Source organism: Mesocricetus auratus, unplaced genomic scaffold, assembly GCF_017639785.1.
Source record: "Mesocricetus auratus isolate SY011 unplaced genomic scaffold, BCM_Maur_2.0 Super-Scaffold_100015, whole genome shotgun sequence".
Taxonomy (NCBI): domain Eukaryota; kingdom Metazoa; phylum Chordata; class Mammalia; order Rodentia; family Cricetidae; genus Mesocricetus; species Mesocricetus auratus.
Window position 1 is genome coordinate 52,677,743 of NW_024429198.1, and position 576,716 is coordinate 53,254,458.

Here is a 576,716-nt window from a genome sequence, read left to right on the forward strand (position 1 = left end):
ATGGTAGAAGAAACTATAACTTTGCTATTGTTTTGTTTTAAGACTAATTTTGATTTACAGAGATGTGTGTTCTGGTTGGCTTCTCTTTTGCCATCTTAACACAATTTAGAGTTCGTTATCTGGGAGGGGGAACCTCAGTTGAGAAAGTGCATCCACTAGATTGCCTGTAGGTATAGAGCCAGCCCTGAGGAGCTGCTCCTTGGTGGCATAAGGAAACAAAATGAGTAGCCATGGGAAGCAATCCAGTAGGAAGCACTCCTCCAAGGCCTCTGCTTCAGTTCCTGTTTTCAGATTCCTGCCTTCAGTTCCTGCCCTAACTTTGCTCAGTGATGAATTGTGATATGGAAGTATAAGCCCCAAACTCCATTCCTCTCCAAATTGTTATCAGTCATGGTGTTTTATCACAGAAATAGAAGTCCTAGATAAGAGAACATGGCTGTCAAGTTCTCACCTGTAGTGAATGACTGCATATGTCAACTTGATTTGATAGCAGAAAAATATTTTTGGATACATCTATGATATGGTTTCCAGATAGGATTACCACTTAAGTCCATAGACATAGGGAAGCAGATGGTATTCCCTTCTGTGGTGGTGCCATACAATCTGTTGAGTGCCTGAATAGAACAGAAGTGGAGACTGAACTCAGTCAACACATTTCTATTTTCTTGCATGTGGACTGGACCCTGTATCTTTGACTCTTTTTTATTTTTCTTTTAAAAATTTTTTTATTATTTTAATTTTAAATAGCTTGTTTTACATGTCAAACCCAGTTCCCTCTCCCTCCCCTCCTCCCGTACCCCCCATCCCCCCATCCTTCCACCCTATTGCCAATTCCTTCCACATAGGGGATATCTAGAGTCTGTCATTTCACTCAGGGTAAGGTCCAGGCACTCCCCTAAGAGTCCAGGCTGAGAGAGCATCCCTCTTTGTGTTATGGACACACGATGTCTATTAGTATTCGAGGGATAGACACTGATCCAGAGCTCAGGGCCCCATAGGTTGCCCAGGCCTCCTCACTGACTCTTACATTCAGGGGGTCTGGATCAGTCCCATGCTGGCCTCCCCGCTGTCGGTCTGGGGTCCAAGAGCTCTCCCCTGTTCGGATTAGCTGTCTCTGCTGTTTTCACCAGCCCATTCTTTGCCAATTTGCTCATCGCTCCTCTCTCTCTCTGTCACTGGGTTCCTTGGGTTTAGTTCAGTGTTTAACTATGGGTGTTTGCCTCTGCTTCCATCAGTCACTGGATAAAGGCTCCAGGATGGTTATAGACATCAAGTTCACTATCAGGAATGGGCATTCAAGGTGGTCTCTACACTATTGCTTAGCTTGCCAATTGGTGTCATCCGTTTAGATCACTAGAGGTCACAATGGTGCCTGATCTGTCTTCTAACCTATGATTCCCTCTTCCCCCTACCCTACTCCCCCAGTCAACCTTCCTGTTCCCCCATGACCTACTCTCTGTTCCTCTTCTCCCCTCTCTATTTCCCAGCTCCCCCTCCCCCCACCCCTCGCCGTGTGTGTTCCCCATCTGTTCAGAGGATTTGACTCTTAGGATTTTTCAGGCCTCTGTACTTGGAAGCACAGACTCTCCTGGGAATATATGAGATAGATTCTGTTTCTCTGTAGTACCTTAACTGATACTCCAGCCTTACCTCCACCTTACCTAAGGCCAGGTGCCTTCAGCTCCTTCCAGTATGTCTATGCATGCTACATTGTCTGAGGACAGCTTCCCAGAATGTTCCAAGTTGAAAACAGAAAACACCTGGATATCTTACACCATGATGACTCTGATCTCTCATCAAGGTCATAGACAAGGGTCAAGGCCCAGAGAAGGACAGGTTTAAAAAAGAAGACAAATGAAGAATGCTGATGGGGACATTTCCATTCAGAATATTCTGCACAATTTACAATGCTTTGGGATTCTGGTAGATAGTAATTCTGTGTAGATGCCAAAAGACCTAAGCTTTAACTCTGGGTGGAATATGGTGTCACTCTGGCATAACGATGAACAAATAAAAGCAGTAAGTCTGGTGTTTTCTGCATCTTGGTCATCAGAATCTCTTACCAAGCAAGGATTGAATGTTTTAATCCATTATTTACCTTCTTTTCTTTTGCTTTCAACACATGATTATTTATTTGCTACAAAGACTAGATTCACAGAAGCTCTTGAGGACAGCCTTCACCTCTTGACAAATGGTTCCTGACATTTTTCTTTGTCTTCCTCCATTCTCTTGGCCAAAAATTTAGCTTTTTCTGCAGCTTTTACCTTGATTTCCTTTGTGCCTTGTTTCTTCAGAATAGTGTATCCATGCCTGTCCTGAAGGACACATGGAATAATAGGATGCTGAGTCCTAGATGCTGTGGTCCTGGGCTTCTTACCAGCTTTGCTTAAGGGCTTTCTGACAACTTATTAGCAGGTTTCATCTTCTTCAGAGGGATGGAAAAGTTAGCAGATACTGCTAGCTTTTTTGGGCCCCGACCACTGAGGAACAGCAGCATCTGTCAGTCCAGGAATATCCTTCTCTTTCTTTTTATAACAATAATCAAGTTGAGAACATTCAGACGGTCAGATTGGCATCCAGAACACATCTCTGAATAGACTTGTGTTTCCTCTCTCCAGTTTTCCTTGGTCTATAACAAGCATGCCTCTTATTTAAACAGTAGGCAGACTCTTCCGAGGGTGAAGACACATTGCTTCTTGCATGGATTCCCACCACGGTTCAGACCACCTGACCCTGCCTTGCCTCACACAGAGTGTCAGCGGAACTTTGGCCATGCACTTCTTAGAAAGCACAAAGCTTGTGTTCATTATCCACTTCAAAGTATTTCACAAAGAAGGTGGCTTGGAAAGAAATTATCAACTTCATGTTAAGGTAACCAACTGCCTAGGAGGTTCCATAATAAAGAGTTCACCCTATTTTCTGCTGGAGAGAAAGATAGATCAAGGTACTCGACTGGAATATGAACAAGTCAAATCTACCATTGAAAGACTTATGTAAATAACTGGTTATATTTCTGAAGTGATGAACAAATGACATGACTGAAATATCATGAGAGTGAGTTCTGATGAACAGTAAGTGGTCTACCCTTTTTAAATGTCAATCAACGCTAAGACTGTGTTCAATCTGGAAACAATGTCTCAAATATCTAAATTTCAACCTATTATATTTAATTTTTTTATCAGAATGCTATTTTTTTAAGCAGCGAACTTCCCAATCACTGCAGTAGCTAAGAACAAGGCTGATCCTTTTTTGTATGAAGGAATCAGTGGAATTGATGTGTACAAGATCAAGAAAATATGTGCTCACTTCTTTGTGTGTGTTGTGTTTCTTTGTTTTTGATAAGTCCCTACAGCAGTTTGCCTTCCCTCCACTCATCCCAGTGCTCTCCCTGATTTGCATTTTCATGATGACTATGGGTGCTGAACATCTCTTTAAGTATTTCTCAGTTATTTGAATTTCCTCTACTAAGAATTATCTGTTTAAACCTGTGCCTCATTTATTCATTGGATTATTTGGTCTGTCGACATGTAGTTTCTTGGGTTCTTTATGTATTTTGGATATTATCCCTCTGTGGGATGTGGAGAATTAGTGTAATATTTTCTCATTCTGTAGGCTATGATTTTGTCCTATTGACACTGTCCTTTGCCTTACAGAAGCTTTCCAGTTTCATGAAGTTCCATTTGTTAATTGTTGGTCTTAGTGTCTGTACTCAGTTTCTATTTAGAAAAAGTCATCTCCTTTTCCAACGTTTTCAAAGCGATTTCCCACTTTTGCTTCTATCAGGGTCAGTGTATCCAGCTTTATGTTGAGAATTTCCATCCACTTGGACTTGAGTTTTGTGCAGGGTGATAAAAGTGTATGTATTTGCCTTCTTCTACATGCAGATGTCCAAGTAAATCAACACCATTTGTTGAAGATGCTTTCTTTTTACCAGTGTGTGTTTCTGGCTTCTTTATTAAAAAAGAAAATCAGGTGTCCATTGATCAATGTGTCCATTTTTATGTAAATACCATACATTTTTTAATTACAGTAGCTCTGTAATAGAGCTTGAAATTAGGAATGGTGATACTTCTGGAAGTTCTTTTATTATTCAGGATTGTTTTAATTATTCTGTAGGGTTTTTGTTGTTGTTTCCATGTGATGTTGAATATTGTTCTTTCAAGGTCTGTAAAGAATTGTGTTGGAATTTTGTTGTGAATTGCATTGAATCTGTAGTTTGCCTTTGGTACTACTGATCCTTGAACATGGGAGATCTTGCCATCTTTTGATGTCTTCTTTATATCCTCTTTATTGTTTTTCTTCAAAGTTTTTGCTTGCTTAGTTAGAGTTACCCTGAGATATTTTATAATATTTGTAGCTATTAGGAAGGGTGTTGTTTCTCTGATCTTTTTTTCTCAGTCTATTTTTCAATTTTATATAGGAGTGGTACTGATTTTTTTAAAATAATCTTCTATCCAGCTACTTCACTGAAGATGTTTATCAGCTTTAGGAATTCCCTGGTGGTCACTTATGTACACTATCATATCATCTGCAACTAGCTAACAATATTTTGACTTCTTCCTTACCAATTTATTTCCCCTTGATCAACTCCAGTTGTCTTATTGTTCTAGCTAGAAATCCATGTATTATATTTAATAGGTATGGAGAGAGTGGACAGTCTTGTCCTGTTCCTAATTTTAGTGGGATTCCTTTGAGCTTCATGCCATTTAAATGATGTTGGCTATAGGCTTCTTGTAAACTGTCTTTATTATGTTTTGATGTGTTACCAGTATCTCTACTCTCTCGAAGACTTTTATCATGAAAGGGTGTTGGATTTTGTCAAAGCCTTTTCCTGTATCTAATGAGATGATAATTGGTTTATGTTCTTTCATTTTAATTAATGGTGGATTACATTGACTGATTTGCCTTTGTTGAATCATCTCTGCATCCCTGAAAGGAAGTCTACTTGGTCATTATGAGTGATCTTTTTCACATGTTCTTGCATTCATTTTGCTAGTACTTTATTGGGTGTTTTTTTCATCTATGATCATAAGGGAAACTGGTCTGTAATTATCTTTATTTGTTGAATTTTTGTGTGGTTTGGGTATCAGGGTGACTGTGGCCTCATAAAATGAATTTGGCAATGTTCCTTCTGTTTCTATTTAGTGGGAAATTTTGAGTAGGATTGGCATTAGCTCTTCTTTGAAAGTCTGGTATGATTCTGTTCTAAAACTATCTGAAACTATCTAGCCCTGGGTTTTCGTGGGTTTTTTTGTTGTTGTTGTTGGTGGTGGTGGTGGGGGTGGTGTTTTATTTTGAGGGGGGAATTTTTAATAACTGCTTATATTTCCTTTGGATTGCATGTCTATTTAAGTTGTTTATCTGATCTTGACTTAACTTTGGTGTGTGGTATTTACCCAGAAAACTATTCATTTGTTTTAGTTTTACAGTTCTGTGGTGTACAGGTTTTTAAAGTATGACCTCATGATTCTTTGTATTTCCTTGGTGTCTGTTATTATATCTGCCTTTTAGTTTCTGGTTTTGCTAATTCACATATTCCCTGTGCCTTTTAGTTAGTTTGAATAAGGGCTTGTCTATCTTGTTGATGTTTTTCAAAGAACCAAACACTTCTTTCATGATTCTTTGCATTGTTCTCTTTGTTTCTATTTTATTAATTTCATTCCTCTGTTTAATTGCTTCCATATAAGTTACCCATTAAGGAGGCCTTGTATGCCACCCAAATAATACAGGCTATTGCCATTGTTCTTATTTGCTCAGCATAGCTAGATAGTAAGCCTCTATTACTGAATATACCACATAATTTGGTTATATGACATAAAGAAATAAATCTCAATCAGAAACATCCTCTCTGCTGGGTTGATAGATTAGTTTTTATAATATAGAAGGTCACTGAGTAGGAGTGGGCAAGAGCTGGTCTCACCCAGTTCTTAACCATGCATGCTGCAATACCAACCTTCTACATAAAATGTGCCCACTATTGCAATGACACTATTACTGTTATGGGGACAATCAGTCACTTTCTGATTGGATATGAAATCGCTCCACAGAAGGGAATTCCTGTGTGGGACTATAAACAGGGTGGAAAGCTCATGGCTGGCGAAGTCATAGGTTCTAGAACAGAACTGCTATTGTTATTTTGCTAAATGATGTTACTGTCAAACTATTTCTAAAATAAAATAAAAATTATGTTTATGTCCATAGATCTGGGTGCTTTCAGTCTTCTGGCAGTGGACAGTGTTTGCCTCATAAGTGACTGTGGCTGTTCATTCTTAAATGGGACATCTATATCAAATCTCCTCCCCAGGCTCAGAGAAGACTACAGAAGAGGCATCAGAATTTAAGAGTGGGATTAATGCTATGAAGTGCCATCTTCTGGATATGCTATGATTCGTAATCACTGTGGTTACCTGTACAAGATCAAGCTAGTCAAAATCCTAGCATGAAGGAACAAAGGTTCCCAAAGCTCCATCTCCATCTGAGGAGCCATTGACAGTTGGTAGAAGCTGAGAGAAGGGGAGTCATCTTTCTTTGGGAATGCGGTTATTAGTAATTGCCCATACTCTGGTGGACAACTCACATCCATGACTACATGGGCAGCTCTGCTTAGAGACAGTATGAGAGATATATGAATCCAGAATGGAATAGGGACCAGGGAGTTGAATGGAGAAAATGGAAGTGTGTATTATCAAAATACGAATGTGTGTGTGTGTATGTGTATGTGTGTGTGTGTATGAAATTCACAAAGAATTTTATAACAATGAAACAATTTGTTAAAGGTGGTGTGCTTTATTGACTTAAGGATATTTTATGTGTCTTATGTAACATTTCAACCCACTTCTCTGAAGTGAGCATAGTAGGCATCTGACTTTACTTGCCAAGTAGTATTTGTCACGAAGTGTAAAGTAATCTGATAGCTAACAAGGAAGTGTCAGAATCATTATAGGCTGCCTCTTAAGCCAAGGGCTTGATGCTGACCTTACGTGAGTAGTGTTAGCTGAAAGTTAAGGAACCGTCTTTCTCTTTGCCACACCTCCATAAGAGATCTAATAGTCACTTCCCAGAAATGGAAAGGGCTCACAGATCACAGGTTTGAAAACGACTCAGTAGATTAAATTTTTTAATTAAAACTATTACACATAGCTTGAGTTTATTGGGAGAAGAATGGACAATGGGCTAGCAAAAGGCCTCTCAGAACCTGCATAGTTGATACAAATAATGCATCCGAGAATTGCAATAATTGGAATAAAAGGTTCTTTGGCACATATTCATATATTAGTATTATATGTTTCTGGGAAATTATGAGTATGAACCACTCTATAAAAGTAATCCTTGGGGATAGAGAGAGGGCTTACCTGTTAAAATTGTTTACTACTCGTCCAGAAGACACACGGTTTGCTGCCAGGACCCACTTTAGGCACAAGGGTCTGAGACTACAACTCCAGTGGACTTGATGCTATATTCTGGGCACCATGGGAACTTGCACATATGTGTCATACATGGAAACATGAAAACACACACCCAGAAATAAAAATAAGTCTTAAAAAACATAAAGTAATCTTTTTTGTAATGGTGGTACACACTTTAATCCCAATAATCAGGAGGCAGAGGCAAGTGGATCTCTGTGAGTTTGAGGCCAGTCTACTTACTCTACAGAGATAGACAGAACTGATTCGCAGAGAAACCCTGTCTTGAAAACCAAAATAACTAAATAAATAAATTAATTAATCCTTATTATTTTGTTGACAAAGCTTTCAAAGAGTGACAGGTGTTGTTGCAATGACTCTGCAGCATAAGAAAATTAAATCATGCCCTTCTTGCCAGGGCAAAAAGTACGCTGACAGTAGATCTCCACGTCTCCTTCTGTGCCTACAGATACAATCTCCCTGGCCTTATCCCCAGCTCTACAGCAGAAAATTCGCTGGAGTCTCCAGTTTTTACACTGACTCTCAGGAAGGTCTTCTCCTCCAACACAAGTGTACATATCCTGGGATCACACCATATGAGCAGGCCAATGAAATAGACCTACAGAAAATTTCCTACCAGGAACCATACAGCCATCATACTCTCCTAACATCCAGGGAGGAAGAGGAAAACAAAGGAAAAAAACTCAAACAGGCACTATAGAGGCAAGTTTTACCAGCAGAATATAAGAGATGGAAGAAAGGATATCAGTCAATGAAGGTATGGGAGAAAAAAATGAATAAAATGAATGCATTGGTTGAAGAAAGTGTTAAATCTAAAATATTCCTGGCACAAAGTGTCCAAGAAATCTGGGACACCATGAAAAGACCAAATCTAAGAATCATAGGAATAGAGAAAGGAAAAGAAAAGCAGATGAAAAGCCTAGAAACTATTTCAACAAAATCATAGAAGAAAATTTTCCTAAACTAAAGGAGGAGATGGCTATCAAGCTACGAGAAGCATGCAGAGCAGCAAACAGATTGGATCAGAAAAGAAAGTCCCCTCAGCACATAATAATCAACATAATCAAACAAAAGAACGAGTACAGACCAAAGAATGACTATTAAAAGCTGCAAAGGAAGAAGGCCAAATAGTGTATAGAGGCAGATTTATTAGAATTGCATCTGATTTGTCAATGGAGACACTAAAGCCAGAAGGGCCCAAGTAGATAGATGTGCTGCTGAACTTAAGAAGCCACATATACCAGTCAAGACTACTACTATATACAGCAAAGCTTTCAACCACCGTAGATGGAAATTAAAAATACTGCATAATAAAACTAAATTTATCCCATTATCCCAGGCTCCAACACAAGCATGCATACCCTGGGATCACACCATATGAGCAGGCCAAGGAAACGGACCCACAGAATATTTACTACCAGGAACCATACAGCCCTCATACTCTCCTAACATCCAGGGAGGAAGAGGAAGCGATATTTATCTACAAATTCCTTTCTATAGAGTGTTAGAAGAAAAACTCAACCTAAGGAAGTTAACTACAACCATAAAAACACAGGAAATAATCAGAGACCACCAAATTCAAAGGAAGAGAAACACACACACACACACACACACACACACACAAACACACCATCACCACCACAGCCATCACCATCACAGCCACCACCACTGTTGTAACCTGTCTTTGTGGGGCTTCATTGGAATCCAGTTTATGTGCCAGGTTTGCACCTGAGAAGGGGAATATGTATTGAGAAATGGCAGATAAAGATACTAAGGAAAAGACTGAGACTCAGAATAGAGACAGGAGGTCAATCCGGTGTTGGGGAAGTCTTATGCTAATAAAGCACTGTCTGGCCAATAGGAATCTAGATAGGTGGGTCTAGAAATCCAGGAGGATTCTGAGTAGGAGAAACACAGGAGAGTCAACATGTAACCACCATGGGGGTAGGAGCCCAGAACTATTCTCCGGTAAGAGACATACTTAGATTAACAATTATGGGGTAATTACTTAAAGCAGAGCTAACCAGTAAGAGACAAGCAAGGCCAACAGCTTCATAATGAATATAGCCTCTTGTGTGTTTATTTGGGACTGATGCGGATCTGGAACCAGGCGGGCGAGAAGGCTCCTCTCAAGAAAAGCTTCTCTTAACAATCCGGTGAATACTGAACATGCCAAATTTATTCTTCATCATTCTTAAATACCCCAAACAAAAGGGGAAAATGGTAAAAGACTTCTTTTTTATTTTTAAATTATTTTCTTCCCTTATTTTATTTAAATTAGAAACAATCTTATTTTATATATCAACCTGTCTCCCTCCCATTCTCCCATACCCCACACTGTCCCCCATCCCAGCCCTCTTCTACTCCACAGGAAGGGTGAAGCCTTCTATGGAGTATCATGAAAGTTTGTCACATCGTTTTGGGGGCAGGGCCTAGGCCCTCCTCCATGTGTATAGGCTGAGGGAGTATCCCTTATGTGGAATGAGCTCCCAATGTCTGTTTGTATATTAGGTATAAATGCTGTTCCATTACTTGGGACTCATAGACTGTCCAGGCCTCCTAACTGACACCCACATTCAGGGGGCCTTGTTCTATCCTATGCTGGTTTCCAAGCTGTCAGTCTGGGGTCCATGAGCTCCCCCTTGTTCAGGTCAGATGTTTCTGTGGGTTTCCCCCAACATGTTCTTGTTCCCTTTGCTCATCACTCCTCCCTCTCTAAACTGGATTCCAGGAGTTCAGCTCAGTGCTTAGCTGTGGAACTCTGCTTCTGTTTCCATCAGCTACTGGATGAAGGCTTTAGGATGGCATCTAAGGCAACCATCAATCTCATTATAGAGGAAGGGTTTTTAAGATAGCCTCTCCTTTATTGCTTAGATTCTTAGCTGGGGTCATCCTAGTATATCTCTGGACATTTCCCTAGTACCAGATTTCTCTTTAAACCTATAATGGCTCCCTCTATTAAGATATCTTTTCTTGTTCTCCTCTATTCTTCCCCTGACTCAGTCTTCCTTAAGGCAAGGTAGGAGGAAGGCATGAGGTAAAAGACTTCTTTATCAAGATACAAAGAAGAATCAGACTTTCTTCCTTATTTCTCCAGACATTTGATAACCACACCTTAGACTCAATCTCTCATTATCTGGCTTTGAGGACTAAGAGTAACCACACCTCAGATCAAGTCTCTTGTTATTTAGATAAGACATCCATGCCTAATACCAAACATTCTACAGTAGCCATGCCTTATACCTTTAGGTCATATGACTTTGACCTTGGAAGAGTAGGATAGTTTTGAATTCTCTGACCTTAAGCAAAGATGAAGCAAAGCCATTTTTATGAGTCCCAACACAATCACCTCTACCAACACCACCAACAAAGTAGCAGGAATCAGCAATCACTGGTCATTGATATCTATCAGAATCACTGGTCTCAGATCACTCCCTCCCAAAGGATACAGAATGGATGTGAAAATAGGACCTATCCATTTGCTGCATCCAACAAACACACTTCAACATCAAAGATAAACATTGTCTTCAGGTAAAGCGTTGGAAAAAGGTTTTTCCAAGCAAACACACCCAAGAAACAAGCTGGTGTAGCCATTTTAATATCTAGCAAAATAGATTTCAAACCAAAACTAATCATAAGAGATAGGACTACATACTCATCAAAGGAAAGAAAATCCAAGAAGACACTTCAATTCTTATCATTTTACCCCAAAACAAAAGGGACACAACATTTTTAAAGGAAATACAACTACAAATTAAATCACATATTGACTGTAACTCACTGATAGTTGGAAACCTCAATACCCCACTGTCACCAAAAGAGTGGTCATCCAGACAGAAACAAAAGAGAAAAATATGAGAGCTAACAAACATTATAAGACAGGTGGACCTCACAGATATTTACAGAACACGAAACACAAACCTACTTCTCAGCACTCCATGGAACTTTTCCCAAAATTGACCATATACTCAGAGACAAAGCAAGTCTCAACAGGTTCAAGAAAATTGAAATTATTCCCTGCAAACTATCAAACCACCACAGATTAAAACCAGATATTAGCAGAGACAAAAGAAAGCTTATAAACTCATGGAAATGGAACAACTCTCTACTGAATAAAAAAATGGGCCAAGATAGAAATTTGAATGAAATTAATGAACTGAAAGAAAATTAACATGCTATGTACCTAAACTCATGGGACGCAATGGAAATGATTTTAAAAGGCAACTTGGTAGCATTAAGTACCTACAAAAACAGTAATTAAGGGGATCTCAAACTAGTAACAATAACATGATATCTCTAGAACATAAAGAAGAAATCACACCCAGAAGGAGTAGACAACAAGAAATAATCAAAAACAGGGTTGAAATCAGTTAAATAGAAACAAAGAGAAGAGCATAAAGATTCAATGAAACAAAGATTTGGAATTTTGAGAAACTCAACAAGATAGAAAAACCCTAATCCAAACAGAATAAAGGGCAGAAACAGAATATCTAAATTAATAAAATCAGAAAGGAGAATGGGACATAATAACAGACACTGAGGAAATCCAGAGAGTCAAAAAGATATACCCTAAAAACAAAAAACAAAGCAAAACAAGCAAACAGACAAACAAACAAAACAGACAATCAACCAAAAAAAAACCCAATAAAATAAAAAGCCCAGGGTTTTTTCATATGAGATTTTTGAAGGAGAGTTAAGGTCAATACTTCTCAAATTAGTCCACAAAATTTAACCAGGAGGAATATTGCCCAATTAATTCTACACAGACACAGTACCATGATACCAATCCATACATTTATTCGACAAAGAAAATTAAAGACCAGTTTCACCATGAACATGAATTTGTACTAGCAATACAAATTCAAGAACACATCAAAAAGGTCATCCATCTTGATGAAATAGGCTTTATTATAGATATGTAGGGATGGTTCAATATATGAAAATCAACAAACATAATCTACTGTATAAACAAACTGAAAGAAAAAGCAAACACTTGATCATTTCATTGGATGCAAAAGAGGCTATTGTCAAAATCTAACACCCAGTCATAATAAAAGTCATGGAGATACTAAGGGTACAAGGGATATAACTAAACATAATTAAACAGGTTACAGCAAACCCATAAACAACATCAACTTATGGAAAGAAATTCAAGGTTGTCCACTCTCTCCATACAATATAGGACTTGAAGTCTCAGATACTGCAACAAAGCAACTGAAAGAGACCAAGGGGAAACAAATTTAAAAGGAAGAAGTCAAAGCAACATGATTTGCAGATGAAATGATAGTATACATAAGCAACACTAAAAATTCTAGCAGGGAGCTCCTATAGCTAATAAACAGTTTCAGCAAAGTAGCTGGATACAAAATTAACTCACAAAAATCAATATCCTTCCTATATACAAATCACTAACACACAATAGCCTCAAATAATATAAAATATATTGGGGTAACTCTAACAAAGCAAGTTAAAGACTTTATGATAAGTATTTCAAGTCATTGTAGAAAGAAATTGAAGAAGACAGAAAGATCTCTCATTCTCATGCATAGGTGGGAATAGCATAACAAAAATGGCCATCCCATCAAAAGCAATCTACAGATTCATTGTAAGCCCTATTAGCATTCCAACACAAATCTTCACAGATCTTGAAAGGGCAATTTTCAACTTCATATTAAAATAAAAACAAACAGAATAGCTAAGACAATTTTGAACAACAAAAGGTCAGCAGGATGTATCACCATTCCTGACTTCAAGCTATACTACAAAGTTATAGTAATAAAAACAGCATGGCATTAACATAATAACAGATATGTTGATACTTGGAATCAAATTGAAGTCTCAAACATAAATCTACACACCTATGGACAACTAATTTTTGATAAAGAAGCCAGAAATACACATTGCAGAAAAGACAAATGGTGCTGGTCAAACTGGATGGTTGCTTGTAGAAGACGGCAAATAGACCCATACCTATCACCCTGTACAAAACTCAACTACATATGGATCAAAGACCTCAACATAAAAGTAGATACACTGAACTTGATAGAAAAATGTGGGATAGCCTTGAGCTCATTGACACCAGAGGCAACTTTCTGAACAGAACACCAGTAATACAGGCACTAAGATCAACTGTTAACTAATAGAACCTCATGAAACTGAAAAGCTTCTGTAAGGCCAAAGGCAGCATTATTTGGGCAAAGCAGCAGCCTACAGAAAGGGTAAAGATTTCTATCAACTACACACCCAATAGAGGACTAATATCCAAAATCCATAAAGAACTCAAGAAACTAGATATTAAAAAGTGAATAATCCAATTAAAAAATCAGGTACAGGTCTAAAGAGAATTCTTGTTAGAGGAAGCTCAAATGGTTGAGAAATAGAGGAATCTTCAACATCCTCAGCCATCAAAGAAATGAAAATCAAAACTCCTTTGAGATTCCATTTTACACCTGTCAGAATGGCTAAGACCAATAATAACACAAGTGACAGTTTATGCTGGTAAGGATGAGGAGCAAGGGGAATACTCCTCCATTGCTGGTGGGAGTGTTAACTTGTACAGTCACTTTGGAAATCGACATGGAGATTCCTCAGAAAGAAGAGAACTGATCTACCTCAAGACCCAGCTACACCACTCTTGGACATATATACAAACGAAGCTCGTTCCTAACACAAGGACACTTACATAACTATGTCCATAGCAACTTTATTCATAATAGCCAGAAGCAGGAAACAATCTAGATGTCCTTCACTAGAATAATGGATAAAGAAAATGTGGTACATTTATGCAACAGAGTATTATTCAGCTCTTTGAAGGACATCTTGAAATTTCCAGGCAAATGAATGGAACTATTAAAAAAATCATCCTCTGTGAGGTAACCCAGACCCAGAAAGATAAAAATGGCATGTACTCACTTTTAAGTACATATTGGCTGTTAAATAAATGATAACCAAGGTACAACCCATAAACCCAGAGAGCATAGACAATGAGGAAAGGACTAGAGTGGACACGTGGAACATCCTCAGTGAGGGAATAGAACAGGTTTTATGGTTGGAATGGAGTGAGGTTAGGGGGTGAGAACAGGATGATCAGGAAGGAAAAGGGGCAGGGGATTGAGGAAGGGAGTGAAGGAAGAAACAGAATTGTAAGGCTTTGAGGGGTGGTATGGACACATAATGCAGTGGAAAGTAACTACAAAGGTATGGAATGACACCCCCCACGGAGAAAATTGTCAGTGAAAAGCACATGAACAGAGGACAAACAAGAGTTGAAATGAGACACATTCATGCTAGCTTAAGCATGGCCTCTGAGACTGAGCATGAAGAGTCTTCTGTAGAAAATGTAAGTAAGGGAACACTTGTGTGTTCACGAATTAACAGGACTCTTTATTTCATATTTTATATTATGTTCATACATGTTAGTTTAGTGTCAGCCTGGGCAACATTTGATGTTGCCTTAAAACAACAACAACAAAAAGTCCTTCCTGCCAGCACGACTGTGTAATGGGCACATTCAATAACATGTGGATCTTGTCATTTTCTTTTTCTGTTGAGGACCTTATTGCCATTGTTGATCAATGCTTCCCAAAGAACGTCCTAGCTCTGTCAAGTTCTGAGGACCTTTTGGGTTTACAACCTCCATTCTAATTTAATACTAAGGGCTGATGCTGGCTTTGTGTGTGATAAATGTGCTCCCTGGACTAAGCTACATCCCAGCTCCACCTTCCTTTTGAAATCTGAAGCACTTCCCTGAGACAAATTGGAGAACTGCAGAAGTGATCTCCATGCTGCAGCCCAAACATTCCCTCCCCAGCAATTAAGTGTTCAGAAAGCCACAGAGACATCCTCCAGGAATGAACACAACATTTGTTCCCTTTCTTTCGTAAGAGCTTAAGTCTCGAGGTCACTTGTCTGTTTTAAGATTTATTCCCATGTATTCCCACATGGGAAGCCAGGTGAACTTGCTCTGAACAACTTGCCCTGTGTAATTGTGAGATCACCATGTCAGAAACAAAAATGATGAGTGTATTTGGTTTGGGTCTGCACAGTGTGAGAACTCACTGGAAAACAAATCATGTTGGCTATGCAAAGGGGTTTCAGGTTCCCTTGACAAGCTGGCATTGGCAAATGCAAGTTCTTTCATTCATATTTTACTTATTAATATTACCTCTCTGACCACACACTTCACAGTAAATTCATCTATGCATATGTACATGTGTAAGTTACAGAATGGCTGCAAAAGAGTTAAAGTGGCCACACTGCAGAGTTCAAGGAATTCATGAGTTCTATATAATGAACCCTGTTGCAGAGGTGCTGGAGCCCTGCCACCACAGAACCAAGCCACGGGGTCACAGGTTTGAGATAGGACTCAATGTTGAGTTGAGCTACAGAGAAAAGGCATAGGAACATGGAAGCCACCATGGTGAGATACTGAAATAGGTTCCACCGGGAGGATGGTAGATGACAATTAGGTACATCAGCAGTGGGGATTTTGCGGAGTTGAAGTTCCTGGGAGAGTCAGGAGTTCTCTACCTGTCTATCTCTCAGTGCACATACAAGCTAGTCGATAACAAACTGACAGGAATGTCACCTAAATAGTTTTAGATGCTCTCCTGTTTGTGGGGTCCAGGTGAAGGTATTGCAACCTTGTTCAGGACTGCTTGAGATGTTCTCAGGCCTCGTTTTTCTGATGTGATTTTTATAGACTCATATGTTCATGTGATTCCAGCCTACGTATGACATTTATAGTGTGGTACCAATTTTACATTTACGAGTAATCCATTAACCTGAGTTTCATGGTGGTGCTTCCTGAGCTGTACTGTCTGTCCACTTACACAATAAGCTGAACACACCAATATGAACCTGTCCACTTACACAACAAGCTGAACACACTAATATGAAGCCTGTTCACTTACACAACAAGCTGAACACACTAATATGAAACCTATGAAGACACCCAGGGAAAGGCACAGCAAGAAAACAAACACCAAGTTCCACTGTTTTTCACAATATGGAGTGACAGCCCAAGTTTTCTGGTGTTTTGTTTTGTTTTTGAGACAGAGTTTCTCTGTGACTTTGGAGCCTGTCCTGGAACTAGCGCTTATAGACCAGGTTGGTCTTGAACTCACAGAGATCTGCCTGCCTCTACCTCTCAAAACAATGCAAGCTTTTGCTAGAATGGGACTGAGAAGTTATGTTTCAATATATTCCAAGCCAAAGGCCAATGGGTTACAGATGTCATCTCCCGCAAAATGGACATTGTCCTAATTCAGACTCTGAGTTACTGGGATTACAGAGAAAAATGGCTACTGCTATATTCTTAATTCATGTGCATGCCCATGGGCTAGGAATCGCATGAGCAACTTGTTTTAGGTCCTTTTAGATGCATTTATTAAGTAGTTAGAACCAATAAATTATAAAGTATTACACAGAGAAAGGTGGTTTTTTTACTGTTTGTTTTTGTTTGTTTTCTGTTCTTTTAATTAAAGTTGTTCTTGCACTGAAGGTCATATTCTAATGTGTGCTTTCTCAAAGCAAAGGAAGCAAATCGAAGAGCACATGACAGCAGACATAAAGTGACTTATTCTGGAGCTGTTTGCCAAATGGGCCGAGTCTAGGCTAGCCCACTCGATTTGTAACTTGAATCTTTCTCATTTCCTGGAAACTGAATTAATAAAACCCATGCCAAACACAGTTGTTATGATGACTAAGTTGAAGAAGGAGACAGCAGAAGCAAGTCTCTGGGATGTGTCTGTGAGGGTGAAGAGGCGAGCACTGAGCCCTGGGTCTCTGTATACAGGTGAGACACAGAAACAATCTGAGTGGCAGGTGTCTTGAAAGAAAAAGGAGGGATTGTCTAGAAGAACAGAGGGACAAACCGGAGTGGAGATAGGCCAGAAGAGGAACGGTAGTGGGCAAGTGACTGGGAGGATGTTCCATGTACGACACTGATCTCTACAGTTCTTTAAGTTAGAAGACATTAGAAGATTTAGACTTAGAGGAGTGTCTGCAAAAGACTAATTTTACTTTGAAAAGTGCCAAGTAAGAGAAATATTACTAAATTTGTATTATAACCTCCCAAGGTGGGGGAACTTGTAAAAGGGTCTATAGAGGAGCAGAAGTGGTAGAATGAATATCTCTCTATCATCTACATCTATCTATCTACATCTCTCTCTCTCTCTCTCTCTCTATATATATATATATATATATATATATATATATATATATATATATATGCATATATACATGATATGATCTGGCCCTCTGAATGCTGGAGAGGCCGTGAACTTGGTAGCTGTTCTCTGCACAAGGTTGGATGCCTGAGGAATCCTAACCTGGTGCTGAAGGCTAGAGGCCTCATGGAGAGCTGCTGGTATTTAGTCCACATTGGAAAGCCAAAGAAGCTGGGTTCTGATGTCAGCCAAGGATGGCAGTGTTGATAATAAGGTAGATGCACTTACGTATAAGGAGCAAAAGGCAGGCAGGAAAAAAACAGGCCTGCTTTATGTATGGACTCACTTTGGAAGGGGTTGCCTGTTCTAGTGGAGTTAATCTGTCCAGGACCCACCTAGAGGTATGTCTCCTAGTTGATTCCAGATCTAAAAAAGTTGGCAAGCAAAACGCTTTATATCTGTCTTTGTGTAAAATGTCATATTTTGTATGTCATTTGTTCATTACAGATATTTACATGAGCATTGAGCCTCTGAACTGCTGGACTCATTGTTTTTGCAATTGCTAAGTTTAAAATGTCTGGTCTGACTACTATCTGGCAATTTTGTTTTTAAAATGTACTTTATGGCCTTCTTTTGCTTCCATAACTGCCTTGTGAGGTATGTTGTATTGACATCAGTATTTATAAATAATGAAACAGAAGCAAATGCAGTGAAATAACGTGCTCATGGTATTATACATTGAGTCGGAAACTTAATCCAGGCAATGTGCCTCTGGACTACATGTTTCTAACCACATGATTTCTTCCATGGCTTCAGTAAGATCCTACTAGTATATAAAGCTTCTTCTTGACTGTAATCCAATAAAAATATTTGTAAGATGGAATAATGCAACTGAAAAATTGAAATAAACAATTTGTTCCTGTTTCCTTAAAGCAACCATACATTCTTCATAAGGTCACATACCTTATGAAGTGGAAACTGCATCAGCCTGGGATTTAGCAGCTTATGGGATTTGTAGGACTACGGAGTGAAGGCACCAAAGATGCCTTACCTGGCACCTCTCCTTAACTGTCCTGTCACGTTAGATGTTTCAAGCAAGACTATGGACGTCGGTGAGTAGCTGGCTCATTCAGTCAGTTCTTTAAAATGTCCGGGTGCCTTTTCTTACCAGGATCCCTTAAAGTTGTGTAGGATGAAAATGGGTTGATAGGCAGGTTTGGTTTGTTTATATTCTCATGGACATATGGTCTTCTCTAAAGTGAGTCACAGAATCAAAAGGAACAAGTGTGCCTAGATTAAAACGTCAGGCTCTGATTTGATTCATCAGTCCTTCAATCAGTAAAAGAGATCCAGTGGATTACAAGATAAAGCATCTTTAACCAGTGGCTGTATTCAATTACATTTGAAGGAACACCCCAAGGCCAACTTCTCAGCATGGAGACATATTTTCCCCGAGGGACAAAGAGCAGGAATAAGAGACAGGAGATGGAAGATGAGGGAGAAGGAGAAAGGACTGAGGGAAAGGGGAGAGATATTTGCCCTGGAGGAACAGAGGACTGCTTCTGGATAGAGAGGAGTCAGACACGGCCATAGGCAGATGGCAGATGGTAGAGGTGGAAACCCCATGTTACGGCAGTGTGTTTAATTTTGATTGGACAGGTTAATTAGCGAATCCCAAAGGGTGTTTGATTGCTGGACTTCAATACTTGGATAACTGGATCTTGGTAGTCAGCTTCAGGAGGAGGAAGTGGCCAAATAAGAATGGTGGCTAGCTTTAGGAGTGTAGCATTTTATTTTAGCAAGGCAGAGGCAATAAGACTTGCCAGAGCCACGCTTGCCATGCCCTGGGCTCCTAGAGTCCCTTCAGTGTTTATCACGTCATACCTGGGGTTTACTGTGTGAGTTAAGAGCTAAGAGCAACCAAGTCAAAACAAACTAATGAAAGTGAAATGGAGGTATTGCCTATTTACAACTTTCACCAGTTTAATTTTCAGAGGTACAGTTTAGCCTTTACACTAGCATTATTTGAGAGAATCCCAGGTCCTGGGAATATAGAGAATTAATTATTTTAAGTTCATACATTAAAAATAGGTTAATAGGGATGGCAAGATGGCTTAGGAGGAGAGGTGAGTGGCACCAAGTCTGATGACCGGAGTTTAATTCCAGGATTCAAGAGGTGAGAGGGGAGAGCAACCCCCTTTTGAAAGGCATACTCTGTCTGTCTGTCTGTCTGTCTGTCTCTCTCTTTCTTTCTCTCTGTCTCTGTCTCTGTCTCTGTCTCTGTCTCTCTCTCTCTCTCTCTCTCTCTCTGTGTTTGTATGTTTATGTGTCTCTTGTGTTAGTAAATAAATGTAATACAAATTTTAAAGATACCACAGAAGTAAGGGATTATTTTTGCTTCAAGTGACCTCTGCTAGGCTTGTGCTGTCACTTTCCCCAGTAATCATCTTATATTCCTTTTCCTTACTGTAATTTATCTTCTAAGTAGAAAGAAAAAGGGAGACGGAAAGCAGTTAGAGGATTAAATTTGATCTATGATAGGGAACACTGTTTCAGAATTAAAAAAAATAATTAAGGGGTGATTTTTGCTGATCACTGCATGTCATTAGTTGCTGTGACCAGTAGGGGGCAGGATGTAGCAACTCATGAACTCTTGGAAGGGCCTATTGAGAAACTTCATTCATTTGGTGTTGGTGGTAAGCAATTACAAACTTTTATGATTTTTGCCTCCCTCCCCGGCCCCTGAAACCCCCCATCATCGATGCCAGTTTATCCAACTAAGCAGCCCAAGCAGATCATGACCATTTTCAAAACACAACACTGTATTGCAATAAATGAACACCCCCCCATTGCAAAATTCAGGAAGGAAATTTTCCACAATTGGTAAATGAGCAAAGGCAATTTTTCTGCACATCCCCTTCCACCAGAATGCTGTATTTTATGACAAAAAGATACAAAATTGTCTTAGTTAAGGTTTTCTGTTGCTGGGGAGCACCAGGAGAGGAATTGGTATATTTGGCTTATACTGCCACACCAAAGTTCATCACCCAGGGAAGTCAGGGCAGGAACTTGAACCAGAAACCTAGAAGCAGGAGCTGATGCAGAGCCTGTGGCTGGCCACTGCTTACAAAGGCTTGCTCCCCATGGCTTGCTCATCCTGCTTTCTGGTGTCCCCAGGACACCAGCATAGAGGTGACACCAACCACAGGGAGCTAGACCCAACCTAGCCAGTCTCTAATGAAGAAAACAGTCAAATCTTAGGGAGCCATTCCCTCAACTGAGAGTCCCTGCTCCCTACAGACTTGAGTCAGTTTGTGTCAGTTAACACAAAAGTAGCCAGCAGAGGACTGCTTCCCCGGGTATGAGAAATGCAGCTCTTCCGGCCTCTGGTTACCAAAGAAAGCTGATCCAAGGCTCTGCCTGCAGGGAGATTGCCACATACTGGAAGAGATAAACTCATCCCTGGCATCATTTTAGACACTTGTAATTGCTGTGTGGGGGTTAGGGGCTAACCAGGGTGTGAACCAGGTTGGAGAGTGAAGGGTTACCCCACTGGCAAGGATGATCATTTTGAAGGCTAACACAGTTCCCAAATTACACACAAGTCGCTTTTACACAGCACTTAGACCCACAGTTTGGCCTTGAGAACTATTCCTTTTATGAATGTGACATGAAGACTTGTGTCCCTAGAGCAGCTCATAGAAAACACAGCCCGAGAAAGCAAAACAAAGCCGTATTTGGCTTCCGGTAGCTGAACTGCCTAGCGATCGATCTGTCAATTCCTTGACCTTGGCTTTTCTGTCAACCTCAATATTCTGACAGAAACAATTTCACAGCAATTGAGAACCTCAGAAGGGACAGGTGAAAATACAGACTGTCCTGGAACTGTATCAAATGCCACTGACCTTTTGATCATCAACTTTCCGGCTTGTGAAGCAAGCTCGGAAGCACAGCAATGTGATGGCGTGGCTGGTGTGTCTGGAAGAGACTTCCAGAGATAAGTGACAAGGAGAAGACCTACCTCAAATATGAATAGCACACCCTACAGTGTGGGGACAGGGTAGAATGAAAGAAACTCACATTGCACACGCTCTGCTCTCTTCACTTCTGCCCACTGTGAGTTCGTAGCCTCTGCCCCGTACTCCTGCTGCCATCCAGCCTGGGGCTCTGCCTCATCAGATGCCAAAGACTGTGGACCTCAGGCCAGGATACAAAATAAACAGTTCCCTCAAGTTGTTTGTGTTAGGTATTGTGTCACCGCAAGAATGTCTCACTGACAAAATGAGCTTCCATACTGGGAGTTTACAGACACCTTCTGCAAAGGGTCTGGAAGTAAAAGTACCTGGCTTCCTGGTAAATGAAAAAGAAGTATATAAAAGGAGGGCAGGACTGCTCCTGGGTGTGGTGGAGCAGAAGGTGCATCATAGATACGAGAAGGAGCACAGTCAGAGGTGTCAGGAGGGGTCTACAGGGAACATGACCCTGAGCTGGGATATGTGAAGGGGAGCAGGGAGAGGGGGCAGGGAGAAGGAGTAGTGGAGAGTCAGGAGCCAAGAGGCCAGGAGGGCAACAGGGTGAGAGAGAGAGAGAGAAAGAAAGAGAGAGGGACAGAGAGACAGAGACAGAGACAGAGAGAGACAGAGGAGAGACAGAGAGAGACAGACAGAGACAGAGAGAGAGGGACAGAGAGAGACAGACAGAGGAGAGAGAGACAGAGAGAGACAGACAGAGACAGACAGAGACAGAGAGAGAGGGACAGAGGAGAGAGAGAGGGAGGGAGAGAGAGACAGAGAGAGAGAGAGACAAAGAGAGACAGAGAGAGACAGAGACAGAGACAGAGAGACAGAGACAGAGAGAGAGGGAGGAAGAGAGAGAGAGAAAGGGAGGAAGGGAGGGAGGGAGGGACGGAGAAAGAGGGAGAGGAAGGGAGAAATAGGCAGAGAGGGAGAGAGAGAGAGAGAGAGAGAGAGAGAGAGAGAGACAGACAGACAGACAGACAGACAGACAGAAACAGAGATTGAGATTGTCATAGCCAATATGGCTGGGTTATACAGGGAAGGGAAGCTGGGGGAAGGGCAGCCCAGCCTCTGGGCTGGAGAAGTTTAGGGTAGAGGGCCAGATGTGCCAGACATTCCCTGTAACAAGCAGGGAAAGAGACCCTGAGAGAAGCTGGAGGCCAGGCCCACTTTGGTATGTTTAATCACAACCCCTGTTAGCCCACTCACTGTTCAGGGTTTTAGATCTAACACGCACACGCTGCAACCCTGTGTTTGATTGTCTCAGAGTGAAGACAGCCGCAAAACACATACAAATAAAGAGCACAGCTGTGTGCTCATAAAACTTTATTCACTAAGACAGTCGTGCCTGATGCTCGGTATTCCACAACATATACGAATAGCTCTGGCTGTGCTACTAGAAGCCTCGGTAACTGAACTATACTGCAGGTAAAACGTCATCAGCTGTTACCACCTACGTGCAGTGAAACACTGAGTGATTTTTCCTGGTCTGCCAGAAAATATGTCGCTGGCCTGTTGGAAGTCACTGCCAAGCCACTGGTTGTTTCTGATTGTAAAGCAGAGGCTTGCGACTGTCCTGCGACGGCCAAGCTCTGTGGGGAAGGATGGAAGCTCTGTGGAGTGAGACGGGTGAGGGGGTGAAGAGACATGGGGCTGAGAGCTTCTGTACAACTCAGAAACCTTTCTCCATCCCAGGTGTCAGGCTGCCACTCCCCTTTCAGTCACACATTCGTCACCCGTCTTTGCCTCTGCTGTGGTCTGGGTTAGAAGTGCTCACCATACTAGACTGATGGAAGCAGAGGCAAACACCCACAGTTAAACACTGAACTGAACCCAAGGCACCCAGTGACAGAGAGAGAGGAGCGGTGAGCAAATTGGCAAAGAATCGGCTGGCAAAACCAGCAGAGATAGCTGATCTGAACAGGGGAGAGTTCTTGGACCCAAGACCGACAGCTGGGAGGCCAGCATGGGACTGATCCAGACCCCCCCCGGAATGTGAGAGTCAGTGAAGAAGCCTGGGCAACCTATGGGGTCCTGAACAGTGTACCAGTGTTTATCCCTTGAATACTAACAGACATTGTGTGTCCATAACACAAAGAGGGATGCTCTCTCAGACTGGACTCTTAGGGAAGTACCTGGACCCTACCCTGAGTGAAATGACAGACTCTAGATATCCCCTATGTGGAAAGAATTGGCAATAGGGTCGGAGGATGGGGGGATGGTGGGGGAGGTACGGGATGAGGGGAGGGAGAGGGAACTGGGATTGACATGTAAAACAAGCTATTTAAAATTAAAATAATAAAAAATATATAAAAAAAGGAAGTGCTCACCATACTGACTTGTTCAACAAGCTCACCTGTGAGAGTTCACCAGCAGCACACCGTGTCTGGGTGGCCTGACTGCATTGTCGTGCCCCATTGCCCCTCCCTTCCAGGTTCTGAAGCAGGAAGGACGACATCCGGAAGTGTGGACCTGACCACTTCCATGCAGCTCCATCCAGCGGCACTCTTACTGCCCACAGTGAGAACTCTGTGAGAATCCAAGTGGAGAGAAGACCGGAGTCACCTGCACACCCACCTTCCATTGCCCTACCTGGTCGGCTGGCCACTTGGGGAAAGCACAGCAGGGCGTGTCACAGGAAAGGGAGGAGACAGAAAGCTCCTAGGGGGACAGGTTGCCTCACTCCCTGGGGGCCTTGGAGGTTAGCTCAGTGCCTGCTCTGACTGACAGCATAGCTTCTCCTGTGTCGGGAGAAGCAGGAGACTGTCAGTGACAGGACAAAGAGGAAACATCCTCACACTGAAAATGGCATTCTCGTTTTTCTTCTTCTGCCCTTCTGTCCAACGTCCAAGGTAGAAAGTGAAATTTCAAAGTAGTCAAAACTCCTTCAGCACACATTTCCTGAGAAGCACAGCAGGGTTGTTAGGAATCCAAGGAAGAGAAGCAAAACCATGTCATTGCAGAACCCATGGAATGGCTTTCAGAATTAGACAAAACGGACTGGGAACCTGGCAGGTACGTGTGCGTTCGTGTTGAGCTGGTTTTCTTTTCTGATCATAAAGCATGGCTTGCTGTAAATCTCACATTTGTTCACTGCCGCGAGAAGTTAGAGAGCTAAGTCAGCCAACTTTACAAAAAGCATTGCTGCCAAAGCTACTTTTTCTATTTTTCCTGTTTTTGCGCTCTCGTGTGTTAAATGAAGATGACATTACTTCCTTCATGTCACCAGGAAGATGTGAGAACCCAGAACCCAAAGCAGAGAGTGTGTGAGATGCTCAAGGAAAGCTGACACGTTATCACACTGCCTCAGTTCCTTCAGATGCATTGTTGGGGCAGTAGCAACACGGACCTGTGTTTCCAGACATTACTGAAAGCTAGCGTACACAGAGCCTTCCGGTCCCAGAACATCGTAAGAGTTAGTACCGGTATTATTTCTCTGTGATGGGACAGACTAGTGACTGATCAAGCAAAAGACTAGAAGGGACATGAAGGGAATCTCCTGGCAAAGCCAGGAGGGAGAAGGCCCTCACAGGTGAAGTGGTGCCTGCTGTATCCAGTAAGGGTGTGGCTCAGTACTCTTCTGGCCTGTTTTTAAAACTGAAAATAGAACTAAATACATAGCATACAAACATGAACGGAAATTTTAAAATATATTTTTCATATATCACTCTAATTCAATTGCTAAATGTTTAAAAATGAATTAAAAATTTTCAATCTGGAAAAATGTTTAAAAGTTTTGCAGGTGTGTGTGTTTGTGTGTGTGTGTGTGTGTGTGTGTTTGTATGTGTGTTTGTTTGTTTGTTTGTTCATGGAGTCCTGGTAGGAATTGCCATGTAAGGAAAATGGAAAATTGAGGCTATCTGGGATGGGATTTTAATATGGTCTCATGCAGCTGGGGCTGGCCTTGAGCTCTCTATGTAGCTGAAAATCACCTTGTCCTTATCTACCTGATCTGGCATTGTAGCTATAAACCCCTGTGCCAAGTTCATCTGGTTCTGGGGCTCCACAGGAGGGTCCTGCGCCCCTAGGCAAACCTTCTTCCCTCTGAGCCTCATCCCCCACTGTGAATGTTTTTCTACTGCTTAGAAGGGCAGGACTGGGCAGCATACTGCCGTTCCTCTCAAACACTGGTTCAAACTCTTGTGTTTATAACTGTCAGTTGGTTATTTATGTTTGTGAGGAACTGTTATTTTTGAAAATTAAAATCACCAAGGGAGTCAAGAAGAAATGTAAAAGAGTGGCTTTGTGGGCCCTGCGTTCTGTTCTGTGTGTTTCAGAGCCTCTGTTTTCACACTGGCTGCCACGTTTCTGTTTGAGAAAGATCTTATTCTCATTTTACACATGGCCAAACGGATCTAGCCCAGTGGCTGTGACCACAGGGCCGGATGCCAGCATACTCCCCAGTGAATGCCACATCTTCGCCAAGCACACGTTCTCACTTTATCTAAATCTCCTACCTCTGATCTCAGAGCACCAGGGGGTTCAGCAGGTTAGAGGCGTTTAATACATTCTGGTTGAACAACTTTTTTAATGAATTTTTATTATGAAAAGGGTAAAAAAAATTACAACCCTCAAACCTGCAGGCAAAGAGAGGGGGGAAACTGCTGGTTTAAATGCCTCCTATATTGCTCATATGCCAGAAGCTTGGTACTGCAATCAGTTAAAAAGAAAAACAAAACAGATAATATGTTGTAACATGAATGGGAAATGGGTGTGAGATAACAGGGCAACCCAGAAAGACACAACGTGCACACTCTCCCTCACGTGCAGATCCCCGTCTGTAATGTCTACAGAATTACAGAGAAGCATGTGCAAGTGCGGCAAAGGCCAAGAGAAGGCAGCAACGGATGACGAGAGAAGATGGGTGTGGCAAATGGATGCATTCAGTGGGACGGAGCAGCAGGGATGTGGGGAGGTCGGGGGGCGAGCATCACTAAAAGGTGCTTGGTTTGAAGATATTACACGATCTCTAACACCTTACGTACTTACCTAATGACACAAAATTTAAAAATCACGAGGATGTATTATGAGAGTAGATTGGTTTTCAGCTTTTTTTCTGTATAGAAAAAAATGAGGTGAAGTAATATATTTGGTAAGTTTCTTGTTTCACCCATTTCACAATATACGCATTTATCAAAGCATTGCCTCTACAGTGTAAATATATGACTTTTGCTGGTCATTTTAAGTTAGTATATAAATAAAAACCAAAATCTTCATGAGAAAAAAACGCATGGCTTAGGTTTCGAAGAGCCCGGTTCTTGTCTTGGCTGAAACAATTACAAGTGCTGGGATCCTGAGCCTGAGATTCATCAAACACCTGAAATAACTCCATCATTTGTGTGCATAGCTTAAATAGATGGATGAGGGTGACTGCTTCTAAGCACAGAGATCTCAAAATTGTGCATTAAAATTTGCACTTCTTTAAACATGAATGTGATGAGCTGTGCTTACATGATATGTATACCAACATGTCCTCAGCCCCTTGTAGCCTGCTTAATATTCAGGGAGGGACGCAGTGGTGCTTGGCTGGATGGCAAAGGGGGAGATGAAAGAGTCATATCGGCTTTCCAGGATGAGCTGGGCTCTGCATCCCCAGCATCCATTACCGTCTGCATGTTTAGGCTTCCTTGAAAATGTCAGCAGAGTTGGCCTTTTCTGTCACCACACCAGTCAGCGTTAAGATTAATGAGAAGAAAATGCTGCAGGCTGGCAGGACAGGCCATCGAGCCTGGTGCCCTTGTGCATAGCCTTCCTTTTAGTGGTGCCTAAGCCCCTATCTTACAAAGGTCTTGCCCACTTCCCGCTGTTTCTCCATTCCTTGTGGACTTGAGACTTACCAACCTGGGACGAAGGATCTGAGAAACACCCCTGTCCCCTCTTCCACAGCCGAGTTTCCCTGACACCCCCAATTCTGGGTTCTGAGATGAAGGAGGAGTTACTAAAAGTTCTTGGCCTGAGGGCTCAACAGCAGCAAACCAAACCTAGCCGCTGAGAGTATAGAGTCTCTTTATATAATTGGATTTGAAAAAAAAAGGACACACCAATTAAATTTGGTGGGGAAATATTCATTTGAGAAAGAAATCCTCTATATGCCTGGTTTTGAAAGCGCCATCCAGGAGGATGACTTGCTAGTCCAAAGATCTTTTGTAAAAATCATGATTTGACCTTTGCTGTTTGCAATATCTATAGGCCAGCTGCATACTAATTAGTAGAAGGAGAATAATTGTTCAAGGTTTGGTACCAAAGCACAGTCAAATTCCTGCTGGTCTAAGGTTCAGCACTTTTCTGCTTCCTGCATGGAACATTGTACTCATTTCCTTTTGTGTTTCTGTGATAAAATACTCTGGACAAAATCAATTTCTTCTGTCTCACAGTTTGAGGATACAGCTCCTCATGGCTGCAAGTCATGTTGGAAGGGACTCAGCGTGGCTAGTCACCTTATCTCCGAAGTTAGGAAGCAGGAGATGAATGCTAATCTCAGCTTCCTGGTTTCATTCTTTCCAAAAGTCCAACTCACCCACAGTCAAGGTGGTCTTGCTGTCTAAGGAATCCCAGTTAAGAACATCCCACAGCCATTCTTGGGGACTAATCTACTTGAGATAACACCAGAGGCTTGCTGACAGATCCTGGCAAATTGTTGCTTTAACCCTTTTAGATTCATAGACCAGAGGGGGCACACCGTACACTCCATTGTTACATCTTGTGACAGAATCACAGAGTACATGAGGAACTCCATTTGACCACTAAACGTTACAGAACAAGAACACACATTATGAGATTACAGGCTCGTTGCCAAACAAGTGGCTTGCCTTTGCATAGCCCAGAAGAGAAACTACTGAGTCTGAGTGTTTGCATTTCATTTCTTGGTGTTTGTCTGGAAAACAAAGTGTGGGACCTTGTTGGGGCTGCTCCCACTGATATCAAACCAGATGGCTCTGGTTGCTTTCTTGTAAGATGCTACAGTGAACAGAGCTGGAGACCTCATTTCGTAGAGCGTAGGATGCATTTTTTATTTAGGAGTGAACAATTGGTTTTCAGACTTATTGAGATCCAAGTCTCTGTTCAAATTTTAAAGAGAAAATAAGCAATCAGCAAGCAAAACATTGCAAAAATGTTTAGTGTCATTATCTATCAAAATAATGTAAAAAATGTAAATAACTTAGCATTCCAGTTAGAGTGACTGTTATTCATAAAGCAAAACAAATGTTGGTGAAGGTGTGCAGGAGAGGTACCTGTGTTGGAGGAGTGCAAATTTATGCAATCACTATGAAACAGTTAAGAGGTTCCTTAAAGATTAAAATAGAACCACCTTATGACCCAGCTATACTACTTTAGAGTATATATTGAAGTGCAGTTAAATTAGCACACCGAAGATAGCTGTATGTTCTTGTTTATTACAGTACTATTCACAATAGTTAAAATGTAAGTGGTCTGAGTCCCAGATAACAAGCTTGTGGTGTGTGCATACAATGAGGTATTATTCTGTGTTAATGAAATCCTATTAGTTGTAGGGAAATGGATGGAACTGGGGAATGTGAATTTAATTGAAGTAGACGAGTCACAGAAATAAAAGTGCCATACACTCGTTCTCTCCAGCATGCAAAAACTGAAAAAGGTTTATATGACTGTTGGCAAGAGTGCAGGTTGGATAAAGGGTGTGCTGTATGCAGCTACAGAAACATAATACTGAACCCTGCACTTATGTACATTTAATGAATATCAGTTGAAGGTTATGAAAGAGAAGCAGATCATGTGCATGTTGACCAATGGTTGGAGGCGAGTCCTTACAGAAGGAGAAAGAGGGTGCTCTCAATGCTCTTTGAAGTCTGTGTTCAGGACTGGAGGAATTTTGCCTTGGCCCGACTCTTCAGCTGTCCTGTCCCACTGGAGAATGCAGAAGATGGCAAATCCTGACAAGGCTTTTCCTCCTGGATTATCACAGGAAGCACAGGAAAGACTTTAGATTCTTGAAGGATTGTATGTAATTTTTCTCAGGCAGCTCATTTTTTATCCTTCCTTTCTGAAATCTAGGAAATTGAGAGTGGGCTTTTGTTGTTATGATTTGTTTTTGAGATTTCTTTTGACTTGTCTATGTTTTTTAGAATCTATTTCTTGAAGGAAAATTATGTTAGTTTTTAACATCCTCTTACTTTTCTTTGCTCTCACTAAAAATATTAGTTGTTATTATTGCTGTTATTATGTTACATGTGTTGTATGTCTGCATTAGTTTATGGGCTCCACATATGTCTGGTGCCTGCAGAGGCCAAAAGGCAGTATTAGATCCCAGAACCTGGAGATACGGTTGTAAGCCTCATGTGTGTGCTGGGAACTGGATTCAGGTCCTCTGAAAGACCAGTGCAGGCTGTTAACCAGAAGCCATCTCTCTAGACCCAGCTCTTACTTGTAACGGCGCATGTGCATCTGGATGTCAGAAAGAAGCAAGTCCTGTCGTTGTAGTGTGATGCTTATGCAAAGCCCACTGATCTTTCTGTCCATCTTGTCACTTACTTCTGGTGATGGAAAGGAGATGCCAGGATTCAACCGAGAGTCTGCTCTGATGCATCGTGCAAACAGACCATAGGGAGCTCTGCTGCTTTCACCACTTGACTGCCTGAAATACATCTGTGCTCTACGCACACAGCCCAGCTCTGGTGATCCGTTGAAGCCTTGCCTCTACCTGACATCCTGTCTTCAGTACTCTCTTGCCATTCTTTAGCCCCGTCCTCTAACAACAATCTGCTGGAGTTGTGATGCGCAATGTACCATCCCACACTTTTTCTGGAGTTTTCCTGCTACTCTGCTGGAGTTACAATGCACACGGTCTCATTTCACGCCTTATCTGAACGTATCAGGCTATTCTTTCCCATAGTACCCTCCATAGATACAACTTCCTGGCTTCTCTTGTTCTTTCAAATGACATTTGAAATGGTTGCCAGGTTTCCTGCACAGCGTCGTTAAAATGTCTAGGTTTACCCAGTAACAAGACAGAAACCGCGACTCAAGGATCCCACGTGGAGTTTTATTAGTGGACAGGGAAGGAAAGAGGGAGTGAGGGGTAACCAACCCATGCAGAGCTGAGAGAGAGAGATAAGATGAGAGAGAGAGATAAGATGAGAGAGAGAGAGAGAGAGAGAGAGAGAGAGAGAGAGAGGATAAGATGAAGAGAGAAAGTAAAAGAGTGTAAGCAGGCAGGGGTCCGTCCTTTAAAGGGGTCCTTTGCACCTGCGTGGTTCTCACAGAACTCTGGGCTGGCCAGAGTGTTGCCTGAGTGCATCCTGCCAGGTAACAGGGCAGGCTAGTGTAATGCCTGAACCTTTCATTCCCACCTTTATTTATGATTAAAAAGAGATGGGGGTGTTAGACGTGGCAGGTTAGGGATTAAGGCCGTTGAGTTCTTAGGACTGCTTCCTGCTGACCTGGGGGCATCAACCATCTTTGGGGGAACCTGAGAAAGCTGGGGTATTGCCACATCTGGAGTAGCTGGTTGCTCCATTGCAGTCCTGGCTGTCTGGAACTCTGGCATCTCTGTAGATATGGCCAATGTTAGCAGAGTAGAGGACAAAGTTAGGTTTAAATATTTTTTCTTAGGTCCTGGTATTTGATGGGAAGATTGTAAGATGAGGGAGGGGTTCTTGAGGGATTCCAAGATGAGGGAAGGGAGTCCCAGGACCAGGGAGAAGTTGAATAATATCTGGAGTGAATCTGACCTGTTTGGATGGGTCCAATTTGGCTTCCTGGAACTTACAAGAATCCTTTGAGTTAGTGAAAACTTAAGTATTAGACATATCAGCAGGATATTTGTGTTAGAAAAGACTTGTCTGAAAGCATTAACATTTTTAAAACTGACAGATATTTTTAGCACAATGAAAAGCACCTTAATTTTGAGCTTGTAGTTATGATCTTTTAGTGGTATAGTTGTTTAGCACTCTGTTGGAGTTAGATTAGTAGCTTATCAGAACTTTATCGATTAATGTTAATACTATGAAAGGTAGTATAATGGAAGAGAAACTTGGAACATATTAATTTTTTTAATGTCTCAACTTACTTTATTACATTACCATCTTATATAGAGAAACCTTAGAATACCCGTTCCTGAAATCTGTTTTATGACAGAGCTTTGCCTTGTCTGTTACTTTAAGTTGGCAAAGCTAACAGCCATCAAAAGCATCAGAGTTCTTGAGAAGGATAAGATTTTACCTGAGATTGAAGAATGAGAGACTTAGTAGCTGACTGCATGGACAGCCACCCCCAAGGTCCTCCACAGTTGTTGAAGTCAGAGGCTCCAAAGACACCTGCCTTTTGCTGATAGTGAGACCTATGGATTGGGGACTTTTTAGCAAGGCTTTCCTACCGTTGAGCCAAGCAACATGGAGAAAGTCAATTCCAGTGTCCTCTTGTTTACGGCCTGAAGAATCCTTTGAAGCAGTTGAAGTGAAGGGCAGGGTTGCTTAGTGGACAGTGTTGTCACTTTTGTGGCCAGAGTTTCTTCAGTGTCCACCAGTCTTCTTGGAGGAAATGGGGTGGTGCCAGCTGTCTCTCTGTTATAAAAAACTATTTAATAAAATATTTAAATGCCATGTTCTCTAGATCTCTGAGCATTTGAGGACTCTTTGTCTGTTTATTATGTGTTAGTAGACAAAATTTATCTTTAGTGACTTGTCTTAAGTACATTGGTGACTACAGGAAAATCCCTTTTGTAATAGCTTTACCTTTGTAAACAGCTTACAGGAACGACTGGGGGGTATAAATACTTTGTTAATTTGAAATAGACCTTTATAACTTTAAACATAATAATTAAATTTAAATTGATTAAATTGAGTGGGCGTGTCTACAGCTAGGTCACTCAGTAAACATGGCAGAAACACGTTTCCAAGCTAGGCCTTATGGTTAAGATCATCAAGATGGCGGCCTCCATAGGCACATTTCCTTTTTTCTCCACGAGTGAGGCAGAAAGGTGTGTGACCACTGTAGGTCTAAAACCCGAGAGACCCCTCGTGGGCCTGAACAGGAAACCTCAAACCTCATTCGTAGGGAAAAAATGAAACAGTCTTAGAGTGTCCCAAGCAGACTCTAACCCAAGCCAGGCCATTGTAAGCTGCTGGCATCTGTATGGAGAAGAAAAATGGTAGAAGCAAAGCTGGATAGAAAAGAGAAATGTGTCATTTCAAGCTGAATGAACAGGAGAGACAAAATAGGATACTCCCGGGTGGAAGATGGTTCCTGACCTGAGACAGGTTTACTCAGATGGGAAGTGGAAGGAAGCCTCTGTGACTGGCAACAGTTTTTATTTTGGGTTTAGCTTTTAAAGTTAGAAGAATGAGATTTAGTGGAAGAAAGAATGTTGAAGAAAATGCTTAATAGAGAGACAGAGAAAAGCTTGAACATAAGGTAACTACTTCAATCGACTGGATCGCTGGCAGTGATTAGAAAGATGACGTAAAATATCTGGATCTAGAGAATCATTAGGTGGCCAGCAAGATTTGTTATCTAATAGGTACCTTGGCCATTTCTTACTGAGAAAAGTGAGTCTGGATGCCTTAGTGAGAGTCATTAAAAGAAAGGGTTTTAGGTTCTCCAAGAGGCATCCCAGAGGAGAGGATGTGTCAGTTTGCTTTGTTGGTTTGTTACCCATGAGCCTGGTCTAAAGGAAGAAAATGGTGAGATCAACTCTTCAGAACTCATCAGCCCAAGAGTCTAGCCAGGGCAGAAAAGACTACCCAAAAAGAAGGACCCAGAGTCTGAGTGGCAAAAAGCTTCCAAAGGCTCAGAAAGGAGCGGAAAAGATTACCAATAGGCCCTGCCCATTGAAAACAAATCAAAAATGATCATCAGATAATTGGGGTCAACCGTGACCTTGAAGGTCGTAGTTGGGTGCGGCCCAGGTTCCCAAGAACACCATAAGGGTTTCAGATGCTCAATGGTCAGTCCTTAGGGTTCAGGGAAATGTTTACGCTGACCTAGAAGGGGTTCTTTACCAAATCGTAGCAGCTGTTGGATGGAAAATTGAGCGTTCCGGTCGATGGAAAGTGGGCCATTGGTCCAAAGTTGCAGATTGCCTGTGTGCTTATGTTGGCAGGCGGTGAGGAGCCTCAGGGAGAGCCGGTCTCGGTCAGGGAACCAATGTTGTTAAAATGTCTAGGTTTATCCAGTAACAAGACACAAACTGTGACTCAACGATCATACGTGGAGTTTTATTGGTGGACAGGGAGGGAAAGGGGGGTAAGGGTTAACCAACTCGTGCAGAGCTGAGAGAGAGAGAAAGATATGAGAGACATAGAAAAGTAAGAGAGAAGAGAGAGGATGAGATAATGAGAGTAAGAGAGAGCGTAAGCGAGCAGGGATCAGTCTTTTAAAGGGACTTTGAGAACCTGCGTGGTTCTCAAAGAACTCTGGGCTGGTCAGAGTGCATAATGCCAGGTAACAGGGCAGGCCAGTGTAATCGCTGAACCTTTCACACAGACCTAGTCTTTGTGACCCCATTCTCTTCTGCCCTCATGCCAGATCTTCAAGACCCAACTTTACCCTGGCTGGGCCTTCATCTGCCATTGCATGTATAATTGGTACTTTGAGTTTTGTATCAATAGTATCTATATTTCTGAACCTCTTTTCTAATAGATGTGGACTCTTTGGACAGGAACAGTAATTTTTCTATATCAGAGTCCAATATCCAGAATATAGTAAGTATATAGAATATGCAGTAGCTAAGCAGATTAGAATGCAAATGGGTTAAGTGACTCATGTAGCTCACATGACTAGTTTCACGGCAGATCTCTGAATTTTCCAGATCAGAGGAACTGAGATGAACACTGCAGAGTGCCCTCCCCTCTGGACTGGCTGTGGCTGCAAGAGTACTGTGAGGAAAGAGAAGGTATTTCTTTTGACAGCTTGTTCTAACCACTGCAGTACAAACAAAAAAAATAAGAATTCAATATTCTTCAGGAATAAAACTTGTGCTAATCCCATTCTTTAAGCAATAACGTTTATGCTTCATATTGTATACTTTATATTTTTATAAAATTAAGAAGATAGTTAATGTTGGCATTATCTTTTTGTTGATGGTCTTCATGAAGGGGAACCTAATAAATTAGGAGACATACAGTTTTTATAGAGGAGCCAGACAAAATGGATCCAGAGAGGAAGGGGAAGCAAAGAACTTAAAGTTTTGAGCACCAATGACTGTCCCAAATTCTGTAGCTCTAATCCCATCAAGCACTAAATGCATTTTAATTGTTCAAAGTCAACTGGACACCACTGGTACTTATTATAAGAAGTCCTATGGATGAAGTTGGATTGCTTACAGGATTTAAATGAGCTTTGGAATCTCATGTATCCCACTGGCCTAATGTGTTGAGATTTATGCATAGGTGCTGGGGAATTTGCCTGGGCAGAAAGAGCTTCTAAGAAATCCATGTGAAGGAATAAGTCAGACGTTCCTGCCTAATTTCTCTTGAAAGGTTTTAGTGGCACTGTTTTCCATATTTGTTTATTGTATCTAACTAGAATGACAAATTTCAGAAATATTCCCTTAAATGAACTCCATAAGACAATACTCTATACAAAAGGGAAAGAGCAGGGGCTGCAGCCGGTGACCGTTAATTAAGATACACTGTTGAATGATGTCTTCCCTACAATCAAGCAATGGTCGTGAGAGGTGTTTAACAGAGTAATACAGAGGGAGAATGATGGGCCCCTAGAGAAGGCCACATCCTAATGAGAACTCATAGACATTTTGTCACTTGTCAAATGAAAGAATTAAATTTGTGTGTTAATTAAGATAGCTAATTAGCTGACCTCAATGTAAACAGAGTATCCTGAATTGCCCAGGTGTACATAGTGTACCCAGAAGAATCCATAAATGTTTTGGAAAAGGGAGTGAAGGTCAAAATTTCAAGGAATTTGTCATCTGTCCTGGTTCTGGTTTCAAGAATGTACACAGAACCATCAGTCAAAAGATGCAGATGATCTGTAAAACTTGGACCAGAGAATTGAGGTTGTAATCCAGGTACATCTGTCCCTGTACGCAGAGGTCCCTTTAAGAGACAAGTTTTGCCTACTCCTGCTCTCTCATTTCCACCATTTCTCTGAAGAGGCAGACAGATCTCTATTTGATCTGTCTCTTCTCTGTCTCTGTCTCTATTTCTCTTTTCTCTCTCCCCTTTCTCTCTTCCTTCCCTGGCTCCCTTCCCTTCCCCAGTAAAACTTCCCATGTAAGTTCTGTGTGATGGTGTATTTGTCCCTCACCCACTATGGGAGCCTTCCAAGGTCCCGCTCATGGCATATTATTACACCTTGAGTAGTGGAAGGCTTGCCCAGCATGCAGGAAGCACCTTAGGTTTATTTCCTAGCACAGCGTGTACTGGGTATTTAGAAGCATAACCATAATCCTGACACTTGGGAGGTGGATGGAGGAGTACAAAATATTTAGGGTCATTATCAGTTATGTAGTGAGTTTGAGGGTAGCCAGAGCTGCATAAGACTCTGTCTTATGGGGAAAAGAAGGTCAAAACGTTGAAAGAAAAAAATCAGAAGCTGGGGTGGGAAGGAAGTGGAGTCTTGCATGTCCCCTGGACAGGACAGAGGCCCAAATTTTAAGGAGAGCTGGTGTCAATGTGGCAACATTCTACAGGCTAGTGTGTACTTAATTCTTTACCAAAATTTACCTCCCCCAAATGTTGGAAAAGATGGATACTGTCTGGTTCATTTTCAGGGGTCCTCAATGTAAACAACACTTGAAACATGTGCCTTATAAAGTTAGAAAACATTTTTTTGAGAAGTATTCATCTTTAAATGCTATCTGTATCAGGATTTGTAACAAGGCTTCCCTTTGTGGGTTCGCATGGACAGTCCCTTTAGTTTCTTATAAGATTCAGCATTTAAATGAGGGCCGGTGTGATAGTACACATCTGTCATTTCAGCACTCAGGATGAGGATTACAAGACGAAGGTGGGATTCTGTCAAAAACACATTAAAAACAAGAAAAAATAAAAGAAGAGAAAAAAACCTACACTCATTTTGGAATTTCATCCTGTCATGTTACATGTATTTGATTGCCACTAGTGGTCAATTATTCTTTCAAGTATTTTTTTTTTTAGTTTTATGTGCATAGTGGTTTGTTTATTTTTGTTTTTGTTTTGTTTTTGCCTCAATGTATGTTAGGTATCAGGTGCACACCTGATGCCCATAGAGGTTAAAAGAGGTCACCAGATCCCCTGGAACTGGGGTAACAGATGGTTGTTAGCTGCAAAGTGAGTTCTGGGAATAGAACCCATGTCCTCTGGAAGAACAAGAAGCTAGTGCTCTTAATGTTTGAATCATCTCTCCCACCATCAGTGATAGGCTTTACTGCAGCTTTTTTATGTTCACAGAGGTCATCACTTAAAGGAGACTCAACCGTCATAGAAGCGTTTCATCAAGTGGTTTAACAAGTAACTATAATTCATCTTTAAGAATAAAACTGCTAGCCTTTAATACGGCACCTGGTTCTAGGATGCAGCGCAAAATGGAATTACTTAGTACTTGACAGTAGCAGGGGACAGCACAGCCACCCAGAGAGAGCCACCATCAGGAGTGGCTGGGTCAAATGCTGGCTTCAGTTCTAATGAGCTCTTGGCAAGACTATGGACCGTGTGAAGCCCCCAAGTGTTGTGTGGTACTTTGATCGTGTTCTGACAAAGCTTGCTTGAAGTCAGGGGATCGAGCTAGCCACCAGCTAACCAAAATTAACCACAGAGGTTTTGGAGGACTGAGGACAGACAGGACAGGAAGTAGTAAGGTGGGGCCGAGGGTGACCTAGGCCTTCTGGAGGAGTGAATGAAGCAGATAGGAAAGGATAGGTAGCTTCTCTGCTTCTTTGATCCTTCAGGTTCTTACCCCAATATCTGACTCCTGAAATTTTATTGATAAAGAATAATTAGATTAATGCTTCACCCAAAGTCGCTGTGATAAGTACAGGGTGTGAGATGGTTTTCTTTGTGTATTAACCCAGTGCATGCTGGCCATTACTGGGTCTGATGCCTGCTCTACCCATGTTGTTACTTGAGCTACAGAATTCAAGAAGTTTCAGTGACTGCTCATGCTTGTATGCTCGTTGTAGTTATTTCAAGGTGTGCTTTCTCATCAAGTGTGTGTGTGTGTGTGTGTGTGTGTGTGTGTGTGTACAGCACATATGTGTAAATCAAAGGACCTCCACAGGCTCTTTCCTTTTACTCTGTGTGTTCTGGGGAAGAAACTCGGTGATCACGGGTACCCTTATCTGTTGAAACATTTTGCCTGCCCAAATAAGAAAGATCAGACTGCTTCACGGGTGCAAGTCACAGTCGAGAAGGAAATGAGGGGAACATGGTGTCCTATTCGTGCAGACACATGCAGAAGACACTGTGGATTCGAGTCCTATGTGACCAGCCATGGAAGTGATAATCGCAGTTAATTCAGACTTCCTGGAGTTCAGTGTTGCCTTTTCTGGCACATTCTATGGTCACTCTGAAGAATGCTTCATGTTTACACCAAATTCAATTCTGAGGACTGGTTTCTGACCATAACGTCACAGGTCAACAATGGGTGTCCTCCTCATTACTCTACATCTTATTCTTTGGAGATGGGATTTTCACTAAACCTGGAAATCACTGGTTGACAAGATTGGCTGGCCAGTGCATCCAGCATTGGTATTATTAGTATTTGTGGTCATCTCTGGGTGTTAGGGATCTAAACTTGTGTCTTCATACTTTCAGAAGTAACACTTAACACACTGAGTCACTCACTTCCCTAGTCCTAAATCACACAGCCATCAGGAAGGCTTAAGAGAGTCAAATCATATATGAGGAAATGAAGACTAAAGCTAACAAACTCATCTTTTGAGTAGATTTGAAGAATCATGTAGTAGCCTCACCCTGCTGGTCCCATTCACTTCTCTGGATTAACTCTTTATGAGTCTGAGTGTGTCAGATCTAGGATATTCAGGGAAAGAAAATTTTGAGTACTATTTTTTCAAATGTAGGCACAATGCTGCATTTCATATTTTTAGCAGAAACTGTCTAAAATTAAGCGCTAAAATTTATAAGCAGCTAGAACAGCCCAGGGTTACTTACCTGACATGTCCAAAGTTCTGGATTTTACCCTTAGCACCACAAAAAGCAAATGAAGATTACAAGTTTTCAGAATCATTGTTTTAACACAGAAATCTGTTTATTAAACCAAACAAAAACAGAGAAAATTATACCAGCCCTCATTTTTAAAATTTTCATTAAATAAGCAAACTCTAAATTCACACCTTTAAAAGATGTTTGTGCATCTATGTATTTCCAAAATACTCATATTTTAATAAGATTTTCACATTATATTCACCAACAGTATCACAAAATTTCTTTTTTTGTTTACGTAACTGTAAGGAACAATAATTCTAGAAACACTAGAAGAAAAAAAGCATAGCAATGTCCACAGTTACAAGAAAAAGTGCACATTACGTGGTCACAATCACAGTCAGTACTTGAAAAACTGTATGTAACAAGTAGGAAAGGAACACCACTGATGCCTTCAACTCATTGTCAAAAACCGAATGACATGGATTTTACACAAAATAAGGCAAATTCAAGAATGCACAAAGAATTCTTAATTCAACCAAAGCAAAACAACAGAAAGGAAAATGCTACAAGCATGAACTAAAAGAATTTCTTAAATATTTTAAAAATAGGCTTGCTTCAGTGCAGAGAACACCACTCAGTGTGTCTAACACTAGGGATGGAGAAAAGATGGACAGAGCTTGGGAGACAGGATGGGGAAGTTCATTGTGAGATACAGCTCTATCTGGGGAGAGTTCTCAAGTTTAGCAAAACAAAAATTTAATTACACAAATCATATCAGGAGATATAACAGCCTTTTCTGGAAACCATTTCCATAAGAAATGAAAAGTACACACGAGAGTGCAAAGTTTAAGATTGTCACTTGCAACCTCATAACATTCAGTCATCTGCATCCAGCAGCTGCTCCGCAGGGCCGCTTGTGGGACAGCATAGCGACCAGGGGCAAGCAGCTCCAAGGAAAGCACAATGTGCTGGGGTTTGTGTTTTCAACATGTCTTTTTAGAACGTTTAGAAAATTCTGTGATGAAAACTGCTGTGGTAAGCTGCCGTGTGGCGTGGGTGGTTTGAGACTGGCATAAGTACAGAAATGCAGGCATCTCTTGGAAGTAGTTCCTGATGGGACGGCTTAAAGAAAGTAGGCAAAGGTTTTTTTTTTTTTCCAGCATTGAGTGTTGGTGTTTTTGTAGAAAGAATTTGGAAAGAGGAGAAGGCAAAAGGGATGTGGGAAGGGTACTTACAGTAGATTCTCAAAAAACAGTTTTCTTTTAGGACCTATGAAAAAGTTACCAAAGTAAAAATGACCATTTTGAATGAAAAACAAGAATTCTTTTTATAAAAATTACATTTTTCTTTTAAAATACAAGATCCCTTTCATTGCTGTCATATCCTGTTGCAACAAGAAATTTGGCTTTTTGTTTTCAGATACTTCAGCTTTTGGTCCATCGAGTCAGGAGAAAATTCCACTAATATTTCAGTTGGATCTTGAGCTATTTTTTTATGTACCACAAGCTTCTTCATTTTTATCCTTGAATTCAGAGTATGCAGCCTTTCTTAAAATTTTGCTCATGATATTTATGTTGACACACTAAAACAGAAAGCAACAGGCTGGGCACAGTTGAGCATCAAGTACTTCAAGGCCAGACAGAGTCGCTTTGAAGCTTCTTAACAAACACACCAGTGTATGGATCAAGGACAACGTGGCATGATGGAAGTATTTCTCTTAAAAGATTGTGCAGCAAGACCAGGGGTGTCTCTGCTGGGAAATCAAGTGTCATTAGTGGAAACTGCAAATTTAGAACTCCCTGAATATGACATCCTGGGCCTCAGTTCTGTTGTAAAATGAGATTTTCCAGTTCATCTGCAGAACGCAATAAAAAGGCAGCCGATTCTCGATACCCAGCGACAAGCTGTCTCACAGCGTTGATTTCCGTTGGACTCAGCTGAGGTCTGGAGTTTGAACTGCTAGAGGATCCTGAGCCAGTCGCCAGCTGCCTCTTCATGCTGAGATCCGTGGGTCCTAGACAAAGAGAATAGCAAGATAAGACAGAAACAGTATTTATTGTAACATCACCCATATGAGCACCCATCCAATTACAATTGAATTTATTCATGAATGCTGTCATGAGACACTCATGGTCTCTATAATCAAATGCATCTGCTCTCTGGAAGACTAAAGAGTAGTGTGATGGGATGTGGGCGTCTGAGGAGTTTTTCAGGTATCTTGGGTAGCATCCAGCCATCACTTCTTGTTAAAGGGAAGACTCAAGCCCTTTGAACACAAGCTCTTGGCAGAGTTCGGTTTTCAATCTGTCTCCCACATATTGCAGGTGTGTCAGTGTACCAGAATTACAAGGTTAAACTGCAAATATTTTTATTTGCTGAATTTTTAAAGCAAATATGATAACATGCATGGATTCAGAATTTTAGTGACCTACTGGATAGTTTTTAAAATTGTATTTTAATATTTTTGTACATTAAAATTTATTCTTTGAGAATTTCACATGCCTATGAGATAGATTTTGATCATATTCACACACCCACTCTTGCCCTTGGAACTCCATCCACATCTCCTTCGCAGTCTCCCAACTTTGTTTCCCGTTTTAAAAAGTTCACTCAGTCCAGTTAGTGCTGCTGCTATGAATATGGGTTTAAGACCATCCACTGAAGCATGGGCCACCCACGGAATCCCAGTACCCAAGTTACCAGATCTTCTCAGCCAAGGGTGGTGGGCTGTATGAGTCCTTTCCCTGTGCATGCTGATGTTTTGACTGGCTTTGTACGTGGCAGGTCCTGTGTAAATAATCTTGTCTACTTGGCACAATCAAGAATTATCTGAGAACAGAGTCTTAATGAGGAATTGTGAAGATGAGGATGGCCTGTGGCTGGGTGTATATGTGGAGCTTGGGTACTTTAATTGAGTTTTCAATTAATTTAATTGGGACCCACCCAAAGTGGGTGGCAGCACTTCAAGGGCTGAGCCCTGGACTGTATAAGAGTGGACAAGGGAGATGAGTGCAGGCACCCATGCAGTGACTCCTTCATCTCCGCTTCTTGGCGGTGGCTGTGACTAAGTGCTTCAAATTCCTGCTGCCTTGACCTTCCATCCGTAATGAACAGTAACGTGAAACTGTGACTTCAAATAAACCCTTTCTCCTCTAAGTGACTCTGTCAGTTTTCTGCCACAGCAACATGTGGAGAAACTACAACCTCTAAAGAAATGTAGGCAATGAGGGCTGAGGGGCTTTTGCTCAGTGCGTAGAGTGCACAAAGTTTAAGCTGCATATTAAGGACTTGGATTAACCTTTTCTTTCTCATTTCTTTCTTTCTTTCTTCTCTCTCTCTCTCTCTCTCTCTCTCTCTCTCTCTCTCTCTCTCTCTCTCTCTCTGTCTAAAGGAGTTGGTTTAGGTCTTTCTTTCCCACATCTAGGTGAAGTTGCCTACTAGGTAGATCATCTTTATAGCAGGTTAGACTGAAGTTTTCTTTGGAATGGAACAAGGAAGCAGTTCTTGCAGCAAACCTTCAGGGCAACTAAATGTTCTATGTTATTAAGTTGCATCTTTATTTGCACAAAATATAGTCAGATGTTTAGTATTCTCTTATATATTTAAACCAAGTCAGGTGGTCCTGGTTTGGGAAAACATTAATTAATTTATACCTAAATGTAATACAAAGTTATTTAAAATCTTTAGTTCAGACATTAGCATTGTAAAAAAACTTCACATAAAAATCTCATAGTTTTATATTTGCTTTTATAATTTAGCAAGCATTTATTAAAATTAATAAAATTTAGAAATAATATCTAAATATAGAAGTAATTGAACAAAGTACTGCTAAGCATATCACAACAGTCAAGACCCCAAACTGCAATGATTCTGCAGCATGAGTGTGTTTTAACAGACTCTAAATATGTGTAAGTATTCTGAAAGGGCATTTCTTTTGTGAACTATGGCAAGGAATACCATTTTGCTCATAGTTCTTTAGGCAAGAGGGAGACAGGTCGAGACCCAGTCCCTCTGCCATCGATTCCTAAAGAAGGTAAAGATCTCCTGAGAGGGAAACATCTTCGCTTGAAATTTAATTAGAGCAGGCAGAAGATCTGGACAGAGACCTCTGACATCTACGAGAAACACACTTCTACTTCTGTCATGGCCTTTCCAAGCTTTGATTTTTCAGGCAGGGTTTATCTTCCCTTTGGTTTGCTATTTACAAAATCGTGTTATCGACATGACAAGCTGAGTGAGGCATGGCTTGTCAAATTTGTGCAAAGGAGTCACTGAACCTGTGCTCAGATAAACAGTTAACAGTGTCTGCTGCTCTGTCTGCAATGTTCTGTGTAGATATTTTGCTTTTATTGATATACTTATTTTTCATATAATATATCTTGATTATGGTTTTCCATCCTTCTGCTCCCCAACCTCCAAGTCCTCTCTGCCTCCTCTACCATCTCAATCAGCATAATGACATAACATGGGTTATGGGCTACAGGTGGACAGTCTTCTAATCTGCTTTTACTTTACAATCAAGAATTCCAATATGCATACCAACAAACTGAAAGAATGAAAGACTTTGGAGGTCTCTCAGTAATGTAGATGTTTCAAGTCTTTGCCCAATTACAATGATATTTTAATAGAAGGTGGAATACATTGGATTATTTTTCTTGAAGCTCGACTGCTGAATTCGGAAATGGTATGGAGACAAATTTGAACAAAGGCTCTAGTTGTCTTTGGGGTGAAAGAACCTCACTTAGTCATTACAGTTTACTACTCACTCAGATTGTACCTTTGGCCTCAGATTCTTTTTTTTTAATTTTGGATTGTTGCAGTTTGTTTTGTTTTTGAGATAGTCTCAAGTTGCCCACGTGACCTTGAACTAACAATATAGCAAAGGATGACCTTAAACTTCTGGTCCTCCTGCCTCCACCTCCCAAGTGCTGGGATTACAAGCATGAACCACCAGCTCCCATTGGCATTAAAGTACTAAACATCCTAACTTAGTGAAGGCTTACAGTATTCTTCAAGGCCTATTAACATATGCAAATTTGAGATAACTTCATAATCTTTACACCTTCATTAGTCACCCTACCCATCACCAAACTAAAAGAAACCCTTTTTGCTACATGTTTGTTATTAGAATCCTTAATGGTATAGGGGTGAGTAAGAAGAAAAAAAATATACGAAATAGATATGTATTCAGTGGGTACTCTTCACAGTCCTCCTCCAGTGTCACGGGCACTCTTCCGTTTTGTCTCAAAGATTCAATGCTATATTTGACTGATACATCTTTATCCAAACACAACAATCCCACAATTAGAATGAAGAAGGAGTTCAAATTTGACTAAGATATAGAACTTAATGAAGTCTAGGAAGTTACTTTCTAAGACAAAACCACTTAGGAACATGGTTATTAGGTAAGGCAGGCCAGCAAATTGGAAGGACAATGACCAAAAAGATGCTAAAAGAGAATATGGTCTCAGTAACACAGCTAAAGCAAGTACTCATAAAACTACATTAGGCCAAATTTGTCTATGTACCCTGTGTTGGTCAAAGTAATATAGACTTATTTTTTATGATTTTCTGAAAAGTTGAATCAAAAGTTTAAGCTATGTCATATTAACCAATATCAAAAATAGAGCCACGATTCATGTTTTAAGATGTAAGGTTATATTTAAGTTATAAATAAATGGCTATTTATGATTCTTAATATTTAAATGAAAGTATACATTCATAATTATTCTTTTTTTTTCGAGACGGGTTTCTCTGCATTGTTTTGGAGGCTGTCCTGGAACTTGCTCTGTAGACCCGGCTGGCCTCGAACTCACAGAGATCCCGAGTGCTGGGATTAAAGGCATGTGCCACCAACACCCGGCATAATTATTCATTTTTATTTTTAAAGTTAACCTATCAGTTCACTATTCACTCCCAGTTTATGGCACATTTTTGTTTCTTATTTTATGCTGCTTCATTTTGTAACAATATTTAGTGTTAATTTACATAAGATAATGTTGCTATGCTAGGACACTTTAAAAAATTTTTAGCCACAAGGACTATATTTTTGAACACCTTGATAAGTCTTTTTGTTAAAAATTATAATGAGATAGGTAGAGAGATTGCTCTTGCAGAGAACCTGGGTCCAATTCCCAACACCCACATAGTGGCTCCAACCATTTGTAATTCTAGTTACAGGAGTGCCAATGCCTTCTTCTGGTCTTCAGATGTATTAGGCCTGCATGTGGTGTACATACATGCATGCAGGCAAAACACCCATACATAAAATAAAATGAATCGTGTGTGTGTGTGTGTGTGTGTGTGTGTGTGTGTGTGTATGTCTGGAAGATGGCTCAGTCAGTAAAATGCCTCCCACATGAGCATTAGGATATGAGTTCAGATCCATAACACACCACAAAAAGCTGAGAGTGGACACCTGATATCCCAGTGTTGAGGAGATGGAGACAGGTAAGATCCCTGGGGCTTGCTGGTCAATCAGCCTCACCTACTTCATGAGACCAGGGCAGCAAGACTCTGTCTCAACAGAAAGGTCGACACATTTGAGGAACAGCACCTGGTTTTATGTCAACTTGATACAAGCTGGAGACGTCAGAGAGGAGGGTGCCTCAATTGAGAAAATGCCTCCATAAGATTCAGTTGTAAAGCATTTTCTTGACTGGTGATCAATGGGGGAGGTCCCAGTGCCTTTCAGGTAGTGCCATCCTTGGGCTGGTGGTCCTAGGTTTTATAAGAAAGCAGGCTGAGCAAGCCATGATGAGCAAACCAGTAAGCAGCATTCCTCCATGACCTCTGCAGCAGCTCTTGGCTCCAGGTTCCTGCCTCGCTTGAGTTCCTGTCCTGACTTTCTTTGATGATGAACTGTGACGTAGAAGCATAAGCTGAATAATCTCTTTCCTCCCCAAGTTTCTCTGGCCATGGTGTTTCATCACAGCAATAGTAACCCTAAGACAACACCTGAGGTTGTTTTTTGGCATCCACACACACACATCCCTCTTTCACACACCCCATACATGCGTACCTCCCCAACACTACACGTATTCTATCTCTGGTATAATTTCACAGAATTAAGATGGTTTAATTGGTGAGAATTAAGTTTAAGGATGACAGTGTTTCAGTGTCATTTGGAAGAGTAGGATGTTTCCCACCAGGCGCTCACTATTATCTTAATGAATGGGTATATGTCATCTGTTTCAATACACTTTAAAAATCTGTCCAAATACCTCTCTGTGATTCTCATATCTTAATTGATCCCACTTTAGACTACACTGAGTTAATTATTTCTTATCTTTGAAACTGATCTTGGCACTAATTAATCCATGTCTAATAGATGCCAGTTTTTCAGTTTCTTCAATCTCATCAGTTCCTTGAATACACATAAAATAAATAACACTAACATGATAGAAACATCTTAAGTCCTCAAGAGGCAATGAAAGCTACTTATAGTCAGTTACTTAGGTATTTTAAATGACCACTGATATTGTCGGTATCATATTTGCCACATCCCTTCAGAACCATTCATTCCTTATTTCAATAGTTTTCAATGGTTTCTTTGTTCTGAACATGATGTTTGCTATTGCAGGCAAATGAAATAATCCAGTGTAAGTGAAATGCCTTTTTTGATAGCTAGAAAGCTGTTTGGATGCTAACTTTGCCTACAAGCTAAATTTCATTTCTCTTGAGGGCAGCAGATGTTTGATAGAAGTATTGACTGACGATAATTTAGTACTTTTGTGTTGAAAGGTAAAATAACTTAAGCAATACAAGCAATCTTTTAGCTACATTGAGTAACATACATGAAGCTTCTGCTGCAATGCTGGCTTTCCCCGGACATATCATGTCTTCACCCTATAACTGAATATTTTCAATGGTAAACAATATCTGAAATACCAAACTAAGTACATCACCAGATTCAATGAGTTTCATTCATATTCATAAATCTAGGAGTACCAGAATTTGCCCTTGGGTTATCCTTTCTGATAGGATCACTATGACATCTAAAAAGATCTGGGTACCTTCCGTACACCCCATCCCCTGCTGTGAATTTGTTCACCTGAAACTGAGCTTATCCATTTCTATTGTCCCTGATAAAATTATTTGCAAAACCACTGGGGTCTGATCCCTTGAATATGAAAGCTTTTATAATACCAGTTGTGCTTGATGTCTTCAGATTCATAATGGAGGTTATTTCTTTTAGAGTTAATATTTGTAAAAATAGGCTTTCCATTGATTGACATGAATACACTCTCTTGTATCCTTTCATTGTTGCTTTATTATCTTTCTGTGCTCTTCTGTCTTGATTTATCTTTGAGGATATTCAAATATTTAGCATTTGGGTTTCTTGCTCTTTCTATTTCTTGTTTCCTATTAAAGTAATATTAAGACTAATTTTATTTTATTTTATCACTTTCTTTGTTTCTAACTTGGGGTAAATTATTGTATCAAAGAAATGATGAAAATGAGATGGAAATGCCAATTACTTTGATATGAATTTTATATGTAGCAAACAGTGTGCTTTACACATATGTACAATTACAGTATATTATTTAAAAAATCTTGGCCAGAAAGATGACTCAGTTAGTGACTTAGTTAGAATTACTATTGCTGTGATAAAACACCATGACCAAAGCTACTTGGGGAGGGGATTCTTTGGCTTAGGCTTCCATATTACACTTCATCATCAAAGGAAGTCAGGACAGGAACTCAAACAGGGCAGGAACCTGGAGGCAGAAGCCCATGCATAAGTCAGGAAGGGGACTGCTTATTGGCTTACTCCCCATGGCTCACTTAGCCTGCTTTCTTATAAAAACCACCAGCCCAGGGGTGGCCCAAACTATTATGGACTGTGCCCTTCCCCATCAGTCTCCAACTGGGTTGTTTGCATCCTGATTTTAAGGAGACATTTTCTCAATTGAGTGTCCATCCTCCTGATGACTCTAACTTGTGTCAAGTTGACATAAAACTAACTGGTCTAATTGCTTGTCAGCTTGACACATACAAACATATTGCTGTTAAGCTATAAATTTCCTTTCTTGTTCATCCCCATAACCATAGATTACTATTAAAATTACAACATGAAACAGTGTGTAAAAGATGCTTGCTACAAAAGGTGACAACTTGAGTCTGAACCCTAAGACCTACAAGGTGAAAGAAGAGAAACAAGTCCAATAAGTTGTCCCTTGACCTGCACATGCATACACACATGTGAAGCCCACATATGCACATACACAATGTAAAGTATTTAAGAAAGCAAAGGAAAACAACTCTAAAATAATCAATCAACTTTTTATTGTTGTAAGTGGAGGTAAAATACTTGCCCAGTTCCACTATTCAAATTTATTATCCACTAACTTTCAACACTACTGAATGCAATGCTACCAGCATACTAACGATTCTTTGGTGGTTGTTATTTACTTAGGTGGCCAATAGTTGAATGACTGACTATGCATTTTTAGAAAGCTATAGATATGTTTCCTCATATAACCACTGAAACTTTAATTTATTTTTCACATGCTTTTCTGTCCTATCTGTTGGTTTATGAGAGAAGTGTTTTTATACTCTTTAACTGGGATCATGGTTGTCATTTCCTCTTTGTGATTTTGTTAAGTTTTCATTTATTAATTTACAGGTGTATGGTTGGGGCCCATAAAATAAGATAATTATTACTTTATGATTAACAATTTGTTTTCATCATTATAAATTGAGTCATTAAGACCCCAATATTTTTGCCTAAAACATGTGAGAGATTAATATTTACAGTTTCCACTAAAACTCAGTACAGAAGATTCAAAATATCTCCTACTATGGAGATTCGTGACATAGTATATAAGAGGCCCGAATCTACAAGTAAACACTGTCTGGATTTGATGTTCAGGTTTGGTAGGAATGTGATTAGTCGGCTGACAAGACAGTACCATGTCTTTACTCCACCTTCCTTTTTAAATAATGACTTGAACGTCTCATGACTGTGGTGGCTGTCTTGTCTACTAAACCCGCCTAAGCAGCCAAACACAAACTTGTTTCATAATTTGTGGTGTCAAAAGCCTATTCCTTGGTAACCTGGTGGTGATCAGCCCATATTTAATAAGTAGAGAAGGGAAATCTGATAACGTAAGGAAGACTCATGGGCGCTCAGTCAGAAGAGGCTCTGGTTACACTTAATTGGATTGACAGAGGCTACTTTTAGTATACCTTTGCTTATTTTCAGTACATGCACACAGATACAACTTTTCTTTGAATTACTTACAAGACTATGATTACTAAAATATTTATTTATACATGTATACATGTGTGTGCCTATGTGCAATTATGCACATCACATATGTGCAGAATCCTGGGGAGATCAGAGCATTTAGGATCTCCTGGAACTGGAGCTTGTAGGTAGTTGTCATTCACCTGATCTGGGTGCTGTGAACAAAACCTAGGTCACTACAAGAGTGGTAAGATCTCTTCACCCCTGTGACATCTCTCCAGCCCCAAGACTATGATATTTATGGTTCTATGTAAGACTTGGTGTCATTCCAGTTAGTGAACAAGGCTTGATTAGGAAGTTGCTAGAGAGAACACCTCATTGGGACCTGTGCCTCTTCTTGCAGTATTATGCAAATTATAAAGCAAGTTTGTTATTTGCTATGTAAGAGGAGAGAGTAGGCAAGACACACACCAGGTCATGAGACATTCAAGATATTGAAAGAGGAAGGTGAAGTATAGATATGGAACTTTCTCATCATCTACTAATCACTTTCCTACCAAGCCTGAGCATTAAATTCAGACAGTGTTTATTGGTGGATTCAGGTTTCCTATATACTATGATCACATATCTCCTCTATAGTAGATGATATTTTGAATCTGCAAATATTAATCTCTCACATGCTAAAAGCTATTCATGATTATAACCTGCCTTGGCAAAGATTTTATGTTTTTGAATTAGACATGGTGTCACATATCTGTAATCAGAGCAATCTAGATCTTGAGATAGAAGGGTGACAAAATTAAAGGCCAACTTGAGCTATATAGTGAGATCTTGTTACTATTTATATAATATATTGTATATTAAATTATATATTTAAATATACTGCTTTTAAGAATAAATGTGGATAAAACCCAGGTCATTTGAAAGGATAGTAAGCACTCTTAATTGACATTTCAAAATTTTTTTCCATAGTCTTCGTCCATTTGTACTTCATTTTAGTTTGTGTCTAAGCTCACCCTCTTATTAAAAAATATTTAAATTACAATCTTATTTTTTACATACCAATCCCAGTTCCCTTTCCTTTCTGTCCTCCCATTCCCCCACCATCTTACCATCTCCCCCTCCATCCACTCCTCAAGGAAGCTGAGGCCTCCCATAGGGGATCATAAAACTTTGTCACATCATTTGGGGCAGATCCTAGACCCTAACCCATGTATCTAGGCTGAGAGAGTATCCCTCCATAGTGAGTGGGCTCCCAAAGCCCATTCATACACTAGAGATAAATACTGGTTTCATTGCCAGAGGCTCCATAGACTGCCCAAGCCACCACCTCAACTGATACCCATGCTCATCGGACCTGGTTCTGTATTACGCAGGTTCCCCAGCTGTCTCTCTGGAATCCATGATCTGTCACTTGCTCAGGGAGAACATGAGGGATCAGGAAGGTTGAGTTTGGGGAAGAACAGAGGAGAGAAAGGAAAGAGATACCTTAATCGAGGGAGCCGTTATGGGCTTAACAAGAAACCTGCCCTAGGGGAATTTCCAGGAATCCACAAGGATGACCCTAACTGAGAATCTAAGCAATAGTGGAAAGGCTACTTTAAGTTCCCTTCCCCCATAATGAGACTGATGACTTCCTTAAATGCCATCATAGAGTCTTCATCTAGTATCTGATGGAAGCAGAAGCAGAGATTCACAAATAAGCACTGAACCAAAGTCCTGGAATCCAGTTGTAGAGAGGGAGGAGTGATGAGCAAAGGGGTCAAGACCATGCTGAGGAAACCCACAGAAACAACTGACATGAGCAAGTGGGAGCTCAGGGACTCCATTCGGACAGCTGGGGAACCAGTATAAGATGAAATCAGACCCCATGAACATGGGGGACTTGGGTCTCTGGCAGTGGAACCAGGATTTATCCCTACTGCATGAATGGGATTTGGGAGCCCATTCCTTATGGAGGGATGCTCTCTCAGCCTGCATACATGGGGGAGGGTTTAGGTCCTGCCCCAAATGATGTGACAGACTTTGATTATACCCCATGGTAGACTCATCCTCCCTAAGGAATGGATGGGGGGTGGGGGTGAGATGGTAGGGAAAATGGAAGGACAAGACGGAGAGAGAATTGGAATTGGTATGTAAAATAAGATTGTTTTTAATTTAAAAAATGTTTATTAAAGAGTTCTCTAAAGGGCTAGCAGTCTCAGTTACCTTTAAAGATTTGAGATAATTATCTAATGTGTTATATATATAAGATCTGAAAGGAGTAGTCTTTCTGTATGCATAATGAAAATATGAATAAATTTAAATTCCTGTATACTAAACCCACACATCTCTCCCATAGTGACTAGATTTGATAGTTCTACAGTGACTTAAAACTTAGGCAAACTATAACCATTATGAATCACTGGATAATAATGAGATAAGAAACAAGCTGAAAAACAAAAATCACATGATCATCTCACTAGATGCTGAAAAAGCCTTTGACAAAATCCAATACCCCTTCATGATAAAGGTCTTGGAGAGAGCTGGGATAACAGGAACATACTTAAACATAATAAAAGCTACAGTAACCCAACAGCCAACATCAAACAAAATGGACAGAAACTCAACGCAATTCCTCTAAAATCAGGAACAAAACAAGGCTGTCCACTCTCTCCATACCTTTTCAACACGGTACTTGAAGTTCTAGCCATTGCCATACGACAACAAAGGGGGATCAAGGGGATACAAATTGGGAAGGAAGAGGTCAAACTTCCACTGTTTACAGATGATATGGTAGTTTACATCAATGACCCAAAGAACTCTACCAGGGAACTCTTACAGCTGATTAACACCTTCAGCAAAGTGGCAGGCTACAAGATCAACTCAAGAAAATCAGAAGCCCTACTATATACAGATGATAAAAGGGCTGAAAAAGAAATCAGAGAAACATCACCCTTTACAATTGCCACAAACAACATAAAATACCTTGGGGTAACACTAACAAAACAAGTGAAAGACCTGTATCACAAGAACTTTGAATCTTTAAAGAAGGAAATTAAAGAAGCCCTCAGAAAATGGAAAGATCTCCCATGCTCTTGGATAGGTAGGATCAATGCAGTAAAAATGGCAATCCTGCCAAAAGTAATCTACAGAATCAATGCAATCCCCATTAAAATCCCAGCACAATTCTTCACAGACCTTGAAAGAACAATAATCAATTTTGTATGGAGAAACAAAAGACCCAGGATAGCCAAAACAACCCTGTTCAACAAGGCAATGTCTGGAGGCATCACCATCCCTGACCTCAAGCTCTATTATAGAGCTATAGTCCTGAAAACAGCTTGGTATTGGCACAAAAATAGACAGGTAGACCAATGGAATTGAATTGAAAACCCGGATATTAACCCACACACATATGAACATCTGATCTTTGACAAAGAAGCTAAAAATATACAATGGAATAAAGAAAGCATCTTCAACAAATTGTGCTGGCATAACTGGAGGCTGGCATGTAGAAGAGTGCAGATTGATCCATGTTTATCGCCATGCACAAAACTTAAGTCCAAATGGATCAAAGACCTCAACATAAATCCAGCCACACTGAACCTCTTAGAAGAGAAAGTGGGTGGTACCCTTGAACGAATTGGTACAGGAGACAGCTTGCTGAACATAACACCACTAGCACAGACAGTGAGATCAACAATTAATAAATGGGACCTCCTGAAACTGAGAAGCTTCTGTAAGGCAAAGGACACAGTCAACAAGATAAAAAGGCAGCCCACAGAATGGGAAAAATATTCACTAATCCCACATCTGACAGAGGGTTGATCTCCAAAATTTACAAAGAACTCAAGAAGCAAGTCTCCAAAACACCAAAGGACCCTCCCTGGGGAAATGAGGGGATAATGGGGGGGTTGGGGGGGAGGGCACAGGAGTAGGGGAAGGAAAGGGAGAGGGACCTGGAACTGACTTGTGAAGCAACCTTGTTTCTTTTCTAAATTTAAACTGAAAAATAAATTAAAAAAAGAAACATTTCACTATAGAAAACCATCCTTAGTGACATAACCTAGACACAAAAAGGCAAACATTATGTACTCACTTATATATGGATTTTATATATGGATCAGGGGAATGTCAGCCTTCAATCCCAGTGCCAGTGAGTCTGGGAAACAGGGTGGTTCCCAAGAGAGATGCATGATACCCCAGAGAAGTGGAATGAGGCAAGATCTCCTGAGCATATTGGGAACATTGGTGGAGGTGAGAGGGAACCAAGAAAAAGAGGGGGGGGGGATAAAAGGAGGGGAGAAGAAGGCATGGGATAGAAGGAAGGTTGAGTCGAGGTAAGAATACAGAACAGGATGAGAGATACAATAATAGTCATTATAGGCTTGAGGAGAGAGATGACACTAATGAGATCTCGAGAGATCTACAAGGATAACACCAACTGGCAAACTAAGCAGTAGTGGAGAGACTGCACTAATAGCCCCTCCTTGATGATAGGGTTGATGACCACCCTATATGCCATCCTAGAACCTTCATCCAGGGACTGATAGAAGCAGAGACAGATACCCACAGCTAAACACTGAACTAAACTCCTGGAACCAGTGACAGAGATGGAGGAGTGATGAGCAAGGCGGTCAAGACCATGATGATGAAGCCCACAAAGACAGCTGACTGGACAAGGGAGAGCTCTTGAGTCCCAGACTGATGGATGAAAGGCCAATAGGGGACTGGTCCAGACTCTATGAATGTAGTGCCAGTGAGGATGCCACAGAAATCACTGGGGCCTGGGTGATCAGTGTTTACCATGGTGTATGAATGATCTTTGGGAGTCCATTCCAAATAGAGGGATGCTCTTTCAGCCTGGACACATGGGGAAGGGCCTAGGTCATTCCCTGGGTGAAATGACAGACTTTGGAGATGCCCCCAAGGAGGGCCTCACCCTCCCTGGGGAATGATGTGGGGATTGGGTGGGAGGCTGGGAGGGCTGGTGAAGGGACAAGGGAGGAGGGGTGGGAGAGGGAGCTGGGATTAACATGTGAAGCATTCATGTTTCTTATTTAAATACAAATATATATTGAGGGAAAAAAGAAACATGTTAATTATTGAGGATATACTTAATCTAGATTTGAAAGTATTAGCAATTGACAATCAAAAACTACATTATAATTTTAGAGTAATATTAAATGTTCAACATTGATTCTCAGTTTGATCATTACTTTGTTGGAAATAGTTTTAACAAAAATCCCTTAAGTCAGGGTATTGTTTTATATTTGAATAACTGGCTGATTTTGCTATTGTTCAGTTTTATTTGTCCATGTATTCATGTCTGTGTGTGGGTGTGCCCACATAAGTGGAGGTTCTTGTGGAGTTCAGAAAATGTGTTATTCCCTGACACTGGAGTTACAGGTAATTGTGAAACATCTGATATGAGTATTGAGAACTGAGTATCAGTCCTCCGTAACAGCAATATGCACTCCCAGGGCCCGAGACATCTACCCAGCCCTCACTGGCTCTCTTAATACACAAAATTACAAGCATTTTCTTTTCATGTTTCCAATATTAATACGACTGTCAATAATGTGTAATTATATATGACACACCATCTTATTTAACTAATCTAAATCATTGTCAAAATGCACCGTAAGGAGGTGATAGTCATGTAGGTCATTTTATATAGTGTAATATATTCATAGGTTTTATATTCATGCTGTAAATGTATAGAACAAAGCAACATGCAATTCTTTAGTGTGACTCATCTATTTCTACAACCTTCGTAAATCATTTTTTATTTTATTTTTTGTCAAGGAAGACTTAGAAAGTGTTTGGAAATCCTATTTTAAGATGATGCTGAGATGACACATAGGATGTGTGTCCACGGTCACTGTAACTCTGGTTGCCTTGGAAGTGGAGGTGAAATAGGGCGCTACTTCTGGACATTTTTTGTTGTTGTTTTCAAATTCAAATAATTTCAAGATTAGGAGAGGAAAGCAGACATTAACTTTGTGAAAGGAAAAAAAAACCACAGGTGTCTAGTGCATAGACTGTAATTTAGTGAGTCATCACACTGAAATGAAGGTCAGTCAGCCTGGCTTTCTTTCACACCCAATAAGAACATGTGTCTTCTATCTACAATTATAGAAACGTCCGAAAGAAGCAGGACTCATGCGGAATACAGTATTTATGTTGAAGAGGCTTCTCATTTTGTGTGTGTCTGTGGCGGAAGCCTGTGTGGAGGTCAAAGAAGAGCACTGGGTATAGGCACTTTCCATCTACCTTGAAACAGGGTCTCTTGTTCACATTATGTATGCCAGGGTAGCTGTCCCATCAGCTTCCTGGGATATCCCGTCTCCATATTGCTGAAGGAGTGCTGGGACCTCAGATGCACCACACACTTAGCCACATCCCAGCCCCAGCAGCTTTTTTAATCCCATTTCTCAATAGGGCACGGAAGTAAAGTATAAAGATTTAAGACACATAAAATCTTCAGTAGAGATTTTTGGAGCTAGAGTGTGCATGCTTGTCTTTATCCCTGATTGCTTATCAAATACTCTCTTTTGTTCACCAAACATCATGAGATTTGAAAGTGAAGCAGAATTGTTTTTATGGATCCATACAAAGCCTTTCCCTGCATGTGACTGAAGACTCTTTATAGATTTCCATTAAGGTTATTGCCCCTTTGCCCAGCTTTTCGCCTTTGTTATTAAATGGCTTAGAAGGCCAATTAATATTTTATAAGAAATAGAATAATCATGGTGGCAGATCATAGTGGGTCAAAGCACTGGAAGAGATGTAGGTCACAGAGGAAGATATTATAAAATAATAAAATATGTGTGACTTTAACATAAACTTAGGATAGGCTTCCTCATCCTTTTAATCAAACTGTGTTCATGAATATGAGTTTTGAAACAAGTTTTTTTAGTCTATAACCATCCTTGTAATCATTTTATATAGTATAATGTAGTCATAGGATTCTATACATTTTGTATTCTCTCTATATATAACATATTACAGTGTAATATACTGCTAGATATTTTTTAAAGATTTAATTTGTTTTATTTTGTGTGTATGTATGTTTTGCCTGTATGCATGCAATGCATTCATGTGCATGCCTGGTGCCTGTGGTGGTCAGAGGATGGCACTGCATCCCCTGTAACTGGGATTCCACTTGGCTGCGAGCCATCATGTATGTTCTAGTAATGGAACCTGGATCCTCCACAAAAGCAACAAGGATTATTTACCACTGTGTCATCTCTTCAGTTTATCACACTTTTTTTGTGATAGGTTCTGAGCTTGAGTGTGTGGCCCACACAAGTATGAAAGCAAACTTCCTGGAGTACAGGTGTATGTCTCTACAAGTTCTTGTCACTCTGTACAGAAGGAAGAAGAACTTTCAGGATAGACATCCATATGTCAGTCAAGAAGCAATGTCATTTAAGATTACCATGTGACTTGAAATAACCAAAAAGAGTACCAGCATAGTAACTGAAAGGTAAGGACCTAGTGTTCAGCTATCATGGGATGATACAAGTAGGCAAAAATCCCTGGTGGAGGAAGTTAGTGGCCTGCTGCCTGCTCTGGGAGGTCCACCAGTATTTTAGTTAGGAAGGAAGGATGTGATGGGTAATTCATTCACGCTCCCAGTAGAAGGTAATGGTACTGCTGATTTCCTCCCTTACCCGGGAGCTTCTTTGAGAAGCCCGAAGCTAGAGAGAGTGGGGAAATTGAACTGGTTTGTACAAACAGATCTCCAGAGGACATGTCAACATTCAAAGGGCACTGTGCAAGAAAAACAGCCCATACCAAGCTTAATGATCGCATGTCACCTCAAGAGCCCTTGTGCGGTTTATCAGCAGGCTCAAGAAAGCAGCCCCAGAGCACTAAGGGGTCTCCTTCCATTCCTCTCCTGCTGTGCCCAGCATGGGATTCTCAAGAGGACATTTGGAACATATAAAAATCCATTTTACTTTGCAGTAGGAATGACCGGGCTTTGAGGAAGGAGCCCTGGGAAGAGCCTGCTCAGGGTTGAACTGTAAACCCAATTACACATACTGGACAGTCAAGCAAAGCCCAGGGCACTCACCTCCCTTTTCAAAGCCTGTCTCTGAGGGTCTCTGACCCCAATGAAAGCCCAGTGCTAATTAGAAAGATGCTTCATGTATCCTGCAGATAATTCATATTATTTCTTTGATTTTTTAAAACAAATTACTAGCATCAAATTCAGTCATTAAAATTTATACATAAGCATCATCTCTCCAAATCTCCAGGTGTTGCAATACAAAAGCATCTAAATAATTCACAGTCTCAATTGAATTGTAGGTGATTGTTTTGCTCCACTCGGGAAAGCCGGAAAGAGAATGAAATGAAGTGTCAGGAGTGTGGTTAGGTTTCAAACACCTCTTTCAGCTAGACATCGCTTCATCTTTTGCCACAACTGAATTTTTGTACTATTTGTTTTGGTTCTACTTTTGAGGTAATACCAGTTTATGTAAAAGATTTTTAAACACCTATGTTACAGCAGTAATTAGCTCCACTGAATGTCACTAATTTAATAGGAATTAACATTACATAGAACCCTCAGATGCGTGAAAGTTATTTAGAAGTCCAGCAACTTCAGCTAGAAACACAGATATCTTTTTCTTATGAAAAAAACTCTGTGTATCTGGAGTGTGTGCATTTGCTAGTGTGGATGCCTGTGTGCATGTATGCAATTGCATATATGTACATTGTACATATTTGTACACGCTTGTGTGTGCAACATTGATTTCCGGTGGTTTTCCTTCAACTGAAGTTCATTATTTTTTTTTAGAAAATATCTTCAAATAATCAAAAAGTCCATGGATTTGGCTAGAACAGTTGGCCAGTGAGTTTCATGAATAGTTCTATGTCTACTCTTCCCTTAGTGCTGGGGTTCCAGGCACATGCCCTGGGTTCTGGGGATCTGATCTCACATTCTTGTGCTGTACCACCAGGCATCTTACCCAATGAGTTATCTCCTCAGTCTGCAAAAGTGTAGCTTCCAAAGACTAACCCTTGAAGTTCCCTTGTCAACCAAAGTAACTTATTTCATTGAGAAAGCATGTTACACAAGAAACTGAAGGCAGAAGATCTGCTGTAATCAACACAGGACATTATTTCCACAGCCGAAAACCACCCAGCGTCTCTCTAAGGATATGGATATCAGCACTGTTAATGGAAACGACTGTGGTGGTGACACTGCCCTTTGTGCCATTCACGAGACTCACAGGCTTTTCATCCACTTTGGCTGCTGAACAATTGAGATGGAGCCTGTTCTCATGCAAGATATGCATTCTGAACTTTATTTCATCTAGTGCATCTCAATTTAATAGTCACCTATGGCAAGTAACTGTTATATTGGATTTCACAGATACAGATACAATTGTATTTACCCCCATATATATGGATATGAATATATGTGGGGGTAAATACAAGTACAACAAGTTGAAATTATTAGTGGAAAAAAATCTGACTGTAATATATTTTGTTTGTATGTATTCAGGTATACGTCCTCATGTATTGTCACGCATCAGAGGCAAGAGCTTGACCTTAAATGCCTTTCTTTGTCATTCTTTACCTACTCTTTTGAGACAGGGTCTCTCACTGAATCTGGAACTCACTGTTTCTGACTAACTGAGCCACTAGCGCCAGGAATCCCCTTGCCTCAGCTTCCTCTTGCCTACAGGCTCCCTGACTTTTTATATGAAGGTTGGGTCTTCTAACTCAGACCTTAATGCTTATCCAACATATGCATTACTCACTGAACTATCTCTCTTGCTTTAAAAAATTAAATAAAATTTCACTCTGCTGTGACAACTCATTGCATTTCAGCAAGAAGTCTATAGCGTTATAATAATTGTAGACGCCCAATCACATGGACTCTAATTTGATCACATAAATGACCCATTCTACACAATAGGTTGTCATGAAAATCTTCCAGTTGTGTGTAGAGGGTTACATAGTATCTGTGAATCACTTTCAGACACTGCTCTGTAAAATCATCATCTCTACAGCTTTAGGCAACAGATTTCATGCAATTCTTACATAGCAGGAGCATTTAACGGATGTAAGCAAGATGTGATGGTCCCTCCCCATGCACCAGCATGACTGTCGAGACATCACGATTTGTTAAGAGTAGAAGACAAAGCCATGCCAGCCCTTCTCAGGTTCATGGGCGGATACCGTAACCATTTTTTCCCCTGAATCATAGGTTTAAAAGCCAAGCATATTTTCAGGCAGAATTGATGCATTTCAAACTTTTCTCTGAAATATTTGAAATGAAATGTTTCTCTTCTCTTCAATTTTGTACTCTTCAGAGTATTAATAAAAGGAAGCCAGACATTAAGAAGATATCTTCAGAGCAGGGAACATGGATCAATCAGCAAAATGCTTACATTATAGCATGAGGTTCTGAGTTAGAGGCCCAGAACTCGGCTGAAAAACATCAGGTGTGGTAGACTGCATGTACAAGCCAGCCCTTAAATGGCACATAAAGTTAAGTCCCTGGGATTCACTGGCCACCAAGTCTAGCGGACTACTTGCTATTTGTTGAGTGGCAGACCAGAGTAAGAACTCTGATTCAAATAAAAGGTGGATAGAACCTATGGCTGTTTGAATGCCCCATATTTTTGGGTATTTGAATCCTGGATCCTCAGATGGTTCCCCTTATGGAACATGTAGAGTGGAAGAAATCATTTTTTGCATTCTTAACTTAAGGTCTCTTGGGATGACTAGGCTAAACTGTCTGGCTAAAACTTAGATATAAAATCTGAAGCTCAGGGGGAAGGATGAGGACGCAGATGTTTGCAGAAGAAAATGTAAGAGCTCATGAGCTTTGCCTTCAGCAGTGTGCGTAGCAAGATGCTCACAGGGGCAAAGGGAGGCGGAGGGAAGGGAATTTGCTGCACACACTAAGTGAGTAGAAAGTAAATCAAATGCTTGATAGGCAGGAGGCAGAGAATGCTAAGGACACAAAGTTCTTTCCTAGGTGTCAGGACCATGGGCGTTTCAAAACTCTATTCACCAGGGTATTCAAATATGCCCATACAATCCAGAAAAATAAGGGGTGAAAATCATCTTACATCTGACAATTGGTGCAGTTAGTGACAACTTCTACAACGTGGTAGGGGGTGGCTTGCTTTAGTGGAGTGAAGGAAAAGAGTAAGCGAGATGTGAAAAGGGTAGGTGAATGGGAGGGCTCCTTTGAGTATTTCTCATAAGAACACCTGTGATGGCTGAGCGGTTAAGGTGCTAGACTTGAAAGGCACACATAAGAAGTGAGAGTTGGGTCTTGCATGACTACCGTGATAACCTCCAGGTAGGCCCATGGCCAAGTGTACCTGTCCGAGACTCAGTGACAGACTTTGACCAAAAGCACCTTTAAAGCAGAAATCCCACATATTCACGTAATGACAAACCAAGGAAGTTAATTGATGTAGATATTAGACAGACTAGAAACCATACAAATGTTAATTATTAAGGCTCATTATTACCACAACTTGATCCTGCTAGATTTTGGTCTGTATATCAGTCTACTTGATATCAAAGTCGAAGAACAGATTGAAAAGCCTACTCCCCATGGAGTGTGTGGAGAGGAAACAGCCAAAAATAAATGATGCCTTTTGCACATAACTTAGACTTCAGCGAGTCACAACAGCCCTCTGTAGGTGGTGTGATGTGAGCTTCCCGACAGAACGCCCCATGTCAATGGAAAGGATAATGGCAGGATGGCTGGCTGCTTCTTGCTCCTTTCATTTGGTTAATTTGAATACATTCTTTGTACAAATTGTAACTGCTGCCATTTTGATAATACTCCAATTTGAAAATTTGGATTGTTGGGTGCAGACTGTTGCCAGCTCTAAACAAATGGTGGGTTGGCTAGTAAAAGATTTGAAGGACACTCTGGCAATGGCCACAGACAGACTCTTTTCTTGTTATGACGTCTCCAGTGTAAGCCAGATTTCCCAATTACTATTATATTCAAAATGAAGCAGAAGCTTATAAAACTCTACTAAAACCACTGAGGAGCTGCACATCAAAGAATCAGCTGGAATCTTCCTCCCTTCTGTTTTGTTCTCTTACTCATTCTTTTGCTTTTTGCTGGTTTCTGTGCTGTGTAAAACCCAGGGAATCAGGTATGGTAGGCACATGATCTAATACAGAATTGTATCTTCAGGCTTCTTTGCGTATGTGTCATATAAACCACTCACTGCTAGCATCCAAAATACATAAATGATTGTCTCTCTATCTCCTAATTTAGAAGTCAGCATTCCATTTAGTAATTTTATTTCAAATTAAGCCAATGATTAGGTACTCAGAATGTAACTGACTTTGCTCAAAGGATTGTTATCATGGACAAGATGAAAGCCCTGCTTTCTCAGAATACACATCTATTTAGGGGAAAATGAAACAAAAGAGTTCAGTGAGCTAAGCAGTAGAATAAGGTAGGATTCAAAGTGTTTGACATTTAAACAAGACAAAGACTGTCTTAAAAACATATCTGTTTCATTATTTCTGTTTCAGTGAGTATTTCCGCAGACTCTGGAAGAGGGCACCGGGTCTCCTGGAGCTGAAATGATAGATGGTTGTAAGCTGCCTGAGAGTTAAAAATCAAACCAAAACCAAACAAGCAAACAAAAAAAATCAACTACAGTTAACCAACAGGTTAATCTCAAAGGTGTCCTTTCTCAACAGCACACAGACAGTCTTCAGGACTTGGAAATTTTTCTTCGTGGTGTTCTTAAGTGACCTTCATCTCATCATACGAAAGTTAAAGGATATATGAGGTAAACTGTTCCTCATCTACATGTCTATGTAATAAGCTAGTCACTTAATTTTTTATCCCTGTTTCTCAAAACCTTCAAGAAGCAAAGACGGCAATGGTATACAGGATGAAAATTAAGGACAAAAACACTGATGGCAGAGAAGTCAGAGACATGAGGGCTCTTCCCAGTGCATTCTTCTCTCAGACTTCACAAGCTCTGTCCTTTATACTGACGGTTTGGCTGACATAAGAGGTCAGCAGGAACATTTTTTATTAAAAAGTCAGAGAGATCTGGGTAGGGAGAGGTTGCTGTTAAAGGACCCTCTGGCCACTTCCAGTCTCTATTATATGAAATTGGAGGGTTTTAGGGGGATGGAGAGGGGAGGAGGGCCAAATGAAGTGGATCTCAGTATAATATTGCCGCGTCTACACTCGAACTATGAGTTTGTAAAATGAAGTGGATCTCAGTATAACATTGCCGTGTCTATACTCGAACTACGAGTTTGTAAAACGAAGTGGATCTCAGCATAATATTGCTGCGTCTACACTCGAACTACGAGTTTGCAAAAGCTGCGCTTTCACCACTTACACAGCTACGTGCTGGGCATTTATTCCAGAATTCTAAGATGGCTTTTGAATATCACCAGTGACTGAGGAATGGACCCCAAGATGATCGTGTGTGTGTGTGCATTCACTGTGCTATATACTTCACAGGATAAATCCAGGAGTTTTCTAAAGGTATGTGACCACACCTGGGAGTCGCAAGCAAAAGACTTAAAGGGTGAGCAAAAAATGATGTTACAGAGGGAAAATCGGGTGAGAGAAATTCAGGAGGCTGTGTTTACAACAGGAGAGTAAGATGATGCTATTTTTGACGCTACTTTTTTCTAACGGTAGTTAAAAGAACACAAAAGAAAATTCATTGGTTACACAATCTGGCCAAACCTGACTATTGTTTTATTTTATTTTTCTTTGATTTGATTTGAAAGACTTTGCTTTCTCTCTTGAGAATCAGTTGAAAGGTAAGAAAAGCTTTCCTGTTACAATTCTATGGTAAACACCTGCTTGATCTCTTCTCAAAACAGCAACAGTTACAACAGCATCCTTTTCTAATCCTATGCATTTTCTTCCTTCTCTGTCTTTGTGAACATTGCATTTCTCCTACTAGAGGCTCTGTGTTTTTAATGACATCCTCTTAAGTCAGAAAAATATCATCATAAAGGAGGGAACTTGTAAAGTCTGGGAGCACAGTGGGCTGCCTCTCTGTCATCCATGTTTCAAAGCTCTTAATTAAAAACAAGAGGCCCCATATTTTCTTGTTGCATTGTACAGCAGAATGATAGATAAATGATTCTGGTTTGTGTAGGAATAGAGTTGTGTAAGAATAAAATCACCTCAGTTCATTTTAGATTCACATGTCATTACACACTGAAGGGCTGTTTACTTGTTTGTTTTTGTTCCCACCACCAAGGGAATCCAAGTTAGCACTTTCTTTTGCAGATAGTATAGAAATAATTAATGTTTGGTGCTGTCAGATTTCAAACAAGGAACATTAATAGAGATCAAGAACAATGTTTTAAGTGATACAAGAAGTGTCAAGCCATTGAGATCACACCTCAATGCAAAGCATTTGTACCCACAGAAAAAGATTTCTCCCAGCCTTAATCAGAGAAATCTGTCTTTGCAGTGAACAGTGGGGAATGAAGAGACCCATGCCTGCAGTGACACAAAGACAAAGGTACAGCTGAGGACTCAGCTCTAAGCATGGCATTCCTACCACCCACTATGGCTTAGGGAGCATTGTGATGGAAGTGGAAAGACTGAGTAGCCCCTCCAAGACCCCAAGCCCAGGGAGCCCACCTTCAGGTGAGATTGGGTCTCCAGCGGGGACCGCCCACCCATCACCCATCCCCCTCCATCTTCGGGGCCACTCCTGGCATCCAGAAGACCCGCCCACACAGGAAAGAGATCAGCCCCTCCAAGACCCCATCCCCAGGGAGCCCACCTTCAGGTGAGATTGGGTCTCCAGCGGGGAACGCCCGCCCATCACCCATCCCCCTCCATCTTCGGGGCCGCTCCTGGCTTCCAGAAGAGCCGCCCACACAGGAAAGACATCAGCCCCTCCAAGACCCCAACCCCAGGGAGTCCAGCTTCAGGAAAGAGATCAGCCCCTCCAAGACCCCAACCCCAGTGAGTCCAGCTTCAGCATCCCCAGCTTCAGCTGCAGTAAGGAAGGAGACCAGTGGAGACGGAAAGACCCCACCAGCACCCACTGGAAAGAAGAGATGGGAAGAAGACAGAATAAGAGATCACCCAGCAATAGAAACACCAACATGACCCCACCAGAATCCAGGGATCCAACACCAGCAAGACCTGAAAAGCACTACATAGATGAAGAAGAGGAGACAGACCTTAAAAATTATTTCATGAAGATGATGGAGACACTCAAAGAAGAAACGAGGAAATCCCTTAAAGAAATAGAAGAAAAAACAAACAAAAAAATCCATGAAATGGGGGGAAAATTCAAGAAATAAACAAATCTCTCAAAGAATCTAAAGAGCACCAAGAAAAAACAACCAAGAAAATTAAGGAAACAGCTCAAACAGTTGAAGGATTGAAAGCTGAAATAGAAACGATAAAGAAAACACAGAATGAAGGGATGCTGGAAATAGAAAAGCTCGGTAAATGGTCTGGAACTAAAGATGCAAGTATCACCAATAGAATAAAAGAGATAGAAGAGAGAATCTCAGGTGTTGAAGACTCATTAGAGGATATAGAGTCATCAACCAAAGAAAATCTCAAAACCAACAAATCCTTAACAAAAAATATCCAGGAAATATGGGACACCGTGAAGAAGCCAAACCTGAGAATAATAGGTATAGAAGAAGGTGAAGAACTTCAACTTAAAGGTACAGAAAACATATTCAACAAAATCATAGAAGAAAACTTCCCTAACCTAAAGAAAGATATGCCTATGACAGTACAAGAATCTTACAGAACACCAAATAGGCTTGACCAGAAAAAGAAGTCACCTCGCCATATAATAATCAAAACATCAAACCTACAGAGTAAAGAGAAAATATTAAGAGCAGCTAAAGAAAAGGGCCAAGTAACATACAAAGGCAGACCTATCCGAATTACACCTGCCTTCTCAATGGAAACAATGAAAGCCAGAAGATCCTGGTCAGATGTCCTACAAACGCTAAGGGAACAAGGATGCCAGCCCAGACTACTATATCCAGCAAAGCTCTCAATTACCATAGATGGAGAAAACAAAATATTCCATGACAAAGCCAGATTTAAACAATACGTATCCATGAATCCAGCTCTACAGAAAATGCTAGAAGGAAAACCTAGAGCAAAGGAAGATAACTACATTCACAAACACACAGGCAATATATAATCATACTTTACAAAACACCAAAAGAAAAAGGGAGGAGAAACTACACAAAATAACTTCACTAACAATAAATTAAGCGCAAACAAGGATCACCAATCAATGGTCATTAATATCCCTCAATGTCAACGGCCTCAACTTGCCTATAAAAAGACACAGACTAGCAGAATGGATACGAAGACAGAACCCTTCCTTCTGCTGCATACAAGAAACACATCTCAACACCAAAGACAGACGTTATCTCAGAGTAAAGGGCTGGGAAAAGATCTTCCAATCAAACGGCCCCAAGAAACAAGCGGGTATAGCAATCCTAATATCTAACAAATTATACTTCAAATTAAAATCAATCAAAAGAGATGAAGAAGGGCACTTCATATTCATCAAAGGAAAAATACATCAAGACGAAGTCTCGATTTTAAACATCTACGCCCCAAATACAAAGGCACCTACATTCGTGAAAGAAACATTACTAAAGCTCAAAATGCACATAAAATCTCACACACTAATAGTAGGAGACTTCAACACTCCGCTCTCACCGCTAGACAGGACCTCCAGACAGAAACTTAACAAAGAAACAAAAGAATTAATAGAAGTTATGACCCAACTGGGTTTAACAGACATCTATAGAACTCTCCACCCAAATACAAAGGGATATACCTTCTTCTCGGCACCACATGGAACCTTCTCTAAAATTGACCACATAATAGGAAACATAGCAAATCTCCACAGATACAAAAAAATTGGAATAACCCCCTGCATCTTATCAGACCACCATGCATTAACATTAGAATTCAACAATAACACAAATCACAGAAACCCTACAAACTCATGCAGATTGAACAATGCACAATTGCACCATCCCTGGGTAAAGGAACAAATAAAAAAAGAAATTAAAGACTTCCTCGATTTCAATGAGAATGAAGACACCACATACACAAACTTATGGGACACTTTGAAAGCAGTGCTGAGAGGAAAGTTTATAGCACTAAGTGCCCACATGAAAAAACTGGAGAAGAGTCATACTAGAGAATTAATAGCACAGCTGAATGTTCTAGAACAAAAAGAAGCAAACTCCCCCAGGAGGAGCAGACGTCAGGAAATAATCAAATTGAGGGCTGAAATCAATCAAGTAGAAACCAGGAAAACACTGAGAAGAATCAATGAAACAAAGAGTTGGTTCTTTGAGAAAATCAACAAAATAGACAAACCTCTGTCCAAACTAACCAAAAGACAAAGAGAGAACATGCTAATTAACAAAATCAGGGATGAAAAAGGGGACATAACAACGGACTCTGAGGAAATCAAGAGAATCATCAGGGCATACTTTGAAAATCTGTACTCCACAAAATTTGAAAATTTAAAGGAAATGGACAATTTCCTGGATAGATATCACTTGCCAAAACTAAATCAAGAACAGATAAATAATCTAAACAGACCTATAACCCCTAATGAAATAGAAGCAGTCATCAAAAGTCTCCCAAACAAAAAAAGTCCAGGCCCAGATGGCTTCAGTGCAGAATTCTACCAGAAATTCAAAGAAGAGCTCATTCCAATACTTGTCAAAGTATTCCACACAATAGAAGCAGGAGGCTCACTGCCAAACTCTTTCTACGAGGCTACAATTACCTTGATACCCAAGCCACACAAAGACACAACTAAGAAAGAGAACTATAGACCAATTTCCCTCATGAACATTGATGCGAAAATACTCAATAAAATACTTGCAAACCGGATTCAAGAACACATCAGAAAAATCATCCACCATGATCAAGTAGGCTTCATTCCAGGAATGCAGGGATGGTTCAACATTAGAAAATCTATCAATGTAATCCACCATATTAACAATCTGCGAAAGAAAAACCACATGATCATCTCACTAGATGCTGAAAAAGCCTTTGACAAAATCCAGCACCCCTTCATGATAAAAGTCCTAGAGAGATCAGGGATAACAGGAACGTACCTGAATATAATAAAAGCAATATACAGTAAACCAACAGCTAACATCAAACTAAATGGAGAGAAACTCAAAGCAATTCCTCTAAAATCAGGAACAAGACAAGGCTGTCCACTCTCTCCATATCTCTTCAATATTGTACTTGAAGTTCTAGCTACAGCAATAAGACAACAAAAGGAGATAAAGGGGATACATATAGGAAAAGAAGAAGTCAAACTTTCACTATTTGCAGATGATATGATAGTTTACATAAGTGACCCAAAAAACTCTGCAAGGTTACTCCTAGAGCTGATAAACACCTTCAGCAATGTGGCAGGATACAAGGTAAACTCAAAAAAATCAGTGGCCCTATTATATACAGATGATGAAGTGCCTGAGAAAGAAATCAGAGAAACATCACCTTTTGCAATAGCCAAAAACAGCATCAAATATCTGGGGATAATGTTAACCAAGGAAGTGAAAGACCTGTATATCAAGAACTTTGTGTCTTTGAAGAAAGAAATCAAAGAAGATACCAGAAAATGGAAAGATCTCCCATGCTCTTGGATTGGTAGGATCAACATAATAAAAATGGCAATCTTGCCAAAAGCAGTCTATAGATTCAATGCAATCCCTATCAAAATTCCACCACAATTCTTCAAGGACCTGGAAAGAACATTAATCAACTTTATATGGAAAAACAAAAGGCCCAGGATCGCCAAAACATCCCTATACAATAAAGGAACTTCAGGAGGCATCACCATACCTGACTTCAAGCTCTATTATAGAGCTATAGTCCTGAAAACAGCTTGGTATTGGCACAAAAATAGGCAGGTAGACCAATGGAACCGAATCGAAAGCCCTAATTTTAACCCACACACCTATGAACACCTGATTTTTGACAAAGAAGCTAAAACTGTACAGTGGAAAAAAGAAAGCTTCTTCAACAAATGGTGCTGGCATAACTGGGTACTGGTATGCAGAAGACTGCAGATAGATCCATGTTTATCGCCTTGCACAAAGCTTAAGTCCAAATGGATCAAAGATCTCAACATACATCCAGCCACACTGAAACTTTTAGAAGAGAAAGTGGGAGATACTCTTCAACGAGTTGGTACAGGAGACCACTTCCTAAACATAACACCAGTGGCACAGGCACTGAGATCGACAATTAACAAATGGGACCTTCTGAAACTAAGAAGCTTCTGTAAGGCAAAGGACACAGTCAAAAAGACAAAAAGGCAGGCCACAGAATGGGAAAAGATATTCACTAACCCTACATCTGACAGAGGGCTAATCTCCAAAATTTACAAAGAACTCAAGAAACAAGTCTCCAAAACACCAAAGGATCCACTTGAAAGGTGGGGTACAGAACTAAATAGAGATTTCTCAGTAGAGGAGGCTAAAATGGCCAAGAGACACTTAAGAAAGTGTTCAACATCCTTAGCCATCAGGGAAATGCAAATCAAAACAACTCTGAGATACCATCTTACTCCTGTCAGAATGGCTAGAATCAAAAACACCGAAGACAATTTATGCTGGAGAGGATGTGGAGAGAGAGGAACACTCCTCCACTACTGGTGGGAATGCCGACTCATACAGCCTCTTTGGAAATCAGTATGGAGATTCCTCAGGAAAATGGGAATTAATCTACCACTAGACCCAGCAATTCCACTCTTAGGCATTTATCCAAATGAGGCAGGTTCATACAGCAAGGACATCTGCTCCACTATGTTCATTGCAGCATTGTTTGTAATAGCCAGAACCTGGAAGCAACCTAGATGCCCCTCAACTGAAGAGTAGATAGAGAAAATGTGGTACATTTACACAATGGAGTATTACTCAGCAGAAAAAAACAATGGAATCTTGAAATTCGCAGGGAAATGGATAGCACTGGAAGAAACCATCCTGAGTGAGGTAACCCAGTCGCAAAAAGACAAACATGGTATGTACTCACTCATATATGGATTTTAGATATGGATCAGGATAGTGCCAGTCTGCACTTCCACAGATAGAGAGTCTGGGAAACAGGAAAGAACCTAAAAGATATGCATATATGCATAGTACCCAAGAGAAGAGGATGGAGACAAGATCCTCTGAATGGATGGGGAACACGGCGAGGGGTCGGGGGGGAGTGGGACCTGGGAAGAATAGAGGGGCTAAAGAGGAAGGGAGTTGGTCATGGGGGAACAGGAAGTTGAGGGGGTGGGGGTAGAATAGGGGGAAGAGGGAATCATAGGATCGAAGACAGATCAGGCACCAGAGTGACCTCGAGTGATCCAAAGGTATAACATCAATTGGCAAGCTAAGCAATAGTGGAGGGACCACCTCAAATGCCCATTCCTGATAATGAACTTGATGTCTATAACCATCCGGGAGCCTTCATCCTGTGACTGATGGAAGCAGAGGCAAACACACAACTAATCACTGAACTGAACCCAAGGAACCCAGTGACAGAGAGAGAGGAGTGATGAGCAAATTGGCAAAGAATGGGCTGGCAAAACCAGCAGAGACAGCTGATCTGAACAGGGGAGTGCTCTTGGACGCCAGACTGACAGTGGGGAGGCCAGCATGGGACTGATCTGGACCCCCCCCAAATGTGAGTGTCAGTGAGAAGGCCTGGGCAACCTATGGGGCCCTGAGCTGTGGATCAGTGTCTATACCTGGTATACAAACTGTCTTCATGTGCCTATAGCACAAAGAGAGATGCTCTCTCAGCCTGGACTCTTAGGGAAGTGCCTTGACCCTACCAAGAGTAAAATGACAGACTCTAGATATCCCCTATGTGGAAGGACTTGGCAATAGCGTGGGAGGGAGTGGGGGAAGGGGAGTGCGGGAAGAGGGGAGGGAGAGGGAACTGGGATTGACATGTAAAACAAGCTATTTAAAATTAAAATAAAAATGATAAAAAAAAAGAAACTGGAGTTTTGTGAATGTTAACCATCAGCCCAAACTGTTTTACCCCGCCCCACCTCCTTTTTAAAAAATAGATTTGTAATATGAAGCCAATGCATTACCTTTTTAATTTTAAAAGATGTATTGTTGGCATATTTACCTTTGATAGTATCAATAACTAATAACTTTGCAGTTTGGAGCAACACCTCCACCCCACATGATGTGGCTGGGGTGGGCAGGACTTGACCAAACTCAGCACAGTATTTCTAGACCTGGCCTGCAAGAGGACTCCAACAACACCTCTGCACCAACTAGGAGGACATGAACAGAGAATAGTCAAGCAATCAAGAATTACTTGACTCTATATCAAGCATTTGAATCTCTGATTCTTTTGAGATGTTGTGACATTCAAATGCAAGAAATTCCAAAGGCATGAACAAATACGTGCTGACTCTAGGCATGGCCAACTGATGACAGAGCATTATTGATGTTAACCTACTAGTTGAGGAGGCATGGTGGCTTCCGTTTGTTATTCCATTCCATGTGTTTTTAGTAAAATCACATACGTTCGATCAAGTTCCCGATGCCTCAAAATCCTCCAGCTCACAAATCTCTGAACTACCGCATCATTGTTGACAAACTGTACCTTACAACCTCAGAGGCAGAATGAATCACTACTTGGGAAAAAATTGCCCTTATTCTACTTGAAAATTTTGTCTAAGATAAAACAGCAATCATTCAATTGCATAACACTACTGCTACTTATAGAAGCCGTGGCAATACAGAGAGACATCCGGTCAGAGAGACAAACATCGTGTTTTCAAACAGCCTTGGTTTTACCCGGCTGTCACTGGCTAGTGCTTGTAACATTACGACCATTTTCTTCTTTCGGGTTTAGAAAATATATCATCCCCAAATGAACACACAAAATGCAATCTGTTATAGAGACTCACCACTACTAGAAGTGTCATTCAGGTTTAGCAGTCCTCCTCCTAGCCCTCGGTAACTATGGTAACTGTAGGTACCATTGCCATTGATGTACAATACCTCCTGTGAGCCTGGAACAGTAGATGTTGAGTAGGTGGCCTGGGCTGCCTCGAGCTTGCACTGTTTGTCAGCAGAAGTAGCTTCATCCTGCAACGGAACAGCATCCCGTCAGCATATCAAATCCCTGCTGCTTCACCTTGCTCACTCTCAATGCCAGGCACAGGATGGCACTGGGCAGGAAAATTCCGTACAGTGAACGGACATTAAGCTCATGTGCACATTTTCTCCACCCTTGCTAAATAACCATCATAATATGCAATAATAATATTAATATCAAAGCAACAATGTGGAAGGCGAGGGAAGGAGAAACCTGGCAATTCCCGACTAAATTTAAAAACACCAGAGAGAGCTCCACCAAGAGATGGAAGTCGCCTAAAGGGACAATGACAAGTGAGTGGGCAGAGAAAACAGGGACACACCCCCAGTGGAGTTCTGTTCACCTCTGCGAAAGGTAACCCCTCACATGTACTATGAACTGATGAAGCCCAAGGACATCTGCTTATTGAACAAGTGTGCTGTGATAAAGAGATTCTGCACTGGAGGTGGCGGAGAAGTCAAAGCCGCAGAGTGGTGAGCTGCAATGGCGGTCCCCAGGCTTTGTGGCTGGGGGGCAGGGTTACCTCATACAGAGAAGTAGGAGCATGGACTGGGGTCGACGGCTGGTATTTCTGGCCTCAGACTGCGGAAGTGACTGGGAGAGAGGGCTGCTTTTAATTAATAGAAAATATTGTCAAACAAACTTAAGACTACAAATACACAGAAAGTGATTACAGTGGAAGGCAAAAAATTATTTTACAAAATTTGATTTTCATTTTGTTTGTTCACTTCCTCTCTTCTTCCCACCTTTTGTTTCTTTTTATTTCCACTCCTGTTTCTTCCTTTTCTCATGACCTTACTGTTTTTATCTTATAGTTTAAAACATCAATGATTGTTTTTATCTAGTACTGCCTCTCCTCTAGGCCGGTTTCCTTCATTGCAGCAGCCTGACAAAGGCCTTAGCAAACACCCAGCAAACCTTCAGCTCTTTGTCCTTATGGCTGTGTACACATTCACCGTCATCCACCAAACTGCTTTTACCCCAACGAAAAATGTTGAATCGTAAGGGAATAAAAAATAAACTGTAATAAATGGTATATTTCCAATAACAAAATAGATTGGATTTCTCTTTGGCTGTGAGTTTATAGAGTCTAAAATATATACGACATGAATAGTCTAACTTCACCTGCTTTCTACATGATTTATATTTCTTTTGACTTCATCCTTCCCTTTACTCTTCCATGTTGGGATTGACTATCTGAGAGCAAGACCAGATCTTTTCCACCTAGCCACATCCCTAGCCTTCTTTCATTTTCGACAAGAAACACTTCTCAACATATATTTCTAATAAATTTTAGGGGTGAATTTTTCATAATCAGGAGTGTTTTTTGCATGGCTTCAAGCTAGCATAAAGTAGACATTGAGTAGACCAGGAACTTGTCAGATCTTTTCCAGGAGATACAAATGGGAAATAGAGAATAAGGTTGTTCTGCAGCTGAGCTATGGTATATTGATATCTCATCTTTCCTATGATGAAAACTTGCCATGATTCTGTTCTTGGGTAGGGTGATGTATTCATCTCAAATGAGTTTACCACTCAGCCAAGGATAAGGGGCACACGATTTATAGCTTTCACCTTTATTTCCAGTAATATTCTGACGGAACTTGAAACTTGATAACTCCTCAGTCTTAATATACAAATGGTACAGTAATACCAACGACTTACTTTCAAAGTAAAGATAAGAAGATAGAGGGAATGGAAAAGAATATATTATATGACATGAAATTTGAATTTTTTGTAATTTATTTACTAAGTGTGACTATTTCTAAAAGTAACAAAAGTGATGCTTCTGAAACTTGTCTGATGCAGACATGAGCTGATCTAAATTGGTATGCAGTTAGAATGTTGGGTTGCACCTTCAAAGGTTGCCATTTGAACCACAGAACCCTTGAAGGGTGTATCACTTTCGAATGGCATTTTTCTGGGCCAAACTGTCATCAAGTCAAGAAAAGACCAAGACAGAACCAGGAACTGCTACTTCTTCTTCTTCTTCTTCTTTTTTTTTTTTTTTTTTTTTTTTTTGGTTTTTCGAGACAGGGTTTCTCTGTGGCTTTGGAGGCTGTCCTGGAACTCGCTCTGTAGACCAGGATGGCCTCGAACTCACAGAGATCCTCCTGCCTCTGCCTCCCGAGTGCTGGGATTAAAGGCGTGCGCCACCAACGCCCGGCTCAGGAACTGCTACTTCAACCAACTCTACTCTCCTGACCGTCCAGTTGGCAGCTCTGGTTCACTAATTTTAATTTTTTACCAATGAAAAAAACACCCAGAGAAGTTGGGTTTCAGACTCTGGTTCTCTGAAGAAAATAATGTGGGGTCATGAGACCCACCTCTCCTCTGATAATTGAGATTTTTTAAATACCTTTCTATTTGATAAATAGGCAAGTATTATATTTGTGTGGTACTTAAGATGAATTTGTATATTACCTATAATAAGTGAGATTAAATAATGTGGGACAATGAAGATAGTGTTTCTGGAAATCTGTTGCTTTTGGAAGTGTAGGTCATAACAAGCAGGACTCAGGTAATCCGCTGATGACTGAGGTGTAAACAAGACTCACCAATAAATCAATATTACTAGCATATAAACAGCTATCATGGGAAAAACTGGACTTGACAGGGGGGATTGCAGTAATTGAGCCATATCCTGCTGTACCTCATACTTGGTTCATAAGTTTCTGCAGTGAAACAGTTTCCTGTGAGGGTGTGCCAGCATATCTCTCTATGGGCATAGAACTATCTATATGCCATCTGTCATAAAAAAAACTTACCTTGTAATTCAAAACTGAGTGTCCAAGTGATGATAACATTTTTATTTTGTGAGTGGGGACTTTGGTCATTTTAGGTTTGCTGTTTTTAAAAATCAGTTCAGATTTTGAACATCCAACCAGCACCCTATGCAAATGTTAACAATATCAAACACTATAAAGTCTGATATGCTAGTTCCAAGCAGTTCACCCTACATATACTCAACCTGTTTACATCAGTTCCTTCATATTGATATGGGTATGGCACATATTCCTTAGCTTGAGCTAATTAGAGCTTAACAAAGGACGAATAGATGATGTTTACATGATTCAGAAGTTGGTTGTTGAATTCTACCAAAGGTCCATGAGTTATAAACCCGATTCTCACAGTGAAGTTACTGGGAGCAGGTTCAACCCTCAGGAGTGCCTAACTAATGGAATGTCCTAAGGTCACTGGGGACAGAATATCCACGGATTCTGGGATCCCAGCCACCCTTCCCTTGCTATTCTTTTGCTTTGTGGTTCAGGATGTAAATGGTTTTGTAAATGGTTTTGCTGTGCCTTGTTTTCTCAGCCCTTGCCTCTCAGCTAATCCAGTCACATGCCCAAAGCAACATAGACGCTTGATTACATGCTAGTGTATCCCAAAGTGTGAGGTAAATAAACTTATAATTATCTCTGGGATTTTGTTATAGAAATGCAAAGTAAGTAATAAATACACTCAGATTAATTTTTCATGTATACAACTATTTCCTCTAAGAGTATTATATTCTTAAACTGGTCCCTATGGAATTTGCATGGTTTTTAGAGTCTCCCTGAGGTTGTGAGTTATGGGAAACTGACGTGTGCCATACCACATCCTTTCTCTGTGTCCTGATTAACAGCTTTATTTCACTGTGAACTCACAAAATGACTGCATCAAAGCATTGTGGAAATGACTTGGCTCTAAAACATTCGCTCTGCATAGACATATCTATTGAAGTCTCAAAGGACATCACAGTAATCTCTGTTCTTGGGTTCCTTGTGAGGGCAAGCCGCAGGTCTACCACTCATAAGGCATACATAATCTGGGCATCTAGTTTTAGGAAAGTGACAGCTCTCCTCAGATAACATGGTCTCTCATGTCCCTGTTTAAAAGTGACAGGAAGATTCGCTTACAGGAAAGGGTAAAAGAGGAGACATTATTCCTGGAGTCTATTTTTATGTATTCTTTGTAAGGTAGAATTAATTTGTATTATTAAGTGTACTAATTTAAAAATTTGACTTTTTCTTTATTAACTGCTATTCTGAACTACTGTAGCTGTACTGGGAAGGCAGAAAATTAATTCCATTAATAATCAACGCCAACTTTCTAGGGATTATTTGTATTCAAACACATATTTGCATTATTAGTTTTTTGACAGTCCACTATACCTAGAGAAATAAAACATACAAATCTGCCAATAAAATATGTTCTGCAGTGTCTTTTGGGCAAAAGTTTAGTGAAAGTTAATTCATGTTTTTATCTTAGGAGAAAATCATGTTCAAAGAGAGATGATTTTAATGACATTAAAAGGTACATATACCCTGGAGTCATGTTTTACCTTTGGCATCATCTTCCAATAATTAATATTTTAATAATAAGTGCTCAACACTTTTATAACTACTGGTTTACCCTGAGTGCCTATGAAGGCTGTTTTCAAAAGAGGGGCATATTAAAAGTCTACAAGGCTTCGTATCTATACAGTGAAATACATTTAGTTGATCTACAAGAAAAATGAAGAACCCTCTTTTTATTAGAAATATTTCAAAATGTGTAATACGTAAAAATAAGGATCAACAAATGAATGACCATGAGCAATGGTTTAGACAATTCATGTATCCCCCCTCTTTCTCACACACACATTTCTTTGATAAAAATATTCAACAGAATAAAGAAGCATTTTGTTTCCTTTTACAATTAGAGTCTGGCCCCATCTATTCATATCTCCCTCTTACCCTACATTTGCATTTCATGTGCGAATGGACTTATAGAGGATGGGCATTTGCTTTTCCAAGGATGGTAAGACTAACATGGACTGAGGAAGGGACTTTACTTTCAGCTGTCAAATGTCCTTTAAACTCGTTTGTGTTCCAACCCCAGAAAGTGGCCAGAGTCACACTGAGGTCTGGAGTTGTATTCTGGTTCCTTGATTGCCCACATGGTTGGAGTCCTGATCCCATCAGACATGTAAGGATATTTTCACTCAATATCTTCCACAAACACATTCTCCCTTTACCTGAAAGCTAATTGCTTCCCTGTAATGGCCCAAAAATAGAACATTTTTTTATAAATATGGCTTTGAAAAGGTAGAATTCGATTAACTTCCTCTCTTAAGACATTATAGATTTTTGATTTAGATTTTATTGCATCTATATTTACCAAACATCCTTTATTTTGGTAACAACTTTGTCTATAAAGACAAGCAGATGACAGCCAGTTAGATTGTAGGTGGAGTCAGTATCAGTCATATCCAATCAGTATTTGTTTGTTTGTTTTTAACAGCACTATTAAATTTGTAAAACGCTTCTCCTAGAACATGGAATAGTATTTTTATAACATCATGAGGTGGGTAAATAGCAAGTCTTTGTTGATTCACCTTTTCATGGTGAAGAACCTTGAATTAAGCCACAAAAGGATCTTTTTGCTATAGAACAATAAACATGTAGACAAAATGAAGGTTTCAATTTGCCTCAATTTTCTGTAAACTGATTGTAGATTTTTAGCGTTCCTACATGTTCTTTGCAGTTTGTATGGTAGAGTAGTTTTACTTAAGATCTGTATTTTTAAATTCCTCCCTTGCTTTCTGAGTACAAATGGGGTTAGCAAGTACAGTTCAGTCCATGTCCAAACCACCAGAGATACCTCTCCTTTCTAAAATCTTCTCTTCTCCCATTTGAGAGCTTTCCAGAAATAAGTACATTGCTAAGCATTTCCAGGGAGGGTAACAGAGAGACAGAGTACTATTGAAAATGCAATTCAACCAACAAGAAGCCATCTGCCCTGTCAGTGCCTGAACACATTATATGGGATGATGGGGACAGGTCTTTGATGATGTCAACTAAGCACAAGCTTAGAGGCTCTCATACTGGCTGGCATCAACCAACACTCAGAAATTGATATCTTTCATGCACTTAGAAAGATTCCATATTCTTTCCTCCACTTGAGCACTTTAAATGGTTGAGATGCCAAGACTTTAAACATTTTCCCCAAGCAACACAGACAGACACTACTGAAAACCACATTTGTATGAATTCCCCTTCATGTGATGATAAGCTTTGATTGTATTTATTTCTGGTATAAAAATACCAAACTCTTAGAAGGATAGCTCCATCCAGAGATTCACCAAACCCTTTAAGTTTGTTCTCTGACTTGTTCTCTGTGGAGTTATGTCATGCACCAACATCTATGACTTCATGAGGAATATAGTTCTATACTGTGTATAAGTAGAGACTGATAGAGCTGCATTAAGAGAATGGTAGCATGAGGTATGTGAGATATGGGGAGAGAAGAAATAAGAAGCTGTCAAAGAGTGCAAAACTTCAAGTTGAAGGAGTCAGTTTTGAGATATATTTCGGATCAGGGTGATGACAGTCAATGTATTTTATACTTCAAAGTAATCAAATTTCAAGCATATCATCATAATCAATGATAGGGTTGTGAGGCAATGGCTCTGCCCATTCACTTGAATGAATCATTTTGCACTATGAAGGTTTATAAAACATCAAATTGTACATGTTGGATGTTTATAATTATTATTTCCCAAATGAAATAAAAATAAATATTCCTTGATGGTAGCCATTCTGACTGGCTGGGATGGAATATTAAAGAAATTTTAATTTCCATTTTCTTAATGCTTAAGGATGCTGAACACTTTCAAAGTTATTTATCAGCCATTGTATTTCTTTTTATTTAAATTATTTTAGTTTATTGGCCAATATGTTGAATGGTATTTTTGTATTTTAGTTTTTTTCATTTCTTTACATATTCTAGATATTAACCCCCATGAACATAGAAAAGGAAGTACTGAATACAGAATAGTATAACTAGGGAGGCGTTAAGGAGATGAGGAGAAGGGAGGAGGATATATACCCAAAGAAAGCATGCATGAAAATACCATATGGAAATCTGTTACTTTGTGTGCTTATTAAAATCACATACTGTTTAACTTGTAAATCAGGCAGTTAAGAACTCATTTTGCTTCTTAAATAAATGATATGCTTGTAGAAAATACACAAAACAAGAACTAAAATTCCAAGATAATAGCAATGATTTTTGAAGTGTGTTTGTGTGTAAAGGAAAGGTTTAAGACTCATTTGCTTCAAAAATGTAAAATAAATACATTAGCACAAACCTCAACCAACTTAGAGTGGATGCCTGGCTCTCAAGAAGAAACTAGCAGAGGGCACCGTCACCAACAGGTAAGAATCTCCTCCATGCGATGCACATTAGCTATTGTTTTTTTTTTGGTTGACATATGTTCTAGTTTTATTTCTATTGCTATGAGAAAAGATCCCGAGAAGGGGGAGAAATGGCTTATTTGATTTACAAGTCCAGATTACAGTCCATTTATTGCCAAGATATCAATAGAAGGACTTACAGTAAAGAACCAAGAGGATAAATACATGGATCCTTGCTGGCTGTATTTCAGCTAGGTCTCATATGACAGACTATCAAGATCCCCTATGAAGGGCCTCACCCTCCTTGGAGAGTGGAGTAAGGATTGGAGGAGGGGTTGGGGGAGAGTTGAAGGGCAGGAGAGAAAGGGAGGGAGAGTGAGCTGATATTGACATGTGAAGCAAACTTGTTTCTAATTTAAGTTAAATAAGGAAAAAGATGGCAAAGAAAAAAAGAAAAAAATCTGTGCTGACCTATTGTATAATGTGCACAGGTTTCACCAATATGTTACCTTTAGTAAACCACCTCCATATGTGTCAACCAGTCAGATGTGGTGTCACATGCCAGTGCTATAAGTTCTGGTTGGAGCTGAAGCAGGAGGACTGAATGCTGAAGTCTAGCCTATGCTACAAAGGAAATCTTGTCTGAAAACCCCCCAAACAAAAACAAAACAAAACAGTGCTGTAATGTCTACTTTTTTAAAAAAACATTTAAAAATTCAATTAATTTATTTTACATTCCAACCACAGTTTTCACTTCCTTCTCTTCCCTCATTCACTCTCCCGCCTTGCCTTTGCCCCAATCCACTCCTCCTCTTTGTCGGGTCAAAGAGGGCCAGGCCTCCCATGGGTGTCAACAAAGTATGGTATATCACGTTGTAGTAAGACTAAGCACTTCCCCTTGTATTAAGGCTGGGGAAGGCAATCCACATGAGGAAAAGGTTTTCAAGAACCAGCCAAAGCATTGGGACAGGCCTGCTCCCATCGTTAGGAGTTCCACAAGTAGACCAAGCTACTCAACAGTCACATATATGAAGAGGGCCTAGGTCAGTTCCATGAAGGCTTTGTGGTTGTGGGTTCAGATTCTGTGAGTTCCTATGAGTAATGGCTACTTTTAATTGTTAATTTGATGCCACATAAGATCTCCCAGTAAGAGAGTTTCAGGCGAGGAAGTATCTAGTTCAGGTTGGCCTCCCTAGACAGAGGCTCCTGAATTGCACATGAACTTTGATTTGTTTGAAGTTTCATGTTACAATTTGCTCATTAGCTGTTGATTAAATGTTCCTACACTGAAATTAACAAATCTTGTTCCATAGGTCAGTGCTTGTTATTTTGGTAAAAGCCAAGATTTTAAAGAAAATTCCTTTGAGATTCCAAAAAAGACTGGAAGTTATTTAGCCAATAGTTTTATGTGTCACATGCAGAATTTCTCATCACAGAGAAATCTTTCAGTAACAGTAATTTTAAAATTTACACTATAGGGATAAGAGGAGATCTATTAGTAGAGTATGTTTTTTTTCTTTATTGGAGTCTATAGTATGAAAGCCTCAAAATATCCATGAAGTCATCATTTTATCTAAAGCTGGACTCTACTGATTGGAAAACTCCTTTTTTCAGCCAGAGAGATGGTACAGGAGGTATGGTCTCTCTCATGCATGAATTATTTTTCATAGCAGTCACTTAGTGTAACACTGAGAATTCTTACTACTAACAAGAAAAACTCATTCGGGGATCAGATATTAGAAAAATGCAAAACCCAGAGATGACAGAAAATGTGAATCTTTTCATCTTTTGTGTTTCCTGAAGAGGTAAGAAATCCTGACTAATAAAGTTATTTGAGCTCTGATGCTGTGATTTTTTTAAAATTAGAGACAGGTGTGCCAGCACAGTTGAGTAAGCAGAATGGAGCACAATTCCTCCTAATGACACTTTACAGAATGGATTCTTTCAGAGCTAGTTTTGATGAACATGATGTTCACATGGTAAACATACTTCCATGGGGATTGCATATCTTGAAAGACCAATGTAACTGAGATCTTAATTTCTACAGTTAGAAAGAAAGCTCATAGATTATTGTAATTTAAACTGGATGTAAAAATCACCCATCCATTTTTGGCACTTTGAATATATTAATTACAAAGCAGTCAAACTAAGGTAATTAGAAAACCATCAATACAGCAAAGCCTGAATCACTGAGGGATAATGATTTTTATACTAATGTGAAATTAAATTTTAACAGGAACATGCATGAGAAGCCACAGAACAATCTAAAAATAAATAATCTAATGATGAATTTAAAGCCCACTATTTAAGCACGAGTATGTATTAGGAAAACATCAAGACCTTTGCTCTTTGCTAATGTAACTACTTTAATAGTATTTTTTCCTGTGTTTACTTCCAGGTTATGTGAAGTGTCTGACTCAGCACACTGGCTATAAATGTAGCACATCAAAGCTTTAATATTTTAATTAGAACATAAATGTTAAAATTACCATATTGCTTTACATGTAAGATGCACAATTAATAGTTTTATTTTCATTTGCTACAAACCCATTTGTCAAAAATGGTAATTTTAAGGAAGACTTTGTTATAATTTATACATACACACATATACATATACATATGAAACTAATAAGTCTTCATAAGTTAATTGAATTTGGAAAGAAGCAGTTCTCCCCCTCCTTAAGATTCTTGATTATACACTCTATTTTACTGGGAATAGTAAGCAACTATTTTCCTTTCATTTTGATTTTCTAGAAGTTTCTATTCTCTACAATACCCGTGCAAAGCCATATCTGTTCTTTTTCTAGCATCAGCTGATTTTCAGCAAGGATCTCTTAGTCTAAATCCATGAAAGCTGCTCAGCCCTCTATTTGGAACTACCTGTAGCACATAGCTAGATGAAGACCCTTTGAATACCCTACCAGACAGTATGTCTAAGTTACACTTGTCTTTACACTCTTTCATTTGTCCAGGCATAACTTGTTCAGCTTTCTGAATTCTTTCACTTGACTAATGATGCCTCCATCGCTTCTTTTCTAGAGACCCATATTCTATCCAATAACATCTTTTAAAATCTCCTATCTAAAGTCCAGGGTAGTTTCTGATGATCTATTTTATTTGTAAGTGAAAACTTTAAACAATGTTCTGTGAATCCCTTCCAGTTACTAGGCTAAGCATTCAACTACATGCTGTGTGCCTGTCAATCAACAGATAAAACAAACCGGCTCCCTGCTCTCATGAGATCTATGTGAATATGGGGGAAGAAAATGAAATATGTAAGATACAGAAGTTATTTCAGACAGACAGAACATCTAATAATAAAATAAAATTGGAGAAAGCAATAGAACAGTTGGAAATTAGTGTCCAAGAGGGAATTCATTTTTAAGAATTTCACATGAATAAAAAAAAACACAACTAAAAAAGTAACGATAAGAAAAGAGATTTGTTCAAAGTCATAAAAGATCATTTGCATGCACATCAGTGTGTCTTTACGTGCATATGTCTTCACACATGTGTAAATACTTGTCTTCATGTGTCCAAACTACAAGGAAATGTATTCTACAGCAGATAGAAAACCTTTATATACAAAGAACTCTGAAAATATGGATAGAATTTAGATTTCTTTGCAACATAATTTTTGGATACTTTTTTTCCTTGCTCTGCAGTAATTTGTCTTATCCAGATAAACTCCCTGTTTTTGATTTCCAGGCATCTACTCACTATGAACCTGATCAGCTCCATGTCTTCACTCTGTACCTGCTGATGTAACACCGTTGTAAGTGCGGACAAGAGTAGGGATGTCAGAGTGTGCATGCCTCAGATAGTCCTTACTGCCATCCTCCCTAGACATGCCCAGCATGGGCTGGCAGTGCCTGTGCTCCTCCAGTGATCAGTCTGGATTCTGTCTGACAGGCCCTCCCAAGGCCTCGGTTCCTTTCTGCCACACTGGTGCTTCTGTGGCAATGTCCTCTCACTTGCTAGATCTGCTAGCTTTACCACCTCTACCTGACTCGGTAACTCACCCACACCTATGTACGTGGCCCCCTTGGGAAGTGAGAGACTTCTGGACAGGGAGATTAAGTAGGATAAGGAATTCCAGCTCAAGGAAGAAAGAAAAGGAAACAACAGGGAGATGCCAGGGGCCAGCCAGGCTGACTTGGAGGAAGCTGGAAAGTAGGACATACAGAATGAAGAAAAGGCAAGAAGCCCAGAGGCAAAATGTAGATGAAGAGATGCAAGTTAAATTAAGTAAAAGAGCTAGTGGGACAAGTCACAGCTAATACCAAGTGTTGATAACTAGTAATAAGGCTGTGTCTTTATTTGTGACCTGGTTGGTGGTCCAGAGAAAATGCTATCTACAGATGGCACCCAACATGGGTTCCAAATTTCCACACAGGGTCTGAGAAAGCTGAAACAAACAAACAAAAGACAGACATGGCGCCTGTCGGTGGTGGCCCACGCCTTTAATCCCAGCACTCAGGAGGCAGAGGCAGGCGGTTCTCCGTGAGTTCAAGGCTGGGCTGATCTGACAGCCTCCAAAACAATACAGAGAAACCCTGTCTCGTAAAACAAAACAAACAAACAAACAAAGACAGACATGGCTCCTTTAAGAGGTGCAATCTAAGTCAAAATACCCGTCACAGGGTGGGCACCAACTTCCTGGAGATGGAGCAGTTAAATGCAGCTCTTGTAATTAAACACAGCTCACAGTTAAATGTAGCTGGAATCCAGGCCTGCAAGGTTAAGGCTCAGCTCTCGCAGACCCAAGGAGGTGGTGGAGCCAACAGCTAGAGTCACACCGTGTAGACAGCCTGGCTGCCACTTTGCAGTTTAAGGTTTGGCTCCCATGGTCATAGAACAATACAGTTGCACAGTAAAACAAGTCCAGGCAGAAAAAAAATAACAAAAAACCCCAAAAACCTTTAAACAGGTAACAGTGTGTGCAAGTGCTTAATGAAAGAAAGAAAAATGGGTATAGATAGTCATAGGAAAAATAGTTTAATAATAATTCAGTCTTTAAAGAAAGAATAAAGTAATATAAAAAATAACCCATGTGAAGATGGGAAGTACACAGCGAATCTCGATCCTGTATGGTGTTTTGTTGACTTTGAGTTTTTGAATGCTTATGAGAATGGCAGCTCCTGGGAGACGTGGGACTAGAAAAGGAATTGCTGAATTAAACTAGCCTAGATACTTTAGGGATGTCTTAAAATGGAATTCAGAAAAATGTATTGCATTTAAGTTTATGCTTTTTTTCCACAGGAAATAAAAGGCTGTGGAGGAAACAAGATAAATGTTATTGGTTACAGATTCCTCATGACTTATTATTCCATGCCATCCTTCCATATGATGCCGACAGAGTTTTGGTTATACAGTGCAAACAAGCTTACAAAGTTGTCAGATTTTTTTCCCTGCTAAACATAAAACAAAGAAAATCATCTTTTGATAACTTGTGTACAATGCACAATCCATATTTGTTTTAATGCAGATATGTATGTTACCATTGAAAATTCATGTTTTACAGAGCAAGGGGACCAGGCATCAGTGAAAATGTTGGCCCAGGTGATCCAGCCTTTCAGAGTGCCTCTGTTACAGTTTTCTCAGAGTTCTGCATTGGAGCAACTACAAGGCTGCTGGCTGAGAGGGTCTAGTCACATACTATAGCCAGGACTTCAGATAAACCTTTTAATTCCCCATTACACACGGACTGGACAACGAGTGTTATAGCTAGTTTTCTTAGGACTTGACCATTATTTCAACTTTCTCAGGGTTCCCAGGGTATGTACTGTCTCCCACAAATACAGGAGACAGTCTAGATAACATAATACCCACATTCCCAAGAAGCGAGGTGCATAATTTTTGATCACTAGGTAGGATGTTTGTGATCATTTAGTGGGGTGATATGAATATATGATAAAAAGACTACAATTCATCTTAAATATTTTACATTGCCATGTATTTTTGTATAGTGACAGAAATTTAGTTATTTTTGATATACTGAATATATTTCTATTCATTTATGAGTATTGTACCTATTCAACTCATTTAAAAATGTAATATAAATTTCTAGTCCTTGAAAAATAATACTACAAACTGTTTAGGATAATTAAAAATTAAGGTTAGAAGTTAGTCTTTTATAACTATCAAACATGTAGTCATATTAGGTTACGTTTTCAAAGTCTTACAGAAATATATTTTAGATAGATAGGTGTTCTTTAAATGCTTCAGAGACCCACACAATATGGTATTTAAGATGTTTTATAACCTAAGGCTTTTCATGACAGTGAAACAAGTCTGCTCCTGGCAGCACCAATCTACTTCATAAAAGGATGAGGGAGTTGAAGAACATCCATGGGGAGTTCATTTTCACTGCAGCAAAGCTAGTCATTTGGGGAAGCAACTGTCTTTGCCTAGACTTCTTAAGTACAGTGTACACACTGAACAAACAGGACACAGAATAAAAAGACTGTTGAACTTTGCCAAGACAAGATGGGAAAGTCCTTCAAAATTCCTGCTTCACAGAAATGTCTGTCAGATACTCTAGACCTATAGGCCAAAGATGGATGCTCCAACATTGCAGAGGACCCTTGAGTGACTGTTCAAGCAGCCTCATGTCTCTGTCATTTCTATAGTTTTGGAAGCTATACTTTGCTCTGTACTTCCTGTACACTAAGGTGATATTATATCCTTCTTTGGTCTCTGATGGAATTGAAGATGAGATAATTATAGTTATAGATTTCTTTGTCACTAAATTAAAGAAGATATTTACATAAGAGATGTAAAGTTTATAAGGTTGAGAAACATAGAAGCTTAAATTGTTTATCTGAGAAAATGTTTTGAGTCCAAAATGATAATTTTGTGTTGACAAAACAAGTTAGGGTTTGACAAAGTAACTAGGTATACAATTCTGAATTCACCAATGTAGGATAGATAACAGAGAGTTTTCTATGAATTTGTCAAATGCAAATGGAATGGATACTATAAAGATAATTATTACTTAGTAATTGTTCTTGTTGTATACAGCCTTACTATATTGAAGCTAAAACATTGATATTATTATATTAAAGCTAAACATTAGACAAAGGGGTAACGTGGTATATTTGTTTAACTATGCAAGGATGTCTTAGAATTCTTTAACTATGTGAAGATGTGTTGCATTTGTTTAATTATATAAAGATGTGATGCTCTTTTACCTTGCCTACCTAAGGTACCTGATTGGTCTAATAAAAAGCTTAATGGCCAACAAGAGGAGGTGTTGGTGAGACTTCAGGCAGAGATAGTAAGAAGAAGGAGGAATTTAGGCTCAAGGAAGAATGAAAAGGAAGCAATAGGGAGACACCAAGGGCCAGCCAGCCCTGGAGGAAGCAGGGAAGTAGGACATACAGAAAGAAAGAAAGGTAAAAAGACCAGAGGCAAAATGTAGATGAAGAAAAATGGGTTAAATTAAGTAAAAGAGCTAGTGACACAAGTCTAAGCTAAGGCTGGTCATTCATAATTAATAATAAGTCTCTGTATCTTTATTTGGGAGCTTGTTTGTAGCTCAAGAAAATTCCAACTAGAGTGTAGCTGCATAGGATAAGTTTAACAGGCCCGAAGCTATAGTTTTACACTAAGTCAAAGGTGCTCCATGTTGCACAAAATAAATAAATAACTTTATGGAATAAATCACATACTACTGTATATATTCAACACACACTTGTGCAAGACACTGTGGTCGCAGATACAGAGAATAACACAGATGGAATATCTGCTTCCAGTGAGCTTGCACTTAGCATGGGATGCAGGTAACACATACAAATTAATCACAAGCAATTGAAAGCTAAAATAAAGAGGCAGCCCAGACAATATTATGCATGCAGAGGACCTAAGGATAGATGAAAATATTCAATCCAGCATAGGCTATATGCGTAAAACTGCAGTTCTCAGAGGAAGAGAAGTGCTGTCAGATAGTGTTTATCAAGCCTTGGTCACATCAGGAATTGCTCTGACCTGCTCATTGGCTTAATCTGTACACCAACCCTATGAATTAGACATCACTAAGCTGTGGCTTTGAGGAAGGTGAAGAAGGGCATGAGTGACTTCTTGTTCTATGAGTTCAGTATCTAAGATCCAGATGTGCACTTCTTGCTCCCAGTGGAGAGGCTCAACAATGGTGTCTTCTTGTTCCCACACTACAAGAGGAAGAAGAGCCAGCCTTTCCATCTGAGAAACACCAAGGTCATGCGATTTCCAAACCATAAAGTGAAGCCAATGGGATAAGGAGTATTTAATTGAAAAGAGAAACTAAACTGATATATTTTTTAAATCTACTCTTATGTTTATTTTGCTCCACAATGTGCTTGGTAGAGCTCTAGAATCATGATTGTGAATGGTAGCAGTATAAATAGCCCTAACTTAAAGGTTCAGAGTGTTGAAGAGAAGGCTCTGGAATTTGAAGTATGGTGGACAGAGCAGTCTTTGAGGATGCATGCAGAAGCGTAGCTTAGAGTGAGCATTGGAGAAGCTAGCATTGTCAACTACACAGACCTGTTTTTTTCAATGAAAGAACTATGCCTCTTCACCTGGAATGTTTGAGTGACATGGTCAAACCACCTGGTGATACGTTGTTGTTCTATTAGATGCCGGTATTCATCTGAATCCCCCTGCCCCAATATCCTGAGCATTGTTTAGGCCCTAATCCTGAGCTTTGCCTCTCAATGATCACAACACATCCCTTTGAAATAGGTCCATGTACTTTCCATTCTACACCAATAGAAACTATCCTTGTGCTTATCGGAGATCCTTCCTCTAGGCCCTAGCACTGAACTCTGTTTACCAGCTAGAATGGTGGCTCCTGTGTCAGGAAGGAGCATAGGAATAAAGGGACAGTAACAGACCTCATTGGATTGATGTCTTGATACCTGCTTTGAATACACTGAATGCATTACACTTAATACTTATTCAGGAGAGCGTATGAACAAGAAGTTGGGCACACAGATTGGAAGTTCAGGGAGAAGCCTTGCTGGGAATGTATGTTTTTAGGGACCACCTTCTGGATAAAATTTAAATTCATGAGATTATAGAATAAAAGAAAAACCTCCACAAACAAGGCTGAGGGTCAGCAAACTCTAGGTTGAGAATAAGAGGGCATACTATATGCAGAAGGAGTTACAAGACTTTTTGAGAAGATGATTGTTCTGTTCTACAAATCAAGGGCAGTATAAAGTATAAAGACAAAAATAACAGACCTTGCCAAATGTTCCTTTCTGCGAGTGCAGATAAGATGATCATCAGACCATCAGCTTTACAAAAGTAAAATTAACTTGTAACCTTCAAGGCAAAGTAGCTTGTAGGTGCAGTGAGCACAGAAACCTGAATCATTTCAAGGCAGAATCTAATGACTGAATTAGCCAACAATCATTAAATACAATGCCGTGACAAAGAGGACACATGTAAACTGTGGGAACTGGGACGTGGGTAGAAACAATCATGTGTGGGGTTTTCTCTTTTCACTTTCTTCTGATGGACACAGAACTACAATAAGATTTATGTACACTGATAGGAAGAATCTAACATAAGGAGAATAAATGATGACTGAGGGAGAATATGTGTCACTCTGGCATTGGGATTTGAGGTCTTCTATGCTCAAGCTATGCCCAGTGTCACAGTTAACTTCTTGATGCCAGCAGATGAAGATGTAGAACACTCATCTCCTTCCCCAGCACCATGCCTGCCTGCATACCACCACGTCCTGCCATGATTATAATGGACTAAACTTATTAACTATAAGTCACTTCAATTAAATATTTTCCTTTATAAGTGCTGCTGTGGCCATTGTGTCTCTTCACAACAACAGAAACTCTAATTAAGGCATCTATACAAAAGAGGCGGGAGTCAGCAGGGCTCTAATGTGAAAGGAACAGGTGCTCCCTGGTGAGGAAACCACCTCTCCTAAGTGTGAGCCCTGAGGTAGGTACTGTGCTTATGAAACAGAAAAAAATACATTCCCAAGTTATAGAGGAAGACACAGACTTCTGTGAGTTGAGGGACATTCTTTCAATATTGTCCAACATAGAGTTGCAATAGATGGGTATAGTAGGGATCTAATTATTACCAAAGCTACACTTACATTCTCGCTATATATAGCATGAGCAACTGTACTGAGCAGTAAGGATTCAATGGGGTGTCTTTAGCTATCTCCAGATAGAATGTGGTTGCGACAGAAAAAAACTTTCTGAATTCTTGGAGTTCTACACCCCTCTCTTTTATTAAGAAAAATTTGTTTGGCTCTTCCTTCATATTCCAGGCTCTGGAACAATCCCTCACTGAAAAGACTTTTTTACAAGCCCACCCATGTTCCTTCTCACCATCATCTCCTCCCATTCCCTCCCTTCCTTCCTGATGAAGCACTCAGTGAACTCAGGACTCATCTCTAGTTCTAATTTCTTTTGTTAAGCTACATTGAAGATGCCAAGCAGGACACATATGCAAACCCTGAGGCTTTGGGACTGACCTTCCTCCATCAGGGACCAGTGGTTCACCACTGAAACATCTTTGATCAAGCCTTCCACTCTGGTGGAGACTGCCAGGAACCTTGTTACACAGAATTAGGGTAGGTTAAGGGAAATCCTTATCCAAGGCAGACCTTATATGCTAGTTTGCTCAAGCTTAAGCTAATTTTGTGACTGTGAAATTAGGACACAAAATGTAAAAAGCACAATAGGGGTGGGATGTGTGACATATTGGTAATATTCATTCATACCTGACATATAGAGGAGGTCCTGAATTCTAGCCCCAGCATGGCAGACACAAAAATCACAACAAAACAACAAGATAATTAAGATAAAAAATAAAGAAAGATGTGAGTCCCGAAATTTTAATAGGATTTATTTAAATGTAAAGCAATATGCCAGTGGAATTAAATTTAAATGGATGAACTTAAAAAACAGCCTCTTTTATGCTTCTTTAGTCAATGAAATAGTATAAATGGAGCTAAAATTTGAAGATTATTTAGGCATTGTTAGGATTATGTATATCTAGTTTTAGATATACCTTCCAACCAGCGTCTACAGAAATGTATTCAAATTGTTCCTTTTTAACTTTTAAAGTTTATGAACTACTTTAAAGGATAGCTTGAAGCTCAAATACTACCAGGTCTAAAAGTGGCACTTAAAATTAAAGTGAAGGATAATGGAGTTGCACAAATCATGTCTGTGACCTCAGCATTGTCTTGTCTTCAGAATTTGCCTTTGTTGGGATTGTTTTTTTCTTGCATCCCCGGCATTCTGCAGGAGGCTGATTTGCTGATAAGCAGTTTTCTTTTTCCTTTTTAATCACCTTTTTTCTCAAATCATTAAGGTGATTAATATTTTTAATTCCTCCAAAGCAAATTTATGCAAATAAGGGGCAAATCCTCTCCCCCCCTGCCCTTGCATTTTGTGAACCATTTGCTAAGGAATACTGCAGTGCAGTTGGGAGTGAGGCTTTTGCAGTGAGCTGCCTCTGAGGACACTAGTGTTTCTCAGGAGCCTGGCCTGAGGTAGGATGCTAGGCTGAGTCAGTCCCCACCCCACACGTTTTTTTATCCCAGGTGTTTAAGGTACTATGGTATCTGCTCTTCACAATGCTATTGAATAGGGCTTTACTGGTCTCTGTGAAAGTCTTACAGCAGTGGTGTAAGCTGCTGTGTAAACATTGTAAACAGGTAAAACAATCTGAACATCTTAAAGTCTAGAGGAAACTCATGGAAAACTATGAACATCACTACAGAGCCTGCACCTTCGGCACTTCGAATCACAGCCCGTTTCTCTTACTGCATTTTGATGTGTGTTTGTCTGTTCCTAAGCGTGGAGGCCAAGGCTGACTTCATGAGTTTGCCTCAGTTGTTTTCCACTTATTCATGGATATATGTCCTGTCACTGAACCCAGAACTCACTGCTTTGCCTAGTCTGAGTCTCTACATCTGCGTTCTGAGCACTGGAATTTCAGGGGCACCATGCCCACTCCACTTGGAGTTCACTGGGTTCTTGGTATCCCAGCCCTGGGCATAACATTTGCCTGACCAGAGCTTTACCACCTGAGCCCATTCCTTGCTACCTAGTTTTATTTTTTTAATTGAGAATTTCATACAGGGTTATAATGTTTTGATCAAACCCCACCCCAACCCCCAACATATCCATCCCTCAATTTTATCTCCCAATTTCATGGATTTTTGTTTGATCTTTTTTTTAAAGCATCAAGTGTTCCTAGTCCTGCCGGTGTGTGTGAAGATACAGAGCCTTCCAGTGGAACTTGGTTCCATCAGCAGCTCTCCAGAAGCCAAAAGCAAGAAGCAAGCGCCTAGGCCACGTACAGGTTATGTCCCTATGAGGTCTCACAGAATCCTACCCCCAAATGATACAACCTATTGCCATTTCTCTTGGCTGCCCTCAAAACTTAATGGTGAGATCCTATCTGTGCAGACACCGCACGCTTGTGTCACAGGACATGGAGAGATCAACCTGGCCCTCACCCTGGCCCTGACAGATGCATCTGAAGAACAGATACTGGAGATGCACTTTTTAATCTGATCAACAGTGACAGCTTAATGGAGTGCATGTATGTTTGTTATGTTCAAGAAGGAACAAGACCCCCCACCCACCCACCCAGTGTGCCATTAAGGGACGTAAATTGGCCACCACGCCCAGTGTTCCTTCTATCTATGCTTTTCAATTTTCACTTTAAATGATTTGACTGTTATGTTCTTGATTTCTAGAATTTCTTTTTATTTTGAAAGAAAAGTGCACTTTTTGTTAGTTTGTCTATACTATGAGTGGGAGGACAGAAAAGAGATGAGAGAGATATTAGTCTTCTGCTAGTAACACTTAAACAGTTTTGATAATACATAAATGATTGCATTGACTCTCCCTCATATATAAAAACCCAAAGATAATTTGTAAATATTTTCATTTTTGAAAGGAATTAGAAGTGAATATTTGTTTTGTATTCATAGTCCAACATTAGGTGCAACTCATGGACATAAACCACCTTCAATATGTTGATAATACCTTTACTTTATGTGTACTTAATGCATTTTTATATGTGTGAATATCTTATATATAACCTTAAGTAGCTGCCTTTGTATATGTTTTCTGATACAGAAAACACATATAGAATATAAATATGTACATGCATATATTTCTGAAAGAATAAAGTAGATAAAAATGGTGTATGGACATAGTATATATTATTCTTAAAGAAGGTCATATTTGTTTCAAGAATGAAAATATTTCTTTTTTAGCTGTTTTGTTTAAAAACACTTTCTCTGAAAGGAGCTGTGCGTTGGGGACACAATGTCTACTCATAGTACACACGCTGCTAGTCCTTCAAGGGCACAAAATTACCATTGCCTTTAAAAGCATATCTTTCAGGAAATGTTACTTGAAGAATTGGATCAGAGTTGAAGACAGACGATGACTGCCACGAGGCTTCGTCTCCATCCTTGCATATTGATGCTCTAATGTGGCATTTGGTGTGGAACATCCTCCACGGCCTGCGGTCTGCAGTAGCACTTAGATCAAACTGCTATATTCAGTCTGCTGCTATGACAACTATCCAGGGGCAAATGTCAGGTCAGCTCCCTGCATCTTCGCCTCCCTATAATTGCTTTGTCAGAACCTAATAGCTGCCTTCTTTGTCTTGCAGAGCAGTGAAATCAGCAGTGGCCAAGAACTGAATTCTAAGGCATTCTTTGTCTTTTCCATGCTCCTACCTTTGGTTCCTAATGTGCTGTGTTTGTGATATTTTTCTCTCTATTTTGTGCTAAAGTGATATTTACTAGGTTGACTCCTGGCGTTTCAAACTGCTTCAGTGTGGACGAATAACTGGCACATGTTTCCATCCTTGGTCTTGGGCAATCTTACTGTTTGTGGGCACTTTGTGGAAAGTCTCTTTTCCTCCCTAAGACAGACTATTTTCTGTAAAACATCTAGCTGACAAACAAATATTATTAAATGTCTACCTTCATTCCAATATAAAACTGGGTGTGTCTGGGACTCGGAGTGATAAAAAGCAAGGCACCTTTAATCACACAGAATGATAAAACTCATAGAGTCACTCACTATTCAGAGGGACACCTGGAAGCCATCACAGTGTTGTTGGACACATGTCAAGTGCTAGCATGCACTGTACTCAGAGTGTTCCAATACAGTGAGGAAGAGAGGGGACTGCATTGCACACACCAATGATTTGTGCAGGGAGTGCGTCTTGCAGGAGATGCACTTTGAGGGGACTATATAATAGAGAGGTCATGTGTGTGGTAGGGCCTGCAAACAGTAGGGAAGAAAGTGGGCCTGCTAATGCAAGAGGTAGTTAAGCTCCACATCCAAACACCTTCAGTCCATCAGATGTCACTCATGAAAGGAGAAACCAGGCACAGCCAGGAGGCATTTCTCTTCACAATTCATTAAAAATGATACTGAAATTGAGGACTGTAGAATTTAAGTCTGGACCTGGGCATATGAAATGCTTGACAGATGTGGCTACAAGACTATAAATATTCAGTAAGTGCTAGTTCAATGTAAATAAATACAGAAAGGTCTTGCATTTTAGAAATTGACTCAAGCTGGAACTTAAGAGAACTCGCAGACAACAGGGTGGGTCTCAAGAATAACTTGAGGGCTTCATTGGACTTCACAAATTGGCTTTATAGGCAGTAAGTAATGGTATGAAGAAGCAACTGAATTAAACTAATGTGGCCTCTGGAGTTCTGCACTCATGGTAATATTCAAATTCCTGCACGCTGAGCTGAAATTCATGAAGCATTCTGATCTCCATTATTCAGAACATTACCCCCAAATCAAAAGTGGAGTGAATGTCCTGCACTGAATCTGTCCTTTGTTATCCTTTTAAAAGAAAACTATGTTTCCAGTAGCATAAGCAATGAATCTCTGAAAAGGTAGGGAAAAGAGAAAAAAATGAGGAATGAAGGAAGGAAAAGAGAGAGGGCAAGGGAAGGACAATCTAAACGGAAAGTTAATCATTTAGGGATGTAATTTTCATAAAAAACAAGGTGGTTTTTATTTATGTATGTATACATTTATTTATTGTAATGTTGTTATTGTTATTATTATTAAATGACTGAAGCACGTGCCATGCATCCTATATGGTGTGTGTGTGTGTGTGTGTGTGTGTGTGTGTGTGTGAGTACATGCATGTGCCATGCTGCCTGTGTGGAAGCCAGAGGACTATTTCAGGTAGTGGTGTCTCTCTTCCGCTGTACTGAGGCAGATTCCTGGTTGCTCTGCTTCACACTGCATTGTGCTGGCCCAAACTACAGGTGGATTCTCCCATCTCTACCAGGCATCTCACTTTAGATGTTGAGGGATTACCGTTGTGTGCCAGAAGAGCCAGCTTTTTCACATAGGTTCTGAGGAATCAAACTCAGCTTATCAAGGTTCACATAGCAAATGCTTTTTTTTCAATCAATAGCGACCCCTAAACCCTGTAATACACAATGTCATACTTTAAATGACTTGTAAAAAGAGGCACTTCTTCTGAAAGCACATGTTCGCCATCTCTGAGTTGCAGTGCTCTTGCTGTCATGCCCACATGGACTCACAGGACACCTTGATGCCCCCTTCCTTCCACTATTTATTTTCTAAGGGATTCAATCAGGCTACCTTACTCTTCTGCCCTCTCAGATTTCCCAGCTGTCCTTTTTGTCTGCTGTACCCTATTCAAAATAAGTAACTACCCAAAAGAAAGATGTCATTAGAGAAAAAGTTTTACTTGAGTTTCTTGAGGATTTAAACATATAAAGATTTTGCACATGTTGAGATAATTTATTACTTAGGTTTAACATTTATCTGTAGCCCACTTTCATATTTTATGTTCTGGTCTTTATCCAGAAATCAGAACTATTTTATCTATTAAATGACACTTGATCTTCTTTTCTTCCCCTTCCTTTCCTCTCTCTCTCTTTCTCCCTCCCTCCCTCCCTGTCTCTCTCCCTCCCTCACTCCCTCTCTCTTTCTTTCTTTCCTGTTTTTTTGTTGTTGTTGAGACAGAATCTCCCTGTGTAGCTTTTGATGCTGTCCTGAATTTGTAGACAAGACTGGTCTCAAATTCACAGAGATCTGCCTGCCTCTGCCTCCCAAGTGCTGGGATTAAAGGCATGCGCCATCACCACATGGCTTAGATTTCCATAAAGGACTTAGAAAACACAAAAGTTAGAGAAAAAGAAATGTGCCAGGCCCTGCCATGTGCTTGTAGCTGCCAGAATGTTCTACTACATTTTCATAAATAAAAGAGCCCAGAAATTTTACAACAGGGACAGATGATTCAGGAGCTGATTGGTCTTAATGAGAAATCTGACTTGATGCTCCATCCCTGGCTTTATTTCCTGATGAAGTTGAAGGTGATGGTAGTAAAAAAAAATGTCTTTTCACAGAAGCCTAACACACTGAGTGTGAATCAGGGTTGATGCAGATACCATGTGGGAGTCTGAGTTACTGGACTATCCAAGTCAAGTCCTTTTTTTCCTCAAAACATTGCTGACAAGGTAAAGGACACTGAGAGGACCATAACGATGAGCTTCCTGATGTTGGAAACCTCAGAAACTTCGACTGGAGAGATGCCCCAGAGGTAAAGAGCACCGGCAGCTCTTCCAGAGGTCTTGAATTCAATTCCCAGCAGCCATGCGGTGGCTCACAACCATCTACAATGAGATCTGGTGCCCTCTTCAGGCATGCAGGCAGACACATGCAGACAGAACACTGTCTACACAATAAATGAATCTTAAAAGAAAAAGTTTTTTCTAGGAAACCTCAGGAACTTACGATGCACCAGCCTTCCCACACCTCATGAAAGAGAAGCAATCCGCCTAGGAAGAACCCTGACAGAAATAGACAGCTGTGTGAGAACATGCACCCGGGCTCTAATGATTGCTTAAGATGCTTCTTCCGCAGCACATGAGCTGTGCTCTAATGGCACACAGTAGGACTAGTAACCATGAGATAAATTACACAGAAAGGCTGACAAGGAAAACAGAAGGAAGATAATGTTTAACTAAGTCTACTCTTCAGCTTCTTCAAAACCCCAGCAATGTTCACTCAAGTCACCAATTAAGACTGACTGCCTATAAACTGCATTCCCTGAGGCTGTGAGTCTCACTGTACATATATCATTTGTGGTGTCAAGAATCATAAAATCCCTTTATCTGAAAAATACTATCCAATTTTCTAAGCTTTGGTATCCCCTAACTTCATAATAGATGTGTGACTCCAGTACAGTTTTTCCAATATATGTAATATTGGTCCTTCTCAGTTACTAATGGCTTGTAAAGTATATAAATTAAGGGGAAAGGATGGGACAATGAATGAACAAATTACAAAATAAAAATGAATTTATTTGTCACAAACCAATGTATCAGATTCATCATGTATCTGCTAAGCCTAAAAATAGCTGTTTAAAAATAACTCTAACAAAGTGCCTTGTTCATGGAGAAACAAGCCAACCATGTGTTTTTCTGGCTTTGACACAGAAGCCTATCAGTGTGGCATGCTGAATTCCTGTCTAAATTCAGTCCACCTATTTATCCTCTAGCGTGTCAGCTATCACCTTACAATTGATAACATCATAAACTAAAGACAAGCCTAAAATTAAAAATACAATTTTCTATTTAAATATGTGAGAACATTCCATGAGACCAGGAAATGAAGCAATTAAGTAGGCTAGTGCCAGAGAAACAAAATAATCGGAAAATGGGGCATGTGTCCTGCTTCCCAAGAGTTAAGAAAGGTCACACAAAACAAGCCAAGTTGCTGCATTTCTCATTGTTCTACCTTTCCAAGGCAGAAACAACTTTATTTACATGTGCCTCTATGCCCCACACTCTTGATGACAGACAGAACAATATAGCTACATTATCATTTAGACATATATAGATTGGTGTGTGTAAGAAAAAATGAGTGAAATAATGACACACTTCAAACAGAAATTCACTTTCATTTTTCAAAAATAATAAGACTATCTTATTAATTTAATAAAACTGTAACAACTGCTTTTTGATATAAACTATCTCTAAGGTAGAATAGTAATTTGGCATGTAGCTATGTGGACATGAATTATTAGAAGTATTCTGAATTAGCTGATCTAGACTGTGGTAATAAATAAATGTCATTTCAATATTACTTGTGTTTATTGTAGAAACACCAACAACAAACATGATTTATGAGATTATTTTCTTGCAGTTGAACTTCCATAATTGTTTTAGTCATATATTCCAAATCGTAATATATAGAGACAACCAGGAAAAACACATATACGAGGCAACTCCACAGTGTGGGAGGAACTCAGCTTCCCAGTACTTTTATGAACAGGCACCCTCTTATTCACCTGCTTCTGAAACTCTGTAGACAAGGGAAGGCAAGTTCTTTGACACTCCCCTCTGGCAGGTACTTGCTGCATGCACTGTTTCACAAAGCACATCAGATCCTGCCAATCTACTTGGCACCCAAAACCATGTCCTACCATTTCTTATCAGACATGCTAAGCTGAGATCAGAGAAATAGCTCAGTTGATAGAGTGCTTGCCATGCAAGTGTGTAGACCCAACTTTGATTCTTAGCATCAATGTAAAATGCCAACTGTGGTGGCAAACATCTGCGTACCCAGTTGGATCCCAAGGGCTTGCTAGCCAGCCAGTCTAGCCAAGTGGTGAGCTCCAGGTTCCGTGAGGGTCCTTGTCTCAAAAAAATATGATGGACAGCAATTGAGGAAAATATCCTATGTTATCTGCTTGCTTCCACACACATGTATGTGTATTGTACACACATGTAACACAAGTGAACAGACACACAAACATACACACATGCTGACGGTTCCTTACGGAGACTGCTGTTCTAGATATTCAAGGACACCTATAGTTCAGAAATGCTCCTCATGTCAAGAATACATCTACAAGATTTCCTGTAAGTCGACATCTCTCTTTTCACAAGGACTATCTCAAACAGTCTCTCCTCTTGAGGTCCTCCCAAGTATACATTAGGACTTCCCAGGACTCTCTCTTGGTGGCTCACAGCAATTTTTCCACACAGTGTATCATCTGTGCTTCAATGGCCTTTAATAAAATGAGGAATTATTGATGAAAAATGAAGCCTTATCTAGTTTCAAAGTGAGAGTTACAACAACTGCTTAATAACTTTCCAGAATTAAAAATCCACTATTTGAGCGGGGCGTGGTGGCACATGCCTTTAATCCCAGCACTCGGGAGGCAGAAGCAGGTAGATCTCTCTAAGTTTGAGACCAGCCTGGTCTACAAAAGCTAGTTCCAGGACAGCCTCCAAAGCCACAGAGAAACCCTATCTCGAAAAACAAAACTAAAAACAAACATAAAAAATCCACTATTATAAAATACTGAGTCAGTTCAAGAAAAGCAGGGAAACTCTTCCTCCTTTCTACATTGGCTAAACTTGTCTATCACACAGTGATGCATATTTGCTAAATAAATCATTTTAGGATGGATTTAGAAGTAATTTTCATTAGTCATTCCTTCCTGAGCCAGATAATTTAATATGCATAAAAAGAGTAGCTCAAATAAGTAGAAAAATAGAAAGTTTAAAAACAAAAACCTGCCAATAAAAATGTTGTCATTTGTAAACACAAATTAGAATTAATTCATATTTGAAGTCTAGCCAGTATCTATCTAGTGCTGACAGAACACAAACAATGTACTTAGTTCTGTCACAAAATTCCAACAGAATTGTGATCAAATATTTTTCTCTACAGAATTGGTTCGAAATACCACTGACACCTTGAGCCATTGGTATCAATGAGGGTAAGGGTGTGTTTGTTAAAGCCTGACACACTCCGTTCGGTATTGTGTGACTATCTTCATTGCCATGTGGTTTTCACATCCCAGCTAGAGATCTTTGTGTATAGTCACAGAGAATATTTGGAATGTTTGGAAGCAAAAACTTGAACTGATTGTTAGGAATAACCTAATTGTTAGGAGTGTGTCTTCATTCACACATATATTAGATCACCTCAGGGTTTTTACCCTGTGTAAATCAAAAGACTACTATATGGCTTTGCTTGGAATGTTACCATCTTTTGGAAAATGTGTGTCACTGACCCATCATGTTGGCACTTGCCCAGGACCAGAGGACTGCTTGATTTTTGCGTTCTCTTGGATGTGGCATACAGGTGCAAGCATCTGCTGGTTTCATCATTCTGGCTAGTGTCCCCGTGTCCAAACATGGACACATTGAGATACTGTTTTATTGCTATCACCACTCTACTTTATTACTTCCCTTTAAGGCAGTGATAATATGAACATTGGAGGATAATAAACTGTAATTGAGACCACAGTTAATTTATACTAAATTTCATTTTTATATCAGGTTTTAAAAGGAGACATTACAAGGGTGTGGATCTTCTGTTTATTGATACTTTTCAGAGCCCTAGGGATTCTTTCCCTTAATAATGCCACTACTCAGAAATTATGCTGGAAATAAAAGATAAGATGTCCTCTGTACATGGAAATTGTATTAGGAGAAGTAAAAGCTGGCCCTAGTAATCTACAATAGGAATTTGCTCTGCACATCAGGCTGTCCTGCAGCTCACAGAGATCTGCCTGCCTCTGTCTCCTCAGTGCTGGGATTAAAGGTGTCATCTTGACTCCAGTATGTCCTTTGAAATGCACTGTAACCTAGATAAGGTATTTCAAGGGTATTTCTGGCAGTACTTGACTACCACCCAACATAACACCAAGAAATTGAGGCCAGCCTGGGCTTCAGAGTGAGAATTTGTTTTAAAGGAAAAAAGAAAGCAAAATAGAAAAAAATAAAACAAATAGCCAAATAAATAAATAAACAAGCAAAACAAACAAACAACAAAACCCTAAACAGCAGCAAAATCACAGTATGATAAAGGAAGGAGAAAGAGCAAGAGAGACCGAGGAAAACCCTCACTGCAAATTTTCACCGTCACAGATGAAAAAGTGAAGTCTGGCATTGCCTAGCTTTGTTTTGCTTTGTTTTGTTGTTGTTTGAGTACCTAAACTGAGGGAGAATTTCTCTTCACTCATCAACAACTTCCAGATTTTCATGTGCAAGAACAGAGGTCCTGCATGTATCCCTGTGTGCACAGCAACCTGCTTCAGCTCTGTGAACTCTGATGTCTGACGAACCTCTCAGCTCTGACCTTGCCACTGGCTGGCTTCGGGCCTGTGCTGTAGAGATTTGTATGAAATTGATATTGGAAATGAAGAATTTAACATATCCATAACACCTTTCAAGTTCATAGCTCAAAGAGTTCCATAAAATTCAATTAACTCATCAAGCATCATAAACGATGGAGGACATACATAATTAGAGTGTACTATGTGGCCAGCCATTGGCAATGAAGGGACAAGGCAGGGCTTAACACAAAAACAGGCTTTGGCCCTGCAGCTTCTGGAATTTTCTGCCTTTACTTTAGCTGGTGACTGATGGGGAAGCCACTAAACCATGGGTAAATTCTGAGAATTCTGAATTTGGTTAATGGTACACAAAGAAAGCATGATTCCAACGCCAAGAGCCCAAATGATTGAGACTAGGTTTGGATCCAACATAAGAGTGATGCTATCACTGCCACGGCAGGAGGAGAATCATATTTGAGAAGTCTTTGTGTGGTATCTCAGATGAGATCTACAAAACTTGTGATAAAAATAGTTGGTTTGGAAAGTTTTGAAATGATAACTATACATACTGTACTAGCACTCAGGGTGCATAAACAGGCCCTGCCTTTTCCTTGAGGTTCATATCCAATGAGAAGACATTATAGGAAGACTGCAAATGTGCTTTCAGAGAGTTTAAACATGTAGGAAGCTGTTTTCAAGCAGTTTCAACTTCTGTGGGTCTCCACACCTCTCTGGACCTCCATTTTATATTTATGAGAAGAACATTTCTACCAGTTTTGTAGGGGTTGTCGCATTTGTAAAGTGTCTAATTGATTTACAAAAATTATAAAATACAATTTATTCATTTAATTTCATGTGGGTATATGTAAATAAAGGACAATATCAGAGGACACTTGGCTATCGTTTCCTAATGCTATCTGCTTTCATTTTCTCTTGAAGCAGGGTCTCACTGGTAGGGAACTCACCTGGCTGGCTAGACTGTCTGACCAGAGTGGCAGACACATGCCTATCTTGTCTCTCCAGCTTTGTAGCTACCAGTAAATGCCACTATGGCTGTTGCTTTATTTTGTTGAAAAGAGACACTAATGATTGTAAGGCAAGTGCCTACTGTCTGAGCCATCTTCTCATCCCATAGGATGTGATTTAAAACATTGGTTGCTTACTTACTACATCTATCTTGAGATTTCTGAACCTATTTACTGCTTGGCAAGAATGTTTCTACATGCCCCCACTTCAATGTAGTCAGCTTTTCATGATACAACCACTATGTCTTAGCAAACAAAGAAAATAAAAATAGAAAATTTAAGGGGAGAGTCAAGACAGTAATGATACCCGCCTGTCCCAGTACAAGGAAAAATAACAGGCAATCTTATTCCTAGATATTGCTGGTAGTTTTCTTTAACTGATGGTTGCTCTAAGAAACAAATACTAGCCTGATTTAAAGACCCTCAATAGTTATAGCACAAATGTATTAGTAAACTGAATGACTAGTGAAGTACCTGTGATGTTTCTACTGCCTAAGATAATCAAGCATGTGATGCAAACATACTTAACAATATATGAAACATAAAATACACTCTTCTTTCATATAAAGAGACTTACCAAAGTATCACAACAACTTTATGAGTTAAATATGTCTTTATCCATTTTTCAGCTTTAACACATTCCAGTATGTAACCCAACATGATGAATACTGTAGAGTGATATTATAGGTAATAAATACAACATGAACTTGTAACTTTTCATGAAATGCATGTATTATTGATACTGTGCAAATATATTCTAGAGTCAGTAGGTGGTGCACATAGCTATGCATTAAGTAGAACAGTTCTTTCAATTCTAGAATTTTAATATTCTAGTTTTTAGAGTTAAGACCTTTTCCCAAGTGGACTAAGGTTGAAGAGAGACTCCTACATTGAGATGAAACCTTATATGTTTGCTTCTAGTTTTACAGCTACTGAGGTAAGGGCAAATAACCTAGGCAGGAGAACCTTCTAAGTGGACCTTGTTGCTGCTTGCTTTCTTCCCAGAAAAAAATGCTTAGTATGTAGCATACACCCTCCTCTTTAAGGTGCTCATATTGACTCCAAGAATTAGTACTGTTACAATTATTATTTCTCATGAGGGAACTAAGGCACACAGATCTGAAGGCTGTCCAACCAGATATGGTAGAGATGAGAATCAAAGTGAGGTATAGTAATTCTACAAATGCACAAGCAAACCATAAAGCCAGACGGCAGTGCATGTAGTACTGTATCCCACCTTATGAAAAATCCACCATTATTATGATGATAAATCACCTAAACTGAAGACATGAACATGTAAATATATACTGTCACCACCAATAAATCCAAAATTGGCATTTTCATATAGTTTTGATCCAATTGACACTGTATTTTGTTTAACTGCCAGCTTCATCCTTTGCAATGCTCAGGACTACAAGTAGATAATATTTAATAATAATCAATGTATAAAATGATGCCATTCTGAAACGTTTAGAAGATATTCTAATCTTGAAAGAGAAACACCTCCCCCTCCCTTTGCTTGCTTGAGAAAGACAATATTGAACTAGCTCTGCAAACATCTCAGTTACAATAAGTATGAAATGCCTTTACTGATAGTATATATTGTAACATATTGCAGTTTAAATCTTTCACTGTGGATAATTAAGAAAAGACAGAAAAGGAAGAGACCTCTATTGTATTAGATAAAATGGAAAGAAAAGCACAGAACTGAAAGAACCACCAAGAGAAGCACCAGTGAATAGTGTACCAAATGTGCTCAAGGTACATTACCAGCTAGAGAATCAAGAACAGTTTTCAGACAGACATTTAATCATGACGGAGAGTATGACCAGGACGTGGATATGCATCAGATGAGTTCCCCACATGAGACTTTCTAATCTTCCAGAGATTATCTGTGCTTTGATTATCATCAGCATAATCTATTGTCATTGGTAATATAGTAACCCTGCTCCAAGTGGTCTAGAAATATATGCCAGAATAGACCAGACTTCATTAAAGAAAGGTTCATTTTCATTACAAATGTACACATTTTGAGTCATGATTATAAATGAGAAGACAAATTTGAATAACATGATAGGCAGTCAGTCAGAACCTCCTAGCCATTAAATGGATACAGGAAGTTTAATTCAGCTTTGCTCTTGCCCCCTTTTCACCATAGACTTTGTTGTCTGGTATTCATGGATCACCAGAGCATAGTGCATTTTGCAGATGCACGTCTAAAAGAACAGAAGTCTGTGTGCGTGTTAGACCCCGTCAAGAGTCTGCATTCCTCCACACTCCTCAGTACCTGTGCTTTCTCCAGGCGCATCCTCTTGGCAGCATTTCTACTCTCGCTTTCACAGGCTGAAGCCAAGATACTCTCTGCAACTGCTGAAGTAAGGTGGGAAGGAATAGGTCGAGACTAAAAAAGAAGAGAGAAAGAATATGAGAAATTATTAACAGTATCATTAACAGAGCGCATGTTAGAAGAGCTCAGAAGATCATCAACATGGGCAGGAGAATCTATTTCAATAGAGGAAATGGAAGTTGTAAAGATGAAAAATGAAAGCTAGTTAGAGGTTAGAGCTATAGCTGCTACACAGATCCATCATTCATTCCTGTGTCTTCGTTGTCACAAGTATTTATTCAAGGTTGTTGTCTAGGATTATGAACAGGTAATGGCAACACTGCTGACCATAGTTTGCAAATAAAATATGCCCTCTAGTTCTTTTATGAGCATGACAATGCACAACAAAACAGAAACAAACAACAAAGCTGTCGCAAATAAAACAATAACAAAAACTAACAGAGACCACACCATGCCAAATAATCTGGTTTTGCGAAGGTGTGTGTGTGTGTGTGTGTGTGTGTGTGTGTGTGTGTGTGTGTGTGTGTGTGTGCAGCATGTGCATTTAGGCCCCAGGACCACCTCAGATGTTGGCCCTCATCTTCCACTTTGATTGAGAAGGTCTGTTGTTATCACTATGCTTGCCATGCCAGCTGGTCCAAGAGTTTCCATAGAATCTCTTGTCTATGTTTCTCTTCTTGTCAGAACAATGTAATCGTGGATGTTTGTTACCATTCCCATGTGCCAAACAATCAAAATATGAATTGTACAAATGTTTATTGATGTTCTATTCCACGAAGAATGCCTATGACTAAAGTACCTGGAACATTTATCACCTTAGTTAAATACAAGATAACACAGACAGCCACCAATGATTTCTGTATACCCAGGGTTTCATTTTATGTGGGATTACTTGCCTGTGTGTTTAAGACCACATTTTCCTTTATTTGCTAAAATGGGTCTACATTAATAATTTATGGGCACATGTTGAAAATATATATCTTCTACATAGGCTACAGAGAAATTAATTAACTAAGCTAATTATAAAATGTGGGCAACTCTCTAGATCATTTGCTATAATCATTGAAAAGTTTTCCATTCCTTTTTCAAGTAATTACATGTAAAACCATCTAACTGAAAGATGAAGTACTTAATGATACAATGCTTTTTTAATTAAGCTAAGAAAATGATAGATTAAAAAAACACAGAGCTAATAATACAATACTGGGAAACTGAAAATGTATGTATCCTGGAAGCCTAACATGTATTTTAGCATGTTACTTCAGGGATTTCAAAGCCTCAGCACAAACATATATGGCTATTTACTTATTTTTAAATTAAAAACATTGTGTATATCTAAACACAAGTGTGTGGGTGCCTGGAAACACATGGAAATCAGAAGACAACTTCCAGAAGCAGGTTCTCTCATTCACTGTGGATTCAGGAGTTTGAAGTCATGTCCCTAGACTTTGTGAATAAGTAGTTCTTTACCTATAGGCTTGTGTAGGTATTATTTATTAGAAGTCTGATATGATTCAAACCTTTTCCACTTTTTAGCAAACTTGAATATGCCTTTAACGTATGTGTCTCATTGTACTAATTTTGTCATATAAAATATGCTTCAGGAAATTTAAACACTAAGCTTATATCTGAAAGAGTACTCTACAAGAGCTAAATTCAGTCCACAGTGTTTTAACACACAGAGGAAGGAAAATATGTGGTGCTGAAGTAGACCAGGCTCTGATGTTGTATGACCTAGAAGGGATTTTGGAGTGTCTATTTTGTCAACTGCTTCCTTTCTGTTTCCATTTCTAGATCATATTCCATGGGTCAGGGGAAGGGATGGTCCCAGCCTTTCTCTTCTGATCCTTTGAGCTGTCTAGAGCAATGGCTAGACATTTGACAATGAAGAACCACAGGGTTCAAAAAGTTACTTTTCCAAAATAGAGCCCCTGAAACGGTAGGGAGCACACGAGAGAAGTGTTTCTGAGGGAAATTCTGCCAGGCTTTTTCAGAGAGGGTCAAATGAGGCAAACCCAGAGGAAAAGTTCTTTTCAAAGCTCGTATTGCTTTGTTTCATTGTCTGCTTCAAGTCTGGGACACAAAACTCTAGTACAGTATCAAATATACATTGAACCATAAACCAGTGACCCATTAAACAATGACCACTGCCTAGCAAAGCATTAGAATCTAAACCATATGGGAATTCCATACAAATCCTTTTCTATGGAACTTCCTTTGAGTTAAAGTTAGAGTGGAAGGAGAAATCAGAACACCCCATTATGAAGAAAGAAAATAACTCATTTGATTTGTAGCAGGTATTATTCAAATGGGAGTTAGGAGTTCATAACTGTCTATTGGCACTATAAGATTTTCATCTGGTTCCAGGAATAATTGATAACTTCATACCAGCAAATCCTGTTTTTCATAATCTAACCAACAACAGTCACACAGGGCACAGGAATACATACTTCTGTTCCTTGTCATCTTTATATTTCCCTCAGTTGGATATCTCTTGTAGGAGGAAGTCTGATGCCGCCATTAAACATGTGACTTATTAGAGGCGCATACAGATGAGGTAATAAAAGGGCGGTTTACCACACCGCTAACCACACCCACTTTAGGCAGGACTAAAGACGTATACGGCTAGACGTAAAGACGTAAACGTACATAGGTGGAACTACGTCACTAGCCAGGCCCACTTTTGGGCGTGGCTAGGGGCGTTACGGGGGAAGGCATAAAAGACAGCACACAGGAAGTCTCGCTCTCTTTTCCTGGAGATCGGCTTCCGGTCCGGCAGCTAACTAAAAACTGCTCCTCTGGGTTTGGTATCTTGTGAGTAATTTTTTACATAAAATACTTAGCGTTACTGTCAGTAATTGTGTGTCGCGTATTGTTACAACGTCCGTTAAAGCCTACATCTCTATTCCAAATTAGATACAAAAAGTTATAAAATTTAGTAAGTTGATTGAATTTCACTAATGAACATTCAAGTTTATTAAATATGTGTTGATGTTGAGTTTGTTTTGTTTTTGTAAAAGTTTGTTGAACAAGAAGCTAAACAATAAAAGAAAAATAATGAAAATTATTTCAAAGAAATTCTTTCTTGTTCCTTAATTTTAAAAAAATTTAATAATTGTGCCAGCAGGCATAGTTTTTACTCTAATAGTTTCTTTGGAGAAAATTATGGGGATTGTAAGGTCTTTCCCACATGTGAAAATACCTGGTCTAGCCAGGTACAGGAAGAGAGGTCTGAGTGGAACAAATTATCCTTTTAAAGATGCCTGACAATGGAAAGTCTCAGAATTGGGAATAAAACTAACCTCAAAATAAAAGCACTCACCCACTCTTCTAATGAGTGGGGAGGTAAACGAATGTATAGATACAGGATTCAGTGTTGCTAACAAAAGAATTTTAGAATTTGAGGAAGTGTACATTTTTTGTGGAATCATTTTTGACAATTTTAGAGGACCTTTGAAACAAAGCACAGGCACAGTTTGTTTTTCAAATAAGTCCAAAGAAACTGGAAGTCAGATATATTAATTTTCCCTAGGACAAACAGGTCTACATTTAGAAGTTGTGTTTCTTGGATTCCAGATCACCATTCTTTCTTCTACCTTATATTGTAATTAACACTGCTAAATAATTAATGGCTAATGAAATGAAAATGAATAAAATCCTTTATCTGCAAACTGGAGGTGCTGACCCAAAACAAAACAGACAAAAGTCAGTCTATACAAATTTGTATTATAATCCTAATTTATTCAAGATCTTTGGAAAGAAGGGCAAAGTGAATTAATTAGTAATCTGCAGTGTGAGATGTATTTTAAAAACCTCAAATTTGAAATGTATACTCTTTGTGTGTTTCTAAGAAGAGTCCTATGTCATGTGGATTTAATTTTGAGATGACTCAATAATAATTCCTATTGGGAGCTTAGGAAATTCATAATTAAATACAAAAAGCTTAGATTCATCATCTAATTTTCCAATATTTAAGAAAAGCATTTACATTATTGACTCTTTAAAGAAAGTCAAACAAACGTTTTGGAGAAATTACAAGACTTGCCTATGTCCATTAACCATGTAGATTTACTGGGACTTAAACCACGTATAATGTTGAATTGTAAATAATTCATAGTAAAGAATTATTTTCACTTTGTAGTTACAGTGAACTAATACAGACTGGAAGAAAGATCATTATTGCTAACCTCATTTTGTTTCTAAATAAGGAATTCCTTAGAGCTTCTCCAACATTTTTATTTTGGAGTTATTTAAATCCTTTCTTTATACTTCCCTACTAATTCCTAAAGAGTACATTCTGCCACCCTCTAAAGTCACAAATTGTTAATGTTGGAGTATGCAATTTGGGCTCAGTTTTATGCCTTCGATGAAGCTATAAAAGATTCTTCATGAGCTAATAATACTATAAAGCCCTTTGCTTCTAACACTAGTGAGTCATTACTAAAGGTCTCAGTGTCCAGGGCATAGCTCAGTGAAATTTCATCTAATGACAAAATAACTAAGGTGAATACCATTGGCTTGATTTTCCTTCACGATTTTCCTTTTATCTACTGCCCAGATCAGTTCCTCATACAAAGAATGTGAGAAGAGATTGGATCTAGGCGGTGTCTTATCAAACAATATTCTGTGGTATGAAGCGTGGGCACAATGGCAAACTTTATCCTCCCTTCTGTCATCAGTTTAACAGATGAGGCCTGATTCCAGTTTTTCTGCTCTAGTTGGACTGTAACTTCAGGATATACTGAGGGCTTTAATCAGATTCAAACAGCTGCAAAGGCTAGATTCCCTCCCTTATTCCTAAGACTGCCATAAACACAAATGTAGTCAGTGAGCCACGAGTCAAGCACAAAGAATCCAAGGACGATGTATGAAAACAGAACCTCTCCAGGTGACTGGGATGTTAGTAGACATACTACGTGGCATATGTGTCTTAAAGGAAGATTTCTGGCAATGATTAAAATGCAGATAAATGCATAGTCTCCCCCCCCTCTCTCTGTGTGTGTGTGTATGTATGTATGTGTGTGTGTCTTTGTCTGTGTTTTATACCTTTACTAGATATTTTTGACCTCTCCCACTGCATGTTAAATAAGCTCTTGGTGATTATCTCCTCATAATTAACAGTCAGTCTCTACTGGACCCCGAACTGAACTTTCTTCTGCACTGTTCCTACAGTCATAATTATCTAGCAGAAATCAGTGGGGTTGTGTCATCCAACAGATGGCTAAATGGTCACATGGAGCTTTGGAGTTGAAAAAGTCACATTTTAATTGGAACTTAAGATGTGATTTCTCTTGGCACCATGGAAATGTATCTTCCTTTCAGAACCAGGCGAAATGTTTCAACAAATGGTGCCAATTTTTAGGTTTAAAACTGCACATGAAACAACTTTAAGATGCACTGATGTACATTTAAGATACTGTACAATTGTGCAATTTTAAGAAGTTTCAAAAACTCAAGAATATCAGTGTACTTATGGGTTAGTGTCAAAGTGCTCTCCAAACTCTACTTTTCAATGTAGCTCAACTAAGTATTGAGACAAACCCACATGGAGAAGCAGCTACGACATCCACCAAGATTGTAAATAGAATATACTCCCTAAGACAGTTAGAGAAAGCGATTTAGTGATGAAAATTTAGGTAGCATCTGTGAACTAAGATTTTCCCCTTCTATTCTTTTACTTAAAAAATTCATAATTAAAGATCATGCTATTTGTTTGATGTGAACACAGCTTCCCCAAATAGTATGTCAATACATAAAGAAATAATCATAAAAGCTATGTAAAAAAATTTAAGCTCTCAAAAGATCCCCTTTATTTTCTGGTGTCTATGGTTCATAGACATGAGTATTATAGATTTAGTTTATAGACTGTAATGGACTGTCCTGGGTATTTGTCAGTAATCAACTAACTGCTCACTATGTTGCTCCTCTGGGACTTGATCACTCTGAGCCCCTCTACTAGAAAGCATTCTTGTTTCATTTTATAAATCACAATACTGAGGTTCAGTCAACATCATCAGTAATTTTGATCGCCAGTTTGACTGGATGTAACCTAAGAGACATTTATGGGTGTGTCTGTGAAGGTGATTCCTCACTAAGATAAAAGAGAACTGAGTGTCAGCATTCATCCTTGCAGATGCAATGTGACTTGTCACTTTATAACCCCACAGCCATCTTCGCCTGCCACAAAGGACTGCATCTCCTCATTCTGAGTCAAATTAAACCTTTCATTCTTTATGCTAATTTTGTCAAGCATTGTGTAACTAATAAAAGTAACTAATGAACTAATTAAATAACAAACAGGAATATCATGTCACAGTACTTTACAGGAGGTTACATATGACAAGTCAACACCCTCTTCTTGTCAACAAATATGTTTAATGAGTGTAATGTATAAGTCAGAAGTGTATAAAATTCAGAGAGAAACATATATACAACTTCAATGCTTATAAATTCCATCTTAACTTGTGCTAATCCAGTGTCCAGAATAGAGATTTTTAAACATCAGCAATAGATTTATAATCTGTTTTCAGAAGTTTTGAACTAATATAGACAAATATTTTTTAAAACACTGTAGTAAATTTATTTGACAAAATAAATATTTAGCTTTTTTATTCCCAATTTCTGTGGATGTTTTAAAACCCTGAAATAGCTGTGTCTATGTTATTTTCCCAGCATGCACACACTCTGAGTGCCATGCAGTAAGCAGAGTTGTATTCTACCAGGGCCTGTGGTCTGCATTGTTTGAAACTTGAACTACAGGTAACTTAATTTTAAAGCAAGGTTTGTGAATGGGATCAAAAGAGTAGTTTGCCCATTCTTAATAGTATCCTTAATATAGTTTTGATAAAGTAGTAAGCAACAAAGTCCTACTTGTCTCATTCAGCCTTCTGAGTTTGGGTCAAGAAGTTATGGTATCTCTTTGATTAGTTCCCAGTGGCTGGCCCAAGAGGTCAGCATGTGACTTAAATAGATGAGGTGAGTCTACGTTCTTCTATGGGACATGAACTTGCAGTTAGAGGATTACTTTTAGGCTGCAAGTTTTCACAAATACCAAGGCTATTTCTAGCAGGCAGAAAGGAACAGTCTGACAGGTGAACTACTACAGAGAAATGTACCTAAGAATAGAAGGAAGTCAACATCAGCTGTGGCCTAGGGGTCACTAGTGAAGACCTGGCATCATTATCTTGAGAAAATTACCTTGATTAATTTTAAAGGAATGTAAAACTACATTTTTAACAAAAATAGAACATAAAATAATTGGCATTTTGACTTTTAATGTAAGCTTAATTTTTGTTGTTCATTTCTGATACAGTGAAACAGCACCTTACTATAGTGGATGTTGGCCTTGAGTTTGCAACAATTCTTCTCTGATAGCCTCCTCAGTACTGAAATGACAGGTATGAGCCACCACACATACTTCAAGTAAAAGCTTTCATTTATGAACTAATGTTTCTTGACCTTTACTATCAGTGTTAGTTGTCATTAGTAATGATCTTTTATAAATACATTGGAAATTATTGTCTTCCAGCTTCATTCATAGCAGAAGAGTTTAGCTAACACCAACTGTGAGTAGAGCCCGCAATGAAGCAAGATAACAAAAATATCATGCTATCCTTTCCAACCATTTGACCTCTCGCTTCAATCTCCACTAGGAAATATCACCTACTTCTGCAAACAACGGGTATATATTTTTACATATAACAATACATAGTTGTACATCATGGCATCTTTTCCCATCACCATTCACTGCACATTAATTCTATTCATAGACGGTCACTACTGTAATACTTATTCACAATAATTACCACTTACATAAAAATAAAAACCAATGTGTCAAAAGTCAAAGGAGAGTTAAAACTAAGTATCATATAAATGTCTTTAGAGGAAAAAATTAAATATTTAAATATATGAGTCTTGATTTTCAGTTAGCAGTAGGCTTTATTTATTTATTTACTCCCAAGACACAGAAGCATGCCGTACAATGAAAGCCACTTAACTTTCACTTGCTTTCCACTACAAAGTAACACACTGTTCCATATCTTTTCATTCGCTCACTCTTTCACCCAACATTTCTAATTCAGTTGGATGGGAATTTGTCATCTTTCACAAGCAAGCACTTGTACTCTGTTAGACAGTGGGGATGGTACAGAGATAAACAAGTCAAAAGCACAGTAGTCAAATACTTCAGGAGCTAAGACTGGATATAGGTAACAGCAATAAGACAGGATACAATAAAACTGTAAAAGATGCACAAAGAGTGAAATCTGTACATAGAAGAAAGAAAGACTCAAGATTACTCTTTTTTTTTGTGGGCAATTTTTTTTATTATTAATATTTTTTTTTCTTTTCCATTTTAAATTTAGATAAGAAACAAGGTTGCTTCACAAGTCAGTTCAAGGTCCCTCTCCCTTTCCCTCCCCTCCTCCCATGCCCTCCCCCCATCCCCCCCCCCCCGTTATCCCCTCATTCCCCCAGGGAGGGTGAGGCCCAGAGGGTTGATCTCCAAAATTTACAAAGAACTCAAGAAGCAAGTCTCCAAAACAGCAAAGGACCCAATTAAGAAGTGGGCTGCAGAACTAAATAGAGAATTTTCAATAGAGGAGTCTAAAATGGCTGAGAGGCACTTGAGAAAGTGCTCAACATCCTTAGCCATCCGGGAAATGCAAATCAAAGCAACTCTGAGATACCATCTCACTCCTGTCAGAATGGCTAAAATCAAAAACACCAATGACAATTTATGCTGGAGAGGATGTGGTGAAAGGGGGACACTCCTCCATTGCTGGTGGGAGTGCCAACTGGTTCAGCCACTTTGGAAAGCAGTATGGAGATTCCTCAGAAAAATGGGAATAAACCTACCACAAGACCCAGCAACTGCACTCTTAGGCATATATCCAAAAGATGCCCATTCATATAACAAAGATGTCTGTTCCACTATGTTCATAGCAGCTTTATTTGTAATAGCCAAGATTACTCTTAGAAAGCTGATTTAGCAGATAAGTACATACTAGTAGTTCACCAGGTGGAGACACCTAGCAGATTTACAAGAGCAGAATTTAACCTAGAGTTCTAAGGTATCTTATCACACCTCTCATGTGCACCAGGCACCTGTTATTCCAAGCAATGCTGGTCTTTATCTTTATGAAGATTTTATCCAATAGTTTATCATTTTATCCAATGAGGAATTTGAGGTTCAAGGATGCACGACCCACAATTTGCTAAAATGTAGAAGGAAGATGTATTGAATATAAAATCAGGGTCCTCCCTTAGTTACCAACAGTGCTACTAGTTTCTCACTGTTTCCCAGGTTTATTTTTCCACTTGTCCCAACCTTAGTTTTTGAAAAGAAACTTTAGTACGTTTATGAATTTGGTTGCTTTTTGTGTTTTTCCCCTCTTCACAATGAACATAGAGTTTACTCAACATTAATTTGTAAGTTAAAAGGAGTCTTGCTAAAAAACAAACAAAAACACAACAGTATGATGATCTTTCTCTTTCAAATAGCTGTTTCTTCCTGTTAAATGTAAAGATTTCTCTGCTCTGCTCTTGTGTTATTGCAACAGTAATAGGTACAAAGTTGGTTTACTTCTATTACTGACTACTCAACTCCCACCCTCTGCCAGAAGCTTCATGGTTTGATTCATTCAGAAAAGTTGTCATCATTTTCTTTTAGAATATTGCCCCTTTAGTTTTCTAATGTCTCCTTAGATTTGCTAAAGAAATCTATCTTTTCTATGGTGAGATTTTTTTCCTTCCATCTCTACCTTCATACAAGAAGGTAATTTTCGCTGGGCATTGGTGGCGCCCGCCTTTAATCCCAGCACTCGGGAGGCAGAGGCAGGCGGATCTCTGTGAGTTCGAGACCAGCCTGGTCTACAAGAGCTAGTTCCAGGACAACCTCCAAAGCCACAGAGAAACCCTGTCTCGAAAAAAAAAAAGAAGGTAAATTTCTTATTTATACTTCCTAGCTATCACTTTTCTCCTTGGCTAACTTTTATATCCTATCTGACCCACCTAGTAGGGCTTTAATTTCAATACACATAATACCTGATATTTTTACTTCTAGAAGTTGGAAATCATGGCTTATTTTCCTTTTTTGAAACATCAGCTACTTTGTACGGCATGGGTCTTTTGTTTACACACAATTCCTAGTTTATATTCCTGCCTGATAACAAGCTAAAGTCCATCTATCCATCTGTCCTGGAGTTGGATGGTCATTCTTCCTCCAGTCCTAATCTTTCCAGTCTGTGTTCTCTTACTCTGTCTTTCAGGCTGCTATCCTAGCCTTCTGTGGCTGTACATTTTCTAGCTCTTTTAGGTGTTTAGAAATTTACTTGTTTTCTTTTTTTGGTGAGACATTTTTAATTCGTATTTTATTCAGTATTTGTGTTTACAGTGGGAAGATGAGGGGTAAAGTAGGAGGTATTCTGTAGTACTTAACATAATGCTTAATCTAAGTGCTTCCTTGATGAGTAACTGTGACAAATATATCGTGTGTGTGTGTGTATGTAAAACCGTATAATTATTATTTTATTCAAATACAGTAGGAAATGATAGGCAAAGGGTAACCATAATTCATGAGAAAATCTACAGACCAAGAGACTAAATATTAAGGGAAGCAGCAATAATTCTCTACGATAGACTATGGTATGAAAGGGAATAATTGAAGTTGTTCGGAGAAAAAGTGGAAAATTATCTCTCAGCCAAACATTTACATACATTATCACCCATAATGTCCAACAGCCATTTCATTTAGAATATTGAGCCTGTGAAGTATTATTTGATTCTATTAGAGGAATTGAACTAACACAGGAACTAAACTTGGGTCTCCCAGTTTCAAAAAGTCATAGTCTAAAATATGGGGTATAGCCTATGTTTTGAGATTGTGAAGCTGCACACATTAGAAGCCAAAATTGAGCAAGGTGCTCTCAAAGCAAAGATAACAAGAGTCCTAGAATAGGTCTCTGGAGTTCTGAGTTACTAGAAGTACTCTGGATGAGCATAAAAAGCCAGTTTCACCAGCAGCATTGGTTTGCAAGTGCGTCTGAAAGGGTCTCTAAGAATGTCAAAAGAATGAGTTCAGGGGTTTCAAATGTAGTGTATTTTCTAATTATAATAGATACTCATTTCTATTTATCTTCATTGCTTTTATGTTATAGAGTGTTATTTTATGACCTATTACATTTGATGCTGTGGAACATTAATTTAATGATGCAAAGTTGTGTTGCATTCTTTAATGTTGCTTTTGTTTAACTCTGTGAAGCTATGTTATTTTGCCTATCTAAAACACCTGGCTGGTCTAACAAAGAGCTGAATTGTCAATAGCTAAGCAGAAGAAAGGATATGTGGGGTTGGCAGCAGAGAGAATAAAGAGGAAGAGAAATTTGAGAGGATCCAGATCAAGCAACAAGAAAAGAACGGAGGAGTGGGAAAAGAAGGGGCCAGCCATCCAGCAACACAACCAGACATGGAATAAAAAAGAAAGCAAAGATACATAGAAACAGAGAAAGGTCAAAGCCCAGAGGCAAAATATATATGGGATAATTTAAGAAAAACTGGCTAGAAACAATCATAGGTAAGGCTGGGAATTAATAAGAGATAATAAATCTCTGTGTGTTTTATTAGGGAGCTGGATGATGGGCCCCCAAAGGAATGAAATTCAATGGCAAAAAAATCCAACTACAGCTGTACTTTGGATTTTGTTTTGTTTTACTTTAGTTTTGAGACAGGGTCAGTCTTCTGATGTATGCCAGGCTGACCTTGAACTCTTGAAATATCAGGGAGGATGACCTTAAGCACCTAAGCCTCCAGCTGCCATCTCCTGAGTGCAGAGGTTACAGGTGTGCATCACCACACAGGTCTTCTTTACTTTAATAATCAATTATTTGAGTTTTATAAGTCTTACTTTTATTTTTGTAAGGAAAGTCACAATGTTGTAAAATCCCAAGGCTTCTGCAACACTAATTCTGCTTCTGTTTACCTAGAGTGGATACAGAGACTTGTGTAAGGTACAAGCAAGGAGCTAAGCTAGACGTCTATGGAGGAAGGTAGGCAAGAGATATGAAGGGCTGAAACTAAAACAATGGCAGAAAAATTAGGCAACTAGAGCATTTATTTACAAAATATACCACAGAAAGAATAAACAGCATTTAGTGAGTAACAGCGTCTCATTCTGAATTTTTAGGCAGAGGTGAAAATGAGAATAGCAATGTTACACAACATAAACAAACCAGGAAAGGGAAGGAGAGTTTGGTGGATAAAGTATCCTTGAAGAAAATGCATTATGAGAAGTATGAATGCCAGTATGCTGGAACAACACCTGATCAACATGTGGATGAAATACTAAACCTCTGCTGATGCTCTACTGTAGAATACAGTATTGTGTGCACTGAGGAAAAAACTTGCAATTTTGGTTATTAGGGTGACATATGGTCCATGACTATGCCCACAATAATAGGCATCCCCAAAGCAAACACAGGTCAATGGGGATGCAGAGGATGCGGGGGAACAAGAGATGAGGAACTTGGGGTTGATGTAGGGAAATCAAGAGTGGGCTTTGCTGCAAAGGAGTCATATGCTCCTCCTAACAATCGACAGTAGCATGATGGTAAGAGCCAGTCTGAATTGTGTGACTCTGAGAAAGATGAGAATTATATAATCTGCGAGTGGAAGTGTTCTGCTGAGGAAGCTGAAAGCCAAGGCAGATCAATGGGATGGGAAATGATTAAAACTTTATTGAGGTTTGTGGACAGAAGTCCTGAATGTCCAAGAGTCAAACAGAGCATGGAAAAGGAGGGTGTGATCAATAAAGCAGTGATCTAAGGGGGTGAGTGACAAGGGGAACAGGTGCAGAGTGATTACTAATTCTGAGATAATAAGACTGGACACTCGGAAACTCATGAGAAACTTTAGATCCCATGGTGTGTGTGTGTGTGTGTGTGTGTGTGTGTGTGTGTATGTGTGTACACATGGCAGAGGCACCACCCATCTTTTTCTGCAGACAGAGACTCTCACAGCTCCAAATTTGAAAAGAAACTGGGCTGGCTGACAAGTAGACCCCAGGATATGCCTGTCTGTCTTCCCAGAAGTGGAATTATAACCACACGCAACTGAGCCAGAATTTTATTTGTCATCTTTTCTGTGATTGGAACACAGGCACTTGTGCTTGTGAAGCAGCAACCCCCATCTCGTCGTCTCTCTGGCCGCTCTGAAGCTTTCAATATTGCCTGCATAGGCCGTTTGAGTGAAGCCTAAGATTTAACTCACAAAGGCTTCATTGACAGAAACTCAGACTGTTCAAGTTCAACACGTGACAGATCTGTGGCATCATCAGAAGGTAAGATAGCAGAGTTACTCAGGAGCATATTATAGTCTGCAATCAAACTAAGCAGTTATGAGGAAACTACTCAGATGAAGTGAAAATAGCCTGCAGTGTGTTGTATGACTGCAATAGCAGGAGCTGATAGCTACAAAGTAGGAGAGAGTACAAATAACAGGCTGGAAATTCAAACCCAATGTGTTTATTAGTTTCCATTAAGCTGATTGGTGACAAAGATGTGTGTGTGTGTGTGTGTGTGTGTATTCATGTAATATGAAAAACAATATAAGTAGTTAAAAACATAGAGATACCACAGAGATATTGCTAAGAACCAGTGTGATGGAAAAATTATATTGCTGGTAGAATTTTCAGTTTAAGAATCACTTTAAAACATTTTGATTAATTAGTTAATTAACTGTGTGTTGGGAGAGAAGAGGCAGAGAGAGAGAGGGAGAGAGACAGAGGATGAGCAAACCAGTGCACACTCAAGAAAGTACATGGTAAGGTCCCAGGACAGCTTCCAGGAGTCGGGTCTCTCCTTGTACCTTGAGGTACAGGCTCTCTGGCTCTTGTTGTCTCTGCTGTGCTGCACACTCTAGAACCAGATGGGCCAAGAGGTTCCAGCCGCTTCGCCCGACTTCATCTGGCTGTCGGCGTGTTGAAATTAGATGTGCATCCCAGCATCTAGCTTTTAATATGGGTTCTAGGGATCAAACTCATGTCCTCAGACTTTTCCCCACTCTGCATTTCCCTAGCAGTTTTTAAACCCTGCTTGAAACTGCAGACGAGGTGCCGCTGTAGTCTGTGATATGTCATCAGGGACTGAATACAAGACCTTTAGTTTGTGTGGCATGTGACGGGCACAAGAAAAGTGTAAAAGCCTCTGCTCAAACCCAAATTTTCTTTAACGTAAAAGGATAGCTTTCTGGTGGTTTTAGTTATACTCTTTTTTTTTTTTGGTTTTTTGAGACAGTGTTTCTCTGTATTGTTTTGGAGTTTTGGAGGTTGCCCTGGGACTCACTCTATAGACCAGGTGGGCATCAAACTCACAGAGATCCCCCTGCCTCTGCCTCCCAAGTCTGGGATTAAAGGTGTGAGCCACTAATGCCTGGCTAGTTAAAATCTTTTCTTAAATCACTCTTTTAAAAATAGTTACCTCACTGTCCCCTTTCAACTAGGTAAGATAACTACTATGGAAAAATGTACAGAGACATGGACACAAGGACCACTGTGTGACATCTGGCTCAGACTTCCTTACAGTGAGGCATTGAATAAAAACACTAAGCTAAGATTCCCGGTGGGGAGGACTAAGAACGTACTGTTTCTTCATAAGTGATTCCCCTTGCATTAAACTCTAAGAAAATCTTTTAAAATGAAGTCTTTTATAATACATACTTAGTAACTCAGTGGATAGTATCTTCAGCAAAATTTTATATATTAAAAAACTTGAATGAGACTTATTTCTTCAAGCAAAAATAGTCTCTTAAACAAACAGGTATATGATTTTTCAAGAAGGTCATCAAATTCAGAATCTAAGCTACTTGAACTATATCAATATAATGACACAATTAAGAACATAAGAGGGGTTGCATTAAAAGTCTTTTTTACTGTATTTCTTCTAAATATTTTAATTTGATTTTTATGAAGTGTATGTAACTATGTCCACGTGACAAAGTCTCTGTGAAAATCCAGGAAAGAGTACAGGAGGAACCTCAGTAGGTGTTGATCCCGTCTTTTTGACAAACTGTTGCCTTCATCAGTTTCTATTATAGCTATGGTTGAATTTAAGACCACAGCCCTTTGGAGAAACTGATTCATGTACTGGAACAACTGACTCCCGTTCTTGAGAGCAGTTGCTGAAGTAACTAACTTAAGAGTCGAAGCCAATTGTTAGAATCAATAACAAGTGAACACATGATAATTTCCTAGTTTTAATTTAATAACTGCTTAACTCACCTAGTTTTTACAGTCTAAGAATACTCAGTGTATGTTGAATCAAATTTATTGGATTCATTTTTCATTAAACATGCTCCTCTATTTCTAATGCTTAAGATGCCAGAGTTTGAGGTTGGTGATAAGGACTTGGTGAAAATGTGTAGCAAAAAATCTTGTGTCATGATTCTAGTTCATGTGCAGAAACACTATGCAGAACATGACACTACTTTCTTTCAGCTAAAGCAATCAAAAATCACTGGGTCTGGATAATTCTAAGAAAATAAAATTTCATATATATGTGTGTGTGTTTATATATGTATATAAATGTATATGTAGATATATATTCTTAGTATGTATATATCTATGTATGTACATTGTAATGTTTACTTAATGTGTTCAGTGAAGCCAACTAAAAATATTTCAGTCTTCTAAAATCCGTGTTTAAACCCAGAGGTTGCTACTGATGTCCTTGGAAGAGACAGTTCTTTCTGCACTGAACGACAGTTAATGCATAGTCTTATAATTGGGGAAAGTACTGAGAATCAACAACTGTTGAGTGTCAATCCTAAGTAGGACATCATTATCATCCTCTCCATGGCTCAAATAATATTGCGAAAAAGGTGGCTGAAAGCATCAAAGGGCCAGAGGATGGGAAAGATTTCTGTGAAAGACGTCTTTTGGATACGACAGTACTGTTGAACTCAGAACAGCTCTTGTTACCAGCACAAGACCTACACAAGACTGGGTCGATCAACATTCCACCATGGACAGGGAAGGGGCATATTGGGCTCTGCCCCTTGTTGATGTCCTACTGACACATAACATTTGCTGGAATAGGGACAGTCACATGTTTTCAGTGGCACACCCACTGGTAAGTTGACCCTGCTTACGTACATAATTGCTCAAACATCCATAGTCACACAGCTAACTCTAATTAAATTCAGTTGAAAATGACACGAACAGTAAACAGGAATAGATTTTGTTTGAACAGTGACAGAAAATCAAAGCAAATATTAAGATACTCAATTATGTATGCTGTGATGAAACATGAAATAGGAATATCATTTTGAATTTCATAATGTTAACAAGAAACTCATAACCCAGCATCATTGTTTTCCTCTCTCCTTACAGGGTCTTCTGGTCTACTGGACCCAAAGTATGTGGAGAACTAAGCTTATTGATTGGCAGTGAATCTCATACAAAATACATCTACATTTTACAGTTAGCTTTTACAAATGTATCTAAAATGAATTTATTTCCTTATTGACTTGATACAGCTTAGAGAACAAGAGGCACATAAAATAAACCCATTATGAAAATGACTGAGGTTCTATTTTTTTCTTGTTTTAATATGTTGACTTGTAAAATCCTGAAGGTTATTTTACATAACATTAAAGACGGCATAGTTAATTAATTTTAATTACTCTGCATTATCCATGCCTCATCTTCCTCTTCTCCTTCCTTCCTCTCTTTTCTCTCCTTCTTTCCTCTTTCTTTTCTTTCTTTCATTTAGTCTTTTTTCTTGCCATATAGGGATGGCTATTTTAAATGGAACAAAATTCTGTTAAAAATTCCATAGTGAGGGACTATGTATTGAAAGTGAAAGGAACATTCAAATGTGCCTATTTAAGAGTGTGTATGTCTCATTTCCAAGTAGGCATTCCATACAAGGGAGGACATAGTAACAGAAAGGATTGAAATGGCTTAAGTTATAGTATCCATTTTCCTCTACATCTTTCATGTAGTTATAGAGGACACTCCAATTTGCTTTAGAACACTTCATGTCGGACAAGTGGTCAGCTCAATGAGTCATAATGACCAGAAAATAGTACTCTTTCCTCAGTAACAACAAACCAGATGTGTCATATTTCTCTCTGTAACCTTTGAAGTTCTACTTATATGATACATGCAGAATAAATGAACAATCAAATAGATGTAAAATATTAAAGGTTAAATATTTATTTGTAGAATGTTTGTGTTTCAGTTTACTATGTAAAGCTTACTGACTTTGTATTAATCTACATATTTTCATTATGTATCAGAGATTTCTACTAAATAGACATCTGTGCTAAGGTAAATAATGTAATTATAAAAAATGGCAGTGATATTTTACATGATACAATATCTCTGATAGATCTTAGAAAAATTAAGAGTTCTGTACAGTGGTGATTTCTTTCAAATAATGATGAAAATGATACTGTAGACCAAGAAGAAATAAGATAAATTTTACCAAAATATGGAATCTCTAAATACCATTTAAAGATTAACAGTATCATATATTTATAAAATAATATTGACATATACTATCTTCAATTTTATTGAAAGAGGAAAATGTGTAGTATAACTTAGAAGATACTTAGTTACAAATGGAAATTTTATTGTTAGCCTAGGCTGTAGACACTGCACCATCTCTCTGGCCTAGCAACTAGAATTTTATACTAATTGATAAATGGGCTTGAACCTGATGTCAAATCCAGCTCTGTGATATAGATCAGTTTGGTCCCTTATCTGCATCCTGTTGTGTGTAATATAATCATTAGATAATCCCATACTAGGGAAACTAGTTCATGTTCTTCAAGCAAATCTCTTCTTTCTTGTTCTCCATTATCTGCATTACCTAAATCTAGTCACTCAGTTCTACCATTTTTCTTATTAAATGCCTTTTGTACTGCAAACTTCAAACTAAACATAGAAATCATAAGAACTACATATTTATTTGAAAGGCTCTGATGTTGCTGAATAAAAACGTCACAGGAAATTTTTCTTTGGGTGGCAAATTAATAGTACATGACAATGTTTTGTTGTTTCAAATTCTTTGAAGACTTATTTGTACCAGAAATGACTTGCAAGGGTTTCCAGAAAACACTGTCTTAGAATTCTCCCAGAACTATGAGGTGGGGTGACTGTGGCCTGAAGAGGGGAACCAATCACAGGCAGGAGAGACAACTTACCCAAATCAGACAGTCGAGGGTGGTGGATGCAGAATCTCTAAACAGACTTTCATTATGTACTCTATAAGAAAGCCATCTCCATTTTAGAGAACAATATGAAAATTGACAATAAATGGGATTTCTTTTACTGTCATTCATTTCATAAGATTTTACTCCCATGAAATTGCAAATATAGAGCCATGCATCGAAACCTCTCTCATCTTTACAACTTCTACTCATCACAATGTGACAGCTAGGAGGCCAGATCACAAACATTGCCCTTTTGGATGTGAGGAGAGAAAACATAATGATCAGAAATGTTTTAGAATACTTCTAAAGTTGCAGTGGGGCAATAGAGCATTTGCTTGCCTTGTAGTGTGCTGAGCCCTAGGTTGGAACTTCAATAGCTGTTGAAAGAAATAAAACATCTAATATTTGTTTAAGAACACACATACAAGCTGGGCGTTGGTGGCGCACGCCTTTAATCCCAGCACTTGGGAGGCAGAGGCAGGCAGATCTCTGTGAGTTCGAGACCAGCCTGAACTACCAAGCGAGTTCCAGGACAGCCTCCAAAGTCACAGAGAAACCCTGTCTCGAAAAACCAAAAAAAAAAAAAAAAAAAAAGAACACACATACATACTTTGAAATGTGAAAAATATCAAGCATACAATGTCACTGTTTGTTGCATTTGTGTAGATAAAAGAACAATGGAAATTCACAGTATTTTGATTACTAGTTTCTACACCAAAGTAAGCAAGATCAGGCAAACTAATCTCCAGCAAGCACAACAGAACAGGGAGTTGCACAACCTCACACACCACCTGGGGTCAACACATCTAGGGCAACAGGCACTGAGATTTAAACCTGAGGACCACCGTTATTCCCCATCTTAGTTTTCAAAGCTTGTTATTTGTTAGACAGCAGATGCACCCATTTCCTTACATTCCAAAAATATCCACTCTCACCTAAAGCAACAACTGGAACTTCGGCTGAAGACTCATAAACCTCACATGTATTCGAGTAGTAACGAAAGGAAACAAACACAGATGATGTGTGACGATTGGATTCTCCCTGATTTTCTCTTGCATTATCCTTCTTTTCTATGAGATGTTATCACATGGTTCTGTGAACACTGTCCTCCCAAGAGAGTCTTTATCATCATATAAACGAAGGGTATAAATGCTTGGGGAGGGTGAAAAGGAAAGGGGATAAACACAAGCAAATGAAAACCCCTTGGACCTGACGTCATGGAAAAATAAACATAAAGACACTAAGATGGAAACAAAATAGTGCCATGGTTTACATGTGGGGTTTGGATGGAATCTAGGGCTGTGTTCAATTTATAACTCACCATCTCAAAACCACTTCTTTTCATCCGCCTGCAGGACTTGAGGTAAGTACGGATACGTTTTCTGGCACGCTCTTGGTACTCAGGGAATTGTCGCCTGCATGAGTCAATGATAGCCTGGATCTTTTCTTTGGGCTGCTTAGAGATTGGGACCATTCGGTCCAAGTTTTCATCTACAAACAGCCTGACAAACATCTGTTGGCAAGAGGGAGACAGAGGAGAAGGGTTTGGAGGACTGCTCTCTTCTGTTCCTAGCTTCCTGTTTTGATTACCGAGAGGAAAATAATTCTTTTTCTGGTCTTATGCACTGGAGAATTTTGCAAATGGAAAGCCAGAAATTTTAAGCAAACACTCTTTAAAGATTTTCTAAATGGTTGAATTAAGTATATAAATATATATATATATAAAGAGAGAGAAAGAGAGGAGGATAGGGAGAGAGAGAAAGAGGAAAGCAGACATACAAACAGACAGAAAAGAATGAAAAATAAAACATCAGGAAATAACAGTAGAACCAGGACGGCTGAGTACCCATTACATTTGCTTTTAGTGATAAATGGGAATGAGACATTGCCACACTACACAGTGGACTCATTTCTGAGAACCAACAGTTGACTCTCTTGTCATGCACAATTAAGAAAGCAAAGGAAATAACTGATGACAGACAGGCATAACCATCTGAGGACTAAGCTGAGCCCCCTTCAAACTAGGTGAACATGCATACTCACACAACACAATTCCCGTTCTCAGCACCCATTTGGCTTTACAATTCTAAACAAAACAGCAATTCCGGTGTCTGCTTGTCAAAGAGTGTTTCATGTACTTTAAAAATCCTTCTGAAAATTAAACAAACATGGTTCTACAATATTCACATTGACCAACAAGCAACGGCATGAACGTGAAGTGGTCAAAACATAGCCACGCAGTGCGGGGGACTCACATTGAAGGCTTTCAGCCTCTCAGCTTCCACGCCATCTGTCTCGTTCACCTTCTCAGAATCCTCATGTTCATCATGGTCATCTTCATCCTCGTCTCCGCGGTTGAGTGACAGATCCTCTGCACCTCGGTCAACACTCTCGTTCTTGCCAGAGTCATAGCTGGAGTAGCTGTGTGCTGGAGACTGAAAACAAAAAGCGACATTGGCACTTTTCAATACTCTGACAGGAATGTTATTTTATGCTTTAGTTTTCATTCCAATAGTCATTCAAAATCATGTCATATGACTTGGTAACTCTAGGTCTATAGCATTTCAATTTTTTGATCAAAGCCAATTCAAATAGATTTAAGAATACCATTTCCTCCCCTGCACTGGTAACATTTCAGCAGTGTCTTTAGCTGTTCAGAACAGCTCCACCTCTCCAGAGAAGTCTTATTGAGCTTAGTGTTTCAAGAGTAACCACTTTTTCTGCTCAATATTGACATTAATAAAAGGAGCATTCTGTAATTAATATACCATGAAATAGTGAGTCGTATAGTTGGAAGTAGTTAGAGTCATATAGCTGTAGTGTATGACCTCAGTGCATAGCCAGTCTGGCTGTATTAATTTTCTTTGAACACACTAGATACTGAAGAATAAGGATATTTAATTAATTTGCCCAGCAAAGTCTATAAAAATATTACTGAGCATAGAGGTATTAATTGCATGCTACTTTAAAATAGATTTTTAAAGGGTGAAAGATTTATACAATCTGAAGAGAAACCAGAGTAAGTAAAATAAACAAAAAAAAACAGAAAAAAGATTTGTAAGCTATCTATGAGTTTTCTGAAAATACCATTTGATTTTCATATAGTGAAAATTCATGAATCTTTTTACTAACTGATACATTATTGCTTATATACTTTAGCATTGATTAAGACAGGATAAAGCTAAAGTTAGATGATTCAAAGGATGCACTGCATACTTAAACATAAATAATTAAAATCTGAAAATTAAATGATTTTTTAAAAATTTTATCTTCATTTTTTATTTAAGTAAGAAACAAGCTTGTTTCACATGCCAATCCCAGCTCCCTCTCCCTCTCCTCCTCCCCTGTCCTCCCCACCAGGCTCCCCAGTCCCTCACACAACTGAAAATGTTTTAAAATTCATTCTCACATATCAACAGTTGCTGACCTCTGTAGAGCCCTGTTTGTTGGTCCAAGCACCCATGCATGTGTATGTAAATGGGCTCATTCTGCAAGTAAACTGATTTAGAATACTTGTAATTTGGAGATGCTTAATTTTTATATATAATCACTTTTATTTCTTAGGATCTAGTGATTAACTTGAAAGTTAGTTTGGAAGACCTGACATGAAAGGAAATTGGTGTGTATATTATTGTGATAAAGATCTTAACTGGACACTAAGCTCCACAAAGGACTGCCACATGGCCCCACAGATCCCAGCAGTTACTACCAAAGGCTACTGAGTTACTGAGCAGAGATATAAGAGAATTTAGAGATGGCCATTCTGTAATTTTTGTTGACACAAATATTTTCAGACATATAAAATGCCATAAAACAAATTATGAACATTTTGAATACATGATAAAGAGAAGACATTCATGTTTATAATTGTCCTACTGGTGGCCTCTGTGTTTACATCTACCCCATGAGGAGCTTTTATCTTTCCAGTTCTTCAGATAAAGAAACAGTTTCCAAAAAGCTAAACAATCTTGTCTCACAGCTGTATGCTTATTTGACCTCAGATCTGCCTGAAGTCAAAAGCTCTACATTAAGTTTACAGTTCAATTTGCATTCTCCCCCTCCCTCTCTTTACCTCTCCTATTTCTGAAAGAATGAGAGAAAATACTTCTATTTTATGTATTGTAAATGTTAATATTAAAACAAACAAACAAAGGTTCATTCAGAAGCCCTCTTTCACCTAAAGAAACAACATATTATTTCTCTTTCCTTTTACAATAGTAGTCTGTGATTTAGAAATCCTTAGGAAGAAACATTATTACTTACTATACAATTTCCACACAAAGAGTGTAGTTAGTGTTATTAAATAATTTATTATTGTTGTGCCCTCTTCTTTGTTTAGTTAAATAGGAAAAAGAGATGGCAGTATTATTACTCCAAAACAGCTAGGTATTTATTCTTAAGACACAGGTATTGAAGGGAATACAAGGCTATTTTTCATCTTTATGGATAATCATATTTTAGAGTAAAATACATTTTAAGAATAATATACCTTTAAGAAAATAAACAATTAATGAACAAGTTTTTAAAATAACATGAGAGCAATAGGAAAAAATCCTCGTTTCTGTTGCCCAAATACCTACATGAAAATTTTTTCCCTTCAATAAGACTTTATGGAGCATACATTTGACAATAATTTAATGAGTTTTGATTTGGTGTCAGGCTTCATTCTAAGTCATAAACACATAACATAATTGAAGCCTGTGTAAACTGATAAAGTCACTTTCTCAATGTTACATAACTTTCAAATGAAGTCAGGATTTGAACCCAACAGTATCTCTGAGAATTGATTATCTTAACAATAGTGTTTTTCTGTGACTATGGAATGGTCATTTAACTGTTACAATGTATGTTGGAATCAACTCATGGGGCATTGTGTTTCTCAGTGCCAGCTTCAAAAAAGAACACCTCTTGGATGTTACAGAAAGCCCATTCAATCTTGCAATATTTAATACAAATTCAGCTTAAGATAATAAAGTGAACATACTCTCAGAAAATTTGAGAGACAATATATGTGATATGTGTTTTGTGTGGGTTGGGGGTGTTTAATGTTCTACATTCCAATGAGACACAGGATTTCACATGCTGCTCTAATAATCTGCATGGCTGAATTTCACAGGAGAAATACCATTAACATATTTACATATGGATATTATAAATGATTTTATTTGGACTGGTGAAATGGTTTGGCAAAATGGTTGTGCCTAACAACAGAATTCGATTCCCAATACCTACATGTCTGTAGACTAGAACAAACCTCTTCAAATTGTCTTCAGACCTCCATAAGCACACTGTGGTCCATACATGCATGTACACAATGCACATATACACACATGCATACACTCATGAACACATATACATGGACACACACACTCACACATAACACATACAATAAAGATAAATAAATTTCTTAAAACTAAAATCTATAAAAATGACTGAATACATAAGGATGGTCATAAGAATACCACAAAATTCAAATGAATGTCTGAAGGCTAATTTGTTATGTCAATTGGGTAATAAGATGGTTGAATTATTTGTTTAAATGTAATGCACAAGTCTGTCAATAGGGTTATATGTGAGAATAGTATTTGAGTTACTGGATGTAGTAAATTAGAATTTCCTCCTCAGAGTGAGTAGGCATCTTTCAATGATTTAGGAGATACAGCAGCCATACACAGAGAGAAATAAGGAAAATTCTACCCCTTGTGTGACTGCATGAGTGCAGGCAAAGTGAGACTCACTTCATAGACCTTTCAAGTTATCTGACCTTTAAACTCACATTTACCATTACAAATGACTTCCCTAACTGTTTGGCTCTCAGAGGAAAGAACATGGAAACTTATTTTTTAAACAAGAAAAAAATTTTATTACATTTTTTTTAGAAAAGAGCTTGTTTCACATGTCAATCCTAGTTCCCTCTCCCTATCCTCCTCCTCCCACACCTCCCCACCATCCCCCCCCCAGCCTCCCACCCTATCCCCACTTCCTTCCACATAGGTGATATCCTATGTCTGTCATTTCATTCAGGGCAGGGTCCAGGCACTCCCCCAAATTCCAAGCTGAGAGCGCATCCCTCTTTGTGTTATGGACACACGAAGTCCATTTGCATGCCAGGGACAAATACTAATCTACTGCCCAGGGCTCCATAGGCTGCCCAGGCCTCCTCATTGACTCTCACACTCAGGAGGTCTGGATCAGTCCCATGCTGGCCTCCCAGCTGTCGGTCTGGGGTCTAAGAGCTCCCCCTTGTTCAGATCAGCTGTTTCTGCTGGTTTTGCTAGCCCATTCTTTACCCATTTGCTCATCACTCCTCTGTCTCTGTCACTGGGTTCCAGGGGTTCAGTTCAGTGTTTAGCTGTGGGTATTGGCCTCTGCTTCCATCAGTCACTAGATGAAGGTTCTAGGATGGCATATAAGGCAATCGTCAAGTTCATTATCAGGAATAGGCATTTAAGGTGGTCTCTCCACTATTGCTTAGCTTGCCAGTTGGTGGCATCCTTGTAGATCGCTAGAGGTCTTACTGGTGCCAGATCTCTCTTTCAACCTATGACTCCCTCTATTAAGGTATTTCTTACATGGAAACTTTTGGTTCCCATAATTCACTGACTCATGTATTTATTGCCCCCATCTCTCTCTTTTCTCTCTCACTTATCTGTCTATCCTATCTATCTATCTATCTATCTATCTATCTATCATCTATCTATCTATCTCCTATTCTCTTTCAATTTCCCTAATTTTACTTCTTTTTGTTTCTTTTGGGAGCCCTAGTACAATGTGCTACCCATGCTGTTAATGATTTGTTTATGGCTCAGCAAACTGTAGAAAATCCAGGACATTCAGATAGCTCAGGTAGGGTAGAACTAACTACAGGAGAGAATGCTTGGTTCTATAATTATTTTAATGAGTTTCAAAAACAAAGAAAGAGGCATAGGTAAATGAATAATCAAGACAACTTTACAAACACATACCCTGGTATCTGAGACTGCCATAGGTCTTACGGTAGTTCCTATTTCTTTCTCATCCCAGCACCTTTGCCTTTTAGAAAGAGCCTCTATTCCAGTAGATGAAACTAACACCTCAGGTCCAAACCTCTCTTTTGAAGGCATGTATTTTCAACTCAGTCTTTACCCAAAGAGAGATAATCTGAGCCTGGAACTAAGCAGAATCCAGTGGAGCTGTGTGGCCCAGACAGAGTCATTGTAATAAATATTCCAGCATCAAGTTCCAACTGTGCTTCAAGTCCTAGACCTGTCCACTGTGTGTGTCACGCATACCCCACCCACTCAAACCACTTTTATATCTGGTTTAAACTTGAGTTTTATTAACATAAGTCTATAGTGGTACAGAGATCGGTCAGTGCAAGGCTCACTTAACAGTACAGATTTCACACATGATATTTAAATATATAGATGGACCCTGCCAAGCAGACAATAGCATCATAGGAAATGGACAACTGTTCTCAAATCTGTTGGGAAGGCAAAATCCATCTGGATGACCTCTAAAATCGGGGATCTTAAAGGGCCCAATGTTCCTTTAATTTCCTGTCAATAATGGCCTGTGCATGAGATAGTACAAAGATCACACCAAAATATAACTAAGCCAATAGCAGAAATGCATTGAAACCAAACCACTGACTTTGATGGAGGAGCTAAATTTTAAATATTGGCTTCTTCTACAGTCTGAACTACTAGCAAGGTGATGCTACCTGAAATAATAAAATATATATTCAATAAGTTTTCAAGATTTCCCTTTAAATATATAAAGCATAGTATATTTTAGGTGGCACTGTTCAATATTTGAAAGATGTTATTTATTTGAATCAAATAATTCAGTTAATTCAGCTTTTCTACACAGGGTGTAAGGCATGCAGTCTTAGATGTCTGCTGCACACACTTGGAATGGGGAAGGAATTACAGCACTAATCAATCACAATAAAGAAAGCCCAACCCCTGGGCTGAGCTCCTGGTGCTCAGTTGAAGACAGGGAGGAGGGATCATATGAATGGGGGATTCAAGACCTTGATGGGGAAAAACACAGAGACAGCTGACTTGAGCTAGTGGGAGCTCAAGGATTCTGGATTGACAGCTGGGGAGCCTGCATGAGACAGAACTAGGTGCTCTGAATGTGGATGAAAGTTATGTGCCTTGATCTTTTTGGGGGCTCTCATTGGAACCAGGACCTATCCTGGGTGCATGAACTGGCTTTTTGGAGCCCATTCCCTATGGTGGGAGACCTTGTTCAGCCTTGATAGAGGGGGGGGCTTGTTCTTGTCTCACCTTGGTATGCCAGATTTGTTGACTCTCCAAAGATCTTTCCACCTCTGAGAAGTGGATGGAGAGTGGGAAGAGGAGAAGGAGGGGGGCAGGAGAAGGGGAGGAAGCAGGAACTGGGGTTATAATGTAAAATGAAAAAAATATTAAATCAAAAAAGAGAAAAATAAAATGTCATTCATTGTTGAGGGATTTGATTTTTTTCAGTCTTTTTCAAATACTTACTGCTAGACTAATCTACTTAGCTGCCACCAGTTTGGAGGACCATTTCACGTCTGAGCCATTAAATATTTAGGCAGTCTTTTTTTCTGAGCCAGAAGCCAATGTTTTCATTAAAGTGACCTTTGTGATTTTTATCACATTTTAGATATCTATTGTCTGTCCAATCCAACATACACTTTAAATCTTCTCCAAGTTTGATGATACAATCCATTCTTCATTAACTGTCTTATTTCTTACCTATAAGAAAATACAGTCTTATTTGGTCCATGGCCTTTTATCAAGACACTTTTATATGAGAATGGTTTTCTTGATTTCAGTTTTCTTATCATTATTGATTTTAAACACACCATTAGTATTTTAATGTCCTCTCAACCCTTGCTTGAACAAAGAAACACAACACATGGAAAGTTTTCACGCATTTCTAAATCAGAAATCTGGATTCTATTATTTTAAAGAGGATCCATATTAGAGTTTTATACTAAAAAATGCAGATGCATAGTGCTTCTCTTGATCAAAACATTAATGTAAATAGAAATTTTCAAATTAACTGGTCAATGACTGACACCAATTTGACAATTTCTCCTTATTTTTCCTTTATTGAAAATAATTTTTGAATTAAAATTGTGATGAGCCTCTGCAAGAAATACAGCACCAAGATTTTGAAAACAAACAAACCCTCTAATATATATATGCTATTTGTGTATATATATTAGATACCAAAGTACTTATCAAAACAAAGGTGACATAACTCAAGACATTCACATGTGGTCACTGAGAAAATGTATAGTGTTTTCATTATTATTGATTTTGCCTTCTCATGTTAGCTCTCTGCTTTATTCGTAGAGTCATGAATCTTATAATTTTGTTTATGTTATCTCATGGCGTGGGGTAATCTTTTCACTTGTTTTCCTAACTTCACTGAAATGTGTGTTTGAAGATTGAAAATTTGAAGTATATTTCAGTTTATACTTTCCAGTTTTGGTTTCCTGAAATTTACTTCTTTCCCTAATGGTGTGAATAGAATTACCAGTAATTCTGCATAAATACACGCTCTTAACTAAAGGCAATATATTTTAAAATTACATCTGAGTTATTTTGAACTGCACATAGTACCTTATACCCTATACAGAATTCTTACTAAATCTACATAAATATTTTCTTACTGGAAAATTTATACCTATGAGTCACATCATTGAATTAGTGGCAATTCTGTTTGTAATTTGTTCTGGAATTACAAGGAATCACATGGGAAGACTCTCTGTTTGTTGTAGTGTTCTAAAATAAAGTGAGGTAGACAAAAATTAATAACTAGATATCTTAACAATAAAATCTACATTGAGGGGTTTCAAAATGAATAGGGGAAAGAAAAGGAGAGAGGGGAAGGGGAGAGGGAGGTAGGGAGAGAGGAGAGAGAGAGAAGATAGAAAAAGAATGGAAGGAAGGAAGGAAGGGAGACAGGAAAGAAGGAAGGAAGGAAAGGAAAATTGACAGGTGACATGGATGTAAATGTTTCCCTAAAGTCAAAGTGTTGACTGCTTGGTCCGCAGTGCTTGACACTTGCAAGGTGGTGGAATCTTTGAGGCACCCGGCCTCATTGGAGGAAGTTAGTCACGAAGGTCAGGCCCTTGAAGAGGATGTGGAGACCACATGCCCTTCTCTTCCCTCCCATTCCCTCCTTCTTGGCTGTGATGCAGAAGCATCTTTTCCTTATCACACCTATTTGTGGTTATGATGCATGTTATTAAAACTCTGCAATCAGGGTCCTAGATTTTCTTTCTTAGTTAATTATATTTTACAATAGTAGTAATCGCACAATAGTAAAAAAATCTGTTCATTTTACATGGGTGTTGATAGAACGAATGTTCTATATTAAACCATGCCTGAGAGCATTTTAATCTGTGTCTCCTATCTACATTTCCCACATATTGCACAGCCAGGAAGAGTAGCACATGTTCACATTAGGAGCTGTGAAGGTGAACACCATGCATTTTCAATATCGAGGAATTCCCCAGAAAGCCCTCTGGCACTGGCATGATTAACAGAAGCTAAAATGCACACCCAAAAGGGTGAGGCAGTTTTCTTCCTGAGCACATCAGTCTTATAGTTTATTTGTTATAGGATAGGAACTTGATTACAGAAGAATAAAAGCAGGTCATATAACAATGCAACAATGGTAATAACAATGCAACTTTACATTAATCTGTTTTTAGGATATATTTTCTGTTTCTGAATTAGAGTTCCCTTTTATAAAATAATGAAATCTCTATTTTTAGACATGTTAGTGACATTGAATTGCTTTGGATCCTCATCAATACGCAGTCTTTAGGGGTTTCTGGTAATGCAAATTGGAGTATTGTTCTTACTCTGATAATCTCAAGCTTGAATCTCTATCCTTATGTATTAATAAATGTGAATGTGTTCTTTCTACTAAATTGTGTTAGTAATCTTCATATAACTACAAACAAATTCATTCTGAGAAACTGAGTAGAGTAAAACCATCTAAGCATGTTCTGAGTTTTGAAAGCACACCACAAATATAGAAACAACTCCTCTAATTCTTTGATCAAAGTTAAATAACTTGATTAAAACCTTTCTTCAAATATAATATATGAATGGGCAATGAAGATACTAAAGGATAACACTGAAGTCACAAGGAGATTTCACTGCAAACATGTTGCAAAGACTACTACAAAGACAACAAAGGTGGAAAGGTAAACAAAGGTAAATGTTGACAGTTAATGAGGGAGTCAGAACCCTGAAGAGCCATTAGTCAGAAGATGAAACAGTACAGCAGCATTGGGAAACAGGGTTTTAGCTCCTCCCACAGTAAATAATAGAATTGTGGTGTGATTCACAAATGCCATTCCAAGGTGCATACTGCAAAAATAATTCAAATCAAAGACTGAAAAATATGCTCAAAGCCACACATACATCTATCACAATGACCAACAAATCAGATCAACCCAAATGTCCTTTCATTGTATGATGGTTTCACCTACATGAGGAATCAAAAGGAGACACATTCGTAGACACAGATTTATGGGTACTGAGGGCTGGGCAAGAGGACAAAGGAAATTTCTTACAGAAATGAACTTTCAGTTCTACAAGATGGCAGGTTTCCAGAGATCTGTGATGTAACCATGTGAGTGTGCTTACCGATGCACTTTATGTACTTAGAATTGTAAATTTTGTTTGTTTTTTCCCATTAAATCACAGAGCCACATCACAAAAAGATAATTCGAAAACCTCACATTTTCTAAGAAGAGATTTGATTGATCTATATTTTATATAGTACTAAAGCATCACACTGTACCCTAAAAAGAGAGGTACAGTAATTAAATAATAATGTGAAGCTTTAAAATTATTTGAGTCACTGTCCTGATTGGGTCATTGCATGCTTGTACAATGAAAGATACACCACTGAAAGAATTTGACATACAGCCAAATACATGTGAAAATGACATTTAAGTTTGATTAAAATTCCATATATCTGCAATTTCAATTCTCTAATTTTTAAAAATTATATATTATTATCTTTATATATGGGTATTATGACTGCATATATGTCTTTGTACCATGTGCATGTCTGGTGCCTGCAGATGTTAGAAGAGTGTGTAGGATCTCCTGGTACTGTAGTTACAGATGAGTGTAAGTCGTCATGCAAAAGATTAGCTAATGTTTTTCATCACTGAGCCATCGACCCAGATCCACAATGCTTTTCTTTTATTTTTATTTTTATTTATGCACACGAGTGAGGGTGCCTGCATAGATCAGGAGAAGACACCCTGGAACTAGAGGTAAAGGTGGGTGTGACCCTCATGATATGAAAATTGCTGAATCATTTCTCCAGCCTCAATTATAATTTCATAGGAGAACAAATGTGACAAAGCATGTGTTTTTGAAGCTCCTAGTAATAGTTGTTAACAATGATATTGATTTTGCCACTAATTAGGAGGACAGAACACAGTTTATTATAGAAGTTTGCATCTTGTAGGTAAAGACACAGTATTTACCTTAACTATCTTCTCATGTTTTAAAAGCTGTCACACTGAAGTTGATTTCTTAGAATGATTGGCAAATGTATTTGTAATATGCTCTATAATAGATGGGAAATATCCTTCAGAGGTTTATGTGTTGATGTTTGGTTACTAACCAGAGATACTTCAGTAGGTTCTAGAATCTCTAGGCAGTACCTAGCAAGAGGAAGTAGGTCATTGGGGGTGGGTCTTGTCCTTGGCTCTTTTCCTGTCTATTTCCTTTGTTCTGTGCATCATTAGGTAAAGAAGTTTCCCCACCATGAGATTCCCTTGGCATGATGCTCTGTTCAAGGACACGAGGCCAAATGTCCCAAACTCTATAGTCAGAATCCTCTGAAGCAGTGGGATGAGATGTAGCCTTTGCTTAGTTTGGTCAGGTACTTTGATCATAGGAATAAAAACAAATTGAATGTATCCTGTTTTCTTCTAAAATTGATTAAAATAATACATGGTAAATCTAGGCCTCTGGTTACAATGGGTGCTTAGGTATTGAGGCAAGATACATAACTCAAATCACATCCTTACATTTGCTCTACTGTCTTTCAATACTCATATGGCTATGACAGTATCTATTTCAAAGGACCGGGAGAGTGTGAATTAGTGTATTTAGAATATGAAGCACATTGTTAAAGGATAATTTTTATAACATAAGGTAAATTACTGTTATTGTACTTTGCATAATTACCATTGGTATGGCTGCAAGGTTTTTCACTGTCAGCATTTTTCAAAGACTGTCTTTAAAATAAGCCATTCAGTAATCCTTCTTTTAAGACCTGACCTGTGTGATCTTGGATGACTCATTTAACCTCTCAGGCTTCACCTTAAAAATTGAGCACAACCAAAACAATATGCTGGACAAGATAAATATATGCCAGTTTGCTTGTCAATTAAAATAATGCAGGCTAATAATAGCACCTACAAACAGAAATGAGTTCTTGTTTATGGGCAAAATCTACTAGAATATTGTTTCCTAGAGAGGGTAACACTACAAAACATTAAGCCAATGACTAACAAGAAGGTTGAACATAAATTATACTATAATACATTATAATATAACATTATTATATTAACTTGTAAATATAGTTAATAATATAAAGATTATTTTAAAACCTCTCAAACTATTTGAAGAGTCAACTTGAGCCAGTTAGCCTAGCTATAGTGTCTCCCATGAGGCCACTCTGATGGACATTTCAGAGTCCAGAGATCAGGTGCCTGAAGGAATCATGTGAAGCTGTACATACCCCACAATTATTAGGGAATCAATCTTTGCCTGGCAGGCAAAATAGCTGTGAGTGCACCAGTGCCTTATCTGCTAGCATTTTGACTTTAAAAAGTAACATCATATAGTTCACATTTTGTTTATGTTTATGTGAAAGTGTTCTAGGACTTGCTTTATGGCAGTAATCGTCAGGAGGAAGCTTCTTAGGTCTCCAGGACGGCTTATCAATAGTTTATAATACACATTAAGGCCTGACTGATCCCCACACATTAAGTCTCCTTTCAGTTAGTTGAATATTTTTCCCTTAGGCTATAATTTAAACACCAACATGCTTATTCTTTCTCAGTATCTTTATTTTAAGGACGTGCGTTGAATGGCATTATATTGATTGAAATGAAATACAAACATATTTTTTGTAGCAAAAGAATTATGCGCATTGATTAGAGGTGAACTTTTAATCATAATATGCCTATTGTGTATATTAGATGAGGTATGAAGTATATATAGAAATAGATTATTATGTTAGATTTACAGCCTCTTTTGTCTCTCCAAAGAAATGTCATCTGGAACACGGGCTGATCTTATGCTAACAGCCTGTGGGTGTCAGTCACTGCCATTCTACAGATGAAGGGTTCAGGACATTAATGTGTTGATGAACAAATATGCAATTAAATTGGTTGTAAACATTTGGTTAAATAAACAAATTGCCTTTATAGAAAAAGCCAATTATAAGACTAAAGTCTGCATTTATTCTTAAGCTGCAGTAAAAATAAGTAAGCCATATAGAAAAATTAGTATGGGTGTCAGTGAGGAGGCCTAGGGAATCTATTGAGCATTGGGCAGCAGATCAGTACCCATCCCAAGTATACACACGGACTTTGGACTCCCATGCAACAATGTGAGGTGCACGCTCACCCTGAACTCTTGGGGAAGGGTCTAGGCCCTGCCCTATATGAAATGACAGACTATGGACACCCCCATGGAGGGCCTCACCCTCCCTGGGGGAATGAGGGGATAACGGGGGGGGGTTGGGGGAGGGCACGGGAGGAGGGGAGGGAATGGGAGAGGGACCTGGAACTGACTTGTGAAGCAACCTCGTTTCTTATCTAAATTTAAACTGGAAAATAAAATATAAAAAAAATAAATAAAAAAATTTTAAGAAGTATTAGAAATTAAAATAAAGAAAAATTAGTATACCTGGGATGAAAATTTTCTTTCTAATAGGTAAAGAATTATATGTTATTTGTAAGTTCTGTTTTTAAATATGTATTGCATTGAATTAAAATGAAATATAGCTATTAATCATATTGATAAAAAATAATTTAATATTTTTGAAAAAAAATAAAACAGCATTATTATTTTTTGAGTAAGAGGAGACATAAACCAATGTACAATGTAAAGGTACATGAACCAAGATTTTCTAAACAGCACTTTACTCAACTAAATGTATAAGTAAACAGTATTTATTATCTACACAGCACAGACACCTTACATGTTTAAATAAAACTATTATCTTTCAGCAGTAGAAACAAAAACTGAATCCAATTTCTCCAGTTTGACTTTTATATAACAGGAAAAATTAAAAAGGAATCCATTTTTGTATAGCTGAGATCCTATACCAGTTCATAACTACAATAAATTTCATTTCTCTGAATTAAACTTTCCCCACAAAGTTCTTATGTTACAAATAATACATTTTGAATGCGTCTCATGAATTGCTAAGGATGCTGTTTTGCTTCTCTGTAAGTTCACATTAAAATCATATCTATTACCTAATATAATGGTATCAAGAAGTAGAATTTGGTAGCAATCGCTTCATGGTCATCAGGCATTGTGAATGGGATTCATGTCTTCATTTAATGAAATAAATTAAAATATTCCAGAAAGTTACTCTGCTGCATCTGTCACAAGAGGATGCAGCAAGAACACTGCATTTCTCACCAAGATTCCTCACAATCTATTCACAAAATTGGCCTTCCCTTCCTTCTGAACGGTCAGAAATTAACATTGGCTATTACTAAGCTGCTAAGTTCATTATGCTTTTATTAAAGCAGCCCAAAAGAACAAAAATAATCACTGACCCGAGTACTAAAGGCTAACTTAGTTTTCATTTTGTTGTTCAACTAAAGTGCATTGCTTCACAACTTGTTTAACAAGGATTAAAATATACACCAATTGTTGATTGTGACTGTCCACAGATAGTTTTATCCCTGGTTCAAACAAAAACTGTATAGCTCTTTAAATCCTCATATGACTTTAGTTTATATTTTGACTTAATACTAGTATTCTGATACATTTGAAGTATTTTAAACATATTATTAAAATCTAATTACTTAAATATCTTAAAGACTAGAGAATTAATCTCACAATTTTACTTTTTAATTTATTTCTATTAAAACAAAAATATTGAGAGGAATTAAAAACATTTTGAGCAATTAAATATGTGTTGGAAAAGCATGATGGAAATTTGGCTTTAAGAATATATACTTAAATGTGCATATATTAATAGGTTCAATTTTATACACACTCCACGGGGATTGAAAATCTCAGAGCTACTATAAATTTAATTAGTATATGATAAATTTTAGTAACACAAGCTGACTAGTAATATTCTGTTCATAAAGCGTATACAAAAATCATCTTTAAATATATCAGAATATAAAATAAAATTAGCATAATAAAACATGGATAAAATATTTCAAAAACTTTTATGATTTGGTTACGTGAAAACTACTTAGCTAAAACATCATAATTTTATTCTATAGCTTAATAGAAAAAATAGTGTGTAGGGGAAACTTAGGACTCCGCCATTAGCCACATGGCGCTCTAAAGACTCATAAGGATGTGGTAACGAAAGGGCAGAATTGTGCCACTAACCACACCCACTTTGGGCGTGACTAGAGACAGGGCCCAGGAGCTATGTCATGTAGCTAATGGCACAGTCCTAAGTTTCCCCCTATAATAGTGATTTATTAGGTTTCTCTAATATTTTAAAATTTTGTACTCTAAAATAATTCATAATAAAATTTTCACAGAAGCCATGGGAGGAAAGAATTATTAAAGACAATTCTGAGATACACACTTTTCTCCAATAGAGTGTGACTGGATATATCAAGTGTACTTCAAGACAGCTCCATGTCTAGAAAGTTGTACAAGACAAAATAAACTCCATTTATTTGTGGGATTTGTTGTTATGTTTGTTTCATTTTTCTTTGCTTGTTTGTTTTGTGTTGTTTTCTTTTTTGTTTGTTAAAAGTTTTACTTTTTGTTTTTGAGGCAGAGGGAGAACATGAACTACAGAAAAAAACTAAACTAAAAAATAATTGCCTGCTGATATTTTAAGGTTCATTGGTAAAAATAGCTACAGTAATGTCAAGAAATCTTAGCAATAACATCAAATTAAACTTGTAAGATACATCACACATTTGTAACTTGGGTCAAAGCCAACAAACAAAACTGGCATCGTCTGAAGCTAATGAGGATACAGAACAAAAGGGACTAGTTCACATTCCTAACAAGAAAACAAAATGATGTAGATTCTTTCACATTCAGCATGGCAGCTTGTTGTGAAAACAACACATAGTCTTATAGATTTTTTAAAAATCCCCCCACTGGAAAGAAAATGAAACTTATGTCTCCAGAAACATGAAGTTGACAGTGATTTCATTTAGAAATGCTCAGAACTGCAGAAAACATAAATGTCCTACAAGTGTTCAGTAAACCAGTTGCACTACAACCATACATGGAGCTGTTGCCAATACAAAAGACCAAGCTGTTTATACATGTAAATACATGGATGCATCTCTGTAGGGTGGCTATTGTCTCCAAATTGAGACATACTCTCCTAGAGGGGAAAAAAGGAGGCTTGCAAGATTCAGGCAACTTAAAAGGATCAAGAAGTAAACGCAGACAGCCGAGGAAACTCTAAGAGATGAGTTGTAGGACTCCTTCCCGAGGCAATATGGGAACTAGCAGTTGATTTAGAGAGGAGACTGTGGAAATAGTGGGGATGTCTGCAAGCTGTACAGTAAGGGAGCTCCAGGAATGCAGCTTTTGTGAGTAGTCAAGTATGCTGGGGTAAGGTTTTTGATGATACAGCTGCCTTCCTGTCTCCCAGGCTCTCTAAGTAATTCCTTGTTTATGCTCCTGTAGGTAAGTCCAATTCAACTACTGGGTTCACTAATACACACTTAGATGGAATTGTTTATTTAGTTTATCATTAGTGCCCTCTCTGGGATGAACAAACATTTGTTTATATCTCTCCATCAAGTCATACAGAAATCTCAACATAATTATATCCCAAGAAGGTGACCTAACAGTCACTTGCTCTGTGATTCAGTTGAGTAGGGACATGGAATAAGCAGAATTACGGAGCCAAACTAAGAGTCTAGTTGTTTGTAGCTGGGGTTGCAGATGGTATATGTTACAACAGGGCGTGTGCATGGGGATTGCATCTCTCCACATGTATTCTTTCTCCACTTAGGTTTATTGGTGGTTATAGAATTACACGCATATGTCAAACATAGAACTTCTAGGCACACAGGTAAGCTTTATTCTAAGTGTAGCATATTATGCAAACAGATGAAAATGAATGTGCGGGTTTTGTAAAAGTGAAATGGCAAATTATATTGGCTGTTGAGAGAACATAATGGATAATACAGAAGATCCACGACCAGTGTAACTGAAAGAATTCCTCAAAGGTATTCTGTGGATCACAGGCCACCAGAGGAGCAAGTATTTTAGTGGGTTGGAACTGAAGAACGGCTGAGGTGTGGCTAGATCAAGCCAGTCTGGTACATCATATATTAATAACAGAAGTCTAGTTGTCTTTGTGACGTTTACACAAGCAGGCATGCCTTACCCAAGCCACCCACTTTAGGTACAGTTTTTATACTGAAATTGGTCAAGAATTAATTAAATGCTATTCACATTTCTCACTCTTTTTTGAGGTGGTCAAGCACAAAGGAGGGCTGGACTATTCACTTAGCATACAGAGATTTGGGTTTTCAAGTCCAAACATGACATGAGGTCCAAATGAATTTTATGGAATATAAAGTTTCCCATTTGGTGGGGTCTTGAATCCAATTAGATAGCCATTGGTTACTCCCAAGATCTAACTGCCAGTACTACCAACCTGGGCAATTACCCATGGAAGGAGAGGCCAGGAACCCTAGAAAAGAACCTATTACTGCTATTTTCTGAAACCATTAAAATTTCTAACTGCATCCCAAACACTTGTTCTTATGCCCACAGATATGTGTAGTTCTTATCCTTCATCAAAAAAGCAAGTCTTTGCTACAGATAGAAAACAATACAGGAAGCCACAATTGGTTAGAATGCAGAGAACCATGGACCACAGAGTCATAGATCTCAGGCCAAGTTGACACATCTACAACACAGTACCTATTCACATCATTGAACTTATAACCAGGAAGTTCAGTTTATATCAATGGGACCTTATGTAGTTACGCTATCACTTCAAAAAGAAGGGGTGGGTTTTGTAACTAATGAATGACAACAACGGCTACTGGGATATCCACTTAAGCCCACTACAGTAGTTACATTTTGTAGAATTCAGATGGCTTGTGGTGTCCTTTTCCCAACAGACTTTAAACATTGAAGCAAGATAATTATGAAACTCAAGGTAATTTTTTAGCGGAATTTATAAGACAGTACAATAATTCAGCATTAATAATTAATAAAAACCATTATAATAGTTCATACTACACATGAGTACTGTACATGTTTAATAAATAATGTGAAAATAATTACTATTATTATTTTAATGAAATGCTACCAAAGAGGCTCAGTTTAGGTATATGTAGCATCATATGGAATGTTCAATATACTGTGCCACCATGTTAGTGTCCTTGCTTCCCACATAGGATAATAGATCAGAATTTAAATGAGTTAATATGGCTATAAAATGCTTATTCAGAACTCATGATATACCAGACACTATGTAGAGATGGGGACAAATTTGCAAACTAAAATGGGAGACTGCAGTTCTATGAAAGAATGTCTTCAATAGGGAAGAAAGACAAGTAACTACCCAGATTTTCATAGGAATCATGAAAGAAAACAAGAAGATGATCAAGATAGAGAAGGGAATGTGAAATATTCAACAGATTTATTAAAATCAAAACTACATGACAATAAATTCATTTTGGAGAATGAAGTTGGTTTGGATTCAGTCACTACCCAAACGTTAGACATCCTCATATGAATATCTTATCACACTGTGCATCTTTCCAAAATTCTTCTGGGTGTCTTCTGAAACCTGTCACCGCATAGCGAACACACCCACCTTAGCTTTAAGAAGACCACTAACACACATTTTCTCTGAATCTGCTTGTCATCAAAACCTACATACCAGGTTGCAACCAGTACTCCTAGGTCTGCACTGTCCCAGCCAACATCAACCTCTTCACTATGCTGTCAACACAACCCTTACTTTGAAGTCTGTGTTATCTACTGATAAAGCCCTTCAGCACATCATCTGGGCAGTTCATCTGTTGTGTGATATTTTCATTATGTTCTGATAAATAAAGCGTGCTTGGAGTCAGAGGGCAGAGCTAACCACCAGCTGACCAATGTTAACCATAGGGGTTTGGAGAACTGTAGACGGAGAAGAGACAGGAAGTTGTAAGCTGGGCTGAAAGGGGATCCTGGCTCCTTTTGGACAGAGGCACTGTAGAAAGGAAGAGGCAACTGGTGGCTGCTCCCTGCTTCTCTGATCTTCCATGTTCTTACCCTGATATCTGACTTCTGATTTTTTATTAATAAAGATAAATTAGATTAACACTGCATTATCTTTTACCTTTCCGCACATCATAGTATATAGGAAATATTCATTGCCTGAATAGTGGGAATATTTCTTCCCACTACAGAAGAGGCCAGCTCCTGAGTGACTTCAACATGCTTCAAGATAATATACCTAGTATCTATCTGACCCTGTGTTGTTCCAAATGTTTGTTTCCACAATCCCAACCACTTAAATTGATTTATCAATTTTACTAATAAAATATGTACTTCAGATTAAGTTCTTTTCTTACACTCGATTGTCCTGTACTTCCTTAGTGCTGAGATCAGAGCTACTGTGCACCTCCACACATAGCTTAAGACTCCATTTCTCACTTGCCTGACTTTAACGTATGACTACAAATTTTCTTGCACACTCTGTGCATACTACTGCCTTTATGAAAGCTAGTCTTTTGACTCAAATTTCTCATAGTATCTGACAAATCTCTAGTCCTTCCCATTAAAGCAAGAAAAGAACCACAACTTCAGCAGTTTCTGAAACGTATTAATTATCTTCCAGTATAATCTCCAGTCTAGATCACACTCCCTTCCTCAGTCTAATGCACACTGAGCCTGACACATAGTCTGCAGAAGTCGGTAAACTCCACCAGGTACAGCTTAATCTATAAATCAGTGCATATTTGTTTCAAAAGTAGTGCTTATCTCTAAAAGACGATAGTGGAAATAAAAATATTCATTAAATCATTTTAACGAATTTTGGCTAGATATAAAATTATCTCATGTTCTTAGTTTTTATTGGAGATAATGACTGGTTCAACCTCATTCCTAAAGAGAATCCATAATAGAACATTTGAAAAAAATATATATTGCTGGTGGTGAATGACAACTGGGTGTATAGGTTTGGGGTAGTTAAGGGAAAGATTTATCATCTATCACTTATTTGGCCTAGCTGACCTCAAAATCTCTATGTAACAGATAATGAACTTCTGATCCTCTTGTATCTACTTCCTCAGTGCTGAGATTAGACATATGCCAACATGCCTGGCTTTATATTTGCCAGTCACATTTAGTGTAATCCCACAGCTTCATATGAAAAGAGTTGTTCCACTAGACATTGTGGAACATGCCATTGGCTTGTAGTCATTCTTTTCAATTTACCTGTTTTATTTTTTGAATTTATTGTTTAAGTTTCATTATTTCTACAGAGTTTACAACATTTGGTCCTCCTCCTCCCACCTACCCCTTCTTTGGCATCCCCATCCCCTGATCCCTCTCAAATTTCATAACTATTATGCTCATATGCATGAATAAATATATACAACCAATGCTGCCATATCAATTAGATTTCTGTATCTGCACACACAGGTTTCTATAGAAACATCACATGAGGTAAAGTTAAGTCCTATTTTTGCATTTTTGATACATCTGCAAGTAAAACTAATAAAATATTCTGTTTTTTGCAAAATTAGCAGTGCCACCTCAAATCGCAAACAGCCAAATCCTTCAAGCATGTATCTGTAAGCTTTTTATGGAAAATATTTGACATTACAGATTCAGAGGTTAATTCCTCATCAGCATATGTACGAATCGTATTTCAATGTTAATGGGAGAATGCTAATGACAGACACTAAGATCAACCTGAGAGAGAAGTTTCTGAACTGTAAAAGCTATTTCCTCTACATGCTCAGGTAGTAACTCTGAATCTGTGCTTAATATTTGTGTAAAGTTGAAATTACAAAATTTAAAACAGTGCATTTAAATTATTTATACCTCAAATCTGTGTTTATTTTTCCTCCAGGTTCAGTAAGAAACCCTGTCTCTAAGTCTAAGGTGACTGAGGAAGATAGCTTATCACACCACACACACACACACACACACACACACACACACACACACACACACGCATGCACACAGGTATACACAGAAACAAATCATTTTGGAGAATGAAGATATACACAAAAGAGACAAACAAAGCATGGAGAGCATTCATATTAAACAAAGATTAAGGATAAATCCAAATGGTCAAATGTGGAAATTGTGGAGCACAAAAATACAACAACTGAAAGGAAGCATTTACTGCAAAAGCTCCACATTTAATGTAACCTTGCAAATGGGGGGCAGGAGACTTGATTGATAGAATGGAAGACAAAGGTATTTGAATGAAGAGAATTGAACAGAGTCTCAGAGATAAGTGGGCTGTATTTAGGAAGTTCAAGCAGCATCCACAGTGTAACACATGCTGAAGGAAAACAAGGAAAGATACTACAGAAAAAAACTCATCAGTGAGTTTGTCAATTGACTTCTCATGTAGACTTCCTGGGCAACGGTGCATAGTACTTAAATGTTTGACAAAGATAGCTGCTAACTAGTAAGCCTATTTGCAGTAGCTGTTTAAAAATAAAATGCTGCAGAACTTGAAGGTGAGACTCATTGCTGAAGATAGACCCACTTCAGACACAGGACTTAGTGGAATTGAGTTGGACTGACCTGAAAGCCCTGGGAACTGGCTTTTCACAGTGTCTGAAGGTGCTGGGTAAGCTACTAAGAGAGAAAAACAACCCATAGCTCCACCCAGCTGTGAAAACTGTTAACCAAAGCAGAATCAGGACTCAAAAATAGTCACAGTGCTGCAATAGCGTGACCTTTATCTAGGGGGAAACCAACAGATATCTAATTGGAGTTAAGGCTCACTCAATAAGAGGAAAGTCTTGTCTGGTACTGCAACTAGCCAACTACCACTCAGGGCTAATCAGGTCATGGATCTTACAGGAGAACCCTCTACTGCAATTATTCTAAACTAATATGATTTCTAAGTGTATTCTAAAATATTTGTGTCCACAGGTAGCTGTAACTTTCACACATAATCAAAACAGCTTTTCCCCAACACACAGAGACTGTAGGTAGATCCATAACTGGCTGCGGATGCAGGAAATAAGTGACTGTGGAGTTTCTAAGCCCAATTGCTACAAGTGAAATGCAAGCCCTATGCCAAATGCTTAGGTAGCAATGTGGCAGCAGAGGCAGAAAGAGTGTCAGAGCCCAGTTACCTGCTAGTGTTCTCTAGACAAGGCGTGGAAAATGCACTCATGCTGAGAGTTCTCTTACCAACATGGGTGCCTAAACAAGAGTTGCATATTGAAAATGCCGGTAGACATATCAGAACCAATGGGGACTTCTAAATGGCTCCTCCTATAGCTGAAGAGCTATAGGTAGTCAATGGCTGCTGAGATAAGATGTAGTCTTCTTCAGGGATCAACTTCCATAAAGGTTGTCAGTCCAAAGTATCCAACCCTAGCTACATGTACATATGAACAGATATAAATTGACTCAGAGGGTTATATATACACATGAGAATATATAAAAACGTATACATATATGTGCGCATGTGTATTATGTACAAATATATCAAGTCCATATGTATATATGTAAAAAACCCTTATGGCAATGACAATTAAAGAATATATCATGAATTTGAGAGAGAGTAGGGGGGTGGCCAGGTGGTGGTGGCGCACACCTTTAATCCTAGTACTAGGGAGGCAGAGGCAGACGGATCTCTGGAGTTAGAGATCAGCCTGGTCTACAGAGTGAGTTCCAGGACACACTCCAAAGCTACTCAGAGAAATTCTGTCTCGAAATACCAAAAAAAATTACTAAAGGAAAATTTTTATGTTGAAAACAATTTCAGATACTAAATCATATCCACACCCAGAGAGAGAAAATAAATTACTACTGATTACATAATCCAAATGATAAGGTGCATGAAAATTTATTTCCAGTCTTATGTTAAGGGATAAATACAATTGCATAATGTATGTTATTGAGTCTATAACATGTATAAAAGCCATATTCTTGTAACTAGAGCAAGAACGAGATTTATGGGAACCCAGATATATGGGAAATAAAAACTTAAAATAAAATAGTAAAATGCATTCAGAAGTATGAATAAGAATTAGAAACAAAGCTAAATAAGGAATATTACAAACACATACTAGTTTCTGCTTCCTTCCCTCATATTTGGGAAATATTAATAAAGTTGTAACATGAAATATAGAGGAGTGTATAGTGCATATATAATATAAATATAAAAGAATAACCTCTCTGTACAAGGAAAAATAGGAAAAGGAAGACATAGGACAATGTCACTTTTTTATAGTTAAACTAAGTCATTATGAATCTAAAGTTTATTCTGATATAGTATACTTAGTAAGAAATAATGAAGTCAAAGATGAAATACCCTAAAATGAAAAGAATACTTGAGTAAGTCAAAATGATGAATAAAACATTCAGCCAGTGGAAAAGAGAGGGGAAGAATAGGAAAGATAAGATCCTAAGACAGATCAAAGTCAAAAATGAAAAAAAATTCAGCTTGAGAATAAGTTTAACAAAAAGTACGAAGCTTAAATCACAAAACCTGCAAAGGTGATTTTTAACATATATTAGAAAATAGAATAGGATTTGAATTGGAAGATTTAGTATTGGTAAATGGCAATGATTTACCGATTGGATTAAATTCTTATGAAAGTCTCAGCTAGATATTATAAAAATTAACAAGATGCTGTCAATATTCATGAAAGTATAACTCAGAACAGCCAAGCCTAGTTTTAAAGAAGAAAATAGAAGGATTTTTTTCTTCCCAGTTACAAAACTGCAGCAAAGCTCTGGTTAGCAAGACAACATATGCATGAGTAGATGAGAATGAAGAGTGTAGTTACTTAATCCCAAATATCTCATCTACTGATCAACAAGAGCAGGCCACCCAACATCACAAGTAAAGCTGTTCATCAAAGGGTGGTGACAATGGAAAACAGCATACAATACTGTAGACAAGAAGAGAGTCAGTGGTGAACAGCAGGGCTGTATGTTAGCAATGGATTCTTAGATATAACATAATAGGGAATGAAGAGATATAAAGTTTGGATTTCTCAAAAGTTAAAACCATTTGTGACTCAAGAGAAACTATCATGATAGGGAAAGGACCAGTCAGAGAATGGGAGAAGATATTGGAACATCATATATGCCATGATGGGTTATCTAAAACATACAAATAAGTCATAAAAGAAGAAATAATCCAGTGAGAAAAATGAAGAAGAATATGAGTAGAAAACTCCCAGAAGGACACACACATAACTCTTCAAAGAGGAAGACACATGGTAGCCAATGTCAGCAAGGGAATGGAGTCAGAGCCACAGGGTAATTATATTTTGGCTCAGTAAGAAGGCTACAACAAGAGGAGATGGCAACTACTTGTGAAAATATAAAGAACCCAGAACTGTCATTCATTGCACTTTGAAGTGCAAAATGCCAACAATACTTTAGAAAACCTGCTGGCCTTATTTAGAATAAAAAGTCACCACGTGAATTCATAAGGAAACCTCCAGATATGCACCCAAGAAATATGGAGAGATGGATATCAACATAACCTTGCACACAAATGTTTACAGTAAAAACATAACAGTCCTTGTTGTACGAATGTGCATTCTTTGGGTATGGGCTCAAGAGAGGAATTGCTGGATCGTAAGGTAGACTGATTCCTATTTTCCTGAGAAACTGATTTCAAAGTGGTCATACAAGTTTGCACTCCCACCAGCAATGGAGAAGTGCTCCCCTTTCTCCAATCCTCTCTAGTATAGACTGTCATTGGGATTATTTGGTGTTTTGGTGGCTAGCTTCTTGAGTTCATTGTATATTTGGAAATCAGCCCTATGTCAGATGTTGGGTGGATCCATACCACCAGAGAAACTAGGAAACAAGGAGGACCCCTAGAGAACGCATTGTCCTCTGAAGAAGGGGAGGAGGGACAAGGATCTTCTGAGCAAATTGGGGGCACAGGGGGAGAAAGGAGGGGGGTAGGAAGAGGAGAGGGGGAGAAGAGGAGGGGGTAGGAGAACAGGATGATTGCGACAGGGGAGGAATAGAAGAGGGCAAGAAAGGAGATGCCTTGATAGAGGGAACCCGTATAGGTTTCGAGAAAGGTCTGGCACAGGGGAAATGCTAGGGGATCCACATGGATGACTCCACTAAGAATCTAGGCAGTGGTGGAGAGGCTGCCTTTGATGCTCTTCCCCTATAATGAGATTGATGACTGCCATGGTTGCCATCCTAGAGCCTTCATCCAGTAGCTGATGAAAGCAGAAACAGGCACCCACAGCTAAACATTGAGCCATACTCCTGCAATCCAGTTGCCAAGAGTGAGGAGAGATGAGCAAAGAAGCCAAGAATGTGCTTGGAGAAACAGTTGACCTGACCTAGTGAGAGCACAGAGACCCTAGACATAAAGCTGGGGAACCAGCATTGGACTAAACCAAGCCCTCTGAATGTGGGTACCAGCTAGGGGACCTGGACAGTCTATGGGACCTCTAACAGTAGAGCCAGTGTTTATCCCTAAAGCACAAATGAACTTTGGGAGCCCATTCCCTTTGGAGGGATACCATTGCAGCCCAGATACAGGAAGGAGGGCTTGGGCATCCCCAAATGATGTGAGGGACTTGATGGTCCTCAGTGGAGAGTCTCACTATCCCTGGGGAGTGGGTGGGGGTGGGTTGGGAGGGGTTGGTGGGGAACATGGCAGGGTGGGAGGGGGAGGGAAGGGGAAATTGATGTGTAAATAAGAGTGCTTCTAAAAGAAAAAGAAAAAAAAAACATAATAGTCTCAAAGTGGGAAAACACTCTTGGCATGAACTGATGAGTGGGACCACAAGATGTGGTCCTGTATGTTCAGACCATGAGATGCTCTTTGCTCATGGGAAGGAATTGAGTACTCACTCCTAATATGAAATATCTAAGTCTTGGAAATGTCCTAGAAGACGGAAGCCTCTCTGCAGGAACTACATGCCTTCAGTTCTGGGAAGAGATCCAGAGACAGATGCACTTTCTCAGTTTCTTAAAGCAGAGGAAGTGTGAAAGGGACCATCATTAAGGAACATAATTTCTTTCTTTTTATTTATTTGAGACTGGGTCTCACTATGAAATTTGCTAGCCTGGAACTTGCTGTGAAGGCTAGGCTAAACTTGGCCTCACAGAGATCTGCCTGTCCACAGTTTTCTGAAACTATTATAACAGTTGCATTATTGGTGACCATGCTAAAATCACAAAATGACACAAGTTAAATTTCTGTATTCTATACCACGAGAATCGTATAGTTATTTTCTGGAAGGGAGATTATGAAACCAGCTAGTGGATCCCTTTCTATATGAGAGCAGACCAGCCAACCTCATTCCAGTCCACATGAAAGTACTCTTTCACCACGAGTGCTCCGTGAATTGTGTACGTGTGCATGTTAGGAACACCAGGGTGTAAGACGCAAGTAATGAAGAAATGACAGAGGCTGCAAGCGCAGGCAAGGCCCCTGCTTTTCTTATGTGGACGCCATCTGCTACATAATGTACAGAGGAAATGCTTGCCTAGGGTTTTAAAAGATCTTGAATGAAACAGAACACTATGTCAGGAATGAAGACAAGTACATGCTGGCAACTTTACACATTACTCCCAAACATTAAATTTAAAAAATGCTTTATTCATGGGCACAAATAAAAATGCATTTGGGTTTGGTGTCTCCACATGTCGAGAGTTTAGCAAACGTGCTGAATGTATGAATGAATAATGACTGCAGAAGGTGTAAGGACAAGGACACTTCTGCAAATTTACTGTGGGGCAGAGCAGATAGCACCGAGTCTTGCTCAAGGCAAGGGTGACCCCAACTAAGAACCTAAGCAACAGTGGAGAGCCTATGTTAAATGCCTTTCCTTGATAATGAGATTGATGACTTCCTTATATGCCATCCTAGAGTCTTCATCCAATAGCTGATGGAAGCAGAAGCCGACACCCACAGGTAAACACTGAGTATAAATCCAGGAATCCAGTTACAGAGAAGGAAGAGAGATGACCAAATGGGTCAAGACCAGGCTGGAGAAACCCACAGAAACAGCTGACCTGAACAAGGGGGAGCTCATGGATCCCAGACTGATAGCTGGGAAACCAGCAAAGGACTGATCCAGACCCACTGAATGTGGGTGTCAGTCAGGAGGCCTGGGCAATCTATGGGGCCTCTGGTAGTGGATCAGTATTTACCCCTAGTACAGGAATGGACTTTGGGAGCCCATTTCACATAGAGGGATATTCTCTCAGCCTAGATATATGGGGGGGCTAGGCCTTGCTCCAAATGATATGACAGACTTTGAAGATTTCCCATGGAAGGGCCTACCCTCCCTAGGGAGCAGAAAGGGGATGGGATAGGAGGTCAGTGGGGGCATGAAAGGATGGGAGGGAGAGGGAACTGGGATTGGCATGTAAAACAAGCCTGTTTCTAATTTAAATAAATAGTCTGAATCATTCTTTAATGATTAAAATTGCACATAGAGTTAATGACTGCTGTGAATATTTCAAGATCTCAATGTCCCATCATGCTCTGGAGACCTGGGAAAAACTCCCAAATTAAATCAGAGTTGTGAGTGGATTCAAATCTGAATGCTTGACCTGTGATCTTCCTCAGAGGGACAATGTGAATGTCATTTGCTACGGACAAGGATTACATAATGTGGCACAGAGGCAAAGTCCTTCAATAATCATGATAACAAAGTTCTCACAGTTCAACAAGATTTTGAGAGAACAGAAGAACTGAAGCTAAATGTGTTTCCTTAGAACGGGGAAGTAATTTAACTGTGAATGCAGGAAACAGCTAAGCCAAAACATAAGGGGTTATACTCTCAGATGCAATGTGTTCTCTGAAAAATGAAAATCATATAGGAATACATACATATGTATATATTATATATATAACTACAGGAATATTTATATAACTATATAGAAGAAACATAACCTTAAAATAATTTTGGTTTTCCCTTTATTGCAAGGTGTCACAGTACACACTATAAAATCCCTGTGTAATTAGCCCTATTGTAAAGCACAATTCTTCTCAGCATCACCATTTCAGGTCAGATACACCCCAATTCCGTGCAAAATGTTAACTTTAACTTCTAAAATGTCCTCTATTTGATTTCAATGTGGCTGAATCCTTATCAAGCTCCAAAATTAGGAAGTAGATTTTATGATTAGTTTTTAATTATTGTAGTTTGTAATTTTACTATATTGAGGTAGTTAACTGATTCAATAAGTACTTCCTAGAAATTATAGTGCGTGCTAATTCCTCAGAAATTTATAGTTGCATTACCTGTACCAATATGGGAAATATATATGCAAACAAGTATTTCTAACTTAATATTTGAGCAGCCACGACCTTTATCATTAAACCACTTGGTCCCTGAATATAATATGAAACTGGTAAATAACAATGAAGTTAGGCACACCAAGTCAATGAGGTGTGCCTGTGTGTGTGTGTGTGTGTGTGTGTGTGTGTGTGTACATATGCATGCGGGTGTGGGCTCATGCATGTGCGTGTGTTGGCAGAGGTAGATAAAGGCTGAGGGGGATAGTGGGTCCCAAGAACAATACCTGAGATTATCTTCTGGACTTTATATCTTGTGTACGAACAGGTATATGTGTACCATACACACATACACATCACACACACACACAGACACATGCCTGAAGATTTGGATCACTCTGTCAGCCAAAGAATATTGTATACCATGGTTGTACCCAGATAGCAGTGAGTTGGGTCGAGAATAAGTAGTAGAATTAGGTAGTTATAAGTGCCAGCTTTTTGCCATAGAGAAATGAGATATATAACTGTCAAGAGAATTTTATTTTCTTTAATTATAAATGTTTTGTGTACACTCATGTTTTAAAGTATATTTGATTTTTTTGCTTCTCTATTTATAACTTAATATACTGACATTATGTGAGAATTTGATACTATTGATTTTATACAATAGTGTTTAAGCTACTGGATAACAAGCTAAGAATAGGTATCACTTGAGCATTTTACTTTTTCTCAAAATGAGGAGTTAGTCTGCTTACTGTTAAATGTAGAAGGGTTACTGTTTCATGTTATCCAGAATTATGACCTGGCTATTGTCATTTCTTTTGCCTTAAGCATGTTGTAAAAAGGTGAAGATGGTTACTGGATTGACAAGGGGTCTATCTTTGATGATGATGATTTTTTTTTTTGGTTTTTCGAGACAGGGTTTCTCTGTAGCTTTGGAGGCTGTCCTGAAACTCACTTTGTAGACCAGGCTGGCCTCGAACTCACAGAGATCCGCCTGCTTCTGCCTCCCTGATGATTATTTTTATGAACCAACTTGAATAAAAATTATAACAGAAAGCTGATAAACCATTGCTTTCTACATGTTGGGGTAGGAGTAATTCTCCTTTGGCAAGTTGGATGTTGAGTATTACATCATCAGAGTTAGAGGGTGTTAACCATTCCATTGACGACTTGAGCAGAAGACAAAGGAATGAATCTATAATTTTCAGGAGTTGTGGCATCTGTCTCTTCCTGTTCTAACTAAGACGCTGTCACTGTTCACTTGGTTTTGGCCCTTCACACTTAGACTAAAGCTTACATCACAAGTCCCACTCATTCTCAGGCTTGTGGAGTTGGACTGGAGATACCTCACTAGCTTCCATGGTTGACAATATGTAGTTGGCACATCAGGAGTTTCCACAGCTATGTGAATCTTCTTTTATTAGCTATTTATCTATCCAACTCATATTTTATATATTATGTTCATTTTGCTTTCCTGGAGAACCTTTAGTAGTACAGAAGGCATTCCCAGGAGTAATATCTTAGTTAAGGAAATACAGAGGTAAATACAGAAGTAAGCATCACAGGTGAATATTGAGGTTTTAAATTTTCCATGAACATCAAGATGAAATCAATTAAAGATGCCTAATTTTCTTTATATCGTTGTGGCTTAAAACTCACAAAACTAGTATTATGATATTACATAAATTATAAATTCTCAGAGCTCCCCAATTGGCTATAATTGTAGCCAATTATATAAATGTGTGGTAAAATATTCCCTGAGAAATCTCTGCTCAGAAAGTAAATTGTACCCTACCACCCAGAATAGGGCAGCCTAAGTTCAAAGACATGTGTGGGTTTAACAAAGCAAGGTGACAACGTCAAGTTGTCATGAAAAGTCAGATGGGAAGAAGATTGCAGTAACATGGTCCAATGTCACCACTTGTCATGCGACAAGCATTGATAGTGAGCAAGCCTCAGGCATACATGTGAACATGCCCCAGCCACACTATCACTCTGTTCTTGGTTTACATAGACCTCTCCTAGAATTTTACAAAATGTTGTTTTCTGATAGAATCAATTCCAACTCGTGGTCCCATAGAAGTAGCATTTTAGTTGGACAGATTCCAACAGAATAAAGGAATATTTATGTATGTTTTTCATATTTTTTCATTTTGCATTTCTAGCACAGTTCCCCTTCCTCCCTTTCTCCAACCTTCTACCTCTCCCCAGCCCACCCCCTGTCCATTTCTCAGAGAGGGTAAGGCCTCCCTTGCAGAGTCAACAACGTCTGGCATAACAAGTAGAGGCAGGACCTAATCCCTCCCTCCTGTACAAAGGCTGAGCAAGGTAATCCACCACAAGGGAATGGGTTCCAAAAAGCCAGTTCATGTATCCAGGATAAATCCTGGTCCCACTGCCATGCCCCCCCTCAACAGAACAAGCCACATAACTGTTACCCACTCAGAGGGCCTAGTTCAGTCCCATAAAGATTCCCCAGTTGTCAGTCCGGAGTCCATGCGCTCCCACTAGCTCAGGTCAGCTGCCTCTGTGTTTTCCCAGTCATGTGACCCAACCTCCCCCTCTTCAACTGAACTCCAAGAGTTCAGTACAGTGCTTGGCGGTGAATTACTGATCATCAGTTATTGGATGTAGGTTCTATGATGTCAATTAGGGTAGTCACTAATCTAATTGTAGGCGAGGGTCAGTTTAGGCACCCTCTCCACTATTCCTTGGAGTATTAGCAGAGGTCATCCTTGTAGATTCCTGGGAATTTCTCTAGCACCAGATTTCTCCCGAAGTCTATAATGACTCCCTCTATAAAAATATCTTTCATTACTGGCTCTCTCTCTCTTTCTCTCCCCCTCTCTCCCCCCTCTTCCCTTCCCTCGCTCTCTCTCTTTCACCCCCTATCTCTCCCCCCTCTTCTCTTCCCTCGCTCTCTCTCTTTCTCTCCCTTATCTCTCCCCCCTCTTCTCTTCCCTCTCTCCTCCCTCTCTCTCTCTCCACCCCTCCCCTCTCTTCACTCCTCCCTCTCTCTCTGCTCTCTCTCTCTCTCTCTGATGATCAGGCATATTTTAACAAACAGAGATTTTCACTCTGAGCCGCATCCACGACGACAACACTCCCATTCTGAAGCTTAACTGTTTGGCGTGGCACAACTCCCGCTGCTAGCTGCTCTTCTTTGGCCCCAGGAACTGCCACCATGCCCTCGAGTTGGAGAGTGCCCTCTTGCACATGATTCTGGGCTCAATTTCAGCCCTCCTTAAAAAAATCCTGCCCATTCTAACTTTGTGTGAAAGCTGCTTAGAAGTTTTCAGATTCCATTTGGAGCGAAAAAAAAAACATCCGCAGCTGAATTTTGCTCAGTGGTACACCCTCACCACCTGCTGGCAAAGCATAACTACTAAGATCCACAGGTAAATACAAACACCTCAGCCACAACACTAGAAAAACTGCAGACAGTAAGCCTTATAGTTTAAGCTGGTAATAATAAATAAGATTAACTACTTTATACCTATGAAGGATAATCTTACAATACAAAACATTAGGGAACATTTTTGCTTCTTATAGGGATGGGATCTTAGAAGAGATTTATGACTTGCCCAGGATACATTTATATTTAATATTAATGATTAGCTTCATAATACATATAATATCCTTAAAGAAGGAATTTGTACAAATATTGATAACTTAAAAAGAAGGATTCAGAATATTGAAAAAGATGAGGAAATGACCAACACAATGGGAGACTTAGAATGTAAAAATGGCCACCTAGAAGACAGAATTTATTCCATGTCTGCTACTTTAATGACCCAAATAGAAACAATGCAAGAGAGCATTAACAGATTAGCAGAAACAACACGTATAATGTCTAATGACTCGATCAATAAAAATCAAAGACTGGAACTTCAAATTAGAAAACTAACAAAAAATTGGTTCCATATCTGAGGATACTGACTGGCTAGCAGATAGAACATGGTTTCTGAAAGGCAGATTACATGCCATTCACATAATATCTAAAGATGAAAATATTAAATGTTTAGAACCATACATAACTGAAAAACTGACCAATTTTATGAAATCTTTAGATGCTTATGTGAGTGATGGGGGAAGTCCTTTGTATTTGTCAATAAAGCCCTGTTGGCCAATAGGGAACCAAGATAGGTGGGACTAGGAGTTGAGGAGGACTCTGGGTAGGAGAAACACAGAGAGTCAAGATGTAACACCATGGGGTAGGAAGCCCAGAAACTTCTCCGGTAAGAGATATACTTAGATTAACAATTATGGTAATTACTTAAGTCAGAGCTAGCCAGTAAGAAAAAAGCAAGCTCAACAGCTTCATGATTAATATAGACTCCTGTGTGTTTATTTGGGAATGATGCGGCTCTGGAACAAGGCTGACAGGAAGGCTTCCCTTTACATGTGGGCCCGGAAGTTCAAACACTCTGAGAAACAATGGTAAATAGATTACAGGCCTTATAAGACCTTCAATCTGATATATCAGAATAAGAGATACAAACAACAAGTCATGAAGGAGTTTTAAATTAGGCTACACCTTTGAGACACAGGGAAGACCTTCCTAAGGTTGTTATGTCATTTCCAATGATTTTCCCAGTGTCTATGACTGAAAAATCACATACAAAAAACACCCAAATGACTTTGTTGCATATGAGTGGGATCCAATACAGCTAAAAGATTTAAAAGGCATTAAGGAGGCTGTTGTCTCTTATGGTATGCATCTACCACATGTCAGGGAGTTATTAAATTCATGGGCAAGCACAAGTAGTGTGACCCCTAAGGACTGGGGCCATCTAAAATCAGTGGTACTTGAAAATTCATCTCAAATACAATGGAGGGCTTTATGGAGGGAAAAAGCAAAAGCCCTCGGTCTTCAAGGCTTAAAGAAAGGTTATGGAGCTCCTCAAGATAAGATTCTTGGTGAGGGTCTTTATGATTATCCAAAGACTCAGTCTACATATGATGAACACATCTTGCCTTTATGCGATATAGCATCCTTGAATACTTGGAATCAGGTTCATGAACCAGGAGAGAGATAGAACCCTACATCAAAGTCGTATATGGACCAAAAGAATGGTCCACTGAATTCTTACAAAGATTGTACAGAGCAGTAGAATTACAAGTAACTTATTCAGATTCTATGTGAATACTCATAGAATCTCTACCTTATGAGAATGCAAATCCACAATGCAAAAGGGTATTCTGGCCATTAAAGATCAGATCAGAACAATTGGATAAATGGGTTCTGTATACAGCTAACCTTGGGTATAATGATCATAACACAGCTTGGGTAGGAGAAGCTATCTCCAAAGGTCTGAAGAGGCACCAAGATGCCAGATGCCTTTACTGTGGTGACACAGAAGATTGGGTAGGAGAAGCAATTTCCAAAGGTTTAAAAAGACATAAAAATGCCAGATGTTAATTTTAACTGTGATAGAATAGGATATCTAAGAAAAAATTGTAGGCAAAGCATACCTAGAAACAATGTTTCTCCTTGGAATGGCTCAAACAGAAGACTCCGCCTTCTGGATTATGTAGGAGATATGGAAATGAATGTCACTGGACCAATACATGTAAATTGACCAGAAATAAACAAGGAAACCCTTTACAATTGGGAAATTTTTTGGAGGGGCTTTTGAGACCCATGTCAAAAGTGGTCCAGTCATTCCCAGTCACTGTGGAAGACAGTCTCTCCCAGAACAATTAGAAGATCCACTGTATATTGTAAAAAATGATATTGCTCTGGATGATAGATTAGCTACTGAGAATGAATCAAATGTAACTGAAGGAAACAAAAATATTTATTTTGGCAAACTTATATACAGGATCAGAGACCTAAATTAAAAGTCAAGATAAATAACAAAGTGATTATGGGCATTTTGGATATTGGAACTGATGTAAACATCATAACCCAAAAATATTGGCCTCCAAGATGGCCCCTACATGAGGTCCACATTCAGTTCTTAGGGATTGGAACCCTATCTCAAGTAAAACAAATAATGAGATGGGCTGAGTGTATAGGGCCAGTAGGACAAAGAGGAAGACTGAGGTCATGTGTCACAGACATTGCAAGAAATCCTTGGGGTGATTTATTGCAGCAGTAGAATACCCAGATTAACATTACCCCAGTTTCAGATATGAATCATGAACAAGCTCTTGCTGGTAGAAAAATACTGCCAGGCACAACTGAAAACAGATACCAACCATCCAGTCTGTACATAAACAGAATACAAGTGTCAAACCTACAGAGGAACAAAAGTCCCTACCCATCAAATGGCTAACAGATGAAGCTGTCTGGGTAGGGCAATGTACTTTGACCTCTGAGAAAAAAGAGGCTTTAAAAAAGTTGGTTCAGGAACAGCTAAATGGTGGACATATCAAAGAATCTGCTAGGCCTTGGAATTCACCTATATTTGCTATACAAAGGAAATCTGGTAAATGGAGGATGCTTACAAGTCTGAGAGCCATCAATAATTCAGTCTATGAGCTCTTTACAGCCTGTGATGACCTTGGCTTCTCTGATACTTAAAGGATGGCCTATTATAGTCATTGATCTAAAAGATTGCTACTTCACTATACCTTTAAAGAAAAAGTTAGAGATAATTTGCCTTTACATTTCCTACCTATAGTAATTCTCAGCCAGGTAAGGGATATCAATGAAAGGTCTTGCCATTGGGAATGTTAAATAGTATCATTCTGTGCCAATATTTTGTGCAAAAAACTTTGGAAATAATTAAAAAACAATGCCCACAATCCATAATCTACCATTTTATGGATGATATATTGTTGGCTGATTCAAAGGAAGGAACATTTGAAAAGATGTTTGAGAGAGTAAAGGATTACCTCCCTGGGGATAACCGATTGACTCTGAAAAAAGACAAAGAAGAAATTCTATCTATTATTTAGGTAATAAAATAGATCTACAAAGATTAGACCACAAAATGTACAGACCAGAAGACATCATTACCAAACTCAAACTCTTAATGATGTTCAAAAACTACTAGGAGAGATTTCTCAATTACATACAATTATTGGAGTAGAAGGGTATGATTTAAGACATCTAAAATGGCCCTAAAGGGGAACAAGGACTTAAATAGTCCATAAATATTACCATCTTAAGCTGAAAATGAATTAAAACGGGTAAAAAGAAAATACTAGAAGTACATGTAGACTGTGTATTTCCAGAACTAGACTGTATTCTGATTATTTTGATGTCTAGAAAATACTCCTCAGGAATTTTAATACAGAGAAAAGATATCATACTGGAATGGATATTTCTGCTACATAAACAGAATTAAAACCAAAAACAAATATAAAAAAAATCTCTGATTTGATTTTAAACAGAAAATTAAGGCTTCATCAGCTAACTGGAAGAGACCCAGCACAAATTATAGTACCTTTAACTAATGAGGAAATTTCCTCCTCATGAAAGGATAATGGATATTGGCAAAGGACTTGCAGTAACTTTTGGGGAATGATTAAAAACAATTTACTAAAACTGAGAGAATAAAATTCATCAAGAAGTAAATTTGAATCCTTTCATATATTGTAAGAAAAGCACCAGTCTCTGGAGTCCCTACATTCTGCACTGATGTAAACAAGTCAGGTAAAGCTCTGTACAAAAGGCAGAGTTGTATACCATTCTCATGGTACTTATTAATTTTATAGAGTCTCTTAATATAGTTACTCACTCTCTATATGTAGAGAGAGTAGTTTTACACATTGAGATTGATGAATTCATTCCTGATGATACGGAATTAACTTCATTGTTTTTATAATTACAAGAAACAATCAGGAACAGGACTCATCCTAAATATATAGGACACATCAGATCCCATATGTGTCTGCCAGTTCCTTTAGCACAAGGCAACAATGAGATTGATCATTTATTACTAGGAAGTATGCTAGAGGCCTCATAATTTGATAAAAATATACCATGTGAATAGCAAAGGCATAAAGAAGGATTTTTCCATCTCTTGGCAACAAGCCAAAGAAATAGTAAAAAACTATCCTATCTGTTCATTCAATAAGTAAGATCCCTTAACAGCAGTCAATAATCCCAAACACAAAAACAAAAATGAAATTTGGCAAATGGACTTTTTTCATTTCCCAGAATATGCATATTTAAAATGTGTACACCATACAGTAAACATATTTTCATGGTATCAATTGGTCATTGCTCTTAGCTCTGAAAAGGCTGATTCTGTTATCATATACCAATTCGAAGTAATGACCATTATGGATATACCTGTACAAATAAAAGCTGACAATGCTCCAACATATGTCTCCAACAAATTGGAACAATTTTTCAAATATTGTTACATAAAGCACATAACTGGTATACCATAAAATCCCACAAGACAAGCAGTGGTTGAGAGATCTAACTGCACTTTAAAAGAAATGCTCTATAAACAGAAGAGGAACAAAAAACCCAAAACACAGATTACATAATGCTTTATTAACACTAAACTTCCTTAATGCTAACGATAAAGAAAAAACAGCTGCAAATAACACTGGACAACAAAAAAAGCTTCTCAACTAAATCAGCCAATGTACTTCAAAGATGTGTTGACCTCAGAATGGAAACCAGGATATATGTTACATTGGGAAAGGGGATACACTTTTTTTTTCCACAGGAGAAGAAAACTTTGGATACCATCAAAATTGATCAAGTTTTGGTTCAAACAGGAGAAACCTCAGTATAAAGAAGGATGGTAGCTCATCCACAAAGTTATATCCCATGAGTTACATGGAGACTTCACAAAGGAGAGGGAAGTGTTTTGTTCTTGTCTTAACAAGTTAATCCATCCCCCAAAAGCAAGAAGACACTGGACATGTAGATACCTCAAGAAGAGAGGATAGCTATCCAAAAAGAACCATCAATGAAGAATCTGATATTTGGTACCAATGTCTAATTCTCCTAACCTATATCTTACAAAAATATATTTCTCTTTACTTCCTAGTACTCTTTTAGTCCCAATTCACTTAAACCAATGCTGGCTTTGGAGTTGGATCTGGCTCTCCTCTAAATCCAAGCATGTTGCTAAAATAAAATTCTGAGTTTCTGTATTATATCAAGAAGCCAATTGATGTAATACAGAAGAAAACCAAGTCTAGGGACTGTCATCTGTTTATACTCGGTTCTTTCTCTGAAAGCCTAATTTCTCTCATATTTATTATCTTTCTTATGGTTGCCTTTCCCAGTATACATACTTATAAAAGTTGAAATTTCTATGTTGACATTAATTTTTAAGTCCTACACAGAGAACAAAGACTTTCCTAACAGCAATTTTTGAATTGTCCAGAAAGAAAATGGGGCCCCACTTCATCGATTCCACCTGATCCAACTTGATGCATCTAAACTGACAATTACCACCCTAAAACTGGTTTGGGACTACATCTCTCTAGACAACTCCAGGCTAGCTAGCTGATATGGTGCACCTTCTCATTACACTCTGGACATAACTTCAGATAAGAACTTCAATTAAGCATCTCCAGACAAACAGAGAGTGAATGCAATGGTGTAGCTAATCCATTTGAGACATTCACTACTTAAAAATTTTCTTCCTACAGGATCCCATGATATTATCATTGTCCCATTTAAGCAGGAAGTAATTCTAAAACTACTATACCCCCTCTCCCTAATATTGACACTAAGGGATAATTTACACCTGTTTAGGGTCAGTTTTCAATTGTTTAGGGTTGGGATTGGAAGGAGGTGTTCAGACTTGGGCCTGTCTTTCAGATAAGTTTAGGGTTTAGATGGGATAGTTATGCTTAGTATGGGATACAGGTAGATTGTTATATATTCTGGTGATTTATAATTTGTATATAGCAACTTGTTATACTATGTAAGGTCTTCTTTCAATTTACCATGTTTGACACATAAATTTCCTTATTATTTTCTAAGTATACATATGCTTTATATGTTTAAGACATTTTGTATCTTGACACAATTTAGTTTTGTTTCAAGTCTAAATCTTTTCTTTATATTAAAATGGGAATTGTAGGGAGAGACCTAGGTACCTGCGCTGCCCATTTTGGGTTGTTGTGGTGATTTAAAACTGAGACAAGTTAGAGATTTTGATTTAAAGAGATTTTGCAGATTTTATTTTCCAGCTGGAAAAAGAATGAGTTTATTTCTAGTGGACCCTTTTGAGGATGGCATGAGATAGTTCTTTAAGTAGTTTCCAATCTATTGTAAGAACCCAGAACATTCTACATTCATTATTAGTTCCTGGGGAAAGTTAATTAGTTCATGTTTCTGAGCCCATTAAGTCAAGCTATCCTCTTGGCATGACTAACTTCAATATCTACATTTCAATAGTGTAAAATTCATGATAATAGGGACCTGAGAGATGTCTCCATTGATAACAGTGCTTGCCTTTCAAGCCCAAGGATGTGAATTTATTCCCTGGAACTCATGTAAAAAAAAGCAGAGAATACATTACACAAATTTGTCTTGTAATCTCCACATACATGTGTGGTGCACTCACAAGAGCACATACCTCACATACACACAAATTAATAATAAAGTTTAAGCAATCACAATAAAAATGATGCTAGCAATTGCCTTCAGATGTGCCCTTGAAGACTGATTCTTGAATGTTTAATATTAATAAGAACATAAAACCTTATACTAAGAGAGTTGGAATAAATAGGTTGATTAATCTGGTTTTAATTTTTCTTCCTTTATTCTTTTTCTCAAATTAAAATTAGTATTGTTCCAATGAGTTCTAATCATACAGTTCTTCTGAGAAATTTACAAATAATTTCAGATTGTTAAAATTAAAGCATTTGTTTTTTTATCTTAAAACTCTGTTATTGTTGCCAAGATGCCTACAGAATGGAAGGGTATTTTTAAGCATTTGACCTTATTTCTAAGAATTAGCACAATTTATAAAGTACATGCACATGTGTGCGTGCACACATACACATCTACACAAACCATAATGAAAATCTCACAAGAATATTATTAATTATTTAGCACATTTAAAATATGATTATTTTGAAACAAAAAGAATTCTAATGGTTTATACAATTTTGTGTCTTGGTTTTTAAAAAAGTACTTTATAATTTTACATTAGTTAAGAATGCAAGATAGCAATGATTAAGGGCCACTTGGGTTTCTATTGACCTCACTGAACTCTTGCATTTTTGAAAAGGAACTCAGAGGGCATATTTTGTTGCACAGGCAGAATCACAAATCCCATTCACCTTTTACTTTTCAGGACATGAATTATAGAAGACTCTGGTTTACTGTATTTGTTTTCCAGACATAGCGAATGCATGATGACTGAGGGTGCTGGATATGGACAGGAGACAGTTAGAAAATCGCTCCCCATCCTACTTCTTGTAATCACATCAGAATACTGGAGAAACTAAGCACATGTGATGCTAAGCAGGTCAACAGTTGCTTTTTATTGCCACATTTTTATTACATTTTGTGTGTGTGTGTGTGTGTGTGTGTGTGTGTGTGTGTGTGTGTTTATAGGCACAGGGGTAGTTTTGTAGAAGTCAGAGGGCAAATGACTTGAGTTGGTTCTGTCCTTCCACAGAGTCTTAAGCTTGGCAGAACATGTCTCTAGTACAGAGCCATCATGCCAATGCCATAATAACCTTTTAAAGGGCCCTGGTGGTGTAGAGATGGATCAGAGGATGAGAACATCTGCTAATTTTCCAGCACAGGTTCAGAACCCAATACCCACTCCATTACAGAATCATAAGACCTGTTGTCAACACTGGGCTTCATCAATTAATTGTGTAATTGGCAATTAAGTCAGATTAAGTACACTCTGGTTTTTATTTCCTTTCCTATAAACACAGTAGGTGATATGTACCTTCTCTTCTCACCATGGCAATGCTTAGAGATTTAACTATGAAACCTTGTACAAGAATCATCCTTGTTACAGTTGACATAGTACACCAGTAGCAGACCTGATACTCCCATTACTCTATGACTATCAATGTAATTTAAGCCTTGTATTTTCTATATAATGCATGCACTTTTCTAAATAGTTCTTGGATCTCATTTCATCTTATCCCACATCACTCCATTAAACCCGTGTCTTATTAACAGTCTTCTTCATTCTTCTCATCTCACTTAAAGCCACCTTTACAGAAGAGATGCCTCATAGCCTCATAGCCCAGTCTGCCCATGCTCTCTTCCTGTCATGCAACACCCTTCACCATACCATGCTCCAAAGGCTCTGGAAGTTTCTTTTAGTCAATATGCTGTCTTCTCCTTACATATCTGTCTATGATTCACTGCTTCCTGTCCATCATCATTGCCCTTTCCTGAGGCTGTTTTCATCTAGTCCCTTTTCTTTGCAATTGCCCTTTTGTCACCAAGAGGCCAGCTGGCAAAACGACTACATAAGTAAAGGCATCTGTGTGCAATACCTGGCTGAAAGAGGTCCATTTCTGGCTCCACACACTAGCCCTGGCATGCCCTTACACTAGACACAAATTCAATAAAATAAAAAATTTGGATGGATAGAATTCATTCAAGACATGGCTAGTAGGCCCAGATGATATTCTGTCATACATATCATTTCCCATGTTAAAGAAAAATATGTGTTCATCATCCTGGTCAAATGCAAACTCCTAAACTTGGTTTTTCTAGCAACCAAGATAGTGCCAAGTATGAGCTACTACAGTTGTTGATATTCTGAAAAAGAATAGACACTGTTACTTTTACGCTAAACAATTACCAACATTGCTGCATGACATCAAATAAATCTGCTATGGAACATCATTAATTTTAAACAATAATAAATTATAATGCCTACAAACAAAGGCAATCTAATTACAAATGTCAAAGTATCACAGCTACCATTTCAAAGACAATATCATGCACGCACATCTTAAGATAGGTCATTCCTTGAATTATTTCTTCTATTCCTAGCTGGAAAAAAATATATATAACTTTTCATGGTAATTATAATTAATATTTCATGGTCTTAAATTTGAATGGTAACATTCATTTTGATAAAAAATTAATGAAAACTAAATTGAAAAATATGACAAGGAACATGTGGAAGAAAAGAAAAGCACCATTAAATAAAGTAAAAATAGAAGCATCCTGGGACCTGAACATGAATGCTATAACCAAGATTACATATTAGGCACAAAACAGTAATCACAAGCACTGCTTCATATGAGCATAGTATAAATATGCTATTACATGTAACAGCAGTTATTATTGAGACATTAGTCTTGGGAGATTGCATTAGAATATTTTACCATATTATGCAAAATGTGACTAGGCTACCAATACTCAAAATTAGAAAAATAACAATTAAGTGCCAACCCTTCGGCATTTCTAGAGTTCTATATTTCTCTCCATTACAATTCTGGATTCACTTTCAGTTCCAACAGTTAATAACTTTTAGACTAGAATAGATGCTAAGTGTGTGATTTATTGCCCTTTCTTTCTCTGTGTAGATGGTTCCCTCACATTTCCTCACGGGTCTCATTTTCCAGGATCATTGTCATTTCTTCTCAGTTCTGAATCTTAATGTTACTAACTTGCCCCTTAAACTGTGGCCATGAGCAAAGAACACGAGTACCACCTAAACACTTTTGGTGCAATATATCTTGTCTTTAGACTGGTTAATGTGATTTCTTCCTGGTCTACCAAGTGAATTTGCATAATAGTAAGCAATCAGTTAAAAAGTGTCCTCCAGTTCAGCTCCGCTTTCCAAGAATCTGTATGCACTGTTCAAGCCTTTGAATGCTTTTAAATCATTTTTGTTTGATATTATTCTCAATAAAACTGTGAAATAGGTCAGTGTTAAACTCATAAATCTAAGTTTCTTGGTGTTTCTACATTATTAAGTTTTTAGATTCCTTCAAAAAACAGAGAAATTGGTAGCTGCATAATTACCTAAGTTTTCACAGAAGTGATAGAAAGTTCTATGAGAATCTATGAGGTAATACTGATGGAACAAAGTTTAGAACAAAGTTCTTTTAATAGTGCTAGGGTAAATTAAAGCTGATTGAAAACCAGAAAACCTAGAATTTTCCATATATGGATTCTAACTGCAGAAAAAATATATCCAGACAAAATCTAGCACATGCAGATGGGTATATATACACACATGAACTCCACATAAGTATATGTGCAATACACATACATGCGCACCACATATATATGAACAACACACAGGCATACACAGCCCATCCACTAAAAACAGAAAAAGAAAAATAATGAGCTCATTTTTTTTCACTGTCTCTGTTTTCCATTCCTATTGCTGTCCATTTGACTCCAGTTTCCACTAGTTTTCGGTAGTAGCTCTGTAACCAGGCTTCCTTCCCTCCTTCTTTCTAGTTCCCATTTTTTTCATCCACTACAATATTGCCATAATAATCTTCCAGGTTAAAAGCAACTTCAATCTGTGATACTACTTCAGAGGTAGAATCTTCAACAAGCATTTGGGAAATAAACACTATGCACATAATTCTTCTTCAAATGTTAGGAAGTCATCCCTAGTTCAGAATGAACAGTGGCTCATAAAACCATGACCTTCCTCTGTCTGAATTAAGGCCATTTATGGTGTCTAACAAGAAACTGGTTTAATGTTTTTATTTATATTAGAAACGTGCATACTTCAAATGTTAATCCCAGCTCCCTCTCCCACCCCTCCTCCCTTGTCCCTCCACCAGCCCAATCCCCGCATCATTCCCCAGGGAGGGTGAAGCCCTCCTTGAGGGGATCTCCAGAGTCTGTCATTTCATCCAGAGCAGGACCTAGGCCCTTACACACGTGTCCAGGTTGAGAGAGCATCTCTCCATGTGGAATGGGCTCCCAAAGTTCCTTTGTACACCATGGTTAACACTAATCTACTACCCAAGGCCCCAGAGATTTCTGAGACCTCCTCACTGACACTACATTCATGGAGTCTGGATCGGTTCCCTACTGGCCTCTTAGCCATTAGTCCGGGGTTTAAGAGCTCCCATTTTTCTAGCCAGCTGTCTTTGAGGGTTTCACCAGTACGGTCTTGACCCCTTTTCTCATCACTCCTCCAGGTTCCAGGAGTTCAGTTCCATGTTTAGCTGTGAGTATCTGTCTCTGTTTCCATCAGTCACTGGATGAAGGTTCTAGGATGGTGTATAAGGTAGTCATCAACCTTATCATCAGGTAGGGGCTATTAATGTAGTCTCTCCACTATTACTTAGTTTTCCAGTTGGTGTTATCCTTGTAGATCTCTGGAAATCTCACTAGTGTCAGCTCTCTCCTAAAAGCTATAATAACTCTATTATGGTATCTCTCATCCTGGTCTCCTCTATTCTTACCCAGACTCAACCTTCCGCTTTCCCATGTTTTCTACCCTCCTCTTATCCCCCTCTCTTTTTACTGGTTCTGCTCCCCTTCCCTCATGTTCCCAATCTGCTCAGGAGATCTTGCCTCATTCCACTTCTTTGGGGTATAATGCATATCTCTTGGGAACCTCCCTGTTTTCCAGACTCACTGGCCCTGGGATTGTAGGCTGACACTCCCCTGATCCATATCTAAAATCCATATATGAGTGAGTACATACCATGTTTGTCTTTCTGTGACTGGGTTACCTCATTCAGGATGTTTTTTTCTAGTGCCGTCAATTTGCCTGCAAATTTCAAGATTCCATTGTTTTATTCCGCTGAGCAGTACTCGATTGTGTAAATGTATCACATTTTCTCTATCTACTCTTCAGTTGAGGGGCATCTAGGTTGCTTCCAGGATCTAGCTATTACAAATAATGCTGCTATGAACATAGTGGAACAGACATCCTTGTTGTATAAATGGGCATCTTTTGGGTATATGCCTAAGAGTGGAATTGCTGAGTCTTGTGTTAGACTGATTCCTATTTTCCTGAGGAATCTCCATATTTATTTCCAGAGTGGCTGTACAAGTTGTTTGCACACCCAACGGCAATGGATGAGTGTTCCCTTCTCCACATCCTCTCCAGCATAAGCATTGGTGATTTTTTTCTTTTAGCCATTCTGACAGGAGTAAGATGATATCTCAGGGTTGTTTTGATTTGCATTTCTGTATTGGCTAAGGATGTTGAGCACTTTCTCAAGTGTCTCTCAGCCATTTTAGACTCCTCTATTGAGAATTCTCTATTTAGTTCACTCCCCCACTTTTTAATTGGGTCCTTTGGTGTTTTAGAGAGTAGCCTCTTGAGTTCTTTATAAATTTTGGAGATCAGCCCTCTGTCAGATATGGGGTTATAGTGAATATCTTTTTCCAATCTGTGGGTTGCCTTTCTGTCTTGCTGACTGTGTTGTTTGCCTTATAGAAGCTACTCAACTTCAGGAGGTCCCATTTATTAATTGTCTAACTTAGTGTTTGTACTACTGGTGTTATGTTCAGGAAGCAGTCTCCTGTACCAACTCATTCAAGAGTACCTCCCATTTTCTCTTCTAACAGATTCAGTGTGGCTAGATTTATGTTGAAGTCTTTGATCCATTTAGACTTAAGTTTTGTGCATAGCAACAGACATAGATGTATCTGCAGTCTTCTACATGCCAATATCCAGTTATGCCAGCACCATTTGTTGAAAATGCTATATTTTTCCATTGTATAATTTTAGCTTCTTTGTCGAAAATCAACTATTCGTAGGTTTGTGGATTAATCTCAGAGTGTTCAATTTGATTCCATTGGTCTACCTGTCTATTTTTGTGCCATTAACAAGCTTTTTTTCAGGACTGTAGCTCTATAATACAGCTTGAAGTCAGGAATAGTGATGCCTCCAGATGTTGCTTTGTTGAGCAGAGTTGTCTTGGCTATCCTGGGTTTTTTGTTTTTCCATATAAAGTTGACAATTGTTCTTTCAAGGTCTGTGAAGAATTGTGCTTGAATTTTCATGGGGATTGCATTGAGTCCGTAGATTACTTTTGGCAGGATTGCCATTTTTGCTACATAGATCCTACCTATCCAAGAGCATGGGGGATCTTTCCATTTCCTGGTGTCTTCTTTAATTTCTTTCTTTTGTTGGTTTTATTTGTTTTGTTATTTTTGAGACAGGGTTTCTCTATATTGTTTTGGAGGCTGTTGGTTTGTTGTAAATAGCTTTTATTATGTTCAGGTATGTTCCTCTTATCCCAGATCTCTCCAAGACCTTTAACATGATTGGGTATTGGATTTTGTCAAAGGCTTTTTATGCATCTAGTAAGATGATCATGTGATTTTTGTTTTTCAGCTTGTTTATATGGTGGCTTCAATTGATGGATTTTCACATGTTGAACTATCCCTGCATCCCTTGAATGAAGCCTACTTGATCACGGTGGATGAGTTTTCTGATGTCTTCTTGGATCCGATTTGCCAGTATTTTATTGAGTATTTTTGCATCAATGTTCATGAGGGATATTGGTCTGAAGTTCTCTTTCTTAGTTGTGTCGTTGTATGGCTTGGGTATCAATGTTATTGAAACCTCATACAGTTTGGCAAAGTCCCTTCTGCTTCTATTGCATGGAATACTTTGAGGAAAATTGGTATAAGCTCTTCTTTGAATTTCTGGTAAAATTTTGCACTGAAGCCATCTTTCCCTTGGCTTTTTTTTTTGGTTGGGAGACTTTTGTTGGGAGACTTTTGATGACTGCTTCTATTTCCTTAGGTGTTATAGGTCTATTTAAATTGCTTGCCTGTTCTTGATTTAATTTTTGCAGGTGATATCTATCCAGAAAGTTGTCCATTTCCTGGAAATTCTTGAGGGGGGAAAATGACAATTCTACTATCCCTTCCTTCCTCTAAGCTACAAGTCTGAATTTACTCAAGTCTGAATTTATTCCAATACCAATAGTTTTCCCTAATTTGAACTCTTACTGTTTTAACATAGGAATATGAACTTGTGAAAGAAAAAAAACCTTCCAGGGCTTGAGAAATGACTCAGTAGTTGGAGCATTTGCTGCCCTTGTAGAGGAGAACAGTTCAGTTTTCAGCACCCACATAGCAGCTCACAGGGACCTGTGATCCCAGTTCCACAGAATCCAGTGCTCTCTTCTGGCCTTTGTGGGCACTTCATGCATTTGGTATATGTATATTCACATTGTCATCCACACATAAAAATTAATTATAAAGATGGTCATCTTCACCCTATCATCTTCTATAACTACAGATTAAGGGTCTCACAAAGAAGTTTGGAGCTTTTGTGAGTTGCTTTTGCTACCTCATCTACTCCTGAGCATGTACCAACTGTTTTAATTCTATAAACATGAGATGTCTAGTTTTTGGTTTTATTCATCTGGTCTATGACTTTTTGAGACTGGGTCTTGCTATGTGGCTCAAACTAACCCCAACCTTGTGATCCTCCTATCTCAGTCTCCTGATAGATTTGAGGCATATGCCTCCATACTCTGTTTTCACATAGATATTTCAACAAATTAAGGGATATAGGCAAGCAGTTTTACCCATTTGGTAACTTCTACAAAGATATGTGTATGATAACAATACCTGAAATCTTTGTTCAGGAAAAATCCAATAGCTACTATTGCTAATATGCTTTAATTAACACAATTTCTCATGTAACAATGAGTGAGAGGGAATAGAAGAGAAGAATAAACCAAGGATAATTCTAGACATAAGATTCAATAAACACACATCATATAAAGAACAGTTTGCCTTTTGGCTCTCTAAACAGCGCCAAAGAAGTTAGCAAGAACAAGTGACTTAACCAGGAACCAAAAAGGGAGCCAAGAAGACTTTTTTTCCAAGAAATGTTAGTAAAATATGAACGAACCAGCTACAGTCAATGTAAGAAACACCAGAGAACCAAAAGTCACAGGAAACCAGAAGTAGACATAATACCCTTACCAAGTCTGTTTTGCACTGACTTTTGTTTATCTGAAAAAAATGATGTTTCATTCAGAAAATTCATTCTAATAACTGGCTGTGTTTTAGAGAAAATCTATCCATTTTTATGTACTGGATCTTCCCTGTGAGTAAAGGCATACTATGAACAAAAATTGGCAGATCCTGATTGATGGCCATGTGGTCAAGATTATCAAAGATTATGTGCCATTTCAAGAGTCAGATATGGATGTTCTGGTGTGTTTAGAACCTGAAGGACCCACATCTCAAAGAAGATTGAAACCAGTTCTCTAGAGGTGCAAATAAGTGACATGAAGATAAAATCTAACAAATTTATTTGAGGCTATATTGGAAAAGGGAGTGAAAGCTCTGTCCTTTTTATCCCTTTGTGATATCTTTTTTAGAGAAGTAAAGATGCATTTAAAAGGCTCAGTGTTGAATTAGAGAAGTTTTCACATCATGAAGATGATTATAAAATAGTCATTGGAGTTGATTAACAACTCCTGAATTTAAATGAGTTTATGGATGCCTTGAGAGCCAAATCTGAAAATTCAGAATTATCATGATGACAAGTAATCCTCTTGTATTCTTATAAATGTTATGTAGTTATCCGGGCTTTTTAAAGATAAGATACTATAGAATGAAGAAAAATGTGTCACTCTAGCCAATAAGTTGTATTCAGTGCTTCAAATGTTAGCAAGTAGAATGCCACTTGTGCTGTGTGGTCTAACTTTGAACCACCAAAGAATGCATCTATGCATTTACCAGAGCAAAATTGGTAGCACTCTCCCTTAGGCAGAAGAGCTTAAGTGTTATATGTCAAGTGACTTGCCTGAAAGAGGATAAAACAGCAGACCCTTGGGCAAGGAGGAGATTTAAATAGAGCCAATTTCAAAAGCATACGGACTTTGCAAATTACAAAATTAATCCAAGTTGAGACATTTTGCTCATTGGATCTATGTCGAAAGTCAGATGTACAACTAGATGTTAAAAGTCTGGATGAATCAAGGACATCAAAAGGAAGAATGATGTAAAAGTCTCAGTTCCGGCCAAAATGCTCTACATCTGATAACAACAGTGTTTTATATCCTCCAATGACAGCTGGATATCCCCTCTGCAACACAACTTGATGAGCTGGACTCATATATTAACAGGATGACTGACATCTATAGAAGAAATTGACTCTTTAATATGAGCACAGCAGAGTCTCCAGTGTGGACACTTTCAAAAATTACAATGTTTTTAGTAATAACCTACATAGAGAGGTTGCAGTATATTTAATATAAAGCACCTAGAAATTAGATATTATGTCTGAAATAGGTTTGGGATCCATTACCTCCTTCTGTACATATTTAATCTACAAATTGCAACTTGGACACAGACACTTCACAGTTCTCTGTCATCCCTTAAGCAAATTAGTGATGAAGCCCCCAGGTCTCAAAGGCAAACCAGAGAATTTAATTGAAATTTTACTGCTCATTCGCCTAGCCAATCTAGAGAAATGAGAAAGTGGTGCTATTATTGTTCAAAATTATGAACTGAGACTAAAAGTTTCATTCTTGTACATGGCAAATTCCCAGGGACTGATCCATAAGTAGATTACAGAAAGGAAATACGTTAAATCAAATGATTCCTGTATAAATAAGACCCACAGCATTGAGATGTGTTTCACTTGGCTCTCTTGCCCCTGACATAATGTCTTGTGAACACGCATGATGCATGACTATGAGTTTATTAGTAATACACACGTGTGCTTTGTCTTGGTATTAATGACCAACATAAAAAACATCAAGCGGTTGTAGTAGAATCTTACCTTGCTTCCATTTTCTCTTGCTTCTCTTTCCATCTTGATGTCAGAGATTAGAAGGTTCTTAAACTTGTTTTTCCCATTACTGCCTTGGTCGTCTATCCTGTATTCTGAAGCCAGCTGCCCAGAGAGGGGGCTGTCGCTCAGGTTCAGAGGCTGTTCTTGCTCCAGCCCAGTTTTGCCATCGATGCTGGAGTCCCCTGTCTCCCTGCCATGAGCTCCTCCTGAAGCAACTGAGCTGTGCCCCAGAGTCTCATTGCCATTAAAGCTCTCTGCAGCAGAGTCATCTGTCAGGAAGAAAGATTGAAGGTTAAGTAATATGCGAGAGCATCTACAACTGGTGTCAACCAAGTTCTGATAGATGCACAGCAGCATGCCTCTGATTTTATTCATTTATGTAATTTAACTATGTAGTAACCTTGTTTTGAAGAGGCAATTATTTTTAATCTAATAAGCACACTAAAACACAAACATGATGTCAAATAAAGAGAAACAGTTCAGTACCTCAAACAATGTGAAAGAAAATCAATTTAACAAAAAGAATGAGACAATTACTAACTGTTTTGCCAATTGATTTGACTCCCACATTAAGAATATCTAGACTGGAGGGCAATTCCCTAATACATGGCAGCTCCTATCCAGGTGGATACATTGATACATTCTTCCTGAGGGTTAAGTATTAAGTAAAATATATTAAAACCACTCAGAATCTTTGTCCCCAAATGTATAGTTTAGGAACTTTTTAACTGTGGATGATTTAAGCTTTGTGTGGAGTTCTGTGAAGTTAAAAATACATGTGTACCTGTGTTGACCTGAATAGCAAAATTATTCAGAAAGACAAAGATCTACAAAAATAGAAAAGTGGATTAATAATAGAAATAGAATATGATATACTTACTCATATCTCTTTTTAGTATATAGGGAAATGTACTTCATGAAGTATTGATAGAAAAAACTAGCTAGGGTGGTTAAGTTATTTCAATATATAAAAGAAAATGCACATGCCACACAGGAAAGGTGTCAGTCCTTCCAGCTGGAAAGACATCAGTACTCACAGACCCAATCCGCAGCTCTCCCTAACCATCCGCACCCAGCCCCAGGTGACCTTGCGTCCTCCTGGGACGCCTCCTCTGCCCACTACCCACACCCTCAATGTTCCAGGGTCCCGTTCCTGGCATCAAGAGGACCTGCCCACACAGGAAAGACATAAGCTGTTCCAGACCCCACCTTCTGGTGTGCCCAGCTTCAGCTTCAGGAAAGAAGGAGACCAGTGGAGGCAGAAAGGCCCCACCTGCACCCACTAGAAGATGATATGGGAAGAAGACAGAATAAGAACTCACTCACCAATAGAAAGACTAACAGGACCCCACCAGAATCTGACCTGAAAAGCACAACATAGATTAAGCAGAAGAGATAGACCTTAAAAATTATTTTATGAAGATGATAGAGACCTCAAAGAGGAAACAAGGAAATCCCTTAAAGAAAAAGAAAAATAAAACAAACAAAAATACATGAAATGGAGGAAAAGACGAACTAAAAAATTCAAGAAATAAACAAATCTCTCAAAGAATCAAAGAGTACCAAGAAAAACAACCAAAAAATGAAGGAAACAACTGAAACAGTTGAAGGATTGAAAGCTGAAATAGAAACAGTAAAGAAAACACAGAATGAGGGGATGCTGGAAATAGACAAGCTGGGTAAATGAACAGGAACTACAGATGCAAGTATCACAAATAGAATACAAGAGACAGAAGAGAGAATCTCAGATGTTGAAGACTCATTAGAGGATATACAGTCATCAACCAAAGAAAATCTCAAAATCAACAAATCCCTAACACAAATATCCAGGAAATATGGGACACTGGGAAGAAGACAAACCTGAGAATAATAGGTAAAGAAGTTGAAGAAATACAGCTCAGAGGTACAGAAAACATATTCAACAAAATCATAGAAGAAAACTTCCCTAATCTAAAGAAGGATATGCCTATAAAATACAAGAATCTTTGGTCTACAAAGCGAGTTCCAGGAAAGCCTCCAAAGCAATACAGAGAAACCCTGCCTCGAAAAAAAAAACAAAAAAAGAACACCAAATAGGCTATACCAGAAAAATAAGTCACCTTGCCACATAATAATCAAAACATCAAACCTAGAGAGTAAATAGAAAATACTAAGAGCAGCTAAAGGAAAAGGCCAAGTAACATATAAAGGCAGACCTATCTGAATTACACCTGACTTCTCAATGGAAAAAATGAAAGCCAGAAGATCCTGGACAGATGTTCTACAAATGCTAAGGGAACATAGATGCCAGCCCAGACTGCTATATCCAGCAAAGCTTTCAATTACCATAGATGGAGAAAACAAAATATTCCATTACAAAGCCAGATTTAAACAATACATATCCATGAATCCATCTCTACAGAAAGTGCTGCAAGGAAAACCTAGACCCAATGAAGATAACTACACTCACAAAGACACAGGCAGTAGATAATCCCAATTTACCAAACATCAAAAGAGAAAGGGAGGAGAACCTACACACAATAACTCCACTACCAATAAATCAAGCACAAACAAGAATCATCAATCAGTGGTCATTAATATCCCTCAATGTCAATGGTCTCAATTTACCCATAAAAAGACACAAACTAGCAGAATGGATACGAAGACAGAACCCATCCTTCTGCTGCATACAAGAAACACATCTCAACATCAAAGACAGACGGTATCTCAGAGTAAAGGGTTGGGAAAAGATTTTCCAATCAAACGGGCGCAAGAAACAAGCTGGTGTATCAATCCTAATATCTAACAAATTAGACAACAAATTAAAATCAATCAAAAGAGATGAAGAAGGACATTTCATATTCATCAAAGGAAAAGTCCATCAAGATGAAGTCTCAATTCTGAACATCTATGTTCCAAAAACAAAGGCACCCACATTGGTGAAAGAAACATTACTAAAGCTAAAATCTCACAGAAAAATCTCACACACTAGTAGTAGGAGACTTCAACACTCTGATCTCACCGCTAGACAGGACCTCCAGACAGAAACTTAACAAAGAAACAAAATAACTAATAGGATTGTGGGGAGTGGAGAAGGGGAGGGTAGAAGGAGATGGGAGAAAGAGAGAGAGAAAAGGGGAGGGGAGAGGAGGACATGGGAGAGCAGGAAGGTCAAGCCAGGGTAAGAATAGGGGAGAAAAGGATGGGAGATACCAGAAAAGAGGGAGCCAGTAAAAGTTGAGGAAAAATTTGGCACTAGTGAGATCTTCACAGATCTACAAGAATGACATCAATTGGCATTAAGGCTAACTTAAATGCCCTTGTATGATAATGAGAATTATGACTACCTTATATGCTATCCTAGAATCTCATCCAATGCCTGATGAAGGCAGAGGCAGACATCCACATCTGTGAACCGAACTGAACTCCTGGAATCCAGTTGCAAAGAAGAGTGATGATCAAAGGAATCAAGATCAGGCTGGCAAACACACAGAGGCAGCTAACCTAAACAAGGGGGAACACATGGATCCCAGTCTGATGACTGAGGGGCCAGCATGGGACTGATCAAGACACCCTAAGAAGGCCTTGGCAATCTGTGGGACCTAGGAGAGTGGAGCAATATTTATTCCTGGCATACAGAAGGACTCTGGAAACCCATACCACGTGGAGGGATGCTCTCTTAGACTGGACACATGAGGAAGAACCTGGGCCCTTCCCGGGATGATGTGACAGACCTTGAAAATCACACATGGAGGCCCCTGCCCTCCCCGGGGATTGAAGGGGGGTGCAATGGGGGTGATGTGTTGGGAGGATTGGGGGTGGGGGAGGATGGGAAGGAGATGGAACTGAAAGTGACATGCATAAAAAGTTAAATAAAAATATATGAAAAAAGAAGTTATAACACAATTGGCTTTAACAGACAACTATAGAACATTCCACCCAAACACAAAGGGATATACCTTCTTCTCAGCACCACGTGGAACCTTCTCTAAAATCGACCATATAATAGGAAACATAGCAAACCTACACAGATACAAAATGATTGGAATAACCCCCTGTATCTTATCAGACCACCATGCATTAAAATTAGAATTCAACAATAAAACATATCTCAGAAATCCTACAAACCCATGGAAATTGAACAATGCACAACTGCACCACGCCTGGGTAAAGGAAGAAATAAAAATGGAAATTAAAAACTTCTTGGATTTCAATGAGAATGAAGACGCAACATACCCAAACTTATGGAACACTCTGAAAGCAGTGCTGAGAGGAAAGTTCCTAGCACTAAGTGTCACATGAAGAAACTGGAGAACAGGCATACTAGAGAATTAATAGCACAGCTGTATGTTCTAGAAAAAAGGAAGCAAACTCACCCAGAAGGAGTAGACACCAGGAAATAATCAAATTGAGGGAGGAAATAATCAAGTAGAAACCAGGAAATCATTGCAAAGAATCAATGAAACAAAGAGTTGGTTCTTTGAGAAAATCAACAAGATAGACAAACCTTTGTCCAAACTAGCCAAAAGGCAGAGAGCATGCTAATTAACAAAATCAGAAATGAAAAGGGGGACACAACAATGGACACTGAAGAAATCCAGAGAATTATCAGGGCATACTTTGAAAACCTGTACTCCACAAAATCGAAATTTAAAGGAAATGGACAATTTCCTGGACAGATATAACTTACCAAAATTAAATCAAGAACAGATAACAATCTAAACAGACCTATAATCCTTAATGAAATAGAAGCAGACATCAAAAGTCTCCCAACCAAAAAAAATCCCAGGCCCAGATGGCTTCAGTGCAGAATTCTACCAGAAATTCAAAGAAGAGATAATTTCAATACTCCTCACAGTGTTCCACACAATAGAAGGGGGAGGTTCACAGCCAAACTCTTTTTACAAGGCTACAACTACCTTGGTACCCAAGCCACACAAAGACACAACTAAGAAAGAGAACTATAGACCAATTTCCCTCATGAACATCGATGCAATAATACCCAATAAATTACTAGAAAACCGGATTCAAGAACACATCAAAAAAACCATCCACCATGATCAAGTAGGCTTCATCCCAGGAATGCATGGATGGTTCAACATTAGAAAATCTATCAATGTAATCCACCATATAAACAAACTGCAAAATATAAACCATATGATCATCTCACTAGATGCTGAAAAAGGCAACACTACTTCATGATAAAGGTCCTAGAGAGATCAGGGATAACAGGAACATACCTGAACATAGTAAAAGCAATATACAGTAAACCAACAGCTAACCTCAAACTAAATGGAGAGAAACTCAATGCAATTCCTCTAAAATCAGGAACAAGACAATGTTGTCCAATCTCTCCATATCTCTTCAATATTGTATTTGAATTTCTACCTAGACCAATAAGACAACAAAAGGAGATCAAGGGGATACAAATAGGAAAAAAAGAAGTGAAGCTTTCACTCTTTGCAGATGATATGATAGTTACATAAGTGACCCGAAAACTCTGCAAGGGAACTCTTAAAGCTGATAAATACCTTCAGCAAAGTGGCAGGATACAAGGTTAACTCAAAAAAATCAGTAGCCCTATTATATACAGATGATAAAGTGGCTGAGAAAGAAATCAGAGAAACTTCACCCTTTAAAATAGCCATAAACAAATATCTGGGGATAATGTTAACTAAGAAGTGAAAGACCTGTATATCACGAACTTTGAGTCTCTAGAGAAAGAAATCAAATAGGATACCAGAAAATGGAAAGATCTCCCATGCTCTTCGGTTGGTAGGATCAACATAATAAAAATGGCAATCTTGCCAAAAGCAACCTACAGATTCAATGCACTCCCTATCAAAATTCGGGCACAATTCTTCACAGACCTTGAAAGAACAATAATCAACTTTATATGGAAAAACAAAAGACCCAGGATAGCCAAAAAACCCTATACAATAAAGGAACTTCAGGAGGCATCACCATCCCTGACTTCAAGCTCTATTACAGAGGTATAGTCTTGTAAACAGCTTGATATAGACAGGTAGACCAATGGAATCGAACTGAACACTCTGAGATTAATCCACACACCTATGAACTTTTGATTTTTGACAAAGATGCTAAAATTGTACAATGGAGAAAAGAAAGCATCTTCAACAAATAGTGATGGCATAACTGGATATTGGCATGCAAAAGACTGCAGGTAGATCCATGTCTATTGCCTTGCACAAAACTTAAGTCACAATGGATCAAAGACCTCATTATAATTCAGCCACACTGAAACTCTTAGAAGAGAAAGTAGGAGATACTCTTCAATGAATTGGTACAGGAGACTGCTTCCTATACATAACGCCAGTAGCACAAACACTGAGATCAACAATTAACAAATGGGACCTCCTGAAACTAAGAAGCTTCTGCAAGGCAAAGGATACAGTCAACAAGACAAAAAGGAAGTCCACAGAATGGCAAAAGATATTCACTAACCCCATATCTGACAGAGAGCTAATCTCCAAAATTTACAAAGAACGGAAGAAGCAAGGCTCCAAAGCACCAAAGAATGCAATTAAAATGTGGGGTATAGAACTAATAGAGAATTCTCAATAGGAAAGTCTGAAATGGCTGAGAGACACTTGAGAAAGTGCTCAACATCCTTAGCCATTAGGGAAATGCAAATCAAGACAACTTTGAGATACTATCTTACTCCTGTCATAATGGCTAAAATCAAAAACACCAATGACAATTTATGCTTGAGAGGATGTGGAGAGAGGGGAACACTCCTCCACTGCTGGTGGGAGTGCCAACTCATACAGCCACTTTGGAAATCAGTATGTAGATTCCTCAGGAAAATGGGAATCAATCTACCACAAGACATAGCAATTCCACTCTTAGGCATATATCCAAAAGATGCAAATTCCTACAACAAGGATGTCTTGTCTGTTCCACTATGTTAATAAAGCATTATTTGTAATAGCCAGAACCTGGAAGCAACCTAGATACCCCTTAACTGAAGAGTGGATAGAGAAAATGTGTTACATTTACACAATGGAGTACTACTCAGCAGAAAAAAAAACACAATGATATCTTGAAACTTGTAGGCAAATGGATAGCACTAGAAGAAGCTGTCCTGAGTGAGGTAACCCAGTCACAAAAAGACAAACATGCTATGTACTTACTCATGTATGGATTTTAGACATGGATCAGGAGAGTGCCAGTCTGCAATTCCACTGACAGAGAGTCTGGGAAACAGGAAAAAACCTAAGATAGATATGCATGGTACCCCAGAGAAGAGGAATGAGGCAAGATCTCATGAACAGATTGGGAACATGGTGGGGGGTGGGTGGGAGTGGGAACTGAGAAGAAGAAAGGGGAGGAAGAGGAGGAGAGAGTAGGTCATGGGGGAACAGGAAGGTTGAGTGGGGCATAGAATAGGGGGAGAACAGGATGAGAAATACCATAATTGGGGGAGTCATAGGTTTGAAGAGAGATCTGGCACCAGTGAGACCTCTAGCTATCTACAAGGATGACACCAACTGGCAAGCTAAGCAATAGTGGAGAGACTACCCTGAATGCCCATTCCTGATAATGAACTTGACGTCTACCTTATATGCCATTCTAGAACCTTCATCCAGTGACTGATGGAAGCAGAGGCAAACACCCACAGCTAAACACTGAACTGAATCCATGGAACTGAGTGACAGAGAGAGAGGAGTGATTAGCAAATTGGCGAAACCAGCAGAGACAGCTGATCTGAACAAGGGAAGCTCTTGAACTCCAGACTGACACCTGGGAGGCCAGCATGGGACTTATCCAGACTCCCAGAGTGTGAGGAGGCCTGGACAATCTATGGGTCCCTGAGCAGTGGATCAGTGTTTATCCCTTTCATATAAACGGACTTTGTGTGTCCGTAACATAAAGAGGGATGATCTCTCAACCTGGACTCTTAGCTGAGTGCCTGGACCCTGCCCTGAGTGAAATGACAGACTCTAGATATCCCATATGTGGAAGGAAGTGTGGATAGGGTTGGAGGCTGGGGGATGATGGGGAGGTACAGGAGGAGGGGAGGGAGAGGGAACTGGGTTTGACATGTGAAGCAAGCTATTTAAAATTAAAGTAACTAAAAAGAAAATAAATATAAAATTTACATAAAAAATTACATTGTATTTTTCTTATGTCAGATTTACCATGAACTATGAAGGTCAACAGTGAACACATGTGAGAAGCTGTTTCTTTAAAAGGGTGTTAGTGGATATTAACTGTAATAATATAAGTGAATAAGAGGAGTAAAATGCACTTTGATGTTTGCACACTTTTGGATGTTATGAAATATGCATTGTTTTGTAGATTGTAATGGATCAATTCCATTCACAGAAATTCACACTGACACTCTGAAGCAGGTCTGTTCATTTACCTACCATCTCTTTTATGCCTACTCAATACCCAATATGTATATAAATACTTGGCTGTGGGGGCTCTGCTTTCAGTGAATTCACAAGTAATTAAAGGGACAGAAAAGCAAACGTAATACAGACATATACAGTTGCCATGCCAGGCAAGAAACAAAGACTTCTGAAATTATGGGGATATGAATGGAGCTCCTAGAAAAAGATCGTGCCAGGTGAACCCGTTGGGAATCCTCCAGGCAGGGGGTCAGCGTGAGCAAAGCCATGGACAGAAGGATGTTCAGGGGGAAGCGGATGTAAGGATCACGGTGAGCACTGCAGACAGATTGGGGAAAGAAGAGTCTTAGGGAGTGGCAAGTCTATTAGAAGGCTGGACCCTCACTTGGGCACTTTAGATCTGTTTGGGGAGATGACAGGAAACTGACAGGAGGGTGACAGGACAACAGAAAGAAATTTCTGATATTGTAGTTTGTAGACATTACTCAGACGTTTAGGAACACAGTGGTATGAAGGAAGTAGAAGGAAAGTTGAGAGGGGATCAGTTAAAAGAATCAGAAACCATTAAAGTTGGCATCTGTGAAGGCTGGGGTTGGCAGGGAGAGAAAAAAGAACCATGAAGAGCAGAAATGGGACAGCCAGGATGAGCAACAGGGTCCCAGCATGGAAGGCAAAGAACAGGTAATTAATTTAAATTAAATGACTTAAACAATAATTTAAAGCATTTTTGTGAAAAAGTTAAAGCATACTTAACTGGAAAAAAATATACCACCTTACACACTTCATATTTCCAATCAAAACAGGGTTATGAACAAAGGATATATACAAAGAAATGTTCAAGAGACTGCATCAGACAACATAATGGTAGTTTCCATGGCTATATATTTGAGAAAGCAAAACCAACTTTTTGACAATGAAATGTGTACTATGTTAAAATACAGAATTAAAGGGAATGATCTATAAATGTAATTTGGAAAAATGTGTGATATTTTGTTCTAATTGAAGCATTTATTTTAGTACACAATGGGTTATTTATTTTTGTTGTTATTTCATGCAAAGAAAGTCTAAAGGAGATCACAATGGACATATTTAAATAAACTGTTTTTACTTATAAACACATGTACTAACTTTTTTCACTAGAATCCTCTGAAATTATATCAAACATTCCCTGTAAGAAAGATTTACCGATACAGAATAAATAACCTAAATACATGTTATATTTTAAACTAAATCCATGCTAGCACAAAGCAAGACAAATTTCTATTATTGCTAAAACTTACATCCACTAACATGACATATAGACAGCACATAGGTAAAGTTCTTTATATATTAGGTTGGATGAGAATTACCATTTGGGAGAATATTTTACAAGTAAATATATTTAATTATAATTCCCATATAAAATATAAGCAATGTGAGAAATATTTTTAGATGGAGTAGTTCACTCCAGATGTTACCAAGGTAACTAAACTCAATAGCTTTATATATTTGATTCCTAGGTAAATTAATGTATTTTAGAGAAGAAATCAGTAAACTGATTTGTATAATATATACTTACATGTCTTATAATTTAAATGGTTAAAGGTAACATTTCATGATAAAGTTTTTTTAAAAAATCACATTTGAAACAAATTTTAGAGGTTTTCATTTAGATAAATCAATCTAGAGCAATGAATAAACATTAAATAGAGGATAAATTAACACACGTTTTTTTTTTTGTCTTGCCTCACCCAACCACACTAGCAAATCTTAAATTCTGAAGTTTATCCTAACCAACTCACAATTCATTGCCTTCTTGCCCAGTGCAGCTGGCTCCATCCACCTTGGCTACTGGTATGGATAGCTGGCTGCTACACCGAGAGAAGTTTTGAGTTGTGGAGTTCGTGCGTTGAGGGAATGGGCTTCGGGTTCTCAGATCAAGGCTGATGGGTCTTTCCTCAAGGCTTATATCAAGTCTGTATTAAGTCTGAAGAAAACACCGCGCTTGGAGCTTGTGTGCACAGGGGTGCTCAGGGTACCTAGCAACAGATGAGAATGTGGAATGCATTCACACAATGGCGTGGAATCCACTGATGTGGGGAAGGCAGGGGGATGTTTGGATTCAGTCCTCCTTAGACGAGTTTTGATGAAGTGAAATTAGTGTTGAGGAGGCTCGCACGCCTTTTATCTTTGCTCTAGTTCCTGTGGATAGGTTGTGATACCAAGTGGATGTCTATCCATCTTATTCTGTCTCCTTCTTTACTCCCCATTCCAACCATCGGTAGCAAGGACCTGGAAACACTATGGTTGCTTTAAACACTCCCATTAGTGTTTTACATGGAGGTCATTTTAATTGCAAGTAACTTTCGGGGTTAGATTTCACCCTGTGAAACTGACTAAACTTTATAATTGTCTACAGTGTACAGGTGTTCCTGTTCGTATTTGACTATGAAATTGTGAGTCTGTGTATACAGTGTTTTTCTCCTACCTATATGTGTGTGTATGTGTGTATGTATATGGGTGTATGTATGTGTATGTGTGTATGTATGTGTGTGTATGTGTGTGCACACACATGCACGTGCCTGCATTTGCATGTGTGAATACTCTTAAGCATCTGACTTTCAGCCACTCTCTGTAACCCTTTAGATCGGCCACCTTGAGAGAATGAACAGGAAAAATGCATCTATACTTAAAAATCTATACTTTGAAGCTTACTCCTAAAATATGGGTTAGATGCTTACAGCTCTGAGCAGACTTTTCCTTTTTGTTGTTTTCAACCTTAAATGCATTACATTTATTAACTAAGGATAAGTTGTTCTTTGATGCATTCCTGAAATTTTTCATGTATCTTGGTATAATATGAACTTCAGATCCAAAACACAAATGTAGATAATCTTGCTCCAAAAGATAGCACTGTATAAACAGAAGAAAAAAAGGATGTTTCAAAGTTCTTTCAGAATCTATCTGCTTGTGAGATCAGGTGCAAGTACCCTTAATATCTGTAGATGTCATCTATAACCTCAGTGCCCTGCAAGATTTAGACCTATGTGTGTGCTTGGGGGGTCTAGACCTCACCTCTCACTCCAGAATTCCCTCTGCACCAGATAGGGAGGCAAGCGATTCTCTCCCATCTTTCATTATCTTACACATCAGAATTTAAAGCCTGACTCCTGATGTCCTGCACTTTCAAGACAGGAAAACATATCTGTCAAAATGTACAACCCAGCACCTCACGGGCTCAGGCAGGAGGAACATGTGTTTGAAACCTGGCTATCAAATCAAACATCCTTTAAAATAATAAATAAATAAGATCAAATAGTCTGTCACTTTTGTTTGCGTTGTACAGTGTTCTTTGGATTATGTATTATTTGACAATATCTTGAATATATACAGAAAAATGAAGCCAAGGCTTGAAGTCAACATATAAACAGCAAGGACAAATTTACTGTGGTAAATAATGCTTGTATAACAAACACTGATTTTTAAACCATAAAATTGATTTAGTGAAGGTGAGCAAATAATACCTTCAGCTTTTAAGTAAACTAATACTTCATAAGGTGGTCCTGTTGCTTTTGTTTGATAACCTTTAATTTATTGTAAAAATTAGGTTTAATTTAAGAGGATAATATAGAGAGTGCATAGATACAAGGTAGCTCCTTCAAGGTATGTAACTAAACATTGATTAAACAGTGAAGCTAGTTACCTATCAGCAAAATGTGATCTTGATTATTTATTTTGTATTAATAAACTTGTATTGTTTTACCAGGGACTAGCAAAGGGACTCACTTGTTGTGAACACTTGCTCCTCTTCAGAACATCCAGCATGTAGTTGCTCATAAATTTCTGTAACTCTAGTTCCAGGGGAGCTAACTTTCTCATTTGGTATATATATATATACTGGCAAATATATATATATATATATACTGGCAAATATATATATATATATACTGGCAAATACTCATATGCATAAAAAATTAAAATAAACAAACTTCTATTAAACTCAGTGGACAAGATGCTCTATTGGGCACGGTGAATCCAAAGATAAACCATATAAAACTTTTATCTTAAGAAAAAGTAATCCATCAAGCCCAGAGTAAAACTCTTGAGAGTTCCCTGTGATTAATACAGAGGTAAAAATAATATAAATTCATCTCCAGATGAATGAACATCACAAATATCCAAGGAAGTGGAAGTCACTATTATTTAGGTACAGTTTAAGTTAGGTAAAACAGGACCATGGTATCAAGGTTTCAGGCAATGCCTGGTACAAGAGGGAGACTGAAGAACAAAAATCCATGCATATGCATCAAGTTTATCCAAATAAGAACCACTCACAAGAAACTCCATAGGCACACAAAGAGATAGGAGGCATTTCTGTATGATACTATGGGGGGGGGTGTGGACTTCAAAGAACTATAGGTACTTTGCTATAGATTCTTGTTTTCTTGTCCCAGGGAAGGAACTTGAAGAAATTCATGGGTGAGATCAGTCTAGTCTCAGGAGAGGCCATTGATCTCTAAGTGACCTCTAAGGAACTATCAAATGACCCATGGCAAAGCTACCTCCCAATTCTAAGATGATCCAGTGCTGTACATAAAAATTAATATAATAATTTCAGTGGCTTACTAATTGTCTAAACTGCAAAACAGTATTTGAAGTATACCCGTTGGCATGTTTCATATTTTGAAGAAGTGAGTTTCTGATGGAAAATGATGTGTATACACATTTTAATCTTCTCAGCACAACTTGATGATATGTCATTCATACACACACACACACACACACACACCATGCCATGAGACTGATCCATCCACAGACTCCAGGACAGATGTTCTTGAGTTAGCTAACCTGACATTTATTTGCCTTAAATTGTACCTAAATAACCAATACCATTGTTGGTTTTAAAATCCCTTTCCATAGAACTGCTTTAGCACACATCACTGTGAGTTGGTTTTCTTCCCTTTCTTGCATGACTTTCCTTTTCTTGATTTTCAAAATGTGTATTGTTAGCCAATTAGAGTTTAAATTTTCATAAACTAAGCATTTTACATCATTTTCCTTTATCCATTTTCACATATGTGTGTGTTTACATGGTACACTGTGTGTATGTGTATGTATGTTCATGATGCATGCAACTACATGCATGTTTTTGCCAGTGTTAGTAACCATTGTTGGTAACCATTCCTGGTGTGCTTCTATCTTACTTACAGAGACAGGCTTTGCCAGTAAAACACAGAGTTCCTCTACATGGCTTGGCTGGTTAATGATCTTATTCTAGGATTCTCCTGTCTCCACTTTCTGAGCCTGAAATTATATGATTGCCAGCATTTATGCATACTCTGGGGATCTGAACTCAGGCCCTCATGCTTGTCTGGTAGGTATAGCAGCTGCTGAGCCATTTTAGCAAACCTTAGATATTTTACATATTATACATCTTTGTGCTCGTTTGCAGAACCTAGACTAGTTTTTGACACAAAACTAACATCACAGATACAGACAAAAATTAAAAACCAGATATAGATAATAGACTGAAAACATCAAAGACAAGAGAAAGCAATAATGCTTACATGGATGGTGTCCATAGACTTGTGAAGCTACCATTAAGTAAAACTAAGATGATCCTATAGACTATGTAATGTTTAGCTTTATACAGCAGACATTATTTACAATGACAAAATATGTTAAGGTTAAGATAAACCTATGAGAATTATTGTACAGCAGCCAGTATATTCAAGGCACGCTTGTAGAAAACCACCTTCGGGATATGTACCTGAAAACACATTAAGTAGACGAAAGAAACAAGACATTCTCATACATTAGTATAAATGGTTCTTCTATTAGAAAATTATCTGAAAAATTCTAGAAGATTTATCATTAACTATTACAAATAGATAACTAAGGCTCACAAACAGAGATTTAAAGTAACATTCTGAAAAGAAATGTTCTAACTGAAGCTAAAACTAATGTGATACAAAAGGATGTTGCCCTATGCTAGCACTTAGCCCAGCAACAAATCGAGGGACTATTTTTTTTTACTGTATAACAATAAATCAGAATGTACTTTATTAAGAACTGAAAAGAAATAAAAATATATAAAGACGCAGCTACAGTAAGTTTATGTATGAAACAAATGCCTTTTGGCTGGATAGGATATTGGCTAGCTTCAATTTGATCCTTATGAGTACAGTCAGGGTTGCTAGGCACATCACAGAGTGTCCCAGACACCTCATGGTAGGACGAATAAATGAAAGTAAACAGAGAAAGGGTTCCTTGACTATCTAGATCAGATCTAGTCTTGAATGGAACCTGAAGTGATCCACCACAGAAGACAAAGAACAAACCAGGTTAGGAGGCATGTCCTCAGAAGTCACACAAAGCATCCCTTGTTCTGCTTTGCAGAAGGGAAGATGTTACCATGATAATTCCTGTTGGCAAAGAGAAGAACTCACTCTAGATATACACCCAGCAAGCCCCTGAATCTTGACATCTGAATGAAGAAACTGAATTATGTCATGTCCAGTGAAGCTTGCTTATCACCAGTACAATTTATGGTTTGGAACCCGAGGTTTACAAACTTTTCCTGGATATCCTTGGTATTTCACCCTTATACCTAGGTCTCACCTCCACTGGTGTATATAAATTAGTCAGCAAACATATCAGTTAATTCAAAATTGTAGATTGTATATTCTCTAAAGAAAAATAAAACAACTCTTCAGTTCAGGACAACAGGCTGTCTCTGTACAACCACTAGATACAAGAGCTGGATATAACTTATATGTACTTTAGTTTCATCTGGAAAAAAATGCAGCTGCAGGTTGCTTATGTGAAGTAATCCTCACAAGTGTCTTTGGGTACAGGAGATTGTGTAGTGACGTGTGATGGTGCAATGTGTGGGTTAGCAGTCATTTGTCAGGTGCTTAGGTGACCCACAGGGAGATCCGTAGAGTGTTCTTTCCCTCATAATCGGCAAGTTTAGGCTTTTGTAGGCATCTCCTCTTCCCAGGTTGGAATAATGAGAGCCGTGCAACAAAGGAAAGGAGTCATAGGAATGAGGTATTTTCTAACCCCTACAGAGTATAAAAACTGTAATCACTGAACTTTCACTCTTTTTCTAGCCATCTATCACCCTTACTTGTTACTAGGTGATCATTTTTCCCATGGGTTCTGTCAGATACTCTGCAATAGATTTTCCAATAGTTATCAACTTCTGTGCTTATTTTGCTTAATAAGCTGTTCCTTTTACTATCCCCCAAACAAAAAAAAAGCAACATTAATGTTTGTCTTACTAGTGTGAACTTTTCTTTTGCTTTTGAGAAAAATCTATTGTCTCAATTAGCTCCAGATGTCAACTTGACACAGCTCAAAGTTCAGTTCCTCCTTTTGCTCCTGCCCTGACTGCCCTCAATGACGGACTGTTACCTGGAGATGTAAGATGAAATAAGCCCTTTCCTCACGAAATTGTTTTGGTCACATTATTTATCACACCAACAGAAAGCAAAGTAGGACACCCAGAAAAAGTGATATCACAAAGCTTTGGGATGGTAAATATCCTTCCCATGAGGACAATGGCTGAGTAAAAATGTATATAACTTCACTAAAAATCCAACAATCACTGTAGGATGACAACACAGATAACCCAATCAAATCCAGCAAGAATATCTAAGAAAATAGAACACATGTATAAATTGAACGTTGAAAGGACTCCAAGCTACATAACAGAATACAGTCAAAACACTAGGGGGTTTTATAACTGAGGAGACAACACATTCAGAGGTCATGAAATGGGGTATAATTGAGTAGCATATCTGAAGCATTTAATATGTTTCTTTTACCTGCAAGGGACATGTAAAACCAAAGCTAGGATGGCATAGAGATTCAGTTTTTATACAGCTTCTGTAAGAGCATTTGTGTAAACTCATCCAGGTGTTGACTAAGTGTCTCTGTCTTAGAAGAATCCAAGGGCAGCTACTAGGAAGAAAGCTCTTTTGTCTTTTTAACCCATTTTGTTTGGTACAAGTCAGATATTCAATAACTACTTATAGGCTTAGACTATTACAGGAGCTCTCCACCTCACTGGTAGTTTTTATATGAGAACTAAGCTGTAATACTTCCTATAGCCTTAAATGTTTTTAGTTTTCATATGCATTAGAGACTGTGAGAAATTAAGAGGCCTCCTATTTACTGTCCCTCATCCTAATTTCCCAAACCTGCAAATATCATCAAACATCATTCCCTTGATCATGCTATATTATGTGGTGCAATTGATATTAGATAGGGATATTAGCAGACTGAACATGATTAATTAATCATGAGGACCATTAGAATCACAGAGGTAATTCAGGAAAAGGGATGTCCATCTGTAACCCCAGCAGACAAAAGGATGAGAAAGGAGAATTAGGAGTTTGAAGTAAGCCTAGCCTACAGAAGGAGACAACAATTAAAACATGAAACACACAAAAACTAGATGCAGTAGCATAGAGCTTTTTTTCTGACTAGTGCACAGAAGTAAAATGACATTAAACACAAATGCTTTGGCCATTGCTGGCCTGAGAATCCAAGGATAGCATTCTAACAATTTCAGAGAAACCCAAGGCACTGACAGACATCCCACTGACAGTCAGCAAGGAAATGTTAGCCTCAGTCCCACACCCAGAGACCCAGAGTCTGCCAGAGTCAAATAAACTCAGAAACGAACTCTTTCCCAGCCCTCCTCCTTTCAGCTTAACAAAGCAAAGACCTTGACTTCTACCTTGAGGAGCGGTCCTAACAAAGCCTTCCAGGACGCTTCAGTAATAGAACTATGAGATGTGGGTATTGCTTCAAGCTGTCATGCCCATGATAAATTTTAGGCAGTAAGTTAACATGAGCATATAAGCACATTTACAAGAATTTTTGATTATATGTTGGGATGAGTGATAACAGAATTCAGATATGACAAAGAGTAGACAGGTCTCAATGCCCTCAAAGTTTAGTTCCTGAAGAAATCCCAGGGATGACTGAAACACATTTAGGCACTAATCATTTCTAATCCAACAAACATCAGGTGTTTGTTCAGTTCATCTTCAGATGGGATCAGAATTGCCTGTGTGTGCCTGTGTGTGATGTGTATGTGTGTATGTAATATATATGTATGTTAGCATTCATGTATGCACACCTGTACAAGCACATATGTAGGCCACAGAAGGGTGTTGGGGAATCTTTCTCAATTTTTCTTCACCTTATTGCTGTTAGTCGTCACTGAGCTGGAAGCTTGCTGTTTCATCTAGGTTGACTGGCCAATGAGAGCTAAGGATATGCCTGTCCTCACACCCTGATGCTGAGGTTACAGGTACATGCAGCCTTGCTGAAATTTCTAATTTGAGTCTTCATGCTTGCAGACCAATCCCTATTGCCCATCAGGCCACCTCTTCAGTCCTAGAAGCATTTCTTATGCAAGAATTGAAGGGCCAAATGAGAGAAATTAATATAATTTATTCTTAACAATTGGCCGGTTGTATGTGCAATCACAGGGAGTGACTGTGAATAGCAGTAGAATTAAATGGATGGACAACCCAACAAGCTAGGTTCAGAACCTGAAGACAGTTTGATCCCATCTATTTGCCTCTGGGGATTTCTCAGAAGAATAGTCCAATGTCATTGTTCTCTTGACTTATGAAAACTAAGAAGGAAAAGTAGGTCTACCACAGGAGACACATGAAAAGACATTTTTAAAAAAGAGTAATATACATGTGAGAAGGCAAAGAGCTCACATCAGTAAAGGCATCATCTTTAACGCTAGGTAGGAGAGTGGAGAGTGGAGTGTGTAAGTTGATCCCCATGAAGCAGCGCTGCGTGCTGTCACAGGTACCCTATGCTGAGATACTAGTGATTTTGCTCACATGGTAAGGGGACTGTCACCCTGATAAAAATTATCTAATCTTTAAAGTCTATCTTCTGAGGCCCTCAAGTTCCCTTCAGCTCGTGTCAGCTAACACCCAGCTGTCTATGTGCACGGAGGCTTTCTAAAGCAAGTCATTTCATAGAAGACTAGATTGATGGGTAGATCAATAGATTATTCTGTGTTGGAATTCCACTCCGGAAAATATTACTTCTACAGTGTACCTGCAATTTAAACCTTTTATTTCTAATTTTACAATGAAAGATTTATTTTCCTTGGTATTTTCTGCCTTGAGAAAGCAGGTAGAGTAGTGTGTCGTATTTTGGGAGTGTATGCAGAAAGAGACATCCTGGGTTCATGGTGGACCTATTAACATGCCAGACTTTTAGAGCAGATGGGAGGTGAGGGTTTGGAGTACACACTTATTAGGCTGCCTCCTACGCCCTTCTAGCCCAGCCTGAGAAATTCTTCCCTTAAGTATGTTGTGTCAAGACTATTCATTGAAAAAGCTGGGACATCAACCCTCATTAGATTTTTTTCAACAAATAAATCCTAAAACAAATAGCCCATGAAGCACTCACACATGCCTTGATCTTCCGTACTGGTCATTGGTTATAGATTGAAACACCAATTCCTCTTCTATACTTTGAAATGTCATTTCCTAGGTCCCATTGCCTATAGAATTATAACACAATCCAGACAACGAAAACCATGGGCAGCGATGATGACAGAACAAAGAGAAGATGGCTTAAGATGGATCTATGCCATACATGGACCTTCTTATAAAATCATCTCCCTGTTTTTATCACACACACACACACACAGACACAAAAGGTAGTGTGGAGCTTGGGAAATACTCAATGGGAGAAAGTCTTGCTATGTGGCAAGGGCACCCCATATAGATTCCTCAGAATCCCACAAAAGCAGCCACATAGTATTCGTCTGTAATTCCATTGTTTTTAAAGTGAGATAGCTGGTAGATATGGGCTGGACCCTTGTGGGCCAGCTACCCTGTGTACAGAGTGGCAGAAACCAAAGAGGCCCTGTAACAAACAGGCAGAAGGTGACTACTGGAACCCAGTGTCTTCTATGACCTCCACGGGTGCACTGTGGAACACGTCCACATGCATCCCCCATCCCATTCCTCCCTATGCATCCTACATACAGTGACACTTTGTGGGTGATAATTGAGAATAACTATCCAGAGTTTTAAAACACTGCACCAGAATTGCAAAATTTGGTTCTATTTATATTTCTTGCCGCAATGTACATTTTCCACACAGTCAACAGAATCTATTCTCAATCATAAATATGCCAACGAAATAAAGTAAACCATGAAAACGTCTCACTTTTTTTCTCAGATAAAATCCATGTGGGTAACTTGTGTTATTTAACAGTAGATCAATCTTTGCTATAATTGACTCTGGGCCTAAAAACACTTTCCTAGCTTTGATAATAAATGCTATTTTTAGGCAAAGCAAAGGTCCAAATGCAATCTTAGCCTGCCTACATCTTTACCTTTGAAAATGGACCCTAACCGACTGTATGTTTAAAATTCTCCCTGTCTTTCTCTTGTATGTATGTCTGTGTACATATGTGAATTCTCCCTCCCATTTGTTTGTGTGCATATTTGTGTACATGCATGTACATTTGTGAAGACTTGAAGGTGACATTGAGACTTTTCTCTGTTAAGTCACTACTTTATTTCTTGAGACAGACTGTCTAGTTGATCCTAGAACTAACTGATACAGGCAGTCTATCCTGGCCCCAGGTTCTTGGAGTGGGAGTTCCATCTCATCTTCCTGCTGCTCCATACAAGCTGGAATTTCAGGAAGTTTCCAGACCTGCTTGGGTTTTACACAAATTTGGGGAATCTGAACTCTGGACTTCATCCTTGTACAGTAAGTGCTTTTCTCACTTTATTTATTTATTTATTTATTTATTATTTTGAGGAAGATAAAATAGGATCCAGGAATATAGTCCAGTAAAAGGTTCAATGGGTACTTCACAGAGATAGAGCAAAATAACTTCTAAATAAAGCACTCAAAGTATAAGTGAAATAAAAGAAGGAAAAGGGGCTGGGCGATGGTGGCGCACGCCTTTAATTCCAGCACTCGGGAGGCAGAGGCAGGCAGATCTCTGTGAGTTCAAGGCCGGGCTGGACTGACAGCCTCCAAAACAATACAGAGAAACTCTGTCTCGTAAAAACCAAAAAAAAAAAGAAGGAAACTGGGTGGAGAAATCTATAGAGATGTAACTGTTACCATTCTCACCTCCAAGACTTTGTTTGTGGCCTGGATTTACCTGTGTAGCACAGGTCACTAGCTTATTCAAAGCAAATTCTGAAAACATGGACTACAAACAAAGGGCATAATCCAAGCCAACCAGCTTCTTATTAGATCCTAAGGATCCTTAACTGCTTGAGCACAAGGACTGTGCTGATCTTGGCATGCATGAGTAGTTAAGCTTTGAAGACTAACACTAACCAGTGACTTCATAAAGAACTTGAATAGGAAGATTATAATTGCACACAATATATACAACATATAAACAATATAGACATCAGCACATTAAAAGCTCAGTGATACTATTATATCATGACTTTGTGGGATTTGCTTATTTTGGATAATTTTCCATATTGCAGCAGAATGGAATGTGTCTCAGTTCTCTTAACACCCAGGCCACTGCTTTTCCCATTGGACTGAGTGGTGCAGATTTTCTGTAGTTGCATTGGACATGCAGCATTAATTAGCAAGCTGAAAAGCACTTTGGTTTTCACTTTTGGCTAGCAGACTCCAGTGAGGCTCTAATTTACACATTTCAGCTCCTCAAACGCTTGCCAACCAATATGTTAAGAACTGCTTTTAAATTGGCAGAGCCTCCGTTTCTATATGTGTTCTGCATATGTGTTCACTGTCACTTGTATTATTGTACAGTTAAGTCATCACCAGAGTTATTATAGTGATATATTATTAATTACAATTACATAGCATTATAGTCACATTTATTTTCCATTTGTGTAACTGCAGAATGATGCTATTGTTGCAGATAATTAAGGTTTGTATAAAGAACTGTGTGGTCAATCCTAGTCTTCTAAAATTGTTAGGTCTTTTGAAGCAACTGGTCACATTAAAACAATGGCAAAGGCTGTAATTGCAACTCAATGGGTTAAGCACTTGCCACACAAGCCTGCTGACCTGAGTTCAAGATCCAGAACTCGTATCAAAGTAGAAGCAGACGAACAATCCCGCAAAGTAGAACTGACCTCTACATATGTGCCATAGCAGAAAACACAATGAGTTGGTAAGGCCATTCCAGAAGTTTTTATCTGATAAATAAGTCCTCTCTAGTACACAAAACACAAAATTAAACTATTTGCCATTATCTAGTTTTCTTCAAACTTTCAATAACCCATTTTGTGATTACTAATTCCTCCAGATCTAATGTAAGAGAGCTATGAGTAATATATCACTAGCCTCACCACTGCTACTTCCCTTGGTAAGTTAAAAACTACAATGCAAGGGCTATGAGATGGCTCAGTTGTGAGCCACACTCGCTGCTCTTTCAGAGGGCTCTAGTTTGAGTCCCAGCACTCACGCTGGGAGAAGGACCTCACAACTAACACTAGCTCTAGGAAATCTGATGCCCCCTTCTGGCTTCTGTGGGCACTTGCATACATGTGTACATGCACATACATGACACATAATAATACATAAACATAAATAATAAACCATTAGAAAATGAAATCTTCCTTTTCTCTCCTATCTTCTTGTCTTTTACCAGACTTTCAACCACCTTGTCCTATCTTGTCTCCTTTCACTACCCCACAAACAAACAAACAAACCATTAAAAAATGAATGCAATGTTATAAAAACAAAGATTACTAGAGTCACCACGGTTTTGGTGGTCAAGAAAAAAGCAAAGTTGACATAAGAGGTTAAATTTCTGAGGTCAAATGAAGACTTGTGAGATCTTGGGAGCAATACTGTGAATATCTGGAAGAGAAAAATGAACAAAAGAAGTGGCCCACATTCTGGAGCCTTCTCCTCAATCTCAACGTGAAACCACAACTGAAGGAAAGAACTGAAGACAAGGAAAAGCCCCAGTGTCCTCTCTGTGTCCAGTGTTCAGAGAGGCACATGTCTCGTTTGTGGGAAAACAGAAACCCTGGAGCCCTGGTTAATGAACGTATATGAAACAAACAAAAAAAATTCACATTTAAAGATACATGACTTGCTCCCTTAAATTTCCCCATGCTTCAAGCAATTTCTATAGAGAAGGCACATATAAACAACATTCCCTAATTGAAGTTATGGCTTCTGGGAGTTTTTAATATTTTTAAGTATTTTTGAAAGCATTATAAGTGAGTTTTATTTTCTGTTCCTTAATATTTTTTCTAATTAGGTAGCTATTATTAGATAAATCTCTGAGTTATCGGGTGTGCTGAGCAAAGTTAATTTCTTCTCCTTTAAAAAAATCTCCCTTGGGTTTGCTCCACAAATCATTGCATAGCCATATTATAATATGGGTTATAGTTCTTCATCTACATTATCCATGGTATTTCTAATACCAAAGTTATTTTTTTATTCAAAAGAATGAGACAAAATGAGTCTATCACAGACAAAGTAAGATCTTTTAAAGGGCTTTCTGTTGCATGAAATTATTAATGTGATTGAAATTTATTGTGAGCTGTGGCAGTGGGCTCACTCAGTGAGGCACTTAATTTACAGGCAGAAGCTTCTAATTTTGATCTCAAGAACACATGTGTGAAAAGTGCCACCAGGCACTCTGGTGCATGCACACTTATGATCTCAACACTGGAAATACCATCCAGGCGCCTTGGTACACACTCGTAATCCCAGCACTGGAGAGCTGACCACAGCAAATTCACTGCTGTTGTGCAGCTTGGGCTGTTTGTGGGGGCCCCTCGCAGTGGGATCAGGACTTGCCCCTGGGGCATGAACTGGCCCTTTGAAACCTATTCCCCATGATGCACTGCCTAGTCCAGAGCCTTGGTGTAGGGGGAAAAGCTTGGTACTGCCTCAACTTGATGTGCCATGCTTTGTTGATGTGTGTGTGGGGACTCACCCTTTCTGAACAGAGTCAGAGGAAGAGTTGATAGGTGAGGGTTTGAGGGGAGGGAGGCAGGGAGACAGGCAGGAGGCGAATCTGTGGTTGGCATGTAAAATAAATGAAAAAATTAATAGAAAAAGAAAGCTGGACAGCAGTGGAGGAATGAAATCCAAACATTACTTCTGGTCCCCACATTACTTGCACACATAAACACACAAAATTAAAATATTGTCAGGAAGAAATATAAAATGAGTTCAAGGAAACAGGTGTATGCATTTTCATGTCTGCAAGGGTTTTGAATACCTATTAGCATATTTTGAAGTTTTCACTCAGATTTTAACCCTTTGGTTCCTTTTAAGTCCTGATAGTAAACAGTTCCTCTCTTTCCTCTAATTTTCCTGTCTTCCTTTGCAATTTATTTAACCAAATATATTAATGAGACATAGGCAAGTCATCATTCCAATAACAGCATCTTGGGCTTCCATAAATAAAAAATTCTGAAGATAGTCCTCCCAACAAGCTCCATGATAGTGTTTTCTAAATGTGAGAAGACGACTCCACCAATGCTTTCCTAGTTGCTGAGAATCTGGGTGGATTTGTATTCATGAACAAATGTGGAGAAACTAGTCTATTGATTCTTATCTATCATACTTTTAGGTAAGGAGGAAAGATACTAGTACATCAATGGGTATATATACTACTAACCAGGGTCACTCACCAAAGGAACAAGAGAAATTATTCTATGTGGCTACTGTCATCCATTAAGCACAGTGTATGTAAATTTCTTCATTGTTTCCTTCTATACTCTCTAGGGAAATCCCATGATGCAACTACTCTCTGCGCATTTTAAATATGAACACTTTACTCTTGAAGACTTCTCGGGTGCTAGCTCCATACACTCCTTTTTGTCAGCACTACAATGTTAGCCTTCAGCACAGATGTTTTCCATGTACAGAACAGGAGAGATTATGCTGTAGATAGAATCCCTGACTGAAATTCTGAAAAGCATAACTCGGGACCTAGTCCTGTCATTCATAAGCTGTGTGGTTGGCCCCAATGCACTAAGCCTTAAAGTCATTACAGAGAATGGGGAAGCTGTAATTTTTACATTACAGGATGGTTGCTGTGATTAGCTAATTCATGTTAAGCATTGAACATCATCTATAACAAAAGAAAAGATATGTTTGGGGAGATAGAGAGCCTTTCATTACTAAGTGGGAGCAGGAATAAGGATGGACATAGAAAATGTTTATTGAATGAATGACAAAAGAATGAATGAATCACTAGATGGATGGATGAGTGGGTAGTTGACTTCATGGATGGAGAAATTATATGGGTCCCAATAATATGGGTCTAATAAGGCTCTGATTTGTCTTCATCATTTTCTATTCCTGGAGCAGAATATTTTTTCTATGAATTACTGGAAGTGGCCATGTTATCCTTATTCATAACACAGGACACACAGGCCTATGAATATCTAAGGCAGAAACAATGAAAACAATTATATCTTCATCACTTAGTCTTCATGGGGCATTCAAAATGATGTCTATGCATTACTTAGAAGTGTTAGCTCCAGAATGAATGTGAATAATTCTCTGCTTGTTAATTACACACCTTCAGCAAATACCCCTTGACCTTTCTGAACATCATTTTCCTCACAAAACTAGAACATCACAAATTATATGTGTCAGCAAGGGTTTTGCAACACTTTTGTGACATAATGCATACTAAAAGGTTAATTTTATAATAGGATAAACTTAGAGGAAGTGGTCCCTTTGCCACATCTTCTTTCTGGATAGCCTTCATGAAAACACACAGACCTCAATCTTTTTCAAAATTGTTTTATTTATTTATTTTTGAAATGTAATTACATAATTTTCCACTTCCCTTTCCTCCATCCAAATCCCTCTGTATACCCTTCCTTATTTTCTTTCAAAATCATGGCCTCTTTTTTCATTAATTTTGGTTATGTGCATGTATGTATACATATGTAGCATTATATAGACCTCAATCTTTTGGTTCATGGATCAAAGACCAGACTCATCTAATTTTTTCCTATAACATCTCAGGAATTTATCCCAAGAAATACCTGAGAGATAGTCTCTGGTGAATCCATTTAGCTATTAAAGGGCTAGAGAAGGACTGTGCTTTCTTCAAACCAATGTGTAATTAACTCTGTGTAGACTTTGTGATTTATTTGCTTCTTACTTTCTAATAAATCATGTTCTCCTCTTTCCTTCCAGTAAGTCCTCCTTTCATGTGATTGTGACGTCTCCTTCTCGGGCCTACATTGGGAGCACTTGGTCCCCAGCTGATAGTGCTGTTTGGTAAGGCTGTGGAACCTTGGGGAAGTAGAGCCTAACTGAAGGCATAGGTTGCTGGTGGCATATAGTCTATGCTTCCTGGCTTTTTTGCTTGACTCTGGCAGATACACTTGGAGCCTTAGACCCCTTTTGCCCAGAAATGCAAGCAGCCCTCCTGTTGTCATTCCTTCCAAGACAGACTGTTCCTCTGAGACCATGATTCCAGTAATTCTTTTTCCTTTCGGTTGTTTTCAAGTATTTTATAAAATGACAGAAGTAATTAAAACGGGTACAGAGGCTCCCTCTTTTAGCAGGGTTGGTGAATTTCTCCAGTAGCTAAAATTGTGATACATCAAATAATCATTAATTTTGAGGTACTTTTTGTAATTAGTATAATTATTAGAATTATTATGACATAAGAGCTACAGTGACAGAAAATTATGTCTATTATCCTGATAAAAAGACAATCTGATGCTTTTGTCCCTAATTGACTAATTTCTACAAATGTTCCCATTTTTTTTCATTTTTATACTTCCAAAGTTTTTTGTTATAATATAATTACATTTCTCTCTTCCCTTTCCTTCCTCCAAGCCATCACATACATCCTTCTTTGCTTTCTTTCAAATCTGGAGCCTCATTTTTATTAATTGCTATATGTGTATATGTATGTATACATATATGTGTATACATATACATCCCTAAACATATCATGCTCAGTCCCTATAATGTTACCTGTATGTGTGTTTTCAGGACTGACTGTTTGGTACTGGACAAATATGGTGTGCCCTTCCCTGAGCTAAATACTCAGCTGCCTGCAGCTCTTCGTGTCACAGGTCACACATTTCCCCTGTCCAGTTGACATATCCACTGGTTTCATCTTTGTTCAGCTCACATTCTGGCAGTCATGCTTGTGAGACTTTATGGGTGTAGCTTCCGATATTACTAGGAAACACAATCTCAAAGCAAACTCCCTGATCCTCTGACTCCTTCCCCAACTTTCCTCCTAAATCGTAACATAATGTATGTGCATATTTTTTGTACTGAATAGATTTTTTGCAAATTTTGAACTCAAAAGTCAAGTATAAATGTTTCCTAGTTAAATGGTTTCATTTTAAAATTATTATAATTCAGTAATTATAGTCAAATATTGTTTGAGTATTTCAAAGGATTGTACAGACAATGAAAAAATAACTTTCAAGTTTTCACATAGTTTTACAATATATAAATATTAAGGTGGAAACAAAAGATAGCAATTTAACAAATTTGAAGATGTTTTGAGGTTTCACACAATCAGGTGACCTTAAATAAACTACATATTACACCTATCCAACATTTGTAACATACATCTTCATAGGCCATTAATCCTTTTTCTTACTCTTTTGTAGCAGTTCATACATATATATGCATATATCAACAAAGTATAGTATTTATAATCTTGTCATAATGATCAAAACTAAGATCTTTAAAATTAAATTTCCTACTGCCTCTTCTCCCTACAAGCTCCAAAACATACCTCCTTCTGGATTAGGACATGCAAGTTCTTTCTTTAACATGTATGACTTAGCTAAATCTAGCTTCTGAACTTGCTATCCTATCACCCTCATATGATACTATGATTTTTCTAAGTATTCAACATGACCTCCAAATTGAGTGTGTTTGTGAAGCCTCAGCATTTCATTCCACATTTATTACTACCTGTGTTGTCACCTGCAACTTTTCAGTGGCTACACAGTTCTCGTTTAAATAAATGAATATATTTGTATGCATGAATAAATTATATATTTTTTGCATGTGCCAATTCTTTTCTACCTAGTCAGTGCTTTCGGTAATTACAGCTGACAACTGTATCCTATATTAGTGGTCCATTCCACCCAGCATTTGCAACATACATCTTCACAGGACTCTCAACATTTTTCTTACTCTTTCCCAGATGTTTCTGACCCCCATTCATAATTATATATTATCCACATGTATTCCAGAATCATCTTTCCACAATTCCTACAGACGTTTTCCCCATTATATGCTATACATTTTCTTCAGACAACTCAAGCTCCCCTTTTACATTCAAGATGTTTGTCTCAAGTAAAAACCAAATGTACAAAATACAAAAAGATGCAATTGACATCAGCACATATGCAAACATGTTATTACTACTCAGTATTAGTCCAAAGTGACCTTTTAAATCTGATTCTGTCTAGTAATATTGAATCTTAGTTTGCTTTTTAGAAGCATATGTAAACAGTATCAATATCCTAGCACTGCCTTTTCTGCTAATAATCCTTCTTATAACCTCTTCTCTGAGATTGTATGAGCTATCATCTACAGTTTATAAGCTAGCCTTGGTTTGCACAGTAACCAGCCACCACACAAATCCCATGTCCATGTCTAGAGCCTTAGGGATTTCAGAAGCCTTGGGAGACGCCAGTGTTCTCAAGGTTTTCTATCCTCAGCTGGACCCTGGCATTTCTCAGTGTGTTCCAAGATCTTGGCACTGGGTTGAGAGATGGGCATTTTACTCTTTGGAAGATGAAGTAACACAGCCCTTGAGGAATGATTGTGCATTGAAGATGATCTACTCTTTACAAGGTGGAGCCACCACAGAGCAGAAGGGGCAGATGAAACTTGCCTTGGAGAGACAGCAAGTACTAAGATCAATCTCTAGGGCAGTTGCCACTGTGTAGTTGAGAGTCACAGCAAAGGCAGGAAGGAAAGAGTCACCAGCACATGCAGAAAGGCATGAACAACTCTGAGTAGTGCACAATGTTGTTTTGAAAGTTGCTGGAAAATACTAGTTAAGGTAGTGAATGGCCTATCTCCCACGTAAAGATTTAAATTATAATCTATTTATTTACTTACATGATGTAGTATCGTTTAGTAGTGCCCTTTTTTTCTTGATCATTATTTCTTTACCCAGTGTTGTTTGATCAGTTTTGAGCCTAGTATCCTGTACAATGTGTGAGTTTTGATTATTTTAAAGTTGGTCATTGGTTTCTCTCATGTCTGTTCACTTTATGGAAACCAGCAAGTTACTTTACTTTGTTTGGTGGGGCTAGCAAAAGAAAGTAGACTTTCCTCTTTTTGGTTGTAGTTTTTAAGGGTTCTAACTCTTAAAAATCACTGAACCAAAGAGACATTGGAATAATCTGTACTATTTTTTGAGAAGGACTTTCTGGGTCTCCATTTTCCTAGGAAACCCAGATTCTGCATAGTTATGACAGGAGCACTGGTAAATGAAACATGACCTGCACCACTCTGTGGATGCTTCCTAATATATGCAAATAATAACTTTATGTATCATTCTAATGCATCTATAAGATTCACAATCTATGGCTTATTTCAGCACTAATCAGCCTAAGAGAAGGGAATGTATGCACAATGTGTAGTCAGTTTTCACAGAACACCCAAGTCTCTTCCTTCTGAGAAATTAAACCAGCACACACTTCAAATTATAATTAAGAATTTTATGATAATGGCTATATTTAGCACAGACTGTCATGTGAATTGTAGCGTGTAATACATTAGTAACCCAGCATTGTGTACATGGGAAATAAACCCAGATTCTGAATGCATCTTATAAATACATAGCCATGATCTAAATAATTGCAAACCATTATGAATGCAGTATGCTGTAATTTTTACCATGAGTATTTAAATGAAATAAATATTTATTCAAGGTAACACAGTCTGAAAATCACAATTAGAATTTATATCGGCAATATACTATGCAAAAAATCTATTCTTTAAAACATGTGCTCTGTTTCAATACATGCATTGAAATGTCCTTTGAAATTATTAAGTTTTTGTAAGGTTAGACATCTCCACAAAGAACATTGATATCAAACGCTGCAGACTCATGGCTTTTAACAAAAAAGATAAATTATTATGAAATTAATTTTTAAAGACAAACCAAGGGGAGAAACACTAATGTTCCCTCATAACAAAGTCCATTGCAGCAGACAACACACAATCCTGAAAGAGTAACACATTGTGTGTGTTTTACACGAGCATGTTGAACAAAATACCAGCAGAAAACACAATGGTAAATGACACACTCTTCCCTAAAGAATACTTTTCTTCATATTGTAATCACCTTAAAGAATGATACCACTTTGGGTTTCTAAGAGCATTTTTAAAAGAGGCATATATAACGGACAAAAACAAAAACCTCAAGAGTCCCCAAACCAAATCTCATCACTTTTTGGTGATGAATAAACACAACTTGCTCAGACAACTAGCTTTTTAAATGAAAACAAAGATAATTTCCCTCCGGAGTTTTAAATTTCAAAGCCTGGGACTTGGGATAAATGCGTGAAGTGCCAATGAGCAAACAATGCATTTTCTTGCTTATTTAATTTGGCCCTGCTCCCAAGGTTTGCAATAGGATTCAAAAGTATCCACCTTTTGTCCGTCAAGTTTCTCATCCTGTAATTTCAATCTGCTCCTTAAACTAAGCACTCCCTGGCGCTCCTGTCCGAGTTCCCCTCTGCCTTTCTTTTGCTGCATGGGACAGTCTTCATCGAGGCTTACAGAAACCTCACTACTAGGAAGGAGCCCACACTTACGGTGAATCCCGCTCTTCAACTTAAACACCAGTGGCAGGCCAGTTCTATCATTGCTGATCCAGCATCCCTCAGGCAAGGTCCAACCTTTCCCGGGAAGTGTACCCAGGGATTAGTCTGACTTCCCCTAAATTCTCTCCTCAGCACAGTAAGAGCTAATCTTTCCTGTATGAAGCAGGAGATGGTGTTGCTATGACAACAGAGCACATTCTAGCAGTGGGACTACTGAGATGAGCCTTCAAAGACTCAGAAGCCTGCACTCAGTCTTCCTCCAGGGCGATGGGTTCCTTCCTTTAGGATTTAATCCCCCAACATGACTGGGAGCCTGGCATGCTGATTATCTATGTATTTTGCTACAGGGGGATCTATGCTGAAGACATGGACGAGTGATCCAGGATTTATTTAGTAAAAGTGCCATTCCCAGCTATATTAAATTTCCAGTTGTAACTGGCCCGGTTAAATCTCTCTTACCCAACTTCAGTTTACCACAGTCTGCTTAACTCTTTGGTTTTCCCAAAACAACAAAAATACATTGAGAGCATCGGTGTGGGGGAAGCGTCATCTTTTTTGGTAGTGCTTGCATATTACCATCAGTATATTAACTTGATAGTTAGATACATTCACAATGCAGTTGTGAGAACACACACATACACACACACACACTCGCACACTTGCACATCGCACACACATTCATTTTTTCTCTCCAGCCTGAATGTCTAGAGGCTTCAGGTTTCAGAGTGGGGGAAGGGAGACGCTAACAAAAGCAAATCAATCGCTGCAGCCACATTTTGCATACATACATTAGCCAGAGAACAATCCCAGCTAGTATCAATCATCTAGAAAAAGCCATTCAAATGTAAGTGCCTTCACAACAGACATGGAGATCAAGTGTCAGGGCATGGATGGTCTCACTTTATATACTGTTTTCATGCAGAAATACTATGTAGGATTGTAGGTTGTAAACAGATGTTAATAGATGACCATTTACATTTTAACAGTTCTAACTGTGCACTCTTTGAACACTTATTTCCTTCAGAAAGAATACTGTAATTCAGACCCAGGTACCCCTTTCATTGGAAGCAAAGACTCAGGAGACTTCTCCCTTCTTGGTAGCACAGGTTTACCTTTAAAAACAACATACAGGATTATTCCTACAGTGACACTTTGACACTTTGTGTGTGTGTATGTGTGTGCGTGTGTGTGTCTGCATGCATGCTCACAAGTGCTCATGGAGGGGTACAGACATGCTAGCATACATGAATGTGCAGGTCAGAGGTCAATATCCTGTTATTCTTAGTTGTTATCTACCTTATGTTTTTGAGGTAGAGTCCTCTCATGGTGCCTGGATCTCGCAGTTGACTAGTATGCTCCAAGCGTCACCTACAGCTTTGCCTCCCCAGCACAGATGCTACAGGTGGCTGTGCCTAACTTTTACCTTAGTGCTGAGCATCTGACCTCAGATTCGTGCTGTTGCATAACTGAGCCACCACTCCCAGTGCCACCCTTTCCATGGTGATTTTCCCATTTCTTATTCCTTTGTATCTGCTTTTAATCTGCTTTTAATAAACAGCACTGCTACCCCCTTCAGCTTCTACCAGGCTCCATTTTTGGCTAAACTCAGGATGTAGGACACCTGCCTTCCTCTTGCAGTGCCCCCGGAGAACAGGACTGCAATGCAGCTCTCACCCAGAGGTGAAAGGAACCCTATGTAAGTGTGTTTGGAGAGTTGTAAATATTAGCCAGACTTCAATGTTAAGTAAAAGGCATGTTTTTTCATCAAGTAGCTCACACAAAGTGGGTGTGGCATTTTTATATTCATTTGATTTGTACTCCAAATTTTTATTGAGTATGAGTTATATTTGCCTGATATGTGCCTTGGTCTGTTTTTCACTTTGGGATATGTGGGGAGTCAACCCCTCCCCCCCTCAGGACATTCTTTTCTAGGGATTATCTTAAGATTTGGTCTCATAATTCAAAAAGTTACAGCACCTGTTTTCATTATGCTCCTTATTATCTAATTAGTAAAAGGATTTTATTAATTTTTTTCTCTCATCTTCTGGGAAACTGGATAAATGCCAAAACAAGTAAACACCATATGGCTTGCTTTCAAAATCAACCAACCAGAATCATTTACTTCTAAAGAATTTCTTAGCTAAAAAATGTGTTGAAACAATTTCTGGTTTAATAGTAAAGTGTCCCATCTGCTGTTCCCGTAAGAATGATGACCAGGAGAACAATTATATTCAGTATTCCCAGGTTTTGTCCCCTCAAGAAGACAATATTATTTATAAACTTTGTATGTAAGTCATAACATGGGATACAGAACACTTAAGCTTTAAAAATGAGTTACAATCAAGTAAGGACATGGGTAACTCACTCTAAGAAATCCAAGATTGATAATTTTCTCTCAGGTATTATTTATATGAACCTCTATTTTTCAACATAATATTCATTGTGTCAAATAAATTACAATATTATGCTTATCTTAGAGGAAACAGAAAGGAAACAGCATACTTATCAAAAGTGAGTTATAAAGATCACTAGAGTTTGGATTTAGAATGGGTCAAAGACTTGTTCCACAGAGTGGTGATACTGAGAACAGCAGAAGATGTGTTCTAAAGGGATTTCTGGCTCCATGCGCCTGCTTCTGTCATTGCTTCAGATGACCATGTGACCATTAGATGATGGAGCCTTTGGGGCAATCCTTTGAGGGACTGCAGGGCTCCCCTCCTCTGTCTCCCTCTCTGCTTTAGGTGGAGATGTGACTATTTGCTTCCTGCCTGTACTTCCAGCGACCTGTGTGGCCACCCTATCTACAGCTTTCCCAAACGGAGATGACTGACTAATCTTAGCATGCCTCAGTTTCCTAAAAATCAAAGTAGGAGAAATGATAATGTATCTCAGGAGACTATTATAGGAATTTAAGTTATGTTTATACATATTTTTTCTCATGGTGTCTGGCATGCTATATAAATGATAGAAATTATATATGATGGAAAATGCAAGAGGTGATTATTCATCTTTGTTTCTCTCTCCTCTGTCTCTGTCTCTCTGTGTCTGTCTCTGTCTGTCTCTGTCTCTCTGTGTCTGTCTGTCTCTCTGTCTCTGTCTCTCTCTCTGTCTCTGTCTCTCTCTCTCTATCTCTCTTCCTTTCTCTCTTGAGTTTTTAAGACAGGGTTTATCTGTATACCAGCCCTGGTACTCACTTTGTAGACAAGGCTGGCCTCAAACACACATAAGTCTGCCTGCATTTGGTGTTTGCACCACCATGCCCATCATTGTTTCTGCTATAATATATTGTCCACAGAGGGGCATACATGCAATGTAATTTATGAATAATTTTGCAAATCATCCATGTGATTTTAATACAGTGAGTTAATAATATCTTAGAATTCTAACCATACCAGCAAAAAATGCAAACTTGTTTATGTAACAGGTAGGTATAGCCCAATATGTTAATAAATATGTAAGTAACTGTGGTGATATCTTGCTTGTACAAATAAAGCCTGTCCGAAGGTCAGAAAATGGAGCTTGCCTCTAGATAAACATAGAGGTCTGGAGATCTGTACAGACAGACAGGAAGTGAGGTAGCTGGGCAGAAACAGGATATAAGCAGGAAGAAACAGGAACTCAACCTCTTGTCTACTGAGATGCTATGAAGGTAAGGTGTGCTGTGGTTTGCTCCTTCTCTCTGATCTTTTAGCATTTTCCTCTATATCTGACTGAGTATTTAATCACTTAGGCCAATTAAAAACTCCACTTACAAATAACACTTAACTGAGTGAAGCCAACTTAAACATGTTTCTGTCATGCATTAATTATTACTTAGGCAGTTAATTTGACACCTCTCTGCAAACAGTGTGGTAGGCACTAGGGCACTTAGCTTTACATCACTGAACTGTGGAGAGTTACAGATAAGGATTGTGGTAGCTATGAAGCAGCGTGGTTCATTAGTTGTCTCTAAGGACAATAGGAAGGCTTCATAGAGGAAGTAATCAAATTCTAACTAGCAAATGTAAAAACAAAATTTCAAACAATTTTTACCTCTATAGCAGACGGTAATATTCCATGCCATCTTTGTAATTTTAATGCTTAATAAGTTAAGCATATAAATCATAATTCAGAAAAATACCAGATGAGAAACATGAATAAAATCACTGGTTGTATTTAACAACTTTAAATATATTCATATCAACAAAAGCAATATTCTTCAAAAATAAATTTGTAACTAAACAATAAATGTAGTCTGTTATTTTGATACTATCTTCTGAGATTAAAAATTAACACAGAAGCATAATTACAGCATACTTTATATATTCCAAATGAGTCAAAGGTTTACATTTCTTAAGACTCTATAAAAACACTGGAAAAATTAAAAGGGAATTTTTAAAAAAACATATCTGGAGGCAAACAAGTAAAAAGTAGTACCTGGTTCGCAACTACATTAATTTATTCTCACAGTTTTAAAGTGCTCATTGGGTAGTCATCTGTCCATCCACATGTAGGTTGTGGAAACACAAGCAAGACAATTTTTTAAATTGTAAACATCTGTTGTCTAGCCACAAGAAAGCAAAACACTTTACCACTCAAAGTCATAATTATTTTGACATAATTATACACAGAACAAGATGATGACAAGAGCTGGAGGAGACCTTCCTATGTCTGTCCTACTACAATGAAATGGACAGAGTGGGTCCTCTTGTGAACAGGTTGTTAAAGCTAGAATGCAATAGTCTACCAAAGGTCTTACTGAAAAATCAAATAAAGGCTAATTTTTAAAATTTGTGTTTGAAACATATGTCTAGGTGCCAGACAGCCAAAGGGCAACCAAGTTGAGAGCCCAAGGTCTCTGAGCGAGAACCAGAAAAATTCTGAAGGAAGAAGTGTGAACGTACTTTCTGTGCTACCATTCCACCTCATGGGAATTACCAACTTTGGCATGCAGAGAGAGACTGAGGTTTTTACTGTGCAATTAATAAGAGTAGGTATTCTGGAAACCCCATAATACTAGAGGGAAAAAATAGGTTGCCTATTAAAAAATGGAAGACAGGATGTAAGAAGAGGAGAGCATCGGGAAGTAGCCCCCATTCCATGCCGAGTATTCTTCTATTAAACAGAAGACATGGCAAAGAAGATGAGCAGAACATGAGGAGGTTACTGTTAAAATGGGTCTAGGGTTGCCAGAGACAGGAGCTCACTTTGAGAGTAGAAACCCAGTGTCAGATTCATTACCATTTACTGCAATTCAAATGATCTTGCCTGCCGGGGGAAACCTCTGAGATAGGTCGTTTCCCACAGATTTCCAGCTAATGTTTCCATAAATTATATCCTGAATTTAAGTTTTTTTCAAAATACCTTAAAAAACATTCTAAAAATAGGGTCAAAAAGACAAAAGAACTAGTTTTTAAAATAGATAATGGAAAAGCCACAGATGACCAGACATTAGAACTCCTGAACCTATTTTAAAATAACTGTGACTATTATATTTAAGAGGAAAGATGAAAAAAGTGGTATTTTACCCAAAATGGAATATTTAAAAGAAAATTAAATTGAGATACCCAAATTTAAAATGCTAGATAATTAAATTTAGGCATTTGCAGGTCAACTGTGTAAGTGATAACAGACATAAAGATGGATGTAAGTAGAGGATTGCAGCATGACTTATTGAGTCAAAAAGTCTGAAAGAATGATAAGAATGTTCAGGAAATAAGACAGTGATAATATCAGTGTGCTTTAAAACTAAAACAGATCTCAAAACAGGACTGCACACTATGCATTTAACTGACAAAGCATAATAGATTTGAACATTACAAACAATAAAGATGTAATGGTTTATTGTAAATTCCATAGAACTCGTTGATTCAAAAGGGAGACTAGATTTTTGCAGAATTCTCGTATTTGTAGACAACATATGGCTATAACTGCCAATCAAACTGGCTTCTGCATGGATGCTGGTTTGGGTTGAAATTGTTGAATTCTGCAAGAATATAATGTTGAAAATGAGTGTTGGGAACTTGTCTGCCGGTAATGAAGGCAAATTCTTTATGGAATCCAGTACCTTTTCAATTCCAGATACAACTGTGATTTACATGTAAGTGTCACATTTCCTTGATGAATTGAACCTTTCTTTGTTATATAATGCCATCTATGTATTTGCTGATGCTTGTTTTAGTGTGGGCTCGGTCCGATACAAGCCAAGCAACTGTTGCCTTATTGTCTTATAATGTCCATTTCTGCATTTGCAGATGTTTGGTTCAGTGTCTGTTTTGCCTGATATTAGCCTAGGAGGGAACATCTGCTTCCCTCATTTGGTAAAGATGCCACTGGAAAAAGGAGAAGGAAAATAAAATGAGAATAAACAAAAAGAGCCAGGCAGGGTAGTGCAGGAGTAAATCTCAGCACTTAGGGGCCGAGGTTGGAAAAAAATCATAGTTTGAGGCCATATTGGTCTTCATAAAAAGTTTCAGAAGAGTCAGAGATACATTGCAACCTCTATAAAATTTTAGAAACAAAAAAGATTTTTTAAAAAAGCTTAAATATGCTCTACATACAAGCCTCCTGAAAATGTACATTGAATCTGCTTTTTAGTTTTTGAATTCATTTAGTTGATTTTTTTTTTTGCTGAAGACTTCAAAAACTATTTGTACTGTTTAGGAAAGGTTTGATTATATGTGTGCATGTGTGCTATATGTGTGTATGTGTGAGTACAGTTCTCATGGAGGCCAAAGGAAGGCCTTGGATCCCATGGAGCTCGGGTTGGCAGCGGTGGCAAATCGGCTGACTTAGGTACTGGGAAGCGAGATGGAGCCCATGTAAGCAGGAGCAGTGTGTGCTCTTAAGCACAGGGCCATCTCTTCGGCTGCTCTACGAGGGAGTTTAACCCATGTATGTTTCAGGGAACTGCCTCTATGGGGAAGAGCACACCGCTGCCAGTTTGAACTTGCTTTCGTGTGTTGCTTAGCTCCTTGTCTTTCCACCTTTCTCATTCCTTGTTTGAGCTGCGCTTCGCTAACTTTTGCCATGCTTTTACACTCCCTCCCCCTTCCCTTCCCTTTGTGAACCAGTCCTTTGCTTTGTAGTTACTACCTCATTTCATGCAGCGCCTTAAAATTAGAGCGTTTCTGTCCAGTAACATCTCAGCTTTAAGAACATAGAAACTCTCTATTCCCTGTGTGATTTAATGTCCCATGGCACATCTTTTATACCCTACATGCATGCTAATATTAATTTGTAGATACTTTTGTCTTTTGTCACTTCAATTTCATATATGTAAGAGTGGTCACAATCAAAACACTATGTTTTGCACCTCTACCTAATTTTATTGGACTGTTTGTATAGTTCTGTGTTGCAGTGTAGCCTTGAAGAACCTCAGGACATCCATTTTTGGTTTAAAAGCCATCTTATAATAAAGAAAAACTAGGTTCATTTCTGCTTATGGTTAAACCTGTTTTTTCAAGGATTGTACTATTCCCCACCTGTAACCTTAACCACAAATTGTTCTGTACTGTCAGGAATGGCAACCATGCCTTTGCCTCAAAAGGGTTGTTATGGCTACCTTGTTTTAGCCACCATGCAGTCATATCTTTGTTTCAGGGTCCTCAGGACTAACTTGTGATGCTTAAATTCTGCTCTCTGTAATGTCCCCTATTTTGCCCACCAAACTCTGTTTGGAAACTCAGTTACCCTGACCTATAAAATCCCTTAACTTTTCCTGATTTTTGAACCTACCTTAGGGAGAGGCAACACATGTATATGAATTTAAAAAGCTTGCTTCAATTAATTTGGCGATAACAATTTGGGTCAACTGTTTTTCTCCAGCCATATTTAGGATTAACCTCTCTGAAGAACTCCTTTTAACCTTTGTTATAGAAAGACTGAGAAATATAAACTCACTCAACTTTCATTGTGTAGTACAATTCCTCATTGGCCCACCCTTTGTTTTTGAAGGAAAGCTTTACTGAACTTGGTGGCCTTGGTCAGTGTTTTTCTTCTAACAGTTTGTTGACACTTATGGTGACAAATTGTTTATTATCTAATAAACCTTGCGAGGGGATCAGAATGCAAAGCTAACTACAGCCATGGAATCTGGGTAGTGGGGTAGTGGTGGCCCACACCTTTGATACCAGGACTCAGGAGACAGAGGCAGTTGGATCTCTCTGAGTTCAAAGTCACTTGGGGCTACAAGGTAGTGAATAAATCTAAAAGAGAAACAGAGCTCACATATTTAATCCCAGCACTAGAGAGAATATAAGGAGCTCAGTGCAGTCTCAGGAGCAGGCTGAGATTTGGTGAGGAGCAGTGTAGTCTGTAGATGCAATCTCAGGTTCAGTGGATCGCCCCTTTAGTCTGAGCATTGGCAGAGGTGAGAACACTCTGGTTTGGCTGCTTTGCTTCTCTGATCTTCAGCTTCAAAGCCCAGAATCTCTCTCTGGATTTTGTTATTTATACCACAGCTCCTGGTCTGCAAGAGTTCTGCTGAGAACTGCACTTGTGATCTTACAATAACCTTACAGTAACATCCATGGATAGGGGGAGCATTTCTCCTCTACCTCTACTTCTCTGACTGTCAGAGGTTGGCTCTACTTTCTCACTGAGGGTTTATTGGAGTTATCCTAATTAGCGTTGACTTAGATCTGGACATTTGTGTTCATTATTTCTTTAAATAAATTCCCTGCCCATTTTTTCATTTACTATTCTTAAATTTTAATGTTTTGAATATGGGTCTGCTTGACAATGCCTGGTATGTTCTTTACACTATTTTAGTTTTAATTTTCATTCTTTTTCATCCTTCTGGGTCTGGTTGAATCTGCTCCTAAACTTTTCAAGAGAAAAATTTCAATTTAGTCACTCTATTTTTGGAGTCCTGCATTTCTTTTGGTCAGTCTTCTCATCTGTATGCTTCACCAACATTCCCATTTTTATGATACACTGATTCCAGGATTTTCATCCAGTTGTCTATGTACTCTTTGAACTCATAATTCATCTTTTGCACCAGTGTTCCAAACATTTCAGAAACTTCATTGATATGATTTGCTAATTTGGTTGAACCACACTTCCTCATACCATTGTATGCCTACTGATTTTGTTATTGTCATTGTTTGGTAAGTCTCTGTAGAATGGATTTGCATGAGAAATTACATCTATCTATCAATCATATAAGCTATAAAATCTTAGACCTTTCAAATATTTTATGTAAGGGTGAACTCTGAGTTTATGTAGTAACTTTCAAGTGTCCTGAAATACTAAAGAAGTGTATTTGCTTATTCTGAGGTCAGTAGCTGGTGTTTGCCTTGCCATCAGCCTAAGGAACTGCAGAGTATCTGCTGTTCTAATATGCTATGCACTGGCCTCTGATTTTCAGTGGTTTCCCAAATATACCACCAAAACGTTAGCCTGTTGGTCCATCAGAAACCTGTAACATATTCCAATTATATGAGTCATAGTTCATCTGTTTCTATTTTGAGGAGGGCATAATAACCACAAGAGAGGTTTCCTCCTGTGTGCATCCTACTAGCTTGCTATAGGAAGAAATATGTGAATGTAGGATCTCCAGGACTTTCCTATGATCTTTTTTTGTTGTTTGCATTAAAATGCTTTCTATCATTCTGTTTAAAATTCTGAAAAATGTGTTCCCAAACATGCACTGCTGCTGGCTCCATGCTTTCAAGGGAGAATGGGCTCTGGTGCCCTTTATTATTGGTTTTTCCAATATCACTCTGTTTGTTTCATTTTAACTGAAATGTCTGTAGAGTTTTAAAGTCATAACTACTTGCTGGGAACAGACATTGAAAGGGCTTGGGCACAAAACAATATTACTTTTGGGTCAGTTGCATTTGGAACTGTTCCTCTCAAATAATTGAGGTAGTTTCAGAGTCTAGATTAAAACTGAGTTATTCTGTTCAAAAGCTTAGCAACAGGCAGTTTATAAGACTAATCTCTGGTCTAGTTGTACTCCAATATAGAGGAATTATGCTTCTGGAAGTTCTGAAGACTCCTATGAAATTTAGATCCTGTGTACATGTTTAGATATGAATTCCCTCTTCCTCCAATATTCAAACATTATTCAGATACATAGTCACAAATGCTGGAAAAAATGGAACTCCATTTTATTGAATTGTGCTCAGATTTTAAGAAAAATAATGAAACATCTGTCTTCAAAAAATCTGTTCTGGAAAATCTAAAGTTTACTATAGATGAAGGTGAAAGTCCTATTTCTTCTAGACCTGCCAATTCATTAAACTGGTCAAGTCCGGATTTCTGTTTTTCAGACTAAGACTAGGCCTATGCCTGCAGATAAATGGCCCAATGATGACATCTGCTTTGCCCTAAAATATTTGTAAACTATAATTATTGCTAATAATAGCAATAAGCAACAGTTGCAATAATAGCCCTACTGTATTCCAAACAATTTTAAAAGCTAAATGATTATATGATTGGGTGTCCATGGAACATACCTATGAGGAAACTGTACTCGAATATTTCTTTTGTATAACAATCATGCCTTCTACATCTCAATTCTAATTGCACATTGCCATGGAGATGGTAAGTGGAGATGAAATACCACTCATAAAAATCAGTATTAATTACAATAGTGTGAGTTATTAATAGCTTTACCTACTTTCCTGTATCCACAATATCATCTGAAATTCCATGCATCTTTTTAAAAAGGCAGAGCACAATTTCTGGAATTGGGAGCAGTCAATGTGCCTACTGATTTCAACTTCTGAAAGCTTCCAGACAATTTTCATTACAAACTGTCCCCATCCGCTGTTATTCATACCATGCTCTGGCCACATTGACACCGAACTTTCAGGTGCTGCACCTTCATAGGAGGCTTGGCATTCATATGTTCATCCCAGAAGCCTGCTTCTCATTTCTCCGTTGCTCTTCCTGCTTTGTCCTACTTAATAGGCCTTCTTTAAGGTTATCTGTTACTCTCCTCTATAACACAACCTTCACCGGAACCCTCAATGATGTTTCTATTTGGATAAAATGACACTTCTGTATCCTTATAAGAACATGTATTTGTCACATCGTTAATTGTCTTCAGTATTGAAACCATCATAACTAAACTGAGCACCCTGGGTATAAAGAACTATATTTCATTACTGGGTATCACTGTTAATCATGGTGCCTATAATCAGAAATCCTTAAAATTACAAACATACACACTGTGATAATGAGCAGATCATTGAATGAATGGATAACTATCACTCTAAAGAATTAAATTAAGCAACACCTGCTCAGATCATATTTACTGGATTTTTCTCAGCTCCATGCCTACAGCCTCTGCCTTGTGTCATCTTTTCTTTCTGACCTGGAAAGCACAGGTGTAGATTCTGCTCTTCTAACCTCTACCTTCTTAATAAGTTCTCTGGACTCTGCATGAAAGTGACTTTATCAAATGCCAATTCTATCCTTCATTGATTTCCCATCCACTTTAGGTTGAATATCAAACCTTAAAAGTGGTGGGAATATCACTAAGGATGCTAGTGACACACTTTGCTAGGTGCTCACTGCACACACAGCTTTCATATACATGTAACTCACACAAGTGCACATGCTGGACATACAGTATAACTTAATGCTCATGGCATGTCTAAGACTTTGCCCTGTTCCTTGAAAAATGCCTTGTTGAAAGCCCACCTTCCTTCCACCCCAGCTCTTTTGTTCAGCACGTACCAAGGAACCATGATTATTCTTAGTAAAGTCACTAGAAATTTTCTGTACATGATTTAAGTTCTTTTGGTATAATGGTCAATGTGTCTTGTATTTATTGTTGTTTTGTTTTGTTTTTTCCAGGATAGGGTTTCTCTCTTGGCCCTAGCTGTTCTGTAGACCGTGCTGGCCTCACATAGATCCACCTGCCTCTGTCTCCTGAGTCCTGGGACTAAAGACATGCACCACCATAGCCTGTATGTCTCATGTTCTCAAACATGCACTTTCTCTTCTTCCCTCCTCTCCATCCTGTCTCCCTCTGTCTCCTTATGTTCTTCTTCATTTCTTTTCCTAGCTATTCCTGATTATTCTTTCAGGGTACAAGTTCTCAACCTGTGTGGTCTCAACCTCTTTGGGGGTCTAATGACCATTTCACTGGGATCACATATTAGATATCCTATATATTAAATTACAGGAAGCCTTGCTCCTAATTGGTCCAATAACCTGGGATGGGTGTGTGAAGTCAGCAAAACAAAACACTGACCACCTGTTTCAAACAAGTGGCCCAGGAGAACCTGGGCCAGTTGTAGTTATAGCATTTCAATAGTTTGCATGAAGAGTTTTATAATCATATGTTTCTTTAAGTTTCTAAAAGTAATTACATTAATTGCTAGTTTTTTCCCTTATCTCATTCCCTTTCTGTCCCCCATATTTCCCGCCAGTAATCATTACCTACTTGATTCATAGCTTTAATATTAGAAGGATAAGCAGTACAGCAAGCTACAAAGGAAGTTTTCTAAATAGACACACCAGTGTGCCTAGTTGGCAGCAGTTTTGGTTACTGCATCATGCAAAGTGAAAGAGTTTTGACTGTAATGGTTAACGTTTATCTCTAGTCAAATCTAAACTCTCACAATCATTTCACCAGTCAAGGCTTAATCAATTCATTCTTCATTCTATACTACTCTGTCTCCCATGGGGGGATATACCGGGTTTTCTCCTACCATCCTGTAAACTTACTCCTATTACTTGGCACTGCTTATCTCTTGTTCTCATGTCCCCTTCCTCTCAGCTTCCTACAGTGTTGATGCCTACAGTATTGGCACAGATATAGAAATGAGGGCATTGTGGATTTCTCTGATTCTGCTTCAGTCCCATTCACTCTTGATACCATTTATTCATGTGCATTAATCATAGACTCTTGAGGTTAGAATCCTTCTTTCCAGAACAATTACGCGAATTTGTAATGATGTCATGAACTTCTGTGACCCTTTCAGGCCAGTCACATGGTATGTCGGAAAGGTGACATCCTGTTCTTGAGAATCTGAATTTATGGGTACCCTTGTGACATCAAAGACTTCAGAAGCTGAATCAGATCCACTGTATACTTTTAACAACATCCCCTCTGACTCACCCAGAGGAGAGTCCTCAGGAAGAAGTTTTCCTAATGGAATATCCATTTCATGTATGGCTCAAAGAAAGTGAAACTAGAGGCAAACAGCAATATGACTTAAGTAAGGAAAGTACGGAAAACAGCTAGCACATATGCTCCTGGGGTCGTGCCCAGAATTACACAGTGAACTACACAGCCTTGCCAAAAATGGGTTAAATTCTCCCAGACCTTGCCAAAAGGAGAACTTGTTCGGGCTATTCTCAGGCCTTCTTCCTTGAAGAAGTCACATGGCTTCTGGCATTAAATATTTATATTATGATTTATAACAGTAGCAAAATTGCATTTATGATGTAGCAACAAAATAATTTTATGGCTGGGGGTCACAACAACACCAGAAACTATATTAAAGAGTCATGGGATTAGAAGTGAGGTCTTGTGGGAGGAGTTGTGTCATTAGGTCAAGTTTCGAGGTTTGAAATAAACTTGTTATCATGAGGCTCCCTCTATGCCATGCACTCATGGATCAAGATGTGAGCTACTAAATATTATTCCAGCACGTGCCTGCCTGCCTGCCTATTGCCATGCTTGCCGCCATGATAGCCATGAACCCTACCCCTTTGCAACTGTGAGCCCCAATTTCTTTTATAACCCGCCTTGGTCACAGCAGTATAAAAGTAACTAAGAGCACACTGTGAGGAAAAGGACTACTTGGAGAGGACATGGATGGTGTCTACATAATCCCAGGCAAGAATATTTACTTCTCAGAGTCTGGACAAGCTCTACAGAAGAAATATCTGTAGAGATAAAGAATTTGAAAAAAAAAAAACAAACCCTTACTTCCTCAGAATAAAGGTGTTATCTATGCAGAAACTCCATTCTTAACATGTTACATTGCAACCTTAGCCACAAAGACATTTCCAGACATTCAGTCTTTGTTTTTGTTATCTCCAGAAATGTAACTTCAGATAAATATTGAGGATTTGATAAAGCTGGCATGCCCTAACGAGGCTGAGTGCCTCACAGAAGGAAACCTGGAGGTTTAAAAAAGCTGCTGCATTATTTTGAGGTTTTCATTTAAATGCTATAGGATATTTAAAAAACAAAGGGAACATGATGAAGAATTCTAAGTATTTAGCTTGCTCATTAATTTAGACTAGAAATTTAAAATATTTGACGAATTAATAGAATAAGTGCATTTATCTTAATGGTGTTCTTTGACACATGGTGGGTGAGAAATTTATGCTGGCATCCAAATTCTCAAAATCCAGTTGTGTAGGGAGAGAAGAGGATTATGAACCTGTATAATGTTCATTATGCATCCGTAAGTGAAGCCAACTCCTGGGCTCCTTGAATAAATAACAATGTGCATTAAAACCCATTTACGGACAGTTGCTACTGCACTGAGCTTCCTAAAGGTCACTCTTGCAAGTTGCATGGCCAGCATTGCTGGAGTCAAACTGAGTTTATTGTAAACTGGCCTAAGGATGAGGAGATTGTTCTAATTAGCTCCACATTCATGGAGTCATAATTCACAGAAGCCATGCACACATACAGTATAGCTGCTTTTTATAATTGCCAATGTTTATTGTGTTTATAGTTAGAATAAAGTTATTCCAGCAATACAAATTTATTGTTATAGGGATCGTATCCTAAATACTGTTGCATCTAAAAGGAACTGAATCAATCCTTAGAAAACCTTAAAAGCCAAACTAACTCGACACTAAGATGTTTGTTCCACTTACCTATAGGGATAAGGACAAATGGTTATAGAGCATTGCCAGGGATTATGAACTGAACAAGGATGACAGTAACAGATGTGATAAACTGCAGAGGGAAAGGCTGGTGAGGCCTCAGCCTCAGACAAACCGCTATAAGCAATGGAGGGAAGCTGGGTATGGGAAAGGTGGTCTCTCCCAGGGAAGCACACAACAATTGTTCATCCATTGTCAAGAGGTCAGCCCTGAAAACATACATACAAGAGGCTTTATACAGACTAAGCAGGCCACACTTAGGAATGTATGAATATAAACAAATACACACATGCCTGCAATTAACAATAAATTAAATAAAATTCCACAAATTTGAGGGAGAGCAGAGAGAAGAATATGGGAGGGGAGGGCTCAGGGGGAGGAAAGAAAATAGAGAAACATTATAATTCCATTAAAAATAAAAAATAAAATAAAAAGACTTGCTGCACCATCTGTAGTCATGCTATATGATTTTATGTTAGAAACTACTGTGATTACCAAGGGAAATAATTATGCAATCGTTAGGACTGTGCATTCTCAATGGTGCATCATTTCTACCAAGACATTTAAAAAAAAGATAAAGAAGCAATAGGGAAACACGCAATAAGGATAAAAGAGGTAAGGGAGACAACAGAAAGTGAGTGAAGAATCGCAATACAATGTTGTAATCATCAAAGTCTATGAAATTAACAATTAACAAGATGGCTCAGATGGAATGTGAAGAGAAAAGACTACACAAGTCTGATTGAAGAGAAACAATGAAAGAGATGAAATGCTTTTAAGAACTGTAAAAACTGATCCCTGGATGGTGAACCTCAGATCTCAGCAGTCCATCATCTGAGGGTCAATGAGGAGAGTGGTGGGTTCTCAATAAATGAGCTGTTCCTTATGAATTTTAACAGGATATCTCTACTGCAATATTACAAACGAACTAAGAAATGCTTGACTATTTCCCAACATATGTATAAAATATGCTATTTATAAATCATTCCTTCTTTCAAATGTATAACATTTCCAAGAGTTATTTTCAATCTGATTAGTATGTCAAGTATCAATAGAGAGATCATCTAAGTTTCTAAAAAGATTAAAACAGGTTCAACTTCACTCAAATACCTAGCACACTTTTATAGATTAAAATTTAGATAGGCAGAGGGGGAACTATGTCAATATTATGCTGCCAAAGAATGAATTAACTTGTATTTTGATAGTACATATTCACATAAATATTAACAATATCTGGAGTTAAATGTTTTAAATAGTTGAAGAAAAGGTCAATATAGTGCTAGAATTTCATTTATAAACATGACTATGCATAATTAAGTGTGCCACATAAAATTATGTTGATTATTCAATCCATTTCTAGGCAGAGAAACACAATGACCTTACTGCCTTTTGTATTACTACTGATAGTCTTCTGAAAGAATAGGTTTCATGGGTACAGGAGGAGGTTAGATGGAGTAAGGAGAAAGAGAAGGGGAGAAGAGGAGGTCAGAAGAGGACAAAAGGAAGCAGGAATATTGAGTCGGGGGAAGAATAAAGGAGAATAAGAAAAGAGATACCTTGGTAGAGGGAGCCATTATAGGTTTAAAGAAAAATCTGGCACTAAGGAAATGTCCAGAGATCCACAAGGATCACCCCAATAAAAGTCTAAACAATAGTAGAGAAGCTACCTTAAATGCCCTTCCCCTATAATGAGATTGGTGACTACCTTATATTCCATCCTAGATCCTTCATCCAGTAGCTGCTGGAAGGAAAAGCAGACACCCACAGCTAAGCACTGAGCTGAACTCCCAGAATCCAGTTGTAGAGAGGTAGGGATGATCAGCAAAAGGGTCAAGACCAGGCTGGGGAGACCCAAAGAAACAGCTGACGTGAACAAGTGGGACCTTATGGACCCCAGACTGATAGCTGGGAAACCAGCATAGGGTTGAGCCAGGCTCCCTAAATGTTGGTGTCTTTAGGAGGTCTGTGCAGTTTATGGGACCTCTGGTAGGGGAATCAGTATTTATCCCTAGTGTATGAATGGACTTTGGGAGCCCACTCCACCTAGAGGGATACTCTCTCAGCCTAGATACATGGAGGACATCCTAGGCCTTGCTCCAAATGATGTGACAGACTTTGATGATCCCCCATGGAAGGCCTCATCCTCCCTGGGGAGCAGAAAAGGGACAGAATGGGGGGTTGGTTGGAGACATGGGAGGTTGGGAGGGAGAGGGAACTGGGATTAGTATGTAAAATAGAATTGTTTTTAATTTAAATAAAAATACACAATTAATAAAAAATAGATTTATTCTTTAACGACTTGCCACTCAAATCCTGCATGAGTGCAATTATTTGGTACTGAAATGTCTCCTCAGAATGTCCATGGGTCAGGAGGTGGTAGCACTCCTTTGGGAAGTTCTACACATTCCCGGGGTGGGGGGTAGGTAGGTTCTACCCCAGGCAAGCCGTTCACTGGATACAGGTTGTTCTCGGAGATACTTTGGTTACAATGTTTAAAAAACAAAGATAAATAAGTCAAGAGCAAAAACAACAACAACAAAAAACTGGTGAGCAGACACAAGCTGACCCCTCTTCTAAATTAAATAAAGGAGAAAGGAAAATAATTTCCCTGCCTGCTTATGGGTTAAGTTAAATGACCATTGTGTGTTGCCAATTTTATGTCAACTTTACACAAGCTGTTAAAAGGAGGGAACCCCAAATGAGAAAGTGCTTTGATAAAATCAAGCTGTAAGCAAACCCGAAAGGAATTTTCTGAATTAGTAATGGATGTGAGATGACCCAGATCATGGTTGGCAGAGCAGAGCCTGGAACTGTGGTCCTGGATTCTATAACAACGCAGCCTGAGCAAGCCATAGTGAGTTATTAAGTAGCACCCATCCGTGAACCCCTGCATCAGCTCCCTCCTCCCGGGTCCTGCCGTGCTTGAATTCCATTTCCATCCTCCTTCAGTGATGAGCACTGACGTGGAGTATAAGCCAAACTCTTTCCAGCAAGTTGGTTTTGGTTGTAGTGTTTCATACCAGAAAGAGTGACCCCAACTAAGACAGCCTTTCTCTTATAAGTTAACTGTCTCAGTTATTTTAATATAGGGATAAACGATGACTAAGAGACTCATGTTAGTAACGTGATAAGCACATATTTTGCTTTGCTAAGTTTAACCATGTGTCATCTTTTATCTGTACAGCTCTCTGTCGCTCACTATCCCCAGTTCACTCATGAATGATAAGTATTTCCTTCCATTTACACTTTACTTTTTTCCCCAGAATATGTGTCTAAGGTATTATGCCAAAAATTATCCAAGTAAAATTCACATTCTTCATTAACAATTAAAATCTGTGTTACTGAAGAAGAGAATGGTGTTTAAAGGAAGCGGTCTGTGCATTTGCACTTATAAACAGTGTGCTACTGGAAGCAGTTGATGTTTTTAATCCCTTAGTTAAGACATTTGATAGATGTCTTCATATTTAGTAACTGGGCATATCTAATCCTCTCTGATCCTGAAAGTGTTTATGTCACACCCCAGTTAAATACCTGTATTTTTTGTAACCCACGATATCATGAAAAATTGTAACACTGTTATTTCCAGATAGTCTCTGATGACTGGTATTGTACTTTGATGATGAACAAATTAGCAGCTCATCACTGAGTATTATAAATTAATCATTTTCCCCCGTGGTAGGGTATTTTTTCTAAAGAATCATTTTAGCATTTCTGTAAAAGTCATTATTACATGACACTGATGTATAAGGAACAGTTCCATTTCTGCAGCTGAAGGCTGGCATATCTTTTTCCTTTGCATATACTAACTGGTGTGATTGAATGATTGGTTATATTTCATGCTTTTAAAGAATTAGCACTTCAGAGTAACATAAATCATACATCAGCATACCTCAAATGATAAAATCAGAACACTGTCACTTAGGAAGCATGACACACTTCTACTTTTCACGGTATAAGTGAAGTATTGTTGAAGGACCACATAAGACTAAGGAGGATGAGTTTGAGATCTGTCTTAGCTGACTTCTTTGATTTGTTCAATTATAAGGGAGCAAGTGAAGGGATACAGGAAAGTGATGTCTACAATAAGGGAATCCTACTAAATCCATGTGTGAATATTTTTTCTAATTATTCTCCTCTTCTGTGAGACTGTGTAGAGCTCAGGGTTATGCCCTTTATTCCAATCCTCCTATATCATAATATCATAAATATTTATTTATTTTAGAAGTTCTTCTGAAATTTCAGCAATAATGACAGAATATAGCATAGGACCTTTCACAATTGATGTATTTTTCCTATAAAGACAACATGCTAGAGTATATATATTTTGTCCTAGTAAATTATAAAATATCTGCTTCAGGCTCTTAGATCATTGTGAAGGAAAATACCCTTTAAACCTCTAAAGTCCTTGCAAATGCTTAGGAATACAAATACTAGTGGGCATACAGCATACACTTGGGATGAGAAATGTAATGTGTTCAACAAAATAAATAGTAGTAACATAAGCCAATCAGTATATATGTTCCCATGTTTTATCTTTTGGCCTCATCATTTTCTCCAGAATTAGAGAACCGGATTCATCTCTCATAAATTGATGAAATAGAATCCATTGTTTCTACCCAAAGGGCTTACTGAAATCCCTATAACACATAAAATTTTCCAAAAAAAAAACATGAATTTTATTCCCTCATGGTATTTTAACTTATATGTAATATATATTTTTCAAAACATAATACATTCAATTTATTGAGTAATAAAATACAATTTATAGGGTTAGTAAATTTGATTAAATTTACTCAGTAATGCCAAGTGATCAGTTCAAAAAGGATATTCACATAAGAATGCTATTATTTTCTTTGAGTAAAGTAAGAATGTGATCCTACCTAGAAACCAGCACAGAAATTTAGAACAGATGCAATTTTAGAAAGCATGGTAAGGTCATTCCTAGAACAGAGCACACACAACATACTCAAACATCTTCTACCATCATCTCTTAAATCCATTTGAATATGTAGCTATACACATTTCTTAGTTTTAGAGGATAAAGTATTAAAGAACTAATTACTAGTTTTAAACTGTAAATAAACTGGTGTCTATTGTTCTTTAGTTAAATACATCTAGTCTACCTGCCCATTGAAGTAGTGTTACATTGCATTACAAATTTGAGATGAAAATGATAAAACTTTAGGCATTCTAAAAGTGAACACTTAATATGGTCTCATCAAAAGGAATGAGGGGTTTTTAGGCCAAAATTTATGAGCTTTTATCTTTTGTGCTACTAACAAAAATTTTAGCATGCAAATAAATTCCATGCAAAAATCCTCAATGGGTTGCTGTGTGCTATGAAGTGCAATGAAACTATAATGAATCGCTTTCTGTTTAAATTAGACTACAGACTCACTTATATTTGCTCACTACTGCATAGCAGAATAATTTTGTAAATTTGAAAAAAAGACCTGTTAGCTAAAGCCCAGCAATAAATACAAAAACAGTTTGCATGTATACATATGTGTTCAGAAGTACTGGCCTATATCTTCCTACAGGTGTGCAGGGCAGGAGTTGATGTTGGCTTTCTTCCTTAATAGTTCACCACTTTATTTATGAGACACAGTCTCTCACTTAACCTGGAGCTGACTCTTTTGACTAGGCTGCCAGATCTGCAATGTTCTCGAGATCTTGTTCTTCTAGCCTGTCGCTGCTAACACACTAAGCCTGTAGGTGGATATTGTGATCTGCACTCAGTTGTTCTTTCCTGTGTATGCTGAGGATCCAAACTTAGGGTCACATGTTTGCACAATAAGCAATTTACCAATTAAACCATTTCCCCAGGTCCTGTAAACAAATCTGCTTAATCATCAAGTTACAAGATTTTCCAGACCATTTGTTCTTTTGATTAAATTGAGGACTTCCATTGAATATCAGAGGAAATGTCAATATATTGCCAAAAGAAAGTTGAAATGTCAAATATTTGACACTAAGTAACATAGTTATTAAACCTGAAAATTTTAAATATTCACACATTTTTCAAAGCACAATATTTAAGAGTTTGATCTAAGCATAGTTGATTTCTATAAGTAGAACCAAACTTATTTCCAGCGTACACTATAAACACAAAGTTAACAATGTGAAGTCACAGGTACAATGAATCACCTGTGACTCCTAATGACATACTGTTATGCTTATGATCACATCACAATGCCTGGCTCAGACTTCATCAGAGGTGCTTCTTCTTGAAGCAAATACCCAGAGACAGACATTAAACAGAGAGTGAGAGAACTCGGGACACCCTTCCCTAAACGGAATGTCTCCATTAAAGCCTTCCCCTCATGGTTCAGGCAACCCTGTACAAGAGAAAGGGCAAAGAGTCAGAGAGAAGGCAGAACACTAAGTAAACAAGGCCCTCTACACTGACATGATCAAAGCACATATGTGCTCACAGAAACTGGGGAAGCACGCAAGGGCCTGCATAGGTCTGCAGCATGTCCTTTGGGTATGTATATATTATGGCTTCCTGCATAGTGTTTTCTTGGGATGCCTGAGTATGTCAGCAAGTGGGTCTCTGTTTCTTAGGCCTTCTCTTAGGCTCCTTTTCTTCTGTTTGTTTGTTTGTCTGATTACAATGTGTTGTTTCTGTTCTATCATATTATTATCACTTAAAAGCTTTATAATGAGAGACAGAAGGGCTGAACGTGGATGTAAGGAGAGGTGGGGAGAAACTAAGGGTAGAGAGAGGGGAAATCATAATCCCGATATATTATGTGAGAAAAAATTCTTTCACTGAAAGGAAAAAGGTAGAACTATGAAATACTAGTCAATTTAGAGTGTGAATTGGGATAGACCTTTTCTTCACTGAAGTAAAGCTTTCATTATTAGATATGACTGATTCAGTTCTGAGAATTATCAGAACAGTTCTCAAAAGATGTGAACATTTTACCACACTTAAATATAGAGTTCCTTATTTCCTTTCATAATTAATAAGTGACTAGTTCTAACTTTTCTGTTTGTAAAATTATTTCATTTTTTAACCTGGCCAAATATGACTTCTAATTAAAGCAGCCTGTCTTTACTGGTGAAGAGTTTTCATGAGGAGTCATCACTAAGACTTTCTATGCACTGCATACTATGCAAAGATTTTAGGTCTTTTCATTTGAAAAGGGTTTGAACATTGAAAAAACATTTTTGAAAGATATAGTATACATATATGCTCCTTTCCCCAAGATAACATTCAGTTGTTGCTCAAGAATATTACATTTACATCTACTAGCCCATGTACACAAACAATAAAAAATTGTAACATAAAATTCTAGATGCTTTGAAAAGGTCAAGAGGTCAAAATATCTCTTCTGTTTAGAGTGTGACTATGTAAAAAGTTTAAGCTTGCAACAGGAACCCAATAGATCAGCACGAAAATACTAACACATTTCAAAAACATCACATGTTGGAGACATTTTTCTAAGGATTCAGAATGAATATCATAACTGGTGTTCTTCCTACCCATGCATATTCTGATGGCATATAAAAGAAAACAAATAAAATACAGAAAGTAAGTTACAAAAACAAGTACTTTAGAGAAGACAAGTACCATAGAGAAGAGAAATGAAATTGAGGAGATATTTAGGCATTGTAACCTTCATGAAATGATCATTAAGGTCATGGGTAAAGGTGATATTTAAACAAGCTATCGAAGCAAACTGTGTGATCAGATGTTCAGAGAAGAGAATTTTTGATGAAAAGTCATCCTAATCACAAAGAGCCATGAAGTCCTTCTAGCATGGCTAAGAAGTGACAGGGAAGTCACATTAGCTGTAGTGCTTGTTGACTTTGCACTGCATTATGAGAGTTGTGGGCACCACTGAAGGGTTCCGCAAAAGAGTTGTGGGAGCTGGTTCTAGTTTCAAGGGGACATGCCCTTCTTTCTCTCATTAGAAAGCAAACAGGCTTTTAAGTAATAATAATATGATAGAACAGAAGCAACACATTGAATCAGACAAACAAACAAACAGAAGGAAAAGAGCCCAAGAGAAGGCCTAAGAAACAGAGACCCACTTGCTGACATACTCAGGCATCCCAAGAAAACACTATGCAGGAAGCCATAATATATACATACCCAAAGGACCTATGCAGGCCCTGTGCATGCTTCCCCAGTTTCTGTGAGCACATATGTGCTTTGATCATGTCAGGGTAGAGGGCCTTGAACTGAGAACGTGTTGTAGAGTAGGGCTAGAGCCACAAGTGCCAGCATGGAATACAGCCAGAAACTGTGGTCACCAGGACCAAATAAGGTGGTGGTTTGTGTTAGGAAGTATGTTCAGATGTAAGGATAACTGTTCAGATTTGGACGAGCTCTAAAAGTAGCATGCACAACAACCAGAATTTTCTCAGAGACAAAGTACTGGAAATTAGAAAAAGAGGAAAGTAATAAACCGCTGCCCAGAGTGAGCTTTTGTTTGTTGTCTTTTGTTAAGAGAAGCTTTTTCTTTGAGAGAAGCCTTCCCGCCCGCCTGGTTCCAGATCCGCATCAGTCTCAAATAAACACACAGGATGCTATATTCATTATGAAGCTGTTGGCCTTGCTTGTCTCTTAATGGCTAGCTCTGCTTTAAGTAATTACCCCATAATTGTTAATCTAAGTATGTCTCTTACCGGAGAATAGTTCTGGGCTCCTACCCCCATGGCGTTTACATGTTGACTCTCTTGTGTTTCTCCTTCCCAGAATCCTCCTGGACTCCTAGCCCCACCTATCTAGATTCCTATTGGCCAGCAGTAATTTATTAACATATACCCAGGACTTCCCCAACAGTCTTTTCTTATTTTTTTATTTAAAACTGTTTTTATTTTATATACCAACCTCAGTTCTCCCTCTCTCTCTCTCTTCTGCCCCCCACCTTCCTCTGTTCACACTCCCCCATTCTACTCCTCGGAAGGGGTAAGACCTTCCTCAGGAAGTCAACAAAGTGTTGAATACCAAACCCTTCCCCCCTGTATCAGTGCTGAACAAGGTATCCCACCATACAGTATGGGCTCCAAATAGCCAGTTCATGCACCCTGGATAAGTCCTGGTCCCACTGACAGAACCCCCATCTAACAGATCAAGTCACACAACTATCACTGACATTCACAGGGCCTTGTCTGGTCCCATGCAGGTTCTGCAGCTGTCAGTCCAGAGTCCTTGAGCTCCCACTAGCTCAGGTCAGCTATCTCTGTGTTTTTTCCCCATTATGGTCTTGTTACCCGCCTTGTTCATATATTCCCTCCTCCTTCTCTTCAACTGACTTACAGGAGATCAGCCCAGTGATTGGCTATGGGTCACTGAATCTGCTTCCATCCATTACTGGATGTAGGTTCTATGATGAGAATTAGGGTAGTTACTGAATCGGAAGGCCTGTTCAGACACCCTTTCCACTATTTCTGGGAATCTTATGTGGGATCACCCTTATGGATTCCTGGGAATTTCCCTAGTACCAGGTTTCTCTCTAACCCCATAATAGCTCCCTCTGTCAATAAATCTCTCATTGCACTCCCCCTCTATTCCTCCCCAATCTGATATTGAAATCTCATGTTCCCATCCCCCACCCCCTTCCTTCCTACCAGTTTGCACAGGCGATCTCAATTATTCTTTCTTCCTTGGAACTTCCATGTGTCCTCCATTTTACCTAGCTTTTCTGTGGTTGCAGGTTGTAGCATGATTATCTTTTGATTTGCGTATAATATTCACTTATGAGCAATTGCATACCATGTTTGTCTTTCTGTGTCTGGGTTACCTCACTCAGGATGTTTTTTGTTTTTTGTTTTTTGTTTTTTCTAGTTCCATCCATTTGTCTGTGAATTTCAAGATGTCATTTTTCCCTACTGAGTAATACTCCATTGTGTAAATTTACCATGTTTTCTTTATCCATTATTTGGTTGTGGGGCATCCAGGTTGTTTCCACGTTCTGGTTACTGCAAATAATGTTACTTTTAATATAAATGAGCAAATGTCCTTGTGATTTGATTGTGCATCCTTTGGGTGTATGCTCAAAATAGTATAACTGGTTCTTGAGGCAGATTGATTACCACTTTTCTGAGAAACTACCATACTGATTTCCAAAGTGGCTGTACAAGTTTGCACTTCCATCAGTAATGTAGGAGTGTTCTCCTTACTCAACATCCTTTCCAGCATAAATTGTATTCAGTATTTTTCTTCTTAACCATTCTGATAGTTGTCAAGATATTATTTCAACGTAGTTTTTACTTGCAGTTCTATGATGGCTAAGGATGTTGAACAATTCTTTGAATGTCTTTTGGCCATGTGAGTCTATTCTGTTGAGAATTCTCTGTTTAGATCTGTACCCCATTTTTAATTGAATTATTTGGAATTTTGGTGTCTAGTTTCTTGAGTTCTTTGTGTATTGGAGATCAGTTCTCTGATGGAAAAACAAAAATCCCAGGATAGCCAAAAGAATACTGTACAATAAAGAAATTTCTAGAGGCATCACCATCTATGACTTCAAGCTCTACTATAGAGCTACAATAATAAACACTGCTTGATATTGGCATAAAAACAGTGAAGTGGATCAATGGAATCGAACTGAAGCCCCTTTTAATCCACACACCTATGGACACCTGACTTTTGACAAATAAGTCAAAATTTTACAATGGAAAGAAGAAACATTTTCAAAAAATGTTGCTGGCATAACTAGATGTACAAAAATGAAAATAGGTCTTCTGTATCTATCCCCATGGACAAAACTCAGGTCCAAATGGATCAAAGATCTCAACCTAAATCCACTTACTGAACCTGATAGAAGAAAAAGTGGCAAGTAGCCTTGAACACGTTGGCAAAGGAAGCCCCTTCCTGAATATAACACTAGTAGTACAGACACTGAGAGCAATGAATAAATGGGACCTCCTGAAACTAAGATGCTTCTGTAAGGCAAAGGATATGGTCAATAAGACAAAACAGCTCCCTGTAGAATGGGAAGAGATCTTCACCATCATTACATATGATAGAATCAGATGACTTTAATGTGAGAAAGTTTGCAGGGACAGAGGGTTTAATTTAATTATTACTGTGTAAAGATAAACTCAGTTTGATATGGATTAACCATCTTATTTTGTGTCCATATGGAAATGCAAAATTGACAGTTGGGAATTTAAGTCCGGGTTGAAAGAGGGTCTGTTATAGAGAAAAATAAAAATGACTATCAAAAGATGGCATTTGAAGAGAAGTCTATATAATGCATACAGAAAATCACTGTAAAGATAAATAAGGCTTTTAAGGAGACACAAACAACTAAAAGAGGGTATAAAAACAGAAAATCAAGACAGAAAGTGAGAAGGAAAAGTTGGAGATGTGGGAGGAAAGATGGAGGTGAGGTCAGAGCTGTTGGCCTGTGTAGAAGAAGGTCCATGTGGGAAAGGCCTGCTGTGTGGCATAGGCCTGCTGTGGCTATACCGAATTTGTAAGGGTACAGAAAAGTCAGCCATGTCTAGGCTGTAGATAGTTTAACAGAGACGTTTAAACACAGAAAACATCTACAAGGTTAAAGACAGCATATTAGTATATTAATTTATCCTCCCTCCTTTGAAGGCAGAGGTTTAATGAGTCCACAAGACCCAAGATAAATGGTAAACATGTATTTATTATGGAAGCACTTATACAATTAATAGCAAATAACCAATGTGGTCTCTATGCTCCTGAAGATGCAGTTTCTGCCCTTTCTGATGCTTTGATTACAACCCAAGATGGAGAGAGTTAGCCCCTCCTCTTCCTTATAAGGAAACACATCTGCACACCTGAAACCATGCCCTTAGGATGTGGCCACCACCATAAGTTCACTGGAGAAGCAAGATGTAACCACACACCCCCATACCCAAAATTCAAAACAATAGGATGGATAATTCAGAGAAAATTGTTGCTTCTTTCTTAGTAATTTTATCAGCAAAATCACTTGAATTCTAATCAAGGTGAACAGCATGTATCTAGAAAAGCAACAAAAGCCTATCTAGCCCAAATAGTGTACAATATCATATAAGGTGTTCCAAACTAGAAAAAAAAATGTGTGTTTTCTGTCATATACCGATCCTACATCTTTATGTGGACAGGTTTGAGTGTGGGTACAGTAAAAAAATTGCAAAAGCTACCAAGGGAATATATTAGGAAAAATAGTCAGGGCAAAAAAATCATATAAATCTATATTTTTCTAATTTGAACTCCATAGATTTTCTTTCTTTCATTTCTTTTTCTTACCTCTCCTCTCCCCCCTCTCCCTCTCTCTCTCTCTCTCTCTCTCTCTCTCTCTCTCTCTCTCTCTCTCTCTCTCTCTCTCTCTCTCTTCATTTAGTAAATAAGTGAATTAAGATTTTTTGGATAGTAAAGTAGCAGGAATCATTATTTGCAAAAAAGAACCCAACATGTCAATTTGTGGAATTCCTTTGAGACAGTAACTAGAAACTGAGCTTGGTTCTTAATTCTATTTCCTGTTAGTGCAAAAAGGAACCAGACATTCACTACATTCATCCACTTGGAACCATTATTTAGTTTAAACCTTTGGAAAGAGAGATTTTTAACCTGAATTCTTTTCCCATTTCCCCTCCTGTTGGAAACTATATAATGGTTTTAACGTGTAAAATATATTGTTATAATTAAGGTATGGTTTTAAAATTAGCAAAAAAAATAGCTGTGAAGGCTGGAGAACCACAGACTCGATAAATGAGCCACAAGGGAACTATAAATGGTGACCTTCTGTAAAGCCATGCAGGGATGCACAGAGTAATACTGGTCCAACAGACATAAAACACTGTCACTTGTCATCCTGTTATACACAGATCCCAAAGTACATTAAAGCCTTGTACAAAATTAAGGGAAATTACTTGTTTAAAAGGAAAGTACAATAAATAAAAGATGATTCATTGATTACTCAAAGACAAAACTCAGCATGTTCTGGGTTTTAAACTAGTCATTATTAATATGCTAATTTATAGCAAGAGATTGAGACACTCCATTCGTTGATGCAATGGTTTGGTAGAAAATAAAAAGCCCTTAGCAATCGCCAAATGGAAATTATAGAGCTGGGGAAAAGAAGTATCTAAAATTAAAATTCACAGAATGTCTTTGGTAAATGCTTGGACACGACTGGAGAACGGGTAGATGGTTCTGGAGTTAGACGAAGGAAGTCACCAAACACAACAGAGAAAAGGAAGGACACACCATAGATGGTCAGGGTCGTCAGTGAACAAACTATGGAAAGGGTGGTTACTTGCAAAGAGTACTTCCTACCTGTTGCACATGCCACTACTGTCACCTTGTGCCAGGGCAAAGCAGAAGACGGCCTGGAAGGAACAGTGTTGGGCAAGTCCTTTGTCAATAAAGCACTGTCTGGCCAATAGGGAATCTAGATAAGAGGGACTAGGAGTCCAGGAGGATTCTGGGAAGGAGAAACACAAGAGAGTTCGAGATGTGACGCCATGGGGTAGGAAGCCCGGAAACTTCTCCGGTAAGAGACATAATTAGATTAACAATTATGGGGTAATTACTTAAGTCACAGCTAGCCAGTAAGAAACAAACAAGGCCAACAGCTTCATAATTAATACAGCGTCTTGTGTGTTTATTTGGGGACTACAATGCGGCAGAGCCCAGGCGGCTGGCAGGGGATAAACCAAAGTGGCTAGCAAAGGAAAAAGCTTCCTTTTATAAAATGGTTGTCAGGAGCGGGATTGAATTTCCACGCAAAATAACAAAAGATTTAAAGGAATTTTAGAAACAGAAGACCAGAGAGAAGCACAGATTTTTGGTAGCAGCATTTTCTCAGGTGGTCTCTGTTTTGCTATCGACAAGCCGAGATTCACGTGGCTCGCTTACCGGAGTCTTCCTGACTCGGCATAAAAAAAAAAAAAAACCAGCAAGGTTCTTTTAAGAGACTCTGCTAACGATTGAAAGGTGTGTATGTACAGCTGGAAGTGGCAGCTTTTGCTGGATGTCAGCATGGACTGAGGCAGTAAGCTGGAGTCACGCTTACGCCCGCCATCTTGGAAACAGCAGTTTAAAACAGCCGCGGTTTTACAGATAAGACACGTGGCCAGAAAAACATAAAGTTTTACTGTAAAGTCAGACTTGGATAAAGGAAAGCCTCTAAAGGTTTACAGTGTGTTTAAAAATATACGTGAGATTGAGAGAGAAAATGAAACGACAAAGTGGTAAATAGAAAAGCTGGCATTGTGGTGGCGCACGTCGGTAAGAATTGCTCCAGAGGCAGAGGCAGGCAGATTTCCAAAGAGAAACCCTGTCTCAGAGAAAAATAAATAAAAGTAAAAGAAATAAAGTAATAATAATAATAATAGATACATAAATAAGCCACGTAAAAATGGAAAATACGCAGAGTCTGAATACTGTACGCTATTACGTTTTTCAGTTTTTTCATTGCTAAGGAAGGAACAACTAAAGTACACTTGATTATAAATGCTGCTGAATTAATTCAACTTCTATCTTTTGAAAAATGCCTTGACTTCAAAATTTAAGTATAAGGATATGTTACTTGGAAAAGGAGATTTTACTCATGTTTCTACAGAAAATGAAAAGCTGAGAATTCCTTCCAGGCTTCCGTGTTTTGACGAACCAAGACCCCCGGAAGCAGTGGAAAAGGTGTTCCCACAACTGAAACAGCTAAGATGATGGGGCTTTACAGACCCTGAAATAAGGACTTATACAGGTTTCTGAGTTTTGTGACGATCCCCATGGTATGAACAGCGCCCCCTTCCAGCACGAAGCAGTTTGGAATGAACGACATCCTAATTCCCATCTTGGTTATAAATCTTTGTTTTCATTTAAATGGGGTTGTTTATAATTGGCTAATGATCACAGCCAATATTTTTTAATGGTAAAAAAGGGAATTATGGTATGGGTACTGTTTTTCATTTATTGATACAAATTCAAGGTCAATTTTGTGATGTGTATATTTCTACTCTTGATTAACTATTGTGCCTATACTGATCTTTTAAAACGTAATATATAATTGAATACAGACTATAGATAGTTAATGATAATAGAATTTATAGTTAGGTAAGTTAGGTTTTCTAGATATACAGAAATATATTTGAGATAGATAAACAGTCTTCAAACCTCTCAAAGACCTTCAGAAAATGGCATTTTAAATGGTTTAGGGTTTTTCTTGACAATGAGAAATGTCTGCTCCTGGCAGCACCAATTACATCTGAGAGGAAGATGGACATTGAAGAAACTTGTTATGGAGTTTGCTTTCAACATGGCAAGATTAGCCATTTGGGCAAGAAACTGCTCTTGCCTGTACTGCTTGACTGTTGTATATTCTGGACATGCAGGACCCACAGGAAAGTGACTGCTGAACTCAGTCTTACAAGGTTCCTGCTTCATGGAAGAGTCTACGAGACTTTCTGCAGGACAAAGAAAAATGACTGACAGACTGCCAATGCAGATGGACAGTTTTGAAATTTCCTGCTTTGCTGAGAAATCTTCTGGATACACTGTGGCCTATGGGCTGAAGATGGATGCCCCAACGTTACAGAGGAAATTTGGGTGACTGTCCAGGTAGCAAGATGTCTCTGTCAATCCAAGTGTTTATATATTATCCTTCTGTGGTCTTTGATGGAGTTGAAGACAGAGAGCTATAATTATAGATTTCCTTAGTTATGATAAAAGATAAGCTACATAGAACTTTGGACTCACAAGGATGGGATGGATGATATTTTCTTTAAATCTTGCTGAATGTTGATAGACAAAATATTGTAACTGTATTCTTACTTGATAACTGTTCTGTTATATATGATTTGACTATGTTAAAGTTAAGACCTTTTTTTGTTTAAACAGAAAAGAGGAGATGTTGGGGAAGTCCTTTGTCAATAAAGCACTGTCTGGCCAATAGGGAATCTAGATAAGAGGGACTAGGAGTCCAGGAGGATTCTGGGAAGGAGAAACACAAGAGAGTTCGAGATGTGACGCCATGGGGTAGGAAGCCCGGAAACTTCTCCGGTAAGAGACATACTAAGATTAACAATTATGGGGTAGTTACTTAAGTCAGAGCTAGCCAGTAAGAAACAAACAAGGCCAACAGCTTCATAATTAATATAGCCTCCTGTGTGTTTACTTGGGGACTACAATGCGGCAGAGCCCAGGCAACTGGCGGGTGATAAACCAAAGCGGCTAGCAAGGAAAAACCTTCTCTTAATAGAACAGCCTCTAAAGACAGCATAAATCTCACCACTCAAAGTATCATGTACATTCACATGGCCAAGAGAGGCCATTTCTGGCATCTTTCATGTACTAATTTTGGCAGTAGCATTACGTTTCTGCAAAAGGCTGTCCTAAGTAATGTAAAATATGGCTAGTCAGAATCACAGAACAAAAGAAACTTAACTATAGCTAGTTGAAACAATGATATCCTTGTGGTGATACCCAGACAAAGTGCCATCTAAAAGCAATCACATTCTAAGGTACTTCATTAACTGATAGAACAACCAAGATGGGGAATTTCTTTGCATTCAGATTGCGATCTTTTCATTACACGTGTATTTATAATTATCTTGATTCAAGAATTCCTGGAACTTTGTGGAATACATATATTTCTCTAATTCATCCAACAAAATTATACTATAATCCAACTTCAGGTTTTATCTCAGTAAGAGAATAGTTTTTAAACAGTTATCTCTGGTAAGCTTTGCTAGCTGTAACTGTTCAAAGTACTACAGCTACAAGAGAGTCTCACTGCAGAGCATTTTAGTTCCTCAGATGTCACCGGAGCCCACTGCAGAAGACAAAGCGGTCATTTCCACATGCACTAAGCTCCTTCTGTGCCCCAGAGTTCAAAGTCAGAACTCCTCATTTGTCTCTCTAGATTTGAGCTAAGATATGAAAGAATATAAAGGGAAGTTGTATCATAGCATTGTGGCATTTAATGTTTTCAGGGTTCTAAGTGGTGGCTATGGTAGTATTTATTGCCCATAACCAAATGGAAAGCATTTATTTTTAGCCACATCACTGAGTATAATGTAGGTCGCTGAATGGTGGACTCTCAGCTTATATTTAATTTGCATGCATGTCTGAAAACTCACTGAAGGGTCATTCACAAAGTGACATGGAAAAATGTCACTATGTAGTACAACATTTAAGAGCAAAGAGAATTCACATAGTCTACTGAACAAAAATCAAGGCAAACTTATTTCGCTTTAATGGATATATTTATGTATGTAAATACTAATTTTACATATGAATAAATATATATAATATATTAAATATGCATATAATTAAATCTAAGGCTATTCATCCATTAACAGTTCAATCTTCTTAAAATCAAACAGTCACAATTCAGCATCTAAATATATGAGTAAAAGAAACAGAAAAAACCAACATATAAACAAACTGAAAGACAAAAGAATCACACAATAATATCATTAGATGCTGAAAAGCCTTTGATAAAATTCAACATCCATTCATTATAAAAGTATTGGAGAGATCAGGGATACAAGGGACATAGCTAAACATAATAAAAGCAATATACAGCAAGCATATAGCTAACATCAAATCAAATGAACAGAAACTCAAAGCAGTTTCACTAAACTCATGAACAAGACAAGTCTGTCTACTCTCTCTGTATCTATTCAATACATTACTTGGATTTCTAGCTAGAACAATAACACCACTAAATGAGATCAATAGGTATTAGATTTTCATCAAAAAGCCAAAATTATTCAATGGAAAAAAGAGAAAAAAGAAAGCATCTGCAACAAATTGTGCTAGCATAACTGAATGTAAATATTTAGAAGAATTCAAATAGATCTGTATCACCCTCCAAACTTAAGTTCAAGTGGATCAAAGACTTCATTGTAAATCTAGATACACTGAACCTGATAAAAGAGAAAGTAGGAAGTATCCTTGAATGCATTGGCACAGGAGACAACTTCTTGAAAAAAAAACACACCAGTAGCACAGACACTAAGAATGACACCTAATAAATTGGACCTCATGAAGCTAAAAAGCTACTCTAAGGCATATGACATCATCAATGGAATAAAATGGGAGCCTACAGAATGGGAAAAGATATTCAACAATCCCTCATCTTACAGAAGACTGATTCAGAAAACATATAAAGAATTCAAGAAACTAGACCTCAAAAAACCAAACAGTCCAATTGAAAAAATGGGGTATAAATCAAAACAGAGAATTCTTAACAGAAGAATCTCAAATGGTCAAGAAACACTTGAGGAAATTGCAGCATCTTTAGTTATCAGGATGCAAATCAAAATGACTCTGAGATTCCATCTTACACATGTCAGAATGACTAAGATAAAATTGCAAGTAACTGCTCATGATGGAGAGGATGTAGGGCAAGGGAAACATTCCCCTATTACTGATATGAGTGCAAACTTTTACAGCCACTTTGGCAATCAGTATGATGGCTTCTTAGAAAATTGGAAATCAATCTACCTCAGCACCCAGATATACCACTCTTGAACACATACCCAAAGGATGCCTCATCCTATCAGAAGGACACTTGCACAACTATGTTCATAGTAGCTTCATTTATAATAGACAGAAACTAGAAACAACCTAGATGTCCTTCAACCAAGGAATGAATAAAGAAAATGTGGTGCATTTACGCAATGGAGTGTTACTCAGTGGTTAAAACAATGGCATGGTGAATTTTGCAGGCAAATGAATGGAACTAGAAAAAAATATCATCCTCTGTGAGGTAACACAGAAAGATAAAGATAGTATGTATTCACTTATAAGTGGATATTAGCTGTTAAGTAAACAATAACCAAGCTACAATCCACAGAACTCGAGAGGCTAGGCTCAAAGAGGGATACTTTGATCCCCCAGCAAAAGGGAAATAGAATAGATTTTGTGGGTGGACTGGGGGCATGTGGGGCTGAGAACATGAGAGATCAGGTGGAAGAATGAAGGGGGAGAGTACTGAAAGAGATGACTGGAAAGGGGGAGTGATTTCAGGTTGAGGTAGAAATCTGGTGCATTGAAAACTGCCAGGAATATGCAGGATGACCCCAGGTAAAGCTCCTGGAAATAGGGGATATGTTGCTGAAGACATCGTCTCCTGTGACCAGACAACACTTCCAGTGGAGGGACTGAGATACAAATGCAGCCACCTAACTTTCAGCCTACAGTCTGTCCTGCTATGAGATACAAATGCAGCCACCTAACTTTCAACCTACAGTCTGTCCTGACTATGGGATATGCTAGGGTATGGTTGGCACAGAGACTGCAGGCGTGGCCAGTCAATGATTGCTCCAGCCTCAGACCCATGTCACAACAGTGCCCTCCCCTGACACTGCCTGCAGTGCCAGGACCCAGAGACCTAGGACAGAACTAAACATGATTGGAGAAAAAAATGTTAACATAATGATGCCTAATGATTTTCTGCTACCAGCTACATAGTCATCGAAGAGGCTTCATCCAGGATGCGTTAGAAATAGGTACAAAGATGCACAGTCAAATATTAGCCTGAGCTTTGGGAATCAAGCTGAATTGGGGGAGGAAGAATTTCAAGGACTTCACAAGAAAATCCACATAATCAACTAACCTGGGTTTATAGGAGTTCACAGAGATTGAAATGACAACCAGGGTGTCTGTATGGGGACTGACCTAGGGCCTCTCCATTTAAGTGACAGTTGTATAGTTTGGTCTTCTTGTGGAACCCCTAACAGTTGGAGTAGGGCTGTCTCTGACTCTTTTGCTAGCATATGTGAACTACTCCTCAAATTGGATCACCTTACCCAGACTTAATACAAGAGGAGATGCTTAGTCTTACTGAAATATGATACACCGTGTTTTGTTGATATCCATGGGAGTCCTGCTTCTTTCTGAACAGAAATATAAGAGGAGTGGATTGAGGAGAGTTAAACGGGAGGTTGGGGGAGGGACTGGGACAGACAGAGGGAGGGGAAACTGTACTAAGAATGTAAAATAAATAAATGAATTAAAGAATAAAAAGAAAAAGAGCAAATGGAATTCACATAGTCTACTGAGCAAACATTAAGACACCTATTTTTTAATGGATATATTTACACATATAAATACTAAGTTTACATATGGATGAATACATATGTATGTATTAATTATGAATATTACTAAGCATAAGGGCTACTCAAACATTAGCAGTTATATTTTCTTAAAATCGCTGGCCACAATTCAGCATTTAAGTATATGAGGGGGAAAAAAAACAGAAAAATCCACCAATTATTGGACATGCTACCAATGGGTAGAATTAAGGTCCATAAAATAAATGGTACTAGTGATAAAAAGTGGAAAGTTTACCTTCATTCAGTTGAGCTAGCTCCTTAAAAATATTGTAGAAGTGGAAAATACTCCCAGAAATGTTCTATTTGTAGACCTCTAGTGGTGATTTGAGTAACTGGCAGATTTCCTATCCTCTTTTCCTGGCTATCCAGTACAGTATTTAAGTATTCCAGGATTTTCCTTTTCATAGACATAATACAAGTACTAATAGATATCTGTTCCATCTCGGGAAGAGGAAAAATACTTAAATTCTTAAGTAATTGCTAAGTAACTGGACAACAAACCATTAAAAATGATGTTATTTTTACACTTAAAATATTTTAAGTCTACAGATTTTATTTCTCATTCATAAATATTCATTTATTTTCTTCTAATATCAGGTTATTTGAAATCTGTTGATGTTTTACTCATCTGAAAATGGTTTAGCCGACATTAAAACACACAAGAAATAAACACACAATTTCCCTTGCAGATAAGATTAATACATGTGTTTAATTAAAAATTGAAGAACTGAAGATTGACTTTGGAGGAGGATGGCATAAGCCTACCAGCACAGTCATGTTTACAGACTCTCACATTAGTGGACATAAACTGGTTTCTCATTAAAAGCAAAATATCTCATGTAAGGTTAATCCTGCCTTTTCACATTTATGCTCTTCATCTTAAGGATGCTGTTGAGCTTTCTTGCTACATTTTCAGTCAACCTCACTTTTGAAGAGATACTATATGCTGTAGACGTTAAAGTGCGTTTGCCCTGAGCAGATAGGTAGATGGGTAAATCATAAATCAGCTGTGCAAGTGGGCAAGTGGGAGGAGTTGGCTTTGGTCCCCAGAAGCTACGTAGAACAGCCCGATATGGGGACATATGTATAATCACACACTCCTACAGCCAGATAGGAGACAGAGACAGCAGATCTCTAGAAGTTCCTCAGCCAGGTGGCCTGGCACCCACGGCAGGAAAATCGCAAAGGAGACCATGTCTCAAACAAGGCAGAAGGCGAAGACAGACACCAGAAGTCCTTGTCTGAGCTCTACATGCATGTGTGGCACCATATACTCATGTCCAAATGCATGAATGTTCTCTTTCTCGGACTACACATGTGCACACACACACACACACACACACACACACACACACTCCACATTACAACATAAAATGAGTCTTGTGGAACAATGTGCTTCCTAAACAAACTTCAGTAGTTTGTCACAAGCTACTGTATGTTCCTCTCTTACATACACACCAGTGAAACATTTTAAAGGCAGATGTGTAAGAGAAAATGAAACATGAAATATTTAATAAATTATGTTCAAGATAGAACACGCAAAGACACATACATACGTGTGTGTATAATCATGCACTGCCTAATCTTCAGCTTAGCAATGAAGGACAGTTCATATCCATCATCCAAAAGCACTGTATCGCCTAATGACACTATAGCCAGCTTCGTTGTGTAAGTGTATTCCACAACATTTACACAAAAACTAAATTGCCTAATTATGCATTTCTCAAAGTACATCTTCATTGTTTGGTAATGCATGACTGTATAACGACAGTTCAATATGAAAAGCAATGACGAAATAATTGTTTAGTTGATAACAAAAATTAGAGAAAATATTTTAAACATCCATCTGGCCTGGAGGAGAATTTTTGAAATGTGTAGGGACTGCTTACAAAACAGCAAAGGTTTACGGTGATAAACATAATGTTCAAACATACACAAGGTATCTAAAAGGAAAAACAATGACTGATGATTATCTGAAGGAAACTGTGAAACTTGAGAAGCGGTCATTTCAGTCCCCTGCTACAACACAGTGATGGTCATTGCTAACGTTTGCAGTTAATGTACATATGGTGCAATGTCCACAAAGCTTCCCCATCATAAAGAAAAGGACAGCTTTTCTTTCAAATTGAAATTTATTTACATCCATACTTCTGAAAAAAATTGCTATGGGTAATTCAGTAATTTCTAGCTCAGACTTCATATTCCATCAACATTAGAAGTTCACCATCTTCTCCCTTGGTGCCTCTTCCATAGCAACTGATGGTGAGATATTTTGTGATTCCTGGGAAAGGTAACAGGCAGACCTCAGAGGGGATGAATTTATTCTGTTCTTACTCTCCCATAAGAAGTCTTCCCTTGTCGAAGTACTCATGATAACTCCCCCCTTTCTTAGATACACCCAATCCAATAAAAAAAACCTATCAGCATCCTAGACCACTTCATTTGTCCCTGTTAGCCAGCCCCACACTGACTTGTGCATCTGTAAGACTCTTACTAGGATAAAGCATAAATTCCCAAGTACCTTTTGTTCATGCTCTTGGGCGTGATTCCTTGGGTGTGATGCAATGTTGGGCAAAGCAAAGCGAAGCCACAGGAGGCACCCAGTCACTCTGACCAGAGACTGAGTCTCTTCTCATGTGGTAGATGTCATCTCTAGATCTTGGACACTTCCTTTGAGAGGCATCTTTCACTCTTTTATTTCAAGTAAGACTAGAACTCAACTCAGAATGCTATCTTCCTTCAAAATTGTGCTTCCCATTTTTTTATCATTATTATCTAAAGGAGCTCTACTAAACTGCATCCAGCCATAATGGTGAAGGTCCCTTCTGTTTCTCAGCACTTCAAATAGTCATGACATACAGGAAGAAGCCAATCCATGTATTGTAAATGGCTATGTAATCTAATTGGTTCCTTTTGTATACTCTGTGATGTAACTGTGGAAAATGTTCCTTTTAACTTCATATGGAGTTTCCTTAGCTGACCTTACCACATGAGAAGTCACAGAACTGGGACCTGAGCTGAGTTCCCATGGTCCCATGGCCCTCATCCATCATTACTTTGAAAATACATTGGAAATTTCTACACAACGGACTCTTAGGAAACTTTCATGAATATAATAAGATACTATATTTTAGCAGCAAATCATCCCAACATGGTTTAATGTGGAAAAAGAATCAGCTTATTTTATAAAATGGGAAGGAATCATAACAAGAGACTATTCTGAAAATTATGCTATTCTCAGAGAAATGGATGGAATTCATTATGTTCAGTAAAATAAGCCAGTCTCAGAAAGATGAATATTGCATATTTTATCTTAAACATAGAAGCTACATTTCATCATATACACATATATATACTTATATTTATGTATATATGATATGAAAGCCTAGATAACATATTTGGTATTGGAGAGGAAATAGGAGGACTAGGCGACATGAAGGGCGATGGGATGAATATGAACAAAGTACAATGATTACATATGAAAATGGCATCGTAGCTCATTATTTTATATGACAACCACAAACAATTGAAGAGTGAAAACAGACAATTTTGGTTTGTTAAATTTCTTACCTTGTATCACCTCCATTGGTCAAAAAGTATTTTCAAAGAAAAGTTTAAAATATCTACTTTAAATAATTATTCTTGTCCAGAGTAACACCTTTCTTTTCATTGTAAGGAGTAGGAAATGCTCATTTATTCATGGATATAAGATACAGGAAGTATCCTGTTTTCAGATGGGTAGTTGGCAAGCTGTATAACTCAGGGGGGACTAGATACTGTTTACAAAAATCAAACACAAATATGTGGTGACTAATAAGTAGTGACTACAATTGATACTAACTAACTAACTTAACTCACCAAATGCATCCCAAAAGCTTTGTCTTGTAAGAACTTAATGAAGTTTACTGTACAGTTTTTTCCAGTTCACAGACACAATTAACCTCATTATGTTTCTTTTGAAATTTGTTGTTTTGTGTTATTTTCAGTTTGCTTTAGGATCAAGTATCCTATTATCATCCAGGTCTACCCAGACAGATAAATTATACACTAGTTAATTTCTACTTACATGTAATTTAAAACTCTTTTTAAGTATGTTTATTATATGAATAGACACTATGGTTGTATTTATTTTAGGGCATCATGTTTGCATTGCGGATACTTCAAGTAGCTCTTTGCTTTGATGCTTTGTGTAGGAAAATGGTACTCTTCAAAAAATACATTTTATTGTTATTTTATGTGAAGCAAAGCTTCAAACTGTTATAAAACAAAAGGCTTATGAGAAAATGTAAATCACTATTGGTATGAGTAGATAGCCATGAATAAAAGTGTCTTTATGTTACCTTCTGTCAAAGCCTGGCCCATTATTAGAATAAAGCATAGTAAAATGAAATGAGAAGATTCAAAACAATGAAAGCAATAAAGGAAGGCAGTCACAATTTCTTATTGTCCTTTCTACACAGTGAAAGAATAGAGAAGAATGAAAGAATTGTGAGAAGTCAATTACACTTTTAACAGATAAAAAGAAATGGGAATTTTAAACACAAAGTAATTATTTTAAGAGATATTATTGAAATAAACAGAATTCAAAGTTTGCTTCTCCTGCCTTGGAAAACTACCCAGAACCATTAGATTCCAACAGCTAGGAGTAACACTAAATGACCTGCATGCAAAAATATCATCCAAAGGCAGTTATTTCATAGATGGATTCAAAAGCATAAGATCCACGAAAATATTGGAACTTTAATTATATGCCCAGGTGATGAGAGGGTGATGATTGAGTTTGTATGGTGTAAGCCTTGGAAGTACGGACAGGCTACAGGGTTCAATGAGTGGAATAGTAACGGAGGAGGGCATGAGGCCACTTAGAAACTCACATCTAATGCCAGAGGCTCCACAAGCCGATTGTTTTTACTATAATCATGCTTCTAGCACTTTCAAGTTGTGGAGATAATAGTTTAATTAATGAGCCTGGATTTCCCCATTTGCATAAAAACAATAACAGTTTCTTTGTAGGTTTGTAGCAAATTTACCAAGTTACTCTGCAAACCACATGTGGCACATTATAAACAATCAAGAAAGGTTAGCTTCCATCATCATCTATGTTCACTGTCTCTTAGAAATAATCCTTAAAATAATCTGACATTATAGGTACACTGTGGGAAAGTTTAGGGATATATTTGACTCTAAAAGATTTGTGCACGTGGAAATTTAGAAGAAAAAGCTACTGATGTTATTAGCATGCATTATAAAATTGGTTACACTCTTGCAGACTACACCATGACGGTAGAATAAGCCTTCAGTGCATCAACTCCATTGTATAGAACATTCTTCTCTCATATCCTTGGATGTGTTATCATAGATATGGATACAGACAAAGCTAAGTGAGTTGAGCCACTTATTCTGTTGGATGCTGAGCTATTCTCCAAGCTTTTATAATCACAAAGTAAAAGTATGTTACTAAAATAAATCCCCATGCTGAGAAACTAGTTGAAGATAGTGAATTTTAAAAAAAAAACTAAAATTCTGAAAAATATCCTGATATTTCATGTCAACAAATAGACAATGAAGCAGTTTTATAGTCCAAAATAAAATAGTATAAGAATGGAAACGTTTTTTCTTTTAGGAAACTTGAAAGTAACGATTATTGTTGAAACTGCTCTCCTCTCAACTGTCTCTTTCTCACTCTATTCCCTCCTTCTCTCCTCTTCCCCATCTCATCCTTCTATTCCTTCTCTTTCCTACTTACAGTATTACTTCTTCCTGTCACCCTAGCGTCCTCTGCTCTCTCTCCTCTCATTACCTACTGCACACAAATCTATGCATACACATGCCCATTCCTGAAGCTTTGTCCTGACTGTCAACTGGTAGGGACTGAGAGATGCCGGGGAGTTTAGTAATGTGAACCTCTAGACACACCTGTGGGGGCACTTCCAGAGCATAATGACCTTATTTCAAGGTGATCGCACATGACATGTCTTTGTGGCTGACATGGTAGCATGTCCCTTGGCCTTTCCTATGTTCTCTTATTCTGCCTGCTGTCCACCATGTGGTTAGTAGCCTCAGCCATTGGCTCCTTCCAACATGGTTTTTCTGCCTCATGGTGAGGCTATAATTAATAGAGCTAAGGTCTCTGGTCTGACTCTTGTGGACTATGAATCCAAATAAATTCTGTCTGCTTTAAATTGTTTGTCTTATTTGGTCATAGAGATGAAAAGCTAACATGTAGATATATGTGTATCTACATTCAAGACCCAAAGGTGTAGGTGTGTTAATAAAGAGGAAGGATGATGTGCCTTCTACGACATTCTTGAGACAACTGTGAGGTTTTCTATTACCTGTAGGTTTTGGCCACATTCTTTGCACAAGTGCAAGGTGGATAGCAGGAAAAGAAGGCAGGGAGCCCTGGTTCTTTTTTGCAGGAAGAAACTGGTCTTTCCCTTGAGCAATCTCCTGGCTTTCCAAGAACTCCTAGTGTGTGCAATCTAGCTACTCAGATGGCTCCCAGATGAGCTGGGACAAAGATGGTAATAAGCTTTGCATCATTCCATAATCCTTTAGTCCATGTTTATAGTCTAATAGCTCTATACTTATTCAGAAAACGTTAATTCTCACCTATTCTCACTTTAGTTTCTTTTTCTTTGTTTTACTATTTATTTTCATAATAAATTCATGATGATGTAGGATGATATTTGTAAATACTTATATGGAGAGTTAATGTTATTAAAAGTAGTAATTTCACAAAATATCACTAATAAATTATTTAATTTAACAATTTCTTCACAATTTTTGTAAAGAGCTCAATTTAAGAGCATATGTGACTTTACTGTTTCATTGTTTGGAGGTGGACCCGGGAGCTAAACACAAGAAAGCACACGTCACTAAACACTTGGTCAAAAGACACAGAATAAAAATGGACTTTAGGTTACTACAGAGACAAGCAGACAGGGAAGAAACATCACAACACAGTTTCAGCCCAGAAATGAGGTTATTTTTCCAGACCTCTCACTCTAAATTGAGTGTGCAAAGATGAATATGATAGGTTTGTTTCTGGGCCCCAGAGCACAGTGAGATGGAGAAGGGAGACTGATAAGAAAATAATTATATTACAATTTCATAATAAATACAATGAACTACCCTTTCAATCCCTTTCTTCAATACCCTCAAGCTGTCCTTTCTTTTTATCAACCCACAATCTTACTACGATTCTTATCAACTCAGTAAATAAAGTCTCTATGGTCAATTTAGCTCTATGATGTAGCTGATTTATCTGTTTGCCCAGCTGTCACACAACCCTAGCTTCATAGCCCCATTCAAAACTGAGCTTACTGAGTTGTTGAATTGCGTAAGGAGTGAAATTGATTTTTTCTTCTTTTGATAGTAGCTAGCTGATTCAAATGAGCACAAGAAAATGGTAAAGAAACACAACATTAATTTGCCTTTCTATGAAAGTTTATGAAATATAGTTGTGTTGTACTAACACCAAAGAAATAAAAACTAGGGAAAAGAAAACTGTTGCTCAAGACAATGATGTAAGGGAAACCAGGTGGTTCTCATGTTGTAATAAGGTGACAAAAATGGCTTATAGTTAGACTCAAAATGTATTTGAGTAAGTCAAGCATGCTAGTTCATGACTAATCATAGCAACTGCCATGCTGAGACAAGAGGATCTCCTCCAGTTCTAGTTTTAGGGTAGCCTGGGCTACAGAGCAAGTTACAGACTAGTCAATGGTATATAGCCAGAACCACCTATCTCAACACACACAGACACATTGGCACGCGCGGGCACACGTGCGCACACACACACACACACACACACACACACACACACACACACATACACACACACCTGTATACAAGCATAAAGCTAAGTCTTCACCTGCACATTGGGAGACACACATGACTTAGTATTTAGACTGTAAAGGTCTTGATCTGCTTCTTAATTTTAGCAGGATTCTGTCGTCTCTCAAGGTTCTGATTCAAGCAGTCATTCACAGACTGGGACCTGTGGTCATGAAAATAATGACAAACCTCAAGTACAGTATCTCAGAATAACTTGACTGGAAGCAAAATTCCCACGTCATCTGACATCCTTTGCTGACCTGAGCAGGGGTATCAAAGCAAGCCTGGTCCTAAGCCTGGTCCCCTGAGTTAAAGAAGCAGGATCCAACTAAGAGGCCCTAGTCTTTGAGGTGTAGCATAATCCTAAATCCAGGTGGATATATAAGAAAATTCTTTAAGCACTTATTTACATGAAAACCACTTACATAATATGAATGAGATGCTAAGAGGCAGAGTTTTAACTTGGGCAAAGAAGGCAGACATCTTAACAGAAGTATTAACCTTGAAAATTAATTTTAAATAAATGTAGAACTAAGCTATTTTTTTATTATCTAGGATTCAGATGTAAGTCAATTTTTTTCTTCTGCTCTTAGAAACACAATGACCACTTATAAGGAATTTCAAATGATTAAATATACATGTGCATGCATGCAAGTGTATACACACATATATAGCTAAAGGATTTAAGAATCAAAATTCCTTAAAATTCATGATAAACTGCTTTCCAATTGCCTGTTCTTTTTATATTCTTTATAGTTCATCTATATTTCTGAAAATTATAATCTGATTATTTACAGAGCAATTGCCATTAAAAGCACATTCTAAAAGCTTCATTAGTTGAACTACTTTGACTAAAAAATTAATTAAATAAATTCATTAAGTAAATAATTTTAATTGATATTAAAGACACTTAATGAGAATAAAATAGCAGCATTGTGGTATTTTCAGGTATTTTAAGTACAGTAATGTTTGGGATTTAAACAAGAACAAAACCACATTTATGAACAGGTTTAATTATAAAGTTAGCTTTACTACATTTGTGTTTGGAAAAAAACAAGTTCATACAAAACTTCCAGAAAATCTCAAAACAGTTAAATAAGTAAAAATTTAAATGCAAAGAAATAATCAGACTTACATAGGCAGGAGACTTTCTTGTGGAAATTTAACATTCAGACTAAAAACACATTTAATAGGTTTTCTAATTAAAACTCTGCATCATAAAAAATTAACTACTAAATTTAATTTCCCACTAAGTATAGTTTTCCATCATTCTTATTAAAAACATGTTTTATTAGATTTTCAAACTAAATTAAATGTTGAGCAGTACATTCATTTATTGTTGGTTTATATGCCTTAAAATTACATAAAACTGTCTTATTTAGCCAAATTAGACGCAATTTTAGTCAGGAGCCTATTTTTACTAAAATGTTACTCATATATCCATTGAGCAGTAAAAGAGGACTATATATAAACACTGAATAGTTAAATGTAAGTTCTATACATACGTGGTCTTAAATTACATCCAGTGTATACAGTTTTAAGCAAAAAATCCCAAATAGACTGAATATTTCCTAGATCATTAGAGAGCCATTTTCACAAATAATAAAGGAACCCATGGAAACTGTCATAAGAAAGGACAGAACTGAACCCTGCACAACTTCACATATAACTTCTCATTCTGAAAGACACTTAGGAAGTGCTAAACAGAACAGCATTTGGGTCTGAGGCTTGCACTTGACATGGCTGCCATTGTAGAACTTAGGGCAGATATGGAGAAGCAGAAATGTAGGGATGCAAGCCTTGGCTTCCACTGTTCATCTCCCTTGATAGGCCTCATGAGGATATTCATGGAAGCTAAACAGTTTGCAAATTTTAAAATGAATTTGTAACGCAGGAGATCACAAGATATGAAACCTCTCTGGTAAGAGAAATACTTAGATTAGCAATTATGGGATAAATACTTAAGTCAGAGCTAGCCAGTAAGAAACAAGCAAGGCCAACAACTTCATAATTAATATAGCCTCCTGTGTGTTTATTTGGGACTGATGCGGCTCTGGAACCAGGCTGGTAGAAGGCTTCCCTTTACATAATGGTGTCAGGAGTGGGATGATGAATTTCCACATAGAATGACTAAAGCTTTAAAGGAATTTTAGAAACAGAAGAACAGAGAGAAGCACAGATTTTTGGTAGCAGCATTTTCTCAGGTGGGCTCTGTTTTGCTAGTGACAAGCAGAAACTCATGTGAGTCGCTTAAGAGAGTCTTCCTGACTCAGCATAACCAAAAAAAAAAAAAAAGAAAGAAAGAAAGAAAACAAAAGCCCGGCAAGGTTCTTTTAAAGGGCTCTGCTAACAATTGAAAGGTGTGTACGTACAGCTGGAAGTGGCAGTGACCACATCTCCAAGCTGGCAGCTTTTGCTGGATGTCAGCATAGACTGAGACTGTGGCTGGAATCACGCTTAAGCCCGTCATCTTGGAAAAACAGCAGTTTAAACAGCCTCGGTTTTAACAGATAAGACAACTGGCCAGAAAAACATAAAGATTTACAGTAAAGTCAGACTTGGATGAAGAAAAACCTCTAAAGGTTTACAGTGTGTTTAAAATATATGTAAGATTGAGAGAGAAAAAGAAACGACATAATGGTAAATAAATAGGGAAGCCGGCTGTGGTGGCACAAGCCGGTAGGATTGCTACAGAGGCAAAGGCAGGCAGATTTCCAAAGAGAAACCCTGTCTCAGAGAAATAAATAAAAGTAAAAGATATACAGTAATAATAATAGATAAATAAGCCATGTAAAGATGAAAAATACACAGAAAGTCTGAATAATGTATGCTATTGTGTTTTTCAGTTTTTTGATTTCTCAGGAAGGAACAACTGCTAAAGTACACTTGATTATAAATGCTGCTGCCTGGAGAGATGGTTCAGAGGTTAAGAGCACTGGCTACTCTTCTAGAGGTCCCGAGTTCAATTCTCAGAAACCACATGGTGGCTGACAACCATCTGTAGTGAGATCTGGTGCCCTCTTCTGGCCTGCAGGCAACATTCAGGTAGAACACTGTATACATAATAAATAAATAAATCTTTATTTATAAAAAAAATAAAAAAAAATAAATGCTGCTGAATTAATTCAACTTATACCTTTTAAAAATGCCTTCACTTCAAATTTTAAGTATAAGGATATGTTACTTTGGAAAGGAGTTTTTGTCTATGTTTCTATAGAAAATGAAAAGCTGAGGATTCCTTCTAGGTTTCTGTGGTTTGATGAACCAAGATCCCCGGAAGCAATGGCCCAAGTGATTCAACATCTAAAACAGCTACGAAGATGCAGTCTTACAGACCCTGAAACTAAGGACTTATACAGGTTTCTGAGTTTTGTCATGATCCCCATGGTATAAACAGCACCCCCTTTCCAGCATGAAGCAGTTTGGAATGAGTGACGTCCTAATTCCCATTTTGTTTATAAATCTTTGTTTTCATTTAAATGGGTTGTTTATAATTGGTTAATTATCACAACCAATCTCTTTTTAAAGGAAAAAGGGGATTATGGTATGGAAATGAATACTTTGTATTGGTATGGTTTTTCATTTCTTGAGACAAATTCAAGGTCAATTTTGTGATGTGTATATTTCTCCTCTTGATTAAGTATTGTGCTTATACTGATCTTTGAAAACATAATGCATAATTAAATACAGACTATAGATAGTTATAATAGTCAGAATTTATAGTTAGGTAAGTTAGGTTTTCTAGATATATAGAGATGTATTTGAGACAGGTGTCTTCAAACCTTTCAAAGACCTTCAGAAAATGGCATTTAAAATGGTTTTAGGGTTTTTCTTGACAATGAGAAATGTCTGCTCCTGGCAGCACCAATTATGTCTGAGAGGACGATGGGCATCGAAGAAACTCATTATGGAGTTTGCTTTCGACATGGCAAGATTAGCCATTTGGGCAAGAAACTCCTCTTGCCTAGACTGCTTGACCGTTGCTGTATAAACTGGACATGCAGGACCCACAGGAAAGTGACTACTAAACTCAAACAGTCTTTCAGGGTTCCTGATTCATGGAAGAGTCTACAAGACTTTCTGCAGGACACAGAAAAATGACTGGCAGACTGCTGATGCAGATGGACAGTTTGAAATGTCCTGCTTTGCTGAGAAGTCTTCCAGACACACTGTGGCCTATGGGCTGAAGATGGATGCCCCGACAATACAGAGGAACTTCAGGTGACTGTACAGGTAGCAAGATGTCTGTCAATTCTAGTGTTTATATATTATCCTTCTGTGGTCTTTGATGGAGTTGAAGACAGATAATTATAGTTTTCCTTAGTTGTGATAAGAGATAAGCTACATATAGGACTTTGGACTCACAAGAATTGGATAGATGATATTTTCTTTAAATCTTGCTAAAGGTTGATAGACAAAATGTTGTAACTGTGTTCTTACTTGATAACTGTTCTGTTATATATAATTTGACTATGTTAAAGTTAAGACCTTTCTTTTTGTTTAGACAGAAAAGAGGAGATGATGGGAGAAGTCCTGTGTATACGTCAATAAAGCACTATTGGCCAATAGGGAAACAAGATAGGTGGGACTAGGAGTCCAGGAGGGCTCTGGGAAGGAGAAACACAGGAGTCAATATGTCACGCCATGGGGTAGGAAGCCCAGAAACCTCTCCGGTAAGAGAAATACTTAGATTAGCAATTATGGGATAAATTCTTAAGTCAGAGCTAGCCAATAAGAAACAAGCAAGGCCAACAGCTTCATAATTAATATAGCCTCCTGTCTATTTATTTGGGACTGATGCGGCTCTGGAACCAGGCTGGTGGGAAGGCTTCCCTTTACAAAGATGAATTTGTAATGCAGGAGATTTATGCTACAGGTTCAGCACACAGTCTAAATTGCAATAGAAGAAGATGTGGGGGCCCTATCCTGTAGTTATTGATTCATCACACAACTCAAACGTTCTATTTTTAATCTATTCCATTCACACTTCCCCAGGGCTATTGTCATTCTACCTATGTAAGTATTGCTGCTGACTGAAACAGAAATACGCTCAATTTCAAGTACTGTTTGATTTGTTATTGCTAATGGTCAGGTTACATTAAGGTTTTTTGCATGCACCAATGGAACGAGAAAATTTCATATAGTTCTGAAATGTTATGTTTACTTTTTTGTGTTATCTAACCAATTTAGGATTTACTCTACATGTTAAAAGGATGGAGAAGATTATACTTTTTGCAACTTACTCTTGTCAACAGTATACTTCAGGTCCAAAGGCGATGTTTTAGAATTATATCTTTTTGACTACCCAAAACTAAAGTAATCTTCCCATTTAAAGTGTATTCTTAGTAATATATGTCTTTGAGGGAGGCAGAAGCCCCACTATGGAAGCAAATTGACTCAAAGGGACTGTTTATGATAGAAAAGGAAAAAGCTGAGAACAATTAATATAAAAATACTTAAATAGTTTTTTTAAGAATACATTTTAAGGCTACTGTTCTACAGTAATATTTTGGGGAATATTCTCTTATTAGTGTTAATATAGGAAGTACACAAATAATGCCACAGTAGAAATTCCAGTCGAGATTCTGAGAGATTCGTTAAGATTGTTCTCATCTAACAAGGCCTTACTGGACTAAGAGGACTTTGGCACTATGAGTTTTCCAGAGAAAATTCAGACTAAGAGATATTGAAATCTCAAAAGCTGTCTTCCAAATTTTTACTCAGACAGTCAGTTTCATAGGTAAACTGTTTTCTATACAGAAGACAGGAATTAGAAACACTAGATCCTGAAAATTCTCTGACGTTTCATTCCTATAATAACCTTGACATAAATAACACAAGATATAAGGGTTAATCTTCATGGTCAACTTGACTAAATTTAGAATCACCATGGAGACACACCTCAGAGTGTGTCACTGCGAGTATTTCCAGAGATGTTTAACTAAAAAGAGAGAACCATTCTGGATGTGAGCAGCACTAACTTTTGGACTGATTAAACAGTAAAAGAGAGGTGAGCATCAGAATTCAACTGTCTTTTACGAGCTGCCTTGTGACACCATACCTATCCCACCAGGATAGACGGAATCCATTCTAAAACCATAGGAGATATCAGAATACTACATATATGTCATGTGGTATTGTTACAACAGTGAGAAAACTAACTACTTCAATAAGGAATTTATCTATTTATTTGATGTTTAAGGGGATAAGGTGTCACTGTAGCCTGGACAGGGCTTAAAGTCTAGATTTTATGATCTCAGTCTCCTAAGTTGCCGAGAAAACAGATTTATACTACCATACCTAACATAACATATTTGTGCAAGCATTTAATTATTTTTTCTGAAGTTAATATTCCTAGTTATAAAATACATCCTTTTAGTAGTGATATAGGTATTGAGTCACATCCCAATTTATTATAATTAACTGTGACTGTTGTAAGATCATACATAAGTATATACAATTACAAGTGCACTTCACAGTACAGTGCTTGTATTTAAATTAGCCACCAAATTCCAATGTAATGCTTTAAAAAATAACCTGATCAGTTCGAGTTCATCAAAGCATTTTTATAAAGCACATTTTACAATGAAATAGGAAATTTGAATTCTAGTGAATGAATCATGAATTTCTAAATGCTAAATAATTAACAAATTTATTCTTAAATGAAAATTTTGCATAAAATATATGTTTTTCTTTTTGTTTTTAAAATTTATTTTAATTTTATGTGCATTGGTATTTTGTCTGCATGTTTGTCTGTGTGAAGGTGTCAGATCTTGGATTTACAGACACTTGTGAGCTGCCTTGTGGGTGCTGGGACTAGAACCCAGGTCCTCTGAAAGAGCACCTGGTGTGCTTAACTGCTGAGCCATCTCTTTAGGCCCCTGAAAGGGTTTCTTTTTAATTTTTATATTTAAATTAGAAACAAGCTTGCTTCACATGTCAACCCCAGCTTCTTCTCCCTCCCCTTCTCTGCTGTCCCCCCAACAAGTCCTCCCAGCCCCTGACCCAATACCCTCTCCATTCCCCAGGGAGGGTGGGGCCCTCCATGGAGGATCTTGAGAGTCTGTTATTTCATTCAGGACAGGGTCTAGACCCTCCCCTAAGAGTCCAGGCTGAGACAGCATCCCTCATTGTGGGATGGGCACCCCAACTCCATGTGTGTGCCAGGGATAAATACTGATCTACTACCCAAGGTCCCATAGATTGTCTAGGCCTCCTCACTGGCACCCACATGCAGGGGATCTGGGTCAGTCCCATGCTGGCCTCTCAGTCATCAGTCTGGGGTTCAAGAGCTCCCCCTTATTCAGGTCAGCTGTTTTTCTTGGTTTCACCAGCCCAGTCTTGACCACTTTGCTCATCACTCCTCCCTCTCTGTCACTGGGTTCCAGGAGTTCAGGTCAGTGTTTAGCTGTGAGTATCTGCCTCTGCTTCTGTGAGCCACTGGATGGAGGTTGTAGGATGGCACATAAGGTAGTCATCAATCTCATTATCTGGGAGGGGCACTTAAGGTAGTTAAAAGCTAATTTTGAGGAGAAGCTGAAGTGACTGTTGAAAAGTCAATGTGCATGTGCTTTTTCTAAACACTTCCACACTTGGCACACAGATACTGTTAATAAGCTGTTTATGCAATGATTCAGTAGTCATGAGCCACATAACCTTCGGTAGATGACAGAGCATATGTGTGATGGTGTTACCATAACATCATATTCTTAAGTTACATCATACCTGTCTTCATACAAGGAAGCACACCAACATTCACACAATGGTACATGGAGGACTATACCAAACACAACGCAAAACCCAGTTTGCCTTGAAAAAAAAACCCTAATTTGCTGCATTGGTTGAGCTGACATGCCACCATCACGGCACTGACTAGCTACCCAAGGACACTATGTACATGAAGTTACTACCCAATAACAGGAAGGTGTTAAGAACAGAAGCAGACATTTTCTGCTGTAAACCTTTGGTTTTAAAGCTGATTATATGAAGAACAGATAATTATAAGGATGTGCCTAAGCTTCCTTTGGCATCCTTCTTAAAAGAAAGAAATAACTCACTGGGACTACAAAAAGAGAGAAATCTGATTTAACAGTTTTTGATTTAAATAAGGTGCAAATATCCTCTTACACAATATATCAGAAGTAGTTTGTCGTACGGTATTTAATTTATAAAATCAAGTAGTAGAAAACAATTGGCCCTAGCAAAGGCAAACCAATGCATCACTAAACCAAAGCTGAAGTCTGCTCATAGGGCAGACACCCTGGTCTTCTATCCTGTACCAGACAACTGCAGAAAGCAAGTACCAGAAACTGCAGGTGTCTGGTGGCAAACTTACAGTGCAGAGAAGGAAAGACTTAGTTTCTGGAGCTGCTCAGGGAGTTCTAGGACCTGAGATATAAAGGTAAGAGCCTAGCAGGGGGCCTGTTCACCTGGGATCTATTTAAATAGATACCATAGGGTAAAAAGTAGCAAACAGGCAGTCTCAGAATCCAGGTGGCTGTGGTCTCTCAGCTCTGGGGATGTTTCCTGCAACTCTGAGAGCCACAGCCACTGCATGACAAGTTGTGTTCCTAACAAGCTCCCTACACCGAGGACCACAGGCTGTCTCAATTTAAACAAACTCAAATGCAAGCAGAGCCTTTAGGTGAATTCAACCCAAAGATATTCTTTCAAGCCTATTTAAACATTTAAACACAGCACCATGGTTTCCTTAAACCAAAAATAAGGGTAAAAATGCTTCCTATGAAGAGACTGTGACTGTTATGGATTCCTTGTAGTTTTGGTTTTGTTTTTAAACAAATTTCTCATCTTTATGCTTTTGCTGAGTGAGGGAAGCAACATGAACTGCAAATAAGCCGGAGCAGAAGATATTCTATGCTGATCTTGAAATACCTCTCTCATAAATTCTTCATTCAGCTTGTCTTCTTGACCTTTGCTTGGGTATCTAAACCAGCACCAGGCATTTTCCTGCCTTTTCCCAGTATCCCAGAATCTGAAGACTAGAATGCAAATCTTTCATAACTATAATCAAATGAAAACAGAAAAGAGAGGCTTTAATTTTCATTCTCCATTTTATATGGTGCTCAATAAAGACATTATGAAAACCTGCCCACGTTACAATTTCTGGAATTTCAAAAAGCCACAACATCCTACTTCAGTTTCTTCAGCAAATATTTTTCAACTTGATGCTAAAGAAAAATAGAACATTTTACTCTAACCTTTAAAATTTCTGTTTGTTCAGATTTTGAAAATCACGCTCGTTAGGTTTCAGCTGGTCATAGTGAAGCTAAGAGGAGAGGACTGGGAATTTGAGGCCAGGCTAGACTGCGTGGAATGCTGTCAAGGTAAAGTCATATGCATGAAACCCTGTCAATGTGAAATAATATGCAAAAATTCAAGAACAATAAATATTTCATATACAGTAAAATGGAAGTTTTGACCAATTATTAAAATAGGAGTTTATCCCACAATTTCTTCCAACATTTTGGATATATCTAACTTATTGGTACAGACCAAGGAGTTCATTCTGTCTCAATAAAATATTACTCTTGCACTGTCTGCTGCCATGTGTAGTTATTTAAATTTGAATTATATGCTGTTGATATTGAAAATGTTCCCCACTCAGACTATCCATATGTTGAGCCCACAATATGGACAGTGACCACCATATGGAACAGCATAATCATAGAACATTCCCATCTTCATACATGTCTACTGTGTCACACTTTCTACTCTTTTCTCATATTTCCCTTTAAAACATCTCCCTGTGGTTTCTCCTCCATGGCCAGCTTCCGTCTTGCACAGGCTCTTCTTTCTTGCCTAATCTAGTTGTTTGTAATTGTGGAACTGCTTGTACCCTTACCCACCAAGGACACCTTTCTCATATCTGGAAGTGCCACACTTCTCACTGGGGGAAATGTGAAATGACCATGTAGTCAGTAGCTGGAAGGACAGCTGCTAGAAACTGTCCCTGTGAGTCAGGGACCAACACCATGGAGGCTGAGAAGCTCTGCCCCATGAACACTATGCTGGGCCCACAGTAGGATACCCACTCCCAATTAGATAGGTCACATCACAAACCCTTACCTTCTCTCATACTCTGATGATTAAGGTACACCATCCACAAGACAGTAATATATCCCAAGCTAAGCTAGACTTAGTTCTAAAACATTCCAATGATTTTAATAAGGTACATATATTTAAAATGTCATAATTAAAATTTTTTATTTGTAAAGAGCAAAGCAGTTTCTCATAAAGATTACACAGATAACTTTACTTCCTTTATGTTATGTCTTAGATAAAAGTTGGGGCTATCCCTTTTAAATATTTTATTTATTTGTTTCCTCACCATTATATACAAAGATACAAAACACATATATATTTGTACACACAATATTTTATACACACATGACAATGTACATACACTCAAATAATATTTTACTTGTAAAAGAAGGATAATTAGGTATGAATGGCATAAGACAAGGAGCATGCCATAATTATAAAACAAGTATGATAAAATAGTACAATTATATACAGGTGTTTGTATATGTGCACAAACACACATGCTGCACATATGCACAAAGGGGTATAAGGAATTACACAGTGTGGTGGTAGCACGGATTACTTAGGAGAATACCTTTATCATGGAAAAAGAAAGAAAATATGTAAAACTCATTTTACAAACCATAATTACCTTGGAAAGCTATACCTTAATTATTTAAATGATGGAATATGTAAGAACTATCTGAAATGGAGGACATGACAGAAAACTCATAGTATGAGAAGACCTATGAATTAATAATTCTTGCAATATTGAAGAGAAAAGGATAACAAATGAGAAAATAATATAGTTTCACATGGTAATACATTCTCTGAATAATGTTAACAATTAGGGTGTAGACATAGGGAGATGGGTCTTTAGCAGATGTCTTGAAAAATAAAACTGGGGATTCATGTGGGTGTGAATGTTTTTGAAAGTAACATAATTAGATTCACTCTCCAAAGCGTTGAGTATGAAAACAGAGTAAAGGAATACACCCAACATTTGTGGACAGAAAGTGGCCAGGAGATATCAAGATGACAGGAAAGCTAAGATCTCATTAACTTACTTGCAGGTCATGATTCTAACAATCTATGAGGATGGGGAAAACCTCTCAAGCTTAGAAGGAAAGGTGGATCCAAGGAAAACTCAATGAGCAGTCTGAGGGGGCGCTCCTAATGCCTGAGAGTTAAAAGCACACTGGGGAAGATCTCACCAATGTTCGCATGCATCAGGCACCCACACACAGCAGATAATATTGGAAGTTGTTCCCACAGCATCTTATAACCTCAGTACAGACTTTCCTCACATGGGTTGTGCCCTAGACAAAGATCTACAACGGGCAATTCCAATCAGGAAAACAATGAGTTTTCGTGATTAGTGGAGGCATTGCTCTGAAATGTACACTCTCTACATTCTCTTAAACTACATATGAACAGAATGAGAATATAAAAAGGCAAAGTGAATTGATTACAGTACATATTCATATATATAATAACATATATATTAAATGACTAATTTAAACATATCAGTTATTCTTTGATGCTGGCATTATTAACATGAGGAATATCTATTTATTTTATATTAAAGTGGCAATAATTTCCTTATGGTGTTCTTCTGAGTAGCTTTTTCTCTGTATAACAAGTCAGTCATAATCGTGTAGTCACTCACAGCTTTCTCTTCTTTTTCTTATAAATCATAATGATGTGATTTCTGCTCCACTTAGACTCTTCTTAAATTAGGAAAGGAGAAGTGCCCCGTAAAGGGGACATTTGTGTATTTAACACTAGAGTTTTCATAAGTCTGCTGGTGGACATTGAATGAGGAATCAGCCTGAAACACTGGCAACTTTCAAAACTAGCTTTTCCTATCAACTTTCAGGAAAAATAAAACAACAGCAAAACCTCAAAAACTAACAAAAGACAAAAAAAACTTTTCCACCCTCTACTAATGTAGTGAAAAACATACCAGTCAAAAGAACCATGTAAATTGATGTGTGGTTGAAATAATAAACCAATTTTCAATGAAATTCTCTGGTTTCTATTTTAAAATTTTCATTTTACACCTGCTAACATATTTACTTGGATCAAATTTGATATTTACGATGACAAAACTCTACAAAGAGTTTTTGAACTTCTTTGAGCATATCAGGTCTGAAGCACTGGCTTTCAGTTGAATTAGTCTATAAGGTTCAGATTTGATCCCAGATCAATAGTAGAAAGACCCAGGAATCTTTGTGACACTCTGGTATAGAAAATGTCAGTCTTTGCTTCCTTCCCTTCAGGTGAAAAAGGAGGTCAGGATCACAGCAAAGTAATTTCTTCCTTAGGCATCCCTTGGATGAGATTGCCCTTTAATATATGGTCTTTTATATTGGGACTAGGCTGTTAGGTCAACAAAAATTTAATAATCTTTAAACTCTTCATTTGCTCAAAAATAAATGATGATGTAAGGAACCAAAGCCAGAAAGTAGCATCATAGATATCCAACTGCACTCATATAGCACATTTTATATTTGAGGAGCAAAACAGGGATGTGCATGGATTTTATAACTAACATCTTTTTATAAATCAGTCTAACACTTTAATTTTGAAAAGAGTGCTTAAATCTAAAAATAATAAAGTGGATGACATAACCTGAGTGCCCAGAAAAAGTCGCCATAGAAACAGATTTTTAAAAATGGACACAAGAGTGAAGAGGTGGTTCTGATTTTAATAGATTCTTACTCTTTGCTGGTCCTCATTGCTTTGCTTATTCATTTGCTCAGTGTGAAAGGCTTACCGTCTGGCTGGCCATGGAGAGCCTGGGGACTCTGCACTCTTTCTTCCAGATTTGAGCTGAGGTCAGAGTTCACGGCTGACATCCGTGTGGAATCACTCATATCAAATTCATCACTTTCGATCGAACTTTCATCCTGAAATAGTTTGAAAATATCATCAGGCACAATAAAATGTAACTGTGTGTATATCATGAACATTCTGAGTCTGTGGTCAATGAGGGCTTAGCCAGTTAGTAAATAATTATCCGAGTCTATAAAATGTGGCGTATACTGATAAAAGCTTGGAACAATAAATGATGAAATTATTTCTCCCTTTAAGAAATGTTAATAATTTTGAATATTCAAACAACATATTATTCACAGTTCCATTTTAAAGGTAGAATAATGTGTTTGGAGAGGAGGTAATTCAGGAATTAGCCTGAACATTAAAATAAAAATGTTCTTCTTACTGAGTTTATCCTAAAAAAGAAGGAAACATGATGAGAAGGAAAATGTAAGTTGTACTACTAAATGAAACTATTAATTAAAATAATATAAGCACAGATCTTATAATGCAGGGAGAATTTTTCATCAACAAACAGGGTGGACTCAATAATAAACATATACATATAGATTCAAATGTACTTGATATAGAACAAGGAATTCTTAACATATTTTATGAATAAAGATGATAGATATAGTGAAGATATAAGATAGATAGATAGATTATAGAGGGTACAAAGTAAAAAGATATAAGGTAGATATCATGGCTTGGTAGATAGATACTAGACAAATAAATCATATATGGTATATAGATGATACGTAAAGAGAGAGAGAGAGAGAGAGAGAGAGAGAGAGAGAGAGAGATGGAGAGGGAGAAAGAGAAAGAGAAAGGAGTTCTATATAATGTGTAAAACTCACTAAAAGCTAAAAGCCAGGTCACAAAAATGTCTACAAAATGGCTAATTCAGCAAAAATGTCAAGTGTGAACAATTAATACCCTGAGACTAGTATGTGTTTTAATTTTTGAGATCATAAACAGTTACATTTCTCCTTTCCCTTTCCTCCCTCCAAACCCTTCCATATATGTCTCATTGCTCTTTTTCAAGTTCGCCATTTTTTCATTATGTATATGTATATGTATATATATACACATTATATATATACATGTATATATATATATACATTCTTAAATACAACCCACTTTCTCTGTATAGGTATGTATGCATGTATGTATGTATGTGTGCGTGCATGCGTGTGTGTGTGTGTGTGTGTGTGTGTATGTATATGTACGTATGTTTTCAGGGATGACCACTTGGTATTGAACAACCAATTGGTGTACTTTTCTCTAGGGAAGACTATTTTTACAATGCTCAACATCCTTTAATGGCTTGGAGGTTTTTCTTTAGGGTTGAAGCCTTGCAAGCTTCCAAAGTAGGGAGAGACTAACAGTACTATCTAGATATGGTACCTATGTCCAAATAAACTACCAGCATGGCACAATAAGTATGGAGTAGTGGCTTGCATACTTCAATGGTAATGAACAGCCCCTAATTGGACATAGAACTCACTTAACATGAGGGAAATCATGCCTGATACTGGAACCCTAGCTAACTACTCAGTGCTAGTGAAGTAATACAGATTGGTAGAGATTCTACAACCACTAATGTACTAAACCAGCATAACCCCTAACAAAAATCGAAACGTTTATCCTTAAACTGCAGATAAGTATCATCATCAAGGAAACTTAAACTTCTCTTTGAAACTCAGGTACTTAGCTCCAATTTCTTTGAAGCAAGGAATTTGTCATTTTACTTAAAAGTCATTTCTTTGCTGTTTACAACATGCTATTGGGTTTGTGCTATTAAAAAAAACTAAGAACTTTTCCTACTGAAAGAATCTATTTCTTTAATTTTGGGGTACTTCAGACTTCATGGTTCTGAGGCAAGTGCTTTACCCACTGAGTCATCTTTCCAACTCTCAAAAACTGTCTTTGTAAGTAAATATTTTAAATACTTAGCATTTATTTATTTTTTGTTGGGGGAGTTATTGTGCAAGTCAGAAGACAGCGTACAAGAGTCGTTTGCCTCCTTCCACCATGCCCATCCTTCCTGGGGACTGAACTCAGCTCACCGAGCTTCACAGTAAACACCTTCTACCTAATGAACTGTCTTGCCAGATCACGTATTTCCTATAGGTGACACAATCAGATGATGAGGTCTAAACCGAATAAAATTATTTCTATGGGATTTATATATGTATGAAATGTGTGTGTGTGTGTGTGTATGTGTGTGTGTGTGTATGCTTAAAGAAGGGCAAGACGCAAAGCCTTAACCATGTTCCCTACTGTGTGAAATGATTATAAAGTTGTTGGACATTATAAGTAATCAGTATAAACTTATCGCCATTAAATATAACACTTACCGCCATACATACATTTTTCAGAAATTTGGACAAATGATTAAGAGACTCTCCTGTTAAATGAACTATTGCCCTACTTTTGCTTCCAGTGTTGTGAATAAAGACCATGACCGAAAGCAAGTTGTGGGGCGAAAGGGTTTATTTAGTGTGCTTATCTCAAGTCACAGCCCACTGAGGGATGCCAAGGCAGGATCAAGGTAGGAACATGGAGACAGAAACTGAAGCAAAGACCACAAGGAGAATTGCTCATTGTCTTGATCCCCATGGACAGCTTAGTTTGCATTTTTAGCTATCCAGGGAGTGCAGCTCACAGTGGGCTGGTCCCTCTCACATCAGCCATTAGTCAATAAAATGCCCCCACAGACTTGTCTCCACAATGAGATGAAGGTTTTTACTTAATTGAGGTTTCCCTTCCCAGAAATGTCTAAGTTTGTGTCAAACTGATGCAAAATAAGCAGCACAATTACCATGCATTTCTGCTCTTTAAAAGTACCAATTTCAAAGTATTTTCATCATTGGTGAACTAGCAATTGGAAAATTATAATTTCCATTAACACTACCTTATGAAGTATAGATGACTTTTCATAATTCTCTTTACTAAAATGTTTTTACACATTTATACAGCTTGAATAAGTGTGTAGTTATACAGCCTCAATTAAAAGCATGTATTCATTCCATAATTTTATTCCAATTAACTTTCTAATTATTAACTAAATTATTCTATTTAATTAAATAGCAAAGATTTACAGAATATAAAATTATTTTGTTAGCATCAAAATAAAGCCAACTGTAATCAGAGAAAAACCAACAGAAGAATTCTAAGGATTAAATTTTCAAAGGAAGCTTTCCTGAGACTAGACAGTGTGATTGTTACTACTATGTAGTTGTTTCTCCAGGATCATTTTTAGAAACTTCATGTGAAACTTTGCTACACAGTCTACCGCTTGGTATTGTAACATAACCAGGGGTAACTGTACCTGCAAGTCCATGCCTCATGGAATTAGAATAGCACCATCATTCTCAGTCCTATCCAAATGTAATTGAAAATTCATCTTCACATTTCTGAACGTGACTTTTATCTCCTCAGAAATTTGGGACCAATGTCTACACCATAAAATGTAAGTGACCCAATCACTACCATACAGGCACTGAAAATTTGGTAATCTTTCATCATTAGTCTTGAAAAATGGATCCAATCATTGACCATCAGTAACAGTATATTAGATATCCTAAAACCCAAATTGCTCCCTGTATTGCATCCCTGAACCTTACTTTCTTATCAAAGCAAACAAATATCTTCTAAAACACTTTAATGATTACTGTTTTCTACTCTGTCTTCTAGACCCATAGTTTGGAGGTTAGAATGTTTCATGGTATCGTAAAACCATTTCCTGTTCTGTTAATTTTAAAAATTATTTGGTTTTCTTGAGAGCAGCATGCTGTGAGTGTGCCTAGAGCATCTGTTGAGACAGTGTAACCGAGTACCACTGAGTAACAAAGAATTCCCAGAGAACTTCATTCTGAGTTTTCCATACACAGAATAACAGTAAATAATAAATTATGGTAATTCACTAACTTTTGAGAATTTTATATGCAATCAGTACCTGAAATCTACTAACCTTTTTTCCACTCTAGGCTAGATCATATCTTACATCAAATGTTTTTTAATGAATATCAATAACTAAGATACATGTGTTATAAATGAGACAGACATTGGGCTCTAATATCAGGTAAATTCTGTTTTAAGTAGTTTATCTGGTTTGCTAGTGGAGAGCCTGGGTTTCCAATCTGCAAGATTCTAATGGAACTTGAGTGAATTGTAAATATTAGATCAGACAGTATGATGAGACCTACAGAACAGGTGCCCAAGGCTTTCATTTTAAGTGTGTAGATCCATTTACAAAACATTTAGCAAAATTATAGCAAAGAGCCTTCATCTCTGCCCAGGGAAACCATGCTTCTGTCTGAAGCTCAGTCCTTTTTTCTTTGACTTCTTTTTAGACTTCATCAAACTCTAACAGTGTTCATGTAGAACCCATGGCTATTTCAGTTACTTGATCTTCACTTTCATGATGACTCCTCTAATGATCTTACTCCCTAAACTTTAAAGCCAAGTTGCTCCTATAACCATTGACTGTACACTCATCACCAACAACTACAAGTATATAATCTCTATTCCTGAAAGTCTTTATTGATTAATTTTGTTGGCCAAGAGCTCCATACATGTATATAATTTCTGCCTGCCCCACTATCTGTTCTCTCACTGCCAACCTTAGAAGCCCCTGCTCCTCATCACACCCTTTTCCATCTCCACGACTTTGGGTTTCATTTTGTGACCCACATAGTTTAACCAGGATCATCTACATGACCACTGTAGTGTCCATTTGGAAATCCCAATTTATATGGAATATCAAATTTTGTATATCATTCCCTTTAATATTCCAACTAAATTTACATCTCACAGAAGTTTATAATCAATTTTTTCTAACACCTTTTTGGTGGCCCATCGCTATATTAGCAGCTCTCCAATGACCAAGATTTTCATAACATGGCTTTATATGACTTCATTTTTTTATAATATTTTAACTGGCTTCAATTCTCCCTCACTCTACCTATACCCCCACACAAGTGAACACATGAGCATTCATTTAAATTATTTTATAAAATTATCTGATAGTGAGTCAAATGACTCAGTATCTTTCTTTCTTTTTTGTTTTTCTTTTTCGAGATGAGGTTTCTCTGTGGCTTTGGAACCTGTCCTGGACCTCGCTCATGTTGACCGGGATGATCTCGAACTCACAGAGATCTGCCTGCCTCTGCCTCCCAAGTTCTGGGACTAAAGGCGTGCATCAACTTTTCCATTTTTTCTTAAACTTCTAACAGCTTCTCCAACAACCTTACTCTTGCCTCCTTTATCATGAAAGAACTGGGAGTAAACAGAGGAAAATTTCCATAGGCTCCATTATCATTCACCTTGCACTACCTGAGACCCCCTGTCTGTGGTCCATTCTGAAGCAAACTCTCCCAGCTCCAAAAGGAAAAAGGTGTTGTAGGCAGCAAAGCTGGAAGGACTGAGCAATCTAAGTCCTTTTACATTGGACATGGAACTACAGGGTGTAGTATTTTCCCTACTAAGTTCCAGGCTTGCTTTGGTCCAGTATTCTGTCACTATGTGCACATTTCTCCCCTTTCGTAATATATATTCTGTATCATTGTAAACTTCAAGTATATAATTAGCTTTTTTGTTTTGTTTTGTTTTACAAGGGCTTACAGTTAAGAGATTGCCGTGAGTCTCAGAAGAGACTTTGGGCTTTTAAACAGTATTAAGATTCCCTGTTCAACAAGGCAACGTCCGGAGGCATCACCATCCCTGACCTCAAGCTCTATTATAGAGCTATAGTCCTGAAAACAGCTTGGTATTGGCACAAAAATAGACAGGTAGACCAATGGAATCGAATTGAAAATCCGGGTATTAACCCACACACGTACGAACATCTGATCTTTGACAAAGAAGCTAAAAATATACAATGGAATAAAGAAAGCATCTTCAACAAATGGTGCTGGCATAATTGGAGACTGGCATGTAGAAGAATGCGGATCGATCCATGTTTATCGCCATGCACAAAACTTAAGTCCAAATGGATCAAAGACCTCAACATAAATCCAGCCACACTGAACCTCATAGAAGAGAAAGTGGGTGGTACCCTTGAACGAATTGGTACAGGAGACAGCTTCCTGAACATAACACCAGTAGCACAGACAGTGAGATCAACAATTAATAAATGGGACCTACTGAAACTGAGAAGCTTCTGTAAGGCAAAGGACACAGTCAGCAAGACAAAAAGGCAGCCCACAGAATGGGAAAAATTATTCACTAATCCCACATCTGACAGAGGGTTGATCTCCAAAATTTACAAAGAACTCAAGAAGCAAGTCTCCAAAACAGCAAAGGACCCAATTAAAAAGTGGGCTGCAGAACTAAATAGAGAGTTTTCAATAGAGGAGTCTAAAATGGTTGAGAGGCACTTGAGAAAGTGCTCAACATCCTTAGCCATCCGGGAAATGCAAATCAAAACAACTCTGAGATACCATCTCACTCCTGTCAGAATGGCTAAAATCAAAAACGCCAATGACAATTTATGCTGGAGAGGATGTGGTGAAAGGGGGACACTCCTCCATTGCTGGTGGGAGTGCCAACTGGTTCAGCCACTTTGGAAAGCAGTATGGAGATTCCTCAGAAAAATGGGAATAAACCTACCACAAGACCCAGCAACTCCACTCTTAGGCATATATACAAAAGATGCCCATTCATACAACAAAGATGTCTGTTCCACTATGTCCATAGCAGCTTTATTTGTAATAGCCAGAACTTGGAAGCAACCTAGATGTCCCTCACCCGAAGAGTGGATAGAGAAAATGTGGTACATCTACACAATGGAGTACTATTCAGCAGAAAAAAATAATGGAATCATGAGATTCGCAGGCAAATGGATGACACTAGAAGAAACCATCCTGAGTGAGGTAACCCAGTCACAAAAAGAGAAACATGGCATGTATTCTCTCATATATGGATTTTAGACATAGATCTGGGGAGTGCCAGCCTACAATCCTATGGCCAGAGAGTCTGGGAAACAGAAACTACATTTAGTGTCTGGTTAAGTACTGAGCTGAACTCAAGAAAGCCAGTATCAGAGAGGGAGGACTGATGATCAAAGGGATTAAGACTGGGCTGGTTTAACCCCAGAAACAGCTGACCAGACAAAGGTTAACTCTTGAATCCCAGGCATCAGCCTGGGAATCCAGCATGGGACTGATCAAGACCCCCTGAATCTGGGTGTCAGTGAGGAGGCCTAGGTAATCTATTGAGCCTTGGGCAGCAGATCAGTACCCATACCAAGTATACACACGGACTTTGGACTCCCATAGAACAATGTGAGGTGCACTCTCACCCTGAACTCTTGGGGAAGGGTCTAGGCCCTGCCCTATATGAAATGACAGACTATGGACACCCCCATGGAGGGCCTCACCCTCCCTGGGGGAATGAGGGGATAACGGGGGGGGATGGGGGAGGGCACGGGAGGAGGGGAGGGAAAAGGAGAGGGTCCTGGAACTGACTTGTGAAGCAACCTTGTTTCTTATCTAAATTTAAAAAAAAGAATAAAAAAATCATAAAAAAAGATTGATAAACTATGGGGAATTTTGGTGTTTGTCTAGACGTGGAGATGCGCCTATGGGGGCCAAGAATAATATTATGGTGACTTGGATCAGAGTGTCTTCCATAGACTTCACTGAATCCATAGTTCCCAGTGGGTGGCACTGTTTTGGCAGGTTTAGGAGACATGGCTTAGCTAGTGGAAGTATATAATTAGGGACAAAGTTTTAGGTGTCAAAGTCACATGCCATCCAGAACTCACTCTCTGTTTGGTGCTTGCAATTCAAGATGGGATCCCCCAGCTTCCTGCCCATCCTTCACTCACATAGTCATCATAGATTCAAATCCTCTGGAACCAAAAGCCAAAAGGAACTTTCTTCTCTAAGTTGTCGTTGTTATGATGTTTTATCACAGCAACAGAATAAACTAACAACACACTTCATCTGTCCATTTTTCTAAGGTAATGTCATTCATATTTTTATTCATCTGCTCACTCATTTATTCACTTTTGATGTATGTGGCATTGAACCCAAGATTTACATGCAGGAGGTGAGTTCTGTATTACTGATTTGCAATGCAAAAATTACCTTTTGATCTTTCTTCTTTTAATAGAATTTAAACATCTTTTTACTTGCTGAGAATTACTGTTTATTTTCTTTATTGTCTTTTCCTCTCACTGGAAGATAAGTTTTATGAATACAGGATTTTTTTGTCATTTTTATTTATAAGAGTAACTAAAAGGTATTCAGTAAATATTGGTGAATTTAATGGATTAATTCTTATTTAAATTTAAATAAAACTAATAATCAAGATTTACCTTGTTTGAATTCCAGTTCTTTATGGCTTATCTTATTCAACTTCCAAAATTTGTAGTTTGGGAAGTTTTGTAAATACTCTAATAACAAGCAATTTCTTTTAACATTATAAAACAGTACACATACAATTTAATAATTTCAAACTGTGATGATAAGGATAATTTCCCTAATTATAATTTTAAAGAATTGGCTTTTTAGTTCAAGCATGTATTATGTTTTAGAGTGAGAAGGACTCAGAATATGAGGGCTGTGTGGCTGACACAAAGCTGATCATAACTGGGGTATAGAAATAAGCTTATCAAGCTCCAAATTAGCTTCCTACAAATAATGTGACAGCATTACGTTTTCTATGAGACATTACTTTTTTCAAATCTATAATGACCTTGGTGTCAGTTCTTTCATTCTAAGTAACAGACACATTTTAAAAATCTGGCCTTAAGGTCATTAATATAAAGACTTTATTATTGTTAACTCAATCATTTATTGTTGGCCATCTGGTAATATTTAATGCAATATGGCCTCTTCACAGATATTCTTAGAGAGTGAACTGCAAATCTGCAGAGGTAAAGTAATGTTACAGTTTCAAGATTAAAATTTTGCCATGTACGGAGAAAAACAAAAAGGTAGGTTTAAATTGTATGAACAAAGTAACCAAAAAAGCTTGAATATACTTTAAAAGTAAATATTTAACCACATTTCCTGTTACAGGGAAAGTTCAAGGAAAATCTGTTTCAAACACAGATAATCTGAATGTTTCTTCTAGTTAATGGGAACTAGTTAATAAGGATTTACTAAATTCACACAGTGTGTTGATTGCCTTTGCTTCTTTATTAAGAATACAAGTAGTTTACACACACACATGCACACACTCACACCAATTTACATACACACAAACATACATATATACATAATCAAGCTCACAGAGACATACACAGACACACATGTAAACTCAAAAACACAGGGATACACACACAAGCTGGTACACAGACACACACACTCAAACACACATATACACAAAAACAAATATACACAGAGAAACACATTGACACACACACACACACACACCTAGACTTCTTTTATCAAAATAAGAGCTAGGATTCTGAAGAATATCAACAAACACATATTTGGTGTCAGGTATATGCGAGTACATTGCTAGATTCAAATAAAATATCTTAATTTAAAACATAAAAATACCTGTAATTAAAAGGATTGTGAGAAATTATCTCTCAAAAATGCATATGTGTAAATGAAAGATTACTAAATTATGAATAGGGAAATGACTTTAAAATACATAGATATGACTGATGTCATATCTTAAATTGATTTTCAGTTTCTCAGAGAAGACAGTTTGAATGGTTCTCTGTCCTTGGATGCTCTCTGATTAAGATATCCAGGACTTTCTAGCCCTTTGCAAAGACTGCCTCAGTGTTGACTTAGTGAGAAAAAGGAACTTTTCTCACATAGCACTAAGGAGGATGGATTCATCTAGGGACTCTGCATCCAGGCTGTGGCACCTCTGCAACCTTTCCAAACAGGTGAGGTCCTGGTGACATTTCTTTTCATTAACAATGTAAACGACAGCCTTCAAGTGGCACCATGCTCAGCCCCATAGTCATGGGTCCCGAGCTTTGCTCCCATTGTGGGTGATGCAATCACAGATGTTTACCTCATCTTGCTGGGAGTTTAGCAGCTGCAGTTTCATGTGCTTCATGTATGCCATCGTGATTGGCATGTTGTAGTCAATCATGCTGGTCACCAGTGTGGGAGGTTTGCCGTTATCTGCAACAGAACATTTTAAATTCATGATGAATGTGACTGTATTTGAGCTGCACCTTCAGAGTGAATCGGTATGTCTAATTAAAATATACTCTTCAGCACATTAATGATTAAAACACATTGAAGCACTGTAGATACATTGTACAAAATGTAACAAGTGAATTTCTATAAATCATGTTGCCCCAATTTAACAGACTGGACAAATCCACTGTTTCTTACTGTAGAGTGACTGTAAATAACCTGAATAACAATAAATAAAACTAATATGCTGATTAATCACTTAAAATATTTCAGTGAAGCTGGGTGGTGGTGACACACACTTTTATTCCTAGTTTGAGGTCAACTTGGTCTACAAAGCTACACAGAGAAACCCTGTCTCAAAAAAACAGCAACAACAAAGAATATTTCAGTGAACAATTGTTTTATATATAAATTGGGAGTCAAAATAAATTAGCTTTTAATCTTTATTTTAGGAGATGGGCTACCTTCCAGCATATTGAAAGATCTTAAATGTACCTATGAAATTAATCTGAGTATTGAACTAATTTAATGCTTAAAAAATTATTTGTATAATTTCAATGAATGGTCAAATTATGCTATCACTTCTGGAAATAAGGATTCTATAGACTTGAAAGGTTATTTATAATGTTGGACTTTCTTGCCGCAAATATATAAAATGCCATGAAATGATACCATGGTGGAAATGAAGGTATTATTACAAAACATATACTTGCACAGCTGAAACTGCCTTCTGGGAGTGGATCCTGAATTACTCTGTTAAAATCAACTGCTCCTAACTTGAATAAATGATATGACTTGCTGAACTGTTTCAAACTTACACATTTTTATAAAATGTAAGGTACAATTTGACATTATGAAGAAAAATTACTTGAAATCTCACTATCAGGTACTTGTGGCTACCTTTGTGATCAGTTCCATCTGGGTTCAAGTGCATTCTTTTCTGACACTCGGAACAGCTCATTAGAAACCGTGTCACCGCTTCTCTTGGTAGGAAGGCATAGCTCTCTGAAATCTGAAATGATTCACAAAATATCAGTGTTATTATAGGATCTGACTGAGCAAGATTCCACAGAAATAATCACTGTATTCCCCAATAAGACGCGTTATTCCATAATGGCAGTAAGCACAATGAAGGCATGCACGGCAAACCATGCATCATTTCAAGAAATATCTATCCAACTTGATCAGGTGACTCTTAATAACAGCCAGTAATGCCAGGTGAAGGACAAGCATTGGCTGCATCTGGGTAGATATGTGCATTTTGCTTCTGCATTTCTTTTAGGAAAATAATCACAATATATGGAGATTCTTGTGGATTTTCAGCATTGTTGAATATCGCTCTTTAAACATACCCACAGCAATATCAAATTTTGGCTCATTTCACCTATATGTTTTAAAATTTAGCCTCAATAAAAGGCAATAAACTTTGGATTCTGCATAGTGATCATTTCTCCATTAGTGTTTTAAAAATAAAACTTAAATTCGTATGTATATACTGCAGCAGTCAATTATCCTCTCCACAAAAAAATGACACACTTGGGAATGAGCTTGGGCCACCTATCTCACTTATGCAACTTTTATAATTTATAACTAGAATAGCTCACACTTTCGGAGGAGTATTTCCTCTACTCCATACAGAACTTTATGTTCAGAACTATGATCTTGATTTAAAACAGCAATTGATGCTCCTGTTGTGCTGATTTGCATATTATTAAGCTTTTCATAAAAGTATTTCTCTCACTGAAGCAGGTTCCTGTGATTTTGAAATATAGATTTTAAGTATTTCTTTATGAAAACTAGTATTGACACAGACAGTGATACTAAGAAGTCTGATGCAGGTGATTAGTTTTCTCCCAGTGTTCTACAATTGTCATGAAACAGATGATGATGTTGGTAGTAGGTACAAATTATAAATTAGATGCAAAAGTATGGGATAACTTCTTAGGTGTATGCTTGGCTGTTACAAACACTGATGTGTTTCAAGTTGGCATAAAGGAAAAAGAAATGTGTCACCAAAATATCATTTCGAGAATGTGTGTACCAATTCTCTTGCTCGTGAGGAGGTCATTTCTGCTACCCCATGCCACAGAAGGAGCACAGGATGGAAGAAAACAGCACGCACTGAAATCCAACATTGCAAACTTCATGTTTTCTGAGCTTGACATTGCTATTGCCTCCTCGGGTTCAGTTGACTCTTAGAAAAAAGCATGCAACTGTTCTCTAACGAGATTTCAGACCTTGTCAATAAGGAGGAGACTATGCCTGGTACTGGAAATCTACCTAAAACTACTCAGTGACTGTGAAGTCATAGTTATTGGAGGAGAGTGTATTACCACTAATTTACTATATGAGCCTAATTCCTGACAACAGTCTAAACGTTTGTCCTTATACCCACAGATAAATGCAGCCTTCACTCTTCATCAAGGAAACTTCTCTTTTCAACACTTGGAATCCATTACGAAAACCCACAGCCAATCAAAATGCAGAGTTGTGGAGCACAATCCCTAAATACTCCTAAGAGGATATAGAGAAAGATGAGGTGGAAAGGCTGTAACTGTCACAAGTTCAGGTACTCTGCTGTGAGATTGAGTCTCCCAGTAACATCAGAAACTATACTCGTTTAGTCTCACCAACATGACTGCCCAAACATGACCTGAATGAGGATGACACCAACGATCATGCCAAATGAGTTAGAGAACCAACCAGGAGGCCTAAACCCTACACAAATAATTATAGGCAATTGAGGAAAGCTTGGGCAGGAGAGGGAGTCCTCCCAGGGAAAAGCACTCCGAATGATTTTTGCCAAATAGTCAGCCCTGAAACATATATACTAGCAACATTATATGAATTCACCAGGTTATATTTAGGGTTATATATAAATATATGCATACATAAATGCATGCAATAACAATTAGTGATTTGAAGGAAAAAGGGGAAGGGTATATGGATGTATTTGGGGGGAGTAAAGGGAAGCAGAAAATGTTGTAATTAAATTATAGAAACACATGGATTTCCTTGGGAAGGGAAATTAGATGAGATTTCCTGGGTAAACTAGTGGCAAAGGGGGTAAGTAAAGGGGAGGGGACTGGGGATGAGAACATGAGGGAACAGGATGGTCAAGGGGCAGGATTGAGTGGGAGAGCAAGAAAAGAGAATTCTTGATAGAAAGAGCCACTATAGAATCAGGGAGAAACTTGGTGATAGGGAAATTACCAAGAATCCTCAAGGATGACTCCAGCTAAGACTCCTAGCAGCAGTGGAAAGGGTGCCTGAACCGGCCTTCCCCTGTAGTCAGATTGGTGAATACCCCAGCTATCATCATATAGATTTTCCCCAGTAACTGATGGAACCAGATGCAGAGATACACAATCAAGCACAAGGCCGAGAGCCCTAATAACCTAGTCGATAACAGGGAGGAGGGAATACATGAGGAAGGGATGTCATGATCACGATGGAGAAATCTACAGAGACAGGTGATCCAAACTCATGGAAACTCATGAACTCTGAACTGGCAGCATTGGAAACTCCATAGGACCCAACTGGATCCTCTGTATGTGGAAGACAATTGTGAAGCTATCTGAGGGGCTCCTGGCTATAGGATCTGGCTCTATTCCTGGTGTGTGAGCTAGCTTGTTGGAACCTATTCCCTATGAGTTGATGCCATGCTCTGATTTAAAGCAGGGGGTGAAGATGATGGGATTGGTCCTGCTCCAACTTATTGTGCCAAACATTGTTGACTCCCCATGGGAGTCCTTACCTGTTGAGGGGAGTGGATAGGGGGTGGGCTACAGGGGGAGTGAAGTAAGGGTGATAGGAGGGATGGCAGGGAGAACATTGTTGGAATGAAAAATGAAATTAAAAATTAATTAATTAGTTAAAACCTCAAAAATATACAAACGACTGAAAAAAAAAAGAATAAAAGAATATGTTGAAGAACCCAAAGATGAGAAGGAAGCCTATGTCTAAAACACTGTTATGGATAAGCCAGAATTAAATAAGTAAAATTCAACACTGAGTAAGATTGAATCTAAACCTATGATATGCAAAATGTAATTAAAAATCAAGATGTATAGATTGTAAAATATCTACTTCAAAATGTAGATATTATGAGACAAAGAAGCAGAACAGTTTGAAAGCATACTTGCTAAACTATGTCTATTTCTTTCTGAATCTGGTAGAGTAAAGCAAACTAAAACTGGCCTTCACTCTATTTCCCTCTTTGCTTCTTTCTGTTCACACACACACACACACACACACACACACACACACACACGTGTACAAGGCATTGCTTCTTATTTTCTTATATTTTTACACAGGAAACTAATACAGGAATTTGTATGATTAATGATCATTTTGTTCTTGTTCTCTAAATATCTATTGGTAATAACGCTACAGTAAAAAGATAATCTATAATGCATGCTGAATCTGATTCTTGGGAATTTTGGCTTATTGGGGTTAACCTATTAGAAGTACTGGAGTGAACTGCAAGGTCGTGAAGAAGCAGGACTTGAACAGGACACTCCACTGGCTCTCATCTTACTAGGACACACAAGGTCACAGCAGCTGTTCAGGCATAGGAGTGAAGACCCCTCAAAGGTTTTCACATCTATTCCTTATGTTTAAAACCCATAATCTCTACTCCTTCCTGATCTCTTCCAAACTAAGACTTCCAGATTGTCAACAGTGATATCACTGAGGAAGAGAAGGAAGAGTGCCCAGGACCATCTCATCAGGGAAAACTATACTAGTTTAAAGAACATGCTGCCATTCAAAGCTGCCATATCAGTGTGAGAAGGTATCATATGGAGGGGCACAGAGTTAGGAAGAAAACTCAGTGAGGAAGGTTGGAACCGCAATTTCACATTACCATGTTACATGCTACAACAATACCTTAAATCCCTGCCATAAAGTTTAGCAAAGGAGGTTCTATGCATGGCTGAAGGAAAGAGAAGTGATCATTTGACCTCAGTTTATAATTGGACCCCAACAGCCATCCTGCCCTCATACTCTGGCATATTTTTTTAAATGGGACCAATATTGAGCTACAATTAGCTTAAAATACTATAACTATGAGATGTCCCATGTAAGCTGCACAGTAACAGAAAAAAAGCCCACAGCAAACAGCTGGTAAAATTTATGATATGACTTCTAAAGTTATCATGTCATAAATGAAGACAGCTTGTGAGGAAAGTACTTTGTACTGTGTAACAGTTGGAAAGAAATGAACAAATCCACAGTAAATCCTTACTCATAAAGAGTTATTCTAAATTCAAATGGCTTAAAATCTCCAATCAAAAACCACAGAAAGTTGAATGTTAAAAAGCAAGATAAAATCCATATATAAGTTATCTGTTTCTGTTAAGTATGAAACATTTGTAGGATGAAAACGAATATGTCTAAAAATATATATTTGATGAAAAAGAGATAAGTGGATATATCTTTATCAGACACAATGGAATTTCTACAAAAAACAAAAATCAATATAACATCTTGAGTGTAATGATTACCAAAAATTATTTTAAGTATATGCGTACTCAACATAGTACCTAAACATATTAAGCAAGCACTAATATAACTAAGGAGCATGAAAGACAGCAATAGAATCATTCATTTCATGGATGCTTGGGTCTAGGACCTTCATGGGTACTGAATCTTTAGCAACTCAGGTCACCCATGTGAAATGGCATGGCATTTGCCATTATGCACACATATCTTCCCAAATGCTTTAAATAATCTATAAACCACTTACACTGCTTTCTACAGTTTAATTTTAGGCAAATCAGAGTGGATGCAAGAAGATATAGCCATATCTCTATGAGATCTTGGCCAGTCTGGTCTACATAGTGAGTTTCACACCAGCCAACGCTAAATAGTAAGACTCTGTCTCAGAACATACCACACCCTTTTCTGAAAAGTAATGGAGAAGGAAGATATGGGTGTGAGGATAGAGAAGAGGCAGAAGGAAGGTGAAACTGTGGCTGGGATGTAAAGCAACAACAAAAAATACAAAAGCTAATGCTTCCCAAAGCATTGTCATACTGAGGAAAAATGACAAGAAAGATGTCTCCATGTTTTTGGTTCAAACACAAGTTTTTAAAAAATGTTTTACATCTATTGTTGTTCAGTCTGTGAATGTAAGCCTTGCATAAGTGGAAGGCTCACTATGAAATAACAATGGAGGAATTCAGTACCTTCCTTTCAAACATGAACAAAGCAAAAAAACAGCAGATTTGAGTGACACTTTTAAGTCAGAGAATGGATATAAGTAGGCCATTGAACCACCATGGCAACAGAATGTACATCCTTCTGAAGCGCATAAACAGTTTCTAGGAGGAAGCATGTGTGTGGCCACAAAACAAGACTCAGACCCCACAAAACTTATGTTTATCTGAGTGCTTATGTGAAAATGTTATCATCAGGAGGGCTGAAGAGATAGCTCAGTGGTTAAACATGCTTGCTGCACTTTCAGAGAACTGGAGTCTGTGTTCCAGCACATACACAAGATAGCTAACTACAGCCTGTGGGGGAACCCATGCCTTCTTCTGGCCTCCAAAAATACTTGTATGCACAAAACATATACACAAATAAACAAATACAAATGAAACAAAATCTCTTTTAAAAACAAAAAGAAAGTACCAATTGGAGCAAATGTATAAATGCATGGAAATTAGTTAACCCATTTCTAAGCAATAAATGAGTAAATAAATTTAAAAGGGAAGATGCCTTGAGACAATTGAAGAGTAAGAGCAAAGCATCAAGCTGTTGGTGTGGGAGACAACGGGATCTAAGAAAAAAGTACTAATGGCAAACACCTACATTATGATCAAAAAGGAAAGTCCTCAAATGAACAGCTGAATGATACAGGAAAAAAGAGAAAGCAAAACAAATCCAGTGCAAAGCTTTCAACTATGGTTCAGAGAAGAAAGAAGTTTCTATAATATAAAGAGACCATATGAATTCATGTTCAACAAACCACCCTTAAGAGAATGCTAAAAGCTAACATTGAGATTGAAGAGAAAAGTGATCACAACCAAAAGGCCACAGAAAAGATGACAAGAAAAAAAAAACAAAATTATCTCTGTTTATAGGTATCCTGGTGTTTATGTTCACAGAAAACTGTAGACACCATCAAGGGCTGTTAATAAATTAATTCAGGAAAGTTACAAGACAAAAGACAACATCCAAAAACAAGTTGCATTTCTCCAAATAATAAAATATCCTCCAATTTATAAATACCATTTAAATAGTGTCACAAAGAAAGTAGATATGTTCAATAGAGGGTTTTAAAATTCCATGAATTACAAACTACAAAATGTAACAAGTGTTTCCGTAGTGCACTGGTTATCGCGCTCAACCTCACAAACTACAAAATATTTTTATTTATGAAGCAGTGTCCTACTCTGCAGCTCAAGTTTGACTGGAAATCACAATTTAGCCTAGATTTTCACCAAACTCATCATCCCAAATGCTTAGAATACAGGCATCAGATACTTCACACAGCTTAAATAACAATAGATGAAGAAAACTAAAGTTATCAGTAAATGGGAAAATACCCTATGTCGTGACTGAAAGAATTTATGTGCTTACCACTCAAAATGAGCTACAGTTTTAATATAATTCCTATAAAATCCCAATGATATTCATATGATCATAAAAATCTTAAATTTATATGGAACCACAAGAGACTGTGGATATGTCAATGTAATTGAGCAAGAAGTAAATATCAAGGCATAAATTACTTGATTTTAAACAATCATCAAAGGCTACAACAGTCAAAACAGTCTGACAGTGACACAAATATACAGATAGATCAATGCAACAAGACATCCTGAACATAAATCCATGTATTATGATGAGTTTGTCTTCAACAAATGTGCAAAGAATATATGTAAGGATAATCATTTTTAATGAATGGCAAATAGAAAAATCAGACACACAAATACAAAAAAGGTAGGTCACGCCTATGTTAAAACATCATCTCAACATGAATGAAAGGTTTAAATGACCTGAACAGTTTGAAATACTGAAAGGAAATATACGTACAAATCTTAACAATGAGTGATGGCTATCTAGATATGAGCTAAAAAAAACAAAAACAAAATCAAAACAAAAAATGAAATTGCAATTGATATTATTTTCAAAGAAAAGGAAACCATGAAATAAGATGGAATTAGCCTATAAGATGAGAGAAAAGCTTGCCAACAATGTAGCTATACAAGTGTTAATATTGAAAATATATGAAGAACTCAAATAACAAATAACAAAAAGCCTTTAAAAATGCTTTTTGTATCCCGAATATTGCATTATGTCCAAGTTGACATGCTTTAGTCCTTAGTGCTGCAGTGTTGGGAGATGAAGAGATCACATATGGAGTCTTCATGAGATCACTACTGTTCTCATCAAAGATACTTGAGGGAGGCTGCCTTTCTCCTTTGCAATTATAGCAATCATCTCACAAGGTATTAGTAACCAAAGATACCGTGTTACTGACTCTAAACATTTATAATAACTTGTCATTTATTTATACATCAATAAATCTGAAAAACAACAAGTTTTAGTATTTTTGAAGAAGGCATTGAACAAAAATGTTGGAAAGACCTTACATCCTGGACTGGAAGAATCAATAGTATGAAAAAAAAATTTCACTAAAGTAGTTTATAAGTTGAATGACATTCTTGTTAAATTCCAATGACAATCTTCACTGAGTTAGGAAAAAAAATTTCATTTCAAATGGTAACACAAAAGATCATAGATAGGGAAAATAATCATTACCAAAAAATCAGAAAGTATTAAACAGATAATCTCAAACTACACTACAAGCCATAGTAGCATAGACATCTTAGACATGTAGTACAATGGAACCTAATATAAAACCCACAGTCAAACCTACAAATCAGTATTTAGACAAAAATTTCAAGAACATACACTGAAGAAAAGTTAAAAAGACTGTGAAAGAAGTATTGACAAACCCAAATATCTGCCTGCAGAAGTATGGAAATATATCCACATCTCTCACTTTGAATAATAATCAATTCAAAATGTATCAATTTTGATACCTTAATTTAAAATGTGAAATGCTGAAACCACCATAGGAAAAAATTCATGATACAGGCTTATTTAATGACACTCTGATACTTGAATAGCAGAGGAAATCATGTCAGGAAGTTACCCATAGGAATACATTAAATGCCAAAGGTTCAGAGCAAAAAAATCAATAAAACAAACACACAGACAATCTACAAAATGAAAAATATTTTTCCAAATACACTTCAGATAGAGTGTTAAGATCTGAAATGAGCAAATACACATAAGACTTAAACATAAAAGTCTACAACTTCCCAGCAACTAGTGAGTTAATGGATTAAACATACAGCTCTCTAAAGAATAAACATAAATGATTAATACATATTGTTAAAAGTGTTTTGTGCCCTTAACTGGGAAAATGCAAGTTAAAACTGACTCTAGTCACGATGACTATTGTCAAGAAAATAACTACTAGTTATTTTGAGATGATGTGGAAAGAGCAGGACCTATCTCTGGACATCAGTGTGGAGGTCTTCAAAAAACAAAAGGAAGAATTAAGACATGACTCAACTGTACCACTCTTGGGTATGTACAGTGAGATACTTGAATATCCATGTTCACCATTGAATATCCATCTACACTATTCCCAGTAACAGTGAAATGGAGTCGTAATAGACACCCATCAACAGATAGATGCACACTAAGACTCTGAAACATACATATGATGGATTTTTATTCATTCATAAAGAAAAATTAAGATATGAAATTTTCATAAAATGGACACATCTGGAAATTACTATATTGAGTGAGATACCAAAAATAAAGATGAATATTGCATATAGATTTTTCAAATCCTCTATTTGGTCATCACACACATTATAGAATAGGATGCATTGGTATAAACCAAGAAACTAGAAAGAGTATCATGACAGGTTTTGAGGAAACAGGGAAGAAGTAATACGATACTTATAACCAGGAAGTACAAAGGAGACTACACAGATTGGAAAAGTTTAGGAGAAGGGAAATAGATGAAAGAGGGGACTGTTAATGGGGAGGATCAACCAAGACAAAGTATGAATGAAAACATCAAATGAAACCTATAACCTTGTACATTAAGGAAAAACAAACAAAACTTACAAACTCTTTGAAAACATTCATAACTTAGGTTCACAAAACATATCTTTATAAAGTTTTAAAGCTCTTAAATTACCTATATTTGAAAAATTAAACTGAGCAGAGTCCAGAGACAAAATACTCTCATTTGATCCTGTAGATATCATTCTTCAGTGTAATGTACAATAACATTGAAAGATTGTGAAAATGCCCCCTGTGAATATGGGGCATATGGTAAGGACACCTGTGGCCATGTCAATGAAAGCACTATTTACATCGACAGACAGGGAATTTCTGAAACCCTAAGCCAGTGTTAAATGAGTGTTCATAAACAGTATTGCATTTCAGAGATGAGTTCTTGGCATGAAGTATATTCTTCAAGTCTGACAGTTCAATAAAGCTCCAACACCCTTCATGTGATAAATAACAACAGTTCTAATTGAAATCTATATCTATGTTGGTGAAATGACTCAGTCAATTCTTGCCAGGCAAGCATGAGAAACTGGGCTCAAATCCCCAGTATTCCTGTAGAATTCTGGGTGCCAGTGTGTACTTATATTTCCACCACTGGGAAGGTGTAGGCAGAAAGAACTCTGGAGTTGGCTGCGTATCCAGCCTGGAAGAATGTGTGAGCTGGTGGTTCAGTAAGAAACCATGTCTCAAAAAGTAAGAGTCTCTATATGGCCCCTACATACAGGTAGACATGCACCTGCACACACACATATGAAACATATACATTCCCATACACGCATGCACACACACACACACATACACACACACATGCATGTAACTTTAAACATGAAAAACCTATATATACAAAACAAAACCAAAATATTAGAGCCTGGGAGTCCATCTTGATAGTAACACAATTGTGTCACAAATAAGAGGTCCTGGGATCCATCCATATCACTGGAAAAAAATAAACCTACAAAGAAAACTAAAATTGAAAACATATATTTACTTAGGTATTAGCCCTAATGTTCTATTAATACTATAATTAATCACACAAATATATACTTCAAATATTATAATATTAATGCACTATCACATGTTACATTCATAAATGTCAATTTGTTTGATTTCTTTCTCTAAAATGACCGCATCTGTGTTTCTGGTGAAGGCACCAGATGTTGTCTCTATCAGTGTCCTCCTATTACTTTGATGCAAAGTCATTCCCTAAAGCCAGGGCTTATGCATCATAGGCTTGACTGGAAGATAATCAGTTCACCCAAACTCTCCTCCTGCCTTGTGACCCTTAGAGTTAGGTTTACCAGCATGTGTGGGACACACAGCTTTTCAAGTGGGTGTTTAGATCAGCTCTCCATTGCTCCTAAGTCTGCAAAACATGCTCTTCACTGCTGAGCTATCTCTCCAGCCCCAAAATTGGACAGCATTTTTTTATGAACTGAAGAACAAAAATATAAAAAGCACATAGGACTGGCTTCCAAGATTCTGTGAGACCAAAGAAAGAGGCAGCCAGATTCGTGTCAAAAGTACGGTTCCTGAGTGGCAATGTTAATGAATTCCCCACAATTTGAGTAGAATATAAAACTGAATGTGCTCATCAAGACAAGTGACTTTACTAAGGCAGCATATACCTTTGGTTTATCTGAAGATAACAGAACACAGTCAGGTCCATTTATAGCACTGGAGTCTAGTGAAGCTCCATTCAAACACATTGGCTATGTTTGGTAATGTGGAAAACTGTGAAAGGGAATTTTACCAGGACTTCTCGGTGACATTCACAGCAGGTGTGACTCAAGGTAGTTATAACTGTCTCAAGTTGAATCCATGGAAATACTCTGGAAAAATAATGACAAACTGACCCACCTGCAAGATCAAACTGTAGAAGGGTCACTTTTGCTTCTTCCTCTGGATGTTTATAAAATCAAACAAAACAAAACAAACCCTAACAATTATGAATGTATTTTTGAGAAGTCCACTGACAAGTATTATAACTGAAAGAAAAAGGGCACCCCGTCTTGCCAATCAATGACCTATAACTGGGTAAAGAACCAGTATTTAAAAATCATAAGTCTCGCTGGTAGATTCCAAATGCTACTGATCTCCTGTCCGACCAGGTAACATGCAGGCAGAAGAAAGTCAGCTACCAAAAAGAATTGAAATTAAGAAGTCACCTATAAGTGAACCAACTTGCAGAACTCATCCTGTAAACTCAGCAGCAAACAGTACCAAAACTTTTTACACGAAACTATGTTAATGTAATTGCTTGTAAAGAAGTCAGAGGTCCACATTAGGAGTCCAGCTTATTTTTTGAGATAGCTCTGTAACTGAACCTTTAGCTTATCCATTTGATGTCCCAGAAAGTATCAAGGCTCCCACTGACTCCCACATTCCAGTGATGGTTCAAAGCATCCCCAAATGCAGCCTTTGACACGGGTTCTAGGACCAAGACTCAGATCTTCCTGCTTATGGACAATCAGTTTACCTACTGAGACTTGCCTGTTACTCATATTTTTTCAAATATGAGGATTTTGTATTTAAATAATAAATTGTTATTTGAACCCAGATCTGAGTATGTAAATGAAAAGGTTAAACTGTTATTGGAATCATTTAATAACAAGTAGTTGTCTCGCTGAATTTTTCTGACTTTGTGTCTCATGGTTCTATAATCCATATTTATTTCATTAACTCAGGACATAAAGTACTGAAAACTGAAAGAAAACTTATACCAGGGAGTTTGAAATGAAATTGTTTGTCCCATGATTTCATTCTCTGATGGGGTTGTCTTCTTGTGCACTTTTCTCTCATTGGTTGATGAATAAAACACGGTGTGGTTAGTGGCCAGGCAAGAAGGATAGGCAGGGCAACCAGAGGAAGAGAATTCTGGGAAGTGTAGGCAGACAGGAATCATGTTGTGAGTGTGGGAGGAGAGGAAGTGTCTCCAGTAAGCCAAAACCACGTGGAAATACACAGAGTAATAGTAATGGGTTAATAATTAAGACAGAGCTAGCCAATAAGAAGCCCTAGTTAATGGCAAAGATTTTTTTAATTAATATAAACCTTGTGTGTTTATTTGGGCCAGAAGCAGTCTTAGGACCAGGCTAATGGGGGTGGAACCTTTCATTAGTAATTCCAATACCAATCATCTTTCTCTAATGGCAAATGAATTACATGTTTCCTTTCAGCAGGAAACTATTTGTGTTGTACATCAGCACACAGTTCTCAGGTCCTCGAATGGTAAAGTATTAACCACTCTCATGATTAAAATACACAGATTATACGAATCCATGACCGGGTTCAGAAGTGTTACAGAGGAAATTCTTACTAGGCTTTCGACATGTAGCTCAGTCTCCCATTTAACCGTATGAACAGTTCTCTATTCCCCAACGATGATTCTTCTGATAAAATGAGGAATCTGGAATCTGTGTTTGAGAGGGAAGTGTGTCTTGCTATCAAGTGCAGGGCAAGATCTCACAATGTGGTTTCGGGTGGGTCTCTTGGGTCTCTCTCAATTAGAAGCACCTTGGGTTACTGTCATGTAAAATGATGCAGAACACACAGTGTCAGAGCCGTAACCTTACAGAACAGGGTAAGTATTCTAATATGCTTACAATGTCCACTGGCATGAGGTCCTATACACATTAAAACACTCTAACCCGTTTGGATTCAGTATTCTAAAGAGGAGGGGATAACAACAACTCTACCCAGGTCTCAGTTTACACATGAGAAACATATCCGAATACACAGTAACAATGCAGAATTCTGGTTGCAAGAAGGTAACTGACAGTTTATCACATGCCAGAAGAACTGACTCATCAGCAATGTCATAATATTCTAACCATGAGGAACTGAAGGCACTGGACTTCTGATATCAATGTAATGAGTTAGAGGAAAGAAGTCATTTTCTTCTCTGAAGGAACAAAATTTCATTTATGCATTTGCCATTTGCATTTCTTTTTTCAACCTGGTTTATTTAATTAAGGACAGACACAATAAAACTACATCAGAATACAATTTCATTGCAGTCTGGATGGCTACCATTCAAGAAGGAGGCCCATGCCAATAACCCCTGAACTCAGGACACTGAGTCATTTCTGTGAAGGCAGCATGGAAAAGATGGTGAATTCCAAGCAACCCTTGTTATATGGTGAAATTTCATCTTATAACAGAAAGGAAAAAAGGTAAGAAGGAAGGGAAGGAGGGAGGAGGGGAAGGAGGGAGGAAGGGAAGGAAAGGGAGAGGAAGGGAGGGACAGAAAAGGGATGGATAACATTACAGCAAATGCTGTTAAGATGAAGGTCTTCTTTAATTTCTTTCTTTAAAGACTCAAAGTTCTTGCAATACAGGTCTTTTACTTGTTTGGGTAGCAGTTACCCCAAGGCATTTTATATTGCTTGTGATGATTGTAAAGTGGGGTGTTTCTCTGATTTCTTTCTCAGACCTTTTATCATCTGTATACAATAGGGCTACTGAATTTTTTGAGTTGATTTTGTATCCTGCCACTTTGCTGAAGGTATTTATCAGCTGTATGAGTTCTCTGGTAGAGTTTTTTGGGTCGCTTATATAAACTATCATATCATCTGCAAAGATCTCCCATGCTATTGGACAGGTAGGATCAATGTCATAAAAATGGCAATCTTGAAAAAATGGGACTTCCTGAAACTGAGAAGATTCTGTAAGACAAAGGACACAGTCAGCAAGACAAAAAGGCAGCCCACAGAATGGGAAAAGATATTCACTAACCCCACATCTGACAGAAGGCTGATTTCCAAAATTTACAAAGAACTCAAGAAACAAGTCTCCAAAACACCAAAGGATCCAATTAAAAAGTGGGCTGCAGAACTAAATAGAGAATTCCCAATAGAGGAGTCTAAAATGGCTGAGAGACACTTAAGAAAGTGCTCAACATCCTTAGCCATTTGGGAAATGCAAATCAAAACAACTCTGAGATAACATCTTACTCCTGTCAGAATGGCTAAAATCAAGAACACTAATGACAGTGTATGCTGGAGAGAATGTGGAGAAAGGGGTACACTCCTCCACTGCTGGTGGGAGTGCAAACTCGTACAGTCACTTTGGAAATCAGTATGGAAATTCCTCAGGAAAAAGAGACTCAGTCTACCACAAGACACAGCAATTCCACTCTTAGGCATATACCCAAAAGATGCCCATTCATACAATAAGGATATCTGTTCCACTATGTTCATAACAGCATTATTTGCAATAGCCAGATCCTGGAATCTACCTAGATGCCCCTCAACTGAAGAGGGGATAGAGAAAATGTGGTACATTTACACAATGGAGTACTATTCAGTGGAAAAGAAAACAATGGAATCTTGAAATTGCAGATAAATGAATGGCACTAGAAGAAACCATCCTGAGTGAGGTGACTCAGTAACAAAAGGACAAACATGGTGTATACTCCCTCATATATAAATTTTAGACGTGGATCATGGGAGGGCCAGCCTACAATCATACTGCCAGTAAGTCTGGGAATCAGGGAGGACCTCAAGAGAGATATGCATGGTACCCCAGAGAAGGGGAATGAGGCAAGACCTCCTGAGTGGATTGGGAGCATGGGGTGTTAGAAGGATCTGGGAAAAACAGATGGGGAGAAGAGGGGGTAGAGGAGGACATGAGGGAGCAGGAAAGTTGAGTTGAGGAAAGCAGAATGAGAGATACCATAATAGAGGGAGTCATTATAGGTTTGAGGAGAGACTGACACTAGTGGGATTTCCAGAGATCTACAAGGATGACATCAACTGGCAAAGTAAGCAATAGGGAAAACACTACCTTAAATGCCCCTCCATGATGATGAGTTTGAGGACTACCTTATATGCATCCTAGAACCTTCATCCAGTGGCTGATGGAAACAGAGGCAGATACCCACAGCTGAACAGTGAAGTTAACTCCTGAAACCCAGTGACAGAGAGGGAGGAATGATGAGCAAAGGGGTCAAGGCCATGCTCATGAAACCCACAGAGACACCTGACCTGACAAGGGGGGAACTTGGACCCCAGACTGATGGCTGAGAGTCCTGCAAGGGACTGATCCAGACCCCCTGAAGGTAGTGACAGTGAGGAGGCCTAGGCAATCTCTGGGGCCTTGGATAGTAGATCAGTATTTACCATGGTGTACGAACGAACTTTGGAAGCCCATTCTTCACAGAGGGATGCTCTCTCAGCATGGACACATGGGGGAGGGCCTAGGCCCTGCACTGGATGAAATGATAGACTCTGGATATCCCCCACTGAATGCCTCACCCTCCCTATGAAATGGTGTAGGGATTGGGTGGCGGGCTAGGAGGACTAGTGGAGGGGCAAGGGATGAGGGGAGGGAGAGGGATCTGGGAATGACATGTGAAACAAGCTTGTTTCTAATTCAAATTAAAAATTATATTAAAAAATGATGAAGGTCACAGTGAGTTTGTCTACATACCTGGTCTACACTATGCAGCTATTAATGCCACCAACGCTACCAGCATGAAAATCCATCAGTGAACTGAACTAGAATTACTGTATGATCTTGCTACCACCACTGCTGGGTATATATCTGAAGAAATAAAAGTACATACTAGTAACAGGTTAATGGATAAGGAAAATGTATATATACAGACACAGAGAAGAATAAACTTATGTCACTTGCAGGAAAATGGTAAGCAAAATATGTTGGGCCCCAACCCTCCCGGGTCTCTGTGAGTTGCTGGTCAGCCTACAAGTGCAACTTGTTTTCGAGTCCAAGTGCATTCTGTTTTCTAGTCCTGGCTTCCTGCCCCAGCCTTTACCCTCTGACATCAACATCTAGCAGGCAGAAAACACCTCTCTTCCACCTGGGGATTTCCACTGTGCTGTAAGCCTATATATAAGATTGCTCCCTCCTACAAGAGAGAGACCTCTTAGCACTTACAATAAAGACATACACACACACTCTTCTGGCAATAAAGGCAGCACATGCATTCTCTTAGTACAAACAGCTGGACGTCTTGTTTTTCTTTTCCTGATACGTTGGACTTGCTTGTGGCTCAGGCACTGCAAAATAGACTCAAATATGTATATTCTTTTATAATAGAAACTAGATGTATGTGCATATGTATGTGAGCATATATATGGCATGTAAACAGTAGGGGAACAATTTGGTAAAGGAATGTATTGGAAGAAATAAAAGAGGTAAGAATGGAGAGCTAATGTATTGAGAAAGCAATCCCTACATGTTTTTCTATACTTTTACCTATTTTTAAATAAGCTCATGTCATTTATATTTGACCAAAAATCAGGAAAGGCTAGTATTTGAGTGCAGAAAGGGACTAGCAGGTAGGAGTAGAGGTCAATAGGGATGAGGAGGTGGCTATGGTGTGTGTGTGTGTGTGTGTGTGTGTGTGTGCATGCGTGTGCGTGTGTGTGTGAAAATATATATGAATTATGAAACAGTCATGTAGAAATCCACCATTTTGTATATAAACCCATAATAACACTAATTTCAAAAGTTAGCAAGAAGGAGAATAAAGACTTCTTGTGGTTAGATATCCATCTTAGCCTAAGATTTGAAGTTAATGCATGAGCTGAAATAGAGTTAAAGCACGGTGAGTTGTGAGCATGGACAATTATTTTATAAAACAACAAACAGAATGCAGCAAACCACAAGTCTGTGAACTTAATATTGTACCAACTGGACCCACATATACCAGTGACTATCCATCACTTAGGACAGGGCAATCTGATAGCCACTCTGTGGGAAGATGGTTTTTGCTTCTCTGCAGTCCTAATGACCAAACCAAGGGCTCCAGGAACAGCAGGCAAGCACTCTGCCACTGAGCTGCATCAGTGACACAGAAGGGACACGATGTGTGGGTAGAATGTGACCCTTTTCAGATACTGAGCTAGAGGGCAATGAAAACTTCACATTGTCGCATTAATTTATAAAATATTCTCTCCTCATTAATTTACATAATAGGATTTAATACTTTTGAAAATCACAACTTCTTCCCAATATTGTACTTCAAGTCCTTGTAAAACTTTGCCCGTAGAGACAAAGCCTCTGCAATTTTCTTTTATGAACCTTATTCATAATAGGTGAAGAGCAAATTATATAATAATCTAGTGAAAATCTTTTCCTTTGAGAAAAATCTGTAAAAAAAAAACACCTGCGATGTATATAACATGATGCTACAGCATTACCTAAGTTAAGCAGAATTGAGAAGAATGCATATATTCAAATCTTGCTTGCATTGTAAAGTCACACACAGTGGTGAATAAAGAAAAGAGACCTCAGCTATGGGCAGCACTGCAATTGAGAAGTCTAGAAACCTTTATTTTACATATCATGAGAGTATAGTATTTCATAGAAGAGATTTAAGACCCAAAGCAGCTATAGTACTCTTACATGTGATGAATAATTGAATTTTATGTGATGTCTGACATACATCCACAGATCTGACATACTGCAGATAAGATGTTACAAAACAGAGATGCTAAGGAGAGAAGAGCCATGTGCACCATTGAGCGGCCACGGAAGAAGCAGTTAGTTTGTAAGGGTACATAAAGAATACACATAAAAATGAAGACTCCTCTCAGCTAAGATGCGGTTGCTCTTCATCTTATTGAATGGATAATCACTGTAATTATTAGCTAATGCTGCTAGATAAGGTTCTAAGAACTAATAAGACTAAATAGGCCAAATTATTTGAATCACCTATTGGTAATTACTTGATTAATTTTGATTTTTGAAAGCTACTTTGATGAGGTTTCACTTGTAACATCTGCTAAGTGAAAGGTATAGAAATAGCCACACTCAATTAGGTCAAAAGTTGGGCAATCAAAACCTGCCAATCAAAATGTGCTTACTAGGCACCTTGTACTTAGCTTCAAAACTAATTGTTGTGCTATGTTGTGTCTGTATGTTCTATAAATATGCGCTAATGACCAACTGAATTTCTATGTCTTCATTGTGTATCTAATGTCAAAACCAGTGTGCTAGTAGACTTGCCTGTCAACCCAAGGCCACAAATGCTGACCTGTGGAGAGCTCTCTCATTTTGCTTGGGTTCCTCTCAGTCTTACAGAACCGAGCTTTGCTCCTCCTGGCTTGATACTATTATCATTTCTCTGGTTTGCTATTTTCAGCCCGTTTTATTTTTTCTTTATTTAATCACTTTCTACATTTAATCTTGTCACTTATTCATGAGTCCCTAGGCTGTTTGTTCTCAGCTGAGGCAGGGAAAAATGAATTAGCCCAACCAGGGACAACTAAAGTTATTTTTTTAAAATCATGTGCATGTGTGCATTTGTGTCTTTGTGTGTATTTGTTGTGTATGCATGGGTGCCTACAAAGGACAGATAAATGCATGAGATCTCCTAGAGCTATAGTTACAAGTTGTCATGCTAGCTGATGTAGGTTCTGGGGGAAACTCGAGTCCTGTGGAAGAGCACCCATCTCTCCAGACTCTGAATGTTAAACAAAAATAAGATTGCTAGACACAACATAAGTAATCTAATGTCATTTGATATATGAGAATATGGGTTACCATCTGAAGGTTTTTGTTGTTTCAAATTTAAAACAAATTATTTGATCAGGGACATCTGAGAATATGAGAACAGAAATGTGAGTCAAGGTGTGTATAAGTAATATATGAATGGTCAGTAGGAAACCTTAAGTCACCACATTGACGTGAAACAATGTTTTCTGACTTTAAACAGTATACTTCACATGACAAACTGTCATACCCACACATTAATGGTACATGGTTGACTGCTTCTAGTCTTCATTTTGTTTTTAATTATTGCAACCCACTAAATTGTCTTGATAATTCCTAATGGGATACGCCATGCCATGTGAAAGCATTGCCTGACAAGCAAAGGCATGCTTCTGTCTACCCACAAGAGACGGTGGTGCTGAGTGGCCAAATTTAAAATGAAAGTTGGCAAAGCCAACAGAGGACTAAAGTGAGCAGAATATTTTCAGACAGTCCAGGTCACTTTTCAGACAGCTAAAACCAATTTGAGGATTTGAGGAAAATGCTTCAAATGTGGTATGGAATGCTAGAAATAATGGAATGTGGTACGAGGGGGAGAATAATTTTTTTGCAGAGACATAAGAAGACTCAGAAAGTCACTGAAGGCCCTCAAGAGCCTACCAGAAGAACCATCCCTGAGCCATGGCAGATGAATCTTAGACTACACCACCCTCCCCAGAAGAGCAAAGACAAAGGAGAAATGAAATGTGATTCAAGTTAAATAAGCATTTTGTGTTGGAAATGATTTTACTTTATCCGTTATACCTCAAGTTTAGATACATCGCTTTATAAGGAAAATCTCTTCTATTTGCATGTTCATGTACATACATGCAGATTTACAAGCACATACATAGAGGCCAGAGGACATTCGGTGTCCTGTACCCCTTTCAGAGACAGATGCTCTCACTGGTCTGGAACTCACGAAGGAGTTTTGGATGATTGGCCAGAGGGCCTGGGAGTCCAAGTCTGGGAGCACAAGCCTGAGCTGGTGTACAAGTCCATCAGTGTCTTCACCCCAAGTCTGGGAGAGCAAGCCTGAGCCAGTACACAAGTCCATCTGTGTCTGCACCTCAAGTCTGGGAGTGCAAGGCTGAACCGGTACACAAGTCCATCTGAGTCTGCACCCCAAGCCTTAGCCACTGCACAAGTCTATTAGTTTTGTTCTTATGATTTTTTTCAGTTATTTTTGGGATTTTTGCCAAATAACATTTTATTGCTTTTTAATAAATTTTATTTAAGTTAAATAGTGATTCCAGTTCCCTCTCCCATCCTCCCATGCTCCCCAATGACTTCCCATCCCATCCCATCCCCTATCCACTCTCCAGGGAAGGTAAGGCCTTCCATGAGGGATCACCAAATTCTGCCAAGTCATTTGGGGTAGGGCCTAGGACCTCCCCTGTGTATCTAGGCTAAGAAAGTGTCCCACCATGGGGAATGGGCTCCTGAAGTCCGTTAATGCACTAGGGATACATCCTGGTTCCACTGCCAGAGGCCCCATAGACTGCCCAGTGCTCCTAGCTGACACCCACATTCATGGGGCCTGGTTTGGTCCTATGTTGGTTCCCCAGGTGTCAGACTGGGGTGCGTGAGTTCCCACTTGCTCAGGTCAGCTGATTCTGTGGGTTTCCCCAGTGTGGTCTTGACCCCTTTGGTCATCACTCTTCCCTCTCTGAAATCGGATTCCAGGATTTGGCTGTGGGTGTCTGCTTTTGCTTCCATCAGCTACTGGATGAAGGCTCTAGGATGACATTTAAGGTAGTCATCATTCTCATCATAGGGGAAGAGCATTTAAGGTAGTCTCTCCACTATTGCTTAAGTTCCTAGTTGGGATCATCCTTGTGGATCTCTGTGCAATTCCCTAGTGCCTGATTTCTCTTTAAACCTATAGTGGCTCCCTCTATTGATGTGTCTCTTTTACTGCTGTCCTCTATTCCTCTCCCCACTCAATCTTCCTGATCCCTCATGTTCTCCTCCCCCCCCCTCTTTTCTCCCACCCTCTTTCTCTTATCTCCTCTTCCCTCTCCCCCCCATGATGCCTCGTTCCTTTCTGCTTCACTGGAGGACCTCCTTGTTTCCTAGCTGCTCTGGAAACAAGCTGTAGGCTGGTAATCCTTTTCTCTATGTCTAATATCCATATATGAGTAAGTACATAACACATTTGTCTTTCTGTGACTGGGTTACCTCACTTAGGATGTATAACAACCCTAGCTGTCCTGAAACTCACTGTGTAGACAGGCTGACCTCAAATTCACAGAGAGCTTCCTGCCTCTGCCTAATAGTGCTGGAATTAAAGGTGTGCACCACCACTGTCTGGCTTTATTTTTTATCCAAATGGGTCCTGGAGATAAAACACAAGTCATCCACTTGGAAAACCTTATACCTTACTGACCCAAGAGCTTTCTTTTCTTTTTCCTTTGTTATATTAATGGGCTTTACTTTATGATAATTAAAATAATCAATTGAGCATGACCCTATCATAGTTCATATAAAACAAAAGTAGCTCTCTAAAGTTAACTGTGCAATTTTTGTGTCAATTATTATTGAGGGCTACTGGGCTTCTAGGAACAGATTGTTGGAAAAGAGAATTCTGACACTAAATGAATAAAATATGAGCAGATGGGCCCTGGAAAAGTGTTTGTTCATACATGTTTCCTAATAGTAAAATGAAAGAATCCCTAAATATTGAGGGAAAACAGGACTCAGCCAAGCCTGTGTTTATAGAATTCCCAACAGCATGAAGAACTGCAACAAAATCATGATCGTGTAGTAAGAGTGGAAAATATACTTCTATTTCCAGTGAGGAGTGAGCAGAACATGATGCAGTCCTGAATCGGCTGTGGCTGGTAGAGAAAACAGACAGCCTGCCCCGTTGTCTAGTGTTCCTATCGCACACCTGGCCTCCTGAAGTCGCCCCTCTCTAAACCTGTGCCCTTCCTGATTTCTGCTAGTCCAGGCAGCAGCAGCAATTTCCTGGGTGCATGCATAGCAAGTATGCAGTTGTTGTAAACACCCAGCATGGGTGATGGGAACAGACGGTGTTGAGTGTTGAGTGTTGAGTGTTGAAGATACTGTCCACTGACCAAGAGTGCTCAGAGCACTGGCAGAGGACTAAATTTCAGTTCCTAGTACCCACAAAAGGTGGCTAACATCTATCTGTAACTCCAGTTCCAGGGGGAGCTGCTGCCTCTGGCCTCCACAAGCCCCTACACTAACATGCACATGCCTACACACAGACACACATGCATAATGAAAATACAAATTAATCTTTTAAAAAGATATTTAGATTTCAGACTCAAGGAGTTGGAGATACGATTCAACAATTAGGAGCAGTTGCTGCTCTGGCAGAGGGCCTGGGCTTGATTCCCAGGACCCACACAGCAGCTTACAACAGTCTTTAACTCTAGTTCATGGGATTTTCTGCCCTCTTCTGTCCTCTGTGGGTACCAGACATACATGATGCATATACATACATGCAGGCAAAGCACACATACATATTAGATATAAACAAACCTGTGGCCCTTTGGTAACACCCTTGTTTACTTATACAGGCAAGGACATGACAGAATGATCTTGTACCATGGAGGCAAAATGTGTTGTCTGCATTTTTTCATTGCTCAACATCTGGAAAATTATTTTTTAGAGACACTATGCAAAGAACTTACCACACTAATCCCTTTAGAAAATGTCACCTATCTGGGGTGCAAACTGTGATCACAGGTGAATTTTCCAAGCAATGAAAGAATTGTTTTGATTGCCATCATGCCTGGGGGCTGTGTTGCTGAGACATAATTCCGAGGAAGAATTTTTTAAGGGCCTGGAGTACTTACAGAGATGCCACCTGTCTGCCCCGACGCCTATCATCTCTTCTTGGAAGATAGTGTTTTATATTGCATATACTAATAACTACGCTGGCTGTATCTGTCAATAGCTATCTTGTTTACATGTTCCATACCAAAGCAAAGGAAAGGAAATACTTGGCACAAATTTCAAATTCTCAGAGGCATCCAAGTCACTGTCATTGCTTCTTTACAGATGTCTTTACTGACCATGATAGTGTCTGGGTGACACTCAAACACAGCGTGGTACCCGCTGACCATGAGAAGACATGTCCTGAAGGAGAGTGCTGAGAGAGGAATGGCACAGAAAATTATAGGTAAAAAACTTATTTATTTTTCATTTATTGTGAGATAAAATCAAGTGATTTTCGTAACTCTGGTGAAAGCCATACTCAGTTCAGGAATGGGCATGACTAAATGCCTGGGAAGTGATGTCGGTAGGTCACTGTGAAATAGCTGACACAAAATAAAATAGACTTTTCATCACATGCTTCAATTAAAGACATGTATTTTTCTCACTTCTTCCCACATAAATGATTCTTTATTTTTTAGAAAAAAAATCGTATCATTTTAATAATGACTACAGTGTTTAAAACATTTTGTTAAAAACTTTACATATATAATTTATTCTCAGGACAGCAATTTCAAAATAACCACATGCCAAGATAACATAGAATTTCCACTCTCAGGATGTAGCCCCAAACTTGACTGGCATCATAGCTGGTAACTATTTTATCTCACCCAAACCCTCTACATAATGCTAGTGCCTGCATCTATATCCCATACCAAATCAACACCTAGGTAACCATTTAGGCACATACTCGCGTTGCCTTGAGAAGTTCAGGGTTTTATTTAGTACAACAATGGTAACCAGCAAAGCATATGCCTCTAAAAAGAGTGGGAATCCCATCTACTGTTAAATGCTCCCAGTATTTTTTTAAAAGCTGCAGAGCTGCGGGATCTGATTTTAACCACTAGGGTGTGCTGAAGTTGCAATTTACTAGGTAGGTGCAGAGTTAATGGAAATACACAGGTTGATTTCCTCCAAGAAATGTTCATTTGGACACTATTACTTAATAAGAAATTCATTTATGACAAATAATGTGATATTAGTCAATGATAAAATTGCTTCTGTAAGTTCTCACATCTTTTGACTGTCTCCACGACCAACAAAAATAACTCCAGAATATTAAATATCAGTGTGACATCTCTGCCACTGTCACAAGTCACTGTGTCAGTTTTTATAAGTGAAGCATAGTGACCTTCTTTTTTAGAATTTCTGGTAGATGAATTAAATGGCCATGTCATTGATTCCTTTTGAGTTGTTCCTCCCATCCCCCAACTTAGGGATCCACGTGTTTTATTGGGTTGAATAAATAATAACTTACAGTTGTCCCCAGACAACTTTAACACAAAAAAATAATGGATGCAACACTATGTGTGTGATTTTCAAATTTAAGCTTTTTCCAATATGCACAACAAAATGGGTAACACCCTGGTATGAATGTGTATATATACCAGTGTGTATACAAGGGTGTGTGTGTGTGTGTGTGTGTGTGTGTGTGTGTGTGTGTGTGTGTGATTGTGTGTGTGTGATTGTGTGCATGCGGAAAACTAAAATACTTATGTGGATGCATTTTAATCTCTAAAGAATGAAAAAAATAATATATTCTATATAAAGTAAAAAGGATGTTCATTTGTTCATTATTTTATGTTGATTTTCTTTTACAAGTCACAGACTATGGCTTACAGTTATGAACTTAGTTGAGACTCACAGTATATCTCCTGTGTCCCTTATTTACTTCAGCAGAAAACTGTTACTATATTGGATCTATGGCAAAAGATGAAAAGTGAGATTTCTCTCTCACACATACACACACACACACACACTCATATACATACTCACACATACACAATCATACACACGGTCAAAAACATTCTATCTCACACACACATTCTGACACTCACATACACACACACATAAATGAACATGCACACTCATACACTCAAACACATACACACACAGTGTTTTCTAGTCTATTAGTGTGTCACACCTACAAATAACTTTTTCTAAGGAATGCACTTAATTTTCCTGATTTTTAATCTAATGCTTTCATCTCAAAATAAAAGTGCTCAAATCCCTTAGAAATGTTTCCTGAGAAATGAATTTTTCTCTTTTTAGAAAAGATGGTTGAAAGCTAACATCAAACCTATGTAAGTTCGTCTTGGAGACAAAGGTCTCCACTTGAGTCACAGACCACTGTTGATTTTAGAATTTAGAGAGGGTATGGACCCACAGGAAGGCCAGCAGCTTCAGCCATGCTGTGTCTTCTACTCCCTTGCTGGGCCTATGCTTAACCCAAGCACGTCTAGCAGCATAACTTATTCTCAGGCACCCTTTGCCTGAGAACATAGAATTGCATGTAAACAATGGGGGAGGAGGTCAACTATCCAACGCAAATGCTTTACGTTCTAAGCACTAAACTTGTGGTACTGTGAGAAAAAAGGAAAGTATGCTTGGGACACATATTGGTTAGTCTCTGTTGACAACTTGATGATATCTAGATCTTCCTGGGAGATGGGATTATGTGCATGGATATCTGTTGGAGATTAACACGTATAGGTTAGGAGAAGTGAGAAGACTTGCCTACTCTGGGTGGCACAATTCCCTAGGCTTGGATCCTAGACTGCGTAACAAAAGAGAAAGTGAGCTGAACACAGCATTCGTAGATATCTACTTCTACTTTGCTCGTGGGATGTGAGTAGTTCCTTCAAGCCACTAATGCCTTAACTCCCATGCTATGATGGACTATACCCTTAAATTGTTAACTGAAATAAAAGCTTCCTCCCTTGAACAGTTTTTGGCTTTTTGTTTTGTTCTGTTTTTGTAATTCTATCCAAGCAACAGAAAAAGAAACTAAGACAAAACCAAAGATTTCCTGTCAGTAATCACAGAAGTGTATAGATCATGTCTCATTTGATCAATAAAGTATTGGCTCCAAGTTCACGATATCATATATTCTTACAGCAAAGATGCAAAGGAAAACAGATGAGCAAGCAATGGAATCTATAGGATGGTCATCAATTTCAGGACAAGGGAAGGTGCCCCTGAAGTGTCCCAACCTCTGTTGCTCTGGAACTTAAAGATACTTAAGAAACTGTGCACATGCAATTCCAGTATAATCCTGAAAGTTATTTTAAAAAGTGGAGAAAAATGGACAATCTGTGGACACAGGTAGTTTATGTCTTTCTTCTTTGATTGATATTTAAAAACCATGCCACTGTGAAAAGCACATTATGTGCCCATTTCATCATCATCATCATTGTCATCATCTTCTTCTTCCTCTTAATCATCATCATCCCTGTAGAAATCTAGCATCTCAGCAAAGTTCTTCTACCTCTGAGTGATGCTTGCCACCCAGTCGGCTTTTATGAAAGCCAGGAGCATCCCATGCACTCTGCCATGACTTACGTTCACCTGTTTGCTCACTTTGGTGATTCTTTCCATTTTTTCTCCAAGGTTCCAAGGATAGCAATGGCTTCACATATTACCATCACTTGTAAACCATTTGGAAAATAAATGGAATAAAGCCCTGTTATGCTATATACATGATTCGTCAGCTTCTTTAGCCAAAAAGATTTTCAGTAAATTGTTAGAACTTATTATGTTTTGGCTTAGTTTAATTTCTCCACACCAAAAGGCTTGTCATTCATCATGAATTCACCCGAACACTGGGAACTTTTATACAGCAAGCTAGAAGAATTAAACTCAGGCTAAAATATCCATTTTAAAGGCAGATCCATGGAAATAGCAGGTATTTATCCAAAGTAGAGTACCAAAGTGTTGTGAACTGTGTGTTCTAGATACAATATAGCAAGCGTTTCTCTTAAAATCTGTCAGAGAAGGAATGAAGTCCTGCATAAATATACCATTTCTAGGCTATTTCTCTGAAAAAATCTTCCATTCCCAATGAGAGCAAGTCTGTATACATTAGGTTTTGTGATTGATGATTGAGGGAGAGACTTTTTCTAGATGTGTAGGTAATGATGAGGTGGAGGTATGTGCTCCTGTGAACAAAATCCCCCACAAGATCTTGTAAGCAGCCTGAATGAACTCATCAGGGCAGGCCATCAGAAAAAGAAAATTACCAGAGCAGAAGTGGGCCTCATAGCAAAGAAGGAGGGGACAAGAGAAAATAATGGGTGGTAAAAGATGATTGAAATATGTTATGTAAATGCATGAAATGTTATAATGACTCAATTGTTAGTTGTCAGTAATATGTGCTAATATAATACATTAAAACTGCACATTATGCTAAATGAAATGTTTTATTAAAATTATATTTTAAAATATTAAAAAGTCAGTTTTAATAATTTTCAGAAAATTAAGACGATAAATTCCTAGGAAAATTAATAGGCAAAAGTTAATCTTTGAATTATGAAAATTTATTACCTTGAGACCTGTACTTTTGAAGCAGCAAAGCAAAGGATCGAAGGACCCATAATCCTGCATCTACAGAGCTAAGTTAAGCCGACTGCCCTTCATACTCTTCTACTAGGATCCCAGGAAATGACTGGGTACAGAAAGAACATAGTACTCATCACAAAGTCAACCATTTGTCAAGCCATTTATGTATGCAAAGCCATTTACTCCACCATGCACATCAGAACATCTTCTCAAAGGAAATACAAATAATTGCTTACAGCACCACAGACAGAAAATAAATGTTAACTCTGAAATTTAGAACTATGACTGTCTGACTCCCAGCATTTCTTTTGTTTCTTTTTTGCTATTGCATATGCTCTCTACCAAGAATTAAAGAAATGTCACAAATACATGTATGTATATATATATGTGTATGTGTGTATGTACATACATGTTTGTATGTATATATAGAGAGAGTGAGAGAGTAGTACATGTACATTATTTCATAGTACAAATTCTGTATGTTCTGTATGTGTGTGCACATACACACAGATGTTCTCACACTGATGACACTGTCTTCCCAGTAGGCCCTAGCTTAAAACACATTTCTGAGAAAGCAGCCATTCTCTGCTTATGATACAGTGGGAGTGACGAAATGCATCCGGGGAACAGTGATGTGTTCACTGAGGAATCATTTAGGTCAAAGTTTATGCAGTTAAGTACTGAAGCACAGCAGAATATTCTAAATTATATGTGAAAACTAATATTGTATCATTAATTCTGAAGCAATACTGCACATCCCTAAAACTTATTTCTGCATTCAATTTTTCATACGGAGATATATTTCAGGCTCAAGGAAAAGTGCTACTAAATGTTCATTATGATAAGGTAGATACCTATAAGTTTACTATAGTCAAATACATTACAGGAAACATATCTAGTGCTATAGTAACTGCTAATAATAAATGTATTCAAATATAAGAACTCCTGAAAAATAACAACTAACTACTTAAATAATTGTGAAAGACTGTATATTCCCAAAATGTGTCATTTTTGTGGATTTTCAGAGCTTATGAGTTAAATCACATACTTTCAGAAATTTTATATGATCAAATTAGATCAAAATAAACTGTAATTGGTATAGTGCCTAGATATTTCAAGTAATGATATACTGCGGATAGAAAACCAAATAACAATCAATAGTTAATTCAATATTAAAACACCACCATTTCCTGCAGAGTGGAAACAGAGAAAGAATATTTGCAAAAAGGCAAAGTAAATAAAATGACCACTAAATCTATTGATAATATTGTTAATACATGGTATGCTTTTATGATTAGTTGTACAAGTATGGTTTCTTGGCCATGTAGAAAGGGGAGAAAAAGGTCAATGAACATAACTGTGCATGCTCTATGTGCTAAAGTGTTAGAAGTAAGAAAAGAACTGAATTCTAATTGGAACCATTATTATTGCAAAAGGTTTCTAGCTGATGAAGCCATTGGTACCATTGAGAACTAAGTTCTGGCCCAACAGCCTCTGACTCTAACAGCACTATGTCATTTCATTCTAATGGCACTTTAGCTTCATGCCCCATTAATTGCACATTTACATTAATTTTTATCATTATATTCTACTCATTGTACAGTCATGTGCACAGTTTCACTGATACTGCAGAATTTTCCCCATATTGAATTACAGTTTGTATAAAATGGAAATGTTTCCTAATTAAAATTCATTTGAGTGGTAGAACTAGGAAGAGCTTGAGCTACACAGAACTTTCCTTGAAGTCAGGGCAGGGAGGTAAAGATTTAATGTGGACATAAGAATTAAATGTGAGGAAGTAGCAGATCTCCCAATAAGACATTCTCAGGAGGATTGAAGTTTCAGGTGCTGCTTTAGCTATTGTAACTGTTTCCCCAACCTGGAAATGCAGAAGGGCTTTCATGAAGTGTGGATACAAAATTGTATGCGTGGGAAACACAGTAACAAACTCATTGTAAAAGTTTAGCATGAGTAATGGCTGTAAATAAAATAATCCACATTCACCTAGGAAAACATGGGGTGGAAGCTTAGATCTGTTATTGGCTCATGCTTCTGCTTCAATTTAAGATATCTAATACATTTCGCTTTAAAGACTAAATTATTTCAACTTGCTTTTGGTACCACACTACCAACAATGAAGGCACTTTCACGCCATATTTTCATTTTATTTTGTTTCTTTCCATTTAAAATGATAGAGTATATAAATATTCCTGACACAGGAAGTCCTGTCAAGTGCACATAGCTACTTCATGAGAATGTATTATCCTAAGAGTCCACAGTTAGTTATATTAGTATATCAATATGTGATTTTTCTATTGCTATCCAGAGGAACAACCCTGGTTTAAGAAATAGGAGGAATGAGTATATTCAGTGATATTAGTCTACATAAAAACATCCCCAGATGCTAGGTCACTTTCGTTAGTCATAAGAAGAATGCCTCCTTGGGTGCATAGGTCAAAAGAAAGTTTTGTGGCAGAGTTACGTAAGGAAACTTACACTAGTGCCTGCCCACAAACCATGCAATTTAGAAACAGCCAAGAAACAAAACCGTATAGAAGGAGGAATAAATAACAACATTGTATTAAGGGTTATTATGCAGCTACAGAGATTCAATATGACCCTGGCAGTATAGCAAAAAATAGTTATGAAAAGAAGCTATTTCTTATGCTCAGAGCTAATTTTCAAACATATGTACCTGTATTTGAAACTTTGAGCATTTCACACATTTTTCTGTATCTGAAAAAAAAATGGATCCAAACTGATATTGTGTATCAAGATAGCTGAAAACAGTTCATATCAAGGTAGCCAAAAGCGAAGTTCAGTAAGAATTCATAAAAAGAACATTATCCCCACTGTTGAGAAAGATATAATAATGTACAATTTGCTCCTATTGCCAAAAATAATTTGCCCTTCAATTTTGCTAGAAAATGTGAAATATCTATAGTAATATTGTTTTATAAAAAATTTAATTAAGCAAAGGGTAGATTAAAATATGTATATCAAACTTAGGTACAATTAGTAATTTCAAAACTGAATTATAACTAATTCCATTTCAAGAACATATATTCAACTATCAAACAGTTTAATTTGCTTTTCATATAACTTACAATAAAACAGTATATTTCAAATTTTAAATGCTCAAGGGCATATTTTAATATTCCATTCAGGAAAATTAAGACATAAAATGACATAAATATATGTATAATTTCCTTATCTATATTGCTATAAGATAGAATAGGAAATATTAAAATACATTCATGTGACTTGAGATGGAAGAAATTTGAATGATTGCAAATATGTTCTTATCTCACAGTACATAATCCATATATTATGGCATATTGAAAATACATTTCTAATATGTCTTTCTGTTTATAGGTGTTTAACTGAGAATATTATGTGTTGTATACATTTAGAGAAAACAATGTAAGAATTCTAGAAACAGGTTTAAATTTTATGAAATAGACTTGTGAGCCCATGACTGAAACAGTAAACAGTAAATTATGACATAAGTACTGAGTCTGACCGTGATGGCATCTAATCTGAGCTCAATAGGAGATATTACTAAACCTTTGTGCTTGTTAACATGTGCATAGTAACAAAACTCAGAATGCATGCTTTCTCTCTCTCTTTGTCCACTTACTGCTTTGTAAGTTCTCTTCTGCCCGGCGTGTTTCCGAATTTGTTCTCCATTCGGCCCTGTCTCCACATGCATGGAATAAATGATGTCAAAGAAGTCTTCAACCACAGCCACTCGCCTTAAAGACAGTTTCTCATCCACTCCAACACCATCCTGGAGATGAAACAAGACCACAACAACAAAAAGAACAAAACACATAAGATTAATGATATTATTTGCATTTAATAAATGAAGTTGATTAAGCCAAAATGTTTTGATAAAATGCACCATAGGCTCTCCAAAAATACTCTTGCCTTCCTTCTTCTTTTAAAACAAGATTTTTCTCTGTAGCCCACACTGGCCTCAATTTCTAAATTCTGCTGCCACGGATGGATACCGCCATACCCAGAAATCCCATAAATATGTGTATTAGACACAATGAATTTAAAATGTTAGTGAAAACTGTGCTTAATATGAAGTAAATCATATCTACCCATCAATCCTATCTTTTGAATTTTTATAATGATTTCTAGCCATCAGCATAATTTTTTAAAATAATAAATTACAATTTAGGGTCTAGTAATTTTTACTGTAGTAATTCCACTCTAGATAATGCCCAGTCCATGAAAACAGTATTTGAGTTGATGGGTCTTGCCTGCTCTATTTGGAAAATGAAAGACAAGGATAATATTATAGGGCCTCTAATTCTAAACATCATAACTCAAGAAACAAAAGACATCTCTCTCCAACTGTAGACTGAGTGGCAGACATACTAAAAGTTAGAAAGCCATTTTCTAAGGCAGTGGTTCTCAATCTGTGGATCGCAAACCCTTTGGGGATCAAATGACCCTTTCACAGGGGTTGCATATCAGATATTTACATTACAATTCATGACAGCAGCAAAATTACAGTTATAAAGAAGCAACAAAAAATAACTTTGTGCTTAGGGGTCACTACACCATAAGGAACTGTACTAAAGGGTTACAGCATTAGGAAGGTTAAGAACCACAGCTACAAGGCCGAGACAGTTTGTGAACAACGGATCTCCCAAATAAAACTGCAAATTTTGAGTAAATTGCTTATGCATCTCTAAATTCCAGTTTTTACAAATGCAAAATGGGCACAATAGAAGCTATTTCACAAGAACATTGTGAGCACTAAGGGAAGTCAAGTTGTAAAGCATGTGTGACCCAATTTGAATGCCGGCAGCACTTGTCATTTTAATAATCATTTTATAATATAATTAAGGTCTTGTAGAGGTGCCAAGGATCACCATGGTATCTCCTGTTCATGAAGATCCTTGGAAGAAATATAACTTGACATATAGGAAGGTTTTTATGTTTCAGTGAGGGTAAGTCCAGCCAAGAATAAAGAGTTGAAATGGATGCTAAATCATATTAAATGGTAGGCTTGAGACACTAGAAAAGAATAATAAATATTCCATGTAAAAAAGTTAATCTTATATGACTGCAGCATAAAATGGATTCTTATTTGCAAAAACCCATCTACACCCACATTCACATGCATATACACACACGCACAAACACACACACACACACACACACACAAGCACACACATATGAATGAACACATGCACATAGTGTTCTTATTTGGACCCTGAAAAATAACCTGGCTAAAATCTGACATTGCCAATGTTGCTTGTAAACACCATGAAGTACACCAATTAATTATTCAGTAACCAACGGTCAGCTCTGAAAATATATACAATGAAGTAACATAATACAGACTGAATGTATAAATATATGTATATATGCATGTGCAGGTATACATATATGTGTATGTATATATAACAATTTTAAAAATAAGCCATGTTTTATTTTTTAATCATTTCTATATACCAACCACAGTTTCCCCCCTCTCCTCCATCAACCTTCCCCAACCCACCACCATCCACTCCTCAGAAAGGGTAAGGCCTCTCATGGGAAATCAACAAGGCCTGGCACATTCAGTTGAGGCAGGGCCTAGACCCACACACACATATCAAGGCTGAGCAAGTCTGTGGGAACCCTGGCAGTGGGACCAGGATCCACCCCTGGTGCATGATCTGGCTTTTTGAAGCCCATTCCATATGGTAGGATGCCTTGAGAAGCCATGAATTTTAAAGAAAAAAGTGTGGGTTCATGTGAGGTTTGGGGGAAAGGAAGGGGGGAAGTGATTTAATTTTATTATCAGTCTGTTGTGAGGTATTTGGTTACACTGTGTAAAGATATGTCACTGTGATTGTTTAGCAAAAAGCTAAAAGCTAAATAGCCAATAGCTAAGCAGGAGGTATAGCTGGTACTTCTAGACAGAGAGAAATCTAGGAAGAAGAAAGGTAGAGTCACCAGCCAGACACAGAGGGAGCAAGACATGCAGGAGAAGAGGTAAAAGCCATTAATCACATGGCAACATATAGATGAATGGAAATGGGTTAATTTAAGTTATAAGAGCTAGTGGGACAAGTCTAAGCTATAGGCTGAGCATAATTAATAATAAGTCTCTGTGCCATTTTTTGTGAGCTTGCAGCCCACAGAAAATTCTGTCTACATCCATTTTTAATTAAGAATAATACCATGAGAGAACAGTTACTCCAAGTGAAAGTTTTAAGCTATCAATGAGTCAAAGGAAATATTGTCCTCTGATGGCAACACTAACAGGCTGAGCGTACTGCAAAATGCTAAGCAAGTCAACTTCCATTTTTTTTCTTACAACTACCTTTTACGTGTGCATTTGCAGTTTGCAGTAGGCTCTGGAGCAGGAGGCTCATTTGAGGTCATGTATGAGATTGCATCATAGGCTCAATTGACAGGTCTTTTATCACAGCTCAGTTTGAAGGCTCCCTCACATGTCACCTGAAAGGCTGACAGTTTCTAGTATGGCTTCAGGTCTTTCTAGGGTACCCCTTCTATATTGGAATCCCTGTGACGCAAGACCAATGCATAGCAAAGACTACACAGAATTCAACAGTGACCTGCCTGGAAACACATACAACTTAAAGGACAGTGTCCAAGAAAGTACAACTGGTCCTAGGGGTTTCATGTTAGCCTGCATCTCCCTTGCCCAAAGAATATCCATCTTCCTAAGTATAAATTCAAATTCTAACTATGTCCATCATTCATGAAACTATCTGATTTTATAGCACATCATAAGATTTTGTATAATTGTACTCCTGTTTGTTTGCTGAATAACCAAATGGACATTTTGCTTAATCTTACAAATGGAGATAAGTGTGTTTTCTTGGACACTTTGCTTAATCTTTCAAATGCATACAAGTCTGTTTTCTTTCCCAGAATCATTTGAATCAAACCTGCTTATCTGCTTAAATCTAAAATGATAACCTATTTATCTATTTTGTCAAGTATCTGAAAATCCCAAATATCGCCAAGTCCAGTGTTAATTACTAGAATCATCAAGGTATGTATGTGTGTATAGTAGGCTCAACTGATGGAAGGCTGCAACAGGGCAAATCCCATAATGAAGAGGGTAGATGGGCATCAAGTTTCATCCCTAGCCAAGGAGTTATTGGCAACTGGGAGTTGTTGGGAGGCAGGGTGTGAGCTTTCTTTAAGGGGGCACTTCCCTGGCAGGTTGAGTATGTTACAGTGGATGGCTATAACCCACGATCATATGGACAGCACAATTTGGACTAGATGGGTTTTACAGAAAAATAAATATGAGGACAAAAAGCTGTGTGGAAAGGAATGAGAGCTTGGCTCAGGGAGGAACCATCGTTGGGTGAGTGAATATGATTGAAATATATGATATGAAACTCTCAGATAATTAATAAAAAATTAATGTTGGAAATAACAATGATGAGGATTTTTCTAAAGATGGTACTCAAAAAGCAAACAAACAGAAAGTAATGACTGTTAGTGATGGGGAGAGTAAATCAGAAGAGTCCTGAGACACTGCATTTCCTGGCTTTGCCAAAATGCAAAAACAGATTGAGGATTCAGAGACATTGAAACCCTCATGCATGTTGACTAAAATGCTAAATTATACAGTAACTCTGCAGACAATTAATCAGTAACTTAACATTCATTAAACAGGTGTGCCAGATTATCTATCTGGTCCACACCAATATGTATTCAAAAGGAATGGTAAACTTAGTCCACACAACATTTGGACAAATATCAATAGCAGCATTTACTTTTTCTTTGTCTGGAGCATTGTATTACAGCAACATAAGTAATTAGTACATCAGTATCTTATAAATTTACTGCAAAAATATGCTGTCAAAATACCATATAAAATACTAATAACATATTTATTTTGGGAAGAGTTAGATATACCCAGTCAATAACCTATGAAGAGCTGTGCTTCCTAGATAATCCAAGCTTTTGCACACTTGGAACTCACATTCTTCAGTTAAATTACATGTACTTTCTTCTCCTGGATATATACCCTCTATTAAGATTCTCTAATATACAAAACTCTTTCCCACATTTACAAACTTTGGTTGTACATTTCTTCTCTTTATCTCACTTTCCTCTTCAATTCTTTATTGGCTCTTCATTATGTGTGCGTGTGTGTGCGCGCGCGTGTGCGTGTGGGGTGTGTGTGTGTGAGTGTGTGTTCACCATGAAAGCTTTTGCTTCCTTGGTTTTACCTTTATTAAAGGTAGTTCATGTAGTGTATCCTGATCACAGTTTCTCTTCCCTCTACTCATCCCAGTTCCTCTCCCCCCCCCACCCCCAATCTGATTCCACTCTCTTTCTGTCTCTCCATTAGAAAAATAGGGCTCTGAGGAATTAATGTGACATAATATAATAATAAGATAGCACAAAAATAAACACTTTAGAATATAAAAACAACAAAAACCAGAAGTGAAAGAGCCCAAGGAAAAGCACAAGGAACAGATTGCAGACTCTATGATCCACTTATTCTCACACTCAGAATCCCATAAAAACACAAACCTGAAAATGATAATATATATGCAAATAGCTTGTAGGGCTAAAAATAGGGAAAGAGGAAAAATTAAAATAAAAAGACAAAATTAAGAAAAAAAAGCCTTCACATGATAATATTTTGTGACCAAATGAAGCTTCCAGTACTAGGAATGGGCTACATCTAATTGAATAGTTGGCCAAAGGGTACCCATGGGAACCCTAAAACAACCAGGTTATTACCAAGTCTATAGGTTGCTCTTTACAAATTGACAAGAGATGCTCCATTGCTGAAGACAACACCTTCCCAACTCATTTAACATGGAGAAGTCAAGTTGGTGCCAACATACAGCCTTCACCCCTGTGGGCTAGTTCTCTTGGTACCCACAGATACTCTGCTTGCTACCAAAGGGGAAACATCACCACCAACCCAGCTATAAACTTTTCCATATACATTGGTGACCTGCCTCCAAGATATGATAGGACAATGGGAGAACAAAACTTGTGGGAATGGCCTATCAATATTTGAATCGACTTAATGCCTACTTCATGAGATGGAACCCACACTCAATGTTGCTAAGTAACAGAGAATCTGAAAATAGATAGCACAGGGGCCCTGGATAAGACCAAATATTACTGTTCTACTAAATAATTTTAGCAATGAAATGATTCCTGATGACAATTTACTCTACTCAAAAATCAATGTCTTGTTCAGCCATTGTCAAAGAAGATTCCTCCTACAGCAGATAGGAAAAATATAAAGACCCACAGCCAAACAATATTGCAGAAAGTGAGAGACCTTGGAATACACAGACCTAGATGGAATATCTCTATCAGGTATCCTTCCTCGGGGATTAGGGAACCCTGCAGAAGAGGAGGCAGAGTGTGAGGGCATAAGGGCTGGAGGACTCCAAGGAAACAAGGTTCTCTGACCATAGCAGTACAGATACATGTATGAACTCACAGAGATTGTAGCGGGACATACAGGGTCTGCAAGTGTCTGTACCAGATTGAATCATAGATCTGAAAAAAGAAGTGGACACATGCCTCCATCCCTAACCCAGAACTATCTCCAATTGATAACCACTTGCAAATGAAAATTTAGCTTTCTCCAAGGGAATCTCATCATGAAAACTATTCTTAAGGACAGGCCCCATACCCAGAAGCAGAAGCCAATAGAACACAAACTCAACATCAAATTTTGGGGTTCCTTGTCTCATAATAGCAGCACCTTTTAATATCAAATTGTAGAAATCTAAAGTTATGTGAAATAAGGCATGCATGCATATGGTATAACCAGGCAAGTGAACACTACTCAACAAACAAAGGATAAAGTGTTGGTCATGATAAACCATGAATGAACACTGAAGACATCAAGTCATAGAATTCAGACACAGACCAAATCCCCCATAGACCTGGGGGCAGATAAAAGTGTCCAGGGTCTTCTGCCATTGGAGACTTAGATCCACCTGCTTCCACCAAGAGGAGGACCTGGGGACAGACCAAACCATCCAAAAATCCGCTGTCATCAGAACATTTGACCTGTACCCACTGGGAGGAGAGACCCCACCTGCACCCAATGGAAGAAGAGATGGGAAGACAACAGTATGAGAACTCAGACACAAAACACCATGTATTATATGGTTCAATTCACATGAAGGACTTCACAAAAGGAAATTAATGCAAACGTAAATTTGACCAATTTTAGTCTACTAAAGTGAGAATAGTTACGACTGTTAGTTAAGTTCTTTTAAGAATGAAATTATTCTAAATTTAGATGATAGTGATTGTTGTGCAACCCTCCGAACTTACTGGAAACACCAAATTTATAATTTAAATGATGAATAATATGGTATATGAATTAGTTTTTCAACAAAGCAGTTAAAATGTAGTATCTAATAATTTGGGATGTTGAGTACAGGATGTATGGAAAGAAAATAAGATAAAGGAATGAGATATTACATAGATAACAGGCAAAGAATTCCCCTTGTATACATGAGGTCATGCATTTCACACCAGAAGTATGGAATGCAAAACCGCAAATAATATACAATCAAGCTGTCCACATAAATGCTAATGTTAAACAGTGTTACTAAGTGTCTCAAACTAAACTGTAATAGAAGCCAATGTGGGGTAAGCTGTAAACATTAGGTAATTATTCCATATAAGAAGTAAACCAGTACATAAGGTTATAAACTTTACTGACACAAAAGATGTGTGGCTTATAATTTCATTTAATAAAATTTATTTTCATAATAAATTCTATGTAGGAGACTAATTCTTTTCCTACATAGATGTTTTCATGGACTCCTATGTTTAGCTGACCTATGGCTGTTGGTCTATGAGATGACAAATGAAGTATCATCTCAGTCATCCCCCTATTTTTTAATACTTGTGTGTATTAATATGCTACTTGAATTACTGTTCAATATTTTATAACCCATCTACAAATTTTGATCGTTAAACTGAGAATTTAAATTCCATGTTATGCACATAGATACAAGAATAAGTCAACCCCCGGCTTATGGTATTTTCTGGTTTCTGTGTCAAACACTTCCACCATAGCTGTTTCAAGCCACCACTATGCAATCACTGAACGTAGAATTGGGAAGAAAAGAACAGAAATACTATATTATGTGGTGTTTTCAGCTTGACATTGCATTACCATAATAATCACTTGAAGAGCATAGAAATAACTACACTATAAAAGAGTTTGACATTGACAAATTCTGTGTGTTTTTATTATAGTATAAATTACTTAAAAGTTTAGTTAATTTAATTTTTGTAATGTTACATTCTCAAACTATTGAGTTTTTAAAAAAATATTCTATCATTAACTATCATTAACTGTAGAGTTATCAAAGACAAGGCCATAATACCAATGTTTTGGATCAACTAAGATTATGGAATGGCATATTTACTGAATTCAGTGAATATATTATGGGATAAATTTTAAAATAAAGGAGTGGAAAGAAAACAAGAATTCAGTAAGCTAATTCATCTAATATGACACTTCAAGATCCTATGAGAATCTTTTGTTATTATTGAAAAAATTGATATCTAAGCCAATATGAGAAAGCTAAGTAAACACGTGGGTTGAGTCTATGACAGAAATATCTGCTCAACTTCTCCCTCTGTTTCCACATATAATTCACTGAGTAGAATTAACTAGGACTAATATATCATGGTATTTACTGTGTAGGAGTTGGTGGGTGAAAATATTTAGCAACCCCCCTCCTCAGTTAAGCTGCTTTCTGACAGGTGTCCTAACTGGTAAAAATCATTATAACCATATAGTAGCTGTTGTTATTAAGGGAAATTATGGTGAAATATTTAGATCCAAAAGCATAAGGAAGGGCTGCTAATTTAGAAAAAAACCATATTGATAGATAATGAAAAAGAGAGATAAAGACACATATATAATGCTCACCTCTCAAATATTCTAAATATAATGACTCCCAAGGACCACCAGTAAATAATCAAATTTTTGCAGTCAACATCAAGATTCTATTTATAGTAAGGTATCATTTATTCAAGTACAATAAATTAAGTTTAAAGTGAACATGACAAGCTCTAAAATGTCATTTTTTGCCATAGGGAAAGATATTGCCATTTGACCTATAAGGCTTCAGTTCACAAAATATCTATAAACACAAACAGCGAAGCATCTAGCTGACTAAGTGATTTATAAAAAAAGTTTTAAGTACAACATTTGAGTTTATGTATTGATCACTACAGATATTCACTAATTTGTATAAATCTATATACTTACAAATCAAAGTATGATTTTGAATATGCAGTGTACTTTTTTTTACCTGTTTCTATTTGTGTAAGCTACAGGCAATATTTGTTAAAGGGAAACAAATACAGAGTGTAGGCATAATTTTAACCAGAAAATAATTCAGGGAAAGAATAAAATCAGGTCCAAATAAAATTCACATAAGGATAAAATGGAGGAGGCTTTGAATCTACCAAAAAATGTCTCAGAAAAGCAACTCTATACAAAATTTATTAACTTTTCATCAGCTAGTCATTTGCAAAGATACAGAAAAAATCCTCTTTATTCCAAAAATGACAATTTTGCCATGAAAACAGTGCTGCATTCCAAGTTTATGTTTCTTCAATGAGAAGATAATTACAATTATTTACATGGTATATCCATACTCTTTTCAGCACAAACAAAAGGCCATGTTACTAGGAGGTCCAAGCGTGCCAGCACAGAGAACAGTGGAAAGCCACTTCACCAGGATCTCAGCCTGGCAGGCACAGTCTTACATTTGGGTTGCCAACACTCCCTCACATATGGTGCTGCTGCCTTCCTTGAAGCATCGGATTTTACTTGAGTATCAGTTGAATTTTGCCTGGGATTTAAGAAGTACTCAAAAATTCTGAGTTCCTACTTTATTTAGATAATATTAGTTCTCAAAAAATTGGGGATTGTCACATAAAGATGCAGAATGTTGAAGACACAATGAAGGAAACAGACATGAACACCAAAATCAGCTGATATAATACAGAAGAGCACAGCAAGAAGTTTTGTGCAATCTGACTTCAAGACTCACAATAAAACTGCGATAGCATAATCAAGACAGTCTGACACTGACAAAAACCAGAGCCCAAAACCAGTAGTGTGGCTTTCTCCAGGGGGAAAGGGCACCAAAAGCTTCCAAAATACAAAACTATTTAATTTTCAACCATTACTCATGGGAATGAAAAACATATATCAACTTTAGAGGACAAATTAACAGTTTCTTTTAAAAATATCAAATATACTGATTGATTGTTCAGTGACAAATGGTAATCCCTGGAAACTACATACAAATGTTATATGTGAACAGGTTATATCTAGGAATATAACATGTGTATGCATTGTTACTATGAAAACAAAGCTGATGAGTTTGAAGAATGGGGATGGGTATATGGTAGGGTTTGGGAAAAGGAACGGAAAAGAAGGAATGTAATTAATTCATAACATCAAAAAGTAAAATAAATAAATAATAAAAATTACAATGAACTCCAAACAATGAAGAAACCATTTTTTAAAATGAAGCACAGAGACAGGCGGCAGTGGTGCATGCCTTTAATCCCAGCTCTTGGGAGGCAGAGGTAGGTGGATCTCTGTGAGTTCAAGGCCAGCCTGGTCTACAAAGCTACACAGAGAAACCCTGTCTCGAAAAACCACAAAAAAAGCACAGACTGTGATACATATTTTTAAAAAACAAAAAAACTCTATTATGTACATTATACAAAGAGGCCATGAACCTTAACAAGAAAAAAATGGACAGTATCTCTATTGACTAAGATGTTAGATTAGGTAAATGAGTGTTTAAAAGAAAATTCTATATCATATGTCACTTGGAAACCAGCAATCCTGCCTATTGATAGGGCACCAAAAGCTTCCAAAATACAAAACTATTTAATTTTCAAGCATTACTCGTGGGAATGAAAAGCATATATCAACTTTAGAGGACAAACTAACAGTTTCTTTTAAAAATATCAAATATATTCTTAAGATATAATCCAGTATTCATGCTATTTGACATTAATCACAATAAGTTAAAATTTTACAACCACACACACAAAAAGAAAATCTACACTTGGATGCTTATGTCAGCTTTGTACTGTACAAAAATGGACAGTAATATGAAATGGGCAATATGACTTTCAATAGATGTGTTGATTTTATGGCAAGCAGAGAATGGAAGATACCTACCACAAAAAAGAATGAGCAATGCATTCCAGAAAAGACGCAGAGAGGTCTAAAGTGTATGGCTCTAAAAAGGATTCACATACTCGTGCAAAATCCCAAACGATAGAGACAGTGAAGAACAGGTAGGTGCTGGAGCTATGGGAGGCGGGATAAATATGTAGAGGAGGTTTTAAGAACAGCCAGATTATGCTGGGTGGTGGACACATGCCATGCTATGCCTGTGACAGTGATGAGTGGTGTGGATTATGACATGTTGGTGATAATGGCTCATCAATGGCTTGCTGTTGGTGAGGAATCTTGGTGGTGTTGGCCTGGATGTACCTATGGGGATGGTTCACACTTAGAATGCTGCAGTTTTACTTGATGCTGCTGTAAATGTCAAATCTCTTTAGGCAGGAGTGAGGTGGAAAATAGGAAGCAGAGGTCCATGAAGAGCAAAACCACTAATCTCCTGAATGACAGTGACAAAACCCTACTCAAGTTCACCAAAAGCCAACTCCCATAATTTTACAGGCTAAATCTATTTAATGAAAAATACTGAAAACTTACAGAAAAACTAAAACCTACCGACAAACACAACATGTTTATCTGTAAAAGTTTTTGCTTGATTTTTCAAAACCTCATTCATATGTGGCAGCATGTGTCTGTCCTAAAACTCAGGAGGCAGAGGCAGAGCAACTGAGAGAGACCAACCTAGGAAATATGCCAACATTACAAAAGCAACAAGAAAAATACAGTAAAAGCAATGTTTTCCAGGGATAAAACCATTTACTTCCTTCAACATTCTTTTAGCAAAGAAAGTTTTCCCCATGAAACAGCTGCAAAGCCTAGGCAACAAGCAGGTTTAAACTGTTGAGCTCTGTAAATCAGGAAAACACCCAGGGTTATGTGAGCAATGGGACACTAGACATGAATGGAACCTGCACATTAAAACAGAACATCCACAGGACAACGTCTACCTGCAAGGACACCGAAAACTAGAAGAAAATCAGATCTGTCCTCCTGCAAAGAAGCAGGGCAAGGGGACACATTTTGCTTTGCTTTTGGCTGAGGAACAAGAGGCTCTGTTTTTAAGGGAAATTTGAGAGATATAGTCTGAGTTAAGAAACACAATAAATCTTTAACCAGGAAAATATCGTCTTAAGAATCTACCCTTGAGTAGACAGCAGGAGAACCACATATAGCTACAGAATGACTATATTTAAATCAGCTAGACAGAGATGACAGATCAGCTTTACAGAATAGCAGGTCGTCTGTCAGCAGACATCTCGATCCACAGTCAGAAGTTGCTAAAATATCACATCAGATCTCTGAGTGGATGTATACCAATGGATGCTTGTATGAACGGGCAATTATCATTGAATGAGTATTTCCAGACAAACAAAATTAAAAAACACTATCACCTAACTATAGGACTTAAGGGAAGTCCTGTAGATTGAGAACTGAAAGAAGATTCTAGAAGGGAAATACTAAAATTCTAAGTCTGATTTATTTGTAACACCTTAGAGATCTTTAGGGTTTCTCATATACTGTAATAGATAAATCTATTCCTGCGGATTTGGCTAGCAGAGATTATTTCAGCCAGCATTTTACAGGAAAGAAAATTGTGCTCAGTAAAGAGAAAACAGCTAAAATTAAGAATTAGTTTTGTTCCTCCATCTGGGAAATAACTTAGTCTTCTGTCTGTGCTTACTGGAACAATGGTGATGCCAAATGTTTTGTGTAGTTAGTGTGTGCATGTGATAACCAAACACAGACACAGAATCTTCGTTACAGAAACTGATTGCTTTCTGCAGTGTGGCAGTTCTGGCACCTGAAACACATTTGCCAGGCTTTTCCAAGATGCCAATGTCTTCCAGTACAGAGGAAACACAGAAGAGAAGCTGAAGAATGAAGTCAGGTGTTTCACAGGTCTGGGTAGTAGTTTAGCCAGTTTTATGCTTGTTTTGCAAGTACAATTGCCCAAGTTTGATTCCCAGAATCTGTTTTCAAAAAAGGGCATAGTGGCACAGACTCATGTTCTGAGTACTGGAAAGACAGGTAGGCAGAGTCCTGAGGCTCACTGGTCAACTAGTTTGACTACTTAGCAAACTTCAGGGAAATGGGAGATACTGACTCAAAATAACGATGATGATGATGATGATGATGATGGTGATGTGGTGAGTTCCTGAAGAACCATATCCAAAGTTGTCTTAAGAAGTCCATATGCATATGTGTGTGCATGCACACACACACTTAGAGAGGATATGCAACAGGCAGCCGTGTGCCTTGATGAAATTCAAAATGTGCTGCTAATCAAAAGGATGAATACAATGATGATGGAAGACAGTTTGGAAGCCTCTGCCACATTTGCCGTAAAATTCTGTTGGAAATTCAGGATATACACAAAGATGGGAGAATATATGACAAGGAAATAAAACAGGTTGAAACCCAGAGAAATAAATCCAAAAAATATGTGTGTGGAGTGATGTGAATTTATGCACAGTGATTACACACACGCAGGGAGCACGCAGGCCAGTTAACAGAGTCGTGGTCTGCATAACCCTCCTTGTAACTACAGCTGATCATAACCCATGCTTCCCTACACGAAGTCACCAGTACCTCTCTACTCAACTGGTGATACCCTGCTGTTACATCATGTACCACAGCATGTACCAGTTTTCTTAAAATTATCTGCTATAGTTTACTCTCTGTTCTCAAGGTAAGCATTAGAGAATCCTTGTAATTTCAGTTGTCGGAAGTAATACCATTTCTCTGCCTCTTCCCTATTGCTTTGAATAATAGCTTAGTGGGGGTTAATGTTAGTACAATGAAACACCATGACCAAAGGCAAGTTGGGGAGGAAAGGGTGTTGTGGGGGGGTTGTTTTTCATTCTTTCTTTTTTCTTATACTTCCACATCACAGTCCATTATTAAAGGTATTCAAGGCAGGAAAAAGGAGGGTGGAGCCTGATGCTGAGGCAGTTGGAGGGATGCCGTGTACGGGCTTGCTCTTCACGGATTTCTCAACCTGCTTTATGTAAAGGACCACCATCCCACGGGTGTTCCCATTCACAAGTGGATGGGCTCTCCCACAATGGTCACTAATTTAAAAATGCTTTATATGCCTGTCTTTTCACAGCCAAATGTCTGGAAGAATTTATTCTTCTGAGGTTCAATGTTTTCTGTTAAAACTATAGTTTATGTGTAGTTGAAATAAAGCTAGCCAACACAAATGCCCAGGCAAGTAGGGGAGTTTCTTCAAAATATATGTATATGTGTATATGTAACTAGCTTTTTAACGGAATTTTTACGAGTAACTCTTCTCCATTTTTCCTTTTATTGAAAATGGATTTTTTTCTTACATACTTATCCTGATTACAGTTTCTCCTTCTTCTACTCCTCTAAGTTATTCTTTGCCCCTATTACAAGACAAACAGAATTATAAGGGACAATAGTAAAATATAATGTAAAATAGTAAGATAAATCAAAACTAGCACATCGGAGTGGGGCAAGACAAACAGAAAGAAAAGACGCAAGAGAAGACAAAAGAATCAAGGACCCACTCGTTCACTCACTCAGGAATTCCATAAAAACGCTAAAGTGAAAGAAATATATACACGGGGGCCTGGTGCAGACTCCTGAAGGCCTGGACTTGCTGCTTCAGTCTTCATGAGTGCATACTGTTGATTTAAATGACCTTGTTTTGTAGGTGTTTTCCACATGTTCTGGCTTTTATAATCTTCTAAAGATTATTTTTATTGTGCACAAGTATCTGTCTGTGTGAGTTTATGCATACTGCTTGCAAGCAGGAGCGTATAGAGGCCAGAAGAGACCATCAGATTCCCTGGAACTTGAATTATAGGCAGTTGAGTGCTACTAGGTGGGTGCTGGCAACTGGATCCAGGTCCATTATAGGAGCAACAAGTGCTCTTAACTGCAGAGCATCTCTACAGGCCTCTGTTTTACTTTTACAGGTGATGCTGAGGAGCTTGTTCAAGTGGCCATATCACTTTACTGTCCTTGTAACAGTAAGTATGCCTCCTCCTTGTTCAGCATTCCCATCAGCACTTGGGAACGATAATGCAATTCAGTCACCCTGCATTCTCTGACAGCATGGTGTTGACTTCAACTTGCCTTCTCTGATGACTTGAGTTTGAGGTGAAGATCAGGAATCACCTGATTCATAATTGGCACACTCCTTTTCTTCTAAATTTCTCCTTGTCTGTTGCCAGCTTTTAACTGGTCTTTCCTTGTTTACATGAATTCTTTAACCAGTTGCATATTAATTCTGTGCCAGCTTTTAACATTATGAATAATATCCTTAATTTTTGTATGAAAGGTAGTAAGAAGAGCTTTATATTTTGACAAAAACCAATCTTCCCTAAATATCCTGCAGATGGGCCAAACTCAGTGACCTAGGCCCATAACACCAGCCCATGGTGAATTCCTCCCCAGCCTGGGTCATACAGGGAGATTCTGGATCAAAATGTGTGAAATCTAAATGGAACTGTATTTAAATTGATTGTGTGTGTGTGTGTGTGTGTGTGTGTGTGTGTGTGTAAATATACTTACTGAGGGAAAATATTTAGATAGAAAGCAATCATTTTTAAAGATAAAGTTGACATGCTTATGGATTAATTCATTGATTTATCCAGCGGATACAGAGATGCAAAATGATGAGACATTCCTTGAACAGACAACCAGACTGTCAGGTGTCATGGTGGAAGCTGAAGAACTGCAGGTTTTACTGTGAAATCAACAAGACATGAAGACCACCATGAAGCAATGTGGTCTAGGTTTCCTAGTCCGTTATTATTTCATCTTCTCTATATGGCTGAAAATTGCTTCTCTGCTTTCCCTTTGTCACTAACAAGAAAATAAATTAATCTCAAAGAAAAGAAAATTAAAATCAATAGGAAACAGAAAACACTTTCTTAAAGAAAAACTCCCCCAGGATGGAAAGCTTGAAGATGTGACCATCCCAGTAACAACCCTCCCCACCCCCACTTTAGCCATGGCTCTCTCCCTCCTCGGATTCTGCATGCTGGTTGTAAGCTGGAAGTAGACATTGGAGCCTCTTCCAGGAAACAAAGTGAGATGTTTCCTAGAGTGGGATTCTGGGTACTCTGTGCTTCCAAGCACCAAGCTCCTCTGCTAACACATATTGGCACCTGTCATGAATGTGAGTCCAGGCTGTTTAATTCCAGAGCCTGTTTTCTTCACTATTGTTCTCAGCCTTCTTTTTGGCATATATTATGTGACTACCATTGAGAGGGCCCTAGGAGATTAAGAATCATAAGAGTTCTGTGATAGCATTCTGGTATGTGGAAAGCTCCAGATGGCATGCAGTCCTCTAACGACAGAAATGAGATAAAGACACAACAGTGGGTGACAAGGAAGAAAGATCACTAAAAATACCACCTGTCTGTTCCCTCACCACCCCTCCATGTCCCTCTCCGACATCCATAGAAAAACGCCATTATGTTTCACTTCTCCGTGTTCAAATTCTCACCTTTCTAACTCAAATCTCCACCCTAAAGCCAGATGATCTTTTAAAATGCTGCAACCATTCCTCCTACCCTTCTTAGAAATATTCTCTGCCTCCCCATTGCACATAAGAAGAAACCCAAAATTGTTGAGGTCTACAAAGTTCTCAAAAGCCATCCTCTGCAGGTTCCCAACCCTACCACGTCATACTTCCTCTTCTGACTACTTTATTTCTGTCCTTTAAAGCCAACCAACCTTTCCTTATATGCAATGACTTGATAGAATGCATCTGAAGGTAAGATGCTTTCCAGTGGTTAATGAGAGTGCCTGAGGTCAGGGGAGCTCTTCTGCCTTACATAGAATTAGATATTCTCTTGAGACTTTTCAGAGGACGAAGGTGCTTCTCTGCATTCCCTTCTGTCTTTCACACATGATCACACAGTGTCCTTTCCCTCTGGAGGATATATAACCTTTACCAGACACAAAATACCAGTGCCATGATCATGGACTTTTAACTTACAAAAAGTGAGGTTTTCTCTTTTTTCTTTTAAAAACATCCTGCCTGTGGATTCTGTTATAGCAGCATGAATTGACTAAGGTAGCTTCATGAGATTTTTCTCATTAGTTTTCCCTTTACTTGACAATTCTTGTTCCAGCAACTTACATGTTTAAATTTTTCTCATCTTCATCCCAACACATAAACCTGCTATGTCCAAAGCATTCTTCGCAACTTGACTTTAACACACCCTATCCAGTTTACTTCTGCATTAGACTTTAGATAGGCTGTAACTGAAGCCCATAGGTATAAATATATCACTTTCTCTGCTGACAGATTGAGGTTTCATGATACTATTTTCCTGTGATATGAAAACAATCAATAGGAAAGTCTGATAAGATCAAATGAATCAACAGGTAGCCCTTCATGTAGCTGGTCTTAGGTAACTTCCTGAGACCCTTAAGACACAACACAGAGCTGCCACTTTCTACACAGACACAGCTCAGTGTCAGGCGAGTTGACCTTGACATATACAGGAAAGATAAATTGTCTCACAAGCAGAGAGTCTAAAGTTCCAAAAAGTCTTCAAAAGATCACTCCGATTTAGTAGGGAAAAGAACAAGATGGCAGATAAAGGAACAAGTCCAGGATAATATGCATAATGAAAAAATAAAACCCGAAGAAAGTCAAGAGGCAACATAGGGAAAGGAAAGGATCAAAATCATTTACCAGCTTCTCTGCTGCTTGGAAGTAAAAGCATCAGAAAATAGCGTCTCAGTGAAGTGAGGGATACACAGAACATGCAGACATTCTTAACGGGACACACACTGCCTACAAGAGACCCTGAATCGGTTGTCGGAATGCAGGGTACAAAGGAATGCACCATACAAGAAGCTGAGACATAAGGGATGGCTAACAGAAATGGAAAAGAGAGAGACATAATTACCAAATTTTTGAAAATTAGTAAAACTAAAATGATATTGTAACTCATCAAAACAGTGGAATAAAACTAGAAATAAACAGCAAGGAGAAGTATAGAAACTATATAAATGCATAGAAATTAAACAATGCTTTTGAATTCCAATAGTGGCAGAAGATGCACTTAACAGAATTCAATTCACTTCCAAATAAAATATCTGTGAGCCTGAGTGTAGAAGGATTAAACCTCAGCATCCACTGAAAGAGAACAGACAAAACTCATTCTATTTTCACAGATCATATTAAATCAAGTACATAAATTTTAAAATTTATGCGTACATATAGGGAGGGGTGTATGTTTCTGCAAGTGTAGGTGCTCACAGAGGTAAAAAGAGGGTGCTGGTTCCCTGAACCTGGAGTTAATGTGAGATGCATGACAGGGATGCTGGGAACACAACTCAGTATGCACTTTTATTCGCTGATTCACCTCTCTGGTAACAGAACTTGAAATTGCAGCCAGGGATATAAGGCAAGAAAAATAAGTAAAAGGCAACATACAAATGAGTAAAAAATTATTTACCCAGCAGTATGAACCTTCCCAATAACAAGATACTACAGATACCACCAAAATACTTTTAGACATGCTGAAGAAATTCTACCAAGTTATCACCAAATGAATATACAATAATCAGCAAGCAGTTTTTAATAAACAAAGTAATTATTGCACTGAGAATGAATTGGGCATGTATCCAAAAAATGAAAAGTCATTTAATAGAGATACTGAGATATTCATGCATACTGCATCACTGTTCACAGCAGCCAACTCATGGAATATTCTAGGAAAATGGAATACTGGGCACATAAATTGTGTTGTATAGTCACATGTAGGATTATCCAGTCATAAATAACAGTGAAAACATATCATTTGCAGAAAAATCAAGATAAATCACCATGGTAAGTGATATTTCCTGTGTCAGACCAGAATCACATGTTTTCTCCCACATGTGGATTCCAGCAGAAAAAAAGGACAGGAACTTTGAAGCCAAACTATTAGTATAATGAAGGTGATTTGGGGAGGGGGGAAGAAAGAGTTGATAGTGGTAGGTGAATATGATAAAAGTTTCACATGTATTCTAAAAGCACAGCAATGAAATCCATTATTTTGTACAATTAACTTGGGCTATAAAATACGAAGAAAAAAAGGGAGGTGTCTCAATTACAGAGAAATGCCTACATATCAGCTTGTCCACAAATCATTCCAGCCTCCCCTTTGCCTTCATGTTTTTTGAGGAGCTACAAATCACATACTGATTATAAGCCGATTAGAAAACCTATCCTGAAGGAAGGAATCGAGAGAAGGATGCTAGGAAGCAAAGGGACAAAGTCCCAGTTAAATGGGTACCAGAGAAAGTGCGAGAGGTTCCCAAGGAAAACTCAAGGTGGTAACAAGAAAGTCTCACCTTAGGATTAAAAAGTGCTGCAAAGGGGGACATTTGTTTTGTTTTCCTTCAGGAAACTGTGGGTACATTTTGAATGAAAAGAAGGCCCAAGACACTTCAAGTAAATCAAGTCACAGTTTCACCTGGAGTTTGAACTGTATCAGAATATTTCAGTAGCTTTAAGGTCCCCATGACAGAAAGTGTGGCCAAAGTTACTAAGTGTTCATATTATCATGTTTGAAGAAGAAACATCCATCCTCTGTTGCAAGGATTCTTCTGAAGAGTAATTGTAAAAGCAAAGTGGAAAAGTCTGGTCTATTCAAAGTTGTGGATCTATGCAGGAAACACATAATTATCAGAACCTGAAGATCTTATGGTGTTTTCACAGAATGAATGCTGTCTGCACACACGCGGCACAGAATAGCAATTGGAAAAGCCAAGGGTTCTGAACAAGGCAGTGAGCAGGCTAAAGCTGTCAGCAGAAGACCACAGATGTTCCACTTGTGCCTATCAGACCCCTCTCGCCGAGTGTATATCAGTAGAGATGTATCCATGCACTAGATTTTGCACCTGAACCCAAGGCGGAGTTCTCTGACCCTTATCGCTAGCCCCACCAACTGAAATGTCAAAAGCAGACCCAAACAGAGAAGGAGTGGGGTCTGGAAAAGAGAGCAGATGGCACTACAGTAAGTGTGGGATTGTGGGATTGCAAGCAATACGGCAAAGGAGCTTCCAAAAATCCCACTCTACCTTCTAGGAACTCTTGATGCTCTCACACAAAACAGTGTCAAGTATTTGTCAAGAAAACAAACAAACAAACATTTTTCATTGGTGCATAGTGACAAGAAACGAGTCCTAGCAATTTAATCCATTTTGATTAATGAAACTGTGGCTTTCACACTTAGGCTGTAATGAAGGAAGGAGGAAGACAGAATGGGGGGCAGAGGAAGAAGGAAGAGAGGGAAGAAAGAAGGGAGAGAGGGAGGATGGGTGGGAGGGAGGGAGAGAGGGAGGGAGGGGAGAGGTAGGGAACACTGTTGAAATATTTCGATGTTTAAGCACAGTCCAAGACATTGTTTCATGGAATTAAACACTGCTGAGTGCTAACAGGAAAGATGTAGCAGGCAGAATAAAGGGAACCATGTCATTTTCCCCTCTAAACTCTTTATTCTGAAAGATGTCAAGGTACAAAATTCAGAACGGAAAGCTGAATAAAGAAAGGTGTGGAGGAGGGACCCGGCTTTCTGGACTTCTGCCCTCTCACTTCCTGCCGGTGGGAGGCTGACGGTGGCAGCTGCTGGGTTTGAGTTCCCGGAAGAGGCGCTGAGGCAAAAGAGCGCTCAGGTTGTTTCTTCTTGAGCCACTGTGGCTGCTGCAGCTGGTACTGGTGAGGTTGCCCTGGCGGTCTCCATGGCAACAAGGGAGGGGGCAGGGAGCACCAAAGCCTGCACCAGTAGGCCGGGCCTCGCCTCCGTGGGCCTCCAGGGTGTGCTTGGTCCCAGGCATTCCGCCAGGGGGAGCTGCGCGGCAGCCTGGGGTCCAGCAGCCTCAAACAGAGAGGTTACCATAGCAACAGCTGGGCTGGCAGGGGAGCGGGGTGGGGGAGGCTCTTCCTGCAGGTTCTCAGCACACAGTGTCCTAGGTGCCCAGGCATGGATGAGATCCCGGGCCCCTTTACGCACTGCTGGGCCTTTGGGGCCCTCAGGGTTTCAAGCCACATTAAAGCCTGACCAGGCTGCGGCTGAACCTAGCATCTCAGCAGCTCCAGTCTCTCAGGGAGCCTTGTGTCCCTTACCTACAGAGCCCTGGAGCCACGATTTCAGTGTGGCATAAGGTACACGCCACAGCACCCTGACACTACAGATATGTGCCCCACCCTAGCTGGCTCTAGACCAGCAAGGCTAAGGCCACCTGTGCAACACAGAGTGACTGGAGTCTTTCTACCTCGGATGCCTCCTGGACTAGATGCAGCAAAGTCAACCCCTTCACCCTCTCCAGGAGTTTGTTAACCCCGAAGATACCCCTAAGATCTACCCTTCCCTGGTCTTTTCTGGAATTTGGGGAGTGAAGATTCGAAAGGGTAACTTATGCATCCCAGACAGGGCACACTTGGTGGGTACCACCGCCCCCCTCTTCTCCCTTCCTCAGGTTTGGAGCTTCACCAGTCCAGGCCTTCTAGCTTTCCTACCACTGCTGGCCTAGTAAACCTAGTTTCTAGAAGAAGCATCACTAAAGGACAATTAAAACTTCCCTACAGAAGGGCCGGGCTGTGGCTCAGGAGTAGAGTGTCTATCACTCATGCACCACATTTACCGCCCAAATACACACAGGAACTAATGTCGCTCTCGGCGTAAAAGATTTAGATGGTAAGTCTTTACTACAGCTTGTTCAGGTAGCTACACTACACCCACAGAGAAGCAAGTTCCTTGCTTTCAAAGTCATCAGATGGTACCAGGAGTCGGGATAGTGGCTCAAACCCTAACTCCAGAGCTTAGGAGGCGGAGTCAAGAAGAATGCTGTGAGTTTGAGGGTACATGGTGGGTTCCGGGCAAGCCTGGCTTATAACGTCAGACATCTCTAGCCCAACTCTGGCAAAGGGCCAGGTGTGGAAGAAAACACACATGCACACACACACACACGTGTGCGTGCGCACACACCTCAAGGAAGTTCTTTAAAATTCTCTACTTGAAATTTTTGAAAGAAGTTTTTTCTGTAGTGCAAAGTGGAACTGCTCTCTTTTAGAGCAACAATTAGACATTTCTTGTAACCTGCATTATTCATAATAGAAGCTTCTGCGATGTTTTAAGGCAATGCTCAAAATTTTGAGATTAATAATTTTGTAAGAAACAAGCATCTCCAGTATTTATCCCAGGCATACAAATGGACTTTGGGCTCCCATCCAATAATGAGAGATGCACTCTCACCCTGGACTCTTGGGGGAGGGTCTAGTTCCTGCCCTGGATGAAATAACAGACTATGGACACCCCCATGGAGGGCCTCACCCTTCCAGGGGAAATAAGGGGATATTGGGGTGGTTGGTGGGAGGGCGCAGGAGGAGGGGAGGGAAAGGGAGAGTGTCCTGGAATTGACATGTGAAGCAACCTTGTTTCTAATTTAAATTTAAAAATTATATATATATATACATATATATATATATATAAACAAGCATCTCTGAATGCACACTGCATAATTGGTTTTCTAGGTAATCATGAAAATGCTCGATGAATCAGTGTGGAGTTAAATGCCTGCTGCTTTTCTAGTACCTAGAACAAAGTCAATCACTATCTGGATAAAAGACACATAACAACAGCACTAAGTTGAATTAAAAGTTTGCTTAAGAAATCCAGGTGGTTACACACACACACACACAGAGAGAGAGAGAGAGAGAGAGAGAGAGAGAGAGAGAGAGAGAGAGAGAGAGAGAGAGAGAGAGAGAGAGAATTTGGACACTAACCCTAAAGTATCTTTGAAGTAGATTTTAAGCTTTATATAATCCTTGAAATAAAAACTGATTGTTAACATGGATATTTCTTGCTGTATTTGTTCTGAAATTTATAAGGCAACCAATTTATAGGTTGTTCTGCGAGTTTGATCTTAGAAATTAACAGAGAAGATGCATCTTAAGTCATTTTCTAAACATTATTTTCACACCGGCAGAAGTCTTCCTACTCTCTCTTCAGTATTATTACTTATGCCCTCAGCTGTCAAGATTGCTGTATTGGCCATAGTGTGGAAAATGTGAGTTTGTCTGTCTCTTCTGAGAGGACTCTGTAAGTCACAGACCCTGTGTGTCTATTGACAATGAAAGCTTCATTTATGTCCCCAGGGCCTTGTGGAGAATTGCACATAATTAGGGAGCCTCCTGCCCCAGTGTACAGAGGTTTAACAGAATGGGAAGGTTAAGTGGAAAAGGTCTCAGCCTTCTGGACGGCTTCGTGTGACGTTTGGACGTTTTGCTGAACATTCTGGTCCTTGTGGGTTTCACTTGTTTAGAACTTTACAACTTCCAGGAGGTCCTGGGTGATTGTGACTGCCAGTACTATTTGCTCCTGGTGAATATGATTCATGTGTGGATGTGTATAACTGGGATTCTATCTTACAGGAGCAAAACTAAACAAGACATATGTGTCTACACTGTGCATATAGCAAAACACAAATTCTCATGAAACTTCTCAAAATAGGTTATCTAACATGAGTGTTTACTATATTTGAAGAGACTGGAAAAAGGAAAGTATATTTAAATATGCTAATCTAGTAGCAGATACCAAATACTCATTGCCTAAGTTTTATTAATAGCAGGTGCCTGTCAGTAATTAGAATTTGTGTTCTTTTCATCTTTACTTTTCAAGAAATCTACAGTAAACAGGTATTTGGATAATTAAAATTAATGGTTTATCATTATAGCAGCTGGTATTTGTGCTTTTAAAAGCAGATTGTAAAATTTAAGTATATTACTTGTGAGTAACAATAATATAGTGATTTATGTAAGGATAGGTTGTACTGTATATTACCAAAAAAGATAGCTGAATGAAAATTTACCAAATACCTATCTATAGATTAGAACATTTTACTGATTTTTAAAAACTAATCAAAACCAGGCAAACTTGATATAAACGTCTAGTTTATGCGATAAAAATATGCTGGTACATGAAACTATTATGTGTCTAAAATCTACAAATAGCAATATAAAATTTTCAAATTATCTTAATTCTTTTCTAATGGGAAACCGACAGTTTTTATACACTGCTGTTTAAAACATACTCACACTGCAGTTTATCTGTATCAATGGGTACCAAAAAGTTTTTACATTGAAGTAAAAGTATTTCATAAAAAGGTAACAATAAAGAGCATACAAAATAAAAACAACCATTTTTTTATTCCTGGTGCAGGACTTACATTTGCTTGGCTGCAGTAAAGAGACTGTGAGAGGACGAAGGAAAGGTGATTATTTTAGGAGTTTCCCCAGACGTCCTTAACATTAGTCTTCTCTGTTTGTGTTTCCTCACTGGCCTACACCCTTAACAGTCCTCCTCCATCTTCATAGCGTATCGTTACAATTTCTTCTCTTCCTGTTGTGTTTCCTACAAGTCCTACCCCACCCCGCCTCCCTCTCACAGGACCCTGTGTTATTTCATTGAAGCCATTTTAAAATTCCAAGATAGCATTTTTACCTCAAGATGTCAAACTCACCAGCATCCTTCAGAGTTTGTTTGTTTTCACATGGGCAAAATGTGGATATCTTTGAGAGGTGGAGACTTAAGTAATGTAAATACACATCAAAGCCACAATTAGTAGAGCTAGTACTAAATTTATAAAAACATGGGGTTGGGATTTAGCTCAGCAGAGAAAGCACTTGCTGCTCAAATGTGAGGGCCCCAGTTTGGATCCCGGTCACGCCCTTGCAAAGTCAGACACAGGAGGAGATCTGCGATCTAGGCCTGGGGAGGCAGAGACCAGAGCATCTGAGGCTTCACTGCCCAATCCATCTAATCAGTCTATGAACTCCAACCCTAACTCGAAAGGATAGGTGGAGAACAATATATCTAACTTCCAAGTATACTCCTACGAAAGAGCATATATCCATACACAGACCAAGCATGCACACAGATAAAGCTTTTTGTCATTGTGTGACAGAAAATACTCAGAAGTTAATAATTATCTAACCCTCATTTTATAGTACTTCCTTGCATCCTCTTCTTTCTTCCAGAGAAGGCTTTTGGTTATTTGTGAATATAAAAATATATGATCTTCTTTAGGAGTTCCCTGGTAGAATTCTTCAGGTTACCTATGTATACAATCATACCATCTGCAAATAGTGAAACTTTTCCTTGTTCCTTTCCAATTTTATATCCCCTTGATCTCCTTTTTCTTTTTATTGCTCTAGCTAGAACTTCAAGTACAATATTGAAGAGATATGCAGAGAGTGGAAAACCTTGACTTGTTCCTGATTTTAGAGGAATCTCCTTGAGTTTCTCTCCATTTAATTTGATCCTGGCTGTTGGTTTGCTGTATATAGCTCTTATTATGTTTAGATATGTTCCTGTTATCCCTGATCTCTCCAATACCTTTATCATGAAGGGGGTGTTGAATTTTGTCAAAGGCTTTTTCATCATCTAGTGAGATGATCATGTGGTTTTCTTTTTCCATTTGTTCATATGGTAGATTACTGTTGGCTTTACGGATGCCCTAGAAGCCCAGCAGATCTCAGCTAGCGACTGGACCGGAAGCCGAACTCCATGAAAAGAGAGCGAGAGTTCCTGTGCGCTGTCTTTTATGCCTTCCCCCGTAACGCCCCTAGCCATGCCCAAAAGTGGGCTTGGCTAGTGACGTAGTTCCGCCTACGTATGTATACGTCTTTACGTCCAGCCGTATACGTCTTTAGTCCTGCCTAAAGTGGGTGTGGTTAGCGGTGTGGTAAACCGCCCTTTTATTACCTCATCTGTATGCGCCTCTAGTAAGTCACATGTTTAATGGCGGCATAGACTTAGTAAGTCACATGTTTAATGGCGGCATCAGACTTCCTCCTACAGATTACAATGATGGATTTTTGTATGTTGAAACATCCCAGCATCCCTGGGATGAAGCCTACTTGATCATGGTGGATGGTTTTTCTGATGTGTTCTTGGATTCGATTTGTCAGTATTTTATTGAATATTTTTGCATCAATATTCACAAGGGAGATCAGACTATAGTTCTCCATCTTAGTTGTGTCTTTGTGTGGTTTGGGTACTAAGGTAATTGTCGCCTCCTAAAAAGTGTTTGGCAGTGATTCTTCTGCTTGTATTGTGTGGAACAATTTTAAGAGTATATAAAAAAATAAATGATCTTCATTTTGTTTATCATTATTTGGTTAATACATTATTATCTCTGTTTTGCTTCAGGTGTACACATTTCTCTTTTAATCTTTATAGGATGGTCCCTGAGATAATAAATTTAATCTAATGCTCCAAATTTTCCATTGTAAGAGTTAATACTTATGCAAGTTTACATGTGTTTTGATTATTTTTCCCCCAAGGGGTATTATTGAGAAAAGGTAATGCAGTTTCCTTCCCGTAAAGAAAAAATACAAGTGATAAGGCTTCATCTTGAAACAGGAGGGTAATTTTCAATTAATTCACAGGTATGAACCAGGTGAGAACCCAAATGAACAACGGTTCCACCAATCCATACCGTTTTCACAAAATTTCAAGTAGGAAGAAAATAGGAGAGTTTCTAGATTGTTATCCTCTAGGCATTGATAGCCAATTTCCAGGTTGACCATAGTATGGGCTGTTCAGATAATTTAATTAACAGAGGAAATTAGAGCAAATGACAGTCACATATAGAATGAAGGGTATGCTAACATTTCTCTAGACGTGACTCTACATCCTTGGTGAAGTAAAGGCATTTTAATAGACAAATGTTTGCATATGGTCAACATAACAAAAGTCAGAAATATTAGGTATGAGACACCAATGAAAATTCTACTTTTACCACCCCTTCCTGAGTTAGGACTTTATAAATACACTCTAGTCTTAATTAGAATTATTCTTTCCATCGCTAAATAGCAAGAGAGTTCTTTTTTTTTTGTTTTGTTTTGTTTTTATGAGACAGGGTTTCTCTGTATTGTTTTGGAGGCTGTCAGTCCAGCCTGGCCTCGAACTCACAGAGATCCGCCTGCCTCTGCCTCCTGAGTGCTGGTAATAAAGGCGTGTGCCACCACCGCCCAGCGCAAGAGAGTTCTTAAATACTTCCAAATATTAAGCCCTTTGGTAGAAAACCCCAATAGGATACCCTCAATCCAACAGTAAGATGTTTTATCATAAGCACACAAACTTTGAAAGCAATAGTTATTCTTTGTTCACACTTATCTCCTATGTGTAATCACTTTGCTTCCAATAGAAAATGGACTTAGCATTGTGATAACTGTGCCGCAGTTATCGTTAGGCTCCTGACTAATACAAACTATAAAACTAACTTAATCTTCTTTTCATTTATACATACTTCATTACATCATAGAAGCATACCATTCTTTCCTTATCCACTCACTCACTTCTTTTGTATCTTGGTGGGTGGTGCTGCAGGGAACTTTGGATCACATGATTCTCTCTTCCATACTAGCTTCAATTCCTTTGGCCACGTAGAAGTAGGATTCTTGAAGCATATTTGTCTCTCTCATTGTCTCCAGAACCTCTACACTCTTCTCCGTATTGGATGTGAATTTTGTTGCATGCACATAAAAGCATTGTACAGTGTTTATGTATAGCAGATAACGTTGTATATTTATTTTTCATTTATTATTTTACATAAAAATATCACATTTTAATACCTGTTATGAAAACAAAGAAATGTTTTGTTAAGAAAAAAATCAGAGCTAGGTGGTGGTGGTACATGCCTTTAATCCCTGGACCTAGGAGGCAGAGTTAAGTGGATCTCTGTGAGTTTAAGACCAGCCTGGTCTACAAAGTTAGTTCCAAGACAGTCTCAAGAAACCCAGTCTCAAGAAACAAAAGCAAATAATCAATTTCTTCCTGTACATACCAAATAAATGCTGAAAGAATGTGTAAAGAATAAAGAATATAGTGACTAACACACCATGGAGCTCCCTATATCTTGATGTGGCACAGTCTATGTCAGTGTCCATGGATTCCCAAATAGCGTGTCTGTGCCCCACTCACAGAGTCTGCAGATGTGTGAGCCTCAAACCTGTATATTGCCTTGTGTTACATGAAGGTGCCACTTTTACTAAATAAAGCATCCTTCAGTAAATGGTGTGTCTGTCCTTTTCAGTGTGAACAGGAAAATCCATGGCCACTTCAGTTATAATCGTTCACAACTACTTCCTGATCATTCCTTCAATGTCTGTTTTATTTTACTTTATTATTTTATTAAGATTCTAAGATATAAAACAACAGTTGGGAGAGTGGATACTGGCTAGCAAATTGTTTCTTATCATTCTCTTACCACATTCTGTTGTGCTGTTGGCCCCTCTAGTGGGGGTGAACTTGACCATGAAAGAGGTGGCCAAATCTTGCCAACTACTAGATGAAGTTCAAGGCCAGCAAGATGGTTCGGTGGACAAAGTCACTTGCCACCAAGCCTAATGACCTCAGTTTGAGTCTCAGAATCCACAGGGTTCAAGCATCCAAAATAACTTAATTGTCATAAAAACAGGGGAATTGTTGGTTTAACTTGCCTTTGGTCCATCTGTTGCTCTGTGCCTTACAGTAGCCTTGAAAAATGAGCAGCCTGATGCCATGTTCCTGTGCAGCCTCGTAAGTGACAAGAAAGCCACAACCTTTATGAAGCCTCACTCCAAGGTTCTGTTGTGATATTTTACCAGTCTGCTGTTCCCTGGAAGGCACACTTAACAGGCTGTCTGCTGTTTACCAGACTCAGAGCTTATCTGGTGAGAAAACCTTCTCCTTTAGCACCCTTTGTGGAAACAAACTGTGAGAAACACCTGTAAGAAATCATGCTTCTCTTTGGCATTGCCTGGGGTAGTGGATAATAGTTAAGTTAAGCAGCAGACAAAATGAAAGGAGAAACTGAAGAATGGAGTTTCCATGCTGTTACAGTGGAGCATTCATTATTTGCTTGTTTCTGATGAATGCAAGAGGCCACAGGTATAGAGGTGTGTGTGTGTTCAGCTAATAACTGAGGCACCGCGGTCCCACCTCTGATCAACTTCAGACTGCACAAGCAGTACTAACATTAGGGGATGGTTATTAACCCCTGAATAACTATAGAGTGATCATGCTGATGAGATGGACACCATTTTTTGACAAACGTAAGAAAATTCATTGGTTTTGAGCATTTAAAGCCATGAGTTATGTCATTAAAATCCTAAAGTAAGCTGGATTTGTTTCTGTGCACCTGTAATCCCAACACACAAGAGGCAAAGGCATGAGGCCAGCCTTATCTATAAGCCAGTGCAAGTGTGTTAAACCAGGAAAGACTCACAGAGAGCTCAGTCCCAGTGGGCAAATATCCGTCATAGTTTCTGCTGCTTATGACTCAAGGAACATCATGGAATAGGGAGTGGAAAGTTGTAAAAGCCAGAGTAAGTGTGCTGTTAAACATTCTCTCCTAGATATGGCTGATAACAACAATATCAATAGACACGTTAGTGTGAAAGAAGTAAAACCCCCCTTATACAATGAGCTATAGGTAACTAATGATTGCTGGGTGAATAAGAATTAGTGTCTCCTGAGTATAAGCACCCTTATTGGTTGTCCACAGAGTAGTTACCCTCAAAACAACAGACACACAAATTACTCAGCATGATTAGGTGGATAGAAGGGGTGCACTGCACACTTGTGTGCATTTCCATATGTGCGTGAATGTGTGTGTGTGTGACAAATATCAAAGAAAAAGAGGGTATCAACTTGAGAGCTGGAAGCATGAAATGGTTCAAGGCGGCAGTGACTAGGAGAGGCTGGAGGAAGAGAAGGGCTGAAGGGAAGTGATGTAATTCTCTTTCAAGTAAAAACATTTTCAAGCTTCTGCTTGCCCTCTTTTGGGTTCGTAGGTCATTGCCCCAGGTGGATCAAGCCATTCAGATTCCAAGGTGCTAGTCATGCCTCCATCCACTGGGAGAGGAAGTGTCTCAGACCCACCTGCACCCATTGTGAGACCCATCGGAGAACTGGACCTGCTTGCACCTACTGGAAGAGAACCTTGGAACTGTACCCACCAGAAAAGGAAGAGACCCCACCTGCACCCACTGGACAAAGGAATGAGAAGACAACAATATAAAACCACATTCAACAACAGAAAAATCAATATGACACAACCATATTCTAGGGACCCTAAAGCAGAAAGAACTGAACATCCCAACACAGATGAAGCAGAAGAGAACAATACTAAAAACAACTTTATGAAGATAATAGAGACACTGATGGAGAAAATTATTTAAAGAAATGGAAGGAAAAACAAACAAAAAATTGAAAAATGAAGGAAAAGACAAACCAAAAATATGCAAGAAATAAACAAATCTTTTAAAGAAAGCAAGAGAAAACAAGAATAAACAATCAAACAGATGAAGGAAACAATTCAAACACTTCAAGACATGAAAACTAAAATACAGACATTAAAGAAAACACAAACAGAGGGAATTCTGGAAATAGAAAAGAGGGGTAAATGGTCAGGAACTATAGATGCAAGCATAACCAATAGAATACAAGAGAAGGAAGAGAGAATCTCAGGTGTTTAAGATACACTAGGAGAAATAGATTCACCGACCAAAGAAAATCTTAAGTGCAACAAATTCCTGACACAAAATATGCAGGAAATAAGGGACACTGTGAAAAGCCAACCTTAAGAATAATCAGTATAGAAGAAGGTGAAGAAAGTCAACTCAAAGATGCAGAAAACGTTTTCAACAAAATCATAGAAGAAAACTTCGCCAACCTGAAGAAACACATGCCAAAGAAAGTAAAAGAAACTTACTGAACACCAAATAAAGTGAACCACAAAAAATGTCCCCTCACCACATAATAACCAAGACATAAAACTATAGAATGAATAAAGATTTACATGATGCACATCCACCAATCCAGCCCTACAGAAAGTTCTGGAAGGAAAACTCCAACCCAAGGAAGTTAACTACACTCACGAATACATAGGCAATAGATAATCTCACTTTACCAGAAGTCAAAAGAAAAAGAGGGATAAATCCACACACAGTATCACCACCAACAACAAATCTAAAACAAACAAGAATTAACAATCAATAGTCATTAATTTCCCTCAATATCAGTGGTCTTAACTCACCTATAAAAAGACACAAGCTAACAGAGTGGATACAAAGACAGAATCCATCCTTCTGCTGCATACAAGAAACACACCACAACTTCAAACACAGATATTACCTCACAGTAAAGGGTTGGGGAAAGATTTTCCAATAAAACAGTCCCAAGAAACAAGCAGGTGTAGCAATCCTAATATCTAACAAATTAGACTTTAAACTAAAGTCACTCAAAAGAGATGAAGGAGGTAATTTCATATTCATCACAGGAGAAATCCATCAAGATGAAATCTCAGTTCTAAACATCCATGATCCAAATACAAAGACACACATGTTCATAAAAGAAACATTACTAAAACTCAAATCACACATAAAAAAATTCACACACTTATAGTGGGAGACTTCAACACCCCACTGTCATCACTAGACAGGAACACCAAACCGAAACTTAACAAAGAAACTAACTGAAGTTATGACCCATGGGTTTGAAACACAGCTATAGAACATTCCATCCAAACACAAAAGACTATACATTCTTCTCAGCACCACGTGGAATCTTCTTTGAAATCAACCAAATACTCGGCAACATAACAAACCTCAACAGACACAAAAAAAATTGGAATAGCCCCCTGTATCTTATTGGATCGCAATAGTTTAAGGTTAGAATTCAACAACAACAAAAACTGCAGAAACCCTATGAACTCATGAAAATTGAACAATGCAAATTGCGCCATTCCTGGGTCAGTAAAAATAAAAAAGAAATTAAAGACTTCCTAGAATTCAATGAAAAATGAAGACATAACATATTCAAACTCATGGAACACTTGGGAAGCAGTGCTAAGAGGAAAGTTCATAGTACTAAGTGCCCACATGAAGAAACTGGGGTTATAGCCACACTAGAGCTAATTAACAGCACAACTGAAAGCTCTAGAACAAAAAGAAGCAAAGTCACACAGGAGGAGCAGACCCCAGAAAATAATCAAATTGAAGCCTGAAGTCAATAAAGAAGAAACAATGCAAAGAATCAATAAAATAAAGAGTTGGTACTTTGAGAAAATCAACAAGATATACAAATGTTTATCCAAACTAGCCAAAAGGCAGAGAGAGAGCATGCAAATTAACAAAATCGGAAATGAAAAGGGTACACAACAAGGGACACTGAGGAAATCCAGAGAATGACGATGTCATACTTTTAAAAAATGTACTCCACAAAATTGGAAAATTTAAAGGAAATGGACAATTTTCTGAATAGGTATCACTTTTCAATATCAAATCAAGAATAGACAAGCAATTTAAATAGTTTAAATAGGCATATAACTCCTAATGAAAGAGAAACAGTCATCAAAAGTCACCCAACAAAAAACAAAAAGCCCAGGGACAGATAGTTTCAGTGCAGAATTCTACCTGAAATTCAAAGAAGAAATAATACCAACACTCCTCAAACAGTCCCACACAGTAGAAGCAGAAGGATCATTGACAAACTCTTTTTATAAGGCTAAAATTACGTTGTTACCCAAATCACACAAAGACACCACTCAGGAACAGCAATAAAGACCAATCTCCATCATGAATATTTGTAAAGGGAAGGCCTTTTCCTTGAGAGAAGCCTTCCCGCCAGCCTGGTTCTAGTGCCGCATCAGTTCCAAATAAACACACAGGAGGCTATATTAATTATGAAGCTGTTGGCCTTGCTTGTTTCTTACTGGCTAGCTCTGACTTAAGTAATTACCCTATAATTGTTAATCTAAGTATTTCTCTTACCAGAGAATAGTTCTGGGCTTCCTACCCCATGGTGTTACATCTTGACTCTCTGTGTTTCTCCTTCCCAGAATCCTCCTGGACTCCTAGTCCCACCTATCTTGATTCCCTACTGGCCAGCAGTGCTTTATTGACAAATGCACAGGACTTCCCCAAACATTTCCTCTTTTCTGTTTAAACAAAAAGGAAAGTCTTAACTTTACCATAGTCAAATTATATATAACAGAACAGCTATCAAGCAAGAACACAGTTACAACATTTTGTCTATCAACATTTAGCAAGATTTAAAGAAAATATCATCTATCCCATCCTTGTGAGTCCAAAGTTCTATATGTAGCTCATCTCTTATCATACTAAGGAAAACTATAATTATAACTATCTGCCTTCAACTCTAGATAGTGGACATATTGAGGAATCAACTAGTGCATGGAATTCACCTGTTTTTGTTGTCAAGAAGAAGTCTGGTAAGTGGAGAATGGTTACTGATCTTAGAGCCATCAACAAAGTAATTCAGCCTATGGGGTCTCTACAACCTGGGATGCCGTTACCTTATCTAATTCCTAAGGATTGGCCAATCATAGTTATAGACTTAAAAGATTGCTTCTTCACCATACCGTTACAAGAAAATGACAGAGAAAAGTTTGCCTTCACAGTACCTACCTATAATAATTCCCATTTGGTACAGAGATTCCAGTGGAAGGTACTACCTACCTCAAGGTATGTAAGCCCAACTTTGTGTCAATATTTTGTGAATAAACCTCTAGAAATAATTCGTAAAAAATTTCCACATTCATTAATATATCATTATATGGATGACATATTATTGTCTGATTCAAATAAGGATACTTTGGAAAAGATGTTTGAAGCAGTAAAGGAAACTTTGCCTCGCTGGGGATTACAAATTGCCCCAGAAAAAATACAAAGAGGAGATTCTATTAACTATTTAGGTTATAAAATAGATGCTCAGAAAATTAGACCGCAGAAAGTACAGATCAGAAGAGATCGTTACCAGACTCTTAATGATCTTCAAAAACTATTAGGAGAAATCTCTCAACTACAGACAATTATCGGTGTAGAAGGGCATGATTTAAAACACCTGAAAATGGCTTTAAAAGGAGATAAAGACCTAAACAGCCCACGAGTACTATCAGCTGAGGCTGAAAAATAATTAGAATAGGTAGAAAAGAGAATATTAGAAGCACATGTAGACCATGTAGATCCGAAACTGGACTGTATTCTCATTATTTTACCATCTAGAGAATACCCCTCAAGAATATTAATGCAGAGGGAAGACATCATACTAGAATGGGTATTTCTGTCACATAAACAGAATAAAAAATTGAAAACATATATAGAAAAGATCTCTGATTTGATATTAAAAGGTAAGTTAAGGCTTCGTCAACTGACTGGGAAAGACCCAGCTGAAATTATTGTACCTTTAACAAATGATGAAATTTCCTCCTTATGGAAGGATAATGAGTATTGGCAAATAGCTTGCAGTGATTTTTTCGGAACTATTAGTAATAACTATCCCAAAACAGAGAGAATCAAATTCATAAAGAAAACAATTTGGATTCTTCCATGTATCGTGAGAAAAACACCTATTTCTGGAGTTCTTACCTTCTACACGGATGCAAACAAATCAGTTAAGGCAGGGTATAAATCAGGAAATATAAGTAAAGTAGTTCAAAGCACTTACAACTCCGTACAAAAGGCAGAGTTATATGCCATTCTCATGGTATTTAAAGACTTTACAGAGCCTCTCAATAATCACGGATTCTCAGTATGCAGAAAGAGTTGTCTTGCACATTGAGACTGCAGAATTTGTTCATGATAGTACAGAATTAACTTCATTATTTTTACAATTACAGGAAACCATCAGAAACAGGACTCATCCTATGTATATAATACATATCAGATCCCATACAGGTTTGCCAGGTCCTCTGGCACAAGGCAATGATGAAATTGATCGTTTATTAGTAGGTAATGTGTTGGAAGCTTCAGAATTTCATAAGAAACATCATGTTAACAGCAATCCTTAAAGAAGGATTTTTCTATCACCTGGCAACAAGCCAAAGAAATAGTAAGAAATTGCCCCAGTTGCTCATTCTACAATCAAACTCCATTACCAGCAGGTTGCAATCCTAAAGGTATTCACAGAAATGAACTTTTGCAAATGGATGTATTTCACTTCCCAGAATTTGGCAGTTTGAAATATGTAAACCATACCATAGACATGTTCTCTGGATTCCAATGGGCTACTGCCTTCAGCTCTGAAAAAGCTGACTCTGTTATTACACACCTCTTAGAGGTGATGCCTGTTATGGGTATACCTAAAACAATAAAAACTGACAATGCTCCAGCATATGTCTCCAGTAAATTGGAACAATTTTTCAAATATTATAATATAAAACATGTAACTGGTATACCTTACAATCCCACAGGACAAGCAGTGATTGAAAGATCTGACCGAACCTTAAAAGAGATGCCTCGTAAACATCCAGGGAGAACAAAGACCCCTAAACACAGGTTACATAATGCTTTATTAACATTGAAGTTTCTTAATGCTGATGAAAAAGGACAAACTGCAGCAGAAAGACACTGGACTACAGAGAAGACTTCTGAACTGAACTAACCGGTGTATTTTAATGATGTTATGACCTCAGTCTAGAAACCAGGATATGTGTTACGTTGGGGAAGGGGTTATGCTTTTGTTTCCACAGGAGATGAAAAGCTTTGGGTCCCATCTAAATTAATTAAAATTCGATCCGAACAGAAAACGTCTCAGGAGGAAAGATGACGGCTCATCTACAAGGTCTGCTATGTATAAGGAGACCTCATCAAAGGAAAGAGAAGTGTTCTGTTTGTGTCTTTATAGGAAAAATTAGTTCTGAACAGTGAAAAAATAGTAGGTATATGGATACCTAAAGAAGAAAGGATAGCTACCCAGAGGACCACCAAACATGCAATAATATGATGTGTTATCAATGTCTAAATCTCTCTATTTTGTTATTGTAATTTCTATTTCCTTCCCTTCTTAATATGCCTGAGTCCCAATTCATCTAATTAACGCTGGCTTTGGAGTTGGATTGGCTCTCCTGCTTTAAACCCAAACATATTGTTAAAATGCAATTCAGACTTTCTGTATTATATCAAAGAGCCATTGATATAAGACAGAAAAAAAATATAGGGACTGTCATCTGTGTATATTTGATTCCTTTCTAAAACTCTAATCTCCTTCATGTGTATTATCTTCCTTAGGGTCGCCTTTCCCAGTATTCATACACATAAAAGTTTAAAATTTCTGTGCTAACATTAATATTTCAGTTTTCCAGAGAAAAAGGGATTTCTTGACAGCAATCTTCAACTGCTTCAGAAAGAGAATGTGGATTCACCTCCCCAACTCTGCCTGATTTGACTGGATACATCTAAACCACCTCACATCATCGACTCCACCTGACAAGCACCATCCTGAAACCAGCTTGGAACTACATCACTTGACACATCTTCAGGCCAAGGAACTGATACAGTGCATCTTCTACAATCTGATCAGCGCTTCAGACAAGAGCTTCAATCAAAATTAGAACTCTAATCCAGAACTTCAGTCAAGCCTCTCCTGCAAAACAGAGACTAATTGCCCTACTTAAGACTCTTGTTACTCTAACAATTTCTTCCCACGGGTCCGCATGATTGTCATCGTCCCACTTCAGCAGGAAGTAAATTTGAGAATTCCACATCCCTTCTCCCTACTATTGATATTAGAGGATAGTTTACACCTGTTAGTGTTAATTTACAATTATTTTAGGGTTGGGATTGGAAGGAGGTGTTCAGACTTAGGCATCCTTTTCAGATAAGTTTAGAATTTAGGTGGAATGGATATGTTTAGCTTAGGATAAGTAGATTATAACTTAATTATCACCCTCTATGTATATATGTTGTATATGTTTGAGTTTGTATAAAATGTAAATCTTCTATTTAGACTAAAAGGGGAATTGTAGGAGTGAACCCCACAAAGCTATCCATCCATGAGGGCGGGGACATGTAAACTGACACAGGTAGATATAAAAGGAAGTGAAAGAAAAGGAACCTCCCTTGTTTTCTCTTGGAAGCCAGCCACGCTTCTAACTCCTGGTTTGTGCGACTCTCTCTCTCTCTGGTAAATAAATATATTGTTTTCCTTATAGCATCGAATATCCTCTTTAAATATTGATACAAAAATACTCAATAAAATACTGACAAATCAAATCCAAGAACACATCAGAAAAATTATCCACCATGATCAAGTAGGCTACATTCTAGGGACACAGGGATGGTTCAACATACAAAAATCCATCAATGTAATCCACCATATAAACAAACAGAAAAAGAAAAACCACATGATCATCTCACTAGATGCTGAAAAAGACTTCGACAAAAATTCAATACCCCTTCATGATAAAGGTATTGCAGAGATCAGGGATAACAGGAATATACCTGAACACAATAAAAGCAATATACAGTAAACCAACAGCCAACATCAAACTAAATGGAGAAAAACTCAAAGAATTAGAAACAAGACAATGCTGTCAACACTCTCCATATCTCTTCAATATTGAACTTGAAGTTCTACCTAGAGCAGTAAGACAACAAAGGAGATCAAGCGGGATACAAATTAGAAAGGAAGAAGTCAAACTTTCACTATTTGCAGATGATATGATAGTTTATACGAGTGACCCGAAAAATTCTACCAGAGAACTCCTACAGCTGATAAACACCTTCAGCAAAGTGACAGGATAAAAGTTAAGTCAAAAAAATCAGTACCCCTAATATACATAGACAATAAATGGGATGAGAAGGAAATCAGAGAAACATCACCCTTTACAATAGACACAAACAACATAAAATGTCTGGTGTTACTCTAACCAAACAAGTGAAAGACCTGTATAACAAGAACATTGAGTCTTTAAAGAAAGAAATTAAAGAAGATACTTGAAAATGAAAAGATCTCCCCATGTTCTTGGATAGGTTGGATCAACATATTAAAAATGGCAACTTTGCCAAAAGCAATCTATAGACTCAGTGCAATCCCCATCAAAATAACAACACAATTCTTCACAGACCTTTGAAGAATAATACTCAACTTTATATGGAAAAGCAAAAACCCAGGATAGACAACACCACCCTGTACAATAAAGGGACATCCAGAGGTAGGAGGCATCACCATCTCTTACTTCAAGCTCTATTATAGAGCTATAGCACTGAAAACAGCTTGATACTGACCCAAAATTAGACAGGTAGACCAATCCAATCAAATTGAATACCCTGATATTAACTTGTCCAGAAAAGATGAACTGGCGGGGAAGACATGCCCTGGATGTGAGTAGCACCACACTATGGAGTCTAAGCCTGAATAAAAAGAGGTTAATGTGAAAGCCAGCAAGCATTCCTCTGCCTCTGCCTCCTAATGGTCAATGATACTAGCAAGAAGCCTGCTGCTGCTGGGCATTTCCTGTCATGAGGGGCTTCACTCTTTAGCCACTAACTAAGTAATAAACTTTCCATCTCTGAAGCTACTTCTTCAGGTATCTGGTCACATTTTTTAAAATGACCTATACAGTATAATTGCAAAATAATAAGCAAACAACCCAGTTTAATAAGTGAGTGCACAGATTCACCGTGTCACACACATGCAGTACACTGGGTAGTCCTTCCTAAAGGGAGAAAATAAAGGAACTAAGGGAGGTTATTATGCTGTTTAATAAACTTGTGGGGGTATATACATGACTAAGCATTTGTCAACACTCATAAAACTACATTGCAAGGAGAAATACAGTTTATGTAAATAAATGTTAATAAAAGAATAAGTAAGCTCAATAAAGAATAAGAACTAAAAATAAGAGCAAAATAAATGTGATAATATATGAATAGACTTGAGTAAATATAACTGGGCAAGTGAATCATCGGCCACTACCTACACGAAATTATGCACTTACATCCACACACACAGGTCCTGGAGAATATAGTGTTTATCATAACACTGACTGTATTGCTTCTGCAGTGAGCTCAAAGCTTCAGTGAGTTCCTATAAGTAGAGGTTAGTGCTGATTCTGAGAAAGTGTCAAGTTTACTTCATATAATAATATTATCTATCATTATTAACATAGTTAAATAACATGATGTACCACAAATGCGTGCATGCATGTGTAAGATGGTATAATGTCCCTAAGAGCCAGTCTTGTAATGGAAGACACACTATCCACATGAGAAACCTAAGGTTATTTTCACTGGGATGTCATACTTGATACTTCTCCAGAATGTTAGTAAAAGGCACAAGAAGAAAGAGAAGCAGCCAAAGACCAGGAGGTCACAATGACAGAATATTTCAAGGAAGGCAGAAAGTGCCACGTTCATGAAGTATCAGTCTGAGGACAATGAAGAGGCAAAGGGACAGAGCAAAGTGCAAGGATTCTGCTAAAACAACGCTCAATTCCAACAGTGAACTGAAAATAAAGATCCCTTATAAAGTCACAGGCACTTGAGGGGCAGCACGGGACTTTTAACACTTCCGAATGAATGCTGAAGTCAATTTCCCTGAGATGTGAGGAGACAAGTCTCCTGCCAACACATGTGACAACTCACAGAAACAAACCCTGAGCAAGCAGGGACCTGGCTATAGATAACTTAGGAAGTGTGTTTTTCTAGCATAACAAGGCCCCGGGATTCAATATGCAAGCTTTTTTTAAAAAAATTAAGTATATAGAAAGCAAAACAATAAGTCAGGCATGGCTTATGCACACCTTTAATCCTAGCACTTGGGAGACAGAGGCGGGTGGATCTCTGTGAATTTGAGGCCAGCCTGGTCTACAAGAGCAAGTATCAGGACAGGCAGAACTGTTACACAGAGAGACCCTGTTACCAAAACAAAGCAAAGGCAAACAAACAAAAGAAGTAAGGGGTGGGTTGGAAAAGTCACAGAATTGATAAATTGGGAGAAATTGCAATTCAGAAAACAGAAGTTAGATTCAGAAATAGTGTGTAGAATCTTCTTTATATAGGTTACATTGTGAGTTATATAAATTAAACAGTGTCAGCTTAGGGCTGAAATTGCCCTTACATCTCAACATGATGTTCCCTCTTCTCAGTTATTCCTAGTTCACATTGTTTTTTAGGTCTAGAGACATTTTATTCATTGGACTAAGCATCTTTCTACTACCAAATAGGTGGAGTTAAAGAACCTACCTAAAAACAAACAAAACAAAATGAAAACACAATTTGAGGGCAATGTACAAAAGGAAGGGGTCCTTAGTGTCATTTTTGAGATACAGATGTGAAAAGACACCATATGCTAATATAAACAGAATAATCAAGTAGATGGCAATTTTTTGATAAGCAGATTATCTGTGAAACATTTTATAAAGTAACCAGTTTTCCTGGTGACAAACAGTCCAACTGTCTGCCACCTATCAACAGATCCCTAGGAATTGATGATCTGTGGATATAGCGATAGTTTCCTGCTGACTTCAGTAATTCAAGAAAGGCTTCCAAATTCTGCAAAAGAATGTGACTTTTGTCCTCCTCGAACCAGAAATTAGACTTCCGGATAGCAGGCCAATAATTCTATCAGTCCAAAATCGCTTCTAAAAAATAGAAACTCAATACAAAATTTTAGTAATGTTAGAAGACAACATTGAAAAAAATCTAGTTTTGAATTTCATAATTAACTTCATTGTGATTCCACAATCATGTGCAATTGGGACAAAGTGGTTAAGACTATCTCATTCTGCTGCATGGGCATGTTTTATTGATAGCCAAGGGAGAAAGTGACCTGTAGAAAATGCAAGTAACTTCTGCAGAGCTGTCTGGACTGAAGGTCACTCATGTCTGTCCTATTTGAAGGTGGTTAAATGGTTGGCTTCTTGTGGTTGGCTGAAACACAGGTACAAGTGGAGGTCAGCCTGTTTGCACACCTAGTTATGATCCTCTACATAATGGAGAAGCCAGTTGAGGCCTGATGATTGAGCTTCACAGCAGTAATTCTGCAGCTCCCAAGCCCTTTGGTGCAGAAGCAGCACTTTGGCTCTACCACCACTTCTAACATACACCACCATGTGATGGGGCAGGTGGGTTTCTCTGGATCTATCACCTTTTCGAACATACATCACAACTGACAGACCAGGATTGGTTTCTCTGGCTCTATCACCTCTTCTAACATGTATCATACTTGACAGGGTAGGTAGATTCCTCTACTCTCCTTATTGTCTCATCAATCACAGAGCAAATTTGACCAGATTGCCTAATTACAAGATAAAGACAATTGCTTTCTCTGCTATAAGAAAAAGAAAGAAAAATAAAAATAAACTTTAGACCTAGTTCACATTTTTAATGATATTTTCGTAGGTTTTCAATTATTAGTCTACTTTTAATTTTTTAGTTTAACTATGTATATGCGTCTGTCTGAAGACAGGTATGTACGTGTGGGTGCAGGTGCCCATACAGGCCAGAAGAGGACATCAGATCTCATTGGGCTGAGAAGTGAAGGTAAGTTTTCATCAAGAGTGGTGCATTCTCTTACCCACTGGGCTACTCTCCAGCCCCTACCAGCCCGCTTTGCATGAAACTTACTTCCCTACGTTAGGTGTACATGATCAGCTATTAAAGTAATGGCCACCTATATGTCTGAATAGTTCTGCCATGCCTTAGAAAGACCTGAGCTCATGTTCTACCTACAATATAATGCTTTACCTTGCCATAGTTTTATAGGTGCCTTCACACTAGTGCCCCAGACTGCAAAGAATCACTGATTGTATTAGAGAGACAACAGAAGGCAAAATGCCTAACATTTATGGTTCTCCTAGCCCCAATTCTCACTAAGAAAGAGGAAAGCCTGATGACACCTGGGCACGTGCTGCAGAACAATCGTGGTACCCTATTAACATGTATTACTCTCATTGGCTAATGAAGAGTTGACTGCCTGTAGCTGGGTTGGAAGACACTGAGTGAGAAAGCCAGACTGGGAGGATGCTGGAAGGAAGAAGAAGGCCAGAGTCTGAGGAGACTTGAGTCTGAGGCAGGGGAAGCAAGAGATAAACACGCCATGGGGGAAAAGGTATCGCCACATGGAAGATTATAGATAAGAAATAAGGGTTAATTTAAAATGTAAGAGTTAGCTAGTGACAAGTCTCAGCTACTGGACTAGCACTTATAATTAATAATGCATCTCTGTGTGGTTATTTGGGAGCCAGACTGTGACCCCATGAAAAGCTCCTCCTACAGACATATAGCGAGATTTGTGGCAGCCAAGAAGCATCGAAACCCTTACTCCGTAGGGAGGTAACTTTTATAAAACTGAGCAGTGAACAATTCAGCCTTTTGCTTCGAAGTGAGAAGCTGTCTCGGACCTGACAACCGTGGGCAGACAGCCCTACCATTACCCTCGAGAAGACAGGAGCAAAAGCTGTCAGCACCTCTGCTCTCAGGACACGAAGATGTAATGGAGAACCGCGGAAGCAGCCTTCTAGGATTCCTCCAGTCTTTTCTCCTGGTCTTGGGCCAAATAAAAAAGTTATTAAATCACATTCAGGACTTTGTGCCAGAGAATTTCATATGGCTTTCACAGATAATTACCATTATTGTTTTCATCTTTTGGCTGCAGTAGAGGTGTCAGACTGCTCATATCTGATTCATCGAAGATCTACACTGAGTGGACACAATGCAATAGATACTCCGTAACTACTACTAATCAGGTTAAAGTACCCTTTCTGAATTTGAAACTGAGAGGAAAAGCCACAGAAATTGATGCTACGGGAAGGCATCTTCTGTCAAGAAGGGCACAGTAGATAACCAGCAATTTTTTTTATTTTTACTAATGTCATTTTCAGAGAAAGGAATGGACAGTTTCTGCAGAAGGAAGCACCCCAAACCTCCTACAGAATCCTACGATGAGGAGAAAACATCCTCTTCACAGACTCCAACCTTCCCCTCCCACTGTGTTCTGTGAAAATTTATTTTGTATGAAGTTCTCTTCAACTCTTGAAGTGAGTTTACATTTTACTTAACTTATCAAATTTTGTTTTCCTTGCGTAAACAGCCGTAACCTTCCTAAGGGCATAATTAAAGTGCTTGCATCACGACCTAGCTCACAGGTCACTGAAAAGTTCATGTCAGAAAGGCCCTCTCCCTGCTTCAGAAGACCGCAATACCCTCCTGTGCGGTCCTAAAGTCTCTTCCTACAGTTCCCCTTTTAGTCTAAAGAAGATATTTAAGCTTAAAACAAAACTAACTTGTGTCAATGAAAAAAATGTCTCAAACATCTATCCCATCTAAATCTAAGCTTATCTGAAAGAAATACCCAGGTCTGAACACCTCCTTCCAATCCCAACCCTAAAATAATTGAAAACTAACACTAACAGGTGTAAACTATCCTGCAATATCAACAGTAGGGAGAAGGGGCACAGAATTCTCAAAACTACATCCTGCTGAAATGGGACGATGACAATCTCATGGGGACCTGTAGGAAGAAAAATGTTAGTGTAACAAGAATCTGAAGTAGGATAGAAGTCTCTGTTTGGCAGGAGATGCTTGATTGAAGTTCTTGACTGTGGCTAGCGGTGGGTCCTAATGTTTCTTCCTACATTCCTTGTTCTACCCAGAGCCCAGAGACGATCATATGTACACTGTGTGTCTAATGCATGACAGTTAACAGTTCTCTTGTAGAGGAAAAAAATTTCCATTAAGTTTAAAATCAGGCTTTAAAAATTTATGAGAAATAATCACATATATTTGTAAAATATCTTCATAGCTGAAAAATGACCCTTTGTTTTGAAACCATCCTGGCCTTAGATGGGAGATGAACTGTTTTATCATCGAACTGTTGTTTTATTCCTTCTTTGAAATATAGCACTGACTGCTTTGCCAAGACATGGACACTTTCAGTTTTGCAACTTATTTAAGCAATGCCAGGCCATTATAAGATAGTCTCATAATTGTAATCTACAAGAAAAAATAAGTACATACTCAAACAAATAAAATGGTTTTTTCCCCTACATACCTGTCACCATGCTTCCTGTTTAACCCAACTTTGAAGAATGCTTGATGGAAATGTTACATGGGTAAATCTATTGGTGCTGTATATGTAACACTTAACCCTCCACTCACTTCACCCTCTTTTGTAAGCTATATTACGTTTATACTTCAACACATCATTCTGAAATCCTCCTCTACTTTTGTAAATTCAGGACATAGTAAACAACACAGAAGGAGCACACTGTATATGCAAACTTCACAAGTAGGAACAATCAAAAATGCATGTATCCATCCTCACCTGCTCCCTACTTACTGAATGCAAATGGCATTAGTTACTTTTCTTACTTTTTTCACTGCTGTGACCAAAGACCTGACAGAAACAACTGAAGGAAGGAAGAGTTTCTTTTGGTTTGGGGCTACAGCTCATTGTGGGAGCAAAGTCATGACAGCAGGTACATAGCATAGCTAGTCACATTACATCATTTCAATCAGCTATCACAGAGAGATGAACGCTGGTCCTCACTTGCCTTTTCCTTTTCATTCATTTCAGGACCCCGTGCATGGTATAGTGCCAACTACAATTAAGTTGAGTCTACTTTCCTTGGTTAAACTTTCGGGAAACACCCTTGAAAGTAAACCCTGAGGTGCATTGAGTTATTTCTTTTTGTTCTTTCAATTTTTCTTTTTTCAACAAAAGCTTTTTTTTTAATTTAAACTAGAAACAAGCTTGATTCACATGTCAATACCAACTCCCTCTCCCTCCCCTCCTCCCCCACCAGGCCCTCCAGCCCTCCATCCAGTCCCCACTCTGTTCCCCAGGGAGGGTGAGGCCCTCCATGGAGGATCTCCAGAGTCTGTGATTTCATCCAGGGCAGGACCTAGGCCCTCCCCCAAAAGTCCAGGCCGAATGAACATCCCTCATTCTGGAATGGGCACCCGAAGTCCATTTGTATGCCAGGGATAAATACTGATATACTACCCAAAACCCCCATAGATTGCCTTGGCATGGTGATTATAAATCCTCTCAAGTTAACAGCTGTCAATATAAAATGAAAATCCATCTATCACTGTTCTTGATAACCTAGGGTCATAAGAGTTGCAGGCCATTGTTTAAGAAGGGGGAGATATGGGTGAAAAGACAGAGTTAAGAGCACTTGTTCCTGCAGATTTCTCACTGCCATCTGTAACTCCAGTTCCAGGGGATCTGACACCCTCTACTGACACCTGAAGGTACAGGTGCACACATGGGGTACATATATGCATACAAGTAAAATGTTCATTCATATAGAATATAACATAATTAAATATCTTTTAAAAATTAAAAGAGTAACATCTCTGTTGACATTGTAATCAATCTAAATATACATATGCAAATATTTCATTTTTCCCTCTAGAATAGCTAAAGTGCCTGTGAATCATTACCTGGCAAGTTACAAAGGGGATCAAAGACTGCTTTGAGTAACACTCAAAAGCTGTTTACTACCTACAGGCAGATTTTCACCCACATTTTTGGCTATTGGGAAGCTACCACTACTGCAAATTAGCATACCCAATAAAAGATCTCAGTCCTGAAAAATAAGTATGTTACAAGATTCCTGTTCCTTAGGAGAAATAAAGAAAGGAATATAGAGAAGGACAGCTAACACTAAAGGTCATTTGATAAGTAAAGTAACTGGAAGCCTACTGCTATAGAAGCTTCCTAAATATATACACATATAAAAGGAATCTAAGTTGAATGACCAAAGAATACTAAAGACAGTGCCCCAACTAGACATCTTATGTCACCAAGTAAAATCTTCAGTGCTGGGTAAGCACAGTATCTTATTGAGTCATTGGCCAAACAGTTCTGGTGGAAGCCCCAAATATCACAGGCTACTGTCTAGATTACTGGTTTCTTTTCACAATCTGATGGAAAGGCCCTATTGCTAAAGATGACACTTACATCTGCCATGGAACACATTCAATTGGTGCCTAACCAGAAACATCACCACCACAGATTAATGTTCATCACACTGGATGCTACAAGAGGAGAAAGGTAAGTTTCACATAACTACCCACTACAATTCTGTAAAACGCAGCAGTGACCTGTCAGCAAGATATATGGTACAATAGTGGCAGAAATGTTAGAAGAGTGAATAACCAACAATGCTTTTTATTGGATTTAAGGCCCACTGGATGAGATGGAACACATACCTTAAACTGCTAACATTTGGAAGAACCTGAGACTAGATAGGTCATGGGCCTAGATGAAAACTTAATATCATTATTCTGCTAAACAAAAATGACTCCTGATGACATTCTACCATACCCATATGTTACTACCTCACTCAGCCATCATAAGAGAAGCTTCTTGCAGCAGATGAGAATAAGCACTAAGACCCACAACTGGACAGTGTGCAGAGGGTGAGAGCTTTTGGAAAACTCAATTCTAAATGGAATACCTTCATCAAAGCCTCACCCCAAGACTCAGGGAAGAGGGAGTGGGAAGGTTCTAAGAGTCACAATTAATAGACAGACCCTAGGAAAACAGTATCTTCCAGAAACATCAGTACTCATGCATATATGAACTCTCTCGAGACTGTGACAGCATAGACAGGGATTGTACAATTTCAAGCCACATAAAGTTCCAGCACTGAGAGCAGGAAGCCGGCACAGGACTCCAATCTCTGAGCAAGAAGCTATCTCCAATTTACAACTCACTGACAAACGAAAACTTAGTTTTCTTCAATGGAGCCTCACTAGGTATAATGACCAAACACTCACTAGTGTTTTTGTAGACCTTTTATGTCATTTTCATTTATATGAACATTTTTTGTAAGGGTGTGCATGTTTCTTTGTCTGTTTTATTTTTTATTTTAATTTTAAATAGCTTGTTTTACATGTCAATCCCAGTTCCCTCTCCCTTCCCTCCTCCTGCACTCCCCATCCCCCCAGCCTCCCACCCTATTGCCAATTCCTTCCACATAGGGGATATCTAGAGTCTGTCATTTCACTCAGGGTAGGGTCCAGGCACTCCCCTAAGAGTCCAGGCTGAAAAGCATCCCTCTTTGTGCTATGGGCACACGATGACTGTGTCTGTTTTAAAGAGAGAGGAAAAGAACATAAAGTTGGACAGGTAGGAAAGCACAGAAAACATGTGAGGAGTTGAAGTAGGGAAAAACATGAGAAAATATTATATGGTTTTTTCAATAAAAATTATAAATAACTCTTTTCTTCTACCTCCTTAGTACTCCACCGAGAGGCAACTCTGTGAAATGCTCATTGTTCATCCACTTTGGCTGCTCTGGATTCCTAACCCTTAACTGAGACTCCCCTGTTAGAAAATGTTCAATGAATATGATTTTTTAAAAAACTGCTTCAATATTTACAAGGTAAATGTATTGCAATGCCCTAGATTAAATTTCTTCTGCCATCTGTTGTTGTTGGAATATGTTGCTTGTTTCTGAGACAGGGTCTCATGTAGCATAGGCTGAACATAAATACAGTATTTCTAGCCCATGCTGGCCTTGAATTCCCCCTGACTCTGCCTCCGCCTTCTAGGACTGTCATTGACCTATTGTCATTATTGTACTGACACCCTAAGCCCAATCTCAGCATCATTGTGTACATTGTTGCCTTGCATCACTGTTGAGAGCAAAACTGTAGTACTTGTTTTCCTTGGAGTACTGGGTTTGCAAAGTTATGGTGGGCTTAGTTTAAGATTTCACATTGTTCAAAGCAGTATAGTAAAAGAGCTGAAATGGTAACCAAAATCTTGGCTTCTTACACTTTGGCACATAATCATTAAAGACCAGTTTCTTGTGTACTATGACACCAGATCGTCTTTGCAAACACAATTTCGGTGAATCTACTTCTCATTTCAGCACAACTAACCCTATCTGAGGTTGTTACTGCTACATGAATGTTCTACGTGATAAACTATCTTCATTTATCCCTAATCCGTTCTGCTATCTGCTAGCAAACCAACCTAAAGAGAATAGTATACTTTTCCATTCTCCAACATAAAAAAAGATAAAAGATGTGGAGATGGCTCAGTGGATAAAAAGGACATGAGTTCAAATCTCGAGGACACATAACAGAGGACCCTCAAAGCTGCACAAATGCCTATAAACAAACCCTGTGGGTATGTGGGGCAACCTATGGGGCCCTGAGCTGTGGATCAGTGTCTATCCCTGGTATACAAACAGTCTTCGTGTGCCTATAGCACAAAGAGGGATGCTCTCTCTGCCTGGACTCTTAGGGGAGTGCCTGGATCCTACCCAGAGTAAAATGACAGACTCTAGATATCCCCTATGTGGAAGGATTTGGCAATAGGGTGGGAGGGTGGGGGGGAAGGGGAGTGCGGGAGGAGAGGAGGGAGAGGGAACTGGGATTGATATGTAAAACAAGCTATTTAAAATTAAAATAAAAAATAAAAAAAAGAAAGAAAAGAGCAGGCCTCCCAGGGATATACACAGCCTAGTCAGTTGCAATAAAAACAGGCACAAACCCTTCTTATATCAAAGCTGGAAGAGGCAACCCAGTAGGAGAAGATCCTAAGCACAGACATCACTCCTGCTGTTATGAGTCCCAAGAGAACACCAAGCTAAACAACCAGAAGTTAAGGTAAAGGATGCAGCTCAGACCCATACGGGGTTTGTGCTTGTTGCTTCAGTCGTTGTAAGCCCCTTTGAGCCCCTGGGAGTCCTGCTTAGCTGATTCTGTGGGGAGTGTCTTAGGTGTCTTAGGTCCCTCCGGCTCCAGGGATCTTACTGCCATCTTCAGTGTGCTTGCCCTCACTCTGCTTAGTGTTTGGCTGTGGGTCTCCTCTGCATCTGCTCCCATACATAAGGGTCCTCTGATGACGATTGGGCTAGGACCTGATTTGTGAGTATAACAGAACATCGTTAGGCATCATCACATTGACTTTTGCTTTCCAGTCATGTTTGGTTCTATCCTGGGGCTCTGGGCTGTCCTGCCTCTGGTTCCTGGCTATCCAGGTAATGTCATAATCCTCTCATTAGATGCTGAAAAAACCCTTGACAAATTGGTTAGTTTGACATTGCCTAGGCCTTTTCACAGCTTAATAGCCCATTTCATCTTATTGCTGAAAAGTATTTCTTTGGATGAACTAGTTTATCTATCCATTCACCTGCTAAAGGATGTGTTTTGTGGTTTCCAACTTTGAAAAAATGTTTTTAATAAAGTTGATATACAGACTCACATAGAGTTTTTTGTGTGAACTTAAGTTTTAGTTCCAGTAAATAGCAAGGACTGCGGTATGGTAAATGTATATTTTGTCTTTTTAGAAACTACAAAATTCTCGTGTAGAGTGGATGAACTATGTTGCATTCCCACCAGCATAAATGGGCACTCCTGTTGCTCCACATACTTGCCATCATTTAATTGGATGCTTTTAACTTCTGCACTTCTAATAGGTAGCACCTAGGTTTAATAATGGTATCTCATTGTCATCTTTACTTGTAATTTTAATGGCGTATGAGGGTGACTACATTAGCTCTTTTATGCACAGTGTGTTTCTTTTATAATTATAGACTTTAAATGATGTTTTACTTCTATGTGTGTGAGTGCCTAACCTGCATGTACACATATTCACCACAATGCATGTCTGTGCTCAGGGAATCCAGAAGAGGGTATTAGATTCCCTGAAACTGGAGCTGCAGATAGTTATGAGCTACCAGGTGGGAGCTGGGAACTGAATCTGGCCCATCTAGAAGAGTAGCCACAACGCTAAGAAAACTTAAAGAAAGAAAGCTTACCTCTGATAATTAGAAGAAAAAAACTCAGCCTAGTAAGTATTCAGCTATAATGACATAATTAGCCATTGCTGGTTTGTAGTCATTTTAAATATTGGGAAAATGTATGACTGCGTAATAGTTCAATGCAAATGAATAATGTCCCTGTACAGCATTTATATATGAACTCAACACAAATGATCTAATGAAATGTTGTGCAGTTTGGTGTTTTCATAGACCAAGAGACAAAAGCAAATGAGAAAACCACTTTTCTTATGCATCAGTACACAGGTAGGATGTACCAAAATCATCAGCAATGACATTTGGACTTTAACATGGACTTTTTCAGAAAACTGTAAGAATCTATTACAAAAAAACCACGATTTTAGTACCTTGGAGATATTTCTACTAACAAAAACATTAATGCTGGGAGGTGGCAGCCTTTAATCCCAGCACTCAGGAGGTAGAGGCATGCAGATCATCATGGGTTTGAAGCCAGCCTGGTCTAGAGTCTACAAGAGCTAGTTCCAGGACAACTAGGGCTACATAGAAAACCCTGTCTTGAAAAACCAAAAAACAAACAAACAAAACAAAACAAAACAAAACAAAAAAACATTAATGCTTACCGAGACATATTTAACATTACCCCTTTTTATTATTTTTTAATTTAAATTAAAAAACAATGTTATTTTACATTCCAATCACAATTCCCTATCCCTTCTGCCCTTCCAGTCCCCCCACCATCTCCAACCCCCCATCCACTCTTCAGAGAGGGTGAAGCTTCCCATGGGGGATCACCAAAGTCTGTCACATTATTTGGGGCAGAACAGAGGCCTTCCCTACTGTATCTAGAATGAGAAATTACTCTCCATAGGGAATGGGCTCACAAAACCCATCCCTGTACTAGGGATAAATACTGTTTCCACTGCCAGCAGTCCCAAAGACTGCCCAGGTCTTCTAAAGGACACCCATGTTCAAGGGCCTTGGTTCAGTCTTTTGTTGGTTCCTCAGCTGTTAGTCTTGGGTCTGTGAGCTCCCACTTGCTCCGGTCAGCTGTTTCTGTGGGTTTTTCCAGCATGGAGGCAGAAGCAGAGATTCACAGGTAAGCACTAACTGATCCAGACTCCTAGAATTCAGTTGTAGAGAGGGAGAAGGGATGAGCAAATGGGTTAACTTTCCCTCTCATGTCTGATCATATACTGGAAAATCATATGCTATGTCAATAAACTGGTGGACAACATTAATCTCAACGTAGTAAAAGACAGCCGAGAAGAACAGTAGGAACACAATGGATGAAACGAAGGATGCCCATTTTCATCATTTTATTAAATGCAGTACTGGGAGTTCTGCCAAGAGAGGATACAAAACAGGAAAATAAATAAAAGAAATCTAAATTGAGAAGGAAGACAAACTATCTTTGCTGGTAATGACATGATCTCATGTCCTGAGAAAACACTACCAAAATACTGTTGTAATTAATATACTACTTAGTAATACTGCATGATACAAAAGAAACAGGAACATTTCTAAGGCACGAAAGACAGGGAGCTAACTGAGGAAGTCAAAAGAACAAACCAATTTTCAATAGCTACAAAAATAACAACACCAGGAACAAATTTAACCTTCAATATGAAAGGTATCCATAATAAAATCCAATCGTCAATGAAAGCAACTTAGTGACAAAAATGAATTGAAACCTCTCTATGATCATGGACTGAAAGAATGTTGTTAATTCTTCCTACAACACCTAAAGTGACCCAAATGAATCTCCTTCAAATTGCCAATATAATTCTTAAAAATAAGTTAGAAGAAAAAAAAAACTTGAAGATATGCAAAAGCTAGCCAGTATTTTAAGTTAATTTACCCTGATGTGTGTGTGTAAAGTGAGAAAGGATATATACAGTTACACACACACACACACACACACACACACACACACACACACACACACACACAGGGGCTTATTAAAATGGCTTTCAGGTTGTGACCCAGCTAGTCCAACAATGGTCGTGTACCAAGAGACAGGCCATAAACCCAGTAGTGGTTCATTCAGTCCACAAGGCTGGATGATTCAATGGGCCTTCAGAATATTCTGGCATCCTGAAGAAATACTCTACTGCCCATAAAGGAATGAACTTGTCAGCGAAGAGAGAATAAGCTTTCTTCTTTGGTTTTCTTCATCTAGGCTGACATCAGAGGGTGTGGCCCGGATTAAAGGTGGATCTTCCCACCTCAAATATCTGAATTAAAAGTGAGTCTTCCTAATTCACATGATTTAATTAAGAGAAAAGTACCTCACAGTTGTACCCAGCCACGTCAGTTTTAGTTAATTCCAGATGTAGTCAAGTTAAGAATCAAGAGTAGCCATCACATACCCCAATTTATAAACAAATCAATATAAAAAGCAGTAAAATAATTTGAGCTGGGTTCAAAATATTTATATCCATACCTCACTCAAACTATGTTTTTCAAATGTCAACATGACTCTGATATAATTGAATGCAGGAGACACACTGGACTTGAAGTGTATCTCCACATATAACTTTCCCCTTTGCTGTGGCCTAATTGTATTTCCATCTAAACTTCATACTGGGAGATTGATGTTTGAGTTATAACTCAAATAGTAGAGGACAATATATTTAGAAGTCCATGGTTTCAATTATTATAGATAGTATCCAAATATATTTCAACTTCTTTTATTTTGAGAGGAACTCAGATTTATTAACAGTAGCTTCCATTGGGAATCAATGTTTCTACAAAAATATGAATTGATCCTCATTCACAGTAATTACAAGAGCTGAAAGTGGTTATCTCTTGATAAGGATGGCAAAAGGCCATTGAAGTATACTCTTTGGGTGTAGGTTAGAACAGTTTCTTATAGTGCAGCAGTGTAACCAGACGAAAGGCAATATTATTTTGTGTATCTCTTAAATGCTCTACAAATAATCATTAAATAATAACTATAAATTCCAGAGCACTGGGTTAGGCTTATATATCCAAGATTTATGTAAATTACTATACAATACTTATTTATATAAAGACATTAAAGTTGAAAGTCAGCATGGCATATAAAACCTTAAGTCCAACTAAGATTGTGGCAAGTGATTTATCTCTCAGGTCACAGGTTAAAATTAAAACAAAGTAATAGGTATTAGCAAAATAGTTATTTCACAGATTAGTCCTTCGTTAATTGCATCGTCATGGATACGGAAGTTGCTATGCAAACATGAGACATGGTTGTAAACTTGTATATCACCAATAATATTGTTGGGAACAGACAAAAAAAATACCTTGTCCTAAGTGCAGCCATTTTGACATCAGACTCCATTATAACTGTAGGGTGAAACAAAGTTCAGGTTCCCAAGCCCTATGGGAGTTGAGAACTTCCGGTAGCTAATCCACCTCCTTCATAAACCATAGAAGCAGTCATTATGCATCTTTAGTTCTCTACAAACATTATGGCTGCTCCTAACAACAGAAAGAACAAATGAATCTGATTGGTTGGACTGGAAAGCTCATGTTCTATGTCAGTAGACAGGGATGGAGCAGACAGAGAAAGCCCCCAGTCTTTGAATCCTGATTGGTGGAAAAATGTAGCCTTAACATGGCACAGATGTTTGTGGGTTTTGTACTTAAATACTTCTGAAACGACCATTCTGGTCAGAGTTCAGCTCCTAAGTCTGGTCTGTTCTTTTCTGCCACCCTAATCAACCTTCAATTTTATTCTCTGTATTAAATTTTGCTTTGCAGAAAGCTCTTGTGGCTGCTTGGGTTAATTAGGAGCCTTGTGTGACAATGTTATAACTTTCATTATATAAAACAAATCCTCACAGAATCATACCAAATAGTTGACAAATATATCAGAGTGATAGGAGGTTAATTTTGCTGTCTTTTACTATAGAAATACAATACTAAATCTAACATTAAACAAACAATTCCATGAGTCTATATTTAGCCTCAAAATCATAATTTCTAGTTCTTCAGAACATATAAATTATTTATAAAATTATACATACATTATACTATAAAAAAGATTTAATAAATTTCTAAGACTCTTATTCATATCTTCCTGGCCAAATTTGACTATCTTTTTTTTAAATCTTTTTTAAAAATGGAATTTAGAAACAATCTTATGTCAAGGGAGCCAATGCAATGGAGAAACTAATATATTTATTAACTAGATGAAACTTACACACAGCTGGGAAGATAAGAAGCATGGCAGGCTTCTAAGAGAGAGAGAGTGTTGCTTTCCCTTTTCCTTTTATATCTTTACCTGTCCCTTATCCCTGTCCACACCCCTTTGGGCTTGGACAGTATTATGGGCTCACCCCTACAATCTTATTTTACATATCAATCCCAGTTCCCTCTCCCTCTCATCCCCCCATGCTGCCCACTAACCCCCCATTTTGGCCCCTCATCCACTCCCAGGGAGGGTGAGGTCTTTCATAGGGGATCATCAAAGTTTGTCATATCATTTGGGGGAAGAGCCTAGGTCTTCCCCCATGTATCTAGGCTGAGGGAGTATCCCTCCACAAGGAATGGGCTCCTAAAGTCCATTTCTGCACTAGGGATAAATAGTGGTTCCACTGTCAGAGGTCCCATAGACTGCCCAGGCCTCCTAGCTGACACCCACATTCAGAAGGCTTGGTTCAATCCAATTCTGGTTCCCCAGTTTTATGCTCCCACTTGGTCAGGTCAGCTGTTTCTGTGGTCTTACCCAGCATGGTATGGACCCCTTTGCTCATCCCTCCTCCCTTTCTACAACTGGATTCCAGGAGTTTATCTTAGTGCTTATCTGTGAATCTCTGCTCCTGCTTCCATGCTGGAGAAACCCACAGAAACAGCTGACCTGAGCAAGTGGGAGCTCTGGGAACCCAGCAGATTCATCTGGCTAAAAGACTATTGGTATTTCGTAAAACTTTGACACTGCACTTGTCTGATTTTAACTCCTTTATTCTCTCTACCTTATTGCTTCACTATTTTGAATCACCTTGTCTATCACTAAAAACAAGACACGTCTCTAGTTTACCCTTGGCCTCAGAAATTATTGAATTCTGTGAATGTGCTATTTACCATAGCCACTGACGCTCGGGTGAGATCATTAGTATTATACTGTCATGGAGTGGAAACATTCCCAGGAACCAGGACTCTTCCCACATAGCTCCCATACAAAGGGTTGGTACTCCAACACCTTGGTTTTAATTACTAGCCTCCAGAAACTAGACCAGAAATCCCTGCTGCTTCCAAGCATTGTCAAGGGGGCTACCTTGGAAGACTACACATTTGGATTATTTTTATACTTTTTCCCCATTTCTAGGAGTATCTGACTTAAAAAAAACAACTCTGTATTTTAAATAAGAATCTCAGCTTTCGGTCCCTATGATCCCACCTCTGCTGAACATGGGAATCTGAAGTCACTAGACACTGAGGAGGCAAGGATAAATTTTCTGGAAATACTCACTGTCAATGACAAGTAACTCTTTCCATCATATTCACATATCTGGACATGAGCAAGAGCAGTGTTTTCTTGTTTTCAGCCCTGACATGCTCTTCAGAGCCTCATCACAGCCATTGGCAGAGCAAGAGTTGACAGGAACAGAACATGTCGCTGTCACCACAAGGGGAAAGGGAGGGCAGGAGCTTCAGTGTGAGTTAACGTGTGTGTTTACCAGCTGGGCCACAAGCCACGCAACTCCCACTGTGCCACACCAGCTTCTCTCCCGTGATCAAGGCATCTGCAGACACAAGCCTAGTCCATTTGTGTCGCAGAGAAAGGGGGCTGCCTAGTTCTCACTCTGGGAAGAAAGATAGGTGCAAGCAAGGTGATTCCTCCATTACACATTCTCCATCTGAGAGGCTGTTCTTCACACTAGGATCAAGTTTTCCAGGAGTTGTCTGTGTCCTTATGGGGGAGAATTGTCATTTTACTAGATGTGAAGTTCAAATATGTTTGGGTCCTGTGTTTAATCCATCTGCTGCTGCTGCACACCTCTTACCATAAGGGATTTTGAGTTCGTTCATACCAGAAATATGTATTTTGTTCTTGTCTTATGAAGATGTCAGGTTCCTTGTACTGATCGCATGTTTCTGAACTCCCTCATGAGCATGCCCACTAAGAACTGTCCAGAGATAGCTGTATACTGAATAAATCCTAATGATTTGATATTCTCCCTGAGCAATATTTCTCAGTAGGAGTAAAATGCCATTTCTGTCTCTCATAATTTCTTTCACAGTTCTTTCTTTCAACCCAGAAAATTCTATACTGGTCCAAACCAGTACACTACAGAGTTCAGCCACATTCACTTGGCAGTTCTTAGTTACAGAAAACACAACTGGAATTTTTCAAACTTCTTCCCAGGCAAGAATTACATTATAAAACACCTAAATTTTTTTTTACTTCAATCTATGAATAGATCACTAGTACTATAAAATTATCATGATAAAGTCCCAAGAAAACCAATATTTTATTATTGATGTTTGAGTAAATAACTTATCCCCTTTTCATCTATATCTGTTTGTTCCATAGGACAAATACCTGTTATCTATGTTTCTGTAAAAACTTATGAAGAAATAAAATGTTATTTATTCTGCCTTCTGAACATTAAATTATTAGCTAAAACAAACAATCCTACTAAATTGTAGAAGTTCTAAGCCTGGAAAGCAGGTAAAGGCTGAAGAGCAACAACGCTGATTTTGCTCATCTTGATCTGGATAAAATAAGGCAAAGTCTAATCTTGCTGAAATTTTATTAATATCTTTAACCACTTTATCTGAGTTAGAAACCATGCAGTAAGCTGGGACTCATATTGGTTATTCTTCTTTGCAAACTTGATTATATTTATAATCTCTGAGAAGACATACTTTTTAAAATTTTCTTTTTGATATATTCTTTGTGTCTTTTACATATGCATCTCCATCCCATTCATTTCCCCATCCCTTCATATCTGCCCTCTGCCCTTGTAAACTTCCCCCAAAATAAAATAAAATTTAAGAGAGAAAAAAAAGAAAGAAAAATCAATCTTGTCATGGAAGTCATAGTGTGACACAGTGAGTCATACAATATACCCTTTTGTCCATGTATCTTTACTTACAAGTGTTCATTGCAAAGGGTCATGGTCTGGTTTGAGGCCTCTGGTTTCTGCTACAGTGTCAATGCTGGGCCCTCACTGACACTTCTCTTGGTTACCTGCTGTTGCCCTCTATTGTGGAAATCCTGCAGCTTTGGGTCTGCAGGACCAGCCCAGTCCCTTCACGTGCTCCAGCAGGTCACAGACACAGTGGGTGTTGGGGTAGGCCGAGTCATAACCCCGGTCCTGGGCCTGCATAGTTGCAGGATTGGTCGGGCTGCCAGCTCTCCCTTGTCCTCACCACCAGGACGTGCTCTCTTGCATTGTCCTGGATAGTTCACCCCTGGCAGTGATGAGCAAGGGGCGGGACCAGGTGCCAGTTCTGCTTTCAAGTCCTCAGGGTGTTTTCTCATACGCCTAAGCTTTCAGGGCCAGCTCTGCTGTGGCCCAGATTCGTTGTAGGGGTCACTCTCCAAAGTGATGCAGCTGATGAGGGGAAGGGGCAACTCTCCTACCTGCCTCAGACATTGATTGGGGCTGTGGACATCCCTCCCCTGCCCATGCTGCCACAGAACAGGTGAGCAATGGGGATAGCTCGCCCATGCCCACAACTTCCAGGCTGCTTCACCCACAACTGTGCCAATGGGATTGGTTCTATTGTGCTGTCCAGGTGAAGAGAGAAGACACACTTAGAGTACCTGGGAGAGTTTCTTCAGGAAGGTTTAAATGAAGGGGGAAGACGCCTGCACCCCAACCTCACTTTCAACAGGGGTGGGACTAACCCCATGGGCTGGAGAGTTGGACTAGTAAAAGGAGAGAAAGTAGACAGCCTAGAGAGCACTGCAAAGTCCTTCCTCTGCTTCCTGATCCATGCAGATCTGAAGAATCATCCTCACCTTCCACAGCAGAGATGTATTCTTTTTTATATGTATTTTATTTTTAAATTTAAATTAGAAACAAGGTTGCTTCACATGTCAATTCCAGGTTCCTCTCCCTTTCCCTCACCTCCTCCCGCACCCTCCCACCATCACCACCTCAATATCCCCTCATTTCCCCAGGGAGGGTGAGGCCCTCCATGGGGGTGTCCATAGTCTGTCATTTCATCCATGGCAGGGCCTAGACCCTCCCCCAAGAGTTCAAGATGAGATGGGAGCCCAATGTCCATTCATATACCGGGGATAAATACTGATCTACTACCCAAGACTCAATAGATTACCTAGGTCTTCTCACTGACACCCACATTCAGGGGGTCTTAATCAGTCCCATGCTGGATTCCCAGGCATCAGTCTGGGAATCAAGAGCTAACTCTTGTCAGGTCAGCTGTTTCCAGGGGTTAAACCACCCCAGTCTTAACCCCTTTGGTCATCAGTCCTCCCTCTCTGTCACTGGATTTCTTGAGTTCAGCTCAGTGCTTAGCCATGGGAGTCTGACTCTGCTTCCATCAGCCACTGAATGAAGGTGCAGAGATGTATTCTTGACACTATGCCCCTCCACCCTGTTGTGACAAACCATACCCTCAAACCTTAAACCCACGAACTTTCTCCATGATGATCACAACAGCAACTAGAGCAGAATTCTCTGTACTCTAAGATGATTAAGGTTGGTTTTGCTGTTGAGACTGTTTTTAAGAGACAAATTTTAGCCCATACTGTTTAGTTCATCAGAATGGTACTATTTCCTCTTAAATTGCATGTCTACAAAATTTACGATAATCTATTTTTGTCACTTAAGTAGCTTTTCTGAAAAGTTCAAAACCAAATCTGATCTTTCATTGCATGTATAATATTAACATCAAAAATGTTTGTATTTAAAGCTTCCGTTTAACAAATATACTCATTCTTTGGAATAAGTAGAAATAAGTATTCCTATTAAATATTCTGATCTTGATTACAGAAATAGCTATAATTTGTCACTCTAACAAATATCTGTGATAATCAATTTATTAATTGAAGATGTTTATTCTAACACACACCTTACAGGTTCCAGCCTGTGAATGGTTGGCCCTGTTGTTTTGAACCTGTGATGGAATATCATAGCAGAAGAATAGCCAGGAGAGAGAAAAAAAGATGGGCCTTGGATCCCACAGTCCCCTTCAAGGGCAACGTGCAAATGACCCAAGAACCCTACGTCGATCCCACATCTCTTAGAGTTTCTTGTGCCTACCAGTAGTACCACAGAATGGGAATCAACATTTAACACAGGGGCCTTTGGCAGCCATTTCTGAAACCAAAAGGAAGGATAGACAATTCAAACATCCCCAAAGGAAGTGGAACCAAGTCTTGTTAGGAAACAGCTACTGATGATTGATGAAATAAACCTGCCATAGATTCTCCAAAATAAAAATTGACAAGATGTTAAAATGATACCAGCATGGGAATAAGTGTATAGTGTCAGCTATTCTCAAACACAAATGAAATAATGACTCACGGAAAAAAAGGTTATGACTTTCATTGGGTGCCATTGACATAAACATTAACATCATAGTATAGACTAGATAGGGTAGGCAAATAATATCATGTATACATTGCTGACAAAAAACTAAAATGGGGCAGACACTGAAAACCTTTGCCAGCTGAGTAAACTAAACTTGCAATAACCTGTAACACAATGACTTCACTCTTGGGCATTTACCCAAGAGATGTGAAAATTTACGTTCACACCAAACCCAAACAAGAATATTTATAGCAGCTTTGCATGTAGTTTCACAAAATCAAAATCACCACATAATACCCTTCAACAAATGTTATAAACAAGTGGTGATCCATCCATACATACCCCAGAATTATGACCATAGTACTGAGAACATAGAGGTAGGAGAAACAAAACTTCAATGACATCATAGGTTACAAGAGACCCTGTAAAGAAAGTAATGGATAGTCTTGTAAATGTTACCATGTCAACAGCACACAAGTATGTCCTTGTTCTGCCGTTGGTGGTCTGTGCCCAACTCCGGTGACCTGAGCCGAACCATCTCTTCAAGAACAGTATTTGTTTGAAAGGTTTCATAGGTAATTGGATAAACTGCAATATATCATTCCATTATCTTCTGGTAGAGGGGATTCCATCCATCCAAGTAGATGGTACTTTGGAATTTGTTTATACCAACTGTAATAAGTTGAATAGTAAGAGTGAATGTAAAGGGAAGAAACCTTGACTTCTTGATTATTGGGAGTTGGTGTATGTGTGGTATGCAGTGACTTTTCAGTAATCATAACCATGCACAGCAGGCATGTTTATATTTTCTATTTGACATGGATCTGTAGAAGCTATGAAGTGTTAAACCATTGCATTCAACGGCTCTTTTAGGTGTTCCCTGGTCCTTTTTCTAATTTAGACCATAGCGTATTATGGAAGTATTAAACAACACAAAGTAGGGGCAGCCTATGATATTTTATTGAGGGGAAAGACACTTACATGAGAAGCCAAGAAAGTCAAGAACCAAAGGTCTGCATGCTGCTCTCCAGGCCACAACTGGAACCCAAAGAGATTGTGTCTCCTTCCTCCCAGGTCTTTCATCTCCCCTTACGTTCTATGTACCTGTGGCCATGCTCAAACGGGTGTGGTCAACGCTATGGGTACCTAAAATCTCTCCCTACAATAGTGGATACCCTTTAAAATATATACAAAACGTTGACCATAGCTTCAAGTTTCCTTCTAGTGAATAGTCTAAGGTTTGAGTTTCGGAAATATAAAGGCTGAATATGGTGCAGCTTACACCATAACCATGAAACCTACATGACAAATGGACAAAGGGGAGTTCCCAGGACCTATGTTGAGCATCTCAAAAATACCTGTAACCCTGGTTTCAGAAGATTCCCTGCTTCTGAACTCTGAAGAAAGCACAATGAACATTACATCCCCCGAGACATAAACACATAGTTAAGGTAAAATAAGTCTTGATTTAAAAAGGCAACAGAAATATTGTGGTTTTGTTTGCTGAAGAGGAATTCTCTCCCATACTTCCCCATCCTCTAAGGATTCCAGGAAAGTGAAGTCATTGGTCTTAATGGTTTCCCAACATTTCCAACAGAGCAGATGTCGTGCCTTTCAATTACTTTTCTATACCTAACATGGCTTGTGAAACTTGTAATAACTAAAGACTAGTCAGTGTTGTCATGGCCCAGCCTCCCAGCATACCATGAGTGAAAATGTGTTCACCTGATGACATCAAAAGGATTCCAAACCATCGGGGTGTGAGTGGTGGGGGGACACCAAATGCGCATAGTCCTTATATTCACCAAGTAAATCATGAGACCAAATAACCGGACAGGGACCGAGTACAGAGAAGTAATGCAGCTATGCAGATTCCCTGGAATCCAAAATATAATCATCTCCACACTCTGAGATTAAAAGCATCGTCTAATGTTTTCTACATGGGGATCTCAAATACAATGAAATTATCAAGAACTAACTGGTATAGGACCAGCATGATGGAGGCAACTTCAGGCAAGACTGTCCTCTAGGCACAGCTCCCAAGACTTATGTTGCTGGAGGGAATTCATGCCTGACAGTTGTCTGATCACTATAGAGGCATGTGAATGCATATGTATTCTCTCTCTCTCTCTCTCTCTCTCTCTCTCTCTCTCTCTCTCTCTCTCTCTCTCTCTCTCTGTATATATATATGTGTGTGTGTGTGTGTGTGTGTGTGTGTGTGTGTAGTGTGTATATTCTCTTTCCTCCTCCACCTTCTCCCCCCTCTCTAATGTTTTTAAATTAACTAAAATTGAATTTATTTTATTGGGTTTTGTGTGCTCTTCATTTTCTCACTCTTCAGGCAAGCACCTGGATTATTGATTTAAGACATCCCCTATCTTGTAGGATAAGTATTTATGCCATAAATATTCTCCAAATCTCCTTTATCCACAGATTATTTAAAAGTATGGTTTCTAATCTTTAAATGCTTGGAGAATTTCCAGGTTTCTTTCTCTAGTGATTTATAGCTAAAATCATTCATGGTCTAAGAATAAGCTTGCATGCAAAGCAGTCACCCATATTATACATGCATGCGTGAAAACCCAGCACACAATACTATAATTTTCTTTTTCAGAAATCATGCATATTTGAAAGGCTTTGTATGATGAAAAATGATTAATATCTATTATTGTTCTTGCTATAATACTGAACTTCTAAATAGTTTCCTGGAATCATTTTCCATCATCCTGAAAATTATCTAGCATTTATTGTACTCTAGTTGCAATAATTTGTTGTTTCTCTTCATATGAGAATATTTCTAAATATTGTCTTATTCCTAAATAATGGCATATGATGGCATCAAGAAACATGTAGAAAAACTTCTAGGATAACCCCAGACTTGCACTCTTTCTCTGTGCTCATAAACAACTGTTTCTATTGTGCTAAAATTTACATGAATTGTGTAATTCTTCTCCTTGAGCACTTCAGGAAGACCCAATCAAATTGTCTTATGTGTTCTGATGTAGAGCTTGCACTAATGCCTATTATTGTTCATCAACTTAAAATGTGCATTTGTCAAATTGTCCTGGTTGTTTCTGAGGTAGCTTCCTTGCATTGCTTTCTTTATGGTGCATTTGAAGATAGTTTTCTTCGAGTTTATCTTGATTTTCAGTGAATAGGTTTAATTTCCAATCAAATCTGATACATTTTCAAGAATCGTTTTCCCTTTTCTCTTACTCAATTTCCCTTTTCCATGATTCCAGCAACCACAATTCCTAGAGATAATCCAAAGGATTCTTGAACCCATATATATTAAATTTTCTACTGTTATAATTTAAATATAAACTGGCCATTACGGCTTATGCCTGTGATCTAGCACTTGGGAAAATGTAGGCAGAAGTTTCAGGGGTTCTCCTCTACTTTATAGTAACTTCAAAGCTTGTGTAGGTACTTGAGATCTTGTCTACAAGATGCAAAATACATTTGTCATTGGTTCATGGTTTTAATGTTTGGTCTTCAGATGGTAGCATTTTTTAGGAGGCTCTGAAAACTTTGGCAGTTGGCTTTATAAGAGGCAGTGGGTGGGTCACTTCGGATAGTAGTAGAGAAGTCCTTGGAATCAGTTTCTCTGGTGACCTCTTTTCCTATAGTAAGCCATGAACTGAACAGCTTTCCTCTGCCACAGGCTCATACTCCCATGATGTTCTGTCCAAGTGTATGAAGCCACAGAAAAACCCTGAGTTGAAATAAAATTTTCATTCCTAAAGTTCTTCTGCCAAGTTTGTGGTCACAGTAATGTAAAAAACTAACTAATATTCCTGCCTCTCAGCATGAATTTTACTGGTCTCTCTTTCATCTGCCATCTCTATCCTACACTTTAATCTCCCAGTGAATTTTAACCACTTACCATACTTTTCAGTTCCAGTGTTTATAATTTATTCTGCTCTGTCTCTCTCTGTTGAGACCATATATCTTTGCATTCACCCAGGAGAGTTTCTACCTCCTGTGTAAAATATGACCACAGCACCTTTTACAATCCTTCATAATGGCAATATCTATCCCAACTCAGAGTTGAAAATGGGCAATATTTTTCACTTTAGAATTTGCCTAATTTTCATTATTTTTCAGAGGACATAAGAATTTCACATTATCTCCTAAATGTTTTAAATATTATGTTGTGAGAGTGTGATCCTATTAAATTTGCCCTAGGCATGATACATCTTGGTATCACATAATATGTTCTTCTCAACAGTGATTCTGCCTCAGCCCACTCTTCAACCTTATCTGTGCCTCTTTGCATCTGTCCTGCTTGTGTGTTTGGGGAGATAGCCTGGAATGTGTGCCATGGTTTCTACCATTTCAGACTCTGATCTGCTGTTTTGAGTATGCTCCGCAGATTCACGCCGTAAATATTAACTCAGTTCCTACTGAGATTTAAGGGATCCTCTGTGGGATTTCTTTCTCACTTTGTAGTTTTCCTCCAACACATGCACCTATTTTCTGATTCCTTGACCTGAAACCTTAAATCTGTAATGCTGCACAATCAGAAGTTACTACAGCCAGCATAGCATAACATAGCACAGCACAGCATGGCAGAGAAGCAAGCAGAGGCCAGGAAAGGCCTCTTCATCTTTTCCCCTTAGGCCAGGTCTCTCACTGAATCTAGAGCAAGGCTGGAGGACAGAAAACCACAGAGATGCTTGTCTCTGCTCCCACAGTGCTGCAAGTATGGGCTTCAGTGTAACTAGACTAAGACTTGTATGTGGGGGCTGAGATCTGAATTCGGGACTTGGTGTTTAAGCAGTGATTGCTCTTGCCTGCTGAGCCACCTCTCCAGCCCCGTAATGAACTCTTACATACATTCTTGTGTCCTTTTCTCGTGTCCCTTTGGTTAAAGAAACGATTTTTCTACTTGGGCTTTCCTCTGTTCTGGTAGTGTTGGCGCTTCCACAGCAGTGGTGTGACCCCAGAACTTTTATTTGCAATCCTGATAGGTTATTGGTGAAGATAGAAGAGGAGAAGGAAGAGGGGGAGGAGGAGGAGGACAGGAAGGGAGAGGAGACTCCTAACCCTTCTCTTGTAGCAGTAGTTCCATTTCCTTGTTCCCCAGACAGAGAGCAGATTGTTCCTATGGCCTCTCTCACTGTGTAGACCCAAAACAAATCTACTCTCTGCTCTAATTCCTAGAGATGACAAGGTGTGAACAGTCCGGGCTGTGAACAAGTGGGGTTGACTTCCCTCTGGGATCTTCCTGCCAATGGTTTCTTGAAAGCAGTGCTTCACAATGTTTTCAGAATTTTTGGTGTCATCATTAGAATAGAATTAAGATATCTAATCACCCTAGGAAAAAGACATGGCCATTTCACACAAACCAAGATTCAGGAGCCCTGGAGTCAACAAGATATATGGTTGACTGATATGCACTTAAAAATAAGTCATCCAGTTTCCAAAACTCCCTTGTAATCCACAAACAAATGTCTCCCAAAGGTCCTGGTGTTAAATGTTTTATTCTGCCCACAAATATTTTAAACAAGTAATCCTTATAATTCTGTGAGAAGGAAGGCCTCAAATAGAAAATGAATAAAATAACACATTACCTGGAAATGGTAGAGAAAATGTTAGATGCGTGATTATTTGTGGAGCCATATAATTATTGAAATTATGTACTTGCATATTGAAAATGTTAGTGATAATAATTTAAAATCAGGGAGCTGAATCAAAAGTTACATTAAGTCATCACATCCTTACAACAACAAAAATGTGCTAGGTACTGTGATTTATAAAATAATCTATTAGGAAGAAAATAGAGGAAGAGCGATCAAGAGGGGTTGGCTAAAGAGAAGGCACATTTCCAAGAAAGTTGGGCAACAGTGAACTCCATTTGGTTCCCTCTCTAAAGTCTTTGTTCCTGTATCTGCCTTACTATGAGAATTTAGAGATGTACATAAGTTAATTAAATGTAGAGATTTCAGACTCAACCAAAAGCTCACAAAATGTTAAAATCTTTAGAGAACTATTTGTTTATACTGAGAAACATAGCAGATGTTTCCACCACTGGCAATAGTCCAACCAGCATGTACTTTCTCCTTGGACAATCATGTAGGGATATAAATAATAGGGGTTTGATAAGTATGGGCTTAGAGATAAAATGGTAAGTACTGATTAAATTATGGCACCAGGCACATCAGTAGGAAAACCTCTTCCTCAAGAAACACAAAACTAAGTGATTCTGGTAACGTATCATCCTATGAGCACTCTTGTAGTTGGATTTTACCTTCAATTCATACTTTCATGGCAATTCAAATGTCACTTACCATTTATTTTCTTCCAATGCCCTCTGCTCCTTTCTTTCTTCCTTGTTCCTGAGTATGCCTAACCAGTTTTGTCATGTAAGGAAAAGAACTTCTCTCACCAGTGAAGCTCTGTACAGACACTCTCCTTCTTCCAAGTGGGCAACAGCCTACGGTTGCCCTTTTAGTACCTTAAAATGGTCTTGTTTGTGAGTCATGTTTGAATGTCTTGATTTTAAAGTTTAGAATTTATAATACGGTCTTACTGCCCTTATTTGAAAATCCTAGGATATAGCAATCATTACACATTATGTAAGGTCAACAAGATACTCAAATGAGCTGAAGGGCACTTATTGCTAATACCTGATTTATTAAATATAGGGGGAACTTATAATGGGATACACATCTCAATTTCTTCTTTGTGGATAGAGGTGGTTCCAGAAAGATATTTTTCATCACGAGCATGCTCCCTTTGTTATCTTAATTATAAATCTGTAAAAATTATGAAACATTTCCTTAATATGTAATTCAAACTAAATGTCACCCTATCCATGTTCAAGTTGCTGCTAATTCTAAGTTAACATATTCCAAATTAAGGAGGTGAACGAATAAATTAATGGTTTTGTAAAGATAGCTCTTAAAAAGAAAGAATGAGTTAAAACAAATATAACCAAAATGCCTGTCTTGACCTTAGCAAACTCCAACAGGCAAATAAGCACAAAGGCCCGGGAGATGAGATCAGTGACCCATGTCTGATATTCAGACAAACCTTCGATGGTGTATTTGAAAATATCATCTAATTAGGTCAATTGTGTAGAACATGCCATGGTTATGACCAAGCAAAACATTAGATCCCCATAAGGACCATTCAGCTTTGTCCCATGTCCCTGCATTAAACCCTTAAAATCCTCCATCCATCTGGCAGTGAGAACAAACAGAAAGAAAGGGCCAGTATGCCTCACCCAGGCTTGGGTCAGTCTAGCTTTCCCAGTGACCACTCAGAAAATGGAAAAATATATTAACCAAAAAAATAACTTACAAGATGGCACTCCAAATGATTTCTATAACTACCACCTTGGACACAATAAAGAAATTCAGTATTCAATAGACTTGCATTTATTGCTGAAACCATAGCTAAAATGAAGAAAAATAATCAGTAACAGAAAGATTAGTTTTCTGCCTGTAAGGCAAGTTCCTCCTTAACTTGCACTCCAAATCTTCCTCAGTCTCCCAGTCTCCTAATGGCTCCAAAACACTTGAAAAATCTATAGCCGTGGAGATAACGACATTAAATGAACACTTGATTAAAATTACGAGGAGTGGAACACTTGAGCAAACTCCAGACAGTGAGAAAGGGAGAAAAATCAAAATAAACTCAACAGAAAGAGGAAAATCTATTTTCCATCTCCCTCTAATAGCTTAACAAATGTATACATCTGTGTGGTACTGCTATCTTCTACCAGTTTCCATGTTCTATTTCCCAGGTAGGTAGATCATTTTAAAAGGCATTACCTTATACTAAATATGCTTTCTAAATTATACTACAGGGTTGCTTTTTCTAATCTAAAAAGTTTATATTTTTCTGAAACTTTTATGAAACATCTTTGATTTAAATTATAATTATGTCAATAATAATTTATTTTTACACATGTCATTCTCTATCTCCCTCTTCCGGTAGAAAACAGTGTGCCACAGTGTATTGTATTGACACAGATATAGTACAACTAAAGAATTTTTGAATAAAAACTTTAATATAAATAATTCATGAATAATATATACATTATATATCAAATACTACACACATACACATGTGTCTGTATATGTGTGTGTATGTATACATTTATATATGTATGCCTTAATGTTATTGATTGGCATTAAATGTTTCAATGCTTTGTCATAAGTTATTTGTTTCATTAAATTATAGATTTATCTTGTTATGGGCCAGCATTTTGCCATAACTCACAAAATGATCATGAATTAACTCTTAGAGAAAACAGTGATTTAAATAGTTTCCATCTGCTTCTTCAACGTTTAATAATCATAATCTAACTTAACCTGCTTTAATTGCACTAATCCCTTGGGAAACTTTACAAGTAAGGTATATGTACTAATTATCTTTTACTGAATAACAAATTACTACCAACCGAATGGTTGAAAAGGTCCTATATATTATCTACTGTTTGGGGCAGAAATCCAGCAGGTTGTAACTGGCTTTTCTGCTTGTTTTCTCTTGATGCTGAATTTGTCTCTCTCATGGGGAAGCTTCCCCAGGGAAAGACTCCCTTCCAAAACCCACTTTGCTTTGCCAAAAGAATTCATTTCTTTGTAATTGTGGGATTTCAGTCCCTAATAGTCTGCCAGATGTTGACCAAGTGTGCTCTTAGTCTGTTAAGGTGTCTTCTGTTCTTTCAATTTTGTCAGCTTGGCAGATGAAAATTTATTTACTAGATAGGTATGGTCTAGAAATGTACATGTATGATATGGAAGTATGCATGCACTGTGGAATGGTTGGGTACAGGTAACTGACAAGTGCACTACACAGGTGTTTCAAGAATACATCATTCCTTCATAACTATTGTAGCCTTGCAGGATAAATAGATTTCTTGAGCTCAGCCTTCCTATTCTTCTGTGGTTGCATATCTCCAAACAAAAGCTCCTCACTTTCACCTATCCATGAACAACTCAAAACTATGGTAAACCACCATTCTCCTATCTACTTCCATAAAGTCAATGCTTTCTGTCTTGTTGATTCCGTGCATGAGTAAGATCCTGGTATATTTATCCTTCTTTTCCTATCTCATTTTTCTCAGCATCATGACCTCTGTGCTTAGGTATGTTGTCACAAATGCCTATTCACTGCTAAATAGTATTCGACTATGTGTGTATGAATGCATAAGCTTTGTCTTATATAAAAATGGAATCAAAATGAATCAAGGGTTTAAATGTAAAACCAGGAACTTTCAAAATACTTGAAGATAGTGGAAAATGCTGAGATGTTACACCAAACTACAGACTATAAGACTAAAGAAAATATTTGAAAACTAAATATCTAACATAATATTAACATCTGAAATATGTAAGGAACCTAAACAATTCAACAGAAAGCACATAAATACCCCAAATAAAAACTGGAACAAACAACTGAGCAAATATTTCTTAAAGGAAGACCTACAAGTAGACAACTGAAGGTGAGGACATACATCTTTCTGCACAACAAATGAGATACAGGCTATGCAAAATATTAAAAACGGCACCCCTCAAGTTGGTGCATAGGCAAAGGAGATGAAAGCAGAATGTCATATGGATATATGCACTTCTATGTGTACTGCAGGGCCATTCATAATGGCCAAGACATGGAACCAACCTAAGAGTTCTCAGGCCTCATCAAACTGTCCCCTCTTTCTCTTCAAAGAGGATCACCATGGTACTGAGTGTATTCCAGGGTTTCTCTTCCTTTCTTTGTTTATTTATTTTAACCTGTTCAATTTTTAAAATAATTTAATTTTTATTATTTTTGTGATTTTTTAAAATTTAAGTTAGAAACAAGATTGTTTTACATGCCAATCCCAGTTCCCTCTCCCTCCTCTCTCCCCCTACCCCCCACCAAGCCCCTATCCTCAGAGATGGTGATGCCTCCCATGGGGGATCTTAAAAATCTATCATATCATTTGAAGCAAAACCTAGACCCACCCCCATGTGTCCAGGCTGAGAGAGTATCCCTCTATTTGGAATGGACTCCCAAAGTCCATTTGTATACTATGAATGAATACTGACTGATTTACCATAGATTACCAGGCCTCCTAAATGACACCCATATTCTGGGGGTCTGAATCAGTCCTATGCTGGTTTCCCAGCTATCAGTCTGAGGTCCATGAGCTCTCCCTTGTTCAGGTCAGCTGTTTCTGTGGGTTTCTCCAACCTGGTCTTGACCCTTTTGCTCATCACTCCTCCCTATCTGTAACTGGATTCCAGAAGTTCGGCTGTGGGTGTCTGCTTCTGCTTCCATCAGCTACTGGAAGAAGGCTCTAGGATGTCATATAAGGTAGTCATCAATCTCATTATCATGGAAGGGTATTTAAGGTAGCCTCTCCACAATTGCTTAGATTGTCAGTTGGGGTCATCCTTGTAAATCTCTGGACATTCCCTGAGTGCCAGATTATTTTTATTAAACAATTTTTAAATTTAAATATATTTTCGCATATTCTTCTTCTCCCCCCCAAGTCCTTCCAGATCCTCTCCCAATTATCCACCCAACGTGAAGCTCTTTGTTAAAAACAAAAATAAATAAGTAAATAAACAAGAACACAATACAGCACTTCCAACAAAGAAAGCAAAATAAAACAATTCCCACATCAAAATAGAGAAAGAAACACAAAACCATAACCAAGAAAAAGCATACAAAAAACTATAGAGTTTATTACATGTCAGTCAACTACTCCTTTGCATAGGTTCAGGCCTAGAGGGGCTGATATACAGTGTCATTCCATGGAGAAAACTGATTTTCCTCCTTCTAGCAGGTATAAATCACAGTTCAGGTGTCAACCTTTATTCTAATGGCTAAGTTTTCATTTTAATTAATTAATGTACTCATTCATTCATTCTAAAATACATAACAAAATAAAATATAAGACAAAACAAATACTACCATATCGAAGTTGGACTAGACAAAACAACAGAAGGAAAAGAAACCAAGAAGAGGCACAAGACTCTAGTAGTCCCAGGTAGAAGACTGAAATTATTAGACTAAAGGACCTTAAGCATCCCTGTCTTAAGGCTAACCTTCCCTATACATAAATGTGACTTGCCCACACTCAAACAGATGAGATTACAAAAGAGTGGGCACCTTTGGGAATTATCTTAAAAATTCCCTGCCACAATTCACAAAAATTGGAGAGCTATAGATTTTGCATGGCATAGACAGAGTAATAAAATCAACATATAAGCAAGAAATGGTTCAGGAACATATTTGAATTGTTTCCTGAAAACACAAACTCTGTATTTTAAGAGATAGCTGAAGATTTTTATCTTACTACATGTGTAATCAACAAATAAATTTTAAGTCAAAAGTGCTATTTATCACAAAGTGGCATGACACAATCTGTTATTCTTAAGTTAAATAGATTGCTACTTTAATATTTTATTAGAATAATTAAAATCTGATATGTGTATTGCCTGGCTCAATTACTCAGCAGCAAGAAGCTACTGAATCATATTGATTTGAAAGCTAGTAATTATTTTATTACCTGCAATATTATTTTAAACAATATGTTGTACTGTCTGCCTTTAATGTTTTGTTCAATTGATTTATATTTATCAATATTCATAAACCATAGAGAACATCCAATTTATGCCCACAAATATACTTAAGTCATAGCATCTCTACTGTAACATTTTGGGCAGCCATCGTTCCTTCCAGAATAAAATCTAAACTAATTTAAGTAATAGAAGCTCTTCATTGCCTCACCCAACTGACATTTTCAACGTCATGTCTACTGTATCCTGAATTTTAGTTATTTGAGATTTAGTTATTTGTGAAACTTGAAGTTATTTCTCAATGGTATAGACATCAAGTGTGCACAAATATTTAATGTGTGCCATGAATCTGCAGCTTTGTAATTTTAAGTACAGAGGCACCACTTGCACAGTAGGTTACAATATGTTAGTTGAAGAGTCAAGTGTGAATCACAGTTTTCTATGGTATAGTAATTATGGGGTAAGGATCAGAATGACATGTGTATGTAGAAATTGGCACATGTGTGTGCAAGACAATGTGAAAGATAAGCTATCAGTGTAAAGAACAAAATAATGCAAATTGGATGGATAGAGAAACAGACTTAAAGCTCATCTCTATATATTTGTGTTTTAACAAATTTTACGATGTCTTGAATATTAGCATAAATCATTAATCTGTAATCACTAATGTTGGGAGAGCATTCTAGATTTTAGATATTAGGGTAACTTATTTAAATATTTAGAAATGTATATCTAAATTGAAGGACTGTGGGTATCATTTAAATATTTTCTTACCCACAACTGAGTGATTCTGATAAATTCACCTTAATTTAGACTATAATTTAACCTGAAAGCAATAGCACCATAGGACTACTATGAAGATTAAAAGTGACATTTCATTTTAAATTAATTATTCAATAATTTACCTAAAGAACTTGATAAACACAAAGTATCAAAATAATGTTATCAATAACATTGTAAGATCTCTGACATTTTTAAAGATATTTTCATTTTTAGCTATGAGAAAATGTGTATGTCAGCAGGAGTTGCATGTAAGTACAGTGCCTCCAGAGGCTAGATGTCAGAAGAGGGCATGGGATCCCCTGGAGCTGGTCTTACATGCACTTTTGAGCTGCCCCTGGTGGGGACTAGCTACTGAATCTAGGTCCTCTAAAGAGCAGCATAGGCTCCTCACTGCTCAGCATCTCTCTAGCTCCAACACTGAAGAGCACTTGAGGGCTTCAGGGAAAATAATAGTCAACTGTTGGCCATCCTTTAAGATAGCCTTAAGGAGTGCTCATTTTTGTGACTAAAGGTAGGATTGAAAAAGGCTAAGACTGCACATGAAAATAGTCGGTAGTACCTGAAAGAAGTAAGAAAAATAATAAAATAACTGCCAGGTGCTCCAATAGTCACATATCTTGATATAGTCATTATCATAATGCATAAACGAAACATGGTTCTACATCTTCAATTGCAAATTATTGCACCATAAAAAGGAAGAAAATTCTGTACTACATTGCATCATGGATGAATTATGAATACAGTGTCTTAAGAACAATGAGTCAGTTACAAAAAGATAAATCCAGGAGTTAGAGGGGAAATGAAATGGAAAGCGGTATAGAGCACATAAGATGTTCTAAAGGAATGTTACACAGACACACACACACACACACACACACACACAAATCAAATACGCTTAATGGTAATTAATTATACAGTTTAAATGGTTAAGACTTACAATTTCACATATTTTAATAATTAGACATTTTGTAGATGGGCAGATGGACAAACATGTAAGTATAGAAAAAGGGAGAAAAGAATTCTCTCATATGGACGTAACTAGGAATACCTGGCCACACAATAGCTAGGAAACAAACACAAACCGACTCCCACATTAGGTCAGATTACAGTAGGTTTTGAATCTCTATCTTCAAAACAGTTTTGGAGAAATGACCAAGTCACCAAGCAACTGGAACCCTGGTAAACATGACTGCTGGGAACTGGAGAGCTACAAAATCTATGTAGTTAGTGGCAGAAATGGAACATGTTTGTCAAAACTGATTATATGAAGAAAGGAAGCCAATCCACCATGCTGCACAGACTTTTAGCTTATATGAATAAGTGAATTGTGTTGTCATACATGGTGGAAAATGAGAATTTGAAGAGAGATTCCAGTTTATAGAACCTAGGATGTGGTAGAATGTGAAGAAAAAATGTCATTCTGTGTATTTTCTGTTGGAAATATTTTGGTGAATATACCCAGTAGAAAACATAACACAGAGATTTTCAGAAAACTCAGACAAGGAATGAGTGCAATTATCTATAAAATATAGAAAAATAGAGTTCAGATACATCTTAAATGATTGAATTCCAAGGACAAAGATGTATACAACTTATAAAACTGGAAAAAAAGTTTTTCCTCATAACATGATATAAGAGATATCTGCAGAGTTCTGATGAAAAACTAGAAGAATCTATCATTAAGTTGTTATCTAGGTGTAGAAGTCAAGAAAAAATATTTCCAGTTAACACACACCTGAAAGAACACATCACAGAAGTGATTCATAAGGGAAAGTGTGGTAATCAAATTTAAGAGCCAGTCAAACACGAGAAGTTAGTGGTAAACAGAACTAGGTAAAAATGCAAGAGATAGTTTTAGAGATAAACAAAGGAAAACTTTGTGAGAGCCAAATTCTAGAATATAAATATGAAAATCTTGACAGCACAAACACAACTACACTATGGAGTAAGTATTTTATATGTAACAAAAAATAACTCTAAGAAATGCCATGTAAACCAGGAGCTAAGTGACAAGGAGCTCAGAGGAAAGGAAAATATGCCTGCCCTTTGTAATGGGAGGAAGTTAATAATAGCATAGCCAATTGAAATCTTCATGTAAAAGGACAACGCAATACAACCATTTGGTTTTCCATATTTTTTTCGCTCTTAAGTTTGTTCTACTAGCAATTCTTTCAATTTCACACATTTTGTTACTTTTTTGTTAACATTGTATATTTGTACTTGAATAAAGATGACATTGCAGATCCAGTTTGGGAATATTATTTCCATCTGTCTTTATACAACTATTAACCAATATATGTAAACTGCTTTTGCAATATAGGATTTTGAGAGATAACAAAGTAATGGGATGATGGTGGTGGTTATCTAAATGGGACATTAGATATGTCTATACTTCCATCTATTTATTTACATTTCTTAAATCATATAATGCATAAGGATTTACAAATTAGTCATTTGTTTTTACAAAAAATGATAATAAATATCTGAACAATACACATGTACATTGTGCTTTAATTCAATGTTTTGATATGGTTTTGAACTCATAACATATGTCTGATTTATAATTGCACCTTGGATTTCTCTGTTAATATTTTTAAAAATTTCTGCTGTCTACTTTGTCAGCATTCAATTTGTACCAAGAAAATTCTACTTAGGACACATTCTTCTATCAGATATAACTTATCAGATATAATTAATATTAGTAAGTATTACGTTAAGTGTGTTCTAAGTTACTGTTTATGATTATGCAAAACCAGACAATTAATATTACTAATATTTTACAGAGAGATTTTACATGGATGTCAGCCAGGTTCACTATACCAGAGCAAAGGATCGAATGAAGCTGTGAGACCTATACCATGCCTACAATGCCCTGCCTCATATCAACTAGTTTCCATTCTTCATATATTGCCCTATAGAGACTTTAAAAAATGGCATAACCTAAACCGTACTGGATTATTTTGATCATCCTTATTTGGACAATAAAAAACAAGTCTTGGCAAATATAGTAGCTGTGTGGAAAACAGCTGTATGATCCTGACACAAAACAGAAGGTCTCGAAGCGTTTGATGTGTACCCCAGTGTCTGCTTCCTCACCTTTCTCCATGTTGTGCAGTGAGTCTACAAAATAGAATGTTGAAGTATTCTGCTGGCACAGGGAGAAATAGGAAAATACCAGCGATGACCTCCACGTTGTATTTACTATTAAGACAAAGAAGAATGGATGGAAAAATCAAGAGTTATTATCTTGGGATCTTCATTTGGGATAGTCTTCACATACTTATATCCAGGGGTGTTTATATATAAGTGTCCTACCTTTTGAAACTCATGCCAGTGGCCTACACTGAAGGTACCCAGTGTCTAAGAGCTTACACAGACACAGAACAAAAGCATTATAGATGGTCTGGTCCTCATGACAATGCCATAAACTACTGAGGACACCCTGTAAGCTTCATTGCTGGCATTATTTCTGGACCCTATGTAACCTCCCAAACTGATGTTGTAGATACTATATACTACATGTTGGCTGTCAGTGGCAACTGGTTCTATGTAACAATAGATTAGCAAAAACATGACCACTATGATGACTATGCCTCTTATATAGTCACAAAGTACAAGAGATTGTGGGCACATTTCTCCTCTCTAATATCTGTTGGAAATTCGAGATGAAGGTCCAATACATGAGATGTTTCCAAAGGTGTGGTGTTAGAAGAGGGGGAGTAGGTACATATTATTCTTAAGTCATTATTTCTCCCACTCTGATTAGAATAAAGGATTTATAATCTACACCAGAGTCAGAGAACTAACAAAATGCTAACTGCTTATGATCTTGTCCATGAATATTCATTGTAATCACTTTGCAGTCATCAATTAGTAGTACACACAGCAAGAACAATATGAACTCTGAGGCTACAGATTGCAGGACTGAATAAATCACCCTTTTTGAATCACATCACTAAAGACACTGCATATTCCTTTGTGGAAGAAATTGTATTTTATGCTCCACAGTAAAGTCAATACCAATGAGGGTACAGGGAGGCAAAACTTAAACTTTGGTGTCTTTCCCTAAAACATAGGTCAAGGAAATATTCTATGATTTGGTTATGCAGCTTCAGTATTCACTACTTTAAATCTAAAAGAAGGATTGCAAACATGGGATTACTAAATTTCTCATTAGTGTTTCATACAATGGAATGAGGTTTTTTTTAAGTGCAAGACAGTGCATCTCTCAGAAAGCAGAAAGATTAAACTTTATCATCATTTTTAACTTACCATCCATCCTATCAAGCGGGAGAATATATTGTGGTAATTCAGACTGTGACTGTTTCAATTAATTGCTGTCATAAAACAACATGTCAATCAGGATCAAAGTGTTCCAATGAACTATCAAAGCAGAAAAGAGAACAGCCATACTCCTGCTTACTTGATGCTGTCCCTGACTGAGTTTGTTACAGTACAGGTCACTGCCAGATATTTGCCGAGTCTGTTTTTTTTTTTTTGACAGAGCTTTAATGTATCTATTCTTTCATTCTTCAGAATTTCTTACACTTCAAATTTTTTTTAAAAATGTACTGAGTGGTTGCATGAGGTAAAACAAAAAATAAGCAGATGGGATGTTAAGTCAACTGCATACAAGCACACATCCAGGTCCGCGTCCAGACTTAAAATGGCTGAGTTGCAGGATGATGTTGCTTGGTGACCAAATAGTGTCCTTCCAGCCACCGAGTTATCTAAACATCAGTAACAGAAAAGTCCCCAGGACAAATATTAAATAACATACTTATCCCTTCCAGTTGTTGGCAATTTTTATTTTCAATCAGTTTTTGCATGCTCAGTTTAAAATTTGAGGGTTGGGGCAAGAACCCCTGCAAATCTGTGTCTATTTTATTTTGAGAAACTAAGAGACAGACCCCAACTCCTTAACTATGACGTTGACAGACTGTTTTGTTACAATTAAATCTATGCAGTGCGTCTAGTCTGCGCTTATGGATCCTCCCAGTTGTTCTGTCTCTCTTTCATTAAATGAAAGTAGTTAATTAGCCCAGGCCTGTCCTCTCCTCTTTCTCTTTTCCTTTTTGCTGCAGTAATGATGTCTAATTATCAGCAGCAATGGATTAATGCAACACCAGGAGCAAAGCACATCTCACTAAAAGAAAGGCTATCCAATGCCCCTCAGACCCCAAGGAACTCAGAACAACTCTCCATCTACTTGAAAACACTATTTACAGGCAGTTCCCTATTTCAACCAATGTATGCAATACACATTCCCTGAATGAGAAGAAAACATATTTCTGTCTTTTTGGGGATTGCACCATGCTATAATGAAGACAAATAAAATTGGTTTGGGTTTTTTTTAGGGAAAAATGCATTCAGACATTGAGGAAGAGGATAAAAGTGATATTTTATTTATTTTGAACTGATTGAAACTGTGATTGGCTGTCTCAGAGAGAAGGTGGAGCCTACAATTCTGTGTCAGAAGCAGCAGAAAATTTTTCATAAAGAACAGTAGAAGAGCTCATGAATTAAAATCCTATTCAACCTTTCAAAATAGACTTGAATGGAACGCAGAGTGCTTTAAATACTACACGGAAATCATTTCACAATATCACCTGGCAGATCACACTGTCTAGCATTAATATATGGAATCTTTACTGAAAAGAGAAACACGTGCTACGTTATTATCCCTGCAGCTGTCACTCTCTATTAGATGTCTTAGTGATTCTCTAACAACCCCACGTTTATTTTTTTGACATGAAAATATGGGTGTCACAGCATGTGAATGCTGGTTTGAATAACTCACACCCACGATTATCTTGGTGCCTGTAAAACCTTTATAAAATTTATGTTATTTGGAATTTTAATTACTCTTCAAAGGGGCACATAGTCTAACACACATAATGGTTGTAATCAAATCTCTACAAGCAAGGAATCACTGGACCCAAACAGAGAATATAAATTTAACACAAAAAAGAATGAATAAAACTGAAAAACTTTCTGGCCAGCAATGATATATAATATAATATACAGTATTTATATATGACCATGTTAAATAGTATTTTTAAAAGATATAATGATATTTTACTCCCTCAGCTAGAATTATAATTCACTTTGCTTATCAATAAATTATTTTTCCCATCCACTCTTAATATGAGTCCCCATCCAAGTGAAACAAAGCAATTCCTCTAATACACTTCTGTCTCACAGATATGTAAAGAACCCTTACACTAAGAGATGCCAAGCTGGTCATTTTCATCCAGCCAGACAAGCTAATGCCTCACCATTGTCTTTAGCCGAGTTCTGTGCTACAGGAGAAAGCAAAGACAACATTTACATGTACCTCCTGCAAATCTTTCAATAACTGAATCTCAAGAAGAAGAAAAAAAACTTTTCTGTGTTTCCAGTTCACCTTTGTTTTCAGATTTCCCGTATAAATTCCAAAATAAACCACTATCCTTCAAGCCACCATTCCCAATTAATCTTGGGAAGCCAAAGGCTTTTTCCAAACCTGAGAGAGTCCTCCAGACGGAGCTTCTTAGAGCCCTTCATGCACCTCAGAGAAAGCAGAGACTTCTCCTCCAGAAGCCTTCTTTCCTAGCATCCTCAGGGAGCTGAGCACTGGGAAACAGTCGCCAGTTAAGGGGTGGGGGGAGCAGGAGCAAAGCTCAACGAATCCCAAAGCGATACAAAAATACAAAGGGTGCCAGATAGCTCCTCCACCCCCACTCTAGGTGAGTACCCAGCATGAGGCAGCTAGGTGTTATACATTTGACCTGAGATCTTACTTGTAGCCCCCTGTTCCCATCTTCTTGCAAAGGAAGCGGATGCTGCTGCAGCGTCCCAGCCCCGCAGGCAAGGCATCTGCGTTTTAGGATGAGGCATACCGGTTTCACAGCCGGTTTCTCGTTCACTACAGCTTTATGGGTAGGAGACCAGAACCAACCCAGAAAGAGGAGCAAATACAGCATTTGATTGCGCCCAAACCCGTCTCTCTTTGTTGTGCATCGCCTAGCTGAGGAAGCTCCAGTGGTGCAAGCGAAGAAGGGGATGGGGGGCGGGGAGGAGGAATGCCCAGGACTTTATCTGCCAACCAAACCATCCTGGCTAGGATCTCAAGGGGCGACCGAGGCATGCGGACTGTCCTGTGTCTTCCCCTCTGGCGGTCTCACAACAAAACTCGATAGTGCCCTGGGGAAAGCCCCCAAACCACCTTAACTGCCACACTGGGGCTTTGTGCCGATAAGGAGACCCAGTAGCATCGCGTTAACAGAGCGTGTGGCTGGGCTTCCAGCCTGGCCTTTATGCGCCCTGGCGGAGGTAGGACACGCGCCAGCCTCCCAGCGAAGGACATGGGACAATGGCCTTGCCAGGGGAACACCGGGCGCCGCCAGACTCGGTGAAGGCAAGCTCCAGCTACCATCCCGCAGCTCAGCCCCGAGGCAGGCAAGGGCCTCCAGCTCGGCAGGTTCGCTGTTGCTTTAAAATAAAGGACCACAAAGACTTTCTAGAAGGGAAATCACGCCCGGCCACTGCGTCTAGGGAAGACTCGGGAGGGGATTGAGAAGGGGGTGGGGGCTAGGAGCCAACAGTGGCTCCAGCATCTCCCTGCCTTCCCCTCTCTCCGCCCTCCCTTCCGGGCTGCTCCAGCAGACAAATAACAGAAGGCTGCTCACCGTGGTCTTGACCCGCACGAAGAGCACTTGCTTGGCGCCGCCGCCTCCCCCGCGGACCTCGTCCGGCTGGCCCAGCTGGAAACCCTTCGATTTGACCCAGAATTTAAATTTGGCATTGTCGGTAGAGCTTGACTCGGAGCCGTTGAGGAGCTGGACGATCCTCTCGTATTTCTTACGGGTCACCGTCTTGGTCTTGCCTGAGTCCCCGTAAGTCCTAAGGCACCAGTCCTGAAACTGGCGGTACATGTCGCGCTCGCTCTCCATGTTCCCCCCCGTGATGTCTTGGGCCGGATGCTCCCAGTGCACTTCGCACCTGTTCACCCCGGGCTCATGAAATATGCAGTCCAGGCCACGATGCAAGGACGCTAGGTCCTGGCCGAGCCGCGGGAGCCTGCCTCCGGTGGGGGGGGGGGAGGACCAGGGAGAGAGGAGGAGGGTCCGGATGGGCACTAGCAATCAATGCCCTGTGCCACCAAGTCTGGTTCGTTCGTAATTGCAGAGGATGTCTCAGACGCTTTTCTCGTGCTCTCAATGGTCGGTCCGTTTAATACTGTGTGACCAGCACCATCCCAACAGCCGCTGACCCAGAAGAGATGGGTTTCTGAATAATTAAAATCCCATTCCTTGGTTTATTAAAAATCTCAGTATTGACTTGAAGTACTCCCTCGATGCCTCGCCCCAGGGTTGTGAACAGGGCAGGGCAGGTGGAGCCCAAGGCAGTCTCCTGGCGCGCGCCCCAGAAGCTTCCCCAGTGGATGGTCCAGGAGCCAGGGCTGTGCCTCTAGCGAAAGCAGCCCTCAGGCGAGCCTCAAAGGGCACACGGGTCCCTGGATTCTCCTCCTTGCTGGGTCCTGCTCAGCCTTGGCCTTCTATGTGACGGGACTAGAGAGACAGAAAGTTCTTACCTGTCATGCTGGTCAGCCTATCAGATGCTGTTTTACAGGAATTTAAAAGAAGCCGAGGTATCCTAAAAGCGACTCAACATGCCATTTCTTCGGATGCATTAGGCTAAATTCCAGCTCGCAGGTAGGTTGTAAGAGTTAGGTTTCAGAAACTGGTCCAGTATTCACAGATACCTGGTCATAGTTCCATAGGATAGATGGAGTGTCTCAAACAGCGATCCGGTCCAGGGAATGTGGTAGCAAGGAGGCAGGCCGCCGGCTGGGGCTCTTCGGGATGACGATGGTGTCCCCAGGATAGGACCCTCTGGGTTCTGCTGAAGTGCGTACACGACACGGAAATAAGTTTACCACACGGAACCTTTCTGCGTGAAATTAAAACGCAGAGAGCAGTCCTTCCCCCTTCCTGGGTTATAGTTTGCAGTTCAAGCGGGAGGTTTCGGTTGTCTATTTTCCCACTGCCACGTCATGGACCCCCCTCCACTGCTCAGAGGAGCCAAATCGGAGTTGCTCCTGACGATGTTCCCAAGCAAAGGAAGTCAGCGATCCCTCCATCAGGATTTCCACCCGTGTGTCGCGGTGGCGCTGGAACCAGGGGAGTTCCAGTCCTGCTCGCCTTGGCCGCTCTTCTTTATTGCACTCCCTGCCGAGGCCCCCGCGGGTCACAGGGATCGGCCCAGCCAGTCCGGTGGCCCGACCCGCGCCGCGTTCCTTGAGGGGTCCGAGCCCACCCTGGTGGCTTGTTATGGTCTCCCGGGCGAAAGCCCCAGTGGGGACGCCGCTCCTTCCTCCGCCCGCAGCCCGGTCCCGGTGCTCTCAGGCTGCTCAGTGGCTCCCGCGCGGCCAGCCTGAGATGTGCGTGTGTGTGTGTGTGTGTGTGTGTGTGTGTGTGTGTGTGTGTGTGTGTGTGTGTGGTCGAGCGAGGGTGTGCGGGGCGCGGGGTGCGGGGGTGCGTGACTCCTGGAAGGTCTCCAGGCGGCCCCAGCCGGGACTGACAGCCCGGGCGCTGCGTGAGCAGCTCCACACACTAAACCTCTCGCCTCTCCCCTCACCCCCACCCCTCCCACTCCCCTCTCCTCCCACCCCCCACCCCTAGGCCCCTTCCAAGCTCTCTGATTGGCCAATGGGACAAAAGTTTCTGTGGAGACGGCTGGGCGCTGACGTCACGGGCAGAATTGTCCCATTTAGGGATCCCGGGGGCAGTGCGCATGCTGCAGGCTGCAGGTTAGAGGCAGGAGGAGGTAGCTGCGGGCCGGGCGGCAGCCAGGTGGCGGAAAGGAGCTGGAAGCATCCAGGTGGGGGGACGAGTCCAGCAGGGTTTCCATGGAGATTTCCTCTGGGTCTAGCCTAAAAACAGCAGATCAGCTGACACCATTAGCTCAGGACCTAATTACTGCTTATTGGAGCAACAAATGAGGGACAGGGCCAGCTGCAGAGGAAGAGGTTTGCCCCCGCCCCTCTGTCTCCTCCTTTCTCTCCCTCTCCATCCCTCTTGAGCCCTGGGTGAATTCTCATTAACTTGCAAGATTCCTACAAGGGCTCTGCTTCTCCCGAGGCCACCCTTACTGCTTTTATTCTCTTTAGTACTCCCCTTTGCATCAAAGGATGGTATGGTAAATGGGTTGTCCTGAGTCCTTGCAGTTTTGCCGGATGAATAGGGGTTCGGAAGAACTCAGAGTTGCTGCTGTCCAACAGTTCTATCACTTCCGAGTGAGGGGATGGCACTGTCGATTTATTGATTTTGCTGTTTGTCTTTAGATCTCTCACGCTGTTTGTTAAAAAGTATCTTCAGTACGAATATATAGAATGGATAAGAGGAAGGATATTTTGAATTATCCTTCTGGGTGTGTGTGTTTCTCAAGAACAGCTCTGAAAGTTTTGTTTCTGGTGTCCTAGATAGGGCATGATTCCAAGTAGAGAGATGTAGGTTTGTTGTATAGAGCCCTTTTGTTTTATAGAAGTTTCTGGAAGGATATTTGGTGCTGGGGTTCTAATCTACTCAAGAGTAAGTTATTTTAATAGATCTTTCTGATATTTGAGAAGTCTTTTTGTACATTCAGGACCAGGAAGCACCTGTCCTGGGTCATTGAAATTATTGTTTCTCTGCCAAACCCCTCTTAATAATGACTCTAAAGTTCTTTTGCACTAAGACACATGTTTTATTTTGATATACAGCGCGTGTATACATCCCTGTTTCAAAAATTATGATTAAAAGATACCACTTATACTCTATACCAGTGTTTACCATTTTTCCTAATTATTTTACTTTATGTAGTACTAATGAAGTTTGGTTTTTTGTTTTTGTTTTATGGTTTTTATTTTTTTGGCCCAGCAGAGAGTAAAAGCAAATTAGAAATTGAAAATATTCTGTTAGGTCATAAAAATCCCATTGTGTCATGCTGTGTCTACACACTTAACATGACTATATTATCCATGTTCAAGGAGAAATTTGATTGTATGACCCTTGAAAAGTCATATTCTCTTGTTTCCTAAAATAACTCTGTCCTGATGGACAAATCAAGTAACAAGTGATTGAGGAATTCATACAGAAGCTGGGAGTGGTACTTGGTTCTGCCTCCTGGTGCTCAGGAGGCAGCGGAATGAAGACTGGTGTTAGCGTGAGCCCAGCCTGGAGTGTAAAGTGAGTTCCAGATAATCTGGGCTACACACTGGATTCCTGACAAAAAGGGGGTAGAAGAGGTGTAAAGAAGCATTCATATGCTATCCCATCTATGTCTAATGACTTTTGCTGAGTAATGTGCGGATGAACTTGGTGCTCGTTTAGTAGATGTCTCGATGTACTGTATACACATATGCATTATCCTTATAAGTATACTGACACCATTGTGTATGGACACTGGAGCACCTCAGTGCAACTGACATTGCACAAAAAGGGTGTCAACCTTCATTTGCATTAACTAGATTAGATACAGAAGTGAAAATTCCCAAGGACTAAAATAGGCTACACAACATCTATGCTTCTTCGGGGAAAGAAGTAAATAACTACAGAAACACCATTCAAACTCAAACAAGGGAATTAAGGCTTGTCTTCCAAAAGCCTGTGACCCTATTGTTGGCAATGGAACCAGGATGTGACATGCTCTGGATTTGTTTATGTTATTGGCTGGGAAGCTGAGGCAACAAACTTTTGGCAATCTTACCCACCTCAGGTGCAATCTCTAACAATTTAAACACTTTGTCAGACATTTATTCCAATTCGTCTTACTCCTTTTAAGTTCAATCAGCTCTGCTGTGAGAGTTATATTGAGCCTCGTCGCTCGTCTTCATTTATATGATGTATCTGAGTCAACTAATTTGAACTTAATAAGTAATTGCCCTTCAGAATTGCTTGTTTAAACAGTTTACCTCACAAAACAGTGATTCTACACTTCATAAATGACACCAAGCTGAGTCTACTGTAGGCCCTAGTGGGCTGAGGGGATAAGTTGAAAATGAAGAAGATAAATATGGAAAATATTGTTAAATTTATAATATCCAAAATTTTAGCCATAATATGCCCAAATCAGTATGACTTTGCCACAGAAGTTAAATTTCTTTTGACCATGTGGTCAATTTATGAGTTATAGAAAACTTGAACTTAGTATATCAATCAGAAATATTCATGAATCATTAGTTTCATCAACATATTATGCCAAGGACAGCCATATAGGATAAGATTTCAAATAAAAATGCTTTGTTGAATGCATTTGAGTTACAATTGCACTCAACTAATAATCATGAGCAAACACTTCATTTGCTTCAGGGTTAAAAATATAAGATGACTATGCATGCATAGTCTTCATCTCATAGAACTTAAGTACCTGTAAGGAAAGCAGATAGTCAAGTAGGAAGTGTCTCAGCCTTGAGGCTAACATTAGGGAAAGAATCAGGAGATGGCAATATTTAGGAGGAGGACTTGGCAAGAGTATTGAGTATCTTTCTGAGTGGGTAGCACCTCATCGAGAAATAAAACAATAGACAGCCACCAGCTACAATAAGAAAATGGAAGAGTGATTACAAAACACATATGTCTGAGAATAAGAGTTACTAACATATTCCAGAAGGCCCTTGCCTCAGGAATTCATTGACCAGGAAAGAGAGAAGCAGAATGTGACGTTGAAGTCATCTTTGACAGCCAGATCGTGCATGACAGTGCTTGTTATGATTGGAAGATGCTATTTTTTTATCATTGGTCAAATGGGATACCAAAAAGATGTTTAAAGCATGATAGTCATGTGATGTGAAGCTTTTAAAATTTTTACTGGCTCCTCAAAGGAGAAGGGGTTGAAAGGTCTTGTGCATGAAGACAGAGAGCCAGAAAGGAAACTTGTAAATGCTGAATCATCTTACATGGAATATCATGGTGACATGTTCTCAAAATAGCAAGAAGGTAGAAGGGAGGAAGTGACAGGTTAGAGATACATACTTTAGATATAGGATAGGCCTTACAGAAATATATGAACGTATGTCCCTCCCTATAGTTCACATGTAAGAATTTTAATCTTCAAGGTGATAGTATTCAAAGATACTAGCTTTGGGAAAAATTCAGTGATGAGAGCTCTCCTAGTTCACTTTTCCTTTGCTGTGATAAAAACTCTGACCAAAAGCAAGTTGGAAAAGAAAAATTTTATTAAGTTTCCATGTCCCAAACACAGCCTATCACTGAATAAAGTGAGGGAAAAAACTCAAAGCAGGAGTTCAGAGAAGAAACCATGGAGGAAACCTGCTTACTGGCTTGCTAAAATTTATTTCTTAATAGTCCAGGACCACTGCCCAGGGCTGACGTTCTCTATGTATAGCTGTACTGTCCCACATCAATCATGAAGCAAAAATACCTTCCACAGACCTACCCAGAAGCTAACTTATGGAGAGAATTGTTCAGTTAAGCACCACTCTTCCCAAGTGACTCTAGTTGTGTCAAGTTGGCAATAATAAGGACCAAAGAAATGGATATTGATGTCCTAAGACATCTTTCATGTGAAGATTGAACATAAATTTAAATTCCAGAACTGTAAGGAAAAAATTCATTGTTTAGAATATCCCTAACATGTGGTATTTTGATATAGCAAAGCAGGTGAACTAAAGCAATGGTGTGTTTTATGTACAGACACAGAAAGGTGTTAAATTGTAGAAGGTTGTCTGGTTCTAGGCTTGGGGATTGAGGCTAATGAAGGCATTGGCTTACAGAGATGAGTTTGAAGCCTGAACAGATTGGGAGTTGGAGGCTGAGGGAGGAGCAGAAGCAGGTTGGGGTGGAGAGGCAGGAAGAAAGAATTTAATTTCAGAGGAGTTAAATTTGAAATACCAGGAGAGTTTTTCATGCAGGCATTTGAATTTAGAATCTTGAACTACAGTGAAAAGTCTGGACTAGGAATATAAATACGGGAAATTTAAAGTTGTAGGAATAAATGACATCACCTCTACCCACATCCCCCTACAGAAGGGAAAGCCTCTGTCGTGTGATGTTGATTTTGAAGACACCAATGCACAATGACTGAAATGACAGCCATTCTCTGAGCAGCAGAAGTTGGCTTCTATGGGTAAAATACTGGTAGTGGGAAATGCTTGAGCAAAACAGTGAGGCACTTGGATGGATTTTCACTAGATCTAGATTGTTAATGACTTCCAAAATTTACATGGTCTTAAGATCATTTAAAACTTCAAAAGGAAAGATTTACATGGCTTTTCATTAGGCTTCTCCCAGATTATCTTAGGACCTGCAGATTGGCTAAAACTGGAATCTTAAATGGGTTGGGTAAAGACTGTGGCTGCTGAGCTGTATCAGTAAGAGAATCTGAATTCTGACAGGAGGCTACAAGACTGGTAAACCTGCTGGTTTGGAAGAGGTTGGTTCTGAAACATCACTGCCCATGCAGGTGTTTAAGTCTTTTAATGGCCTTTCCAAAGACAAGGATGAGAGGAAGGAAGCCCATCCAACCCAGCTGGCTGATTTCTGCATAACTCATTGGCTTTCAAAGTCAAACACAACAAGCCCACTTAAAGCAGAAACCAATGTCATGCTCATATGGACAGGAAAAAATAAGATAGTTCACACAAAATAGTTAAAAATCTGATCCCATTATTTAATTTCTTCTCTATTGAGTCTTTTCTGAAAAAACTGCAAAAAAAATTCTCTTCTTTCCCACGTTATAGATCTCCAGTGACAAAAAAATGCTAAGCCAGACATGGGGGCTCATACCTAGCTAAGAGGAGGATTGCCATGGGTTTAAAGCTAGTCTGGGTTACAGAGCAGTTTCAAGTAATATTCTGATACTCAAGACTGTCATTAATAAAACCGAGAAAAAATGCACTGTTACTTGTAGGCCATGTTATCAATATCTGTATTCTATCCCTTCTAAAAAGTAAAAAGGATTTTATATTTACTGTTTGGCCACCAAGCTTTTAATGGTTATGTTCAGTGAGACAATAGTTAAATATTATGTACTGGTCAGTGTTTGATTTCTATTTGACTACTTAGGTTCACAAGCCAGAAATTATTTAGATTTGGTCATCTATTTGATATGCTGAATTTGTCTGTAATTCTTACCTTTTACATATCTCTGTAAGCAAGCACCTGGTACAGACAGTCCCTGCAGCCAAATATGGATTCATTCAACATTTATCCCCATGACATTTCTTCTTGCTGCTACAACTATAAAGTCCAAAGTTAACAGTCTGGTATTTATGTCCCTGTAACAGGAAAAAATACATTTTTTGGCCCCAAATATTGCTTTTTTTCCACTAGCCCCATGGATTATCATGTATATCTTCTAACAGTAAGTAATCCACATCTTTATCTTCAACTCAGTGGACGATATTATTGTTGAATTTTAGATTATTGTAAGACTATTTTATCATGGACAAAAAAGTCTTTGGTGTTTGGAATAACATACCTTTGCTCATCTTACCATTGTGTTTGTCCATGTTTTCCATTCCCAACCTGATTGCCACTGAGTGAACCAAGTCATACCTTACTACCATCCTAAGGCCCTTATGTGTTATTTACAATGATGATCAATCATGTTAGGACACTTGTCCTAAAACTTGCAGAGCAAAAATGACAAGAACGGCAGAGTCTAAAATCGTAGACTCTAGAAACAGTTTTTGCAAGGGAGATATCGGAGGTCAAACATCTGAAATTTCTAAAAATAGCAACACTATTGACATAGGCATGAAGGGGACTATGGGAATCACTCTGTTGTGCTCCTGGGATTGTGCCAGTGAAACTGAAGAGGAAGGTAGAACAAGGCATTTCAGACTTCCCTTCCTTTAACGCTCTCTCTTCCAGTCCTTGGGAAAGCTTTTAATTAACTTTCTTCTTTAAAAAAATAAGACAACAAACAAAAACCCCAACAAACTGTAAGATTTAGACTCTAAAAGTTTAAGGTTTCATTGTTTGTATTAAATTTTGAAAATGACACATGAATCTATAAAAATCAAATTTCTTCACTACAAAAATATTTCTTAGGTAATTCTTTTAAACCATTCACTTTCTCCTTCTGTTCACCTGACAAAACAGAACCACCGCAGGAATGCCCTGCTCTCTTCTCACTTGAGAATATACTAATTTTCTATTGTACCGATCACCAGAGACAACTTATATACCATGGCTCAACATGTAGCAATCATGTAACTCAGGATAATGTAGTAACATAACAAGACAATCAAAACAACAAAGCTATGAACTCATGAGAGTTGTGCAAGTAGTTCAATTAATAATTTTAATTCAGTGTGGCCATGGAAGTTAACCCCCAACAGAATGAGAAGATAGAACAGCTAACTTGCATCCACAGTGGAGCATAGGTTATGAAGAAAGTCTTGTTTCAGAGAATATTCACATGAGAGCGTGTTCCCTTATGAAAACACACACGATTTGTTATTAGCAGTGATCCTTGAATGGGACTGGGGCAATGACTAGGTAGTTAAGAGCACTTCATGCTCTTGCAGAGGGCCTGAATTCAGTTCCCAACAGGCGCACACCCACACACAGACACTCAGACACACATACACACACACACACACACACACGCACATGCACGCACGCACACACACACATATGCACACACGCACGCACATACATACACATACACACACCAGATTTTGCGGGGCGCTAGGGGTGGGGCATCACGATTTCTCTAATCCCCGTTCTAGCTGATCCAACTTCCCTCTCTGATCTCATCAGGTACCAGAAACACACGTGGTATAGATGTATACATTTAGGCAAACATTCTTACACATAAAAGAAAAATAAAACCATCTTTTTAAAAAAAGAATTCCTTGAACTAAAGAGTTCTGAGTATGTCATTTCTTCTGTTGAATTTACCCCCAAGTAAACAGAAGTATTATCCTTCTAAAATGCTCCAAGATGTTAATGTACTCATCGTTTTCTAACAAGCAGAAAGACCATAATTTATAAATACAATTCAGTCGGTTAAGAAACCTGTAGTGATGATGTCGGTACATGTTCTTGCTGAAGCCAGTCAAGGTAGAGGCAAAATATTGATTTATATATTTTAAGAATAAAATCGATATGAACTCTCCTTCTAGTGCTATAACTACCTGAAGGCTACAAGGGGCCTTCTGCTGGAAAATAAACTGAGGCTGCTCAGTGCTTAGTTTTAATTGTGTAACAGGCAGAAGATGTGGTCCAAGAAAATATACATGCATTCATTCTTTCTCTCTCTCTCCCTCCCTCCCTCTCCTCCCTCTCTCCCTCCCTCTGTCTCTCTCCCTCTCTCTCTCTCTCAGTCTCTCTCTCTGAATCTCTCTCTCCCTCCCTCCCTCCGTCTCTCTCCCTCTCTCTCTCCCTCCCTCAGTCTCTCTCTCTCGTTCTCTCTGTCTCTGTCTCTCTCTCTTCCTCTCACCACACACAGACACACACACACACACACACAAACAAACAAACAAACAAAACCCACAACGTCATCTGAAAACTAATCGGTTAGCAGTCGGCACATAAAAAAAGGCATAACTGATTCTGGGAGCCTTTTTAAATATGCCTTCTTCTTTGACAGTTTCATACATTTTTATAATGCGTTATCATTCACATCCATCTATGAGTACTGCCTCCCAACCCCTAAAGTTCCCAGCCCATCTCCCTTCCTGCTTCATTTCCCCATTTTCATTTTTCTTAGTTTTTGTTATTAATAACACCAATATTAGTTAGTGCTTCCCATATGTACAAGATGTGTGGCTATCCACTGGGGTGTGAGCAACTTACAAGCCGACACATACATAAAGGAAAGTGACTCCCCTTCTTTACAACAATGACCAGTATCTCCTCCATCAGGGGTGTTGCCACAAGACTCCTCCTGATCCCTGCTGGGATGTTGACTGGCTTGGTCCTGTACCAGTTTTGTGCAAGTAACTACAGCTGTTATGAGATAAAGCATGCAACAGCCACATCATGCCCAGAGGCCAACATTTCACAGTTCTCTTTCCTATCATCTGACTCTTGCGTTTTTCTGTGCCTTCCTCCACAAAGTTCCCTGAGTTTTGGTTGTAGGAGGGCTGGCATAAATGACTTATGGTCAGCTCACAGGTCAGAATTATTTGTTCTTGGCACTTTAACCAGTTATGAGTCTCTGCATTGACTACCACCTACTTCAAAACGGAACTTCTTTGATCAAAGTTCAGATCAGTACGAATCCATTTGGTCTAAACATAAATATTTTAAATGAACTTTGACTACATTACTATTTAGCAAAATAAAATAATAGGTTCTTCCTCTGATCTGTCACCTCCTCAGCCATGGATGGTGATTAGGTCACAGTAACAGGCATGAAATCCCTACTGTAGAGCAGGATTCATATTCAAACAAAAGGGAGTTGTTTATCCCTATAATCCTCATGCCACCATTGCACCAGTGAACACATTTTGGCAGGTAGATCTAGATTGTCGTACCCAGTGTCGAGTGCTGCATAAGACTATTAGTGTAATTGTTTTCTTCTCCAGGAGCCTTCTTAGATCTTTATGATATTATGTAGGCTATCCAGCAAGGAATGGTTTTCCTGGACAGTCTTGGCTGTTTTTCTATGGCCTACATTCCCATCTAGTTATGGGAGCCAACCAAGTGCAATGATAATAACATGTGTTAATTCGAATGCCTCTGGTGTCTTCCTGACTTTTAGAGATAAATCTCATGTCAGGTACTAATCTTGCAGTCAGAAGACTTGAAGCTAGAGGAACAACCAATGCTGGAGACGTGACTGAAAGCTCTGTATTGTCCTGAGACGTTGAAGCTAAAACAGTCATGAAATCAGCCTTCCCACCTACCTCTTGGGGAAAAAAACAAGCTAGTATTCTCTGTAGAACGAAGCATCCACATTTTTCTTCTGTGGCTTTGGAGGCCGTCCTGGAACTAGCTCTTGTAGACCAGGCTGGTGTCAAACTCACCAAGATCCACCTGCCTCTGCCTCCCGAGGAGGATCCATATTTTAAGTCATCTATTTTTTGTCATATTAAGATTAACCATATGTAAATCCATCACCAGAGATGTCCAAACTTACTAAAATAACCGTCTATCATTTTCATGCTGGAACAAGTAACAAATAAGATTCATCAGTAAGGATATTTTTCAGAGTCAAAACTGGAGTAAAGTCAGGACCGTGGTCACTGTTGTGTGACAGCTAAAGGGAAGTCATGCTTCCTAACTGAGGCTGCAATGACACACGTGGTTCACTCTGTGAAAACCCATTAAACTCTATCATTATTGTCAGCATGCTTTCCCACATCTGTCAACCTTCAATTTAAAGTTTTGCTTTAAATAAACAAGAAACTCTTGGGTTATTACTAACAAAATCATAAAGGTGCAATGATGTGCTAAGAGGAAGTAAAAATGCAATCATACAAAAATGAGTAATTCAAATTAGAAGGGAAGACATAGAGAGGATGGGACAGAGCCAGAAAAAATAATAACCACATTAATGGCACAAACCTGGAAAATATTGAGCCAGTGGTATTGATTAGTCTCTTTAAGTGTGAATTGTCTAAATATACAAAATCAAAGACATAGATAGTCACAGGGGAGAGAAGATTAAGAGCCAATTGTGTGTAGCCTACAAGGAGCTCATCTAAAATGATTCACATAGGTTAAAATAAAGAGTTAACAAAATACAATCTATGTTAAAAGCACCAGAATGAATTTGGACAGTTACATTAGTTTTTATGTATGCTCAGGATTACTGTGGTTCATCCTTATTGTTAGAGGGGAGGATCTAATGAAAGCCTTAAAATATATCAGTAAACTTAACAGAAATGCACAAATTGATAAACTAAGCCTCTGTAAGTGTAAATTTCAGCATCTCTATCAGTAATGCAGAGATAAAGCAGCAAAGTAATCAAGTGACCTGAGCAACACTGTAAACCAACTTGACCCAAGAGATATTTAGAGTGCTTGCTCCAATCACGGCCAGACACACATTCTCTTCACTTCTACATGGGACATTGTTCAAGGTACGCCATATTCTAGAATGGAGAACAAAACTTAAAAAATAGTTAGACAAAATGTATTCCAAAACCACAATATATTTAGTTATAAATCAGTAAAAGAGGGACTGGGGAGATGACTCAGTTGGCAAAATGCCCCCCGTGTGTGCACAACCTGAATTCTTATCTCCCAAACCCATGCAAAAGCCTAGAAGTGCATGTCCCTAACTCCAGCCTTATAGAAAGACACATCTCCGAATGTCACTGGCTAAACACAATTTGTTGAGCTTCAGTTTTAGCAATGGGCAAAAACAAACAAACAAATAATAAAAAGGAGCTGAGGCCAAAGCGAGCACTGGCTGCTCTTCTAGAGGACCTAGGCATGGTTCTCAGCACCCACATGGTGGCTCACAGCCATCTGTAAGTGTAATTCTAGGGGATCTGATGTTCTTTTTGGGCTCCAGGGATACACAGATGTGCATGCAGATGAACATGCAGACACATTTGTTTAAAGGTGGATAATGACTGGAAAAAGACACCCAAAGCAGACTTCAGATTTTGGTGTGGGTACACACACCATCACACACACACACACACACACACACACACACACACACACACACACACACACGGATAGCTAGGAAAGTCCACAAATTGGGGGATTAAAATGAAATATTTTTAAATAATTCTTGTTCAAAGTAGTTGACAAAAATTCATTTTTATCAACTAACTGAAAATACATCTCAAAAAATTTAAGCAAAAGAAATGCTGAAATACATATATAAGTAATATACATATATATGTATCACTAAAATGTCCTAATTTTAAAAAATCTAAGAGAAGTAAATGTCTGTCTTAGAAACAAAGGGAACAATATAAAATAAATCCAAATAAATATTAAAGACCTATAATATAATTGTAACTGAAACCACAGATAAGAAAATAGATGAGGAAAATGAACAATACAGAAAACTAAGTTTTTGAAAATTCAGCTGGACCCAAACAAAACAGAATCTAGTAAAATTAATCAAAGGAAAAGAGAAAATAAGTATTAAATTAAAAACCTAACCAGAAGACAACATTGCCCAGGTCAAGGATACAAAGAAAGGCTAAGGACAAATTGTATAATTCTGTGCTCGCACAGTTGATGAGTTAAGATGGAACACTTTCTTGAAAGCTAAAATATATCAAAGCTCATGTAGACATGGTGGATCACACCTGTTATGAAAATATTCATAAGGCTGAGGAAGATGCTTTGCTGTGATTTGGAGCCCAGCCAGAGATGCATAGGACCAGGCTAGGCCGTGCTACAGTGTAGGAACAGTTTCAAAGAACCAATGAAAAGCAGCTAATTCTAAGAAGCCCCAAATATACATTAAATGAGTCAAGATAACAACACATTGCCAAAAGTCAAAATGGCTGGCGGATAATTTGTGAGTTATAGTGATGCATGGCACCTAAGAGAAAAACATCCTATTTTCTAGAAAGCAAAACAGAAAGAACACTTCTTACTGAGTATGTGGGGTCACCACTGCCTTAATACCAAACCCAGAAACACACATCTGGAGAGAGAAAAGCTAGAGGATGATCTCCTGAACGTAAACGCAACTGTTCTCAACACAACGTTAGAGAATCATATTTTGCAGTATACATTTAAGTAACTGAAAATACATGGTGCATCAAGTCAGAAGGTCTTCCTTGTGATCTATGCACAGTCTTTCCTCTGTGGAACTATATGCCATATACTTCTAATAGTCTAGATTTCAATGAAATCAGTCATTTACAAATGCGCTTCCTCTACCAGACCAAAGCCCCACAGGGTAAAGATTCATATTTTGTTCATTTTTCTAATCACCACAATCTTATCCATAAACTACTATGAAATAAAGGCCTCAAAACATGTTTTTCCGTACCAACTTGTTTACATAATTTAAAACAAAATATCAGCTGGGCATTGGTGGTGCATGCCTTTAATCCCAGCAATCGAGAGGCAGAGGCAGGCGGATCTCTGTGAGTTCAAGATCAGCCTGGTCTACCAAGTAAATTCCAGGACAGTCTCCAAAACAATACAGAGAAACTCTGCGTCGAAAAACGAACAAACAAACAAAAATATCACAGTCTTAATCCTAAAAGTCTTTGATTTAAGCCAGGTTAATGGATGAAAAATGCTGTCTTAGTTTCTTTTCCTGTAGCTGTGACAAAAGCAACTTAGGTGGGAAAGGCTTTATTTCAACTCACAGTTCAAGTCCATCACAACAGGGAAGTCAAGGCAGATGGATCTTGAAGTAGCTGCACACTTCCCACCCACAATCAAGAAACAAAGAGAGATGGATGAATGCTATGCTCCTTTTGCTTTCTCTGCTTTGTGCACAGTCCAGGATTCCTGTGCCTAAAACAGCATCTTTCATCTATGCGATTTAAATTAAATACCTTGATTTTAGGAGTAAGAGTATGTTACTCTGATTTAAATTATGTAAACAAGTTGGTGAGGCAGTCTCCAGGTGCCACAATGGGCAGTAATTCTCTACTCAATTAATATAATTAGAATAATCCACCATAAGCGGATTCTGTGAAGTTGACAATTAATCCTGTTACTGATATGGAGTAAAACCTGCTTTATCTAGTATGACATAAATAGAATGCTTAATGCATACATTCTCAGAAACAGCTGATGTCTTAGTTAGGGTTTCTATTGCTGTGAAGAGACACCATAACTACCGCAACTCTTTGTGTCATAATCATCATCATCATCATTGTTAAAACAATCTTATTTTACATACTAATCCCAGTTTCCTCTCCCTCCCATCCTGTTGCTCCTCCTACCATCTCCCCACCCTACCGCTATCTACTCCTCAGAGAGGGTGAAGCCTCCCATGAGCAATCAACGCAGTTTGTCACATCATTCGAGGCAGGAACAACTCCGTAAAGGAAAAACATTTAATTGGGGTGGCTTACAGTTTCAGAGGTTTAGTTCATTTTCATCATGGTGGAAAACATGACAACATGCCGGAAGACATGGTGCTGGAGAGGCAGCTGACAGTTCTATATCAGGATCATCAGGCAACAGGAAGAGAAACACCGGGCCCAACTGGAGTATTCGAAGTCCCAAAGTCCACCCTCGGTGACACATTTCCTCCAACAAGGCCACATTGCAAAATAGTGCTGCTACCTTTGGGGGCAACTTTCTCTCAAACCACCACAACACAGCTTATTTGCCTAAGACTTTCTGAGTGCTAGAATCATGAGGACTTTGAAAGAAAAAAAAAGGAATATGTAACACACTCCTATTCCAACCAATGCATAAGGTGGACCTATGTGTTCTTAGAACCACAGGTATCTCACCTCTGAAACAAATTTAAAGTAGTATATTTATGCTTCCTCTGGTCCTTGAGACAGTTAAATGAGATAACATAAAGGGCACTGCAAGCATTACACTTCGGGAATGGCTCACAGCATCAAACTCAAAAATCATCTCTGTAATTTTCTATGTGATATTTTCAGAGTTTTACATTGGTACCTAAATCTTAGAGAAAATGACTCTAATGTTTAAAATTATGATTATTATTTCTCTTTTCTGTTCTTTAACTGATGGATATCTATTCTTTCACCATGACCATGCCTTTTTGATTATTGTTTTTCTATATAAAGACATGCATTTATATATTTGTATATATATATATATACACACACACACACACACACACACACACAGACACAAGTACTTTTACTTTGCTACTAGTGTCAATAGTTCTTTTAAACTTTAAATTCTGCTGTTTCTAGCAAATGGGACAACCATTGATTTCTCTGATTTACAATGTGCTCTCCTTTCTTGGGACTTACCCTGTTCCTGCTATCATGTAGGAAAACAATTGTTTTCTCATGCCATACATTTATCCTTACCGGTGTGAGTCTGTATGCAGCATTTTCTATATTCACAATCATGACGTCTAGGAATGATGACATTTGTTTCTTTAGAATTTGTGGCCTTACCAGGTTAGATTTCCGATATAATTAACTATTGTCTTCTCTGATTTTGGTAGGTCCTTTCCTCTTCTTATCTGCACTTAATTTTAATTCTCTTAGTCTCCTAAAGGAGAGGAATGACTGCTTCTAAATCTTAAAAGTAGGCAGTTCGTGCCATAAAGTTCCCCCAGCATTGTTTTTGCTACATCTCACAAATTTTGTAATATATATTTTTATGTAGCTGAAAAGTTTTTATATTTATGCATATATTCACATATAGCTATACTTACATGCTTAAGTGAAACCTTCTTTGACTCAAGCATTGCTTGTATTTTGATTTTTAAAATTAGTGAAATCATATAGCTATCATTCTGTTTATATTTAATTTTATATCCTCTGAAGATATTTTTAAACAATTGTACACCTTTAAATTTGTAAAGAATATATTTTTTTGTCCAGAATGACATCCATCTTGGTAAATGATCCATGTGAACTTGGAATGGATGTCTGGAGCATTTTATAAATGTCACTTAAACCCAGATGAGTGATGCTTCTTTGCTGGGCATCTGTATCTGAACTTACTTTTGTTAGCTGTGTCTGTAATGCAGGGGGATGTTGGTGCATGCCACAGTGAGGCGGGGAGCATTTTGCTTTCAATGCTATGACCATGAGCCTTGTATTTTGAGAGAATATTGGCAGGAACACCCACATTAGGACTCATTATGTTTTCTGGGTGAACTGACCTTGTATTCCTATGAATGGCAGTTTGATTTCTACTACAGTTTTGTTAGGAAGTGCACTTTGTCTAAAACTAATATGGATACTTCTTTCCTTTATTTAGAGTAAATTCATTGCATCACATTTCCATCTTTTAATTTTAACCTGTGCAAACCTTTTTACTTAAAGCGAACTGCATGTTAATCCCTCTGGCAGTCTCCACCATTTGTTTTTACATTTTGCCATCTAGGTTAAAATTGTTAAGGATATGGTTGGATTAATGTCTGCCGTGGTTCTGTTCCCCATCCATTTTATTTGTTTTATGAGTCTTTCTCTTCTCTTTCTTCACTTAAGTTATATGAGAATGCTTTATTTATTTAGTCTCTTAGCAGAACAACTGTGATCCTTTAGAAGTTTGCGTTATGGCTGTAGTAATAATACTTATATATACTACATCCTTATGTATAAATATCAATAAACATATATACATATTTAAATACTCTCAGTCTACCATCAAGTAAAATTATACCACTTCATATGCCCTGCACATATCTATATATCATACAACAGAATACCTCCAATTCTTCCCTTACATCATTCATAACCTGACTGTTATTTTTTGCATATGTCTGTACAGTATAATAACCAATACCATGTTATTACTACTGCTTAATAATAGTGCCCTTTATGATCAATCAAGAATAAAACAAATAAAATGTATCCCTTTACCTTAATGCTTTTAATCATTCTTTTCCTATATACCCATGTCTCTAACCTATAAAATTCTCCTTTATTATGGGAAAACCATCTATTGCCTATGAAGTATCGTAGATGTCCTTAAGAAAGTCTAAAGATGCACATTCATACAACAAGGATGTCTGTTCAACCATGTTCATGGCAGCATTATTTGTAATAGCCAGATCCTGGAAACAACCTAGATGTCCCTCAACTGAAGAATGGATGGAGAAAATGTGGTACATTTGCACAATTAAGTACTACTCAGTGGAAACAAATGAAATCTTGAAATTTGCAGGCAAATGGATGGAACTAGAAGAAGCGATCCTGCCTGAGGTAACCCAGTCACAAAAAGACAAACATGATATGTACTTACCCATATATGGATTTTAGATATAGAGCAAAGAATTACCAGCCTACAATCCACACAACCAGAGAATCTAGGAAACAAAGAGGACCTTAAGAGAAACATACATGGTCTCCTGAAGAAGGAGAAAGGGACAAGATCTCCTGAGCTAATTGGGAGCATATAGGAGAGGAGAGGGAGTTAGGAGTAAGACAAGGGTGAAGAGGAGGGGAGATAAGGACGCGAGAGAGCAGGAAGACTGAGTCAGGGGAAGACTAGAAAAGAGGAAGAAAAGAGATAACATAATAGAGGGAGCCATTATAGGTTTAAAGAGACATCTGGCACTAGGGAAATCTATAAGGATGACCCCAACAAATAATATAAGCAATTGTGGAGAGCCTACCTTAAATGCCCTTCCCCAATAATGAGATCGATGACTATCCTAGAGCCTTCATCTATTAACTGATGGAAGTAGAAGCAGACACCTAGAGCTAAAAACACTGAGCTGAACTCCTGGAATCCAGTTGCAGAGAGGGAGGAGTGATGAGCATAGGGGTCAAGACCAAGCTAGACCAACCCACAGAAACAGCTGACCTGAACAAGGAGGAGCTCATGGAACCCAGACTGATGACTGGGAAACCAGCATAGGACTGTTCCAGACCTCCTGAATGTGGAATTTAGTTTGGAGGTCTGGTTAATCTGTGAGGTCCTGGTAGTGGATCGGTATTTTTCCCTACTACACGATTGGACTTTGGGAGCCCACTCCACATAGAGGGATACTCCCTCAGCCTAGGTACACTGGAAAGGGTCTAAGCTCTGCTTCAAATGATATGACAGACTTAGAAGATCCCTCATGGAAGGCCTCAGCCTCCTTGGGGAGCAGAAAGGAGATGGGATAGGGGTCTGTTACAGGCAGGGGAGGAGGGAAGGAAGAGGGAACTGGGATTGACATGTAAAACAAGGTTGTTTCTAATTTAAATAAAAAAGAAGAAAGTCTTTAATTTCTCTTTTTGTGGATCATGAAGTTTGTTGTATATGAAATTCTAGGCTGGTAGTTTTTGTTTCCTTCCAGCATTTCCAGTTTCCCCATTCTCCTGCTCAGATAGATGTGTTTTTATTCTCTGGCCTCTTTCAAGATAATCTCTGTGTCTTTGGTTTTCTCTACTTTTGTTTGGTGTTCATAAGCTTTTGTTTGGCTTTTTATTTATTTTGTTTATCCTCAGTGTATTCTTGGAGCTCCCTTTCTTCCTAAATTATTTGCATGTCACCAGTTTGGGGAAGTTTTTGGTGACTATTACTTTACCCACTTCTTCTGGCGTCCAGTCCATCTCTTCTCTGCTGGTGTTTGGTGTCACACGTGTTGCACTTGGTCTGTTCTGCTCTTCCCCTTGTTTGCATTTCAGATTCTACTGTCTTCCAGCACAGTGATTCCTTGAAAATGTCCATGCCACTGATAACCTGCCAAACAAAGTCTCCTTTCATCTTCTAACATTTCCTTCCGCTTCTTTCTTTGAATTCCTATCTCTACACCTACGTCCCTTCTTACCTGTTTTTTTAAATCAGTGCCCTCATCACAATCATCATAATTTATATTAAATTATGCAACTGATAAATGCAACAGTTGTCATATCTGACTCTGGTTTTGGAATGATGACTTTGACTCTTTGGATTCAATTTTTATTGCCTTTTTAACACAATTTAAAATTTTTGTTTTAAAATATGGACAAGAATTAGGAACAATTAAAACAGGCCATTAGGATGTGGTATTCTGGAAGCAGCAGGCTACGTGTCATGGTTTTGGTGCTGTGCAAGTCAGGCATTTCACAATCTTCTTGTCTCATTTCTTTTGTCTCCTTTCTTGAGTTTCATCTTCCTTAAGCACTGTACCTCAGTGATAATCTGTTTACAACCCTCAGCAGCAAGCACCGATATTATACTTTCCTGTGCGCATGCTGGAAAGGTGAGGACTGGGGACTTGTTACAATTTTGAAATTAGATACCACTATTTTTTATCAACTTGTATCTTGACGATATGATCACACAAGGTATTTTTTATAGGGGTGAGCTTTGATTTTCTTTTCCATAGTCCCCATTATCTGGCTTTGACTCTGTGTGTGTGTGCGTGCGCGTGTGCATGCATGTGTGTGTGTGTGCGCGTGTGTGTGTGCGTGCGTGCGTGTGTGTGTGTGTGTGTGTGTGTGTGTGTTCAGGTATATGCAGATGCACATGTATGTTCAGGTGGTATGCCAGTGTGTGCATACAGAGGCTGGAGGATAAACATGGGTGCCTTTCCTCAGGCTCTGCCCTCCATTTTAGTTTACTCCTTCCTTCCTCCCTTCCTTCCTTCCTTCCTTCCTGCCTTCCTTCCTTCCTTCCTTCCTTGCTTTCTTTTCTTTTAGAGATCTTTCACTGAATGGAGCTTGCAACTTTGACTAGCCTGAGCAGGCTGGTTGAGGGGGGAGTTCAGAGATTTGTCTTTCTATTCTCTATGCCTCTCAAGGTCTGGGATGACAGCCGTGTGCCACCATACTGACGCTATTCCGTGTGTTCTGGGAACTGAGCTCAGGCCTTTATATCTCAGGCCATCTCTCCAGGACAGCATCCTTGCTTGATCTCCTTGGAGCCTTAACTCCTACTAACAGTCTTCATTCCCTGTGTAGGTGAGACTGATAGGCTAAAACGAGCTATAATTAAGAATAAGGTCAACTTCTGTTTTAAAGAATACTTTGATTGTATTTGCATTATATTTATTATCACCATTTTCAAAACTTTCAAGTCTATCTTTACTAGATTTTTATCTTAAGATAAGAAAGATTCTATTTTTAAATTATTTCTTTTATTTGAGGTTGTAATATAATTATATCATTCCCTCTTCCCTCCCTCCAATCTCTTCCAAATATCCCTCATTGCTCTCTTTTAAGTTCATAATAGATTGATTACAAGAAACCATGGACCAAAGTAAATCCTTCCTTTCTTCTACTTGATAAAAACAGGGGGGGAGGGAAATGGAAAGGAACTGATACAGACATGTTTAGGTTTGAGGAGTTGGATTGTTAAAGGCTGCTTTCAGACTGCCGTGAAAGTACTTCATAGTTTTATAATATTTAGGGATTTGTTTATTTGTATATGTATGTGAACTTGTATTTGTGTGTGTGTGTGTGTGTGTGTGTGTGTGTGTGTGTGCATGTGTGTGTGCATTCAGGTGTCTGTGAAGGCCAGAGGCAACAGATCCCCTGGGATTCAGGGTAAGGTGTTTGCAAGTCACTGAGTGTGGGTGCTGGGAACTAAAATGCATTCCCCTGTAAGAGCAGCAAATACTCTTAAATGCCAAGCCATCTTTCTAGCCCTATTTTATGGTATTTTTATTTTTGATTAGTTCTAAGGTTAAAGTGGCTGCCTATGAGAAACAGACAATGATAATATTAATAAACATGCTAATTAGGAAGGGACAAAGTCTCATAGAACCATACCTCTAGACATAGAACTGCAGAAAAGTAATGACTGCTACAGGAGTGAGAACTAGCCTCTCCCATGATGAGCCCCTAATTGGTTATCCAAAACAAGGTGGTCAGCCCTGAAATCTTATACACACAAATAACAAAAACAACTCATCAAGTTGTATTTATGTGTCAGTGCATTTACTCATATGTCTATCATATACATATATATACATATGCAACACATATCAATAATAATAAAAATAAGAGGTGATTACTTTGAGACAAGGACAAGGAAGAACATGAGAGGGGATGGGAAGAAATGATGTGGGCAAGATGGGAAGATAAAAGGAAAAAGAAAATGATTTAATTATATATTTTAATTAAAATATATTTTAAAAATACGATGTTGGAATAAAAGTAGTTATTTTCTGCATGCAATTTTGTAGAGTAAAATGTATGGCCTGAAGTGATGATAGATCAACTATACAATTTCAAACCATCTTCTACACCAATGTTTGTCAAAGTGAGGTCCCAGGATTAATCCTGTCACTCTTAATGAAAACATTCTAGAAATATCCATTATTGGGTTCCACTCAGACCTGCTGACTCACAGATGGCCCAATGTGTGTGAATTCTACTCAGCCCTTCCACCACCCACGAGAGTATCTCGAGTTTGGAAACCACTTTGATGGTACTGGGGCAGTAGTTTTATGATAGAACCTGTGCTTAACTTAAGGAAGTCCAGAGTTGAATTCTAGCATCATTTTCCCCCTAAAACAGACTCCTACTGATAAATACTAAATTATAACAGCATTTGTCTATTCCTGTTACAGTGTGCAAATTAAACTGTCTGTTAGTTTTGTACCTGCTATAAAAATGTGTTACTCAATTAGGCATTATTAATGATTCTATTACTCCAGGGATTATCACACACACTCACAAAATAAGATTCTTTTACAAAATTTTACAAAAATGTGAATGTGTGAAAATAGAATGACAGATTTTCAAGTTTTAAGTCACACAGGGATTGGAAAACAAAGTTACCTTTCAAGAGATAAAATGTTTTAACATTAAAATATGAATTTAATTTTATTCTTAATCATTTTACCTTGAAATAAATGTGTACTTCTAAAAATGGTACAAAGAATCCCAATACAGTCTCCATTCAGTTTCCCTCCAAGTTAATATTTATATGACCATAGTTCAGATAATAACTCAGTCCCCTTCTCTGGGGTACCATACATAGCTCTCTTAGGGTCCTTCCTATATCCCAGACTCTCTGGCAGTGGGATTGTAGTGTGGCACTCCCCTGATCCATGTCTAAAATCCATATATGAGTTAGTACATACCATGTTTGTCTTTTTGTGACTGGGTTACCTCAGTCAGGATGGTTTCTTCTAGTGCCACCCATTTGCCTGAAGATTTCAAAATTCCATTGCTTTTTTCCGCTGAATAGTAATCCATTTTGTAAATGTACCACATTTTCTCTATCCACTTTTCAGTTGAGGGGCATCTAGGTTGCTTCCAGGTTCTGGCTATTACAAATAGTGCTGCTATGAACATAGTGGAACAGACATCCTTGTTGTATGAATGGGCATCTTTTGGGTCTATGCCTAAGAGTGGAATTGTTGGGCCTTGTGGTAGACTATTTGCCATTTTTCTGAGGAAACTCTATACTGATTTCCAAAGTGGCTTTACAACTTGGGACTCCCACCCGCAGTGGAAGAGTGCTCCCCTTTATCCACATTGTCTCCAGCATAAACTGTCATTGATGTTTTTGATTTTAGCCATTCTGACAGGAGTAACATGGTATTTCAGAGTTATTGTGATTGACCTTTCCTGGATGGCTAGGGATGTTGAGCACTTTATTTCTTTAATTTTAAATAGCTTTCTTCACATGTTAATCCCAGTACCCTCTCACTCCCCTTCTCCCGTGCCCTCCCACCATTCCGCCCAGCCTTCGCCCCCCCATCCATTTCTTTCCACATAGGGGATATCCAGAGTCTGGTTGAGTACTTTCTTAAGTGTCCCTCAGCCATTTTAGACTCCTCTACTGAGAATTCTCTATTTAGTTCTGTACCTCACTTTTTAATTGGATTCTTTGGTGTTTTGGAGACTTGCTTCTTGAGTTCTTTGTAAATTTTGAAGATCAGCCCTCTGTCAGATGTGGGATTATTGAATATCTTTTCCCATTCTGTAGACTGCCTTTTTGTCTTCCTGACTGTGTTCTTTGCCTTACAGAAACTTCTCAGTTTCAGGATTGATGTTGGAATAAGCTGTTGATCTCAGTGACTGTGCTACTGGTATTGTGTTCAGGAAGCAGTTTCCAAAAAATAAAAATTATGTATGGCTATATTCAGATTTCATCTATTATTTCACTCCTATCTATATCAAGAATGCTGTAAAAGAGTATGATACCATTCACCAGTGTATTGTCCACTTTTTCACCACTGTGAAAAAATGCTTTAGACAATCAATGTATGAGGAAAAAAATTAGTTTGCTTAATAGTGTCGGGTGTTTCCATTTGTGGTCTCTTGGCCTAAGGCTTTGGACCTAAGACAAGGAAGCATATCATGGCAGGGGTTCACAGAAGCAGAGAATTTCTGTCCAGCTCTTAGTGGCCAATAAGCAAGCAATCAAAATTCTAGAGGAAAGGGCATAGAGACCACACCCCCTTCAAGACTCTGCCCAATAATCTTTCTTCCCACCACTAGGCACCACCTCTTAGAAGTTCAGGCCTCTCCAACAGAGCCATCTTCATTTGAGGACATGGCTTTCAATATCTGAGTCTTTGGGGGAAGACTAATGATCCAAATATTACTCTGGACACAAAGTGTCGCTAAGAGTGTTGTTAAAGTTGCTCCTTGGGATAATGAAGTAAAAACTTGGCTTCTTGACTGAAGTCACTCATTTTCTCATATGATGGTTAGACTATCATGTGAGAAATGCTTTAAAATTATGAACATGTATTGCTTTCCATGCCCCTTGTTCTGTTCATTTCAGCTTCCATTAATGACTTTTGCTCACAGAAATTACTACTTTAATAGTCAACAAATGACAATTAAAAAATCAAAATGCTCCTTTTCTTCTTATTTTGTATTCAAATATTGCAATAATATAAAGAGATTTTTCTCTTTAAATTTGATTCAGTTACATATGGATACTAGAGTGACCTCATAGAAATATTTTTCTCGGTTAACATTATCCCCAGATATTTGATGCTGTTTTTGGCTATTGTAAAGGGTGATGTTTCTCTGATTTCTTTCTCAGTCACTTCATCATCTGTATATAATAGGGACACTGATTTTTTTGAGTTTACCTTGTATCCTGCCACATTGCTGAAGGTGTTTATCAGCTCTAGGAGTAACCTTGCGGAGTTTTTTGGGTCACTTATGTAAACTATCATATCATCTGCAAATAGTGAAAGTTTGACTTCTTCTTTTCCTATTTGCATCCCCTTTATCTCCTTTTGTTGTCTTATTGCTGTAGCTAGAACTTCAAGTACAATATTGAAGAGATATGAAGAGAGTGGACAGCCTTGTCTTGTTCCTGATTTTAGAGGAATTGCTTTGAGTTTCTCTCCATTTAGTTTGATGTTAGCTGTTGGTTTACTGTATATTGCTTTTATTATATTCAGGTACATTCCTGCTATCCCTGATCTCTCTAGGACCTTTATCATGAAGGGGTGCTGGATTTTGTCAAAGGCTTTTTCAGGATCTAGTGAGATGATCATGTGGTTTTTCTTTCGCAGATTGTTAATATGGTGGATTACATTGATAGATTTTCTAATGTTGAACCATCCCTGCATTCCTGGGATGAAGCCTACTTCATCATGGGGGAACAGGAAGTTGAGGGGGTGGGGGTAGTATAGGGGGAAGAGGGAATCATAGGATCGAATACAGATCAGGCACCAGAGCGACCTCGAGTGATCTAAAGGGATAACACCAATTGGCAAGCTAAGCAATAGTGGAGAGACCACCTCGAATGTCCATTCCTGATAATGAACTTGATGTCTATAACCATCCGGGAGCCTTCATCCTGTGACTGATGGAAGCAGAGGCAAACACACAATTAATCACTGAACTGAACCCAAGGAACCCAGTGACAGAGAGAGAGGAGTGATGAGCAAATTGGCAAAGAATGGGCTGGCAAAACCAGCAGAGACAGCTGATCTGAACAGGGGAGAGCTCTTGGACCCCAGACTGACAGTGGGGAGGCCAGCATGGGACTGATCTGGATCCCCCAAATGTGAGTGTCAGCGAGAAGGCCTGGGCAACCTATGGGGCCCTGAGCTGTGGATCAGTGTCTATCCCTGGTATACAAACAGTCTTCGTGTGCCTATAGCAGAAAGAGGGATGCTCTCTCAGCCTGGACTCTTAGGGGAGTGCCTGGACCCTACCCATAGTAAAATGACAGTCTCTGATATCCCCTATGTGGAAAGATTTGGCAATAGGGTGGGAGGGTGGGGGGGAAGGGGAGTGCGGGAGGAGGGGAGGAAGAGGGAACTGGGATTGACATGTAAAACAAGCTATTTAAAATTTTAAAAAATGATAAAATAAAAAAAAGAAATATTTTTCTCTATAAGTTATACTATCTTGATGCCACTTATCTTAGTTTCCTAATTTCCAATGATGCAGTTACTGGGCATTCCAGTCTTTTCCATGTTTTATTATTTTCTTTTATTTTTGGTTGGGAGTCTAGCATTTAACAGCTGAGTCATCTCTCCAGCCCATGCTTTATTATTTTCTATGTGTTTCTTTACCATCTTATACCACAAGATATTCAAGATTTATTTTGTATTTTCTCTGTCCCAATACTGGAATCTGAGTTTTCTTAAATAATCACAGGTTTATTTTTTACTAAAGAATGCTGGCTAGAAACCAAGGTCTTGGCATTATGTGTTCACATTGCTACCAGATAACCCTTGCTTCTAGAAACTCTTTAAATGGAAAGAGTTGAGAATATCCTTATCACATCTGTTTTATTTTTATATCTATAAGTCAGACAATCTATCTATCTATCTACCCATCTGTCACCATCATAACTAAATATTTGCCTAACATCTATGTGTCAGCTATAATCTAGAATCTAACATCATCGCCATTGATTAAACCTCTATCTTTTACCTATCCATGTATCATCCGCCATTATACACAATGCATCCTCTATCTATCATCTTTTATCTACCAGTCATCACCATATACTTATTTCTCATTACCATCATTTTCAACTCCCTCTGTCAATCATAATCACCAATTGTCTGTTATATATCTTTTTATAGTTAATTAATATTGATATTTCTATAGTATTTGAAGTCAATTACCACATGATTCATTCTTATTTTATTGTCTCATTATTTACAATATAATTATTTTTTCTCAAAATACACATAAAATAATTCAATGATTGCTAATACATGCATCTATGAAAAATAAAGCACAATGCAAGCAAACTCCTGTAGAGTCCTCAATTTCTATTCAGATAGTTACAGGTTTCTTGATATTACATTGCTTGTTTAGTATAGCCGTTTAACTCATAAGCTGAAGATCTTTAGTCAGTGGATCATCCATCTGGACCTAAACTTCTCTACTTTCACATCTAATTTGCTTCAAGAACTTAAAACTCTATCATGATACACTTACTGTATTATTAAAACCTAATTTTTCTCTCATATTTATATTGTAAAGCACAAAATGCAACAGAATGTAATCAACAGCTCCTTAATTGGACTTGCAGTACACTCAACAAGAGGAAACTCATGCCTGGTCCTGGGAACCTAGCCAACCATACAAGGCTAATATAGTCAGGGATCTAGGAGGAGAGCTTATAGCCTTCACTTCACTAAAGTAGTATAATCCATAACTACATCCTAAAAAAATCTGTCCTTATGCATACAGGCAAGCATGTCTTCAGCCCTCATCAAGGAAACTTCTCTTTGCAACAGATGGAGATCATTACATAAAAGCACAGTCACTCAGAATGAAGAGCTGAAACCCGGTCCCAATGGATACATCTATTAAACACCCTCAGACCTAAGACTATGAAGTCATTTTGGAAGCAAGACCAGAAAGATCATAGAATCCAGAAGATCAGGGACTTTGCTGCAAGACTGTGGATCGTAGAAATGTCAGAAATTACATCCATAAACTCTCACTAGCATGAGTTCACTGGCATGAGCTGAACAGCAGGACACAATAGACAGGCAAATGGGGAAGGTGAAGGCTCATGAGGCCTCAAGAACTGCAGGTGACTAACAGACACAGAGAGGAAGAGAAACAGTGGTCCTCAGGGAAGAGCGCACCAACTGGTTATCCAATACCAAATGGCCATCCCTAAAAACATATATAACCAAGTAACACTGTACAGACTAAGAAAGTTGTGTGTGTGTGTGTATACATATATATATATATATGTACATGTGTGTGTGAATTGTGTTGTGTGGATATATATATATATTCATATATATATATGGGTATGTATATGTACATATATGTGCATACATAAACAATAAGTGAAAGAAACTACCATAAATTTGAAAGAGAGTAGACAGGAGGTATGTGTGAGGCCTTGAAGGAAATAAAGGGGAAAAAAGGAAATGTTGTAATTGAATTATAATCTCAAAATAAAAGAAATAATTAAGAAAATATATTATTTTATGTGTATGTGAACCTGAGTATATATGTATCATGTGTGTGTAGTTGCCTGGGGAATCCATAGAAGAGTGTCAGACCCCCTGGAACAGGAGTTAGAGGCAGTGTGAGCTGCATAACGTTTGTACCTAAAACTGAACCATCAAGTGCTCTTAACTGCTGAACCAGTTCTCCAGGCCCCCCATACCTTTAAAGTTTTATTGGCACATGCGGTGTCTGACACTCGAAAGTTATATATCTGGACTTCATTTGGTTCAAGGACATGTGTAGAGCATGACTTCTCTTGCAAGTCCTACACTGCTTGCCCATACCTGAAGCTACTTGTGATCCATCTATGAAGGTGGTAGTTGCAGAATACGTCTACAGATATGCAGTTTTCTCTTCCTTCTACAAATTCCTAGTAAGTCGAAGATTGTACCTTAATCTCTGAGAACTCAAGGATATTTCTTCTAATGATGGCTTCTTTCTAAGATTTTACTTGAGCCTTCAAAAATGATCATTTTCTGATTCTTGTACCCTCTTTTGTATGACTTTTTTAGCCTTCTAGGACTGTGGTTTTGTTTCATTTTTAAGTCGCATATTTCATTATCATGGCTTGAGATAATCATCTTTTGAAAAGTTCCAACCAGGTGGTTAGCTTTCTCTTTGATTACTAATTCCAAGCATGAGAAGCTGTTACAAAAATATGCCTAGATATATTCTACTATGGACATGTAACTCCATGGCAGGGCTCTTGACTTGATGCCTAAGGTCCTAGGTTCAATCCCTGGTAACAGATATACATACATACATACATATATACATACATACACATACACACATTCGTGTCTGTCTGTCTGCATCTGAGAGAGAGATATTGGACACTGTAATAGAATTTTATATATTTATGGGTCAGAATCAATTATTTCTGGCATCCTTTTTGATGTTTGAATTATTATGCACAACTAGCTCCTGGTTCCCTGAAACATACCTTCATTCTTTCAGAACATATTTGAATCTGACTCAACAGGATGTATGAGGCTCACTGCACATTTTCTCTGAGCTAGTCCTGGGTCAGCTACATTTCCAAAATGGTATTTAGAAATCAGTCTAAACATTAAATGCACCCAATTGAATGGCATTTTAAAATGGCATGGTTGAGTGGTCAGATAATTCAGAGCTTCTAGAGGTACCTAGAGACATGATGGAGCAAATATGGTGACATAGATATCAGGCTTTGAAGAACCACAAACATAGAGAACAATCAAAATCACTACTTAAGGGTCCCTCAGAAGAGGATTATGGAAGGAAAAACAGCCACATGGAGCCTAGGAACCTCACTGGCAGTGAAGTATCTCTGTGTTTGAATTAGACAGCAGAGAAGAAGGAACACAGATAACTGGGTAATATTTGCTCAGTCAGGACATGAATTTCTAGACTGAAAAGACAGAAAAATTTCTTTCTAGTATTTCCCAAGTGTGCATGCATAATTACTTATGGTAGGGAAAGAAATTAAATAGTACTGCCTACTTAATCCATAAATTCCATAAGTCAAATATTAAGTGATCCTACTTCATATTTCCCTACAGAAAGAAAAAAGGAGTCTCTGAAATAGTGACTTGTAAATTTCAGTCTCACAAAATTATCAAATAAAGGGGAGAGAGAAGACGGGGGGGAGGAGAGAAAGGAGATTATTTTTACTGTTTGTCATTAGTACAGGACCTCACATGTGTGGGGCAAGCACTCAGCCATGGAACATCACCAGCCATAAGATGACACATACAACTTAACAAAGTAATACTCCATGGACAGCAAATATTGGAATCATCAGGTTAAGTGAACGGAATAAATATGCTGACAGGAAAACAGGCAAATGTATAACATAGAATAAAAGATTATTTTAAAAATACTGAGCAGGCAAGATTCTCAAAACTTCTAAATAAAACTTTTAGAAATGAAAAATATTCTCACCAAAATGAGAAATTCAATACAATGGTTGAACACAAATTATCGGCTGCTGGCTGAAAGGGAAATTCATGAAGGAGAGAACTGAGTTTAAAAATCAGCCAAAAGTAACACTAGTTACAAAGAAGAGAAATGGGAAGTAGAACATAAAAAATGTTAAAGGTAGGGTTAGAACACTGTACTGTATTCAAAGCTCCTAAAAGAGGAACAGGAAGAAAGAATAAAGGCAATTCCAACTTGAAAAGAGCCAAGAATTTTTTTTAGAAATGAAAAAGCAGTCATTTCTGAGATTTAAAAAGCCTGGTGAATCCCCAAGATGATTATTAAAAGAAACACATCCACATACAAGATAGACATGACAGAGGAATGGGGGATTCTTGGAGAGACGTCTAACAGCAATCTGAGAGAAACAGCACACTAAAGTGTGTTGGTGTGTGGGGGAGTGGGTGTGTGGGGGTGTGGGTGGGTGCATTCATGTCACACTGTGCTTACAGAAGCCGGAGGACAGTTCTGACAGCTGGCCCTCTCTTTCTGTGGACAATCTGGAACTGAATTCAAATCATTGATTTTTCCAAGAAAGGACTTTGACCCACTGATTCTTCTAAGCACCCCCAAAAGACTTCCTCTTTTTTAATGAAATAAAGCAATAGCTTAATACACCCCAGTCAGAATCAATGTCTTCTGAAGCTATGATGCAGGAGAGATGTGTCAAAATGAAAACATAGTTAGGATACATGATTTGAACTACAATATTGCAAAGACTTTGAATAATATAATGTGAAAGGTTATATTCTGCCAATAATGTGTAAAATATTAGCCCTTACGTAGTCATGCAACTTCTGAATATATAAAGATTGATAAAACATCATAGTGAAATTGATACCTCTCCTATCATATATAGCAAGATATTTATTGTTACTTTCTTGGTTATTGATAGACCAAGCTGACAAAAACTAATGAAGATATGGAAGATTTACGCTTTAGTTTTCCAGCGTTGGAGATTAACCTGCATGTTATGCCAACTATACAAGCATCATATCACTGAGTTATATTCTTTAGCCTAAGATATATAAGACACAAATATATCCACTAATAAGCATGCTCTATCAAACAGATATGTGCTAAAATGCAGAATTCAGTTCTTATAGACATATGGAGTATTTGCAAACACTGGTCACTTAATGAACCATAAAATAAGTATTTGTGATTTTCAAAGCATCATGACATAAAAAAACTGTTGTGTTTAAATGGAAAATAGGCTTACAAAACTAATTTTAATCACTTACATCCTTGGACATTTTAAACTATTCTATTAAATAATTCAGATCGTTGAGAAAATTCTAAATGAATTAAAAATACATTGAAACAACGATAATAAAACTACTATACACCAAAAAGTATAAAATGCTATAAAAGCATTACTAATGGATGCAATATTCTTATACTGTAATGTCCTAATTAAGAGGCTATAAAAGGATAACAAATAAATCCAGACTAAAATTAAAAATGTAAGAAGAAATGATGTAAGATAGCTCCAAAATTAATGAAAAATAAAAATAGCTGTAATTCTTGAATAGTGTACTTGAAAAATACCAATAATATGTATATAAATATATGTACATATATATGTATTTTTTTACTTATTATAGTACATATGTTTCAGCCCTGTTTGGCTCCCAGTGTAATCTTCTGTGTGTTTCGATTTTCAAAGTTACCATATTTACTTCTGGGGTTAATGGTGCAAAGGAGTTACAAATCACTCTTCTAACTTAAATATAGAATTTAAGAGCTTTAGGATCATCATCTTTCCCTTTACTGGGATGCTATAAAAAACTTGGTTTTTATTGTTTACAATTTTTGGACAGAAACTAATTAAAGTTGAAAAAGACTAACTATGACAGTCCTCTTGTCAACTCTGACAACCACATCACTTTATATCACAGATTTTTCATTTTTGACTCCAATGTCTCACATAATTATCATGATATAAAACACAGTTTAAGTTCTCCTTAAAAATGCAAAGTCTCTTAACTGTTGGTTCCTAAAAAACCAAAAAGCAAATTACATCCTTTCTTATTCTGCAAGCAAAGAATCAGGGAACAGTTACAGTCAGATCAAAACCAAGCCAAACCCAACAGTACAAAGAGCTCGTTGTTCATCATTTTGGACTCAATAATTATCTTCTGGATTCCAAAGGGCTTAAACACATTTCTGTCATCCACAACACACAGCTTGTCCAATAAGCTCAGGAACTGACCCTGAAATTACTTGACACAAAAAATTTTCCTCAATGATGCTGGCAATCAGAGATAACCAGTACCAACTTAATTTTTATTCCTGTTACCAGGACCTTGAGTTCTGCTGGCTTAGAAATGTTGGTTCCTGACAGGGGAGCACTCCTCACTTGAGGTAAAACAAAAACATTCTACTGAACTGGAAGGTCAGATTTCTGGCAGCTTTGGTCATCTGATGCCCTTCAACCTAAGCCTAAGACTGGAGTAACAGTGATTGTACATGGGATATTTATATCATTTTAGGTGTAATTGTAACCTGATTGTTGTTTTCATTTGGAAATTAAGCAAGATATAAGAAGATATGATATTGTGTCAAGTTGATTTAGGAGTGGTCTTGTGATGGCTATTCTTAGTTGTCAACTATGTCTGGAATTAATTAAAAACCCAAGTACCTGAGCACATTTTTTAGAATTTTTAGTTAATTAGATCATATGATGTCGGAAGACACTTCTTAAATCCAGATTATTCGCAGTGGGATAACCCAGTCTGAATCCATACTACAAATTCTGCTGGAAACCTGTATAAATGACATGCAAGAAAGAAGATTTTTTTTCCTGCTTGCCATCAGTCTTGCTGACAAACCCATCTATCTTGATGCTGAGGCTGCTTCACTGGTACTATAACCTTTTTTTGTGATTCCAGTGAAGACTGAAAACCATCTGAGACATTCAGCATTGTGGACTGAAAAACTATTGAGTATTTGGGCTTTCCATCAGGAAGTAGCCAATGTTGAACTAAATGTACCACATCTTGTAAGCCACTCCAGCAAATCATATATATATATATATATATATATATATATATATATATATATATCCCTAACTAATACAATATACAAGTATACAATATACAATATACAAGTATACAATATACAAGTCAGACAGACTATTTCATATTTTGTCTCCAGTAACCTATATAAGAAGACAGAACTTATACCTAAGAGTACACATTGATTAAAACAAATAAATCACACCTCTCATGTTATTGAGCATGCAGCAACATAACAAACCTATCTCTATTAATGAGTCTAATCTTTCATTTAAAAAATGAAAAGCAATATCTAAGGATCAATACATGTTGGAAGAAAACCAATAACAGCTCTGAACAGAATCAAAATGAATAAAGCAAAAATTAATCTCATAGGAAACAGGAACGACTTAAAAATACAAATGAAAGTTAAAAAATAATTCAAAAACCCCTCAGAGAAGTGTAAGAAGATATTGCACCCATAAAACAAGAACAGAAGCCACCAGAGAATATGGGTTGTAGAAACCAAAAATTTAATTATACTTACAAAAGAAATCAGTCAATGCAGTTAAGAAAATATTCAGGCAAGAACAAGCAGTGTATTGGAAAGACTAAGGAAGTTTGTAACAATGCCTTCATTGTTTGTATATTTGTAGAAGTTGTATGTGTATGGCATATGAACATTCATAATGTGCATTCTTATTTTCGAGGATCAATCCAACTAAGTAGGGTATTAATCTAATAATCACTGGGGGTTTAAAGCCATATTAGATACAGTGTCATATGCCATAAATCCACAAACTAATAATTTCAGTGAAATTTCAAGGCTTCGGATATAATGAGGAGATCCAGAAATACTTTAGAGATAATAAAGCAATATAAATAATAAATCTAATCAAATATAAAATTGTATTCTCAAGGACAATAGGCAACATTATCAAATTTGAATGGGAAATGATTTTAAATTAAACTTTGCATATAGTTAATCTGTCAATTAAACCAGCTAGGAATAAGTATGTTTCTAACAAAATAGCAAAGATCTGCAAAAGTTACTACTCACTATGAAATGTAAATATGAAAATTAGAAAAACACAGAAGAAAGAATAACAAGAAGAAGACCCTGGTGATAAGCCAGACAGGTCTTCTCCTGAACAGGAAATTCTAGGTTGTCATCGGTAGATTTTACAAGGACTAGTCTCCTCTGAGAAGAGCGTCAACATAATTGATCACTTTCTGGGTTTTGCCCAGGAGTGCACACATACAGACGTGCTTATTTTGTGATATTTAATCATAAAACATATATATGCCTAATTTCCACATCCTCTTGATAAATCAGAAAATTGTAGCATTGGCTCAAATGAACACTTTTTTAAAGTGCTCCTTAAGTCATTATAATTTGTCCTCCCAAATTGAACCACTGTCCCCAAACAACATGTGATGTAAATAGGTTAATCCATTTTGAATCCTAGTGCAGAAGTTTAAGATAGACATGTTCCTGAATTCATAACATATTAAATATGCCCCTTGTTGTAATCATTCCTCTATGTAGTCATTCTCTTTCATGGTTATCTCACACTTCATTGCTCACACAATCACTCTACTGTCTCATGTAAATTGTTTTATTTTACAATTTTCATCATGAATGAATTGCTATATATGCTATAGTCTTGATTCATTTAAAGGTTATCATGTCTCACATTTTATTCTACTTCATTTTTAGGCAGAACCTGGAACAACAAGTACAGCATGTATGGTTATAATAATACCAAAATGAACTTTTAAAAGTTATTTTAAAATATATAATTTTATATGTTAACCTGAACCAGAGAAGATAAATTATTTATTTTTATTAGAGAAACATTTTTAAGTTAACCTGTCTCATACCGGTCAGCCCCAGTTCCTTTAGAGAGCATATAGAACCACCATAGAATCTTGCACAAAAATGTATGATTAACTATCCATCTTCTTTCGCAAAGCTCTAATTTCAATATGCAGGACTGATTTTGGTTTGTTAGCATTGTGTCTTAGAATAATTTCTGTGTTTACATTGAGCAAAACACACAGTTATTTCTAAGTCCATGAAAAAAGGTTCTTGGCTTATTTCAAGCATGCGGACACTGTTTTCAAGTTATGATTTTATCTAAATAGATTTGTTTCAGAATATAGTTTTCCAGATGACAAATTTTTCATCTATTGAAAAAGCACATTAAAAATATTATCTGTCATTGGAAAACTATCATAGTCAATACTAATACAATGCTATGTTTTCATGGATAAACCCAAATACATACCAAATGGTGCTGATGTACTTGAAGACAATAGAGAATATACAAACAACTCAAAAAAGAACCCAAAAGCTTTTTGAGTACTTGCAATAGCAATTTCTCTTATGAACATACGTGGAATGACAAATTATTCCTTTCCACAGATGCTAGGAGAGGAAGATGAGCTACCATCTGTCCTTGACACAGTTGACTCCTTAGCCAGGGATGTCTTAGCCAAGGTTGCCAGGCAAAGATCATCAAACAGAACCTCTAAAAGAAAAGTGCAGTTTTATATGGCTGTTCCTATGCAGATTCATATTTATAATCCACATGATGAAAACTTGGAATTGCCAGTACCATGCTTTGATGAGATATACAAATTTCAAATTATAGGGCAAAAGATTCAAAAGCATACACACTTGTTTCCAAACACAAACCTTTAAATACATAGAAGCTGGTGATTTAATTCTGCTCGTTGCTGAATAACTTTGAGACAGCCACCATTAAGAAAAATGATAAATGTATACCTCTTTTGAGGAAGACAATTTGTTCAATAATGAGTGCCTTACCCTCATGCATATTCCCAGGTTGGTTATGAGACCACAAATGAGCAAATTCAATGCTGACTGCTATAAGTGCATGGGTGTGAGCATCAATTGGAGCACATCAACCTACCAGTGCCATGTCCTCAAAGAAGAATAGTTTTTCCTCCTCCAGAAGACAACTGCTAATAAAGCCTCTCTTAGGGTGGGTCTTAGTGGATTTTAAGATGGGAGAAGAATAATGGGGAAAGGAGAACATGAGGTTGGCTGGCAGGGATTCTGTGGTAGTTGGAGGGAGGAAGTAGGGGTTGAATATGATCATGCTTTGTGCTTAGTATATGGAATTCTCAAAGAATAGAAGATTATAGTAAAAATATAAAACTAAAATTATGTGTATATAAATATGAAAATATGATCCATGTAAAAATAATTCAGGGCAATAGTTAACATTATATGCATACCATTACAGAGAAATACTTAATACACACACACACATGCACGCGCACACACACATACATGCAGTTTTCTTTATGTATATTACATATTTTTATATGTATATTTCCTATATTCATATTTATCATATGTATGATGCAACAGCTTACCACAAAACTTATCACTTTGGACAACACAAATGTATTTTTGTCCATGTATGTAGGATTACATCAGATACACGCTCTTCCTGATATAAATATGTCCTCAGGGCCATGGTCTACATGGGAGACTCCAGGTTATGCTGCCTTGTCCTCACCAGCAGTAAGAAATACTTCACCTTATCCTTGTACCCAAACCACACAAAGACATAATTAAGAAAGAGAACTACAGACCAGTATCACTCATCAATATTGATGCAAAACATTCTCAATAAAATACTGGCAAATTGAATCAAAGAACTCATCAGAAAAATTATCCAACATGATCAAGCAGGCTTCATCCCACAGATGCAGGGATGGTTCAACATACAAAAATCTATCATTGTAATCCATCATATAAACACACTGAAAAAGAAAAACCACAAGATCATCTCACTAGATGCTGAAAAAGCCTTTGATAAAATCCAACACCCTTTCATGATAAAGGTGTTGGAAAGATCAGGAGTAACAGAAACATACCTAAACATAATAAAGGCACTATACAGCAAGCCAACAGCCAACATCAAACTAAATGGATAGAAACTCAATGTGATTCCTCTAAAACCAGGAACAAGACAAGGATGTCCACTCTCTCCATACCTCTTCAAGATTGTACTTGAAGTTCTAGCTAGAGCAACAAAAGAAGATCAAGGGGATACAAATTGGAAAGGAAGGAATCAAACTTTCCCTATTTGCAGATGATATTATTGTTTACATAAGTGAACTGAAAAATTCTACCAGGTAACTCCTATGGCTGATAAACACCTTCTGCAAAGTGGCAGGATACAAGATTAATGCAAAAAAATCAGTAGCATTACGATATATAGAAGATAAATGCACTGAAAAATGAACCAGAGAAATATCACCATTTACAATAGCCACAAACAACATAAAATGTCTCAGGATAACACTAACCAAGCAAGTGAAAGACCTGTATGACTTTGAGTCTTTAAAGAAGATACCAGAAAAATGGAAAGATCTCCAATTCTCCTGAATAGGTAGGATCAACATAGTAAAAACTGCAATCTTACCAAAAGCACTCTACAGATTCAGTGAAATCCCCATCAAAATACCAGCACAATTCTTCACAGATCTTGTAAGAACAATACTCAACTTTATGTAGAAAAACAAAGGAACTTTTGGAAGCATCACCATTCCTAACTTCAAGGTCTACTATAGAGCTATAGTAATGAAAACAGCTTGGTATTGGCACAAAAACAGACTTGCAGGTCATTGGAATCAAATTGAAAGACCTGATATTGATCCACACACCTATGAACACCTGATTTTTGACTAAGAATCTAAAATTATACATTGGAAAAAAGAAAGCATCTTCAACAAATGATGCTGGCAAAACTGGATGCAGGCATGTAGAAGAATGCGGATAGATCCATATCTATTGCCAAGCACAAACTTAAGTCCAAATGGATCAAAGACCTCAACATACATCCAGCCACACTAAACCTCCTAGAAGAGAAAGTAGGAGCTACCCTTAAATGAACTGGTACAGGAGACCGCTTCCTGAACATAATGCCAGTACACAGACACTGAGATTGACAATCAATTAATGGGACCTCCTGGAACTGAGAAGCTTCTGTAAGGCAAAAGACCCTGTCAAAAATACAGAACAGCAGCCCACAGAATGGGAAAAATATTCACCAACCTGACATCTGACAGAGGACTGATATCCAAAATATAAAAAGAACTCAAGAAGTTAGTCACCAAAACACCAAATGATCTAATTAAAAAGTGGGATACAGAACTAAATAAAAAATTTTAAATGGCTGAAAGACACTTAGGAAAGTACTCAACATCCTTAGTCAGCCTAAAATCCACACCTCCAGAAAAGCTAAGAAACAATGAGGACTTTAAGAGAGGAATACATAGTCCCCAATCGAAGAGGAAAGTGACAAGAACTTCTGAACAAATTGGAAGCACCAGAGAGGGGTAGGGCGAGGGTAAGAAGAGAGAGAGGAGGGGAGAAGAGGAAGGGAGAGGAGACCATGAAGGATTAGGAAGATTGAGTCATGGGGATGCATAGAGGAGAGCAAGAAAAGAGATACCTTAATAGAGGGAGCCATTATAAGTTTGAAGAGAAATCAGGCACTAGGGAAACGTTCAGAATTCCACAAGGATGACTCCAACTAAGAATCTAAGCTATACTGGAGGGATTACCTTAAATGTTCTTCTCCTATAACGAGATTAATGACTACCTTAAATGCCATTCTTGAGCCTTCATCCAGTAGCTGATGGAGTCCAGAAGCTAAGATAACTAAGCACTGAGTGGAACTCCTGGAATCCATTTGCAGAAAGAGAGGAGTGATGAACAAAGGGGTCAAGAACACTCTGGGGAAACCCACAGAAACAGCTGACCTGAACAATGGGCAGCTCTCAGACCCCAGCCAGACATCTGGGGAACCAGCATAGGATCGAACAAAGCCTCTTGAACTTGGATGACAATTAGGAGGCCTGAGCAGTCTATGGGGCCTCTTGCAGTGGAACCAGTATTTATCCACAGTGTATGAATGGACTTTGGGAGCCCATTCCTCCATGGAGGGACACTCTCTCACCCTAAATAAACAGAGGAGGTCTTCGACCCACCCCAAATGATGTGACAAACTTTGATGATCCCCCATGGAAGACCTTACCCTCCCTGGGGAGTGGATAGGGAGTAGGAATGGGAGGAGGCTGTTTGTGGGAGGCATGGGAGGATGGGAAGGAGAGGGAACTGGGATTGCTATGTAAAATAAGATTGTTTATAATTTAAATAAAAAAATATCAGACTGAAAAAAATGCTTCACCTTCTTGCAACTGTGGCTTCTTCTGTTGTCTTCAAAGCCAGTGAAATCTCAGGTCTCTACCCATTGCTGTTCTGTCACCCTAAATGGTTTCCCCCTTCCGTTTCTACCTTTTAAGAACCTTTATCACTCTCAGGAAAAGAAGTCTGGGTAATCTAGGATAATAGCTCTATATTAAGCTCAGATGATTAGCAAACTGAATTTCTCTTTGTAGTGTAAATGAAAGTTTAACAAATTCACAAATTCTAAGGAGTTGCTTCTGGACTGTTATTATGCAGTACTTGCGTTGTACCCAAAGAACATGTGTTTTGAATAATTTCATCAAGGAGTCAAGCAACATGGTGTAAAAAGGCAAGGAATAATTAAACAACCCCCCCAAAATGGTTGTTAAAATGAACAGAAAACAGCAGTTTGAAATCACAAGATAAAATATAGTAGCATGGCACTAAGTCTATTGGTATGACTTTGTGTCTACTAGTGTCTTTAGGTGTATGACCTTGAGTCAAGTCTGTAATACACACACAAACACACACACACACACACACACATACACACGTATACACGCACACACACATAATTTCTCAATTTTTTCTCTGTAATGACATGTACATGATAGTAGCTATTGCCTGAATCACTTTTACATAGATCATATCTCCTATATTTATATACACACAATTTATTGTAATCTCTTATTCTTTGAAAATTCCATATATTTATGTATAAAACATGATCATGTTCAATATACAATTCCCCCTCCAAATACTACAGTATCTTTGTCCATCTTAATGTTTTTCTCCCCCATAATAAATATAGGCTTTGCCAGATTACTTCATGAGTAAACTACCTGATGTTTGAAAAGTTGATGTAGGTACTGTAAGCCCTACTAATCTCTGCTTTCAGGGCTTTCTCAAGTCAGTAATCCAGTTTAAACAAGTAACTACTGTTTGGAACATGCTCCTCTCAATTAAAGATAATGAGATCCAGAGACAGGCAGTTAAAAAATATCCTAAAACTTTTATCCCAAGTGGAAATGTCACATCTATACACATTCTATTGGGCACAGCAGATCTCATGGTCAAACCAAATGTAGAAAAGACAGAGAATGTGTGGTTTGTAAGCATATCATACAGCCCATTACAGCCATAATGAGCACAACTGAGAAGCACTAAGATGTTGCCTTTCCCTTCCTGTCCTTTCCTAAATGGATTGTTGTAAAGAGAAGCCTTCCTGCTAGCCTGGTTCCAGAGCCGCATCAGTCCCAAATGAAGACAAAGGAGGCTATATTTATTATAAAGCTGTTGGCCTTGCTTGTTTCTTACTGGCTAGCTCTGACTTAAGTATTTATCCCATAATTGTTAATCTAAGTATGTCTCTTACCGGAGAAATTTCCGGGCTTCCTGCCCCATGGTGGTTACATCTTGATTTCCTGTGTTTCTCCTACCCAGAGTCCTCCTCGACTCCTAGTCCCACCTATCTTACTTCCCTATTGGCCAACAGTGCTTTATTGACATATACACAGGACTTCCCCCATCAGATCGTCCATGCTGAGAACATTCAAGAATCATATCCTGGTGATCATTGTTTCCCATGGTTCCTTGAAGAGCTTGCCTGATATCAAAGGAAAAAATGCTATACAATAATCAACAGCTACACACTTAGGGTAGACTGATTTGTGTCCCAGAAAAGTTCACCTGAATGCCTGGCAAATAGGTGTCTGAAAATGAGCCCTTTGTGGGGTATTTAGAACAGGATTGTTTAAGTGCATAAGACCTTCTTGAGGGAATTAATGATCTTTGGAGAAAACACAGCAGTGAGCTTGCTGTTTCTTAATCTGTGCCGTGTGAAGTCAGAGTTAGAAGCAGGTAGGCCATCTGCAATCAAGGAAAAGAATGTGTACCAGAGACCAGTAAAGGTGATTCTTGACATCACACTCCATCTCGTACTGCTAGAAACACACACCTGTCCAAGTCACCTTCCCTATCCCTTCTGTTAGGTGTGGAAGCAGACTAAGAGAACATAGTTTTCTATCCGAGTTTCGGGTGTGACACAGACCTACAGATGGCCAACATGCATATAGTGGGTTGAAAGAAAATGACTCCCAAAGGGAGCAGGACTGTTAGGAGGTGTGGGCTTGTTGGAGGAAGTGTGCCATTGTGGGGGTGGGCTTTGAAGTCTCCTTTGCTCAGGCTTCCCTCAATGTAACAGTCAATCAGCTTCCTGTTGCCTGAAAGATGTAGCACTCTCAGTTCCAGCACCACATCTGCCTGTACGCTGCCACATTCCCCTTCATGATCATAATGGACTGAACTCCAAAACCATAAGGGTGGCACCCTCAATTAAAAGTTTTCTTTATAAGAGTGGCCGTGAATCATGGTGTGTCTTCACAGCAGTAGTAAACCCTCACAGAGACTGTGTACTGATGATAGGTAGGCACTGTTTCAAACACTAGGGCAGAGTATTTTGATGCAGAAAAAAAAATGAAGTAAATGGAGGAAAGGCTCATGCAGTTGCTTTAAGCAACACTGCACCCGAATCAAGTATTGTTTGTCTTTGAAACTAGCTTCATAGCCTCCATCCTGCCTTTTCTTTTCTCTCCTATGAGCTCTTGTCTCAGGAACTTATATCACGGCTGTCTATCTTCCCCAAATCCCATGAAAAATCCCATGACAATGCCCTGCCACACACTGCCCCATCACCAAAAATTCATTCTCTCAAATGTCTTATTCTCTCTTTTTTTCATTCAAGGTAACTTCCACTTTGTGATATTTATGTATATTTACCGAAGAATTGAAAATGATTGTAAACATGCTTCTCCCAACTCCTTCTTTATTTACCACCATCCATGACCAGGATCAACTCCTATATTTCCAGACCTATAATTCAACTGTGTTTCCAGGAAAGAATGATAGCAGACAAGCAGAGGCAAGACCAGCAAAAGGACACCCAAAGTCTCAAATAGGGTTTTGATTCTGGGATGAGACACCATCACCAAACAGCAAGTTGGAGAAGAAAGTTTTACATATCCACAAAGTAGTCCATCATTAACAGAACGAATAAGGCAGGAACCTGTAGGCAGGAGCTGATAGAAAAGCCCAGGAAAAGTGCTGCTGCCTGGCTTTCTCCATATGGCTTGGTCAGCCTGCTTTCTGATAGAACCCAAGACCATCAGCCTAGAAATGGCACCACCCACAATGGGCTGGGCTCCCACACATCCATCACTAATTAAGAAAATGACCTACATCTGGATATTATGGAGGCATTTCCTCTATTGAGGCTCCTTCCTTTCAGATAACTCTAGCTTGTGTCAAGTTGACATAAGACTAGGCAGCACATTAACTATGCATGTATCCTAGTTGAGGTAACTAGAGGAGATGTGAAACAGAGGAAGATGAGGTTCTTGTCCCTATGCAGCCCACATTCCTGCACTGAAGACAATACTTCAATGGCATAAAAAGCGCTAAGTACTGACTGCTGTTCTGGGTGGCCTACCTGCCAATGCAATTCCTGCTCACCCTGCTCTACTATGGAAGATGGGGTGCTACCTTGCCAGGTTGTACTATTCAGAATTCTGTCATCTTACTTTGGTTGGACACATATAAAATAGGTTTTGACAAAACATTGGAAGACAGAAAAGTATGCCAAATTAATAAAAAAATAAATAAAAGTGTGTGCAAAAGTGTATCGCTTAGGAAAATAACTGTAAGAAGGTAGTAGAATCACTGGCACTTGAACCCAAACTGATCTAAACAGCTCTTCCCTCATTATTCTATATGTAACACGGCAAGCTCAGCCCATTCATCATCACTTAGTAGGTCCTAAAGCAGTGAGACAGAGCAGGGGAATTCAGGTAACAGCTGCAAAAGCAAAGGTGGGATACGTTAGAGAGAGCTGTTAGGGCTTACCTTGCCTGGAAGTGAAGAATTCTGAGAAAGGCAATTACAGAAAAGGAGCATTCTAAGGGCTCTTCAGGCATGCTCCCAGGAGATGGGAGACTATCTTCAGCATGGACACTCCTAGTAGCAGATCTATAGATGCCACTTTCACTCTGTTGTACTCTGCACTATTTCAGGGACAGAAGCTGGACCCAGGACCAGGTACTTTCTCTGAGTTATATGCTTCAGTGCCATTATGAAGCCCTAAACTAAGGCAAACCTTCTCTGTAAAGGTATATGAGAAATAAAAAATAGTTCCTGATGTCCTTTTCTTTTTGTGTTACACAGGTTTTGGTGAGACACAGCAAGGGAATGAATTGTAGAATTAGGAACATCGTTTTTAAACAACAGGCACTTTAGGTTGCCTATTTGGAAGCTTCGTTTCAGTTTTCTTATCTTGCTCTCATTCTTATTTTTGTTGTTTTTGTTTTTTTCTTTTTTCCAAGATTTAAACCAATATGTATTTAGATTAATTAATGAAAATCTATAAAAGTTACACATGCTCCCAAACAGATGTAAATTATACTTTTTATTATTTGTTTTATTTTTTATTATCCAAAAAATTTTTAATTTAAATATATTTTGGTCATATTTTTCCACTCATTCAAGCCACTCTAGAGCCACCCAACTTTAAGTTCTTACTCAACAACTAAAAACCCAATGCAACAACAAAACCAAGAAAAACAAGTAAACAAAAACCACTGTAACCTAATAAAAGGACATATAAATGTATTTTGTATTTTAGTCAGTTACTCATGAACATGAGGCCTGCCCTGGAGTGATTGATATAACCAGGTCACTCTACTGGAGAAAACCGATTTTCCCACTCCCAGCACCCTGGTGATTGGGTTTTCATTCATTCATTTATTTAAAAAAATAACGTAACAAAATAAGATATAATAAGATAAAAAAAAGACTATGAACTTTGGATTTGGCAAGACAAACAGGAGAAAAAGAGCCCCAAAAGAAGGCATAAGAATCAGAGACTCCCTTGTTGGCTCACTCGGGAATCCCACAAAGACACTAAACTGGAAGCCGTAATATACACGCAGAGGGCCTGAAGCAGACCCATATGGGCCCTGTGCATGCTGCTTCCATCTCTGTGAGTTCACAGGAGCTTTGCTCATGCTGATTTAGAGGGTCTTGTTTTCTTGGCATCCTCCATCCCCTCTGGCTTTTACACTCTTCCACCTCCTCTTCCTCAGGACTCCTTGAGTTCTGAGGGGAGAGAAATGATGAAGACATCTAATTTATGGCCCAGTGTTCCAAGGTCTCTCAGTCTCTGCAAAATATCTGGCTGTAGGCCCCTAAATTTGTTCCCATCTTCTAGAGAAGAAGCTTCTCTGATGGTAGCTGATCAAAGCATTGATCTAGAAGTCTAGCAGAATGTGATTAGCTGTCATTTTATTACCATATTTTATTTTATTATTTTTGACCAGTATATTTTGTTTTCCCCTGGGCTATCTAGTCTCAGGTTCTTGACTACCCAAGCAGTGTTGGATATAGGGTACATCTAATGGAGTGCGCCTTATGTCTTAAGTCAAATTAGTTATGGGTTGGTTACTCTCCGAAGCTTTGCTGCCACCATGGCCCTAGCATTTCTTTCAGGCCGGGCACCATCATAGATAAAGGGGTTGTGGTTAGCTTGGTGTTTTTATGCCACTCTTTTGTTAGCATGCAATGTACCTTCCTGTACCAAAATGTTGCAACACATGGGTGAAGGAGCTATATAGGCAACAGCTAGAGATCTCCACGCTGGTTATAGGCTATCTTAAACAACCGAGTCTCCCTGTCAGTTTGTAGAAAGCAAAACATTGTGTTGGCAATAGTCTGGGCTGTTTGCGGGTTCCCACTGGACCCCTGTGGTCCAAATTTTCAGTTAGATATAACCCAATCTAGGTACTAGAAATTTCACTGGTGACAAGAACTGGCCAGTTGTGGTTCTGTCTCCCTCATTATTTGACAATTTCACTTAGACTGCTTTAATGAGTGCATATATTTTGGGAAATTTCTCCTATATTAGGTTTCTATACTCCTGCTAAATGCACCTTAATTTTAGCTGGCTCTCCTTGCATTCTCTTCCACAAACCCCTTTCCCTCCTTCTCTCCACTTGATCTTCCATTCCAATCTCCCTTCCATCCAACCCTATTTTCTTTCCCTTTCTTAGTGAGATCTTTCTGTTCTCTCTGGTCTCTTATTCTATAGCTACCTTCTTTGTATTGAAGGTTGATTATATTGACTTAATAGCTAACATCCACATATAAGCAAATCCATATCCTATTTGTCTTTCTGGATCTGAGACACCTCATTCAGGGTGATTTTTTTTCTAGTGCCATCCATTTGTCTGCAAATTTCATGTGCTCAGCTTTCTAAATGTCTGAGTGAGACTCCATTGTGTAAGTGTACCACATTTTCTTTATCCATTCTTCTATCGAGGGCATTCTAGGTTTTTGAAATTTCTTGCTATTATGAATCAAGCTGCAATGAATATGGTTGATCAAGTATCTTTCTGGTAGGATAAAGCATCCTTTGGGTAACGCCCCACTGTGGTGTACCTGGATTCTGAGGGAGGAAGATAGATTCCAATTTACTGAGGACCTAGCACAGTAATTTCCATAGTGACTACGGGACTTTTCACTCCCACCAGCAATTTGCTCCTCTCATTCCACGTCCTTGCCAGCAGTAACTGTCACTTGTTCTGTTGATCTTAGCCATCCAGACAGTGTAAGACGGAATCTTAGAGTCGTTTCGGTTTGTATTTCCCTGGTGGTTAAGGGTGTTGAAGATTTCTTTAAATGTTTGCTAGCCATTTGAGTTTCTTCTACTAAGAATTCTCTGTTTAGATCTGTACCCCATCTTAAATTGTTTTTTTTTCTTGATATCTAGTTTTCTGAGTCTTTATATATTTTGAATAATAGCCCTCTATTAGTTGGTAAAAAACATCTTTCTTTTTGTTCTTCTTCATCTGTGAGGGTTGTTTGAAACTGATATTATCATAGCAAATAGTATCCAGAGTACTGACTGACTAGTATGCAAGAAAGGAAAAATTTACAATATCTGTACATACAAAAGAAAAACAGGTATTATGGGCCATGGTGTTCCATATATCTTCATATACTTTAAGGTCATGTTTGTCAACTTAAAAAAATAAATAAGACTCTGTAAAATTCTGTAGATGTATAATCACATACATTATGATTAAGTTAAATGTGTTGGATAACAAATCCTGAGACAGCACTGTATGTACCTTGAAGGGACAGTTTTGGACCACAAAAAACAAGGGTAAATATGTTTAACTTCCTAACAGGGCACTCAATAAAAAATACCACATTCCAATGAGGATCTTTTCTCCTTCACTCCGAAACTGTTTCCCAGAGACTGCTAAATCATGATAACACAGCCATCTCGATAATTAAACCCATCATTGTCCCTACTGGTCAAACAGATGGCAGAAAATCCTACACCCATATCTCGTAGCCTCAGCAAATCCTGTGTATCTAACACCACACCAGGCATTAGGGACAGAAAAGTTAACAAACCAAGTGTGTAATGTTGTTAAGAATGGGACTGGAGTCCACAGACTTCATCACCCTCCATCAGCCATCCAGCTGGTCAAGGTAGAGATAAAGTTAACACCAGTGTCCCACTGTCCTTGAACATCCATTCCGTCAACCACTACACTCTCTTCCTCCTTTGCTCTTTTCATCCTGAAGATTTCTCTCCTATAAATTCCAAGGCAATGAGTTTTTTAATGGACACCTTGTCCAGCTGCATATGAATGTAAATGGCTCTGAAACCAGCTCCAGTTTTATCTCTTCTGATGAACAGTGTGAACCCAGGTCTGCAAAACCCCAGCTTCATTGAACTAATTAGCATGAGGCTGATGCAGGAAAGCCAGCAATTCTTCAGTGACTTTCTGCATGAACGCAGAAGAGGAGGGCTTTCAAGTAACAGAGGGAGTGATCCAGGCATTCCAGTCTCCAACCTCGGTCCTGTCTCTGTTCCTCGCTAGTGTCTGGAGTCAGGCCCTCTCTGCATCTTTTTTCCTGGCAATAGTATCCGAGGAATAGCAATCCCACACCGGGGTAGTACTGGAGTGAGAAAGAAATAACACCCGTAGTCAGCCCTGAGAACGCAGAGGGAAGCCCGGCTTGGTGTGACAGCACCAGACTGTGTGGACAAAAACCTGCATAGACACAGATGCCCAAGCTATTGTATCCAGTCTATTCCCTGTCATTTAAGCCCAGTGTCATTTGTTATTCATCTCAGACTGTATTTTGGAGATTCAATTTGTAAGGTCTATCCACACATGGTAAATTGGTGTATATTATCTCAGTTCATTTGCTGGAGGACAGGTGTTCACATCTAAGAACCAACAGCCCCATCAACAGTAATTGGTGCCTTGGCTGGCAGTCTGAGCCTAGAGGGCAAGGACTAAAAGTGCATGAAGAATGAACTAATAATCATTTCCACATGAAGCATAGTGCATTTTACTTGAGGCTCTCAAAGCACATTTTAGGCATTCTTTCTTTCTCACTCAGGAACTAGCCGGGTGTGGGCTTGCTATTCTGTTCATTCTATTGCCACGGAAAGAGAAGCAGAGAGGATCTGACTCCAGATACCAGAAGGGAACATAGGCAGGATCGGGGAGACCTTATCCTTCCTTATGTTCCATGAAAGTCCTCCTTTCCCAAGCTCATTGCACCCATTTATTATTTAATGTCTTAGCAACGATATTGAGGAATGCAGGCTAGTGAATTCAATTTTGCTAAGGTTAATTAATTCTAAGCTTCTTGCAAGTCTGTGGAGTGGACAAAGCCATACAACAAAGTCACAAATAACCAACCCAGACACACAGTTTCCATAGGCTTCAAATGCATCTAAAACATAAATAAAGTCATTATCACACACTGAACATACTTGCAGTAACACATAGATTGAGTAAGTGTCCCAACGTGACAGGAGAGAAGGTGGTCTGAATGCCATCTATAGGTCCATATGAAGAGAAGAAATTCTAAGAACTGAGGTATTATCTTAAATACACTGCTAATGCCGTTTTAGAATACTTGCATGCTAAATTCACTTAAAATATGAAATTAGAAATCTCTGTGCTAGTAGTTCTATTAATAATGAGCAGAGAGAAAATGGAACTTGTGCCCTGCAGCTCAGGTGAAAAGACATAATTAAAAATACTGCATTGGAAAGTGGTTTCTACTTCCCAGATGGCATCTGGTTCTGCATGCTCACAAATGGCCACATATAATACAACCAACACTTTCAATTAAGTTCTTTCTATTTGTAACACACGTAGTTATTTATCACTAATGGAGGAATTCCAATGGATACATTGAATAAATGGAGAAAAAAGAACTGATTGCCAACTATTCTTTTCATGGTTAAGGATACAATCATGAAATAACAGATCTAAAGCAAAGAAAATTGTCCCAAGTATGGTGGTTCACCTCTAAGATAACCATATTTATAAAGCTGAGGAGAAGGATCACTGCAAGTTCAATGCTAAGCTAGGCTACAGAACAAAGGCTTGTCTTAAAAGACGCAACATAAATTTTTTAAAGCCAAACAGAAAAAATACATTGGCTTATAGCATGAAACATGTTTTCAGGCTAATGGGTTTCATGCAATGCCACTGTAGAGAATATAACAACATCCCCTGGCTGAGAATGAAGACTCTATGATTGGGTGGATAGTATTCAACTAATTGAGAATAAAGTATCTTTTCTATTCCATCCCATATGGCCTAGTTAAAGCACCAAGCCTAGTCAAATAAGCAGAATATAAAATGATCTAAAATTTTTTATAAAGGGCAGAGGTTGTCAGCTTCTGTTCGGCACAAATACTGAGATGTAACAAATGATCTCCACCATGAAGAGTATTTTAATCATTTAAATCTAAAGCAAAAGTGAGTCCATGTGGTGGGGAATAGAGGCACAGATGCACTCTTGGAAGAGCACATGGAGATGAAGGGAAGACTCTGAGAGCCAGAGTAATAGGTCCATGCAAATATCATGGGATCTAGGGGAGTGTGATCATACACAAGAGCCGTGGTTTCCCTACTTCCTTAGAGGCTCCGGATTCCACACTGTTGAGAGGTCTAGCCATCTTAATTTATGAGCTTCCTGTTAAACTGCTTCCACAATGCAAGTCACCAGGAGCTCAGTGGGCTCAGATTTTCACTGGCACATATAAAATAACTGAGTAAGACCAACCTAAAAGATAAAGGTTTATTCATCTCATGGTTTCATTAGTTCCCATCCATTTCTTCATTGCTTCTGGGCCTATGGAGGGGTAGAACAAAATGGTAGTCATGATGCAGGTGTCAGGTGTCCAGGGGCTTTGTGTCTCACCTCAGGGAGGGACAGAGGGAGGGAGAGAGGCCACTAGAACATTCCCTAGCTTTCAGAGGCACACACCCATTGACCCATTTCCTCCAACTACCAGGAAACATTCCCACCACTTTGCAAAAGCCCAACAGCACCACCAGCTGGTACCAAGCTTTCAACAATGAAGACTTTTCTCTCAGGCCTCAAACTGTGGATAAAGATTAGATGTGTCCTTATTCTGAATGCATAGTAGGACCACATCACATCACACCTACATGTCACCCACTGTGCTTGCTCACATCTCACTTCCTCCCTTACCGGTTTTGAGCATTTTTTTTTTAGTGCACTCAATGGTCTTGCCAGGACCTGCCTGTTTCTGGACCTCTACCTGACACCACGTTTTGGATCCATTCAGCATGCCAACAACTGCATCTGCCATCAGGGAAGCCAGTTTACACACACACACACAGAGAGAGAGAGAGAGAGAGAGAGAGAGAGAGAGAGAGAGAGAGAGAGAGAGAGAGAGAGAGAGAGAGAAGGGAGGGTTTAAGGCTAGAAACAGGAAAGAATCTTCTTGTATTTCTCATGATATTATTGATATCATTGATAACATCCCACCTGGTCTTTACCTTCTTCTCACATTTTGGAACCTGTAAGAAAGATAAATACATAACGCACTTCCTGGCTTCATGTGGTTTTCCTTTGGTCCTCTTTCCTCTCTATCAATAGACACATTTATATTCTCATTAATTCAGCTGCTGTGGGTTTACAAGCATATGTTCACTGAGGGTATTTAAATAATTGTGACTTCAGATTGGAGAGAATGAAAACCCTCATTATTTAAAGAATTGTAGCATATTCAGTGAGGTAAATGCTGACTATATCATGTCCAAACCAAGCATGCTTTTATTTTTTCTAGATCAAGGAATATAAAATGCATTTTAAGGCTTCTGTTTCTGATAAAAACAGAAGACAGCCACAGTAGGACACAGTTGTCACTAGAAGAGTTCCTAGTACTTAAGAGAGTTAGTAAATACTTGCTGGATGCATATCCTAGTATGTTAGTTACTTGGTTCTTCCTGTGATAAAATTCTCATGACCAAAAGCATCTCAAGGAAGAAAGAGTGAACCTATGTAGGTGCACAGTTCCAGAAGGCTAGAGTCTACACTGGCAGGGAAGACATTGGGTATCAGCAGCAGCAGGAGGCTGGCTTGCCCCATTGTCATTCACCTGCAGGAAACAGGCAGAGTAGCAAGTAGTATAAGGCTAGAAACCCCAAAGTATGCCCCTTGTGTTGTCCTTCCTCCAGCAAGGCTCCACATTCTAATTGGTCCATAACCTCTGATAGCAGTGCACCCAAAAGGGAACTAAGTACGAAAATACATGAGCCTGAAACCACCAGATCTAGGTAACTGAAAGGGTTTCTGTTTCCAATGCTCCACCAGCAATATGAAGAGATCGGAGCTCAAACATGATACACGGCAAGTGGATAAAGTGTGAAATGAAAAACCTAGCAACACCAGTCATCTGTTGTGATCCTAACACATTTAAAGCACACGTATGCTAACAAAAAATGCAATGCAGGAAGTACGAATGCCTGATGCCTCTATCCTCTGTGTTTATATTTTTGTGTCTACTTTTCTGATTTATACAAATGATTTCTTTTATTATGAAGACAACCACACTCATGATAAACGGGATTCAAAAAGCATTAAATTTTTTCAAATAGAAAGGATGACTTCATTCCAAACCTTGATCCCCAGAGACGAATATTTTTAATATTTGAATGTACACACTCACTAATTTTATATATAGATGAAATGGTTGACACTGAGTTTATTTTATTATAGTATGCTTCCATATTTAATGATAGTGATTTACCATTATCTCGTTTTTTTTCTTTTTTATTTATATTAATTTTCCCAGCCCGATCACAGTTTCCTCTTCCTCCCTCTCTCCTTTCCTCCCAGACCCTTTCCCCTCCCCCCACATCTTCCTTCTTTCTCTTCAGAAAAGGGCAGGCCTTCCATGTAGATCAGATAGCCATGATTTATCAAGTGGCAGTGAGATTAGGTACCTCCTCTCCTATTAAGGCTGGATGAGCCAATCCAGTAGGAAGAAAGCATCCCAAAAGAAGGTAACAGAGAGATAGAGAGCCCCAGCTCCCACTGTTAAGAGTTCCACAAAAAGACCAAGCTACATAACTGTCACATATGTGCAGAGGGCCAAGGTCATTCCCATCCAAGTACTCTGTTTGTGGTTAGGTCTCTATGGGTCCCTGTGAGCTCAGGTTATTTTATTCTGTGGGTTTTCTTGTGGTGTCTTTTTCCCCTTGGGCTCTCAGGATCCTTCTTCGTTCCTTCCACAGGATTCTCCAAAGTCTCCCTAATGTTTGTCTGTATCTGTTTCCATCTATTGCTGGGTAAAGCCTCTCTGAAGACAACAGTCTATGAGTATAGCAGACTATCATTAGGAATCAATTCATTGACTTTTTTGTCAGTCCTGTTTGATTCTATCCTAAGTCTCTGGGATGACCAGCCTTTGCATCCTAGACCTCCAGGCAGTCAGGGATGGGCTGTCATGGTAAGAGTCTCAAACTGGACTAATCATTGGTTGGCCACTCTCATAATTTTTGTGCCATCTTTACCCCAGCACATCTTATAGGCAGGGCAAACTTTAGGTCTATGGTTTTGTGGTTGGGTTTGTGTCCTATTGGAAATCTAACATGGTTACAGGAGATGGCCGGTTCAGACTTAGTATCTTCCATTGCTAGGAGTCTCACCTGAGGCACCCTCACAGAGTGAGGAGTTTACATTGCCTTAGGTTTCTAGCTCATTCTAGTGATGACCCTGATCAAAGTTCTCTTTCCCAGTTCTCTGTCCCTCCATCTTTCTTCCACATGTTCCCTCCTGTTTTCCATGCCTATCCTCCCTTCCTCATCCCTCCCTAATCCACCTGTGAAGTCTATTCTATTTCCTCTTCACAGTGAAATTCCAGTAACCCCTTGAGTCTTCCTTGTTACTTAGCTTCTTTAGATCTGTAGGTTGTAGCATGGTTATCCTTTACTTTATGGCTAATATTCACATGTTAGTGAAAACAATCATTTTTGCCTTTTTGGGTCTGGATTACCTCCCTCAGGATGATCTTTTCTAGGTCAACACACTTGCTGGCAAATTCCATGATGTCATTGTTTTTAACTGGTGAGTAATACTCCATTGTATAAATGTATCACAATTTCTTTATCCTTTGACGGATGGAAATATAAGTTATTTCCAGTTTCTGGCTATTACAAATAAAGTTGCTATGAACATAATTGAGCAAGTGTCCTTGTGATATATGTCCAGGAGCAGTATAGCTGGGTCTTGAGGTAGGCCCATTCCCAATTTTCTGAGAAACTGCCATATTGATTTCCAAAGTGGCTGTATAAGCTTTTACTCCCACTAGCAATGAAGAAGTCTTCCTCTTGCTCCACATCCTTTCCAGCATGAACTGTCATTTGTGCCTTTTATTTTAGTTATTCTGACAGGTGTAAGATGGAATCTAAAGTTTTTTATTTGCCTTTCCCTGATGGCTATAAATGTTGAACATTTCGTTAGATGCTTCTCAACCATTTGATATTACTCTGTTGAAAATTCTGTTTAGGTCTTTACCCCATTTTCAATTGGATTCTCTGGTTTGTTGATGTCTAGTTTCTTGAGTTCCTTATATATTTTGGGTATAGGCCATCTGTCAGATGTGGGGATGATGAAGATCTTTTCCCATTTTATAAGATGCTGTTTTGTCACGAGTCCCACTTATTAATTGTCAATCTTAGTGCCTCCACCATTGGCGGTCCATTCAGGAAGTTGTTTCCTGTGCCAATGCATTCATGGGTATTCCCTATTTTCCCTCCTGTCAGGTTCAGTGTATCTGGTTTTATTTTAAGGTTACTGATCTCAACTTAAGTTTTGTTTATGGTGATAGTACCTATCTATTTTCATTCCTCTATATTTGGACATCTAATTAGATCAGCACTATTTGTTGAAGATGCAGAGCTAATACCAATACCTCTCAAATAGAAACAGAAGGAACATCACCAAATTCATTTTATGAGGCCATAGTTACCTGAAGATCAGAGTGTAGAACTAACCACTAGTTAGTCATAGAGGCCAGGCAGAGGTGGCACACACCTCTAATCCTAGTACTCAGAAAGCAGAGGCAGATGGATCTCTGTGAGTTCAAGGGCATCCTGGGCAACACAAGATTCATCCAGTCTAAAAGAGAATCAGAGTCAGGCAGTGGTGACTCACACCTTTAATCCTAGTGCTTGGCAGTAGCATGCCTTTAATCTCAGCACGTGGAGATGGAGACAGGAAGGAATGTGGTTGGTGGAAAGAGGAATGTATAAGGTAATAGGAGGTAGAAGATCATAGCATTTAGTCTGAGGATTCCTAGAGATATGACCTCCTATTCAGTCTGAGGATCCGTAAGGACAGGATGGCCCCTTTGGTCTGAGTAGTCAGAAGGACATCAATTATTTTCTTGAATTGATCCACTGAAACTTATTCAAAATATTTTCTGTGACTAATTAGGTCATTTAAAACTTTTTGACTGTTATCAATGTAGCACTTCATATTGTCAAGTTATTATCTCAGACAAAATTTTTCTGAACATAGATACTATTTAAGAATTCGAAGCATAAAGGTTTTATGTATTTTTGACAGCATTCAAAATATTCAGAGATGGTATATCAATATGAAGAACAATTACACATTCCAATATTGTACAAGATTTTATTGATTCTCTGTAATATTAACTGAAATCAGACTTAGAAGTAAAATCATCTTTGTCCATTTGAAAAATTAACAGTTTTGAATAAACTGCTTCCTCGTACATTAGACTATCATACAGTGCATGTCCTCATGGTCCTGCACTGATTTATCCTAAATTCGTTGCTACTTTACTTTCTATGAGTATACATACTAACTATGAATTCTAAAACATATTCAGGTGTTACAGAAACAGTCAAACCACAAATCATGACTAATTCAAAGAAGCATGAAATCGTGGGGTTTCTCAATGGCATTATATGTCTCAAGATCTTCTGCCTTCCTCTTCAAGTTATCCCCCAATTCAATTGTCATTTCCAAAACATTTCAGAGGATTATTCAGTTTCTTATTTGATAATCTGATCTGAAATTGAAGTAGTAGGTAATAAATCGTAGAAGTATTTGACTGTATGCTAAAACAAAAGAATGGGCTTGTTTGGTTAACTGAATAATATAGCACAAACTTGCATTTAGTATGACTTGAATCTCTGATCACACCAGAGAAAATAAGAAGAAACCAAGTTGTCACAAGATGCCACTTGGGCTATAATCAGCAAGACCTTGATTACAGAGACGCTTGCAAGGTAAAGTGATACCACTTTGCTGGAGATTTATGTTTTTAGAGGGAAAGCAACATTATAAGAATAAGGATAGTAGGGACTGGATAGATAGTTCATTGGATAAGGCACTTGTTGCTCTTGCAGAGGATCTAAATTCATTTCTCAACATCTGGAAGCTCACAATCATCTGTAACTCTAGCACCAAAGGATCCAACAGTCTCCTGGCCCCCATAGGCACTACACTAGCGTGTACAGACCCATATGCAAGCATGCAAGCAAGTACATAATTTTAATGAAGGTAATATACAGAGCTCACTGGAGAGCACTGCTGAGAGTTGATGCTGCCCCTGCCTCAATTTGCTGAAGCCAGTGAAGAGTTCTCAAGACAGGCATGTTAGATGTTGTAGGCTTTGCCAAACAACTATGTTTTATTTAAACATTAAATAAATTTATGTAAACATTTATTTAAACAATAAATCTATGTTAAAAATATTCATCCATGACTGAAGATACAAAATTTAACTATTTTAAATGATTAAACTAAGGCTACAATTTCAAGTGATAACAAGGAGAAGATGTTTGACCTTGAGAGAATGTTAGACAATCAAAAAAAATCACCAATCATAAGAACAACCACAAAAAGACGGAATAATTGGATTTAGTCTGTTCCCTTAAAATATACTTTCAAGGGAACAAAAAGATAAATCACAGTTTCAGAGGAAGTATTTGGAAAATATGTATTTGATAAAGCATATATATGTGCCTTTTTATCTATATGGAGCACATACATGTACAGAGGTGTATAGTGCCTGTGGAAGTCACATGTACCTGCCCTCTTGTAACTGATGCTACTTGTAGTGCAGTCCCCAGTGTGTGTGCTGGGAGCTGAGCTCCCCTGCAGGGTTTATACACACTCTTAACCACTGGACCATCTTTCCAATCCTGGGAGTACATGATATCTATGAAAATGTTCTGTATTCTGGTTGCAGGTGTCTCTATGAATTTATGTGTCTTGCTTCATTAAGAATTAATTTTGCACATAAATCAAATTTTAATACAGCAAACTTTAAAAATCAAATAAGATAAACAGTTTTTGAAAGAGAAATGAGGCAGGCATGGAGAGACACACCTGTACTCCCAGCTTATGGGATGTGGAGACAGAAGAATCAGGAACTCAAAGTCATTCTCTACATAGAATACCTGAGTCTAGCCTGGACTACAGCACACCCTGCTCCCCATTTTTTTTATTAAAGGTAAAGTCAAGCACTCTTTAAAAGTTCAGTTGAAATGAAACCATGAAGTGTGAGTAGATATGAGCCAACTGGAAGATTAGGGCAAGACTGTTTGAAGTGAGGAAACATTTATGTAAAAGACTTAAAGGGAGGAATCTGGGTATCAGAAGCAGCCTTTGGCCATGGTAGTGGCGGCATTGTGAAGAGTGGACTGACAAAAAGTATGGTAACACAAAGATGGGCATCTGATCAGATACAGACTTGTCCAACATGCAGGATTTCGGAAGTATTCTAAATGCAGTGAGAAGTCTGTTTGCTTTTTCATATGCTCTAACAAAATAACACAGACTTGCAAACATCAAGGACATGTTGTTTGCTATTCTGGAGGCTGAGAAAGATAAGATCAAAGAGCCCGTTAGACTCAGAGTCCTGTGCCAACTGGCCACTTATGAGTGTTAGCTTCTTGCTACATGCTCACATTCCTCTGAGTGCTTTGATAAGTAATAAACACACCCTTGTCATCAAGTCACCTTAGAAGTACCCACCACTTAATGCTGTGCCATGGAGGGAAAGATTTCAATAGATGAACTGTAAAGGGTCACACTTAGATTCTGAGAGGTCCTACACAGAGGAATAATGTAAATTACATATACAGTGTTCTGCCTGCATATACACCTGCATGCCAGAAGAGGGCACCAGATCTAATTATAGATGGTTGTGAGCCACAATGTGATTGCTGGGAATTGAATTCAAGATCTCTGGAAGGGCAGCCAGTGTTCTTAACCTGTGAGCCATCTCTCCAGCTCTGATATATTGATATATAGATTTAAAAGATCAGTCTGGGTATTGCAACATGAAAGGAAAGACTGGAGAAGGCAAGAGTTAGAGTAAGGAAAGACTAGGAGGGCATTACAGAGGGAAATAATGGAAGCCTGGTCCGCTGTGGTACTACTGATGGAGTCAGAGGGTAGACTTATTACAGATGTGTTGAGGTGAAGCCTTCCCACCAGCCTGGTTCCAGAGCTCCATCAGTCCCAAATGAACACACTGGAGACTATATTAATTATGAAGCTGTTGGCCATTTGCTTGTTTCTTACTGGCTAGCTCTGACTTAAGTATTTACCCCATAATTGCTAACATAAGTATCTCTCTTACCGGAGAAAGGGTCTGCACTTCTTACCCATATGGCGGCTACATCATGGCTTTCTGTGTTTCTCCTTCCCAGAGTCCTACTCGACTCCCAGTCCCACCTATCTTGCTTCCCTATTGGCCAACAGTGCTTTATTCAACAACCAATAAGAGACAGATTTCAGAATGACATCTCCCATCACAGATGTACGTGGACCATCAACTATGCAAATGATAAAGTTATGTCATTAGTTTTTTGTGAGGATAAAATATATCAAAAATTGCATTCTTCCTCCATGTATTATCAATGCTGAATAGATACTCATTCCTTAAAATGATCAAAATAAATTGCTTTTCTTTATTTATTTTTACTCCTATCTCTATGCAAGTTGCTACCAGTACTGAGAAGCCCCCATCCCTTACACTGTCCCTTCCTTCTGAATATCTATTACCACACACCAACTGGGAACTAACTAGTCTTATAATGAAAAATGCTGATTATTGATTTTCTCACAAATTATAATAATATTGGATCAAGATTTTTAAGAACTAGATCTACACCTCTAATTGAATTGAAGAGGCACCAGATGGTACCTAGATATTATTAAATTGATTTTATTTTGTTCTTCCCCTGATTTTTAAACATTTAAATCTCTTCTGATGGTGGCATAATTAACCTTTTATATTGCTCTTTAGTCCTCTGTGTTTAGTTTTATGGTAATATCAAACCTATTTTTGTTTTTTTTAATTATTTATATTTCACTTTGCATTCTGACTACAGTTCTCCCTCTCACCCCTCCTCTTCTCCTTCCCATCTCCTATCTTCCCACCCCAGATCACTCCCTATCTACTCCTCTCACAAGGTAGGAGCTCCCAGGGAGGATTAACAAAGCCTGGCCCCTTGAGTTCTTTGTAAATTTTGGAGATCAGCCCTATGTCAGATGTGGGGTTAGTGAATGTCTTTTCCCATTCTGTGGACTGCCTTTTTGTTTTGCTGACTGTGCCCTTTGCCTTACAGAAGCTTCTCCATTTCAGGAGGTCCCATTTACTAATTGTCGACCTCAGTGTCTGTGCTACTGATATTATGTTCAGGAAGCAGTTTCTGTACCAATTCGTTCAAGGATACCTCCCTCTTTCTCTTCTGAGAGGTTCAGAGTGGCTGGATTTATGTTTAGGTCTTTGATCCATTTAGACTTAAGTTTTGAGGATGGTGATAGACATGGATCTATCTGCAGTCTTCAACTTGCCAGCATCCAGTAATGCCAGCACCGTTTGTTGAAAATGCTTTCTTTTTTCCATTGTATGATTTTAGCTTCTTTGTCAAAAATCAGGTCTTAGTAGGTGTGTGGGTTAATATCAGGGTTTTCTTTTTTATTTAACGTTTTACACATGTTACTCTCAGTTCCATCTCCCTCCACTCCTCCCACGAACCCTTAATCCTCCCAACCCTCCACTCCTCTCCATCTGCCCTCTGCTCCCCAGAGAGGGTGAGGGCTTCCATGAGGGATTTTTCATAGTCTGTCATATCATCCCTGCCAGGGCCTAGGTCTTCTCCCATGTGTCCAGACTGAGAGAGCATCCCTTCGTGTGGAACGGGCACCCAGAGTCTATTTGTATGCCAGGAATAAATAATGCACTACTCTACAAGGTCCCACAGATTGCTGAGGCATCTTCTCTGAACCCAGGTTAGGGACAGTGTCTACCTCTCCTGCTGTCAGCTACTGGATGAGGGGTCTAGGATGTCATATAAGGTAGTCATCAATCTAATTATTATGGGCATGCATTTAAGGTAGCCTTAATGCAAGTTGGTGTCATTCTTGTAGATCTGTGAAGCTCTCACTAGTGCCAGATTTCTCCTCCTACTTATAATGGCTCCCTGTATTATGGTATCTGTCATCCTTCTCTCCTCTATTCTTAGCCTGGCTCAACCTTCCTGTTCTCCCATTTCCTCCTCTCCCCTCCTCTTTTCCCCCTCTTTCTCCCATCTCCCTCTCCCCTTCTATCCCCTCACTCCCAATCCAATTAGGAGATCTCGTTCCATAACCCTGATCCAGGTTACCATGCATATCCTCTTAGGGTCCTCCCTGCTTCCCAGACTCTCTGGCAGTGGGATTGTAGATTGGAAATGCCCTGCTCCTTGTCTAAAATCCACATATAAGTGAGTACATACCATGTTTGTCTTTTTGTGACTGAATTACCTCACTCAGGATGGTGTCTTCTAGTGCCATACATTTGCCTGCAAATTACAAGATTCTGTTGGTTTTTTTTCTGCTGAGTAGTTCTCCATTGTGTAAATGTATCACATTTTCTGTATCCACTCTTCAGTTGAGGTTGCTTCTAGGTTCTGGCTATTACACATAGTTGAGAAGATGTTCTTATTGTGTGAGTGTACATTTTGGGGAATATGCCTAAGAGTGGAATTGTTGGATCTTGTGGTAGACTGATTTCATTTTAATGAAGAATCCCCTTACCAGTCTCCAAAGTGAGTGTACAAGTTGACATTCCCACTAGCAGTGGAGGAGTGTTCCCCTTTCTTCACATCCTCTCCAGCTTAAACTGTCATTAGTGGTTTTGATTTTAGCCATTCTGATGGGAGTGAGATGCTGTCTCAGAGTTGTTTTGATTTACATTTCCCTTAATGGCTAAGCATGTTGAGCACGTTCTCAAGTGTCTCTCAGCCATTTTAGATTCCTCTATTGAGAAGTCTCTATAGAGTACTGTACCCTACTTTTTAATTAGATCCTTTGATGTTCTGGAGATTTGCTTCTTAAGTTCTTTGTAAATTTTGGAGATCTGGGCTCTGTCAGATGTGGGATTAGTGTATACCTTTTCCCATTCTTTATCAAAGATCAGGTGTTCAAAGGTTGATATCAGGGTCATTGATTCAGTTCCATTAGTCTACCTGTCTGTTTTGGTTCCAATACCAAGCTATTTTCAGAACTATAGCTCTATAATAGAGCTTGAAGTCAGTAATGGTGATGCCTCCTGAAAGTTCCTTTATTGTACAGGGTTGTTTTGGCTCTCCTGGGTCTTTTGTTTTTCCACATAAAGTTGAGTATTGTCCTTTCGAGGTCTGTGAAAAAATTGTGCTGATATTTTGATTGGGATTGCATTGAATCTGTACATTGCTTTTGGTAAGATTGACATTTTTACTATGTTGATTCTACCTATCCAAGAGCATGGGAAATCTTTCCATTTTCTGGTATCTTCTTTAATTTCTTTCTTTAAAGACTCAAAGTTCTTGTTATACAGGTCTTTCACCTGTCTGGTTAGAGTTACCCCAAGACATTTTATGGTTTTTATGGCTATTGTAAAGGGTGATGCTTCTCTGATTTCTTTCTCATCCCCTATATTGTCTACATATATAGTAGGGCTACTAATTCTTTTTTAGTTAATTTTGTATCCTGCCACTTTGGTGAAGGTGTTTATCAGCTGTAGGGTAGAATTCTTTGGGTCACTTATATAGACTATTATATCATCTGCAAATAGTAAAAGTTTGACTTCTTTCTTTCCAATTTGTATCCCTTTGATCTCCTTTTGTTGTTGTCTTATTTCTCTAGCAAGAACTTCAAGTACAGTATTGAAGAGATATGTGGAGAGTGGATATCCTTGTCTTGTTTCTGATTTTAGAGAAATAGTCTTGAGTTTCTTTCCATTTAGTTTGATGTTGGCTGTTGGTTTGCTGTATATAGCTTTTATTTGTTTATGTATGTTCCTATTATCCCTGATCTCTCCAAGACCTTTATCAGGAAGGGGTGTTGGATTTTGTGAAAGGCTTTTTCAGCATCTAGCGAGATGATCATGTAGTTTTTCTTTTTCTGATTTTTTATATGGTGGATTATATTGATGGATTTTCGTATATTGAACCATCACTGCATCCCTGGGATGACACCTACTTGATTGTATGTATGATTTTTCTGATGTGTTCTTGGATTTGATTTGCCAGTATTTTATTGAGTATTATTGCATCCATGTTCATGAGGGAGATTGCACTGTAATTCCCTATCTTGGTTGTGACTTTGTGTGGCTTGGGTACTATGGTAATTGTAGCCTTATAAAAAGAGTTTGGCAATGATCCTTCTGCTTCTATTGTGTGGAACAATTTGGAGAGTATTAATATTAGCTCTTCCTTGAATTTTTGGTAGAACTCAGCAATAATACCATCTGGTCTTGGACTTTTTTTGGTTGGAAGACTTTTTATGGCTGCTTCTATTTCTTTAGGAGTTATAGATCTGTTTAAATTGTTTATCTATTATTGTTTTAATTTTGGTAAGTAATATCTGTCCAGAAAATCAACCATTTCCTTTAAATTTTCCAATTTCATGGGGTACGGGTTTTCGAAGTATGACCTGATGATTCTTTGGATTTCCCCAGTGTCTGCTGTTACGTCCCCTTTTTCATTTCTGATTTTGTTAATTAGCATGTTCTCTTTCTGTCTTTTGGTTAGGTTTGATAAAGGTTTGTCTATCTTGTTGATTCTCAAAGAATCAACTCTTTATTTCGTAGACTGTTTGTATTATTTTCTTTGTTTCTACTTTATTGATTTCAGCTCTCAATTTAATTATTTCCTGGCATTTTCTCTTCCTGGGTGAGTTTACTTCTTTTTGTTCTAATGCTTTCAGGTGTTCTGTTAATTCTCTAGTGTGGCAATCTCCAGTTTCTTCATGTGGACACTTAGTGCTATGAGTTTTCCTCTTAGAACTGCTTTCAAATTATCCCAAAGTGTGGGGTATGTTGTACCTTCATTTTCATTGATTACTAGGCAGCCTTTCATTTCTTACTTTATTTCTTCCTTTACCCAGGGGTGAAATAATTGAGAATTGTTCAATTTCCATGGGTTTCTGAGGTTTCTGCAATTTGTGCTTACGTTGAATTTTAATTTTAAGCCATGGTGATCCAACAAGATACAGGGAGTTATTCCAATTTTTTTTGTATCTGTTGAGGTTTGCTTTGTTGCCAAGTATGTGGTCGATTTTAGAGTAGGTTCCATGTAGTACTGAGAAGAAGTCTCCCACTATAAGTGTGTGGGGTTTATTGAGTGATTTGAGTTCTAGTAATGTTTCTTTTATGAATGTGGTTGCCTTTATATTTGGGGCATATATGTTCAGAATTGATACTTCTTCCTGCTGGATTTTTCCTGCGATGAATATGAAATGACCTTTTTCATCTCTTTTGATTAATTTTAGTGTGAAGTCTATTTTGTTAGATATTAGGATAGCTACACCTGCTTGCTTCTTATGTCCATTTGATTAGAAAGTCTTTTCCCAACCCTTAACCTTGAGGTAGTGTCTGTCTTTGAAATTGAGGTGTGTTTCTTTTATGCTACAGAAGTATGGATTCTGTCTTCATATCCATTCTGTTAGCCTGTGTCTTTTTTATAGGTGAATTAAGACCATTGACATTCAGGGGTATTAATAACCATCGATTGTTGAGTCTTGTTTGCTTTGGACCTGTTTTGGGCGGTGGTTTTGTGTGTGAGTTTTCCCCCATTTCTGAGTTCTAGTAAAGTAAGATTATCTATTGTCCATGTTATTTTGAGGGCAGTTAACTTCCTTGGGTTGGAGTTTTCCTTCTAGAACTTTTGTAGGGCTGGATTTGTGGATATGTATTGCATAAATCCAGTTTTGTCATGGAATATCTTGTTATCTCCATCTATACTAATTGAGAATTTTGCTGGGAATAATAGTCTGGGTTGGAATCTGTGGTCTCTTAGTGTTTGTAGAACATCTATCCCAGACCTACTGGCTTTCATATTTTCCATGGAGAAGTTGGGTGTAATTCTGATAGGTTTGCCTTTATATGTTACTTGGCCTTTATCTTTTTCTGCATTTAATATTCTTTCATTATTCTGTATGTTTGGTGTTTTGATTATTATGTGGCGAAGGAACTTTTTTTTTGGTCCAGTCTATTTCATGTTCTGTAAGCTTCTCCTACTTCAGATTGGGAAAATTTTCTTCTATGATTTTGTTGAATATGCTTTCTGCATCATTGACCTGGGCTTCTTTGCCTTCTCTATATCTATTATTCTTAGGTTTGGTCTTTTCATGGTGTCTCATATTTCCTGGATATTTTGTGTTAAGTATTTGTTGGATTTAAGACTTTCTTTTGTCAATGAATATATTTCCCCTAGTTTATCTTCAGTGCATGAGATTCTGTCTTCCATCTGCTGTATTCTGTTAGTTATGCTTACATCTGTAGTTCCTGATTGTTTATTCAACTTTTATATTTCCAGCATTACCTCAGTTTGTATTTATTTTTTATTGTCTCCTTTTCAGTTTTCAGGTCTTGAACTGCTTGAATTGTTTCCTTCATCTTTCCGGTTGTTTTTGTTTATCTTTCCTTGCTTTCTTTAAGAGATTTGTTGATTTCTTGCATTTTTGGGTTTGTGTTTTCTTCCATTACTTTAAGGGATTTTCTCATATCCTTTTTGAGGGCCTCTATCACTTTCATGAGGTTGTTTTGAAGGTCATTCTTTTCTGTTTCATCTGTGTTAGTATGTTCAGGTCTTGGTGATATACAGTTTCTAGACTCTGTGGTATCATACTGGTTTTTCTGTTTTTGGCTCTGTTTCTATATTGCCATCTTTCCATCCCTTCTTTCAGTGGGAGCTTGTGGCGTCTCTTCCTCTCCTGGTGTGGTGGGTTTGGGTCTAAGGATCTCTTCCAGCACATTCAAGAAGTCCAAGACTCCAATCGGTGCAGGTGGATCTGACACACTCTCAAGCACAGGGTGGAGACCAGAGGGTACTGAAGATTCAAGCTTAGGAAGGGTGTGAAGGGGATTGAAGACCAAAGCCCAGAGCAGGAGCTCAATAACAGGGCAGGTTCTGGAGGGCACTGAAGACTGAGGTGTGACCAGACTCAGGGTGATCCTTCCAGGTGAGGTGTGTCCTCTCTAGGTGCAGACAACACCCAGGGTGCCAGAAGCAGGGGTTCCATTGGTCTACCTGTCAATTTTTGTGCCAATACCAAGCTGTTTTCAGGTATATAGCTCTATCTATAATTGAGCTTGAAGTCAGGGATGGTGATGTCTCCAGAAATTCGATTATTGCATATGGTTGTTTTTGGCTATTAATTGTTGATCTCACTGTCTGTGCCACTGGTGTTATGTTCAGGAAGCTGTCTCCTGCAACAATTCGTTCAAGGGTACCAACCACTTTCTCTTCTAAGAGGTTCAGTGTGGCTGGATTTATGTTGAGGTCTTTGATCCATTTGGACTTATTTTTGCACATGGCAATAGACATGGCTCTATCCCCATTCTTCTACATGCCAGCATCCACTTATACCAGCACCATTTGTTGAAGATGCTTTCTTTTTTCCATTGTATATTTTAGCTTCTTTGTTGACGATCAGATGTTCATACATGTATTGGTTAATATCAGGGTGTTCAATTCATTTCCATTGGTCTACCTGTCAATTTTTGTGCCAATACCATACTGTTTTCAGGACTACAGCTCTATAATAGAGCTTGAAGTTGGGGCTGGTGATGCCTCCAGATTTTGCTTTGTTGAGTAAGGTTGTTTTGCCTACCCTGGGTCTCTTGTTTTTCCATACAAAATTGATTATTGTTCTTTCAAGGTCTATGAAGAAGTGTGCTGATATTTTAACGGGGATTGCATTGAATCTGCAGATTGCTTTTGGCAGGATTGACATTTTTACTACATTGATCCTACCTATCCTAGAGTATGGGAGATCTTTCCATTTTCTGAGGGCTTCTTTAATTTCTTTCTTTAAAGACTCAATGTTCTTACGATACAGGTCTTTCACTTGTTTGGTTAGCATTACCCCAAGGTATTTTATGTTGTTTGTGGCAATTGTAATGGGTGATGTTTCTCTGATTTCTTTCTCAACCCATTTATCATCTGTATATAGTAGGGCTACTGATTTTCTTGAGTTGATCTTGTAGCCTGCCACTTTGCTAAAGGTGTTAATCAGCTGTAAGTGTTCCCTGTAGAGTTATTTGGGTCATTTAGGTAAACTATCATATCATCTGCAAATACTGAAAGTTTGATCTTTTCCTTTCCAATTTGTATTCCCTTGATCTCCTTTTGTTGTTGTATGGCTCTGGCTAGAACTTCAAGTACAATGTTGAAAAGGGATGGAGATGGTGGATAGCCTTGTCTTTCTTGTTCCTGATTTTAGAGGAATTGCATTGAGTTTCTGTCCATTTAGTTTGATTTTGGCTATTGGTTTGCTGTATATAGCGTTTATTATGTTTAGGTATTTTCCTGTTATCCCAGATGTCTCCAAGACCTTTATCATGAAGGGGTGTTGGATTTTGTCAAAGGCTTTTGCTGCATCTAATGAGATGATCATGTGATTTTTGTTTTTCAGCTTGCTTACATGATGGATTACATTGATGGATCTTCATATGTTGAACTATCCCTGCATCCCTGGGATGAAACCTAATTGATCGTGGTGAATAATTGTTTTGATGTGTTCTAGGATCTGATTTGCCAGTATTTTATTGAGTATGTTTACATCAATGTTCATGAGGGATATTGGTCTGAAGTTCTTTTTCTTATTTGTGCTTTGTGTGGCTTGGGGATCGAGGTTATTGAAGCCTCATAAAAAGAGTTTGGCAAAGACACTTCTACTTCTGTTGCATGGAATATTTGAGGAGAATTGGTATAAGCTGTTCTTTGAATTTCTGGTAGAATTCTGCACTGAGGCCATCTGGACCTGGGTTTTTTTTTTTTTTGGTTGGGAGAATTTTGATGACTGCTTCTATTTTCATTGGAGTGATAGGTCTATTTAAATTGCTTTTCTGTTCTTGATTTAATTTTTGCAAGTGATAGCGATCCAGGAAGTTGTCCATTTCCTTTAAATTTTTGAATTTTGTGGAGTACAGTTTTTCAAAGTATGACCTGATGATTCTATGAATTTCCTCAAAGTCTGTTGTTATGTCCCCCTTTTCATATCTGATTTTGTTGATTTGCATGTTCACACTCTGCTGTTTGGCAAGTTTGGACAAAGGTTTGTCTATCCTATTGATTTTCTCAAAGAACCAACTCTTCATTGCATTGATTCTTTGTATTGTTTTCCTAGTTTCTACTTTATTGATTTCAGCCCTCTGTTTGATTATTTCCTGGTGTCTACTCCTCCTGGGGGGAGTTTGCTTCTTTTTGTTAGAGCTTTCAGCTGTGCTGTTAACTCTCTAGTGTGACTATCCTCCAGTTTCTTCATGTGGGCATTTAGTGCTTTGAACTTCCCCCGTAGCATTGCTTTCAAAGTGTCCCATAGGTTTGGGTATGTTGTGTCTTCATTCTAATTGAATTCTAGGAAGTCTTTAATTTCTTTTTTTTATTTCTTCTTTGACCCAGGAATGGTTCAGTTGTGCATTATTCAATTTCCATGAGTTTGTAGGGTTTCTTCAATTTGTGTTGTTGTTGAATTCTAATTTTAATGCATGGTGGTCTGATAAGACGTATTGAGTTTTTCCAATTTTTTGTAGTTGCTGAAGCTTGATATGTTGCCAAGTATGTGGTTGATTTTTGAGAAAGTTCCATGTGGTGGTGAGAAGAAGGTAGATTCTTTTTTATGTGGATGGTATGTTCTAAAAATGTCTGTTAATCTCAATTGGGTCATTACTTCTATTAGACCCTTTGCTTCTTTGTTGAGTTTCTGTCTGGTATACCTTTTTAGAGTTGAGAGTGAAGTGTTGAAGTCTCCCACTATAAGTGTGTGTGGCTTTATATGTGATTTGAGTTTTAGTAATGTTTCTACCCCTGCTTGTTTCTTGGGTCCATTTGATTGGAAAATCATTTCCCAACCTTTAACTCTCAGGTAATGTCTGTCTTTGAGGGTGAGGTGTGTTTCTTGTATGCAGAAGAAGGATGGGTTCTGTCTTTGAATCCATTCTGTTAGCCTGTGTCTTTTTATGGCTGAGTTAAGGCCTGTAATATTGAGGGATATTAATGACCACTGATTGCTCACTCTTCATTGATTTGGAATGGTTGGTGGTGGTGGAATTATGTGTGGAATTCCACACCTTTTTTCTTTTGGATGTTGGTAAAGTGGAATTATCTAATGCCTATGGTTTTCTGGTTGTAGTTAACTTCCTTGGATTGGAGTTTTCCTTCCATAACTTTCTGTAGGGATGGGTTAGTGGATAGGTATTGCTTAAATCTAGTTTTGTCATGGAATATCTTGCTTTTTCCATCTATAGTGATTGAGAGCTTTGCTGGTTATAGTAGTCTAGGCTGGCATGAATCGTCTCTTAGTGTTGGTAGAGTATCTATCCAGGACCTTCTGGCTTTCAGAGTTTCCATGGAGAAGTCAGGTATAATTCTGATATGTTTGCCTTTATGTTACTTGGCCTTTTTCCATAGCTGATCTTAATATTCTTTCTTTATTCTGTATATTTGGGATCTTGATTATTATGTGGCAAAGGGACCTTTTTTGTGATCCACTCTACTTGGTGTTGGGTAAGCTTCTTGTACATTGATTGGCGTGTCTTTCTTAAGGTTGGGAAAGTGTTCTTCTATGATTTTGTTGAATATTATTTCTGCGCCTTTGAAGTGGTTTTCTTCACCTTCTTCTATACCTATTATTCTTAGGTTTTGTCTTTTCATGGTGTCCCATATTTCCTGGATGTTTTGTGTTAGGGATTTGTTGGACTTAAGATTTTCTTTGGTTGATGAATCCATGTCTCCTAGTGTATCTTCAACACCTGAGATTCTCTCTTCCATCTCTTGTAGTCTGTTGGTAATGCTTGTATCTGTTGTACCTTACTGTTTGCCCAGCTTTTCTATTTCCAGCCTTTCTTCAGATTGTGCTTTTTTATTGTCTCTATTTCAGTTTTCAATCCTTGCACTGTTTGAATTGTTTCTTGCAATTTTCAGTTCATCTTTTTGTCCATTTTTTGCATTTTATGAATTTTTTGGTTTGTTTTTTCTTCCATTCCTTACATTTTTTTGGTTTGTATTTTCTTCCATTTCTTGCATTTTGTGGTTTCTTTTTTCTTCTATTTCTTGCATTTTGTGGTTTCTTTTTTCTTCCATTTCTTGCATTTTGTGGTTTCTTTTTTCTTCCATTTCTTGCATTTTGTGGTTTCTTTTTTCTTCTATTTCTTGCATTTTGTGGTTTCTTTTTTCTTCCATTTCTTTGAGGGATTTTCCATTTCTTTTAGGGCCTCTATCATTTTCATGAAATTGTTTAAAGATCATTCTCTTCTGCTTCATTTGCATTGGAATGTTGGAGTCTTGCTGGTGTGGAGTCTCTAGAATGTGGTGGTGTCATATTTGTTTTTCTGTTGCTGAGTGTGTTTTTGTATTGTCTCTTTCCCATCTCTTCTTCTAGTAGGTGCAGAAAGAGCCCCTTACTGGTCTGGTGGTTAGTGGACCCGAGTTCGCTTTCGGTAGGTGCAAGCAAGTCCAATACTCTGGTAGTTCTTCTATTCTTTGTCCTACTTCTGGTCCCGTGGATGGAGGAGAAGCCCAGGAATCTGGGGTGCTTAACCTCCCACCTGGTTCCTTGTTCCCTTTAGTGGAAGAGAAGACCTGGGATCTGGGATGCTTGGCTCCCACTGGATGGGAAGCTCTCTGGAAATCTCCAGGCAATCTCCATGCAATGGAATGCAGGCCTGGATGCAGGGCCTGTTTTATCTTGTTCCGCCAGACCCACTGTTCCCCTGGCCTCATTGGTGGAAGAGAAGACCACATTAACTGATTATTATCACAGTCAATTTCAAGTTTTTAAAACTGGTTTCCGTCTTTATAAACATGTTTATATTTAGTTTGTGTGTGTGCATAGCAAAAGGAGGTAACAAAACAACTTGTAAGCTGGAGTAGGTTCTCTTCTTCTATTGTGTGGTTCATGGGACTAGAATTTTAGTTGTCATTTATGGCAGCGGGTGACCTTACCATCCCACATGTACCAACATAAAGTTTCAAACATTACAAAGTCCTAGAATCTTCAGCTTTTTTATGTTCTCTTTCATTCCCATGCCCAATGCATGAATTTCTTTTTTTCACAGGCCGTCTATTATCTGAGAGTCAGGAAGACAATGACATTATACCTTCCTCTCCAGTTTCTAAAGCCATGGGCTCCTCCTCATGCCTCCTCCTCCTAAATAAGTCTGTGGAAAGCATTTCCTGTACATAATGTGAGTTGATGTTTAGGCTTTTATTATGGCTGCAGTTTGCTTCCAGGTATCAGATACTCTATTACAGAACATTGGCAATGCTATGGCAAATACTATAATCAGTACACAACAATGAACCCTAGTCTAATAAAAGGCCTCTTTGGATTTTGGTGCAGGAGCTGATAGTGGGTGATAAGTTCCCATTTTATAATAACCTTTAACTTCTTCTTATCCTATTAATAAATGTGACAGAGAGAATTACAGAGTAATCTGATATTTGTAGTAATTGATAATCACTAAAGCACATATATATCCAATTGTCAAAAGGCTTCTTAGAAAATCTAACTGGACAAAATTAACCTTTTGATTGTTGGATCAAAACTATGCCCTTGGAGTTATGAACCACTTCTGAGAGGGACAGGTTAAGGAAGGCTGGGCAATTCTGCTTACTGGGTGTACTTGGCAGTTTGGCAATTTACTTTGCTTTCAGGGTACACACATACATCTGTGGAATTCTAACCCTAGGTGACGGGAATTGACAAAGTCCTGTGTGCCTCTGGGAATTCAGGAAAGAGTTTAGCATTTGTGAGCAGTTTAGAAATGTTGACTCAGGGAGACTGTAGACAATAGAATTTTCCATCATCAGGTTTTTTTTTGAGACCTGAAATATTTGCACATTCAATAAGTCAAGGTTTCTTTATTCTTCTTATACCCTCAGGCATTTGGTCGGCTGGCCTCTGCTAGGTTAGGATTTTGCAAACTTTGCCAAATAGGTCATTTTAAGTCAGTTTGCTTTTTTGTTTAATTTTTTGTTTTTTATTTAAAGAAAGATAAGAGAGACATGAAATTATTTTCAGAAAGAAAAAAATTGTGGATTTCTAGTTTTGTGGTATTCTTTTAAACAGGTACACCTGGTTGAATAATGTGCCTCATACAATCAGAACACTTGAATATAAAATCCTTTGCTGTTTTCCTGATGGTGTTGAATAGGAGGAGAGGTGTTGTTGGCAGCTGGAGAAGTCTTGAATCATAGGATGGCTGTAGGGTCTATACATCACCTGACTGCACTCTACTACAGCACTGCCACAGTTACTCCTCTACCCTACTGTGAGAGTTTTCTCTGAACCATAGAGAGCAGACTCCAGACAGCTGCTGAGTTGCCTGAAGTATGGCACTACTTGACTCTTGATACACTTTGAGAAAATATAATGAATGAAATTGAGCTCTTTTCTCCCTAAATGCTTGTCTCCAGGAAAAGGAAACCATCTGCACACTTACAACTGCTCCAGGGTTGCTATAGTATACCATTTCACTGAGAGGTCACAACATTCTTGGGAGTAAGGGCAAGCACTTTGCTGCTATGCTGCTAGCCTAGTGACCACCCCACCCTTTTCATTTTCATTTCTGAACCTTGGTATTTCTTCCATTACTTCCTGATTACTTTCTTTCATGGTGATGAGGTTTTCCTCTTTATCTCTTCTGTTTCCTTTGCTTGACCATCAGCAACTCAGCTTAAGACTCGAACTTGTACCTTCTGTTGGTTGAAAACTGAACAGAGAAACTTTGGAAGCAAGTCACCCTCCAACTTGCTATGTAGTCAATAAGGAGTTAAACTTTACTCCCTCACCTCTAATTCTCAAGTGCCAGGAATATAGGCAAGTGCAGCCAGGTTCAGTTTGCTTGGCAACTGGGAGCAAAACCCAGGGCTGCCCAGACCCTGTCTTTCCCAGAAGCACTTCCTGACAATGTCTGTTTTCTTATTTTAGTTTCTGTGTACTTTCAAGTTACATGGAGACTGGCTTCTACATTCTTGATACTTCTGTGTATGGAGGCAATATGGAGCTGTGTTCTTCAGTCAATGAAGTATCCACAGAAGCTAGGTAAGAAATTATATGTTTAGATGAAACATTCCAAACTTAAATAATTTTCCTTGTGGTAAATATAGGAAAATCTTTGTATCATTAGGTATATGTTTTCCTTTATTCTAACTCTACACCAGGCTCTTGGCTGAATGATGGAACACTGGTAAGTTGTCCTTGCAGTTCTCAAGAAACTTCAGGTTCACACACAAACAACTAATTTTTAATTTATTATTATTAAAGGTCATATTAATTCATTTATAAGAACCTACTTTAAGAGCCGGACATTGTTGGCACATGCCTTTAACCCCAGCATTCTGGAGGCAGTGGCAGGTGGATCTCTGTGAGTTCAAGACCAGCCTGGTGTACAAAGTGAGTTTCAGGAAAGGCTCCAAAGCAATAGAGAGAAACCCTGTCTCAAAAAAACCAAAAAAAACCCTACTTTAAATAGTTTTTCTTTTAATATTCTTTAGAAATATTTTTCAGATATTTCAAGAATTAGAAGGTTTAAAACAATTCTATCAAAATGTATTTTGGGAGTTTCTTGGCATTTAAATAATATAGGGGATTAGTAATGACCATCGCTTAAGAAAATAGCAAGCAAGGATATTTCACAGCACTGAGAACATTAAATCATTTTACAATGTTAGTAAGAGGTAAGAAATGTTACCTTTAACTGAAAATGTTTAATTTATTTTACCTGATTTTTTATCAGCAATGTCTAACTGTGGTTATAAATATAAGGCCAGGCAAGCAGTTATTTAATAATTGAACAATATAAAACTGTAATTGATATTCATAAAATATGACATATGTGTGGGAGAGAAGATAAAATGTCTATGATGGAGATAAGATAAAACAGATTTCAAATATCTGACTTAAAAGAAATTTATCTGATAAGAATATGGAGTACTATAAATCTTAGAAGTTTGTGACACACTTATTCTCTTTGTGAAACAGATTTATATTTAATAAATGTGTCTAAGGAGATCTTTTGATACTATAAATGCTTTGGAATTTACATTTTTTAAAATAAATAATCACATGTTTTCTTCATACAGCATTCCATCGCACTGGCAATGAACACATCTCTGCCTATATTGCCTTAAAACATACTCCTGGAACATCTCTTTGAGACTCATTTTATGATTTTTTTCCGATTTTATACTTGAAATCTGAACTTGAGTCACTCTAATTGACTTACATTCTTGTAAAAATTTTCAGCAATAATTTTATCAGCCGTTTGCAACACCGTCTGGTATTCATCACTTGAAGGATACTGTTGAGGGGGACTTAATTGGATGAGATTTATTCCCCCACACACACCTCATTACACATGCTATAGAAATGTATGTACAGCTAAAGGAGAAATGGGGGAATAGGCTCTTCTTTCTTTGGCATTCTATTTAAGTAATATGATTGCCTTATTAATCAGCACCAAAAGTGACACAGAACACAGCACTTTTGAGTTTTCTGAATTCTAATTGAAACTGAAAATCAAGTTGCAGCTCTTTTGAATTGCTTTTCATTGCTTTAGAACATATGTAAATCTTTCTAGAATAAAATAGAAACTTCCTGAACAACCACTTCAGCCCATTTGTTTTTTTTTGGGAGTCAGGAAAGTGGGCACACCAAAGCAAAGGTAAGCTTCAAACCAGGGGTCAGCTCTAGATGATTTTTGGAATATTGTACACCACATTATAAAATACTCAGGTATATATCTGTATCCACACATATTCCTCTTTTTTAAATGGCTGTACACTTTCTGTTTACATCCGGGGTTGGATAGTGAAGGGAAAGTATGGTAATGACATTTTTTTGCCTTCACAGATGGCTCCATGATTTTCATAGATATCAGGACCCAGCATTTGGGTGAAAGATAAAGACATGGGTCAGAAAGGTGGAGAAACAGCCGCACACATATTGAAGGAAAACTCAGAGTACTGTACATATCTAATGCTAGACAGTCTATGTACAGTAATGACAGGAATGTATGAGTATGAAAACACACATGCAATCCAACAGGACAAAAAAAGAATCCACAGAGAAGAAAGAAGTTATATTAGTCATCACCTACTGCAGCAGCTAGCTCCACAAGGCCGAGATCAACACAAAACCTTGAACTGAGGTGGTCTGGAAACTGAGTCTAAGAAACAAGAGAAGGGCGTGGAAATGGAAGGAACCAAAGCCAGTTCATGGGACTGCATCTAGCTTGTTCCTATGGGAGTTTCCAGAGCTTGATTCTATTCAGGTGCTTCAAAAACTCAAGAATGGGTTTCAGAGTTCTCTGTTTCAGTGGAAAAAAAAGTTCCTAAACTCTGACTCAAGACTGTCTATTACATTTTCAGGTTTCTGCAAGCATTTGAACTCTAAGTAGGCTTTGTCAGTGCTCAAATAATTACAAAACTTCACAGCAAAACATGAAAGATATCCATGTATTACCATAGCAACTGAGGTCTGACCAGAAAGGATCTGACCAGAGCAGGTATATAGAATGACCTGGCACTCATACTACAGAGACCTAGAAATTTTGCACATTCAACCCGCCAAATACCCATCACAATGCTGGTTGCATGCAATATGTAAAACCGACTTATATAATATTCGTCTCAGCTACTGCAACTTCACACATTTCAGTAGCTTATCTTCCTCCTCCAGAACCCATTCACAATTTTCTTTGAGTTTGGATTGCTTGCTTGATGGGAAAAAACCTTGAAATTTTTTTCCGAAAGGATATACCTTTTTTTAGTTGCTTTAAAGGATATACCTTTTAGTTGCTTTCTTACTTAGTTGTTATGATAAAACCAATTGTTTGATGGGAGACATTTGTTATATGGTAACTTGATATCCCATGGTCAAACTCTTCAACTAGGACCAGGCAGCATGTTGGCAATGTATGTTTTATACAGTTTTGTTCATATTTCTCTGTCTTTCAGGCTGGCCTCAAACTCCTGTTCCTCCTCCCTCAGCCTCCTGAGTACTTGGGTCACCTTTGCCCCTTTCACCTGGCAGAGATGCAGGAGTCAGGCACTGCTGTGAGAAACGAGCCCTGACCAGACATAAGATGTGCTGTTTCACCTTGGTGTGGAATTCCCAGCCCTAAACCTAAGGAAATAAATGTTTATATTTCATAAGCTACCCAGTTTGTGGTACATGTAGCATATTAGTACCCATGGCTGTCATAGGAAGAAGCAGGCATGGCAGCAGACACAGTAGTTGGAGCAGCAATCTTACAATTCACAGTCCTGAACCATAGCCATAAGCAGAGAGTGAACTGGGAGAAGGGTTAGGTATTAGGCTCTCAAAGCCTCCCTGCCAGTGACATACTTACTCCAGCAAGGCCACACCTCTTAAAACTCCCTAAACAGTGTCAACAACTGGAACTCAAGTGTTTAAAAGTGTAAGCCTGTTGGGGTCAGGGGCATTATCATTTGAATCACTACTTGCAGCAACATGAGTAGAACAAGATAGGCTTAAACTCCACAGATCCTCCCGGATTGTAATTTCCATTTTGATGGGGCTGGGAGTTTGGAGAGTGGTAAGACAAGAACAGAAAGTCTAACATTTCCTAAAGTAATTATTGTCACTCCACAGGTCAGAGAAGCCTGTTGTAATTTGTCATGTTATAATGCTGAATCTTCATCAATTTGATGTTCTGAAAAATGTCACATTATTTTAAGATGTTGATGAAAATGTCTTAAACCAAGAAGCAGAAAGTATTGTGTAATATCTACTCACCAAAACCAGACCTGACAAGAGTAGAGATACCTGGTGGAGATTCAGGAACATGCAATAGCAATGAAGAGTTGGGAGTCAAATAATCTGAGACATATTGTCATTGTCTCTTGGCAGTAATAAACATAACCATATCAATTATGCATTCAGGAAATGTGTAACCACAGAGTATGCCCATGAACCCAATAAACCCATTGTCAGAGCTATTGGGCCAGATTTCTGTACATCCATTGACCTCTTATATTTTAATCACCAAGTCATTTTGGACTTTTGATTTTGGATTGGCAAATCAGATGTAGCATCTAATAATATTCAACTCTTTCCAGGTAAATGGCTGATAATACCTTTGGTAAAAGATGGGGAAAACGATTCTTGTATTCCTTTTTTAATAGTGCTGCAAAGTTCTTCCTTAGGGGACCTTCTGGAACCAAGGTAATGAAGCTGAAAACAAAGCCCTATAAAATGGTGGTGTTCTGTCATGAGGTCTGACTTGAAACCACTTTAGCATGAAGATTCTCATAGTTGGTGGCTTGGGCTAAGTTCAAGGGAAGATGAAGCAGTGGCTTTTGTAACAGCAGAGGTGCTTTACAGTACAAGGACAGTGGTGACTCTAAAGACTGTGGATCTGGCTGGCTTATGTAAGTGCTTTTAGAGGCTTTGAAAGTAGGAAACAGAAAACAGGTTAAACAACTCAACAAAGAAGAACACATAAAGGAGACATTATGTGACAGCTTTTTGCCAGTGGAAGGTTGTCTTTTCAGACCTAAACTTCTTAGCTTACCCTACAATAGCCCATACAGTGCGAATATGCTAAAATTTAATAAATCAAAATACCATCACAGAAATAATTGACCTCTTTCCATAGCACTTAGCACTATGGGGTACCTATCTGCTATGGTAACTACAGAAGAATGACTGTCATCACTGGTCTGTGGCCTCGGGTGTCCTGCATAAAGGTTATAACTACATCTCAGAAGTTAACTTAAGCACACTGTTGGACAGTTTATCAAATTGATAAAAGGGAAATGAGTTATTTTGTGAAAAGTCATGGTTTAGTGTGTTTCTCCAGCATGGTCTTGACCCCTTTGGTCATTTCTCCTTCCTCTCTACAACTGGATTCCATGAGTTCCGCACAGTGCTTAGCTGTGCATCTTTGCTTCTGCTTCTATCAGCTACTGGATGAAGTCTCTAGGATGGCAATTAAAGTAGTAATCAATCTCATTATAAGGGAAGGGCATTTAAGGTAGCCTCTCCACTATTGCTTAGATTCTTAGTTGGGATCTTCCTTGTGAATCTTTGGACATTTCCCTAATGCCAGATTTCTCTTTACACCTATAACATCTCCATCTATTAAGGTATCTCTTTTGTTGCTCTTCCTTCTCCTCCCTCACCACATCCCCATGCTCCCAATTTGCTTAGGAGCTCTTGTCCCTTTCCCCTTCTCTGGGGGGGCCATTTGTGTCTCTCTTAAGGTCCTCCTTGTTTCCTAGCTTCTCTGGAGGTGTACATTGTAGGCTGGTAATCCTTTGTTCTACGTCTGATATCCATATATAAGTGAGTACATAACATGTTTGTCTTTTTGTGACTGGGTAACCTAACTCAGGATGGTTTCTTCTAGTTCCATTCATTTGCCTGCAAACTTCAAATTGAGTGCTGAAATCAATGAAGTAGAAACAAAGAAAAAAATAAATAGTTGGTTCTTTGAGAAAATCCACAAGATAAACAAATCTTTATCCAAACTAACCAAAAGGCAGAGACAGAACATGAAAATTAACAAAGTCAGACATGAAAAGCAGGACATAACAATGGACACTGGGGAAATCCAGAGAATCATCAGGTCATACTTTGAAAATCTGTACTCCACAAAATTGGAAAATTTAAATGAAGTGGACAATTTTCTGGGTAGATATCACTTACCAAAATTAAATAAAGAACAGATAAGCAATTTAAATAGACCTATAGCCCTTAATGAAATAGAAGCATCATTAAAGTCTCCCAACCAAAAAAAGTCCAGAGCCAGATGGTTTCAATGCAGGATTCTATCAGAAATTAAGAAGAATTAATACCAATCCTCCTCAAAGTGTTCCACACAATTAGAATCAGAAGAGTCATTGTCAAACTCTTCTTAGAAGGCTACAATTACCTTGGTACCCAAACCATACAAAGACACAACTAAGAAAGAGAACTAAAGATCAATCTCTCTTATGAACATTGATGCAAAAATATTTAATAAAAGACTGACAAATCAAATGAAATAACACATCAAAAAATCATCCAACATGATCAAGTAGGCTTGATCATCCAACATGATCATCCCAGGGATGCAGGGATCATTCAACATGTGAAAATCCATCCCATAAACATACTGAAAAAGAAAAACCACATGATCATCTCACTAGATGCTGAAAAAGCCTTTGACAAAATCCAACACCCCTTCATGATAAAGGTCTTGGAGAGATCAGGGATAACAGGAATATACATAAACATGATTAAGCAATATACAGCAAGCCAACAGCCAACATAAAACTAAATGGAGAGATACCCAATGTGTTTCCTCTATAATCAGGAACAAGACACAGTGTTCACTCTCTCCATATCTTTTCAGTATTATACTTGAAGTTCTAGCTAGAAAAATAAGACAACAACAGGAGATCAAGAGGATACAAATTGGAAAGGAAGGAGACAAACTTTCAGTATTTGCAGATGATATGATAGTTTACATAAATGACCCGAAAAATTCTACCAGGGAGCTCCTACAGCTTATAACCACCTTCAGAACAGTTACAGGATACAAGATAAACTAAAAATAAAATCAGTAGTCCTGCTATACATAGATGATAAATGAGTTGATAAATAAATCAGAGAAACATTACCCTTTACAATAACCACAAGCAGCATAAAATATCTTGGGGAAACACTATAACAAAACATGTGAAAGCCCTGTATGGCAAGAACTTTGATTCACTACAAAAATTTACAAAAATTAAAGAAGATACCAGAAAATGGAAAGATCTCCCATGATCTTAGGTAGGTAGGGTCAACATTGTAAAAATGGCAATCTTACAAAAAGCAATCTACAGATTCAACATAATTCCCATCAAAATACCAGCACAATTCTTCACAGACGTTGAAAGAACAATACTCAACTTTATGTGGAAAAACAAAAGACCCAGGATAGCTGAAACAACCAGGTACAATAAAGGATTTTCCGCAGGCATCACCAATCCTGACTTCAAGTTCTACTACAGAGCTATAGTAATGAAAACAGTTTGGTATTGGCACAAAAACAGTTATACCAATGGAATAGAATTGAAAACCCTGATATTGATCCACACCCCTACAAACACCTGATTTTTGACAAAGAAGCTAAACTTATACAATGGAAAAAAGAAAGCATCTTCAACAAATGATGCTGGCACAATTGAATGTTGGCATATAGAAAACTGCAGCTAGATCCATATCTACTACCATGCTCAAAACTTAAGTCCAAATGGATCAAAGACCTCAACATCAATCCAGCCACAGAGAACCTCTCAGAAGAGAAAGTTGGAGGTACTCTTAAACTAATTGGTACAGGAGATGGCTTCCTGAAAATAAGGCTAATAGCATAGACACTGGGATTGATAGTTAATAAATGGGACCTCCCGAAACTGAGAAGCTTCTGTAAGGCAAAGGACACAGTCAACAAGACAAAAACGGTAGTCCACAGAATGGGAAAAATTCTTCACCAGCCCTACATCTGACAGAGGTCTGATTTCCAAAATATACAAAGAACTCAAGAAACTAGTCACCAAAGCACCAAATAATCCAATTGAAAAGTGGGATATAGAAGAAAATAGAAAATTCTCGATAGAGTAGTCTCAAATGGCTGAAAGACCCTTAAGAAATTGCTTAACAACCTTAACTATCAAGGAACAGCAAATCAAAACAACACCTGTCAAAATGATTAAAATCAAAAACACCAATGAAATATTGAATTTCTAGAAGGCATCTTATCCCACAGTTCATCTACCATCCAGGAGAGTGTTGGCTAGGGCCCCCACCTTATTAAATCTGCCTCCACATCAGAAATGTAAGGAGTATCTGGAAGGCCTATTGTGCTCATATGTGAAACATCCTCCAACTCGAACATTCAGGGATGCCAGGACTTCATATCCAAGAGTTCATGTTGTGCACAACCCATAGAGACGCCATCTAAGCTTGGCCAGTGTGCCACAGACAACATGTTTGTGCAGTGGTAAGCAACAGTTACCTTCACAGTGTTCTCAGAACTATGAGTTCTGTCTTTCCCCTGGAGTCTTCCTGCTCTGAGATTTACCTGTGCAACATATTACAGCCTTTTTCTGTGAGTGTTCTGTTCCTTCACATCTAACTCACTGGTGATCATAACTCAGAACCCTGGGAGAGAATAAGCCATCCAGGCAGAATTGAATAGTTTCTGATTCTGCTGACAGTAATTTTAAATGACTTTCTCTGCCCTTGCCTTTGTGACATTGTCCTCTCTGTGAAGAATTTTATCCTTTAAATGCTTCTCTGAAGTTTTAATTTGCCTTTTACATTATGCTTTCTTACAAAAGAATTCCATGCTCCATATTGCTTTAAAAACAGTCCTCTGCTCTCACACCCTCAGAGTCCACCAACGGGGTCAGTTCCACTGTGTTGCCTGGGTGAGGTGCAAGGCCTGGTCTGCTGAGTTCTGAAGACAGTGGGGGTCCATTCTCCCACTATCACGACCCCAGGGCGAGCTCTCCCACCTGCCATAGGCAATGAGCGGTGTTGGATGAGAGCAGGCATCTCTCCCTCGCCCACTCTATCATATGGCTGATGAGGGGTCGGGCCAGACCTCTCATGCATGTTCTTGGGGCAGGTTCACCTGTGCCCTCGCCAACAGGATCATCCACATTGTGCTGCCCAGGTGAGGTACAAGACACATTCTCGCAAGTGCTGCAGCCAGTGAAGGACGGGATCAGCTCTCCTACTCCTGTGACCCTGTGAGCAGAGCAGGAACGCTAACCCTGGACGCCCACGTCTGCCATGTGGTGACTTGCGCTCCTCCTCTCTTGCCCCTTGCCACCTACAGCAGGCAAGAGAGCTGGCCCTGGGGTCAGGAGAGTGGGAGAGCTGGCTCTGCATCTCACCAGCTGCAGCACATGGGAGATACGATCCAGCACCTCACCGGGCAGCACGCTAGAACTGGCTGGGTGGAGGGGCCACAGATGAGCCAAACTTTGGAGGCATGAGAGCAGGGAACTGGCTCTGCTCCTTGCTGCCTGCTACACGGGTAAGCTAACCAGCCATAAGAATGCTGAAGATCTTACCCTGGTGGTGACGATTAGGGATGAGGAAATCTGGCAGGCTGGCAAACTCAGCTACCACCCAGGCCCAGAGTGGGCTATGAGTTGGCCCACCCCAACATCTGCCTCATCTGTGAACCGCTGGGGGAGGTGAAGGGTCCCTGAAGATTAAAAGCTGCAGGATCTCCGTGACACAAGGCAACAGCGGGATATCCAAGAGTAGTCCTAGCGAGGGCCCAGTTCCCGGGTGTAGCAAAAGCTGGAGGTCTCAAACCACACCATTGACTCATCTCAGTGAACACTTATAAGTAAAGATCATGGGCTAAAGGTGCGTCTCACTATGTCACACTACAGCTTCCATACCAAGACTTTTGTTTGCTTGGTTTTAGCTTTTGTTTTTATTTTCAGCTTAATTTTATTTTAGGAAGGGGGGTTGCAAAACCAGAGGGAGGATATGGAGGAACAGGATGAAAAGAATCAGGACACATGATGTGAAATCCACAAGGAACCCATAAAATAAATAAAAAAAGACAAGACAGTGCTCTGCCCCCTTAGCAGAATCCTGCTCCGCTCACTCCTCCCTATGATTATGTCTGTGCCTGCAATCAGCCAGTCTCAGGTCCTACTGTCACAAGTTCTGTCCCAGTAGACCAGGCTACTTCCCCTGCGGTACCGTTAGTTAATGCTAATATATTATAGACTTTGCAAAGGACACGGTGTGAACTTAGCACCCACAAGTGCCAAGATTTTTACCATGCCCCCTTTCTTCCCAATCTACTGATTCAGTCATGGTCTTGTGATAGGTGGGACTTAAAATACTATGGATCACTGTTACAATGGTGAAGTCAATGCATTCTCAGAGTTACTCATAAGTGGAGGAAACTGGAGTGAACACCATTGCCTGGTTCCACCACACAATTGCTTTGGGTCTTTGCTGAGGCCTGCCAAAGCTTTGAACAATGACAGCCTCCTACGCTCCAGAGGTGACTTTAAAACCAGACATTCAAAGCTTCTAATATCTGACTTTGGATTTACATTTAGTATTCTTACTTTCCCAGTCAGCTGCTAATGAAATAAGAAGAATTCTACTTGCTATTTAAGATATACTCAAATGGACAGATGAAAATAAACTCCATTTAAAAAGCAACTTATATTCTAGGCCTGGAGTTACATTATTACATGAACAGCTGCAAAATCAGGGTTTTGTTTAAGATGAAAATTTATAAACTCAGCTTCCAAAATAAGTTTCAAAACTGTGTCTGAGGCCTGGGGAGATGGCTCATTTGGAAAAGTGCCTGCCAGGAGCATGAAGACAAATGCAGATTTTCAGAGCCCACACAAAAATCCAGGCACAGCGGAGCATGTCTGAAACCCCAGCACTGGCGCTGGAGTGGAGACAGGTAGACCAGTAGCCAGTCTAGTGAAAATAATGAACTGCAAGTTCACGAAAAGACAGTCTCAAAAAGCTGAAGGTGGGAGGGGCTCAAGGAATGATACCCAGTGTTGACCTTAGGCTTACTCCACACATATACAGACATTTGATATGTACACCCACATGCACAAGTGTATCTGTTTCCAGAAGTACATACAATGCATACACACACGTGCGCGCACACACACACACACACACACCACCACCACCACCATCACAAGCACCTCACAAACATGTATCTCCTCACAAAATTTGTGATTGAGCAGAAGCACAGTTGTTCATAGAAATCAAATACTAGAGACAGGCAGCAGAGCCCTTCATCTCTGTGTGCATAATGAACACAGATACTTAATTATCCCTGCCCCAGGGACGGAACCCTCTGGGAAGAGTCAAGTTTCCAGGTTCCTTATCAAAATGACAGGGCTGCAAAATATATTTATCAATTTGTCAGCTCTGTATAAAACTGCATATGAATAAACACTGTTTGTTACTGTGGCCTTTCTCCCTTTTTGTTTGCAGTGTTCATAAGAACAATTAAACTGGGGTTGTAATACAGTGTCCGTTGTAAACAACTGCAGACAATGGAAGTGGTTTCTCTGACATGTAGGGAGCTAAGGAAATGGAGAAGACAGCCTACAGAAGCCGTCAATCTCAGCAGAGAAGGGACCCTCTCACTCCCACTCATACCCCTCACAAAAAGATCAGTTTTGTAAGTTAGCCTTGGAATCAGACAATAGCTAACTTATTGTTAATAATCTAATTATTCCATATAGGTTTGGCCATATGCATTCTTGAATTTTTCAGTAATGCTCCATTCTAAAAAAAGATACAGTGGTTATATGTCCAGAGCATAATCAAGAATTCATCCTGCTGAATCTCTTCCCTGGTACTTATGCAGAGACACAAACACATACACACAGATACACGGACACATGCATGCACAAGAACACATTGCACATGCATGCTTAAGGAGACACGTTCACACTTGCATAAGTGCACACAATATGTGTAAGAACACTTTCACATATGGACACAGAAGTGTACCCTCAAACATACAGTTGACACATCCAGAAACACACACATATACAGGCACATACATAGAGGATATACAGACATACAGGCCATTGTAAAAGCACAATGTACAGACATATACAAGGAGCCACACTCAACTGTATATACATGAACATAACTAGACAAGTGCACACTGTAACTTAAACAATAAGAAAATATAGAGGCACAATGACATACACACACATACATTCATCAGCATACATATGTGCAGAGACATGAGCACTCAAAATATAATTGCACAGGCAAAAAGAAATGCATAGAGAAGTACAAGGAGATACAACACATGTATACAACTGTGCACATGTAAGCACACACTTGTCCAGAAACACGCCCCCAGGGATGCTAGCATGCACTCACAACCACAACATTCACACCCCAGCAAGAACTTACAGGACACAGTGACATCTATGTGCACACATGAGCACATGCATTCTGCTTACACATGCTCACACACGTACAAACACATGTCCATAGAGGCCCAGCCATGTATGTCCTGCACACTCTCATGTTCCCATATGTGTGCACTCAGGGGAGAGCTGTCTGTCTTCCTATGGCTGTTTCAGGTCACTAAGCTTCCGAGCATAAGCTCATTTTCACTACTGAAAACTAGCATGTTCTGCCTGTGTCCTCTCAGTGCCTCCGGGAGCTCTCACTCACTGTTTCTCCCGCTGCTCTCTCCCACCTCAGCTGCAAAGCCAAATCTCTCCTTTAAAAGAATACCTGATCTTGAACTGGGCAGCATCTAGATTTTCCTGACTTGGGAGCCTGGTTTTTCTCATCTCACCCAGATGCACAGGACAGGGCAGAGCCCTTGGGACTTGCTTCCTTCACAGGGCACTGTCCATGGTAACCTTCTCACTTCCTTCTCTCACCCTGAATAGAAAGTGGAGCAGCTGCTAGAAAATTAGGTCTATTTTCTCCCTGGCCTAGGGCATGGAGTGTGTGTGATCCATCTTTGTATCCATAATGCCTAGCAAAGGACCCACCATATAACACAATACAGTGAGGCTGACAGTGAGAGCCCAGCCAGTCTTTTGGTTCAATATCTGAGGTTTGTGCAGTAACACACAGGAGCATGTACTTGGGTGTCAGATAGGATGAGCAGTCATGTAACACAGTATCTTTCTATCTTCTTGGAAAAAAGCCAATTTATGATCTCTTATGCATTAAAAGATTATTTTTGAAGACAGTAAACACTGTGTAAAAAGAACGTAAGGAATGTCATGTCCTCCAAAAGTGCCTGGGCTTTGAAGATGGTTTGAACTTCTTATCAACTGATAGTGCCTGGACTTCTTCTAGTAAATCATCTTTGTTGTTGTTATTGCTTTGTCTTTTGGTGTTTTTGTTTTGTTTTGCCTTGCTTTGATTTTTTATATTTGTTTATTTTTAACTATGTATATGTGTAAAGGACATGGTGGTTATATCCATGGACGTCAGTGGTGGCCATCTGTACTTGGAGTTATAGGTAGTTATGTGGAATATGACAAGTGTTAGGAACTTATGCACAGCGTGCTATGCACTCTTAATGTTGAGCTATCTCTCTATTCCTTCTAGTTAGGTTTCTAAATATTTCTCCAAGCATTTTATTCTCCCATGTAAATTGAGATAGTTACTATTATAGAAGCTTTGTTATTCAAGTAATAAACAGCATAGTTGCTGCTAGTTTTGATACTGGAGGCATTAACAATGCAATAGGCATGACTGAAGACATATAGCAATGCTGGTCATGGTCATGCTGGTATCATCAGTTACTGTCATGAGAGCCACAGAATAAAGAACAAATGAAGGGAGGGAGGGGTGAAGGCAAATTAACAGGGACATAAGATAGCCAGATAGCCAGTCTGTGAGCTACCACTTAGAGTCACCACATTCTGCCATTTGGACACTCAGATCCACTGCAGTAATAGACATTACTAAGTGTGGATCACCAGCCCTTACTCCAGGTCTAGAGTGTCTAGGATAGCAGATGCCTCATCTCAGAACAGGCTATGGTGTGCATAGAATTCCCCATAGGCACATGTATTAAAGTATCGATCTCATGTGGCTCTGGTGTGCATAGAATTCCCCCATAGGCACATGTATTAAAGTATTGATCTCATGTGGCTCTGGTGTGCATAGAATTCCCCATAGGCACATGTATTAAAGTATTGATCTCATGTGGCTCTGGTGTGCATAGAATTCCCCCATAGACACATGTATTAAAGTATTGATCTCATGTGGCTCTGGTGTGCATAGAATTCCCCCATAGGCACATGTATTAAAGTATCGATCTCATGTGGCTCTGGTGTGCATAGAATTCCCCCATAGGCACATGTATTAAAGTATCGATCTCATGTGGCTATGGTGTGCATAGAATTCCCCCATAGGCACATGTATTAAAGTATCGATCTCATGTGGCTCTGGTGTGCATAGAATTCCCCCATAGGCACATGTATTAAAGTATCGATCTCATGTGGCTCTGGTGTGCATAGAATTCCCCATAGATACATGTATTAAAGTATTGATCTCATGTGGCTCTGGTGTGCATAGAATTCCCCCATAGGCACATGTATTAAAGTATTGATCTCATGTGGTAGTGTTAATTTGGACATAATGAACATTATAAGTTGTGGGAACTAGTTAAAGGAAGAAGATCTCAGAGGAAGGGCAGGTAGAGGTTATATCTGCACCCCTTGGCTGTTTGCTTCCATTTTGGCTTCATTGAATTGAATAGCTCTGCTCCAACATCTTCTTCTCTCCACAATATAAAACTTTTCACATCACAAGCTAATATCATATAACTATTTCTCCTGACTTGAAAATATTCCCTACTTGGAGGCAATGGAATACTCATAAGACTCGGGAAATAAAGTCACAAGTCACAGAAAACTCCTGGAACTTACAAGATTAAGGAAGCTGATCCCCAGTGTTGTATAAATACTAAGAGATGAGACTGTGGCCACCTAACTGGCATCAAGTTGTACAGAGAACTCTAGGGATACAGTTCTCATGAGCTGTTGTCCATGCTGAGGTGGACATGCCAGCAATGCAATGAGTCATCTATGCTTCTGTAAGCAATTCAACCAATTCACTAGTTCACTAGTCTAGAGGTAAGTGTAATCTTTTTTTTCAGGCTTGTACTCAGTGTCTTATCTGGGCTATCCCCAGGAAAAGTCACACAACTACCAAATGATCTTTCCTCTCTGTCTGGTATTTTGGTCATTGCACAATGGCAACTCATAGAGAATACAATTCCTTTATTTATATATATATATATATATCAATAAATCAATCAATCATCTGTTCAGTTATTTCTATGTGGTGTGTGTGGGTGTGTGTGTGCCAACATGGCATGGTGTGCGTGTGCCAGTCAGAAGATAACTTTCAGTCAGAAGATAACTTCCAGTCTTTCCTTCTATTGTGGGCACAAGGGATAAAACTCAAGTAGTCAGGCATGTGCCACTAGTACTTTTACCCACTCAGCCATCTTGCCAGCTCTACTATATAATTATTATTCTGGTTAAAAATACCTCAAAAGTATACGGCAATTCATGTTTGACATAATAAACCCAACTATAGAGCCCTTATATCAAATTACACTAATTACTTCTTATACTTCAGTCTGGCCATGTCATTTAATTTTTTTAATATTTTTTCATTTAAATTAGAAACAAGCTTGCTTCACATGTCAACCCCAGCTCCCTCTCCCTCCACTCTTCCCCCTGATACCCACCAACTCCTCCCAACCCCTCACCCAATCCCCACTCCACTCCCCAGGGAGAATGAGACCCTCCATGGGGGGTCTCCAAAGTCTGTCATATCATCCAAGGCAGGGCCTAGACCCTCCCCCATGTGTCCAGGATGAGAGTGCATCCCTCCATATGGAATTGGCTCCCAAAGTCCACCGTATGCCAGGGGTAAAAACTAATCTACTACCCGAGGCCCCATAGATTGCCAAGGCCTCCTTACTGACACCCAAATTTATGGAGTCTGGATAAGTCCCATGCTGGCCTCTCAGTCAAGGGTCTATGAGCTCACCCTTGTTCAGGTCAGCTATTTCTGTGGGTTTCCCTAGCCTGGTGTTGACCCCTTTGCTCATCACTCCTCCCTCTCTGCAACTGGGTTCCAGGAGTACAGCTCAGTGTTTAGCTGTGGGTGTCTGCCTCTGCTGCCATCAGCCACTGGATGAAGGCTCTAGGATCTGGCCATGTCATTTAACCTCTCTGAAAATGTCCACATGGGGAGCCAAGAAGATAATACTTACCTTTCTGGCTAATGAATTAATTAGAGAATAAAATTCAAAATGCCTTGTGGTATATGGTAGCAATGACTGAATGATACCCTTTTATATATTTAACCATTTTTTATCCAATAAATTATTCTTAATAATCCTTCCAGATACAGATTCTAATCCAGCAAGGGTATAATTATCACATTCATAATGCATTCTGCACATGTCAGAACTCAGGAGAGATACTAGTTGTGAGGAAACCAGGAGGCTCACTGCCTCCCTCCCTGGACAACCACAGCAGCATCAGCCCAATACCTGACTCTTCTAAGCTGTCAGTCTCCTTACTCCTGGGAGCTGGGATGTGAAGAGTGTAAACTAACTTAAAAGTTTAAACCTCAATGAATATTCTCCATAACAAAAACAAAGGTAGCTAGAAAGTATTGAGGAAACATTTGTAATAGCTGGAGTCTGATGCTCTCATCATAGAGACTTTTTCTCCTCTAGAAGGATCTCCCCCATTTCCTGAGCATGATGATGTCATTTTTATCAGCCAAGTCCTGACCTGGCCATCAAAACGTCTGTATCGCATTCTTTCTTCCAAAATGAGTTATGGGGATGGAGAGATGGATCAGTGGTAAAGAATACTTGTGCTCTTGCAGGGGACATGGGTTCAGTTTCTACAACCACACGGCAGCATACAACCATCTGTAATGCCAGTCCCAGGGTACCCAATGCCCTTTTCTGGCCTCTGTAAGCACCCCATGCATGTAATACACAGACATGCAGGGAAACACTCATGCACATAAAATATATAAATCTTTTTAAAAGATGAACTGTAGATAAACATATAAATTTTCTCCCTATGCTGCTAGTCTAGCACTCACTGATGCTTAAGGGGGTGGTGCACAATGAGTACTGCAATCTTATTAACAAAAGGCGGTCATTTAAATAAAAAGCAAAGCTATGAAGAAGCTACTAGTTCTCTTCCCTGTTCTTATTTTCCTCATTCCCTTCATCCTGGTGCAAACCTGAGGACTTGGATCAGGGAAGCCTGCCTTGAATTCGCAGGTCTCAGAAAGCAGAAATTTCCCCCTGGGGCCATGCGCTATTTCTGAATTTCATGTCCCCTCCTCAGAGCTCCAGCACCATAACTGCACCTTCTCCTCCAGCCCAGACTCTGACGCACACAAGCAAGGCACCTACAGTGGGAAACTATAGCCTAGCAAGCATTGTGCCACATTCCTATGATGCCAGCACACGGAAGACAGAGGCAGGAATTACAGGTTTAAAGCTAGCCTCTGATGCATAGGGAGTTTAATGAAGTTATTCAGAGCCCCATAGCAAGTCTTTGAGTCAAATGTACAAATTCCAGCCAGTGAAATGTCTCAGTAGATAACGGCACTTGCTGCCAAGCCTGGTGACTGGAGTTCAGTCCCTAGAACCATCGTGGTAGAGAGAGGTTATCAATTCTGACCTTCTGGAATTGGTATGTAAAATAAAATTGTTTTCCAGGGAGGGTGAGACCCTCCGTGGGTGATCTCCAGAGTCTGTCATTTCATTCAGAGCACCGTCGAGACCCTCCCACAAGAGTCCAGACTGAGAGAGCATCTCTCATTGTGGGATGGGCATCCAAAGTCCATTAGTATGTCATGGATAAATATTGATCTGCCCAAAGTCCCATAGATTGCTTAGGCCTCCTCACTGACACCCACATTCAGGGGGTCTGCATCAGTCCTATGCTGGATTCCCAGCCATCAGTCTGGGGTTCAAGAGCTCCCCCTTGTTCAGGTCAGCTGTTTCTGTGGGTTAAACAAGCCCAGTCTTGACCCCTATTTGTAGTTTTAATATCCTCATCTCATGAGCCCACCAGTCCCTTGTGTGATGTTTATACATCCTGCTTTAGGTTGGTGAGAAGAGAGGGCCAAGAATTCCCCAAGCAAGGCTCCCGAATGTGCACCAGAGGAGCAGTAGCAAGAAGACATCAGAAATGTCATCAAGCCAGCGTCCTGTTGCTCAGAAGGAGGCAGACTTTGCCAGCCTTCACTTCTGCATCCCGGGGGCAGCCAATGCATCAGCAGCATGAAGGCCCTTTGCAGGCTTCCAAAGCAGAAGGCAAGTGACACAAGGTGAGGTTGAGAGGACATTCTTTTTCTCTAAGATCAGAGACACCTAAGGAGTGAATTGATTTTATTAACTTCATATTTTGAGCAACCATTTTCAAAAAAAAAAAAAACCCAAGAACCTAAGCCATTTCACTAAAGGCACGACCAGAGCGCCACCATGTGGAGAAGCCTTCAAGGATTCATAAGAACTCTAGAGGTTTGCATACTAAGAGCCAGTGGTAAATTAAGGCAATTGGTAGCCTGATGAAAACGGTCAGAAAAAAAGCAGCCAAGAAAACAAGTGTCTTTAAAAGTTTCTGAATACACTTTATATTGTTTTTAATCAATATATTTATATAAGGTGTGACAATGACTCCCAATTCTAGGTTATGGCACACACACACACACACACACATTTATACACACACATTTGTGGCATGTTTAAAGCAGTTATTTTATTCAATCGCCTGTGTTATTTTCAAAACTAGAGCAACATAGTCAGAACAAGCCCCATAACACAGAGACATGGAGAAGTGTTTTGTCTGGTTATGAAAAGCCCCATTTATTCAAATCCATCCAGACATCTGCTAGTCTGTAAGCATTGTCCATAGAGGTGTTGGTAGTTTCAGATTTGCTTGAGTATAAGGTCGTAGTTCTAGTTTTTATTGTTTAGCACTCAATTCTTAAATTATAATAATCATTTCTAATGATGCTATGTCCTTTTATTGCTCTGCAGTAGGTTTTAATTCTGGAGAAGAATGCTTAAATTTCTTTGCATAGCGTTTCTGACCCATTTTCACCAGGGAGCTTGACTCATGATGGCACCACTACTATAATGTAATGGAAATGGATTTCCCAAAATGTAGGGGACAAGCAGTGGATAGGAAGCATTCTGTCATTTCAACCTTAGCCCACCCAAGTCATTCCTGCAGAGCAAAAACATGGCATGTGTGCAATGGTTTTGAATATCTGCTTGCTGATGTATACTGAGCATCCTTCTGCACTCTCCAATGCCCTCTGACCATTGGGTAGTAAATCAGCATGGTTTCATCAGTGATCAACGTCACTGAAGTCGCCTGACGTCGGTTGAAAGTTCCACAGAGAAGATACCAATCTCAGAACCACCCCAATGTCAATGCACTTGTGTAAATTTTTAGATTTATTTATAAGAGTGTTTGCGTGTGTGCATCCATGTGTACTAAGTATGTGCCTAATGCTACCAGAAGACAAAGAGGGCATCAGTTCCCCTGAAAGTGGAGTTGCAGATGATTGTAAGCCACCATGTAGATGCTGGGAACCAAACCCAGGTCCTCTGTCTGAGCAGTATGTGTTGTTAACCTTTGAGCTGTGTTGATCTGAGCGTCAATTCCCACATCTCCAGTGTTAGACACCGACCAAAATGGGGGCTTTGATCTTCAGTATTAGACACAGACAAAAATGGAGACTTTTGTCTTCTTTCCACATCAATGAAACATGCAAGAATCAAGGCATCCACAAAGTCACAAATGTACAGGCCATTGTGCCCTTTCTAAGAAAAAGCATGTGTCTGAAGATGCTTTATCAATTGTTTTCTTTGATGTTCTGTGTTTAAATAATCTTTGCTCAATTTCCCCCTTTCTTTGAGGCTTTGTGACTGCTTCTTCTTTTGATATTATCAATCTATTTATAGGTGGGGAGGGGACTTGTGGTCAATGTACTAAATTAAAGAAATAAATGCTATTGTTAGTCTAATCTCTTCACTTATCACTGCAATGAAAGTACAAACAGGTGGTTACTACCCTTCTACTGTGTCTTTATATGCCCTTGAACATTTAATTATCTAGGCACCACTATTTGGCTGAGAACCTGTGGTTATACAAGTCATAGAACCAAAGGGAGAACCTACTACTTATATACTGCTGAATGTACACACTACTCAACTGACTCTTACTGGCTTATTGTTACATCCATAGATCAATGCATCTGCCTTGCCTCATCTGAGAAGCATCGATTTGCAACAGATGATGTTTAACACTACGACCCACAACTGGCCAAGGTGCATGCTCAGTCCTGAATGTAAAATACATGCAGCGTTCTTCCTAAAGCAAAGGATCACTGCGGGAAAAGAAGCAGAGTGTTAGAGTCACGGCTGTAGACAGCTACAGGAAACATTATCTACTGGACACCACAGAGTAGCTGCTCATTATGAGCTCTCAGTGGTTGCAACTCTCTATACAAAACTCAAGCAAGCCCAAACTCATCCAAAACCCAGCAAGGAGAGGGGAGGTGGGCACACAATCCCCCCAAACTATGGAACTATTGACAATTGACAGCTGTTGGGAGAGAGAGAGAGAGAGAGACAGAGACAGAGACAGAGACAGAGAGAGTGTGAGAGAGAGACGTAGAGGCAGAGACATACAGAGAAAAGTTTCTCTAGGAGTGTAGTCTCTAGTAAATTTATTGCTCTATAATAGAAAAATCACACATCCAAGACCATTTGGACAGCACAATTGGTCTTGAAGGATGCAAAAACAAACAAACAAAGCCCTTTAAAGAGACCACATACTTCCAGGAATATCGCCATTACTTGAAACTTGTTCTATATGAGCTTGTCAGGAAATTCTTCCCCACCATATGCCAAATTCATTTTAAAACTCAAATTACCAGTCTCAGGGAATTGGAAATCAGATCTTGTGCACATTTTCCCTATTTACTTAGTAGCATATGCTATAAATAGGCTATATAATAAAAGTTGGAATATTTTAAGGCAAAAATAAATATTCTTGAAAAGCATAGGGCTGTATAGATTTGAAATATGCTTGCTCACCCAACAAAATTTGAGTTTTTTTCCTGTATAGTGTATATTTAGAATAATCAAATTGTGGTGTTTCAAAAATATTCTGGTTATACAAGACCAGAGGACTACATGTGGAGCTCTGTACAAGTACAACAAATGTATACAGATTCTACCCAGCCACATAGTCCCATAGCACTGTAAAACTGATGTGAACCTTTCATCTTCAGACCAAACCGTGACCCAAGAGTATCAGTCTGTATTTTAGACACAGCATGGTGTCTACACTCTTATTAATTTTGAGAGCAACAATAGATAATGCTGTGTAGATGTAGGAGCCAGACTTGAGAATGAAGGTGGAAAGCACGAATCAGAATGAACTTCAGAGACAAGTGTTCAGCTATGTTAAGGAACTTGTGAGATGACTCGATTGATAAAGTTATTGCTGCACCAGCATGAGGACCCATAGGAAAAAATGCCAGGCACAGTAGCAGCATTATGCTTGTAAGGCCAGTACTGGGTAGGTGGAGACAAAAAAATCCCTCTAGGGTTTGCTGGCCAGCTAGCCTAACCTAGTTAGTGAGTTCTTGGTCCACCTATGTGGATACCATGTGAATATACAACCATACACACAGGTACACCTGAACACAGAAACACACACATACAGAGAGAGAGAGAGAGAGAGAGAGAGAGAGAGAGAGAGAGAGAGAGAGAGAGAGAGAGAGAGAGAGAGAAAGTCAGGAGTTCAGAGAACACAAAAGATGGAAGGAAGAGGGAAAGAGGGAGAGCTTTCAGTTCCTGAAGGCATGGGATTACAGAAGAAGGGCAATTCCACTTTTAATTGGAGGGAACAACCAAAAGAAAACAAAAATATGACCATCACTCATATTAACGATGAGGTACCAGGAAACCGTTACTTGTTAAGCAAGGCAGTTGTTCTTAAGGACAGAGCCCTATCTATACCCACACATCTTCAAAGGGTCATTTCCTCTATTTTCAGCCAAAACTTTATCACACAAACTGGTAGCTACAGGGACATTCTTGTCTTCCATTTTCGTCTCCAAACTGGATTCCAATCATGATATCAAACTATCTCCACCTCCACCTCCTCCGTGTGTCCAGGTTCACTTTGGTCAAGAATGCTTCTGCTTTGAAAATGACTTCCTTACATGCTGCAAATAACAAGCATCTCTCTTGACATAGCTCTTGACTGTGCTTGTTTAAGCTTTGCACTCACTGAGATGACCACTCATTGTGTTAGGCTACACTGCTTCTATCTTTTTTGTGTTGAAAAAATACTTAAATACACACATTTGCATTAGGGTTGCTTCCTAGGACACAGTCTTTACTGACATAACATTTTAACACATGGAAACTACTACCCTGGCGTTTTCGCCTCTTTTTCTCCTTGTTTTTGTGTCCAGGAAAATCCTGTATGACAGATATAAACGAGAAGTCTGTCAGTGGACACTCCTAGTGTAACCGTGACATTTGTAGCAGCAAACACACGAGGTATATGATTCCTCCAGGACCCTCAGAAGGATTTGGCAGGAAGCCAACCCCACAGAGACATCCTTTTTTTATTTTCTTTTGTAATATTCACCTGCAAAGGAAAGACAAGGAGTACTGCAATTCAAAAGCAAAGACCTCTGTACACTGGTTACATTTTTGTTAGCACATAAAGCTTCATCAAACAAAGCGTCCATAGTTTTTGTTTTCCTGGCAGCTGAAATCACAAGCTCTTCCTGACATTCAACGGTTTGTAACATTCTTAAAGGCTAAAGGAAGAAATAAATCAACAACATTCAACCGATTGGTGGAACACTGGGTGTGTGATGCAGGAAAGGACCCTGGGAACACCTGTGCTGTGAGCCCTGTGGGACATCTCAGACCCCAGCTGATCTGTGTGTTAAAGTGAGATTTGAAGTCCCTGGAAACCCTCTCTGCCACCCCCCTCCCATCCCTCTCTGAGAAAGAACACAGTTCTAGCCCCATTCTGAACCAATTAGCCTCTAAAATAAAATAATCAGGAAGAAGGGGACTTGAACCGACGTGTGGTGAAAGCTTCTAAGATAGAACTAATTGCTAAACTCAGCAGGAGCTACCTAAGCCTACAACAATAAAGGGAACAAGTACCTGGGTATACCCCAGATAATGCCATCCATAACCTGAGCCAATGCCCAGATTTTTGTGCAAAGAAGAGCTCCCAGATGACTTGGACTCAGCCAGGCTTAAGAACCATTGGTCAATTCTGTTCTCCCCACATTTAATGAGAAATACAAAAAGCCTTTTAAGATAAAAATGAAATTCTCCAGTTTCTCAATGTAAGGCATAGTTATGTCCATAATTTCATGAGTCTGTCTAAAAAATACTATATATCTATTTAAGTAGTTAGACTTAGGTTGGTATCTCATTTAGAAAAGTAATTAATTCACTAGAAAAAATTTCAAATATCCTTTCTTTTGCTGCTGAGGGCTAGATTCAACTGAGGTTATCACTGAGGCCCTGATGTTTGGAGGAGGAACATGGCTCCTTCTCCAAAACAGAGAAAATGAGTGGCAGAGCCAGAAACTGCCTGGGGACAGGGCCTTGGTGAAGCTACCACTTCAGATCCTTAGAACTCAACTTTTTCCCCCTAAGAGGCTGTGGTTGTCAGTCCCAAGGCCACTGTGTGCTTAGGCAAAGATGTTCTTGAGATACCCAATGTGCCTTGTGCAACATTGTTTGATTAGCCTCTCACTGCCTTAATCACATTCTGCAGTAAATTTTTTTGATGACACTGTCCTCCCACCCCTCCCACAGAAATAGTATAAAAGATGCTGTACTCCTTAACAAACTTACCTGGTATAAGGTATAGCTTGTGCAAGACTTCCTGAATCCACAAGATCTTGGTCTCTGATCCCCCAACCCCTCTCCCCCAGCAGCCTGCCACTGAAGAATGATCTGCTGGTCCTGGTCGTTTTGCTGTATTTATATTTCATCTTGAAAGAAGTATGTAAATATAACAGTATAAAATGTAAGGATGTATCATCCTCAAATGGGGTATGCTGTCTTATGTTTCCCCAGTGTTATGTGACACTGTGACATAATATTTGACATGAATAGTTAAGGGAGAAAGGCTTTATTTGACTCATGGATTCAGAGGGCTCAGTCAATGGTTTGGGTTCCACGAGCTTGAGGAGAACGTCATGGTGGAGGAGCAGTGTGGAGGAACAGAGTTAGTCACCTCATGGTAACTACTGAGCACGGAACATGAGAGAAAGAGACCGGGAATGATATACCACAACACCCTGTCCTCCTACAGGCCTACTCACTCTAGCTAAGCCTGCCTCCCAACATTTCTTCAACTTCTCCACAAAGCTCGCATACCTAAGGACCAAGAGTAAAATGTGAGCCTTTGAGGGATTTTTCATAGCCATTCCATAACAACTCAGATAGATTTTATTATTGCATGGGAAAATAAAAGATAGGGCAAAATGTTAAATTACACTTTTTCTCCAACAGGCTCTGTTTATATGGCATTTTCTCTTCCTTCAAAATAAACCCTATCTCATGTTTACCATCCAAGAAATTCACAATTTGTACTTCCAAAACATGTCTATTAATATTATCAATATATTATTTTTACACTTAAAATTTAGATCACAATGTAACTTTTTAATACCTTAATTTTCTGAAAATTTCATCATCTATTCATGTTGTAGATGCATATACCGAATTATGTATTCTGAGCCTTGCATGGGTATCCTATTTTTAAGTATACCACTAAATGATATCTGAATTTCCTAATTTCAACATAAATTATTGAGCGCACAAAGAAGACTTCTGAACAATTGATATATTTCCTCACTATCATATATGCACAAAAATTTCTTCAAGTATTTGATATTAATTGGAAAACTGAAATAATTTTCAAACTTGCCAGTTAGTTTCTAATTATTCTCCAAATACCAAATAATATTTATTTAAGGACAAGTCTCACTGTGTGTCATCCCTGACAGGGCTGGTGCTCATTCTTTGATTCAGCCTACTTTAGAACGTGCAGCAATCCTCCTGCCTCATCCTCCCGAACACTGGGACTTCGGGCACGTACTTCCATACCAATCATCTGATTAATACTTTACTCATGTATATAATGGTGTGTAATTCCACAAAACTTTGCCAATGCTGACATTACCTGTCTCTTACAATGTCAATCTATTTCAGCTGTTATAACAAACACTTTATTAAACATTTTTGACATTGACCATATTTTTATGTTTATTATGCACTCAGGATTTCCTAGAACATGTGAATGCTTAGAAAAACTTTCACGTGAGAAATGCCTACAACAAATACTTGTTCCCTTTTTAGATGAGCTCTTTCATCTAGTGAGCATTTATTGCCAAAAATCAATAAATTTATTTAGGGCAAGAATTTACCATAAGAGGATTCTGAAATCAATGAAATGAAAATACCAAGTCCCTTCACAATAAAGCATACAACTTACTGAACTTCTTAAAGGTGACAATATGATATTATGCCAAAGTGTGCAATCTTTGCTGTTGAGCAATGAGGTTTTAAGTGGTAGCTCCAGCATTCATAGCTGGATGAACTTCTTAACCTCTTTCAAGAGTATACACAGTAGTGATAATAAAAGAGTTCAACAGTTGAAGTTTAATTTGTATATGCAAACCTGCATTTAGTACAAATTGTGGAACATAGTTGATAATTGTGTGTGTTTTGTTATAACAGTCATGATGTTGTTGATTGGTTGTAAAAAATTGATGGTGATTGTAACCAACTACATTCCCCACCCAAACAGATTATAGATGGAGATTGTTAAGCCAGGTCAGATGCATGCAGCAAGGATATGAACTCATGCAGTGAAAAATTAGGAATAACCTTTTTTTTGTTTTGTTTCATTTTTTAAGACAGGGTTTCTCCCAGTAGACCTGGATGTCCTAGAACTCACTGTGTAGACCAACCTGGCCTTGAAATCAGAAATCTGCCAGGCTCCCAGTGCTGGGATTAAAGACATATGCCATGACTTCCAGGCCAGAAATAACTTCTTAATCACAACGAATGAATACCAATGGAATGTCAGTGTCACCATCAGCGTATCTCTGCCACATTCTTTTTTGGTTGTGTTTTAATTGTTTTGTTGTGTTCTTCTCTATGTGGTATTCTGCTGGATATTTTACTTACATTTGTATTATTTCACTTACACTCTTACAGTGATCCATGAACTTTTATTTTATTCCTATTTTACATATGAAGCAACAAGGAAACATCAACTCATGTTCCCAAAGTCAAACAGCTACTAACAAAGCCTGGATTTTACTCCACACTTTTGTGGTTCTGAAATCAGTATTGTTTCTATTATAAAGGTGTCACAATTTGGCTATCTACAAAAGGACATTTACTATTATACCCGTAGATCAATGCATTTCTCAACATTATTTTGAAAAGAGTCTATTTACCGTAGATGGGGATGAATTCCCAAAGAGCAGAGAGCAAGAGACTGCCCAGTCCTCAGCCCTTCAGAGAACACAGGTGCCGCACACCTCTTCCTCCCAAGCCTCGGGGATCATCATGGAAGAGGGAGCAGATAGAAAGTCAGAACTGGGGATGACCGATGACTCGAAGGACACTTTATCTTCTGGACATAGCAGGGCAGCTGCACATATGAAGTCGCAACAGTTACAACAGTGTGTACAAAACATGTCCAAGCTCAAGCTACACTAAATTCCAGTGTGGAGAGAGGATGTAAGAACACCTTCACAGCACTAGCACTGAGGATATTGGCAATTGTTAGCTGCTGGTAGAGGGAGAGGTTGTTTTCTCTGAGCTTGGTAACTTGATCATTCTCCAGTTTAAGACCACAAATTTGTGCAGTGTAAGTTGTTCTTGAAGGTTGAAAAGGACACAAAGATGGATGGGTAGGGAACAGAGAGTAGATCTGAAAAGAGAGGAAGGGGTTAAGTATGATCAAAACACAGTACATGAAACTCTTAAAACTAGTTCAATTTAAAAAGATAAAATGTTTCAATTTGATAGAGAACTTCATTTTCTGGGAATCTGATGGCCTAAGCTCTTATGCCATGTCTTCTCTGAGATAAACACTGTCAATTTGTTAATGTCTTCCTTGTTTATAAAATCTTATGCTGAGATCCTTTGAATATTTTCCATGAACCTTGCCTCATTTAATTACTGAAGTTGGCATGCAGAGGTTTTGGTAATTTTGAGAATTTAGTGGGAAATTTGCCAAGTGTCTTTTACATTCTGAATTCTCATTTAGCTTGTCAATGCCATAATTACCTTGTTAGGAGCTGAATTACTGGACTTGCGTTTAATGTGTTTTCTGATGTGAACAATGGACCTTTTCTGTGGTCCCTTTATTTCTGACTTTCTACATTTTCTGTTTGTATAATTCATTTTATGAGTATCTTAGTAATTATTACTATTATCAAGTGTGGGTAGTGTGTTCTAATTGTTTGATTTTTAAATTCAAGGCACTTTAAATACATGCATTTAGTTAAAAATTTCAAAGCTCTTCTAGAATTATCCAAGAAAATAATTATATGCAGGCAACAAGAGTTTTGTGTACTTATAATCTTATTTCCTATCTCTAGTCATGACTCCAGCATAAACATTTCACTGATAAGTCTGGAGAGATGGTTCAGCAGTTAAGATCACTCACTCATACTAGCAGAGGACCCAGGTTCAGTTCCTAGCACCCACCTGATGGTTTACAGCCACCTGTTACTCCAGGTTCAGGGGATCTGAATCCCTCTTTTGTCCTCCTCAGACACCAGTATATGTATTCATGCAAGCATGTGTTACACATACATAAATACCAGCAATCACTCATACACATACAATAAAAATATCTAGATGGGTTTTAATCTACACTGTTCCACACCTTAATAAGTTACCTCAATTATTGTTAGAAATATGTGAATACCGACTATTTACAAGCACATTCGTTTTTATAACAGACCTGGAAAAACTAGAAAAATCTAGACAACTCACAAAGCCCATTCTATGTATCATTGTTGGGAAATCATCACATGACCCTTTTATTTTCATGGAGATAAATATTGTGCTACATTGTTATATTGTGGAAGACCTCATAAGTGCTACAATCTGTATGAAGGTGTTTTATTCTAAGCAATATATATGTACATACACACTCTGGAAGCCCATGTAAATGTGTATGTTTAGGGATTTCTACATAATTTTGAAAATATTTTGATTTTTAAATGGAGTTTCTTTTATTAGTATATAGCAGTTGAACAAAAACAAGTTTCAAATGACATTTTCATATCTATCATTCATGTTAAATATAGCCTCCTAAACCCCAGAGTTGTCTTTTCTTCTGGCTGACTTCTGTGTGTTCCACAGAGTACTCCTAATGCCAGTCTTGTGTTTTACAAGTCCACACTTGACTTTCTGAGTCTGGCTTGTATTGCTTAACATGGTGATTTCTGGTTCCATCCATATTCCTGCAAAGTACATGATTTTGTGCTCCATAATGGCTGAATGGTTCTCCATTGTGTATATGTACCACATTTCCATTATTTACCCATTCATCTTTGGGCACCTAGGGCAATCCTGTGACTTGGCAACTGTGATTTAACATTGCTAGGGCAATCTTGTGATTGGACAGTACTGCAAAAACATGTGTTTCCATGTATCCTTATTTTTTACTACCTTAATTCCTTTGGGCATTGCTAAATCATAGAATAGTTATATTATATTTTATATTATTGTAATTTTCATTACATCTTTTCTTTTTTGACATTACAACACAATTACATAATTTTCCCCTTCCATTTACTTCCTTTGAACCCTTACATATATACCTCCTAGTTCTCTTTCAGATTCATGGCCTCTTTTTTCATTCATTGTTGTTACAGGTATATAGTTTTCAGTTTTTAATACATTTTAAAAATCATTTTTATTTGTTTATTTAGTGTTTGTGTGTGTGTTGGTATAAGTACAAAGGCCAGAGGACAACATTGATTATCTAGAACTGAAGTTATAGGTGATTGTCAGCTTCTTGACAGGGGTTCTGAGAACTGAATTCTTAACCAGTGAGCTATTTCTCCAGTCTTCATTTTAGTTTCTTTTTAAAAAAGCTTCTGAATTGATTTTCACAGTGTGTGTACTAATTTAAAGTCCTATCAATAGTGGTTAAGGATCTCCTTTTCCTTGTATCCTTGCCAATGTCTACCAGTCTTGTTTTCTTGATAATAGCCATTTTGACTGGCTGTCAATATAATTTCGATACCCATTTTTCTCAGAGCTAAGATATTTTGTATTTCTTTGTAAAGTGCCAGTCACATCAAAACTACAATTGCTTTCATTTTCGGAGCTAGAAAAAGCAATCCCAAAACTCATATGGAAGAGCCAAAGTACCCCCAAACAGTCAAAATGACCTTAAAGAGAAAAAAAGGATGAAGAAATACTAGAGGTACCATATGTTTGAACTCAGGTTATTTGCCAGATCCACTGCATAAAAACATCCTGGGACTTGCACCATTAATATTGACCAGTGAGATAGTAAAAAGAACTATGGAATATCTGTCCTGAAGCACTTAAAAACAGTTCTTCCACTGCAGATGTGTTCCTCTTTTGAATTTTGTCTTTCAGTCCCACATATTTCTGGCTTTCTTGTTGCAACCCAAAGCCCCAGGAAGTATCTTATATTTCCCTCTGTGCTCATAACCCATTTCTAATATATGTCTCAATTATATATTTAAATATGTCTATGATCCAATCAATACTTAATTCCTACTCCTTCTAGTTGGTTCAAAACATCAGATATCCCTTCCAACCTGCAATGGCCTCCTAAATGATGTCAGTTTTCGGTCCTGCCTCCCTTCTGGAGTATTCATTTATGAACCTGCTAATCTTATTTACATGATGCTTTCTGCCCAATGCCTTCTTTGCTCCCTCAGTGAATTTGCAATGATTCACAAGTTCCTGATGATTAACTTCTCCTAATCACTATTATAGTCATCCTCAATCTCATCCAACTTCATCTCTGACTTCATCTTCTAAGATGTCCTTTGCATCATATCACTATAGGCATGATGGCTTCTTTCCTGCTCTTCAGACAGTGAAAAATGGTTCAACTCATGACCATCATCTTGTTCATCCTTTAGCATCAAGAATGTACTTCCTCCATGAAATGAGGTGCATGTTTTTGTCCTCTATCCAAATTAATGTGTTGAAGCCCTGGTCCTTAACAAGATGTATTTTGAGAAGGAAGTCATTGGGGTAGATTCCTTCATATGAGTGTTCTAATTAGTGCCTTCTACTTCAAACCATGTAACTACTAAATATAGCTTTACAAATATAGTCAATGTTATAACAGATTTCCATGGGCACATTCTACTAAGGAAAAGCAGATTTTAAAATGATTCGAGAAACCCTCCAAGTTTCTTCATCAGTGAAGTCAATTTATAAGGAAGAAAGAGAACCATGGATGGTTAGAAGCATATGTGAGGCCCTGACCTCTATCCTCACACTTGAAAGTAAGCAATAAATCAGGAAACGAATGAACAAGTGAAAAGTAAATAAAAAATAAAGGGCTCCAACATGGCTTTTTCTTATGGAATTTGAAGAAGAAAAATACACAACAAATAAAATCTCAATACAAGTATCATCAACATTATTGATTCAAAAGTTTTCCAGAATAATCCTTGGGATCTGATCAGAGACCATGTTACCAGTGAGCAACTCGGTGTGAGGAGCATAAAAATTAGATGACACTTGATGAGTGCTCTGACCATTGTAGTTGCAGGCCTTAGCCAGAATGGAGTAGACTCAGGTGGGCATTAGAATTAAGTGTAGATGGATAGTATATAAGTAAATTCCATGAAGATAAAAAGCCTGACACTTTATCTCATGATTTTATAGGGAATAAATATAGGATGACCATCGTGAGATACTGAGGAGGACAAACAGTAAACTGAGCTACAGACAGACATAACTGAGGGAATGGACTACAGACATACCTGAGGGAATGGACTACAGACATACCTGAGGGAATGGACTACAGACATCATAACTGAGGGAATGGACTACAGACATCATAACTGAGGGAATGGACTACAGACATAACTGAGGGAATGGACTACAGACATGACTGAGGGAATGGACTACAGACATCATAACTGAGGGAATGGACTACAGACATACCTGAGGGAATGGACTACAGACATGACTGAAGTAATAGACTCATTACCCCCCTTGTTAAAGACAACAGTGTGAGAAGCCTGGAGCTCTGAGTAGGGGCCTTCATCCCCTGGGTGGCTCACCTGCAAATTAAACTTGATCATGGTCCAGGCCCATCGCTGCCCTGTGCTGTCTCTCTCCAGGTTTTCTACCCACTGACATTGCTCCTGAACCAAAATCCAGTTGGTTCTGGGTTTCCTTGGTACTTGGAAAAAGGAGAGTTATAGGGACTTGTAAAGAGGTTGTGCTTTGTCTCAAAAAGCAGGGCAGATGGAAATCATTTCAGCAGATGCAGGGCAACCATTATCAACGACCATAGCGAAATCAATTACTTAAGCTTCACTGATCTCTGTGCTATATAGAACAAAGAAAAAATGAGAGAGAACAAACAGAAGTGAAGGAGATGGGTAAGAGTAGAAAGAAAGTTGCTTTGGATCTCTCATCCCAAGCACGTCCTCACAGACCTTGCCTGTCTCACTTCCTGCCTGCACAGTGTCACCTGAGGAGTGGGGGAAGTCTCCCAGGAGGACACATGGAAGCTATGACAGCACAGGAAGCCCCGAGTCTCAGCCCACACCGGAGAACAGTTAATCTCACGCCAGCTATAGCGTCAGAGCACAAATGCCACCCCCTTAGGTCATCTCTCGTGCCTCCTCTCCCTGGTGACTTCTCTCTGCTTGCTTCTGTGTGACTCATCCTGACCCACACTTCTCCTACTCATCCTGTTAAGCAGTTTTGAACTTTTACTGTGTGCTCTAAACTGGACCTTATGTCAATGATGAGATGTGGTTGGTTTTATGCAGTCTTTAGATGTGAGTAAGAGGTTGCTTATTTTTCTGTCTAGCTTGGGCATTGTTTTTCTTTTTGTATCAGGGTCTCCTATGAGTCTCCTGTTTGTCCTTGAATTCAGGAGCCTCCTACTTTAGCCTCCCAAATGCTGAGATAATTGTGTGAGCCAGTATGCTGGCCCAAGGTGGATCAAAGAAATCAATCTAATGTTACTGTAAGTAAAAATTCGTGACCATCCACCCATCCTCACCCCTTAATCCTGTCTTGATGCCTTCTTGAGCTCTAAGCACTACTTTCCTTCAGGCACTTTCATGATGGCATCTGTATTTTGTATTTTATATCTGTAGTTTATATTTGTACTTTTGTGACCTAAATATCTGACAAAAAGGACTTAAGGGTCAAAGTGGTTATTGGGCTCATGGATTCAGAGGATCACAGTCCATCCCAGTAAGGAAGGCATGGCAAAGTGGCAGCTGTTCACATGATGGCAGTCAGGAAGCAGGAAACAGCAGAAACTAGAGTGTAGACCAGTAATTGTCAAAGGCCTGCCTCTAGTGACTCATTTCTGCCAGTGAGGCCTACATCCTCCAAGCTGCACATCCTTCAAACTAGCACCCAAAGCTTTCAACCAAGCATTCTAAACAAGGACTGTGGAGAGCATCTACTTAACTAAGAAGAAACTTCCATTAAGTTCAAAGGTTGAGGGGTGTCACTCATTCTGGTTATTAGCTGCTGTGTGGGCTATCTACCTGTTAGAAATCTTCCTTAGAAGACTGAGTCACCTGATCCCACACCATATTCTTTTCATGGATGAGTTATCTACCCACATTTTATTCATTTCCCATACAGTCGTCTGTATTATTTTGGAGACTTCTACAATACACACAAAAGTGTGTGTGTCAACCTGGCTACATGATTCCTTGACTTGATCAGTTATAATTTTCCCTTCTATTCCTCTCTTCAGCATGAGCACAACTCAGACTCTACCCATGACTAGTCCACTGCAGAAAGTGTTTGCACCAATACCAAACCTAGTGAGTGAGTGTTCTTGGTGTCCTCTTATCTCTTGCCACTAAGAGCTGTGGCTGACTGGCTGCCCCATAGCTGCTCTTCTCCTACTCTTTATACTTTTCCCCCATCAAGGGGCTCATGTCCTTCGGTGCTCAGCCTGATCCATGAAGTGCATTGTGTCAGGCATTATTCCCTAACCCTTCCAAATTCTTTTATTTTCTTTTTATATTCTTCTCTCATACAATACATCCCTTCAGTTTCCCCTTTCAACACTCCTCCAAGTTCCTCCCACTTCCCTTCTCCTCAAGATCAACAACTACTCCATTTCCTTTAAGAAAAGAGCAGAAATCCCAGGGATATCAAGTGATGTCAAGTTGCAATAAGACTATGAGTGCTGGGCAGTGGAGGCACATGCTTTTAATCCCAGCACTCTGGAGGCAAAGGAAGGTATTTCTCTGTGAGTTCAAGGTCAGCCTGGTCTACTGAATGAGTTACAGGACAGGTTCCAAAGTGACACAGAGAAATCATATCTTGAGAAACAAAAGTGTAGGCACATGCCCTCATATCAGGGCTATAGAAGGCAACCCAGAAAGAAAAGAGGGGTCCCAAGAGCAGGCAAAAGAGTCAGAAACACCCCCACGTCTACTGTTAGGAGTACCTTAAGAACCCAAGATACAACTATAATATATATGCAGAGGACATAGCACAGATCCATGCAGGTCCCATGACTGCTGCCTCAGTGTTTGTAAACCCCTGTGTGCCCTTGTTTACTTCAATGGTCTGTATGCTCATGGGGTCCTAAGCCTCTTTGGCTCCTACAATCCTTCCTCCCTCTTTTACAAGCTCTGCCTAATATTTGGTTTGGGGTCTGTAAATCTTCTTCCATCAGCTGTTGGAGGATGCCTCTCTGATTATTACTGGGGTAGGCATTGATTTGTGAGTATAGAAGAATATCATTGTCACTCATGTTTGTTTCTACCCTAAGTCTCTGGACTGTCCGTCAAAAGTTCTGATTACCGTTGCCCCAACACACAAGAAAATGACCTTAAAACAAACTTTATGAAGATCAGAGAGGTCGTTAAAAAGAAGTGAAGAAATCACTTAAAGAAACTAAGGAAAAGTCAGACAAAAATTGAAGGAAATTAATAAATCCTTTTTAAAGAAAGCCAAGGAAAAAAAACAAATAAAACTCTTCAAGAACAGAAACTGAAGCAATAAAGAAACCACAAACTGAGGAAATTTTGGAAGTGGAAAATCTAGGTAGCTGGACAGGAAATACAGAGACAAGATTCTCCAACAGAATGCAAGAGAAGGCATTGGAGATATAATGGAAGAAATAGATGTATCAGTCAAGAAAACATTAGATTTAAAACCCAGATGCAAAAACATTCAGGAAATCTGGGATACAATAAACCTAAAAATAATAGGAATTAAAGTTCAAAGGTTCAGAAAATACTTTCAACAGAATCATAGAAGAGATTTTCCAACCTAAAGAAGGAGATTCTATAAAGGGACAAGAAGCTTACAGGACAGAAAATATATTGGAACAGGAAAGAAAGTCTATTTGCCACATAATATTCAAAACATAGAACTAATAAAGAATGTTAAAAGTTACAAGGAAGAATGACCAAGTAACATATAAAATCAGACATATTAGAATTACACCCAACTTTTCAATGTAGTTTTTAAATGCAGAAGACCCTGGACAGATGTCTTGCAGTCTTTAACATACCACAAATGCCAGCCCAGACTACTATGCCTAGCCAAACTGTCAATCAACCTAGATGGATAAACAAGACATTCCATGATAAAGTTAAATTTAAATATCTATCCACAATCACAGTGCTACAGAAGGTACTAGAAGGAAAACTCCAACCCAAGGAAGTTAACTACACCCATGAATACACAGGAAGCAAATCATCTCACTCCAGAGAAATCAAAAGGAGGGAGGCACCATTTCAAATTCTGGATGCTTGTCCAACATTCTTTCTCTGAACTCCTGAACCATAGATTGAGATGGTCATTTATCTGAGGGGCTGACTCCCATCATCTGTGACCTTTGCATATATACTATCTTATTTTCATCTGTAAATATTTACATACACTGCAATGTATCATGTGATATAAACGTAGGTGTAATAATACAATACCATTCATAACTGAAGAACTGCAAAAAATTATAAATTTTCTAAAAGCATAATTTGATTCAAGATTTTCAACTCACCATCACCATACCCATCTATTTTTGCAATATTTCAAAAATACGTTTTTTAGTGCTGTGGATCATTTAGGGTCTTGCATATGTTGAGTGTGTACTGTTACACTAGGCTACATATCTGCCCCCTTTGCTTTGATTTATTCTCTCTCTCTCTCTCTCTCTCTCTCTCTCTCTCTCTCTCTCTCTCTCTCTCTCTCATCTATGTATTTATCTGTCTATCTAAGAGGCATACTAAGGCATAAATGTGGAAGTCATAGAACAAATTGCAAGAACTGATTCCCTCTTTCTATCATACAGTTTTCAAAGATAAAGCTTACATTGCCAAGCTTTGCCAAAGTGACGTTATCAGATGAGCCATCTGGCAATCCCTTGTGTTTTACTTGATTGTTTGCTTAACTGGGATTCTCCTATGTGGTTCAGTCAGGCTATGAGTCCTCAAATTTCTTTTCTTTTGTTCCCCAGTTGCAGGGATAACAAGTCATGTGTAAATTCCCAGGACGATTTGGAGAAAAAAAATACTGTTCACTCCAGATAGACTGCAAAATAGATACAAGGAAGGATGGAGCCTAAGTCGACCTTGTAGACTCACGTAGTTTGTTGGGCTTTGTTGCTATAAATTTTTATGTCAACTTGACACAAGCTAAAGTCATCTGAGAGGAGGAATCCTTGATTAACAGAATACATACATAAGATCAGACTGTAGGCCATTTTATTAATTAGTGATTGATCAGGAAGGTCCCAGCCCATTGTGGGTGGTGTCACCCTCAGCTGAAGGTTCTAGGTTCTGTAAGAAATCAGGCTAATGGGCAACACGATAGAGCTAATGCCACTGACAGTGGTGTGGGTGATCCAGCCCCAAAGATGTGACCATGGGAGAGCTGTCTCCATTACTCATCTGTCATGTGGTAGCTTAGGCATAGGGGAGATGCCACCCCATTACCACCACCCCAGTGCACCACCCTGAGGCAAGTGGGAGAACTGACCATGAGGTCATAAAAGCAGGAGAGATTTTCCTGCCCTTCGTTGGCTGCAGCACTTAAGAGAGTAAACCCTGCACCACTCCTTGACAACACAGTAGAGCTAGGTGTGGGAAAACCAACCCTGAGGACATGAAAGCAGGAGAACTGACCCTACACTTACTCATCACTACAAGAGTGAACTACCCAGGGCAATGATGGAAAGAGAGCTCACCCTGGTGGTGAGGATAAGGGAGAACTTGTGGGCTGGCCAATCCTGCAACTACCTAACCCCAGTACCAGGGTTATGAGTTGGCCCACCCCAGCATCTACCCCATCTGCTAGCTGTTGGAGCACTTGAAGTGACTGGTCCTGTAGACCCAAAGCTGCAGGATCTCCACAACACAGGACAACAACAGAATAATCAAGAGTAGTTTCAGTGAGGGCACACCATCAATAGTGCAGCAGAAACCAGAGGTCTTGAACCAGATCAACGACTCTTTGCAAGTAAAGATGTGTGGATTAAAGGGTTTCCTGTGTGACTCATTGTGACACACTACATCTTCCCATGATCAGACTGATTTTTCGTTTTTGTCTTTTTCTTTCTCTTAAATTTTCTTTTGGGGGCTGCAAAGGCAGAGGGTAGGTACAAAAGGACTGGGTAATAAAACAAGTGTGAAGGAGATGTGTGACATGAAGGATACAAAGAATAAATAAAAAGAAAATTAAAATAGAAAGCAGGCTGAGTAATCCTTTGGGATCAAGCGAGTAAGCAGCTCCCCCCATAGCCTCTGCATCAGTTTCTGCCTCCAGGTTCCTGTCCTGTTCAAGTTTCTGTCCTGACTTCCTTTGATAAAGAACAATGAGATGGACATGTAGGTCCAATAAATCCATTTCCCCACAAGTTGCTCCGGCCGTGGTGCTTCATCACAGTGATAGCAACCCTACTAAGACAGGATTATTTACAGGACAGTGAGTGACTCAGTGATAGGTAGAACACCAAAAAGCCAACCCTAATATAAATGCATGATGACTCAGGAAAGCAAGTACTTCAGGAGTTTGTAGAGGATTTGGGAATTTGAAGGGATCTTCTATTGTGTTGATAATTTGGAGTTTCCTGGGCTACACAAGGCTCTGTGTTAACATATACACACATACATACATACATACATACATACATACATACATACATACATACACACACACACAGACATATATAAAATCGAACTAAACAGAACATAAATGAAGCAAATAAGCAAAAACCCTTAGGGTAGAGAATCATGAGTCTCATAAACCTCTGAGATTGTAGGGCCTTCATTAGTTTCTTGAATCTCATATATCCTTCACCCTTCCTACCTGCCTCCCTCCCTCCATCCTTCCCTCCTTCCCTTATGTCCTTCATTTCTTCTTTCTTTATTTCCTCTTTTCATTTCACCTATAATAGTTACACAGCCACTGTACAGAGCACATACAACCATCCCTACCTCCACAATGTTTCAAAACATTTTCTCTAAGTCAGTGAAAAATGGATAGTGGAAACTCCTTTGGAAGTTAAGTAACTGATTGAAAAATGTAGAAAGCAATAAACCCACTCCTCCAACTTTGACAACAGTGTATGCCTAATAGTTATACAAGCTAAGTTCTCAGACCTTCTCCGTAGTCTACATGTTATCAGCACCAGCAACACATGGGCAGTGGATGGTTTCTGCCCAAACTTTGTAAGCAGCCTCCACATAAATTCCCAAAGTTAATCATGACAGAAACCAGTCTTGTTCATTTCTTTTAAAAGCCTGAAGCAATTTGTTCAGCAACCATGCTGCTGAGGATGAGATAAAGGAAAGGCACATTGAGGGCAACAGAAAAGGATCCAAAAAGGGTAAGGATGTGTACAGAATGAAAATGAATGTTAGGAGTAGCTACTCCTGATCACTCTGTCTTTTTATTCTAGAAATAAGGAAAAATTATATTGCTAGACTGTTAGGGAAAATTCAGGAATTCAGTTTTTAGGATAACTTAAGAATGGAGATTTGGACACACGAAGTCCGTTTGTATGCCAGGGATAAACACTGATCCACTGCCCAGGGCCCCATAGGTTGCTCAGGCCTCCTCACTGACTGAAGTGGCGATAGGGTGGGAGGCTGGGAGGGATAGTTGGGGGGTGCGGGAGGAGGGGAGGGAGAGGGAGCTGGGATTGACATGTGAAACAAACTATTTAAAATGAAAATAATAAAAGAAAAAAAGGAAAAATAAAGAATGGAGATTTGGGAAGCTTGGTGCATCCCAAGTTGCTGAGCAATTTTTCAGTCCAAATCCCTGGTCATCATTAATTGTGTGATTTAAAAGTAAATTAATATATTAATTATAGTCACTAAATTTGAAAGTCAGCAAACTGTGGGCAGAAGAGAAAGTAAGTAAAACACAGTCATATATTCACATGGGCAAGAAGCACTGGTTTTCAAATAAAAGAAAAACAGCAAATTCTACACCCCAGAATCATTTCTTATTCTTATTGCAGAGTAGCAGACAATGTCCACTTACCAGCAATTCCTTTGCTCTCCTGTTGAGCCAAAGTCATGAAATTTTATCAGAGCTCAGTAGTGTCAAGAAAGATAGGAGAGAGCATCTCACCAACATCTCCATACCACTGGGTTATCTTATCTAAATTGCTACTAAAATCTTGCTTTTATATTTAGAGAAAAGTCATTGGGGACACAAATATCTTCTCACTAGATAGCATTCAGAGAGGACAAGTTACATATTTTCACAGGAATTCAATATTTATCTTTTCAGCTTGATTGGATTGAGAAGAGCATGAGAGATTAGTAAATCCCACTTAGGAGATGTCTACAAGAGGATTAGTTAAAGAGAAAAGACCACCCTGAAAGACGACAGAACAGTTCAAAAGCCCACGAAACATTCAAGGTAGTCAGTGACAATCTAAGATTCTGAGTCAACAGAATTTTAATGAAGCCCTAAAAGAAACATTCCCACCCCCTTTGAATCCATAAATGGTAGCAAAGATGGCTAACGTCTCAGGGACAGAGAAGAAAGCTTTGTGGAAGACTTGCAGGGTTGATAGTGAAAAGAGCCAATGAAATTCCCTTGCATGATTTTTGGATCTGTGTGTGGTTCCTAGGCGTGCGGAAAATGAGTACTATCTTAGGCAGGCTTACTATTTCTGTGATGAAACACCATGAACATAGCAATGTGTGTGAATGCCATCATGCTGTCTCTGTCTGTAAGGACATAGATTTTTTTTTGTTTTTTTTTATACCAGAACCATTGTTAGCAGGGACAACAATTTTCAGGACAGCTGCAGTAAACAGCAATGGGAATAGCAAGGTTAAGATCAGGGAGCAGAAGGTCACATGACCTAGCCCATGTCTAACCTGCAGAGTAGTTTCAGAAGATTAATTCAGAGAGAAGAGACTACTCTGCATGAGATTGAAATAGTCTTATAGGCTGGAAACTCAAATAGAATGAAATTGGGAAAGGAGAAAGCCACTTGGCACATGCATACCCTCCTTTTTGCTCTCTGGATGCTATGGTGTGCTCTTCTCGGCTCTACTCCACTCTCCCTCCCGTGATAGGCTGAAACCCGTGAAACCATGAACTAAGACAATTCTGTCCTTAAGTGGTTTTTCTCTAGTATTTCATTACAGTAAAGACAAAAATACATTACTATTAATACCATTCTCTAATTATGTCCTTTCCAAATGATAACTTTGCAACCAACTTTTTAGCTAAGTCTGGAACTCAGCATTGTTTCAGAACACTAGCTACCTCTTCATTTAGGAAAAATGAGCCATTTGAATGTATACCAACTACAGTGGCTCCTTTTGCAACTGCTTCTAAGGCATGTCCTGGAATTGACTATTCTGCCATAACTATTCACTTTTGAGTGGTGCCCCTACACTTTGCAAAATCATTTGTTAAGCCAGGTCTACTTTAGTTCTCTGGTGGTCACTTGGTGACAGGGAATACCTGTTATGTAATAATTTCCCCTGAATAAAACATTCCACCCTGGAGAGAGACTACTTAAGATTAAGGAAGTAAACAAAGGTTGAAAAGCTCAGGAAATGCAACTCACTAACTTCAGGTAGTCCCTGAAACTTATAATAGTACACAAGCACCATCCCCAAAGTTACATGGAATCCCTTATATAAAAGACAAAAGTATAGTTATATAATAAGAAAATTAAAGCTTTTGTTTTTTGTTTACTATAATAATAACTTAGTGCTAAATTTTTAAATTATTAACTCAAGTGTTATCATTTATTCTTACATTGTACAGTGATAGTCTAAAATACAAATATAATTCCATTAAACTTCATGATTAATTGTAGCAAATGCATAACTTACATTGATAATTCATACCTGTGATGCTTTTTCTTCCCTAAACATTAAGGATACTACAAATATTCCAATCAATGAACAAATAAATAAATAATGTCAATTGCTTTTATCTTAGCTTTACTGGACACTCAGTAAAACAGTATGAATCATTCTGGTGAGCTAGGAAGGGGCTGGGAGCTAAAGGAACTGTGGCGGGGCATGTAACCCCTTTCCCTTCTCTGCAATCATTTATTGTTCATAATTTTATAACTCTATGGTTTCCTACACATGAAACATGTTGTTATTCCAAAGGAAACTGTCTCTTCTCTGACCATTAGTGGCCCTGTTAATCATGTGTCATGTTTCCTCTGATCTCTCTGAGTCTGACAGAGCTCCATACAATGTAGATGCAACAGAATTCTGTGGCTCTAGAATATCTATAAAGGAATGTGAAACAGTGAACCAAAGGAGGGAAGAACTGTGTGGACTTCTGCCCATGCTCCACTGGGTCATCAGAATTCTTTAAGAAACTACAAGTTTAAAACAAAACTATTAAGAGTTTGAAGCAGAGAATCCAATGTGAAGCCCCTTTAGGGGGAAAACTGTGACACCAGTTTCCTCTCCATGGATCCAGATTAATTGGAACTAGACCTAACACCTACAGATGCTTCCCATTCACATTCAACAGTATTAAGTTAAATGCAAATCATAATTGCTACAAGGCCTCAAACAACTGAGAATTAAGAGTTGATCAAAACTGGGTGTGGTGGTACTGCAATCCCAACTCTCAGAAGACAGAGGTGGGAGGAAACCTAGTTCTAGGTGAGTCTGCACTACACAACAACACCTCCCCACCCCACACACACTCAAAAATATAATATGGTGTCTATAAACAGTAGACAGAAGAAAATGCTTATAGTGCCTGGCTTTCATTTTCATAGTGTTAATAAATTTTCATCACTTATGAAATTGAAATGCTAAATAATGAATAAACATAAATTTAATATGTGAACACATAGATTCCCAAATGCATTGAAATGAGAAAAAATAGGTAGAAGAAGGAAAAATATACATAGAGAAAAACGTAAGAATAAAGCAGCTCCTACATGAAAACTTCACCTTGGCTTTACCAGTAGCCTAAACTAATACTAATAGCAAGAATTATCTCTTGAAAAGAAGACACACAATTGAAGGGGGGTATGGGGAAGGATGGTTGCAGAGGGATGAGAGAGGTGAACGAGGTTGAAAATGACTACAGTTTATTATATGCATGTGTGAAGCTGTCAGTAAATAAAACTAAGTAAATAAAAATAAAAAATAAAAGGATTATGGGTTTGGCAAGATGGCTTGGTTGGTAAAGACACTTGCTGAACAAACCTGATGATACATAATAAACACAAACAAAATTTAAAAATAGAGAGGTACAACCAAATTGCAGAAAAGCTCCTGCTAACAATTTAATTACTGTTCTTTGAAAATGTTGTTTTGAAAAATAAGGGTACTAAAGAACAAAAGAACAGGATAATACTTGTCTCTGGTTATACGGCTGGAGATGAAAGGAAGGGAATGTTCTAATGTCAATCATTCTCAAAATTGTGTGTAAAACCCTTTAAAATTAAAGTATGTCAGCTACATAAAAATTGGTCATATGTGTTATTTTACTTTGGGAAATATGCCCAAGGAAGTAAATATTAAGAAGAAAAGCTAAACATGATGATGATTCTAACATTTCTTATAAGAATGAAAATTGGAAATACTGAAAATTCTCATTGCTAAAAGGGTAGTTATTAAATTATTATACATAGAATAGCATGTAAATTAGAAAATAACCGGGCTATGTTCACTTGCCAACAATACCATTAGTGTAGCGAAGGTGGACAAAGAGGAATAGCTAATACACATCTGAAGTGGGGCAGCTGGAGGGCTGGGAACAACCAAACTCCAGACAATGCAGTAATCAGGAAGTGACAAAAGAACAGATAAATAGGACAGTGAGCTATCCTCGTTCATATGGAACACTGGGCTGTGGCATGGAATCCAGCAAAATACTCACCTGGGCTTAGAAAAAGACAAAGGAAATTCTATCCACTGTCCATAAAGGATGGATAGTGTTTTAAACAAATGATACTAAAATGACTATCAACCCACACAAATAGATGAATAAATTACCTTTGCATGATTTCTTTATAGTTTTTCTTTAAACAAAGAACCCATAGTTAAGAATTTAACTACACAAAAATGCAATAAACAACCCAGGCTACAAAGACCACCAGCCCTGACATATAAAACAGAGCCATATCTGACATGTGCCTCTGCTGACTGGGAAAAGGAAACAGAATTCATTTAATTTCAGGACTACCCTCATAATGGAACTGTCTGAAAATTGTATCTCTCCAGTTTGTTTTAAATTATTCTAAAATTAGCTCATAGAACTTCATATGCTCAAAGGTTACCAATGGAGCAGTGCTGGCCCTAGAATAAGAACCTGAGTCTAATGTCTCAGGAACCTTGTTTTTTAAGAAAGAGATAATTGTGCCTAGCGTTTTAGTTGTTTTAAATGAAAGCAGAGCTTACACTGAGCACCTATATATGGGATTTAATCAAGGAAGCATATGAGGAAAGTAGATTTTCTACTTTCTAGAATGGGGCACCAGATCATTTTATTACTATCGAAGTTCCAAGAAACGATGTAGTTGGAAATATGTAACATAGCAGAGATCCCCTATGGTTCACAGTCCACACACAGTTTAAGATGAAGTGATGGTCCCCATGCTGCCAGAGTCATGAGTTACAAACTGAGGAAATGTTGTTCTATCTCATTTGGAAATCATGACTGCCTGGGGAGGGGTGGGGGAGGGGCACTAGAACTCAGTAAAAGAAAAAGAGAAAGGCCCAGTTTACTGGCATATACTTTTCATCCTAAAGTTTGGAAGGTGTAATCAAGAACACCCTTGGGACTTACTGGTCGCTTCATCTAGCCTCTTTTAAGAGTTCCAAGTCACTGAGACAGCGAGAGAATGACCCTATAAAAGAAAATTGGATGATATCTAAGAACTGACAGCTGAGGTTGTGCTTAGTCCTTTCCCCACTCAGAAGCTTGTTATACACAGTCCCAAGGAAGCTGAGCAATTCACAATGAACCACAGCCGTTGGTCAATGCTTCAATCTGGTGTCCATCTCTGATCTTTAACCTCCATCTTCTTGCCGGGTCCAAAGTCGCCTGAAATAAACAGTGATGCAGAAAGAATACTGTTTCTCACTCGATGTCTCATCAGATATTCCAAATAAGCATATGTGTTAGCAAATCTTACATGAAGTTAGCAAGTGTCTCTTCCTTTGCCATTATTGAGATTATCTCTCTGCTGCCAAAAACACTTACAAGCCACAGAATTTAGTATTTAATATTGTATAGTGCCTTCCCTGTGTACATCAACTCTATAGATCCTTAATCACATGAACTTGAGTCTCACATGGAAGAATCTGATCATACATTATTTCTTTTATGTGCTGATAACAATTTAACACAAACAAAAAGGTGAATGGTGTGGTCCCTTTCCCAGACCAACTCATTTCCTCTTCCATTTTGTACAATTAATGTACTATTGGGAAAGGTCTTTGTCCCAATGACCTCTAATAACACAGCGAACTTGAAATATACCCTTATTTAACTTCATACCTGTCAGGTTGAATATAAAATAATATGTCTTTATCAGTGGTAGTAAACCTTCTGTCTTTTTATTTATTATTCATGCTCAGCTATCACCATTGAAAGAGAAAGCAGAGCTTAGAATTCAGGGAAGCTGACTTTGTTTCACCAAAGCCCCAATTAAAATCATTTTTTTTATTTTTTATTATTTATTTTTAAGTTTAAATTTAGATTAGAAACAAGGTTGCTTCACAAGTTAGTTCCAGGTCCCTCTCCCTTTCCCTCCCCTCCTTCCATGCGCCCCAACCCCCCCATTATCCCCTCATTTCCCCACAGAGGGTGAGGCCCTCCATGGGGGTGTCCATAGTCTGTCATTTCATCCAGGACAGGGCCTAGACCCTCCCCCAAGAGTTCAGGGTGAGAGTTCATCTCACATTGTTGGATGGGAGTCCAAAGTCCATGTGTATACTTGGGATGAATACTGATCTACTGCCCAAGGCTCAATAGATTACCTAGGCCTCCTCACTGACACCCCCATTCAGGGGGTCTTGATCAGTCCCATGCTGGATTCTCAGGCATCAGCCTGGGATCCAATTAAAATCTTATGAATGTGGTAGCATTTGTTCATCAGACAACAAGCACTAAAAGGATATCCCCTCATTTGTTGACGCACACAGCAGCCACTATCTGGTTTTCATTCCACTTAGGGCAGTTCATAATATTCAGTAAACACTCAAGAATAGAGGAGAGCAGGATGAGAGATACCATAATAGATCGAGTTATTATAGGCTTGAGGAGAGAGCTGACACTAGTGAGCTCTCCAGAGGTCTACAAGGATAACACCAACTGGCAAACTAAACAATAGTGGAGAAACTACACTAATAGGATGGTTGATGACTATCCTATATGCCATTCTAGAACCTTCATTCAGGAACTGATGGAAGCAGAGACAGATACCCACAGCTAAACACTGAACTGAACTCCTGCAACCTAGTGACAGAGATGGAGGGGTGATGAGCAAAGGGGTCAAGACCATGATGATGAAACCCACAAAGACAGCTGACTGGAAAAGGGGAGCTCTTGAATCGCAGACTGATGGCTGAGAGGCCAACAGGGGACTGATTCAGACTCTATGAATATAGTACCAGGGAGGAGGTCACAGAAATCACTGGGGCCTTGGGTAGTAGACCAGTGTTTACCATGGTTTGTGAATGAGCTTTGGGAGCCCATTCCAAATAGAGGAATGCTCTTTCAGCCTGGACACACGGGGGAGGGGCCTAGGTCCTGCCCAGGATGAAATGACAGACTTTAGAGATCCCCCCCAAGGAGGGCCTCGCCCTCCCTGGTGAATGATGTGGGGATTGGGTGGGGGGCTGGGGGGCTAGTGGACGGACAAGGGAGGAGGGGTGCGAGAGGGAGCTGAGACTGAAATGTGAAACATTCATGTTTCTAATTTAAATAAAAAGATATATTGAGAAAGAAATATTCAGTAAACACAGTGTCTGCCAGGGGGCAGCAGAATGTAATGTCTTATTCCCAGGGGAGACCAGGCAGTTGTGAGGGCTGCTCCATGTGTGGACAGTTAACCTGAAATTAAAGCCTCATGGTAGCCATGTTGCATTATGTACAGTAGCAAAGATTTGTCTGGGGGTCTCTTATTAATTCATATGGCAGATTCACATGAACTAAAGCTAAATATCCAGATGCAAATGAAAGGCAAATCTGTTGGGTTGGGGTAGCTTAAACCATGTGTTTCCTAATCCTAACCTTTGCAGCTTCCCCAGGGTCCCTTGTTATCTCGAACCTTTTGTGGGCGAGAACACTATTTGCAGGAGCATACTAAGACATTAGAAGGATGTTCTTTAAAGGACACTTGAGCCACTCCTACAGCAAATTCCATCATTTGGAGCTGATTTTCCAACGTTTATAAAGTGAGACTGCAGATTTATCTCTTTGTGAGTAATTAGTTTTAATCTATTTAAATGAATCATTTATTTTATCTATAATGTTTTTCCTGAGTAAAAAATCTTTTCCAAAAATTGGTTTCTAGGGGTTTCTTGTTCTAAGCAGAAAATAAAGTAATCCTTAAGAGCAACATGAAACCCAAGAAATACAAGAGGGATTAATCAGAACATGGTCTGAATGTTGAAAGGCAGATAGATGGGGTAACAGCTTGGAAAACTCAGGAGAGATGTATCCCAAGTTTCAGTGGCGGTAATTGTGCAGCAATAGAATCTAACCACAGAGTCGCAGAATGGTTCACAACCAGCAGTTTTGAAGGTTATGTCATGACTGAAGGACAGAATCTTGCTCAGATGCCACCATAAGAAGCAGTCAGACCCTGCAGTGTACACATTTCCTGTGCCTCTGGGGAGCTGCCCAGGGTCTCCCCAGACCAATGCGCTGAGGTCTACTCTGTAGAGAGGAAAGAAGTGGAACCTTGGACCAGTTATGCCTTTTGGTGTTAATTTTGGTTTGAGGTATTTCTAATTATTTTGTTCTATTGAACACATTGTTAGAATATCTATTTTGGTGTCAGTATTCCATGGGAAAAGGAGTTCAGCTGATGTTTTTATTTTCAGTGTACTAAACTATATTGCCAGGGCAGAGGCTGTGAAAGTTGAATGTCTTGGTTTCTTGTAATTATTCAGCTTGGATAGGTGGGGCAGCTAGGGACTGACTAAACATTGCTCTACCTACATAGCCACTCTATGTGGCTAGTTTGACTTCATCACAATTTTGGGGTTTGGCAAGTATGGACAGTTTTGAAGAATGACCATCAAAGGGAATACCAGGCCCTGCTGAAGACAGAAAAATGTAAAGTCAAGAAACTAAATGAAATAGAACTTTCAGAATTCAAGTGCCTATATTCCTATTCTCAAAACAATTCTGAGGAATTTTCTCTGGAATCATAAGTACACAGACACCGGAGGCCTTCCACAGAAATGGCTTCATAGAGCAGATCAAAGAGATAATCCAAAACTGATGTGGGATAATATTCTTATTCGTGGTAAAGATTTGTCAGTCATATTGGTTTAATAAAATGCTGATTGGCCAGAAACCAGGCAGGAAATATAAGTGAGGCTGCTAGACTAGGAGAATTCTGGGAAGAGGAAGGCAGAGAAGCAGTCTCCAGCCAGATGCAGAAGAAGCAAGATGAGAATCCTTACTGAGAAAAGATACCAAGCTACATGGCTAAACACAGAAAAGAAAAGAGTTATGGGTAAAATTAAGTTGCAAGAGCTAGTTAGTAATAAGATTGAACAATAGGCCAAACAGTTTATAACTAATATAAGCCTTTGTGTGTTTATTTGGGACTGAATGGCTGTGGGACCAGGCAGGGCAGAAACGTCCATCTACAAAAGTGTACCAGTTACAAAGTCCTCAATACACACCACACACACACACACACACACACACACACACACACACACACACACACACTGCAACAAATTAAATTGTTATGGCCCACTCCCATATTGCATGAGCAGATTCCTAAGAGACTAAAATAAAAGATAGAAATAAATGGGAAATGTATAAACAATAGTGGGTGAAGGAAATCTCAAGTAATGTCATTGACACATTCTACTTTTCTGTTATCGTGACAACACAGAATGGCTACAGTAACTTATAGAAGGAAGAGTTGGGGGAGGCACTTAAATTTGCAGAGAGTGTGTCCATGACTGTCATGGCAGGGAGCATGGCAGCAGGAAGGCAGGTGTGCCACTGGAGCAGTTCTGACAGCTTACTACCTTGTATATAAGTAGGAGGCTGAGAATGGCATGGACTTTTGACACCTCAGACCCCACCACAAATAACACACTTCTTGCAACAAGACCATGTCTCCCAAACCTTCTCAAATAGTCTACCAACTGGGGACCAAGTATTGAAATACATGAGTCTATGGGGGCCATTCTCGTTCAGATTACCACAGTGGGAATGGACTATGGTTAAGGAACAAAAACAGAGTAGTATAAAATTCAATATAGTCGGAGCACAAAGAGAAAGGCATGGAAATTACATACACTGCTTTAATTAGTATGTGGGTGGGAGGGTTCCAAAATATGAAAAATTAGAACAAGGGAAGATAAACAAACACGATGAGAAAAAGTATTAGTGAAATGGAAGTTCATTTCTCAACTTCCATGATGTTCTAGAGAGAACAAAACAGCGAATGACAACAGCAAAAATACATATGCGCCAAAATCAGGTAGGATATTTTTCAAGGAAATCATACAAATGAACTAGAACTAAAAGCACAGGATTTTTACCTCAAAGGGCGATTGCTCTGTTGAATACAACTCCCACTGGATGCTGAAGAAGGGTGGGAGGGGGGAAGGGGAAATAAAGAGGACAAACATCCCCACTGTGTAAGAAAGAAATGTACAGGGTTTCCAGAGCTACAGCAGTATATGCACTGAATAGTGATTTAAGTAAAAATTGTAACTAATTAGAGAGGATTATGTGGGTGGAAAGCAGAAATGAGAGACTACTAAAGCTTACTGTTGAGAATGACGTTAACAGATAATGCCTCCAATTAAGAAAATGTTGGAAATGTAAAAGCAATATTTATGAGTATAAAACAAATACCTGGAAAATGCTGGGGAGAAGAATAGAAGAAAAGATGGGATGCTGCTATACTTGGACTTGAGTCTTGTAGGCTACCTTACAGTTTGAGTGCGTGTGTGTGTGTGTGTGTGTGTGTAGAGAGAGAGAGAGAGAGAGAGAGAGAGAGAGAGAGAGAGAGAGAGAGAGAGAGAGAGAGAGAGAGAGAGAGAGAGCTTGAGGAGGACAGGTCAGACGGCTCACCAGGTAAAGGTTCCTAAAAGCAAGTCTTGTATCCAGAGTTTGATCTTCCAGTGAAATAACCAACTCCTAAAAGCTGTTCTCTTAACCTGTACACACACATGACAGGTACACACTCACACCTGTACACACACATGACAGGTACACACTCACATGAACACGCAAGCACATGCACTCATACAATCAATAAATTGATTAAAATGCTGAAGCAGAGTTTAGAGAGACTCTTCAGAATGAATTTAGGTTGGTGTAAAGGTCAGCATGCAAGGAGCTAACCTCGACCCACGCATCTGAAAGCGTAGTGTGACTAGGGATTTCCTGGGATTTCAATAAAAGTATGACTGAAGTAAAACTACATGTTGCCCAGTGACCACAGCTTCCTTGCAGAAACTAACCCTGTTGACTTTTTGACACATTTCGAACATCCAAGCTTTAGAATAGCATTTTAAAACTTAATGTACATATTTGAGTCACATAGCAAATGATTTACAATCTGTGTAGAGGGAAGACGATTGATGAAAGACCAGTCAGTATTTCACTTCCCCTGTGGAGTCTTTACAAGGATTATTCAAGAATTCCACCTGCTAGTATCAGAATGCTATAACCTCCCTACTTTAAGTCATTGAAGAAAGAAACTAAAGAAGACACCAAGGGTTGGAATAGCATTTCATGCTACTGAGTCAGCAGAAGTAATATTTGAAAAAGGCTACATTATCAAAAGCAACCAACACACGTAATCCCATCAATATTTCAATGGTATTCTTACCAGACTAGAAAATAAACAAGCTTCATATAAAAACAAAACAGACACATACAGCCTATGGAATCCTACGCAGAAGCCACACTGCAGGGGGAGGGAGTGACAACACTTGACCTCAAATTTATCTCAGGAACTGTAATGACAGAGACTGCACACTACTTTCACAGAAGCAGTCGTGTAAACCATTGGAATACAGGGGAGAACCCAGAAGCAGACCAGCCAGCCATGGCCACCTGAGTTTTCGACAAAAGATAAAAAATGTTCTAGGAAAAAGCCTATTCAACAAATGGTACTGGCAACACTGAATATTTACTAGCAGAAGAAGGGAATTCAATCTGCATCTTTAGCCCTGCACTAAAATCAATTTTAAAAAAGAATTAAAACCCTTAATTTAAAAGTTAAAATGCTAAAATAGCTAGAGAAAACATTTCAAGTTACAGGTGTAAGAAATTTCTGAATAGTTAACTCCAAGATCAACAAACAGGATGACATAAAATAAACAGATGTTTCCCAGAAAAAAAAACTATCCAAGCCGGGCGTTGGTGGCGCACGCCTTTAATCCCAGCACTTGGGAGGCAGAGGCAGGCAGATCTCTGTGAGTTCAAGGCCAGCCTGGTCTACAGAGCTAGTTCCAGGACAGCCTCCAAAGTGATACAGAGAAACCCTGTCTCGAAAAACGAAAAAAAAAAAAAAACCATCCACAGAGTTAAAAGACCACCAGAGAATATGAAATGGAATATTACAACCAAAAAAGTACACTAAAAAACCCTGCAACAATAAGTGGACTAAAGAAATGAACATATAATTCTCAAATAAAGAAACACAAATGGGCAAATATTTTTAAAATTTCTCAACAGTCTTGACTGTGAAAGAAATGCAAATTAAAACAATTTTAAGATTCTGTTTCAGTCAAAATGGTTTGATCAAGAAAAGAGATGACAATAAATGATGGCAAGGATGTGGGGGGAAGAGGGACCCCTCATTACTGCTTCTGAGAGTGTGAGCTTGCACAGAACAACAGTAAAAGCCAGCACTATCACCTGTGGGTTTACACCCAAGGGACTCTGTATCCTGCCATAGGGAGATCCATGGTCATTGCTATTGTATTCCCAACAGCAGTTCTAGAAGCCTAGCACAAGAGTAAATAACAAAAATGTGACATACACACAATGGAATTTTACTCAATTGTAAAGGCAAATAAAATTATGGAAATTTCAAGAAAATTAATGAATTTTGAAAGTATCATATTGTGAAGTGCCTTACACTCCAAAAGACAAAAATCCACATGTTCTCTCTCACACAGATCCTAACTTCTGTATTTTGCAGAACAACAACAATTTCAGTAGACGACCAGGGCAGAACTAGAAAAGTGTGTGTGAAAAGGGGGAGGGGCAAGAGGACAGATGTGATGTGGAAGAGGGAAGAGGGTCACTTGACAAGTGAAGACACGGGAAGAAGGGAGATGGGAAGAGGATGCCTTAAAAATAAAAATTCTGTTTGAAAAGTTCTGTACTGAAAGCTTTTTATATACTACTACTAATAATAACAACAACAACAATAATAATAACAATAATAATTAAAGGAATGCTGCAACCTAATACCGCAGAGCTATGGACCAGCACCCAGTATCCCTCCCTGTCCACCATAGCTGCCCTTCTTGACATGACAGGATATACACGGCGCCTGACTGCATGGCAGATATTACACAACTGGAAATTAATACACAGCATCTCATATTAATCCTCCAGAACTGTATACTGACTGATCAAGATGCTCCCTCCCACCATGGCATAGATTACATGCCAGGAAATGACACACAAACTATATACTGTAGGGGAGATCTCAGGTACCTGAGGTACCGGCCATGTCCGTTTGGGGCGTGGACAGAGGGACTAGGAAAGGTGAGAGATATAAGGGGAGAAGGAAAGTTAAAAGCTCTCTCTCAGATCCTGGCCGAGGCTCGGAGACCTTAGAGCGCTGACCCGGCTTCTAATGTAAGTGATTGCTCTCTCTAAATAAATATCTTAGACCCCCTTTTTTCCAGTATTAGCTGGGTGGATCAGTTCCATCTACATTTGGTGTCAGAGTAGAAATAAGTTTACCCACCGCTGGCTTCTCATCCCCCTTAGTCCACCTCTCCGGCCATTAGGCATGTATATTTCGAGGCTGCTATGACCTCAGTCTGGAAACCAGGATATGTGTTATGTTGGGGAAGGGGTTTCACCTTTATTTCCACAGGCGAAGAAAAGCTTTGGATTCCATCAAAATTGATCAAGATTCGATTTGAACAGGAGAAACCTCAGGAAGAGGAAAGATGACAGCTCATCCACAAAGTCATATTCTATTATGTGAAAGGAGACCTCATAAAGGGAAAGAGAAATGTTTTTGTTTGTGTCTTCAGAGGAAAACCCATCTCTAAACAGCAAAAAATACTAACCTCATGGATACCTAAAGAAGAGAGGATAGCCACCCAAAGGACCATCAAATAAACAAGACTCTAATGTTTGGTATCAATGTCTAATCCTCTTAACCTTGCACTTATAATAATTATTTCTCTTTACTTCCTAATGCTCTTTTGGTCCCAATTCACTTAAACTGAAGCTGACTTTGGAGTTGGATTTGACTCTCCTCCTTTAAATCCAAGCATGTTGGTAAAATGAAGTTCAGAGTTTCTGGATTATATCAAAGAACCAATTGATGTAAGACAGAAGAAAACAAAATCTAGGGACTGTCATCTGTTTATACTCGATTCTTTCTCTGAAAGTCTATTTCCCTCATGTTTACTATCTTCATTATTGTTGCCTTTCCTGATATGCATACATATAAAAGTTGAAAATTTCTCTGTTAACATTAACATTTGAGTTTTCCACAGAGAACAAGGAATTTCCTGATAGCAATCTTCAAAAACTTCAAAAAGAAAATGGGGCCCCATCATCGACTCCACCTGACAAGTACCATCCTAAAACCGGTTTGGGGCTATATCGCTCTACACAACTCCAGACCAATAAACTAATATGGTGCACCTTCTATAATCTGGCCAGAGCCTCAAACAAGAGCTTCAACCAGCATTTTCTTCTTACAGGATCTTAAGAGACTGTCGTCGTCCCATTTCGGCAGAAATTAATTTTGAGAATACTATGCCCCCTTTCTCTACTGTTGATATTACAGGATAGTTTACACCTGATAGGGTTAGTTTTCAATTATTGGATTGGAAGAAGGTGTTCAAACTTGGGCATCTCTTTCAGATAAGGTTAGGGTTTAGATAGGATAGATATACTTAGGATAGGATATAAGTAGATTATAATTTGCTCATCATCTTCTATGCATATATGCTGTATATGTTTGAGTTTTGTATCAATTATAAATTTATTATTTAGACTAAATGGGGAATAGTAGGGGAGATTTCACAAATCTGAGGTACTGGCCACACCTATTTGGGGCGTGGACAGAGGGACATTGGAAAAATGAGCGATACAAGGGGATTAAGAAAGTAAAAGCTCTTTCTTGGATCCTGGCCGAGGCTCAGAGACCTTAGAGCACTGACCGAACTTCTAATGTAAATGATTACTCTCTAAGTAAATATCTTAGACCCCCTTTGTCCAATATTCAATGCGTGGATCAGTTCCATCTACAATAAATGTACTTCCTCAAACAAAGAACCTTACAGCCTCATTCTATAAGCTGTACTCCAGCTAGTGTCCAGGCTGGTGTTCTTGGAAGGACACTGAATAAACTATTTGTTCTACTTTAGTCTAAAGGATAAATCCATTTTTTTTGTAAAATCCCTTCTTTGCTACTGAAGGGATAGACATGATGCCAAATTCACTGTTCAAGTATAGGCATGGCAGTAGATGTTTGTAATTGAAGTACTCAAGTTGACTTACTCAGACCAAGAATCTGAGGCTTATCCTTGACTATATACCAAGTTTGAGATCAATTTTGGCTACATGAAACCCTGGATCAAAAGCTAAAACAACAAAATGTGCAAATAAGAACTACTATGTGTATGTCTCTCTTAAGGGTCTACTTGTTTCCTGGCCTTTCTGGGTTTATGGACTGTAGGGTGCTTGTCCTTTACTTTATGTCTAATAACCACTTATGAGTGAGTACATACCGTGTTTGGCTTTCTGTGTGTGGGTTATCTCACTCAGGATGGTTTCTTCTAGTTCCATCCATTTGACTGTGAATTTCAAGATGTCAATGTTCTTTTCTGCTGAGTAGTGCTCCATCGTGTAAATGTACCACATCTTCTTTTTCCATTCTTCAGTTGAGAGGCGTGTAGTTTGCTTTCAGATTCTGGATATTACAAATAATGCTGCTGTGAACATAGTTGAACAAATGTCTTCATGGTATGAGTGGGCATGCTTTGGGTATATGTCCAAGAGTGGTATTGCTGGGTCTTGAGGTAAACTGATCACCAATTTTCTGAGAAACCTCTATACTGATTTCCAAAGTAGCTGTACAAGTTTGCATTTACACCAGTGATGGAGGAGTGTTCCCCTCACTCCACATCCTCTCTAGCATAAGCTTCAATTAGCGTTTTTTATCTTAGCCATTCTGACAAGTGGAAGGTAGTATCTCAGAGTTGTTTTGAACCCAAGAGAGACATACATGGACCCCCAAAGAGGAAATATATAATATTTCCTAAGTAAATTGTGAGCATGGGGAAGGGGCAGTGGTAGGAGAGTGGGGAAGAGAGAAGGGAAGCAGAGAGGTGAACATGATGGATCGGGAAGTTGAAGTTGGGGGAAAAACATAGAGGAAGAGCAAAGAAAGAGATACTTTGATAGAGAGAGAGTCATTATGGGATAAATAAGAAACCTGGTACTACGGAAATCGCCAATAATCTACAAGGATGACCCCAACTAAGAAACTAAGCAATAGTGGAAAAGGTTCTTTAAGAGTTGTTCCACTGTAATCAGATTGGTGACTATCTTAATTGCCATCATAGACCCTTCATCCAAAAACTGATGGAAGCAGATGCAGAGACCCACATCTAAGCATGAGGCCAAATTCTAGTTGTAGAAAGTCTAGTTGTAGAGAGTCTAGTTGTAGAGAGGGAAGAGTGATAATATGAGCAAAGGGATCAAGGCCATCCTGGGGAAACTCGTAGAAACAGATGACCTGAGCAACTGGGAGCTCACTGACTCTGGACTGACATCTGGGGAACCATCATAAGACTGAACTAGGCCCTCTGAAAGTGGATGACATTTAGGACCTTGGACAGTCTATGGGGCTGCTGGCAGTGGAACCAGTATTTATCCCTAGAGCACAAACTGACTTTTTGGAGCCCATTTCCTATAAAGGAATACCTTGCTCAGCCTAGTGCAAGAGGGTGGGGCACCTAGGTTCTGCCATAAATGATGTGACAGACTTTGATGATTCCCCATGAGAGGCCTCACTTTCTCTGAGGAGTAGATGGGGATAGGTTGGGGAGAAAGTGGGGGAGTGGGAGCACAGGGGAGGGAGAGGGAACTGGGATTGGTATGTAAAATAAGATTGTTGTAAAAATTAAAAAAGAACTATAACAACCCCTCAGTAATGCCTAAGTTCAGATGATTCAAATGACACTTGTGATCCCCTTACACCTGTTTCTGCCACCTTATTTTTTCCAGTGGTTCCAGTGGTTCCCAACTGTACCCATACAGCCAAATTGCTTGGTCCAATGAGTTAAATGTTCATTGATCATCAAGTATGGAAATACAGTTTCTGCATCTGGATAAAGAGTAATTAATTAGTTATGAAATAAATCTAAATGTAATTGAGATAACCACCCCGGAAGGAGGTACTGAGAATAAATCACAGACCCAAATCCAGGCCTGCTGGGTAGAATACGAGAAAAGACAGAACTTATTATTGTAGTCCTTCTTGAAGTTAAGAATCTTTAGTCAAAGCTGGACAGTGGTGGCGCACGCCTTTAATCCCAGCACTCGGGAGGCAGAGGCAGGCAGATCTCTGTGTGTTCGAAGCCGGGCTGGACCAATAGCTTCCAAAACAATACAGAGAAACCCTGTCTCGTAAAAAACAAAAAAAATAATCTTTAGTCAATGCCCAAATCAATGTGCCTGTGCACCATAGTGAACATTTCTAGATTCAGAGCTTGTTTATTTATGAATTAGACTTTCAAAGACAACTCAGGAGTTCTGCGAGTCTCTGTTAGCCATATCTACTGTAAAATGGGCTGTCACTTGTTACATATATCAAGGAAGATTATGTTTTTGTTTCGATCACTTAGTTTGAAAATGCGATTAAGTTTAAGGAATAATATAAACTGTCATCAGCATTTTTAATCAAGCATGTCTGGAATTTTGCTGTACTGCCTCTCCTTTGTTTGGCTGTGTATATAACAGGAAAGATAATGTAGGTGCTTCTCTGAAATTGTTACTTCAGATATCATGAATAAAGATAGAGAGTCTAGGGCTCAAGAGAGACTATGATCACACATATGTAAGTTAGCAACAAGAGAACTATTTGGCACTGGGACTGTCTACACATCCCTGATGCTTGCACAGGAATGATGCTTTCTTCCCAAGCATTGAAGTCGCTCAATTCCCATCTGCCTGTCCTCTCAGACGTCTCTTTCCTGAACAGCTCCAAGTCTTTCAACACAAGAAAAATGCTTCTCAAGCAAGCCTGTGAATATTTTTATTCAGCACTTCAGAAACTTGCGAGTTCTGTCTTTGAGATTTATAGTCAGAGCTGTTTCTGAAGTGTATATTCAGTGAAATTGGCTTGGAATAACAGAGTTCTGTGATAGGAAGGAGGAAGCCTCCAACGACTCCTAGCCTGATACAGAAGAATAATCGCATTGTGCATCTACACAATTTTATTTTACACAGTTGAGTCACAGATAGAGTTTCATATGTCACAATGAATTTTTGTGAATTTCTGTCCTGTAAACATGATATCTAAATCATAAGGTACTCTTTCAGGACTATTGTAATTCATGTAGAATATCCCAACTCCTGGTCTATGACCTGCTAAAGTGGTTAGCAAGCAGTGATAACACGCAGTGGGCAAGAGCAGGCTCTGATTTCAGATGACCTGCATCAAGATTCAGATCCTCACACACATGCTACTTGGTAGAAGGTACTCCACCCTTGATGCCCTCTCTGTAAAATTCTTCCTGTAACACACTAGGAATGATGATGCTGCAGCAAATTTACCCTACAAAATAGTTAAGATGTATGAAACATACACATAGAGGAACACAGTGAATAATTTATGTATAAGTCTTGCTACAGCTAATTTTTTATTTCTATTTCTTGTTTTTAATGTACATAATAATATGGGTATGTAAGCCTTTTCTAACTTTTTGAAAATTATTTACTTTTATGTATATGTATATGTATAAGTGATTTGCCTACTTGTATGTAGGTGCAAAATGTGTGTGCTTGGTACTTCTAAAAATCAAAATAGATGATCAGATCTCTGGGAAGTAGAGTTGTAGACTGTTGTGAGCTGTTACAGGTATGCTGGGAACTAAGCCAGGGTCCTATGCAAGAGCAAAAAGTGCTCTTAACCACTAAACCATCTCTCTTCTAGCACAATAACTTTTTCTTGTTTATCTTTCCAATAAAATCAAGAAACAAAGTTTATACAGCAAAGGCTATACATCTTAAGGGTTTATATATATATATATGTTTTTGAAATTTACTTACTAATTTTTTTAGATTTTTTATTATATTTTTTTAATTTTATTTTCCAGTTTAAATTTAGATAAGAAACAAGGTTGCTTCACAAGTCAGTTCCAGGTCCCTCTCCCATTCCCTCCCTTCCTCCCGTGCCCTCCCCCCCCCCGTTATCCCCTCATTTCTCCAGGGAGGGTGAGGCCCTCCATGGGGGTGTGCATAGTGTGTCATTTCATATAGGGCAGGGCCTAGACCCTTCCCCAAGAGTTCAGGGTGAGAGTGCACCTCACATTGTTCTATGGGAGTCCAAAGTCTGTGTGTATACTTGGGATGGGTACTGATCTGCTGCCCAAGGCTCAGTAGATTCTCTAGGCCTCTTCACTGACACCCAGATTCAGGGGGTCTTGATCAGTCCCATGCTGGCTTCCCAGGCTAATGCCTGGGATTCAAGAGTTAACCTTTGTCTGGTCAGCTGTTTCTGGGGGTTAAACCAGCCCAGTCTTGATCCCTTTGATCATCAGTCCTCCCTCTCTGTTACTGGCTTTCTTGAGTTCTGTTTTACATGTCAATCTCAGTTCCCTCTCTCTCCCCTGCTCCTGCACTCCCCACCATCTCCCCCCCAGCCTCCCACCCTATCGCCAATTCCTTCAACATAGGGGATATCTAGAGTTTGTCATTTCACTCAGCATAGGGTCCAGGCACTCTCCTAAGAGTGCAGGCTGAGAGAGCATCCATCTTTGTGTTATGGACACACGATGTCTGTTTGTATTCCAGCGATAAACAATGATCCACTGCTCAGGGCCCCATAGGTTGCACAGGCCTCCTCACTGACTCTCATATTCGGGGAGTCTGGATCAGTCCCATGCTGGCCTCCCTGCTGTCGGTCTGGGGTCCAAGAGCTCTCCCCTGTTCAGATCAGCTGTCTCTGCTGGTTTTGCCAGCCCATTCTTTGCCAATTTGCTCATCACTCCTCTCTCTTTGTCACTGGGTTCCTTAGGTTCAGTTCAGTGTTTAACTGTGGGTGTTTGCCTCTGCTTACATCAGTCACTGGATGAAGGCTCCAGGATGGTTATAGACATCGAGTTCATTATCAGGACTGGGCATTCGAGGTGGTCTCTCCACTATTGCTTAGCTTAACCAATTGGTGACATCCCTTTAGATCACTAGAAGTCACACTGGTGCCTGATCTGTCTTCTAGCCTATGATTGCCGCTTCATCCAATTCTAACCCCCCCCACTCAAACTTCCTGTTCCCCCATGACCTACTCTCTCTTCCTCTTCTCCCCCTCTCTTCTTCCCAGCTCCCACTTCCCCCCACCCCTCTCCGTGTTTCCCATCTGTTCAGAGGATCTTGCCTCATTCCTCCTCTCTTGGGTACCATGCATATCACTTAGGTTCTTGCCTGTTTCCCAGACTCTCTGTCAGTGGAAGTGCAGACTGGCACTATCCTGATCCATGTTTAACATCCATATATGAGTGAGTACATACCATGTTTGTCTATCTGTGACTGGGTTACCTCACTCAGGATGGTTTCTTCCAGTGCTATCCATTTACCTGTGAATATCTAGATTCCATTGTTTTTTTCTGCTGAGTAATACTCCATTGTGTAAATATACCTCATTTTCTCTATCCACTCTTCATTTGAGGGGCATCTAGTTTGTTTCCAGGTTCTGGCTATTACAAATAATGTTGCTATGAACATAGCGGAGCAGATGCCCTTGTTGTATGAATTTGCCTCCTTTGGATATATGCCTAAGAGTGGAATTGCTAGATCTTGTGGCAGATTGATTCCCATTTTCCTGAGGAATCTCCATACCGATTTCCAAAGTGAGTGTATGAGTTGGCACTCCCACCAGCAGTGGAGGTGTGTTCCCTTTTACCACATCCTCTCTAACATAAATTGTCTTCGGTGTTTTTGATTTTAGCCATTCTGATAGGAGTAAGATGGTATCTCAGAGTTGTTTTGATTTGAATTTCCCTGATGGCTAAGGATGTTGAGCACTTTCTTAAGTGTCTTTTGGCCATTTTAGCCTCCTCTATTGAGAATTCTCTATTTAGTTCTGTAGCCCACTTTTTAATTGGAACCTTTGGTGTTTTGGAGACTTGTTTCTTGAGTTCTTTGTAAATTTTGGAGATTAGCCCTCTGTCACATGTGGGGTTAGTGAATATTTTTCCCATTCTGTGGGCTGCCTTTTTGTCTTGTTGACTGTGTCCTTTGCCTTACAGAAGCTTCTCAGTTTCAGGAGGTCCCGTTTATTAATTGTTGATATCACTATCTGTGCTACTGGTGTTATGTTCAGGAAGCTGTCTCCTGTACCAATTCCTTCAAGGGTATCTCCCAATTTCTCTTGTAAACGTTTCAGTGTGGTTGGATTTATGTTGAGGTCTTTGATCCATTTGGACTTACGTTTTGTACAAGGTGATAAACATGGATCTATCCACAGTATTCTGCATGCCAGCCTCCAGTTATGCCACCACCATTTGTTGAAGATCCTTTCTTTATTCCATTGTGTATTTTAACTTCTTTGTCAAAGAATAGATGTTCATACGTGTGTGGGTTAATATCAGGGTTTTCAGTTCAATTCCATTGGTCTACCTGTCTATTTTTGTGCCAATACCAAGCTGTTTTCAGGACTATAGCTCTTATAATAGAGCTTGAAGTCAGGGATGGTGATGTCTCTGGATGTTGCCTTGTTGAACAGGGTTGTTTTACCTATCCTGAGTCTTTTGTGTTTCCATACAAAATTGATTATTGTTCTTTCAAGGTCTGTGAAGAATTGTGCTGGGATTTTAATGGGGATTGCATTGAATCTGTAGATTGCTTTTGGCACGATGACCATTTTTACTACATTGATCCTACCTATCCAAGAGCATGGGAGATCTTTCCATTTTCTGAGGGCTTCTTTAATTTCTTTCTTTAAAGATTCAAAGTTCTTGTGATACAGGTCTTTCACTTGTTTGGTTAGCGTTACCCAAAGGTATTTTATGTTGTTTGTGGCAATTGTAAATGGTGTTGTTTCTCTGATTTCTTTCTTAGACCTTTTATCATCTGTATATAGTAGGGCTACTGATTTTCTTGAGTTGATCTTGTAGCCTGCCAATTTGATGAAGGTGTTAATCAGCTGTAAGGTTTCCCTAGTAGAGTTCTTTGGGTCATTTATCATATCATCTGCAAACAGTGAAAGTTTGACCTCTTCCTTTCCACTTTGTATACCCTTGATCCCCCTTTGTTGTCATATGGCAATGGCTAGAACTTCAAGTACAATGTTGAAAAGATATGGAGAGAGTGGACAGCCTTGTTTTGTTCCTGATTTTAGAGGAATTGCATTGAGTTTCTGCCATTTAGTTTGATGTTGGCTGTTGGTTTACTGCATATAGCTTTATTATGTTTAAGTATGTTCCTGTTATCCCAGATCTCTCCAAGACCTTTATCATGAAGGGGTGTTGGCTTTTGTCAAAGGCTTTTTCAGCATCTAGTGAGATTATCATGTGATTTTTGTTTTTCAGCTTGTTTATATGGTAGATTAAGTTGATGGATTTTCCTATGTTGAACCACCCTTGCATCCCTGGGATGAAAACTACTTGATCATGGTGAATGACTGTTTTGATGTGTTCTTGGATCTGATTTGCCAGTATTTTATTGAGTATTTTTGATCAATGTTCATAAGGGATATTAGGCTGAAGTTCTCTTTCTTAGTTGTGTCTTTGTATGGCTTGGGGATCAAGGTTATTGAAGCCTCATAGAAAGAGTTTGGCAAAGACCCTTCTGCTTCTATTGTGTGGAATACTTTGAGAAAAATTGGTATAAGTTGTTCTTTGAATTTCTGGGAGAATTCTACACTGAGGCCATCTGGACCGGGACTTTTTTTGTTGGAAGATTTTGATGACTGCTTCTATTTCATTAAGGGTTAGAGGTCTGTTTAGATTGTTTATCTGCTCTTGATTTAGTTTTGGCAAGTGATATCTACCCATGAAATTGTCCATTTCCTTTAAATTTTCGACTTTTGGGGAGTACAGATTTTCAAAGTATGACCTGATGATTCTCTGAATTTCCTCAGAGTCTGTGGTTATGTCCCCCTTTTCATTTCTGATTTTGTTAATTTGCATGTTCACTCTCTGCTGTTTGGTAAGTTTGGACAAAGGTTTGTCTATCTTGTTTATTTTCTCAAACAACCAACTCTTCGTTGCATTGATTCTTTGTATTCCTAGTTTCTACTTTATTGATTTCAGCCCTCAATTTGATTATTTCCTGGTGTCTACTCCTCCTGGGGTAATTTGCTTCTTTTTGTTCTAGAACATTCAGCTGTGCTATTAATTCTCTAGTATGACTGTTCTCCAGTTTCTTCATGTGGGCACTTAGTGATGTGAACTTTCCTCTCAGCACTGCTTTCAAAGTGTCCCATAAGTTAGCATATGTTGTGTCTTCATTCTCATTGAATTCCAGGAAGTCTTCAATTTCTTTTTTTATTTTTCCTTTACTCAGGGATGGTGCAATTGTGCATTGTTCAATTTCCATGAGTTTGTAGGGTTTCTGTGTTTTGTGTTGTTGTTGAATTCTAATTTCAATGCATGGTGGTCTGATAAGATTCAGAGGGTTATTCCAATTTTTTTTGTATCTGTGGAGATTTCCTGTTTCCTATTATGTGGTCAATTTTAGAGAAGGTTCCATGTGGCATTGAGAAGAAGGTTTATCCTTTTGTGTTGGGTGGAATGTTCTATAGATGTCTGTTAAACCCGGTTGGGTCATAACTTCTATTAGTTCTTTTGTCTCTTTGTTAAGTTTCTGTCTGGAGGTCCTGTCTAATGGTGAGAGTGGAGTGTTGAAGTCTCCTACTATTAGTGTGTGAGATGAGATTTTATGTGCAATTTGAACTTTAGTAATGTTTCTTTCATGAATGTAGGTGCGTTTGTATTTGGGGTGTAGATGTTTAAAATTGAGACTTCATCTTGATGGACTTTTACTTTGATGCATATGAAATGTCCTTCTTCATCTCTTTTGATTGATTTTAATTTGAGGTCTAGTTTGTTAGATATTAGGATTGTTACACCCACTTGTTTCTTGGGTCTGTTTGATTGGAAAATCTTTTCCCAACCCTTTACTCTGAGATAACGTCTGTCTTTGATGTTGAGATGTGTTTCTTGTATGCAGCAGAAGGATGGGCTCTGTCTTCGTATCCATTCTGCTAATCTGTGTCTTTTTATAGGCAAGTTGAGGTCTTTGACATTGAAGGACATTAATGACCATTGATTGATGATTCTTTTTTGTGCTTGATTTATTGGTAGTGAAGTTATTTTGTGTAGTTTCTCCTCCCTTTATCTTTTGTTGCTTTGTAAAGTGAGATTATATATTGCCTGTGTTTTGTGAGTGCAGTTATCTTCCTTGGGTCTATGTTTTCCTTCTAGCACTTTCAGTAGAGATGGATTCATGGATAATTATTGTTTAAATCTGGCTTTGTCATGTATTATTTTGTTTTCTCCATCTATGGTAATTGAAAGCTTTGCTGGATATAGCAGTCTGGGCTGGCATCTATGCTCCCTTAGCATTTGTAGGACACTGTCCAGGATCTTCTGGATTTCAGAGTTTCCATTGAGAAGTCAGGTATAATTCAGATAGGTCTGTCTTTATATGTTACTTGGACTTTTTCTTTAGCTGTTCTTAATATTTTCTCTTTATTTTGTAGGTTTGGTATTTTGATTATTATATGGCGAGGTGACTTCTTTTTCTGGTCCAGCCTATTTGGTGTTCTGTAAGATTCTTGTATTTTCATAGGCATATCTTTCTTTAGGTTAGGGAAGTTTTCTTCTATGATATTGTTGAATATGTTTTCTGTACCTTTGAGTTGCATTGCTTCGCCTTCTTCTATACCTATTATTCTCAGGTTTGGCTTCTTCACGATGTCTCATATTTCCTTGATATTTCGTGTTAGGGATTTGTTGGTTTTGAGATTTTATTTGGTTGACGACTCTATATCCTCTAATAAGTCTTCAGCACCTGAGATTTTCTCTTCTATCTCTTGTATTCTATTGGTGATACTTGCATCTGTAGTTCCTGATCATTTACCCAGCTTTTCTATTCCTAGAATCCCCTCATTCTGTGTTTTCTTTATTGTTTCTATTTCAGCTTTCAATCCTTCAGCTGTTTGAGTTATTTCCTTCATTTGTTTGGTTGTTTTTTTCTTGGTGCTCTTTAGATTCTTTGAGAGATTTGTTTATTTCTTGAATTTTTCCCCGTTTGTTTTTTCTTCTATTTCTTTAAGGGATTTCCTTGTTTTTTTTTTTTTGAGGATCTCTATCATCTTCATAAAATAATTTTTAAGGTCTGTCTCTGTAGGAGGAAGCCTGTATGCTGCCATTAACCATGTGACTTACTAGAGGCACATACAGATGAGGTAACAGCAGTTTACCACACCGCTAACCACACCCACTTTAGGCATGACTAAAGACATATACGGACGGACATAAAGACGTATACGGACGGACATAAAGACGTATACGTACATAGGCAGTGAACTACATCACTAGCAAGGCCCACTTTTGGGCATGGCTAGGGGGCATTACGGGGGAAGGCATAAAATACAGCACACAGGATGTCTTGGTCTCTTTTCCCGGATTTCAGCTTCCGGTTCAGCAGAGGAAAACTACTGGGCTCATCTGGGTTACTTGCTTGGTATCTTGTGAGTAATTTCTACAATAAATACTTAGTTTTACTTTCAGTAAGTGTGCTGTTTATTGCTACAGCATCAGTTTGGTGTCAGGAGTGGGATTGGAATCCGGATCCACGTGCCCAGAAAAGCGGCTGCTCCTTGGCCCGACCAGGCACACATGGACTCTCCTTTCGCTAAGTTCCTCACCACTTCGCTCAGCAAAGCACGATTCCTACAGCTAGGAACCAGCACCTTCTACCTGCCGGTAAGGTTAGGTGGTATTCCGGGATTTTCCTCGCGGCCACGTGCTGTTTTACTGGAGGCCTGCTTACTTCAGCCACGTGCTCTTTCGCTGGCAGCCTGTTGATTTCAGCCTGAATTACTCCACTGGTAACAAACTTAATTGCTTTATACAATGTCAGCTAACATTATGATGCAGGATAGTAAGAAAGGGTTGGTACAAAATATTCAGGATATTAAAAATGATAATGTAGGTCTGACAAACAGGTTTAAAGAGATGGAACACAAAATTGAATTACTTTCAGGAAAAATGTGTTCAACAGATAGAATAGAAAAAGTGGAACATAATGTTGAAACATTTAACCAACAAAACTGTTCCATGTTTGATGATTTCACTAGCAAACTACAAAGACTGGAACATAAGATTGAAATGCTAACAGAAAAGAATTGTTCCATGTCTGAGAGCACTGACAAACTAACTGATAGAATGTCATTTGTGGAAGGCAATTTACATGCCATTGAGGTACTTTCTAAGGATAAGAATATTAAATATTTGGAATCACGTGTAAATGATGAATGTAAAAAAATGAAAGATTCCATGACGTCCTTAGAAAATTATTTGTCCCAAGAACTTCAAGAGCAGAGAAACAATGATGAATAGACTGCAGGATTTAGAAGACGTTCAATCTGATACTTCAGAATCAGACATACAGGCAATAGGTCAGGACAGGAGTTTCCCTACACCTCTCAAATGCCGGGAAGGTCTCCTTATGGTTGCTATGCGCTCACCTATGGTTTTCCCAGTATCTGTAACAGAAAAACCAGCAAAGAAAAAACAATCAAATGGTCCCATCGCTTATCAATGGGAACCTATACAGATGAAGTATCTAAAGAGAATCAAAGAGGCCATTGTTTCGTATGGTCTTCATTCTCCCTTTGTCAGAGAGCTCCTAACCTCATGGGCCACTGTAAATAAAGTAACCCCAAAAGACTGGGCCCAATTAGCATCTGCAGTGCTCGAAAATTCTTGTCAAATTCAATGCAGAGCTTTATGGAGGCAAGAAGCAAAAGCCATAGAGATTCAGGAATTAAAGAACGGTCAGGTCATGAAGTACTCCAAGACAAGATTCTTGGGGAGGGTCCTTATGCTGACATGCAGGTTCAATCTACATATGACATGACGAGCACATGTTGTCTTTATGCCGTACAGATGCTTTAAATGCCTTGGATAAGGTTTGTAATACAGGAGAGATAATGCAACCCTATACCATGGTATTACAGGGCCCAAGGGAAAGGTTCACTGAATTTTTAGAGAGATTATCCAGAGCAGTAGAAGTACAGGTAGCGAATCCAGAATCCAGGTGTCTCCTTATAGAATCTTTGGCATATGAGAACGCGAATCCTCAATGCAGGCAGGTAATTTGGCCATTAAAAATAAGATCAGCGCCATTGGAGGGATGGGTCCTACATACAGCGAACCTGGAATGTAAAAGTCAGGATACGGGAGCTTGGGTAGGTGAAGCTATTTCTACAGGCTTGAGGAGGCACCAGGATGCCAAATACCCTACCTGTGATGATATAGAGGCCTGGGTAGGGAAGGCAATCTCCAAGAATTTTAACAGTAATAAAGATGCAACAAGCTTTAACTGTGGTAGAATAGGACATCTTAGTAGGAACGGTAGACAACACATTCCTAGAAATAATGCTTTTACCAGGAATGCATCAAACAGAAGGCCTTAGCTTCCTGGTCTCTGCAGGAGGTGTGGAATGGGCCGCCATTGGACTGACGAATGCTGGTCCACAAGAGATAGACAAGGTAGATCTTTAAAGCCGGGAAACAGGGATCAGGGGCTCGCTTGAGCCCCCAGAAAGAAAGATTATCTGGTCATTCCCAGTGACAGTGGAGGACAGCCTCTCCCAGGACAATTAGAAGATCCACTGCCCATTGTAAATAATACAGCACTGGATAATACATTACCTCCAGAGGATGAATCGATTATATCAGGAGGAGATACAAAACATATATTTTGGCAAACTTCTATACAATATCATAGATCCAAGTTATCAGTTAAGGTAAATAATATGGTGATTAATGGCATTTTAGACATCGGAGGTGACGTCGCTATCATTAATCAGAAGTCTTGGCCCCCCAATTGGGCTTTAAAAGAGGTTAATGTTCAATTCTTAGGGATTGGAACCCTGTCTGAAGTTAAACAGAGCATTAGATGGATTGACTTTCTTGGGCCAGAAGGACAGAGATGAAGGTTAGAGACATATGTTGCAGATATTGCTATAAACCTCTGGGGTTGTGATCTACTCCAGCAATGGTATATGCAGATTAACATTCCTCCTGTATCAACTAGGAATTATAGACAAGCTCTTAGTGGTAGAAAGACTATAGTAAGGCAGTACAGAAAACAGATGCCAAATGTACAGGCTGTACAGAAGCAGGATGCTAGTGCCAAACCTACAGAGCAACCAAAAGCTCTACCATTAAAATGGCTAACAGATGAACCCGTCTGGGTGGATCAATGGCCTATGTCATCTGAGATGTTAGAGGCTTTTTAGAACTTAGTTCAGGAACAGCTAGATGCTGGACATATTGAGGAATCAACTAGTGCATGGAATTCACCTGTTTTTGTTGTCAAGATGAAGTCTGGTAAGTGGAGAATGGTTACTGATCTTAGAGCCATCAACAAGGTAATTCAGCCTATGGGGTCTCTACAACCTGGGATGCTGTTACCTTCTCTAATTCCTAACGATTGGCCAATTATAGTTATAGACTTAAAAGATTGCTTCTTAATCATACCATTACAAGAAAATGACAGAGAAGAGTTCGCCTTCACGGTACCTACCTATAATAATGCCCGTCCGGTACAGAGATTCCAGTGGAAGGTACTACATCAAGGTATGTTAAACAGCCCAACTTTGTGTCAATATTTTGTGAATAAACCTCTAGAAATAATTCGTAAAAAATTTCCACATTCGTTAACATATCATTATATGCATGACATATTATTGTCTGATTCAAATAAGGATGCTTTGGAAAAGATGTTTGAAGCAGTAAAGGAAACTTTGCCTTGCTAGGGATTACAAATTGCCCCAGAAAAAATACACAGAGGCGATTCTATTAACTATTTAGGTTATAAAATAGATGCTCAGAAAATTAGACCGCGGAAAGTACAGATCAGAAGAGATCGTTACCGGACTCTTAATGATCTTCAAAAACTATTAGGAGAAATCTCTCAATTACAGACAATTATCGGGGTGTAGAAGGGCATGATTTAAAACACCTAAAAATGGCTTTAAAAGGAGATAAAGACCTAAACAGCCCACTAGTACTATCAGCTGAGGCTGAAAAAGAATTAGAATGGGTATAAAAGAGAATATTAGAAGCACATATGGACTGTGTGGATCCAAAGCTGGACTGTATTCTGGTTATTTTACCATCTAGAGAATACCCCTCAGGAATATTAATGCAGAGGGAAGACATCATTCTAGAATGGGTATTTCTGCCACATAAACAGAAGAAAAAATTGAAAACATATAGAAAACATCTCCGATTTGATATTAAAATGTAAGTTATTGCTTTGTCCACTGACTGGGAAAGACCCAGCTGAAATTATTGTACCTTTAACGAATGAGGAAATTACCTACTTATGGAAGGATAATGAGTATTGGCAAATAGCTTGCAGTGACTTTTGGGGAAGTATTAGTAATAACTATCCCCAAACAGAGAGAATCAAATTCATAAAGAAAACAATTTGGATTCTTCTGCGTATCGTGAGGCAAGCACGTATTTCTGGAGTTCTTACCTTCTACACAGATGCAAACAAATGAGGTAAGGCAGGGTATAAATCAGGAAATATAAGTAAAGTAGTTCAAAGCCCTTATAACTCCGTACAAAAGGCAGAGTTATATGCCATTCTCATGGTATTTAAAGACTTTACAGAGCCTCTCAATATAGTCACGGATTCTCAGTATGCAGAAAGAGTTGTCTTGCACATTCAGACTGCAGAATTTGTTCCTGATAATACAGAATTAACCTCATTGTTTTTAAAATTGCAGGAAATCATCAGAAACAGGACTCATCCTATATATATAACACACATCAGATCCCATACAGGTCTGCCAGGTCCTCTGGCATAAGGCAATGATGAAATTGATCGTTTATTAGTAGGTAATGTGTTGGAAGCTTCAGAATTCCATAAGAAACACCATGTTAACAGCAAAGGTTTAAAGAAGGATTTTTCTATCACCTGGCAACAAGCCAAAGAGATAGTAAGAAATTGTCCCAGTTGCTCATTCTACAATCAAACTTCATTACCAGCAGGTTGTAATCCTAAAGATATTCATAGAAATGAACTTTTGCAAATGGATGTATTTCACTTCCCAGAATTTGGCAGTTTGAAATATGTACACCATACCATAGACACGTTCTCAGGCTTCCAATGGGCTACTGCCCTCAGCTTTGAAAAAGCTGATTCTGTTATTACACACCTCTTAGAGGTGATGGCTGTTATGGGTATACCTAAAACAATAAAATCTGACAATGCTCCAGCATATGTCTCCAGTAAATTGAAACAATTTTTCAAATATTATAATATAAAACATGTAACTGGTATACCTTACAATCCCACAGGAAAAGCAGTAATTGAAAGATCTAACCGAACCTTATAAGAGATGCTTCATAAACAGCCAGGGGGAAAAAAAGACACCTAAACACAGGTTACATAATGCTTTACTAACGTTGAATTTTCTTAATGCTGATGAAAAAGGACAAACTGCAGCAGAAAGACACTGGACTACAGAGAAGACTTATGAACTAAACCAACCGGTGTATTTTAAGGATGTTATTACCTCAGTCTGGAAAACAGGATATGTGTTACGTTGGGGAAGGGTTATGCTTTTGTTTCCACAGGAGACAAAAAGGCTTGGGTTCCATCAAAATTAATTAAAATTCGATCAGAATAGAAGACATCTCAGGAGGAGGAAGATAACAGCTCATCTACAGATTCATATTCCATCATGGGAAAAGTGACCTCCTAAAAGGAAAGAGAAGTGTTTTGTTTTTTGTCTTCACAGGTAAACTCAGCAAAGAATACTGGACATATGGATTCCTGAAGAAGAATGAATAGCTACCCTGAGGACCATCAAACAAACAGTAACTCACTGTGTGGTATCAAAGTCTAAATCTCTCTATATTTTTTTCATAGTACCCTTTTATTTTTATTTCGTCACATACCTCAGTCCCCATTCATTTAACTGAATCTGGCTTTGGAGTTGTATTGGCTCTCCTACTCTAAATTCAAGCATATTATTTAAACAAAATTCAGAATTTCTGTATTATATCAAAGAGCCATTGATATAAGACAGAAGAAAATAAAATTAGGGACTGTTATCTGTGGATTTCTTTTTCTGAAAAGTCTAATTTCCTTCAGGTTTACCATCTTCCCTATTGTCACCTCTTCCAGTATGCATACATATAAAAGTTAAAATATTTCTTTGTTAACATTAATGTTGAGTTTTCCAGAGAAAAAGGGATTTCCTGGCAGCAATCTTCAACTGCTTCAGAAAGAAAATGAGGATCCACTTCCTTGACTTCACCTGATTCGACTGGAGGCATCTGAACTGCCCCATATCATTGACTCCACCTGACAAGCACTATCCTGAAACTGGCTTGAAACTACATCACTCTACACAACTCCGGACCAAGAAACTGAAACAGCACATCTTCTACAATCTGGCCAGAGCTTCCGACGAGAGCTTCAAACAACACTAGTTCCTGAACCCGAGTCAGGAACTTCAATCAAGCATCTCCTGCCATACAGAGACTGTCTGATCTACTGAGATTTTGTTATACTAACATTTTTCTTCTCACAGGTCCCCATGAGATTATCATCGTCCCATCTCAGCAGGAAGTAGTTTTGAGAATTCCATGCCCCCTCTCCCTACTATTGATATTATAGGATAGTTTACACCTGTTAGTGTTAGTTTTCAATTATTTTAGAGTTGGGATTGGAAGGAGGTGTTCAGATTTGGGTGTTTCTTTCAGATAAGTTTAGGTTTAGGTAGAATAGATGTTCGATACATTTTGTTCATTGACACAAGTTAGTTGTCCTTTTTAGACTAAAAGGGGAATTGTAGGAGGAAGCCTGTATGCCGCCATTAACCATGTGACTTACTAGAGGCACATACAGATGAGGAAAGAGTGGTTTACCACACTGCTAACCACACCCACTTTAGGCATGACTAAAGATGTATACGGACGGACGAAAAGACGTATACGTATGTAGGCGGTGAACTATGTCACTAGCCAGGCCCACTTTTGGGCATGGCTAGGGGACGTTACGGGGGAAGGCATAAAAGACAGCACACAGGAAGTCTTGGTCTCTTTTCCCGGATTTCGGCTTCCGGTTCAGCAGAGGAAAACTACTGGGCTCATCTGGGTTACTTGCTTGGTATCTTGTGAGTAATTTCTACAATAAATACTTAGTTTTACTTTCAGTAAGTGTGCTGTTCATTGTTACAGCATCATGTCTCCTCTGCTTCGTCTATATAGTGCTTTTCAGGTCTTGCTGGTGTGGGGGTTTCTAGATTCTGGTGGAGTCATGATGGTCTTTCTAATGCTGAATGAGCTCTTATTCTGTCTTCTTCCCATCTCTTCTTCCAGTGGGTGCTGGTGAGGTCTTTCCATCTCCACTGGTCTCCTTCCTTCCTGAAGCTGAAGCTGGGGATGCTGACACTGAAGCTTAAGCTGAAGCTGGGGTTGCCAGAGTTTGGGGCCTGGAAGGGCTGATGTCTTTCCTGTGTGGGCAGGTCTTCTGGATGCCAGGAGTGGCCCAGGAAGATTGAGGGGAAGGATGTTGGGCAGGGAATAGGGAGTGTCCCCCGAAGACCCAAGCTCACCTGAAGTTGGGATTGCCAGAGTTTGGGGCCTGGAAAAGGTGATGTCTTTCCTGTGTGGGCTGGTCTTCTCTACTTACTAAATTTTATAAAAGTTTATGCCCTGCCCCAAATGAAATGACAGATTCTAGAGATCTCCATGGAGGGCCTCACTCTCCCTAGGGAATGGTGTGGGGATTGATTGGGTGTTTGGGGGTGCTGGTGGGGGGCAAGGGATGAGGGGTAGGAGAGGGAGTTGGGTTTGACATGTGAAGCAAATATATTTCTAATGCAAATAAAAAAATATAATGGGGAAAAAAGTTTATGCCCATATAACAGTTCAGTGTTCTCCTTCAATTAAATTCACAATCACTAAGGAAAGTAATCTTTCTAAACACTGAATAAATAAAGTCCTGCCACAAATCATCTGCACAGCACTGGCAACACACAGACAGATACTGCTCCACGCTTCTCTCCAGTCCTTCTTCAGATACTCATGTGTTGGCTAACTATCTTCAAGTGTCTCATGTTTATTTCTTTTATTTTCTTTTAAAATATTTTATTTAATATTAATGAATGATGGGGGATGTTTTCTGTATATATGTTTCTCTTATTGGTTGATGAATACACCACTGATTGGTCAGTACAGGTAGGAATATAGTCAGGACTAAAAGACAAGGAGAATGCTGGGAAGAGAGGGGAGAGAGAGGCCACAGAAAGATGTCATGTAGAGACTGGGAAGATAGGATGCACCAGGTGTTCTCTGGTAAAATAAGCCCATGTAGAAATGCATAGATTAGTAGTTATGGGCTAATAATTAAAAGAGAGGTAGCCAGTAAGAAGCCCTAGCCATCAGCCAACAGTTTATAAATTAATATAGTGTCTGTCTGTGTGCTTATTTGGGGCCGAAGGGTGTCAGGACCTGGCAGGACAGAAACTTCCATCTTCAAATAAATGCATATAATGAGCTTGTATTGTGACTTTTTACATTTTTATTGTTGTGATAAGACACAAAGACCAAGGCAACATGTAGAAAAAAGTGTTTAGCCAGGCGGTGGTGGCGCATGCCTTTAATCCCAGCACTGGGGAGGCAGAGGCAGGTGGATCTCTGTGAGTTCGAGGCCGGGCTGAACCTACAGCCTCCAAAACAATACAGAGAAACCCTGTCTCATAAAACCAAAAAAAGTGTTTGTTGGAGACCATCATGGCTGATAATGTGACAGCTGACAGCACACAGGCAGACATGGTGGTGTAGCTACAGCTGAGAACTCACATCTTGAGACATCAACCGCAAAGCTGAGAGAGATAACTAGAAATGGTGTGGATTTTTGAAACCTCAAAGCCTGTTCCCAGTGACACACCTCCTCCAACAAAGTCACATCCCCCAGTCCTTCCCAAACAGGTCTGTCATCAAGCATTAAAATATATGAGCCTTTACTCACTCAAATTATTACAGGTTAAATATAACTTCCATTCCCTCTCCTACCCCTACTACTATTCCCTCCCTCCCTCCCTTCCTCCCTCTCTCCCTCTTCCTCTCCCTCTTCTCCCTTTCTCTCTCCTTCTCCTCCCCCTCTCTCTGCCTCTCCCTCCCTCCCTCTCTCTCTCCCCCTCTCTCCCTACCATACCCATTGAGTACATTTTACACTACCTGTATGTGAATGAGTATACAATACTCTACTCCTCTGCTGGAGTTTGGGTAGCTACAGGGCATGCATCTCTGAAGAAAGCCTACTGTCCTTCCCTTATAAGCATCAGTTGCTTATTAATAGCTTCTCAGATAGGGATGGGACTTCATGAGTCCTTTGTCCATCTGTGCTTGGGTTTTTGTCTGGCTCTAGCTTTTTGTTGTTGCTTGTTTTTTTTTATGAAAGAGAAAAAACAAAGTTGAAAAGGTAGAGAGGTGGTGAGGATGTGGAAGGAGCTGGGGTGGGAGGAACAGGATTAAAATATATTGTGTAAAAATAGAAATTTTAACAAAAAATAAAAAATTCTTTAAAATATGCAAAAATGGGAGGCAGACTATGGGGAGCTCACCTCTAAACAAAATGTCTATATCACACTCTCTACTGTCCAAGTCTCAGAGTTTCTTACCAATCTTAAAAGTCAACTATCTTAGAATCTATTTAAGTGAATAGACTTAAACACCCTATTACCTGTGTCAGGAATATTTTCTCTTTCCATATACTACCTTTTCCTTTCCAAATGCCTCTAAAGAGTTCTTCCCCCTTCCCAATCTCTCTCTCCCTCTTCCCATCACCCTCTCCTTACATACACACATTAAAATTTGTTATTCTCAGGATTCTATGCTATCAATACACTCTTTTTTTCTTTCTAACACTAAGTCAAATATAATTCATTTTGTAATTATGGGATTATTTCTTCCACATACTTCTCCCAGACAACAGGAACTGAGTGACCTCACGAAGAACAACATATTCTTAGACTGAGTTATTTATAGATATGTCCTTTGGTACAATAATGGCATTAATGCTGTATGAGTGACAAGTCACTTTTTAAATTTTTTATTTAAATCCTGCTCCACAAAATGAAACTCATACCTGACACTCTTACTGGGGCCAAGAACCCGTGACTACACAAGTCATAAGTACTAGGAAGAATCTATAACTATTATTCTGCTAAATGGACACAGAATTAAACCAACTCCACTGGCTTAAATGTGTGACAAACACACAATATAAATGGTAAAGCACGGACACCTGACTCAACAGTTTGGACAAGTTTTAGTTGAGTTAATAATGAGACACAAATGTCCCTGAATCTGTGAGAAACAATCAACATCAGGTAAGAAATGATTTTCTACACACTGGTTTTTTTTTATACATCATCTATATTTTGGAGACATATATCAAAGAAAGACCCATAGATAACATGGCAGATTAGACATCAGCTCTGTGTGACCTGGTATAATGCAAAGCTAGTACATAGAGGCAATAGACCTGCTTCCTATAGGACAAAAAACTGAAGAAGTAAGTCTGGGTGGGATTTTTAATACAGAAAAGTAACCAAGCAGCTTTCACCAGTCTGGAGTCAGGGAAGCAGATGCCAGAGAGGTATTCTCCCTTCTTGGAGATGGACGCAACAAGAACACTGAACTGAAGAGACACTGTACCAGATGTGGAGTTAAAACCAGGGCTGGATTCTACCCTTGCCCAGACACAGACCTGGCAAGGTAGGTTGTGGAGACAGAGGCAGACATGGCGAGAGGCTGAGACTGAGGCTGAGATTCTTCCCCATGGGTCCAGGAGTTAGTGGACTGAGAGGCATCATCTATGTGACTGCTTGAGTGAGCTACACAGAAATGAGGGACGTGGTTTTGCTCAGCTCTGTGCAGTGTTCAGATGGGAATGACACAGAAGAGAACTCCCAGTGACTAAAGCAAACACAGGAAGGCTTAAACCTTCTTCTTCTAGGTGAAGTGAACCTTCCATAAGGAATCCTTTTTATAAGGAAGGGCACAGAGGCTTAGCTTGTTTGTGGTACTGAGGACAGAAGCTTTTCACCTCTCGCTTCAAGAGACTGCTGTAGCGGGAGAGTGAGTCTACACATCCCTATCAGAAAGGAACTGAAGCCACACACTGCCTACCAGAAAGAAACTATGACTGAGGTAACACCTCTTTTTAAATTTTATTTCTCATTTATTTTTTAAATTTATACTTTTTATATTTTATTTATATTTTTTTACTTGGATACATTTGTTTACCCGTCTGGCTCCCACAATGCTTCTTCCCTCTCTTCAGCAGGATTCCCAAACTTAGCCTAATGTTTGGCTCTGTGTCAATGCATCTGTTTCTATCAGTTGGTGAATGAAGCCTCTCTGATGACAATTGGGTTGAGCACCAATCTGAGTATAGCAGAATATGATTAGGTATCATTTCATTGACTTTTTTTCAGTCATTTCTGGTTCTATCCTGGGTCTCTGGGCCATCCAAGCTCTGGATCCTGCCACGCCAGGCAGTGTCAGGCATGGGCCCACTCTTGTGGAATGGGTCTACAGCTGACCACTCCTGCTAACTCTGAGCTAACCTTACCCCAGTACCTCACCTAGTCAGAATAGACTGTAGGCTGAAGGTTGTGTGGTTGGGTTGTGTCCAAATCCCTCCACTGGAAGTCTTGCTTGGTCACAGGAGATGACTAGTTCAGGCTATATATCCCCTATTGCTAGGAGTGTTAACTGGGGTCATCATTGTAGATTACTGTCAGTTCGCTTTACACCAGTTTCTACCTGACCTGGAAATGCCTACTTTTTTCAGATGTCTCTTTCATTACACTCCACGTCCACCCCTCCCCTACCTGGTCCCTCATGTTCCCATCCCCACCTGGCCCCAGTCCACCCAGCGAGTTCTCAGTGTTCCCCCTTTGAGTTATCCTGTTACAAGCCTCTCTGGGTCTGTGGATTTTAGTATGGTTACCCTTTACTTTACAGTTAATATTCGCTGATGAGTGAGTACATGCCATGTTTGTCTTTTTAGATCTGGGATACATCAGAATTTTTTTCTAGTTCCATTCAAGAAAACTCACAGAATCAACTAACCTGGGCTTATAGTAGCTCATAGATACTGAAACAACAATCAGGGACCCAGCATGGGACTGACCTGGCCCTCTGCATATGTGTGATAGTTTTGTAACTTTCTCTTCTTGTGGGACTCCTAAGCATAGGAGCAGGGGGTATCTGTGACTCTTTTTCTGGCTTTTGGGACCCTAGATCTTATATTACCTTGCCTTGTCCGACATTAATACAAGGTGAGGTGCTTAGTGTTACTGAAATTTGATATGCCATGTTTTGCTGCTATCCATGGGAGGTCTGCCCTTTTCTGAATAGAAATGGAAGAGTAGATTGAGGGGGCAGGGTGGAGGTGGGGAGAGAGACTGGGAGGAGATAAGGGAAAGGAAGCTGTGGTCAGGATGTGAAACAATTAAATAAAATATATACAAAATAAAATATAAGATAAAATTAAAAAATATTCTCCCTTGGTTGCCATCCTAGAGTCTTCATCCAGTAGCTGATCGAAGTAGGCACCCACAGCTAAACACTGAGCCACACTCCTAGAATCCAGTTATAGAGAGGAAGGAGGGATGAGCAAAGGAGCCAAGACTGTGCTGGAGAAACACAGAGAAACAGTTGACCTGACCTAGTAAGAGCATGGGAGACCTATTCATAAACTGGGGAACCAGCATTGGACCGAACCAAGCCCTCTGAATGTGGATGCCAGCTAGGGCACCTGGGCAGTCTATGGGACCTCTAAAAGTGGAGCCAGTGTTTATCCCTAGTGCACAAATCAACTTTGAGAGCCCATTCCCAAAGGAGGGATACTATTGCAAATGATGTGACAGACTTTGATGATCCCCTGTGGAAGGCCTCATGATCCTTGGGAAGTGGATGGGTGTGGTTTGGGGGGGGTTGGTGGGGGCATGGGAGGATGAGGAAATTGGGGGATTGATGTGCAAAATAAGATTTTTTCTAAAATAAAAAAATATTCACATGAGTATTTTGCCTTCATGTATACAATTGTATTGCATGCATGCAACACCCACAAGAGCCAGAAACAGGCATAGGATCCTCTAAAACTAGAGTTTCAGTGGGTCATGACCTGCTACATATGTGCTGAAAACCAAACCCAGATCCTCTGTAAGAGTTATCACATGTCCTTGACATCTCTGCAAACCCCATTTTTACTTTTGTGCTTTGTTAATCGATGTTATCATTTCCCTCCAGTTGACACATACGACACTTTGCTTCAGCCTGAATCTTACTTGGTTTTATTGATGCAATTGTAGCTTGAACCATTCACTCTCTGAAATTGAGCAGGGTAGCCTCTAAGACATCATTTAAACATTTCCCCTTGATTCTCTCCTTTCAATCCTTTTAACCTATGCTGTCTGGATAACTTAGAGTATACAGATACTTTTTTCAACATAATATTTTATTAATTGTTTGAGAATTTCACATGGTATAGCATGATCACACTCACTTCCCAGTCTTGCCATGCCTGTGCCCACCCTTGTGACCTCACCCTTGATAGGAAAAGGAAAAACTATCCAATTTTTGTTGCCAATATACACACTGGAGTATGGTCAAACTCCCAGCAATGTTGATGTCCTTGAACATTCTGCCACCAAAAGCCATGTTTGTGCCTGTGGTCCTGCAGTGATCGGAAGTCATGTTGATGTTCATGGCCCGTGTTACACAGATAATTTTAAGGAAAATATTGGTAAGACAAGCATAGCAAAATATGATAAAATGATTTACAAATTGTAATATACCTTATAAAATAAACTATTATAATTACAAGATAATTCTACAATTTTCCCAGCAAGCTTTTCCTTAATTTCTTAAATGATAATTTATGTGCTGAGAGAAATTTAATCTTTACATATCAGTACAATTTGCAGACACAATTTTATGATTTATACAGTATTTTGTGTGTTTTTAGATATTTATATTATCTATTAAAAATAAATAACACTGAAAATTAAGAGAATGACATTTATTGTGTGTATGTTTCTTTTTCTCCTGTCATATGGATTAAATTTTTATTTTTATGTAATTTAGTTGTGTGAAACTCAAGTGAAAACATCTTAATGTGGAAGATATATTTCCCTAAGCAGAAATTAATGTCTGAAGGAAAATCTAACCAAATGATAAGATTTCTTTTGCCTTCTCTGAGTTTGCTCATTTATGCCACTCAGAAATATTTTTATTTTGTTGTAAACTATTTTTCTGCTAGACTTTTTGAGGTATATTTTCCTCTTTATCTAATAGAACCTATGTATCTGAAGGAAGTGATAAATTTTAAATTCTTATTATCTCCTTTCCTCAAAAACAGTCTTCTGCATTTCAAAATCTACCAGGGTGTGTGATGACTTCAAATGGGGCATTAATCTTCACAAAAGAGTAAAATACCTTATGGCCAGAGCCTTGATGGTATGTGAATGGAAGCAATACTTTCCTATCCATAAGATAATCCATTTTCTCTTGGGAAAGTGAAGTAAGAGTTCATGATCATATTGGAAATCCATAATTATAATCAGAAATCAGGTGTACAGGACAGCCATTTCTTTTTCTTCACCATTGAACCCACTTCTGTATTCTTGGAAAGCTTTATGTAGGGATTTGTTTTTGTTTAATAGAGAGAAAGGAGAATTTTTGTTAAATTCTGAAAAAATGTAAAATATTTATTTGATCATTCAACAAATAATTTATTTACATATACCATGGATTGTATAAGCTCATGGTGTAAACGTATTTAACTTAGTAAAATTTAAATTTACAATTTCAATATTAACTATAACACTATATGAAGATGTGGAGTGCATTTTATGGAATTCATCTTGGCCCCCGAAGGGCAAGAAAAACAGCTAATCTGTCCTGCAACCAGTTATCTGCTTTAGAATTAAACGAAATGGAATGTTGCAGATATTGAAAGATGATTTCTTTTCTCAACTTGTAGTAGTGACTAGTGTGTTTGCAGCAGCATCCCACATGTTGAATTTCTGAATGCCAAAACTATGTCCAAAGAATGGGAGATGGACTTATAGTCCATCCCGATTCTCCCAGCATCATAAGATGAGACTCTACTCACAGCGTTAAACACTTGATGGAGAAGAGAGACTTGAGTCGATGGCTGGAGCCGATGAGCTTATGAGAAATGGATACACATTCTATATTAGTTCTAAAAATGATGCAATATTAACTTTGGCTGCAGCAGAGATACTTGGTGGGATGTAAGAAATGAGATGCAGAAAATACAAAGTTTAAAGTCCCTTCCTTCCTTGCTGTTATGAACCAAAGATGATAGGGATGCTTTAATTTTAAAATAAAGAGAAAACAATTGTTTCTGATTTGGTTTCAGGGGATTTGTAACACTGTTGATAAGGATGAAAAGTAAACATGACATTAAGAGGGTGTTGTGATTTAACTATGGAATATGTTTCATTACCTGGTCCCTAGATGATGGCACTATTTCAGAAAACTGTAAAACCTGAGTGGAGTGAACCACAATGGAGGAAATTGTCACTTCCTTGTTCCGCAAGCAATGAGGTGAAGAATAACAACACAATAATTTCTACCATCATGATTTCTTCCATGATGGGCTGTGTCTACTCAAGCCTCTTGCAAGAATTTTGTTACAGCAATAAAACTGACTAATAAGAAGGATGCATCAATGGCTAAGTAAATAGATAAGTAGATTTGATACATTCCAGAATTTCAGACTGTATCATGAAGTCTCACTCTCCTCTCTCTCTCTCTCCCTCCCTCCCTCCCTCCCTCTCCCTCTCCCTCTCTCTCTCTCATGCACGCACGCACGTACACACATACACAAACACACACCCACACACACATACACTAAAGATACTGCTTGACCTTCTGGGTTCTTATACAAAGTAAAAATACAGACAAGTTAAAAAATACAACTCAAATTTGACAAATATAGAATGGAAGAGTGACAGTATAGGAATGGAAGAGTGATATTAGTCTTCATTTTGAACATCAGCTGAGACTCTGGGGTGCAAAAACATAGTACTTGATTGTGAATGTGGGAACTATGTGCTAGGAGAAGTCGAGATCCTTCAAGTAATTTATGATATGAATTAATTAGATAATAGTTAAAGGACTAGGATAGGCATGCAGGGCCATAAGTCATTTGTCCAGCATGTGTGAGGCCTGGGTTTCATTGTTAGTACCACAGTAAAGGAAGTAAAATATGTTCTAGAAATAAAACATAATCATTAGATTTGCATTTGAGATGGTGAAGGGCAACAGAAAGGTAGAGAATGGGTTGGAACTGCATCACAGTAGATTTCTGTTATATTAAAGAATTTTTATTATATTAAAGTTTTTAAGCTTATCTTGAGAGTAATTAAAATTGTTAAAAATAGGAAAAAATTAAGTTGCAAGTAACAACAAAATTGAATGTGCAAAATATCACTGTAACTATGGTTTAGGGACTAATTGGCAGAGGACAAAGTTTTAGATGAGGAAAACAGTGAGACTATTTAATAATAACACCATGTGACATGATCTGAAATATAGTCCCTAAGGTGGTGGACAGAAATAGTCAAATTCAAGGTCAAGATTGCTTGGTAATTGGCTGTGTGTCAAGTAAAGTAATACCATATGAGAATCTTGGATACCAAAGTATAAGTGAATTATAGACTGTTGAATTAGTTACTTTTCTCACTGTTGTAAGAAAATGTCCAGCAAAAGCTTCAAAATTACTGTGTATCTAATGGTGACCTTCCTACCTTCAAGCGCTAGGATTATAGGTGTGTACCACCAAACCTGGTTTTATGCAGCTCAGGGAATCAAGTCCAGGCTTCGAGTATGTTAGACAAGCACCAGCCAGGACCAACTGAGCCGTGGTCTGCAGCCTTTCACTCTATACACAGAGCCTCTCTATGAAGGAGCAGGCTCTAGAGATCTGTCCATGGTGCTGCTACTTCATGAGTCACAGCTTCTCACTCTTTGCTTTCTGGGAACATGCAGCATTTGTAACATTTCTCTAGCTAAAATTAAGTTTCTCCTTGCTGCTGACAAGTTCCTGATGACAAAATGGGTAATGCTGTCAATTCAGCACACATTTTCAAACCCAGGTATAAGACGTCTTCCGCTTTGAACCACTGCTCCACCCCTCAGGTCAGCAGACAGACAGGGGCCCTGCTTGCTACAAGACAAAGAGTTCTGACCTATTATCTTGGTGACTCCCCTCAGTGTGCCTTTGGCCTTTCTCTTGGTTCACTGAAGGATGATCATTTTGAGGCGGTCTCCGGAAAGGCTTTTCCTGTTGACTCACTCCACAGAACTTCCAGTTCAGTCGTCCTTTGAAAAGTTAAAGGAACTCCCCCAGAGGACCGTGGTTCTTTTTTTATTATTCAAAAAAATTATTATTCATTTTAAATACCAACCCCAGTTCCTCCTCTCTCCCCTTCTGCCATCTCTCTCCCTTCCCACCCCCATCCACTACTGAGAGGGGGTAAGGCATTTTTTGGGGGCATCAACAAAGTCTAGCATATCATGTTGAGGCAGGACCAAGTCCCGCCCTCCCTCCAGGACTGTGCAAGGTAACCCACCATAGGGAATGGGCTCCAAAAATAAAACAAAACAGTTCATGAGCCGAGGATAAGTCCTGTTGCCACTCTCAGGCTCCCCTCCCCCAACAGATCAAGTCATATAATAGTCATCCACATTCAGAGGGCCTAGTTTAGTCCCATGTAAGTCCACAACTGTCAGTCCAGAGTCAGTGAGCTCCAACTGACTCTGGTCAGCTGTCTCTGTGGTTTTTCCCATCATGATCTTGTTTATATGATCTCTCCTCCCCCTTTTCAACTGAACTCCCATAACACAGTCCAGTGCTTGACTATGGGTCTCTGTATCAGTTACTTGTTGTAGGTTCTTTGACAAATTAGGGTAGTCACTAATCTGATTAAAGGGGAGCCCATTCAGACACCCTCTCCACTATTTCTAGTAGTCTTAGCTTGGGTCACACTTATGGATTTCTGAGAATTTCTTTAGCACCAGGTTTCTCCCTAACCCCATATAACTCTTTCATCATCCTCCTCCTCAGTCCCTCATCTGATGTGGAATTCCTGCGTATATGTCAATAAAACACTGTTGGCCAATAGGGAAGCAAAATAGGTGGGACTAGGAGTTGAGGAGGACTCTGGGAAGGAGAAACACAGGGAGCCACAATGTAGCCACCATAGGGATAAGATGTCCAGACCCTTTCTCCGGTAAGAGAAATACTTAGATTAACAATTATGGAGTAAATACTTAAGTCAGAGATAGCCAGTAAGAAACCAAGCAAACGGCCAACAGCTTCATAATTAATATAGCCTCCTGTGTGTTCATTTGGGACTGATGTGGCTCTGGAAGCAGGCTGGTGGAAAGGCTTCACCCTAGACTCATCCAACTCTGTCTTCTTGATCCCTCATGTTCACATCCCCCTTTCTCTTCCTTCTGCCCCTCCCCACCAGGTTACTCAAGAGATCTTAACTATTGTCCCTTCCTGGGTCCCTCCATGTGTGTCCCTTTTTACCTAGAGTCTCTGGGGTTGTGGATTGTAACCAGGTTATCCTTTGCTTTACATCTAATATCTACTTATGAGTGAATACATATTGTGTTTATCTTTCTGGGTCAGGGTTACATTACTCATGATGTTTTTTTTCCTAGCCCCATCCATTTGCCTGCAAATTTCAAGATATCATTGTTTCTCACTGATGATTAGTAATCCATTGTGTAAATGTAACACATTCTTTATCCATTCTTCAGTTGATGGGAATCTAGGTTGTTTCCAGGTTCAGGTATTTACAAATGATGCTTCAATCAATGGTCCTGACATAATTGGATGTCAACAGTAGAAGAATGCAACTAGAACTATCTTTATCCTCATGTAAAAAACTCAAATCCAAGTAGATCAAAGACCTCAACATAAATCCCGCCATAATGAACCTGAGGGAAGAGAGAGTGGGACATAGCCTTGAATGCATAGGCATAGGAGACCTCTTCTTGAATGTAGCACCAGTAACATAGACTCCAAGAGCAACAATCAATAAATGGAACTTCCTAAAACTGAGAAGCTTCTGTAGGACAAATGATATGGTCAGTAAGATAAAGCAGCAGCCTACAGAATGGAAAAAGACTTTCACCAACCCCACATCTTACAGAGGACTGATCTCCAAAATATATAAATTACTCAAGAAACTAAACAACAAAATATCAACCAAATAATTCAATTTTAAAGTGGGGTATAGATCTAAACAGACAATTCTCAACAGAAGAAACTCAAATGGCCAAAAGACATGTAAGGAAGTGTTCAGCATCCTTAGACATATGGAAAATGCATATCAAAATAACTCTGAGATACCATCTTATACCTGTGATAATGGCTGAGATCAAAAACACTGATGACAGCCTGTGCTGGAGAAGATGTGGAGTAAAGGGAGTACTCCTCCATTTCTGGTGGGAATGCAAATTTGTATAGCTGCTTTTGAAATCAGTGTGGTGGTTTCTCAGAAAAATTGGGAATCAGTATACCTCAAGATCCCATCACTCTTTGGCATATGCCCAAAGGATGCACAATCATACCACAAGGACATTTTCTCAACTATGTTCATAGAAGAGAGTGACTCTTAATTATCATGTCTCTCTGCTGCTCACCTTCACCCTACAGCCTGCTGTCCTCTATTGCCATCAAGGCAGGCTGCAATGCCATCTCTTCCTGCATCTCAGCTTCTCTTCCACTGTCCTTCCTTCTCCACTGACATATCAGGCAGTGGGCAGCAGCCACATGCCACACTGATAGTCCTTCATAGTCTTACCCATGTTCTTCAGGCACTATCCCAATTCAGAACCAGTCTAAAAATCCCTCTGTGTGGGGGAGCAGGAAGATTGAGTTGGGTAAAGAATATGGGAGAGAAAGATAAAAGATATCATAATAGAGGGAGCCATTATAGGATTAAAGAGAAATCTAGCACTAGGGAAATGTCCAGAGATCCACAAGGATGAACCCAACTAAGAATCTAAGCAGTAGTGGAGGGAGTACCTTAAATGTCCTTCCCCAATAATGAGATTGATTACTACCTTATATACAATCCTAGAGCCTTCATCCCAGCTGAAGGAAGCAGAAGCAGAGACCCACAGCTAAACACTGAGCTGAACTCCTGGAATCCAGTTGCAGAGTTGAGAAAAGGGGTCAAGACCAGGCTGGAGCAACCCACAGAAACAGCTAACCAGAACAAGGGGGAGCTCATGGGCCCCAGACTGATAGCTGAGAAACCAACATAGGGCTGACCCAGAACCCCTGAAAATGAATGTCAGTTAGGAGGTCTGGGCAATCTATGGGGCCTCTGGCAGTGGATCAGTATTTATCCCTAGTATACAAATGGACTTTGGGAGCCCATTCCACATAGAGGGATACTCTCTCAATCTAGACACATGGGGGAAAGCCTAGGCCCTGCTCCAAATGATATGACAGACTTTGAAGATCCTCCATGGAAGGTCTCAAACTCCCTGGGGAGCAGAAAGAGGATGGGATAGGGGGCTGGTGTGGGACAGGGGAAGAGAGGAGGGAGAGAGAACTGGGATTAACATGTAAAAGAAACTTGTTTCTAATTTAATTTTTAAAAAAGGAAAAAAAATCCCTCTGTGTGGTGAAGAAATTTTTTTGTCATGATAGACTCTGCATCTCTGTGGATTATAATGAGAAACTCAGTGACCTGGCTCATCCAGGCCTTGCTCTTGACATACAGAGGACAGTCTTCAGACTTCCAACGCACTTTCTACCTTAGTAACTGTACCTTAAAGTTCAGGGTTTTTCCAAGACACTGCCTACCAAGGACTGATCAGAAAGTGCTTAATGAAACTCAAAGTGAAAATATAAAACATATTTTGCACCTCATTCTTTTTGGTGTATTCTCCTTCTTTCAATAAATAATAAGCACTGAAGTCTTTTTAAAGAACCTCTGCTTTTTACTTTATGTCCTGTGGTGATTTGAATAAGAATGGCCCCCATAGACACATATTTTGAATGCTTAATCATCAGGGAAATGATACCACTTGTCTGAGAAGGAGTCGGAGCTGTGGCCTTGTTGGAGGAAGTGTGTCACTGGGGTTAGAGTTTGAAGTTTCCACAGCCCACCCCTGGCCCTCTCTCTCTCTCTCTCTCCCTCTCTCTCTCTCTCTCTCTCTCTCTCTCTCTCTCTCTCTCTCTCCTCCTCCTCCTCCTCCTTCTCCTCCTCCTCCTCCTACCTCCCTGCTTCTCTCCCTCCCTCCTTCCTACTCCCCTCTCTCTGGATCAAGATGTAGAACCCTCAGTTATTTTTCCAACACCATGTCTGTCTATGTGCTGCTGAGCTCCACACCATGATGATAATGGGCCAACCTCTGAATCTATAAGCAAGCCCCCAATTAAATGTTTTCTTTTATAAGATTTAAGGTGGTCATGTTGTCTCTTCACAGCAGTATAGCAGTGGTTAGGACACTTCTTAAAGACTTATTTCATTTTCGAAATTATTGTGTGAGCAGAAGGGATGTGAATTGTGCACCCACAGAGGTCAAAAGTGTTTGTTATCCGAAGCTTGAATTGTAGATAATTGTGACATGCCTAGGGTTGGTGCTGCGAAATGAACCGATTTCCTCTGAAAAATCAGCAAGTTCTCTTAACTGCTGAGCCATCTCTCCAGACCCAGAACTCCAGCCTCAAAATAATGCATGCATTTATTGTACCAAGTCAAGTCCTTGTAACTTACTGTGCTAGAATTCATTTTATTGCCTGTACAATTTTATAATTTACATACACAAAAGCTAAACATATGACTGAAGGTTACTTTCCTAGAAATATGTCTAATAAACTGCTCAGTCATGTTGGCTTTAGACACATACATACTTACAGAAACAAGAAACTATAACTTTAGAATTTCAGTGAGCACATTTTTACAATGCTACAAAAGGTTCAGAATAGACTAGACAGCAACCTAAATGCATCTTTCTCTTTTTTGTTGTTTTTTGTTTTTTTTTTGAGACAGGGTTTCTCTGTATTGTTTTGGAGGCTGTCCTGGAACTCACTCTGTAGACCAGGCTGTCCTTGAACTCACAGAGATGCTCCTGCCTCTGCCTCCCGAGTGCTGGGGTTAAAGGCTTGTGCCACCAATGCCCAGACCCAAATGCGTCTTTCTTACACAGTGAGACCATGAAGTTTATATCACCACATGTAAATGTTAGCAGTGTGGTCTGTTCAGTAGTCCAAACTGGTAAAATTGACTAAATAATCTCCAAATGTTATTCTAATTTGTTCTTTATACAAAAATGTTCTTTATTCTCATTTCTGCATCTATATCTTAAAAATGAAATAGTGCACTGACAGTAAAATAAAAATCATGGTCCTAACAAGTCTGCAAAGTCAGCTTTTGAGAATATTAAGAAATGGGTATTTTAAATGGTTTTAAAGCATTTCCTATTGAAAGGAAACCACAAAGAATATGTCTTAGGCAATATTTGAACTTGTGGACCCTCAATTCTCTTTTATAATGAACCATGCCACTCTTTACATATTCTTCATCCTCCATTGACTGCCCAGTATTCTATCAAGCAAAGGCTTTTTGAAGATGCTTGTCTCTCTGTTCCTAGTTTTATTTCTGGTACCTCGCCTTGTCCAGCTGTAGCTATAATACACAGCCCATGGCCTATCATACAAGTGAACATGTTACAACTGCACTTTTGAGTTACATCTTCCAGTCTAGAATGAGATCATCCTGAGAAGCTGAAGAACGGGTTCCATGGCATAGAAGATGCTCAGCAGGCAGTTCTTGAACAGGTAGCAGCTGATACCACTATACAGTCAACTGAACTGCAAAATGTGTCTCCTGGAAGCTCAATATCAAAGTGATAACTGTAGAACAAGCACACTGTATCATTTTATAAAGGTAGTGAGCTACTTGAATGGGTGTAGAGGCCCATTTTCCCTCTACTTAAACACCCATCAACAACTACATTCAAAATAAGGAGCTTGCTTACTGAGCATACCTAGGCAGTGCATTTCAACCTACCAGATACTGGAAGCAGTTATGTCAATACATAATAAGCAATCAGATTTCTGCAGAAATACATTTAAACTCTAGTTATTTGGCCTGGATGATGTACCACACCTCAGTAGCCTTTAATTTCTTTATCTGTAACTAAAACTATCAGCCTATCATTCAAAACAAATATTTTGTGAGGGCATAGACTGGCATTTATAAAATAAACTTTAAAATGCTTAAAAACAGGTGATATGAAACTATGTATCTAATCAATGACAAAGGCTACATCTTTTATACCTATTGAATAGGGTACAGAATTTTCTATCTGTAATATCACATCCTATTTAATTAGTTTTAGATAGGGAGCATTAACCTATACAACCACGTCGAGTGTGGAGAGAATTATTCCAATTGACATATCACACTATAATTCTGCTGCCTCATTGGAGCTAATTAAAAGGCAAGGAGAATTGTTGAAAACATTCTTAAACTACTTCAACAGTATTTTTTGATATTATTATTGGTACAAGTTGGTATTTGAGAACACCGTGATATTTGTGAATTGCTGGATAAAAGAATTGAGCAGTAACATAATTCTACTTTTATATATTCTCGTTTTATTATGTGCAACATGGTCATAAAACAGCATTCCTGACTCATGCTGGGTAAGTATATGAATGAAATGCAGAGGAAGTTGTTAGATTATTTTTTTAATTTTATATCTTAAATTATATTTGTCAGTATAAATAAAATGTATCAATTCATAGTGATATATGCAAAAATAGTTTTATGTTTGTGGGTATGTTTTCTTATTTCCTGAAAAATATTTGCAAACACTGGTAAAACCAGTAGAAATGAATGCATTTATAGTTGAATTCATAACCACAATAACAGTGAAATTCATAATAGTAGTATAAACTGTGGTCACCTTTGGAGAACTATAAAATGTCAAACCAATTAACTATCTAAAATGTTACTAGATAATGGGGAAACACTTTACCTATTTTTTCTGTAAGAATTATAACACAGAGAAAGCAAGAGATTGGCATGCCAAACCAAAAAACAAAACATGCATATGTATTTTTTGGAATTCATTGTTTTTAATGAGATCTTGGATTTAGGCACTGACACAAATGATTGCTGGCATTGCCTAATAAGAGTCAGCCAGACATGGAGTGCCTTTTGGAGGAATTTGCTCTTTTGCTGAAGCACTCAACCCTGAATGCAACCAAGCCCCCAGCGCTAACCCTGCCTGACAGAAAATGTGCACCATAGCATGAGGCAAAGCATGTGATGCAGACATAGGAAGGTCCCAGGAAGCACATCAGCCACTCACAAGACAGGACGAATGGAGAGATGAAAATACAAAAGCTATTGTCGTGGCTACAAATAATTTAAGCCCCTCCCTGCAAAATTTAATTTTCTTCTATTATAAAAAATATATGCCAAAGGACACCATAATTTTCTCTGGAGTACTAATTTATATGGCCAGCATGAACTGCATTCCTTTGGAAATACGCCTTTTTTTCTCTTGTATTGTTCATGGAAGCATTGTATTACTTAGAATAATTTATGCCTTTAATCTTTTAGTTAATACACCCAGAGGTCATGGTACTGGAGCTGCTAAGAAGGCAGAAATAAACACGGTATTATTCATGCATCCAGACCATGAGGAACTCTGTGCTTTGCTTCCTAAACTTAAGCAGTCAGGAAGTTTCAAGAAAACCACAAGCCCTGCTTTCCCTGTTGAGCCACCAGCTTTTGTTATCATGCATATGATTGCAACTTTGACTGGCAAACCTATTGTTAACTTTTATTTTACTCATTTAAAAAATTTCTTAAAAATTTTAACCTCAGATCCAATTCATAAGTCTCATTTCAAAGCAGTACATTATTCTTACATGCTAGGGTCCTTGGAAGCAATTATTTAGTTCTATCATTTTGGGGAAATTGTTTTCCTGATTAGGTTCTCATACAAATCAGGCAGATCCAAACTGTGACTGTAGTTTTTATTTTCCAACTAGTTATTCAAGGGAAAACAAAAATCGTTAGCTGTGGATCTGTGCTACACATTAAACTTCCAGAGCTGAGTCCTCTGACCTAACTGGATCCTTTCCTTCTCTCTCTATCCTCTCCTGCCTCAGCCTGTGGGAATGGCTATTCTCCCCTTTACTCCTCAGTGTGAGTGCTTTTGAATTCTGTACATGAGTGAGATGATGAGGTATGTGTTCTTATGCATCGGGTTTATCTCCTAAGTATGGCATATTTTGCTTCGCCCATGTTACAAATGACAAAACCCCTGTTGTTTCGTACTTCGGGGAATATTACAGGTTCTTATTACAAAGAAACAGTATGTGTGATAATGGATATGTTAATTGCCTGGAGATGATGATTCCAGAGCACATACGAATGCCAAAAACATTACCTAAATGTAGTTATTATCTATCAACTAATCACAAAAATTAAGTATTCCACATATTGTATCACTTAATGAGATTTCCTTCATGTACTCTACAAGACAACATTAAATTTCTCCCTGGACATAAAGCTCAGGTGCCTCCAGCCACAGAAGAATAATTTCTGTGTGGATTCTGACTTGATAAGTCCCAGGTGTTTGATTATGAGAACTAGGTGTTTCAGAGGAAGGCAGTCCTCTTCTGTTCTGAGTTATCAAGCCAATTTTCACTTCTGTACTTTATACTTGTCCTTTCTCGCTAGGAGGAAAGATAACCATCATTTTCTATCAGGACACCTTAGTAGACATAAGTATATATATATATATCATGATGATACTAGTTTCTAGTTTTCTATTCTACAAGGAAATGGCATCTCATGGTCTTACACAGGCACCTTCTCCACCTGCTCTAAAGCCATTCTTAGTTCTGTCTGTGCCATTCAGATATTTTTACAAGGATCTGGAAAATTTTAGTCTTCATTCATAAAAACAGTAACATAGCATTTCTTTAAATGAACAGCTGCTCATTCCTTTGAACTCCATCCAATACTGCTTCATTTAAACAAGTAAAACACCTTTATGTTATTTCCAAGGAATCAACTTGAAACTCTGGTAATCCTCCTCTTCTATGACTCTTAGACAATAAAAGTTAGACAAATCTTTTTAGATTGAGTAAAACTTCATTGAGACCATTTCCTCCCTTACAGAATGTAAAAACCAATCTACTCTTGATGAAAACCACTGCCTATCATTTAAACTCATTAAACTTCATCATTTTAGTAATCGCTAAGCCCATGGTAAGTTACTGATAAAACACTGATAAAGCCATTTAATAGAATTTACCAGCTCAATACTTAAGAGTCACATAACAAGCAAGCTCATCGTTCATCATGTGCCTACAACAGGCTTGAGACACAGGGAGAGCCCAACCAAATGTGTTGAATGAATACGTGAATAAATGGTATTACAATGATTGCATAATAGTGTCTTGGGTTTTACATATAAGCGCCCTCAGCCAACCACATTGTTAGATCTTGGAAAATGTGGTCTGATTGCCGGAATGATGTTTTGATCATAGGAGGCAACACATACTGAAGGATGAAATGAAGTGAGCCAGAGTAAATTAAGAGATGACCTCTTGGTGCAAGTCAGTCAGTCTTATCTATGGGTATTTCAGCCTTTGACTCCCTGATTCTTCCACATAAGTAATTACAATGATTGTTGTACACAAACCTAATTCTTTATTGCACACATGCCCTTGCTGTTAGGTCACCTTTCGATGCTCTTTTAAACTCATCTAATAGTTACTACCATTCAACCAAGAGACATCATAAAATGATAAAATACTGCACAGTGGTTTCTTCTTGACCATTTGACATATTTATACTTTGTATATGTTAAATCACTGAATTCATTTAATATTTCTAACCATATTTTGTGGACTCGTAAGATGTTTTTCAATATAGAATCAGGTCACCAACAAATAGAAATGACATTTATTTCTTTTCTGGTTTGGAATCCTTGGATGGATGGACAGATGGATGGATGGAAGGACAGACAGACAGATGGATGGAAAGAAGGATGGACAGACAGATGGATGGGCTCATTTTCAGCACTGGAGGGAGTGGTGTAAAATGATTAGACTCCATACAGTACTTCCTTCTTTTTCTTCAAATAATCAAGTCTTTAATACTTAAGTTTCAATTACTAATACAATAAGTATGAGTTGATTGACATCAACCAAGGCTTTCAAATTCCAAGGCACTGTGGAAGTTATAAGGGGGCAGTTGTGGAAACTGCTTTCTTGCAGCCAATGCCCCTCAGTCACAATGGCTACATGGATCCTCTACACCCTCACCTACCTGACAATGAACTGGTCAGGTGTGAACCTAGGGCTCCCTTTCTTTGCCTTGCTTAGGCCCAGCTGTGTTTCTGGTCCCTCTGCTTGATGAGTGGAGATAGATGTGTGGGCCTGCCAAGTGAATGTGGCCCCTACAGAAAGTGAGCAGGGAGCTCTCTCTCCCCATAAATTCCACACACAACACCTTGACATGTGGCCTGATGGGATGCATCTAAGGTCCTCTTTGTGTCACAGAAGGAGAAGCATCTAGAAGCTTTCCAGCATCACCAAACAGCCTCCATACATGTACCTAGGACCTGCCCACAAAATATCTTAAGTTCTCCTTTTGTAAGGATCCAATCAAGATATTTATTGACAACCACACTGATTAAGCTAGTTAAAAGTGTTGAGTCTTTTATATTGATGAACAGACCAGGAGCCAGCTTGTGCCTCTGAAAAGTCTGTTGGTGCCCAAGTTCAGGGGCACAGAGTTTTAAAAGGTAAAAACCACCAAGATCATAATTTACATCAAAGTTATAAGGCAGTTGGAGTAACTTTAAAACATTAATTCCTGGCAGAGCATAGTAGTTATTTTAGACAAAGCACACCAATTATTTTGTTTAATAGGTCTGGACCATGGTCAAGACCACGGAATATTGCTAAGGCAGGCTTGTCACTCATGGCAGGGATAAATATACAGGGCTAAAACCTGTCTAAGAAAATACAACATGGAGTCAAAACAGAGTGGTTTTACCTTAATCATTTCAATTCAAATATGAAAATAAGCATTTTCAACAAGCATCCCAAAGGTTTCTGAAGCAGATACTATCTGGACCAGGTACAGAAAGCAACGCCATGTTGTTCAAGGCAAAATGTAAGACTAAGGTGCTACTGAACTCAAAGTGAAGTGCCAGGGCATTACACCAAGAATAACTCGAGCCTGGCGATTTCACAAAGAACAAACAACAGAATAGATCACAGATCTGGTCAAATTTGAGATTCAGAAAAGACAGTTAACCAATCCAGGTGCTTTCAAACGTCTCATTGACACTAACACTGATGCAAAATGGATGTCAGTTTCCAAGTTCCAATGAGTTTATCTGCCTTTGCTTAGCTTTGAAGTGTCACTTGCTGTCTATACTTACATGAATTGCCCATGACAGTAATTTCCGAGTGCCCTTTACAGTCTTGAGATGTGCACCACCATTCATTAAACTGTGGAGTGAAAGGCAGTCTTTGTTCCTCTCCTCCAGAAGCAGAATGGCAACGCAATTGTAGACAGCACCTCAAGTGGAAACACACTAATACTACGCTGAATCCCACTTAATTTATGTGGATAACGATTTTCAGAATGAAAAATTGTCAATATCACACGTGTTTGACTCAATGTTGTTGCCCTGTCATAAATTAGCAAATTAGCATTTTGCTTTAGCACTGTTTTTTATGTTTTGTTACTGTCCTAAACACCTAGGGTTGAGTTTTCTGCTTCTGGTGTTTATCCCCATCCCCAGCACTCTCTCTCCCATTTATCAGACTGCTCCCTAAATGCAAGCACATTTACAGCCTCTTTACATTGTGTCATGCTAAGTCCCTGCTGGCCTTTATCGAGCACCACCTGAGGGTTACATATCAGTCACACAGCTTTCATGTATTGTCACTTCCATCTCCATCAACAGTGTTTGTCTGTTCCCTGCATTTTCAATGAATAAACAAGCCTCAACAGCTTCAAGAAACCGTTGGCATCTGCTTAGGTGGGTCAGTTAAAGAGCCTCTAAGCTTAGGTTTCTACTCCTCTGCTTACCTGAAGCTACCAGTTACCTCCTTATAACGTATGAAACCCAGAGATTAACTATTTTTTCAAGTACAATGCACTTTACTAAATAAAATGTAAAATGAACAGACAGCAACAACAAAAAGAAAGCAAACAAATAGCAAAAAACAAACAAACAAACAAAACATCCACATACAGATCAGAATTGGTTGGGCAGATCACCAAATTTCTATCAAACCAGTGGGGCAAGGTCACAACTCTTCCAACAAGTGTTTCATTCACAGTAAGAATAGGAACAGCTAGCAGAGTTTGGTTTCCTGTATGTCTTCTGCCATGTAGCACAAAATATAAAAGTTACCCAACATGCCATGTGAAGAATAGCTAAAGAAGAATGCAATGGAGGCTCAGCAGTTAATGGAGGAGACTCTTCTTACTGAGGACCTGAGTTTGGTTCCCATCACCTGCCTGAACCTCTCTCCCTCTGTCTCTCTGTTTCTGTCTCTGTCTCTCTCTGTCTCTCTCTTCTCTCTCTCTCTCTCACACACACACGTGCACAATAACAATAACAATAACAATAAAATCTTTAAAAGGAAAGTACAAGAATAGATAACACGCAATGTGTAAATATTCCTTTGGCATTTGGGTCACCTGGAAATCCTGCTGTTCTGGGACCCTTTTAGGCTCCACAGGCTTAATAAGGCAATGTGCTGTGCTTTCTCAGAGAGGACTTGACAATCTTAAATCATACGAACACTGTTTTCGATGTGATTTTCTAGCACAGAATTGGGATTTCAAAAAATAAATAGTTACGTATTGGCATTCAGTTTATTACCTGACTCTACTTTTGAAGAATACAGTTATGACAAAACACACAGTATATGCCTGTCCTTTACAAGGGACTTATTCAAACCCCTCTGAAATTATCTCATCTTAACATTCTTTAAGTCAGAACACTAAAGAACATCAAGTCTCTTTACATCTGTTACTTAATCAATAAGAAATAAAACTTCTAGTACTAACAAATCACCATTTCTGCAAGAACAGATGCATTCGGTTTGGTCCATAGTTCCTTATTATTAATGTAAATGCAAACAAGTCTAGATTTTTCCCACTGAACAAAAAAGATTTTGGCCAACTTAGGGTTTTATTTTTCACTGTATTGCATTTTTTAATTAAAACTAGCCAGGGGAAATTCTCTTTCCCCCACATCACTGTATGTATTAAATTTCTAGGAATTCTAAAGCAACCCAAGAGACTTTCAATTTCAGCAAACAACCAGGCATTAAAACAAATAAATGAGCTCATGATGCCATTACTATACTAGAGGCCTCTGACAGAAAAAAGAGACAATTTGGTGTTAACAACTATTACTTCTCCCAGTTAAAGAAATGTCTATGCCTGTGTTTCATTAAATAAACTATATAACCCAGAACGTGGAGTAAGGATTTGTGTTTTCATTATAGTAATGTTAATTAGCCTATTTATTTTCGGTGAGGTTGCCATTAGTTTAGCTGCTTGGTTGCTGTTCCCCATACAGCCTCTGTATATAATTTACAAGCTGGCTGGAGGAGACCGAGAAGGGCTATCCTGGATTTCCCCAGCAATCAAATCCTGAATTTTTACCACCATTAACTCCTGTGTTTTTTTCATAAAGATAGTGAAAAATAGTGGCATTTAATCTTCTGATATTTATTTTGTATTATAAAAATATTCAATTATTTCAATCTCAAGTCAAAATGTGAAACATTTAAGGCTGAGTGATCATTTCTCCTAGGCCAGTTGTGGGTACTAAGGCAACCTCATCTGAATCATGACACAAAGGAGGTCACATAGTTAAGAGATTCCTATCCAAATGCTAAGGTATCACAGAGATTCCCAGGGAGAATTGTGTATCAAGCAATGTAGAAAATCCCTTAATTTATGTGCTACATAGGAAATGTGTAGTTTCAAGAAGAGTTTGAACAAAATACAGGCAACTCAATGTCCTGAATTCCTAACCAAAAACACTGGAATAATGCCTAATGTGCAATGTTGTATTGACAACAAATGGGCCAATGACAAATAAGTGGGATGAAATGTTTTATATGTATTCACTGTTAAGAGAAGAACTTACTTTCCCATTCTTCATACAATAGTCTCCTCATTCCAAAGTTTATGCATGTTTCATTCAAGGAGCTAGAATCATCTTCAAAGACAGTCATTCCATGTACCAGGATGACTGTGAAAATATGATGCATTTTCACTAACTAATTACATTTGCTATTACTTTGATTTTTGTTTTTGTATTTAATATTAGCTCTTTTATGTAATGCATTAGTAATAAAACACATAAATAATTTCAGCTCACATTTTTAAACATTTCTTAATAACTCTTTTCTAATATTATTAGTGTCCCTTACATTCTGAGTATGTTATTTTAGATTATTAAAAGCATTATTTCAAACTAAGCACCATGATTACATCATTCATCACAGAGCTTAAAGTGCTTAAACATTCTTGGGTGAACTTTTTTAGATGGCACTTCATCTCCTAGACTCCAATTCTATTTGTCCAGTAGCTCAGTCTAAAACACATTAGAATCTTGGGACTACTCCCTTCATATCCCACCTGCCCTGTCTTCAAAACACATCTGAGTTCCAAGCACTACCCCCTTTCCATCACTGCCTCATGAATCCACACCAACCTGAGTTCCACATGGGTAATCAAGGGACCCAACTGCTCGTAAGAAAAAACTTGAGGCCCATTGCACAGTGATACAAGGCTAAAAATTCTTTTTTCAAAATCTGGAGGATAATGCCTCTCAGAATAAATCCTTGAGCTTCAAAGGAGGCACAGACATGAAAAGATTTCAAATGTGACAATAAAAAAATCTCTGCAAATGTAAGTAAATAAGTTCCTATGTGTGGCCTTGGAATCTTTGAGAGCAATTCTCTAAGCACATTTTTTGAGCATTTTTGCTGTAGAATATTCAACCTAGCAGCATCCTTGGGAAGTCTACAAAGGGGTGATGATTGAGAAGCAGTCTCAGAGCCTTCAGATTGTGAGTTGTTGGCCAAAGCAGTCTGATGGGAACCTACAGACAGACCATTGCCAAGGCCATAGGCTGCTCTCCACAAACTGATAACAAGGACCCAGTGTTGAATGCAGCACCTACACACCTCATTGAACATGGAGAAGTCAACTGGTGCCTATGAGTCTTCTGTGCAGGAAGGTACTCTGCATGTTACCAAAGGAGAAATGTAAACACCAACCCAGCTACAAACCTTTGGATCAACAATGGTGCTCTACCTGCAAGCTATGCTGGTGCGATGATGGCAAAAAAAAAACTGAGGGAAAAATCAACTAATGTCCGATTTGGCTTAAGGCCCACTCCATGAAATGGAGCCCATACCCAACACTACTTGGGTAACCAAGAACCTGAGACCAGATAGCCTAGAGACCTAGAGAAAACCAAATACTACTGTTCTACTAAAGGGGGGCAGCAAGTAAATGGTTCCTAATGACATTCTGCTATTCTCACAGACCATTACCTTACTCAGCAGTCATCAGAGAAACATCCTCCTGCAGCAAGTACAGAGACCCACATCCAGACAGTGTGCAGAAAATGAAAGAATTTGGAGCGCTCTGCCCTAAGTGAGATGTCCCTATCAAATCCCTCCCCCTCAGGGTTCAGGGGACGATAAAAAAAGGAGGCAGTGTCCCTTGTGTGTATTTTATGGCTCTCAAGCATTTTGTGTTTTTATGGGATTCCTGAAAATGTGAATGAAGGGATCTCTGCATCTATGTCTGTTTCTTGTGTCCCTTCTTGGGATTTTTCCATTCTTTCTGTTTTATCCTTTTCCAATATGTCTGTTTTTGTTTTTATTTTATTATTATCCCTTAGAAATCTGTGTTCTAATGTGAGACAGAAAGGGGGGGTGGATCTGGATGGGAGGGGATGGAGGGAGGGACTAGGAGGAGTAGAGGGAGGGAAACATAATCAGGATTATTACATGAGATCAATGTATGTGTGTGTGTGTGTGTGTGTGTGTGTAGAGAGAGAGAGAGAGAGAGAGAGAGAGAGAGAGAGCCTCAGGGAGATGGAGGAAGGACTTATTATGCTTCTAGTTTGATTTCTGTTATCCTACGATAACCAAAAGTAACTCAAGGGAGAATGAGATTATTTGACTTACTGATTCAGGCAATCACGGAGGGAAACAAGGCAAGAACATGGAGGCAGGAACTGAAACAGATATGGCTGAGGAACATTGCCTACTGTATTGCTCCTATGACTTGCTCAGCTATCTTTCATATACAGCCAAGATCCTACTTCCCAGGGATGGCACCTCCCACCATAGGCGAGGCCCTCCCATATCAAGTAGTAATCAAGAAAATGCCCCCATAGACATAACGCACAGGACAATCTAATGAAGAAAATTCTTCAATGGAGTTTTTTTCCCAAGTATGTCTAGGTTGTTGTCAAGTTGACAAAACTGTGACAGGTACTGACCTCCTTTCCAAAAGAGGGTAGACACATTTCTTAGCAATTAAGTATACTTAATGATTAGGCACATTGGGTTAAGAGATTAAAAAATACTAAGCAGTGTTAATGAAGAACATCGTGATTTTCATAAGGGGGTTTTCCTAAAATTTTTCATGTTCTATATCAATTCTACCCTTTAACACAAAATGAAGTTATCTAATAATGAGTGTGAGCTATGATCTGGATATCCAAAGATAAATTTTTGTCTTCTTCTCCCATTTACTAAAGAAAGGAAGCATATCATAAATATTTCAGAGAACACATGATTGGTGAGGTAGTTCTAGAAGGTGTGATTTTACTGTTACAAGTCATCAAGGGGCTATTTGTTGGACTCACTTCTCATTGGTTTCAAACCTCACATAGAAAAAGGCACAGTTAGTTGTTTTATACTTCTGTCAGCTGCTTTCTATGAAGTTCTCTTGTGTAGCTATTGACTTTGACTTGAAAGAACTCTTCTTGACAGTCAAAGAGAAACTTGTAAAGCTCAGGAAGTTCATGAAATTTGTAAGCAGCCATCCCCTACACAGATAGTAGACAAGCACTAGAAGAAGGCATCCCTTGTAGTCATTAAATCTAAGGTTTTGTGTAGATTTTCATCATTGTCTAATGTCACCTACTTTCAGCCTAAAGAGCTTTCTTTTCTTCCTTGTAAGGCAGCCTCGCTAATAACAAATTGCCTCAGTCTTTGTTTAGATGGAAATGTCCTTTGCCTTCAGCTTTGAAAATGACTGCTATGTACAAGAGTCATGTTGGACAAAAACAGTTTTACCTTAAACATTTCAGCTTTCTTTGTCTGTGGAATGGAAATTATATTAGTAACTACTTACAAGAATTCTTGGGAGAATTAAATGAAGTGTTTGGATCAATGTCTTATATACACAGAGAACCTGAAAATGCGGGTCTTTAGTTGATTCAACTTGAATAACACAAACAGATGAAAATATGGTAAGCCATACTCTCTGCAACTGAGGAGTAGAGAGTGAATATTACAGCACTGAGGCTAACATATGGAAAAGGCCAGATGCCATAGAAAGACTACAAGCCTTCCTTCACCTGGTCCTCACAGAACAAATAACACATGTTCCAGACAGTTTGAAAAGACTAGAAACACTCCCTCACCTGGGCTTCATTTAAAGACGGATGTATACACTAAAAAAATCTGTGGCTTATAAAGTTTGGGAAGTGCTCTTTCATGGCATGTGAAAGATCACACAGACTGTTCTTTGAGCTCATGCTTCCTGCTAAGCCCATTAGTCCACTCTCATCCTCAGGGGACCTTTCCTTTTACTAATCGGTTTCTGGCCCTAAATATGTATCAAGTCTTTGCCCTGAGACACAAGAATCTGGATACTTCAATAAGTGCCTCTAGGACATGCTGGGGGGTGTCCTAGGATTCAGATTTGCACCCAGTCAAAGCCCTTTGAGTTTCATTTGTAATAAGAAACTAAGATTTATTTACAATGCGCGTGTGCTCAATGCATACCAATCCCACTTGTATTTCTGTAAGTTTAGCAAAAGGGAAGCAGAAGCACAGTGTTCTAAATAATCATGGTGATAAATTGAATTGGTTTTAGAATTGTTTAAATAAAAAGTTCCTATTTTAAAATCTTCTCTCACCTTGAACTATCTTAGGTTCATACACAAGTCTTCTCCCCCATCTGTTTCCAGACTATTCTTAGCTGGTGTTAATTACCCAACCTTATCTGTCTTCTCAGCAAGTATCAGAAGAAAGTAGCTCTGCTGTCTTCAAGCAAAATTGCACGTAGGCTCCTTGCCAGACACTGAGAATGAGGAAGAGCTTCTCCCCACTGTCTCATCAGGGTACTTCTGCGGATGTGCTGGATCCTCCAGTACATGGAGCACCCATACATGTTGGAGGGATGGTCTTAGTGGAGCAAATAATGGTTTCAAATAGTGTTTATTCAGATTACCTTTCACATGTCTGAAGTTCCTCCTCTTACAATGTAATTCATGGCATTTCCCTTGGACATGTCTTGGGATCAGTAAGTTGGAACTATCGTTTGTTATTCCCAATTGCAATAACACCTCGGCACCTCTCTTCAGCTTGAGAGGAATGCCACAGAATGGCTCCAAGATTCTTGTGAAAAAACCTGTCTTAAAATTATGCTTCTCTGTTATTTGAGAGTTTTAATGCAAGAGCAGAAAAGAGTTCACCTTGGTGTGGCAGCTCACTTAGTTTCATCCCTCAGTTGGCAGAAGTTCTGAGAGAAATTTTAAAGCATAGATACCTGGGTTGTGACATGACCGAGGTGGTAAGGAAGACACCACCTGATTGTGGTGAGACCTCCCTAGCAATGACAGTGGTTCCCTTTAGTGGCTTTATTTTGTTAGACTTGGTACGCTGTCTCTGATTTTAACATGACTTTTCTAAGAAATGCAATTTATGTTTCATTGTTCACACAGCTGCTTAGAGGTACTTAGAGCACCTTTTAAACATTCTATGACACTGTACTTACTGTGTGTGCATGCATACAAAGGGACACACCTATGTGTGTGAGCATGCTTAAACAGCAAAGTCATGCAAGTGGCGACCAGAGAACACTGCGAGGAAGCTTGTTCTCTCTTTCACCCTGTGTCGCTGTGGTCACGTCTAGGTTGTCAGGCTTAGTGGCAACTGCCTTTCCCACTGAGTCTCACCAGCTTCAGGGTTATGGTTTTATGGGAAAGAAGAGCTGCAGAACCTGTGAGAATGACGATTTTTTTTTACTTATAATTGCCCTTCTTACTCTATGCTATAGTTATGAGTCCCTGTTTTTTATGAATGTATAATTTAAAAATTTGCACTTGAAGAGGAACTTAATGTTGCTAGCAGTTTCTTTGTTTCTTTTCTTAAAGACTGTATATCTCACCGTCTCATGCAGATGAGGCTAGCCTCAGCCTACAGCATTCCATTAGTTATTTTCTACTTGAAAGAGCACATTACTATGCACCAGAAAAATCTGCACTCAAAATTAGGAATTGACTCTTTGGTCATCAGCGTAACATACATATATACACTGTCATCATTTTACTTAGTCCGTTTGACTTGATCCTGAGTTTTTGTGTTAAATCGCCAACAATCAAATATTTATATTTACTTTTCAACCCTCTTTTAAAAAAGTTGGGCAAATTTTTTATCTCTTCCTTTGCAATTGGTATCCAAAAGTACAACCATCAGCACCTCTGCAAAACTGATATAATGTAGACCAGTTATTTAACATATACCTACTTATTAGATTTGATAAGTGACTTCTGCTAATTACTCTGCTCGGTGTGGCTGCAAGACGAAAAGCCTCTGGTGAAACCTGGCTTCTCTCTTATATGCTTCCCTAATGTTGGGATTAAAGTTGTGACCCATAATTCTCCTTTAAAAAGATTCACTCTCTGTTTCTTTTGCATCATGGAAGTGAATATCCATCATTCCACATTGTGTGTTTACCACCAGCCCTTAGATACTGGAGTAATGATTGCAGGCTCTGGGGGAAAGCTCCCATCTCCTGTCTTTGATTCTCTCTCATACTGGGATTCAGGATTAATATTTATGCTTACCTTTGATGAGCACAATATTCTAGAAATTAATGCAGCACATGTTACTACTATTACTCAAGGTTATTCTGTTATTACACTATAATTTTCCAGTCATACATTTTAAAACATAAGCAATTCTCAACTAAAACATATTATGTTCCCATACATAATTCTCTGATTTCACTCTGTTTAAAATTATAAATATCTTTACTGATAGAAATATTACACATGGTTAATCATAGTCAACTATTTCCTAATTAATATCAGGAAAGCCATATCTTATAAGGCAGTCAATGTATAAATACACAGGTTTCTAATATCAATAATAGAAGTTTAAGGTCATTTTAGCTTAAGACTCCTTTAAAATAAATATCTGTAAGAAACTCCCTTACATGTGCCTAAGGCAATATGTTCCTGGGTCCCAAATCCAGTAGTGTCTGTGATTTCAAAGCTTCAGAAAGTACACAGTAGTTATTTACAGGGAACGGAAAGTAGATTGGTAATATATTTGTGTTTATTTATTCAGAGTTGGACATTGTAACATTGATGCAGTGGAAATCGGTACAGGCTTTAATATAAATGAGGTATATAGTGTACCAACATAGTAGATTTGCAAAGCATATTATAACAAAGAACAGAGAAAGCTGACTAGTAATGCTTACAAAATGAGATAGCATAGTATGGCATGATACACAGATACAATTTGGATAAAGTTATAAACCGCCTAATATATTACATAACATGGATCAACATGCATTCATTAAGTAAAACCTTGTACACACAGAATGCAAACAAATTTCAAATGTATCTACAATATTTGCTTTCATAAAATATCATGCTGAGTATGGAGTAATAACTCTGCTGTTCAGACTGCATCTATCATTACAGAAAACCTAGTTAAGTTCCTAGCATCCATATCAACTAGGTAGCAATCACTAGTAACTCCAGCTCCAATCTATTATTCTTTCAAGAGAAAGTTCAACTTGGGGTGAATTTACACATTTCAACATGACCATTGCAGCTTACTTATCTGATAAGAGAAATGACAATTTTTAGAATATATTTTATGTTGGGGTTTGGGATATAATTCAGTTAATAAAGTCCATGTGCAACATGCAGAAAGCCCTGTGTTAAATCCCCAACAATGTATAAATCTGACCAAGGTGGTACAACCATGCAATCCTGACACTCAGGAAACAGAGCCAGGAGGATCAGTGGTCTAAGATCATCCTCATGTCCACAGGACTTTTGACCCCAACCTGTATCTATGTAAGACCCTACCCCCAAAATAAAATAAAATATTGCATAATTAAATGTGTCGACATTTAAAAGATCTACAAAATTCCAACAACCATGCTTGCAAAGCTATATATTTTTCCTTGGAAAAAGCATCCATTCAGTTTTAACCAAAATTTAAGAAACTGAGCTTCAAATGGTACATTGAAATTAATCTCCAAGAAAATACTATATGTAGTGTTTGTTGCAGCAGCACAAGTTGTTTATAACTTTCTGAGATGATTAGTGAATACAATTCAGTTCTACTTTTGAACTGCTTATTATGTGGAATGACCAGCACAACCAACCAAAGCAGGTTTAATACAGTTATGACAATCTGGCTGCATTTCAGTGACGAAAACAACGAAGAGATTTACAGACATATATAACAATGACAATCACCTAACTGAAATAATAGACTCCAGAAATGTTTTAAAGAAGAAAAATAAACTGTCCACCAATGCACTGCCAAGCACAGCCAAACAACATCTGTATACATTTCACTTCAAATACCTCTCTCTTAACTTTGACCTCCAATAATGTTAGTCCTTTGTCCCCAGAGGCATCTGACATGTGTAACAATAGCTGATGAAGGAGAAAGGGAATGATGCCTATGGTGGTTTAAATAGCAATGCCCCTTTTAGACATATATTTAAGTGTGTGGCCTATAGGAAGTCCACAATTAGGAGGCACGGTCTTGTTTAAGGAACTGTGTCACTGTGGAGATGGGCTTGGAGGTCTCATATGCTCAAATTACACCTGGTGTGGGGCATTGTTGCTTCTGCTGCCTGCAGATCAAGATGTAGACCTCAACTCCTTCTCTAGTACCATGTCTTTCTGTACTCTGCCATGAAGATAATGGACAGTAAGCCAATCCCAATTAAATGTTTTCCTTTATAAGCACTGCCGTGGTCTTGGTATCTCTTCACAGCAATAGAAACCTAACTAAGACAATCCCCTTCTTCAAGCAAGCACACGTGTTTGCATAAGAAAGTTAGATTTCCAGGTTGTAGTGATCAATGCTAAACATAGAGTCTACTGGAACCTTGTAGGCAACTGGGCGTTGCAGACCTAATTGAACTAATTAGTCTTTGAGGGCCTTATTTCTGTGTGTTCTTACCACCCTTTCTCTTTGTATGCTTTCTGCCATGTGTCTCAGGATACTCAGAGAATCTCACAAGCCTGGGCATTGTCTTTCTATCCACTTTATGTCTTTGTTCATATGTTTAGCTCCTTTGTTCTTCTCATTCCTCCCCACACTCATTCAGGACACTTCCCATAGCCAAATTCCTTGTAGTTGTGGAACTGGTCATAATCTTCCTTTCAACTTCCACTTGGGGTCTGAGTGGATGGAAACAGCTATTTTCCTTTGTTCTTCGTTAAAAGAAAAATGAGAGAATGAAAGGGGGAAATAAAGAAAGGAAGAGGGAAGAAAAAATTACAGAGGACTCTGTGAGGGGAATATTTAAAAGTCAGAGAAAAGGGAAACATTCTGATTATTAAAGAGGAGGAGGCAAACTTTATCAATTTTTCTCACCCCAGCAAATAATGCTTCTTTCCACTTGGTAGTAAAGAGAATTTTCTTCACAATGCATAGTGCAAAGAAAAACTCAGATCTGAGCTCACTTCTTACCAGGAATATAACTTCCTCCACCATTTCTGCCCACTATAGTTATGTAGATGCTAGGAAGGGGATCTGTCAAGTTTATAACAGTTATTGTACTTCTGATGGGTGCACCATAGCCAACTGTACCAGTCCATGCTCTAATGCACACCTCACCCCATCTCCCTACACTGTGTTTTCTGTCTTTAGTACCTTGATTTCTTCCAGTACCACAGCCTTGCACTCACTGAGAGCCATGAAGAAAACTGCCAAGCCCTCCACAATTTTCATTGGCAATCGAATTGTCACACTTCTACTGATCTAGTTTGGATACAGTTTCTTAACCAAGAATCCTGATTGAGTCAAGGAAAGAATAGAGGAGAGAAAGAAAAGAGATACTATTATAGAGGGAGCCATTCTAAGTTTAAAGAGAAATCTGGCACTAGGGAAATGTTCAGAGATCCACAAGGATGTCCCAACTAACAATCTAAGCAATAGTGGAGAGGCTACCTTAAATGCCCTTCCCCTATAATGAGATTGATGACTACCTTATAGGCCATCTTACAGCCTTCATCCAGTAGCTGATGGAAGCAGAAGCAGAGACCCACAACTAAGCACTGAGCCAAACTCTTGGAATCCAGTTGCAGAGAGGGAAGAGTGATGAGCAAAGGAGTCAAGACCATACCAGGGAAACCCACAGAAACAGCTGACCTGAGTAAGTGGAAACTCACGGACCCCAGTCTGCCATCTGGGGAACCAATCGACATAAGACTAAACCAGGTCCCCAGAATGTGGGTGTCAGTTAAGAGGCCTGGGAAGTCTATAGGGTCTCTGGCAGTGGAACCAGTATTTATCCCTAGTGCACTAGTGCAGGAATGGACTTTGGGAGCCCACTCCCCCCCATGGAGGGATGCACTCTCAGCCTAGATCCATGGGGAAGGGTCTAAGCCCTGCCCCAAATGATGTTAAAGGCTTTGATGATCCCCATGGAAGACCTCACCCTCCCTAGGGAGTGGATGAGGAATGGGATAGGGGGTCGGTAGGGGCCATGGGAGGATGGAAGAGAGAGGGACCTGGAACTAATATGTAAAATAAGATTGTTTCTAATTTAAATAAAAATTTATATAAAAAAGAATCCTTACCACTCTTTTGAACCTGCTATTTTCTGTTGATAAAGTGACAGCAACCACTTCATGTTGTCCAACCTTACGATAAGGATCTCTGTTCACTTTCCTTAAAGTAGAAACAGCATGTAGGGGCCCATAGATGAAGCAAAAGTCCTGATGTGGTCATTTACAAAACTTCCAGAATTAAGTCTCATCCATTTCTTTTGGAACTGTTAGGGTTCTGATTTGAGTAACTGACAAGCCATTTCTGGTTTAAAACCAGAATGTCAGCTTCTTAATTTCAATTAGGGTTAACATCAATACTTCTGCCCACTGGCCAGGACAAACCTTTTCCCATAAATCAGACCTTTAGGAAGTTAATCAGAAAAATCTATTCAATGAAGGTAAAACAATAGATCACTATGGGGGGGGGCTCCTGGGAAATGTTTCTCTCAGCTTGGTGTAAACTCTATCAATCTTACTTTAGAGACACAGTAGAAAATTCTAGCAAATGAATGTTCCCTTTCCTCCTACCAAAATGTTCTTTGTGCATTTATATTCTGCCTGATACTTGTTTGGATAGACATGGAGAAAACTATATACATAAAATGCTATGGCACATTAGCATTCAGTTGTGGTTTTGCTTTGTATATATTTATATGTAGTCAATAGATGTTATCTACTACCATTAGAATTTTGAATATCAGTGTCTATAATAGAATGTGGATAATTTTCTCATACAATCATTGTATAAATCACAATATTCCAAGGCTCATATCTGTTTCAAATAGTTTATTTAGCATACTTTCTCACTGAACTATAAACTGCAAAGTAATTCATTATATATGTGTATCTGCATTTATATAATATAGGCAAAGATTTATGAGTGTTTTATATCACATTAATGCTAGCAATTTTGTAATATCAATTTGGAGAATGGAATGGTGTTTATGAGTCCTTTGAAGTATGTCTATTAAATTTGAGATGGAATTTCTTGATGACTGAATTCTATGACTAACAATTTGTCTCACACTAGGTTCATAATTTTTTCATAAATGGACTAAAAGAGACATGAAAACATTAGAGATGAAATATCATATAATTCTGCTCTTTACAGCATAAGAATCAAATGGTATAAATTAATTGAATAATATCCTAAAAACAGGGGTATGGCACAATCTTAGCATTTATTTGTTTAGATGTGCCCATCCATTTTAAAACCAACCCCAACAAGGCTGAAGAGATGGGTCAGTGATTAAGCACACTCGTCACTCCTGTAGAAGACTTGGGTTGAGTTTATGGCACTCACGTGGTATCTGACAGTCATCTGTATATAACTCCAGTTCAAAGCAACTCGATACTCTCTTCTGACCTCCATGAACACCAGGCATCCATAAAGTACACATGAATGTACAAGAATCATACACATAAAACAAAACAAATACAGCTTTTAAAATTAAGTAAAAGCCACTGCCTAGTGTACTCTACTTCATATTGACAAAATGCAACACCCCTTCATGATAAAGGTCTTGGAGAGATCTGGGATAACAGGAACATACGTAAAATGTATGATAAAAGCTATATACAGCAAACGAACAACCAACATCAAACTAAATGGACAGAAACTCAATGCAATTCCTCTAAAATCAGGAACAAGGAAAGGCTGTCCATGCTCTCCATACCTTTTCTATATTGTACTTGAAGTTTTAGCCAGAGCCATACGACAACAAAGGGAGATGAAGGGGATGCAAACTTGAAAGGAATAGGTCACACTTTCACTATTTTCAGTAGAGATGACAGTTTACATAAATGACCCAAAAAATCTACCAGGGAACTCTTACAGCTGATTAACACCTTCAGCAAAGTGGCCGGCTACAAGATCAACTCAAGAAAATCAGTAGCCTTACTATATAAAGATGATAAAAGGGCTGAGAAAGAAATCAGAGAAACATCACCCTTTACAATTGCCACAAACAACATGAAATGCATTGAGGTAACACTAAACAAACAAGTGAAACACCTGTATCACAAGAACTTTGAATCTTTAAAGAAAGAAATTAAAGAAGCCCTCAGAAAATGGAAAGATCTCCCATGCTCTTGGATAGGTAGGATCAATGTAGTAAAAATGGCAATCCTGCCAAAAGCAATCTACAGATTCAATGCAATCCCCATTAAAATCCCAGCACAATTCTTCACAGACCTTGAAAGAACAATAATCAATTTTGTATGGAAAAACAAAAGACCCAGGATAGCCAAAACAACCCTGTTTAACAAGGCAACATCTGGAGGCATCACCATCCCTGACTTCAAGCTCTATTATAGAGCTATAGTCCTGAAAACAGCTTGGCATTGGCACAAAAACAGGCAGGTAGACCAATGGAATCTAATTGAAAACACTGATATTAACCCACACACGTATGACCATCTGATCTTTGACAAAGAAGCTAAAAATATGCAATGGAATAAAGAAAGCATCTTCAAGAAATGGTACTGGCATAACTGAAGGCTGACATGTAGAAGACTACAGATAGATCCATGTTTATCACCATGCACAAAACTTAAATCCAAATAGATCAAAGACCTCAAAATAAATCCAGCCACACTGAACCTCTTAAAAGAGAAAATGGGTGGTACCCTTGAACGAATTGGTACAGGAGACAGCTTCCTGAATATAACATCAGGAGCACAGACAGTGAGATCAACAATTAATAAATGGGACCTTCTGAAACTGAGAAGCTTCTGTAAGGCAAAGGACACAGTCAGCAAGACAAAAAGGCAGCCCACAGAATGGGAAAAAATATTCACTAACCCCATATCTGACAGAGGGTTGATCTCCAAAATTTACAAAGAACTCAAGAAGCAAGTCTCCAAAACACCAAAGGATCCAATTAAAAAGTGGGCTGCAGAACTAAATAGAGAATTTTCAATAGAGGAGTCTAAAATGGCTGAGAGGCACTTGAGAAAGTGTTCAACATCTTTAGCCATCTGGGAAATGCAAATCAAAACAACTCTGAGATACCATCTCACTCCTGTCAGAATGGCTAAAATCAAAAACACCAATGACAATTTATGCTGGAGAGGACATGGTGAAAGGGAATACTCCTCCATTGCTGGTAGGAGTGCCAACTGGTTCAGCCACTTTGGAAATCAGTATGGAGATTCCTCAGAAAAATGGGAATAAACCTACTACAAGACCCAGAAACTCCACTCTTGGGCATATATCGAAAAGATGCCCATTCATACAACAAGGATGTCTGTTCCACTATGTTCATAGCAGCATTATTTGTAATAGCCAGAACTTGGAAGCAACCTAGATGCCCTTCAACCGAAGAGTGGATAGAGAAAATGTGGTACATTTACACAATGGAGTACTATTCAGCAGAAAAAAAAAACAATGGAATCCTGGGATTCGCAGGCAAATGGATGACACTAGAAGAAACCATCCTGAGGGAGGCAACTCAGTCACAAAAAGAGAAACATGGCATGTACTCTCCCATATATGGATTTTAGACACAGATCTGGGGAGTGCCATCCTACAATCCCATGGCCAGAGAGTCTGGGAAACAGAACCTTCATTCAGTGGCTGATGGAAGAAGAGGCAGACTCCCACGGCTAAATACTGAGCTGAACTCAAAAAGGAGTAACAGAGAGGGAGGACTGATGACCAAAGGCATTAAGACTGGGCTGGTTTAACCCCAGAAACAGCTGACCTGACAAGGATTAACTCTTGAATCCCAGGCTGATGCCTGGGAATCCAACATGGGACTGATCAAGACCTCCTGAATGGGGGTGTCAGTGAGGAGGCCTAGGCAATTTTTGAAACACTTGGATTGCAGTTTGAGGTCTCCAGTCTCTGGTTTTCAAATATAAGGCCATCTTCATTGTGTGCTTGTATCACAACATCTTTCTTTCATCGTGGGGTTAGAACTTCTAATTTGTGGAGAGGAACAGTTAACTCATAGTAGATTGCTATGGAATTGTTACGTTTAGCTGATCCAATGCCCTGGAATCCTTAAAGGAAGAGTCTAGTAGGTATATATGAGTTTCATTACACATTTATGGCTTTAACCTATCCGTAGTCTATGCTATAATCTGGAACCCAGCTCTTCCAGGGAAAGAACCCTTCTCTAGCCAGCTCCTAATAATGGTTATATTGACATTTCCTGGGCAGCAATACAACCACATGCATGAAAAATGAAATCTGTTTGTGCTTTTTATTAGAAATATTTTCTGAAGCTTTAGTTAAGAATTTTGTATGACTGTAGCATGGTAGTTCTTTGGCCAAACATTGCCAAAGATGGTGAAATCAGAACATTTCTCCTTTTTTCTTGACAATAAAGCTGTATTTAATCATTGCATGATTTTTTCCCATATTCAGAAGAGGATACCCTGAAGTTTGTCGCTGTTAGGCTAGGTACTCCAGCTTTAAGCTAAACCCTCAGTGCCTCACTGGTTGTTTTTATCTTTGAAGGACATGCTCTTACTCTCATACTATATTTTCTGCCTTTAATTTCCACTCTTACTGTTAAACTATTCGTATGCAAATTTCGTTAATTGTAGAATCTATTTTTAAGTGTTTTCAACTAAATGTTTTCAAAACACAATTTGGAAACACTGCTATTAACATTTCTAAAGGGATCCCAGGCTTAGCCACCTTAAGGCAGAGATCCTGCTGCTGAATAGTAGTTTATATGCAGAAAACAGTCTTATTCAAGGGTAGATAAGATGCTTTCCTGCACTTGCAATAAGTAAGGTCACTGAATTGCATCCTGTAGATTATTTGGACATAAGCTTTGCTTAGCCCATTACTACTCCTGGATAATGAGAAAAAATAGATCAAAATTAACTTTGGAAAATTATATTATGATTTTATATTAATAAAAATGAAATTTAAGTTTCTTGAAAAATTGCAACAGTAAGTATAAAACAGTATATTAAACTATGAAACAAAATGTATTTCCTATTACTTCTGAGCATAACCTATTATTATTTATTGAGTCAGGTGTTGGATACATTCATTTTGCTGTCTAGTCATTACATTATAAATATAGTATTGTTGTCTTTGTGTCATAGGTAAAGAATGCCTTAAACTACAGAAAAAGAGAAAATGGCTGTAGTCAGGTAGAAAATAAAAACCGCACTGTGTCTACTTTTAAACTCTGTTTATTTCATCAATTTAACTCTCTCAAAATCTCACATAAGGAGAAAATAATACTTCAATATTTTTGTTTGATTGGTTGGTTTGGTTTTTTGAGATAGAGTTTCTGTATCCTGGCTGTCCTGGAACACACTCTGTAGACCAGGTTAGCCTTGATCTCACTGAGATCTGCCTGCCTCTGTCTCCTGAGTACTAGTATTAAAGGTGTGTTTCAGCATGGCATGGCATACTTCAAAACTTTAAAAAGTATATTTTTCACCTTCTTTTGACCTAAGTCCATTTTCTCTTACTTAAATGCATAGATAAAACTAAAACTTTCAGATCCAGCATTTTTCCTATCATTAATGAGCACATTTATTTAGCATCTACTGTGAACATAACCTAAATCCTGACTTCATTCAGAGCACAGACTCGTGGGTCAGCCATCAAGGAACTTACAATCTGTAGAGGAAGTCCAAGTTCTAAATTGACTGTCTATTGGCCCTTGGGTGCAGTCTAACCCTGGAACACCACTACATGATCTAGTCTCACTCCTATAAGCAATGATGCAGAGAAACCACTGAGCTAGATAGCTCTGTGGGTAGAAAGAAAGGTTTATTGGGGACCAAACTGCCAAGGCTGTCTCTCAGGTAAGATGAGCATCTAAGGAAGGGAGAAGAGAAAAATAGCAGAATAGCAAGCAGATTTTAACTGACAGTCAATGGGGAGAGGGTCTGAGCTGATACAGGATATGGGGACTACTCAGGCCTAGGTGTCTTTGCACAAGGTGGCTGACCTTTGGGGAAAGGTATCACATCACAGGAGGCTCCTGGTGAACACAAGCCACCTTAAGAGAGCTGCTTTTCCAGTGCACAGAAATCTTCAGGCTTGTTTGCCCAATAACAATCCTGCTTACCTGCCCGAGTATTTCTGTTTGGATGGTGTCACCAGCACTGCCATTTTGAGGGTGCCATTCCAGCCTTTGGGTGATGATAAGGGATGACTAGTCCTCTGGCTACTTCCTGTTGACTGGGGACTTGAGAAGAGGGAAATGGCCTGGAATATTGGTTCAAACCATGGACTCAAGCCAGCAGGCAGTGGTAGGGGACCTGAAATTCCCTCAGAAGCATCTGCTTTCCTGACCTTCAGGTTATTTTTCCGGGAAGAACCTGGAAGGACAGGGAGCAATCACATCATTATCATAAGGAAAAGTATAGAAAACAGTGGGCCAATGGGCCAAGGCAGGGTAGGAGCCAGGGGCCTGAGGGAGACAGGCCATGGAGAGCATACTTTGCAAGACAAGTTCAAGTCCAGGGCTCAGGACTGCCTGGAGCTAGCAAGGTGAGCCTTTTTTCTGTTTTTCTAGTTGCAGGGCCAAAATTGATTCTTGGGTGGTGTCTTGTCAGCTGAGTGGAAATCTGCTGGGACAAATATAGACTGGAACAAAAGGGATTAGCATGACCACTGTCTGCAATCTGCACAGAAAACCTCATTGTGAGAAAAGCAGTCAACAAGTGGCTGCTAACAGCTGAAGCAGTCTCACACCTTTGACCATAGCAAAACGCAGCCTGAAAAGTTATCAGTATGATAGAGTCATGAACATCCGTTTGTAGTAAGACAGAAATTGTTTGGCAGGAAAGAGAACAAAAGAGAAGGGTCTAAGGACCCAAAAGATGTTTCCAGATAAAAGCGTGGGTACTCTTTCCTCTGTCCAGAGGACTGCTTAGCTATTGTTTGGACAGAGATGTTTACAGCACAATGAGAAGCACTTTTAAGTTTGTATTCAGAAAGCAACCAAAGAAAATTTAAAATTTTGAGCCTATGACTATAATAGTAGGTAGTGTTTAACCAAGGCTATATCAATACCTTATCAGAACGCCATTGATTTATATTAAATTCTGAAGTTTTAGCATATGTATCATCTTTAAGTTTGTTTTTGCCTTCAATCACTTTCTCAGACCTTTATGACTTGCATTTACATACCTTCGGTCACTTTCTTAGATGTTTACAACCTACATAATTTTTAAACATTTTCCCTTTCATCTGGAAACATCCATTTACCATGAAACATAGGTGCTTGATTACTGACAGCAGTCACTGAAAAGCAATGTTTTTTTGTTTTTGTTTTTAATAAAGGAAAAGTAAAAAGACAGTTCTAATTTAGTAATAGCAGCATGATAGCTTGAGTTTGTCTTTTCTAGAAACTTGCTATTTGGGTTTGCCCTTTCTAGCAAGAGGCCTGTCTATGAGTTGAAATTTTTGTTTTAAAAATTTTAAATTTGTATCATTAGCAAGCAACATATACATCTCTTGTGCCCAAAGTTACTGTAAAGCCAAAATGTTTTATGGAGACAGCAGATTGTAACTATGAAGACTGACCTGCAGTTGCAGCTTAGGGTAAGATTTGGCTGAGATCAGCTTAGAGCCCACCATCAACACCATTACAGAGGTCTAAGGAAGACAAATTTGAGCTAGGAATACAGACCAAATGGCCTTTTTACCTATTAAGATGACAAAGGCTTACCTGGACAGCCAGCCTGGCTTCCTCCATGGTGATTACAGTTAGGTTGTTAGACTTTAGGCACCTTGTAGAGCAGCATTAAGTCTTGCCTGCCATACAGGGTAGACAGCATTGGTATTTCGACCCCAGACTCAGAAGATCTATCTGAAAGATTTTCTCATGAAGGAGGAACTTGAGGGACTGTGCTTCTTTGGGGCAGAATGGGATAGTCTATTCAGCAGTGTCTGCTGTTTCAGCAGTACCCTGGAGGGATGCAAGGCATGGGGAAGCAGATCCAGGTGCACTAGACTTTGGAGATTACTGCAGAGATGCTGGAAGATGGTGTCGCTGGCTATGGGGGAAACCTTTCCCACTAAACATTTTAAATGGCACATACAGGAGGTCTCTCTGAGAGGTTTGAGGGCCATCATCTAACCCATCAGGTATACTTGGTTTAAAACAAACTCTACTTGTTTTTAGTTACTTCCTACAGGCTTAACTTTGACAGCATATGCTGAAGGCTAAACTTGTCTCTGTAAATGAATTACATTTCTACTTAGCATGACTACATACTTCTGAGCATATTGAAGAAATCGATCACTGAAAGGTGACTGACCATTAACTTGTGTATATCAATTGTCTTTAACAGTTTACTTTTTAGCTGTTGTTTAAGCACGTGGTGTCTTCTCCTGAGCTGTTCTGTTCTTCTCTCCTTCTCCCATCACAGAGCCAGGTGGTCTGCCAGACCCACAAAAGAGACTTTGGGAGGATACTATTAATTGCTGGGTTTGAAGAGAGCAAGCCATGACCTTGCTGTAGAGCCAGCTTTTTTATGGAGTCGAGAAGCATGTGACAATTTTTAATATTATTTATATCCAAAAGACATTTGAGTCTCTGTGACACTGAATTGAGTGAAATGACAGACTCTAGATATCCCCTATGAGGAAGGAATTGGCAATAGGATGGGAGGCTGGGGGGGGGGGATGGGGAGTGCGGGAGGAGGGGAGGGAGAGGGAACTGGGATTGACATGTAAAACAAGCTATTTAAAATTAAAATACAAAAATTAAAATAAAAAATTGACTGATCGCATAACTGCCAGTATGCTAGTTAATAATAAAGTAACAGCAAACTGCAATGTAGATTCATTGACAAAATTTGCAAATTTTTAAATTACTATTTAATGCCTTTTCTTTTTTTCTGGATGTTTTCGCTATACTTCTGTTAAGTGTGCTACATCTGAATGTGTGATGACTAACTTTAATTTTATTTCTAATATTTGATATTGTGAGCATGTGTTCAGACAGGATTTCTGTGCCTCAGACTGAGACTTTGGGGGCTGAGAACAGTATAAGTGAGATCTTAAAGTGAAAAGCTCCATTTGAAGCCCTGTTCTTCAGTTGCCAGCATGGATTTACAACTTGTACTTTCATAAATCTATTCCTTCCAACCATTTAAAAATCATCTTTCAAATGCTGCCCTTCTTGTGAGAGTCAAAATTATATTTTAAGTTTTGGTTATGGTCAATAAGAGATAATTACAACAAAAAAATGCCTCTAACCTGTAAGCCACTGGTCCAAGGACAGATACTCCCTGAGGTGCTGGAGGCTGCTGTTCATGTAAGATGACAAGCCACGTGTTTTCAGTTCCCTAAACAAGTTTGGTTGAGCCAATCACATGCAGGCAGAAAATATATAAAAAGGAATTATGTCAAGATGTATGCTTGTCTCCAGTTGGATGAAGGTGGGGAGTGTTTGCCTTTATAAGCACCTGGCCAACATAGCTTTGCCATTTTCTGGGAAGTCTGGAATAGACTTTGCTAGGGTCCATAATCTTGACCAGTATTTCATTAAAGCTTGTCTCAAATTTGTCTCAAAATTGTGGAAGAGGTCTTATTCCTGCCTGGTGGAATTCACACACTTCTCCTCTTTTTCTTTTAATGAAAACAGATTTTTTTCCAAGCAATATATTCTGATATGGCTTCCCACCACCAACTACTATAGGGTCTTCACCCACCTTCCCACTCGTCCAAACCCACACCCTTTCTTTCCCTGGCACATTAGAAAACAAATAGCAAACTAAAAAAGAAGCAAACAAGAATAGGACAAAACAAACAGAAAAAAGTCAAAGAAAAATTATAAGATGTATATACCGAAAAAGAGACACACACATTTGCACACAAGAAATCCCATAAAGCATAACATCAGAAACTATAATATATAAGCAAAAGACATTTTAAAAATGTCCAGAAAAATCATTATGTGACAAAACTACTCCAAGAATACTGTTGAATTTGTTTTGTGTTGGTTGCTGACTACAGAGACCTACAATTAGACAATGTTCAGAGAGCAAGAGACCTTGGAACACTGAGTCGTAAATAGGGCATCTCCATCAAATCCCTCCAGCCAGGGATTAAGGAAATATTCTGCAGAGGAGGCAGAAAGAGTATAACAGCCAGAGGGGAAGGATAAAACTAGGAAAACAAGGTCTTCTAGGCACAACAGGGTACATATGCATTCACAGGGGGAGCATGCACAGGGCCTGTGTGGGTCTAAACCAGATGGTGTCCTATCCCTGAGATGGAAAATGGACACAAGCCCCCATCCCTAACTCAGAAGACATCTCCAAACGACCACCATTCACAAAGCTAAAAATCAGTTTTTCCTCCAGTGTCTCACTGGATATAGAAAGCACGTTTCCCTGTAACTTCAAGAGAAAGCAAGAGGATGCCTCTGGAAAACTGTCCTGACAGCAGTAAGGCTTTATCCTCTCTGCAAGCTAAAGCAATAAGACTCTGAAAAAACCCAAGGCAACCAAGGAAAGGTGAGTTTTGGAGGCGTTGGTGGTGAGTTGTGTGCTGCAGCTGTCCATTACTGAAATAAATACCCGAGATCATCAACTCAGAAAAATTAAAGTTTTATTTCCACTCATGTCTCCTCAGTTTTCGGTCTACTGTTGCTTGGTCTTGTTTGTTGCTTGACATGGTAGCAAGATGCTATATCATGGTGGGGTGGAGTGATCTACCCACATCGTGGAAGGCAGGACACCGAAGAAAGAGGAGGAGACTTCGGTCTTGATAGCTCCTTCAGTGTGCATCCTAATTCTCAATGATGATTCATTCTGGGCATCAAACCCTCAATGCACGAGCCTTTGGGGGATTTTTAAGATCCAGACTATAGCAGTTGTGTTACCTTCCACCTTCAACATTAACCCCTTCAGCAGAGCCTGGCATTGGCTAACACTGGTGGGCTTTATTCTGGCTGAAGACATCCCATGGAATCTTAATCAACAACGGGAAAACAAGAGAAGACAGCATTAGGAATCCGACATGCTGCAACCTCAAGGGGAGGAAGCATGAATACTCGAGTAAATGTTTGGGAAAACAGGTCTTCAGCTGTTTGTTAAAATGGAGTTTTCTCCCAAAGGGTGATTTTTCTGCCAGACAAAGTCATTGCCAGGTATAAAGCCAAAAGACCAAAGACAAATGTGCAAAAAGAGTGAAAATCTGTCAAAGGAGGAGTATTTCCTGGGTCAAGAGATTCTACACAAGGATATTTAAAAATAAAAATTAAAAAGCATCATCAGTAGGGGAAAACCCAAGAGCAGTTCATGAGTGTCGTCATCATCCCTCACCCCACCCCTCGCCACTCCTGGGCAAATTGACATTCCCTCCTAATACTGTCTCAAGCTTAATAAAATAGGAAACACCAAATACTAAATAGCAGGCAAAGAAATTAAAAACAGGAGAAGAAAAATTAAAAGTCTTTGTGGAGAGTAAGCTATGCTTCCTTCCATGACTGGATTTCTAAGCCTGACCTGGGAAAGAAGAGAAACCTTGAGTGAAGAAAAGTTAGGCTTACTGCACTAGAACAGATGTTTACATTGCTACAATGAGTTTTGTTCTGTAGCTAAAAAAATGATAAAAGCTTTGTGGCATATTAGAGCGCTTATGAAAAAAAGATAAAATAGAAAATTAAATGAGCAAAAGTAAAAATATACATATACTATTGAGAATCAGCAAATTAATTTAAATGATTTATACATATATTAATATTTACAATGTACCAGAAACTATGCGATTTAGAAATATGAAAATATGTATAAATGCAGATATAAATGCTACATGTTGATATATAATAGATAAATAAATGGGATATATTATAGATATATAGATGATAAAGATAGATAGATAGATGGATAGATAGATGGATAGAGTATAGATAGATAGATTATAGATACATTGATGATACAGATGCTAGCTGCATACATGCATACACTCACACATGCATAGAAACAGATGATGGATAAATCCTGTATCTCTACCTGTATCTTCCTTTTTTCTGTTTACCTACCTCTGTTTATGTACCTATTTTTTCCTTAAACTCCATAGAACGTGTTATTACCTACTTTTACAGATGAAAAAAAAAGTAGTGTCAGAGATTTTGTCCAAGGCCACTATGACAGTAAAATGCAGAGGTAAAAATCCTACAGATGCTGCCCCCACTCTGACTCAAGCTCAGGGATGTGAGATAATGACATAATGATCATCATGCTCCCAGCACTGAATTACTCTGGGACAAGGAAGGTGATGGTCACAACTACATTAAACATGTACTGTATGTGATACGTTCTACATATCAACTGTATCATTCTAATGCCACGTGAACACACTGACTAATGTGCCTGATACTTCACAACTAGTGAAAGAGAGAGCCAGAATTCAAATGCAGGTCTGTGTAGTTAAGAACTGCATTCTGTACATTACTTTTGCTTCCCACTTATTTTAAAGATTCATGAGGTCCTAAAGCCTAAAAAATGATGTTGGGCCAGATCAATTAACAAAATCAGCCAAAATGATAAATTTGGAGGGAATAAGTAATGTTCACATACTCAACACTTGAAATACAGAATAATTACCATTCTTTACATATTTCTGATAAGATAACCAAGTCCTCTCCCCACTCAGAATACCAATTGGAGCAAAGCTAATGGTGGAGAGGAAAACTACAGACTCGATATTCTAAGTCACATGTAATCTCTACTCTAAAATCATATCTACCATGATGGGGGCTATTGGGTGTGGGTGGAGAGGAATTCAGTCAGTGGCTTTAAAGCCTAGCCTGGTAAGAAAAGACTTTCTTATATCTGCTCACACAAAATCATAAAAATGCTATGTCAGTGAAGCTACTTCACTCTCAAAAAATTCACAGGCAATCTCTGAATATATAATTTTATAAAAAATTACAAGATATTGACTGGTCATAAGGTAAGAGTCACAAGAAATTTTTTATAGTGTTTCAGTTTTATGTGACTAATAACTGTGTTGATATGTGTTAAGGCAACATTTTTGAACTGTTTGCAAAAAAATTCCCAGATAGAAAATACTTGGTGCCAAAATATGTAATTTTGTATCACAACAACTAAACTAATTCCTTTATAAATTTTAGAACAGGATTTATAATCCACAATTATTGCCAAGAAAATCTGGCAAAAAGCCAGGAATTATCCCTGTGATTGAGTGATCATTACCTGCATTTACATAATATTTTACTGCAATTTTGCACAATTTGTGCTTATATGCAGAATTATAACCCAAATAGTCATGATTATGCTAATAGAATTTTCTTCTTCCTTATAAAATAAAATTCAAAGGAGACAGCATTTCATCTAGGTTTTGCTTACTTAAAAATTCAGTCTAAGCTTAAATTACATGGACAACCCCGAGGGAAGGAAAGCATCATATTCATCCACTCCATATTTTCATATGTAATTTTCCCCCATGATTCACTAATCAATCAGCTTATTCCCAGAATTTAAGCAGGTACTACATTTATTTGACTAGCTTAATAATGTACTTTATATACACTGATCATCTGATGCTATGTGGTTTGGAAAAACATGGGTCTAACATCTGTATTATTCTAAAAATTAGTTCTTTAATGCTACAATTTATCTTCTCAGGAACCATCATTTCAGCCTACTGACTGACTGACAAAACTAGAAAAAGGTAGGAAAACTTGGATGTTTGGTGTTCCCAAATATTATTAGCTCTTTTGAGCCTCACAAACCTGAAAAATGCTAAAGATAGCTTTAAGGCTTCCTTGGCAAATTGTTGCTTTATGTAATTTTTTTTGCTTTATTACACTGGCTTCAATCTCCAGCAGAGCACTAAACAGAATTGGTAAGAACAGTCAGATGTTGTTCAGATCCCACTACAGGAGCAGTGTGAGGGGCTGTAGATGGTGATCAGCACATGTTGCTCTTGCAAAGGACAGGATTTGTTTCATGGCACCTATTTTGGGCGGCTCAAAACTGCCTACATCTCCAGCCCCAGGGAATCTGCTGCCCTTTTCTGACCTCTGAGGGTGCTTGCATACATACAATAAATATTTTTAAAAAGTGTTTGAGGCACTGTACAGATGGCTTTTAACAGACACAGTAGAATTATTTTCTATTCCTATATTCTAAAGAATTTATATCAGGAATTGGTGTTGAATTTTATCAGTGTTTGCCACATATCTATTAAGATCATCAGCATCGAAAGATGAATTACACTGATTGAATTTTGAATGTTATAAAAAATCAGATAGACCTTGGACAAACATCACCTGACCTTTCTTACACAGTGCGGGTTTCAATTATCTACATTTCAGTGAAGGTTGTCACCTGACCTCATGAAAGTGAGTGGTCTGGGGTATTCTAGTCCTTAAATGCTTTTGTCTGCTTTTTGTATCAGATTGACATCAACCTCATGAATTTCATCATAAACAATCCTCATTTATTCTATTTCTCTGGGACGCTTGTGTCAATTTTCACATTTTCCTAAACAGCTGGTAAAATTTACAAGAAAAGTCATCAGTAAGATAATTGTGGATAAGCACTGTGATCAAATTTCTTTAATAGATATAAAATTCGCAATTTAAATATTTTCTCATGAGTGAACTTAAGTGGTTCTTGCATTTCGATATTTGTGTTATTACTCCTAATGGTTAATTTAACTGGCTTTTTTAAGGTTAATTCCTTACTACAGTCACATTTCCTACTTTTATTATCAATACTTGCATTGTATTTGTTTTACTTTCAAATGGTTTGATTAGACATTTACCTTTTTTTTAACTTTTAGAAGCTTTTGGTTTCATTAGCTTTTTGTCATTTTTAAAATTGTCAATTAATCAATTTTAAAAGCTATCTTCTCACTGCTCTGTGTACTTACCTTACCTTCTCTTAGCTTAGTTTATTATTTTTCTAGTTCCTTACAGTTTAGACTATTAACTTAGCAATTTCCTTTAATTTTCTGGATAGGCTGTAATGTTATGGGTTTTCCTCTAAACCCTATTTTACCTATGTATTAACATTTTGAAAACTGGGTACCACCTAAGGTTTTTCAAAAACAAGCTTTTAAAATGAAATCACACATAGGAGAAATTTGAGGCAAGGTATGACTGGAAAGAAACTGAAGGTCTTGGAAGTTTTCAAACTAAGATGCAAACAATGGCACTGAAGAATGAGAAGGAATAAAAATGTGGCAAGAGCCAAATACTAGTGGGGCACAGAGGATATTTCAGCGGACCTTGCTGAAGGACTTGGAAAGACGTGAACTGTTGCCCGGTCACTCCACATAGCGCAACAGACAACAGTGCCAGACCAAAGAAAGGATTCCCCAAGACCAACTTCACAAACCAAGTAGTATTGCAGTGTCTTCCGGGGGACTGGGTCAGGGTAGGTTGCTTATAGGAGTGTGTATGAATCAAAGGCAAAGGCATCTGTTGCCAAAGGTCCATTCCAGCAGGTGTAACAGTTCATGAAACCACAAACCATGGCGCTCTCCACACCACTTGCAGGCATCACATCAAGTGGGGAGTCTCCTCTCCCCCGCTGTGGCTTCTGCGTTGGAGAGCTATAATCCTGTAACCTTGGAGAGGGACCTTGTGTATGTCAAGAGCTTGCTGTGCCTTGTGAACTTTGTGCGTTGAATCTTCAGGGAAGGCTGTTTCAATTTAGAAGAAAATGCTGTACAAGTGACGCTTGGGGAGCTTGGCCTTGTAACACGAATAATAAACACCCAGTAACAGATACTGGGGTTCAAGCTTCAAGCTGAAGATCAGAAAAGCAAAGCAGCCAGCCACTAGCTCTTACCTCTACCTCAGACGGAAATGGCCTGGTTCCACGTATCCTCAGAGCACAATGCAGACTGCACTGTTCTGCACGAAGCCTCAGACTGCAATCCCATGCCTTCCCTGTCTGGAAACTAAGTCTCCACATGAGGCACTTCACTTCTTCCTTTTATACCCCCTAGTGCTGGGGTTAAAGGCCTGTGGCCCTAACTGCCAAGCTCACCTTTGTGTGAACGATTTCTCTTCAGGCCTGGATAGATTTAGTGTAACTCAAGGTGGCCTTGAATTAACAGAGGTCCATCTTCCTGTCTTCTGAGTCCTAGGATTAAAGGTATGTGCCATAACTGCCTAGCTCTACGGCTAGCTAGTATGGCGGCTGGGATTAAAGGTGTGTATCACCACTGCCTGACCTCTGCGGCTTGTGGATAGTTTTACATTCTGAACCTTCAGGCAAGCTTTATAAAATCATAAATAATACATCACCACATGACCTAGTACACATATTGTCTATTAGAGAAGGTTTTCATTGAACAAGATGGATGAGCTTTGTATCCTGAGTGTGTTCCTTAATAGTAGGAGAAGCCTAAGAAATCAGTGCCTTGGGATGGGGGAATGCCGTTTCACCTTTTTGTTATTTTGCTGTGTTGGAGGGGAGTGGAAGGACATGTGAGAGAGTGTCCTCAGAGGCTAGAGGAAGGCTGCAGGTGGCCTGGAGCTGGAGTCACTGGTGGTTGTTAGCCACTGGATATTAGTGCTGGAAACAAAATTCAGATCCTCTGTAAGAGCAATGGGCCATTTCTCCAGCCCCTATTCTGAACTTTTAGAACATGCCGACAAGCTGCACTTCTCATAGCAAGTTTCCTCTTGACTTGAGCAGGAAATTTCATCAGCAACGCCACCCCACTTCTACCACAAATGTCCATTTCTTCATTTGTTTTCAGCAAGCAACTTCGTCATGAGCTCTGTGAATCTTTCTGTGTGTAACAGGACACACACACACACACACACACACACACACACACACAAAACCTGCAGTCTTTATTTCTTCCTTTGCCATTGGCCCATTGAGCCCAGTCTTCATTCTGCTCCATGTCCTGCACCATCTCAAGAGCACACCCCTTTGAGGACCAAGACCTTCAACAAAGCAGGTCCCAGAGTTGCTCTGATGGGTGGTACAAAGTCCCCCAGCTGGTCACTGGGAGTTACGCCAGGTGACCCTTGTTTTGACCTTAGATTTCCAATTCATGGAGAATCATGTGCAGGTCCTGGAGACAGGTCTCCCTAGTGCCAGAACACTGCCTTGTAGCTGGTGCTTCAACTGTGTTTTTCAGTAAGCTGTGTCCATTCTTCTTTAGAAATAATTGGTATGTATATTTTTCACCAAGATTCGCAGTGAAAGTGTTGCCTATCTGACTGTGTTCTGGTTCTCCCTGGTTGCTTGTGCAGTTTCTTCTTCTTCCATGGCATTCTGGAAAAGTATCTTGTGACCTCTTAACGTTGCTGTCCGTTTCCTCAACTCAGCAAGTCTCTGATATAAGCTCAGGTTTCCCCATTTGAAGCAGCGGCTGGACTGACATGGAGGGAACGTCATGTGCTCCTCTTCTTGCAATAGTCACAGCATTTTGTTCTCTTTTCTGATGCTGGTTGTTTCTCCCATATTTGACTTATTTTTCTTGTTGTTTACTGAAGAACCCTATGGCTATTAATTTTTTTTGAGGCTTCAAGGAGAAATTTGACTTACTGGAATTATATTCATGAATAAACAAATGTCCAAGATAAAAAGCAAAAGTCTTCCCCCTCCTTTATGTCCAGAGGCAGACTTGGTGTATGCCATTTGAAAATTTGTTCTCATGTGAAAACAATCATAGGATACCAGCTTTGGTTGATAAAAGTAAAAGTATACATGTATTTTTCTTTAAACAGTTTTTTCAGCCCCGTATTTTTCATGTTTTTTCTCTTTCTTTCCTCCCTCCCTCAAAAACCATAAGTAAAAAATAAGACAAAACAGATTTAAAAAATACCAAAACAAAAGGCGCACACACAAGGGAGCGTATTTTGTGTTGGCAAAGAGCCTGCTATGGAGTGCTTTGATATACCTGGTGATACTCAACTGCAGAAAACTAATTTTCCCTTCCAAAGCAGGTCTGAGTTGCAAACAGCTTCTTGATTGTGGGTGGGATTTTGTGTCCACTTCCAATTCTCTGTGCTGGATTTTTGCGGAGCTTGAACTTGTGCCGAGCTTGTAGACGCTGTAATATTCTCTGTGTGTTTATACGTGGATCTGTCCTGTTGTGTTGAGAAGATGCTGACTCCTTGGCATCATCCACCACTTCTGACCCTTACAATCTTTCAGGGTCCAAAGTCTCTCACTTGTACCTTGTCCAGTTGTGAGTCTCTGTGACAATTACCATCTGCTGTAAGAAGCTTCTTTGATAAATGTCATGTGGTGACTAACTATGGGCATATGTCCTTAGTTATGGATTTTTTATTCAAACAATTCTTTTTTATTTTATATATAATTTTTATTTTGGATCCAATCATTTCTAACAATGAGCATGCTTAAGAAGTAGCTCACTTAAATCTTCAGTATTCGGCATTTGGAACTTGTGAATTGATTATAAGCAGACCCCACTCTGACTCTGAACACAGTATTACAATTAAAGCTTTGGCCTATGAATTTTTGAGCAGACACTGATGCTCCCAGGTATTGTTGGTCAAACTATTTAAGTGCAGTATGTCCCAGCTCCATAATCTATATAATTATGCCTAATTAGTATAGTTGTTACAAATATTAAATATGAACTATATGTAATACACTAGACGCCTAAAATACAATATAATTCTCAATGAAAACTTAAATTAGGATGATAATTCTCCAAATTAATTAATTATAAATTGTCACTGCCACAACATAAAGTCAGCAATATTTGGGGCATAAAGAATTAATAGTTTTGATCAAAATCTCTTCCTGGATATATTTTTTTATATTTAAATTTAAATTAGAAACCAAGTTGCTTCACATGTCAATTTCTCTCCCCTCCTTCTGTGCCCTCCCACCAACCCCACCAATACCTCCTCATTTCCCCAGGGAGGATGAGGCCCTCCATGGAGGTGTCCATAGTCGGTCATTTCATCCAGGACAGGGCCTAGACCCTCCCCCAAGAGTCCAGGGTGAGAGTGTATCTCTCATTGTTGGATGGGAGCTCAAAATTCATTTGTATACCCAGGATAAATAATGATCTACTACCCAAGGCCCAATAGATTTAGTCCTCCTCACTGACACCCACATTCAGGGGGTCTTGATCAGTCCCATGCTGGATTCCCAGGCATTAGTCTGGGATTCAAGACCTAACACTTGTCAGGTCAGCTGTTTCTGGGGGTTAGACCAGCTCACAGTCTTAACCCCTTTGGTTATCAGTCCTCCCTCTCTGTCACTGGATTTCTTGAGTTCGGCTCAGTGATTAGCCATGAGAGTCTGCCTCTAATTCCATCAGCCCCTGAATGAAGGTTCTGTTTCCCAGACTCTCTGGCCATGGGATTGTAGGCTGGCACTTCCCAGATCTATGTCTAAAATCCATAAATGAGTGAGTACTTACCGTGTTTCTCTTTTTGTGACTGGGTTACCTCACTCAGGATGGTTTCTTTTAGTGCCATCCATTTGCCTGCAAATTTCAGGATTCCATTGTTTTTCTGCTGAATAGTGCTCCATTGTGTAAATGTATCACATTTTCTCTATCCACTCTTCTGTTGAGGGGCATCTAGGTTACTTCCAGCACAATTTTCCACAGTCCTTCAAAGAACAATAATCAATTTTGTATGGAAAAACAAAAGACCTAGGATAGGCAAAACAACCTTACTCAACAAAGCAACATCTGGAGGCATCACCATCCCTGACTTCAAGCTCTATTATGGAGCTGTAGTCCTGAAAACAGTTTGTCATTGGCACAAAATAGACAGGTACACCAATGGAATCAAATTGAAAACCCTGATATTAACCCATATATGTATAAACATCTGATCTTTGACAAAGAAGCTAAACATTTACAATGGAAAAAAGAAAGCATCTTCAACAAATGGTGCAGGCATAACTGGATGCTGGCATATAGAAGAATGTGGATAGATCCATGTCTGTTGCCATGCACAAAATTTAAGTCCAAATGGATCAAAGACCTCAACATAAATCCAGCCACACTGAACCTCTTAGAAGAGAAAGTGGGTAGTACCCTTGAAGGAATTGGTACAGGAGACAGCTTCCTGAACATAACACCAGTAGCACAGACACTAAGATCAACAATTAATAAATGGGACCTCCTGAAACTGAGACGCTTCTGTAAGGCAAAGGACACAGCAAGACAAAACGGCAGCCCACAGAATGGGAAAAGATCTTCACCACCCCTACATCTGACAGAGGACTGATCTCCAAAATTTACAAAGAACTCAAGAAGCAAGTCTCCAAAACACCAAAGATTCCAATTAAAAAGTGGGCTACAAAACTCAATAGATAATTGTCAAAAGAGGAGTCTAAAATGGCTGAGAGACACTTGAGAAAGTGCTCAACATCCTTAGCCATCTGGGAAATGCAAATTAAAACAATTCTGAGATGCTATCTTACTCCTGTCACAATGGCTAAAATAAAAAACACCAATGACAATTTATGCTGGAGAGGATGTGGTGAAAGGGGAACACTCCTCCACTGCTGGTGGGAGTGCCAACTCATACAGCCACTTTGGAAATCAATATGGAGATTCCCCAAAAAATGGAAATAAACCTACCACAAGACCCAGCAACTCCACTCTTAGGATCCAAAGATGCCTATTCATACAACAAGGATATCTGTTCCACTATGTTCATAGCAGCATTATTTGTAACAACCAAGTCTTACAGGAATGTATTACCCATAGAATCGGAAAAGATCTTCACCAACACCACATCAGACAGAGGCTGATTTCCAAAATATACAAAGGGCTCAAGAAACTAGTCACTTAAATACCAAATAATTTAATTAAAAAGTGGGGTACAGAACTAAATAGATAATTCTCAGTAGAGGAGTCTAAAATGGCTGAGAGACACTTAAGAAACTGCTCAACATTCTTAGCCATCAGGGAAATCCAAATCAAAACAACTCTAAGATATCATCTTATCCCCATCAGAATGGCTAAAATCAAAAACACCAATGACAGTTATGCTGAGGAGGATGTGGAGAAACAGAATATTTCTCCATTGCTGGTGGGAGTGCCAACTCGTACACCCACTTTGGATATCAGTATGGTGGTTTCTCAGGAGAATAGAAACCAGTCTGCCTCAAGATCCAGCAATTTTTCTCTTAGGCATATACCCAAAGGATGCACACTCATACAAAAGGAAAATCTGTTCTATTATGTACATAGGAGCATTATTTGTAATAGTCAGAACCTGGAAGCAACCTAGATGTCCCTCAACTGAAGAATGGACACCGAAAATGTGGTATATTTACACAATGGATTAGTACTCAGGGGGAAAAAAACAATGGAATCTTGAAATTTTCAAGCAAATGGATGGAACTAGAAGAAACCATCCTCAGTGAGGTAACCCAGTCACAAAAATACAAACATGGTATGTTCTCACTCATATGTGATTATTAGACATAGAGAAAAGATTACCACCCTATAATCCACACCTCCAGAGAAGCTAGGAAACAAGGAGGACCCTAAGAGAGACATATACAGTCCCCCAGTGAAGCAGAAAGGGACAAGTGCCCCTGAACGAATTGGCAGTGTGGGGGGGTGGGAAGGGAGAGGAGAAGAGGAGGGGGGAGGATAGCATGAGAAAATAAGGAAGATTGAGTGGGGAGAGGAATAGAGGAGAGCAAGAAAAGAGACACATCAATAGAGGGAGCCATTATAGGTTTAAAGAGAAATCTGGCACTAGGGAATTTTGCAGAGATACATAAGTTTGACCCCAGCTAGAAATCTAAGCAATAGTGGAGAGCTACCTTAAATGCCCTTCCCCTATAACTAGAATGATGACTACTTTAAATGTCATCCTAGAGTCTTCATTCAGTAGCTGATGGAAGCAGAATCAGAGATCCATAGCTAAGACCTGAGCCAAACTCCTGGAATCCAGTTTCAGACAGGGAGGAGTGGTAAAAAAAAAGGGGTCAAGACTACACTGGGAAAATCCATAGAAACATCTGACCTGAGCAAGTGGGAATTCATGGACCCCAGTATGAAGGGATACTTTTAGCCTAGATACACAGAGGAGGGCCTAGGCCCTGTCCCAAATGACTTGACAGATTTTGATGATCCCCCACGGAAGCCCTCAGTGGGGAGGGGTTGTTGTGGGGAACATGGGAGGTTGGGAGGGAGAAGGAATCGGGATTCATTTGTAAAATAAGATTGTTTCTAATTTAAATAGAATTTATATAAATAAATAAAAAGTAATGTATTTTGGAGATCAACCCTCTGTCAGATGTGGGATTAGTGAATATTTTTTTCCCATTCTGTGGGCTGCCTTTTTGTCTTGCTGACTGTGTCCTTTGCCTTACAGAAGCTTCTCAGTTTCAGTAGGTCCCATTTATTAATTGTTGATCTCACTGTCTGTGCTACTGGTGTTATGTTCAGGAAGCTGTCTCCTGTACCAATTCCTTCAAGGGTACCACCCATTTTCTCTTCTAAGAGGTTCAGTGTGGCTGGATTTATGTTGAGGTCTTTGATCCATTTGGACTTAAGTTTTGTGCATGGCGATAAACATGGATCGATCCGCATTCTTCTACATGCCAGTCTCCAGTTATGCCAGCACCATTTGTTGAAGATGCTTTCTTTATTCCATTGTATATTTTTAGCTTCTTTGTCAAAGATCAGATGTTCGTACATGTGTGGGTTAATACCCGGGTTTTCAATTAGATTCCATTGGTCTACCTGTCTATTTTTGTGCCAATACCAAGCTGTTTTCAGGACTATAGCTCTATAATAGAGCTTGAGGTCAGGGATGGTGATGCCTCCGGACGTTGCCTTGTTGAACAGGGTTGTTTTGGCTATCCTGGGTCTTTTGTTTTTCCATACAAAATTGATTATTGTTCTTTCAAGGTATGTGAAGACTCAAGAAGCAAGTCTCCAAAACATCAAAGGACCCAATTAAAAAGTGGGCTGCAGAACTAAATAGAGAATTTTCAATAGAGGAGTCTGAAATGGCTGAGAGGCACTTGAGAAAGTGCTCAACATCTTTAGCCATCCGGGAAATGCAAATCAAAACAACTCTGAGATACTATCTCACTCCTGTCAGAATGGCTAAAATCAAAAACATCAATGATAATTTATGCTGGAGAGGATGTGGTGAAAGGGGGACACTCCTCCATTGCTGGTGGGAGTGCCAACTGGTTCAGCCACTTTGGAAATCAGTATGGAGATTCCTCAGAAAAACGGGAATAAACCTACTACAAGACCCAGCAACTCCACTCTTAGGCATATATCCAAAAGATGCCCATTCATACAACAAAGATGTCTGTTCCACTATGTTCATAGCAGCTTTATTTGTAATAGCCAGAACTTGGAAGCAACCTAGATGTCCCTCACCCGAAGAATGGATAGAGAAAATGTGGTACATCTACACAATGGAGTACTATTCAGCAGAAAAAAACAATGGAATCATGAGATTCGCAGGCAAATGGATGACACTAGAAGAAACCATCCTGAGTGAGGTAACCCAGTCACAAAAAGAGAAACATGGCATGTACTCTCTCATATATGGATTTTAGACATAGATCTGGGGAGTGCCAGCCTACAATCCTATGGCCAGAGAGTCTGGGAAACAGAAACTTCATTTAGTGGCTGATCGAAGAAGAGGCAGACTCCCTGGGTTAAGTACTGAGCTGAACTCAAGAAAGCCAGTAACAGAGAGGGAGGACTGATGATCAAAGGGATTAAGACGGGGCTGGTTTAACCCCCAGAAACAGCTGACCAGACAAAGGTTAACTCTTGAATCCCAGGCATCAGCCTGGGAATCCAGCATGGGATTGATCAAGACACCCTGAATCTGGGTGTCAGTGAGGAGGCCTAGGGAATCTATTGAGCCTTGAGCAGCAGATCAGTACCCATCCCAAGTATACACA

General features: G+C 38.7%; 1 protein-coding gene and 2 long non-coding RNA genes across 11 annotated transcripts; 2 read left to right on the forward strand and 1 right to left on the reverse strand.

The window, feature by feature from the left end:
- Positions 1-38,768: 38,768 nt before the first annotated feature.
- On the reverse strand, positions 38,769-379,022 carry Nol4 (nucleolar protein 4). 9 transcript variants are annotated; one of them, XM_040757900.1, is made up of 12 exons: positions 372,785-372,938; positions 372,566-372,670; positions 298,549-298,698; positions 267,897-268,008; positions 266,866-266,978; positions 256,835-256,967; positions 171,171-171,451; positions 123,150-123,329; positions 122,216-122,407; positions 102,625-102,738; positions 70,821-71,001; positions 38,769-40,701 (listed from the first exon to the last, which is right to left on the reverse strand). In XM_040757900.1, the coding sequence occupies exons 3-12, from the start codon at positions 298,618-298,620 to the stop codon at positions 40,508-40,510; spliced, it is 1,572 nt and encodes a 523-aa protein (XP_040613834.1). In that variant the 5' UTR covers positions 298,621-298,698; positions 372,566-372,670; positions 372,785-372,938; the 3' UTR covers positions 38,769-40,507. The 9 variants fall into 9 exon arrangements, with proteins under 9 accessions (XP_040613834.1, XP_040613838.1, XP_005065396.1 ...); XM_040757904.1 differs by lacking the exons at positions 122,216-122,407; positions 372,566-372,670; positions 372,785-372,938 and adding exons at positions 297,604-297,666; positions 377,140-379,022; XM_005065339.4 differs by lacking the exons at positions 372,566-372,670; positions 372,785-372,938 and adding an exon at positions 377,140-379,020.
- On the forward strand, positions 115,037-119,256 carry LOC121144357. The gene is made up of 2 exons (XR_005881707.1): positions 115,037-116,017; positions 119,066-119,256. It is a non-coding gene; the product is annotated as an uncharacterized LOC121144357 (long non-coding RNA).
- On the forward strand, positions 377,228-451,619 carry LOC121144356. The gene is made up of 3 exons (XR_005881706.1): positions 377,228-377,346; positions 448,389-448,502; positions 450,312-451,619. It is a non-coding gene; the product is annotated as an uncharacterized LOC121144356 (long non-coding RNA).
- The last annotated feature ends 125,097 nt before the right edge of the window (positions 451,620-576,716 follow it).

Excerpts from the sequence above, each read along its gene's own strand:
- Nol4 (XM_005065339.4), bottom strand. The coding sequence starts at position 377,403 with ATGGAGAGCGAGCGCGACATGTACCGCCAGTTTCAGGACTGGTGCCTT. Across the intron at positions 122,408-123,149 it reads AGAGGCTGAAAGCCTTCAAT|ATGTTTGTCAGGCTGTTTGT; the intron begins GTGAGTCCCCCG and ends TCTTGCCAACAG. Across the intron at positions 71,002-102,624 it reads TGCGCCTGGAGAAAGCACAG|GATGAAGCTACTTCTGCTGA; the intron begins GTACTGAGGAGT and ends GTTCCGTTGCAG.